We start from the raw sequence: 545,689 nt of genomic DNA on the forward strand, positions 1-545,689 counted from the left end.
AAAATTTCAAAATCACCTCAGAGATCCTGACTCCAGTGACCTCACTTGCTCCAACTGTCCCCACCCTCTTTGATTTCTATGCATTCCCAGGGATGCCACCAACTTAAGAAAACCCTTGAATATGTGCCCTTTTCAAACGGTTAAGGTTCAGAACCATCATGAAACTCATACTAATATCGATGACTACTCTAAAATATTTTTAAAGATTTAGCCAACTCACTTTTCACAAAGTAACTGCTAAGTTTTTAAACCAATGGTGTCCTCATGTCATGAATAATCTCTTGATAAATATAAAAGATTCAGTTCATCCTTGGGAAATGATTCTGTACTGTAGAGTTTTGAGTTATGACTGAAAGACAAAGGCTATTTCTAGTAGAATATTTGTAGCAAGTAATCTTGCTGGGTAGGCTTTGCAGTATAGTGTTAGATATAAATACTAGGAGTGAGAAAGCTACTCTTGCTTGTACCTTCAGAGGAAACCCTTTCAACTTTCACCAATGAGTATGACAGTGACTATATTCTTGCCACATGGTTTTTATAACGCCTTATGTTAATTAATCATTGCACAAATTCATTCCCATTTTTAAAATTATCCTTGCCTACAAAATATCAATAATTTTACTATGGTGAATAACATTCTGAATGTGCTTTTGAACTCAGTTTACTATATTATATTATTAATAATTTCACGTGTACGTCCATCAAAATCTCTTTTAGTTTTTTCTCTTTTCTTTTGCTCCTCTTCTGTCCTCCCCTTTTCTCCTCTCTTCTTTTTCTCCCTGTTTACCTTTGCTTTTCCAGGTACTCTAGTTTGGCCACAATGATGGAGAAATAGTAGGTTTGTCAAATGAATTTGAAAATTTCTCTGCCTCTTCAATAATTTTTGGAAAAATTTGACAACAATCCCATGAATCTCTGGTATAAATCTCCAGTGCATCAGTCAGTTCCTAAACAGATATCTTGAGATATCTTGAGTTAGTGGTCCACTCTCCATATCAATTAATAATTAATATGTTCAGACTTTCTATTCATGATTTGGTGTTGGTACGTAGTATGTTTCTAATAATGTATTAATTTCTTCATATTATCTGATTAATTTTACTTATTTGTTAACTGTAATCTTCTATGATCTTTCTATCTCTGGGCTATAAGTCACAGTATCTCCCTTTTATCTCTGATTTTGTCTTCTCTCCTTCTGGTAGGCTATGTAAGGGCTTGTCAACTTTGTGTTTTCAAAACAGCCACTCTTAGCATCCTTGACTGTTCCTAGAATCTTCCTAGTCTACATTTTACTTGTGCTGTGAATTTTTATAATTTTCTTTCTTAATACAAATTTAGGCTAGCCCTGTTATTTTTTTCTGTTTCTGTGTGGTACAAAGCCAGGTGTAAAGATCAGTGCTTTTGTTTTCTGTTCACATAGGTGTGCATCACTGCAAACCATCCTATTCTCTCAGCTACAACTACGCTTGTGGATATTATGTCCTTAGTTAGCCTTATTTGTAAGCTTCACTTGTTATTTCCTCTTTAGCTCATTTGTGGTAGGTTTTGTGCTATTTATTTTAATATATTTGTGAGTTTTCCTACTTTCTTTTATTAATTTCTATATGCATATCATTGTGGTGGTATGAGATACTTGAATTTCAGTCTTCTTGAATTGTTTTAGTTTTATATGTGTAATGATTTTCCTAGAAAAAAATGATCTACTTTAGAAGATTCTATGTATACAAACTAGATGTATATTCTGACTCTCTTTCTTAGCTTATGTTTCCTCTATATGTATATATCTGTTAGTCCACTTGGTCTATAGTGACATTCAATCTGGTAATTTCTGTAGGTTCTCTGTCTGGATAAACAATCCATTTTAGAAAATGGAGTATTGATATTCCCTACAATTCTTCTATTGCTATTCTTTCCTTGAGTCTATTGTCATTTGCATTGTACATCTAGGTGCTCTGATGTTGGGAACATATACATATTGGTTTGGTAGAATGCTCTTAATAAGTTGCCCCCTTATCATTACATAAGAACCTTTTGTCTCTTATCACAGTTTTCACCTAAAGTCTATTTTAACTGATACAACACCCTTACATCTATTCACTTTTGATCAGCATTTGTCTTTACCATTCTTTCACCCTAGCCCATGTATGTCCTTTAACAAAAGGAGCCTCTTTTAGACAGGACATAGTGGGATCTATTTGGTGACGCTGTCTTTTGTGTCAATATTGATCTCATTTACAAAAAAAGTAATTATTGATAAATAGGAACTGTCCTTATCATTGCCTTTGTTGTTTTGACCTCTTTTGCTGTCTTCCTTTGCAACTGATAATTTATAGAATATGATTTTTTTTATTTTTGTATACAGCCTACTCTTGTGCTTTACTGTGACCCTTATGTAAATATCTATATTAAGCTGACAGTAACTGAACTTTAGCTATGTATAAAACTCTACCTTTAAGTATTTCTCACTCTACATTTTTGGCTACTTATGTCACAGTTGACATATTTTATATTATGTTTTCATGAATATATTAAGACATAGTTATTTTTACTATTCTTCTCTTAACATTAATATTTGGGGGGAAAGACTTGACCATAACAGTATATTTAAAATGAAAGAAATTTTAATCTAAGCAAGAGGAATATCCTTAATAAAATCTCTAGAATAGCCCAGTATTATTAACAGCACTTTCTATACACACTTTTCCTCATGTCAGTTTCTATGCCTCATTCACTTTTACCTCAAGTCTTCATGAGCAACAGTGAGCAAGGTGTCTTCCTACAAAATAAACCTTCAAAGATAAATAAATGTTAGATACAGGCAATGGAAAAATACAAACCAAAAATGTATAATTCTAAGATTTTCCCCATGAATAGAGAATGGAAAAATAATTTGGAGAACCAATTTATTTTCCTTAAAATAAATACCAGTGTGTTTCGTGTCTTTAATCCTGATGGTTTACATTATTTTAGAGTGAGCCACTCAAACAAAACAAAACAAAAACCCTAATGGACACAATATTATTCATAGAGAAATTTGAAAGAAAGAAAATCTGAGGATTAATGTCCTTAATCTTCATTTCTGACAGGCACTGTTCACGTTTGGATTGTCTGGTCAACATTTGGGTCTGATTCGTAGTTTCCAAATCATGGTGTGCAGTGTTCTAAGTCAGTTCCCTGGGAGAGATTTAGGGGTAACTTTTCCACAGGTTTTCTCAATTAGATTCATCCAGCTCTTTGCCCACATCACCCACATCTGCTCATAAGAAATGAGTAATGGAACGCACATGTGCCGATTCGCGAGCCACTTCAGCCTTTGCAGGTGCAAATGCACGTTTTAAGGTGCAAAGCGGAGCCACAAACGTTGCAGGTTTGTCCAGCTGAAGCTCTGGGCTTTAATCACATCTAAATAACTCCTTAACGCCGCAATCACAGGATATTTCTCCCGTGTCAGAAATGCTGCAGACTGATCTGGTACATATTAGCAAATGAGACGTTATTTACAGAAAATAAAATGTAACCGATTTTCTCCCTATCAGCTATTTGTGAAAGCATTCTTCTTATACATTAATCCAAAATTTTTGTTAGTGGTTTTCAAGGCAAATTTTACTAAGTAGAATAGAAAACAAGATACTTTTATTTGTGTAAATAATCAATCTAGAGGAGCTACACTAATACTTGTACTATAATCAGGACATATTCTTGCCGCTGTATTTTATTTCTAGGGGAAAAATTAAGTGAACACTTGATTACAAGGAGTAATAGAGCCTCTTACAGTGCAATAATCCTAAGAAGCAGAAAATCCCCAGTTGCTTATTTCCTGTCTGGGTGTGCATTTATAAGACCCCTTTTCAGCAGACGTGCATTCCTAATTTCATTTTTTAAATTAAGATTCTCTGAATTATACACCTTAGCAGTGATTAAGTCATCGTATCATTTTTCACTAACTAGGATAACTGTGTACAAGTGTCCTTTGTTTTTTAAGTTGCTACCGGTCCTGGGGTTCCGGGAAACTGGGTTGTGAGCTGTGTTTCCGTGGAGACACATCTCTACAACCAGACTTCTTCCATGGAGTTGATTAAACATGATAGTCTCTTTGTCTTCTGGTGCCCAACTATGTTTTAATTTTGTTTATTTTTCTTGTATAGGAAAAAAACATTTGTCTGTACCCTGACAAAAGAATGTACAGCCGCCTGGTTGGTGACCTAGGGAAACTAGGTTGTACCAAACAACACGATTCCCACGTTAAGAGAATGACGCATGCTTGCTTTCATTTCACACATCAAATAGGAGAGTTTAACAATCATGGTCATGCATTATTTCCAAAGTGGTAGAAATGAATATACCTTTGACCTAGGGGTCATAATAAAAAGTAGAATTGTCCAGAGAGTTTTATTTTGGAAATTATTTTGTGATAATGGGGAGGTCCGAAGTCAAGGAACAAGAAAAAGAAGGCTATTTCTCTTTATGTTTAAGGTTTGAATATGTTTATCTCTGCTCCTCAAGCCCAAGGCAGAATGAAAGATATGATAAGCTGCCTTTACACTTAACTCCTGTTACAACACCTCACGCCCAGCCTTCCTTGTTCTGATTACCCAGATCCTGCCCATTTTTCAAAGTGCAGTTCAAATCCTGCTTTCTTGTAAAACATTCTTTGACCATTTCATCTGGAAGCAATCTTTCTTTCTTTAAACTTCCACAAGCCTTATTTTCCATACCACTCATTTAAGACATATTATTTACTGTCCAGTAAATGTAATGTTTTAAGAAATGTTGAAGCCATAGTAGAGACATTTTATAACTTTGTACACAAAAGAAATTTTTATTTTTAAAGTGAAATAAGCCTATGACTTTTTATTGTCCTTTATGGATCCCAAATCTAGTTTGTTAGATTACACACTACATCATTATAGCAAAATGAAACTCTGAGGTAATGCTTACTGTAGGCCAGAAATTGTTTTGAGGGCATTAAATTAAGTAAACGCCTAAATACTTTATAAATGTTATGTTTTTAATAATAGAGATTTCATGTATGTATGTAAATTTGTGCATCTTTCTAAGCATCCATGTATTTATGTATGTAGATATATGTATGCACTGCATATACACACATATATAGAAGTATAAACTTACTTGATGAATTGAATGAAACAATGTTTATTCAAACATTTAATGTGAAGATATGCCTTAATTGCTAAGATTTTATATATATATATATATATTACTGTATTTATGCTATATTTTTACTCTTGTAACAAGAAAAGGGGCTGGTTTATAAAAGGGAACTCAATAATATTTCAGTGTTTTCCATCTTTGAGTAAGAAAGGAAAATTTAGGACACACAACTAATTAGAACACACAACTAAACTTTATGTCTCTAAATTTGGGACATTCTTCTTTTTAACCCAATAGGTACATACCAGTTTAATTTGTTTTTTATGAAAATAATTATGTGTGCCAGAAAACAAAACCCAAGACCATATTTGAGAGTTATATCTAGATGTAAGTCCACACCAGTCACCAGTTGACTCTAAGCAGCAAGCTCTGCTAAGATTCGGCTTCTTCATCCGGAGATGAGGACTTCAAGCTTGATTGATGGCAGTATTTCATTTGTGATTTTCAAAATTGCTGTTGTGATCTTGGTTATATAGAAGCTAACCCACTTAAATGAACTTGAAGAACCACATCTGTCATCAGCTTCCAAAATAGTGTTACTTGATTTTTAATAAAATGCTGTCAGTTTATTCCACTCACTGGTAATTGTTAAAGATAAAAATAATTAGAATAAATTATAGGAGGACCAATAATTACAAATATTTCAGCCTTGTGTAGATACAGATTTTTCTTGAATTACTGTCATTGTAAACATACTAGAATTTAACCATGGAAACAAAAATCTGAATTCAATACATCCATTTTCTGTAGCTTTATGACATTCAACATATGGAATTAACCTAAGTACTCAACAATATGACCATAGTTGTAGAACACTACTCTAAGGGAAATAAGTCAAATATGGGTAAATATTTCATGTTCTCATTTACATGTAGATTCTAAGCTAATTGAGCTCATAGAGGCAGAAAATAAAATGGTGATTACTGGAATCCAGAGGAAGAAAAGGGGGCAGTAAGGAGATACAAGTACAAATTGCAAAACCTCAGTTGGGCCGGGCAGTGGTGGCACACAGAGAGGATCTTCAGTTTTTTCATTATGATAAAATATTAAATGTATAAAGTGATGAACAGGTTTGTTGGCTTTATTTGGTCATGTCACACTATATTAAAATCATAACAGCACTTTTCATGCCTTAAGTATATGTAGCAATAATTTGTCAATACATAATTCTAAATTGTAAGCAAATAAGTACAATTTAAGTAAATAAGCAGAATAAATCCATGAATCTGTATTCTTAGATAAATTCACAGTATTCTAAACACTGAGTAGTCTGCCTTCTCTTCATGCACCTTTCAAATATCTGGTAGGTGTATTTCTTACTGTGTGACTCACTAAGGTCCAATCCTGTTTATGTCATTGCTACCCCATGGTGCTGGATTGTCACTCCAATGTTTCCATTCACGGAAGAGGGCTTAGACTGACATCTACCTTTACAAATGCATATCGTCAAATGGAGGGGCAAGAACATAACTCCACTCCTGTATCACTGACAGAAAAAAAAAAGACTCATTTAAACTTCTTTTTTGTGTGTGTTGAGGTGACCCAAGTAAAAGAACATCACTTTTACTTTCATTTTAAAGTTATCTCTGCTGTCTTATGTTTCCAGCCATCTGCAAGTTATTATTTCTGAATGACCAAAAAATTCACAGCTTGAGTCTAAACAAGATGACTATACCAGAACCAATGTAATGGTGTAACCTATCTATCTGTCTGTCTGTCTGTCTGCCTATCTACATACCTACCTAACTATCCATCTATCCAACCATCTATCATACGGGAATGCTGCCACAGCTAAGGATTGAACTTAATATACCTTTTAATATTATGTACTTCTTTATGTATTTATGAATGTTTTGCCTGCAAGTGTGTATGTGAACCACATTTATACAATGTCTGAAAAGGCCAGAAGAGGGCCTTGGGTCCCCTGTAACTGGATTTATTGGTTTCTGAGTTATCACATGGGTGCTGGGAACAAAACTCAGGTCCTGCATGAGATCATAGCATGAGATCATAGGATGCTCTTAATCACTGACTTGAATTGAAAGTGCAGGACTTGAAAGTGGAAGAAAATCATGATACCCAAATTGACCTCCAGCTTCAGAGACAATCAAGGAAACTGAGTACTTAAACCAACAAGCCCAGGATTTCATAGGGGCTAAGAATAGAGTCATCCTACAAGTTTCACTGATGGGTGTTTTCTTTGCTGTGGGGACTACAGGAGCACGGAAAGCAGGAGTGATACACGGTACGATGAAGTAGCAAACAGTATCTTCCAAATTCATGCACAGACTGAATTGGTATCATAAAGGATTTTGATGGACATCATCTTGCTTAGATAGTAGTAGTTGGGGGGGAGGTGGATGGGAGGTAGAAGAGGACAACACTGACTTTAACACATCATAGGGAAGTTGTCAAGAAACCAATACACCTAGAAAGAAAAGACTGGATGGTGCATTATAAACCTTTTATGATGTTATGTATCAACCCAAAGGATTGAGAAACTGTAAAAACAATACACACAAAAATCTTTATATTTCACAGACTGGAAAACCCAAATGCAGTTTAGGAAGGCCATTTAGCTAAACATATTCTACTCATGGATTTATACTTGTGGGGGATCAGAAACCCTCATGCAGCATTTTGAGATTTTTATTCTAGTCCCAAAGCACCTTTTGACATTTTATTTATGAACATTTAAGGCTTTTAAACAGTCAGTAGCTTATTACTAATGGTTTCTAGATACTTTTCTAACTATTTCTAAATATTTGTGAAAATTTTATTTTATATTTATGTAAGTCCCTGTAAATTTGCCATAGACACGTAGGCATTTAGTGCTTGGAGATTCCTATATAACAGTGAATCATTGATCTCAAACACTATATTCCATTTACCAATGAGAAATGCAGGACTGCGGCTGAGATGACTGCCACTGGCCTTAAGCAAGATTTATTATGTTGTCAAATTAGAGTCTAAACCTTATGCTCGATAAAACACCAGAACATTTTTGGGACTTGACATCAAAGGACATTTTTCTAGTATTTCTATGACATTTCCTTTTTATAAAGTTTTCTTATTAACCATCTGCTAAACCCATGTCTTTCGAAGTTATTCAGAAGCAATTTAATTGTTCCAGTTAGATATTTTTCTTGCTGTAAAAAAGGGAGATGAATTAATAGCTGGGTATTGGGAAGGTGGCACAGTAAATGAATAAGAAGAGACAGAAAGTGTTTCCTATACAGAAAGCTTAGAGAACTGTTACCATGCTTACCAAAGGGACCTTCAAACACAGCATCCACTCTCTTGCTTTCTATAAAAGGCATACATATTCAACTGCCTTTGCTGGATGCTTTATTGTTTTTAAATATAATTCAGGGAGTAAATGAGAACTCGAATAAGAATTATTTCCTACCCTTTAGTGCCATCGTGAGGCCAAAACAACAAAGTACTAAGAAAGTCAAATCTGCAGGTTAACCTAAGGTTATGGTATTTTCTTTTCTTTCAAAATATTATTACTCAGATAATGGGAATTTATTTCAGAGGCATAATTTCCTGATCTGTTAACTTAAATTCTCCAACCAACAATTTATAATGCATATGTCAACATATAGAACGTACCTTGAAATTTTATGCAACTGGGAAATGAGAGGTTTGTGAATTTGTGATCAATACAAAACTTATATTTTGAAGTTACCAGGTCATACACCTGAAGCTTTTCAGAAATAAAATGTTTAGAGTGTTTTAAACCAACAATGTTTTACCTTTCTATATCTATCCATTGATATTTTCACTGTATTGTATCAAATTATAACAAACAACACAGTATGACATAGTGCCTCTGTGGCTTGTAAGAGTAGTAATACCACCCTGGAAAATGTGCCACTGGGGAAGGAAATAGAGTACCAGAGGAAGGCTGTCAATCAAAATGACTCATTGTCAGGTAAGAACTTTAGACTTAGGTGAGCTCAAAGCATTAGAGTCAACCAAGTGGCTACATATTTGATTGGAAATCATCACCACAACCATATCCCAAAAGTTTTCATGTTTTATTTAAAAAATCTCAACCAAATGCCCATGGCTCCATTAGCCCTGCCTTTCTCAATGTACAAGCAGGTTCTTCCCACTCCTGGTTTTCCTTTACAAGTGTATTAAGTTGAAAATGTTCATTATTTGTCTATTTTTTTCAGTTCACTTAATTTTAAATGAGTTGATAGAATTTGCTCATGTGCAGAAAAATGTAACTCTAAAATGATCTTTTTATTGTTTCCTAAATCTGACTGCTCCCCATGGGCTTTCAAATTCTGTGTACTCACTTCTCACTTTGCCTTCACAGCACTCAGAAACTAAATATTCTGGCAGTTTTCATCTGTAAAATAGGAGCTTTTCTACAAGGCATGAAAAGTTCCACTATGCATACTTCTTGCTTGCCTTGACTTCTCTTGAAAGGCCACAGAGGGTAGACAGAATAAAACTCTTGAACAAAATTTTATCTGCCTTTGTTCTTGCTCTTTTCTAGTCTTATTAGTGTCTTAACATTTCCACATATTCTTGTGTTCCAGAGTTATCCAAAATAAACACCATCAATTGCAGTTATAACCAAGGCAGTACAAACTGCGTTCTTTTCTCATCTTATCTCACAGACAGACTTGAAGTAGAGAACTCAAGAGAGCAGGTAATAACCTGCTCACAGTTAGTGACACATGATCTCCTTCTGTGACTTGGCTTCCAGCACTCTCAATAGAATCACAGTACTCATGAGGGTGCAGCTGTGAACACATATTGCTATATTTGGTCCCTGTAATACTGGTCAAGGAGATGGATCATCTCCTTCAACACCTATCCCAGGGAAGTAAGATCGGAAGTTATATATTCATTGAGAAGATGAGTATCGAAGCCCCTTTCACCAGTGGGAGTGGGAATTACAAAAAAAAAAAATGAGATTGTTTCTGCCCCGAAAAAAAAAATGCTCTCAGGTTTGAAACAAGCACTTCTGTTTTTTGTTTTGTTTTGTTTTTTTTTTGGTTTTTCGAGACAGGGTTTCTCTGTGTAGTTTTGCGCCTTTCCTGGAGCTCACTTGGTAGCCCAGGCTGGCCTTGAACTCACAGAGATCCGCCTGGCTCTGCCTCCCGAGTGCTGGGATTAAAGGCGTGCGCCACCAACGCCCGGCTGAAACAAGCACTTCTAATGGAAGCTTATAAGCCTCATAAAGAGAGCCCATTGATCACCTATAACTTCTTTCTAGCAAGGCAATACTATTCTGATATCATATAATACTGTTTATTCAAATATTTAAATATCATCTCATTATAATTCTACTCATCTCACATGACAAGATTTCTTTCTATTGTAGCATGGTGTCTTGCTTCATTGCATTAGTTATGGTTGTACAGAAAAATATAAGCAGTGGGATGGGTATATATGTGTATATATATGGGTGTGTGTGTGTGCAGCCAATATCAGTGTATGAATGTTATGATTATGCTTTTGGCTGTACTTTGTCTACACCTAAATTATAAAATAGCTATAAATCTATTATCTATAAATTTATAATTCAGCTAGTGGGATTATGGAGGCAAGAGTACCTCCTGATCTACAAGACAAAGATTGGGGAAAAGCAGTGGAGGAATTTAGCTTGATTTTGAAGACTTGAAGCCCAGAGGCAGAGGTGGTGTAAGTCGCAGGCTGAGTCTGAAGTCTAAGAACCAGTAACAGTAATGACAATGGAAAAAGACAGAAAACCCTGGATGATTGATAGCCTAGTTCAGAAATAGACAGCCAATTTGCCTTTCTTCCAAGTTTTAGTTCTACTTTAGCCCTGGGTAGCTTGGATGAGAATAATCTGTATAAGGTCTAAAAACTCCAATGTTAATCTCTTTTAAAACATCCCCAGAAGCTCCATACTGTATTCCAACACTACAATTATAGCATTTTGAAGGCTGAACCAAGGAGACTATATGTTTCGGGTAAGTCTGCACTATATAGAGAGAGTCTGTCTCCAAACAAACAATGTTTCACAAATAAATACAGAAACAGTGTTACATTAGATAATGCCACATCTCTTATCACAGATGAGTTGATACATAAAATTAGCCATGGCTTTTATGACATAGTTTTGGATATAGAATGAATCTTAGGAGACAACTAAGTGTGTAGTCATCTGATAGAGCTGCAATCTAAAAAGAAGAGTTTAATTTATAACAGAAAGTAATGCATATGGCATTATACAGATTATGGAAATAAATAATGTAGAAACCTGAAAATTGCCCGAAGGAAACCACCACTAAGCCTGGACTTTGGAGAACTGGGTGTGTCACTGTAGAAGAAGGCCAGGAACCAGAGTCACATGGTACAGGGTGGAACCATGACACTCTTGGAGCTAGGACTGCACAGGCTGAGGATATCTGCAACCTCTCCCTGCCTTCCCATTGTCTTCAGTCTCAGGCCAATAACTCATCTTATGCAGACTTACCTGAGACCCTCAGTGAGGAAACTTGAGCAGAGTACAGATCCCTGGCAGTCAAATCGGATCAGGTGTAGAGGCAGACATGGGGCTTAGTGCACAGAACTCTGGGCTTTGGAAAGAAATGATCCTGAATATCTGGTGTACAGACAAAATCAAAATAGGAAAAGCTGTAAATGCCTAATAAAATACCTTCTCTAGGTCACATATTGACCTGTTGTGTTTGAAATTATTGTTTAAAATTGGTGATGATTTAATTCCAAATCAAAAAACCTTCGCTCATCATGGTCCTGCATGAGCATGTCCACATACATGTTCCCACCCCAAATAGAGGTGTGTGTGTTTTTTTTTTTATTTACTGACAAGCTGCAGTGAAGAAATCATAGTTTAAATAATCCTAAATTTGCTTTATAAAAGCTGAAGTATTCTTTCTTTTGGTTCAAAAATGGGGAAATAACCTTCCTAGTTATTTGATTTCCTAGTAAGGAAAGCTCATCTCCCAGTGGAGACAGAAGCGTCATTACTAATGGAGCATGATGAAGAGCTCTCACTGTTAGTCAGGTATTGCCCCAAACTAACTGCAGCACTGAGGTCGCTTTATGTAAATACATCTATAAATTATGTCATAGGACCTTTTCCTCAATCATTATAATTTTTGAATTTTAATTATGAACTTAAAAAATTTCATATTAAGAAAATATATTCATGCTTGAAGGACTATTTATATAATCTATTAACTAAATCATAAAATACTATATTATTTCCCTTATCAAAGTAATCATTGACTTTTACTCTTATTATGACAGATTCAAGTAACGTATTATAAAACTCACATAAAGACATAAATATGTATATTTTCTAAATATGGCCAATTTACTATAACATGTTGTTTTGTAACTTTTTTTGCTTAACATCTGTAAATTCTGAACATTCTAAAGATTCTGTGGGTTTGATGATAAACTCTTAATTAATTTATAAATATATAAATTAAGAACAAACACCAAGCTGACCCTATAGACTATCAATTCACTAAATGAAAACTATAAGCCATACTTATACCTTGCATATCTAACTTATGTCTAACTACACCTGAGTATAACAAAGGAAGCATGCTAAGTGCTTTTGGGGTGTCAGTCACTGCAGTCAGCATTTTAGTGGTAATAGGCAATTTATATTTACATTCTCTGACCTGAGCACATGGAAGTTAGAATCCTTTTTTTTTTTTTTTTGAGTCAGTATCACTCATTTGTTCCCAGGGGTACTTTTAGAAGTTCTTTTGTAGTTTTACAATTGTTCAGCCTTCATGTTCTTTATTGTAAAAACTCAATGATAATGAAAGCTTAAGTAATCCATTGGAGCATCATGCCCTGAGACAAGTTTAATCTCATTAAAATTGCATACAAAGCTCTTTACGATCTTCCCGGCTCACACTCATCTCTCACTGTTCCTTCTTTCCCAGTTTTACTGCTTCATTATCAAATTACACACAGATTTCAGAACATGCGATGTTAATTACTTAGAACATGTTGTTCCTTCTAGCTGGAATGGCCTCATCTGAATTAGTTCTTCTGCATCAGTTCTTCTCACTCTTTGACACCTGTGGGAATTATTGATTCCTTTAGGAAGTCCTCTGTGTATAGTTGTCATCCCTCCATAGATCATCGTGCAGTAGGATTACTCATTAATGCATAACACTGTCCAGTGAGTGTCTTGAGGCACATACTGCAGCTGCACCACATGATAAGTGCTGACAATGTGGAATGGGTCTTTCTAGCTCCCAAAACAGTGCATTTGAGCTGAAAAAGAGATGATACACATAAATGCCACTTTGATGGTTGGCTACGGGTACAATATTCAAATTTGTAAAATAAGAAAAGTATTTGTTGGTGGCTTAGAAAGGAAACAAGGTTACAAATCCTCAGATTCTAGCATTAACACCTTAGGCAAGCAAAAGCTGGTGAGTTTTATCATGTTATTGTGGCCCTGTTTTTCTGATGAAACTTTAAATAGGTACTGTTTTAACAGACAAGTAACTATACATGGAGTCACTAACCAACCTGTCTCTGAAATCCAAAAGTAGGGAGGTGAGAATCTGCAACACATGCATTCCTCTGAGTCAAGAAATCTTCATTGTTCAATAGACCTTCGTCTGTCTTTACTAACACTTCCTAAAGGTAACAGTCAATTCTTTCAGTGGCCACTTTCCACTACTGAAAGCATTTCTTCTTTTCTTTTACCTACACTTTAACTGTATAAAATCTCACAGCTGTTTTGTCTCACTGTGAAAGCATATAGGTCTATAATTCTCCGATTTCCCTATCTTCGATACTCATTGAAGGTATTCTTGTTGCCAGAATAGTATCTTATTTTGTACCCTTTGTCTGCCATGATGACAAGTACTATAATACCTAGAACACAGATGGCTAAGAGAGAACCATTGATTAAGCCAAGGCAATAAAAGCAACCTGAGTAACACAGTATCATGCCCATGACAGTGAGCAACTTAAGGATACAAAAATAAAATCTAGTCACTGCTCAATAGGCAAATTTATGTCTGGAATCCAACCAAAGTTTACCAGGGAAACAAACATGTAGAAGAATGCAAAGAGATCCATACTTATCACCCTGCACAGAACTCAACTACAAGTGAGTCAAAGACTTCAACATAAAACCAGATGCACTGAACCCATAGAAGAGAAAGTGGATAATAGCCTTGAACTCACTGGCACAGGAAGACAACTTTCTGAGCAGAACACCATTAGCATAGGAACTAAGATCAACAATTAATAAATGGGACCTCATGAAACTGAAAAGCTTCAGTAAGGCAAAGGACATGTCAATAGGACAATATGTCAGCCTATAGATTGGAAAAAGATTTTCACCAACTCCACAGCCAATAGCAGGCTAATATCCAAAATATATAAAGAACTCAAGAAACTAAATGTCTACAAACCAAATAATCTAATTAAAAATGGGGTACAGATCTAAACAGAGAATTCTGAGCAGAAGAATCTCAAATGGTTGAGAAACACTTAAAGAAATGTTCAACATCCTTAGCCATCAGTAAAATGCAAATGAAAATGTCTCTATGGTTCCATCTTATAACTGTCAGAATGGCTAAGATCAAAAACACAAATGATAACATGCTGGAGAGGATGTGGAGCAATGGGAGCACTCTTCCATTGCTAGTGGAAATGCAAACTCATATAGCCATTATGGAAATGAATATGGTGGTCCCTCAGAAAATTGGAAATTTTTCTACCTCAAAACCCAGCTATATCATTCTTGGGCATATACCCAAAAGACACTCCATCCTACCACAGAGACACTTGCTCTATCATATTCATTGCAGCTTTATTCATAACAGCCAGAAACTGGAAACAACCTAGATGGCCCTCAATCTAAGAATGGATAAAGAAAATGTGGTATGTTTATACAGGAGAGTATAGTGAGCTGTCAAAAATAATGATGGAATAGTCCCCAACTGACCAGCTCACCTGCCATCCAGGCCCAGATCCAGTGCTTTGAGTTGGTCTACCACAACATCTATGATTGACTGGAGTGTGTGGAAGAAGTGGTCCTGCATAACCAATGTCATTACTGAATAGGGCCAGTCCTAATCCCACCAGGGGTCCCCAGTAAGCAGGTGCTGTGGCTGCAGCCCACAATGCTAGCCCTGCTGGGACACAGTCTGCATGGCAGTGGTGGTGCCTGCAGGTTACAAGCACAAAGGTTGAGCTCTGCGAGTCTCAGATGGCAACAGTGAGGACAAGGGAGGTATGCATCACCCTGGAGCTCACATAGAACCTGCTCCTTGATGCCCTATCTAACCAAAAGATCACCTTTATTCTGGGCAACAGAAGAATATCCAAAACAAGCACAGGGATGATCTAATATTTTTTTTTTTTTTTTTTTTTTTTTTTTTTTTTTTTTTTTTTTTTTGGTTTTTCGAGACAGGGTTTCTCTGTGTAGCTTTGCGCCTTTCCTGGAGCTCACTTGGTAGCCCAGGCTGGCCTCGAACTCACAGAGATCCGCCTGGCTCTGCCTCCCGAGTGCTGGGATTAAAGGCGTGCGCCACCACCGCCCGGCAATGATCTAATATTTATAATGTATCAGAATCCAGAAACCCTGAACCAGACTAAGTACTCATTGCAATGAAATGGCATGTAAAGCTGTATATATACATATATATACACACATTTGCTGTGTGACATACAATGCTGCTACAATGAATGAGTCTGCAGGGTTATATGCAGCAGCCTGGAGCTTGCACAGACTCAGCCATCCAAACACGATGCCCAGCCACACAATCACCCTGGCTCTGAGCAATGGCAGGATGTCCTAAATGAAGAACAGGTCATTTTTTGGATTGGAGTCCCTTGAAAGACCTCTATGGTCCCTTCCGCCCCTAGAGGCCATGTTGGTATCCATCATCACTGCCCTAGGCTGTGTTGAAGATTAAGGTTCATGTGGTTGTTTATGGTCTCAGCTGCCACTGGAGGCCAGGTGGATGTCCAAGGCCCCTGCTACCCAAGTAGACATCAGTAGCCTATGCTACCACAAGAGGCCATATTAGTGTCCATGGTCCTGGTTGCCAAAGGAAGCCATGTTGATGTCAGTGGGCTGGAATATTGCCCAAGGCCATGTTGATATCTGTGGTCTATGCTGCCACCAAGGGCCATGCCTGGGTCTGTGGTCCTACTGCAGCCAGGTGCTGTGTTGATGTTAATGACCTGTGCTACCACCAAAGGCCACTCAGATGTCTGTCATCTGCACTGCCTCCTGAGGCTGTGTTGATATCCTTGGGCAGTGCTGTCCTTAGAAAACATGTGGAAGTCCATGAAAAGTAAATGGCAAGGAAGTAAATGGCAAGGAAGCAAGGAAGATACTTTTGTAATGGTATGGATGACCACACACTCACAGATGAGAAAGAGGAATATAGAAGACTTTTGTGACAAGCTCTACCTCACACCCCCATCCCCTAAAAAGTAACAGCCTAGACAGAAAGTCATGGAAGAGAACTCTTAAAAATTGTTATAAGAATGCTGAAGTATAGCTATACACAGCCAGTGGATCCTGGAGGGATGGGGTCGGGGGGAGGACTCAATTTTCTTTAAGGGGCTGGCCACTGGGAGTTTGGCCATGCTCCAATGAGTATATGCAACACACAAATTGGACAAGTTTTCTCCTTCTCCTTCTTCTTCTCCTTCAGTGGCAAAGTCACAAGGTGGGGGAAGACTTGGGAGGACTGGGAAATGAGTGTGATCAGGATATATGATGTGAAATTCCCAAATAATCAATGAAAACATTAAATAGGAAAAAAATGACATTATGAAATTTTAGGCAAATGGATGAAACTAAAAAGGATCATTCTTAAAGAGGTAACTTGGACCCAGAAAGACAAACATAGTATGTACTCACTTATAAGTGGACATTAGCTGTTAAGTAAAGGATAATCATGCTACAATCCACAGACCCAGAAAGGCTAAGTAAAAAGGAGGTCTCAAGGGTGGATACATGGATCTCACTCAGAAGGGAAAATAGCATAGATTTTGTGGGTAGACTGGGAGAAGGTGGAGATGGGAACATGAGGGATCAGGCAAGGATGGGAGGTACAGAAGGAGAGAGTACTGAAAGAGATGACTGGAACTGGGGAGCTTTTGAGGGGTGATGTAGAAACCTAGTGCAATGGAAACTTCCTGGGATCACTGAGAGTAACCCTAGTGAATTCTCTCAGTAATGGTGATACAGAGCCCAAACTAGTCATCTTCTATAACGAGGCAAGGCTCCCCCCATAGTGGGACTTAGACATCAACCCAGCCACAAAACCTTCAATCTACAATCTGTTCCAGCCTACAAGATGTTCTGGGGTAATAGTGGCACAGAACTTGGGGGAATGGCCAAGCAATGACTGGTCCAACTTGAGGCCTACACCTGGTATTGCCTGGATAGACAGGAACCAGAGGAAGGACAGCCAGGAAACCCAGAATAGAACCAAAAATGACTTGGGGGAAAAAAATCAATGAAATGACTCCTAATGATATTCAGTGTCTAGCCCAAGTGTCATCAGAGGGGCTCATCCAGCAACTGATGGGAGCAGATGCAGAGACCCACAGCGAAACCCTAGGTGGAGCCAGGAGAACCCTGCAGAAGAGGGTGAGAAAGGATTGTAGGACCAGAGAGACAGAGAACTCCACAAAAACACAGCTCACAAAATCAACTCAGTAGGGCTCATAGGGGCTCATGGAGACTGAAGCAACAAACACAGACCCTGTATGGGTCCGAGCCAGTTTCTCTACATATACTTTATGGTTGTATAGCTTGGTGTTCTTGTAGGACTCCTAAAGTGGGAGAGGGGAGTGTCTCTGAGTCTTTAGCCTGAGCTTGGGACTTTTTTCTTCTTATTGCCCTGCCTTTGGGAAAACGGAGATAAAGCCTACTTCATTGTGCTGGATGATCTTTTTGGTATGTTCTTGGACTCAGTTTGCGAGTGTCTTATTGAGTATTCTGCGTCTACATTCCTAAGGGAAATTGGTCTATAATTCTTTCTTTGTTGGAATTTTATGTGGTTTGGATATCAGGATAACTTTGGCATCATAAAATGTTTCTTCTGTTTCCATTTGTGGAGTAATTTGAGGAGTATTTGCATTAACTATTCTTTGAAAGAGTAACACTAAATAACACTAAAACCATCTGGCTCTTTTGTTTGGTTTTGGTTGTTTTTTGCAGGGGGGGGACTTTTAATGACTGTTTCTATTTCATTACTAGTTGTAGGCCTGTTTATATTGGTTATATGATTTTGATTTAACTTTGGAAAGTGGTATGCATGAAGAAATTATCCATTTCTTTTAGGTTTTCCAATTTGTTGGAGTTGGTTTTTAAAGGATGTCCTTAGGATTCTCTGGTTTTCCTCATTATCTTCTCCACATTTAAATTAAGTTGGATAAGGGTTTGTCAGTCTTATTACTTTTCTCAAAAAAAAAAGCCCAGCTGTTTGTTTCATTTATTTTTGCATTGTTTTTGTTGTTTATTTCTTTGTTTGTTTCTATTTTATTTATTTCAGCCCTGACATTGATTCTTCGTTGCCATCTACTCCTTTCAGATGTCATTTCCTCTTTTTACTCTAGAGCTTTCAGGTGTGATGCCAAGAAGCTAATATGAAATATCTCCAGGTTTTTTTTTAATGTAGAAAAAAAAAGTGATATGAACTTACCTGCTAGAATAAGCTTCAAGCATCCCAAAAATTTGGGTGTGTTTTGTGTTCATTTTCACTAAATTCTAGAAAGTCTTTAATTTCATTTTCAATTCTTTTCACAATTTCTGTCTTGACTCATTTTTCTTTTTCATATATATGTATGTATATATATATATATATATATATATATATATATATATATATATATATATATAATTAACTTAATTTCACATATCAGTCATGGATTCCCCCATCTTCCCTCCTCCCACCCCTAGCCTTCCCTCACACCAATCCACCCCCCATTCCCACCTCCTCCAAGTCAAGGTCTCCCCTAGGGAGTCAACCCAGCCTGGTAGACTCAGCCAAGGCAGGCCCAGTCCTCTCCTCCCTACACCAAGGCTAAGCAAAGTGCAAAGTGTCCCAGCATAGGCCCCAGGCTCCAAAAAACCAGCCCATGCACCAAGGACAGGTCCTGGCTCCACTGCCTGGGGGCCTCCCAAAGAGTTCAAGCTTATCAGCTGACTCACTTATGCAAAGGGCCTGATCCATTTCCATGGGAGCTCCTCAGCTATTGGTTCATAGTTCATGTGTTTCCACTAGTTTGGCTATTTGTCCCTGTGCTTTTTCCAATGATGGTCTTAATATCTCTCACTCATACAATCCCTCCTCTCTCTCGCCGTTTGGGCTCCCCGAGCTTCACCTGAGTCTTGGCCATGGATCTCTGCATCCACTTCCATCAGACACTGGATGAGAGTTCTATCATGACAGCCAGGGTGTTCGGCCATCTGATCACCAGAGCAGGTCAACTCAGGCACTCTCTCAACCATTGCCAGTAGTCTACAGTGGAGGTATCTTTGTAGATTTCTAGAGACCTTTCTAGCACTCTGCTTCTTCCTATTCCCCTGGGGTCTTCATTCATCATGGTATCTCCTTCCCCATTCTTCCACTCTGCTCCTGATCCAGCTGGGACCTCCCGCTCCCCTAAGATCTCTTTCACCCACCCTTGCCCTACATTATCCCCCACCACACACACCATTTTTCATTTAGTAGAGAGTTGTTGAGTTTCCACGAGTTTTTAAGATTTCTCTTGCTGATAATATGCAGCTTTGATCTGTAGTGGTTAGATAGGGTGCAGGCTGTTATTTCTGTTTTCTTGTATTTTTGAGACTTGCTTTGTATCTGACTCCGTGGTGAATTTTATAGAAAATTCCATAGAGTGCTGAGAAGAAGGTGTATTATTTTGTGTTTGGGTGAACTGTTCTGTAAATATCTGTTGCTGGAGGGCTTCTCTCCAGGTTCCACCAAGGCCCGCAGTCCTACAATCCACGTATAAAATAATCACTCAGACGCTTATATTACTTATAAACTGTATGGCCGTGGCAGGCTTCTTGCTAACTGTTCTTATATCTTAAATTAACCCATTTTTATAAATCTATACCTTGCCACGTGGCTGGTGGCTTACCAGCGTCTTTACATGTTGCTTGTCCTGGAAGTGGCTGCAGTCTCCCTCCCCTTCTTCCTGTTTCCCCAATTCTCCTCTCTCCTTGTCCCGCCTATACTTCCTGTCTGGTCACTGGCCATCAGTATTTTATTTATATAGAGCTATATCCATAGCAAATATCTGTTAAGTCCATTTGGCTTATACCTCCAGCATTTCTCTTTTTAGTTTTGTCCAGATGACTTGTAATACAGGCCAAGTTAAGGTCACAACAAAGGAAAGTTCAGGGATAAAGGGTGTTATTTCAATATGAGAAACAAGGCAATCTGTCAGTCAGAAAAATACTATTGCCAAGTACTTATACTCTTAGAAAGGATACAAAATACTGTAGGAAGAACCAAGCAGAATGTGATATAAAATGGAAAATCTGCAATGACAGATTTTCTGTCCTTCTTATGACAGTGGAGCAAGAACATAATTCCAGGTGTAGAGAATCTGATCAGGCTTATATAAAAATCATATTCTTTTTAAAATTGGTAGACAACCCTGCCAACAGCAAAAACCATAAAAGTACACACAGAAAATTCATTGAGATTAATTGCATCCTATGCTACAAGATTTTCTCAACCAAACAACAATGTAAATCATGCAAAGTGCATTCTCTAGTCACAGTGGAATACAATCAGGAGTCAGTAATAGAAAGATAGAAGGAAAGACATCTGGAAGTCAGTTATCACACTTCCAAATAAATCATGGCTAAACAAAAAGTCAAAACTGGAATTTAAGACTTTTTACATGAGTGAAAATAAAATATAACACGTTAAAATTTTGTAGAGTTCTGCTAATGTTGTGATTATAAGGAAGTGCAGTCATGAAAAGCTTTCAGCCAGAAGGTCTAAACTAAAAGATCTTTTCCCATTCTGTAGGCTGTCATTTTGTCTTATTGACTGTGTGTGCCCTTTGTACTACAAAAGCTTCTCGGTTTCAGGAGGTCCCATTTATTAATTGTTGCTCTCAGTGTCTGTGCTACTGATGTTATATTTAGGAAATGGTCTCCTGTGCCAATGTGTTCAAGACTACTTTCTAATTTCTCTTTTATCAAGTTCAGTGTAACTGGATTTATGTTGAGGTCTTTGATCCACTTGGATTTGAGTTTTGTGCATAGCAACAGACATGGATCTATTTTCAATCTTCTACATGTTGACATCCAGTTATGCCAGCACCATTTATTGAAGATGCTTTCGGAGGATGCTAAAAAGGACACATGGATCACCCTGCAAAGGAGAAATAGATGAGATCTTAATGAGCAAGCTAAGGGTGCAGGGGGACAATGGAAGATAGGGGATGGGGGATGAGAACACAAGGGAATGGGATGTTCAAGCTGGAACAGGGACAGAGTGGGTGGGAGTGCAAGGAAAGAGATACCATGATAGATGGAGACATCATGGGAATAGAGAGAAACAGGGTGTTAGGGAAGATTCCAAGAATCCACAAGGACGACTCCACCTTAGACTACTATCAATAGTGGAGAGGGTGCCTGAACTGGCTTACCGAAGTAATCAGATTGGTGACTACCCTAACTGTCATCATAGAGCCTTCATCCAGTAACTGATGGAAGCAGATGCAGAGATTCACACCCAAGCATCAGGCTGAGCTCCAGGAGTCTAGCTGATGAGAGAGGATTCTATGAGCAAGGAACATCAAGATCATGATGGGGAAATATACAGAGACAACCAAACCAAACAAGTGGGAACTCATGAACTGTGGACCAATAGCTGTGGAGCAACCATGGGACTGGACTAGGCCCTCTGAATAGGTGAGACAGTTGTTTAGCTTGAATTGTTTAAGGGCCCCCCTGGCAGTGGAATTGGGATCCCTCCCTGGTACATGAGAGGGCGTTTTGGAGCCCAATGCCTATGGTAGGACACCTTACACAGCCTTGGTGCAAGAAGTAGGGGCTTGGACCTGCCTCTACTAAACGTACCAGGCTCTGCTGACTCCCCATGGGAGGCGTTGCCTTGGAGGAGGTGGGAATAGGGGGTGGGTTTTGGGGGGAAAAGCTGGAGGCAGGAGGAGGAAAGGGGGGGAATCTGTGATTGGTATGTAAAATAAATTAAAAAATTCTTAATAATAAAAAAAGAAAATTTCCTCCACACTATACAAACAGACAATACAAAGCAAGTTAAATCCAAAACATTTGGGAAAATATTAGAATGGGCTCAATGTAATCAGTAATAGAGAATGCAATGAAAAAATTAAAATATCAGTTATTTCAAAATAATAAAATTGATGGTACTGTAACTATCTAGGAAGAATTTAGAAAATCATGTTCAAAACATCGAATGGTTTAAGACAGGATGGGAATCTTGGAAAAAATAATCAGGGAGGTCACTCATAATATTAAATATCTTCTCTAAAATCTATTTCCAGATCCTTGTTTATAACTTAAGTTCCCCCATTGAAAAGACAGAAGACAGGAATATATATATTACATATAGATATAATATATATATTATATATTATATATTCCAGTTGAAATCCAATGCTGATACACAGATAAACATTTCCAAGTCTTCTTCTCTACTCTGCTTTAACTAAAATAAAATGGCTGAGTGAAAACAGATTCTAAAGTAGAATTAGCTGTTTCTGTATATCCTCAATGATCTGCAGTTTTTACCCCAGAGTTCTAATTCTAAAACGTTAATATAAACATTTACTCAGATTATTAAGATGCTACAAAACCTACAATAAACTTGCACTTGTGGCCTTATATTTGTATTTACACCAAGCAGCCCCATTAACTGGAACCATCCTTCAACAGGGACTCAGGCATTAAGAAAACTTAGTAAGGATTTGTCACCAATTATGAATCAAAAATTATCAATACACACTGCAGGAATAAGTAAGTAGTGTAGTCCAAAACACTGAGGATTCTGAGTCTTTCTAAATTAATAATTTGTATGTGTGATGGGAATATACCAAAGGCTAAAATAGAACTGAACATACAGCAAAAAGCCCATATGGTGTCCGGCTTGACACAGAATGCAGCTTTGGTAAAGCAACTAATCTATCATGTGAATGTTATCAGCCATCTGCCATATTAATAGTACTGATTACAAGCCCTTAATGAGATTTTTAACTTAATTAATTTTGTGATATAATTTTATAGAACCTTGTAGGGATTATATCTCTAATTTTAATCACATTTAAAAAACATTTACATCAACACCAAAGAAACTAGAAGAATTATCATTTTGATTTTGAGAGTGTCATAAATTTAGGCACTGTGATAATAGCCTATAATAGCAGCACCTGGGAGAAAGAGGCACAGGATCCCTGTGCCTTCATGTCTTGGCATGATGGGGGGAGGGATAAACAGTTTCTTAAATCACCTCATTCATGAAACAATATGCTAAATCTTTCATAGGAAATAGGAAAATGACAGACTGGAGACAATCCAGTACTTTCCTGCATCTTCAAAAATGTAAAACAAAATGTCAGGTGCATGGCTGCAAGGAGAGGTGGGTAGAAAGACACAGTAACCCTGGTGTAAAGCCTGAGGGTGAGCAGTTTAAGGACAGTCTGGTCAAATTCTGCATCTGATGGGGAAAGGGAAGGAAGTGATAGAGGGAGAAAGACCAGTGAAAATGCAGAAATAGTGAACCTTAGATTTGTAACAAGAAAAAATGGAGGCTAAGAAATCAATAGGGAAGGAAGATAATCTCTTCATTGGGACTCCACACCATCAAGAAAAGAAACACCCTGGAAGCTTCTCAAAGCCAAAATTTGTACTCCACAAAATTATAGTTGAGGTGGGAGATCTGCAATCACACAATAAGTAGACTGCAGAGCAGGGCAACCTATGGTGGGGGGTGAGGTCAAATGACCTTTTCACAGAGATTACCAAAGACTACCAGAAAACATAGATATTTACATTACAATTCATAACAGTAGTGTGTAGATGAATTTTCTAAATGGTCTTATTAAATAAAAAGCAAGGAGCCAAATATATGGGTGAAAACCTTAGAGAGATCAGGGAAATAGGGAAAGCCACCAGCCAACCTTACCTCACCAACTCTCCAGCTTCCAAATGCCACAACTTCCTGTTTACCCATGCCTATATGCCTTGCTGTTCTGCCATCTGATTTGCTCTCTCTGTTCACTTACATCACTTCCTCTTCCCACACAGCTCTGTTACTTCCTGTCTGTCTGTACAGACCTCCAGACCTCCATAGTTAACTAATTTTGGAATTTAAGGCATGTGCCACCACATCTGGCTCTGTTTCCAGTGTGGCCTTGAACACACAGAGATCCTGCCTGCCAACTGATAGGATTAAGGGCGTATGCTACGGTTGGCTGACTTCTTTGTTTACTTAAATGGTTTGCTATTTCCTCTGACCTTCAGGCAAGCTTTATTTATTAAAGGACAAATAAAATATCACCACATTTCAGCACAAATAAAATACCACCACAGTAGTGAAATTACAGTTATGAAGTAACAAAAAATAATAATTTTATGGTTAAGGAGCTAGGACAGCATGAGAATTGTATTAAAGGGTCATGACATTAGCAAGGGTGAAAACCACTGCTCTAGAGAATGGCCTTGCCACAATCTCCTTGCTTGGTGACTGGAGATGTGGTAGAGAATCATCTTAGGAGAGGTCTTAGAATCATCTTAGAACAGGTCTTAGAATCATGGCAAATCTTTTTTACTAGAGTAACAGAAGCTCCAGCACTTTTATATCCCAAAGCTCTGAGGCTTCCTCATATCCACTGGCCAAGCAATCAAACAAGCAGTCCTCAAATCAATGTGATCTCAGGAAATCTAGATGCAGGTTGCTAAGCACAGTCTATGTGGTGGGAGTACAGACCATGTGTCACAGGATGGTCACTTACAGCTAGAAATTATGGACCAACTTCTTGGAAGAAGAGTAAACCAAATGTGTGAACATGAGTTGGGGTGAAGTGTGAGGGAGCAGACCCTGTTCAGAGGAGGCAAGGTTACTCAGGGACAGTGCCTTGTCCCCTCCCCAGCTCATGCTTATTTGGTTTGACATTGTTTGCACACTCTCAGAGCCTTGAAGGCACTTGGTGGAAATGCAGTGCATTTTGCCAGCCCATGTGCATACTGACACCATGCCACTGGTGCAAGAGGGTATCAAAGTAGGCAATATTTGTGTTCCCCTGGCCAGATCTGATTGAAGATTACTCACACACTTCTAAGTTACTGGATGTGAATACCAAAATCACTAGGGGAATGTAGTCCAGTCCAACAGCAGTTGTAGTCTTTTGCCTGGCTGTTTTGCTTGTCTTGTCTTACTTTGTGCTTAATTTTACTGTATATTTTATCCCATGCATTTTCCTTGCTTCTTTTATTTGCCCAACTACCCCTTTCCCTTTATCACTGAAAGATGCATAATTTTACTTTTAATAATTCTTGAGTATCTAAGTTACCTTAAATGTTTTCCATCCTTATTAGGAGAATAGTTGATATTTCTAATAGTTTTTATTACATTTAAATGCTTAATTTGTTTTTTACTTATTGTTGTTACTATATTCACTCTGTTACTCCTCTTCCAACCATAATAACCACAAGATGCTAAAAAGACACCTCACAAAATTCTTACAGTTATGCAGATCACATCATAGAAACAAGAGATACAAAAAAATGCAAAGCAATGTGATTCCTTCAAAAGTAAAAAGCCCCTGAATAACTAAATCAAAAGACTTAAATGTCACATAAAGAGCCATTGGTCCAGTTTTAAGGATGATCTATTACCTCAAAGATGATTCACCTTACAGATAACTGAAGACAGGAAGTTTATTCAAGATTTCAATGAGAAGCTCAAAATGACAGAAATTCTAGGAAGATGTGTGTGTGTGTGTGTGTGTGTGTGTGTGTGTGTGTGTGTGAGAGAGAGAGAGAGAGAGAGAGAGAGAGAGAGAGAGAGATCATAAAATTTTAAAAAAGTGGTAAGCATAAACAATATACTAATCCACCAAAAGAAAGAATATCACTTAGCAAAGCTACAGCATACAAAATCAACATAAAAAATATAAAAAATCACTGAATATCTTATAAATCTATAATAAAAATACTCAAATGAACTGAAGGAAGCAATCCTTTTCTCACAATTGCTTCAATAAAATGAAAAAAAAAATATCTAGGCAGAAACTGAGAGATGTTAAAGAGTCTCAAGATATCAGATATAAAACAGTAAAAATTGTTGAAGAAAACATAACATTGAGAGATCTCTCATGTTCACAGACTTGTACAACTAAATTTGCTAAAATGGCCATTTTGGCAGAAATGATCTGTGGCTTGAATTGGGTCCTCATAAAATTTCCAATGACATTCTTTATAGAAACAACAACAAGAAAACCTGAAATTTTAAAAGTTATAGAGAAAAAAAAACTTTGATTATTCAAAATGACACTAAGCAGAAGAATGATGATGGATGTATCACAGCATCTGACTTCCAACTATACTGTAGAGCCATAGGAGCTAACAGAGCATGATATGGGCATCAAACAGAAGAGAAACCACACTTTACAGCCCTCTGATTTTTTTCTTTGAAAAAAATGTCAAAATCTTATTCTGTAAAAGAGACTGCTTCCTTACAAGTGGTGCTAAGAAAACTGGTTATTCACATGTAGAAAATTGAAAGTAGGTCCATTCCCCCCTCCCAGACCGAGCCAAGTGTCCCTGCATAAGTCCCAGGATTCAAACAGCCAACTCATGCAACGAGCCCAGGACCTGGCACCAATGCACAGCTGCCTCCCAAACAGATCAAGCCAAATGACTGTCTCACCCGTTCAGGTGGCCTGATCCAGTTGGGGGCCCCTCAGCCTTTGGTTCATAGATCCTGTGCTTCCATTCATTTGGTTATTTGTCCCGGTGCTTTATCCAACCTTGGCTTCAACAATTCTCGCTCATATAAATCCTCTTCTTACTCACTAATTAGACTCCCAGTGCTCCACCAGGGGACCAGCCGTGGATGTCTGCCTTCAGATTCCTCAGTCCTTGGATGGGGTTTATGGCACCACTATTTGGGTGTCTGGCCATCCCATCACCAGAGTAGGTCAGTTCCTGCCGTCTCGCGACCATTGCCAGCAGTCTTTTGAGGGGGTATCTTTGTGGATCTTCGTGGGCCTCCCTAGCTCTCTGCTTCCTCCCCTTCTCACCTTCTCATGTGGTCTTCATTTACCATGGTCTCCTATTCCTTGTTCTCCCTCTCTTTTCTTGATCCAGCTAGGATCTCCCACTCTTTCCCTCGACTGTCGCCCTTCATTGTTCCCACTCATGACCATGCTATTCATGTAGATCTTGTCCATTTCTCCGTGTCTTTTTTTGGGGTCCCGTTTCCAGGTAGCCTCACTGGTGATGTGAGTAGCAGTCTAGTCATCCTTGTTCCACATCTAGCATCTTCCTATGAGTGAGTACATACCATATTTGTCTTTCTGAGTCTGGGTTACCTCACTCAGGATGATTTTTTCTAGATCCATCCATTTGCCTGCAAACCGTGTGATGTCGTTGTTTTTCTCTGCTGAGTAGTATTCCATTGTGTATATGTTCCACAATTTATTTATCCATTCTTCAGTTGAAGGGCATCTAGGTTGTTTCCAGGTTTTGGCTATTACTGTAGCTCTATAGTAGAGCTTGAAGTCAGGGATTGTGATGCCTCCAAAGGTTGATTTATTATACAGGTTTCTTTTGACTATCCTGGGGTTTTTTTTCCATGAAGTTGAGTATTGTTCTTTCCAGGTCTATGAAGAATTATGTTGGGATTTTGATGGGAATTGCATTGAATCTGTAGATTGCTTTTAGTAAGATTGCCATTTTTACTATGATAATCCTGCCTATCCATGAGCATGGAGATTGTGGCAAGGCCATTCTCTAGAGCAGTGGTTTTCACCCTTGCTAATGTCATGACCCTTTAATACAATTCTCATGCTGTCCTAGCTCCTTAACCATAAAATTATTATTTTTTGTTACTTCATAACTGTAATTTCACTACTGTGGTGGTATTTTATTTGTGCTGAAATGTGGTGATATTTTATCTTCAATTTGGTGCTTTTTTAGAAAATTGGGAATCAATCTTCCCCAAGACCCAGCTGTACCACTCTTGGGCATATACCCAAGGAATGCTCAATCATACCACAAGGGCACATGCTCAGCTATATTCATAGCAGCATTGTTTGTAATAGCCAGAACCTGGAAACAACCTAGATGCCCTTCAACTGAAGAATGGATAAATAAAATATGGTACATATACACAATGGAGTACTACTCAGCAGAGAAAAACAATGACATCATGAGGCTTGCAGGCAAATGGATGGATCTAGAAAAAATCATCCTGAGTGAGGTAACCCAGACTCAGAAAGACAAACATGGTACGTACTCACTCATAGGTAGATACTAGATGTAAAGCAAAGGATGACTAGACTGCTATTCACAACTCCAGGGAGGCTACCTAGTAAAGAGGACCCTAAGAAAGACACAGTGATCGCCCAATGACAGAGAAATGGATGAGATCTACATGAGCAATCTGGATGTGAGTGGGGGGTAATGAAGGGCAAGAGTCGGGGGAAAGAGAGCTTAGGGGAGCGGGAGATCCCAACTGGATCAGGAACAGAGTGGGAGAACAAGTAAAGAGATATCATGATAAATGGAGACCACATGGGAATAGGAAGAAGCAAAGTGCTAGAGAGGTCCCCAGAAATTCATAAAGATACCTCCGCAATAGACTACTGGCAATGGTCGAGTGAGTGCCTGAACTGACCTACTCTGGTGATTGGATGGCATAACACACTAACTGTCATGATAGAACTCTCATCCAGTATCTGATGGAAGCAGATGCAGAGATCCATGGCCAGGCCTCAGGTGGAGCTCTAGGAGTCCAACTGGTGAGAGAGAGGAGGGATTATATGAGCAAGAGATATTGAGACCATGATTGGAAAAAGCACAGGGACAAATAGCCAAACCAGTGGAAACACATGAACTATGAACCAATAACTGAGGAGCCCCAATGGAACTGGATCGGGCCCTCTGGATAAGTGAGACAGTCATTTAGCTTGAACTGTTTTGGAGGCCTCCAGGCAGTGGGACCGGGACCTGTCCTTAGTGCATAAGCTGGCTGTTTGGAACCTAGGGCCTATGCTGGGACACTTTGCTCAGTCTGGGTGAAAGGAGGAGGGGACTGGATCTGGCTCAACTGAATCTACCAGGCTGAGCTGAATCCCCAGGGGAGTCCTTGCCTTGGAGGAGGTGGGAATAGGGGGTGGATTGGGGGGAGGGCAGGGGGTAGGTGGGAGGAGGGAGAACAGGGGAATCTGTGGCTAATATATAAAATTAAATTAATTATAAAATTAAAAAAAAAAGAAAGAAAACACTATAAGGAATATTAGGAGGCTGCTGGGGCAACTGATTGGCTGTAGGAACACTGCCTGCTCTTCCAGAGGACCCATGTCCTGTGAGAATCCTGTGCCCTCTTCTGCTCTCCAAGAGCCCTAACCACACTTGGTGCACACATATTTGTAGACAAAACATGCATACACACTCAAACATTTTTATAGGAAATACTAGAGGTGTTGAAGAGGAAAAAAGATGAAGAAAAAGTGGTAGAAGGTGAGTATGATTAGAGCACATTGTATGCATGTGTCTAGATGTCATAATGTTCATTAATTTGTACAATTAACATTTGCTAGTATAGCCTAAATTAAATATATATCCTATATATTATATGTATATCCTATGGATTATATGTGTATTCCTTATATATTATATGGATCGTATAGGTGTATAGCTTGTCTGCATGTGTATACCATATAAAACCACTAGAGGTCAGCAAGATACTTAGACTAAACAGTTTTTTTCCCTGTTCTGTCAAACTGCAAAAGTGAAAGAAGCATCTATACACTGTTTACATTTTCAGCCTTCTATTCACATATTGAAAAATCCCTGCCTCTTGCAGAGCCCCAGCTCTACCTAGTCTTTTCCCGCTGTGGTGCAAACGTATGCTTTGCCTTACCTTGGTAATGACAATACACGCACATTCATTCATGCTGCACTGCTAGAAGCTTGTTTGTTCTCTAATAGTACAGGAAGGAAGTGGGTATAGATGGGAAGGGAGGTGGGGAGTAACTTGGAAGAGTAGAGGGAAAGGAAACTGTAATCAGGATATATGTAAGAAAAAAATCTATTTTCAATAAAAAGGAAAAATACTTTTCACACAAAGACTGAATTGTATAGAGGTCACTAACTATGGAAGAGAAAATTTGCTTATATTTAAAAGGACATTGGTGCCAATATAACTGTTTAAAAGGAGAAATCTAACAATGCCAAAAGAGAATTTCAATATTTAACATTGACAGAACACACATTGTGTCCTACAGTTTTACAAGACTTTTCATGAATTAGAATCTTTAATATGAAACAAGTGAGACGTGAGATGCAAAGGCAAACTCAGTTTTGATGGGAAACTCGGCCACTGTGATGTGGATAATAAAGGGCAAAGCTGACTTAAATGCCAAGTCCCATTCTCTAAAGATCAATGGAGAGCCTGGAGGCCTAACACAGAGAGAAGATAAAGACACATCACACCAAGACAGTCCTAGTAGGCAGTAGAAAGGGGAATGAGGAATTCAAAGACATCTGTGATTTATCAAGAGGGCATTGTCACTCATCAAAAACAGAATCTGCCCAGAAAGGTTCAATCAAAGCTGAGAATTTCAGCTTAAACAGATAATAAATAGATATATGTGTCATTGACCAAAATAAACCTAAGTAGGAATAACAGTTCAGGAAATTGGAAAATAATGGGATTGTTTGTATTCTAGTTATTGTGTTTTATTTGAAAAATTAAATTGCAATTAAAATCAGAGGAAAGAAGTGGGGAAATAAATTCTACTTTAATTTAAATGTTTCTACAATTGCACACTGATTTTAGGAATTATTTACCTAGTGGCCACTGTTTGCTAGACACTGACTTGCATTCTGGACAGACAGATCGACAACTAAAATCCATCTTAAGGAATAAGCAAACACCTTAGTTGACAGAAGGGGATAATACTCTTTAAAACCTATTAAAAAAATGAAGCACAATAGAGAGTCGGGTGTGCTCTATTGGGATGGATAAGTTATTGGCTGCTACCATCAGTTCACAGCTATGGTGACTCATGTCAGCCACCGTCTTATGGCAGTGCCTGCGCAATTCAATGAACTGCCATGGGGGTCATTTCACATTTTCTAGACATCACATTAAACACAACAATCAATATGTAAAACAGATTGGTGTAGTATTTTTTCTCTCAATGTGTTGAATGTATTACCATTTGTACATGAACTCAACAGGGAAAAGAGAGATTTAAAATCTTGCCACGTCAAGCCTTCAAAATTCAATGAGCATTTTTAAATTATTTTGCAAGTGTTTTCTGGCATTGAGATCACAAATGCTGTCCATCATTTCCATTTCCCTGACATTTTTGTCCAGCTCTTCAATAAATTTCAAAGAAAATTCTAGCATATCAATTTTCACTTAATATAGACCAAAAACTTCAATTTTTTTAAAATGTCATCTCAGCAACAACTGATCTTAAAAGCACCATAATCTGTGTTATGAGTCTGTGGCTCCAGGCCAATGAATTCTCCCTAGGCTTACAGACTATCCTCAGTAGCCTCAAAATAGTTCCTGTTCTTCACACTCAGGTGCTCCAATGTATGGGTGCCACATATGTATTTGATTTCCCACAATGAGCCATAGCTTGATGACTTGGTCCATATTTTGTGTTGCTGTTAGGAGATGGGAGATCAGTAAGGATGTAGGGCCCAGGACAAGGAAGTGAGTTTACTGGGGAATGACCACAAACGGAAACAGGACCCACAGTCACTTCTCTTGGTTGCTCTCCAGCTGCTCTGAGGTGAGTAGCTGCCTCTGCCACACATCCAAGCTTGGTGCAAAGCCTCCTCACAGACCTTGACCCACTGAGGCCAGCAGAATGTCAACTCAAACCTCCAACACTTGGAGCCAAATAAGCATTTCCTCTTTTGGAGCTGATTATGCTTAAGTGCTTTGTTATAGTAATGGAAAACTAATATGGTTACTTTTTCTTTAAAACAGTCTCTAAGCTGTAACATTCTGAGATTTAATGCAGGCTGGTGGAGGTGGGTTTTGGATAAAACAGCATTATTTCTTCCTGAAAATAACCAAGTCCTCAAGTTCTGGAATGGGAAGTAGTTGCTTCTCCCAAACTACAATCTTGTCTCATATATTTGCAGTCATTCCCTCCAGGACCTTGAATTTGTAACGGAAGACATTTTTGAAGCTGCACGTTCAATTACCTCCCTAACTTTTCTAGGCTCATGGTAAAGCCTTGGAACGATTTTCAGCACCATGAGCACTCCTGCTAAATGAAAGGAGCAGTGATACAAGTGCTGGCACAGTGCCCTCTGCTCAAGCCCTTGAAACTGGAAATGAACTAAACTGGTCAAGCTGTGGTGTGGGGGAGGGGCTACAACCTTGCTTCCATTTGGTTCAACCTACTTCACAATTACATCCTTCTCTTTTTAACCTTGCTGGAAAAAAAATGACTTTAATGGTTATTTGCTTGTATTTATTTATTTATCTTACATTCCAACTGCAGTATCCTCTCCCTTCTCTCCTGCCAGAGGAAAGACTGCCATTTTTTCTTTCCCTATTGACAGTGTCCTTTGCCTTACAGAAGCTTTTCAGTTTCATGAGGTCCCATTTATTTTTTTGTTTTGTTTTGTTTTTTTGTTTTTTTGTTTTTTCGAGACAGGGTTTCTCTGTGTAGCTTTGCACCTTTCCTGGAGCTCACTTGGTAGCCCAGGCTGGCCTCGAACTCAAAGAGATCCGCCTGGCTCTGCCTCCCAAGGTCCCATTTATTAATTGTCGATCATAGTGTCTGTGCTATTGGTGTTCTGTTCAGGAAGCAGCCTCCTGTGCCAATACTTTCAAGGGTATTCCCCCACTTCCTCTTCTATCAGGTTCACCGTATCTGGATTTATGTTGAGGTTTTTATCCAGATGGACCTGATTTTGTGCAGGGCGATAAATATGGATCTATTTGCATTCTTCTCCATGCAGACATCCAGTTAGATGAGCACCATTAGTTGAAGATGGTTTATTTTTTACATTGTATAATTTTGGCTTTTCTGTCAAAGATCAGGTGTCCATAAGTGTGTGGATTTACATCTGGGTCTTTGACTTGATTCCATTAATCCATCTGTCTGTTTTTATGTCAATGTCATGCAGTCTTTTATTAGCATAGCTCTGTATTGGAGCTTGAAATCAGGGATGGTGATACTTCTGGAAGTTCTTTAATTATACAAGATTGTTTTAGCTATCCTAGGATTTTTTTTATTTTTCCATATGAAATTGAGTATTATTCTTTCAAGGTCTGTGAAGAATTATATTGGGATTTTAATGGGGACTGCATTGAATCTTGCTTTTGGTGGGATGGCCATTTTTACTGTTACTCCTAATGATTCATAAGCATGGGAGATCTTTTCATCTTCTGATATGTTCTTCAATTTATGTCTTCAAAGACTTGAAGTTCTTGTCATAAAGGTCTTTCACTTGTTTCATTAGAGTTACCCTAAGATATTTTATATTATTTATGGCTATAGTGAAGGGTGTGGTTTCCCTGATTTTTTTCTCAGCCATTTATCATTTGTATATAGTAGGGCTACTGATTTTTTTCAGTTAATCTTATATTCAGCCACTTCACTAATTGTTTACCAGCTGTAGGAGTTCCCTGGTAGAACTTTGGGAGTTGCTTATCATATGATATGCTATCATATCATATATGAATAATGATACTTTGACTTCTTCCTCTCCAATTTGTATCACCTTGATCTCCTCTAGTTGTCTTATGGTTCTAGCTAGAACTTCAAGTGCTATATTGAATAGATATGCAGAGTGGACAGCCTTGTCTTATTCCTGCTTTTAGTTGAATTGCTTTGAGTTTCTCTCTATTAAATTTGATGTTGGCTATTTGCTTGCTTTATATTGCTTTCATTATGTTCAGGTATGTTCCTTATATCCTTGATCTCTCCAAGACTTTTACCATGAAGAGATGTTGGATTTTGTCAAAGGCCTTTTCAACATCTAATGAAATGACAATATTTTTTTAATTTCAGTTTGTTTATATGGTGTATCACACTGACAAATTTTCATATGTTGAACCATCCCTGCATCTCTGAAATGAAGCCAATTTTATCATGGTGGATGATCTTTTTGATGTGTTCTTGGATTTGGTTTGCCAGTATTTTATTGAGTATTTGTGCATCAATGTTCATGAGGGAAATCATTCTGTAGCTGTTGTGGAATATTTCTTTATACTGTTGAAGATATGTCACTGTGATTGGTTTAATAAAAGCTAAATATCCAATAGCTAGGAAGGAGGTATAGCAGGGGTTTCTGGACAAAGAGAGCTCTGGGAGGAAGAAATGCAGAGTCACCAGCCAGTTGGAGAGGAAGGAGAATGGACAATACAGATTAAAGGTCACCAAGCCATGCAAAAGAATGTAGGTTAAAAGATGTGGGTTAATTTAAGTTATAAGAACTAGTTAGAAACAAGCCTAAGCAAAGGCTGAGCTTTTGTAGTTAATAATAAGTGTCCGTGTCATTTTTTTGTAAGCTGATGGCCCAAAGGAAAAAAACTTTGTCTACATGTAGTTTTCTTTCTTTGTTGAGTCTTTATGTGGTTTGTGTGTCGGGATAACTTGGCCTCATAAAAAGAATTTGGAAATTTTCCTTCTCTTTCTATTTTATGGAATACTTTGAAAAGTATTGGTATTAGTTCTTCTCTGAAGGTCTGGTAGAACTCTGCCTAAAACCATCTGGCCCTGGGCTTTTTTTGGTTGGGAGATTTTGATGACTGGTTCCATTTCTTTAGAGGTTATAGGTCTATTTAAGTTGTTCATCTGATCTTGATTGAATTTTGGAAAGTGCTATCTATCAAGAAATTTGTCCATTTCTTTTTTTGTTTTCCAAGTTTGTAAGTAGAAGTTTTTGAAGTATGACCTAATGATTCTCTGGATGTCTTCAGTGTCTGTTGTTATATTCCCCTTTTTATTTCTGATTTTGTTAATTTGGATATTCTCTCTCTACTTTTCAGTCAGTTTGGAGAAGGGTTTGTCTATCTTGTTGATTTTCTCAAAGAACCAACTCTTTGTTTCATTGATGTTGTTTTGTTTTGCTCTCTTGTTTCTATTTATTGAATGCAGCCTTCAGTTTGATAACTACTTGCTATTTATTGGTGAGGACTGCACCAGAGCAATGGAATTCTACCTGAACTGGGGGCAAGGCCCAACAATGGTGCTGGTGCTGAGATGGGAGGGAGAGAGCCATGGGATGCGCCCTGGGGATCAGGGTCTGGAGAGTTGGGAAGCTAGTCTGGGAGGCAAGTCCCTCAACTGTTCTTCCAACCAGTGAGGACTCTCCCTGGTCCGATGGAGTCTGCTGGAGTTATGGGGAGGGCTGGCCACTGGGAGGATGATGGGGTGGGAGCAGCTGGGCAGCAGAGTGGTTCTGGGGGAACAGAATTCAGAGGAAGGGAGCAGTCTGGCTGGCAGGTGGATCACTCACCTGCTTGTTGACTGGTCTCACAATTATAGTAATCATACTTCCCACATATATTGCAGCCAATAGTTACCACTGTAATAAATTTATCTTTACACCATCACTGTTTGAAGTAGATCACTGGATCTATTCTGAGAAAGAAAGATTAAAGAAATAATAGAATAAATGGGTAGATCACTGAATCTATCTATTCTAAAAAGAACAAGGGGAAGATATAAAAATAACAAAAGGTAGATTACTGAATCTATTATTAAAAGAAAAATACTTTTAAAAAGGAATTACTTGTTTTAAATAAGATAAGTAATGGAATTTTTTGTCTGAGTTTATCAAATGTTACTGGACTGGACATTGTTATATATTAATGAAGTTTTTATCTGACTCTGTCAAATGTTAATGGACTAGACATTGTTAATGTAATTTTTACTGTATATATTGTATATACTTATTGGATAGTTTTTCTTGTATTAGTTATTAGCTTTTTTAATTTTAGACAAAAAGAGAGGAAATGTGGTGGTATTGTGTTCCCCAAACTATTGTGTACCTTAATAAACTTATCTGGGGTCAGAGAACAGAGAAGCCACTAGATACTTAAGTTAGGCAGTGGTAGCACACACCTTTAATCCTAGCATTCCTGAGGCAGAAATCCATCTGTTCAAGGATACAGTCAAGCATGGTGACTCATGCCTTTAATTCCAGAAAGAGGGCCTTTAATCCCAGGGAGTGATGGCTGAAAGCAGAAAGGTATATAAGGTGTAAGGACCAGAAACTAGAAGCATTTGGCTGGTTAAGAATTTGGCTGGTTAAGCTTTCAGGCTTCTAGCAGCAGTTCAGCTGAGAGCCATTCAGATATGAGGACACAGAGGCATCCAGTCTGAGGAAACAAGATCAGCTGAGAAGTTGGCCAGGTGAGGTTAGTTGTGGCTTCTTCTGTCTCTCTGATCTTTCAATGTTCACCCCAATAACTGGCCTCAGGTTTGTTTTTATTAATAAGACTCTTTAAGATTCGTGCTACACCCACCCACACTGACTCAGAATGTCTAAGGGTGAGACCAGATATGGATGCTTTTCAGAGCACTGGAGTGTGTCTTAGCATACCTAAAGCTACATAATCACCGATTTATAGGAAGACGTCGCCTTAGGACAGTGAAGGGAAGGGGAACTGCAATAGAAAGGGACTGCACATAAATACAAAGCTGAATCATTCTGCAGGTTTCAGGTTCTATAGAAATCTGCCTCTGTTTTCTCATCAAAGTTAACGTATAGTCCCTGGCCTTCCTACACACTTTGTCTGATTGGGTAGCCACTGGGAAAACAGAACCGTTGGCCTACACTGTGTTAACTACATTACATGTAGAAGAGTCGAGTGTGGGTTTTGTCACTTTTCACAATGTGTTCATTTTCCTCATTCAAACATTTTATTTTACATTTGAAGGATTTAAAACATTACCAAATCAAACAATAGGGTATTTTTCAGTTACTAGTTGAGCATAAATCTCTCTGTGCTTAAAACACAGGACCAGACTCAGTCTCCTGCTGATTCCCATATGCACAGGCCTCAGAGGATTGTGAGAGGATTCCAGCTGTCAGCTCCCACTTGCGTATTTTATCCAGAATCATAAGAAAAGCCATTTTGCTTCTTAAGTCTCAACTTCTCCTGCTAAAAGCTCTTTTTAATGTGTGCATGCAAAATGCTTGCAGAGGCTGTGGAAAGAGGACCAGCAAATCCATTCTAATCTTTATATGTTTTCATTAGGGAGCATGAAATACTGAGGAACTGAGATGGCAATAGCGTCTCTATTGTCTGTGTCATGGATCATGAATTTTCCATTTCCTCCTTTTCCTTTGAACCAGCCAAGCAGAAATCCCCTGAGCTTCCATATGCTTAGAAATGACTCTCCACTGGGAGTTCCCAGGGAATCTCCCCCACACCCTGCTCGTCTCTTCCACTTTCTTCCTGGATACACACTTGAAGAAATGCTACATCCTACACTCTAAAATGGGTTTTTTGAACTTCATGTTAACTCATAACATGTGTCTCACTACAAAATCTAAACCCTATTCAATAAAATAGTTGATGCCTAGGTTTCTTTCAGCCCTGGATTGTTAATATATCCACAGCATGATTTCAAAGGACAGAAGTAAAAGAAGCATGCTCACTTTATTTTAAAAAAAAAAAAAAAAAAAAAAAACTAGACTCATAAAAGATGTAGAAAGAAAAAGAAAAATTGAAGAAATCTCAATTCCCGAGAGAGAGAAAGTTCAGAGCAGAGATAACGGGGACAGCCAGCACTTTGGCTTGAATACAATTGTGTCATTGTCTGCCCTGTCCCTCTTGTGTATAGTTAACCCTCCATCCCCAGGGGAGCACTGCACATAAGGAGCTGTGAGGTTTTAAAGGTAGGCTTCATGAGCTATCTTTGGGCTATGTAGTTGAGAACCACTGTGGAGACTGGCCTGTTCTTTTTTTATTTACTGGCTCATGTCGTTGTCACTTTCCTACCAACTCCCACTGTCCTGGGTCACTCTCCTCACATCCCAAAGCATACAGACACCTGATCTTGAATGAGAACCTCCAAATGCATAAACTGGAGAAATATTTTTCTCTTTATAAGCTAATTACCTTGGGTATTTAGTTGTAGTGTACAAAATTGACTAATATGGTCGCCAATTAAGGGACAATCGTCTCAAGACTACGTTAGCTAGCACTGGTATCCAGTAGTTGTTTGTGAACCTGAGGAATGGTATTGACCATTCTGAATCTGCTTATTTCTGAATCTGTCCTTTATAAATGAAAAGCAAAATACCAATTGGGTCCATCTGGTATCTGGACAGAATCAACTGAACTACTAGTCAAACTAAAGTCAACTTGAACTGTTAACTCAAATAGGATCACTGTCCAAGTTACTGTTCTAGGATTATAATGAATGTGGGAGTTTTCCTATATTACAAGTGGACAAAATTTACAAAAAAAATTACTAATAGTTATATAAATAAAATGTTTTTCTGGTGAACATATGGTTTTATTTACAATTATTCTTTCATTCCTGAATAATTATATTCAATATTCATTTTGAAGTTGGTATGAAGCCATGACAAAGAGGCCTAAGTACTTGGCAGCACAAAGCCACACAATTTATCAATATTTGGTAAAGCAGAAACAGTACTTATAAAGACCAGATGGTCTTTGTAACATAAAATTTTAAGTAATGGATATAATTTGTGTATGAATTATAGACTGAGAAATTGGAGTATAATCAATTCTTTCAGAATAAAACAGGAAAGAGATGTTTTTCTAAATCCCCCTTTTGGTCCTGAAGTACAAGACTTAAATAATTTTTATTTGCCTTTATGTAAGCATACAAAAAAGTACCATAACAATTACTATAAAACACAGATGATAGAGCATTAAGAGATACTAAAACATTTGAGCTCCCACTTTTATAGATTATGAAGTTGAGGTTAAGAAAGTTTACATGATTGAATTGTACACAGGTCTATTGATTACAAGTCCATGAACTTCCACCTTAAAAAGAATATTAACTCACATTATCATAGTCTCTGTGAGCTCATATATTGATCAGTCCTGTTGTGTCTGAAAGACACCATTTCCTCAGTGTTATGAATCACCTCTAACTCTTAAAATTTTTCTGCCTCCACTTATGCATAGTTCCCTGAGCCCCAAGGAGAGGGCTTTGATGAAGACATCCCATTTAGGACTGAGGGTTCCAACATTTCTCACTCTCCTCTGCACATTGTTCAGCTGTGGGTCTCTGTATTTGTTCCCATCTACTTTAGGAAAAAGATTCTCTGATAATGGCTGAGCAAGAAACTGATCTATGAGTATAGCAGAATGTCCTTAGAAGACATTTTATTGCTGTGTTCCTTTAGGAGAACAGTAGTATTCGGTTTCCCCATAGGTCCCTGGCCTGTCTAGTCTTAGAATATCAGCCACTTTAGTAGTGTCAGTTATAGCTGCAATCTCATGGAGTGGGCCTTAAATCCAATCAAAAAGTGTTTTGTTCCTCCCATAACATTTGTGCCACAGTTGCATCAGTGGGCACATTTTGTAGGTAGGTCACCGCTGTTACTTGCAGTTTGCAGCTGGGTGGTATTGATGATTGTTTTTCTCTTCTGGTAGCATGCAGATAACCTTCCAGCCTGGTAAACACTACTCATCAGGGGTGAAGCTTCTAGTTGAGCACCAGCTTGATTTCCTCATGTTCAAAGACGTAAGCACATGCTGACAAGGATTCTGGCAAAGCGGAACACTTTTTCATTGTGCGTAAAAATATGAACTGGTACAGTCACTGTGGAAATCAGTGTGGAAGCTCCTCAAAAGGCTGAAAATTGATATAGCTCAAAATTCAACTATACTGCTTTTACATGTATACCCAAAGATTCCATACCTTACTACAGAGATACTTGCTCTTGCTCAGCCATGTTCATCGGTGCTCTATTCACAATAGACAAATCTAGAAAATCCTGGATATCTGTCAACTTATGAATGGATAATGAAATATGTATGTTTATACAATGAAATATTTTTCTGCTATTTAAAAAAATAAAATTATAAGATTTTCAGGTAAATGGATCAGGAGACAATCATCTGAGTGAGGTAACCCTAAAAGATAAATATTACATATTTTTTCTTATATATAGATGTTAGTTTCTAGGCTTTTGATATGTGTGTTTCAATCTTAATAACCACAGAGGCTAGGTACCTAGTAATGGAATCTTCCAAAAAAAAAATGGAGAGAGAGAGAAATAGAATATAGTGTTATAAAGAGACAAGGGAAACTGGAATAGAAAAAAATGCATAGAAAGGGGATGGGAGTGCTGGGTAAAGAAGAAATATGGGGAGGGACAACTAACACAAAAGGCCTTTGGAAAATCCATATGGAAACCTACTGCTGTAGAAGATCCCTAAAATATATTCATAGATGAAAGTAATTTCATGGAGTCACCATAAAATGAAGGAGATAATGCCAGGGCTAGGAATCTTATGCCACCTCTTATGCCAAGAATGACTTAGAAGATCTTGCTGAGTTATTGACCAAAGGAGTTCAAAGGACACCTGCAAACATCAGCTATTGCCAAGGCAAGGGTTCATACAACCTGGTGGCTAAGCCTTATTCCTGAACACATTTAAATTTTATAGTGTCTGTAATGTTTTAAATTTTATACCATACTTGTGTATTGATCTGTATGCTGGAACTCAGGGGTGGGGGTGGGGGGTGGGGAGGTGGGGGGGAAATTGTTCAATTTTCTCTGTAAATTAGCATCAAAATAGAAATGCTGACAAGCAGTAATATGCAAACAGTCAGGCTGATTACAATGTGTGTATTGTAACAATGAATGTTCTGTCTTACAATACACACATTGTTAGAGAAAGAGACAAGACAGTGAGTTTTCAAAACCAATTGTTAACAAGATAAACACAGAGACATATTTTCACACGATTGCTGAAAATATAATTGAGTGAATCAGAAGAATACCAAATGCAACAGCTGTGTTTCCAAGCTGTGGAGTTATAAACAGTTATTAATAAAATTAACAAAGCCACTGTGTACCTAATAGATATTTATTTCTCATTTCCAAATAAGAAACAAAGGACACAGCCTGTTTAAAACTGAAACTCAAGTACTGTTTCTATGATAAGCTTCTCTGTGTCAATCAAAATTTAATTCTTGAAAATGTAAAGGGAGTGGAAATGTATATAAATAATAGCAGAATCTCAGAAGGCTTTAAATAATGCTATTGAGAGACATGAGATGAGATCAAGTACAGAAGACAAAAAAGCAGAAAGACAGAGATCTTAACACCGATTTGGGGGATTGGTAGGCTGAAGGCAAGGGCTGTTTCCAAGGCCCCTGTGTATGTAGGCTACAGTAAAGCTGACTCAGAGTAATGAACACTTCTTCTTGTTGTATCTGTTCACAGGGTGATCTCTAAGAACCACAAAAAGCATTTTCCAATCATCTGTTGGTAGAAAACTCTTAATCCTCCTTGTAGTCCTTAATCAAGGGTTTACAAGATAAACTAAATTAAAATGATTAATACAGGTGCGTGTGTGGGAAGGCCTGATCTACTAGTAAATTTAAAGTACATGGAAAAGCAACATGATCATCATTGGGTTTAGTTTAACCTAATACTTCTAACACTGGGCCAGATCCCAACAGTTCCTTTCCTTGGCAGTTTCTCCTTCCATTCATATCAAACAGTCCCTCTATGTGGCTGGTGTTGCTAGCTGAGTAGCTCCAATTGCTAGTCGCTCTTTAAGGAATATATATATAGCCCTGGAACCTGAAGGTCTCAGGTACAGGTCACCTCTGGCCAGGCCCTGCATGTTAAACACAAGCCACCTACATTCCAAAGGAGATTGGCAGTCATTTCTTCTTCCTCCATTCTCTAAGGGAGAGATTAGAAGGAATCTAATTCAGTTAACAAAATTTCTTAAAGAACTCTAACCAAACAGCATTCCTTTTTTATGAAGGTACACACCACTCTCTAGTTTGACTTTTAGCCTGTGAAACCATTTCTCTCTGTCCCATTATTACTTCAGTTTCTCTCTTCCAGGACTCAGCTCAACTATTACCTCCTACATCATCTTTTACCCTAGCATCATTAACCCTGGGGTACACTTTAATTCAATGACTTTTAGAGATCTTGTTTTCCCTGATATTACTCTATATTCACATATTCATTAGAGATAAGGATGACATTCAGATTTTCTGTATTCCCTTATGACATAGACAGGTACTGCAGAATTAATTCATTTAATCAAGATAAGTAAAGTATGATGGTGAAGGAGGCAAGAAGATGGCAAGGTAGAGACCATCTTGATCTACATAGCAAGACTTTGTCTCAGAAAGGGGGTGGGTGTGGTAAATACATGTTTATAGAGGGTGTTATAAATTTGTTGCTATTGCTTTTTCCGAAGTAGCTAGAAGTCCTTCATGTATGCTGATTATTATTACTCAATATTTCTACACATTTCTTTCATCATTATCACCCTGCCCTGCAACTCCAAATCTCATCTTATGCAGCAATGTTTTCTCTAGGGAAAAGGGGCTGGCTAAAGAAACACACCCTGACCTTGAAGTCCAGAACTTGGGAAAGAAACACACCCTGGGTCTGGGACCTGAGCCAGAGAAAGAAATACTTTATCCCCAAACCCAGAACCAAGGAAACATGCCCTGACTCTGAAACTAGTACTAAAGAAACACTCTTGGCCCCCTAGAGTCAGGGCTATTGAACGAAATATGCCCTGGCCTTAGAATTAGAGTCAAAAAGCTAAGAAAGGCCGGTGAAAGAAATTGACTCAGATCACCGGTGAAAGAAACACAGTTTGACTCAGATTAGAGCCATCTCTTCCCCTGACCCACTGACCAGTGAAACCAACCAATCACAGAGTAGGAAAGTAGCACCAAGACCCTGGAGCCCAAAACCAGGGAAAGAAACACACCCTGGGTTTGGGACCTAAGCCAGAGAAAGGAACACTTTATCCTCAAACCCAGAACCAAGGAGACATACCCTGACTCTGAAACTGGTACTAAAGAAACACTCTTGGCCCCTAGAGTCAGAGCCAGTGAAAGAAATATGCCCTGACCTTAGAATTAGAGTCAAAAAGCCAAGAAAGGCCAATGAAAGAAACACAGTTTGGCTATGAAATCAGGGCCATCTCTGCCCCTAACCCACAAAACTAACCAATCCCTGGTTGATTCCACCCTCCAAGAACCCTATATAAATGACCTGGCCTGGTCAGTTGTGGGCTGGTTCTCTCCACCCTGGTAGACCCCTCCTTCCCAAATAAATCTCTTTCTCAAAAAAATCTTTTGGGTGTGAAAGATCTTCATTCACCAGTGCAAAGAAGATTGCTAAGATGTCCCATAGTGGACTGAGAAGAAAGAAAGAAAGAAAGAAAGAAAGAAAGAAAGAAAGAAAGAAAGAAAGAAAGAAAGAAAGAAAGAAAGAAAGAAAGAAAGAAAGAAAGAAAGAAAGAAAGAAAGAAAGAAAGAAACTTGCTGAGACATTTCCTTAGGGGGCTGAGCAAGGTGAGCAGAACAGAAGAACCTTGCTGAGCTGTCCCTCGGGGCTGAGCAAGAGGGAGCTGAAAAAGTAACACTTTTCGTTGGAGCCAGAGGAGATTGCTGCATTTCTGCAAGGGTTTCTTCCTTTGCAGAGTGAAGCAAAAGAAGCAACATCTTAGGCCAGAGAAGAAGCAGAGCTCTACCAGGAAGCCTCCTTAAGTGGGGGCCAAGCAAAGCTCTGCTGTAGCAGCTCTCAGGGAGAGGAGCAGGACTGCTATATCCTGCAGGGAGACTATCCCCTACCACACCAGGTGCATCCTGACTCCCAAACAGTCAAGATACCCCTCCCTGCTGAGCTGTCCTAGTAACTCCAGGCCTGACTCTCCCAAACAGTCGGGATACCTTCCCTTCCTGGGCTGAGCTGTCTCATCTCAGCTCCAGCCATCAGAGGTGTCTTAGCAACTCCAGGTATCGCCTTACTCCCCAAATAGTCAGGATATCTTTCCCCCAGAATAGAGAAACTCACATTTTGGTACTGAAACCTGTGACCAAACCCACAGAGTTGCAAAACTTACTTACATTTTCTGTGTCCTCTAAGATTTCTTTGGTTTGTTTTCAAACAGCTTAAATTATGCATTCCTGTTGGTTGCCCCCAAGAACTAAATGACACCACACACTTTGGTTCCAGGATGTGGAAAAATTAAGTTGTAACTAATCTGGGATCTTCTTTTCTGTTGGCTACTTCCATGGTGATGGAAGGTGCTATGCAGGCTGCTGGGGAAGACATTGTCTTACCCAGCTATGAACCCCGTGAACTGTATCAACCTGTGAGATGTGATGCAATCACTTGTGCATTAAAGACACTGATGGGAGGGAAGAAACCAACCACTTTCTGATTGGATTTGAGACTTGCTCCATATTTCCAAAACTCATGGCATTAGAGGCCCTAGGCCCTGGTAGAAGGAAACTACTAAATACTTTCATTTAACTAAATTGACCTAATGTCAAGCTGTCTACTAAATGTTTGTGTTTAAACTCATAGACAACATTCTAGGACAATATCATTGTTCTGTAATAACTGTATATACCTATATTGAGTTTCACGTGTTGTTTATATAACAAGGATTTTAAAAGACTTGTTTTAATCTAGTTTGTCATACTTACATGAAGACTTGTGCACTAAAACTCTATGTTTATATTAATCTTTTCCACTATTTTAGTTCCTCATAATTTGAGTGGATAATCATCTCTTTACCAGGTTTTCCAATTTGAAAAAAAACAACTAACCAGTAAAATACCCCATCACAAATCTTCCCAGATACTCTGCAGCCTCTCTGCTCCCAGAAACAGCCCCTGAATGTAAGAGCGTCAAGAAGCATGTAGGCCTGAATCCAATAAAAATGACTTTTATTGCAACATATCAACACTTCTACTTCCTACATAGTGAATGTGAAGAGTAGCGAGTCAAACAAATTTATGGAACTGAAAATTTTAACCACTTTAAAGATCATTAAATTCAACCTTTCCATGTCACAAACAACCGAAGAGGTGCCAAAAAATTAAGTGACTTAAGAATCCCAATGCACAGCAACGATATAATTAAAATTAGACTTCAGGCTAGGAACCAGTTCTCAAGTCAGTGCACTTTAAACCTTTGGAACCCACCACAAAAAGTTTCCTTTATTATTATATTTACTTGCATCTATAGGTCCACATTTATAATAAATTTACATGAAATTCATTTTTGGATTACTTTGCAGAATTTTATTAACTTCCTTCTAAATAATTTCTCTCAAAGTTATTTTAGAATCATTTCAGTTATTCAACTGTACCTCCAACCATTCTTATCCATAATTTGATATTATTGAGGGTCTTCTCTACACAAGTGGCACTCGATGTTCAAAACTAAATATCCAGATAAAATACATGTACTGTGTGCTCTGTATAAACCCCCTCCCCAGGATGACAGAGTCAAGGAGAAAGACATCTCCAGGTAGGTCTCTGGTTTCAGAGGGAGTAGAGACTTTGTGTTTCACAATTACATGAGCCTTCTGATTGGAGGCTAAGTAAAGAACTGATATAAGGTGCTCATATTGTTTCACTAAACTGAAGCCAAAAGAAAAGAGTGGACATTGCATAAAGACATTTTAACAAATGATTATGAATAGAATACTTACAGATTGTCTAACGTGTATCACAGGAAAGTAAGAGTAGTCCAGCTAAAGTTTACCAATTAGTGAAACATACCACATTATTAGAAAGAAGAAAAATGTGGTTATCTCAGCATATGAAAAAATAAAAGGTATTGGGAAAGCTTGAAAGTCTCTCATGTTTAAAAATATAAAGATAACTCAACACTACACAGAAAAAAGTATCATGTTCAACATGATAAATGACATTTACATAAATTACTGAGTTATTTAATGGTAAAAGACTGAAAGCAGGCATCCTAAGATTAAACAGTCAACAAAGATGCCCACATTCATTGTTACTTTTCAACATTGCTCTGGACATTCCAATTGAACAACCAATACCACATACCATGAAAATCAATCCCAAATTGATCAGCAACCTAAATATAAGAGCTGAAACTCTTGAAGCATCTATAGGGGAATTTTCTGTGAACATTGCTAGAGCAGCAGATTCTTAGACCTCCAAAAACAAAAGCAAGAAAAGAAAAAGCTAAAAGTCAACCTGGAGTTTCAAATTAAAAATTTTTGTTCACCAGAGGATGATACTAAGAAGATGGAGCAATAATCTTGGAGGGAAGGAGAAAATATTTGTGTCTAATTATAGTACTAACGTGTGAAATTCTCAAGAAATTAAAATTATAAATAAAATAATTAAATTTTATTAAAATTATTATAATAATTTAGTCTTTAAAAGGAGAGAGGAATGTGTAGCTTTCAGGATCCTGATCAAATAACTGTAGAAAGGACCTCCCGCTGATGTAAATGTATCACCATGTATTATCTTTACGAAATCACAGGTATAAAACTCACAACACTGAACATGACCTTTGAATGAGTGTGTGCAAAGCAGCTCAAAGAGCTTCCAGGAACCCATGTGGTCCCTGTTTCTTCTTCCTAGTTTCGCTCACTGTTACTTCTGGACCAGTTGTTCCAAAGGAACTTTAAATTTATGAGATATGAGGCAGTCATTGTAATTGACTTCATTTAATGGCACAAAAAAGGATTTGTTCACAGATTGTTTTGCCCTCTCCTTTATTTCTAAGTGACTATCAAGCTTCCCTTTTAAACAGAAGATATACCCTAATTATTTAAATGTAGGGCATGGTTGCTTCCTACCTCTTGAGTCTCCCTATGGGACTCTCTGAATCATAGGCCCTTTGGAAGAGGAGTCAATCCCGCTTCTCTATTCTCTCACTGTTCCTCCTCTCATCAACATTGAGCTTCTTCATCCCTTTTGAGTTCAAAGGATAGTTTGTGTCGTTCTAGGGACTCTGACTTTGTACATCAGGAAGTAAACAGTTAAAAAGTAATTTTAACGATAAAAATAGAGCAACCATAATACAGTGGAAAATGCCAACACCACACTACATCAGAAAGCTCCTAGGACTTAGGTTTCAATGGTCAGGTTTTGATGGAAGGCAACCAGTAAACGCTTTTTCATCCTGCTGTCATCCTTACTGAAACTCTTTATTCATAATGGTGAGTAAGGAAGCTTACTCATAAGGAAGCTTAGGTCAGTTTTTAAAGCTTCAAATTAAACCTCACAGGAAATGTTATATTTGACCTACTTATGTTAAACAAGAAAACAATACATCTATAATATAAAATGGACTTTTATAGTAGTTCAACAGAATATCCAAAAGCTATCTCTAAAGTAAGCAACCAGTAAAGTGAATTCTTCAGCCTATTCATGCTGTAGGCTCTGATAAAGAGAAAAGCACCCTGGCTGCTTTTCCACAGAAGCAAATGCCTAAAGCTCTGATGTCTTAACCTTGTGGAGAGTACATTTCAGAGTGGTTTCTGAGCAGTGGGAATCACAGCAATGACTCTTTGCTTTGGTGTTCTGTACAACCCCCAGTCTGGCCTCCAACTCCTGACTTCCTGTCTCAGCCTCCCTAGTCTTGTGGTTACAAGCGTGGCCCACAGGGCACAGCAGCACTGTAGCACTAAGAGTCTGATGATTCTTGATTATTTAGTAAGGATCAGCAGGTGCAGCTCTATATGGTGGGCACACCTCTGGATCAACAGTTGGTGGACCCATCAATCTGATGTGCAAAGTCACGTGTCTATGCCTACTATGCCAACAGGTTGAGACTATATTTCGATAGCAACATGTTTGTCTAGTGTGAGCAAAGCTTTGTGTTAGATTCCAGCACGAGAAAAAGATAAAAGGAGCAGTAAAGGAAGGAATCGAGTCAGGGTCCATGCTTTGTCACCCTGAGGTAAATATAGATTAAATGTATTAATACATTAAAGAAAATATCTGGCAACTGATATAGGAGAATTTCTACTATGTCTTAAAAGTAACATGCAAAACAGTATGTATATTTACCTTCACTATTGCATAATAAAGAGGAGAATATAACAAAATGCATGTGTCTGCTCATTTATACAAAGGGCATACAGAAAGGATAAACCAAAGAGTTATGTGAATGATTAGCTACAGGAAGAGACGGAAGTGAGTAAAAAACAATGTTTACATAACCTACTAAACAAATAAAACAGAGCAAGATTCCAACATATACAAAAATGTATGTCAAACTTTAGCCAAGGAACTCAACTTTACTTCAAATGAATCTTAAGATTACTCTGATTGAGCTTGGAAAAAGCTGATGAGTAATCTTGAACAATCTCAGCAACCAAGTGATCAATAAATTAAATAGAACCCCCCAAAATTAAATAACTGCCCATACCTTCACACTGATAGAATTGAATAATACTGATGAAGACAGAGAGGCAGCTCTTCCTTAGAAATAAATGATAATTAATACCTGTGAGAGGTGTGACTGGAATAATAATGGAACATCTGTGATGAATCACAGCAGCTCCTTAAGATAGACATTATTGACAGAGCTAAAATTGGTGTGAGGAAAATGAAGACTAAAATGGATTACTTGAGTGATTTGAAATTACAAACTCATAAAATTCTCACTGTATGAGGAAATGATGCAGTTATTTTGAACTATCAAAGTCAACATCACTAAATGGACAGATTTCTTATATTCTCTGACAGTGCACTAAGAAGTGTAAGAGACCACAATGCTGTTTAACTAATGTAGGACCTCAGCTCACAGTGAGAATTCAAAAGCACTCTGAAGGGCATGCTGCACACCCACAAGTTCAGTGTCATAAATTATAACAAGGGATCCTACATAGGGAAACATAAGAAACACAGCAATTCACTACAGTAAGTGATCCTGGACATGTGCCAGGAGACAATTCACAATATATGAACATGATCATAAATTAGTCACTAATATACCAATGTGAATCTTTTGGTGCATGCATTAAGCACATTAAAGATTCTTCAGTTTCACACATTCCTCACATGTTTCTCACATGAGGCATTGAGATGTAGTCAGCTTGAAGGCATTAATAATAGGCTTCAAGTCCCCAATAGTGCATTGGTGTCCCATTAAAGAAATAAACCAAAGCATTTCCCCTTGGTGTCATTGAACCAAGAGCAAGTCCAGATTGGTGTTCTCCGTGATCCTCAGTCTTCTGCCCTCTCTCTGTTGTATGAACCCATGCCTGCCTGAAAGCTGTATTGTGAATCTATCCCTGTAAGTAAGTGCATATGAGAGAGTCTGTCCTTGTGTGTCTGTGTGTCTGTCTCTAACAAAGGGCTTTCTTCTGTATTTGTTGAAAGCACACAAAGTCTTAGATGCAGGGAGGATTGAGGGAAAGTTTACGGAAATCTTTAACAGAATTTTACAGGGTATTAAGTCCCTGACTCCACCTGGCCCAGACGACAAACAATATTACAAACATCATTGTTTATCAAGCAACATCCAAATGTTGTGTACATTTATGGTGAAGACTCATTTTTCAAGATTGCTTTCAACTTCTATTTTTACTGTTTTTAGAAAAGTACATGCATGCATGCATGACTTCCTGAAGAGAAGAATACATAACTTAGGGTTACGTTTATATGTCAGTTAGCTTCTGTTGTAAAGGTTGGTTTCATAGCAAATCCAAGACAAGCAAAGTTGGTTGTTATCTTGTTCTCTAAAAGTCAGATTAAACAAACAGACTGAGGACACAGTAGGACAGCAGTCCAACGTTTTAAGTGACGTCAAGTTGCATTCTTAAATGGCTGTGAGGTCCAGCCAAGGTTCCAGTCCCTTAGACTGTAAGAAACAGTTTCATACTGTTGCACTGCCACATTCTGACTTTGATAATTTGCCACAGTTACATAAAATGTTACCACACAGGGAAAGCAGGGAACCACTGCGAGTTTTGTGTGGTCATTTGTCTAAAGAGTTGGGTAACACTGATAATGAGAAAGAAAACAGGCTGGACATTTCAGAGCAGTTTCATTTACTTGTGAAGGAAAGAACTTCACTTAGGAATATTAGGAATTCAGTTCTGAGGATAAAATTTAGGAATGATCACTTCTCACACTCAACATCATGTGGATAGGGAAACAATGAAGTCTTGCCATTTATAGACAACATATAATTTTGAAAGTGAGATACAAACTTATGTGAAGCTAGGAAGCAATAGCACCATAGACAATCCTCACCATAAAGACCCTAAGAGTTTACCTTTTCAAGTCCATAGACAGCTTCTACTTAAACTCCCAGACACAGAGAATCACAACTTCAAGAGGAGGTCTATCTTATTATTGAAATTTTCTAATAGTTTAAATGTTTTATCACTTTATCACATTAAATCTGACTCATTGATCTCTATACTCACATCTGAAGCAGCTTCATCCGTTGTCATGAACTATATCCTCCAATATTTTCAGCTGACCCTGGTTTGCTCTGGTCTTTCCTTGTCTCCTCTGATCTGTTCCTAGTTCCTTTATTTATTTTCTGGCATTTTAAATTACAGACACATAAATTTGATTTATCTTTTCCTCATAGGCTATTTGTGAAACATCTATTATAAAAGCTAGAAAGCACAGTTTGCTGGGGTTTTTTTGTTGTTGTTGTTGTTTTTTTGTTGTTGTTGTTTTTTGTTTTTTTTGGTTTTTGGTTTTTGAAGACAGGGTTTCTCTGTGTAACTTTGCGCCTTTCCTGGATCTCGCTCTGTAGACCAGGCTGGCCTCGAATTCACAAAGATCTGCCTGCCTCTGCCTCCGAGTGCTGGGATTAAAGGCATGCACCACCACCGCCCAGCTGCTGTTTTGTATGTAGAAAATCTGAACTGTGTTTCCATCACCTGATACTCATCCAGCATGATTCACCACACCGCTGCAGCTTCTTTCTATGCATCCTTAATGTTACCCTGTTAACGATAATTCTGTTCTATGACAGAATTCTCCATGAGTGCTAGTCGTGATATTGATTGGTGTTATGAACTAAGGGATTAGAATTTTAAAAGATCATTTTAAGGAACTATTTAGATATATTCTTTATTAGCTGGATATTTCTATGTTTCTTCACCTATGATTACTTAGGCACATTCACCAACCTACAAACCACTTCATGGGTTACTTTTAAAGAGATTATTATACTTAATCAACATTGAACTCTTGCTAGGAAACTGCAGTAATCATGACCACAACAGTGAAATTTCCAGACAAGTAACGACCTTTCTAAGACTTTGTTTCCGTGAAGGTAAAATGAGAACAATTCCAACACTAAATTCATAAAATTGATGATGGAAAAATATAGACAACCATTGTAAAAGGTTTGGCTCACATAAGACTAAGTATTCACTATCTACATGGTAATTGCAGCATCAATAAAGACTGACAATTACCCCAAAAACAATATGCAAGTATGTCAGGGAATTAGGCCTCTGAACTTTTAGCTTTTTGGGCCAAACTACCTTTGCTGCCTCACCCCGGCTCCCACACCTCTTCTCAATAAACATATTTAAAGATGGTCCGGCTGCTCTCTTCTAGGAGAGAAATTAAAATATACGCCATGCATTCATGTCATCAGCAGACTTGCAACTCTACTGCAATGAAGGACTTTTTTCCCTACACTGATATAGAATATTTATTAATGCCAGGCCAGATACTGACATGTGCACCATCTTGACAATGGGCTTTCCTTAATCTACATGCACCCTTAGCAAGTGAAGACAAACCCGTGGAAAACTTCCTTTTGTTTTAGTGTTTCAATAATGATGAGACAAGCTCTCTTCTGAAATGCTGCCTTCCCATATGTGAAGTAAATGTCAGTGCTAAAGCATTTGCTTGATATGTATCAAGTTCCAAGTTACAAACACACAATTAGAAGAGACTATGTTAGATTAGAACAGGGCAGGACAGGACAGGATGGGCCTGGAAGTGATGCACTGGGACAAAAAACAAACAAACAAAAAAAAAAAAAACACATGGCAGATCAAGATAATATAATGAAAACTAAATAAAATGAATGGACTTGAGTGTCATCTTCCACATTCAGCCGAAGTGTAGTCCTTAACATAATCTCAAACTAAGGAGGAGGGGAGAGCGCTAGCGTGCTAAGTCACTATATGTGATGGCTGCAGCATCCCTTACCTCCGATTATCACTGGCCACCTTTGCACTTCCAGATTCTTTTCCGTAACTTCATCAAAGGGGTGGGGAGCAAAAGAAAATCATGTTGACAGTTCCACAACTAGCCACAAGAGGGAGGAATTGTATCGTGCATACAATGGAGAGTCCCCCTAACTAAGAAACCAGATTCATGTGAGAACAAAAATTGAGTCGGCTATCAACATTGAATCTGTATTAGAGAGTAATGTTTGTTTAACTTTATATCTTTATTCCCAGAGCCAGAGAAAATTCACATAAAATTTGTCATCAAGTGTAAAAAGTCATGAATGTAATGAGAGAAGAGCCGTGGGTTAGAAAGCTGTGCAAGCTCTCCAAGGCTTATTTCTGTGCTGACAACGACAATTTTAAAAACTGGTTTTAGTTGTGTATATTTATGGATATACCGAAGTAGTGGGATATTTTGATGTATGTGTATAATTATCATCAAGTTGGGGTACTGGCATATCGACCACTATGAGTTTCATAAAACCTGTCTCAGAAAGATTTTATTAAAATTTCATCCTTCACCTAATACAATAACATTGGCATAAGATTCAAGAAATCATCATGGGGATTTCCTGGGTAGCAGGGTGCTCTCGTTTCCTCTTGGTTGCTGTGATAGATAACACTAAGACAAAATTAGCAATTTACAGAGGAAAAAGGACCCTCTTCATGGGTTGCATTCCATCACCAAGGGAAATAAGGGCAAAAAATTTGCAAAAACCTGGAACAAAACCCACTCACTTGAAAGCACATGCTTAACTTTCTTATGCTTTCAGAACCACTTGCCTGGGGAACAGCACCACCCACTGAGAGCAGGAACCCTCCTGCAGTAAGTAGCAATCATACAATCTGCCACAGATAGACCCACAGTCTAATCCGACTCCCTGTTTAGATAGCTTAAGGCTGTGTCACATGGACAGTTAAAGCCGTCCAGAACACGGGGTGAACTCTGTACTTGATTTGTCATTGGGTGCCAAAATTTCAGCTTCTGTGATCCTACATAGAGTTAAAATCAAAGAAAAGACTAGTGGAAGACTTTGGAATTCCCTATTTACTAAAATGAGAGTTTGTTGGAAGGAACTTGTTATACTGACCACAAATACAATGGCCACCACTCTTAGCTGGACTGGCCAGGCAAAAACCAAAGACCCCTAAGCCAACTCAGCACCTGTGCCAAACAGAGAGTGGGCCTAGAGAAACCCTGGTACCTTTGCCAATCGGTCATGTTTAAATTCATAATCATCAATCCTGAACAAACTCAGAGATCAGTGGGGACCTGAATGCAAACCAATTTCTTCTCCCAGTCCTACAGAAACACTACAGACCTTCACTTTTCTCACAGATTCCAACATTTCTCCCTCTAAAGTTTCAGCTGCTTCTTTTTATGCCTGGGAACATAGGCAAGACCAGCACAGTTTCCAATTTACAAATATCAAGTCCACTGATGTGTCTGGGTCTAGCGGGTGCTACATGCTCTGTGGTCCTTCCTTCTGTAGGGAAGTAAGTGTTTGTCCTCTGATCCAAAGCCAAACCCTGTTGTCTTCACTGGATGGACGGACGGACACACACACACACACACACACACACACACACACACACACACACGGCTTTTTCCTTGAGTGGGTCCTCTTCCTTGCCATGTCTGCTTTCCTCCACCCTAGATGATCTCATTAACATACAAAAACGACCGTCTCCAAACAAACAGATAAAACCTCTTTTCTGTTTCCACATCTGATTTTAATTATGACTCCACTGCTCTGGTCCTTCTTACAGTGAAGTTAGGGGAGAGGTGCTAAGATTCTGGAGAAAATTTTGTGAGGTATCTGACGTCTTTGAAGCAGCCAAAGTCACTGAAGAATTACATGGATGGGTCACTCCAGGCTAGACAAACGCTGTTCTCAGCTTTAATCCGAGAAGCTGCTCTTCGCAATGAATGGTAGTAGAAGCAGACCTAGAGCTGCTCTGCATACTGAGAATAAGAGATGGTGGCGTGCTCAGCCCCAACAAGTCATTTATAACTCTCCATCTAAGGCTCAGGGAACACCATGGAGGGGAGAGTGGGAAGACTGCAAGAGCATGAAGATCCGGAGAGCTAGGCATTCGACATCCAATCGTACGGATGACCCACTGTCTCTTGTCTCTATTTTTTAATCCGCAGCCCTTTCGCTCGGACATGGTGAACGGGTATTGGTAACGCGGGCGTTACCGCTACAAATGGAGGTTCCTACCGAGATCTGAGTAAGAAGGACCAGCTGACGGACACTCTTGGAAGGCCGGCCGGCATTTTACAGGTGAGAGTGGATTGAAATGGGTGCAATTAGCTCAGTCAGTTAATTGGACTGTTGAAGCAGGAAGGCACCAAAATTAAGAAAGGGCAAGACAGCTAAAGATTTTAAATAAAAAGAAGGAAATCTTCCCAATAGAGAAGAGGGAAGGAAATGAAATTTCCCGTTAGAAAAGGGAGAAAAAGTTTTAATTAAGAAAGAAAAGAATTTTCCCGGTAAAAAGGGGAAAAAATTTTTGAAACTAGGCCTAAAGATTGGGGCCCTGTAGAGAAAAGATGAAGGAAAGAGAGAAGCCTCTTCCAGTGGTAATGGAGAATGTAAAGACTTTTTCCAGTTGTAGAGTTTTCAGGATAGCTGAAACTCTGAGCTCCTTCTGCCAGTGCAGAGCGGCAGCATCTGAATTACAAAGAATCGGCAGGTAGGCCTCATTGTTGCTGGCTAAACAGCAAGCGAGCCCAGGGGTTAGAAGTTTTGCTGTCTGTTTGCTTAATTTTGGCTCAAATGTTTTTTATTTTTTCCCTCAGATTGGGAATAATTCAATATTTAGGATCCTTTTGTGGGAAATGTTTTTCTGTTTTTCCCTTATGGTGGGAATAACTCGTTGTTAGGTAGTCCCTTCATGGGAGGAGGAAATTTAAACGTGAGTTTGTGTGTGCGGGGCGCGCCCAGCGGCTGTGGCAGACAAAGGCGTGCACTAGATAGCCCGAAGCAGCGGGGCGGACAGGTACGCACCGGTGGGAGGCAGAGCCGTGGTGGAGTGCGGCCCAGGCAGGCGCTGGCGATAGAGCCTGAGCACTGGGCAGAGCCAGCGAGCTGAGCCTGGGAAGGGACTAGCGCTAAAAGTTTAAACAGGGCCTAATTTCTGGTGAAATATGGTTTCGGTCAGGACACTGAATGCTAAGTCAATGCTGTTTGAATAAAGGATGTTCTGTTCTTTTGACTGTCTTGATAAATGTTTGGATGAATGTTTGATCCTCATGGTAGATAAACTAAAGGAACAAAATTCATAATTTTGAACTATATATTAGGTATGGTCTTGTCTGTTGATCATTACTGAAAATTTGGCTCTGCAATTTAAGTTGCTTTCTAGAAATTCTTGGTTTAATTCTATAAAAATATAACACCTGAAATGGTTTGGGTTGTTAGCTTATTAAATAATGTTGCTAAGATAAACCCATAAATAATAATCTCTTACTGATAAAGAGGTTACAAAATTATTTTTCCAGTAAATAAAATACAGGTATATTGTTTGGTCCACATTGTTAATAATTGGCTATTTGTGCTAATGTGTTATTTGGGATCTATAAAAAGGAATCCTCTTTTTAAGATTTTATAAAAATACTACTAAAGAGTATTACCTAAAGTTTACCTTTTCAAATCCTATAGAGATTGTATTTAATGCTTTTATAATTGGCATATGTAAAAAGGACCATAAAAACAAAAGCTGATGATAGAATTGCTCAATTATTATTGCTTTCATATTTTAAATTCAAAATGGTGCCGATATATAGAACTAGAGGCTTTGGAAGTACAGGAAAAAAGGTGTTTTGACAAACAGTTATCAATGATAAACAGCCTAAATTAAAAATAAAATTATATGGGATTGAGATTGAAAGATTATTAGATTCTGGTGCTGGATATATCTATAATTTCACAAGAATCCTGAGATCCCAATTGGCCCCTTAAAAATTCTACCTCTAACCTACAAGGTATCAGCACAGCTCAGACGCCATTGCAGAGCAGGCTACTTTTAAATTAAAAGGATAAGGAAGGTCATGCAGGAACTTTTCAACCCTTTATGTTACCTGACATTCCAGTGAACTTGTGGGGACGGGATGTGTTAAATGGTATGAGAACGGTGCTTACTACACAGCCTGTACAACAGATGCTAAAGAGTCAGGGCTACTGCCCGGACAAAGGCTTAGGAAAAATGTTGCAAGGAGACCCGCTCCCTGCGACAGACAAAAACTGTGTCACTAGAGGTCCTGGGGATACTAGAGGATTAGGGTCTTTTCCATAGAGGTCACTGCACAACAGCCTTCAATTATACGGCCGATAAAAATCACTTGAAAAAGTAATGACCCTGTATGGGTGGAGCAGTGGCCCCTTACTAAGGAAAAATTGGAGGCTGCGTACACGTTGGTTAAGGAGCAGTTAGATGCTGGACATATCATTCCTTCCACTTTACCTTGGAACTCACCTATATTTGTTATTAAAAAGAAATCAGGAAAATGGAGGCTGTTACAGGATCTTAGAGCTGTAAATAAAACCATGCTTCTCATGGGAGCAACACAGCCTGGCCTGCCTGCCCCTGTGGCAATTCCTAAGCATTGGCACTTAATTGTGGTTGACTTGAGGGATTGTTTCTTCACCATTCCTTTGCATCCCGAGGACAGTCCTCGCTTTGCTTTCAGTGTTCCTTCAGAAAATCTTAAGGAACTTTATCAGAGATATCAGTGGGTGGTATTGCCTCAAGGAATGGCCAATAGCCCTACTATATGTCAAATTTATGTGTCTTTGGCCCTAGCTCCAGTTCGAAAAGCTTTTCCAGGTGTATATATAATTCACTATATGGATGATATATTAATGGCTGCTAAAGATAAAAAACTTGTTTTTGATGCCTTTTCTTATTTACAAGAGGTTCTTAGCTTGGCTAATTTACAGATAGCCCCAGAAAAGGTACAGGTATCTTTTCCCTATCATTATTTAGGTTATGAATTGTTACGCACGGGCATATGCCCACAAAAGATTACTCTGCGTATGGATCAGCTACGCACACTTAATGATTTCCAAACCTTTCTGGGAGATATTCAATGGCTTTGGCCCACTTTAAAAATTCCAACAGGTCAGCTTCGCCCCTTGTATGATGTCTTAAAGGGCGACCCTGACCCTTCATCTCCCCGTAAATTAACAGCTGAAGGACGTGTAGCCCTACAACGTGTGCAAGAGGCCCTGGAACAGGCTCACGTACAATATATAGATCTTAATTCTCCCTTATTGTATTTGATATTTTGTTTTACTCATTCACCTACTGGAGTGTTTTGGCAAACAGGTCCTATTTTATGGGTACATTCCCCAGCTTCTCCAGCAAAAATCATCACTCCTTATCCACAGGCTGTCGCTCAGATTATATTTAAGGGAATCAAGATCAGTGTTCAAACTTTTGGTAAGGAGCCAGATATTGTGGTGACCCCATACACCCAGTCTCAAGTAGCATGGTTGCAAGCTAATGACAATGATTGGGCCATATTGACATGCTCCATGCAGGGTCAGTTTGATACTCACTACCCCTCCAATGATGTGTGTCAATTTTTTAAATTGCATCCTGTTATATTTCCCAAGATAGTACAAATGACTCCTATTCCTCAGGCCCGTGTGGTATTTACTGATGGCACTTCACGTGGTTTTGCTGTGGTGGTTTCTGGTAACATAGTAAAGAGAATAAAAGTCCAGGGCACTTCTGCCCAGGTGGCAGAGGTACAGGCGCTGTTGCTTGCTTTACAGATGTTTTCTGATGAGAGTGTAAATATTTATACCGATAGTCAATATGTGGCACATGCCATTATGCCTTTGGAAACAACAGCCTACATACCATCCATTTCTTCCATTCATGAATACTTATTGCAAGTGCAAGGACTTATATGGTCTCGCTCACATAACCTTTATGTGGACCATATTAGAGCTCATACTCAATTGCCTGGACCTCTAAGTGAAGGTAATCAGAGGGCTGACACCATTACTCGTATGGCTGTCACATTAATCTGTTTTGCCTTTGATAAGGCTACTCAGTTGCATCAGCGTTATCATCTTAATGCTGGATCTCTCCGTTATCATACAGGCATAACCCGGGAACAAGCCATCCAGATAGTTAAATCATGCCCTATTTGTGTGGAATTTTTACCTGTTCCTCATTTGGGAGTTAATCCTCGAGGACTTTTACCTAATCATGTGTGGCAGATGGACGTCACACACGTGCCTTCCTTTGGAAAATTACAATATGTCCATGTGTCTATTGATACATATTCTTCTCTAATTTTTGCTTCTGTCCATTCAAGGGAAAAGGTTAAGGATGTAAAGAATCATTGTCTTCATGCTTTTGCTTACATGGGAGTGCCAAAATGCATAAAGACTAATAATGGTCCTGCCTACAGTAGTACGGGATTTTCAAAATTCTGCCAAGATTTTTCTATTGTTAATAAGACTGGTATTCCTTATAATCCTCAAGGGCAGGCTATAGTAGAACGCTGCCATCGTACCTTAAAAACTTATATTGCTAAAGTAAAAAAGGGGGAGTTAGGGGCTCATCTCTCCTCTCCACATTCTATTCTTTCCCTTGTTTTATATATTTTAAATTTTTTATCGGTGGATTCTGCTGGAGTATCTGCTGCAGATAAGCACTGGAGGGCTCCTGTTGCAAATCATCCTCTGGTGCAATGGAAAGATCTTTCTACTGGCACTTGGAGGGGACCCGATCCGGTGTTGGTGTGGGCCTGGGGATCTGTTTGTGTCTTTCCGCAGGACAATGAAATTCCTCTGTGGGTTCCTGAACGCTGTGTGCGCCCTGTGGTTGCTGCTGAATCCCAACATGGCAGAGACCTATTGGGCCTTCGTAAAAAACTCTCCCCTTCTGATGCCGATGGGGATTGAGAGCCCAATACGGCCAGCCTTGGCAAACATTATTCTAAGCCTAGGAACTGTAGCCATGTGGTTGGATTCCTCAGAAGGTAATGTATGGTAACTTTTTTCAAAAAACATTGAGAATGTACCACACCTTAGAGATTAAGGATAACTCTGAAGGTCAATGAACTTCAGTTGTAAACAGTAGCATGCCAGCTAAGCCTTTTTCGCATTTTGCAACCCCCCTCAAGCTGGTGTAGTACCTACTTTTCAGGAATGGCTCGGTGCAACATTTATTTGCCTCCTGAAATTCATCTAGCCTTTTTGAAGATACCTCAAAATTTGTGAGCCTGAATGTGGCCATTATTGAGGCCATTAGTTCTGCTCCTTGTTTGCTGTTTTTGTTTTCTGTTTTCTTTATGTTTCTCAGTTGTTCTCTTGCAGACCTGCCAGCCTAAGTAGTGCTGGGATCAAGAAAAATGGGCCTTGGTGGTTCGTGTTCCTGGAGCCGTGTCCATGCCAGTGGACCGTGGCAGCTAGACACAGATGATGTTCACACGCTCCAGAAGAGACTCTGACATCGCTATTGCCGTTGTTGCTGTTATAGCAGTGGTGGCCACTGCTGCTATTGTTTCTGGGATTGCTATTTCATAATTGGTTACTACAGCTAGCACAATGGAGACCCTGGCAGCAAAAGTAGCTACCACAGTTAGTTAATCTTTCTTCTTATTGGACATGATAAATTTAATTCCACTTTTATACATTATAATTGGCTTTGTAAGTTGTAAATTATTTAAAACTCAAGTTCCATTTGCTCAGGATACCACCTTACAGGACTCCTATTTTCGGTAAGGCTCGTTTAAATAGGGAATGGTTCAATTGCCTGTAGCCTTCTGGCTATGGGTGGGTTAGGACTTCTGTTGGTCTTTTCTGTGTCGCACAGATTGCAAGCCCAGTGCCACTTTGAGATCTTTGGCAGCAGTCACTCTACAGCTCACGTGGTTGAGTCTGTATGATAATGAGTATTCAGAGACGGGTAATGCTTGGGGGGCTGCCATCAACCTAAGACAGAGCACTTGTGTGGCCTGGGCAGGTGTCTCTATGACGGGTAAGGTGGTCTGCTGGTCCCACGCAACCTAAGTCAGAAGCTCATTTAATAAAAAGGGGGGGACCTGTGGGCGCCATGGGCCCTGACCCCCGACTGTGAGTGGCTGCAGCCTTGCTTGCTGACCAGGTGTCCTCCCTATTCAGATTCCCTGCCGGTGTCCTTCTCACCTTAGGATCATCGGAGAGCTTACTGGAGGTTCTTTGTTCCTACATCCTGCTTTTGGTGTAAACAACTTAGGTGCAAGAATGCAGAACATTGGGTCTAGAATGTAGACCATTGATAGCAAACTTCTGCCCTCAGGGGATCCTCCATTTGTGTTGTAAGCCTGTATTTAAGGTTTCTTCCCTCTTTCAATAAACGGCATTCGACATCCAATCGTACGGATGACCCGCTGTCTCTTGTCTCTATTTTTTAATCCGCAGCCCTTCGCTCGGACATGGTGAACGGGTATTGGTAACGCGGGCGTTACCGCTACAGGAGAACAGACAGAGGCATCTGGAGGAGTCCAGAGTAGAGAGAAAGAACAACAGATTGGAGATGGTGAGGGCTAAGGAAGCTGAAGGGAGGGAGAGAATGGGAGAGACAGCAAAATGCTAACAGAGGATAGAGCAAGAGAGTCAGAGGACGGTCAGAAGAGCGGCCATAAGCAGGGTGAGTAGCTGCGGACAGGGAAGCCTGTGAATTTGAGAGAGTTTAGAGTAGAGGTGAGAAGGAATAGGAATCTTGTGTAGCATGAACTTGTGATGCTGAGGAAGTCTGGAGGCCAGCATGGGTTTTAATAATGCTGCTTCACACCACAGGTAGCCATATGGGTCTTCTGCCAGAGGCAAGGAAATAATTCCTTTTGGCAGATGGGAACCAGTTCACAAGGTCCCAAGGAATACTGATGTTTATTGAACTGCTACAAATAATTTTCCTTTAGTCCAGGCTGAGCTCATTCCTGGACATCTGGGTAGCTAAGCACTTCACTTAAGGAAATAGTCATCTCATAATCAAGCACAGATTCTAGTTTCAGCCTCATGCTATATTATATAGGTACTACATGGCAACTTCTTACCAGGAAAAAGAAAACAATAAGAAGACAGAAGGTGGGTGCTAAAGAAACATCATTCCTTCTGCTCATTACCCTCATTATCCTTCCAATGGTGGATTTCTATTGTATCTGTTCAAATCCATTGATGCTCTAGTACCTAGTATCAATCAATCTCCACATAAGTTATAGTTTTCCTATAACTTGTATCAGGGTCCTCACATGGGGAATTTCTGTCTCCCTTGGTGTATACCATTGAATATAACTATACGATAAATGCATAGTATTAAAATATCCTAGATTACATTATTTCTTGGGTATAACTATAATAGTGTATGTCCTTTAGTCTTACTGTACTTAAACTATCCTGCATACTTCTTATATAATATTCTTTTTAACATTGTTTTTAAAAAGGCAGAATTCTTATCATAAAATTAGAAGATGTCTGTAAAGTGAATCACAACCCAAGCCTAGCCACATTCACAAAGAGGAAGCGTGGATAAATCTAAGCACTCTTGTGAGCTCAGCCCCCTTCTGTAAGTCTTAGTCACAGACAACAATGTTGGGACTACCTTGCACAGGGCGCACGAGCTCTTTCTCGTAGATGGAGTCCTAGCTATCCAAAGACCCCTATGGAGTGCAGAGGGCAGGAGACCTGGCTGTCAGTGAGGTGACAGATGCTGGAAGCAAGTCCCTCTCAATTATAAATCTGAGACAGACGCTAATCTCTGCTAAATTGTTAATGGCGGCTAATGAAACACTCAGTTACCCTTTTGATAAAACATTTGCATGTAAATGGATCCTTCTGGACGGACTCCGTTAACCCAAAGGAGATGTTCTGAGTGCTGGCAGGCCTCTAGCTCTGCTTTTGCATTGTCCCTGGCCAATATCAATAGGCTGTTTGATCTCTAATTGGAGGATATCAGAGAGGAAGTAAAAGCCCTTGACCACTAAATCAAGAGCTGGAGTTTAGTTTCTAGTCGATGACATTCACAGACAACTCTGTGAGTAAAAACAGTGAACGCACTCTTTCACTTCACTCCTCAAAGGAAACTACCTGGCGTGCTGGAGTGAACAGAAGTTTCCCGTGTGCCTTCTGCTGAACTTCTACATGGCTGATTAACAGACCAGAACTTCAGTGATGTGAGTGCTGCAAGTCCAGAACCAAATTATCCTGGGCATCTTTAGCCTTCTTAACAGCCATGGATTGCCCCTCTCCCCATCTCACCTAATGTCTTTGTGACAATTAGGCAAATCCTTTGAAATGTATAAGCGCACATCTACCTTCTACCAACCAAAAGAGGAAAAACACTATCAGATAGCCTCTGAGGCCCACAGCAGAGGTTTCCCTACTCAGCCTAAACCAGTAGGTCCCAATTACATTGCTGTTGCTGTGATAAATGCCAGGACCAAATTCAGCTTGGTGAGAAAAGGACGATGTCTGTTTGCCCTTCCAGTTGACAGCCCATCTCTGAGAACAGAGAAGGCAGGAGCTCAAGGTAGGAGGAACCTGGGACACCATGGAGGACCCTGGTGACTGACTTGCTCGGCTTGCTTTCTTTTCTTTGATTTCTTCCTTCCTTCCTTCTTTCCTTCCTTCCTTCCTTCCTTCCTTCCTTCCTTCCTTCCTTCCTTCCTTCCTCCCTCCCTCCCTCCCTCCCTCCCTCCCTCCCTCCCTCTCTCTCTCTCTCTCTTTCTTTCTTTCTTTCTCTTTCTTTCCTTCCTTCCTTCTTTCTTTCTCTCTCTCTCTCTCTCTCTCTCTCTCTCTCTCTTTCTCTCTCTCTCTCTCTCTTTCTTTCTTTCTTTCTCTCTTTCTTTTTTTCCCCTCTTTTGGGTTTTTGGAGGGAGGGTTTCTGTAGTGGGTAGCTGTTCCAGCTTTGACATTGAAACACTGCTCCTCGAGTGACAACAGGTACCTGCTTATGATTGGCCCCTGATACTGACCTGCCCTTGGGGCGTGGCTGAGAGGGACACCTTAAGTCTAGAGGTACATACATGCTTGCCCCTTCTGGATACCTCAGGGTCCTGGAAGCTGGGTGGGACACCAAGCCAGCGTTCTCCGCTGGATGGTACCTCATCTCTCCAGGATTCTGTAACCAGCCCCCATTGGCTGTAATTTATCCCAGAAATAAACCTCTCCTGATTACCACATAAATTACATGGAATTGCCTAGCTAATTACAGTAATAGGTTTCTCTGTGTGTAGCCCTGGCCGTCCTGCAACTTGCTCTGTAGACCAGGCTGGCCTCACACTCGGAGATTGGCCTGCCTCCGCCTCCCCAGTGCTTAGCTTAAAGACGTGTGTGTGTGTGTGTGTGTGTGTGTGTGTGTGTGTGTGTGTGTGTGACCACCGCCCCGCTCAGCTTGCTTTCCTATACAGTCTGGGGCCCACCTGTTCAGAGACGGCACCACCTGCAATGGGAGGCCCTCCCACACCAAGGTGCAATCCAGAAAACGCCCACCGACCGTTCCGACAGAAGCCACCACCATACCCATCTCCTCAGTGTTTCTCCTAATGGATGTGAAAAGTGCCTTGCTTTATGACTTTCTTTGTTTTGTCACAGGAAGAACGTCATCAGATCACTATCTTGTTTAAATGGAGTTTGGGGTACCCTAATTCTGAGTTCCCAGTCACTCATATTTGAACCCAAAGTAAATTCCTCTTGCCCCTTTGAGGCGGGGCTATTTGTTGTTTGTTTGCATAGGCTCTAGTAAGTGTCTACTTCTAAGAGCACAGACGTTAACGTTGTGTGTGGAAATAAAATATTATTTATCCCCCCCCCCCTTTTTATCCATTTCCCTGTGCCTCTCACCATGCTGTTGTCCACTTAGTGCCTGCCTTTGTCTTCTCCCTGGCAGCGTCCACACACTGATTCTATTCCATGAATTAAACAAATAAATAAATAAATACACAAACAAACAAATAGCAATACCTGGGACTATGGAGACAGTTTGTACTTGCCTTTCAAAGGTAAGGACCAGCGTACAAATCCCCAGCAGCAAGTAAAGAGGGGCCTGGTAGTAGATCTGACCCTGGCTCTTCTAAGTAAGATGGGAAGCAGAGATGGGAGGAGCCCTGAAGCTCCATTGCAGGCTAACTAGCCTGGCATCCAACAAAGAAGAACAAAACCCCCGCCTCAGAAAAAAAGTGGAGGGTAAAATCCAATACCAAAAATTGCTCTCTAGACTTCCACATGTACCCAACAGAGGGCACATACACTCACATGAAGGAACACACACACACACACACACACACACACCATCTGGATAGAGGGGGTTCCTGGATAGTCAGGACTACATAGAAAGACTCTGTCTAAACACAAATCCCATATATAGTCATAGCTCTATTTAGTTATACACTTGAATATTTGATTATTAGAGAGATGGATTAATAATCCTAAGGCTGCTATGACTGTATAAGGCACTGGAGTTCAACAATTGAGTAAACAATAGTAGATAGTAGAGTCATATCTCTCACTATTGGAATTATCATTCACAGATAAGCAAGGGAGATAGGCTAGAAGGATTCTTTGTGATAACAGAGCAATCTGAGGCCCTTATAGGTCTCAACTGGTTTACAGATATTTAGGTACACACATGGTACATACAGAAATATTTATTGGTGTGGGTATACACATAGTTAATACATATATACAGAACTTTCCTCGCTTGTATCGAAAGCCCAATAAACATCCCATTACTCAGAAACAAACTTGGAGTCCATATCTTAGTTTCTCTTGTCATTCTTTAGTAAATGGAAATAGGTCTCTTTGAGGAAATGACTGATTGCAGTTATAGGTGGTCCTGAGCCTGGAACACTCTGAAAACCCAGGCAATTGTTATACACATATAGTGTGATTAATAATAAAGAATTATTAAACAGCTACCAACTGACAGAGCTTTAAATGACTAAAACTGGAATATTTTGAACAACAAAATAAAACATTGGATTGTTACCAAATGTATAAAACCCATCTCTATATTAACCAATTGAACTAAATTATACATGGGGGAGTGTAGACAAAGCTAATATGTGGAAGGATTTCACTTATTTCACATTACTATGCACACAGTGCATCCTCACACGGGTTGAACACAGCCCCCCATGGGTTTTGACTTCACATGGTGACTAGTTTCCAACAGTGTCGTAGTGATAGACTTTACAGCCTTACAGCAGAAACCCCTGACTGTCTGTCAGCTGGTCAAAGTCAACCTCAACAGTCATATCATTGTGTTGTGTGTAATCTTAGACGCTGTGCTGAAAAGGGCACTTCGCCTCGGTGGTCATCGTTTCCATAACCTATAACTCCAGTCTCATCACAAGAAAGATATCAGCCACCCTGAAGTACTGTAGAATTCTACAAGATGCTTGACTGCTACCCTTCAGCTGTCAAGGTCATTGAAAACTAATGCGAAACTGCCTGGACTTACCTTGAGGGATATAACAATTAAATATGAGGTGGTATCTTAGAGAGGAGTAGAGAAAAGAGTTGAAGACACTAGGAAATCTAGAGAAATCTGTATTAACCTTTAGCTAATGCATGAGTGTTGGCTATTGATTGTAAGGAAGCTGCTGTGTTCTGGTGTGTTCTGGTGTGATGCTCATGGTAGAGAATATAGGGAGTGGGATATATGGGAATCTACTAATTCCTCAATTCACCTAAACATTAACACTGTGCTAAAATGACATCTGTTAAACACTGGAAAGCACTAATACGGCAATCTAGCAATAAAAACTGCATTGAAGGGTCATCTATCATTTCTGCTAGTGACAACATTCCAGTATGCTCACTGTTATTGAAGTCTCTACCACATTTACATTTAAAGTACATATTCAAGGCTAATTTAAGCTAGATATAAGCGAAATTAAGATGTTATTTCTCAACCTTATTCTGCAATTATGAACTATATGCCTATACCTCTATGATGCAAGTTAAGAATTCAGCATTCTGCGATAGGAAAGAGGTCTGTTTCAATCTTAGGAAAATAAGTCACAGAGATGGTCTAAGTTGTCCCACATTTCAAGTGTGCACACTCCACACGCCAAATTCTGACTTATTAATTTTGTTTTATTTTGCTTGTTATCTCTGTTGGCTACCCTGCCTCCTCTGTTCTGGAACTGATAGAGGAGGAGCAAGTTTTCATTTAGTATCTTCTGTGACCTTGTGCAATTTCAGTGTAAGACACTGGCCAGACTCCCAGGGTAATACTCACATGATGTAACAATCATGGGGAAGGCCAATATGAGTCGAATGAGGAACCTCCACCCTGCAGAATGCTGGTGATAAGGAAAATCCCTGCTTGGAATTGACTTGGTGGGGAAAGAAACCCTGGCCAAGCAGCAAAGACTGAAAATCCTCAGCTGCCACCAAGCCCCTAAACCGCTGATTTGGTCAGTAACTTGCAAAGAAAAAAAGCAGGAGCATGGAGGGAGAAACATAACAACCTTAATAGTTGCTGCTAATTTAAAGAGACAAGGACAGGAGGATTGTGTAAACCCCGACGTTTATTTTTCCCTAAGGGAAATTCTGAGAAATCCTTTAGGAGTCACAGCCATCTGTAGATGTGAATTCTGACTCTTGATTTTCAAATATTATAGCTTTCACCCAGTTTCCCCAAAATGCAGGGACTGGTGGGTAAGAAGAGCAGAGGGAGAGAGTAGGGTGTTGGGCAGCACCTCTGTCCACTAGCGAACAGCCCTAAAATCCTGGGATGACCCTTCTCTGTGTCCTTGGGTGATTTCTGTGTTCTGCCCCTCTTCACTGAGTTGGGAGAACCCCATTCTATCACAATAGCAGGAAGATAAGAGTTCCAAAGCGTTCAGCTTTCATACCTGCTATAACTGCTGTAACTGGTGTGTGTGTGTGTGTGTGTGTGTGTGTGTGTGTGTGTGTGTGTGTGTGTGAAAAGCAAGTGAATCGTGCTGTACTGTATTTAAAAAGACCGATTGCCCACTTAGAATTTTTTTTTTTTCCGGAGTATTTGACTGTTTATCTCAATAGACAATCAGCCCTCAAATTCAGCGAAATGAACAGTACTGATAAGGAAGATGGAGAGGCTGGGAAACCCACACAGTCAGATGGAGCTGTCCAAACAGCCACAGTGACAGGGGAGGACGGGAAGCAAAGACAGAGAGAGTCTGTCTGTCCCTTCTCTTTTCTTGCACAATCCGGCAATGCCTGGTGTGCAAAATCGCTCACAGAAGATCAGCCTTCACGCGGGGGAGCAGTGTGTGTCGGGTGCAGCTGGCAGATGCGGTGGTCTGCCACCCGGAGAGGAGCGTCTCCCCCCGCGGCTCGCACCAAGTGCGCTGCTCCGGCGGGGGATGACTTCATGCGGCCCGCCTGGAGTAGCCAGCGGCGGCTGCAGCTGCAGGTGGGGCGGGGGCCGCGCGAGCCCATAGATCCCAGCACACGCGGCCAGACGGCGGGACTGCAGCCCGGGGCAGCCAGGACGCGCCTCTCCATCCTGAAGGTGAGCCACTAGCCCGCGCTGGCCGCCCTGAGCCGGGCTTTCCGCCTGGGTGATGACTGGCTTTGTAAGACCCGGAAAGAAGAGATAACCCTGCTGCATTCTGCAGTGGGAAAAGGAGTAAGGGAGTGAAAGGTTGATCAGCCTTGCTTTGGAGATGGGAGGGGAGATGTTCCCGAGCAAACAAAGGGGCTTTCAGCTTTCAGCTCTTAAAGGTGATCAACCATTTCCGTAGCATGTTGGTTTAGACACCAAGGAGGATTCGAAATGTGAAACAGTCTGAGTGCCCGTTTTACCTTTGTGTCTTCCACCTTCATTCGATCATTCACTCCCTGGCTTGGGAGCACCATGTCCTTGGAAGCAGTTGGGGAAGCCGTCAGTAATCTTGCCTCTATGTGTCTTCTTCGGTTCTCTGCCATCCCTGGTATCAGAGTGTTTCTTCGCTCACCTCAATGTCATAACACCTGCTCGCTTCAATGCTGTGCCTTTGGGAGTCTGGGTGGAGGGAAAACTTCGCTCTCCTCCGAGTTCTGCTTGCTGTGGGCTGCACTTGGCACTTTCTCCCTTCATTTTCATCTTCCCTGTCAATTTCAGTTCATTAATTTACAGAGATGCTGTATCTACTCACAGGTCAACTCACCATCTCTCATGCTCCTCCAATTCCGTGGCTGACTTCATCAAGGACCCAAAAAGGGCATTGCCTCTCACAGGGTTCCTTATTGGGTATTCCTTAACATACTATCACCGGTGTACTTTCCCCAGACGCATAGAATAAAATGCCCTGTTTTCCGCTCAGGACCAACATGGTTTTCTCTAACTGCCGTTCTTGCAGTCACTCTGGTTGGATAGTCACAACGGCTTGGGTGGGAAAACAGACTATATTGGGCTCTGCAGCCAGTGTTCTCTGTACAGCCATGGGTAGAGGAACACTGGAAATAGCAGTCTATCTAGTTCTCTTAAAAAAAAAAATGTAGCTCTCCGAGTTGTAAGAAAATTAGCTATCAGAGTTTGGGGCAACCATTCCAAAAAAATAAGTAGCGTGCTTGTGCTAGGATTCCTCAATAACCTCCAAATGGGGCTTTCCCATTGGCAGACAGAAAGCCTGGCGGTCTGCCCAATCCCAGGCGTGGATTATTTGATCATCCCAGGTTTGTCTCCTCTATATAGGGTCCTCACATTCTGAGCCTTGGCTGCCAGTCCCCCCCCTCCCCCGCACCCACTCCCCCCCAGCCCAAGTCTTTATTCCTGTTGTCACCTAGTTGCATACATCTGAATATGATGTGACACGTTAAGATGGCTGTGATGGGTGCTGTAGATGTGTGCCTCACCATCAGAGCCGTTACAGTAAGCCAGACTGTGGGGAGTCCATGAGCCAAAATTCCATTTAATTTTAATGATCTGTCATCCCCACACTTGAAATTGGAAAAGCGGTTTGACTCAACAGCCATGCCGTTTCCTTCAGGAGGAAAGGTGATAAGGCAATGAAGAGGAGGACAAAATCTAACCTAAAATGTCACGGTTGCTTGTCTCTCCTTCCCAGAGTGCGAATTCTCTGAAGTCAGGCTAATTCTAGTGTGCACTGGTATTACTTTTCTAATTACAAATTCCTTGTGAGAAATGCACTCTAGGAAGATTTGGATTTGTTCCTTTGTCTCCGCTCTCAGTATCCAAGCAGAGGGAGGGGATGCCCACCACAAAATGGTCCACTCCACAAACTGTCGCGGGGATTTTCAGGAACTGAGGGCCATTTCTGTTTGTTTATTGTTGTGTTTTGAACGTGGTTTATATTTCAGGTATTTAACACTTGAGATTCTAGAGTTTTGACTCAATAACATCTTCTAGTAAAGGAAACAAAGAATAAGATTTGGGGGTGGAGGGAAGTCCTTACTACCATAACCTTTAGTGATTCAAAAATACTTAATGCATCAATCATTTTCTTCTGAAAAATAACTAATTTTATAATAAATATAATCCCTTTTTAAAAACTTAGCTCAATGCTTTCTAAGTCTAAGTCCGATTATATAATGATCACTCGATCCTACAAGACTAAAAACAATTTCTATAATGCTAAGAGCCATATGTTTTGGTTAAGAGAGAGCTATCTGAGAACATCCCAATAGTGGTTAAAAATTCTAAGACACTGTTATTTGGTTTCTGAGGAAAGAAATCAGTTCAGGATCAAGGGGCTGGTGCTTGGTGAGCTGGTAGGATGCCTGCCAATGTTGTCACTCTAAACAAATCTACTAAGTGAAGGACTGGAGTCAGAGGCACCTTGTAGGGAAGAAGACAACTTAAAGATGTCATTTTCATTCTGGTACAAATGAGGAGGACAGGACACATATGGAACTCCAGATATGGACCTTGTTATGTTTAAACAATTTTGAGAAATATTTATAAACTTAGAGCTCTAAGTAGAAACTCACCCACTCTCACACACACTCACACACACAGTTCCACACGCACATACACTCACACTCACGCATAAACGGTGCTTTGACTAGAATTGATTTATCACTGTATTTCCTTTACTTTGCAAGTTTCTTGGGTGAAAAAGAGAATGAATTAGCTGGTTGGTGTTCAGAAATGAAGAAGGAATGGAGAATAGAATGCTTCACAGAATTAAGTGCTAAATGAGCTGTGAGCATTCCTGTATGTTTGACAAGATAGAATTGAAGTCAATCAGTTGCTTTCGCACCCCATGGACACTGTCTATGTCTAGCAGGCAGTTATAGCAGATCCTGAGCAGGGGCAAATTGCGAGGTCAGAGTTGACTTCTCATGACAAAAGAGTATGTCGTGGTTTGTATTGCTGCCATTTGCTGCACTTAAAATAGCCTTGAGTTGAAATAATGAAAAAAATGGAAAAGAAAGACACAGGAATAAATGTCATTTTGTTTATCCAGTTCCTCTACTGAGAATGAGTAGGGAACATGGTGTTATATTGGAGTTCTGAGCTAAAGTAGGGAACCCTATCTCAAACAAACACAAAAAGCTACTTTGAATATTACTAGTGGTGCCTTAATGGACAGAGGTCTGCAATACTCTACCTTTTCAGTATTTATGATAAATAATACTTACCATGCAGAGTGAGAGCTCTTCATTCAGCTCACTAACCCTCTCAAAGTAACCAATGCCCAGCCATACGTGAATTCATTCCTATACATGCCTCCTAATAGCAGGCATGTTTAGCTGTCCTGCCAGGTCTTGTTCACAGATGCCCCTGGCTCTTCCACGATGCCTTCTCTGATGAGATAAGCTTTCTTCTCCTTTGTCTAAATCCCTACTGTTTTTTTTATGTCTTACACTAACCTTTCATGTAAAGATGCACTGTCTCTTTATCAAATGCAGACATACAAAACAAAGTCCGGGACTAAAATCAGCATATTACCAGCAACAAATTTTACAGTGCTCAGCTATGTGTATCCAGGGAAAATGTTCATGGATCTTTCATGACTAAGGGACTCATACTTAGATTACTGTGTTGACAAATGTGTAGAGGAACACTGCCAGAAGTTGACTGCTGTAGTCTACTTTGAGACACACTCATTTATCATTAGAAAAAATATATCTCCTTCATTTGTAATTTATTCTTAATATTGCTCGCTGCAGAAATTTATTTGTCTTTGTCAAGTGAAGGAAACAATGATAAATTATGTTCATCTGCCAAACAAGTTCCAGTGTAAGGAGACACATATAACCTTGAATAAATTCTCAGCTGGAATGTATGAGGCTGGAACCAGCTGGCACAGCTGCTGTTAATTCAAACAGGTGTCATAAGAACAACAACAACAAAAAAAAAAAAATCAAGAAGGAGAGATTGAAAGCTCAAGAGGACACCCTCAGCTGTCACTTTCTCTACATTCCCCCTAAATCTTTTGGTTTCTAGCCAAAATATGACATTGTATAAGCACAACAACTTAGTGTAATTTTTTTAAAAAACCTTCGACTATCCCCACTCTTGAAATTTTATAGTATATTTTGTAATTTTTAAAAATGTGACACTGTACACACTTATGGGAAACTGGAACATATATATTGTATGTAAGTTTTATGTATCTTAAAATTAGTATAGTAATTTAACTATGTAAGATTTGAAATTACATAACACATGGGTTTACCATTTTAACTCATTTAATTGCATACATTTGAAATGTTCTACAAACACTATGCTATCCATTCTCAGAACTTTTTCATCATCCTAAACAGACTCTGTGTGTGTCAAATAGTAATCCATCAGTCTTTGTTGTACCCTTCAGTCCCTAGTACTCTCTGTATCTGTGCCTATAAAATTGTCTATTTTGTCATAAAAATAGAAATATTACACTAATTGTCTTATTATGTCTGGCTTTTAGACTTAACACAATGCATTCAGAGTTCATCCATACCACTGTGTCAGGATTTCATTCTAATTTAAAGCTATTTTATTCTATGCATATACTGGATTTTGTAATTTTTAGTTGCAGAACATTTTCAGTACATTATGTTTCTAACATGCATAATGCTATTTAGAAAATTAATAATATTTACCAGTTTCCTATGTGTATGCCATAATTTATTCAGTCAAAAACAGTTTGTAAGTATGTATTAAGTTCATAGTTGTCTTGTGATTTCAAGCTATGGTTATATTGTTATGGACATAACAGTTATATGTATATAACATAAAGTTATATATCTTGTTTATATATAACATAAAAGTTACTGCATTTTACATTTGTTGGAAGTATGCGTAAACATTTAGGTTTGAATATGTAAGCTAATTATGAAAATTGTGATCTTCTTCAGCAGATAGTATTTATGTTTATGACTGAACCAGTTCCAACAATCTTGCAAATGAACCCAAGTAATAAAAGGGAATCCATCTAGCATAATCTGAGTAAGGAGAGAGTCTCACATTTTTTCATTTGTAGTTTGCAAAGGAAAACACTCTGCATAAATATTGGAAGATTTCAAGTCTCACATATTCTGTCATTTCAGGATAGTGCCAGTGCATCACAGATGTCAAGTCTTCTAACAACGATGAATTAATGTAAAATGATCTGTAGCAATTTTTTCTTTGTCTCAAGTTCCAGAAATGGATCATTGTATCTAGCCTAATCTAAAGCATGATCTGTTTTTTAAGTTCAAATTTATGGACTAGCTTTATGGTAAATCTACTTTGTCTTCCTGGTATATCCTTTTAGTTTTTCTTTTTGTTTGTTTTTCTCATTTATTACATCCAGATTGCAGTTTCCCCTCCCTCCTTCCCCCAGTCTCTCCCCGCTACCTCCACTCTCCCCCAAATCCACCTCCCCTCAGAAAAGAGCGGGTCTCCCAGGGACATCAACCTAACAAGCATAACAGGCTACATACAATAAGACCAGGGCCATGCCATCACTTCAAGACTGGATGACGCAGCACAAAAGGAAAAAAGATCCCTCAAGCAGGCAGGTGAGGCAGAGGCAGCCCCCACTCCCACTGTTATGAATCTCACAGGAACACCAAACTACCCAGCCATAACACACATGCAGAGGACCTAAGTTAGACCCCTACAGGCCCCTTGGCCTCTGCAAACCCTCATAAGTCCCAGTCAATTGATTCTGTGGGTCATGTTCTCCTGGTGTCCCTGACCCCTCTGGTTCCTCAGATCCTTCCTCCCCGTCCTCCTCGGGACTCCCAAGCTCTGCCTAATGATTAGCTGTGGGACTCTGCATCTTCTCCCATTAGTTGCTGGATGAAGTCTCTCTGGTCTCTTTGATGAAGATTCTGCTAAGCTCCGGTCCCAGAACACTCTGAAGACAGGAAAAACTGTAGGTCAAAGTTTTTGTGGCTTGGTGGGCGTCCCAATCCCTCCACTTGAGGCCTTTCCAGTTACAGAAGATGGTTGGTTCAGGCTCTGTGTCCCCATTACTTTCTTTGCTAGTGTTATTCTAGTTTCCATTGCACCTCACCTCAAATTCACCCCAATTCCAGACGTTTCTCCCAGTGTTTTCTCACACTACCTCAACCTGATCCTTCCTGTTCCCAACGCCAACCATCCACCCATGTGATCTATTCTATTTCCTCTTCCCAGGGAGATCCTTGTATCCCCACTTAAGCCCTCCTTGTTACGTAGCCTCTCTGGGTCTGTGGATTGTCCCATGATTATCCTTTACTTTAGAGCTAATATCCACTTATAAGTGAGTGCATATCATGTTTATCTTTCTGGGTATGGGTTACCTCACTCAGGATGAATTTTTTCTACTTCCATCCATTTGCCTGTAGATTTGAAGATGTTGTTTTTGTTTGTTTGTTTGTTTTTGTTTTTTTGAGACAGGGTTTCTCTGTGTAGGCCTGGCTGTCCTGGAACTCACTTTTTAGAACAGTCTGGCCTCAAACTCAGAGATCCACCTGGCTCTGCCTCATGAATGCTGAGATTAAAGGGGTGTGCCACCACAAACCAGCTGTTTGTTTTTGTTTTTTTCATTTTTTGTTTTTAACAGCTGAGAAATACGCCATTGTGTAAATATACCACGTTTTCTTATCCATTCTTAGGTTGAGGGATATCTAGGTTGTTTCCAGTTTCTGGCTATTATGAATAAAGCTGTTGTGAACATAGTTGAGCAGATCCTTGTGGTAGGATGGAGCATTCTTTTGGTATATGCCCAGGAATGGTATAGCTGGGTCTTGAGGTAGATCTCTTCCCCATTTTCTCAGGAATCTCCACATTTATTTCCAAAGTGATTGTACAGTTTGCACTCCCACCAGTGGTGGAGGAGAGTTCCCCTCGCTCCACATCCTCTTCAGCATGAGCTGTCACTTGTGTTTTTGATCTTAGCCATTCTGACAGGTGTAAGATGGAATCTCAGAGTTGTTTTGATTTGCATTTTCTTGATGACTACTGATGCTGAACATTTCTTTAAGTGTTTCTCAGCCATTTGAGATTCCTCTATTGAGAATTCGGTTTATATCTGTACCATTTTTTTTTGTTTGGATTATTTAATCTGTTGATGTCTATTTTCTTGAGTTCTTAATATATTGGATATTAGCCCTCTGTCAGATATGAAGTTGGTGAAGATCTTTTCTCATTCTGTATACTGCCATTTTGTCTTATTGACAGTGTCCTTTGACTTACAGAAGCTTTTCAGTTTCATGTCCCATTTATTAATTGTTCATCTTAGTTCCTGCATTATTGCTGTTCTGGTCAGGAAGTTATCTCCTATGCCAATTTGATAAGAGCTGTTTCCCACTTTCTTTTCTTGAAACACAATTAAAAAATTCACCAGCTAGTACTTAACCTGAATTATCCAGTGTTTGGAATATCGAAAGCATCAATGAAACTAGGGGATGTAACTACTGACTGCATAAGTGTGCCTTGGTTGTCTTGTGCATTGGAGGAGCAACACTATAATATAAAGATGAAAGAATGAATGTTGTGAAATATATTTAAGGGACATTTGAAACTAATTGGTTGCAAGAATTTATATTTAATGAACAAAATCATTCCACAAAGTAGGCCCTAGACAGATAACAGTGATATTTTATGGATGTTTTTCCTTTGTTGCTAGAGGTGGAGAGACTTACTGATGGACAGTTTTCTTCTTACTTGCTGTTGTCCTTATTTCTCAGAAGAGCAATCTTAAAATACCTATTCTGACCTTTGCCTATATGAATATGAATACTTCTTAAACAATACATGGCAGCTTCTATGAGAAAAAAAGGTACAAGCTTTAAGCTTTTCGTTGAGATTATAGCTGCAGTGCATGCAATCTACTGAATCCTTATGTTGTGTAACTTTGAATTTAACTGAATAAATAGAAAAGTCAATAATATCTTTATTGCCTTTTCTTATGCTTTCATCCCTGTTCCTTCATGCTCAGCTTCTCTTGATAACTGTAATATAGGAAGGGGACAGCCAGACCTCAATATTTTCATGCAATTGCAAACTTAATCCTGATAGAATACGCCCAAGTGCCTGAAGAGCTGGTGGATATCAAAAAGAATCGCTGGTAATAATCTTTCCTAGTCCTCAAACTTGAGCTTATCTTTAAAGACTAGCAGATTTTCACTACTGACTGGTAGTATGTCAGTAATATCAGATTTTTGGGAAAAAAAATCACACGTTTTTGTTTCTAATTATAAAGTGTGCTTGCTGGTTTTTGAGAAGGATTTATTCTGAAAAGACTATGTTAGCATTTTCCTCAAGTGAAGTTTTGACAGGGCCGTGTATCCAAGTGTCATCTCGTTTGACGGTTCTCAATAGTTAAAAACTGGGGCTGGAGCTCAGCCATTAAGAGGAGCACTGACTGCTCTTCCAGGCTTCCAGGGGATCTGGGTAAATTCCCAGCACCCACACATGGCTCACAACTGTCTATAACTTCAGTCCCAGGGGATCTGACACTCTCTTCTAACCTATGCCTCCTCCCCCTCCCGCCCCCCGCCTCTCTCTCAAGCCAAAACCTACTCATTTGAATTCAATTCCACTTAAATGGCGATTTGAGCCAGTAGACCTGTAATGCCATCATGTGACATTGTGAAGTCACAATTCACCCCCAAATGCAAAATGATCTGATGGAAGACAAGCTCATTGAACAGGGGGATGGGGCTTGATGTCTCGATTATCTTAGAGAGAAAAGCCAGTAACCTGTTACACAAAATATTTGCAGTGTTTAAATTCTCCTTCCTAGTAAGCAGCATGGGAAATGAGACGAGAAGGCAGTGAAATGTCATGAAAGGAAGAAGTTGAGTTGATTTCAGGTTGCTTGAGTATATGTTTAGTGTGGGTTTCTTTGCTTTATGGTTTTTTTTTCCTTCAAATAAATTGACAGTAATTTTATACAGCATTCTAATGCAGCTCTTCAGTCATTTCTGAGATGAGTTAAAACATGTACACTGGCCACTGGGCTCTCCAGTTCCCTTTCCTTTTATTTTATTTTATTTTATTTTATTTTATTTTATTTTATTTTGAGTAGTTTGGTCAACCACTTAGGTTATCCATGTGTCAAATGAAATTGCGTTTGTAATTCATCTGCTAGAAGGTGAGTTATTTGAGCATGCCTGAGCCTCCTGGGGTGCTATTTCAAAGCAATGGGCTCTGATCCTGCAGTCCTGTGGGAATTAGACTCAGCTTCTATTTTTGACTTCCAGGCAACTGATGGGATAATCTGATTCAAGTGACTGGCACCTTCTTTCCTCTCTGAATTATGTCGGATGTCCACTCCCACTTGCCACCGACTATCAGGTGGCAGTGAGGATGTTATGTGGGGGTGTTGATTTCAGAAGCCAAGCGCCCTGAAGAGGTGGAGCTGCCCCTTCCCTGGAGAAACACAGTTGCTGTTTTCTTTTTCCAGTGACAGTGTTGAATCCCTAAGGAAAGGATAGCTTGAGTCCATAAACACTATTAATGTCTACATCTGCCTCAGACAAGACCTTAAGTGACTGCTGCTCATCATCTGGGGAAATGACAAAGATTTTTAAAACAATTTTTTATTTAATTTTTTGAGAATTTATGACAATGCATTTTGAACATACCTTTTTAATGTGTAAAAATTGGTGAAATTTTATATAGCTATCAAAATAGTTAAATTATCAAAAAGGAAAATTGATCTGTAACTATATGGTACATGAAACAGAGCTGGGTTTGGTCTGTTACATGTATTTATATTTGAAGCTCACAAAATTTAATATTCACAGAATGGTTCATTGCTAGCTACAGCTAATTAGATTTAATTAACAAGAACTTTAAACTAGTATTTTAAAAATGCAATGCCTGAAACACAAATTCTCTGATACGATGACTATTAATTCTTAAAAAGTAGTTTTCAGTTTTTTGTTGTTGTTGAACGGCTTTATCTTATTTACATGGATCATTTATTTGTGCTTAATGAAACTGGTACAAAAACCATCAAAGGCTTTATGTATTCTATAGTATGCAAATCATAGTTCAAAATTAGTATGTCACAGCTCAAGAGAAGGCTCAACTCTTAAGAGTGCATATTGCCCATTCAGAGGACACAAGTTTGTTTCCCAGCATCCACACCCAGAAACTTAACAACTACCTGTAACTCCAGCTTCTGGGTATCCAGTGCTCCCTTCTAGCCTTTACAGGCACCTGTACTCACATGCACATACCTACATACAAACCCATACACATATACTTTATTAAAAATAATTTGTAAGTGAGATGTCTGTGGTGATTGACAGCTCTGGCTGCACTTTCATAGATTCACTGGGATTAATGATCTCTTTATGTTTATCTGGGGATAGAATACCATCATTACCTTGGGTGAAAAGCATACGTCATTAGTGAATATCTCCTCAATTTGAAGCCAATACATGGGCATAGGAAATTCATCAGACATTCATCAAAGGCTGGACATGGGGCCTAGTCTCTTTCTAAAATGTTGCCTTGAGAACAAGGAAAATACCTCTGTGAAAGATGCACATTTCTGCATTTGTACATTTATCACAGATGAAGAGAAGTGTTCTATGTACATTATAAGCTAATTTTCTTTAGTTAGTTTTATGTGAATAAATATTTATAGATTATGTGTGTGTCTATATTCATGACCTTTCTATTTCAAATACTTGATCACTACAAAGTTGAATTTCATTAAAATTTGAATAATATATGTTTTCTGAATCAATTTTTACAAAGAAAACATAGTTGCATTTTAATATCTGCACATGTACTGTATAAAACCTGAATTATAGATATTTATTTAAATGTTTAATAAATGTGTATTACTGACTTACTACTACTACTCAATTAGGGGAAAACAAAGGCCTGAACACTGTGGTCTTTTAGGGTGAACAGCATACTAACTTAGATTGTTTTTTTCAGCAACTAAGTGTTTCTGCCCTTCTCATCCGATTTTCTCCTTTGAGTGACACATCGTCCAATGCAAAGGAATTTTCCTCGTCTGTCTGTTTTTCAGGCCGTGTGTCACAGTGCCTTTCTAGTCCTAATTGAACTGAGTGTTTTAGAACTCAGACATCGCCATGGCTACTGAACATCATCGGGATCCCTTACTTTTTATGTTAGAGAATGTGGAGAGAAAGGGAGGGGCCAACTGTGCCCTGTGATGCTCACACTTTTCTGTTCTTGGCAGATTGCTCTCTCGTCCTAGAATCTAAGAAGGAATTCTAGTTCCTGAGCTCAATTGCTGAGCTCAAACTAGAACATGGACCAAAGGAGCTGTGATTTTTTTTTTAAAGTCAGAAAACCAAATCTGATCTGACATTTATTCATCTGTCTTCACCATCATAACTCCAGGAGAATATTAGCCAGGTTTTTAAAAATAGCTAATTGCTGATTTCAATTATATTTATGTCAAGCTTTATCATAAATTGAGTTGCATAACACTTTCATGTAAAGAATTCATTTAACAAATACCCCGAGTTACACAGTTACACTGCCTTTCTTCTGCATTACCTCGGAGTAAAATTATAGTTTAAAAAGTGCCTAAAGGCTAGACCTATTCATTAGAATTGAAAGGAAAAAAAGACTCTTTTTAAAAACTCTTCTCCATAATAAATTTCTCTTAGGATTAGTGATATATAAACTGATAGATGTGTGTATACTTGGACAATTTATTAAGTAAATAGTCGTGTACCACATATTTTGCTCAATAGCTGACTGTATATTCACTCATAGTGCTGTAGGACTCTGTCAGCCACTGATGCAGATACCTTCATTACAATACACTTGATGGTATTCCCATAATGACAGAATTACTTGATGATGCATTTCTCAAAACGTACTATGGTGAAATGACATGGTTATAGTATATTTAATCATGAACTAAATTGTACAAACAAATTCCTTTCAGAGAAAAAAATATTTATGACATCATTCAATATTTACATTTTATTAATTTGTGAAACATTATATGTGTGTGTATGTGTGTGTATTGCCCCCAATTTAAGACTGTTCAACTTAGATTTTTCAACTTTACAGGACTTTAATAACAATTGTAATTTACATTAATAGTAAAAATACCTAGAACCATTCTATTTCTAACATTAAATACAGTGTTTATTAATCACACTGTAATTCAGCAGTTTGATATAAAGTAGATGTATTTTTAGCACAACTGTAGGCCAGTATACATATTCTGAGTATATATAGAGGTGGGATTAGGATAGATTGATTCCTGGATTAGCTATACAGAAAGTATCTTCAAGTTTGGATGTCGTCTATTCACAGCAGGTTGGTTACATCATGACTCTGTATCTGTGATTTGTATTTCTTGTACATGTAAACTCTTCATTAATAGCAATGGTAGTTTAGGAATTTTAGTTCAACTACAAAGTATTAACAGGTTAAAAGTACTACAACTTTAGGGTCAATAAAATTTGAAAGTTACTGATGTCACTGTTATGATTTCTCAAAATTGCTATTTGAAATTTCATATTATATTTTTAAAAAATCCCCTATTTAGAGTTTCTGCCCCACTTAAACAGACGGTGATGGCACACACCTTCAATCCCAGCACTTGGGAGTCACATGCTCTTAGTCCCAGTACTTGGGAGGTGGAGATAGATGAATCTCTGAGTTCAAGGCCAGGCTGGTCTATGGAAAGAGTTCCAGGGCAGCCAGAGTTACACAGAGACACCCTGTGTCAAAAAAAATTAATAATAAATACTAGAGTTTCTGCCCCAATAATTACATAGTATTATAAAGATAATAATGAAATGATGTAGGGTTTGGAAATATAGCTTATACAATTGTTTTATAAATTACAGGTACCTATTGATGACACCTATTGATGATAAAATATATTTGATATTAAGTGTTTTCAAATTATTGTACTATACAACTGTGACCTTAATAAAATTAACAAATCACTTGCAGTGCTTGTTCTGTCTTACCTTATGACTCTCACTAATTATTAGTAGAATAGATGTTATGTTAAGTAACAATTCTATAAAGTCCATTTAGAATTTTTAAATCTCTAGTTCTGTTGCTTTTAAAATCTAATACATAAATTCATTAAAAGAAAAGAATCTGGAGTTTTACATAAACTTTCCAATGCGTCAGTCACTTTAACATTATATATGAAATACATTTAAAAATCTGTATATGGTCTTTAATTAAATACAAATATTGGGGTAGTCCTTGAGACATTTGGTAACATTAAGTGTGCAAGAATGTGATATCCTTTAAGATGTATGGATTTCTAATGTAGATCTTTGAGTTATTTGCACTGAATTATTTTATTCATTAAACTAATAGCTTATAGATACTTCTTTAATTGCAAGATGCTTGGAGAAGGAAATAACATAGAAATGAACAACCAAACTTTTGTTTTGATAAAGTGCCAAGCAACAACATTACAATGCTAAGCATCTAAAGATTTTTATTCACAAAATGTTTTGAATACCATATATTATATGGTATTTTATCTATATATATATACATACATGTATGTGTATATATATATATATATCCAAAGAAAATTGAAAAATCAGTTGTTAGTGCTTCAGCCAAGAGAGAGTCAGTGTGTGCTCATCTCCTATATCAAGTACATTTAACATCTCTACACTGCTTTCAGAACTCAGGGGGGATTTACTTGTGCAGACTAGCTGACCATTGTTAAAAGCGAGGCAAAGATGCTAAAAGGTGAATGTTTCATAGATTTCTTGCACAACTAGGCTGAAAAGGCAAATATAGTAGGGGAAGATGAATTATTCCTCATCCCTGACTAAATACAATCAATTATGTTTTAGAGGCATTATATTATCCTCAAAGCATCCCAGTGTCTGTTCTTCCTGTAGACCATACCAACTCCGAAGCTGGAAGAACAAGAGACACACTCATGTTTCAGACAGAGAACTGGAAGTTCATGGTGGTAATGTGCCAATTTAAGGAGCATCCATAAGAAACAGCAGCACCAAATCAAACTCACTTCAAGGCAAGGCCAAAGCCGAGCTTGCCTTTCTGCTATAGTATGTAAGATACGATCACACAAATGAGAACTGGGCTCCAGTCTGCTCCTGAGTACCGATCCCTCAGCAGTCCCCACTGCTAACTACACCAGGAAGACCTCTGTGCAGGCTATTTGCATCAAGCCAGATGAACCCGGTTCGCATCCTCTCAAGTGTGGTTCACTCTTCTACTTCACCCCTAACCATAGCCTAGTTCGAGTACCTTTTGATTATCAACTACTGAATATACCATACACACTACTTGAAGACTGTCATGTGAGTAAACAAACACACACACTACTGATGGGGAACCTGACTTGAATAATTCCAATCTAGTTTGTGCTTGTGTAGTTCCACCATTACTGAGATCCTATTATTTGATTTAAGGATACACACATTCACTAGGTCCAATTCAAGACTCATTTCCCATACTATAACACTATTTCTGTAAATTGAATCTAATTGCAACACATAACTTTATATTCTCCCATTTTAAAAGTTATACAAAGTGCACAGAAAATTCTCTCCTATAACTATATTGTACGAATTTAATTCATTTTGATTAAGCATCTTTCAAATATGCAATAGTTAAATAACTCGTTTATGAGATTTGTATTATTTAATGCTTCTGAAACATTATCATTATTGCCCGTTTTTTGTTTGTTTGTTTTGTTTTTTTGTTTTTTGTTTTCCCAATAGGTTAACATCTGCCGGGTATTCTTTCAGCTCCTACAAAAAGCAAGAAAAGAAATATACTTATATTTTTAGCTTTAGTCAAGAGTTCTTCATTTAAGAATTAGTCACTTGCTGTTATTGAAACACCAAATGTGCTTTTAGTACTAGAAATTTTTTTCTGTATGAATTTTTGGAAGTGTTTTTGTACGTAGTGTCATTAAGTAGTGAAGTGAAACTTGATTGTCCATTATTTCTTTGTTTCTTTAATGTCTGATGGTGAGAGCCCTCTTTCAAAGACTTACATTTTCAGTGTGCACATTGGCTGCTAAAATGTCAGAGACTGGTGATTTCGTTTTTTCAGTTGTAAAAAGCAAGATGCTAGAAGAATGGGGCTGAAGAAATGGCTCAGCCATTAAGAGGATGTGCTGCTTTTACAAAGGATATGAGTTCTGTACCCAGCACACCTCCTTTGGGCTACTTTCAAATGCCTATTACACACACACACACACACACACACACACACACACACACACACACACACACATCTTTAAAAAAGAAACTAAGGGAATAATTACAATTATATTTTTCTCCATTTAGCCAATCAGCTGCTCACATCAAGCGCCATGTTTCCACATCTAAATGTGTCATACAGCCAGTGAAGTGAGAAATATCAATGCGCTAACTCTGTGCTGAAGCTGTTTTAAAGCCAAATGAATTTTTGCTCACAGCAATCCTAGAAGTGCATGTTATTATTCCGCTTTCACAAAAGGGCTACCGAGGCATAGAATAATTGAGCACATTATCCATGACTGCGCAGGAAATAGAAGATTAAAACCAGGTGATCTGTTGTGAGAGTCCACTTTCTCAAGCCCTATCATGAACACAAAAAAGTTTCCACCTCTTTCCTTTGTTCTACAAACATTTATCAAACTGGAGTGGAGAAGAAGAGATACCAAAACCCTGCTCATTTGGTTATGCTCTATACTAGGGTGAAGTTCAATTTAAAAGCTTACAGAGACTTTACTAGAATAAATACTTCTGCATATATTAGGATTATATCTCTATTAATATTATCAGATGGAGATAACACATGAATTTTGAATTATCACAAGTAAAACCCTGTGGCAGCCTCATATTGTAATATGAATAATTACAGTAATTTTTGCAGCAATAATTCTACCTTTCATAAAATTATTATCAGATATATTTCCACCTTTAGCTCTCAACTTAGCTCTGGTTGTACACATTTTTGTGTAAAAAGGCGTAGAATTTAGTAAGCTTCTTCTTTTTTGTTTCTGAGGTGGGTCTTTCTGTCATAGCCTGTCTTAAAGTTTAGGTTGCTGTGATGAAACACCGTAAAGGCGACATAGACAGGACAGGGTTTATTTAGCTTACATAACCTGAATCACTGTCCATTGGGAGAAACCAAGACAGCAACTCAAGCTGGGTGAGAGCGTGGAGGCAGGAGTTGATCAGAGGCCATGGAGGGGTGCTTCTTACTGGCTTACTCCTCGGGGCTTGCCCAGCCTGCTTTCTTATTGAACCCAGGACCAGCAGCTAAGGAGTGGTTCCACCCACAGCATGCTTTGCCCTCCCACATCGATCACTGATTAAGAAAATGTCATACTTGATAGTGGTGGCCCACGCCTTTAATCCCAGCACTGGAAAAACAGAAGCAGAGGCAGGTGGATCTCTGAGTTCTATGCCAGTCGAGTCTACAGAGCAAGTTCCAGGACAGCCAGGGCTACACAAAGAAACCCTGTCTCAAAAAATGAAAAAAGCAAGGAAGGAAAGAAGAAAGGGAGGGAGGGAGGGAGCAGCGGGGTGCTGGGGGGAGAAAATGTCCTACAGGTTGGCCTATAGTCCAATCTTATTCAGCCAATTTCTCAGTTGAGGTTACCTGCTCTCCAATGACATTAGCTTGAGTCATATTGACATAAAATTGGCCAACACATAGCCCAAGGCTGGTCTTGAACTTGATCTGTATCACAACTAGGTCTTGAACTTTCTGTAAAGTCTAAGTTGATGTCAACTTCTTTGTCTTCCTGCCTCAACCTTTCAAGTATTAGGATTGTAGACTTACATCATCATGGTCAGTTCCCCAGTAAGGTTTTAAATTAGGTTTACATCATCCGGGAGACTGAAGAAAATATATAGCTTTTATCAGGAGGGAGGCAACTTGGTCCAATGGTAAAAACTAATTCTGTCTACCTTGTCTCATAGCTACACCTCCATTTAAAGAAGGATGCAATAGACCAAATTACAGCATTCACTAATACATAGGGTTACTGTGTGTGTAAAGGTCCCCAGCAGTGATTTCCCTGTTCTTTCTTATCCACTGCCTCAGCTTCTAAAGCAAGTGCAGCAAATGTCTTGGATATCAGACATTTGTTCTGTTTCTTCTTCGTACAGCAGAGTGGGTCTCATACAGTAGACCAACGGATGTTTATCTTTCCACTGCTGATTCCGTGGAAATGAGTCAAGCTCCATTTGAAGCACAGCAAAATTTGCATGCTCTCCACTCAACATCTAACTTTAAACACATACTCAGAAAATGATAGCATGTCTATAATAAGCCTCTTACTGTCCCTCTAACTTCAGGGCTGTCAGATCCTGTCTGTGTCTTTGTCAGCAAGTCATTGCAGTTGTGTTAATGTTTACTCTCGGTTAGTCACATGTGATTTGCAGTTTGTACCCGTTTTTGTTTTCCTGTATTGCAGCCTAAAACAGTTATGGGTTTATTCACGATAACTTAAGACTTTTGTTATGTTAGGTATCAGGCACTCAGTGTACTAGGAACAAAGTGTTAGTAGGAGAGTGTACATACTGCACTTCAGTTTTCAAGGAAGACTATTAGGGAAGTATTCTTAAATCAAGAATCAAACAGGAAAAAGGTACGGAAATGTGTACAAATGAGATCTCAGTTGAATGTGTAAGTTTGGATTTTAACTTTTGCATTACTTTATATATATGAGTGGTTTTTCTACGTGTGTGTGTACCACATGCATGCTTGGTGCCTGTAGAGTTATTTAATGTTGTTTAGCTCATATGTCTATGTTTTGGGGGACCAATCACATAGAAGGCTCATCTTTGGGGATGATTGATTTTCCCCCTCATAGTAGCTATTAGTTGCCTATAGCTTTTCACCTATACTTAGAGTCCTATGAGATTTCTCCTATTCAAGTTGGCTTGTCAACTGGTGTTGCCATCATTTGGGTCTTGCTTAGGCTACCGTACTGTTGAGATTTTGAGAGTGCAGCTTTCCTGTCCAATACAGAAGTTACAAATTGACAGCCAAGTCCTGAGCCGTTGGCTTTTGCAATATCTCTACCTCCTCTTCTTGATGTGTAGAAGTTGGCATGTAGTGCCAACCAAAACTCAAAGCCAGAGCACTTCTTTATCATGATATTCCTTTACCATCAATGAGGAGATAGTTTTCTGCTGTGTAAATCAATATGAATTGTGTCTTAATTAAAAGAGTTGATGTTGTGTTTCACTATGCCTTTGTTTCTACTAAAATTACTGTTATTTTATAGTCTATTAAATTAACCTAGAACAAACACCAAGTCCTGGTAGTTCAGGCATTTTTACTGTTCCAAATTTGCCATGGTTCCATCACCTCTCTCTCTTCTAATTGTCCAATGCTAATCACGGCACAAGCCTCCTGAAGAGCTGGTAAGTGTTCTGATTTCTATGATACTTTTCAGGCCATCTATTCTGCCAGGCATTTGATTTCCCCAAGCAGAATGCACATGACACCCATTTTATTATAATATACTTTTACAGCTAATAAACAAACTAACATTATTAAATGACCCTAATCAAACCTGTGGCGTTAAAAAGAAGGGGCACAGATGCTTCTCTCAAAGAGTGAACTCAGTGTCCTCATGGTACTTAAGATTTCTTGAATGAACTTAGCTCTGAATTTTCAAGATTGTTGCATGCATGTGATTTCTGAGTTTTGAATTATCTCCTCCTACTCTTCATATTGTCTCCACCCCTCCCCCAAATAAAGCCTCACATTGGAGAAGTCAATGATTTACATCTTACATGGTTTAACTGTGGTTGATATAACAGTACCCTGAGCTGTAACTCCCTGGTCATTGTCGTGCATCCAACATGTATAAACTACTCAAACAGATGAATGTTGCTGACATTTAAATACAAAGTAAACTGACCTTGAAAAGTTCCATGGGGATAGTTATTAAAAATTTATTAGTATATTTATATTTTAACATATCAATTGTAGTTGGTAGAAATCAAACCCTCCAATGTGCTCAGGGGTTGGGCAGGCAAAGTAAACATGTATTGTGGTAGTCAGGGAAGACATCAGTTAGTATACACTATGACCTTCACTCACACACATTTTGGTTTTGCTCATTAACTCCATCTAAGCCAAACAACACATAATTACTCTTATTAACCCTTGTGACAAAACTACTAAGAAGTATAAGAAAGGAGATTTTCATGAACATGACTTGTACATTCATCTACAATAGAAAAAATAAATTAAATAGTTAATAATAGGGAACTGATTAAGTTAAATTGTATCTACTGCACATCATATATTCCTTAATGTTAAACTCTGAATCGTAGTGTGTGAAAAATGCCTTCCCAATTGGATACAACAAAGAAACAGGAGAACAATAGTATTTCCCAACTGCCACTGTGTGGAAGCATGCATCATGGGGAAAGAGAAAGAAAGACAGGAGTGAGGAAGGGAAGGACAGAAGCAGAAGAGAGAGAGAGGGGTAGGGGAGTAAGGAACGCCTTCGTGTTTCTGTGAAATGAAAACTGTCAGTCGCTCCTCTCATATGATTTTGTTTTCTAATTCAACACTGAGAAATACTATTGTTTCCCCATCTCTGTAGAAAATTTTGGTAAACTCTTTGATGCCCTTAGAAGACAACACCTAACAAGCAAAACCGGGTAACTTTGGATAATTGCTGTAGAATATTAATTGTGGGCTGTGATAGAAATACCATTGTCATAGCAACCACCAACGATGTTATAGAGAAGAAATGACTTGTTTTTTTTTTTTTTTCTTTTTTAATGGAGCTGACTAACAAGATCCCCTTTGAAATAGCTCTGGCACAGTGTAAGCTGATACACAAAGTTGAATAAATGCTAACGCACAAGTTGATAAACCTTTTTATTGAGTCAGCTCCATTATTTTTTGTTTGTTCAGCTGAATTGTCATCCTACATGACAATTGTTTTCATGTCCAAACTTCCCACAAGGGCTTCTGTGTTCAGTTCCACTCTGTTAGCACGAAGGACAAGAACACAGACTGTTTGGGGAGCCCAGACTTGCTATGGTTTGTAAAAATAGTACCAGTAACTAGCCCCAGGATGCTTCTTGTGATACAGTGAGGGTTTCTTCAATGGTGGAAACCTACTTCGTCATCTGCCTTAGTAACCAATCAACTAAAACTGCTAATTTTAAGATTATGCTAACGCCACAATTGGTTTCCTTGGAAACCACTTGCAAAAGCTGCATTGTCTTAGAAAATGTGCTCCTTTGCCAGTACATTCAAAGGGTGACACTTTGTCATCGTGTAAAAATTAGCATCATAGGCATTGTGCCCTATAATCAAAGAGGCAGAGGTTGTCACTAGTTACATTTAAGGGGAAAATTCTACCTAGGATTGTTTTTAACTTGAGGTCAACTTTTATAGATGTGGATTTTTTATAAATAGCTATATATCTAAAATAGTGAATTTCCGTGTGTGTGTGTGTGTGTGTGTGTGTGTGTGTGTGTGTGTGTGTTTATAAACTTTGAATGTAATAAGGAAAACAAGGAAATGAAACAGCAAAATCCTAGTACCCTAAAATAAGGAGCTGTATACTACTATCTGGATTGTGGAGATAATACTTCTCTTGTTTCCTTGACTCACAGGGTTATGTGTTTCATTGTTTTATGATAAGACACATCTGACATGAATGGGGATTTTTTTTTCTTGAAGAGAAAAAGCCAATAGCAACTGTGCACAATAGAAGTCAAAATCTGGCTGTGTTATAATGAAAAAAAATTTTGCAAAAAAACTTTTATTTAAGATTCAAGATTATTCTTTAGCTTAACTTCATAGGAAGGTTTCACAATGCTGTCTTTCTTTGAGATGGTTTAATTTTAAGAACTGACTTAGTAACTGCTATCATTTTACAACTTAAAGTTTTGGATGAATGCATCAATTATAAAACATCCCCTCTGTCTAGACTACCATGAAGCCTGGTGCTTGAATCGATCCTGATGTCTTCACAGAGATTTCAGCCATGAGGGACCATATTAAGTAACATATACAAGATGAACATGATGTATTACTCCCAAATTTGTTCATAATTATGAATGATTGAAGTCACAGAAATACGGGAGAAAGGGCCAAACAACTAGAGCGAGCATGCTTTGTGGCTTCTTCACAGTCATCTTGGGGACAGGCACAGTGAGGGAGAATAAAGAAATACGATTTCCAAAATAATTCTGGTTAAAAAAGAATATGATGGACTTTAAGGGTTCATTTAGTGCTAATAAAAGAGTAGTTCATCGCTGGAGATAGAGAGCAGTTGGCAGAGGGCTTGGTGCAAAAGAAATCCTACTTTGATCCCCAGCTGTACATAAAAAGGACATGGCGACACATGTCTGTGATGCAAGCCAGCCTGGGATATATGATATCCTCTTTCTAAAGAAAGAAAAACTAAATGAAGGAGTTGTTTGGGCCACTGTAAAGTATTTACTCTCAGTCCTCACTAGCAAAGGCTGATTTTTAACTAGCAGCTACAAAGGTTGGCAAGACAGTACTTACCATGAAAGTGGACAATTTGGTAGAAACCAGTTTTTTCTTAGCTAAACCTGGATGTAATCTACCTAAGGCAAAAAGTAGAAGGCAGCTGATTTAATGGAGACCGTTTCCACAGGGGAGACTGTTTGGACTAAGAATGCGGCTGACTGAAAAGTCTGACAGGTGACCTGGCAGAGAAGTGCTGGAAGAGCCAGTGGGGGAGAGAAAGGCTCTGTATAACCAGGCCATCTTTGTTCATTGACACCAAGAATTGGGATTCCTCTGTCCCATAAAGATTGGAAAATTGGACACCATGTCCATCTTTTATAAGTTAGTTGATATAGATGCTCCTGGATGATATCTCTTTGAAGTTCTCAGGATCAACTCAGGTAATATACATTTAAGGCCCTCAAAAGAAATCCTGCAATTTAAAGTTTTTTTAATGTAAGTGCTAAACAAAGGAGAAATCAGTGCCAACACTCTGGGAAGGAAGACATTTGACTAGTTAAGCTTCAGATCACTTTTGGTCAATCATATTTAGTCCACTTCCTATTTTGATTTGGATATTTCACTTATTACTTACTATGGTGGCACAAGATTAAACTACTGTGCCAGATGCTTTTATGTCAACTTGACACAAGCTAAAGTCATCTGAGTGAAGGGAGCCTCAATTAAGAAAATATCTCCATAAGATCCTTCTGTAGGCAAACTTGTAGAGCATTTTCTTAATTGGGTATTGATGAGGGATAGACCAGTCCATTGTGGCTGGTGACATCCTTCCGCTGGAGGTCTCTGGTTCTATAAGAAAGCAGGCTGAGCAAATCATAGGGATCAAACCAGTAAGCAGCACTCCTCCATGGCCTCGGCATCAGCTCCTGCTTCCAAGTTCCTGCCCTGTGTGAGTTCCTCTCATGGCTTCCTTTAATGAAGCAATGTTGAAGTGTAAGCCAAATAAGGCATTTCCTCCCCAATTTGCTTTTTGGTCATGGTTTTTCCCCTTCACTGCAGCAGTAGAAACCCTAACTAAGACAACTACCATGAGATTTGCCAGGTTGAATCACATATTTTTAAATATTTACTTACTTATCTACTTACTAATTGAGATGAGCCTTACTACAGAGCTCCAGCTTTCCTGCAGTTGAGCACCACCTGTCTCAGACTTCCCACTGCCAGCATAGCTGATGCGAACCACCACACTCAGATGGTTCATTATTCTTGATGTGAACCATGGATTTTATTAGAGGAGTGATCCAGTTCAAATTTGTAACCTCAGGATTGACAGTAATGACCCTTACCATTTAGTAAATTAGCTATTTGCTGAAATAAATAGAACTGTAGGAAAACAGAGAATATGGTACGCACTGACTATTAATATAGGAATAGCAGTAAGGAAATTAGAAAATAACTTAAAACTATTCGGAACAATGGATCCTTTAAGAAATATGATCAGAGGCTGTACATTCTTGGAAGATGAATTTTCCCAGCAAATCCTAGAAAACTGAAGGTAGTACACACTCAAAAATAGAAGGTTCGTATTTAATTTGTGCTGTGTGATACAAGCCATGTTAGAATAATCTGTGAGGAAAATACAGAAAATTCTATTTTTTAAATGAGAAAACTGACATTTGGGGTACCCACAGGGCAAAACACTCTGTCACCTTTATGAGGTCAATAAATAAATCCACTTAATGTGGCTATCTTAAACTGAAATTGCAATGAAATTTGTAGAAAGTGGGAGAGAAAATAATCAGAACTTTTAACTTTAAAAACTAAGTGATGCCCTAAAGAAAGGACCATCCTCAATATGTAAGTAGAATCAGGAGGTTACCACACATACCTTTAAAGGATGGGGAAAGGAAGAGAGTAATGAGTTATTCTGAAGTTTTGAAAATGATGCGAAGATGAGGAGAAGCTGTCCTCTTGGCGGATCATTGTCAGGGGTGTCTGGTTGGGTGGACATTGAGGGAAGTGAGGGAACTTCTGTTACCCATCCTCTGTTACTGTTCAGTACCAAAATGTACCTGAGATTCTGAATTTGTTCTCAGTGGGTAGAAGTACGTTTTTCCAGAAGTCTGTTGACTCCTGCAGTGCTAGAGATGATTTGTATATACAGGACAGGGAATTTTAAGGCTGCAGGTAATAGTCCCGTTCAGTTAAATACACATTTAAAGGACACTATTCATGAACTGAAGAGGGACAATCAGGAAACAGGCAAGCAGACAGAATTCCATGTACACTTTAGTTTTGTGATCTGAAATCTCATAAGTGTCATACAGCAATTTATGACTTCTGTGAACTTCTTCTAAAATAATATGGATTGAAATTTTCTCCTAAGATTTGGCTAGGAAAAAGAATGTTCAATAAGAAATGTCTGTTTTTCTCAAACTCACTCAGATGCTAGACTTTCCATATGACTGCTTTGGCCTTTTTCTAGAAACAATATATGGATAAGAACCACCAAGATGATAAATGATGTGCTTTCCAATATGCTGTTGGCATTCTTCCTGCTGCTCTAAACGCCATTCAGTCATTTATGGGCATGCACAACTCGAATTGAAACAAAAAACTCTGTACTGACTTCAGACAAAAGGTTCAGGACATTCTAAATGGAAGTATATCTGATCAGGCTTAGTTAAAATAATTACTAATTCATATTATGCCCTAAAGGGCCATACTGTTGCCTAGCAACAGAATCAGGCACCCATAACAGAAGCATGCTTGGGAACAATGATGAAAAATCCCTAAAATCCTAAAGAGAGAAAAGAAAGTATGCCACGAAGTGGTGTCGTGTTTTGACTTAAGAACTGTTCTCTAAGCATTGCTGCGTAGCCAAACATGAATGACCTACCACAGTGTAGCTAGAACACGGTACTTTCAGTATTTACATAATTTAGCACATTTAAGAAAGAGTGTTCAACAAAGTTTGGCAAAAGGTACATAATATCTTCACTCTGCCCCAGTGATTATCTTAAAAGATATTGAGATAAAGAAACAATGGGTTTAAAAAAAATAATTGAGAATGGGGAAATAGTCTTCCCCAGGGAAGAGCACACCGATTGGTTATCAAAAACCAAGTGGTTAGCTCATAAAACATACATACAAGTAACATTAGACAGATTGAGTAGGTTACATTTAGGAATGTGTGTGTGTGTGTGTGTATACATATACATAGGTGCATGTAACAATAATTAATGAAAGAGATCAAGGTGGGGGTATATAGGAGGGTTTGAAGGAAAGGGAGAAATGATGTAATTATATTATAATCTCAAAATTAAAAGAAAAATACGAAAAATAGTTGATACTCCAAAAGTTTTGATTAGCTGTCAGATGTCTGTTTTCACATCATCACATATATCTAGACTGTCAGAAACCTCTCATTGGATTCGTTTTCAGTTAATATATCATGTTCATATCCATATGCAAATATAGATGCATAAGCACATATCTCTTGAGCCCATTTTAAAATATGAAAAAGGAAAAGGAAACAAAAGCTAAGCATGTTTGCATGTTTTCTATTTGAGAGCTTTAGATGGACTTTTTTTTATTATTTTGGCAGAATGAGCTAACTTTGTATGGGCATTCTCTTAAAAGAATGTCTCTTTTAATAAAAATGGAGCAAGTCTTAAGCATCTGGGCTGTCTTTCATTTCTGTTTTTACATTATATAAAAGAAGAAAACTTGGAAATAAATAAAAACATCAAACACCAAAATTAACCAGATCCAAAAACTTCCAACTTAACAAACATACATACAAAATTGACATTCAAAGTTGTAGCTGTGATGTTTCACAATCATTTTTACACTTTTAGTATATTATATATTTTAGACATTTACCCACCACTATAACCAAATAATTCCACTTTGGGACAGTCTTGATTTTACATGTAAACATTTAAAAAGTTCAAGAAAGAATAAGTTTAGGATCCTGGATAGAGTACAGAGATCCTTTGCAAATCTGATATCTCTAAATCAATATCCATTAACTCTTGGTGATATCAATCTTTTCTAAAAGTACTCTCTGTTCCATTGAATTGGATATTGACTTCTGGTTTTATGAATTTATTAAACAGAGTAGTTCTGTTCACCAATGCTATTTAAGCATCTGACAGGGGGTGGAGGAAATACATTATTACTGGCTTCTTGACTCTTACTGTGTGATTATATGATGCAGAGCTGAATTTTAGCATCTGAAAGCTGGAAACATGAATGAAAACATTAATATGCTACAGCCATTCACACAAAGTCATTCGGTCTCAATAAAACTGAATCTTGCACAGTCTAAAGAGGAGGCTTAGATAGGCACATCTATTTTTCTTTTCTAAAGAAGTTCTATGAAGTCAGCAAAAGGTCATCCTTAACCATGCAGACAAGACAACAGCTGGATCTTGGACACCAGCAATGCCACAGCCAAATAAATCCAAAGACTGCTTATAAATGTTTAGATTGGCATCAGAACCCAGGGCGGGAAAGAAAGGGGAATGCCTTTTAGACATTGAGAAAGAATATCATTAGGAGACCCCAGGACATTGAACTATTTCATGAACATCCCTGACACCCAACATCCAGCAAACCTTATGTGCATAAAGATGCTGGAGTCAAAGATCATGAGTTAGAGAAGCAAACCTATAGACCACCCTCTCACATTGCAGTCTACATTTTATGTATTCAGTTATTTATTTATTTAGCCTCTAGAACTTGAGATTAAAGTTTGGACCTTGGACATGCTATACATGTGTTCTGTCGCTTAGAAATATCTCCAGTTTTTTTTTTTTTTTTAAAACCTTCATTTAACTTTGAGATAAGGACTAATCAAGTTGCCCAGACTTGCCCTGAGCTTACTCTGCAACCCAGACAGGTCTTAAATTTGTGAACTTTCTGCTTCAGCCTCTCAAGGAACTGAAATTATAGGCCTTGTACTACCAGGCCAGCTATGGCTTAGTAAGTCTGTCTCTATTTGTCTCTGTCTCTGTCTGTGTATGTGTGTGTCTCTGTCTGTCTGTTTGTCTGTTTCTCTCTGTGTCTCTGTCTCTCTCCTCTCTCTCCTCTCTCTCCTCTCTCTCTCTCTCTCTCTCTCTCTCTCTCTCTCTCTCTCTCTCTCTCTCTCTCTCTCTCTCTCTCTCTCTGAAAAAACCCTTCTATATAGACCAGGTAGACTTAGAACTCGTAGAGATCCACCTGCCTCTGCCTCATGTGTGCTGGGATTAAGGACATGGTGCTACCACACCCAGTCTTTAAATTCTATTTTTAATACATGTACAAAAAATGTAAAAATATTTTAATTGTGTAAGAGTGATAGTCATTTATTAGTTAGTGTTGGTCCAAGTTGACTATGTGACCCCAGATATAGCCCTAAAATCCTGACAACTAGATTTGAAGAATATATTCTTCCTTCCCCAAATGCCACTTCTACTAAAGATTCTAAAGTAAGTAAATGTTTTTACAATAATACATGTTACAGGTATTGAAATTCAGGGATATGGATCTTTGATGAACACTTTGTGCTTCTGGTTGAAACTTTCAAAGTAATGAACAAAAATAGAGAATTTTCTGCTATTTGTGCTTAGCCATGATTCAAGAAAATGGCCTATTAGTTTACCAGGATGAAAAGCATCCTGTCTGGCAAGGGGTATAGTGCTATCCAAGAGAGAAATGACTATATTAAAAAGACTGACTTTTGCAGTGCCTGCTTCCATATTTCCAAGAGGCTTTTATGAATGGCAGCAAAGTCAGATTGGAGTTAGACCTAATGTAAATCTTAAATTATATAATGAGCAATGCTATGTTTAGGATAAGCTGTCAATAAACTGTATATAATGATTGCAGTAGCAAATACTACATCTTGTTTATTTATTGAGAGAAGATCTCCTATGGCCCTGGCTCCACTTGAACCCCTGATCCCTCTGGCTCAACCTCCCTAACTGCTGGGATTCAAAGCATACACCACCACATACAGCCTGAATATTTTTTAACTAATAGTTTCTGTTACCTGTTTCCACTGTAGACACTGCCCTGATTTCTCTCTCTCTCTCCTCCACATCATCAAAACTTGCTTATGCATAATTCAGGCTGAGATAAAAATGACTAATATCTGAAAGTACAGACATGGTGAAAAAGAAAATTCTAGCTAAAGAAGTCATTCTCAGGTAAGGGAACGTCTACCAAACATTCACTAACTAAGTAGGATAGGAGACATGTTTAGGTACCAAAATTCTCTGCTTACGCAGTTATAACTCTAGTCCTATATAGTTGGAAGTCATATAGAAGTCATATAGTTGGAAAGGGAAATTAACTGCATAAAAGCCTCAAGATTATCAGGAAACAAAATAAAATCATCTTTAGGTCATAATTAGAAACTAGGTTTACCAAGGAGAGCAATGTAGCTGTCCATTTTCAAAACCTTGGCAGTGAAATGAAATTGGAGAAAGTAGCCTCCATGATAGTATGCAGGAAGGAAGACTAGTATGAGGTTACAAAAGTAATATGAATATCAGAACAGCATATGTAAATCCATACTTGTACAGAAATCACTTCTGTCCACCTAAGATGGCACATAAGCTTATTAATATTATTAATACATTGAGAAGAACCAGTGATTTTCATAAGATTCAATTGCCAAATGGGTCATATTTGAGTCAATAGGAATGACTCCATTAAACCATTGTCCAGGTTTACCATGTCATTTTATGGCCCTGGTGTGGAAGGAATCTGTGCCACAAACAACATATAGGTAATAATACCTGTCAAGAACATTGGCAATGCTTGAGCAAAAAATTAAATACTTTAGAGACCAATTTGTTTCAAATATAAATTTAAGATAAGAAATGAGATATCAATTTTAACTTTATTTTATAAATTAAAACAAATAGATGGATACTCATTAATCCATTTACCAAAGGAATATGGAAATGGAATCTGAATGCAGATGGCTTTTTTTTTTTTCAGTACAACCACACAGTGAATTGTTTTCTGTTAGTTACATGGACCCTAATTTAGTAGTTTTTGATCATTTTACATGGAAAATAAGTGATTTTTCAACATTTACTCTCTTATAAGAGATAGTAATAAAAGCAGTGTTTCTTTTTTCACCTCATTGAGTATTATGTAATTTGTTTGAAGGAAAAAAACGGCATTTCCTGGTACACAACAGCTTCTTGACTCTTCTGATGGTCATGAATATGAACCTTTTCTACAGAAGTATCTCTTGACCACAAACGGGATGATGCTGAAAATTCTGCAAGGAGAGAAAGACAATGAGACATAGCTTTCAACCCTTTATAACTATTCAAATTTCAAATGTACTTCACACAAACTTTATTATTCCTTCCAAATGACTTTAAGGTGAAATGTATTATTCTGTAAGTCTAATTATGGCATTAACATAATAGACTTCACATATTTCTATATCTGGTGTTGATAACATTTAAATGTGAGCACTGAATTTTTATTGTTTCATGAACTAGACGGCAGTCACTCTAACAAAAAGACCCTGGTGGGAACAAAGGATTTGGCACCAGCTGCCCTTTATCAGCTGTGATAATCATTACTCTGGCTGGCCCATTAATGACAATACACTACAAAATTTTCCCAACTAATGATTGACTCCGATTCACTGGTTCTGTTGCTGCCAATGTGACTCCTCCTCTCAGATGTGGATACCATAACCTACATATCTTTTCCCTTCCAATTTATCTCATGTGCAGCACACCCTAATCACTCACTTTACAATCAGATACTACTAGCTATAATAAGGGGAGAGCAGAGAAGAGGGAGGGACTATAATGGTGATTAGTGTTGCAGCTAATTAGAAGCCATGCTGTGGGGATAATAAGCCAGAGGAAGGACTGAAATGATGATGTTTCAGTTTTAGAATGCTGTACATTAATCAACCAAATAGGACCCCACACCTAACTTTCTAGGTACTTCCTTTAACATGTGATACACAGCCAGCTTGTGAAGATTAGTAAGTAGCTAATAACAAAGAGGATTCAAAGAGTTACACATCTGCACAAGTCAGGTTGTCCTTATAAAAACATCCATTTATTGTCTGTTCTTTTCTTCATTCACTGTGCTAGAACTTATATGATTGTCTAAGTTAAACAAAAACATTGCTCTAACTATAAGTCTGTGTGACATTAAATGAGAACTTAAGATAGAAGAAAATAAAGGGGATAAGGGAGAGGAAAGGGTTTAAAGACCCTTTTAGCCGGGCGGTGGTGGCGCACGCCTTTAATCCCAGCACTCGGGAGGCAGAGGCAGGCGGATCTCTGTGAGTTCGAGGCCAGCCTGGGCTACCAAGTGAGTTCCAGGAAAGGCGCAAAGCTACACAGAGAAACCCTGTTTCGAAAAACCAAAAAAAAAAAAAAAATAAAGACCCTTTTAGTTGTAAGGTGGGGTATAGTAATTATTGTTACACTGTCACGCCAGAAGGATATTAACATTCCCATCTTGTAGAGAATTCAGTCTTCAAATGCTAGTCCATCTGCCAGACCCTCATAGCTTGACCTTAGGAATTTCAGTTTTAGTGAGGGTAAAACTGGTAGAGTCCCCACTGTTGAAGTAAATAGGGGTTTTTATTGGTTGTATTTGTATTTACTAATTTGTATTTGCAATTGTGTTTTTGACCGTATCATGCAATTCCGCTCACCCGACTCTCTCAGTTCTCTCCCATTCTCACTGCCCTCTCCTCCTTCAGATACCTTTCCCACCTTTACGTCTTTTCAAACACATATTCTGGCCACATTAATTAGTCACTTATCCTTTCCAGGATGATGGTCCACATTTCAGGAGGAATTATCATTTTTTTACCCATAGAATTTTTATTGAGTTATTTATGCCAAGTATAGGTTTTGGCTGGTTTTATGTCAGCAGAGAAAGATGCAGCCTTACAGGCAAAGTGGGGCGCGCAGTTTGTGGTAAAATGAGGATTACAGAGCTCTGTCGGGTACTCAGAGCAAGATCAGTTTTGAAGTATTTTACATTAAATCGGGAAATAAATGCATTTTTCCACCCAAATATTATTTTAATTGTTTAAAATTCCCACAGCTGTCTTCAATCAGCATCAAGGAGACTGGGGAATAGAGCGGTCTAAGTAATAGATGAGAGAGACGCACACAAACCAAGGTCAGTGTCAGTATCGGAGTGGAGCCCTAACTCCTTTCCCTGCACTGCCTCCCAGTGTGAATAGTCAAGAGTTCATTGATTCTCTTTTCTGCATATAATCTACGTGACTGATTCTCACACACCATGATATCATTTTCTGTTTCACCATCCCTTGCTGTGTGTGCAAACCTTTCACCAAAATCACTGGCGCATGAATTATTTTCCATTTGCTGAATCTGGAATATTAGCTGTCTTTGCATTTCAGGATTATTAGCCCGTAAACTTGTAATAGAGTTCAGGTGCTGATAAATAAACAATCTTCCTATTATTACTTTTATAAAAAATAAATGTAAGTCTACAATGTTCTTTAAGAAAAACTGACTTATCATAAATGTATGCGACACTTCCTTTCAAAGCAATCATTAAATATAAATTTCCCAAATATAAACTGTCATGTTAACACAGATAGTGACAATGACATTGTCTCGAATCACTGTTTTCATTTTCCTTGAAATATACTTAGGATATATTTTCATCTCCTTGAATCTCTGACAAAGCCACCTCAGCTGTTCTTTTGAGTAACGATGGAGCTCACAATAAAAGATCTGAAATGTGTGAACCGTAATAGCTGAAGTGATGGAATATTTACTAACATGGAACTCAGTCCATCTAAGACAAGACACTGGAAAAGCAGGTCAACAGTGAAAGATTGAGAATAATTTTAAAGAACAATGAACTTGATATGTAGAACAACCTCTAAGAAAAACATGAAGTGAAAAACAAGCAGATGATGTAATGTTTATAAATTGTGTTCTAATAATCTGGAACTACATATAGGGTATTGTGTGTTTTTTAATCACATCGCTATGTCTTAGTACTGTCCCTATTGTAGGTAGCAAACTGACTTGGTGAAAGTTTGAACGTTACCTAATTAGAATCAGCAGCAAGACTTAAGCCAACTTAATTCCAGCGGAAGCATGTTTCTGCCTTATGAGTGTGTCTTTAGCTCACTGAGAACTGATGGGTTATCTGAGCCAGAAAAATAAAGCCCAGTGGAAAGCTCTCTAAATGTGTTCATTTTTGGACTTGCTTCTGCTGGAGAATCTTCTGAAAAATTGCTTTCCTCTTAGAGAGCGGGCTTTAAATACTTTCTCTGATGATGTTTCTAAATGGTGCACATCAAAACTATTTTGCTTTAAGACCAAAATAAATAAAATTATAGTTTACTGTCTCGTAGTGCCAGTGTGCCAGTGTCTGTTCTACATAGGTCAAAGCAAGTTAGGACGTGCCACAGTCTCTCCATTATAATAAGAACATTTTTTAGTAATTGAAGTAGAAAGCTTAATAATCACATGGCAAAAAAAAAAAAAAGAGGAAAGGAGACACTGAGTCCCACATCAGAACCTCATGCTGATTCCTTAGCCTATCCCACAGCCCTAGGCCACAGATCTTAAACCATGGGAAAACCGATGGAGGGGATACATAACCAAATGTGGGCACGGGGGTGGGGGGGTAGGGGGGAAGGGGGCGGTTAAAATGAACAACACATAAAATGTAATTCCAAATCAAAGGCCCAGTGAATCCCAAATATTTCTGGTGGCACTTTTCCATGTGTCACCACAGGGCACCACTGCAGGCTGGACTCTGAACACATATGTGCACAATATGTGCACCATGCATGATGTCACACTGCACAATATTAACAAACACTGGGCACCTTAGATTGAAGACCACTGTATGCTATGGGTTGTAGAGTCTTTACTGCACATAGGAACTTCTCTGATCTGTTACAAGCATAATGATTTAATTGCAAAAAAAAAAAAAATAGGCTATGCATAATTTTCTACATTTTTCTACATGAAAGTGCCACATTAGCAGTGTGTCTTGAATTATATTGTGTTAAAATGCTGAATTTTGTGAATTGTTTGAATTAATGTTTAGATGCTCAAAAAACAAATCTTCAAGTGAACTTCATCTTGGGATTAAGTTAGGATTTCCAACAATTTTTCATAAAGTCCTAAACATGCCTCTGCTGTCTTGTATCACATATTTATAGGAACTAGAATTCTCAGGACTAATGTTATATAAAACAAAAATATCATAAACTCTGAAAAACATTGCATATGCTCTAAGTCTCTCCATACATAGTATTTTGCTAAGATTTAATTCTCAATATAAGAATAAGCAAGTAACAAATTGGGTTCTTAGTCAGGATTTCCTTCGCTGTGATAAAAACACCATGACCAAAATCATCCTGGAGAGAAACGGGTTTATATCATTTGACAACTAGTAATTCATGATGTAGTCAAGTTAGGACAGGGACTGGAGGCAGGAGCTGATGAGGCGATGGAGGAATGCCGACTGCTAGATTGCTCCTACTGGTTTGCTGAACCTGCTTTCTTCTAGCACCCAGGACCACCATCCCAGGGGGAACATTACGTTCAATGAACCATGCCCTCCTATATCAACAGAACTGACATGGATCCTTCCATTGGTGTGGGTCCTTCTAGATGAGGAGTACATCATATAAGCTCAGCCCTTATCATGCAGTCAGCATGTGCTGGACAACCTTGTCCCTTGAACCCATTTACATATAATTTTCAACTCCACAAATTGGCTTTTTGAGATTCATAAAAACCTAACCATTAAAAGACCTGTCACTGTTAGCTGACCCTGTGAATCAGAACACTTCCTACAGTCCTTCTCTGCTGGCTGACCCAAGAAACATCACTTAAACCCTTTAAAGTGTCAGATTTCTTTATCTGTAAAATGGAATAACAAGTATTCCTTCCTCATAGATTACTGAATAGTTAACATAAAGTAAGATAATGCATGATTACCTTTAGCACAATTCCTGGTTCTTCTGAGAACAGTTGCTCTTATTGTTGTTTTCTTTGTGGCCTGTTCTCAGCTCTGGCAAACACATGGTGCTTTTTCAGAAAATCTTTACTGCATTGAGTTAACTGTACACCAAGTATCATAGTAGGGCAGACCCCTTGCCCATTACTTCTCCCACCAAAGGGATAAGCCATACACCAGGTCCTCTTCTTTTGCTCAGAACATCTTGTCCATCCCTTAGTTACAAAAATATATCACTGAGTTCCCCAATTTTTTATTCAGTAAGACTCAACCATGTGGTTGCCTGTGTGACTTGACGTACAAAGTATTGCTTTGCTTTTGAAGTATTCTGATGCTTTGGAAATAATTCACTCATTTAACTCACTTAAAAACATACTTTATTTTTTTTTTATCAATTCAAAACTTCCAGTATTAACTCCATCAAGAGGTAGCAACAATTACTGGTCATGTGACCTTTGATAAATTTCATATATATAGCCTTTTAGAGCCTCAATTTCCTCACCTGTGATGTGTAGAAAACAATAAGACAGAATTATGAGGAGAATAACCATTATGTTGAACATAAAACTCTCCCATTAGTGTCTGACACTTGACAAATACTACAAAATTACTGACTCTATCATTACTGTAATAGAGTTAAATATTAAGAATAATCTTTCAGAGTCACATATTCGTTGAAGGTGAATGAAGCGAGGAGAATATTTAGAGGTCAGATTAAGGGAGATCAAGCAAAACGTGCTGAGGTAGTGATCATGAAGGTCTGAAAGCATAACAGCACAGTAACATTTCGGAATTTTGCTTGCTTTCCTTTTCTTAAGAAACAACAAGCCCAGCGTGTGAGCATAGAACTTTTTATTGTCTGCGGTCACACAAGTTCCCTAGTGACCTTCACAAATGAAATTTCAGAGCGCTGTACAAATGCCTGGGGTGGGGAAGCCAGATGGAATCACGTTATAGAGTAAATGGAATGTGAGGATGGGGAGGCAATGCATGCGGATCATTTCAAGAAGCACAGCTGTGAAATGGAAAAGGCTGCTGGAGGCGGAGGAAGAGAAGGCTTCATGCTGCTCGCACCATTTTTAATCCATAGAGAGGCGTTATTCATTTAGAAAAATGAGTTTTGATTAGACTAATTTCTAAGGTATATAGGTAAGATACAGAAAGTACTGTGCAGTCATTGGTAAGCTGAAAGAAACAGAAAGCACATTGCGTCCAATGTAGATAGCTTTTTAACTCTGACAGTGGAAGGGGATTCAAAGACCAGTGCAGATGCTGATAAGATTTGACAGTGGGTCATTTGCTGGCATCTGTTTTCTTTTTCTTCCTCTTCTTTCTTTGATGAGAACTGAGGTAACTCATTATCTAAGAGCGGAAAGTATCAAGGACAAGGGGAAATGTGAGGACAGTATGAAAGGTTTTTTGTTTTTTTTTTCTAACAATCTTTAAAGGCAATGAGAGAAAGCTAAGCAGTGAGTCAGAACGGCAGTCCCAGGCTTGAAAGCCTATCTGAGGTGGAAATTGTTCATTTATTGAACTATCAATTTGCCCTGTTAGCTGGGCAGACCTCACAAAGAGATGAAGTAAAAAATGAGAAAAGACAATTTTAAAAATGGAAATACAGTTAGTATTTTGAATAAGTGTTTATTTGATGTTTAATCTCTGTAATTATAAAAAATGAAGAATATGAAGTTGTAGCTTATGAACTTATGAAAATCAAAAAATCATAGTATCTTATGTTGGCCAAGTTCTTTTTTGTTCCTTTTTTATTATTAAGAAATTTTTCTATTCACTTTACATACCAACCACAGATCCCCCCTTTCCCTCTTCCCACCCTGCAATCTCCCCCCCCAACCCACCCCACCCCCACATTTCCCAAGTTAAGGTTTCCCATCAATCCATTTGGACACCACACAGCATTAATCCTCCCAACTCTTTAGGTTCCTATCAGTTGTCACATTTTCTTAGACTTTACTTATTTAAAGAATGAATGCTGATTGGATATTTCAGGACAGAAGTTATATTCTAGCCTACTCCCAGAACTTGTCTGATACTTTCCTTATGATAAGACAGGATTCTATTTGAAGGATTGACATGTCCTCCATAAGTCTTGGGCATTGAATACTTGGTCCCTATTTGGTATCTGTTTGGATAGGATTAAAAAGCATGGCCTTGCTGGAGGAAGTATATCACTGGGCAGACTTTGGAGTTTGCAAAGACTCTAGCCATTTCCAGTTAGCTGTCAAAATACAAGTGAAAATCATTTGTCATACCCCAAACCAGAAAGTCATGAAAACCTAAACAATGTAATCATTGCCAAGTAAACTTGGGTTGGAATTATAGTCAGTATGCTACATAAATTACTGATAAATCTTTGAAATATATATTTCTTAAAATACATGAAAAAAGAAAATGTAAACAAAAATTGAAGCTATTAAGAATAAAGTCCAGTGAAAATGGTAAACATAAATTACACATTATCATTTAGTCATACTTGAGAAAAATAAAATAAAATAAATTTGACCACAACTGAAAACCAAAGAGAAAAATAGACCAGGGGTCTCATAATCTCAGAGACAATTGGGACAGTATGAAAAGTGCTATTACTTGTATCATGAGATTCTTAGATTGAAAAGGGAGCAAGGGAGACATAAAAAAAAACTTGAAGAAATAGTGAACAAAGTGTGCAAATTACCAGAAAAAATAAACCTAGAGACTCAAGAACCCAAGTAGCCCAAGTACAGTAATAGCTATTCAAGCAGATATAATTATTAAAATTCTAGGTAGAAAAGATAAAGGAAAAATTTAGAAAGAGGACAGAAATTTCACATTTTATTGATTCAAATGACAATAGATCTCAAATTTGAAACTCTGTAGGCCAGAAGTGTTTGTATAATGGATTTGAAGTGTTGAAATGAAGATAATGGCGGCAGCTTACTAGATAGAGCACTTAGCATAAATCACATAAACCCAGATGTGGTAGCTCATGCCTGTAATCCCAGCACATGAGAGGTAGGAATGCATACAGTCATCCCTGGCTACCTAAAATGTTTGAACCAGCCTGGGCTACATGAGGTCCTGCCCAAAAAGCAAACGGAGAAAGAAAGGAAAGAGGGAAGGAAGGGATGCTTAGAGGTAGTGGGGGAAGGGGAGTGGGAAGGGAGAGGGAATGAATGAAGGGAACTGTCAATTACAATTTTATTTCTAGTTTGACCTTGTTTGACTTTTAGAAATGAGCTATTGTGTATTTTTCTTATATACAAGATTGCAATCACATTTGAAAACAATTCTACTACAAAATTAATTTTCAAAGTAGCAGTAACTTTTCTAAATTGCACACAGTTCTTTAGCGCACAGTTATCATAAAACACAAACCCATTTTTATCTAGTGTAACTTCATGATTTCAGTTAAAAATCCATGGGTGGCCATAATCTTGAGAGCTAAATCTCAACATCATTGCCACATAGGCATAAATCATTCAGTATCCTGTGTTATCTTTGCATCATCCTCTCTTTTCACTCCTTTCTGAACACTCGTTATACATCTTATGTACAACATTCCTTTCTGTCCTGTACAGAGTATTTTTATTTCTCTTGCCAACATATATTTCTCTTCCCTTTGTTTTCAGAAACTCAGTCTTCCTTCCTAATTCACACACTATCCAAGACTGCCTTGTAGAATAAGATGTTGTAATTATGGATTTACATTGGGTCTTCAGTCGATGAATTTAAAACACTGACTATAATAACACTACGTAGCTAAATACCTGGCACACATAGTGGGGGCATGGTTATCCAATGCATATTGAATATGAGTGGTCAACTTAAAATTTTGTTTCAATTTCTTCACAATGATTCCGTCAAAGATACTGATGACTTTCCAAAACATCAGGGAATTGGGATTCTACACTTGATTCAATGGAGGAAATTTTCACTGATATCAATATCTGAATACCTCAAAGGAAGAACTTTTACATGGGGTGTAAGGTTATCCATTTGGCTTAAGAGCCAATCTCAAGGCAGTTTGATGCTATTGACATGGCCCCCACATCTCCTAGCATTTGCCCTCTCAGTACATACTCATTGCATCATACTGTTCCCCATAATTGCCTTTTGAGGTAAGTCTGGGAAGCTCGGCAATTAACGTTTCCTAAAGTGATTTTAAACCAATTACAGTGGTTACTTGGGATATATGCATATCAGCTTTCTCACCCATTTATTGGGATAACCATGAGTCATATTCTTCAGAGTCTCAGAACTCCTCTGAAGAACTAACAGGTTCCTACAGGAGTAACTCATTCAGAACCATGGCTCTAGTTGCTTTCTTCCAGGCCCTATCTCCAATTTCCTACTCTACTCTTTAAATTAATTGGATGACCTCCTCCATAGACAGTTTGCATTTAACGTCTCATCTCAGATTCAGCTGCTGGTTGAACTCACACTAAGAAATCCCAAACTCTTTTTGACCTAAAAGCCCAGTACCTCTTAATAAATGGTAGTGTTGCAAAGGGATGGCATAAGATGTGTCATTCTTTGTAAATCGTACTGACTTCAAATCAAAACCAACATGAATTTACTAAGAAACAATTGTTATGGGAATGGCATGTGGGTAGAACAAGGTGGAAATAATGTCACTTGTTTTCTACTCATGGAGGTTTGAAATTTATGGGCAGATGGTGTCTAACAGGTGTGGCTGCAATTTAAGAAGCCTGCTCCATTAGTCATCAGAAAATTGCTGTTAGTATTTTTGCAATGTTGACCTCAAAACATTAGCGCTCCACTTGTTTCCACTTACCCTAATATCCATTGGCTTTGATTACTAATAGTTGATTTATCCAGTCTCTGCCATCCTGCTACAAAAATCACACACATGTGCACACATACTTTTGTATGTGACAACTTGAAAAATCATTAAAGGTGTCTGTGAAATACCCTTCAAATGAGTTATGTTTATTTTATGAATAATTAAATTTAATAAAACTAATTTTTGAAAATCTAAATGAAGATTGCTGAGAGGAAATCCAGTGGAGAAGGGAAGTGAATAAAATAAAATTTAAAAATAATTAGAAAACTTGAATCTTTTGTCCTCATTTTGTTTGTTAACTCACACAGGATGCCCAGCCTTCTGGGAACACTTTGCTTAGCTTGAAGTCTCAAACTGTAACCTGTGGTCTTATTACAGTGTATTTACTTCAAACTTACAAATTATAACCTTTCTTATAAATTAGAAGATATGGAGGACATTTACTTAAACGAGTAAGACAATGAAATCTATAGGTACAGATTATTAATATTTCACTAAACATTTATTTTCAGCTTCTGGAATATCAAGGCCTGATGACCCCAAGAAGCAATTTCTGGTAGAAATCTGAAGATTCTTTTTACGGGGAAAAAAGTCAATGAATTAAGGATAAGAAGGTTTCCAATCAGGTAGGAACACTAAAGAAAGTCACAGATTCAATCATGTCAAATGTACAGGTTTCTCAGTAGCTGTTTGAAACAGATGAGTCTCTCTAACTGAGAGGAGTTTGCTTTCAATTAATTCCTTGGAGGTGGAAGTGTTTACCAGAGAGTTCCTTGGAGGGAAGCAAATACAATAACAGCATGATTTTTTTTTCCATTTTTAGCTCATGGTTACTATGTGCACTTAGTAAACTCATGGCTTTAATCTCAGGAGGCTGTACATGCAGAATACAAGATGAACCCATACCATCTTGTCTCCCAACACAAATCATTTTCATATGCTGTCTCCATGGCCCTTTAGTTGTTTATAAAAATCAAGGGCCCTGATAACACAGAGTGAGGAATACTTCCAGCTGACTGTATAAAGAAATTGACTTGGTTCTTCCTGGGGCCCATCTAGACTTAGTTTTGATGCTCAGTGGAATGGGAAGGGAGGAGAATGGTTGCACGTCGAAGAGAAACTGTTTTCATGTGGTTATGTACATCAGAATTCCATTCACAGTCTTCTTTTTCACTTACAATTTGAGATGGAAATTTACAGCAGAGAGCCTTTATATTTTATGAAACAAGAAACAGTGACATCAAAATCAAGGACTATTTTTCTCATGTGCAGTTAAGTGCTCAGCATTTAGCCTCATATATGACCTCTAGTCAGCATTCCAAACAAAGACGCATGATGAATGATAGATAGCTTAATGAGCGAATGAAACAAGTTAATAAGGCAAAAAAATTTAAAAAAAAATTAAAATTAAAAAAATAAAAATGTGTCTGCTCTGATGTTGCCTGATGTGTTGACTTCTGGAGTCCTAGGACCTATCACTGTAACTGAAACATGGGATATAAGCCGTGAAAATCTATTGAAGGAATGGATTAATGCTCATGATTCTGAGTCAAACTGGACAAGCCCAGACACCATGTTTGCCAAGGGCTATTGTAGAATTAGCCCTGACATAAAAGCTCAGATCTGACAGCTTACCTTGGTTTCAGATTAATTTTATAATAAGGTCACATAACATCCTTTCTTTACATGTAGACATGTAGCACCTGCATTAAGCTTACTACCAGATGGTTGAAATGCGAGTAGAACGTCCCTGCAATAATCTTCTATTTTAAGAAACATGTTTCTAAGAGAATTTTATAATGGTACTCTTAAAGATAATTTTAAAATAACTCTCAACTAAATTCTGCTTTGCATTCTTTTTGATGGGTGGAATAGCTATAGTGCCGAAGCAGTGATATTTCTGGGGGCTGTTGTTATCGTCTGTGGTCCCACGAAAGGAAAAAAAAGCTGCTTTATAATTAATTAAAGAAATGTAAATTTTATAGATTGCAGTTACCAAAAAAACTAAAACAAAAAATGGTCTAAAATAGCATACTGGAACTCATTTCAAAATATGTAGAAATATATCTCCCTGGAGTTTTATTCCTTTACTGTTGGGTGGTACTCAGATGTACCTACTAATAGTGTGTCTGAGTTGCTAGGGTAGGCATCAATTGCTTTGCAGTTTTGCAAACTCTGTATGCATTTGTCAACAATCTCAAGTCTGTCTCCCACACTTTTTTTTCTTTCTTATATTCTCTTAGTAACAGAAGCTGCACTTATCTGATATCTTAAAGTTTCTGGACAGCCAAAAGGATAGTGCCACTTTAAGTACGGAGAATGCATGTTCAGAAGTAGAATGCTTCATTATGAAACTAAGATCCTTCTATGAAAGAATTTCATAGCAGAAAGAAATTTACATATAAACCTGTAAACTTAAGTTTGTAAGTGGATGTGGATGGTCTTTAGAAGCAGAGATAGTTATCTTCAGAATTAAGGCCTGAAGGTAACACTTGCTATCTAAAGATTTTTAAAAACAATCTTATATAATATTTAGTTCTGGAAATGTATATAATTTTTAAAATATAAGAACAAAATAAATGTCTCCAAAGTTAAGAACTAGGATGAACACCACAAGCTTTTCCTCTCATGTACGACATTGCTTTAAGCTTTTTCCATCAAAGAAATAACACTGTTCTTGGTTTCATATAAACTTCCAAGAATTATTTTTATTGTATTGGGTAATCTTTTTTAATTTTGTACAATTACCATTATATTTTAAATAATTAGTACTTTTAAGTCAATATACTATTTCTAAGGTTCATACATTTGTTTGAACTTCTGTTTTCCCACCATTATTATAGTATTTTCTTGTGTAGAGATGAGCACGTGTTTATGATCATGTTGATGATGTTGGCATTGTCTTGGACTTATTTTAATAAGACTTAATGATTATTTATTTCAATATCCCCTTGTACACATGTGAGGTGTGTGTGTGTGTGTGTGTGTGTGTGTGTGTGTGTGTGTGTAGCCTTCTTCTCTATAGCTTCAGGCTTTGCCAAACTAGATGATGGACAGTTTCAATTTTAATAATTGGCTAGCATTGCTTCAACAAATCTGAAAACCTTTTAGCTTAAATAACAAAGTTTTTTTCCATAGTTGTAGAAACAAACAAAATCTGAGAGCTGTTTCTGTGCCTCTTGTTTGGCTGTTGCCGTGGCCACTTAGAGTAGATTAGTGCCTCACCGTTACAACCTCATTTAACCTGAAGTATCTCTGCAAAGACAGAGCTCTAAATGTTATCATATTAGAGTAGCAGCTTCACTGTGTGAATTTGTAGTAAATAATTCAGTCTATATCAATCTAATGTAACTTTACTTCCAATCAGTAGAAAAATTCCTCATTGGTTTAATTATCAGCAAGTTTTCCAGTATGTGAAAATTCAGCAATATCTTCTACTAATATTTAGATTTTTATTTTATTTACTTACTTCTTACTGTTTTCAAGTATAAATAAATTAATAACCAGTATACAAATAATTTAACTCAGGATAGTCTTTACTGGAAAAAAGGGTGTCTGGAGATAAATAGCCACTCTTAACATTAATGAAACCAAATTTATCTTTTAGGATAGTAGCTTTTTATATTAAAATGTTCTTTTCTTGTATTATGTTGTATAGATACCTGTTTTGGGGTGCAGTCTTCAAGTTCTAGTGTATTTTTCTTTCCAAGACAGTAATCTATGCAATATAATTCGTGTTTGATCCATTTTTATGAATCATCAAACTTTTCAGGACTAATCCAGTCACATTCTAGTAATTTTGTAGAGTTTATTTTAATTGTTTGTGCGTGTGCAAGTGGGTTTACATATGAGTGACGTGCCCAGTGAGGCCGGCAGAGAGTGTTGGGTATCCTGAAACTGAAACTTTAGGTAGTGGTGAGCTCCCTGACATGGGTGCTAGGACTCCAAATCTGTTCATCTGCAAGAACAGCATGTGCTTCTTATAACTTATCGCTCCAGAGCTCTACATCCTTGTAATTGTAAAGAATTCCCTGACTAATCTGATTTCCATATAAGTTATAGTCAGTTTCCGGACTCTTTACTCTGTTCCATTTGTCTGTTTCACTGCCCTCAAGTGCCACATCACATAATGCTTAATATAGCTCTATCTTTGTGTATATAGTGAGCTAAAATACCCCCACATTAGGAAGATCTAGGCTATTCTTGGCCACTTGATCTCTCGTGTAAATCTCATAATTAGCAACTCCACAGAAGATCTGTCAAGTATTTGTATTGAGATTGTACCAAATGTGATAAAAAGTTGAGAAACCCTCCACTCTTGCAGATAATATATCCATCAGAAACTGGATCTATCTTTACACACAATTTTTAATAAAGTTTTTTTCTGCATAATCTCTTGCATATCTTTGTGTAACCTTATTCCAAATCAAGTTTGTTTTCTAACAATTGGAAATGATTTCCAGGGTCTTTTCTTGTAATTTCTTTGTAGAAACACCTTATTTTATATCTTGATCTTATTTTCAGACATTTTGATCATATCAATTCTCATTTTATAATAACAATTTGACTTCTCTAATAACTGTAGACTTTCTCATAAAATGGAATAAATATGAAAATATTGTTTAAAGGTTAAGGTGAGCTCTGCTCAGAACCTTCTGTAATGGAAATGTTCTCCATGACGTCTAACAATGTAGCCCTTATGGGTGTGTGTGTGTGTGTGTGTGCATATGTATATATGGTTACATTTTTAATGTGTAGATATAGTTTATATATATATATATATATATATATATATATATATATATATAAATGCAAATTCAGCAAAATTTAAAGTTCAATCCTGAGTAAACTCATTGGTTGTGACTTGACAGCAACCATATTATGGACAATCAGCCACATTGTAGGTAAAAAGACCTTCAGAGAAAGGCCAGAGTGCATACCTATGCTTTGACCAGTATCTGAAAGAAAGAAAGAAAGAAAGAGAGAGAGAGAGAGAGAGAGAGAGAGAGAGAGAGAGAGAGAGAGAGAGAGAGAGAGAGAGAGAGGTCACACGTTTCTGAATAACAGAAAAAAAGTGGACAGGGTCCAAAGTGCTTTGTGAAAAAGCTCTGAAAGCCTCCGCCCTGAGGGAGGGGCTTTTTAAAGGATGAGTATAGATTTCATTAAGAAGCAAATTAGTTCTTAGCTTGTTTGGTGGTTGGTATTTCTTGGGGGTTAACTCCTGACTAACTGATCAACAGGCTCTGAAGAATTGACTCTTGAAAAGATAATGATAAGTACTATTTTTAGAAGTTTAGAAGATTGTGAGCTCTTCACCCAGGGCCAGAGAGAAAACTTACATCCTATTCTTTTGATCAGGAGCAATTAGCTTTGACTAATGGACCTCAACAAAGTCCAGATATCACCAACTTCTCATATACAAACTTAAACCTGAAGGAGGGGCTTCTTTTTCCATCTTATCAGGGAAACAGGAGGTAAGGGTCCATCCTCAATTGTCTAGAAGGCTTCTAATACCAACAACATTAAGAGTTGAGACCGTAAACTCATTGAGGAAAAAGATAAGGGACCAAACCCTCAAATACTTATGGTATTTCTGATATCTAGCTAGGATGAGTCCAAGGAAATTTCTGGTTTGTAGTCAAGGACACTGATCAAGACCTCTGGTCCCTAAACTGCCTGCTGGTTTTCTGTCTAATGTCATCAGCAGTCATCCCTCTGAAGATGTAACCTTGACTGCTGTTAGGGAATTTGAATGAGGACTGATCTGGCTTTTTCTTGTTCATCTGGGTCATAGGGTGTGGCCATTGCTACAATTCTCTAGCAGGCTTATCTAAAAGACTTTAAAAGTGCATAGATATGTGGTTTCATTTACATAACAAACAAGTGTAGCTAAGAAAGCAGCCATCAAGGGAACCCATATAGATGGGATTAGAGTACCATAATACTATCTGACTACAGACTGACTGTAAACAGAAAGATGGGAAATTAAAACAGCAGGTAAGTACATAAAGTGCAATGCTTAATAGATTGTAACTAGGGGTTATAATTGATATAAACCATTTCCACCATAAAATGCAAAGACCCTATTCCAAAGATAATTACCAATGGAATGATGGTGTTTGGCATGATCTCAGTCTAATTCTGAAAATACAATCACAGGAGATATTAGTAGAATTATCCAGAATATCTTTGATCCACTTGGACTTAAGTTTTGTGCACGGTGACAGATATGGATCTATTTGCAGCCTTCTACACGTTGATATCCAGTTATGCCAGCACCATTTGTTGAAGATGCTTTCTTTTTTCCATTGTACACTTTTGGCTTCTTTGTCAAAAATTATATGTCCATAGGTGTGTGGGTTAATGTCAGGGTCTTCAATTCGATTCCATTGGTCCACATGTCGGTTTTTATGCCAATACCAAGCTGTTTTTATTACTGTAGCTCTATAGTAGAGCTTGAGGTCAGGGATTGTGATGCCTCCAGAAGTTGTTTTATTGTACAGGTTTCTTTTAGCTATCCTGGGTTTTTTGTTTTTCCATATGAAGTTGAGTATTATTCTTTCCAGGTCTGTGAAGAATTGTGTTGGTATTTTGATGGGGATTGCATTGAATCTGTAGATTGCTTTTGGTAAGATTGCCATTTTTACGATGTTAACCCTGCCTATCCATGAGCATGGGAGATCTTTCCATTTTCTGACATCTTCTTCAATTTCTTTTTTCAGGGACTTAAAGTTCTTGTCATATAGGTCCTTCACTTGCTTGGTTAGTGTTACCCCAAGGTATTTTATGTCATTTTTGGCTATTGTAAAGGGTGATGTATCTATAATTGTCTTCTCAGCTTCTTTGTCCATTGTATATAGGAGGGCTACTGAGTTTTTTGAGTTGATCTTGTATCCTGCTATGTTGCTGAAGGTGTTTATAAGCTTTATCAATTCCTGGGTGGAATCTTTGGGGTCACTCAAGTATACTATCATGTCATCTGCAAATAGGGAAAGCTTGACTTCTTCCTTTCCAATTTGTATCCCCTTAATCTCCTTATGTTGTCTTATTGCTCTGGCTAGAACTTCAAGTACTATATTGAATAAGTATGGGGAGAGTGGACAGCCTTGCCTCGTTCCTGATTTTAGTGGAATTGCTTTGAGTTTCTCTCCATTTAATTTGATGTTGGCTGTTGGTTTGCTATATATTGCCTTTATTATGTTTAGGTATGTTCCCTGTATTCCTGATCGCTCCAAGACTTTTATCATGAAGGGGTGTTGGATTTTGTCAAATGCCTTTTCTGCATCTAGTGAGATGATCATGTGGTTTTTTTTCTTTGAGTTTATTTATATCCTGAGTGAGGTGACCCAGACTCAGAAAGACAAATATGGTATGTACTCACTCATAGGAAGATGCTAGATGTGGAACAAGGATGACTGGACTGCTACTCACATCACCAGTGAGGCTACCTGGAAAACGGGACCCCAAAAAAGACATGGAGAAATGGATGAGATCTACATGAACAGCCTGGTCATGAGTGAGAACAATGAAGGGCGACGGTCGAGGGAAAGAGAGTGGGAGATCCTAGCTGGATCAAGAAAAGAGAGGGAGAACAAGGAATAGGAGACCATGGTAAATGAAGACCACATGAGAAGGGGAGGAAGCAGAGAGCTAGGGAGGCCCACGGAGATCCACAAAGATACCCCCACAAAAGACTGCTGGCAATGGTCGAGAGACGGCAGGAACTGACCTACTCTGGTGATGGGATGGCCAGACACCCTGTTAGTTGTGCCATAAACCCCATCCAAGGAAGCTCTGAGGAATCTGGATGCAGACATCCACGGCTGGGCCCCTGGTGGAGCACTGGGAGTCTAATTAGTGAGAAAGAAGAGGGTTTATATGAGCGAGAATTGTTGAAGCCAAGGTTGGATAAAGCACAGGGACAAATAACCAAATGAATGGAAGCACAGGATCTATGAGCCAAAGGCTGAGGGGCCCCCAACTGGATCAGGCCCCCTGAACGGGTGAGACAGTCATTTGGCTTGATATGTTTGGGAGGCAGCTGTGTGTTGGTGCCGGGTCCTGGGCTCGTTGCATGTGGCTGTTTGAATCCTGGGACCTATGCAGGGACGCTTGGCTTGGTCTGGGAGAGGGGGACTGGACCTGGCTGGACTGAGTCTACCAGGTCGATCCCGGTCCTCGGGGGAGACCTTGATCTGGAGGAGGTGGGAATGGGGGGTGGGGTGGGAGGAGGGGGAGGGGGGCGAGAGTGGGAGAACAGGGGAATCTGTGGCTATTATGTTGAACTAAATGATGTTAATGATGTTGTAAAATAAATTTACTAAAAAAAAAATAATAAAGAAAAATTTGTATATCAAAAAAAAAAAAAAAGAATTATCCAGAATATTAACACAGTATTTTATTGACTGTTAGGAAGGGCTAGTTAAAGGTCTAGTCCTCAAGGGTCAGTTGGGCTTGGAATGAGTCTCTGGATCCTTTAAACTTTTACTTATTTATGTATTTTACCAGCTGTGCCATCTGTTGGGATAATTCTGAGTGTTGCTGGCCATACCATTTCTCGTGTAGGGGAGTTTATACTTCAGATGGAGGGACAAGGCAGCATTCAGTCCTTTTTTTTTTTTTTTTTTTTTTGTCATTTCAGGTACCCCCACCGTGGTATCTCACTCTTTCACCATTGGGGTCATTGGAACAGGACCCCAGATCTCAAACCTTTTTCTCCCATCAGGGATTGTCCCTGTAAAGAACACTATCCCTCAGTCTAGAGGTAAACTTCCCTAATGACCATTTGTGGACCACAGTTTTCTATCTACACTCACTGTTCATGAGTTTTTTTGTTTGTTTGTTTGTTTTTTACTGTGATCTCATTACATTAAAATGAAGATGGTTATGGATCTTGAATTCATCCTTCCACATTTGACTGCTCATCCACATCTCAGATCTTCATAACTACAATTTTTTATGTATCTGCTCTGTGAATCTCATACCGACGTTAACAAATATATTATGCATTTTGCATTTTCTTTCTTTTCTTCTAGTGCAACAGTTCCCAACTTGTCACTCACAACCCCTTCACAGAGGTCACCTCAGACCATCGGAAAACACAGATATTTACATTATGACTCATAACAGTAGCAAAATTACAGTTATGAAGTAACAACCCAAATAATTTTATGGTTGAGGGTCATCACAACATGACTGTATTATAGGGTTGCCGCATTAGGACAGTTGAGAATCAGTGATTTAGTGTTTTGAAATAGGCCCCCATTGGTTGTCTAAGTTGTTCTCTAACTTCCTGCCTCAGTGTTATGCCCAGAAGACCACCAAGGAGACTGAATCCCACATGTAAAAGCAAAGAGCTTTTATTTCAAGCTCAGAGCTTGGTCTCTCTGTCTGATGCAGCGATGAGAGCAGAAAGCCCTGAGCCCGGGCAAGATAGGGTTTTTATCATAGCAGAGGTTGGGGTGAGGGGACTTCCAGGGTTCAGGACCCTGATTGGCTGACTTTTGTCTAGGAGGTATCTTGGTAAAAGGGCGAAATAGACCTGTGCTAGGTTCAGGGACATCTGGCGATCTTATCTAATCTTAACGGTTGGGATGTTTGGGATGTCAGGTACTTCCCCTTAGATGCTGAACTAGCCCTGGCTGGAGTCAGCTTTATGGCTTTTCCTGGATCTGGGTGTTGCCTGCCAGTAAGCCAGTCACAGAAGCTGTGTCTAGATCCCTAAGCCTGTCATGGCAGCTGTGTGGTTAAGCTGTTTCCACCCCCACTCCCACTCAGCATCCTGAATGTCTGGGAATAAAAGCATATACCACCACATATGCCTTCTATTTTACATTTATCTATCACTTCCACTCTAGTTTTTCCTATCTTTGCCACTAACCATTTGCTGAGATCAAAAACTGTGGCTTTACCCTTAACAGGTCATTATTCCAAGTTCCTACGTCTGGTTCATCCACAATTTGTAAAGACTAAATTCAACATCTAGCATGAACCCATCTCTTTTCTCACTAGCTTCCCTGAACCTCAAGCCATTATTGTTCACTCAGGTCAACAGACAATATCTTCCATGATCTACCACCTTCCTCTCTTGCCCCCATGTTTATTATCTTGTACTCTGTAACCAGTGCAAGATCCACAATAATCTAAAGAAACATGGAAATGGGTGACATGATTGTTCAAACCTCTGCTTCTCTTTAAAGTTAAAATACAAGTTTTAAAGCTTTTTATAATGTACATGTCCTTATTCAATGTTTTTCAAGCCTCAGTCTCCAAATGCATTTGCCACTGCTTCCTTAAACCTAGTATTTTTCTTCTCTGAAATTTTTTTCAACATTCTGATATTTGCACTTGTTTTGGTTGAAGCCTAAAAGATCTGTAAGATTCCAACGATCTAGATTTCAAAAAGCATTTCCATTTTATTTTGTGGAGACATTTGGGATAAGAGTTTTTGGAAAACTAAAGATATATTTGTACATTATTCGCACTTTTAACAATTCATCACTTGGTTAAATAAGAAATGTAAACTTAGATCTCAAACAAGAGTTACAAATGGTAAAATCCACGTGTTTGAAATCATGAACTTCGTGTGCTTATAGACACGGGAGCTGTACCGTGTACATGGCTCGTACAGTTGACCTGTGAGATGCACTGAAGATCAGCAGATGGTTTATAGTCCATGTGGCAAACAAGGGGCAGAGGATAAGGTGAAGCTGGGTCCAGATACTATCCCAAGCACCTTGACTAGTAATTATGCAGATCAATTCATAGAGTAGATAGCAGCCAAATGGCATTATTATTTTTAACCTATTAGGTATTAAATATTTAGGTGATTATCTGAGGGAAATGGTAAGGGCATTTTAGAAAGATAAAAGCATCAGATGGGGAAGGCACCACAGCGAGCAGCACTTAATAGCTACTCATAGCCTTTGGCTGCATGAGGAAAAGTTTGTATAGAAGGAAGGGCGACAGCAGCAAGAATTTGATCAAATATTTATTGATTCATTAAGGAAGGATATCTGGGATTGTGGTGACAGTGTTTCTCACTGCCTGAGGGGTAAAGTAGGAAAAGAAAAAATAACCTATAATGAACCATATAGTGTTGAATGAAAATGAATCATATTGAAGTGAATTGCATTTTTCAATGTAAACTGGTAAGAAATAAACAGACATAAGGGATATAAGAATAAGCATATATGTTTTCATAGATATATGTCCCTAATCTCAAAGACCTGTCATTTGAGGAGTCCTACAGCTTCTTCCCTGCAGCAATGTCCACACATAATGTCTTCGTTTCTAAATAGAGCTTTCCATTTAGAAGAACCAGGGATCTTTAAGGAAATGGCTGATTCAGAGGTAGATAAGGGAAAATATAAAATAGTCCTAGACTATTCTGCTGTTCCAATAAATATAGAAAATATTAGAGTGACTGGGGAATATCAAAGCATACTGGCCACACTGAAGCATTTCCACAGGATGTTACAAACAATACAGTCCTCAAAATAAGTAATGGCAAATTTTAATCACCTTCCACAGAAAGTATAAGTCTACACTGAAATAAGTAGTGGCATTAGGTATAACTTTGATACTTATATAAAACAAAAATTATTAATGATAATGAAACAACTTTATAGTGAAAAAGGCAAGTGGGATTATTAGTGAATTTAATTAATATTAATATGCAAATAAGGTAAAACTCAAAGGTTTGTCAGTATCGTGTGCTAAGATGTCATGGTATAAATGCAGATTCACAGTATGACATTTTCTGAATCCACTCATTGGTAAATTCAAACTGCTTTCTACAAACATAACTGACCTGTGATCTTGAAAGGTGTCAAGATCAGACTACCCAAAAAGAAGCCCAAAAAGGTTTCCATATTAAAGAGAGTTGGCAGAAAGCTGTATTAAATGCTGCATCTACATCCTGAGGAGATCCTTGTGATGTGAATGGTGTTACTGGATTAAGTGACAACCCTTACAAGGGTGTGAGGGTCATATCATGGCACTATATTCAGGCCTGTGAGCATTCTGAATTCCATGATTTTGTTTTCTTGTATAGTCATAGGAAATACTGAAGTATTTAGAATAGACAGGACCTCTTGTTGGTAATTTATGCTTACTGTTTGGGAAACAAATTACTTTTTACTTTCAATTCATTTTTTTTATTCATTTAATGTTTTTTTAAAAATTGTCAGCAACAATAAATCCCCAATTTCAGCTAAACCTCCTCTGGACTCTAGGAATGTTAAAAACTATTGACAGTGGCTTCAGGTTCTAGTGTCGGCCTGCTCATGTCTTGTAACACTTTATAATCCTGGCATTATTTCATTTAGGCCTTTATATGTTTTTTTTTCCTAATAGTATTTTTATTTTGTTTTGTTTTTGTTTTGTCAATTATCTATGAAATGATGTGGTTATCTCTACTACAATAAAACCAACAAAATTCATAAGAATGAAAGTGAATACTTGTAGAATTTGTAAATATTTATTGACATTCAAATTAGAGTTAGTTGCAATAAAACTGAGAAAGAAAACAATCATAAGGAATCCACTCAGAAACTCAGAATGGTCGAACATGTCTGTCAAGTGACAGACTCATATGTCCCAACAGAAGTATGAGTTTTGGAATTATGTTTGGCATCAGACCATGAAACTATTGAGAAATTAGCAAGCATTTTATGTGTGTGTGCACATGCATGTATACATACACACATATATACATATACTACATACTTGCATATATATGTACAATATGGAGAAACAAGAGAGTATTTAATGTGTGTATTCATACATGCATGTATATACACATATATATGTATTATATACACACATACATGCATATATATGTATAATATTAAGAAATCAGCAAGTATTTAATGCATGTGTGCATGCATGCATATATATACAGATATATACACACACATATATACATCTAGCTTTCAATTCATTCTAAAATCAAGACTTAAATTAGGTGCCAAACAATTTTTCCATTCTCTGAAGCCTGGACAGTTATTAGTTAAAACAAATCTGCTGTCCTACTGGCCTACACCTGGTTATAAATAGCAGTAAGACATGAGAACACCCAGCATGCCAAATGGGCCTTCTAAATATAACTTACCCTTCCTCCACAGCTTTGAAAAGAATGCTATCTTTTGTGAAAACATGGCCTTTACAAAGGGCACATGGAGGCTAAGGTCAGAGACTGTGAGACCTAGAAAATATTTGAAATATTTATTTAGTCTGGGAACCCATTTTTGGAAGCATAAGCACTAAAGCCATATTAAATTAATTTTGTTACTCAGTATCAAATGATACATAAGCAGTAATGACACTTCAGCCCATGTCTTGTAATCCATGGCCCATGGCATAAAACAGATAGGAAGAACTACTCATTTCCAGTGTGTTCAGCAGCAAGGCAGGCCCACCCTCTGGGCCTTCTTCTTGCCCCTTTTAGAGGAAGGATTGACTTTGACAACCTTAGCTGTGACCAGTTTTCTAGTTGTTCTTTCTTGTACAATTCATTTCTCAAGTTCTGTTTCCATCTTTAAAATATACGAGGCCTTTTCCTTTCTGTAAACAGTTCTGTCTGGTATTTGACTGTTGAATGGCCAGGCAACGCCAAGTACAGAAACACATTATAGCAAAGGAGCCAAGAGTGTAGGGCAGTAAGCCGGGCAGCAGAGATACCCTGCCTTAGGAGAGCAGAGAGAGGGGAGAAAACAGAAAATGTGTTTAAAAAAGTAAATATCCAGTTGATGTTTATCAGTACAATACAACACATCTTAAGCTAATTGCAAAGGAATTCCTGTTGTTGGTATTGACACAGACTAGAGAGGAAACAAAATACCAAGATTTGTGTGTGTTCCAATTTCATGTGACTGTTCTAAAAGTTTCTACAGGGCCACTTTTCATAAATAAACAAAAAGGCTCTTTTTTAACTGTTCTCATTTGTCTGTACATTAATAAATGGATAAATAAGAAGATAAACTAAAAGTCATGGTTAAACCCGCCACAGCATTTGAAAGCACAGAAGACTGTGTATGTGCATGTATGTGTGTGAGCTAGTGCACACATGTGTGCATGTGTGTGTGTTTGTGTGTATGTGTTTTGTGTATCTGATGTGTCATAAAATTTTGAGGACTAGTATGCTGCCTTTGCAGTCAGTGAAATATAGCTCTCATTTTAAAATTATCCTAATTCTGCAAGCAAGGCCAGATTTGCTGGTGAGGTCAGCCATTGGTAAATTGGTAAGCATTCTGGGTGGTTTCTAGGTGTCATCCATATGAACACTTTCCTTTGCACACTTAGATGGAAACATAACAAAGCATGCTGTAGGTGTTTACTCTATGTGCTCATGGAGTCTGTGTGGTGAAAAATATTAAAGTTGATGTGAATTGAGAAAGCTGTGAGATTCCCTACGCAGCAGTGTAAGTGTAGAAGGGATGACAAGCGCCAGGCCTTCTGGTGATCATTTAAAAGCATTTTGACAAAACATTATGGAAATCAGATAAGGCATTCCCAAGTTAAGATACTGAAGTAAAAATCTTCACTTAGACTATGTGTCAAAGAAGTTTGTACTATACTACAAGTAACGGATTTGAGAATTGTTAGCTGTTAGTATTATTTTGTATCTAGCCTTGTATCTCTGTTTCGAGTCTTTTTTAACTTGAAAATTCAATGTAACTCTATCAGATGAGTTACATTTTAATTGATAAAGACAGGCTTTAGCATTTAAATTTTCATGATAATGAAAGGGAGTCACAAGGCCAAGTTCCAGTACTCAGAATCAATAAGATGCTCAATATGCACAATCAAGCCACACTTGTTTTGCTGGCCTGTAATAGCAACTATTGGAGAGGCTGAGGCTTTCCCAGATAGCCCAGTGGGTTAGAGGCTTGTTTCCAAACCTCACAAGATGAGTTCAATCCCCAGAACCCAAAATTCCTGCAAGCTGTCATCTGACTCCTCATGAGCATGGCGGTGTAGATGTGTTCTTTCCACACCTCTCAAATAAATCAGTAAGAGTAAACAAGCAAACAAATATATAAATAAAAGAAACTGAGGAGGAAAACTGCAAATTCAAGGGCTGCAGGCTTTAAAAATGTTAAGTCAAGCCTTGACAATTCATTGAGTTGCCGACTCAAAATAAACATTAAAAAGAAATCCTGCGGATATAGCTCAGTAACAGAGTTCTTGCCCAAAGCCATATGTTCAATCACTGGTATTGAAAGAAAAATATGTAGATACAGAGTCAAGTGTTTGTGATCATCTATGACACATCATTGTCTAGGCAAGTCAGTTTAACAAAATAAATATTATTATTTGTCTTCTCAATATAAATCTTTTTATGTTACTAATACAATGACTTCATTCTTACATTTTAAGTAGTTTGTTTAGTGAAATATCTCATTTGAAAGTGTCCATTGAATTGGACACACATCTGTAATCCCAGTACTTGGAAGGTTGAGGTAGAAACACTAGTTCAATGTCACCTTCTGCCATGTTGTGAGTCACAGAACAGCTGAGCTGAACTACAGGGGGTCCTGGAAGTAGAAGGAAGGGAAGGAGGAAGACAGAGTGACAGAGCATCTGTCGATTTACGTATCAGTACCTCTTCTAATGGACACATTTCTCAATGTCCATGTTAATACTTTTTAGAATGTTTATTTATTTTAATATTTTCTTAATTTTAAAGTAATTTACTTAATTCTGCTGTTCTTCAGCAAACCCTCTTCTCTCTGTTTCTTTCACACTAACTTAGTGTATTAGCATTCAGAAAGTCTAATGTATAGAAAAAGCCTTGAAATAACTTATAGCAATGGTAAGAAGTATCAACATTGTGTAAGTAAGTCATTAATAAAAGGATTTTACAAACATAGTAATATTCAAATATATCATGAATTGAATGGTTTCACCATACTCTTGAGTAATGAATGGAGTTCATAACACTATATGGAAAGTAACATCTGCGAAGCAGATAATTGGCAGGAATTATACACATATTTAAAATATGCTAAGTGCAGTCATAGCATGTGTTATTTTTGGCTGGAAAGAGGCATATTGGGATGTATAAGCACAATTTCAATTGGAATTTCCAGATATCACACAAACAGAACTTGTGCTTGCCGAAGAAGAACTCATATTGGTGTGTGTGTGTGTGAAATGTGTGTGGTTTTTAGTTAATGCATTTCCACTCATTCAGCAAAGAAAAGATGAAGCATTGTGATATCATGAAGTGCCATTCTTAGACTTTTCAAACGGCTGTTCCTTTTCCATTTACCAAATAACGCCATCTGCTTATTTATCCCAGTTAAAACTCTAGACACATTCCAGGGTTCTCATCCCAGATCCCTCGGATTTCAACCATCCTACTCTCGTAGACACCATTCATCCCTTCTGTGGAGATAGAAGCCTCTTCCTTGTGCCCCAGCTCCTTCATCCTCAGTGCCTAGCAGCTCTGCCTCAGTGTGGAGCAGGGATCTGATACCATTTTCCCCAAGAATGGACTAAAATTCATTATCATCATCATCCTTATTTTAAACACAAACAGTACATATTTAGTTGTTATGATCATTCAAGACAGGTAAATGTCACCAGCATCATATTTGCATAAATTGACTGGCATAACCAGGTCCCTTCTGCCTTTAGTTCTCTTTCAGTTATATTACCTACAAACTAATCTTTATTGCCTGACTCTAATTATCCTTAATTTTCTCTTTTTCTTTTTTAAGCCTTTCTTAGTCACAGACAATTTATGTTATTAACATTTACCAAATTAAAAGTCAACGTCATTTAGAAGTAACCGTGCGCCCTGGTTTTTGTGCACGCTGGTTTTATGTCAACTTGATACAAACTAGAATCACTGGAGAGGGGGAAGCCTTAACTGAGCAAATGCCTCCACAAGATTGAGCTGTAGGCAAGCCTGTAGGGCATTTTCTCAATTTGTGACTGATGGAAGAGGGCCCAGCCCATTGTGGGTGAGACCAGTCCTGGGCTGGAGGTCCCTAGTTCTATAAGAAAACAGGATGAACAAGTCATGTGGGGCAGGCAAGCCAGTAAGTAGCACCCCTCCATGGCTTCTGCATCAGCTCCTGCTTCCAGGTTCCTGCCCAGTTTGAGTTCCTTCTGGATTTCTTCAAAGATGGACTACCCTGTGGAAGTATAAGCCAAATAAATCCTTTCCTCTCTGACTTGATTTTCAATCATGGTGTTTCATCACAGCAATAGTAATATAAGAGAGTAACCAATTCTACGTAAAGACAAACTGGCATCCAATTTGATGAACTGCATTAATACCAGTTTTGAAGTTATTAAACATTTTCTCCCTTTTGCAGGTTTTGTTTGTATTTTGGAATCATTTTCCCAGAAGTTACTTACATTTTTTGTAGATCCTTATCAAAATCCTAGTCACTGTTAATTGTGTTTTTATTCTCTTAAAGCTAACCCACCTTCACAGTGAGGAATCTTGAATGTAAAGAGCATCTTCAAAGGATTAGACCAGATATGTGGGGTTTGGAGTAAGAGGGTTTTATAGACCAAACATAGAAATCAAGGAGGACTTACTGGCTCTAATTAACATGTATGATCAAATGATGATTGAAAAATCATGTTCTATAGCAATTTAAATAGACAACCAGTTTGTAAAGTAATGTCTGTTTCAGTATAGTGTGGAAATGGCTACATATTTATAAAGAAATATTAAGGTAAACTCTAAATAGAAAATTAAATAAGCTTAGCTTCTCATGTCCCAAAAGCATTATTGGAGAATGATTAATACTGATTGTGTGACTTAAAAATTCTAATCTGTTATTTCAGCATAAGAGAGCCATATTGATAACATTATTAAGACATTTAAATTTTCATTGTACACTTTCCAGTGTACCTGGCATTCTTTTTGAAGTTTTCAATATTCCTGAAGTACTCATGTTCATAGATTTCGCAGTTATTTTGTTATTTTTAAGCTTATTATTATACATTAGACCAAACCAATAAACTTGACCTTCATTTGACTCCTCTTGTGAGCTTAAAAATGGAAAAGTAATTAATAATTTAAAAATGTGTCAGTGTCATAACCTATTTTTCGATTTTTTAAAACCACATTGTATCTATCACTTATTTATTATATGTGTGTGTATACATGTGGATGTCAGAGGACAGCTTGTGGAATAGTTTCTCTCCCACCCCGCAAGGGTCCCAGGAGTGGAGCTCAGCTAGCACTTAGGCTTGGGGGCAAGTGCCTTGACGCCGTGAACCAACTTGCTAGCCCTTGTTTTTCAAAAGCTAAATATTTATCTGAACTACACAGGGGGAAGTACCTTACTTTAATGAGACAATATCTATGTTAAAAAGTATTTTTACTCCTAAAACTAATATAGAGCCCGTGAAGGAAATAAGACAAGGCATTTGGAGAGATTTACTTAAGGCGGACCATTACTAGCCTCAGGCTCTGAAAGCCGTTAGGATTTTGAAATTGGTAAATCCTGGTTTTCATTTTTATGTCGGTATTTCCACTTATTATGTAAGATATTAGAGAAATCAGTTAAGCTGTCTGATTTAGTTTCTTCATTAGTAATGTACAGTGAATATTACTCATAGATAAATTAGCACTATTTCTGCCACTAATTAACTGTCTCAGCAGTGATATCACAGGGATTATATGACAGTCTTCAGAATATTCAATAAATGATGTAGAAATCCTCCAAATAAGGGCAAAATAAATCATAGGAAGTCGTCAACTCTATTTTACAAAAGACATTGTAAACTAGCCGTTGGCAAGATGACTTCTTCCCATGGGTGCAACTGAGACCATAGCTGTCAGTCTTGCTGAAGGATTCTTATTTATAATATGTTCTTGCTCTTTGAACTCCCCCTTTACCTAACTGAGGTAGCTTCAGATGTGCTGAACCTGTAAACCATGCATATTCATTTGCAACATTAGTTAAAAAATTATTTGATAAAAAAATCTTTAAAACATAACTATTAATAAAAATGAACTAAGTTCAGTGTGCTAGGGATTGGCCAGTGCCTTCTGCTGCTGAGGTTATTGCTTAAATCCTCTGTTATAAATGAGAGCATACAAAGGCAGCTGGATAGCTGCTCATGTGTTGCTAGAGAAAAGGGAATTGAAGAAATTAATGTAAGAGGACCTGATCTTCCCCCTTAAAGCTATCTGGCTAAAGAAACATTAAAAACACAGAAATTGTCACTAGTAATGTTGGCTAAAGGGAAGTATTAACTGAGCAAAAGTATTTACGAGTACCCTTGAAGTCACTGGAGCCCTAAATAGAGTGAAAGTAGTTCCCAAAATAGATAGGGCCCCGGTTTTATTAACAGTTGTAAGTGACACTCTTTTGTTTTCAAGTTTTGACTGGCAAAACATTATGAGGGTAATGAAATTTAAGTTTTGTATTTTAGTAAAGAATTTATGTTTTGATTAAAAAAATTGTGAAGAAGTGATTAAATAGAGATAAAATCAACCAACTTAAGAATTTATAAAAACACTATAAAATACATTCACTAAAGCAAATACTAGGCTAACGTCTATACTAGTATTGACAAGGTAAAATGGGAAAACTACCAACGGCTTTGAACTAATCAAACTAAGGACATGAACTTGCCGAAGAACCTATGTGTTTCACCACAACATACATTCAGTTAGTATTTTCTAAATGATAGACTTACTTAAAATGTTCTTGACAAATCAATAACGAAGTATCAGTTTTATTGAGTCTCAGTCTTAGAGTGCACTTCTTTTCAGTATTTCATGTCCTAAAATGAGGAGCCCCATAAGGCCCCATTGTCCTGTATCAGAAGACTCGGCTGTCTCTAGTAAATTTGTGACTGCTCAGGAAGAATCTAAACTGGCCCATTTTCTAACTGAATACCATTCCTGTTAGCATCTATATGAAGCAAACTCTGGTTATTTGAGCTTGGGTGTTTTGCAAAGGTTTTCTTGAAAATGAATAAATGAGACTTTGTGAAAGTAATATTTAAGCTTTCACATGAAAATGATAATTTTTGGAAAATGTAGTCTCTGGTCCCATAAAGCTCTAAGTTTTAATTCTTAAAGACTTTATGATGATGCAGGTGGCATTAATAACCATTTTATATTATATAATTAAAAACATTGTCATTTGGAAAATTTGCCCGACTCAATGACCAGTGAACCAATACATGCCAAAGGAGTGATTCTTGTTTGTGTGTGTGCACTGTATGTATGCATTGTGTGTGTGTGTGCATTGTGTGTGTTCATGCACACATGTGCTTGCAAGGACAAAAGAGCCATTCACAATGCAAGGCAGATGTTAGACACATTAGTCAGACAGGGTGGAAAGCCTTTTGTTATGGTTTTATAGTCCACAGTATAAAAAAATTCTACAGTTATCTGAAAAGAATATTCAATGTCTCTTCACTTTCCAACCTAAGAGAAATCTGTGAGGGCCAGATTTTCTTCCCATAATTCAATGGGAGCAGCATATTGCAGCAAATCTAGTGCAGAAGCGCACTGGAGAAACCAGCTGTCCCTGGTTAGCCAGACCTTTAGAAAAGCCAGAGTTACAAATGGAAAACGGGACAGAGTTCCTGCCATCGGTTTCTTTTGCTTTCAAAAACATTATTTCCTTTCCAATACAAATGTCTATGTAAATAGATGATAGGGTTATTGGTATCGTTCAGTGAATTAATAAATACTTAAATTTGACCACTTGTTCATTTAGTACACGGTAAATGTTGGTAGCTTTGTTCCACGTAAATGAAAGCTCATTGGAGTTCTTGATCACCTTTCAGAATGCTTGGAAATCTTAGACAACAAATGCCGATGTCTATCAAGCCCTGAACACACTGCTAACTGCTCAGGGGCTTTTACAAGAGCACAGGATTTCATTATTTTTAACACAAGCATTTTGTCAATGCATTTAAAGAGTGGAGCAAGAAGAGTTTTTTTTCTGCTTTTTACATTTAAACGTCTTTTTAAAAGAGAAGATCATATTGTTCACATTAGAGAGACGTCTTCAGTATTTGTGGAGGCAGTCCCTCCACTCTTTCTTCCAAGTCTGTGAGTCTCATTTCATGTGTCCCATTTACAGAAGTAAAATTAGCATGTTCTCCAGTCACCGTTTGGCTCATGACTCAATGTCACTATAAAAACCATCTTCGCAGCTTCATAGGCTCCGCTTCTTCTCCTTCAGATAGGAGGCGTAAGTACCTGCCGCTGTGAGGCTCTCAAGCTTGACCTACGTCTGTAGGTTCCGCTGGAGTAAAGCCAGGCTTATGTCCATGAGTAATTGCATTATGATATTGGAATAATTAAAGGGCGTATCCTAGAGAGAATGGGGCTGGCTCGAGGTGTGGGGAGCATGCTTATTTTTTATTTGTAAATTTTGATTGAATTGCATTAAATGTCATTTTTAATTTAAATTTTCAAATTCAATTTAACATTGGATAGCTCAATATTTAAAGAATAAAATATCTTCCCCCAACTACATACTTAATATAATTTTATGTTTGTATAACTGGGTACAGAAACCCACCATATTCCTTGTATATATCTAATAAATTATCATTAGTTAATGTTTAGAAAATTCTAAACAGAGCAGCACACACAGGAACTAAAGTTCATTATTACTATATTTTTCAAGGGTTTTCTCTTTATTTTATAAAGTCAGAATATATGCAAATTGCTCCTCTGTTATACCGCTGTCAGGTTCTGGCATTTTTTTGATGATGTTGATGATGTTGTTTTTCTTTCTTTCTTCCTTCCTTCCTTCCTTCCTTCCTTCCTTCCTTCCTTCCTTCCTTCCTTCCTTCCTTCCTTCCTTCCTGTTTCTTTGTATCTGTTATAACTTTTTGGAGATAATTCTCCAGAATTTCATAGTCAAAGTTCATTTTCCATGAGGTCATATGTTTGTTATATCTCTGAATTTTTGGTTGCTGAATTAATAGACCTGTGACTGAATAGTTGCTTCAGAGGAAAAGACATTGCATATATGAAAGCAAGCACTTTTGAGAACCTAAGATTAATAATAAAAATTATTATCCTGGAAAGACATACATAGAGCTCAAAGCAATGATGTATTTTGTTCAAAAATGCTATCCCATTCCTTCTGCCTTGCATGTTTAGATGTGCTACTTTTTAGTTACTGTTTTTTATCATAAAATAAATCTATTGTTCATCAAAAAAAATTATAAAATCATGATTTCCTACTAATAGCTAGTACAATAATTAAGGCAATAGTAACTAAATCCCTAATATTTAGTTTACAATTTACTTTAGATGTGTAGAGTGTGTACATATAAATATATACCAAGAACATTTAAGAGGTGGGCTTTTATTCAACTGTTCTCATTGTCACTGACTCACTCAAATGTAAGCTGCATGTGGCCATTTGAAGATAATTGCAATATGCCTTTATAACTTCCATACCCCTGTTTGTCCCAGCATATGCCCATTAGCTAAGAGGGCACTAAATGAAAGTTCAAAGTTGTTAGTTCTGCTCACATGGGTACCTTCTCATGGGAAACGTAACCACTCTGCTTCATTTTTGATACTTCAAATCTCCGTAAAATCAGCAGCAGTAGAGCGAGTTAGACAAACCCCACATACGTCATTATGCAGAGAAAACAAGTTAAGGGGGAAAGCCAAGGACTGCTTTAATAAAATAAGGCCTGGCTTTTAAGCCATGGTCCTGTATATGATTTCAGGGTCACTTAAAACACTTAAAAATGCTGCCAGGCGGTGGTAGCACACATCTTTAATCCCAGTACTTGGGAGGCAGAGGCAGGCAGATCGTGGTGAGTTCGAGGCCAGCCTGGGCTACCAAGTGAGCTCCAGGAAAGGCGCAAAGCTACACAGAGAAACCCTATCTTGAAAAAAACACTTAAAAATGAGCTATTGATTTTTTTTACCTCTTTTTATTTTATTTTGCCAGATGATAAATAATAGCAAGTGTGTTCTTTCTTTTAAGTCCATGTTTTGAAACAACTATTTTAAAAGACAATCACTAAGAATAGAAATTACTGTGGAAAAGCTTATTTCTCTAGCTCCATTTCTCCTTTAGTACTTACAAGTATGTTCACCAGGCTGATATGTTTGTTCAGCTCTAAACCTCCAGGTTCATGTAGAAATTATACATCATGTTGCTAATGTTGTTCTAGCTAATGACAATATATTTGTAACTAGAAGATTGAATTACTGCAAAGTCAAAACATTATTACTGACCCAGAAACAGCCTCATAAAGGAAAAGGAATGTGCTGGGACTTTATGAACCTAAGTTCCAAAAAACTTAATTAACAAGGTAAAGATAGGCAAAAGATTGACTTATATGGCCTCTGTGTATAGAATCATACAGGTTGGAGTGGGTAAGTTTTTAGGATTTGTTAATTTGACATCTTCAGGAAGCAGGGGCATTCTCTGTTATTGCTGATGAAAGATAATTCATCATTTCTATTCATACTTTTATTTAGCTCTAACTATATGCAAGTGACTATGTTAGAAATTGCATATTATAAAAGTAATAACAAAATGCAGGTCCTTTTAAAAATAGTGTTATTGTTAGCTGGTAAATAAAATAATGGGATTCATATTGACATCTTTCTGTACACAGCACTTTGTTTTACTCATGTCTATCACTCTATTCCCCTCCCCCTTCTTCCCATCCTCTTCCTTTCTGCCCCCCCTTCTCTTGAAAGGATTCCACTTCTGCTATCTCTCATATTCATTCCACACTTGGGGGTATACACAATATTACTTCCATCCCATTAATAAGCTCTTAATTTGTTGTAGCTTGCCATCTGTTTAGAAAGAGAGGTCACCATAATGCTGTCATTGCCTGTACAGAGAAAGTCCAGGTTCATGAAGTGCTGTCTGAAGACAGGGAGGGTAGAAAAAGGAAGACGAGTTTGGGCTGAATTTTGAGGGCTCGGTCTGTTTCACCAAGCAAATTTATTTGGGAACTGCATTCCAGGTGGAACAACAGATTTGAGCAAATGCACCATCACAGATCTCTGAAAAACACTGTGCTATAATTTGTAAAATACCAAGCATGAACATGAGTGGTGAAGTAAAATCTGCAAAAGTAAGAGCCATTCAGATCATGGAGAGCCTTAAATGGAATTCTCACTTTCAGAATTTGTAGACTATGGGTGAGGCTTTGGAGGGTTTTGAGGATGGCCTGAGATCACCCTGGAAGCAGCATTCTAAACAGAGTGAAAATGTAAGTGATATAAAAAAAATCAATATTTATTGAGAAATGGTTAGATATTGATTTCACGAGTGAGAGCAAAACAAAAATGTGCTAAACAAGGTATATGATGTTACAGCAACTGATGATGGTATTGAAGATGAAATAAAATAAAACCAATAGCATGTCTCAAGAAAAAAAAGAAGGAAGAAAGGAAACAATTCACCAGTAAAAGACAATACAGAGAGATATTTAGGAGATGAACTTTGAGAAAACTTACAGCCAGAGTCCTATATCCTTTTAGGAAGCAATGATGGAGCCATCACTGAAAACAGACAGTGTCTGATGTTTAGATTGGAAAGGGCTGGGAATAGTTCCCATGGATCAGAACACAAGGAAATGTCACCTAGAGGTGAATAAGAGAATCAGCGCAACTCTGCCTACAGACTAATAATAGTCAGAAATGTCTAGTTGAGCCAATTGGCACAATTTTATAACTTTTCCTGGTAACAGCCACCTGGTAGTGAGATCAAAGAAAGTGTACTGGGCTGTTTTCTCAGCATGAAACATAGGTAGGAAGGCATTGATCACAGTAGACCAAAGGGACTTCCTAATGCTTAGATGAAGAGACATGAACTGGTGGGTAACTGATTCACACGGCACTCCACCTAGCAAGACTGAAGTTAAAGGTTTCGAAGGAATTGAAGAGTGGCTCCATGTGAAGAACTGATTCGCAAAATATGAGAGGAAAGGGATGAAAGAGGTGACAATGGCCAGGGTAGGGAATTTCCAAATACAGAATTTTAGAAATGAGGTAGTTTTAAGTACCATTGTTATCATCCTTTCACACATCAATTATCACATTATCTACTACCCTTCTTTACCAATTAGTAATTATGAACAAGATGGTTAAAGGTTTCTCAGTAATTCACTCTATGACTGGATGGCAGAGCAACAACCACAGCCCAAATTCTAGTTACTTTGATGAGAGAAAATATGTGGTGTAGAGAGTTGATAAAGTTGGCCAATGGTTTCATTGTTTTCTGATGATAGGTTCTGATGCCTTGAAGCTGTAGCAAAGCACCATGGTAGTTCCATGTGACATAAGAGTATACACAACTTCTATTATCCAGAAAGCTAAAAAAGAGGAAGAGGAGGACCCAGGGTCCTAAGACCTCCTTCAAGGTTATGCTGTCTATGATCTAACTCTCTTCTATTAGATGGTACCTTCTAAAGGTTCCACTACCTCCAATAGTAACATGAACTGGGACCTAAGTGTCTGTGATAGATGGTATCCTGGTAAATTGTAATGTGCTCCTTAAGCTTATTGAGACAACTCTTCAAGAATGAGAACAGCTCCCTTGTCCGAGACACAAAGTGTCTAGACTGGCCCTATCATAGAGCAGGCTAGTCCCCTTGCTCTTTGACATGGAGAAAGGAAGACAGCAAACAGCCAATTATAATTAAATATGTTGCATGTATATGTTTTTAGGGATGACCACTTGATGTTAGAAAATCAGGGGTCCATTCCTAGACTAATTCTCCATCTCTCAGATGTCATTAACTGCCTGTAAGTCTCCATCTAGGAGTGGAGCCCCTGAGATTTCTGCCTTCCATGTTGGTGTGTCAGCTGGTTTTGTCATTGTTCAGGTCGTGTTTAGGCATCCACATTGTTGAGATTTCATGGGTGAAGCTTCCCTGTCATATATAGAAGACATCTCCCAGCACAGCAGGTGCTCTGGTACTCTGACCCTTATAACCTTTGTGTCCTACCTTCTGCCGTGTTCCTGAGTGTTTGATGTGGGTGTTGTGCTGTGGATCTATCAGTGAGAGCTGGCCACCACACCGTCTGTTGTTCTCTGCATTTGACCAGTTGTGGCTTTCTACAGTAATCTCCATATTCTGTAAAAGGAAGTTTCTTTAATGAGGAGTGAGAATTACATATATTAAGGAACAGTAAACAGACTCAGAGATTGTACTTACACACTTATTCATTTACCTCCATGTATGCGTGCATAACAATAATAATTAAAAAGATCATGAAGTTGAGAAAGGACAATTGGGACATGAGAGGAGTTAGAGAGGTGGGGGGGGAATTATATAAATACGGTACATTTATATAAAATAAAAATGAATTTAATTTAATAAAAATGTACCCTTAGTGACAGCTAGAAGATAAACCATTTCCAACAGAGGCTACTATTATCTAATAGTATACAAACGTCCATGTGGGACCTGGTGGCAGAAACTCACCCAAGAAGACCTGCCCTGCTCTGCCCTGCCCTGCTCTGCCCTGCTCTGCCCTGCCCTGCCCTGCCCTGCCCTGCTCTGCTCTGCCCTGCCCTGCTCTGCCCTCCTCTGCCCTGCTCTGCCCTGCTCTGCCCTGCCCTGCTCTGCCCTCCTCTGCCCTGCTCTGCCCTGCTGTCAGTCTCCCAATCTGCAACCCCAGCATGGCTGTCTCAGTACAGTTTCCCCACTCATTCTTGTCTAAGGATCTTACTTGATGTCACTAACTGAACTACTCCAACAGTTTTCACTAGGTGTTGAAAGAGCCCAATTTTATGATATTCTGCTATCTGTATGTTTCTTCTATCTTCTACTTGCTATTTCTTCTTTTTCTTTTGCTTGCTATATACTTAATAAGCTCATTCATTTGAAACCCAAACCACACCTATCTTAGATAATTCTCCGTATGGACTAGCATCCAACACATGGGCCTTTAGGGGGCATTCAGTATCTTGATTGTTTCGATATTCAAGTTTATGTATCATGGATTTTGTCTGGGAAGTTCACTTTAATTCACTCTGCTAATTCAAAATTGTATTTCAAGGACTATGTTACTCATCTCAAGCCATTGCTTGTCTCTAGGACAGAAGAGTCGTCTTCCTGGATGTATTTGATCATTGACAATGTTTCATCATTGGCAGCAGTACTTGATCATTGGCAATGTTTAGAATTCCTGATGTAGGGTGATGATAGAATAAAAACTGTATTTGAACCTGTTTCTCAAATATTCTTAGCTCTGTAGATAGTATACTTGCTGAATGCTCACCTCTGGACTGGACCACTTCATCAACCCTACCTTATTTCCAATTCAGCTCTAGAATATTATGAGAAAAGAGAATTTTAGGATATAAACCATGTAGAAACAAGCTATGGCCTGTGGGCTAAAGCTGGTCTTATACCATTTTCACAAAGGTCTTACTACATTTATTAAATTTATTATCTATGACTGTTTTAGACTATAAGTCAACATTGAGCAGTTGGAATAGAAGTCAAAGTATTGCTATTGAATCCTGAGCACAAGAAGGGTCCTAGATTCCTATGCCTTTGTTCTTACTTTTATTTTGGATGGCCTTGGGGTTGAAAGCAGGACATTGTGCACATAACATATATGTTCTACCACAGAACTATAACGCTATCCCTTCAGAATTTTGGTTTTTTAAATAATTAAAAAAAATTTTGCTCTTATATCATTTTCCCTCTTCAACTTCCTCCCTCCAACTCCTCCCATACATCCTGTAGATCTTTCAAATTCATGGCCTATTAATTGTTACCTATATACAAAAATACATAAATATGACTTGCTCAGCCTGTGTAATGTTACCTGTATGTATATTATCTTAGGACTGACCACTTGGTATTGGATAACCAGTTGAGAGTCTCTTCCCTGGGAAAGACCATTTCTCCAATGACACTCCCCAACTACCTATATTTCCTTGTGTAGGGTTGAGGTCCCATGAGCTTTCCCCCTTCTATGTTATCACATCCATTGGTCTCATTAGTTCAGGTCTTAGTTAGGCAATGCAGTAGTTTGAATAAGAATGGTGTCCACAGTCTCATATATTTGAAAGTCTAACCACCAGGGAGTGGAACCAATTTAAAGTATTAGAAAGATTAGGAGGTATGGCCCTAATGTTGGAGGAAATGTGTTCCTAGGAGCAGGCTTTGAGTTTTCAAAAGCCCACACCAGGCCCAGTGTCCCTTCTGACTGTGAATCAGGGTGTAGAACTCTCAGCTCCTTCTCCAGCACCATGTATGCCTGCATGCTGCCATGCTCCACACCATAATAATAATGGAATAACCTCTGAAACTGTAAGCTAGCCTTCAATTAAGTGCTTTCTTTTATAAGAGTTTCTTTGGATGTGCTGTCTCTTCACAGCAATAGAACAGTAACTTTGACAGGAAGCCATGTTGATGACACTTCATCAAAATATAGCTTTTCTGACATTTCTAGTAGTCGAGTCTTACCCCAAACTTGCTGTTCCTTTGGCTCTTACAACCCAACTCCCAGTCTCTTCAATAATGGTCCTTGAGCCATACGTTCAGGAACTGGGTTGTATATGTATCCATTGGGACCGGGCACCAAAGGATCATTTGTTCTTTGCTTTTTCATTGGTTTTGGTGTTCTGTAATGGTATCCATTTCTTTCAAAAGGAAGTTTTTCTGACAAAACGTGAAAACTACATGTATCTGTGAGTGTAAGTGTAAACACTGGCAGTCAGGGAGGTGTTGGTTACAGCCAAGAAATGCACTTACAGCCACTACTGCACCCTTAGGGAGTTTCTGCCATGCCGGTCATTTTTGTGGTTTGATATAAACACTTCAGACAAGAATCCAAACCCTACTTCTAAGCACTTGTTTCTCATTCATTTTATAAGCCATTCATTTCATAAGCCATTCATTTAATACTAATGTTTCTCTGTCAAATGTTCACCATTGATTAGAATTACATTCACCAATTAACTTCCCTTTCTTTCTTTTGCAGTCCCTGCTATGTGGATATTTGTTAGCAATGACTGATGTGGAAACTACATATGCAGATTTTATTGCTTCAGGAAGAACAGGTAGAAGAAATGCAATACATGATATCCTGGTTTCCTCTGCAAGTGGCAACAGCAATGAATTAGCCTTGAAATTAGCAGGTCTTGATATCAACAAGACAGGTGAGTCACTTTATATAGACCTTTCTAGGAACATGACATGAAGTGATCTGACATTTCCCTACATGAGATTAGGACACACATACACATAAACACACACACACACACACACACACACACACACACACACACACACACACACCAGATGACACAGTTAAAAACAGTTCAGACAAGATGAACGTCTCGAATTAGTTCCTCAATCCCTCCTTTTTTTCAGTGACTTATCTTGAAAGGGTTCCCTACATACATTGAAAAAATTAAAACACATGATCAAAAAAATTCAGTATCTACAAAAACTTTGAAATTACTTATGGAGAAGCTTTAATAGAGTTAGGACTCCTGTCATGAATAATAACACTGGCTATCTCCTACATTTCATACATATTTTAAAAGATTCACAACCGAGTCAGGCAGACCTTAATTCAAAGCATCATTCTAAAAGAGGTACCTAACCCATTTTTATTGAGAATGGAAATAAAAATGTTTGTTACATAAGTACTATTTAGATAAAATGGTTTTTAAATTTTCATAATTGAATGGTTTTGTGAGAAAAAAAATGTGTCTTAGTACTTATCCAAGTCACTTGACTTTACTAGTGAAAAAGAAAAAAATTAATGCATTAAAATATTTGATAGCCTTAATTCTGAGTATTAAAATAAGTTCTTTAATAGTTCTCCTATGCATAGCTTCTTCAAATTTATTAAAAAGACTTGCACAAAATAATCATTAAATTAAGAGAATTCACAATCAAGGAACCACAGTGTTGTGTACACAAAAGCAAACTATAATTTCTGACTCTGTAGCTTTCAATATGGCTTCCCTATAAGAATAAATGTGTGAAAGCCTTCGGATTGTTGGACAATGTGTAAGGTTATATACGTGATTTTAAAAAGGCAGAATGTTATTCATTTACTAAAGGTCAGTATATCATAGGCACCCTTTCAGTTTTAGATTAATGATAAATGTTGGCATCATGGCTGTGGACTGCACGGACCTGCATGTTTTAGGGCTCATCGCTTCCTTGCCATTTTTGTATATACTTAACTCTCGAAGCAATTTGGAAAAAGACTATAGGGCATTATTTCATTTTATGGTCTTGAAATGAGTAAATATATTTTTTCTGTGGTCTAGAAATTATTCCAGTTTCTTTTCACAGATTTATATTTTAATTTTTACTTGAATATTCAATTTTAAATGACTGCATGAATTTCAGAAAGCCTTAATATCGATCGGACTTTTGACCCATGGAGTCATTTCTTCTGTTTTGCCTGTCACTCAGAATTGTTAGACTTAAGACTTTCATGCAAGAGAACATACTAAATTACTATAAGTAATTTTAATAGTAGTAAGATTTATGTTCATAAAACAAAGTAAAATATAAGTCTGCACTAAATAAATTATAATTATATAATTGAAAAATATTCAAATATATTGCTGGTCATAACATATCTTCTTTTCTAAACAGCTCTGCCTTTGAATCCTAAGTATCTAAGCCCTTGCAAATTTTTCAGTTTCTCTTCAAATCATTAAGTTTCAAAGTAGGCAAGCTGTTAACAACCCTGACTTTACCATTCTCCATGCAAAAAAGAAATACTCATAAAAGTCTAAACTATAAAACATGATATACATTGAAACAAATACAGTACTTCTGAAGATTTGGAGGGACTTCCTTCATCACTTCTGTCTCTGTGTTTTCTTATAATATATATTTAACAATACCACTATTTCTTGATCAGTTAACAAACAAACAATGTCTATTTGCAGTGTATTGCTAAATCCTAAAGAGTATCTTTAAACACCATCTTCATGGGAGTCAGGGTCCTCAGTCTGTATTTACACAGTTACTTTCATCCTTCATTATTCTACTGTCTGGCATCTGCCTGAATCTGACTCCCATCCTGTGGTTAGGACAGATCAGAGACCAGCAAACTGTTGGACAAGAGACTGACCAACTATCAAAAATCCTTTCCATCTTCCACTGTTACTTTAAGTTTTGAATTAATAAAATATTTGAGAAATCAGGTGGATAATCCTAAAGTTATATAAATGATAGGAAAGGTAAATTTTAACTATTTCTTCCAATTAGAGGGTCAGGACACAATCCCTCCTGTGGTTTCTGGAGATTGTAAAAGCACATTTAAGAGTAATGAGCTTGGTTATGAGTTTTCCTTTATCAAAAGCACAGCCAGTCACAGATTAACCGAACATTTCGTAAGTTATTTGTTTCTGACTTTTGTTCTGATGTCACAGAAAGTGCCAGGCTTTGAATGCTTACACTATTTTCTTGGTCGTGCACTACCAAAAACCACATTTGTCTCTATAACATGTTCAGACTTTGTGGATGTATGTCTGAAGTCTCCAACATCATACAGTAAGAGTCGGTAAGCAGGAGCTTTTCTTTACCCTTCGTTTTCATTGTCCTTTTCAGAAGGTGAAGATGATGGACAGAGAAGCTCCACAGAACAAAGTGGGGAAGCCCAAGGAGAAGCCGCCAAATCTGAAAGCTAATGCTCCATTCTGACCTTCACCGACACCTGACAGTGTGGCGAATCTCCTGGCGTTGCTCGGATGTATTTGCTGCCATGGGTGGAGAGGAGGGGAAGAAAATGGCTGTGCTGCATGGCAAGAAGCTGTTCGTTGCCATGTTAAAAGTGGGGGCCGAGTCTGTGCCTGCAGACAGCCTTTTCCCTACCTCTGTCGTTAGCAATGGTTGAAATCACCTGGCCTGTGCTCGGATATCGTTTTTGTATGGGTCCTTTCACTTGACCGTATAATGAAATGCTTGTAGAGAGTAGCACCGACCTCGCTGATGATTCCTGTAGCATCTGGCCCCTCATGATGTCAGAGGATTTAATTGTGTCTAATTGAAAAGGGTTGGTTGAACCCCAGAGTTTAACTATCTCTGGCTGGAGTAGTCACCCAGTAAAAGAACCATCCAGAGAGCACTGTTAGCATTCTGTCCCTGTGTGTTAGTGCTGTGTTATTTACACTGTTTCGTATCGTACAGTAGACCTGCTCAGCACTGCCCTTTGATTGCCTGTGTGAAACAAAATGATATACATTACTGTGAATTTTTATACCACTCATTTTTTAAAGGGCTGCCTTTTTAATTTTCCATAGTGTTGTGGCGTGCACAGGGAAGAACATACTTTTGTAAAACACTACTTTCCTCTTGAGAACTGTGTGCTGACAATGAAGTCCACCAGATTCACCGAGAGCCCTTTGCTTTATTACACAGGCATTTGGAGATATCCATTAATGTGAATATTGCCTCAGTTCAGTCTTCTCGGTTATCTGCACAGCCAAGAATTCTGTCTATCAATATTGACTTTATTTCTAAATAAGAAGTTATTTCAACGAATTTTAATTTTTCATACTAAGAATTTTTGAAAATTGAGAAAGTGGAAAAAAGAAAGCCAGATAATTCTAATAACTGGAAATACTGTGCTCTGTGGATCAGTTTTGTCACACTGTTGTGTGCCATTGTTTAAATCTGGAGGATGGCTCATGAAGAAAGTACTCTCCTCCCCACTCTGTGGGTGACAGTCCAAAACATGAAGCCCAGTCTTGTGTTCTACCATGTCCTTTTTCAGCCCTTTCATATCCAGATGTTATTATGCACTTTTTAATGTTTGTAAACTTTTACTAATAATTAGTGTGACTTGCATTCTGGTACAATAATTATCACCTAACCACACTTTTACTGATGCTGTTGATGGCCTATGGTGTGTTTTGACATCGTGATTCTTGTATGGAAAATTTTTGTGGCCTGTGTAACCCTTCTGGTCAGTATTATGAAACCAACTGTCTGTGGTAATAAATAAGGATTCAGTAAGATGCCCAAGGTTCATGAATTGTGGGACAAATAACAGATGACAACAAAAGATCCCCTAAGTGTCCTGGAGGACATAGCTGCAGTTTCAGGGTAAGTAGAGAGCAGTGTTTCAACATGCCGTCTGTGAGGCTGTCAGGAACTTGCCCTGTCTCTGTAGATGCTCACAAGGTGGAAGGTATGTCCGATCATGTCTTCCTTTACAGTGCATTTTTTACTAACTGGGAGGACATGAGTCTCATTTAGTCCCCAAATGGATGTTTTCCAGAAAAACAAGGAATGTTAAGTATGACTTTCTGGATATAGAACAACAAACAGATTAAGTATGGAAGCCTTGCTTTGATCCAACTCATTGGAGGCTAGTTAGGAGTGAAACAAATCTATCTATTGATAGACTCAAACATGTGAGCAGAAGCTTCTGGGCCAGGTTAGACAATCTTTGATAATCTATTTAAAACATTCAACAGTTTTCAATGTCCTTGTTTAATTATCCTTATAGCCTCCTTGTGAATATGAAGTTCATTCTTAAAGTTGTGGAATTCCAAACTGATTTCACATGTGCTTTGTAAAGTTTAAAACCAGTGCTGAGTCTATGTGGAAGGTTTATATCCCTGTGTGATATACTATTACTAATGCATGTGGTGCCATGCTTGTCTTCAAATATATAAGTAGTGCTAAATGGAGAAGTCATATGGAGCTTTTGATTTTGTTTGGCCTCTTACTCTTTGTGTACTGTATTCAAACCCAGTGGTATTCTCAAGCTGTAAAGGAAAAAAAATCAACATTCTCAGTCTCCCACATTGTATCAATTTTGTTTGGCAAAAGTGCATAGAATCTCCTAATTTTCATTTAATATCTGTTATTTGCAAGTAAATAATAATGCATAGGGAATGAATCTGGAATGACAGGCAGAAGAGGAGACAACCCAAACAAGTGCTTGTTAGCCCTCCAGCTGACTCACTTCAGAACCTTTCTTTCAGCTCTTCAAAGGCACCATTTAGAGTTCAGCCTTTCCCCCCTTCCACACATTGGGAAGTGAACATGAATAAGGACTGATTTTTGCAAGATTAGAAAGCTAATTTGAGCCCATGTTTCTCTATCAACAAAATTTTATTCCACGTGTCATAAAATTAAAGCTAATTACACAGCATGTTTCTCTGTATAGAAAATGTTAGTGATGCATTCACTCAGCTTGTGTTTTACAAAGAAGGAACGTGAATTTCAAAAGGGACTTGCCTTTCTTGTGATTTGCAAATGAATCAATAACACATGTGGCTAAGCCCACTTTTATTTTTGTTTTATGTTTTTCTTTTTAAAATATTCAATTATAGCTTATTTTGAGAGTTTACTTCTGGCATGTAAACTGAAAATTTACATAGGTTTATATTATAAATGTGTATCGATATTCTATGCTTTTTTATTTAATTACTGAGAAATGCAAATATTTCGGTTTCTGATACATTAATGATGAGTGAGAAGTTGTTGAATTTACCTTTTTTCAACCAAGAGCATTTTTATGTCAATGCATGTTCATCTCGAGTTCGCAGAAATGCTCTCGACTCTGTTCAAGAAATCACAAAATTCATTTTTCAAGGAATCCTAACATAGAAGCCCACTGTTGATGCCCTACCACTGAATCTTCCTCAGACACGGTATCAAGGTACCATTTTAGAAAATGAATGGCATTTCTATTTATTCTCAGAGAAATAAAAAAAGAAAAAAAAGATGTAACTGGTGGGCAGCAAGCTTCTGAGTTAATCCTGCAGTAGTAAGGAGCAGATGTGTAGTCACTGAATGAAAAGAAGAAAGGATCCATATTTGATGATGTCTTAGATGCCCTGCATTGTTCTTTGACTGAAGAATGGCAGCCTTGGAAGTCACTTGTGAGCTTCTATGACTTTTGTATTTAGCAATGTTGCATGCTCACACAATTGATATTAAAAGCAGCACTTGTTTTCTGAAATGCAGTCTATCAAGAGTATTTCTTTACTGTCTACTAATACATGGTGCCAGAGAAAGGGCTGTAAAAGAGAAACTCAAAGCTTGAAGCATCTTGTAGTATATATCCCCAAGTCTCCTGATGTCACACCCCTGTCCTTTACCCTAGAAAGTTCTGCTTCATTCTACTGTAGTAGCTCAGCACACTCAACTTTGTCTCTGCCATAGCTGTCCCTCTCTCCAATCTGAAATGCCATCACACTTACGCTTCTTACTCGGTTATCTGAAAGAGAGATTTTAAACATGCTGAAAGTTGTTAAAACATTCTCCAGCACACCCCCAACACAGAGAGAGAGAGAGAGAGAGAGAGAGAGAGAGAGAGAGAGAGAGAGAGAGAGAGAGAGAGAATCCATTACACTCCTTTTCCCTAAATTAACTTCTTACATGATTTTTGGTAACTTTCTTCCCTCCTACCCACACTCTGATCATGTGAGAACTAGTGCAAGGCCTGAGGCCCCACATTGCCCCCTCTACTATAAGGAATTCAGATGAATCAGCAATGGCATACATTGTTAGAGACAGACCTCTTCACTGTGTTGAGGATGGCATTTGGTGTCAGGAGCTATTTGACTAGACCTTCCTTTATCTTTGTGGCATTCTCTTTTAGTTACAATACTTTTATCACATGCAAGTAGAAAAGACCAAGAAGAAAACCATGGGAGATTCAAGTGAAATTAGCCACTCACCAGGCAGGATCCAAAGTCTCCAGGCCAAATGGGCCTTGTAAATAATCAAATCTGTCTTACTCAAACTACTGAAACAAAACACACCTGGGAAACACTCCCTCTGTGTAATTCTCATGTCTGTCTAATTTAGGATGTTAGGAGTGGGGATCCTGGCTCTTGCCAGGTATAAAATCACATCAACACAATGATCTCAGTGTGACTCACTATCTGTTTGCATCGTGTCTGGTCTCCTTCCACAAGAAGATGAACATTTCCTCAGCATCTTCCTTCTGGGCAGGACTGCATCGTCGCTTTTTCTCTTGGGTGCCTGCAAGTTCTATATTGTCTTTCTTGCATGCCTGCTCGATTTCAGATCAACCAAATGTCTTTATTCACCTTTTAGATTGTGCTAAGATATGTCTAGCAATGTTTACTCATTGTTTGCAGTGGCCACCTTGGCACGTGTACTTTGTAGGTCTCTGATTCCTGAAGGAACGGGGAAGCTTCCTGCTTCCTAACTAAGATTTATTCCTTCATCTGAGACCATTAATTTTCTCACAACCTTTATAGAAGGCAAGTTAATTGTCTTTTTTTGTGCTAATTTTGCCTTTCCATAAAGGTGCTCAAGTTTTCATGTCACCCCCTTTAGATTCACTCCTTATATTTCTCAAAACTATGATCTCTGTTTCCTGTTTTCTTGCATTTCCTCCTCATCTATCTTTCTGCCATATGTCTTACAGCATCTCTCACCATTAATTGCTCCTAGATACATAGTTGTCACTGATGTCTGAAATTTCTGAAATATAGAAATTAAAGAAGTAATATTGAATCAGGGGACTAACATCAAAAATGTGTATATAATTTTTAATTGATCTCTACATGAAAGAATATAGCAGAACATTGTGTCTTCTCCAAGGTAGAATCTACATATTCCACAAAATGCGTTCCCTCCCCAGAACACATTCTGAGATGTACACATGTCGCTACTCCATGACCACGGTCTCCCCATTACGATTGTTGGCTACATCCTCAGACCCCACAGCACCCATTTCTTCATATGGGGTGTTTTCCACATATAGGGAACATCAACCTCAAACTTAGCCATCTAGAGATGGCCCAAGTCATCCTGTAAGTGCTGCTGGCAGTTTTACTCTGGGATGAGTGATAATGGTACCATCATCTCTTTTCAAGAGCACTCATGTTTTGGTAAAATGGAGCCTCCTTGTACTTGGAGTTAGGCTTAACAACAGGCTTCATTCACATGCATAGGTTTGTTTTGGTTTTTTGTTTGTTTTTTGAAAGTGTGCTTACTTATTGAGTGCTGCTTTCTAATTACTCATTCTTTCTGATCACTTCTTCATTCTCTACTTCCCTACTAAATATTATTCTTCCATGGTAGTCAATCTATTCCAAGTGTGTGTGTGTGTGTATGGCAGGGGGAGGTGGCAGCTAAAATGAACCCGTAGGATTGAAATCAGGCGGCTAGAGTTCTACCAGCTCCTGCCTAATTTCCTATTAGCTCTATGCTAATTTCCTCCATCAACATCACATTCACCATAGTAGGTATCATATTCTCTTCTCTGGTGTGCAAGTTACTCCCATTCATCTGACCTATTGGACAGTTAGACATGGGCTTTCCAAAATATGCAAGCCAAGAAAAACCATTTATTTATTAAATATCACATTCTATATGCCACCTTGATCAGGGAAAGCATTTTCCTGTTCTTAAAATTGTTTTCTTGCTTATTGACACATTTTCATTAATTTTTTCAGATGAGGTGTCCTTAAATCTTTTCTCAAAAACTTTAAAGTTTACAATCTTCTTGACTTGTTTCCCCTTTCCAATACCCCACTTGTAAGGAATTAGATATCCCCTGTTCCTTATTCTCTAACATTTTGCCTTCTAATAGATCTATTCTTTGGATAAAGTATGAATAAAAGATGGTAGCAACTGTGATGTCTCTTTATTTCTCTTTGTATCATCATTATCTGTTAGACACAGTATTTGTAAATAAAGTCTGAGCTGACAGTATCACTAAGAGACAAATGTTATTTACAGATCAATTAGGAACAAATACAATTCAGGCATAAAGTTGGGAGTTGAAACTGCTGACATCTGTAGCATATCTCACTGCAGAAAATTCAAACCTTTTTTTATTTTACAGTGAATTAAATACTTTTAAATGTCATCTTGAATTCTATGCTGCATGTATATCTACATATTTGATACCCTTTGCAGAGATGAGATATCAAAGACCAGTATGAAACAAATGAAGAAGTTAGAATAAAGGCACCTTAATATATATAATGACTCTATTAAAGCTCCTCATGGGAGTCCTATGGCCTATACTCTCCCGTTTGCTGAATTAAATCTAGCCAAAGACAGATGTAGCTTACTTCCCTGGCCCAAACACACTTCAATCAGAGAGAGCTCCAGGAAGGATGTTGAAAACCTTAAACAAAGATTTCCTGGACTTTCTAAGGACATGATTTACTGAGAAGTTTCCTGATAGGCTAAAGAAATAGTTTTTCTGATGAGAATAAATTTTGATGGTAAGAAAAAGAAAAGAAAAGAATTAAAAGGACTAAGGTGCATATGTTTATGTGCTCAAGAAACAAAATATGATGTATACTAAAATACACATTATATACCTTTGAAGTCTATTTTCTTAAAGATTGGATCTCTCATACAATACTGACAATTGAATTATCACTTGAATTCTAATAGAACAAAAGAAGTATCTTGTATGTAAGGATTCTTACATGTTTGACGGTGGCTTTAGCTACATTATACTGACTGTTAGGCCAGCCAGAGCTATTACATGTAACAAAACAACTTAGAAAAAAAAAAAGCAGCAAACAGAAGGAGGCAAGAGGGAGGGAGGGAGAAAGGGAGGGAGGGAGAGAGGGAGGGAGGGAGGGAGGGAGGGAAGGAGGGAGGAAGGATAAAAGGAAGAGAGAAATAAAAGTATCTTGTTCTATTTTACTCAAAAGAGGGATGAGAATAAGGCTTGCAGTGAAGAGGGTAGTTCCTAATGAACACGTGTGTGCACTTTGGCTGCTTTAGTAGTACCAGAGACAGGTAATGTGACTACTATGACTGTCTTCTTGTATTTAATTTCCTCCTATCCCACTCTACAGAGAACTAAAGGCAAAAAGCAATGTAGAAATAACTATAGTTAGGAGCTGAGAAGGCAACAAATCTTGCATTCTCAGATCCTAAATGAGATCTAGTGTAACCTCAAGCTAGATAAGAAATAAGACTTCAACAGCTATTGGGATGTAAGTCTCCCCAATAGGTGAAGTTAGAAAAGAAAACCCTCAGAATTGAATAGATAACAGAATTATATAATTTGGAATTATACAATAGAAACAGATAATGATGGACATTGACATTAGACAGGTCAGAAGACATGAGGATCATCATTTTCTCCACTGGAGCGCCATTCTTCCCTCATCACCTCTCTATCCCTACTTAGAAAGGTTTTTCTCACTTCAATTCTGTCTTCTTATTTGGTTTTGTTTTATTTTTGGAACTTCTGTGTGTAAATCATCCCCATTTTTAAATACACAACTTTAGAGAATTATTATGTGCAGCAGAGTAAAGGGAGGAAATGCAAGCCTTGTGTTAGAAGGACCATGGCAGATTTGTTCTCCATTGGGTAGGAAGGTAGATCCTGATGCTGACAACAGCATGGCTTATCTATGGTACTTAAGTCGACAGGCATAACAGAGCTTATAAATAAAGGAGATCACATGAGGACTGAATGGCTTTCTAAAGGAGACTGACAAAAGGCTTCAGTAAACAGATGTTTTAAAAGACTAGAAAAGAAGGAAAAGGATCATTTTTATATGTTCTGATCTACTTTTTTTAATGCTGCTAAGTGTACATAAGTAAATATCAGCAGTAATTTTCAATGATCCCTGGGTTTTAGATGAAGTCCTTTAGTTAGGATACATACAGTCGACACCCGATGGAACCCTAAGGTTTGTTGAAATGAATTCAGTTACAACAAATGAGAACTAAAGTTCATTACATTAATTTATAAATGTCTGACTATTGTAAGCAATAATAGAAGAATATGAAACATGCCAAGTAGATTCCTGGGGAGAAATATCACTCAAAAGAAAACAAAACAAGGTCCACATGCTAGAATTATTTCCTAAGACAATGATTTCATTGAAATATGATTAGTTGTTTCTATTTCAAGATGACAGAAGATCTACACTAGTTTTACAGGGGGGAGAGTGAGAGTCCTGTATTTTCTAAATGAATGAATGAAGTTAAGTGGAGCACAGTATACAATTGTTAAGTATGGGGAAAGTAACTGGGCTAAGCGGAGGAGTAGGAACCTAAGACCCTTGCAGGAAAACCTAGAAGCTGCAAGAAGCAGTTGAGCATGGCAGACTTGGAGAATGTGTCTGATGTGGTCCAGCCCTAGATGCCAGGTCAGCTCCAAGAGAAGAGTCAGAGAACACAGAAGTCAGGGCACGTGGAAAGACAGCAACTCTGGGCCATGAGGAGCCCACGCCAAGCCTGCAGCAGCAAGGAAAGAATTCTGGGTGTGGGTGTTTAATTTCTGAAGGTATGCTCAGTGCTAGAAATGAAAGTTGTCTTAGGACTTATTTCAAGGTTAAGAATTCGGCAGCTGAAAAGGCCAAAGAAATTTCAGGAGGAAAATGAGCAGCAGGAAAATGAGCTGAGTGCCTTTACTTTCTATTGATGGCCTGAGCCACACTTCCATTTTTAAAGGGACGGTGCTCCGCTGCTGACAACATGGATTTCACAACAATTACTCTCACCATAGGAATGAAGCAGAAGAATTTTACCTTTCCTTTGGGTAATAGTAATATATTCTGATCCTGATCAGAGGCTCTATTATATTACTTATTTCTCAAATTATTCTAAAATAAGAGAATAAATGTATCTAAGACCACCAAGGGGCTCAACAAGTAAGGATACTTGGTACCAAGACTGAACACCTGGGTTTGACCATAGGAAATCACACAGTAGGGGGAAGAACCCACCTACAAGTTATCTTCTGACCACTACAAGCACATATGGTATCCCCCACACACACACACACACACAAAATAAAATAAATGAGAGAAAATTACTTGCTTCATTATAAATGAGTATGTGGGACTCATACAAGTCACACAATGACCCAAAGAAATGTAGTTCGGGGACTGAAAACCAGGACTAAAATTAAGTCGATGTTCTCAGTTGACAACATCTCTGCTTTCAACGAGACAAGAACTTTCCAACAGAGCAATAATACAAGCCAAACATATGACCTTAAATTCTCTGGAATTAAATTAATTAATTAAAAATATAAAGAAAACATTAAAATAACCCAATATATTTTAAGCTCTCATTTATTAAAAACTGTATTTCTCAATACCAATTCCTCAAATTCCAGTATGTATTTTACAGATAGTATATCTTAAGTCAGCCCACCCAAATGTGTTCTGGGTGCCATATTTTATAATACATGACCACAGGTCATACTCTACTGTGTGTGGATTCAAAATGGGAAGTGTTGACTTTGAGGGAGAAGACTTATGCAATGTACATGTTCACATAGTTCTCAGGAATTCTGGTCTGACTTTATGTCACAATCATCTGGAAGAATTTTAAACATTAAGGAACTGGACTTAGTCTAAACAGATTTTAATTTAATTGTAATGTAAATGTCAGGTATCAGTATTTTTAAATTTTGTATTGAAGCATGATGAATATTTAAAACTGAACATGTGTTCATAATCCTATGGGTTTTCCTAGAATAAACACAGTCAGATAAACAACATCCAGATCGAGGATCCAAATATACCGACACCTGGAATCCTCATCACATACCCTTTTAATCACTACCTCTTCGAAAAGCTAAATCCCCTGTGACTGGTAAAATGAGTCATATCCATTTGTCTTTTCAATGCTAAATCCAGTCTAACCCATCAACTAACACATCAGTGTTCATTTCAGATGGTCCTTCTATAGAGTTCTACTAATGCGATTTTATATCAGAATGACCTTCCCTTCTCCAGGTCCACCCATTTAATTTTCTTTTCTTTCTTTCTTTTTTCCCTGAGACAAGGTTTCTCCTGGCTGTCCTGGAACTCGCTCTCTAGACCAGGCTGGCCTCGAACCCACAGAGATCTGCCTGATCCTATCACAGGCTATCATGTGTCTCCTCCCCTGTACCAATCTTGCTGATCCCCAGGATTCCATCCCCTATTCCCCATTTAGTTAGCCATAGATCACATTGGGGAGCATGCTGTGAAACCAGTAACACATTTCAATTGGTTTATTGAAAATACACTCTGTTCTCGTACAACACATCCAGACCACAGTTCCCCACTCTACTCCTCCTGACTCTGCCCCCACACCTCTCCTCTGCTCCAGACGCATTCCTCCTCCGTCTTCCTTGAGAAAAGAGGCCTCCAAAAGCCAACAACCAAACAGGACAAAACAAAATACAATAAGACAAAGTAAAGCCCTCATCTCAAGGCACCCCAATAGAAGGAAGAATCCCAAGAGCAGGCAAGAGCCAGAATACTCCTGCTCCCACTGTTAGGGGTCGCACAAAACACCAAGCTAACGGCCATAGCATACATGCAGAGGACCTGGTGCCGACCCATGCAGGCCTAGTGCCTGCTGTTTCAGTCTGTGAGTCCATGTGAGCCCCGCTTAGGTTATTTGATAGACTGCGTTCTCTTGATGCTCTCCGTCACCTCCAACTCCGACAACTTTTCTTCCCTCTTTTCCAGGGGGTCCCCATCTCTGAGGAGAGGGATCATTGGAGACCTCCAATTTAGACTCCCCCCGCCTCTCTCTCTCTGCATCATGTCTGTCTGTGGGTCTCTGCTCCTGGTCCCATCTGCTGCCAGGGGAAACCTCTCTGAAAATGACTGGACAAGGCACTGATGTAGTAGTATAAAAGAATATCGTTAGGAATATTTATGCATTCATTCATTCATTCATTCATTCATTCATTCATTCATTCATTCATTCATCTACTTATTTACTTTTTTATATTTTGTTTTGGCCTGATCTGTTTATTTCTACTCTAGGTCTCTAGGCTCCCCAACCTCTGTCTCCTGGCCATCCAGAGGGGGGCGGGCATGGGCTCCCTCTGGTGGCCTGGGCCCCAAGTTAAACCAGACATTGGTTGGCCACTCCCAGAAGTTCTGTGTGACATTTCCCCAGAACATCTTGCAGGCTGGCAGGATTGTAGGTCGAAAGTTTTGTGGCTGGCTTGGTGTGCCTTCCTGTGCCAGAGACTATAACAATGGTTCTCAACCTGTGGGTCAGGATTCCTTTGTGCTCTGCAATAGAGTCCCACTCAAACTTCAAATTTTTACTGTATAAGCTTAAACAGAATTCCCAGGTCCACTTGCTTTTTCTTGTTATACTTCCTCAACTTTCACTCCATCTTATTACCATCCAATGTATTGGTCCTAACAGTTCTGAATGAAATGTTCTGAAGAAATATCATTTGCTTCTCTTCTTCACATTCAAGGAGTTGAAAAACATTTACTTAGCAAATTCAGGCTTAGGACATTTCCCCAGTAACAAAATTAGAACATAATCACCCATTAAGATGTATCTCAACTCCACTCATCATGAAAAAACAGCAAGAAAATGTCTTGAATCCATGAGCCCCTTGTATAGTAAGGACTGCTCTAGTAAATCCTGAGCAAACAAATTCTCGACATACTGAATTCACAGAGCTGTTTGGCCTGTCATTTGTTGGAATTGCTTTACAATGGAGTTTCATTTCTCTTCTCTCAGAACAGTGCTGTGTTGTACTTCCACTCCACAGAAGAATATTTTGAATGGATCTGACTTCACAAAGGCAGCACTCACAGCTGAGAAAGGGAAAATGTGGCCATCTGTTCCCTCTACTTGGTTCCATTTGACAGTGGCCTGTGGCAGCTGTCTTCTTTCTTGATTCGCCTCCCTCCCACCCAGCCCACCTGCCTCTTACTCAGGCTTCCTCACACACATGTGTTTCCACATTCTTTCCCTCCTACTCACACATCACCACTTTCCCTCATTTGATCTCTTCATTGTTCTTACAGTCAAGAGTAAATGGTCGCTTGCTGGACTCCATCCTCCAAGCCCAGTTGCCTCCCTGGCTTTTTGCTTATCATGTTGTGCACAGTGGCTCCTCTCTTCCCAACTTCTACCCAACTTATGTAACAGAAAAGGAACACCCGTCTTAATTTACTAAGATGTGATTCAATATCAAGTTCGTTCCAAGTATAGAAACAACCAAGACATTGAAGAGTCTGTCTAATGCAGAGTTTGGAGACGCAACAGTGCTGTTCAGGGTGTTCCTCACTTCAATTATTTAAGAATTCCTCTGAGTCATCCACCAGCTATGGCAGAGTGGTCAGGAGTAATCATCCCCAACTGCTACCACAAGTCCAAACTGCTATAAGTTCCCCAAAGTTTAGTGTCACACACTATGTTCATTGCTGCTCTATTCATGATAGCCAGAAACTGGAAACAACCTGTATGTTCCTCAACAGGAGAATGGATAAAGAAAATGCGGTTCATTTACACAATTGAGTGTTACTCAGGAACTAAAAGAAATGAAATGATGAAATTTGCAAGCAAATGGATAGAACTAGAAGAAAATCATCCTGAGTGGGGTAACATAGACCCAGAAAGATAAATACTGTATATATTCACTTATATGTAGATATTAGTCTTAAAATAAATAATAACCAAACTACATTTTGTATATCTAGAGATATTAGGTATAGAGGAAGGGGCTGGGGAGACACATGGTTCTATCTGGGAAAGACATATATAATAGATTTCATGGGTGTACTTGGGGGCAGAGGCACAGGAATGGGAGAACTTCATGGGGAGGGGGAAAAGAGGTGGGGTTGAGCAAAGGAATATGGGGAGAGACAGCTAGAATTGTGGGGCATTTAAGGGATGATACAGAAAGCTAGTGCAGTGGAAACTCCCTAAAATATATGAAGATGATCCTAATAATGTCTCCAAATAATGAGGGAGATAGTGTCCCAACTGGCCATCTCTTGTTACCAAATGAAACTTCCCAGTACCTTAACTGGGTTACATCCAATTGAGTTGTTATCCAAAGGAGTCCCATGGAAATACCCAAGACAGTAAGTTGCTCTCCACAAACTGACAGCAAGGCCTCATAGTTGAATACAATACCCATACAACTCATTGAACATGAAATTTTTTAGCTGATGCCTAAATAGAATCTTCACCCCTATGTTCTAGTGTCTTTAGAACAGGAAAGTACTCTGCATGCTACCAAAAGAGAAACATAAATACAAACCAAACCACAACACCTTTTATCTAAGTCTGTCCTGCATGCAATGTATGCTAGGGCAATGGTTACTTTGTGAGAGTAACCAACCAATATCTGATTTGACTTCACTTAAGACCATTCCATGAAATGTAGCCCATACCTGATACTGCTTGGGTAATCAAGAACCAAAGACTAGATAGCCCAGAGACCTAAAGTAAAACCAAATACTAGTGATCTAAAATAAAAGTAAAAATAAAATGACTCCTAATGAGTATTCTGCTATACTCATAGATGGATGTGATGCTCAGGCATCATCAGGGAAACTTCCTCCTTCAGCATATGGGAACAAATACAGAGACCCACAAGTAGACATGAGAGAGAGAGAGAGAGAGAGAGAGAGAGAGAGAGAGAGAGAGAGAGAGAGAGAGAGAGAGATGGGGTACCACATAGCTCTAAATGGGATATCCCCATCAAATCCCTCACCTCAGAGCTCAGAGAATCCAGGGAAAGATGAAGCAGAAAGAATGTAAGAGGCAGAGGGGATGTAGGCCACCATGAGAACAAGGCCTCTAAGTCAACTTAGTAAAGCTCATATGAACTCACAGAGGCTGAGGCAGCATGCACAGGGCTTGCACAGGTTTACACTAGGTTGAATTTCATAATTTTGTGGGACTCCTGTGTATTTGAATGAGTGAGTCTCAGATTCTTGTGACTTGCTTGGGGCTCTTTTCTTTGTTTTGATTCGTCCAACTTGGATGTGATGGTTCTTGTTTTATTATATTTTATTTTGTTATGTTTTATTATGCCTTAGAAGCCTGTTCTTTTGTAATGAGAAACAGATAGGGAGTGGATCTTGATGGGAGGAGGGGGAAGAACTAGCAGGAGTACAGGCAGGGGATAACTGTAATAAAGATGTCCTGTGTGAAAAAAAAACCATTTTTAATAGAAGGGGGAAATAAGAATAAGTAAATAAAAATAAAAATGATTAGTGTCACACCTTTATTTTATCCTGCCATTAAATTTAAGAACCACACAGCTGATTTTAAAGCGTGTTCTCAGAACCCTGACTACTAATTAACTCAATATATGACTTCGGACAATTAACTATTCTGAATCTTGCTTGCAAACAGTAATAGCATTTCTTGGGACTATTGACTACAGTCTCTTAGAATACTAAAAGTTGAGTGTTTCTTTTTTTTTCTTTTTAAGAAAGTTGACATTAAAAATTCATCTTAAACACTGCATACAGTGCTTAGTACAGAACACAAATAAACATTAGTTACTAACACTTAGTCATTGTGTCCACATGCAGCCTATAAGCTAAATGACTTGGGCATCAAAATGGCTTTCTTTTTTCCTTAAGAAGTAAGATCACCCAACTGCATTTATTGAACAAATATGAATGACTTTTTTCTAAGTACTACATTTTCATCCTGTTGGCTATCCGACAATTAAGTACAGTCATGAAACTGGTTTAGGTGGAATTCAGGAAAACAAGGACTTGAAATAGAAAATGTCCTCTGGTCTATGATCAGAAAGCCAAAGGTGGAGAAGTAAAGAACTGTTATCTATTTGAAGTAGGAGGTGGGAGGGTGCCTCATACTTCAGGACTATCTAAGAAGCAATGCAAGTTCAGCCTGATCTTTTCTTTTATCTTTTCAGCTTCACAATGTCAGTAGTTAGTGGAGGGTACTTTCACTCTCCTGTCACTATGGAGTACAAGTCTATCAACAGTGGCATTGGAAGGAAGAGAAAAATCAATGGACAGCGTGGTCATCTGATAACATTTCCTTTCCTCTCAAACCTCAGACACTTCCTTCTTAGTCTTCTGACTCAGTTGCAGACAGAAACCCATACTCTTGGTACGCTGAGTAAAACTGAGACCAGACCCAGTTTTGTAAGAACTGGAATAAAATATGAGAGACTGTAAATTGCTGGGATTACAAGCGTACACCATCACTGCCCCGCTTTCCCAAATCTTGCTAATATCTCTGACCCCCGGGCAACTTTATTTATTAACATACAAATAACATTTTAATACAAATAAAACATCACCACATTTCCCCTTTTCTATTTTAATAAAAAGAAAAAAGGAAAAAGCTTATAACTAACATAAGAAAAACTATATACAAAAGTAAAATAACTATATACAATATATACAAGTAATAAATACCTAAACAATGTCTAGTTCATTTGTATTTGACAAATTCAGAGAAAAGAATTCCATTATCTATCCTATTGTATCTAATTCACTTTCTATCCTAATTAATTTTCAATTATAACTAACTAATCTTCAACTCCATCAGAGACCCAAGAAGGAAATAATATTAGCTAACAAAAATAAAAACAGGAAGTACATGCAAGCAACTTCCAAAAAATTGTGAGTTGACAGAAACAGCCAGCTGCTTGGATGTTAATCTGAGGTTTCTCCGCAGTGTTGGGGCATCATCTTCAGCCTATAGGCTTAGCATATCTGACAGACTCATTTATGAAGTAGGATGTACACAAGGTCAACAGTTCAGCCTCACATTGGGTGAGAGCAGTCTATATACCAGAAACACCTGAATTTCACAAGTGTCATGTCATGATTCAGGATTTTAAATTCTGGAAATTGTTGATTTTTTTTAATTCAACTGTCCATTCTTCTTGGCTATGTGTGTATGTGGCTTCATCTCAGCATCCTGTTCTTCTCCACATCCCTCTATTAAATGCCATTCTACTATTGAGAGGCGTGAGCTTAATTACTCTTCAAGAATAACTGTTTCGGCTGCTGTCCCATTGCACATCAGAAGCCATCGGCACACTGCCTATTAAGCTGCCTTCAAAGAAAAGGGCACTGTACCTTTTCCGGATTGCAAAGGCCACTTCAGGGATGGTGCCATATTGTCCTGGCCTCAGGAGATGTCTTTTGATAAAGCCATAACCACACTTGTTTTGGCAAGAATCAGTAGTCCTTTGTTTCATTTCCTGTCTTTCCTGTTTGTCAGCAGTTGATTCGAGGATACTTTGTTGTCCAGTGGCTAACTTTTGCCACAATGAAAGTTAACTCTAATTGCAGTTTTTTCAATGCCCATATTTTCTCTGAAGTAGACTGGTACTGCCAGGAGCTGACATGTCTCATAGTCATGACAAAAAAAAAAATTTCTAAGTTATTAAAACATTTTAAATGCCATATTCTGTAGATCTCTGAAGGGTTTGAAGATAACCTGTCTATCTAAAATATATCTATTCAATCTTGAAAACATACCTAATATGACTACAAGTTCTATTATAATACCTAACTAATAACTTTCATTTCTTTATATCCTAATAGTTGGTAATAACAACATTCAAGGATCAGAAAACTGCATTACATTGTTAAATGAATGGTATAAGTACAATTAGAAATATACATATAGCATTTTCTAATAATATCAATTTCAATATATATAGTTTGTATACAATATAAAACAATCCAATCCAATGTAAAGTATTTACATTTTTCTTTTCTTTTCTTTAAACAAGAACCTTAAATCTAATCTCCTTTGCTTAGCCCTTTTCCTAACCCTTGACAACAACTTGTAACCAAGCCCCCTAATCCATGAAAATTATCCCAGACCCAAAACCCATTAAAAGACCAAAAAAAAAAAAAAAAAAAAACCCACCCGCCCCACAGCAGCACCTCTTTGGGAATGTGGGCGTCATATTCTTGAAATTGCTTCCTACTGGGTATGTTAGGCAGAGCTAGGTAAGTCTCTGTGTGTTCAGGTTACAGCCAGTATTGGATACACATGCCTTTAATCTCAATACCAAACATAGAAAACCTGGAGGTCTATACAGACAGGCTGTGACGAGGCAGTCATGTGGTTGGGTTTACAACCAATGAGAAGGCAGAACAGAAACACTATAAAAAGACAGACAGACACACAGGAAGTGGTTCTGGTTCAGAGAGGTAGGACCACCGCAGGAGGAAGGGTAAGGTTTTAGCTCTTAGCTCTGACCTCTTGGCTTTCTTCTTTGCATTGGTTCTGTGTTTCTTATTTAATAAGATGGTTGGTTACATCTACAGTAAATGACTTCACCTAATGAAATTTTCTGTTGTGCTAGTTCATTTCAATGAAGATCTCCAGAATCTCCCCTTACTTATCGTTTTCTCTAGAGGGAAATGAAAAATGTTTTCTTTAGGCATCTCTTCAACTTTAGACTTGCACTTTTTTGACAAATGGGACATACCATAAAATTCATACATACTTTAGAATATAGCATTATTTTTACATAACTAACATAACACACAGAAATCATGTACACTGGAGAAATGTTTTCTTGGTAATTAAAAACAAATTATAATCTGGCATATACTTGGATTATGGTGTGTGCTGACTAGGTTTATGTCAACTTGACACAAGCTAGAGTAATCAGAAAGGAGAGAGCCTCCATTGAGAAACTGCCTTCATAAGATTGGACCATGTGCAAGCTTGCAGTGCATTGTCTTAACTAGTGATTGATGGAAGAGGGCCCAGCCCATTATGAGTGACACTATCCCTGGGCTGGTAGTCCCGGATTCCATAAGAAAGCAGGCTGAGCAAGCTATGTAGAGCAAGCCAGTAAGCAGCACCCCTCCATGGCCTCCGCATCGGCTCCTTCCTCCAGGTCCCTGGCCTGTTTGAGTTCCTGCCTTGGCTTCCCTCAACAGACTATGATGCATAAACCAAATATTTCTTCATGGCAATAGAAAGCTAAGACATGATCCTTATCAAACTGTTTACTCAACTAGAAAAATCTAAATTTTTTTTTTCATTTAATTATAGCAATAGTAAAATAAGTGTTTTTCCTTTAGGTGTAAACAAATTTCCTAAAGTAGACATTCTGGTCCATCAAATGTCAGTTATAATTGCCCTGGAGTAGATATTTATGTGAAATATGAGAACAGCAAGTTATTTAACAATAATTAAGCCATCATTCATATATCTCAAGTAAAAATAAGTAATATGTCCATATTATATGTTTATTTACATGTTTCTATTTTCAAATCTCTATTTGTATAAACATTTGATAAATGATAAGTAATAGATATCTGCCTCTTGGTGGTCATATGCCATATTTTAAGAGAAATTAATACACTTATCTCTTAAAACACATTGAAGGGATTTTATTTTGGAAAACAACTCTCTTTGAATGATAGTGCAAGGTTTGCTTTGTGCCAAGAAAGGAAAAAGTCAATAGTGTCAGCCAACGGGATTGTGTTTGAGGGACAAGATAGATCTTCACATGTCCCTTTTGATTTATTTGTTGTGTAAGTCCTAAACATATGCACATACATGGTAAAGTGTTTTCAGGGAAACCAGGAATAAACTAAAACTTTGCCTTATATTAAAAATATCTCCCCTTAAAGCCCCCAACCCTAGGCCAGTGGTCCAGCTTGCCTTAATTTCCTTTAGCTAAGTAGACTGTGAGTCTTGTACTTTCTCCTTACATAAAATCATCTTTGTCAATCAGACCTGGCCAAATAAGTGCAGGCTTATTTCGCTAATTAGTCTGCTTTTCAATAGAATAAACCTTGACAGGTACCCAGCATGATTTCACAGAAGCTCAGCATTCCTTACAAATCTACAAGTTAGAAATGCTGAAGGCTCACAGGCAGCATGGGTCTGTGCTAGGTCCTCTGAATATAGGGGGGTTTATGGGACTCCTAACAATGGGAGTGGAGGTGTCTCTGACTCTGGTACCTGCTCTTGGGATCCTTTTCCTCCTACTGGGTTGCCTCATCCTGCATCGATATGATGGTTTGTGCCTCATCTTATTGCATCTTGCTATGCTCTATTTGATCGATATCCCTGGGAATTCTCTTTTCTGAGCAGAAACAGAAGAGCGGTGGATCTGTGGGGAATGGAGACGTGGCAGGGGTAGAGGACTGGGGGAGTAGAGGGAAGGGAGACTGTGGTTGGGATGCATTATATGAGAGAAGAATAAATAAAAAGAAAAAAATTTTAAAAAAGAACTAAAAAGTCCAAAAATCATACTTTACTAAGGTGATTATTTGAAACTGTGAGTAGATGCAAATTTGTAAGTGTCCACTGTATAAGAAAAATAATAAAATACTCTTATGCTTTGTGGAACTAGTAAACATTTAGCTTAAATACGTATTAGCATATGTCATAGTAAAAATATACTTTAATACACAAAAGGCTAAAATTAATTTGTAAATTTTCAACTTTCAGATTAATTAATTCAAGATTAAATGTTAAGATCTTAAATCAGTTTGACTAGAATATGAGAATTTCCATGGGAGACACAGACAGTATTTACATTGTGTTTAAACATCTGACAGTGTTTCATAAGTTTTGTCTGTTGATGGAGGAGAATTGACTGGGTGTACCTGGCATGAGTAATAAACAACAAACAACTTATCTGAATCCACATCTTCAAACAAACACATCAGAACTGTACATTCTTTCTGTAGACACAATTGGAAATGTTTTCTTTCCTATTTTACTATTGATTTCAGAAGATGTCACAGTTGTGTTTTTGTAGAATGCCTGTCTTAGCAATTGAAAAGCCAATTCACTGGGATATGAATGTGTTTGACTGCTAAGGATAAACATTCATTTACTTACGGTTTAATATAAATTTAAATTTTAAAATGTCATTAAAAATTTAAACATTTCCCAAGTAAAAGGTAAAATGAACTTCCATATAGCCATTGTACAGCTCTGGTGTTACTCATGTCCAGGATCCTTAGGCGAAATTTCTCATCTACAGCCCCACAATTCCCAGTCAATGAGCTATTTGAGGAAAGACAGATGTGTAGATGTAACAGTCTTATTAAATAAGAAACACAGAGCCAAATGCAGAGTTAAGAGCCCAAGAGGTCAGAGCAGTAGCTAAGAGCTAAGACTAAAACCACCTTCTTATCCCTCACTGCTGCTGCTATCCATCCCCTGCAAAAGAGACCTACTTTCTATTCTGCCTTTTCATTGGTTGTAAACCCAACCATATGACCTCCTCGTCACTGCCTGTCTATCCAGACCTCCAGGTCTCTATAGTTGGTATTGAGATTAAAGGCATGTGTCTCCAAGCTGGCTATGTCCTTGAACACACAGACTCTGCCTGCCATGTGACTGCATTAAGGGTGTGCGCCACCACCGCCCGGCTTCTGCTATGGCTTGCTATTAGCTCTGACCCCCAGGCAACTTTATTTATTAACATACAAATAAAATCACATTTCAGCACAAATAAAACATCACCATATAGATGACATTAAATACACATTAAATAATGACATTGGTATCTCTGAAATGTAAGAACTATTTTTTGTCCAATGGTAACAGCTTTATCACAGCTAAAAAAAAAAAAGTATTTTCTGCCTATGAAAAGTTACTGGCCAAGTTTTTAATTATCTTACATATCCACAAACTGTAGTTATCAATAAACTCTTGAAACTCCTTTTTATTAATAGTGTTATAATAATTTTTAGATTTGCAGATGGCAATAAATATCTGCTGAATATCTGCCTCCTGGTGGTCATAGGTAGGTATTTTTTTTTATTGTGGTTTGGTTTTTTTGTTTTGTTTTTTGTTTTTTAAATAGTGAAAAGCATAAAACAGGATTCATTCAATATGGCCACATGACCCCCTTCCTCTTACCCATTTCCCTAAAGTGAGATAAAAGTGTAAATAGCGGGGCAGAGATTACACATCAAAGCAATCCAGGTCAAGGTGTGATCTAGCATTGTCTGGACTTCAATCTCATCCTGGGTGGTCTGACAATTGTTAGAGCTATGTGAAGCCTCTTTAACAGGAGACAAGTTTCTCCTTTGTCTAGTGCCAGGCTTTTTTCTTTTCCTTCTCCCACTATGAAATTCCTGAGAGAAATTGCCATTTCTTAGGGTTCATTGTTTGAACAATCTGATAGACTGAGGGACACCCGAGTCTCTAAAATATCTTCATTTCTTCCAGGCCAGTTACAACTATCAGCTTTCTGTTATAACACCTCAGACTTGAGGTGAAATCTCTCTATGTCTGAAATACGTACAATAAACAGGATGCAAGTGGGAACTAAAGTTAGAACACATTTGGTGTCAGGTAGCCATGCATAAGAACCATTTTTTCACAACATTTGGTTTTTAATTGCTTTGGGAAGGGTTGGCACACCCTGCTCCACCTTGTTGGTTTGATATACATTTCCTTTCTTTCTTTCTTTCTTTCTTTCTTTCTTTCTTTCTTTCTTTCTTTCTTTCTTTCTTTCTTTCTTTCTTTCTTTCTTTCTTTCTTTCTTTCTTCCTTCCTTCCTTCCTTCCTTCCTTCCTTCCTTCCTTCCTTCCTTTCTTTTTTTTTTCTGAGACAGGGTTTCTCTGTGTAGCTTTGGAGCCTGTCCTGGATCTCACTTTGTAGACCAGGTTGGCTTTGAACTCACAGAGATCCACCTGGCTCTGCCTCCCGAGTGCTGGGATTAAAAACCACCATTGCCTGGCTATACATTTTCATCATGAAGCCAAAGCTGGCCTCAAACTTATGACCCTCCTTTATCAGCATCTCAAGGGCTGAGATTGCAGTCAAACACAACAAGCTAAGTATGAGACTATTTTAATCATGACAACTTGCCCTCTTGTTACAGAAGAATATTCTCAGAAGACATTGCTGATCAATTGCCTGGTGGTTTGTTCTCCATTGTTCCATGGTGCCAGGGTAAGATCCATTCTGGTTTGTCTGAAGTCCCTTCTGGGCAATGTCCCAGCATCTGAGAAATATTGCTAAAGTTCTCTTCATCAAGAGCTGTACATCTTTTCATAGAGGGCAGGCAGGGTGCCTGAAAGATCATCTGTATCCATTTCAAGTAGGCTCTAGTTGGATTCAGGAGTTAGTAGTAGCAAAGGGAACTTTCTCCATCTTCTCATGACTCTCTACTTCTGGAGACAGCAACGGATGGAAGAACATCTATCTCTTGGGCTCTGCCTAGGGATTTTATTTTATTTTATTTTACTTTATGATCTCCAAGGATGGGCTCAAGAGTGATGAGCTAGGATCTGTTTTCAGGCATTTTGATTGCTGTTGGAGTGGCTAGAGTCATAGGGTGAGGTCTCTCCTACATGGTTTCTTACATAACTCACTCAGACCTTTGTGACTCACCTAGATTTTCCATCTTTGTCTTCATCTTTCCTACTGTGGAAATCACCCAGCCATGTTAATTTAGAGCAAATTATTCTTATGTGATGGGAAAACTGAAGGGCAAAACTCCTGAGAGGCCCGAATAAGCCAAATGGAGTCTTTTTAACTGCCAGCAGGGCTGTCCCAAGCAGATTGGCAGGAAGCAGCCTCCGACCTCTAGCTGGTTTGAGTTTTTAAGAGCAAGCCCAAGTGTCAGTACACATAGAGTCATCTCTAAAGTGTTGTTTACAGAAGTAGAGAGAGAACATTTAAATGATCAGGCAGTTAACCTTTAGGTCAGGGTCACATTGCATGGGAATTTAAGGCTGGTCCAGAGGCCAGTTTGACCCAAGATAGTTTTAGGACTTAGAGTATCTTTAGGAATACTTCCCTGAGATGAAGTATACAGTTCAGTAGTCTGATATAGGAAATTCACTGACTGTATTATGGCTGTACAGCCTGAGTTAGAGTCTGAGCTGAGTTTTCTGTTCCCATGGTCCCATTAGGCCTCCGGGAAGTTGAAAATCTAAATGAAAAAAAAAATTGGATAAGAGGATGGAGGTATACAATTGAATGCCTACAGCACAGGAAATTCAAGGAGTACAGTGATCTCCTGTGGTCTCAGTGGTACTGGGAAGGAAGTTTTATAGGTGCCTGGCTACCACCATTTTAGTTTATTTATTCGAAGTTTTCAAGAGGAAGAAAAAAATACCTCTGGCTCTCAAAACACAAGGGAAGGGGTTTGCTTTTGGAAATTTGCTCATTTTGAAAAGCAATGGAAAGTTTACTGAGCAGATGGTACAGAGATCTTGCAGCTTCTTCCAGAGATAACATCTCCCACAAATACGGAAGTGATGGAGCAGTGATAATCTCTGAGGACTAAGTACAATCCCCACATAATTCAGATTTCCTCATGATTTCATTTGTTTGTTTTTTGATACAGGGTTTCTCTCTGTAGATCTGGATGTCCTGGAACTTACTGTGTAGACCAGCTTAGCATCCAACTCAGAGATCTGCCTGCCTCTGCCTTTGGGTGCTGGGATTAAAGGCATATGGCACCATGCCAGGCTCCTTTTTTCTTGTGGCCTCTGATTGTTTGTTTGTTTGTTTTTTTCAAATCTTTGGATATAACATTATATGTATCATGTTGAGTCTTCTTAGGATAACTTTGCCTCTGGAAATTTTTTTTTTTTTTTTTTTTTTTTTTGGTTTTTCGAGACAGGGTTTCTCTGTGTAGCTTTGTGCCTTTCCTGGAACTCACTTGGTAGCCCAGGCTGGCCTTGAACTCACAGAGATCCGCCTGCCTCTGCCTCCCGAGTGCTGGGATTAAAGGCGTGCGCCACCACCGCCTCTGGAAATTTTTAAACTTTCCTTTTTTGTAAAGACTTCATAGTTTTCATGGATAACAATGGCATACTTTGTAGGATATCCAGTTGATATTTTTTATGATTTCACTGGGATTCTGGGTTTTGAGCATGAACACACAATTACAAAGTGCCACTTTTGCTGAATTACATCTAGGACATATTGAACCAAAATGACTGTCACTGGTGATATTGACTTTGATCACCAGGAAGAAGTCATTATGTCAAGGTCTCCTCTGAAAGTGTTTTCTTTCCTCTTCATATATAATGTCATTTATAAAGAAGAGGCAGTGTCTATCACACATTAAGCTATGCCAGGGGAGAGTTTCTGCATAATTCATTTGACATTCTTTGTCAAGAGGGGTTTATTTCTTCACTCTATTTATTCACTTGTTGACTAACAGATACTTATTTTATAATTGAGATTGTAATCATGTTATTTGAATCTATTAATAAAATCGTTACAGATCAGGTAATAGAAACCCCGATCGGTTTCTGTGCCCTTTGATATGTGAGAAAACAATATGCTTTCCCTGCTTTCCTACTTCCTGACACTGCCATAAAATGTAGAGGATTCACATATGTCTTCTGGCCAGTCTCAGACTCAGTCATTAAAGAACTCAGAAGCCCTTGTTTTTTAATTGAAGAACGGCAATAAAAACCAAGATCTGGATCCTGCAGGATGTCAGTGATACTTTAGTATTATGAACATCTATCAATATTTCTATATTGCTATCAACTATACCTATACTCTATATACCTATGTTATTACTGTTCTCTAATTCTAACCATCATTGCAGACATTAGTCTAGCCTCATTCATGACATATGAATTCTCACTCCAGCAATGAGAAACTGACATACACATTGCCTTCATCATTTACTTAATTATACTATTTAGGTGTTCATGTAAAGCTGTATTAGACTCTCTCTCTCTCTCTCTCTCTCTCTCTCTCTCTCTCTCTCTCTCTCTCTCTCTCGCTCTCTCTCTCTCTCTCTCTCTCCCTCCCTCCCTCCCTCCCTCCCTCCCTCCCTCCCTCCCTCCCTCCCTCCCTCTCCTTGGTTTTTCAAGACAGGGTCTCTCGGTGTAGCTTTGGTGCCTTTCCTGGAACTCACTCTGTAGCCCAGGCTGGCCTGGAACTCACAGAGATCCATCCACTTGCCTCTGCCTCCAAAGTGCTGGGATTAAAGGTGTGTACCACCACCGCCCGGCTGTATTAGACTCTTATTCTGTATGTACACGGAACATACATCTACCCACTGGAGTCCAGCACCTCTGTGTACTGTTCCTTTCTATTTCAAACATTCATTTTCCAGGCTACTTAGATCAGCACCTTTCCCCACCACTGTCATGAGGTCATAGTCACATCTACAATTCAGTTAGATAACTTTTTGATGGTATACTTTCCTTCCCTAAGATCCTCCAAATTTCTAATATATATATATATATATATATATATATATATATATATATATATATATATATATATTCATTATCAAATAACTCCAGAATGACATATGTTCATTCTCAATTTGTAAAGTAATTCATTGATTCATTCTCTGATTCTATTTACCTTTTAATACTTTAAATTTATAGCTCTGATGCATTTAGAATTTATCACAATAGAACTCATCAAATTTTATATTTATGTGGATTTGATGTGTCTAATACCGTTTATTTAAACACCTGTATTGACTTCATACATTTGACATGTCACAGTTCTCTATTAAGCTCAATATGCAGTGGGATATTTCTGGAGTTTGTTTTTTGTTCTATATTTAGCATGTTTAGTCAAGCAAGGGCAATCTTCAATTCAACTCTTCAATTAAAGCATCCTTCTAATATGCTTTAACATTTCCCAAGGCCAGCAGTCTACCACCTGCACCACTGTCATCCTTCCTCAGTGATTTTCCTGGTTGGTTCATTTTTCTTTCACATGACCATTATAAGAAACTAGTGGAGTGCCAGAAAATTTCTGGAGGCATTTTTACTGGACTTGTGTTAAATGACTTACCTAAGAAGGAGGTGACATCATTCTGATGATTTTTTTTTTCCTTTCAGGAACACAGTTTATCTTCCATTTTTCTAAATTTGCTTTTGTAAGTTGCATAAGCAGTTTATATTATTGGTCATGTATATTGAAGGCATTTCTTTTAAATTTGTGTCAAGTTTTGATATTTATTTATCTATCATAGTTTGGTTGGTTTTGTTTTATCTCAGTAAGTGGAATATTCTTCCACCAAATTTTCTAACTGGTTTTGTTTAAATGAATCAAAGCTGCTGATAGCAGATACTATATATGCTATAGCATCTGCTGTAATTCTCTAGTAGACAGTAAATAGAAGCTACTGAGGCTAGATTGATATGTGTAATGATGGTAAAAGTTGAAGAACAATATTAATTTCCTGATTGTAGCTATATTAATTTTGGTTGTATTATTAGAATTGATATGCTTGAAGCATATATATGTACATCCAGGCAAAACACTCACACACTTACAGTAAAAATGTAAGTGCCATTGTTTATAGAAATGCTGTCTGTATCTGCCTTTGAGTCTCCATTTTACAGGCTACTATTTGCAACTTACTGTATACAGACATGGTGATAGAATTCTTTGCCATCTCAGTTTATTAGAATCTTTACTACCTTCACAGTTGGCCTATTAGACAATGAATAAGTAAACCATAATGTTAAGGAATTGTTATCAATTGGTATGTATTGAAGCATTTTTCATATGAACAAACACTTCACACTTTGCTCTAAGCGTGTGCTACTATCATTTTCCTCCTGTGGTTTTTTTAATTGATAACTTCCACTTTATACTCTTTTAGTATTTACCTTCTCTTTAGAACTCAAAGGACCACCAACCCCCTGGATTGAACAATTTTTCTTCATCAAATAGGATTCTGCAGTGCATAGATCTACTCAGTGACAAACACCAATGAACAAAATTGTCGATCACCACCACAGTGTTTGGAACTATTTTATTTTTTTAATTAATTTTTTTTAATTTCACATAACAACCACTGTTCCCCCTCTGTCCCCTTCTCCCACCCCCTCCTCCCACCCATCTGACCTCCATCGATTCCTCTTAGGGAGTAAGGCCTCCCTTGGTAGTCAACACAGGCTGGCATACCAAGTTGGGGCCAGATCAAGCTCCTCCACCCAGCATTATGGCTGAGTAAGGCATCACACCATAGGGAATGGGCTCTAAAAAGCCAGTTCATTTTTTTCAAAATGAAATTTGAACATTTCTTTATTAGGATGCTCAGGAATGAACAACATTATTATCACTGTCTTCATGTGATAGAAAAAATGGATAAGGACTCCCAAAGTGGTTACCAAAGGGCTCAAATCCTGATAACATTTGTCTCTGTTGTAAGTTCCAGCCCCAGAATCCTTCATTCTAGCACAAATTGACTATTTTTGTCCTTGCTGCTCTTCCAGATCCAGGCAATCAAATCCACCCCAGGTTGCCTCTAAGTCTGCATGCATCCCTTTGAATTGTTACTGCCTTGATACCCTCAGGAACTCAGTAATGAATGGGGTAAGAATATAAGGTTACCCATAGCAAAACCCCATACAAATGGTATTTGGACATAGGCTTCACATTATCAAACTTCCTCTTCAAATGACGGTGGGTGGGAGGGACTGCTACCCAAAGAAAGATCTTCAGTCCAGGTAAGATCTTCAGTCCAGGTAGAGATCTTGTATGCAAAAGCATGAGGGACCAGAGTTACTGTCGTCTTACCTGCACAGAGAAATGAGTTTGGGGATGAACGTAGACACTATCCCTGGTTTAGGTTTCTCTGCTGTTTTCTGCCTCTCACCTGTCTTAGGTATCGTTTCATTTTTTTTTTAAAGGAAGATCAAAAAATAGTACAAGAGAGGATGAAGAGATGGGGACAAAACAATCCTGTAAGACAAATTAAAAAATTACAAAAAACAGATGTCATACAATATTTACAATAGAAACTGGCTGAAAACACTACATGCTAACAGACAATATGATACATGAAAGGGCAGACAAGAAAGGGCAGAGGCCACAGGCCTACACCAAGAGCCTTTCAATAGACTACTGAATGGACTGATCTGCTATTTTAGCTGAGAGCCTTCTTTGATGATAACAGAACAGGTGAGGACAAGCCTAGAGACTCCACAGGCCTGTCCTAGGTCCTAGGGCCTGCTTGGAGTGCATAACACATAGAGGACATTCTTGTCTTCACAGCAGTGGGAGGTGTAGGATCATCTCCAAGGGCTCAGCATCTGCTGCCATCACAATGAACTCAGAGATGCCCCTGTTGAGAGTTTTGGTGACTTCATTGGCTCCTTTCCAAAGCCACTTGTAGTTCCACGACTGCTGAACAAGGTCCAGCAGCTTCTTGGTGAGGTGGACATCTGCGAGGGGATAGGCCTTTGGATTCACATCTGCCTCTATCATGGCTGCCGTGAGCTGGTCTTGCCGCAATGTGAGAACAGCCCACCTCAGACAGGCAGAATTTTTTTCTAAATTGTCCATCATACCTATGCATTCCTCTTGGGAAGTGTTTGTGGTCATGGCAGCCAACGTAAGTAAACCAAATAAGCCCTCAGCCTGACTGTTTCCACGGTCACAAACTTGGAAAGCTTAAAACTGTAGAAAACTAGTGTCAAATGAATGACTTGGATGCAAGACTCACAAACCACCTACATTTTAGAATTTTAACACAAAAAACAGTATCTTTTTGGTGATGCTCATCCTGGAGTTCTGACTAGTCTAAGAAAAGCAGCAACTGATCATGATTGCTATCTTCTCACCTGCCATGTCATGCTTCCGCCACGCTCAAAGGAACAGAAGCAGCAAACCTCACATTTCCCACACCACTCTACGCTGTCTGTTCACTGGATTTAAAAGTAGTGTTCTCCTAGTGGCACAGTTTCTTCCTCTCAAGTGCCAGCGAGGACTGGCTGATTCCAATAAAAGAATCTGCATTTTCAAGCCCTGCACACACCAGCATTCCATTCCAGAACAAGCCCAGACAGGGTTGTTTTTCATTCACAAAAGAAATCCACCGGCCTGAGCCAACTTGCCTTGTGTGCTTAAGGAAACCTGCAAGTGGCGCCACATTACTGAGAACCAAAATCCTTCCTGTGTGTCTCCTGGCTGTCCCACAGTTGTGTTTTAAGTAGGAAAACAGAAAGGCTTTGTTGTTGTTGTTTCTGATTGTTTGTTTGTTTTTTAATAGAAGATAGCTAAACTGAAAGAAGAGCATTAAACTATGAAGGTAACATAGGGTTAGTGAGAGAACTTTTGTTACAAATCACACACACACATACACACACACACACACACACACACACACACACACACACACACACACACACACACACCCTTCATGGGGAGCAGGGACTAATCTCTATATTCTCTTAAAAGATGATTATCCAGAGTATTTTATCTTGGGATCAAATAATATTAAATCTCTAGAAATTATTTAGTTTGAATTCTGATTGAGCATTTCCTAATATGCTTCTCTGCAGTTGCCATAGTCTAAATATTTTGTGAGCCTTTTAAACTACAAATTTTGGCCATAAAAAGCATCATTAACTAAGTTTATTTGATAAACTATAGAAAATGCTTTCCTTTCTAATTCACCAAATGATACAGTTAAACTGATTACCAGAAGCAATCTTAACATGGTAAGTATATTGCAAACGGAGAATGTAGAAAATATGGAGGCATGAGTATTTTGTGTGTTCAAGTTCTCTGCACTTGACTCTGATAACAGCTTTGAATATTGGATGCTCTTACACTCTTTTGTAAGAACAGGAGTTAGAGATAAAAATGGAATAGTATATTGCACATACAATTTACTACATTAGAAATGTCCCTTTATGTGACCCACAGAAAGAAAGTCAACAGCTCTACTGCCACTGCTGTGCCTGTCATATGCACATGAGGCATGAATAAAGGCAACTGTGGCCCTCATTTCCTCTACTCATTTCATTAATTCTATCAGTGTGCTTCAAGAACAGATTTAGAATCCAAGGAGGAATCTTAAGCATGCAATAATAGAATAAGAATTTTGCCAAAAATGTTCATATGATATCCAATTTATAATGTACTTTTTATTTGTGAAGAATCCAGACATTTGAGGTAGAAGTGTCATGTTTTCACAATCCAAAGCAATAGGTCCTCTATCTTCCTACTGCTGGTCTGTGCTTACCCTCTTATCTATCTATTGTTCCTTTAGGAGCAGCAACTGTTATAATTTTAATTCATTCTGCAAGAGAAGCAATCTCCTAACACACTCCTTTGCATATGATGATGAATAATTTGCAAATGCTTTATTTTTCTTATTTTAATTTATAAAATTAGTTTTTCTCTCTAAGCCTGGCTAATTTTGTTCAACATAATGATCTCCATTTCCATTCACGTTGTCACAGATAGTAGGATTTCATCTCCTTTATTCCATCACATGGAATATATTACTGAAATATTTCTTTATTCATGCATCAGTTTGCAGGCACCTAGATTGAATTAGTATCTTGACAATTTTGAGCTGTATTAAAATAAATACTGAGATGCAGATGTTTATTCATTAATAAGTTATTTCATTTCCTTTGTGTATACCTCATGCTGCTAAATTTCTGAGTCTGTAATATTTTGCTATATTGATTTACACTCCCACTTAAAGAATCCATGTGGTTCCTTTCCTTTACATTATTTGTAGGATTTGGTTTTTCATTTTTGATTTTGGGTTTTGGGTTTTTAAAAAAGACTTTGAAATGATTTTTATTTGTGTATATGTGTCCCTGTGAGTGTACATCATGTATGTGCAGGTGATGGAATTATGGGAGGTTATGGGGCTGCCTTACATGTATGTTGGGAACTCAACTTGGGTCCTCTAGAAGAACAGCAACCACTCTTAACTATTGAACTATCTGTCCATCACCAGGATTTGTTATCTTCTGTCTTTGATGGTAGCGAACTCTAACTGGAGTCAAATGATCTATCACTGTAGTTTGGATTGGCACCTCCCTGGTGATTATCAGAGACATGTTTTGTTCCATATACCTGTTGGCATCTTTTGAGAAATACCTATATAAATCTGTTGACCATTCTTATTAGATTATTGAGAGTTTTCACTATTAGGTTATATGAGTTTCTTACACATTCTAGATGATTGCTTTACAAGCTGTATAGTTTGAAAATCTTTATCTGCTGTAGAATAATCCTCTTCTATACTGTAAAGATTTTTCACTTGAATTGGTTTAATAAAATGCTGATTGGCCAGTAGCCAGGCAGGAAGTATAGGTGGGGTGACCAAACTAAGAAGGGCAAGTTCAGAGTGGCCGGCAAACACAGAGAAGCAAGATGAGAATGTAGTACTCAGAAAAGGTACCAAGCCATGTGGCTAAACATAGGTAAGAATTGTGGGTTAATTTAAGTGTAAGAGTTAGATAGTAACAAGCCTGAGCTATCAGCCAAGCATTTAAGTCATATTAAGCCTTTGTGTCAGTTATTTGGGAGCAAGCAGTTGGGACAGTAAATGTACATTTATTTACATTTATCCTATCTTTTCTTTACACTAATTTCTTTCAATCTACAAAACATTTAATTTGATGTAATCCTACTTATCAAAATTTGCTTTAGTTGCCCATGGTTTTGTGAACATGCAATTTTCTCATCCCTGTTTATTGAAAAGACTGTTCTTAAAGAAGTGCATATTTTTAGCAGTTTTGTAAAACATATGTGCAGATTTAGTTCCAGACTCTGTCATGTTCTCTTGGCTTCTGTGCCGTTGTGTAAAGACAGTTCCATGCTTTTAACTGCTATAACTTTTTAGTATGTTTTGAATTCATGGAAAGATAAAATGTCCTGATTTCTTATTTTTGATCAAGATTTCCTTTTTTTGTCTAGTTCATGGGTTACTTGTTTACTTTGTTTCATGGGAGTTTTCCGACTCCTCACCCCATCCCTTTTTTGATAGGTATTTCATTAAACCTATAGACTGCTTTGAGTACTATAGACACTTCAATAAAACTGATTATTTCAATTCAGGAATCCTTTCATTTTTTGTAGGTGTCCTCTTCTCTGTTTTTACCAATGTTTTATAGTTGTCATTATGCAGGCCCTTTTGCCTAGATATTTTTGTAGCTATGATAAATAACATGGCTTCCTATTTCTGATCATTCACTATTGATACATTGGTAGTTTCTTTTACATTGATTTTTGTATCCTTTAGCTTTGCTGAAGTTTTTCCCACTCCAATAATTTTCTGGCTGTGGTGGTTTGAATAAGAATTGCTCCCATAGGCTCATATTTTTGAATGCTTAGTCATCAGGGAGTGGTGTAGCCTTGTTGGAAGAAGTGTGTCACTGGGGAGTAGGCTTTGGGGTTTTAAATGCCCCTGCTAGGCCCAGTCCTTCTTCCTTTCTTTCCTTTCCTTTCTTTTTCTTTCTCTTTCTTTCTTTCTTTCTTTCTTTCTTTCTTTCTTTCTCTTTCTTTCTTTCCTTTCTTTCTCTCTCTCTCTCTCTCTCCCTCTCCCTCTTCCCCACCCCCTCTTTGCTTGCAGATTAGGATGTAGCTCTCAGCTAGTGTTCCAGCACCATGCTGCTGCCATGCTTTCCACCATGACAGTGACTGACCCTCTGAAAAATGTAAGGAAGCCCCCAAATAAATACTTTATTTTATAGGGTCACTATGGTCGTGGTGTCTCTTCACAGCAATAGAATAGTGATTAAAACACTGGTGAAGTCTTTAGAGTTTGCTATATGTAAAGTTTGCTTCACTTAATATGACAAGTGGCACTTGCTGTGGAGCAGTCCTGCTGCATGCTGTGAATGTGGGTTGCTACCACTGGTTAATAAAGAAGCTGCTCTGGCCTATGGTATAGTTATAGTCAGACAGGAAACACAGGAAAGATATACGGAGAAGGCAGGCAGGGTCAAAGGAGATGGTGCAAGCCACCGCCTGAGAAGCAAGCTTAATGGAACTCAGGTAAAGCTGCGAGACACATGGTGATACATAGATTAATAGAAATCAGTTAATTTAAGACAAGTGAGCTAGTTAGCAAAAAGCCTGGCCCATAGACCAAACAGTTTGTAACTAATATTAAACCTCTGGGTGGTTATTTTAAAAGCTGCTGTGGGACTCTGGGACCGGGTGGGACAGAGAAAAGTGTCTGGCTATAGACACTTGACCAATCTGTATGCCATTTATATCTGTCCCATAATTTTTCAGTTGTAGAATTTAATTTTGACTGTACATTTAGCCAGACATTTTTTTTCTCCTGGTATGGTGTTTACTTCTCACTGCAATGTGCCTTAGTCATTCAAATTGAATAAATTTTTTAAAAAACTTAAATTACTAAAATCTTTCTCACCCATATGACTATTTGTATCTGTTTTTTGACCAATTGCCCTTTGTATTACAAATTTATGTCAAGTGGAACTATTTAAAATATATAAGCAAAACTTTTACCTGACTCAAAAATTGACTTTAAAAGTAATTTAGTCACAAAGAGGAAAAGGAGGCCCTCAAGAGTTACAGTGATCACAGACATCAATGAAGGAAGCTGAAAAGGGAGGTTGTAGGGAAACTACGATTCACTGAATTGTGAGCATATTTGGTTTAGGATAAAGTATTCAAGAGAAAACCATTGCAGTAGCTATCAGAAATGGGGTTTCCCAGAGCTCTGTTAACTCAGCAACTGCACAGACGTTATGCTCACTCTAACCCTAATAACTGAGCACATGCCACTGTGGAAACTTCAAAGACTCTGTAAACATCTCCTGTGCTATAGGACTCCAGGAGAAGATTTCTATATAAAGAATAAGATCAGTCTACATCCTTGTTAGCCCCAGGTTCCGGGCTTTGTTATCTAAATGAATGGCAAAACAATAGTGAAGACAATGATGCTGTGTGTGTATCTTTATAGCTAGTCCATCTTCTTTCCTTCATTACAAAGGTTAGCAAAGGTTACAAATGATTTCTAACTCTTCCTTAGTGTTTCTAATCCTCCATTCTTCCTTTCCTCATTCTTATCCAGTTGCATTTTCATACAACACTATGGTATTTCAGAATGGAATATTGTTACTTGGCTTTGTAAATTAGAAGAAATATAGCCAGAGCCGTTTGTCTATATGCACCTAACGTGGCTGTTTTGGAACATAAAGTAAGCAAGAATGATTTGACAATCAAGGTTAAAACAATAAGAAATCCCAAGATAGAACTTCCTGCCAAAAAAACACGTAGTTGGTGCTAATATGGATAGAAAGTCCTTTTGGAAAAGTCAGTCCTAATAGTATCTTTTTAAAAACATATTTAAAGCTTATGTACAAGCATTTATTGTATGTTGAGTATATTCTCTTAGTAGTATATAATGCTATTGAGTATCCAGACAGAATTCAAAATCAGAATTATAATTGTTTACTTAATTTCCAAATTCTAAACATTTATTTTAGATTTATTTTATAGCTTGTTGAGAATGAAGTATATTTTAAGTATGGTTGTCTATATTTTGAGTATATGAGAAATATCAACAGAATCAAGATGGCTCTGGTGACCTTGGCGGCCTGGGCTCATTGTAGCGGCTGAGGCCAGAGCCTAGATCTCTCTGAAGAGGGAACATTCCAGTGAAAACACCCAGGCCAGGCCCCGCCCTAGCTGAGCCCAGGCATGCACTCCAGGAAGCACAAAGACAACACTGTGGCCCTGCACCTGGCTGGGTGTGGTGGGAAGTAAGTAGCTGGTGGAGTGATGGGAAAGAAGGAAGAGAGAAAGTGGGTGGTGGAGAAATGGAAAAGGTTTGTGTGCCATGAAGTGAGGTGGAACAGAGGAGTCAAGGAGGTTGCTGTTCTTGCTCCTTGGGAGAAGGTGAATTACACTGCCCATCCTTGAGCCGGTAACAAACACATGTGGTAGTGGGCCTGTTTCATCTTCCTTTGAGAAAGCTGATCACGGTAGGTATCAATGTGACTCCCATGCATCCTAGCCCAGGAAGAAAAGCAGTGCTGACAGAATGGAGACCCACAACTGACCAGATATGTCCTGCTGTGTTTACTTCTCATCATTGGCCTAGCTGCTAATCTCTCTAGTTGGTTGTGGTGGTGGTTCAACCATGAACCGGAAGACTCTGTGTTGAATTACAGTTCTACTGTGTTGTGTCTAACTTTGGCCAGAGATTTGTTTCCTTTGTTAGCTTTGTGTTAGAAAAACACTTGAAGACACCGGAGGTGTAGTGGGTAGCTGTTCCAACTTTGCCCCGGAAGTACTACCCCCACTGAGGCTTCCGGTAACTGTCACACCTACAAGGCAGGGCCGAGAGAGGAGCCCTTAAGACTCGAGATCCAGATGTGCCAGCTCTCTTGGTTCCTGGATCCTGGATGCTGGAGATAGATTGAGCAGAGTTCTCCAGAGAACACAGCTGGACTGTGCTACACCTTACCTGGACCTGTAACCTATCCCTTTACTTGTAAGTTACCCCATAAAATAAACCTCCCTTTTTACTATGTGGAGTTGCCTTAATACCTCCACCAATACAGAAGCCCTGCCCACCACCATGAAGGAAGATGACACCCAGAGATCCTTCTCAACGATTGGCCTCCCCACAGCATGAGCCACTATGGTGTGCAATGTAAGCATTGGCCAGAGAGATGGGAGAGAAAGAGAAGCTGAAAAGTTTGAGCACAATGAACAGAGACAGATTTGAAGATGTGAAGGTGGCAAGGAACCGTCTGATGTGAGTAGCCTGCTACCATGAGCTACCCGAGGCCATGGTGAAGTTGACCCATGCTGCTGCTGAGGACTGTGTCTGGGACTGTGGCCAAGCAGCAGCAAGGGTCAGTGATGATGTTCATGGCCCATGTTATCACCAAAGTCCATGTGGATATTCTGGTCTGGACTGCCGCCTGGGACCATATTGACATCCAAGGGCTGCACAGAGTTGGCCCCACCCCTCACTGGCGGCCCACCAGAGTGAGCTCATCATAACTGCCTCAGCTAGCTCAACCAATGTTGCCGGCAGCAAGAGACGGGGCCAGTCTTCTTGTTCTCATGCCGTCTGGGCTGGCTCACCTGCACCCATACCACCAGGGCTAGCTCTACTGAGGGTTCCCTCTCCTGAGTGCCTGGGCAGGAGAGTGCCTGGACATGCTTGGGCAGCACAGTAGAGCTGGCTCTGATGGCAGGGTCCAGGATAAGATGGCTCTGAGGCTGTGGGAAAGGGAGACTGGTCCTGTTACTTCTCTGTTGTGGGGTGGTGTGTTCAAGAGAGAGATGCCCCTCCTCTTGCCCCTTGCCATCTGTAGCAGATGGGAGAGCTGGCCTCAGGGATATGAGAGAAGGAGAGCTCGATCTGCCCCTCACCAACTGCAGCACTCAGGAGATGGAGCCCTTGGGTGCCGGTGAGCCGGCCCATGACAGCAGAACTGGTTGGATCTCGTTTCCTGTCTGCATTGGTTGAGCTAGTTGGGGCAGTGCTGAAGAGCTCACTCTGGTGGTGAGGACTCAGCAGAGGTGGCAGGCTGACAACTCAGCTACCATCCAGGTCCAGAACAGGTCTATGATTTAGCCCACTGCAACATCTACCTCATCTGTCAACTGCTGGAGCATGTGAAAGAGCTAGTTCTGCAGATCCCAAGCTGCAGGATCTCCAGGACACAGGGCAGCAACAGAATATCTAAGAGGAGTCCCATTGAGGATCCAGTATTGATAGTGCAGCAGAAGCCACAGGTATCAAAACAGATCAATGACTCATTGAAATGAACATTTGCAAGAAAAGATGTATGGACTAAAGTATACTCTGTGACTCACTATGACACACTACACCTCCTATGACAAGATTAAAAAAATTATTTTCATTTTTATTTCATTTGGGGGGGATTGCAAGGGCAGAAGGCAGTTAAGAAGGGACAGAGAGATGAGTGGGATTGGGATGCATGATGGAAAATCCACAAAGGGTCAATAAAAAATTAAAAGAAAAAATGAGAAAAGGAAGAGAAATGTAAGTATACATGCATAAAATGATAGAGTAATTTGTTCATTAAAAAATCATAAGACACAAATTCAGAAAATCCACTATCAATATTGATTACAGTATTAGAATGAAAAGAGACTATTACTAAATGTATTATTTTTTAAATAGGAAAAAAATCTAATGATCATCTTTCAATGGTCATAAAGCCAGAGTCAAACTGTTACACGCTTTACTGTGGCACTGCATTTGCTTTATAGAAAGGAAAAGTAAATTAACTTTTAACAAATTTTCTTTTAAAGTTTATTACCTTTTAAAGTAAATTAACTTTAAAGAAAATTCTTTCTATTTTCTGCTTATACAATGGTTTCCTTACACCATGGAATATGATGAAGACTGAAATGCAATTATATATCACCAATAACTTCAACTATTTTAATAAAGGAAAGTTTCCATGTAAATTTTCTTTCTTGTAACTGAAATTTCTCCTAGTTAATTTTTAATGAGAAACCACTAGGGGGCAACCAAGCATCATTTCCATTTCCCCTCTTGCAGCATATACATAATGTATGATAACCATCTGATTTCTTAAAGATTTCCATTTTTATAAAATTGAATTAAACACAAACTAATTGCAGAAATATTCCCAAATCTTTCATTTTGCTTCATATTTCATGAAGCATTTTTAGTACTTATAAAATCTGAGTAAAGTTCAAATGTAAATTATGAATTGTTTTCTCCAAAAAACAGAACCAATAATATATATATATATATATATATATATATATATATATATATATATATTTGGATAAAATTTATTATACAGACTTAGCTCTTCAGTATGGAAGCTGAACTTTTTCTAATCTGCTCTCTGTAGGGTGGAGTTCTTCCAGAAGCACTGCTGATATAAAATTGATAAAGTACAAAAGCCTGGATGTAACACGAATTTTAAAAGGTCTTATTAATAAATAACCCGGTGCCAGATATTGGGGTGAAGTCTGAATGATCTGAGAGACAGAACAAGCCACAGCCAACCTCACCTCGCCATATCCTCAGCTGATCTTGTTTTCTCAGACTGAAAATCTCTGAGTCTTCACTGGAATGGATCTCAGCTGAACTGCTGCCAAAAAGCCTCTGGTTCCTGGCCCTCAGCCTCAAGAGAGCAAATTCCTGTTTCCTCAAGCCTTATATACCTTTCTATGTCCAGCTATATTACTTCCTGGGATTAAAGGCATGTGTCTTTCTCAAGCAAAGGCAAGAGATCCCAAGTCTTGGGATCAAAGGTATGTGACACCATGCCTGGCTGTTTCCACTGTGACCTTGAACTCACAGAGAGTGTATGTCAATGACAAGAAAAAGAGTAGTTTAAACAAACAAATAAACAAAAACACTTACTAACTTATCAGTTCTCCCAGTCTTTGGCCTACCACAAAGACTTTTGCATCTAAACAAGTCAATGCTTTATATTTCAGACATAATGTACTTACTAGTCAATATACTGAATTTGGAATCTTGGCTTTATCAAATGAAAATTGTGCAACCGTGTGAACACTTGCCTCTGGGAACACAATTATCTCCACCCTCAAAAGGGGAGAATGCATTATCTCAATCTCTCAAGTAGATTAGCTGTGATACTGTGTGCCATCCGTCATGCAGCACACCTAGCACAGAGCTTGTACTTAACAAATGTCCAGTTGTTATTACCAAAAGAGCACAACTGTGTGTGTGTGTGTGTGTGTGCGTGTGCGTGTGCGTGTGCGTGTGTGTGTGTGTGTGTGTGTGTGTGTGTGTCTGTGGAGGCCAGAAGAGGGAGGGTATTGGATTCTCTGGAACTGAACGCACAGGCGATTGTGAGCCATCAATTGTGGATGCTGGGAACCAAACCTCAGTCTTTTGCAGAAGTAATTTGTAAACAATTGTTTCTAACCACTGAGGCCTCTTTCCAGCCCAGAGGCATGGCATTTTGATGGCACAAGTTGAAAAGTATAGATCACCTTCAAAGTACTAATGTTTTGTCACAGGTAGGTCAGTTGCTTCTGTGTATTAAGAGTTCCTGGCATTTGAACTATCCCCCATCCATTACTCAAATTATCTCCTTTCAAGACATTTCAATAAATATTTATGCAATCATAAATAATATTGGAATGATTGTAAACCAACGTTGAGGATCTGCCACTGTGCTGGATCCAGTGAGCAAACATAAAGGCATGGCTTCTGTCCTCAAGAGTGACAACTGACAGAGTTTGGACAAAGGAGGAAAGGTAAAGAAGGAAGAGGAGAAAGAAGAGAGCAGGCAGGAGGAGCTGAGAAGTAGGAAGAAGAGGAGGAAGAAAGAAGAGAGAGCAGACTGGGGAAGGGAGGAAAAGAGTTATGTTTCATTACTAGAGCAAGTCAGGGAGACCTTATGATTATAAACACATACAAGGAACAATAGCGTGATAGAACATGGTACTCTATTTTATTATGATGTCTTAAGAATAAGTGTTCACAAATTTCTGATACATGCAAAAAGGTTTGGGGTGCCACATAGAGAACGCTGTGGAACATGGGAAGAAGACAAAGTACCATATGTAAAGATGATGCTTTGCAAAAACTGTGTTTGGGAGTTCAGATAGAGATGACAAAATCTACAAAGTGTAAAGGTTTCCCCAAGATCTCAGTGGTCAGTTTCAATAAGCACCCTAAGGGCAGACCGACTTCAGAAAGCTTACATCTGTATTGTGTAAGCTGTGGCAGTCCTGCAATTTCCTAGCAGCCTTCAGACAATTACTCGGCATAGAGGTCATTACTCAGCTGGAAAGTGAAAGTAATTTTGTTATTTCTTTGTTGTTGTTTCTCAAGAAGCATAAAGTGGTTCTGAACAGTTTCGTGCTGTGTAAAGAGAACAAGCACATGCTCTAACAGAATTATAACATGCTGCTTTCCAATTTGGCTTCTCGTGTCCACTTGTATATGATCAATCTTTTTAATTTGAAAGCAAAATTTAATTCACTTTAAATTTCTTGCTATGGTAGGAGGAGTAGGATATTTTAGAAATATAAATAAATAGAAATATACATAAAAAGTACTTGAAGTTCCTAATATTAAGACTCCATGTGTGTTTTCTACATACTCAAGCCTAAATCCAAGTATGCTTACTGTTTTGCAATCTGGAAATAGAAAATGTTAACGCTATACTATTTGAACTCTACTTAAAAACACTTCTGCAGCCAGAATCAACAAGCCTCAGTTAGGAATTTAATGACCAATCTGGAAAGAATGAGAGACTATTTATGTCCCTGTTTTGGGGGGAGAAGTAGAGCCTTGAACTAACAATTATATCTTGCCAAACTGATAAGGAAAAGTTTATTGATTGAATAAGTACTCAGAGGAAAGATTTAGATTATTACACTTTTAATCTGTATCTTTGAAACATGACTTCTCAAGTATTTATTTTTGATAATTCATATCTATGTAGATAGATCTAGATATACACACATCGATCATATCTACCATCGCCACACCCCCTTTCTACTTCCCAGGACACCCTCCACATTACCCTCCCACCTGCATGCCTTCATTCTTTCTTGATGAGTTTTGTTTTACTGTTAACACAGAGTCCTATCGGCACTGCCTGCTGGGATACTGACTGATTTTACTGACTTGATCTATAAGGACTTTTTTTTAAAAATACATCCTTAGTTTTGCATAACCAATCTGCTAACCACCACTTTTCCTTGGTTCACTTGCCCGCATCCCTGTTTACAACTTTAACACCCAGTTTATCTGTTTACTTTTTGTTAAGAAAATGAAATGCTTTTATGAAAAAAACAAAGGAATAAAAAAACAAAGCTACAGGCTTAGAGTTCTAACCAGTTTTATTTTAGAAAACTAGGAGTTATTTTAGGAAATTATTTTAGTTTTGAACACTCCTCCTTTCAGTCCTATATTGTAAAATGTAATTAAGTTTACCTACCAATCTCATAATATGTGGTGCAGCACTATTATCTTTATTATGAAATTTCTGATATGTATTTATTTGGGAGCTGGCTGGTCTTGTTCAACTCCAATGTGATAGTTTTTACTTTGTCTTATTATATTTTATTATTATCCCATAGAAGCCTATTTTTTTTATTAAATCTAGGCAGAGAATGGATCTGAATGGGGGGTGGGGGATGAAGTGGGAGGAGCAGAGGGAGGGCAAACTGTAAACAGGATATATCAAGTGAAAAAAAATCTATTTTCAATAAAAGGCAAAAAATTTTTAGGATTTCAAATGAGAAAACATTTTTGTAGTAAAAACTTAACATTTTCTTTGTCTTCAAAATAAAATTTCTTAATCTTAACAAACCTTAGCCTCTTTAACATAGAATGGGACATAGTACCTGATAATAGGTTATAAGAATTGTGGGGAATTACATGGTAATGGTATTCATGATGTTATATATACCTTAGCCATTATGTGTTAAATAAAATCTACTTACTTAAAAAAAAACTGTTTAGAAAACTATGGCATTTATTCATATTTACTGAACATTTTAGCAAATATTTACTGTCATTAGCTGAAATCTTAAACTAATCATCCCAAGTCCATAGTGGACCTAAGAGAATGTAGAGAATTACTGTTAATAATGATTGAGTGGATAGTTGATAGGCTATGTAGTCACAATCAATCCAATGAAAGATCTAGGAGCAAAGAGTTTTAATGCAAGACATCATCCCACATTAGGGCAAATTTTAGAGTCTAATACCAAGATTACAGCTGCTCATAGATCAGAGTAGCATGTGATAACATCACTAAGCAACACATCTCCAATCCTAGCACTCAGAAAACTGAGGCAGGAGAACATTGAGTAAAGGACAGCCTCGAAGATTTTTAAGACAGCAAGATGTCAAACAAACAAGGAAGAAACCAATGGCGGTCATTGCACCATCCTAAATACAGTGTGTGTGTGTGTGTGTGTGTGTGTGTGTGTGTGTGTGTGTGTGTGTGTGTGTGTGTGTGTATTTGGTCATAGTCACTAGAACTAGGGAGGAGTCTTGTGAAAGTTATTTTTAATAAAAGGTTCCTTCTAAGTGATAAGGGTAAGTTCAGTCTGTAGGGCAGAAGAAGATATTTGCAGATGTAGTCTTTCTTGAAGATTGTGTTTAATACACCTGAGTCTAGCTAGCTAGTCAATCAGCCATTGTTCAATGACTTCCACTTTGATGCGGGGGTGGGGGGGAGGGAGGCACAATACTCTTTCAGTTTGGCTATACCACTTATGAGGAAGATGGTTCCTTAGAGAAGAAAGCAGCTATTGATCATTAGTTATGGCTAACTGGAGGGCCAGCCTCCAGCAGCCCAGGGTATGCAAAAAATTCAATGAAGGTGGTGAGGGCTAGATTTTTCTATCTGAGGGGAAAATAAGGAAACACACACTTTCTGATGATGATTTTCTCTTTTACTTCAACTTAAGAAATCTCTTTCTGAAAAATCTGTCTCCACACAGTTACATTCTTTACGTACAGCTATATATCTCCCTTTACATACATACATCTCTCTCCTGCATAGCCATATATTTCTATATACAGTTACTTGTTTTTTGGTTTTTCAAGACAGGGTTTCTCTGTGTAGCTTTGCACCTTTCCTGGATCTCGCTCTGTAGACCAGGCTGTCCTCAAACTCACAAAGATCCACCTGCCTCTGCCTCCTGAGTGCTGGGATTAAAGGCGTGTGCCACCACCGCCCAGCACAGTTACATTTTTTATATAGCTCCACATTTCTCTTCTATACATATTTCTTCTCTCTACTCTGCTACATTCCTTCACACACTACTAGATCATTCACTCACTCTTTACTCACTTACTCACTCTCCTCTGTGTACACATCTCTCCCCTATACCTCTTTTCTATATAGCTATACAAGCTCTCTCTTCTACATAGCTACTCATCTTCTCCCCAGCCCTCTCTGCACACATCTCCTGCTCTCTCAGCGCACACAGACACCTCACACACATGCTCACTCACACTCACTCACACACTCACTCCTCAACAGCCAAACTCTGGACAATTAGATGTTACATTTTCAGGGCCTGACTCATTCTCATTTCTCAGGCTAGGGAGGTCACATTGACCAGCCAGTTAGTAATACTTGGCAGAACATGTAGCAGTTGGCTGAACCTTGAACCTCGTACCATTGGGCATATGTGCAGAAAGCCAACTGCTGCAGGAAAGTTATGTCTTAATGTCTTCAGCCTGATTTTGGTTTAACAGACACTTGAGAACTTGTCCTTGAGTATTCTCTGCAGGGGCAGCTAGTTTGTTCTGAGGTCGAGCTAAACGTGTGAAAAGCTGTCTTCGTGACTGAGAATACTGTCACTTTCTTGTGTCAGTTATGAAAAAGACTCTAGTATTATTTCTATTCATCAGAATTATACAGCTTAAGCAGAAATCATCTTCATGACCATCCACAATTATATGTGTGCCCAAAAGATGTAAAACATACTACCAATGGGCTGTGGAAGAAATCTCACAGTGTTCTCTTTAGGGAAGAAATGTAGTGGCACAGTAGAAAAATTACAGACAGAAGCCACCAATTATTGATAGTCAGTGACCCCACAGCCTTGCCAAGTGAGGCTTCCCATCAGGGAGTTATTTGTCTGGTGGGTCAACCTGTTAAATACTAGTTGTCACCTGCTGTATGCTCCCACAGCCCTTAGCAATTAGTCAACATTGAGGGAACAACTTTGAGTAAGGGGCATTAGAGGCAATAATAACCTTGGCTACTAAAGGTAATTGATGCTCATAATAAGAGAGGAAATAAGGGTTAATAACTTTCTAACTGTCAAAGAAATTTCAAGTAATTTTGGAATATTGAATAATAGCCACTATAGTTTTCAAAATATTCTAATTTTTTGAAAATTGATTTCAATAAGTTATAGGTAAATTAAATTGCTATAAGTGACAATATTTACTATCTAGAGTTCTTATGTCACTATATAAATTATGTGTTGAAAGCACATAAGTAGATAAGATTCTTATTTCTGCTTTGTTTGTCCATTAGCTGCTAAGAAACACAAATGTACATAGGCTCAAGAAATCTCAGGTCTCTTAGAAACAGCAAACAACTGATTCATATGATTACAGGCAGGCAATGTGCCAAATTCTTACTTTCAGTATACTTCTAAGTCAGAAATAAATAAGCAGAACAGAGTATTGTCAAGGTAAAATGTGGTAAACAAGTTTTCACAACAGTATGCTTCAGTTGTTTACATCTGTATACGTACTTAATGACATATAATTTTATTTGCATATAGAGCATTTGGTTTCCACTTTAATGTATTCTAATTCTAAACAAATCCAACTAATCAATTATATTAGTAATTATCATATGCTTTGAGGGTGAATTTTCACATATCTATTTCTATTAAAAGGCAGATACTGAAACTGTATTGTTTAAAGATTGTCCTTTTTACAAAAATCATATGATTTTTAAAAATGAAAAAATGTCTGTTCATTTAAATAGTTTAAATTAAGAGAGTTTCCCTTTTTAGAAACAGTAAAAATACCCAGACTTACAGTTTCTGAGGTTCAGTCTTTTACCATCATGATGGGGTGCATGGCGGCAGGCAGGCAGACATGGTGCTGGCTGCATCTTGATCAGAAGGCAACAGGAAGTTGACTGAAAGTCATACATAAGGAAGTTTGAGCTCAAAGCCCACCTCCACAGGGACATATTTCCTCCAACAAGGCCATACCTACCCTAATAAAGCCACACCTCCTAACAGTACCACTCTCTCTGAGCTTATGGGGGTCAATTACATTCAAACTATCACAGAAGAAGAGAAGAAAAGAAAAGAAATAAAACAAGAGAAGGTTTGCTAAAACTTCCATGAATCCTTTCCCATATGAGTATTAAATTGAAAAAATATTTACCACTTAAATTTCATTAACTGCTTCCATCCTATTCACTTCATATATCCTATTTTTTTTTTTATTTCACCAAGAAAGATATCCATTCTCTCTGAGTACTTCTTTATACTGAGAACAAAGCTCCTTGTTAAATAATCTTGGTCTGAGTTTATTTCCTTTTTTAGGGAAAATTTTAGAAACACTGATTTCTAATAATGAGGAAGCTACAATTAGATTTCTAGTACACATCATACACAAAGGCCTCCTGATAGAGCAAAGGCCAAATGGATTAGTAAAGGTGATAATTCTAACACTAATAGAAAAATGTATAGGAAAACTTTCTCTTAGCCTATAGGTCAATATAAAATTAAATATAAATTAAAATGCAAAAATCACGAAGAAAATATACAATAGTCTCTTTTATTCATCATTTCCACCCATTTTATTATCTGTGGTCAACTGGAATATTAAGTGGAATACTATAGAAATGAAATATACATTTTTATGAATTCTGAAATTTTATGCTTTCCTGGTTGAATAATGAAATCTAATACTGCCTATCTCTGTCCTGACCAGGGTGTCAACCACCCCTCTGTTGAGCGCACACCACCATGGAGTGGGATGCATCAATTAGTCATCCAGTGGCCATCATCATTATGAGATATAGTGTCATGGCATTAAAGTGTTTATGTTCACGCAATTCTCATTCTTACTTAATAACAGAATAGAAGTAAAGACTATGGTAATTTCATTAGAGTATATTGCAATAACTGACCTATTGTTACCTTTATTGTTCTCTCATATAGTTACTAATTATAAAATAAATTGATCATAGATACAGATGTGTAAGGAAAAAGCAAAGAATCCTTGGGTTTTGTATTTCTTGTGCTTTCAGGCATCCAGTGAGATCTTGAAATTTACCTCCTGTGCATACAGGAGACTACTCAGGTGGATGGATTTGACAGACGTCTCGTTAAAAGAAGTCTTTTCATTGAATCATCAAAGGCAGAATGAACAAATTGGAAAAATATTTTAAATAATATAAATTGGCTAAACTTAAATATCTAAACTACACAAGTCAAAGCAGATAGTACTAAAAGTCAAATCTGAATTAACATGTATATAAAGAATCAATCAGCCCAACAATTAAAAAATGGATACAAATTAGAGATAAGGCAGCTATTATTGAGATGTAGGGAGGTGGATCCTCCACATGCAGCTGAGAATAGTGTACACTGACCAGCACAGCACTGCCGAGAACAATCTGGCCATAATTAGTGGAAATAAATATGACCTGGTAATCTATCCCAGGGATGCATCCAAGAGCAACTCGAGCCCAGGTTCATAAGGGGACATGCACAAAGATGTCCATTGTAGCAGCAAGTTAGAGGCAACTGACTGTTCTGCATTTCTGCAATGGGAAGGCAAAGGGTGATGCATGCATCAGAACTTCCTAACCATCATTCAGAAACAGCAACCCAGTATTGCATGCTTGTGAATCTCTGGACATACATTAAAAATTTGAATTAAAAACTAAAATCAAACCTGGGAGTAGTGATGAATACTTAAAATCCTAGCACTTAGAAGACTGTACGTTCAAGGCCAGCCTCAGCCACACAGTAATTACAGGCCAGACAGGGCTTCACAAGACATTGTCTCAAAGAAAAATAAAAAAATAAAAATTATAAGTAAACAGAATTCTATAGTAAAATGTTGTTTACATACATTAAAATCATAAACTCATAAAACAGCACCATTTATGTTAGAAGAGATCACTCACACACACAGGTTTCTATGACTTCAAAGCAGTGGTTCTCAACCTTCCTGATACTGCGACCCTTTAATACAGTTCCTCATGCTGTGGTGATCCTCCAACATAAAATTATTTTCATTGCAACTTCATAAGTGTAATTTTGCTACTGTTATGAATCAGAATATAAATATCTGTGCTTTATGATGGTTTGGGGGGGTCATGACCCACTGATTGAGAACCACTGCTTTTGAGCATTTGATGTAGTATAATGGTGTCTAATAGTGAGGGTACTTTAACAGAGTTAAAAAGAGAATGAAGAACAAGAATGCAAAATTTTTAGAAAGATATAATAGAATATAGAATTAATTCAATTCCTTGTAACTGGCATTAAAATATATAAATCCTATTGCCTGAACTACTAGAAAAATATTAAACAATAATAAACACTATACACGCACTACCCTTGTTTCTTTATTCTTTCCCAGAATGTGCCAGGCTCACATGGTATTCCTAATAAGGCTTATACCATTATGTTTTTGGTGGTCCCTACCTCTCCAATGATACTCTTCAAGATACAATTTAACTTCTGCATCTTATACATCTTTTAAATATTTCCATTCATAAAAGTATCTGAAACAAATTGTTTTCAGACACTGTTCCATGACATCTAAGACTTAGCTCTGCATCATGTCTTATGCAGGACTCCCTCTACTTGGTATGAACTTCCCAGAGATCAGAGAGCTAACTTTGAAACTCCCTGGCATGCCTAGAGTACTGGTGTGCACACAGGGAGATCCCAATGAACATCTAATAGATTTGCAGTAACAATTTTAAATCTATTTGAAGTTCTGATTGCAAGAGATGGATAGGTGGGATCCTAGTAGGATCTTGAAAGATGCAGTGTTTTCTGTGTAGAAATAAGTTAGGAAGTGGAAGGGAATGAAAGATACTTCCCTAACTGCAAACAGAAAGGCATGGATCTCTTGTCCACTGAGGAGGATGCAGCTGTACATCAGAAAGAGATGAAGCCGGCTTTAGCTTGCTTGTTATCAAAACTTCCTTTCTTACTTGGTGTCTTCTTGCCTAGGATACCCTTTTCCTCGACAAATTCCCATCTCTTACAGTAAGCTTTTCATTCCTGGTTGTTCAGTGCAATAATCAGCCATTCCTCCTTTTCCCTGAACATTTAATGGATTTTGCCTTGTACTTCAAAATCAAAGAAACCTTACCCAGTTCAAAATTTGCATCTTTAGTCTACAACAGCCCCCTCCCCGCACTTATAAGTACCATGTTTCTTTTGATTAAATACTGAAATATATCATTTGCTTATGATTGCCTAATGCATACATTATTTCTTGAACACCAAACTGCAGGTCATTCACCATGTTGCCACAGATGAGAGAAATGCCCTCCAGAGTGAAGCTGATTAAACGAAGCTGTGTTTTCTCACTGAGATTCAGAATCTCATTCAGCTGCACTGTGCAAACGATCTGAATGAGAACCAAAGGCTGGCTTTTGAAAAGGAACTTGAACTTTGTGTGAGATCCAACAGAAAGCTGGAGCTTCCAAACACAAAGCTATGTGTAGCTGACTGAGTTCCACGGAAACTGAAGAAGGGCAGTGTAACAGCTCCAGTGAATGTGACGGACGGGGACACAATATGAAGTGACTAAGTCATAGATTTGAAGTGATAAGACACAGTAGAATATCTATTTCATCTACTTCCTACTTTGGGGGTCTGGATCAGGGCAGACAAATATTTTTCTAACTTATTTTCCCCTTTTGTGTGGTAAGAAAATGAGAAAAGTCCCATTATCAGCTACTTACTAACATCACTTGGTAGCTAAAATAGAATACAGATTACAGCTTAGAATCATAAGAGAAAAAAGCTGAAGCATTCACTTTTGTATCTGGTTAGTAGAAAAGTGAGCCTGAGGCCTAAAAGGTAATCAATAAATGTTTGCTAAATGAATGCACGAGGAAACAGCAATGGACTTCAAAGACGTTACATCAGAGGTATGTGCCAAGAAGGAAGATATTCACAATGCAGGCTTTCAGGGGGCAGGGAGAGGAACACAGGCAATCAGGGAGGACTGTGTCTTCTTTATGTTGGAGCTGGTACCAGGGGATAGCCTCAGGAGGTAAGATGGCTGTAACATAAAAGTTCTGGTCGTCCAGCACTGCAGAGGAGACTGGCAAACATGATTTTAGAATTAAGCTCCACTATAGGAGCGTCTATCCAAATGTGTATTCAGCCACACGTCTGAAAGTTTGAGTTCTTATTTGCTGCAGGAAGGAGACAAGGCAGGGGAGAGAGACACATAGGATATCATGGTAGGCTTCAGTGTTACACCCAGCAGAGACTAAATCCAGGCTCTACTAGTCATTCTGGCACAAATATTGACAAAACATTAATCGCTGAGGCATCTGGAAGATGAAGATTTTAATTTTGAAAACTGAAGATTGTAGGATGTACTCTGTAGACCTGTTTTGCAGATTTTGAATTTATGGATGCATGAGGGGCAAAACATACTTCACATGCTATATGTTTTTTTTTTCCTTTTTATTATTAATGTGCTGTATGGTGATGTGTGTAAATACACATGCACATGTGCCATGGCTCTCATATGTGCAGGTCAGAGGACAACCTAGGAGTTGGTTCTCTCCACTGCCGGCTCTGGAGAGCAGGCTCACAAGGCCAGGTTTGTACACTAAGTGCTTTTCCCTAAGTCGACTGGCCTGCCTCACAATGTCCTTTGTTGTTGTTGCTATTTTTATTATTGTAATTAATGTTACTGTAGATTTTATGGTCATAAGGTTTGTATCCAATCACCTAAATATTTGTCTTAACTTCAGGTGAAACACTTGCAATTTGCAAATAAGTGGCTTCTTTAATTTTATATTTTCTTTATGTGTATTTTTCTGCCATTGGTATTCTTGTAAAGCTGCCCCAACCCCATCTGATTTTGTTTTAGAAGCACAAAAGGAGGAAGGAGGAAGAAAAAGACGCATAGCCTTGCTAAGTTGCCTGTGTGGTGGTCACCAGGCTGTCCTGGTTTAGAAACTCAGAAGTGAGGAAGGGCCAGAGTAGAACCAGGGAAGGACTCATGAGACAATTCCCGAAGGGGAGGTTTGCTGCATAATTCTACACAAGAGAGGACTCTACCGCATTCAAATGCACTTCTCAAAGACAGTCCTCCTTGGGGTTTACTTGTATAAAAACAAAACCCGAGAGTTCTCGGTTTATTAAATGTATACAGAATTAAGATAGGATAACCTTTGAATTGGACAGATCAACAAGAAAGTAATATAAGATTTGTAAAGGACAAAATAATAGTGGTAACTTACCAGTACATACCTTGGAATCAGCAAACAGGGCTTATTATTGCTAAGCATATTTTCAAAAAGCTGTAGTCTGGAGGAAAATGTGTTAACTTGTGAAGCAAAACCATTACAATGGTTGTAGTTCCTTTTGAGTCTTCTTCACCCCCACGTTTTGGTTCTGACAGAAGCAGGCCTCCTTGTGCCTCTGGTAGGCTGGCTTCCCAGTTTCAACTCCTCAGTACAGCCTTGTTTTGATGAGATGTAGAACTTGCTTAGTTCTAAGGAGAGCAGACTGAATGTAAGTGCCCTGCTGGGCAGGGGAAGGTTGTGTGAGCGCAAAAGTTTCACTTCTAATTTTGGGCCCAGATTTTTACGCTGAGGAAATGGTTTTCAAAGTTTTGCACAGCCTCAGTTTCACAACCCCAGACAGAAAATAAATCTCTCTAGGAGACATTGTCTGTGTCTGTTAAAAAAAAAAAAAAGGGTGGGGGGTGGGGGGAGTTGTGTCTGCAGAGCAAGTCCGGGGGATGTTTGACTAAATAGAGAACCCTGGAGGATGTGGGACCTAGGCTCCTTTAGATTGCTACAAGAGCCACTCCGTTCCTAGGGACCGCAAAAAGACATCCTTGTATTGACTGGAGATGAGGAGCTCCAGAGGTGCAGAGGTATTCTAGGCAGGAAAACAAGGTGGTGGTGGTGGGGGGTAAAGGGTGCTGGAGTGGAACAAAGGCGTGGCAGGATCTCAGGAACGCCGAGTGAAGCCGCGGCTGCTCCCAGGGAGGGCGGCTGGAAAAACCTGGTGTAGGGAGCGTTCTCCCTGGAGACCGCCGGAGGCGCGGCCCCGCCCTCCGTAGCCCCGCCCTCCGTAGCCCCGCCCCAGCTAGCGTGGGCCAATGGGAGAGCTGGATGTTAGCGTGTGGGAGGCGCGGCTGGGTTGCTACAGCCAGAGCTGGGCGGCGGCGGCGGCGGGCGCTGCCGGAGGAGCCCGAGGCGGTGCGCCATGGAGGGGCTGGAAGGTGAGATGCCGGGGGATGCGGCCGCGGGGCTCGAGCGGGTCGGGGCGACAGGGGCCGCGGCTCCCGGGGCGAGTGCGGCCGGACGGCACTGCGCCGAGGTCCCCGCGCCCGCTGATGCCGGGGCCGGAGCGGTGACCACGGGCTGCCAGCGGCGCACGGTCCGCGGCTTCCCCGCGGGGTCGGGAGCCCCTCGTCCTCTCTCCTGCAAGGCCTTCCCACCATTACCGGGTCCTTCGTGACCCCCGAGTCTCCTTTGGGGAGTCAGCGTCTCTGGTCAGGTTTTATTATCTTTGCAAAGTGTATTCTCGGTTAATGTTCGCGAGGTCCGGGTCGCCAGCCCCTGCTGGCCCCTCAGGACTCGCCCCGCCTCCTGCGAGCTCCCGACACACACCTTGGGCATTCCTGGGTAGCCTTCCTTCCATTTCTGCCGCGTCTTGGTCGGAGGGATGCCAGAGCATCTCCAAGGAAGTGTCCCTGGCCAGCTCTACACCGCGAACAATAGCTCCAGCCTGATGGTTTATTCACGAGGACTGACTAGGGAAGAGCCAGCTTTGGTTCCTTATCTTCTCTTTTTCCTGGTGGTGTAACCATGGCTTCAGATTTTGCTTTGTTCCCACTTCTTTCACTTTTTCTCCCTTTTCATCCATTTTAATCCTGTCTGAGGACAACATTCGTTTAAAAACAAAGGGAGGGAAGAAAACAAAAAACCAACCTAGCAGTGGTAGCAACAGCTTCAAGATTAAAAAAGACAGTGTACATTTATGATAAACAAGCTTTCATAATTTTTGGATCCTGGTTTTATTTGTTTGTTTTTCTTTAAAAAAAAATTCCACCACTTAACGTACTTGGAATGAGCAGGGGCACCGAGCCTTTCATTTTCTTGTATTATAGATAGTTATTTCAGGACGTGTTATGAAGTGAAAAGTGGTAACTGATAACTTTCTTTCAGTAATTTAGGTGCACCAGAAAGAAAATGCAATAGTATGATTATGGATTTTATTTCATAGTTTTATTTTGCAATGAAGCCTTCACCAAACACCTTGAAGGCGATAAAGAATTCCAGTTGACCACATATGGGCCCAGCTACAGTTTACTGTGACCTGTGAAGGTCTTGATGTACCATTCAACTTTACATGAAATGAGAAATTGTAAAGACTTCCTTTCAAAAATCTTTTTTGGGAGCCTCTGCAGGCAGCTTACTTTAATTATTTAAAACTATACTGGTGTAGAGACTATATATAGAAAACAGGGCTGAAACGTGGGTTCCAGAATTTTTATAATGTTATAGTGCATGAAGAATGTTTTAGAACACTTCCCAGATTTTTACTGATCAACATTTACTGTGGAAGAAATATTCACCTAATGTTTCATTTATTCATCCTATGCATGCAAAGAATAAAAGTATAGCCAAAGCTCTACCCATTCTAAGAATCTTTACGTTTTAAGCTGTGCTAATATTGCTGTTGCAATCTAAGTCAGAAATTTTGAAAATATAATTGAAAACTATCATAATATTCAGTCACCTGAGTGTGTGTGTGTGTGTGTGTGTGTGTGTGTGTGTGTGTGTGTGTGTGTGTAGAATATACGGATCCCGGTTTAATATGGAATGAGCATGATTTCTGAGTCTGGTTTGTGTCAGACAGAACCAACCCTTTGACTCTTTGATTTTTTTTTTCTAACAAAATAGGATGCCATCATTAAATGTGTTTAATTGTAATGATTTAGGTTGAAATGTAAGAAAATAGTTCTTTTTGTCTGGCAGAACAGCTGAATATTGGCAATTTCAGGTAGTTCAACATAATAAAAGCTCGGGGTGTTCTGTTGATTGGAAAACATTGTGCTTTTTCTGGCTTCAACCCCACCCCACCCCCACCTTCCTTAAAAAAAAAAAATCAGTTCCTATTACATCACATTTTGCAGACTTCATTCATTAATTTATTCACTCACGCTTTTACTTTGTAAGTTATTTGATAGTTTTCTTCATTATTGGAATTTATAGGACAATGTATTGTATAAAATGTTAAAGTTTGCTTACTGATCTTTGTCATTTAGCAAAAATATTCTTTGACATTTGACTTACATTTTTAGTTGAAAGTAGTTACTGGTCTCTTGAAAAAGTTTTTTCCAAGCTATTTTTACTCTTTTAAAGTAAATGTTATTGCTTACTTATAAATCATATACCATTTATGTTATTTTTGATCTGTGACTTTTATGTCTCTGGAATTGTCACAAAGTGAATTATTAAATTGCATACTGTATTTTAAACCAGTGTTGTTACAATTTTGTATAACCCATAGCAGAACTTTTGCACAGCTTGAGTGATTAGAGAAAAGCCTTTGATCCCTTTTTGTGTGAAAGTGTACCCTGGATGCACCTAAGGAGCGTAGAAGTCATTTTAGAGCTGGGGACTTCTAATATCTTACAAGTTTTATCATCTGTAAGATTGAGGTGATAAAGCCTAAGGTTTTATCCTTACAGACAGTGTTGTCATTGCCTAGTAGAAGTCTGCCATCATGCTTTGTTAATGCTTATCTTTTGTTTTAGCTTAGTATAAATGTGTACTGGTTTACTGAATAACTATACATCTTTGTTAGTAGCATTCATCTGTTTGTCATTGCCGTGGCTTTTGATTGATGCTGAGTTGGAATTCAGGTATTTTAATGGCCAGAAAGGTTCAAAGAAGCTTTTATCTAAACTATTATTTTCTTGTTGTCTTTTTTATTTTTTCTCTATGATTTGGGAATGTACATTTTTTTGAAAATTTATTTTTTTGTTTATGAGTGTTTGGCTTACATGTATGTACATGTACTATGTCTATACCTAGTGCTGGCAGAGATCAAAAGGAAGCATCAAATCCCCTGGAACTATAGTTACTGACTGTTGTGAACCCCCATGTTGATATTGGGATTGGAACCCTAGGTCCTTTGCAAGAGCAAAAGTACTTGCTAGTACTCTTTACCATTTGGCCAGTTCTCTAATCCACAATTTGGGCATATTACTCAAATCAGAATCTCAGCTATCTCAGCTACAAAAAGCAAAGCTATTAAACATTAAACCTGACTGACTCTATTAAGTATTAAACATGCACAGAAAAAAACATTAGTTAAATATCAAGTGCATTGAAGTACATATTTATACAATGGATAAAGACTAAGGAAGCAGGTTAGATGCTTAAGAGTATTCAGTTATAGCTAAAACATTGCATGCCATCTCTCCTGGCCTACCAGGTGAATCCCACATAACTGTGCCCAAGATAGACTGGAACAAAAGCAGAGACCTCAAATGCATATATATATACATACATGGTGAAGATTAAAACTATGAGTTCAAGGCCAGCCTGGTCTACAGAGTGAGATCCAGGACAGGCACCAAAACAACACAGAGAAACCCTGTCTTGGGGGGAAAAAACAAAAACAAAAAAACCTATGGCAAATGTAGAGTAAAATCAAAGGGAGGGTAAATTTGGGAGATAGTTCTGAGATTGGAAAATGAGCTATGACTTTTTGGTACAAGAGAGAAAAAAGATTCCTGACTTAATGACTTTGGCTTGAAATATGTTTGTGTAGTACTTGGGAGTATCAGATTTAAAATAAACAAACCTCAGAGTTAACTTGGAAATTATTTACCTGAAAGTTTTAATGGTTATCACTAGCAAGAGGGAGCCATTGCCTAGGCAAATCATACTTAACAAAGTGAGAAAAGAAGCTGCTTATAAAATCCCATATTTTGGGGTTAGGTAGAATGGGAAATTCAATGGGCAGAGTTTTTAGAGAAGTTTTAAAACTTGCCAAAAAAAAAGGAATGTGGGGAAGAAACAATATTTATGAAGAAACTAATGAACTAGAAGAAACATATTATTTGAGTGTAGGTAGGAAATCTAGTTCTAACCTGCCAAATCCTGCTTAGATGGTGAAACCTGGGAAATTCAGGATTGGGGAGAAATACAGTAGCCTAAAGAGGAAGAACATTAAAAGTCAAAAGATTTGTGAACAGGATCTTATGTTATGGAAAAGCCTAGTCAATGAGGGTTCAAAAGAGGTGGTTAAACATGACAGTTAATAGATTGATGGTGAGTGGTTACCTCCCATTTCTTAGTCTCTGTTACTATTAGTTTTCCCTGATCTTGTCTACTTCCCTATCTTTCCCATATTCTTTTTTTTTTCTTCATTTTGTGGTTAATCCCCTGACATTTTATTAGTTTCAATTCACTTTTCTCCCTAGTATTTGAAGAGTAGGGTCTCTGTAAGATTAGGGTTTTTGTTTTTATTTTATTTCATTTTATTCTTTTGTCTTTAGCTGAATATGTCTTAGAACATTTTATCTAATGCAAGAAAAATCAACTAGTATTTGTTGAATCAAGTAAGAGGCCCGCTTTAATTTAGTGGATAGGCTTAGAAAGTATGCCTGTAATCGTGTAGGGAGTGACTGAGAGGCAGAGACTAACCAAACAATGTCAGTACTTGAAAATATACTACTCAGGACATTGGTCTTAAGTATTTCCAGGGTGTAAAATGATTACTGATGAAATGAGTGTAAGAAAATACCAGCACTCTACATCTATTTTTTTTCTTAATGAGGAAGTAAAAAAACTCATTTAACTTTGTTTAATATAACATTTCATAAATATTTGCCTGTATAATAAGGAGTTTGAGAACGATTTATGAAAAGGAGAAACAGGTTTCTCTTCAGACTGGGTAGAGAGGGAAGTAAGACTAGGAAGGAACATAGAGCAGTGTCTCTGTGTCTGCCACATCCCTTTTCAGCTCCTCAGTGGATGCCTGGAACCAGCCCTTAGGTGCTGTGATTTTTCCATGTATGTACTTAACAAAGAAAAAATTGAGCTTGTATATTAGACATACTAAGAGATTGACAATAAATTGAATAATTATACTCTGACATTAACTATGAAAATGTGGCTTTGAGAAAGCATGTCAAGATAAAATTAGTTTCTTGGATTGTAATTGACTAGGTCAATGAAACTGCAGTAAAAGAAACCCTAGATTAAGAAAAGTCAGAATTATTCTGAGATAAGATATTGATTGAGAGAGAGCTGGAAATTAGAGAAAGCTTGAGTGTTTTAAGAAAATTTTAATCTTTTAAATTATATTTTTTAATCCAAAGTCAGATAATTCAAGTGGTATGGAGGGTAAAGGTTATTCACAGAATAACATGTGTATATGTGGAAGTCTAACGTGATTTGAAAAGGGAAATTTTAAGACATTTTGGAGATAGTAGGTCTGAAAGGAGACTGTCTGTAAAGGATCTTGGGAAGAAAGTGATATAATAAATTCAAGAGTTCTGTTACATGCTAAAAGTTGGATTCAGATGAGCTGTGGTCCTTTATAATTTATAAGACTGCCTGTAAGCAAATTGGTGTACAATAATGGATACCAGAATTGCTTCTGTTTTCCAAAATTTCTTTTCAAATTGTTTCTCCTATGAATTGTATACAATTTAGAGTATTACAACTATTTTGGATAGTGTATTATTTCATCTCACCAATATTATATACTAGTATTACATAAAAGTATAATTTCAAGCCTTATACAAGTTTTGAAGCTAATACATACTAGAACTCTTAACAGAATCAAGTTTGTGCTAGATAAGTTTTACCAAGGTTGGTTTTCTGAGTTTTAGAATACTAAAGTATTTTTAAATAAAATATTTTTCTTATATTTTGGCAATTTTATATGTGTGTACAGTGTATTATTATCATATCCACCAGACTCTTCGTTCCTACTTCCCAGAGACACTTGCCAACACATCCCTATGTCTTCATATTTTTTCCTTATTTATTATTTTAATAACCGTTGAGTCCAGGCTCATTATATACATGCATATAATGTACCTTCAGTGACTTCTAAGTGCAGTGTCTGTTTCTTTTCCAGTGAAAAGCATTTCATCGCAGTCCTTCCCATCTTTCACTTGTTACATTCTTTTAACACCCTTCTCTGAGACACTCTCTGAATCCTGGTTAAGTCCTCAGCAGTCACTTATTCTCAGCACTTTGACTGCTTTTGAATCTCTACATAAACAACTGCCCACTTGAGAAGAAGCTTCTCTAGCCAAGCTGAAGACAGTACTGATCTATGGATATAAATGTAAATATTTAGAACACTATTTGACAATATATCTGTTTGGTGAGACAACAGTTATAGGCTCCTTCTGGAGTCCACGGCCCTTGAGCCAGGGACTTTTGACCAGATTTATGATACCAGTCATGAATTCATCCCATTGATCAGGCCTGAAATCCAATTAAAAAGTAGTTGGTTTCCTCATATCCTTCATGCAACTCTTGGCAGGCAGGTTGGTATTATAACATCTGAGTCCGTCACTGGATAAGACTGCATATATTTTTTCTCCCCCAGTGGCCTCCTGTGGTGGTTTGAATGAGAGTGACTGCCATAGGCTGACAGGGATTGGCACTGTTAGGTGGTGTGGCCTTGTTGGAGGAAGTGTGTTACTGAGGGTGGGCTTTGACGTTTCTTTGAGGTTTCAAGCCAGACCCATTGTCACTGTCTCTTCCTGCTGCCTCCTGCCCCAGATGTAGAAATCTCAGCTTTTTCCAGCTGGTATGGTATGGTGGCCTCTGTGCCACCATACTTCTTCCTACAATGATTGATAATGGACTAAACTTTGGAATCTGCAACCTAGCCCCAACTAAATGTTTCCCTTTGTAAGAGTTGCCATAGTCATAGTGTCTCACAGCAGTTAAACCCTAAGACACCTCTGTAGCACCCTTTTGCACTGTTGAAAGCTTGCCACCAGGGAAGAAATTTTCAGGTCAGTTCTAGCTTGATGTCTACATGTCTTGTAGCCAAAGGGTGTCCTGTCTTTGGCAGTAGGGTCTCACCATCTAGTAATAGTGGGCAACCAATCAAGAGCAATGGCAATATCTTTGTTGGTTTATGGGCCTGTAGGACTTCTATGACCAGTAACTATATGTGGCACTGAAATTTTCATTTAATATCCCATGTCTTTTGGAGGAATCATTGTCCATCCATGCAGGGTACCTGTGGCACAATAAAGTCTTTATTGATGTGTTTCCACCAATTGATTTAAGTGCTTTTTTCCAACGTGTTTGGTCTCTGCTACAATTTTCACCCCTTCAATGTCAACTCTGCCGTATTTTTATGTGCTTGAAGATTTGTTAGATTTTGGCACTGAGGAGAGCTTAGTGGAGTTTGCATAACTCAGAAAGTATGAGTATTATGTAAGGTAAAGCATTTTATTATGTGACATCCTAATTGTAAATTTTAGGTAGATTTAATGCATATTATCCATATGTGACAGATGCTAAGCTGAGCCTATCCGTATGATTAGGTACATAGTTATTTCTAGTTCAACTGATGATGCCCTCTAACAAGGAGAAAGAGTACATTTTCTTGGTATAGATCTGTTAACATTCTCAGTTCTCTGTCTGGACACTTGGAAGTGATTTCATCAGCATAGAACATACTACATGAGGTGTTTGTTTTCCATACGCATTGGCTTATTCATTCTTATATCTGAGGAATTTAAAAAATACAAGAGATGGAAGTGTTTTGTTAATCCATTCATATTTCCTACTAAGGCAGTTGTGATGTTTTGTTATTTTTTGATATGTTGTAGATAAAAAAAGAGCCACATGCATCATGTAACTTAATATCCTTATTTTATACCAGAGAGCTGCAACTTAAAGTTAGATAATATAAGACAGATTCCAGTTATTTTTCTACTGCACTGTACTGCTATTACTGTTATACCTTTTAAATGATTTCATAGAACAAAATGTAGCTTTTGGTTTTTGAGACCTAATTTATTTATCATAACCACTTTGTGTAAGTTTTTAGTAGGTCTTGGTATCAATTGATATGCACATGTTGGTAAATCAAAAGGAAATTAGAAATTTGTGTTTTTCTTATTTTGAAAAACTTTCCCCCCTTTTATTGAGGTTATTACCTGTGGTGCTTTAAATGAGGATGGCACCCCCATAGGCTCATAATTTAACATTTGGTCCCTAGTTGGTTGAACTATTCAAGAAGGATTAGAAGGTGTGGCTTCTTTGTTGGAGGAGATATGTCACTAGGAGTAGGCTGTGAAGTTTTAAGGCCCATGTCATTGCCAGCTAGAGCTTTTTCTGCTTTGTGGTTGCTGTCTCAGCATGTAAGCTATCAGCTGCTGCTCCAATGTCCTGACTACCTGCCTGCCGCTATACTCTCCGCCATAATTGTCATAGACTCGCCCTCTGAAACTGTAAGCCCCCAATAAACTTTCTTCTGTAAGTTGCCATGGTCATAAGGTCTTCACAGCGATAGAGAAATAACAGAGAGGAGTTGGTACCAGGAAGTGGGCTATTACTCTGACAGGCCTGGCCATATTGTTTGAAGGCCTGTGGAAGACTTTGGGACCTTGAACCAGGGAAATGATGGAATGTTGTAAGGTGAGGGCTTATGGGCCATCCTAGTAGGAGTTTTGAAGACAGTGGTGCTGAGAGCACTGTGGACTATGGAGGAGGCTCAGGCGGTTTCAAAGGAAACAGTATTAACAACTGAGGTAGAGAACATTCTTATGATAGTTTAGCCAAGAATGTGGCTGCTTTTTCATTGGTCCTAAGAATGCCCCTAAATTGAAGGCTTTTGGACTAGTTTTATTGCTAGAAGAGATCCTAAGACAGCCTAATATTGACTCTGTCACTTGGAAGTTGTAGTTTGGAAGTATGTATGTTGGAAGTATGTAGTTTGCTTTTTCCTTTTATAGGGGTTACCGTTAAAAGAATATCTTAGTCTCAGAAGAGACTGGACTTTTAAACTGTGCTGAGACTGAAGGACTGGGGAATTTTGAAGTTGAACAAAATACATTTTGATATGGCCATAAGCCTCTGGAGGTTAGGGGTTGGAATGTGGTAGTTTGAATGAGACGGGCCTCTATGGCTTATGTGTTTGAATACTTGGTCCCCAGTTGGTGGAACTGTTTGGGAAGGATGTGGTCTGCTTGTAGGAGGAGTCACATTTCACTGGGGGCTGACTTTGACTTTTCAAAGTCCATGCCATTCCCAGTTAGCTTGTGTGCTTCCTCCCTCCTCCCCTCCCTCCCCCTCTGCCTTTTGGTTGTGTTAAGATGAACATTCTCACCTACTGCCCCAGCACCATCCCTGCTTACCTGCCTGCTCCCATGCTCCCTGCCATGATAGTAATGCACTTAACCACTGAAACCATAACCCCCCAATAAACTCTTTGTTTACAAATTGCCTTGGTCATGGTATATTTGCAGCAATAGAAAATTAACTAAGACATTACCTTTCTCCTGCCCCTCTGAAACAGGGTCTTGCTAAGAAAGCCAGACTGGCCTTAAAAGCCCTGATCTTCACATCTTAGCCTCTCTAGAGTGCCAGGATTGTAGGAGTGTATCACATAGCCTAAGATTATTTCTGCTGTATATATTCCTTTTTATGTTTTTTTAGTGCCAGTGATTTTTTCCTTAAAAACATTTTTAACGTGTTTGATGACTTGAGAGAATTCCCCAAATCAGATTTTATCATATGGTAAAACAATGGCAGCCATTAAATTTTAAGTTTTTTATTGAAAACATGAGAGATGATTTTATCCTCCTGGAGTGAATAGAGAAATAAGTGGATAGTGCTGGATTTATGCGAGCAATGATTCTGTTTTTCACCATTGTGCTCCAGTATGTGTCTGGTAACCAGTAGATACTCAAATAGCCATTCAGATCATATCAGTGAATTCATTTTTTTCTGAATGGTTATCTGTTAAAGGAATGTGCATATGCTTGTGTGTGTGTGTGTGTGTGTGTGTGTGTGTGTGTGTGTGTGTGTGTGTGTATAGTGTGATTAAACCTGTGCCTTTAGGCATGCTAAGCACCTACCACTAAGCCATACCTGCTGCCTCAGAAATTATCATGAGGTTTTGATTTGTAATGGACCTAATAAGTGGATAACTAAAGAAAGATGCTTTTAAGCAAGTGAACTATGAATTTTTTTTAACATTTATACTGTTTAATTTTTAAATCATTGCTTTATATTTAAAAGAATATATGAAAACTCAGGAAGCTTAAAATATTATTAAGCATGTTCTGTTACTTTGACTCACTAATTTAAAGACATTCTTGTCTTAATGAACTTACTGAGGTTCTATATGGAAACTACTTCAGCTTTCATAGTCCAGTCGGTGAGGTTCCTCTTAAGTAACCTGTTTTAATGCCAGTACCAGGGGAGGAAAACATCAGGTGAACCTTAGATTTGCTTTTCTAATGTCAGTTTACTACTGTCCAGACATCTCACCTCCACCTGAGATTCCAAATAGTCACTGTTCACCTGAACTAGGGCAGTAGGGTACTAGGCAACTGAGAACAAGAGCCCTTCTGTGACTGCGTTTGAGTTCCTTCTGACTGCTCTATTTTGGATCACTATATTGTTTTTCTGTGGACTCACCTAATGACTGAAGGACATATTTTATGGAGTCAAATTGTGCATTTTTTTCAGGAGTTTGTTACTTTAAACAGAACATTTTTTTCTAATTTTTCTTTATATAGATAAAGAGCTTTCATAATCAGTATAATTTCAACAGGAAGATATGTGGGTAATTTTACAGGTTTGCAGTTCACTTTTAGAAAAGTATAGGTGTAAAATTAAGTTTAAGTTTTAATACTTAGTAGAAAATAAAATATTTATTAAATCAGCTGTGTAGTGTCCCAGAGAACATAGTTTTATTTTCTTTTGAATCATTTCAGCAATAAAATTTGTATGATGGTACATGGTAGGCTACTTTAATGGTATAAAGATTGTAGCTAGCTAGCTATTATTTAGTTAACTGGGACCAATTTTACCTCAATGTAAAAGTCTAATGGGTGATTATAATATAAGTATTATATGTGTGCGTAAAAATGAATAATTTACAGAATACTTGGAGGTTACATAACTAGATGATCTCTTTTTTTATTGATTAACTTTTTCCCAGTCCGATCACAGTATAACTAGATGATCTTAACTTTGGGAATTTATATTTTGTGTTATCTGTTGGTAATAAAACAGGATTCCTTTGATTCTAGGCTCCCAGATAAGCTTAGGATGATTAACTACTCTTAAGTGATAGTTCTTCATGTCTTAGAGCAGTTATTAAGTTAGATCTGATTCTGAATTCTTTGTCTTTACAGTAGACATAAGTAGAAGAAAACTATGTTTCCAACAATATCAATTTGGTTATGCTTGGATTATCATTGTTTTGTGTGTACTGTTATATTTCAGGTCACTGATCACTCTAAGCCTTAGGCCATTTTATTGATGATTTTGCTCATTTTGAAGTGTAACTTCTAAATAAGAGCTCCCAACTCACCTCTAAGACCTAAGAGAAAACATTAAAAGTTAAAATTTTGCAATTTGAGTTGTGAAAGATTTTAATTGGATTATTGTGTGTTTTAGAAAATGGAGGTGTTGTCCAGGTTGGAGAACTGTTGCCTTGCAAGATTTGTGGAAGAACATTCTTTCCATTGGCACTGGTGAGTAGGCGGAGTCTAGCCTGTGTGCATTGGAACCTAGTAGATCTGTGATCATTTCGTGCTTGAGGACAGTTGTGCAAAAGTTATGGAGGACTCACAGGATAATCTTTGAAAATTAGTTTCCTCTGAAAATGACTGAACTTCTGAGCTCTGCTTTTATACACTAAATCTTCCAGCTTTGTAGGAATAGTAGGAATATTATGAGTTAGAAACACAAAACACAAATTTGAGGCAAAACTCTTCATGAATATAAATGAGACTGTATTAACAACAATGTTATAATCTCTAGAATTTGCTTTAAAAGTGCTGCATGAGCAGGATTATTTGCTAAAATGTGAGGAATTGATGAGCAGTGTAAGGAGTAAATACTGTCACTCTTTCTGTTTTCTTCCTGTGTCTGAAATCATCCAAAGCAAAGATTTGGTTGTTTTAACAGTATAAAAATGCAGCTAAAAATGTGTTAATTTCATCTGCTTATCATGTAAAGATTGAATAGAAACATGTTTAATTAATATTGATAAAATTACTCAGGTATATGTAGAATAATAATCATGCCTTTGTATCTTTAATCTCAAATAAAATGTGCAGTTACTAGTAATTTAATATTAATGTTTTTAAAGTATCAGTCTGCTAATTGGAGTTCTGGCACAGTCTACTGTGGATCTTGCAGGCTACTTCTCTTAAGGATAGGTAGGAATTAATGCTTGAAAATGTTCTGATTACAGATACCTTCTAAATAATGGCTTTTTTGTAATCATGTAGAAATACTGTCAGTACATTCAGCAATTTCTTCACAAAGTATTTTTAAAATATGCCACTTAGTTTCTACAGAAGAAAACAAAAATCATATACCTCCCAATTTAAATATTTTATTAAATGATATCAAAGTTTAAAACAACTGCAGTTTGTATAATAAAATTTCTAAGTAGGCACCAAATCCCCTTGACATATACTGCTAACTTTCCAAGAACAGACATATATATGTGAGACTGCTAGAAAGTTGCCTGCTAGCATTATTTTATGATTTATGAGAGGTAGAGCCAAAAGCAGTGGGTAGTACTTCTAATCCTAACACATGGAAATTCAGGGAAGGAAGATAGCTGCAAGTTTTAAGGCCAGCCTGAGCTATAGTGTAAAACCCTGTGTCAAGAGAGAAAAAAGAAAAAAGAAGATATTTAAAAAATACATTCTAGGTGATGAAGAGATGGTTCAACAATTAAGAGCACTTGTTGCCCTTGCAAAGGACCCAGGTCCTGCTTCCTGGACCCATATTGATGGTGTCTTACAACCCTCTATAACTCCATTTCCAGGGGATCCTACAACCTCTTCTGACCTCTGTAGATACCAGGCGTGCATGTGGTACACGTACATATTTAAACATACATGCTCATACACACACAAATACATCTTCAAACTTTTTATTTGTAGTCCAGTGTTGATTGAAATAAAGCTAAAACCAAACACAGATAGACAGTGGGTTCATGATTGGCTTCAGTACTAAATGGGCCAATTCTTTTCTTTTTTCCTCAGACAGACATCCCAGTGCCCATTTCATGAGCACTTACTGAAATGCGAAAGGAACAAAGGTGCATTCAGTACACTGACATCAGTCAGCAAACTTTCTGTAGTGGAGGGAGAATTTTGTTTTTCTAGAGAACTGGTTTTCGGAGATTAGCTGAGATAAGTTTAACTGTGTGTGCTTAAAATGAACAAATGAGTTAGCATTTATTAACAAAGCAATTTAGATGCAGATGTTTACATACTACAAGAAAAGTCTTAGATGAAGAAAGCAAGCTTGAGTTCTAGATGGAGGAAAAAGTTTTGAATTCTAGGAGAAAAGGGATAATTATATGGGAAGGACACAAATCTGACCACTCCGCTTGTTATTTTGGGTTAGTGTTGTATTAATCTATTTTTATGTTACCGTATGTAATCCAACTACCAGTGGGGTAACTTTTGTAACCCGAGACTGAATCAGTCTCCCCTTACATGGTTTTTCTCATGTTTATGTTTTGTGTTTACTAAGGACTATTCACTGAAGTATCTTTGAATTGTTTCATTATTGCTTATTCTTAGCAACAGTGAAAACTGGAATATTAAGTGACTTCTGATGAAATTTTAGGATAGCATTTCTTTAGTTTCCTGAAAGGTAGGTAGGGTGTGTGTGTGTGTGTGTGTGTGTGTGTGTGTGTGTGTGTGTGTGTGTGTGTGTGTTTTAAAGCTTAATTAAGGAAAAATAGAACTGTTTCCCTCTGGGTTTTTTAATGTGATGTATAAGCTGGACTGAATTTTTAGTTTTGCGGTCTCTTCTGTAGAAAAGAAAATATTATGCTGCATTTCTTCATTTTAACAGAAAAAGCATGGACCCATTTGCCAGAAAACTGCCACTAAAAAAAGGAAGACTTTTGATTCCAGCAGGCAGAGAGCTGAAGGCACTGATATTCCCACAGTCAAACCTCTTAAACCCAGGGTAAGTATAAGCTTCGGAACACTATAAACCTTGTTATTATACTTACTGAAAAAATCAAATGTAATGAATGTTACTCTGGGTAGAGTAAACAAAATTCCATGTTATGTGTTTAGAATAAATACCAGAAACCTAAATCTTATTTTAATGGAAAACAGATGAATGAATAAAAATGTCATTGATATGAAGTGTAAAACTATATGGAAAACTCCACAGGTGGTCAGTCTAGCTGTATAGAACTTCACTGTGAGCTAGTTTAAAATGGAACAAGTATTTGAGTGGCTTCCTTAAACTATCTGTGTGATGCTTTTATTGTGAGTTAATTTAAATAACAGATAAAATAAATTTAATAAAGTGGTTTTTTTTTTTTTTTTTTTTAAGTTAAATTGGGACTGGAGAGATAACTTAGCAGTTAAAAGTACTTGTTAGTCTTCCAGAGGAACCACGGGTTCAGTTCCCAGGCCCTGTGTCCAGTAGCTCATCTTCTTAGAAAAAGTTATTTGAACCTAAGTTAATCAAATGTTTATTTTTGTTTTGCTGTCTGTGAATATTTGCAGGGAAGATGTGAGACTTGACTAGGAAGCATAAAGCAGTATGTACAGTTGTACAGTGTTAATAGAGGTGGTGTCTTATGGGGTTGTTGTGGACATTACATAAGATTGTAATATTCAGATGTTACTCTGCTTTTAGCAAAGTAAAAGCAAAGTAAAAACTATACGAAGCAGTTTATTGCTTATTCCTCCCTAAAGTGTGGTCCATAGTGTATTAATAGCAGCATTATTTGAGAACTTGTTAGAAATGCAGAATCTTGGGCCTCACATATACACTGAATTAAAATCTGCTGTTTACAAGATTTTTAGATGAGTCACATCATATTGAAGTTTGAAAAGCAATTAGAAGACTTTAACATTGTATTATACTTTGTTTTTGAGAGAATGTAATTTTAATAATCTGATATTAACATATCAAACCATACAAAAGGAAGTAAAAATAGCTTTTTTTGCCTGCTCATTAGAAATGACAGCTACTTCCCCATTTATGTTTAAGTCTTTGCAGGATGTCTAAAAGCCTCCATGGAACACAAAGGAATGGTATAAATGTATAAAGCCATGCTTCCTGCATTCTTTTGGTATATTGTACTATACTTCTTACTGTATTTATCTGTTTCAAGGAAATCCTACAAAATCACAAGCACCTAAACAATAGAACACGCTTTAGTTTTGGTAAAATTAAAGACAGGACATTATGCACAGATTATATGTATAAGAACTGCCTACCCGGGCAGCGGTGGCACACGCCTTTAATCCCAGCACTCAGGAGGCAGAGCCAGGCGGATCTCTGTGAGTTCGAGACCAGCCTGGTCTACAGAGTGAGATCCAGGACAGGCACCAAAACTAACAGAGAAACTTTGTCTCGGAAAAAAAAAACAAAATAAAGAACTGCCTAAAGCAATTGAAATCCAGCCTGAATTACCTCAAAAAGAATATGTAGGAAGTTTATGGGATTCTGTGGCTAAGAATCTGACACGATATACATGAGGGGGGTCTTTTCATCTTAAAGGTAATTTCTCTAAGGTGAGTTCTTTAAGGATGTATAACTTTCTTAATAACTACACCATGTTAGACACAAGGTAAATTATGCAAACTTGTATTGGTGGGATTTGGAATGGGCAGGGCTAAAAATGAACAGAAGCCAGAAAGGAGAAAGGGGGGAGATGGGGAATAGAGTGGAGCAGGCCCTGTGCTAGAGGTTTTCAGAAGCCTTCCGAAGGTAAGAGGCCCAATTAGAAAGTGGGTGTTTTTCTAAAAGTGGTTACTTGAACAGGGAGGGGCAATCACAGCAATGGCTCTCTATTCTCCATAGACACGTAAGAGGTAAGTACCTGCAGTCACACAGAGCCTTATTTACAGTAGCATCTTCCTCCCCAAGAAGAGAGTTGTTTCCTGTAGCCTAGCAGTTTCCTTGTGCTTTTCTTCCCTCAAATCTCTTCCAAGTAGCTGCACCAGTACTGCAGCTCTAGTTGGTGGTGTAAATCTGGAGAATGGAGCCTAAAAATGAGGTGGATTAAAGTCTCATGCAATAGACAACTTTATTTAGGCCATCAAACAGTTTATATTCTGAGGGCATTCTGAGGGTAGAGCAAGGTTATGTGAGCAAAGTTCACTTGAGTTCAAGTTGTATACAGTCACAGGAGTAAATCATATGAGTTTAGGCTGAATGTAGTCAGGAGGGCAACCTGTGCTTGGAAACATCATCTGTATAATAATGGATAAGATGATGGGTGATCTAAAGTGAAATCCACTCTTATTGTTACATCTGGGAGGGGCGCGAAAACATTCCAAGAACAACCCATGTTATGGAGGACCAAAGGTTACAAGACTCTTGTCTTTTTTACTTGGAGTTTTCTCACAAGCGCTCAGAATTCTCTTCACACAGTTTCATTCATGGACCTATTTGCCACACCAGAAAAACCAAATACATTCATTGATGAATAAAGAATAAGAAGGCTGTTAGCTTTCATTGATACAAAGATCTGTCTGTACAGAAAACAAGTGGAAAAGACCAGTACACCTTGCCATTAGATGACTGATACTGTGGAGAAGATAAATGTCTCCATTTAACTGTAATTAAGAAAGTCTTAATGTAAGATTTTTGCGTATATATCCATGAGTGAAGTAGGTTTATAATTTTTCTTTTAACAAAGTTTTTGTTGCTCTCATAAAATCTTTTGGGAATATTGCTTTGTTGTTACACTTTAAAAGAATTCAGTAGTATAGGAATATGGGCCTGGGAAATTTTTGGTGGGAAACATTTTAAATAATAAATTTCCTTTTTAAAAACTGATACAAGTTTTGTGACTTTTTGCTGGTTGCTATTTTGTTTTGTCAAGATTGTTAGTTATTTAGCGGCTTTGTGTTCTTACCCTACAAGGAAGTGTCACGAAACACGACAGAATCCGCTTATAAGAGTTTATTAGAGATAAAGGGATAGAGAGTGTACAGGCCTGTGAGACAGACACGTGCGTGGAGAAGAGGAAGAGAGAGAGAGAACCGGGAACATGGCGCTCCGCTTTAAAACCGGCTGGGGGCGTGGCCAGGTCACGTCACTACTCCACGTGTGTGCGTAGATCACATGGTCACGTTGCACGCTTACGTGGCCATGTAACGTCACGTATCCTGGTTACGCAAGACGCCTTGACCCAGAACTTGCTAGGCGGAGGTGTCCAGGTCCGCTGGGTATCCTGGTTACGAGAGACGCCCTGACCTGGAAATGCCTATCCTGACTGGAATTGGCTAGGCGGAAGTGTCCGCCTGGTATATGCGACCGTGGGGGCGTGTTGTGAACCCTTCAAAGATACTTCGCATTTTTTGTTAATTATCAAATTTCTTGTCAAAGGTTTTCTTTTTATATTTCTTCATGTAAGAACAATGCATCATTTGCTATTTTTCATTTCTAGGTGAGTTTGAGAACTTCATACATCAGCACTGTATACACAGTACTCCTGGCTCCCATCCTTCCCAGCAGTTCTTCCCAAATTCATGATGTCTTCTTTAATTGTTATATACACACTACATGCACACACATGTTTATGTACTACTTACTGAGTCAATTTAACATTTTTCATGTGTCCAGGGTTGACTTCTTGGGATTAGATAACCTATACAGGAGCTCATCCCAGGAGAAGATGGATTCTTCCTCTCCCAGTAGCCACACACTATTTGTAGCTCTTAACTTAGGGGCTTTTCCCATCTACTTTGATATGTCAGCTGGTATCGTCAGTGTCTTCTTCAGGGAAGCATATTGTTTAGTTTTATGGATGCAGCTCTCCTGTCGTGTCTAGTGGGCACAGTCTTGCAGCAGTTGTCTTGTTCCTCTGACTCTTACGGTCTTTCTGTCTCCTCTGTGATTATCCCTGAGGCTTGGAGATAGCGGGTTGCCTAATGGCTGTATCAGTTGGGATTGGCTACCACAGTCACCTCTTGTCTGCAGTTGTGGCTCTCTGTATGAGTCTCCATCTGCTATAAAGAGATGCTTCATGGATGAGGTGTGAGAACTACACATTTCAGTCTAGGCCTGTACATATGCTGCATGACCAGAGCTAGGCCTGGGAGTTGGGGTTTTAATTCTTATTCTTTAGTTTTGCATTTGTATTTTTAAATAACTGTCTTTTGACTTTGATTGAATGCATTTTCCTGATTTTAAAAATAAAGACATTAAGAATAGTTGGACTAATATAAGCTAGTATCATGGTTAGTGGATAGATTGCAGAAGTGGTAGACTCAGCCAGTTAGGAGCTGGTTCAGTTACAACCAATACTTGAGATGCCAGCTGATACACTCATAGAAACAAAATGAAACTGTGTGCATATTGGCAATTATAGCATACTGGAAAATAGGAATCAACTGAGAAATTACTATGGACAGTTAGACAATAAAGTAAAAATGGGAAATGTACAAAAATACTAGGTTTGGTATACTTAATAGTCTCTTAAGTCATGATGAATCTTGTATAGAATAGCAACACAAGGTGTAAGATTATTTAGAAATACATTTTACAATAAAGAGGAATCATTCTATGAAAAATACTTGAAATACTAAAAGATGCAAATGAATACTTGTTAAATTGAGATAACATATAAAATGTACTTACATAGGTCAATTCAACATAATAAAGATTAGGTTCCCTAGATCATTTATGAATGAAATGTTATATTTTTCTATTTAAACTAATAGTTTTTATTTTTAGTGACATGCTAATTATATAGCTGATACAGAAAGTGCACGTATAAGAGTAAGGCAAAGCTTGGGAAATGGCCATGATTTAAGATTACCCTGTTAAATATCAAATAATGCCATAAGGTTTTAGTGTTTAAAATCTTAGTTCTCAAACAAGGACCATCAAAGCAATGGGATGAACAGGAATATTCAGGTATAGATCTACACTCATGTGTCTAGTTGATGGTGAATGTTTTATTTCAGTATTGGGGTAGGGTGGAGTAGGGAGTCGAAGGGTACAGAAACTACAGCATGACTTTTTTTAAAATAGTTAGTTGAACTCTTTATGTCACAGTATATACCAGAATGAATAAAACACACAATGAATAATAATTAAAGAAACAAAGCAACACACACACACACACACACACACACACACACCCCAGAAAATAGTAAATTGACTAACACTTTTCAAATAATTCTGCATATCAGAGGACCTATAGGTCCACAGGAATTGGGGAGGGAAAGAATAATTTCTTCTCTACCTAGGGAAAATTATCCCAGAAAGCCTAAAATCCAGGGAAAGAAGTTGACTAGGAATATGATCCACTTGCAGAATAAATACAGACTCGGTGAGATGATGACAGCATCTCACTCATGAAAGACAATCCAGTGGCATCCACAGTGTGGAATGTTTCCTTCCTCTGGAGCCAGTTTAGAACCTTTAGTTCTGGTCAGTTTCCTGTAGAAAGGCCGAGAAAGGAGAAAGTCAGAGTAGGATCACAAATACAGCTGCATCCCTGCAGAGGACTTTACAGTATCTGCCTCGAGGAGAATGGAATTTAAAAGCTTCACAGTGTGACTGCAGATTTTTAATTTGGGAAAGATCACTGATGGATTCCTGCTAAGAGAACATTTAACGTAATATGGCTTTAACTGAACTTTTATTTCACTATATTAAAAAGTATATTTTGATGTTGTTTTTTCCTTATTTTTAGCCAGAACCACCAAAGAAACCATCTAATTGGAGAAGAAAGCATGAAGAATTCATTGCTACCATAAGAGCAGCAAAAGGCCTTGATCAGGCACTTAAAGAGGGGGGCAAACTTCCTCCTCCTCCTCCACCTTCTTATGACCCTGGTATGTGGAGTAGTTAATGGTGACAGAAAAGTTCATGTGGACAAAGAATTACAGAATTTATTTTTTCAGTTGGTGTAAAATAATTTTTATGTTGAAACTCAAAGGCACATAATCTTTAAATACTTTGATGTCAAATAATGGTGATAATTCAAGCATCTAGATATAAAGATATATCCTTACAGAGCAATAAAAACACTACTTTTTTATCACAATGCTTTTATTTAAACATAAGCTTTATGTCTTTTTTTTTTTTTTTTTTGGTTTTTGAGACAGGGTTTCTCTGTATTTTTGCACCTTTCCTGGAACTCACTTGGTAGCCCAGGCTGGCCTCGAACTCACAGAGATCCGCCTGTCTCTGCCTCCTGAGTGCTGGGATTAAAGGTGTGTGCTACCACTGCCCCGGCTAAGCTTTTATGTCTTAAAAATTATAAATATAAAATATTAATAATATAGAAAAATCAATCATGCTCATTACACATTCATCAGGATTCAAATAGTTATGTTGCTTGGTTCTTTGGTACCTTGCATGAAAAGAAAGTTATATTTCTAAAATATATAATTAATCCAGAACCTGTGGTATAGACTAATTACCTAAATTATGTTTCAGAAAAATACATTGTTACAGTTTCCACTGGGAAACTCGAAGCTAATTATCAAGGTAAAACAATTGTAATAAATACATAGAAGATATTGAGCTATACTTAAAGTAGTAGAATTTACATTTTGCTGTTGGATATGAGAGCATCGTCAACAGGCTGTTATTTTAATGTAAACAGCTACATTAAAATTGAATTGGTGATCTAGATTGGAGTTTACTCCTAGTAAAGAGAATGTTCTTTAGCGGACCTGGATGTGAGTAAACATTTTTTCTAGAGGAGACATTTCCCAGCCATTTCAGTCAAAGACCGAGTTGTAATTAGGTATTTAATATCGCCAAGGCTACTGATAGAACTGCTTAGCTTTCTCATGTTATAATCCTTGAATAATACGTAAATGAATGGGTAGAGTTATAGTTAAAAAAAAAAACACTTTATTTTCTAAAACGGGTAATAGGCAGACTGGATTACACTTATAGGCTATAATTTGCCAACTCCTGAAGTATTAATGATTCTGTGCATTTCTGGGATAATCACACTGGGCTGCCCAGGACCCTTCTTCGTCTACATTTATGTTCTATGAAGTTGAGCACCCTGCTTTAGAGACATTTCCGTACTATACCTTATCTTCTAAGGCTTTTCATATCCATGTAAGTAATGAAGGAGTGCCAGTTAATCAGGATAATCTGAGCTGTAGTAATTCTTTCAGTGTTTGAAATTGCCATACAGATTGTTGCTAAATATTTTAGACTATTCCACTAATACGAAAAATTTTCTGAAATTTGAATTATGTCAATGAAGGTTTGATTTTTAAATTATTTCTTCCATTTCTTGGGACCACTTTTAGAAAATAAGTTTCTTGGCAGTCTGTTTACTATTTCTTGATTTTTTTTTAAAAAGATTTTTTAGTTTAATCTGTACATGAATTTCTATTTTAATGTGTTTTTTACTGTGTAAGTGCCATATAAAGTTTATGTCCATGATGAAAGCAAATATTTTTCTTTTACTGTTTCTTTTTTACTGACATTTTTATTTATTTATTTTTTTCTTCAAATTGATTGAAATGCAGGAGATAGAATTGGTTTTTGGACTTTTTAAAAAAAATCTTTACTAAGTTTAGGTCAGCCAAGTTGGATACTGTATGAGAATGGGAGCCATGCTATAAGGTGCCCTTGTTTATATTACTTATTCATCTTGAACTACTGATCCTAGAAGTCTTACTGTCCATTACAGGTGTTCCTTTACTAACTGCTTTCTTCTTTGATGTGCTTTAGATTACATTCAGTGTCCATATTGCCAGAGGAGGTTCAACGAAAATGCAGCGGATAGACATATCAATTTCTGTAAAGAACAGGCAGCACGCATTAGTAATAAAGGCAAATTTTCTGCTGATCCCAAAGGAAAGCCAGCTTCTCGGCCACAGGTGAAATGCACGATTTAAATTATTTCTCCAAATTAGTGAGAATGTGCCTCTTTAAGATTCATACTTTTATGTTTATGATTTATAAAATTAAACTAGAGTTTTCCCATCGGCTAAAATGGATGTGTTATTGCTAAGGGCTTTGATACAAAATTTGAATGACTACTTGAGAAAAAAATAGCACATATTAATTTATTTGAAAGGTATTTTGTTTAGTAGGGACTTCATTCCTTTCTCTAGTATTGCTAAATTGCATTTTATAAATCTTTTTTACTCAGTTTAAAGTATATTCTAATTTTTATCTTTTTACTTATAGTTCATTTCAAGTGAATCATTTATTGGACGATAATTATAATGTTTATAGATACAGTTTGTTTGTTTTTAATTCTGTTTTAGTTTGAGACAGTATTTGCCAAAGGTTTTATACTATTAAAATGTGTTCCGTTATCTTGTATGTGTTCTTATGGTATATGCCACATGGCATCTGGAATAAAGTGTTTGTTCTACATTTGTGTGTTGAGACATTGTTGTGCCAGACTGAACTAAGTACTGTTGACATTTCTTTTGATTTTTCACACCAATTATAGGAGATTTGTTAAAATCTTTAGCTTTGATTATAGTATTTTCTATTTCTTAAGTTAATTTTACCTCTTATATGTCACATACTTGGAAATTTTCTTAGATTGTAGTGTTGTCTAAAATTGTAATTCATAATATACAATTGCTTATTTATTGGTTCTTTAAAGTGTCTTTTTCCTGATGATTTTATTTTGAAGTGTATTTTACCTCATAAGAAAATTAGTTATTTCAACTTATGATTCTTAGTTTTGCTCACATTTTCTTTCTTTTCTTTAACTTAAATATGTGCTTTTGCCAGTCTATAGACTAGACTATAATTAGTTTTTTTTTTGTTGTTGTTGTTGTTGTTGTTTTGTTTTTTTAAATTTGTCTGCTAAGCACCCTGGGCTGTTTTGTATGGACAGGCACATGTAATGCAATTCTTCTTAGTAAATTGCTTTAGGTCTGTCATGCTTCTGCCTTCAGTTATTTTCATGTACACAAACACATGCACATTATTCTATGCTTTTATCTTTTTTCTTTGTTTTCATTGCTTTTCTACCTCTTTGACATGGTCTGTCTGGAGACATTTCAAATTAAATCAATTGCTGTCCAGTTTGGCTGACTAACTTTGATTTATACATCTGATCTGTGTGCTGGCAGGTGTTTGCTACAATCCTAGATGGGGTTGAAATGGCAGTTTCTTCTTAGCTAATCTAAAATTCAGTGCTTTAAAATGGTTTTCATATCATTGTAAATATTATTTGTAGTTTCCTGACACACTTAGTTTTTGTAGAAGAGTTGGTCTACTCAAACATTTTTGTCAAAAATAAACTTGTTTTGATTTCTCTATTAGAGTACTTTATTTTATAAATGTGGACACTTACTTTAACCATATTTAAGTGTATACTCGATATTACTAAATATATTCAGATTGCTGCATAATTGCCATCACTGTCTGTCTCTACAGCTTTTCTTGTAAAACAAAATTTCTGTCATTAGGTCTGCTGAGATGTTGAATTACTAGTTTGCACTCCTTGATGACAAAATGACACTGATTTTTTTTTTTAATTTTCATTATTTTAGTATAAGCCATCTCCACTTAAAAAATCAAATTCTCCTGGGACTACATCATCAGGATCTTCCCGACTACCACAACCAAGTACTACTAACAAAACTGTTGTAGGTAATGAGATCTGTATGGCAAACTAAATAAACAAACCAAGGAAAACCATGTTAGTTGATAAGGATGATGAAAGTAACCTTATCTAGATTGTTAAAAAAATTGTGAGTAAGAAATTTAGAGTAGTAATTCTTTCTGGGTGAAACTGAAATAGGGTTGAGTCGCTTCTACAACCAAGTTCTTTTCTTGGATTACTTGAGAGGCCACAGTGATTGTAGGGCCTTCCTGTACCTGAACTTGACAGCTGTTCCTATAAGACAAGCGCTAACGGCTTAAAGAAGATAACCTAAAGTGAGGTGTTATGTGGGTCAGTGATGAGATAAAAATGAGAAGGAACATATTCCTCATTAGTAGTTGTAAATTATTTATAACTATAGGCACAAAGAGTGTTGATAGGGAACCCTTTTCCTTGTTAGAGTCTCTGTTTTATATGACTTTTCTTTCAGACTATTCTTAAAACTGACCTTTTTTATTATAAGGTGTGCCTTCGGGTAAAGCATCTTCAGTTAACAGTTCTCTGGGAAACAAACTTCAGACCTTATCTCCTTCTCATAAAGCAATAGCAGCCCCCCAGGCAGGGTAAGTGTATACTGAATGTGGTATTGGTGCTGTATGTTTAAATTATATCAGTGTTTTGTGTTTGTCCTTAATCCTTTTTCTAAGTTCATTTGTTTCTTTTAGCATATTGCTAGTAAGGAGATATTCAGTACTGCTATTGAAAAATCTCAGGATAGCTGTTTCAGAAAAATATAGTTGGTATTTATTAAGATCCTTAAAGTTGTGTGCGTGTGTGTGTGTGTGTGTGTGTGTGTGTGTGTGTGTGTGTGTATGCATGTGTGTGTTTATGTGTTTGAGTGAACAGTTGTATTTTGGGGGCATCTAAGAAATAATGGAAAATATTAAAGGTTTAGTAATAGCTGTCATATTTTGAACACCGTATTTCAGACATTGTGCTGCACATTTTGATAGGATTTAATTTAAGTCTTCACTATCATCATGGAGTAACTCAGAATCAGATTTGTTTAAAGCTATGTAACTTTTAGGAAGAGCAAGGTGCTGATTGAGATCTCTTTGAGTAGAAAACAGTTAAATGTTTTTATTATAATGTACAAAAATTGCCTATTTTATAATAATGTATAAAAATCACCTAAGTGTATAGTTTTAATGGAATAATATGTATAGAAATATAAAGATATTTGGCAACCATGAAGATATTTATAAATGCATTTTCTTAATGATTTTGCTATAAGAAAAATGTAGCATACAAAATTTAAAATGGAATTTCTTATTGTATACCTACAGTGTATGAAGTGTAGTATGATGGAACTGAAACTAAAAATATGTTTAGGCAAAAATATACTGAATTATCAGTTTAGGTAAGACTGTTCACTAATAGCTTTATTCTTCCTATATGACTATCATTTTATACAGATGTCTTTTAGTGAAAAAGCTTCTACTTTTAATGATCCATTGTAATGTTGGAAACATTTTTGATAATATTAGATAGTTTATTATCTAAATATTTATTTTCATATTTCAATGTAAGTCTAAAGATTTACACTCCTCTGTTAATGAATCACAAGGTTAAGGAATTGGTATAAACCATCAGTACAGACATTGTCTTTTTTTTTTTAACATATGTGATGGTTAAAAAAACATAGCTCACACTATTTTGAGTGTGCTTTATCTCTGACTCATAGTCACTAATTTTCATGAAGACAATTTACAGAGGAATAATTGCCAGTTGTCAATAACCCTCTTTTCCTCACTCAATTCAGACAGCATAGGAAATCCAAGATATACAAAGACCTTGAATCTGGGAGATGAGTCAGTGGGTAAACATTTGCCATTTAAGTAAGAGTACCTGAATTCAAATCCTGGAACCCACGTAAGTCCCAGGCGTGATGATACACATAACTGTATTCCCATCATTCTTCCGGGGAATCCCTGGAAGCTCATGGACCAGCTAGCCTGATATACATAGCAGTAAATAAGGAACTTGTGGCAAAAAGGCAGAGGTGAGGACCAGTTCCTGTTGTTGTCTTCTTAGCCTCACGTGTGCACCATGGCACATGTGTGCTTACATTTAGACACACCAATATGTGTACACATACACACAGATATCACATATCCATACACACACACACATGCACACACACACACACACACAGTTTAGTGTGATGACGATACAGCTTAGTGGTGGGACAGTTGCCTAGCATGTGCAGAGCCTTGAGTTCAATTCCCAGCATCATCAAAAAGAAAACAAATAATCAAGACTACAGAATAGAAAAGGAACAAAAACCAACTAACAATATGCTAACGAAGTACAATAAATTAAGTGTCTTTTTCTTTTTCATCTTCTGGTGGTTAAAAAAGCAAAACAATACTAATTTATTATTGTCTTGTCTACTGGTAAACTCATTTCATAATAATGCATAGACATAGCAGTTAATTTTACAAAGCCTTTTTACTCTAGTAAAGAGAATTGCTTTTACTTGGGCTCTGATATTTTTAGTATTTTGGTTATCGCTGATTATAAGTTAGAAGGCAATATTTTTCAGTACTTTTGTTATACTGATGATTTTCTCTTTGGTCATATTAAGTTGTATTTCACACTTTTTAAGTAGGCTGTGCATATGAAGCTGGCTAGTAGAATTTTTCAAAAACAGTTTGGGGGCTGGGGAGATGGTTCAGTGGTTAAAGTACATGCTGTTCAAGCATGAGAAATAGGGTTCTTATCCTGAGAAGCCATGCAGCACTGAGTGGGCATAGCAGTTTGCCTGTAATTCCAGCCCTGGAGATGGCTTCGCGGTTCCCAGATTAAGCTGGCTAAAAGACGAGCCTTACCAATAGCTTTGGGTTCGATGGAGAGACCCTGCTTCAATGAATAAGATGGAAGAACACAGTCAAGGATGATTCCTGATACCTACCTCAATGCTCCACAAGCCTGTATACACACATGCATGCACACCCACACATCCAAAAATAATCAGAAATGTGCACACATACATGCAAACTCCACAGACACAAAGAGACAAGAGAGAGAAAGACAGAGGAACAGGCAGCACACAGTACTGAGTGAGTGAGCACACTGATCATGGAGTCAGAAACCCAGGCTCTTGTATTCTGCTATGTCACTAGGTAGGTATGTAACAGTATATCTCTCTGACACCTCTTTGTGACTGTGTTTAGACTTTGAATACTGCTGTAAAAAACCTAACCAACATTTATATGATCCCTAAGAGAAAAATGTCTTTACTAAGAGGCAGAGATTTTGAGCACTGCTTATCATGCCATGAAAATTGATCACTTTGGTTACCCCATATCATATTAAACTGGCAGTCATATGTGTTCAGATTCCAATTGTCCATATGAAGAGCCTTCTGCTTGAACAGGAGTTATTGTTTACTTCTGGCCAACTATATTAGTTGGAGTATCACTGTGTTCCTGTAATGTATTAGAACCACTCAACAACTGTCTGTTTAGTGCCAGCTACCCTTTCTGTTTTAGAAGTTTTGGAGCAGTGATTCATTTGATTGTTTCCTCGATAAACTGTAAAACACCGTGGTGACAGGATCAACAATAAAAAATCAACAACAACAACAAAACCACAGAAAAGGACCTTAACTAAATTCCTGGAATTTTTAGGGGTTGAGTGATAAAACTAATGAATTGATCAATTTAATTTATCAACTATAAGCTTGTTGGCCCATCCTAAAGTAGTGGTCCTGGTGACGAATTATGTAACATTTGCATGGGAACGATCTTTTTCAGTTATGCGTTAATTCCGAATTGAGTGAAGGTAGGATTAAGACATTTAGTCAGCTGTAACATTGAAGGTGTCGAGCATTATCTGAGATTGATAAATGTCAGCACTTGATCCTACAGTTGTTTCAAACATGCTGTTTATAGCCTTTAGTATGGTTTACTCATGTATGCTAGTCTTATCATATATTGAGATTATGATATTTTAATATTTGGACTTGGAAAAATTCCTCTGTTTGGTAATTATAGATAACCTGTAGTGAATTTCTACATTATTTTAAATAAAACATGCAAATAGAAATTTTCACCTGAATTCTCAAAGGTTCAGAAATATGATGGAACACTAAGTTATTAAATATTGTCACCTTTGGATAAGATCACAAAACTGACACTGCTTAATGTTTGTCATTTTAAATATATACTGAGCATAACATTTTCTATAGCTGAGTTACTGTTTTTCAATAATTTATTTCAGTTACTATGGGAAAAAAAACCTAGTAGTCGTAGTAGATGGGTTAAAAAGTACAGCTACAGAGTACATGTAAGGAACATTTGTGAGTGTGTGTGGATGTGTGTATACAAATGTGTGTGTGTAGGCCTGAGGTCAATGTTGATTGCCTTTATCTTCTCATTTTCTGAAGCAGGTCTGTCATTGAACCTGTAGTTCATAAATTCTGCTAGCATGGCTGGCTGGAGCTACAGGGCTTGGCCTGCCATCACCCAGGACAGGTGCACACAATGGTGTTCAGCTTTTTACAGGGTTTCTGGGGATTCGAACTCCTGTCCTCCTGCTTGTGCAGCAAGCAGTTTACTGACTGAGCCATCTCCCCAGCCCTGGAGAACATCTTTTAATCAAAAACTGAATTTTTAATGCTTTATTATATCCAATTAGTAGGAAATAAATGTCTCTAGTTTTTATATGGTAGAAACGTGTTCCTTTAAAATTCTTTCTTTTGTGTTTATTCATTTTGTGTGTGCATGTGCATACCAAGGCATACATGTGGAAGTCATAGACAACTTGTGGGAAGCAGGTGTTCTTTTTTCCACCATGTATGCCCTAGGGATCGAACTCAGGTCGTCCGCATTAGCCGAAAGCACCTTCATCTGCTGAGCCATCTTGCCAACCCAGAAATCTCTTTGTTTTACAGAAGCAAAGCTAGCTTGTTGTGTGCGTTGAAAATGATTGAAGCTATCGTATTAGGGCAATTTCTTTATTGTGGACTTGTTATATGAAACTCTCTGTGATGAATTAAAATTTATATATAATATGTAAAATATACGTATTATATATGGATCATTCTAGAGCTCTGAATGTCACAGAGTCTCCTAACTACAGAGATCCACAGTATAACAAATGCCACCTGGTAAGGTTTCCCAGTACGATTCCTGAAATTGTCTCTTGATGGTGCAACAATCTGTGCTGTTTTCTGCAGCTCACGGCTCCTCATAAGCAGGGAGATTTATTTCTCAGTAGACTTATTTTTATATCAGCAGTAAACAAGGAACTTTTCTTAAGTTGAAATTTACTTCATCAGGAATTGTTTAAGATCATTTCCAAATATTTCCTCAAATAGCTGTTCAGCTATGAATCCTTTGAAAATTCAATGAAGTGCTGAATAAGATCTTGATAATTAATTGATATTTATAAAGTTTAGTTTATGTACACAACCTAACAATAGGAGATTGTAGCAGAACATATACTTGCCTTTAGCCCCAGTCACATTTACTAGTAGTTAGTTTAAGAAGCATTTGAATTTTGTGTCTGCCTAAAACCATCATTTATATGGACACTATATAAATTTTTATATAGTATGTTTATATTTTATATATTATAGTTGGTTAAATTTGTAACTCATATCTGGCAGAAATCATCTCTGGGGCCCACCCACCTTTCAGTTAGGTTTTCACAATGTAAGCATATTCTCAACCCTCTTGTATATAGAGAACAGGAAACAGCCACCTTAGATAACTACCTTAGATTTTTGTCCCATTCTATGTATCTCATTTTTATGTGTTGATTCACATGCAGGATTTACACCTGTTACCATAATTAAAGAATCTGTTTGTATTTAAAGTATACTTAGAGTTGGTGTGTGGTGTGTGTGGTGCTCAGTTAAATCTAGGGCCTTAAGTGTGGTCAGCTGAAGTTTTCTTACATCTAAATTTAGTAACTCTTTCTCTGAGACAGATTTCATTCCTTATTCGTAAGTCACAGATGCTTTTTTACAGACAGTGTCTATGACAGTATTGCTTTGACAATTTAACATTTAACAACTCAAAGCATAAAAATGACCAATTAGAATTTGAAGTCATTGGATTGTCTTATAGTCTTTTAAATCAAAGGTAAATTTTAATCTCAAAGACTTGTAGAAGTTGTGTTTAAGACATTTACTGAAGGTTGTTTGTAATGTGCATACTACATTGTGCATACTGTTGCCACCAACTTTGATGAATAGACAGGAACATCAAAATGACTTAACATTGCTCCTGAGAGGCCCTTACATTCTGGAAAGAGGAACAGATCCTTTTTTGATACTAACCTCTTTAAGAACAAGCATCAGCTCTTGGTTTACTGCTCTGTTCGCTCAAGTTAGCAGCGTCTGACAATATCATATATGTCTTTAGGGCTTACTGAGTTAAATGAGTAAAAAATAAAAAGTGAGTGAGCAGATGTCTCTTTAAAGGAATATGTATGTTCATATATATATGAGACAGAATCTTACTGTGTAGTTTTGACTGGCTTAGAACTCATGAAGACTAGGCTGAGCTTGAACTCATGGTAGTCATCCCCTGCCTCTGGAGTGTTGGAATTAAAGGCATGCTCTTCCACACTAGCTCAAGAATATATTTAATGTTAAAGATGGCATGTTTTTTACCAATCATTTGAGATAATTTTTCTAATTTGCTAATTTTCCTGTTCTCTGCCATGAGTGGATATTTGTTGGTGATAATATATGATTTGACTGGATAGCTAATGTAAAACAATTAAGTGTCCTATAAACCTGCAGTTAGCACTAGTAGCCACTAGATGGAGATATTGTATGCTTTAGATTTAAAAGGTTTCACAATGGTGTGGTTGTTTAAGCTTTTGCCTGTGATATTTAGAATGACCATGTCTTTTAAAGTATACATCATGTTTTGCCTTTTTACTACATATATTTCAGAAACAAACTCATTCCTTATTGGAAAGTGAGATAAGGTAAATATGTAAGCATTCCATATTCAATTATATCTTTCAAATTCAAGGACAATCATAAAGTAAAATAATAGAGAAGAAAGGTTCTTCCATTTCAGGGAAAATGAAAATTGTGTTATCTGTGACTAACAGCTTGGAGTTCACATCTGGCTTCACACAGACTGTTGTTTCCTGATTTGTTCTCCACTCTGGTAGATGTAGCACTGATGCTGCGTGGAAACAGGCAGGGTGGCCTAAGTGGTCAGAGCTTATAGTCTAATGATGGACACTTGGTGAACTCAGAAATCTGTGACATGTGCCTTTATCCTGGCAGGCAGTCATTTAAGGGAAGAGGGTGCATGTCTAGTGAACCAGAATGTCTTTTTCTGAAGAACAATAATCCTTATGTCTACATAATTCTTTAGAGGCAAGCAACCAGTAGCAATCTCCTTATGGGTACACCTTTATATATTTTGATAGTAAGATGGACAAGTTAGGCCCTCCACTCCGAACTGGAAGACATGTGCAAAGGTTGTATGACAATGATACAAAGTCAGACAGTGCCTTCAAAAGACATGAGTTATTTCCAGTTTACAAGTAAGTATTTATAATGCAGATACTTCTTATGGGCTTCCTATTATAGAATACTATACTTTTTATACTTTCTATGTAAAAGTGATCTTACCTTATCATTTTAAGCCATTTTAGTGCTAAGTGGCTTACAAGTGTAAAATATTTTTATTTTCATTAAGGATTTCTATTCAAATTAACACTGATCATGCTTTTTATTATATTTAATGTTAATTTTATAAGGTATTGTAGCAGTCACCTTCAACAGTTTTTTTTGTTAATGCTAAATATTTTTAGGAGTAGTAGCCTTACAAAGAAGCGTTTAGGGCAAATTACATAGTCAAGCAGATGATGAACTATAGCTAGAGGAAAATAGGTCCTAGAAAAGCAGTCAGGTGATTCGTAGTCCTTTTGAATTGTTTATAAATTCCGCATGATACATAGAAGAGGTATGAAACTGCTGGATAACACACCTGTCTCCTTTGGCCTGCTGGCCAAGAACAGCGGCAATCACAGTCACTCTTTTTTTTTTTTTTTTTGGTTTTTCGAGACAGGGTTTCTCTGTGTAGCTTTGCGCCTTTCCTGGAACTCACTTGGTAGCCCAGGCTGGCCTCGAACTCACAGAGATCCGCCTGCCTCTGCCTCCCGAGTGCTGGGATTAAAGGCGTGCGCCACCACCGCCCGGCCCACAGTCTTAAAGCACTCAGAAGCATGAGACTTGAGGATTGACATATTTGGACTTTAGTATCTATCAAATTTAGTCCTCATTCATACATTATGAAATTAGGATGTAACAAATGAATATCTGTTTAAAATTTAAAAATGTTAATGAAGTTCACGGTACATCCTACTTATTATTCATCCTGAAATATACTGATAAATTCAACTATGTATGCAATGAAATAGTTACAGGAGAAGATTCTAACATAGCATGTTTGATTCTGAGTAGTTAGTGATCATTTGTAGGAGAACATTGTGTTCTGAGCCTTGAGTTGATGCAGATATCAGGGGAAATTGTATAGGAAAAAGATGAAAAAAAAATAGCACGTTAAGTTTATGTATAGACTTACGATAAATACTTACCAGATTGTGGCCAGGAAGAAAAATATTTTGAGTATGTGAGCTATAGGTAGAGAATTAATCAGCATAGATAGTTCTTTCCAGTCGCTTCAGAATGGCTCTTGACAGATTTCATCTCTTAGATGATATTAGAAGAACAATAGATGTATAGTATCATAGCTATTTGGGTTGATAATCTTATTATTTTCCTTGAAGTTTAATCATTTAATATTTAATATATTTATAGATGATATTCAAAGTATTTTTAGCTATGTATCTTGACACATTATATGAAGGTAATAGTGTGCCTGGCAATACTTGCAGAGCTTTTAAAAAAGAAAAGGAAAGAACTATCCTTCCTATTTGAATGACACTCTGACAGTTTTCTTTACATGGAGATCAACTTAAGAAAGGCATGATTCCACTTCCCCTTTACAAAACTAGAATAGAATAAGCCTCACAGATAGACTCGGGAGACAATTTAAAGAATGTTGGCTGTCTCATCAGTGTGCCAGTGTGTTTCTTTGCTTGCTGGAGAAGTTAACTACTCAGAGCAACCATTCTGGATTGTAGCAGTGTGTGTTGAATATAGGATCTGTACTGTTACCCACTAAATTCAAGTACTAATCTGGCCGCATAATAGCATTACAGCTTACACAGTCTCTAAACAAGGTTCTCCAAGCCAGTCATGTGGTACAATATATTTAGACAAATCTCAAAAACAAAATGTCAACATAGAAAGAAATGATATCTTCATATTTAGTATAGTGAGTATTTGGAGAATAGTTATTACATGCATTTATTTTGGAAGTAGTTATTCAACCTGTTAGGGATGCTTCCAACCTTACTATATATATATAAATAGAGTAGGAAGAATTTCAGCCATAGTTTGGGAACTGCTAGAGAATTTTTCACGTTTTTTTTCTATTTATATTACAAAACTGCTTGTTTGCAAAATGAACTTAGTCCTTAAAGAAGAAGAGGGACTGTTGCCTTCTTGGCTTTCTGAATATTGACTTTGCAGCATACTTCTAGAGTCATTTTGGTTAAGTTACTCAAGGGCTTTTTGTAAAGCCTTTTTTTTTAATCTGTAACATGAAATTATTTATTAGAATTAAACATGCAAATCAGAAATGTATTTGGTATGTAGTAGTAACTATTAAAAGTGAACATGTGGAGCTGGAGAGAGATGGCTCAGCAGTTAAGAGCACTGCCTTCCCTTCCAGAGGACCCGGGTTCAATACCCACATGGCAGCTCACAGCCATCTGTAGCTCCAGTTCTGGGGTTCTGACATCGTTACACAGACGTGCAAGCGGGGAGAACACCAGTGTGCATGTAATAAAAATGCATCATTCAAAACTTTTTAAAAGTTGCCGGGCGGTGGTGGCTCACGCCTTTAATCCCAGCACTCGGGAGGCAGAGGCAGGCGGATCTCTGTGAGTTCGAGGCCAGCCTGGTCTCCAAAGCGAGTTCCAGGAAAGGCGCAAAGCTACACAGAGAAACCCTGTCTTGAAAAACCAAAAAAAAAAAAAAAAAAAAAAAAGTTAACATGTAGTGGTATATCAATAGTAGTATAATAAACATGCTGCATTTTTATATGAATTTATACCTTAAAACCTTTCTGTAATGTAAATGATGAATTTACCAATGAGGAAACTCAAGTTATCCTCATTATCATTGTCATTACCAAGTTGTTCGTTACCAGTGGAATTTTAATCTAAATTTATGTAAATCCCATAGCCTCTCCTGCTAATATTATATTATAATTCAGAAATCTGAAGATTAAAAATGGAAATTCAAACTAACAAGTCTCACTCATACAGATTTTCAGTCTGTGCAGTTGGTGAATTTAAATCTTTATTTATTTTTAGTCATTCTAAGAACTTTCATAAAAGTGAATATTATCATTTAAAATAGCTAACAAATTTTCTTATTTTAACAATATTCTGTATTTCTAGGCTAGCAATAATACTTGTTTAATGTTTGCTTAGGAGTTGTCCATAAACAGTTAACAGCGTCCATGTTGTGAGCAATTATAAATGAGGCTTTTTAACTAGGCTTTTAAAATGAAATTTTCTATAAGGCATAAGTAATATTTTGATCTATGTTGTATTTTATGAAAGTAATGTTATACAATGTATCATTAACACATTATACTGCTTGTTTTCAGATTAAAAATACTTACTTGGAATTGATTCTCTTGGACTTCTCTACGGCCTCTGTTTTTCTACTGGTATAAAAAGATCAATCAAGAAACATTCATGTTTATACTTTTTCATCATGTTGTCACTTTCTCTCTTCCAGAGCTAACATCAAACCTCGAAATACTACACCTCCTAGCTTGGCAAGAAATTCTGGGGCTGGTGTGCTTACAAACAAAAGAAAAACGTTTACTGAGAGCTATGTAGCCAGGTATGTTTAGCTCACTAACCTAATAATTAGAATGAAAATTAATGTATGCAGTCAAGTTCTATATACAATGGTAGGTAATATGCTATGTATGATTTAGTTTCCTTTATTGTAGAACTCAATGTAGCCTTCAAATGGACCAGAAATTGTTGAGGTATAAATACTGTTTTCTTACACTTTTTCATTGTAAATACTCAAATATTCCCATGTTCAGTTTTACTGCATTTATTTAGCTTTTTCTTTTCCTTTTTTCTTGCATGTTTAAATATCAAGTGCAGTATTAACTGTGCAAATAGACCATATGAATATCACTATTATAATTTTCCATATTTTGATATTTAAGCCTTTCCTGAAAAGACTATGTGTGTGTGTGTGTGTGTGTGTGTGTGTGTGTGTGTACACACACAGATTAACATTATTTTTGAATGAAAAATAGAGAGAAAAATGGAAAAATCATAATTAAGAGATAACTAGAAAGTTAATATCAAGTTTGTCCATAAGATGTGTCATGAGACCCTGTCCACAGGTGAGTCATGAGCTACAAACTGGATTTTGAAATTTTTAGTAGTGAGGGGACAATGGCTGTAGAGGTATGGTTCATAATGTCTATAAAGTAAAAACTACATTTTCTCTAAAAAGTATACTTAGTCAAAGGTCTTAAAAACTCTCCTAGGTGCTTTATGAGGAAGGTCCTGGGTGACATAGTGAATAACTTCAGTAATATCCTTACTATAAACATGGCACAAGTTTCATAGTTTGTTTCACTGAAGGCCAAGGACATGATACCCTGTGATATACTCACAGTTGTGATGTGTGTGTCGTAAGTGTATATTACATGCTTTGTCTCAAGTGTGTAACATATCCAATTCTCCAGAATTTTGATTTAACTCAGGGATAGGTTCAAATCCTCAATCTTGTCCTCAACCTTAGCTTCCTGTCAGAATCATCTTGGGACTTCCTAAAGCTAAAGTGATAGATTTTGAGATCAGGTTTAGAGAGTGGGCATTTGTGCATCTGCCATAGACAGAACTTTAAGAGTGATGCTTCGTGTAACAAGATGTGAATAACAGTGAAACACATGAATTATTATGCTCCCAGCTAGATTCTTGAATAAATGCTGTCTGTCTCTGCTGGGGTCTTGATGTATATCAAATGTCATAGACATGAACCTCGTTCTTGGAGGTCTGAAATATGGCTGTACTGTGATATATATATACAGATTTACATATGTGTATCTCCATGTACTTTGAATCAAGGTTGGAAGTAGGATTAACATTCTCTTATACTTAATAAATTAAAAAATATATACATTTCTGTATCATATACTTAAGTATTCTAAAATGTTGTATCTAGCCGGGCGGTGGTGGCGCACGCCTTTAATCCCAGCACTCGGGAGGCAGAGGCAGGCGGATCTTTGTGAGTTCGAGGCCAGCCTGGGCTACCAAGTGAGTTCCAGGAAAGGCGCAAAGCTACACGGAGAAACCCTGTCTCGAAAAACAAAAAAAAACAAAAACAAAAAAAAACAAAAAAAAAAAAATGTTGTATCTAGAGAGGCAATCAAAAGAAAAGAAATACTAACAAGCAGAAGCAGAAACTTCCCAGTAAGAAATGCAGTTTTTTTTTAAATGATTGATACCTCAAAAGAAGCCAGAACCTCTCTCGTTGATTTTTTTTTTAACACTTTTACATCTCAGGGGGTAACAATCATGATTGTAACAGACCAGGATTTCCGAGATATTTCTTTTCTTAGAAAAATAACAGAGTGTACAGTCTCAAATTTGTTCTTGGTGAAACACCTAGAAATGTGAGATTATAGTGAAAATTTGTTAATATATATATTGAAAAGACCAATTATTGAGTAAATCACAATTAATACCTAGTGTATTTCCTGATTAGAGATTGGTATCTTAGATGTTATTACAGTCTTTTTCTCAGCAACAAGCAGGAAATAGTTTTTATAATAATGTCACTTGAATACACAAATTTAAATTACAAGGGAATCAGTTTAAAGACCGTGAAAATTTTTTGACATAGAAAATTTAAAACTTTCAATGATATTGAAGAATATAAAGTAGATGTAATCTACCCTTAGAATATTTAATACCAAAAATCCATTTTGAAAAGCTTTCTGTACCAATCACTAAATTAACATATATATTAATATTATTTTCAGATAATTCATGCATCTTGATTAATCATTTTGAAAATATGTGTAAAGAACAAAGGTCTGAAATTAACCCGGACAAAGCAAAAAACAATATTGTGAATGATATGTGAAGTACAGTAGTTGATACGCTATGATATTGATTCCTGGATAAACAAATAAAATGAAATTATTAGAGGGAAAGGCCTTAGTCACATGGATGGCTAGAAATCTGCCCCACTGCAGAGGAAGCAATGCAGATGTCTAGGGTGGAGTATTCTGGAACTAACAAATTTGCCCGTATAGGAGAAAATCAGTGATCGGAGCCCTTGCTGTGCATAGGCTTGAGTATGTACACTGATACTCTCTCTCTCTCTCTGTCTCTCTCTCTGTCTCTCTCTCCCTCTCTCTCTCTGTCTCTCTCTCTCTGTCTCTCTCTCTCTCTCTCTCTCTCTCTCTCTCTCCTCCCCTCCCCCCCCCATACACACATACACACATACAAAACAGTAAATTAATTGTTAGTAAGCTAAATGCCTGTATTTGGAAAGTAAAGCCATTAAGATTGTAGAAAAACAGGAAGTCATTATCTGATATAGGAAGGGATTTTTTGAATAATTTAATAAATACTGATTTACAGCAAAGGATACATTTGACCATACTAAAGCAAAAAAAAAAAAAAATAGTGCTGCAAAAGCCTGAGATTTATTGAAATCACACCACATATTGGGAGAGGAGCTTACTGTTCACAGCCACATGTGTCCAAGCCTTTGACATTGTGTCACTGTGTTGTCATCTATAAAGTTTAATTTTGATATCAGTGCAGTTGACTTATCAAAAAATGCAAAAAAAAAATGCAATCTGACAATATTTTAATAAGCTTTTGATTTTTGTGTTGGGTCCCATTTGTAGCTTGTTTTTGGCCACATGAGGCCCATGGTCACTGAGTTGGACTTGCCTGATTGACAGTGATATGTAGGGATTTGCTACAAATACAATAGTAAGGGTGAACCCATATAATTGATAACTCTCTGGCTTGGTGGGAATAGAGGACAGGAACAGCAAATTGCCAGGAGAAGAACTGTCAATGCCAGAGAAATGTGAAAGGATATTTAGCCTTACAAACAGGAATATGCATATATTAAAACTATGTAGGTAACCATTTTATACTTAACGAGGTGAACAAAAGAAAATGTCTTAGCACAAAACACATTGATAGGAAATGGGATAATGAAGAACTTTGTGTGCTCCTAGTTGGAGCATGCATTGGCCAGCAATTATGAACAGAATTTAGTAATGCCTAGCAAAGTTGAAGTTTTAGTATTATATGAAATATTTACTAATGGGTGATTGATCATGTTGGGTATTGTTTTTTTAACATTTTGAATTAATTATATATTTCACTGGCATAAACCTAGTTTATTTTTCCCTTGTTACTCTCCCTTGACTAATATTATATATACATCCTAATTCATTTAATATTGTGTTTGTGATTTGTAAGGGTTATACCAAGCTGTAATTTACTCTCAATATCTAACTGTGTGTCTCCATGGATAACTTAGTGATTGTACAAACTATTCCTCTTGGGACTACAATCAGGAGAGTATGTGTGGAGTATTACAACACAGGAGAAGCCAGGCGGTGGTGGAGCACACTTTTAATTCCAGCACTTGGGAGGCAGAGACAGGTGGATCTCTGTGAGTTCGAGGGTAGCCTGCTCTACAGAGTGAGTTCTAGGACAGGCTCCAAAGCTACAGAGAAACCCTGTCTCTAAAAACCAAACCAAACCAAACCAAAAACAAAAAACACGAGATGCTGATGTTTACTTCCTTTTTATCTCAAGTTTTAAGTGCATAGCAGCCTGTAGCCTTCTTCCATTACCTTCCCACATCTGAATTACAGGGGTGTCTCACCATGCATGCCCAGAGATCATTTATAACTTGAACTAGAGGACTATTAAAGTTCACATTAAGATTTTAGTTTCTGTATATTAATTACTTCCTGTTATTTATTGGGTCATGTTAAAACTACTAGTGTGAGTGAAATTGATTCCTGCACTTCTTTCTCTACTTCTGTAGGCCAGATGGAGACTATACATCTTCAGTTAATGGTGGAAACATTAAAGGCATTGAGGGAAATTCATCTGGACACTTACCAAAGTTCTGCCATGAGTGTGGGACAAAATACCCTGTTGAGTGGGCAAAGTTCTGCTGTGAATGTGGCATTCGAAGAATGATTCTGTGAACAGAATCTCACCAGTTGAGGGGCGAGGCTCAGAATTTGATGATTATTGCTGCTTTGACACCCAGGGCACTTCTTCTAGTTAGTTGTGCTAAAGCTATTTACAGTACCCTTTCCCTTAGTCTGTGGAGCATAGTCCTTTGGCTGTATGATGTGTTTGTATATATTTGTATGTATGTATATATATTCTGTATATAATAAATCTGATTTCTTCAGCCTGTGCATTCAAGGAAATACTTAAGTACATGTCAAAACCTAAGTTGATATGAGATCGTTGTCTTGGGTATTGCTCTTCAGTGGTTTAAACACATTAGTATACTTGCACAAGCACTCCTATTCTAGTGATGAGCCTTATAAGCTTTAGCATAACCACATCTCTGAACAAGAAATCAGAAGAGATGCTGTTGTTGATGCCTGTGACCAGTAGCATTATAGAGAATGGGATACTGGAGTTTCTGCTATTAAGAGAATGTTGTTTAGTCATTATCAGTTGATGTGAAGTCATTTTCCCAGCTCAACTCTTCAGCAACTAGTGTTAAATTCAAAAAAAAAAAAAAAAGATGAAAAGGAAAATCTGAGGTCCATATTGCTGGTAACTTCATGAATTATTAATTACATAACCTAATTAAATTATTAAACATATACTCATCTGTGAACATGCAATTATGTAATCTCCTTTTCAGAAATGACTGGGCATATAAATGTATTTTACTCTGCTTATAACTGAATGATTTACTCCATCTTATTTGAACACATTTTCTCTCCACTTCCAATTGTATTCTGAGATTTTATTTTTCCTTCTTTTGGCATAACTCCTTTGAAGAGTAGTTTTAGTTTACTGCTACAGTCTTAGCAGTATTAAATATAAAATTATTTAAGGTACACAGGTGAGTTTTTTTGTAAAATCTTACATGTTTAAACATTTTATTTGTGTATGGTGTTTATAGGAAATTAATGCATTTTAAAACAAGTCACCCTGCCCAATAAATAATAATTGTGGTACTCATTAATTCTGCGCATGCAGGCGAAGCTGTTTTTAGTTCCTCATGGTTCATATAGTTAGTAGTACATTGAAAGATCTACATCTAGTTTTCCTGTTCATATTTTCTTTAGTGCTTACCATTGAAATAACATATATATTACACTTGACTACAGTACGTTTTGATCATTCTTACTTTGACTATAACAGCACTCACTGGCCGGCCGCTTTGGCAGAGTATGTTCCACAGTCCTGTAGTAATAGCTGTTCAGTCTGAACTTTACCTTACAAGGGTACCAATAGCATTTTTTTGTGTGGATGTGGATGGTTCCTGCCTTGCTTGTTTCTGATTAAGGATGGATGTAGAAATTCATTGCTTAGAATTTCATTTCTGAAATTTATCCGCTACTTTCTGTTTTATTTTAATTTGTGGAGGGATTTTAAACTTGTAACAAGTCATCATCTTGTTCACCTAATACTTCCCTTCTTGTTATTAGATTTTCTCCCTTGTTTATTCTATTTGGTCATATTGATAAAGTCAAAGCTAGTCAGCTTGAATAAGTAGTAATGAATTTAGAAGACTAATAAAGCAATTTAGATTTTCATTTTAGTAATTTCTTTTTGTTTAATTAGTTATAAATATATGAAGAACTTTTAATTCAACTTTATCTAGGAATGAGCACTATTTCTTTCAATTGTATTTTTAACTTACATAATCTTTTATCCTACTTAAAGAGTGGGTGGATAGATCGTTTTTAAATAAACAGACATGTTTGTCATTGACTTCTACAGTAGCCAGTGTTAAAAACATACTACAGAGATAAGCTGATCAAACACAATCAGTTCCAGAAACTAGTGATCACTGTAGACAGTAAGTTGGTGAAATACAAATTTGAAATATGTTGCAATTTTTAACAGATTTCTGTGGTCCATATTTTACCCTCATGTTGATGTGTTGTGCAATAGTTTTTTTTTTAAGCAGTCTTCCTATGCACCATTCATTTTTATTTATTTGCACAATTATTTGCAAGTGTGATAGAATGAAAAGTGATTGTTAAGGTTAAATTAAGATGGAATATTGCTTATAGATTATTCTGAAAGTTATTCACTTGAAACAAATAAGACCATTGTGACCGCTGTTGTCTCTTATTCACTGTTTTTTAAATTATAAATGATATATTCATTTTGAATCAATAAAGACACAAAACATAAATTGTTGTTTGTTACATTTATTGATACCTTTTAGAATGATAGGAATAAACTAGATTAAATAAAATGTTTATAAAATACACTTTTAATAATACCATAGTTTTTTAATTGCTGTTTTATGGCTTTTATTAAACATTTGTTACAAGCTTTTTTTTTTTAACTTTTTAATTGATTCTCTGTGGATATCCCATCATGCATCCTGATTCCATTCATTGCCCCTTCCCCTTCCCCTTGCTTCCACCCTCTGTCCTTGCAACTTCCCCCCAAAAACAAAATTTAAAAGTAAAAACAAAGTCTCAGCATGGAAGCCCAGTGAGTCACACAGTGACTTTAGTGCGTCAATCTTTACTTGTATGTGTTCATAACAATGAGTCATTGGTCTGGGTTGAGGCCTCTGGCTCCTGCTACACTATTGACACTGGGCCCTCACTGGGACTCCTCTTGGATATCCTATTGTTGTCCTGTGTCATGGAGATCCTGTAGCTTTGGATCTGCAGGTCCAGCCCCTTCACATGCTCCAGCAGTTCACAGATGTAGTGGGTGTTGGGATAGGCTACCTTCTTTCTGGTCCTGGTTCTGAGCCTGGGTGGTGGCTGGTTTGGTCAGCCTGCAAGCTTTCCCTCAGCGTCACCTCCCAGGTGATCTTTCCAGCACTTCCTCTGCTAGTTCACCTAATGTAGCAGACAGCAAGGAGAGGGCCATTTCTCCTGGTGTTCACACCCTTGGGTCCAGCCCACCTCTACTCACACTGTCAGGGCCAGCTCTGCTGTTTTGCCCAGGTGAGTTACAGGGCCCACTGTCTGGATTGCTGCAGTTGGGGAGGGGCAGGGCCAACTCTTTCACTCTCATGCCCCCAGGTTGGCTCCCCTGATGCAAGTGGCAAAGATTTGGTGGGGAAGGGGGCTCTACTGCTCCTAAGCCTGCAGGCCTGGCTCACCCATGCCTGACAACAAGGTCAGCTCTAGTGTGCAAGGTGTCCTGTTGTAGCACTACTTTTCTTTGGGCCGCCAGCTCACAAAGAGTGACATGGAGATTTGGCTTTAATTATGAAAGCTCGGCCTGTAGCTCAGGCTTGTTCTAACTACCTCTTATATCTTAAATCAACCTATTTATATTAATCTACGTTCTATCACATGGTGGCACCTCTCCCATCTTGTACCTCCTGTTTCATCTCGGTATCTCCTGGCTTCTCCTGCATGCGTGGATTCCTCCTCATCTTCTTTTCTCTCTCTGGAAATCCCACGTGTATCTCCTGCCTGACTCTTGGCCATTCAACTTTTTAATACACCAATTACAGCAATACATCTTCACATAGTGTACAAGTATCCCACAACATCAGGCTGCTATCCTGTGTGCTGCAGCTGGTGATGGGCAGGGACAGCTCTCCCACTGTTGTGGCAGGCTCTCTCACCTGCGGCAGGTGGCAAGGATCAAGGGGAGGGGCAGCATTTTTCTTCTTATAAGTTTTGTAAGGTATAGAAATACTGTTTTTATACCCAACAAAGTTTTAAAATTGAAAGCAGTAATATTTCTAGATAAAGACTATACAATTTAATGGAAAATATTTATAATGAGTCAAGATTAGACCATAATTTAAATTTTAAGACAAACGCTACATCTAATGAAAATATGGCTATTAGATGTTTCATTTGTATTCGATTTTTTCCCAAGCTAAAAATGAATGTTTTTTCACTAGGAATAGAAGCTCAAACAATAAAAATCTAGTAGGAAAAAAAAACCAACAGACTTCATCACAACATTTGCCTATTTATGTTGAATATGAATGTATTTTATGTGGTAAATATATCTTCAGTACTGAGGTATTCGATTTTTGAAATGGATTATGTTATTGAGTATATCTGGGAAAAGCTTAAATTAGAACACTCGTTTTATTTTTACTTGGTAACATTTTGATGAAATATTTAAATACTGTTTATTAAAATACTTTCTCTTATATGTGTATTGCTTTGGTTGCCACTAGAGGGTGCTTTTGTATAAATTACAATTCCCAGATTCCAGTTAGTTGTAAAGGTCTCTCGGTTTTGATTTTGAGACATGAAATTTTAGGGATTTATGAGTAATTCTTTGGTGCTTGTGTCACTGTTAGAAATCTCTATATTGATACCTTGAAGAGCTAGTGTAAGCCATTGGGAGCGCCACCATGGGAGTAATTTAAAGCAATAGTCAATATTGCCTTTCAACAATTTTTAGCAAAACGCCATTCTAGAATATTGCCGGCTGGCTGTTGCTTCAACGTTTCACCTTAGTTGTACATGAACATGACAGGTAAAGATAGCAAATTTATATTTAATTGCGAAGAAAAATGCTTTTAAATTGTGCATAAAGTACTCCAATTGTGTTAAAACTGTACAAATAAAATACATGAAACATTTTTTCCTATATTTTGCTTGCTTCTACTAGGATATTTGGTGAATTTTATGTAAATTTCATACATTGTGGACTGTCTAAATGAATATGTAGTATATTTATACACTTTATGAAGGAAATAGTTTTATATTTTCAGAATCAAGTGTGACTATGTCTTACCTAAAACTGCCACTTTTCTATTGAATTCAAGCATACACAGGTGTAAATGCTGCCTTTGTGCGCTGGGTCAGCTAAGTAAGCTTTGCAGTAATTTACTGTGAAAAATGCAGTTAAACCTAAGTACTATTTTAATGAAAAATTTCTGAATTTTACTTAAGAAACTTCTAAACAGTCTTTTTTTTTTTTGTCATACTCTTTCCTTTTAAGTGAATTTTACTGTACTTGAAATAAGAATTAAACTTAGTTGGAATAGCTGGTAGGTGTTTGTCTTGCTTCTATTGACCGAGTTGTGCAGCTGTGAAATAATTCAAAATTTTTTCTGCTATTGTTTTTGTCTCCCAATTATTTTGGTCAAGAATATACTTTAAAAAGTAGAAAGTTATTTTGTTTAACAGTCTCTCCAAACTCGCACTACTTTTACGGAACTATCATATAAACCTCACAAGAAAGGAGTTTTAAATTTTATTTTAAACACTACTTTCTCAACTCTTTGTAAAGATGCCACTTAATTAGTATTTCAAAGTAATTAAACAATTTTAGGATACAATGGACTATAAGATAAAATCAAAACACCAATTACATGAGCATGGCATTTCTGCCCTTCTTGGTCCAGTTAGTAAGTATTGTCATAGTTCTCTTGTGTCTGTAGAATAACTGATTCTCCCTGATGATGTTACCAGGGAGCTCCTTATTATGGGTAAGAGACCTAGACTCACTACCAGTATTTAAGTAGAAGACAAGAAGCAATATAAGAAATTAAACATTCTCTAAGTAATAGTTAAAAGTAAAAAAGATTGGCTATGTGGTAGATTTTAAACTTAAATTTTGTTATCATTTATAATGAACATTTTGTGTTCGTATGGCTAGTCTCTTGAAAATCCTGCATTTGGTGAGTTTTCTGAGTTGGATTTTCTCACTGCCGCTAAATCATAGTCAACTTAGCTTTACATCCTTTCTTGCTTTCTTGTAATAAGATTATGACTTTGTGATTGGAAACAACTGAGCAGGTATGTATTGAGATTCTCCAAAAGAGAAGAACTAATAGGAGTGTGTATGTGTATGTTTGTACACATAGATGTATGTGTGTGTGTGTGTGTACTAGAACATATACGTATGTTGTAGTATAGATATGTATGTGTACTTGTATAAATCCACAGGGACTTACTAAATTCATTTTCCACATCAGAGGCTGAATCTGCAGTCCCATCAGAGTTCACCTCTGAGTCACACAGTGGCCATCTGTAGGCTGAAGAGCACACATGTTGAATGAACTGTTGGAGCAAGAATTTTACCAACAGTTCAAGTCTTTCATGAATAAATAATTAAAACCAAGGAAGAAATGTTATAGCCTTTAATAAGCATTTAAATATTGTACTTTATTTTGCCATAGTCAGAATTTTTTTCAGTGTTGATAGGGAGCATTACAGACATCTTGCATGTTTAGAGTTGACCGTTAGATGCAAATGCCCTCAGGTCCCTAGCTAATGGCTTATTCATTCTACCAGTTCTTCAAGGTAGAGGACTACCATGTAGTAGATCCTATTTTATCATGAAACATAACCCACTTAGCAGAGTCTGATAAAGAAACTGAATTCTTAAAGTATAATTTGTTCCTGACAGTTTGAGAGAACTGTTTTTTGTTTTTGTTTTTGTTTTTTTCAAACAGTGATTATGAAACAAACTTTAAACAATCAATTCTTCTCTCAAAACTGTGTTCATGCCAGCTGTCTGTACCATTGAGGATGAAGTCCATATGGGTTGGGGAAGAGGAAGAGCAAGAGGACATTGCCACCCCACATGGAACGTCACTGGAGCATGTGTGGATTGCATACAAACATCCAGCCCACAGCTACATGCTGAAGTGGCTGGGAAGAGCAAGAAGAATGTGAGTTCAGCAAAGCAAACTGTCATCTCTTAGAAATTTGGCCTCTGCGGGGTAGTGTTCTCCCTTAAAATTGAATGAAGACCACAGGCCTTTCAAATGATTTAAACAGGTGTATACATAGAATATACAGAGGCGTCTTTTCAATGAGAGTCATTTAATGTAACAAAAATAAGTGTTCCTAGCTGAACATATTGGCTTATGCCTGCAATCTGAAATGGGAGCATCATAATTTCAAGGCCAGCCTGAGGTACAAATGAGACACCATTGCAAAACTAGAAATTGGAGTTTCTTCTTTTAACGTAGTTGTGGGGGCTGTGCCATGCTGATTCCTGGACCAGTGTGTTGATGGTATGTATTGAATGAAAGTAGGATCAATGGCAGTGCACAGTGAACGCTTGAGATTAAGTGAGCCTGACAGTGTTAACACATACATCATTTATTTTAAAAAGAGAAGCTATTCAAAGTAGGCGATTGGTAGTATTGTATGAAAATATTTTATATAAAGGTAATGTCAAAATTAAATATATACATTAATTAAAAGTCTAACATATATTATTATCTTAAAATATACTTCCCAAATTGAAAATTCAGTTAAACAAGCTTTAGTATACATAAATGACAAAAGTGACTGAATACTAAAGTTCAATATCTTTGGACTAAGTGCATTTCTGTCTTTAAAAATTCTTTTATTTAAAAATATGTGCTATGCTCTTTACTGAAGGTATGTGTTATACATTCATGTTTAACTACATTTCTTGATATCTGTCTTAAGTGCCTTAAGCTTTTTTTTGTAATTTTTTCTTTTTTCTTTTTGCTGCTGCTGCTGCTTTAGGATGTGACTCTTGTTGTCGTGAGCATTATCCATCACTGTGAGCCCTCCAGCATCTCCAGCATACAAGACGACAGTTCCACTCTTCAGATTGTTCACTGATGCCCAGTGGACCATAACATGATTTTGCTGATGAATTCTTAGGTTTTATTTTTGTAGGTTTGATATCTTCTGAAATATTTGGAAAAGGTTTAGAAAGTATTGCAGATAACATGATTGCCTTACAACATCAGTGCAGTCGATATATGTCCATATGTATATTCTGACTGCAGCTATCAGTTACAGATTGTTTGTGTCCATTTTCTAGTACCTCATTGTGGATTTCCTAGTGGCTCTGGTCATTTGACCAGGAGGCATCCAGCAACTTCTGAGGAGATTTCATTTCCTCAAAATGTATAAACCGGTAGATTTTTGGAGACTGCAATTGCACGTCCTATGTTTATATACTGCCCTTCAAAATTTTATTCCAACAAGTTTTTATCTCTCTCAGTAGTCTCTTTAGGAAACATGGGTCATTCTTTTTCTGTTCCTTTAAATTCTTTTCTTCCTAGAAAAATAAATTCATAAGATTTAATTTAATTTAACTCTTTGATATAACATGTCTCAAGACATTTGCATTTTATTTTTCATCATATTAGATTATACCTAATATTTAGTATACCAGAATGAAGACTCTTGCATGACATCTTAAAAGTATGACCTATGGTGATAATTATGATTTCTGACTGACAGGAAAGTCCAGGCTACTTAAGCTTAATGTATCATCTGCCATTTTCACCCTGCATCAGTGGACTCCTATAAATGATACATATTTTACATCATTTAATTGAACTTCTTTTATGATAAAAATTAATTTTAGTGAAAAGATTTAACACTGAAAATATTTAGATTAATAATAATTTGTCTGATTCAACTGATATCTTAGAGTCTGCTACAAAAACTTAGTGTTTACTGAAGTATTGCTTCCATGTGCCTTCTAAGTTGATCTTGTCACCTCATTAAGAACTTTGAAAGGCTACTGGTACAGTGTTGAGAAAATGGAGAGAGATGCCTGCATACAGCAGATACTGGAGAGCAACAGTCATATTTCCTCTGAGCCGTGTGACATGGTAGGATGATTCCTCATTTAATGAAGAACCAGTTATTGAATATTTTCTGGGCCAGATATTACTCTAAGTATACCACATACTTTATTCTGTTTACTTGGTAACCCCATGACCTTGATGGTTGCACCTCTGTCCAAAAATGAGGATAATAAGTCACAAAGAGGTAAGAACCAGTGTGACATGGATACATCTTGAGCTCATTTTTTAAATTTAGTCACAAATTCATATCTCTGTTAGTTATATACTTAAGTAACAGCAGCATGTGGCTTTTAAGTAACTTCAGAGAGTGTATGAGAGATTTTGAAGATAGATATGGGGAAACTTTTCATTAATCTTTTCAGCGGGGACACTGGAGCATTTTTAAAGAACCAATGGAAGTTCCCTTGACTAAGTACTGTATTTGAATAAGAGAAAGGCAATTGGTACTTCCATGGCCTTAGTGTAAGTACATTTCCATAGGTTCTACATCCTTGGATTTAACCAACTGAAATTGGAATATACTTGAAGAATATGGGTAGACTGTACTGAACATGTGTGGACTCTTGTTCTTGTCATTGTTCTTCAAACTACACATCATAAAATCTAAATACTTATCATTCCCATTGCTCTGGGCATTTTAAGAGGCCTATATGCAATTTAGAGTATATAGGAGGACATGTGTAGGTTATATATAGAAACCCCATCCTTTTCTGTAAGGAATGTGAGCATTGACAGAACTTTGTATGTGAGGAGATGACCTGACTATTCACCTTGAATAGTGATGTACAACAATACATGACATGGAAAAAGTAGGCAGAAAAAACATTGCTTTTATCTCTCAGATTCTGGAGATTAAAGTATTCTAAACTTTTCAAATTCTTAGTCACAGGTTCTTAGCATTTTTATTTTGTGTCCAGCTAACATATTTGTATACTTTGAGTTGGGATGTCTAGAGTATGCAAACCTACCTACTGCCTAACAAAGAATGTTTATGCTTCCATGTATGTGTTGATTAAACATCAGTAATGGAAAGAATCCATCATCAAGTCAGCATACTCATTGTTGAATGTCCCAGACTGCTTGGTTTTTAAAGCAGAATCAAATGGGCTTTCTGACTTTGGAACCCGGGCAAGACCGGCTTTCTTAAAACTGAGGCTTCCTTGTAGAGTGAGGTACTGCATCTCTACTTGACGTGGTCAGCAGCACTTACAGTGATACCACAATAGAGGTGACCACCAGGGAATGATTGCCGCCTACACAGGAATGAGCATGTTTGGTTCACAGTCAGCATGCTTTGGGTTCACAACCCATGCTTACCTTGCTTGTGCAGTTCACCAGTGTTTGTGTGCCTTGGGAAACTGTTAGTAAGTGGATATTGAACTCTTCACTGATATTCATTTTCAGAAATTGCTTCAATTTACGAGCAGCACGATTTAGAAAAGCAGCTTCCTAAGAAAAGAATCCAAAAGGGCTGTGGTGAGAAATTTTAGTTTCTCAATTAATATAAAGCTAGAGCCCTGTCTCTTAGTAAAACTCCACCTCCACCCCAGCTTTCACTTCTGGTTAATCACGTGACTGACGAGTAACAGAATGAAACTGCTTGGCTCTGAGAAGACAGAGAACATGAAGTGCCTAGACTCTGGTTTAATGATTATCTGGCTTTGAAATAGCCGTTTCTCCAGTATGTACATGTGGCTTTATCATTTATGGGTGAATGCGTTACAAGACAATATACTTTTCACAGGGTAACCAAAGAAGAAGGCTGCTGGATACATTAGTGAGGAAAGGTATGTGTGGTTTCTCTTGCTACCATTTTTTAAAATTAGAGTTCTGGAAGAATTGGTGATAGTAAAATAAAAAAATGAAGAGCCATGTAACCTAAGACATAGGCTTTTTAGATAAATTAGTTAATAAGTTAATGCATAAAAAGAATTTATGGTTTTGTGATACTGTGGTGTTAATAGCTACATGAGTTGTAGGAAGACTATTAAGGAATATCTCTGTTTCTTTGGGGGGGATTACAAACTTTTGAAGATATTTTTTCATTGTAACTGACTATCTAGAGCTGATTTGGGCATAAACTTCAGCAAATACTAAAAAAAATTTCAAACTGTCTAAAACTAAATGGTGTGTGTGTGTGTACATGTTCAATCATTTAGCAAGATCTTTCCTTCATAAGATTTTTTTTGGGGGGAGAGACATTTGTGCCTTTATATTTTTAGTATTTTCAAGATTAAAAACAGGAAAGTATAAGAACAAATTATTATCTACTTTTTAATCTATTGAGGACAGGATGTTTGTAAAATTAACAATAGACTACAGTATAATATAATAGATGAATGATAATCCTGTCATTAAGATAAAAAGATTATGGCATTAATTTAATTATCTAACAAGTTTGTATAAAATCAATCTCATATAGCAAATTCCAAATTATTATTACCTTTGTATCATCACACGGATGTTTTTTAAAAAAGTTTGGTTCATTATTTGGGCAATTGTTTCCAGTTCCTGTCATTTTGTCCTGTAATAAATAATATAAAACAATATGGTTAATGCTGAGGATGTCTCTAACATGTAGTCATAAAAGAACATTTTAATATCTGGCATACATATGACACTTTAAGGAAAGTAAATTTGCCTAGCTCCACTTACTGGGCATCAAGAATAGTTTTCTTTATATGAAAAATAAGGAAGTATGTACAGTATCACCTCAAATCAAATTCAGAATCTTTTAAGAACTAGTTGGACTAGCTCTGTCCAACAAACTGGCAATTCCAGGCGATCATACTTCTTCTTCTTCTTCTTCTTCTTCTTCTTCTTCTTCTTCTTCTTCTTCTTCTTCTTCTTCTTTTTTTTTTTGCGATCATACTTCTTGAAGACTTCAGACAATCTTAGTCTGCTTGATATTGTGAGAGCAATAAGGAGAACAAGGGCCAGATTAGTAAAGGGCTTGTAATGTCCACCTACCAGTCAAGAGTGTGCGTTGGTCTTATTATTCATAGAAAGAACATGTGGTTTCCTGACTTTAAAATATATGTTTGACTGTTTTACCTGTAAGAAGTTGTGTCTGAATACATAATTGTTTAAAGATTCAATACTTAGTGATGGCCATTCAAAGTTTTCTGCAAAACCCTGCATTGAAGCTAATTTAAGGGAATAGTGACGTTGTTTCCCGTGGCATTTGGCACATGGTCACTGCATCCTTTGAACATGGTAACTTCTTACCTTAGGAAAAGCATGCTTTTGGAGATGTATCTGTGCCAACCACATAGCATGTAGTTCATACTCTAAACATCACAGTTGTAAGACATATATTTCCTATTTCCTAAAACTATCTTTTTTTTTTTTTTTTTTTTTTGGTTTTTCGAGACAGGGTTTCTCTGTGTAGCTTTGTGCCTTTCCTGGAGCTCACTTGGTAGCCCAGGCTGACCTTGAACTCACAGAGATCCGCCTGCCTCTGCCTCCTGAGTGCTGGGATTAAAGGCGTGCGCCACCACCGCCTGGCTATAAACTATCATCTTATTATAGCTAAAGGTAGTAAAAAATTATTTGTCTACTAAGTCAGTTTTCTATCAACTTTTATTTAATCCCAAGAATGACATCAAATTGCATATACACTTTTCTTTGGTAAAACATACAAAATCTCATATGTAATATGTCAAATAATTAAATCCCTGGAACATTCTAGCAAATTTCATAACAATATTTGAAAATCCTTTTTGGTTAGAACAATGCTCTGGAAAACTAATAAAATTCAGTTGCATATGCCTGCAGAAGAGAATGTTGTACAGATCAACTTGTCACATGTTTGAATTAACGAGGATGCTACTATACCTTTGACATGGGCAAATAAGATGTCAGAGTTACCTTCTGAAGTTACTATTTATGCCTATCAAGAGCAGCTCTGAGTATGAATTCATAGTAAAAGAAAACAGTTCCTATCTCACAGTTTAGCAAGTATCAGCATAATAGATTCTTATAAGCATTTTGGTTCATTTAAATATTATTTTTGGTTTATTATAAATATGGAAAACCACGATAGAAGAGCAAAGACACTGTGAGCTATAGTTGGAATTGTTCCTAGAAAAGGTCTTTGATTTCATTAGGTTGTGCCTTTCAGATTTTTTTTTCCTATTACTTATTTAACCCTCTTGTCTTAATTATTGTTCTGCTGCTGTGAAGAGACATTAGGATCAAGGCAACTCATATAAAAAAAAAGTATCAACTGGGGGCTTGCTTAAAGTTTTAGAGGTTTTGTCCTTGACCATCATGGCAGGAAGCAGACAGACATGGCACTGAAGTAGCAGCTGACAGTTTTACATCCTGATCCATAAGCAGAGACCAGGCCTGGCATGGTGCTTGAAACTTCAAAGCCCTCCCTCACCTCTCCAACAACGCCACAGCTGCTAATCCTTCACAAATAGTTCCACTAACTAGTAACTAAACATTCAAGTCTATGAGCCAACTGGGGCCATTCTCATTCAAACCACCACATTCCACTCCCTGGTCCCCGTAGGCTGGTAGCCATATCAGAATGTAAAGTGCATTCAGTCCAACTTCAAAAGTCTCCATAATCTTTCAGTCTCAAGACTAAAAATTCAAAGTCTCTTTGAGACTTAAGGCAATCCCTTAATTTTAAAACCCTGTAAAAGCAAAAATCAAAATGCCAATCACAAACTTCCAACATACAGTGGTACAAAATATACATTACCATTCCAAAAGGGAGGTACAGGAACATATTAATGAAACACTGGACCAAAGCAAAACTGACACCTAGCAGGGCAGACTCCAAATTCTGCATCCCCTGCCCAATGTCAAAGGGCTGAATAGATAGTTCTTCATATCTCCCACACCTTCCAACTTTGCTGACTGAAACACACTTATCTTTCTTGGGCTGGTTCCACACACAGTGTCACTTCTCTTCTTGGCAAATATCCTAGGCTGTAGATTCTCCAACATCTTAAGATCCTCATCACAATCCAGGCTTCACCTTCACAGCTTTACAGAATGGTCTCCCTGGGCCTCTGTGCAAGGACTCCCTTGCCACATGCCTCACCTCAACAGCTTTTCTCAGATTAGGGAGATTCCATAATTCCTTTCCTGTATTGTTCTTGATCTAAAGCCAGAAGAACTACTGCTTGCTGGAGTTGGAAACAGACTTTAAAGTCATAAGTTCTCCTGCTTGCTAGAGTTGGAACCTGGTCCCTCCTTGAATTGTATTTGCATAAGCCTTCCATTGTTCAGGCCAAGGAAATCCTTCAGACCTTTTCCTTTCACAGGTTGCAGGATTAGCCTGGACATATCTTGCCCAGAGGTTACTGCTCCCTTTATTCCATTCAGCATCAGGCCTTTAAGCTTCTCATCTGCTTGAGTGCCAGTACAAAATTTCTTGGTTCTCTTTTTCTCTTTAAGCTGTACATTTTGTATTTCTCTTTGCGCTGCTTGCTCCTCTTCATTGTGGGTATGCATGAGTGATCACTAATAACCACTCGACACAGTCCATACTACGCTGTCTTGAAATCTCCTCTACCAATAATATTATTACAAAATTCTTCAATTTAGCCTCTGGTGGATTTTTTTGACAAGAGCAGAAAGCATTCATATTCTTTGCCAAAATATCACAAGAATGGTGTCTAGTGCAGTAGATGCCGTTTTCCTCCGAAGCTCCTTGAGCAGTGCCTGCCTGCATAGTCCAAACTGCCCTCAGCACTACTGTCTTCCATGCTTGTACTAAGATGGCCCATCAAACCCCGCTTAAATAGTCAACTGACTTTTCTTGTCCAAAGTGCCAACGTCATCCATATTCTTCCAAACAACAGCATGGTCAGGCCTATTACACCTTTATTTGCAAACACTAATAATAGGACATACCTTCTATATCAGTTTTATTATTTTGCTTTATGTGTGTTTTTCTACAAAATATTATATATGATTACTTAATGAGGCACTAATTTCCAGTTTATATTTTAGTCTTCATTTTTTCTTGAAAGTCCAAAGAGCTCACCATTTTTCCAATTTTCATTTCTCTGGTATTATACTAATTTTGTCATCTTTTATGTTAGTTTCTTAAAGAATGTTAAGAAGAAAAATGTTAGCATTTTCTTGTTGTTTGAATCTTAGAGGGTCCTTCAATAAAAATCCCAGAGCCAGATATCAGGGTGAAAGCTGAAAGATCAGAGAAGCAGAACAGCCAGCCATTAGTTCTTACCTTTATGAAATGCTCAGTCTAAAGAGAGTGAGTTCCTGTTTCCTCACACTTACATACCTTTCTCTGTCCTGCCATATTGCTTCCTAGAATTAAAGCCATGTGTGCTTCCCAAGCAAAGGCATGAGATCTCAAGTGCTGGGATTAAAGGTGTGTGCCACCACTGCCTGACCTCTATGTCTAATCTAGTGGCTGGCTCTGTCCTCTGATCCTCAGGCCAGTACACAGCGTATCACCACATTTTCTAATGCTTTTATAATTAATCTATTATTTATTTTGCATGTGCAGATGACAGAATACAGGTGTGTGCTTACAATAGCACATGTATGGAAGATAGAGGACAACTCTGGAGAGTTCTTTCCTATCACCTTGTGAGACCCAGGGATTGAACTCATGTCTGTAGGCCAACACACAAATACTTTCACTACTAAGTCATCTCATTGGCCCTAATATTTTTATTTAAATTCTTTTTACTTTGCTTATATATTTTGTTCATTTCTTCATTTTTGCTGGAGTCAATAAATAGTACTTCTGACTTTCTAAGTGGAGGCTAAAGTTATTTTATTTTTCAGCTAATACTTAGCAGTGCCTCCCACCTCATGGGAAAATGGGTCCACTTCCCATGGTTGCTTTAGCAAATTATCAGAAATATGTTAGTTCAAAAAAATAAAAATGTATTCTGTTATATTCCTAGAGATGAGAAATTTAAATCAAAGTATTGGCTGAAGGTTCTAAGTGAAGATTCATAATCTGGCTCTTCTATCTACTGCTGGTTTCGAGCATCCCTTGTGTTCCTGGCTTATGGCCACATCACCATAGACATCATGTATGTCTCTGGTCTCTCAGGTTTCTGTCTTTTAAGGACATTTACAATAGCAGAGCTCCTCTGATTTGTGCAGTATAATTTTCCCATGTCAAATCTTTGATTTAGTCACATTTCCAAGACTCTTTTACTATAAATTTCCAGGGACTAAAATTTGGTGTGTTTGGATGACATAATTTAACTTACTACTGAGAAGTATGTTGTCTGCCCATAAATATTGGATTTGACCTAAAGACTGACTTTTCAGTAGTGGACATGAGCAGATTAGACCATAGTACAATTCACTCTAGAAATTGGTCTCTTCTTATTTTTTCTATATGGGGACAAGCATCAGGAAGCAGCTGGTTCATTATCTATCACCACATAATAAATTTTAGTAAAGGTAGTATAGATAATAAAAATTTATCCTATGTAATTTCTGAAGTTAGAATTTGGGAGAGGCTTCCGGATCCACATCTGCCATGAAACACAGTTAAGATGATAGCCTTGTCCATAGTCATCATGTTTCAACTAAAATTTGAGTATTTACTCTTAGGGTGTCTTATTTATGATAGGAGCTCTCAAGGTTTTACCACAGAAGCCTTTATTCAGGCTTTCTTGAGTCCTTAAACCTAGTGTCTTGCTTTTCTTCATTGTTCCACACCCCAAAGAAAGAGGCTTTCTACCTTTTCTGATTCAGTTTTAGATGTCACACACTGTCTTTTCCACCTTATTTCATTAGCTCATATGGGATCATTCAGTCCATTCTACCTTCAAGGGGAAAGAATTTGAACTCTATTTCAAAAGAAGTTTCAAAGATTTTGTACCCATATATAAAAACAACCATATTCTTCCATCTCATGACTCAGAATGAATTGTTTGGAAAATGATGGATCATGGTGTGTATTTGTGAGTCTCAGGAATGCATGTTACATGTTTTTCTTACAAAGTAAAAGTTACTGTTAGATATCAGTTAACTGGCCAAAAATAAGGGAGGTTAAATGCTGTGGGATGTTCTGTATGTCCTGTGGGAGCCCTTCTTGGGTTCTTTGTGGCGTTACCCAGCAGGTCCGCATAGAGGATGATTAGGACCATGGGCCTGAGTGCAGGTGTCTGAGATGATCTGCACTTGGCTGTGCTGGGGGATGGTCTGTATGTCAAGTTGTTCTGATTGATCAATAAATAAAACCTGATCGGCTGTGGCTAGGCAGGAAGGATAGGCGGGACTAACAGAGAGGAGAAATAAAAGAACAGGAAGGCAGGGAGAGACGCTGCAGCCGCCGCCATGACCAGCAGCATGTGAAGACGCCAGTAAGCCACCAGCCACGTGGCAAGGTATAGATTTATGGAAATGGATTAATTTAAGATAAAAGAACAGTTAGCAAGAAGCCTGCCACGGCCATACAGTTTGTAAGCAATATAAGTCTCTGTTTACTTGGTTGGGTCTGAGCGGCTGTGGGACTGGCGGGTGACAGAGATTTGTCCTGACTGTGGGCAAGGCAGGAAAACTCTAGCTACAGTTAAAGATAAAGGTAATCAACAGGCCAGCTATTCTGTTACCCAATTGTTGTATTTTCCCACCATAGAATAGTTCTCTTGCATTTCCTTTCTAGAATAGAATTTCAGCAGTGACTTTCAGTGATCACATTGCCTCTGAGCAAACCTGTGTGCATTTGTTGCATTCACTGCTTCTAGTAAGAATTTAAGTACCTATTTGCTGCTTCCTTGCATATGTTTTCTAAGATTGGTCCTCAAGACACAAAATACAGACAAAGAAATGGAAAACTCAATCTTAAGTTTGGTTCTAGTTTTTGATAATTTGTTTTCTACAAAAACTTTCTTAATTTCTGATTACCATCATTGCACTACAAATCTTAGCCCATCAAAAAGTCTCATGGGAAGGAGCTTATAAAATGTTGACCTGATATTCCCTGTATGAAATTTATAAAGTTGTATGTTGTTTACAGAATCCTGTTTCAATTGGTACACAACTTACAGCCTAGCAGGCTGTATTTTGAATTGGTATTTATTTGATAATTTAAATGAAAAGTCACTTATCCTTTATCAAATACTTGTACACCTACCATATGCCGTTTAGTAGTAGAGATACAACTGTAATAAAAATTACAAAAAATTATATATGGTTCCTTTTCTCAATGTGTTATTGTTTGGTGGTAAAAACAGAATTTAATCTGATAGCCACCATTAGTTAACAACTTGGTAATTGTGAAATTATGAAAGATAAATGGTATTACCCTAGTTGATTTTGTTGTTGTTAACATGTCAAAAGATATAGTTATCTGAGAAGAGGAAACCCCAGTTGAGAAAATGTCTCCATTATATATTGCCTATAGGGCTTGTCTGTAGGGCATTTTATTGATTAATGATTGATACAAAAGGTCCTAGTCCAATCTGGGTGGTTCCAACCCTGGGCAGGTGGTCTTTGGGTTTATACAAAAGCAAACTGAGCAAGCCACAGGGAGAAAGCCAGAAATATGCATTTCTCTAACATCTCTGCTTTGGTTCCTGTCTTCAGATTCCTGTTTTGAGTTTCTACCCTGATTTCCCTTTCTTGATAAACTATAACTGTGAACTGATGTAAACTTTTCTGCCTCAAGTTGCTTTTGGTCATGAAGTTTATCACAGCAATAGACAAGTGCTACACACATTGTACTTAGGAACTTCCATCAAGGCCTTGACTAGGACTGGGCATTTCAACTAAGTGCTGTACCAAAAGTTGCCTAAAGATAAAGAGACAGAAGGACTCAAAACCTAGAAAACAGGGTTTATTATTAGCTCCCTCTGGAGTGAAAGTGGCATGGCAGTAGGTGGCTGAATAAAATTAGTCAAAAGAAGGGAACATATCTGATAGGAGATACAGCATCCTAAAAAAAAGAAGGATGCTGGAAAAAGTCAAATTGTTCAATATTAAGAGCATGTAAAGAAACCTTTCTAAGTTCTACAAGTAAAACTCAACTATTGACTATATACCAGGTTGGGTTGGTAGGGGTCAAGTATGTATCTGGGCAAATATCAGATTTTTTTTGTCATCTGTCATTGAATAATGGCTTACTGGTGTCTTAGCTAGTGTTTTAATTGCTGTAATTAAACACCATGACCAAAAGCACCTTGAGAAGAAAGGGTTTATGTCAATATACAGGTCCACATCATAGTCCATAACCCATTGAATTGAGGGCAGGAACTCAAACAGGGCAAAAACTTGGAGAAAGGAAGGAACTGATGAAGAGACCATGGAGGACTGCTGCTTACTGGCTTGTTCAGTGTTCTTTCTTAGAACACCCTGCATATAATCCACAGTGGTCTGGGCCCTCCCACATAAAAAACTATTAAGAAAATTGGCCACAAGCTTTCCCACAGGCCAATGTAATGGACAAAATTAACCAATTCAAATACTTTTTTCAAAAATGACTCTATTCTGTCAAGTTGTCATAAAATCAGCCAGTGCAACTGGATTTCCTGGTAGGAAAGAAATCATAGATATGGGAGGAGGGGGAGACTTGAATAATATTTAGGAAGTAAACTTAAGATGATTTTAAAATAAAAATTAAGGAAGACTGTAGCTTGAATTTTTTCACCTTGCCCACAGTCAGGACAAATCTCTGTCTCCCGCCAGTCCCACAGCCGCTCAGACCCAACCAAATAAACACAGACACTTATATTGCTTGCAAACTGTATGGCCGTGGCAGGCCTCTTGCCAACTGTCCTTATCTTGCTAACTGTACTTTTATCTTAAATTGATCCATTTCCATACATCTATACCTTGCCATGTGGCTGGTGGCTTACTGGCGTCTTCACATGCTGCTGGTCATGGCAGCGGCTGCAGCCTCTCTGGTCATGGCGACGGCTGCAGCCTCTCTGGTCATTGCGGCGGCTGCAGCGTCTCCTTCTGCCTTTCTGTCCTTTTATCCTGCCTAGCCACGGCCGATCAGGTTTTATTTATTAACCAATCAGAGCAACTTGACATACAGACCATCCCCCAGCACAGCCAAGTGCAGACCATCTCAAACACCTGCACTCAGGCCCATGGTCCTAATCATCCTCTATACGGACCTGCTGGGTAACGCCACAAAGAACCTGAGAATGGGCTCCCACAGGACCTACAGAACATCCCACAGCAGAAGACTGATAAATTAGGGATGATTCTTAGGTTTTCTGGCCTGTGTAATAAAATATTCTGTCTGGAAATTTACTCGAATATGGAACAATAGAAAAGGTAGAATGAATCCAGTTATGTGTCTGAGATGATAAGTGATGCTCAAGCTGACTTTCAGAAACCCAAGAACAGATGTCAAACAGATAGGTACACAGTGAAGCTATAGACGTAAAGCTAAGAGAAGAGGTTGTTCTGACGTTGCAGTCTATATTGTAAATGCTAAATGAAAGGTCACATTGAGGCTTGTACACATATGTCCATAGAAGGAAAACTAAGCTAATATGGAGAAGATAGTGCTGAAAGTAATCATGGAATAAATAAAAATAACATGCATTATAGTCAACCACGGATTTAGAAGTAGAAAACTGACAGAAAGTAAATTAAACCCAAAGTATCAAAGAAAATAAATGAACCTAGATGCACACTTCTCAAACTATACTGGCATACTAAATCCTAGAAAGTACAAAAATATATGTGTACTCAAGAAATATTTATCTTAACCAAGCAAAGCTGATTTAGCATTCAAATGCCAATTAATATAATCAATAACATCATCGGACTAGTGAAAATTCTCATGATTGTATTAACATATGCAAAATAAATTTTTATTTATATAAAGTCTATTAGAAACTAAAAGGCTAGAGCTAAGAGAAATTTCCTCATTTTATGAGAGATACATGAATATCTGTGATTTTTGGTATCTGTAGCTATTCTAAAACCAACACCCTATGTGAAGGATGACTGTACTACCAAAAACAAGTGAAATTTGACATAAATATATGTATTATCATTTTATTGTAACATCCCTAAAATGATATATTGAGGCCTATATCTAGAAAGGCATGAAGGAATGTTTTAAAAACTCAGACGATATCAAAGGAATAGAGGAGAGAGACATCCTATGTCCATATATAGAAAAACTGCTGAAAGTCCAAATGACTTTGACAAATTCAATGTAATCCAAGTTAAAATCCCACTGAATTATTTTAAGAATTAGCAAACTAATTCTACTGTTTATATTGAGAAGAAGGACTCTTTGTCGCAAACAATATTGAAGAACATAGTTCAAGAGCAGATGTTGTATAACCTGGATACTCACTATAAAGGTGATCATCACAGTTCTGGGATATAGATGAAAGAGTAACAAGTAGGTGAATGGGACACTCTTGACACCTTTTAAGTAGACCTATTTGAAAATAGAGAGCTGATCTGTGGCAGAAGAGCAAAGGGAATAACTACAATATCACACTCTGACAAGTGGATTTGGGGACAAATAGATATAAACCCTTCTTACCCCAAAAGAAGTTGAAACAAATATTACACCTTTCAGAAATTTGACTCAAGTGAATCATGATGTAGTAGAAAATGCTAAACTAAAATCCTCCGAGATTATGACATAGGGGAAAACCTAGATCATTTGCATGCTGATATTTTTAAAGACAATAATTTTAAAAGTATGATCCTTTAAAAGTATGAAAGAAATAAGTGAAAGTGAAAACTCACCCAACTTTATAATTTTGCTTTGCAAAAAGAAAGTGTCAAGAGAATGTGACAATCTAATGCAGACTGGGGAAAAAATTTCACAAGAAACATCAAATGAAGACCATCTTTAAATTTTTAAATAGAAGTCTTCAAACAACAGTAAGATAAAGAACAACCCATTCAAAAGGGAAAGAAAGCCCTGTGTCCTGAAAATACACCTCACTAAAGATGATATGTGGATGATGAAGCATATAAAGAGATATTCAACATCACATGTCACCAGGGAAAGGAAAAGAAAACAGTGAAATGCCACATCTCTCTCATGACTTTTGCAATATCTCCAACAGACCACACCAAACACTGGACAGGGTATGAAGCAATAAGAATTCTCAGTTATTGCCTGTGGGAATCCAAAATGGCACTTCCATTTTGGAAGACAGTTGGGCTGTTTATTTTATAAAATTAAGCAAACTTTTCTTTAACTCAGCAATCTTGATCCCCAGTATTTACCCAAAGGATTTGAAAGCATGCTCATACAAATGCTGCAAATAGACATTTAAGGTGGCTTTGTTATTTTCTCAATTGTGAAGCAATGAAAATATTTCTCAGCAGGTAAGTGAATAACCAATGGCACTTCTAGACAATGGGATACTTTTTTACTGAAAAAAAAAAAGGGGGTGTCAAACTACAGTAAGACCCGAGGGAAATTTACATCCATTTTGCTAATGAAAGAAGCATTTAAGAAAACCATTGATACAGTAAAACTCCATAACTTCCAGAGATCGGGACAATGAAACTTTTCTGTATGGCTCTATGATTTGAATATTTGATATTTGAAAAATCAATTCATCGTTTGATTCTTTTCACCAAAAAAGAACTCTGAAGTAATGGTGATAATGATGTGCAGAATCCTAGATGGTAACAAATATATCATTATAATAGAATGTGTTGCTTTTAGAGCAGTTTTTCTGGAGGCCGGGGAGATATTGGAGCTCAAATCTTTTGGGTCAAATTTGGTTTTGTTGAAATTAACATTGGTCTTAAAAATAAATCTTATTATTTGAAAATGTTTCTACAAAAATTAAGTGAGGGGTGCAACTCCAAACCATTGACAAATGGCTGGTCATGATGTCAAATGTCTATAATCTCGGCACCTGGTTAATGGATGTATGAAGAGTTAAGATCATCTTTAACTATATCTTTAGCACATTAGAGGCCAGCCTGGACTATATGAGACCATGTCTCAAAAAAATGTGTGAACAATAACCAAGGATGACATAATTAGCACTTTAAGGAAGTAAACAGACACACACATGCACGCACACACACACTACACACACACACACACACACACACACACACACACACACAAGGTTAGTATTATTCAATTTGTCTAAAGCCCTGCAAAGATAGAATCTAGGCATTATAAATGATATTTTCTGAATATTTATTTTTGTAAGAAAACTTACAAGCAACCAAACCAGTAAATTTATATTTTTAAAAAAGTGTTAACCCTTTGTTTAGAAAATATCAGATGGTTATAGGAAAATGTCATTAGGCATCATTTTATTGCTATGTTCTTTTGCAGAATAATAGTCTTTGTTTTTCCCCTATGCCCATGGCATATTTAGTCTTAAGTTCTTGGGTGTCAAGTATGGGCTCCATCTCATGGAGTGGGCCTTAATTCTAACCAGAAAGTAGTTGGTTGATCCCATAACATTTGTGCCACTATTGTACCATATTATACATTGCAGGTAGGACACTGTTGTAAATAGCAGGGTTTATAGCTGGGTTGGTGGTGACCTTTCTCCTCTAGTAGTGTGCAGAGTACCTTCCAGTGCCGTGAATGCTCACTAGAGACCAGCTCAACTTTGTAGAGTTTGATAGATATGTAAGTGTTGTCTTCAGCAATAGGGCCTTACCGCCAGTTTGTAGAGAGCAACTAATAAATAGCCTCGCTAATAGCCTGTGATGTTTGGGGGTTTCCATGGGCCCCTTTGTCCAATGATTCAACAAGATATTACCCATTCCTGACACTGGAAATTTTACTTGGTGGTGTAAGATATCTAGTTGGGACACTGTCTCCTGTTATTTGGTGACTCCATTTAGATTTTTTTTTTATATGCACACATTTTAGAGAACTTCTCACAGCAGTAGGTTTCCATATGTTTTTTCAAATGGCCTTTAGTGGTAGTTGTCCTTCCCATTTTTCCTCCTTTACCCTTTTCTTCCACCCCTCCCCATTTAACCCTATTCTAACTTCACCCTTTCTTCTATAACAATATATTCTATTTCTATGGGAGATCTTCTCCTGCCCCCTACTCCCTTACTAAGTACCTGACCTCAGTGGTTATTGCGACTGTAGCTTGCATAACTATGTCTTAAAAGCTAATATCCACACATAAGGTAGCTTACAATACTTATGCAGTATTCACTATGCTGTCTTTATATAAATGAACTTGATGCAAAAGTTTTAATCAATAATCTTAATAGAAGAGTTGTGAAGATAAATTCTATCAAAATATATCTAAATCTTAACATCACATATTGGTGATGTTTTTTGTTTATTTACCAATGCATACATTTACCTTAAAATATTTTATGTAATATAAAGTAATATTTTACAGCAATATCTGTCTTCATAATAAGATAAAATGCTAAAAAACAGGTTAAATTTTGACTAGTCTTTTGAAAGAACCTAATCCTAGATGGTTCTTAAATTTCAATATATGACTAATAGGAAAAGAGAACAGTGGAAGCAGGAATTCCAGAATGAGAAAACAGAGTGAAGGCACTGTGGTCCAAAAACATGTAGCTTGTTTGGGAAATAGTAAGCAATCCTGTTATTTTGTTACATTGTTAGAAAGACAGCAGTCAAGACAGGGTGAAAATTAGGGTGAGCAAACTGCAAAGAAAAGTGTCCAGATAGGGAATTAGCTCTGTGTTCTGGAACAACTAGTGGGAAGTTACTGCACCAGGCTGCGGCATGGTCTCAGCCCTGCATTGTAATGACAAGCACTTGTTTAGGAAATACTCAGAAAGATCCAGAAATGCATTTCTGAAGATTGTATTTTCTCACTTTGCCTGAGAAGCAAATTCAGTGATGGGTAGACATGAATCATGGAAGGAATGGAGTAAGAAGAAGAGCAAATGCAGAAACAGGAGAAAGCTTGCTTGCAATAATTCTGCATTGTTGGATGTTTGCAACTGGGACAGGTGATTGAAGGCCCTGACTCCCACCTGGCAATGTCTTATCAAATATACAAGCATGCTTCAGTGTGGAACAGCCATTGTAAAGTAAATTATATGGCAATAAACTCCCAAATTGTTCTGTTTTGTGCAAAAAGAATATGGGATAAAACAAACATTTATGGGCTGAACCATGTTTAATATATTTAATATTTTGGATGACTCTTTACAAGTTCTCATCAATGAACAACTTTTGCAAAGGTATATTTACAAATAACAGGAATTTGTAAAAACTAAGGCAATCTCTATGAAATCCTGTACCCTAAGTCTCTCCTTTAACTTCCCCATGCTTCTAAGTTAATGAAGACAGCTATCTGAGAACAGAAACTGCAATCTTCCTGTTTGGACAGTATTTCCTTATAATGAACATGAATAATACTTTTGACACGCAAGAAACAAACTATACTTAATATACTAATTAAATACCCCCAAAATGTATCCTACTAAAATGTATGTATAAATTTTAATGTGTACTACATTGTAGTAAATAACAACAAAATTATTTAGATAAACAAAATTGTAATTTTGTTAATCTCCCACTCCTTATGGCCAAGAGTAGGTCAAGGAAACCACAAGAAACCAATAGTTTCCATTCTGTTCATTTAGTTTATACTCCTAAGGCAACCTGTTTTATAGTATGTATGTTGATTGCAGTTAAAACAATAATAGAAATAGAAAAATAAATGTTTTAACAATTAGTATCTATGGAAATTTACTGTAGAGAACTCCAGGAGGAAAATGCAAAGACCATCCCCCACAAAAAGAACCTTCACAATACTGTTTCCCAAATATAGTGTTTCAGAATATCATCATGAAGGTGTCCCACCAAATACTTAGATAACAAACATTGAAATGGTTAGTTTTTGCTTATAAAAACACTAGTATATGCCGGGCAGTGGTGGCGCATGCCTTTAATCCCAGCACTCGGGAGGCAGAGACAGGTGGATCTCTGTGAGTTCGAGGCCAGCCTGGGCTACCAAGTGAGATCCAGGAAAGGCGCAAAGCCACACAGAGAAACCCTGTCTCGAAAAAAAAAAAAAAACCACTGGTATACAATTTATTTGATCAGATGGAGCATAAAAAGTCACTTGGTAAAACTGTCTAGAAATATTAATATTATTAAATGCGAAAGAAAAGGTCTCTCAAAAAGGCATCTCATAAATACTGGTTATTAAACTCTTGTACAAAATTATATCTATACCAGATAGATCCCTTTTGCATGGGGTGAATGAGTATTCTCTACTTGTGGGGTGTCTTCCTAGCTCGACTTCTAATGCAACTTCAATATACAATGTGCCGTTTTATTACTTAGTGCTAGTTAAGTTGTAGTTATGTAAGACTGATGATAAGAAAGGATGTTGCAGGAATTATATGAGTCAACAATTGGCAGATTTCCTTGGATAACAACGTTCATGTCAAATGCAGACACACTGCATAGTTATTGGAAACCTGGTAACATAACCACCCACTCTTGATGTAGTGCCACAGACCATAAAGTTTGCATATATACTGCTCTAAGGATGTAGATTGGAATTTTAAGATTTATCTGTTTGGGTATCCCTCTCAAAGTCTTCAAAGTAGACTATAATTCTACATGAGTGCAGCAGAAAGAATATAGTAACATAACGTTAATCATGCTATTGGAATTAAATAATTATTGAATAAGAATAGACCCCAGATACTATGCAAACCAAATGTCTAATTAAGAATGAGGAAAGTGAGACTCTGAAAGAATGAGATGATTTATTCAAAGTCAGATAGACAATGACAGAGCAGAATCTCTGATTTAAATGCTTCCTCCTCCAGTGCAGTGTTCCTCTTCTAAGGCTGGGGTGACTTGGGGGAGCCTTTGATTGAACATCTTGTGCAAAATGAAAAGGCTTGATAAGAACAGTGGCTTACACACACACACACACACACACACACACACACACACACACACACACATGTCCATGAAGTTTGGAGTTCCACATGGTAACTCAAGGCCTACTTAGAAGTGGACATTCCATGATGGAGGCCAGCTGCAGCTTAGGGCCTCATTGGAGTTCTGGGTAGTATTTTATCAAAAGAAATAATGGCTAACTAAAAATTTGAAGACAGAAGTTAATATAGACCAGTTTGTGAGTTCTATAAAATGCAAAATCATTTTGTATGTTTGTTAACAGAAATTTACTTGCTTGAGCCAAGCAACTGGGAGCCATTTTGAATATGACAGGGTTTTTTTATTTTCATCTGTTCTTAGGGGTGGGCCTATGACAGCAAATTTGGAAAGCATTGTTGCATATATTTTCTTTCTAAACTGAGTTGTATACTACCACTGCGAAACTCTTACCAAGTTCTAGGCACTGTTCCATCAGTCTTAATATATTAAATCACTTAATCCTTATATCAATTCAATGAAATATAGATGTTGATATTATCTTCATTTTATAAATTAAGAAATTTAGCCCAGAGAGATTAACTCATTTGTCCACTATCACATAACTTGAAAGTGTTCTGCATGTTGATGCAGGATCCATTATACCATGACATATGATACACCAGACATTGCTCTCTATAGTCATCATGGTGTACAGAAAATTTCTTCTCTTTAAATTACATTTCTCTGTCACAGTCCTTAATACCAGTGATGACCACTGAGTTAGTAACTTGTGCAAATGACCTGCATTAATAGAAAAACAGTTAAAGCACAGAAATTATCACTATGTGATCAAAAATGTTATACAATAACCAATTTTCTGACTGAGACTCAACATTTTTAAGCATTTAAGAAAAATGATTGAAATAAGCAAACAATGTTCAGATGTGGGTTTAAAACTAATAAAATTAATATAATAATTTTGATAAAATAGCTCTTACAGCGCAAGTATATTAACTATACCAGACTCATCAAAGGACTGGCAATAGGATACCTACAAGCCAAGGGTAGAGCAAACACGTCTTGGCAATAAAGGAGACGTGTGCAAAAGGAGTTGGAGGAAGCCTCCCTCACTAAGGTAGACTTCGGAATCCTGTTGTGGCTGTAGCATTCACTTTATGCTCCAACCTAGAAAAAGCCTTCTTTTCCAAAACCTCAGGGTGCTTAGGTCGTGCACTCCCACAACTCTTTTGGAGACATTTCCGTTAAGAATGTCATCTATTTAATAGTGTTTTCTGTATTGTACTTACTCCTTCCTACTGTAAGAACTCCATTTCTTTTTCATTTTTCAATTTTTGCATATTTTCTATAAAAATGTCAATATTGCCAATCACATATCCCCAAACTTTCAAAGGATACCTACTGCCATTTGTCAGTTTTACTACAACTTTATGCTGATATACTGTAACCCGGTCTAGGTTCAAATGTCAATGTTGATATATCCTTTCTGTAGGCTCTCCCTGGGAGTTTCCTCCCAAGTGTACAACATCTAATTATCCCACTCTGCAATTAAAATTATTCAATCTGTATTATTTGGTCTTACAAAATCCATTTTCCTCGCACTGGCATGTTTTAGCTTCCACATTTTGTATACATACTCAGATTTCCATCTGAGATTTTGCCATAGGGGCGATTCATTTTTAGGTATAAGTATTAGGCAGCCAAGTCAGATTAGTTGGTACCTTCAACACTTTAAACTATAATCATTCCATTGTTTGGTAATTATTTCTTCAAGAGTCTTATCTCTCCTTCAAACTCTTTACTTCACAGGCTTCAGATTCAGGATGACAGACCATTCTTTTGTATAGTTGTATACATTATTTAACAGTTTATGTACAATCCATGAGAAGTATTTCATTAAAAACATAAAAGACTTCATTGCAGGTACAGGATTCCAGGCTTCACTGGAGCAGTCCTTGCTGATGTGGGACTCCCTTTTAGTTTTGCCTCCTTTTTCTCTAGTCATTCTCCAGTGTCCTATTAAAATTGAAATTCCTTCCATTTCTGCAGTCCATTAAAAGTAGAACACATTATTCATCTCTCCTTTGGCAGATTACAATTAGTAAATGCTGTTTTACATTTAATTAAATGAACCATGAAAGAACTTAAGGTTTCCAAGAGGTCTGGAAAAACTGATTGAGACCCTATTTTTTGCATTTGAGGAGATGATAATCAATAATCAGTCTTAAGGTTAATATGCTGTAATAGCTGAATACTATGTCAAAGTGGCAACCAAATCAACAATTAAAAATATGCCAAATATGAATTTGTAATAATTACTACTATGCTTTACTTTATAACTGTTTATAACTACATGATCTTTATATATTGATTTCAACTCTGGATCATTCTGTGTGTGCTGTGGTGTGTGGGGTGTGTGTGTGTATGTGCACGATTACAAAGTGATTAGCCTAAGACTTTTCATATCTTAGCACAATGCTCTACCAGTGAGGTATATTCCTTTTGCCCTCCTAGGTTTATTTTAAGGATACAAAGTACAGTCAAGTACCAGGTTGAATATATTTAAAGATTCTGGAAAGCAGAAGTGAGGTGATCACCAGTAGAAGAAATATTTCTAAAAAAAGTTGCCAAGTGAAGCAACACAGTCCAATTTGGTAGACTAAGCTATCACTCAGAATGAGAAGGGAGTGCTTTATTCTACAGCTTGGTCCAGCAACAATAAGCAACCTACTAGTCAGATTACAAGGACGTAAGCCGACAGTTATGACAATTATTATACTCAATTAATATAAAGAATATGTAAAGAATATAAGTCATATAACTATTTTACACTGTGGCTGTTATGGTCTAAAGGTTTATGTGAACCCAGGCTCTATTGTTGAAATCTTTAATTCTCAGTGTGATGAGGTAGGGGCTCTGGAAGGCGATTATGTCACAAGAATAGAGCTGTCAAGAATGGAGTTAGCGCTCTAACAAAGAGACCTCAGAAAGCTCTCTTGTGCTCTTTCTACAGTGTGAAGCCATGCAAAGGCCAATGTGGGCAACCAGGAAAGGCTCTTACCATGCTGTTACCATTGTCTCCTTCCTATTGGATGTAAACCACCCAATCTTGTTACTTTGATATGGCCACGAGAAAGGACAGCCACTCCTGCATGTCAGTATCTTTATAATTTAAAAATGTTTGCATACTTTAGTGTAATATAGTAAAGTATACTCAGTGATTAACTTAGTCAATAAATACTAGTTAAGAAGCATATTTGGTGGTGAAGATGCAGTGACTTACAAGACAGAATCTGCACTCACAAATAAATCAGTTCTGGACAGTTAGTAAGAGTCATGAGGAAAGAAAATTAATTGACAACATAACAGAGAGGAAAATATCTGATAGTAGAAATAAGTGAATAAAGCTGGGCATGGTGGCCTTTAATCTCAGCACTTGAGAGGCAGAGGCAGGCAGATCTCTGTGAGTTGGAGGCCAGCCTGGTCTACAAATCGAGTTCCAGGACAGCCAGGGCTGTTACACAGAGAAACCCTGTCTCAAAAAAAAAGGGGGTGGGGAGAAGGAAAGAAGGAAGAAGGTAGAGAGGGAGGGAGGGACGGAGGGAGGGAGGGAAGGAGAAAAGGAAGGAAGGAAGGAAGGAAAGAAAGAAGGAAAGAAAGTTAATCAAGTGACTCCTACGGCAACCAACTGACGTGGCACTGTACTTCGGCACTCATTCTCTTGCTTCATTGGATTTTGAACACCGTCTTGTGCTGTTTCTCACTTTCTCACCTTTTCTTACTCCCCTCCTCTCTCAGGTTCTATCTTACAGCAAAATGGAAAGAAAGTGCACCAGAATAGCTTCCCACACCATCACTCCTGTGCTCCCATCTAATGGTTTGTTTTCTGTTATAATGTGTCATGAGGTGTGGTGAACCGACTCCCGTGATGAGATACATGGTCTGTGGCCTGTAAGTTCACTCCCAAATGAGAATGTTCTTAAAGTCCTTCTGCCCATCATGCTATTTATGGAGTGGAAATTGCTTCCTCCTTGGAAACTAGTTGTGTTCCAAAAGAGCTGAGGTTTAGAGAATTCAAATAAATACTGCCAGTCTTTATTTAATTGTATGAAATTATCTTTATTTTATGTTTTTTAAACATTATGAAAACATTTTAGCTTTCTAGAAAAACTAGAGATTCACATATTCTCCTTCTCTGTGCCTAATTTTCCCAATTTGTAATGTCTTACATTAGTGAAATATCTCCACTATAGTTCACAAGCCAATGCTGAGTCATTACTGCCCACTTAATTTCAGAGACACATTCCTTCACCCTTTGTGCTGCAAAGTTCTAGGAGCTTTCAAGTGTATATAAAGCATAAAATCTAATGAATACCCATTATCATCCTTTTCTTGAATAGCATGTACTGGTTGATATCAAATCCAGTAAAGCCCATGTTTTCTCCTTGATTATTTTCTGTGGCTTTTATGGTGTGTTTGTGGCACTTGTCCTATAGTCCATCTTATCTTAAGTTGGAGGGGAAATGTGTGATCTGCTTAGTTTTGTTGCATTGTTTCAAATACGGATGTTCAATTGTTCAGTATATACTGTTGATTCCTCTAGCCTTATAGTGAATCTTTAATTTATATAGTGTCAATTCACTGAGTTTTTATTCAGTGATGCACTGGTTATTTAAAAAACTTTTGGTATTTTATAATCTTTAAATCCAGTTATAAAGAATGGAGGTGAGGCTCAGCAATTGCATGCTTACTCCTTCTGCAGAAGGTCAAAGGTCAGTTCTCAGCGCCTACGTCAGATGGCACACAACCAACTGTAACTCAGCTACAGGGGCTCCAGCATCCTCTTCTCACCACAGGCACCAGCATATATGTACTACACATTGTCACACACATACTCACACACACACACACACACACACACACACACACACATAAATAAAAATAAATTTTTTTAAAAACTCAGCTTCAGGTATCACAAATAAACCTGACTGGTTTAGCTTGAATCTGCATTGATTCTACAGAAGTCAGGAAGAGATAGATTAGTAATATGGAGTCTTTTTACTCATCATGGGCATTATTTCCTTTTTATCACTTTCCACTCTGATTATTAGTATTTATTTTTTCCAAATAGTTTTGATGTTTTCCTTTCTAATTTTCAAAGTTGGAAGCTTGGATTGGTCATTTCCTATGACTAATCTTTTTTAATGCATACAACCAATGCTCTAAATGCACTTACTGTGACCCACCATTATTTCAATGAAAATATTCATTTCATTCAATTAAAAAACTTTTAATTAATATGGAAACGTCATGATAAATCCACACTATCTGAAGTTGTTTAATCTCCTTTTGTTTTCTACCTGTCTTTCTGATTTTGTTCATTTCCAGCTTAATTATGTTTTGATTTCATAGTATATTTCACACGGTTTTCACTTTAAAAAAATTAAAATGTACTTTCTCTCCCCAAATATGTTCAGTTTTGATTAATGTTCCAACATGTAAGCTTGGGAAAAAATGTTGTATGCTCTTATGTGCTGAAGTACATTATAAATGCAGTTAGTTTGGGGTGATTTATAGTGCCTTTTAGCTCAATGATATGTTTCTGATTTTGATTTTTCCCTTGGCTGAATCTGTCAATTAGCACTAAGAAAGTTAAAGTATTTAAATAGTAAATTTATTAATTTTTTCATGCAATTTATTATTTTTAATTTTATTATTACCATTTACTAAAACCATAATGGTTTACAAAAAAATCCCATTTTTTTTTCCTGAGGAAAGTCTAGGAATATTCTGTTGGGTTATACTTCAAAGTGTCATGTGAATGAAATCCAGGTGCTGGCCAGCCCTAAGCTCTTAAATAGAGGCTCAGGGAAGGATCTGCTTCCAGACTAATTCCATTTGTTAGCTCATTCACCTCATTCTAACTGTAGGTCAAGATTGAAGGCTTGGGGAAGGAGATACCTTCATGATGTTATACTTGTGATTCTGTCTGCTTGATTCAATCTTAGGCTGAGGTCTCCACTCTTCAGTGACAATAATCAGGGAACTCTCTCTGGTCCTGTGAATGCCAACATCCTTTCTAATGTAGCCTTCTTTAATCCAGCAGCATTTCTTCAAGTTCTCTCCTTGTTTGAAAATCACTGTCTCCCTCTTCTTTCACCGGCTGGACAAAGTGTCCTACTGTTAAGACCTTAAGTGATTATATGGCATATATGTGAATAAAATCTCTATCATAAGACTCAAATGTATGGTTCAAATTACAGCGGATTTGTTTCCGTGCCTGAATCCCTGGGTTCATTACTTAACACAACAGCTGATTAAGTTAACAAAACAATGGACTCTTTTATTATTGTATCATGGCAATTTTTATCCTTAACAATCATCATTGGCCTTGACTTAGCTCTATCTGAAATAAATACAGCCATTTCAACTTTATCATTCTCCTTCCCTCTACTTTTAATCTATGGATTCATTTACTTTAAAAACTATTTTCTTGTAGACAACATATTGTTGAATCTTTCAAAAAGATACACTCAGATTTTTAAAAAGATCTGTTATATTTTTTTAGTGTGTGTGTGTGTGTGTGTGTGTGTGTGTGTGTGTGTGTGTGTGTGTGTATCTGTGTCTGGGCATGTTTTTGTGAGTACAGGCACCTACAGATGTTAGAAGAGAGCATCACTTCTATGGAGCGAGCTGGAATTAAAAGTACTTGTGAGCCATGGATGTTGGTGTTGGAATCCAAGCTTGGGTCCTCTGCAAGAATAGTATGTGCTCTTAACCACTGGTCATTTCTTCAACCTGACTTTTTCTTTTAATTGGCATTTTTTTAAAGACAATTAATTGTGAAACAAAAAAGACTTAGCTCTTGAAGGACAACTCACTGTCTTAAATTATGATGCATTCATTCATACTCTTTTTAATTTTTTTATTTATGTGCATTGGTGTTTTGCCTGCACGAGGATGTTGAGTACCCTGGAACTGGAGTTACAGACACCTGTGAGTTGCCATGTAGATACTGAGAATTGAAGCTGGGTCCTGTGAAAGAACCTGGATTCAGTGCTCTTAACTGCTGAGCCATCTCTCCAGCACCTCATACGTGTTCCTATATTTTCATATAAGAAATGTTTTATAATCTAGCCTAACTGAATATAATTTAATTTCTATTATGGCCAATTTAATTTTTTGTTAATTGCAAACATTTAAACAATATATTCAGAATTGTAATTTTTTCAAATTTATAATTTTTATGTATGTAGATATATAATGCATGGAGACCAGAAGACAACTTTGTAGAATTGGCTCTCTTCTACCTTCATGAACTTAGGTTTCCAGGCTATTTTTTTCAGTGTTGAATAATTTTACCCAACAAGCTATCTTGGCATCCCTACTTAGACATACTTAAAGTAATAATTTATGATAATTTGACCTTTTGTTAGTTAGTCACTTCTGCTAATAAATCAATCAAATGCAAGGTTGAGCCCACAGCTAGAAAGAGTTGTTAAATACAATAGAGTACTATGCTTAAGGAAGAATATTAGGAACAATAACTCAAATGTCAGAAAGTAGAAAGATGCACAGCAGAGTCTGGGATATGAGGCAGGGCCCTGCTGTGGAAGCAGTCTGAGGGATCAGGAGATGACCTGTCCAGATCATTCACATGGAAAGTCAGTATCATGAATAGGACTATGCAAATGTTAAGGAAATGTATTGAATGGTAAGGAATTTAATGATAAATGAGATGAATGAGAGGGGGTGTTAAGGGTGGTCTGGGAGGTCAGGATTCAATGATAGGTCAAATGCTAATGAATTAACTAAGAGTAAACAGAAGCAGAACAGAATAAAAGCAATTAGTTCTGTAGAATATACAAGACAGATGGCTAGATATTTCTATTGATATTTGAATTAAATGGTTTTTAAAGTTCACATAATAAGTGTGGATCAAAAGCTCTTTGAAAGCTATAAGCACAAGGTTAGAGATTCAGTCTGTGAAGGCCCCAGAAAAGAAATAGAAAAAAAGACATAGGAAGTTACAAACTTATTGGTCATTAGAACGTAATTTATAACATTAAGACAACTTTTCATTGACAATAATTAGACTGAGCCATTCTCACAGACTGCCATTTCTATCAATGGTGCTATTTTGAAATAGAGTCAGAAACTTGTTCTGATGACTAAGAATTAAACAGTGCAAGCATACAAGATAGGATTAAACAAAATAGTTGTAATGGATATAATGCTTACAGAACCATCCAAACTCACTCATATCAGAAAGTTCCTGATACTTGATGAGAAGACTATATACAACAAACTTAAAGTTATCATTATATTAAGTGGAGACAGACAGGGCATCTCCTCTAAAATCAAGAATGAGACAAGGATCCCTACTCTCCCTTTCTTAATTAATATAGTGCTTGAAGCCCTAGTTGATGTTATGAGAGCCTATGACCCCATCAAGAACTGTGGTCCTGTTGTGCTTCACAAGACAAATACTATATCCCTCAGCATTTATAGTTCCAGAATCCTACAAGACCCATATACTACTTGTACTTGATCTGAAGGACATTGGGGCAAACTTGTCTATATCTTGCAGTGAGAAAAACTGTGACAATCCAGTCTACAAGCCCTGTTACTACTTTCACACATTCTGTAAATGTATTGAAGTTCTTCTCTTCAATCTATGGCCTAGGTTTGAAGTTAATATCACCCATGTTTATTCAATAGGAACTGAGGAAGTGTGTGTGTGTGTGTGTGTGTGTGTGTGTGTGTGTGTGTGTGTGTGTGCATGTGCACGCTATATTTCAAAGACCTCTCAGAAGTTCGAGTATCACTTACATTTGCTATGCTATATCTAAAAAATATCAAATAAATGTCTGGAAGCTCCAGGATACCAGAAACCAGGATCACAATTTGCAGTAACATTTACATTTGTCTCCACAAAATCTAAAGACGGTCTCTTCCACAGTCCATGAGCTTTGACCAGGGCCAATGGTGCAAAATTCACTGGTGTCATTGTGCTTGTCCCACATGCACTATAAAAGCATCCCTTCTTGGTTTGTAACCAAAACACAGCATTTTCCAGCACCATCCACAAGAGCATTACCATGCTCCGTCCACAGGACCTGGAGAAGATAATTCTCTATTTTCTGTAGCTTTAGAATGAGAATGATGGGTGTTTCCCTAACACATGTCATCACCTATTCCTGTCTTGTGGGACCTGGAGACAATTCTACAGACCGTGCATCAGCATAACCATGACTACTGCCATCACATATCAAAGTTCCTCAAGTGCTTGGTTCTGTAGGGCCTGATGACATATACATTTAGAAGTTCACATTATCTTAAACTATGGACGACTACATTCACGAGTCACTTCAATATAGATCATCAAGGCACTCATAGACTCTTTGACATTGGTTATACCTAAATAAATCACATGGACACTAAACTTTTAAGTCATCTGGAATCAGAGGAAGGATCAACGGACACCTTATATATATTTTTTTTAATGAAAAAATTGTTCTCATACAAAGGATACTCAATAAAATAAGAGAAGTGTTTCATTACATGTGCAGAAATCAATGCAGGGACCTAAGGTTCATGGAAAGCCAAGGAACTTTGATACCTCCAGGGAGAACAGACCGATTCTCCAGGAAAAGATCGCAATTGTAAGGAAATCTGCAAAATGCTTGAAAAAAGAATCCAAATAAGGACGTTAGAGAATCTTAGTGACACCCAAGAGGATGTGGATAGGTGACACAATGAAATGAGAAAAAAATGAGCAAAAACAAACAAACAAACAACAACAACCACAAAAACCATGAGTAGGAGAGTAGGAGAAATATAAATCATATCAAGTCATCAGAAACCCTAAAGATGCAAACTTCAGCCTTAAATTTCAAGAAATAGAAAGAGCAAACATAAGAACAAGTTTCTAAACTTGGAAGACACAATAAATAAAGCAACAAAAAATAAGGAAATAAAAAAGAACAATTGAAGTATATAGATACATTAAAATATTTAAGACACCATTAAGAGAAGAATTACTTATATTACAGAAACTCTAGGAGAACACACATCCAGAAAGCACTAAGACAGTTAACAAAATGAAAGCTAAAGAGTCCCCCCATCTTCAAATTTGGACGCAGACAACCAGATCCAAGGAGCTCAAAGGATCCTGACAAGAATCATTCAAAGAAGACTGTCTCCAGCATAATTTCATATTCCAAATGTGAAAGTACAAGACACATGGAACTCTAAAACCAGTGCAGAAAAAGTGTCACTAATAACTGAAACCCCATCAGACTGGCAGCAGATGTTTCCACAGCATTCCTACATGCCAGAAGGGAATGGAATGATATGTTAAAACTGAATTTTTTTTTTTTAAAAACGGCATATCAAGATTAGTATATCCATCAAATCTATCATCTGTAAATGAAGGAGAAATAAGTTTTTCTAGAAAAGCAAGAAACTGACAGAATTTACCACCACCAGACCAGAGTCCTTCACTGGAAACAAGGACAGTAACTACTGTTCCGAAAATATACCACTGTACAAATTCATAGACAGAACAAATACATAAAAGAGAAAGAGAATAAAGCCTTGAAGAACAGGAGAGGCACCAAACTACAAAATAATTAATTGATGTGGGGAGAAATAAAGGATACACAAAACAGTAAGGCAACAATAAAATGGCTTGGGATGATAGCTCACACCTATAATCTCAGCACTTGGAAAGCAGAGTCCAGAGGATTCTGAATTGGCTGCCAACCTGCGCTATATGGCTAGATATATCTTATCAAACAAAAAGAAAACAACAAAATGATTAAAGGAAGCTTCAATTTATAGATAATAACTTTGACTATAAGAACATGTAAGTCACCAATCAAAAGACATAGATTTACTGAATGAACAACAACAACAAAAGGCAAGGCCCAGTTATACAACTATCTATTGGAAACCCACTTCACTGGCAAAGACAAGCATGGGTTGAAAGTGTTGGAAAAACTTGAGCAATGCAAGGAAACATAAAGTGATGAGGGTTATAATATTATGATAAAGCAATTAGCAGTGTATGCATTAATTATAAATACATACCCAACACTAGACTACACAATGCATAAAGCAGACACTCATCGACCTAACAGTAGAGATTCAGTGCAATGCGAGTTAGTTGGAGACTTTAGGATCTGATTTTCATAGTAGGAAAATATTTCAAACAGAAAATCAGCAAGTAAGAATTAGAATTGAACCATACTATGGAATAAAGGGACCTAAACAGGTATTTAGAAAACATTTCAACAAAAAGCAGCAAAGTATACATTTTCTTCATTGGGACACAGAATCTTCTCCCAAATAGATACAAATAGGTTACAAATCACATACCAATAACCAAATAATAATAATAATAATAATAATAATAATAATCATCATCATCATCATATCGTGTGTCTTCACAGAGCATGGGGAAATCAATGAAAAGTATGAAACAGAACAGGAGCCACATTGTTATTAAGGAGCCATATTATCTTATCTTATTAAGTCTCCATATCTTACAAGAATAAGTTTGTTTCCTAAGCCTAATGTATCCTGCAAACCATGCTTTCAACCTATGCTGAACCTGAGACTCCATGATGTATACCTGCCCCTTTACCTTGCTAAACTCCTGAGCCGGAAATATATGATTGCCCTTCTCTCTTATGAAAACATGTCTTCCCAGGTTCCTTGATGATCCTCCTTCCACATAATGTATTCTTGCACTTATTTTTATTGCCTCCTTTCTAACACTCAGTTATCTCCACAGCTGTTTTCTATCAACCCTTCCCCGTCCCCATAAAAGGGACCTCAAAAGCCTGTGGGGGCTGCTCTCTGAAATTCCAGCGTAGGGTGAAGCAGCTGTCTGGCCAGTCCCCTGTGCACCTCTGCATAAAGCTTGCTTAATGAGAAAGCCATGGAAATGGTTTTTTCTCATGTCTAACATAGATCATATGTTAGGTTTCAAATCAAATATCAATAATATTTTAAAAAGGGAATCATATTACGTCTCTTCGCCAAGCACAATGAAATTAAACTAGAAGTTGAAGAAAGGAAGAGCAATAGGTATCACAATCTATGAGATACATCTTTATTAGTTATTTGTTTATAATAATCAAATACATGAAAAGTAAATAGAAAAATTTAAAATAGACAAGCTAACAATACAATTCAAAGACTCCAAATTACAAAATAAGATAAAGTTAGTAGGAAACAAACTTCAGAGCAAAAATAGATGAAATCATAAACCAAAAAAAGTCAAGTAAATGAGTTCATATTCTGAAAATATAAACAAATTAAGAATTATTTATTTACAGAAAAAGGGAAAAGAGCTAAACCAGTATAATCAGAACTATAAAAGGAGACAAACTAATACCACAAAACTATACAGAAAATACTGTGAACAACTATATACAAATAACTGGGACAACTAAAAAAATGTTCCGAAAGGGATGACTCTATCTATCTATCTATCTATCTATCTATCTATCTATCTATCTATCTATCTATCTATCTGTCTGTCTGTCTGTCTGTCTGTCTGTCTGTCTGTCTGTCTATCTATCTATCTATCTATCTATCTATCTATCTATCTAACTATCTATCTATCAGTTGGTTTTTTGAGGCAGGGTTTCTCTGTGTAGCCCTGGGTTTCCTGGAACTCACTCTGTAGACCAGGCTAGTCTTGAACTCACAGTTTCACCTGCCCCTGCCTCCTGAGTGCTACAATCCCAGGGAACTGGAATTACAGATGGTTGTTGGCCATGTGGGTTCTGGGAATCAAACCAGGGCCCTTCTGGAAGAGCAGCCAGTGTGCTTGACCCTTGAACCATCTCTCTACATTCTCCTGCAGATAAGACTTTAAACACACAAAAAATAATTTGTACCAACAATTGAAGAAATGTGAATTAAAATAGGTAATGCAGGCTGGAAAGATAGCTCAGCAGTTAAGACCACTGTCTGATCTTTCAGAGGACTGGGGTTTGGTTCCCATCACCAATTTGTGTGGCTTACAGCCTCCTGTAACTTCAGCTCCAGATGACATAATACCCTAACTGATTTCTGTAGGCACTCAGAGGCATTTGCACTGCTCTCACACAGACACCTACAAATAAACATTAATAAAATGAAATGTGATAAGGGCATCTTTCTGTTTTGAGAATTCTAAACATTAAGTGATTTTGCTGACGAAGAGCACCAGATCACAGCAAGCAGTCTATATACACTAGCACTGTTGAGGGCTCCTTCGGAGGCAAATCCACTAAGGTCTGTCAATCCTTCAGTGTGCTCTTAGGTACTAAATCTGCTCTGCAGGTCTGTTGGTGGTAGCAATGCCCTGTGACTTTCTCTTCCCTTTTCCTCAGATTAGCAGAAAGCATCTTTATGATCACATTGCCATGGCATTGCTCAGTTGGACCTACAGAGATGTCTCCCTTGCCTTCTCGGTCGTCTTTGGAAAAGCAGCCATGCCTTTTCACCAGGAGCAGCATCAGTGATGCTGTGCTGGTTGCTGGCTGAATGTGTTGAGATTATCTACTCTATTTTCAGAAAAAGGTGTGCCATGAATTGGTTAAATAAGCCTCTTCTGTTAAACTTCCAACAATCTCCTCTTCCCTTAGCCCCTCTCTTTACATTTTTTTGCATATGCATCTTTGCTTGTTGATTGCTGTTGAAATAATACTATTTATTTCTGTGTACAGGTGATACAGTTGAGTCAGACATATCATCTTGATGAAAAAGATCAGTTAGCAACATTTAATGTTACTCAATATCCAAATATCATGAAATAGAAAATGTGGAAATTACTGTGTAGTGGACACCCTTTTCTTTTTCTGTTAGTTGGCAAACGACATGGAACTTTATGTCCCAGTTTTCATTAACCACTTTGCATTTTCCATACCTCTTCAAGAGGCAAAATAATTTTCCAAGATATCAGTCTACTTCAATGTATGTAGCAGAGACAGTAGAGTAAAAGAAACAGACCTTTAACAATGTCTCCTGTATTATGAACATTTGGGAGGGATTTTGTTTGACACACAATGCTCCAGTCTGACTACAAAGGTAAGATTACTGATTAAATCAACCTTACATGATAACTTTTACATACTACTTTATTGTCTAAGTGGAAACCCCAAAGAAATGTCATCAGCAACAAACTCCTGGAACAAAGTAGTGATTTTAAAAAGATACATGGTTAACATAAAAAATGTATGTATGTATACAAATATTGCAATAAATAAATGCAATTTGAAATGAAAACCAACATTATTTAGAATCCTGCTAAAGTATGGAATATTTCAGTTAAGTCTACCAATTATGAATGTGATCCGTATGGAGAAGAGTGCAAAACTCTGATGGAAAAAAAATCAAAGAAAGGCATGGGCAGGTGGTAAGACAACTCACAGTAGTATTTAAGAGACTCTGTCATAGGCCTTACCAAATAAGATAAGTAGATGATAATAAGGTATCTTATACATTATAAGGAAGAATTTGACTCACATTTCTAAGAGAAATAATCAAGTTTGAAAGACTGAAACATGAGCATGATTGCAACTACTTAACTTTCCAGGAAAAACTAGAAAGACAGCTGCCAAGGATTCTGGGAAGGGAGAGAAGGATGGGTTGATTGAACATGGGATGGGGGAGGTGAGAGCAGTGAACCATGGTGTGTGATACTGTGCTGGTATGGCATTATCTGTCTACCTAAACCCAAAGACCTGCATAAAACACAGAACAAAACCTGAAAACAGTATATTAATAGTGGTTCATCTATTGTGACAAATCCACTATACAATAATAGTGGAAACTGCAACAGTGTGGGGAGTACATGGAAGTTTTCTACTTTTTGCTCAAATGTTCCATAATAAAAATCTTGAAGATATAAAATCCATTACTTAAGAAAATAATTTATTCACAGCAAGTGAACATTAGCTTAGAGAAAATTAAACTCTACATACAGTAAGATATATGCAACTGGACACCTTGAGATAAAATAGCTGTATATTACTTTTCATCACTATTTGCAGATGTTATATTATGTTACTTTCTGTCTCCTAAAGTGAAACAACTTCCACAATGAACAGGGTAAACAGGAGGCAAACAAAATCAGGCCATAATGAGTTCTGCTTATCTGGTAGAAGATGAGAATAGGACCTAAATGGATAGCGTGAGACTTGGAAAGTTTAATTTCTAAAGGACAGATTAATGCCAACCATGATGGTGCATAGTTCCTAGTTCATTATATTTTATTCCATACTTACCTCCTTTCTTGTCAAGAATTACAGTGGGTATCTAATTATAGAACTGAGTACCAAAAGTATAATCACATTTCCAAGTAAGTGAAAAATATAAAGAAAACAAAACAAAACAAAAAAACACGTACCAATTCATCGATGCTGATCATCAGCACACTCTCATATGCTTTACCTTCTTTATCTTTAATGTGGCAGTCAGATGATGTGACAGGCAACAGAACAAGGATCAGGGGAGGAATTCCAAAGATATATCTAAAAGAAACTGAATCCAACATTCAATAAGCCCAAGGTAGATATCACAGCATGCTACACTAGGTTGTGTCTGTCTTAGAGTAGGAATTAACACCTACATCTAATAATTTTAAAAATACATCTTAATTCTGGCGTAGTATAGAAAGAACTATAAAAATTAAACTGTATGACAAGGTAGGGCTGCAGTGTGATTTAGGATTAGGTTTGTGGGAGGTATATAGGTTGTATCTACATTTTATGCAAAACAGCTACAACAGAATCGAAGACTTCTGAAAGATATCCGGTAGGGGGTGGGGGTGAGAGTTTTGCCAGGTGAATTTTTACTGAACATTCCCAAAAGAAAATATATTTACAAGAAAAGAGGTATGCTACAGTTTCTAAAAGTCACACATTATTTAAAACATGTGAAAGATGTGATGTGAATGTTTATTTAGACAGACACCATAGTCCTCATGAAGGCAAATCCAGTCCTTTTCTGGAGGCAGTGTCCGGGGGAGCAACTCTTTGGTGTTGTACTATAGTGATTTTTGGTTTGTCATGATGTTTAGAGAGCTTTGCCTTCCCCAAACTCTGATAATGTTAAATTCTGTTGGAAGACTCATCTCTGTATTTTATTATTTTGTGTATCTATTTTACCAAAGACCTAGATTCTGTTCAAGCAGAGCTCTTTTTTTAATTCCTTTCATGTTAGGAAAAGCTCAACTCAAGTGATTACTTTTGGTAAGTCTTGCCAATCAGAGTCAACTGTCCAATCAAAAGGAATGAAATTTTAAATGAAATCACCCGGGGTAAGTCATTAAGATGAAAACCAAAATAATACCTAGAAACATTAAAACCAACCCATTTGTTCATGAGTCTACACGTGTCTTGCTTTTATCTTTCCATGAACTTGATTATATTAATAATACAATTTGCATTTCACAAATTAACATTATAATATTCCAGTGCTCACCATTTTATGTGTGTGTTCTCTTAGAGTCTAAACAATGTTTCTTTAAACCAAAGAAATTGACACTAGCAACAATCTAAAGACTGTAAAGGATATCATATGGATGTCATCTATTATATTTTTATCCAATGATATTAATAAGGCAGAAATATTCACCATAAATTATAATATAAGTAATCCATGTTTTTATAAATAAAGTGGACTTGGTAGAAGTTATAGGATCTCAGAGCCTCATCCATAGACAAAGAACAACAAGCAACTAAGGCATGCTAAGCACAGTGAAAAGCCCTCCCTACCAAATTGGTTATCCATTACCAAGTCATTAGTCCTGAAAAAAAAAAAAAAATATATATATATATATATATATATATATCATTATGCAGAACAAGCAGGTTATATTTATATATTTATGAATATCTCTCTTCTCCATCTCTCTCCCCTCCTCTTCCCCCAATTTGCATGTATGTGTATGAAATAACAAAGAAAAGAAGACCATCAATTTGAAGGACAGTAATGGGGAAAATAGAAGTTGGAGGGTAGAAAGGGAAGAAGGGAAATGATACAATAATATTTTAATGTCAAAACCTCATATAATGTGAAGATTTGTCACTGTGATTGTTTTAATAAAGAAGATGACTGGTCAATAGATGAACAGGATAAAGTTAGGCAGGAGAGCCAAACTGAGAATGATGGGAGGAGGAAAGAGCGTCAGAGGATCATCAGCCAGATGCAGAATAAGTAAGACACACAAAATGGGATAGAGGTAAAAGTCACAAGCCTCAGGACAGCACATAGATTAACAGAAGTGGGTTAAGTTGTAAGAGCTAGTTAGTAACAAGCCTGAGCTATTGGCCAAGCATTTACAATTAATATTAAGCCTCAGTGTATTTATTTGAGAGCTGTTGGCAGGACAGAAACTTCCACCAATACCATAATTCATAGCTTCCCATCTTTATATAAAACTAATATTTGATACACTCAGAAAATAATCCAGGAGTGGGCATAAAATTTATTCAAAACTCTCCACTAAACAATAAATAATTCATTTCAGATCAAAGATTATGATCCTAGCTGCTTTTAATTGCACTACTGAGTCAGGGACTGTTAGGTAAATCTATCTATCTATCTATCTATCTATCTATCTATCTATCTATCTATCATCTATCTATCTATCTATCATCTACCATCTTATATATCTGTCTCTGAAGGTTATTTATATATGTATAGATATAAGTATGTGCTCCATATTTTATTATATATATATATAAAGAAAGAGAGAACTTCAAGTTAGCCTACAGTTTGTAGCACCCAAACAATTACTAAGATTAGATGTTAACCTAAGTCTTCTATCTCACTGGGATTTGATTTTAATATGCCCACAGTCATTTGATAACATATTCCACACTGGTATTTGGATTGAAAGCCACTTCCTTACAATCATTTATCTGGCCCTCTCCTACTACCATTCTTTCACCCAGGGTACATACTCATCAATTATTAATACGTTTCATCATAGCTACATAAATTTTTATAGCAACATGCTTTTGATTTCATCTTTGGCCTTACAGGTCTCCCAAACTGAAGCTTTGGGAGGAGTAGACAGAGGAAAGAAATGGGGGATGTGACATGAATTCAAAGAAGAATGTGATGAAGTCATTAGTGAAGAAATTAATTTGCATCTCTATATAAATGTTATTACAAATGTCCATTTTTGTGTTTTAATAAGTTATTTTATTTGATAAGATTAAAGTTTTCCTCTTCATTTCAATAATATGTGCCTCCCAGATTCATATAACTTACAATTCACTGGACAGCATTTTGTCAATGGTTTACAATATTAGTTTGGTGGAATATTCTTTGCATATGTGTACTATGTGAAAATTTCAATTCTGAAACTATTCTTAAAATATAATTATTTTTCTGTAGACCCTTGAAATTAAGCAAGGGTAATACAACACAGGGAGAGTTTAGAATATAGAGAATTTGGGATCTTGTCTTGATCTGACAGTGGGCTATGTGACTCACAACAGCTGAAATTCATTTAAACTCCTTGTACCTTATCTCTAAAATTAAAACTTTCAATGACTTCTTAATGTAGCTCTTTTCTCTCTCATCTCTCAAACACTTTGACTTTTAAGATTCTATTTCATTATCCAAATAGAGAAAGCCTTCGTATTTAAATTGCCTCAAGCATAATTCCATAAACACACCAGGGTCCAAGATATCTCATAGGTTCTTGGCTCTACCATCAATAGTGTGTTCTTTTTTCTGTAATTACAGTGTGTATTCCACATACATGCACAGTAACAAATGAAGATTTTTCTGACTTGAGGGTGTTTCTAACGCCGTTGTTTCAATGGGAAAGGAATTTAATATTTGCCATATTTTGCTTCTTTTTGTTTCATAGCACACTCCTGAGCCTCCCCTGAACTTTTCATTAGGTCACAGATAAGAAAACTGTAGGAACAATACAAGACATGTGTTGGCTTGTAGGATTGTCTTTAAATCTCCCAAAGGGTTTGAAACTGGAGAATTTGTTTTCAGTAGGGAATTTGGTTAAACCAGAATGATAGCTGTCGAAAAATTCTTGTTGGTTTTTAATGTCAGCCAAATAATACATTCAATCTTCAGCTGCTTAAGTTATGAGGTCAAAGTGAAAATAAATAAGTTGACTTCTTCAGTCCATCATATCCAGTCATTTATTAGTTTCTTTAAGTTTTTGAGATTACAAAATAGTTTTATTTCTCCCATCCATTTCATCTCCCAAACCCTCCTATATACCTTTCCTTAGTCTATTGCAAATTTACAGCCTCTTTTCTCATTGTTGGTATATATGTTTGTGTGTGTATACATTACACACACACACACACACACACACACACTATATATATATATATATATATATATATATATATATATATATATATATATATATATATATATATATTCCTAAATTCATAAACACAACCTGCTCAGTCTGTATAATCTTAGTTATATGCATGTTGCCCAAGTTGACCATTTGGATAACCAACTGGAGTGCTCTTCCCTGGGAAAAACTATTTCTCCCACACTCAGCATTTCTTAGTTGCCTGTAATCCTTTGTCTAAGGTTGAGGCCTTAGGGGCTTTTCCCATCCACATTAGGAAGTGTTCATTGAATGTCCTTTCATAAATCTCTTTCAACAGAGAATTCAATTCTATAGCCACTTCATGATGTTAATGCATACAAGTAAATCATTCACATTTTACAGTGGAGAATCTGGAGCCCAAGGAACAATTCTCCAAAACAGTGTTTCTAGGAGAAGCCAGGACTCACATCTGACATGCTCAAGTTGACTTGTCCAGGAGTTCAGCTTTTAGCTACTCAACTACACTTCCTATAATGGTAACTGCATGTATAGATAGTCAAAAGAAGTAAAAAAAAAAAAAAATCATTGTCTTCTGCATGAACTTCCCTAAGGCACTTTCTGGCCAACCTCTGAAACTACAACATCTGCTCCTATTTCAAGGGAAAGAGTAAATTTTTGAATATATTATAAAGTTATTTGTCAAGAGTCAGGATAAAAACACTTCATAACCATGGGCCATGCAATTTGATTTTATGAAAGCACTTTCCATTTTTTGATTAAGATGTACATACACTGATAGGATTTCTAATTCTCCTTTAGAGCTCTTCCGGTTTCCTACTCATTCTTAATTCTCCGTGTTTCTCATTAGTTCACTTTATTGGCATGCATGTATAAAAACATTCTTAAATGGGGCAGCACAACGGAAGGTCAGCTAGGGAATCTTCACTTACTGCCCCAAATAATGGGGTGGAAACAAGAATAGCACAGTACACAGTCTTGATGGAGCTTAAGCTTCTAGTGAATGTATTTTGGAACAAAAATGAAGAAAGCCACTCATTTTAACTCCAGAGTTTAACATTATCATGCTGTGTTTACTAACACCTTATGATGCATAACTAACATGGACAAGAAATTAAGCCTCTTTAAATTACACACCTTTGCATTCTTTTGTCCTTTGGTGTCCCCAGACCAGAGGTAAATCAAGGATTAAAGTCAGGAATGAAGCAGAAAGAAGCAAGTTCAGAAGCAAAGGCATTACAAAGGAGACAGGGATGTACTCTTTCTCCTTATAATTAAACTCCCTTACAGAGAGGACTTCCATGTTTCTTTGGATAGTCTCTCATATCTCCACGTCTTTTATTTGGTTTCTGACAAGTACTCCATTATGCCAGTTCTTGGTTCTCTGGTGCCTAAGAGATAGAGAATGATTGGACCTAAAGGAGTGGCCAGGAAAGCAGTAACAGAGAGGTTCCCAAGGAAGAGCATCCGGAAGGCTCCCTGCTCCTGCGCCCCGCAGGTTCTCTTGCTGGAGGAAGTGTTTACTGTGTATTTCCTCAAGTAGATCCTCTCTCCTCACACTCCATTCTGTTCTCCTCTAAGCTCTTACAGCATTTGTTTATTTATTTATTTTAGTTCTAGCTGCAAGTGAATTCCAGCCACTGTCAATTCTGTTCTTGCCCATTTTTAAGACCGTATTTCAAGCAAAAACAAACCTATTGGATTTGATTGGGGGGGGGGGACTAAGAATTTGTATTCATGGGTACTTGTAGTTCTATCTCCCTTTTGTAGCAAATATGTAGAAGGGGGGGGGAGAAAGTCTGGCATTTTGCAATTCCAGCCCCAGGACTTGGGTTCCCAGCAAACAATGCAACATACAGCCTGGGTCGGAAACTCCCAGAATTACTGAGGGGATAAGAGGGGGTTTTCCAGTGATCTGTCCTTTAGGGTTTAAAAGCGCATTCCCGGGAGCGACTCTCATTCTCTATGAAGTTGTGAGCTCCGAGAGCCCAGCGACTCCCTGAACCCAGGCAGCCTGTGAGTAACTTTGCGCGGCCAGGAAGCGGGGAAGGGCTGCTTGGGCATGTTGCTGGCTAGGGACAGAGTGTGGCTGATAGCCCCTGACAACTGAGACCTGGCTGCAGGCGGCCACCGCGGCGGGACTCCTGCACTGAGGCTCTGGGTCTGGGGATCGAAAGCCAGCGTCGCGAACGGCTCCTCCCCGCCTGCCCGGGGTTGCAAGCCCAGGTGCCAATGGCTCTGGGCCACCGAGCTCAGCGCGGGTAGTGGCTGACCATGGGAGAGGCCATGCTCCCGGCCGGTCCAAAGTGCAAGGCCGGGCTATTCCCGGACGTGCGGGGGCGGGTGGCGCGTCCCGGAGTGTCCCAGAGTCCCCGACGCGATAGGCGCTGTTACTTGCGCGCACGGAGAGCAGCGCTTACCATGGAACATGGTCTGCGGGAGGTGGATGTAGTCATGATGATTGGGACTGCAGCAGGAGCGAGCTCTCACCACCCATAATGACGCCCGGGACCCCGGTCATCCGCCGAGTGGCCGCACGCCGGTGCTGGGCAGGGCAGTCCCGGCAGCTGGCTCCTCTCATCCACGCGGCGCCTAGTCCATCCATCCCAGGAGGGGCCGCATGCATCACTGGCTGGCCAGGCGCTCCGGCTTTGCCATAACTTCCGTAGACTCTGCCGGCAGAGTAGGCAGGGTACTTTCAGTTTCTGCTTTGCGCTGGGTCTTCAGGTTCAATGTTTGGGTTTATACTCTTAGCGTCTTCCCCATGCACCTGGACCGGGATCTGTGGTCGCTGCAAATTTCGAAAGTACCTCAGCAGAAGCCAGCTGGCCTTCTGGATCAGAGAGATTCGGCTAAAAAGCTTTCCAAATGACTTGTAACCGCTTTGGCAACTCTGGGAGACTGGGAGCTAAAAGCCACCAGTTAATAATATGTCCACAGAAGCCACAGTTGTGCAGCAGTGTGAAGGCTCTCTATTGCAAGTCAGTTCTACTGAGGAGGCGTCGCTGCTTCTGCCGCCCGATGTGGCGGACGTTGCCAAGTCATCTTTAAAAAAAAAAAAAAGGAAGTGAAGAATGATTAAGAGGGTCACGCCCTCTGCCCCTCCAAGCTCTCTAACTACTTTCTTTCCTTTCTATCTTCTGTGCAATGCACCTGCTCAGGTGGGACTTTAAGAAAAAATTATTCTTGTGAGCCCACCTAGTCTAGTAGCTTCAGAAAACTAAAACTCATTAGTCAGGGGACAAGAAATTGCTCATAGTAATTGCTAACTAAATCCCACGGGTGCGTTTACCTGACATGATTAATAAACTATCTTGATTGCTTCATTGAAAAAAAAATTTTTTAGTAGGCCTGAATTACCAAGGTGATTGCTGATTTAGTGCTGGTTCTCATAATCAGGTGAAAGTGAGCAGTGCCAATAACGAGAGAGATCATGTTAGTGGTTACCAGTTATGTAGCATCTGCTTTATACCAGCACTGTGGTGAGCATTTTACATGTATTGTGGCATCCGAAGCTCTCTGTGAGGCATACCATTTTCTTATCTGCAGTTCAGAGACAGATGTGGGAACAGAGGCTTCCTTGACTAACAGAGCTAAATTCACATAGTTGGCCTAATTAGGACAAAACCCTCCAGCAGTCTGGCCTTAAAGTCTCTGCTTAGCATCCCCGTGTAAGAAAAGCCTCTGAATCCTGCAGTGTAGACCTGGAGACTAGAAGGAAGGTGACTGGGATGGTGGGTGTGCCTCTAACCATCTGGGGAGTTTCAGAAGGGTTTCTGGAGTTTGCGGTTCCTAAGCTGACATCTGAACAGAATCAGACTTGGGGACGGTATGGATCTTCAGGGTCTGTTGTGGTGCAACAGTGAAAAGAAGCAGAAGGGAAGGAGCGAGAAAAGGAGTGTTAACAACGAAAAGAAGCGGGGAGGGGGAGAGGCAGGGGCAGGGGCGGCTGTGTGTTAGAGCGTGAAACAAAGAGGTTCAAACTGGGCACTTGGCTACGGATTCTGCTGTTCCTCTGACTTTTCACATTCAGTCTACAAACCCGCCGGTGCTCTTCCGAATTGAGCGTTGCCAGGTGACTACAGAGGCTGATTAAAGAGATTTCCATCATTTCTCTGGCCTACAACAACTCTTTCATCCTTATCAAAACATCTGGATATTTGACTGCACTTTTTTTTAATAACCTAATATTTTATTGATTATTTGGAAATTTCACATAATGCACTCCTTGTCACTGCTCCCTGCTTCCGTGTTCCTGCACGAGCTGGGTCCTTGTTGTTCTCCTGGGACCTGACTCATCTTCACCACAGCGCTGGCCTTTCCTCCCTGTTCCCAGACAGCTGCCCTCCACTGAGAACTTTTACCTAGTATGTGATTAGGATCCAATATTGCTGTGTGACAGGTTGGGAGAAAACTATGATGGTGAGAAAGTGCTTCAGGGAAGGAATGTGAAAGAATGTCCACAAAAGCAGGAAGAAAAATCAAGGAAAGAGAAAGAAAAACGGGAGAGGGGGCAAATGAAATCAGGAAACCAAACAGTGGGGAAAATTGTGTACTTCCAAAAATGTCCCTGAAACTTAGATGTGTAGATAGGAAGTAGAAAGAGATGGGCTGCTGTGACTGTTAAAGATTAATTCTATAAACATGCCTGGGTCTGTGATAAAAATATGGAACTCCCTGGCCTTGAAGATGAAGTAGTAATTAGCTGCTCGTGTTCTGTGCTTTCTTTTCCCCCTTCTGTTTTTGGGCTTTTCAGGGGGGTTTTGGGTCAAAGAATGTCTATCAGCAATGCGCAAAAGGGGAAATCCGTTTTCCTTCCTGGCGCAAACACCATAAAGGCTGACAGAATGAGGCTTGTGCATAGGCAAAATCTGAGGAAAATGAGGGGAAAGTATCTAGAGTTACAGGAAAGAAGAAGTGCATTTCTTATAGGACCGTATCTATCCCCAAGTCTTAAGACTGTCTTCTGTAGAAGACATTTAGGAAGCATTTGGAATTTTAAAGGTTATTTGAAGATGAACACCTTTGAACTACATCATGTTATGAGAGGATTCTGAGAAAAGTAGTGTCATTTTGAAAGAATCAAAACAGCTTTTTAAATTAGTTATTTGCTTTCTAATATAGATTGAACATACAGATTGACAAGGATAAATGTTTTATAAAGTTTTATAGTGTTGATGATTAAATAAATGAAGTAGTAACCCAGGCCTGGTGGTGTAGACCTGTAAACCTAGCTACTCAAGAGTCAGAGGCAGGAGAATTAAAATGTCAGTTCTTGCTTTGTCAGATTAGTGAGACCATGTCTTTAAACATAACAGAGTAAGAAGAGAACTGGGGATATAGCTCAAATGTTGAGAGTTTGCTTAATTTGCATGACCCCCTAGTTCCATCCCAAATATCACAAAGAAGAAGGAGAAGAAGGAGGAGGATGAGGAGAAGAGGAAGAAGACGAAGAAGAAGAAGGAGAAGAAGAAGAAGAAGAAGAAGAAGAAGAAGAAGAAGAAGAAGAAGAAGAAGAAGAAGAAGAAGAAGAAGTTGTTTATGGCAAAGTTACAAAAATGGTTAATATTGTGTAATAGGAAATACTAAAATAAGTGATAGGATGATGCTGACTTAAGAAAGAAAATTATTAGGATTAACCAATGTCTTTCTAACTCTCTACACTTTACAATTATTAAACAAAGCAGTCAATTATTAATCTCTCTGTTGTCCATGCCTGCCTTGAAATGGCACTCTTTGTTTAAGCCTCCTGACTATTGAGAGGTTCTATGCGTATACCAACATCCATGATGAAAAATTACTTTCTTGACTAATTATCTATACTTATTTTACCTGACTAAATAGGACATCTATCTATCTGTCTATCATCTATCTATCTATCTATCTATCTATCTATCTATCTATCTATCTATCTATCTATCTATGCACTCTGAGATCTAAAGTCTGTTGTATTGTGAATTGACGTTTGCTGAAGTCTCTATGATTTAATATTCAAGGCAAAAGTATTGAAATAATATTTCAAACACACACACACATTATAGATGTGTGAGCAGCACAACAGTACGGGACCTATGGTTTGAGAGATCCATTCTTGGTCTACTGTTATGGCCATGAATATTTTAAATTATAGACAAGGAGACTCTTCACTTTTCCTTGGGCTTCATGAATTCAGTAGCTGAGCTGACTATGCTATTATGAATAGCAATGCATGCTTTTAAAGTGATTTTATATGAGAGGATAAAATGATGTTAAATGTCTCATTTAAAAATTCAATGTGTTATGAGAAGAAAAAATGAGACACTATTTTAACTAGAGATTAAAGGAACTCTAAGCCCATTTTATTGTAAAATAAGTGTAAAAGAAGATTAATCCACCCTTTCAGGAAAGAAATCTAGAATAATTTCCTGACCTTTAATTCTAAATCAGATATAAGTTTCAAGTATTTTCACAGAATGAATTTTGGACATTAGCAAATGGTAATGAGCATCTATTTATGTGTCATGGTTTCTTCTTGTTACATTCCTGAATAAACCATAAATTGACTGTGATACTACTTTTAAATTTGCTAATCTTCAGCTTGGAATTCTTAATTATACCCATAACCAGGACACATTTGTTCTTCATATCACTTGTGAGATTCAGCTAATTTTATCAGATTTTACTAATAACACAAAAGGAACTGAGAACTGTGTTTTCTAAAACTTTGCAAAAAATGTCCCATGAAACTATTCATTTTTGGAGAAGACATACTTGAGTTCAAGAAGAAAGCGTATTTAGTTGCATGGAATGAAGTGCAAGGTTGGGGTGAGACTGAATTTCTGTTTTGGCCACCACGAGACTGAAAAAGAAAAGGTTTGTTCTGAAGGTTCAGTTAGAAATTAGAAACTCTGCTGTGGAGACATAAATGTAACACATCAGGGACAGTTAGAGCCATGGAAAACAATAAAGTTAATGAGCGTAAGTGCCAAAAGAATGAAGTTATAATGCATATGGGAAAAGCCCTTGTGCCACAAGCCCTGCACAGTAAATGGGGCAACAAAATGCGTGCTCACCAACAAAGCCAACACGATGACAGCAAAGTAGGAAAGTCAGCACTTTATATAGCAAAGGAGGATTCATTTTCAAAGTAGTAATTAGTGTTTTCAAAACCCACAAAGGGTGTGAGAAAGAGGACGACTGAAGCATGTGCCCCTTTGGCTTGCTTAGTCCTGAAGACAACCGTACAAATGGAGTAGTGCAGGTATGCCAATAGGGCATGGAAGTGAAGGAATACAGTGGAGGAGAATTTCCAGAGATGTTTGGTCGTGATGAAAGGCGTGGCCCCAGGTTTCACAAACATCACAGGCATAATGGAAGTTTTTGAGAAGTGTTGAGGCACATTTACATATTAAATAGCAAAATTAGGTTCTAAAATAGTGGGGAGAATGGAATCAAGAAGCTAAAATTGCCTGATACGTTTTCTTATCCTCTCTGAGATTATTTTCAGCCTTTTATAATAACCAGAACCTGCTACGTATCAATAATTTTATGGCACTTTAAAATGTCCCCTGCAAATCACTTATACACTGCAGGCATAAGTATTGTTTGGTCCAGTATTGCTCATGTTACCTTTTGGAAAGTGCAGCTGTAGTGTAGGAAGTTTGCTTTGCTTGGTTCTTTTGTGCTCTAATGAATATGTGGTTGGCAGTTGGAACTTTTAAAATGTATGTTAGATCTGGGAAGGGACTATACCTTAAATCTCTGCCTTTATAGAAGACCAGTCAATGAAAGTGTGCCTAAAACAATTTTTTCATGAAAAGAACTTGAAGAAAATGGAAAATGTTTTGCTTAAATCCCTCAGTGGCTTCTTTCTGTGCTCTCCAGTTGCTATTTGAAGATACTGGGTTGTTGTGCACTCTTGGACAGCAGTAAATGTCCCAGCCAGTCTAGAATTCTATGTAGTCAATAGATTGCCTTCTGAGTCACATGCTATACCCAGTTATGTCCTGTGGGGAAATAGAGACATCAGTCTGACCAAGTCTTGACTTGCTTTGATCACAGAGATCAGAACTCTGAGTGAAGCGATGATAATATCCAGGAATGTTACAATCCCAACTACTGACTGGCAATTATATGCCTAAGGTTCTGGTACAACTGTCAGTTCTTACATTTAACAGAAATTTAAATATTCTCTAATATGGAAGGCTCTCTCTTTTATTGTCACATTAGAGGTTTCTTTGATTTTCTTCTCCAGTAAATCAAGTTTATTCCAGCATATTTGTTATTGCTTTAGACTCTTGGGATAATTATGATCTATTATATATGATGTGGAATGATTAGATATTTTGCAATAATGACATTAATGAAGCTGTCTAGAGAGATATTGTACCTCTGTGAGTTTCTAGGTACAGCCATTGCACCACAATATGTGTCAGTTATCTGGCATCCTAACTACCATGAAAGTAAGAACACAATAAATGAAATTTTTAAGAGACAGAAGTACTAAGTGATTGAGGTTTTTGTGACAGGAAATGATTTCTGTAGACAAATAGTGGGGTATGACATAATGCCGGACTATTATGTCCTATGAAAAGGTAGTTGTTTCTTTGATTTCCCGTGTCTTCAATTAAGTTAGCAATTTTCTTGATATTTAACTTGAAGTTTTCTAGTTATGCTTTTCTCTTTATATTATTTTGTGATCAGTGTGTGTATGTTTCTCTCTCTCTCTCTCTCTCTGTATGTATGTATGTATGTTTGTATATGATTTCCCTCTTTTAAAGTGTTATCTTGTATATCTTTCATTCTCTAAACCCTTTAAACTTCAATCTAGGGCTGCAGAGATAGCCCAGCTGGTGAATTCTTCATGTGAAGGTATGAGAACGGGAGCTAGGCTTCACAGAAAGTGGTGGCCCTTGTTCAGTGCTGCTATGATGAGAAGGGAGACAGAGACAAGAGAATACCTGGAAGCTCATGGGCCAGCTAGCCTGGCTTATTGTACATCAGGACACAAGAGAGTCTATCTCAGAAAAAGTGGGAGCAAGGCACAGACAGCTAAGAGCCTCTGGTCTACACACACACACACACACACACACACACACACACACACACACACACACCAAGATAAATTTTCATCTGCATAAAGTCAAATCTAGAAGGTACACCATACATGGGTATATGTATACGTAGGAAGACACCTTTTCCTTTAAAACAAAACTACCCCAAAGCTCTGTTGATCTCTCTATTTATATAAGTAGAGAACTACCGAAATTGGTGTTCATCTTTCCTCCTTGTAACAAAAGAGCTGAGGTGACTTAAAGGGGTAGAGGAGTATTCTGTACATCCCAATACTGACTCTGGAGCCTTTATTAGTAAAGACTTAAGAAACTTAGCTAAAAACTGTATTTGGCTGCAGAGGCAGAGGTGGTTCTGGAGGGACACAGAAGTCCCATTAGGCCTCGGCCTGAGCAGAGGGGCAGTGATTGAGGAGCTGCGGTCTGTACAGAAACAGCAGATTCAGGCGCGTAGATCAGGCACGGTCCTTACAGAAACAGAGTAGATTCAGTCACAGTCCTTATGGAAATAGCCTAGATTCCAGCACGGTCCTTATGGAAACAGCGTAGGTGTGGTCCTTACGGAAACAAAATAGGTGCGGTCTTTACGGAAACAGCGTAGACACGGTCCTTACGGAAACAGTGTAGGCTCAGTCCTTACGGAAACAGCGTAGATTCAGGCGCGATCCTTACAGAAAAAGCTTAGGCGCTGTCCTTCCTTATGGAAACAGTGTAGGCGTAGTCCTTAAGGAAACAGCGTAGACGTGGCCCTTCCTTATGAAAACAGCGTAGACACTGTCCTTAAGGAAACAGCGTAGATTTAGGTGCGGTCCTTATGGAAACAGCGTAGCCGCAATCCTTTTCCAACACAGTTTGTGTAAGTACATCAAACAAACAACTATTCTTTTCCTTCTTTATTTTTTAACATGTACACTGGTGTTCTATACACATTTTTTTGCAACTTCTTTTTCACTTATTACTATAGTTGGTACTAGGTTAAATGTTACACATGTGTTGGTAAGACGCCTCAGCTGGTAAACGGCACTCGCCAGCAAGCCAGACAACCGTCAGTTATAGAGATTTCAGAGGGATTCTGGGGTGAGGAGTGACAGGATAGAGGAGCCTGGTTCCGCAGGATAGAGACGTGTTACAGAGGGGACAGCTAATATAATACACTTGGAGGAGTCATAGAAAGCCTCCTCAGGGGCGCCCCCACCCCCAGAGGAAGCCCCAAGAGGAAAGATAAGAACAAGTATGGTGGGAGGCATGTTATGGTGAGTAGGAGAGAGAAAGAAAGGGAAAGAGAGAGATGTGGTTTGGGGTTCGGGGTTCAGGGGGTTTTCGGTAAGCTGCCATGGCACTAGCAAGTGATTCCGCAGCTCTGGGTACAGGGTTCGAGCAGGAAGGAACAAGGCTGGAGAGATAGCGAGGCCTGGCCACCTGTGGTCTCAATGCCAGGCAGGGCAGCAGGAACCAGTCTGTTTACCAACCCCGCCCACTCCAGGCCCTGGATGTCTCAGATTCCTGGAGTCACTCACAGGTCCCTGTCAGGCCAGATCACCGGTTGTATTTTATGCCAGGACTAAGCCGTGTGCTTTAAAAGGCAAGTCACAGAGACCGGAGAGATGGCTCTGTGGTTAGAGCACCGGTGCTGTTCTAGAGAACTTGGGTTTGAGTCCCAGCACCACATGGTGGCGCACAACTGACCTCTGTGGGCACTGAGCAGGCATGCAGGCAAAAACACTCATACAGTTATATATATATTTTAAATTTCTTTCCTTTATTTTACTTTTTAAAACTTTGTATTGATTCTTTGTGATTTTCACGTCATGTACCCCAAACCCTCTCATCACCGTCCCTGTCCCTCCATATCTGCTATTCTGCCCTTGCGACCTCCTCCCCCAAAGACAACAAAACAAACAAACAGAAATGTGGCCGTGGAGATGCAGCGCCGCGCAGTCTACCCTTTTGACCAACAGCGTTACTTGCAAATGTTCACTGCAACCAGTCACTGGACGGGTTCGAGGCCTCTGGCTTCGCTACACTCCCAATACTGCACCCTCATCGGGTATCCTCGTGGATATCCTGCTGTTGACCTGTGTCGTGAAGATCCTGCGGCTTTGGATCTGCAGGACTGGCCTCTTCATGCTCCAGGGTTCATGGATGGGGTCCCCCAACTCAAAGCTCTGATCTGGGCCTGGGTGGCAGCTGAGCTGCCTGCTCTCCTGCACTCTGCCTAGGTGGGGGCAGGGTCAGCTCTCCAGGCTGCTGTAATAATTTTTTTTAAAGCAAGTCATAAATTGCCTCTGAAAATTCAACCAATTTTCCTATTGAGGAAAATGGTCCTTTTGGGGTACTTTGCCTCAAACTTGCCTGAAGTCTGCATTTTCTTTCCTCGAGGGTGATGTGGAGAATGTAGCCAGAGTCTGTAGGGGAGTGAGGGATTTACACCAACACATTCTGACATAGGGTTCCCAGCCTGTTGAGACCTTGGAGAATGGCTATATGAGAAGCTACATACGGCTTTTGGTCCCTTGCCCGCTCAGTAACCTGGACCTGCAAGCGGCCACTCAGCAGGAAAGGCAAAACATGCTTCTGGGGAATCTGTGGTTTTATTGTCGGCATGGCAACCAGGCCTGAATCTACGCTGTTTCCTAAGGACCGCGCCCGAATCTAGGCTGTTTCCTAAGGACTGCACCTGAATCTAGGCTGTTTCTGTAAAGACTGCACCTGAATCTACGCTGTTTCCGTAAGGACCGCACCTATGCTGTTTCCATAAGGACCGCACCTGAATCTAGGCTATTTCCGTAAGGACCGTGCTGGAATCTAGGCTATTTCCGTAAGGACCGTACTGGAATCTATGCTGTTTCTGTAAGGACCGTGCCTGATCTGCGCGCCTGAATCTGCTGTTTCTGTACAGACCGCAGCTCCTCAATCACTGCCACTCTGCTCAGGCCGAGGCCTAACGGGACTTCTGTGTCCCTCCAGAACCACCTCTGCCTCTGCAGCCAAATACAGTTTTTAGCTAAGTTTCTTAAGTCTTTACCAATAAAGGCTCCAGAGTCAATACTGGGGTGTACAGAATACTCCTCTACCCCTTTAAGTCACCTCAGTTCTTTTGTTATAAGGAGGAAAGATGAACACAAACATCGATAGTTCTCTACTTATATAGAGAGGTCAACAGAGCTTTGGGTTAGTTTTGTTTTAAAGGAAAAGGTGTCTTCCTAAGTATACGCATGCATGGTGTACCTTCTAGATCTGACTTTATGCAGATGAGCAGTAGTTATAGACTGTTTAATCACCAACATTTCCTACAGCCAAACATGTAGCTCTTTCTTCCTGGCTTTTAGGTGGTCTACTAGATGACTTTTTACTCAGTCAAACTCGACATAACCCAGAACAGCAAAGTTTGGACAGTAAAAGGAAAACGTCATGGCTACCAACACCATGCAATTCAGGAGTGAGCACCTATCCCAATAAACGATGCAGTGTCCTCTGTCATCTGAAGACCCACATGTTCAGACAGGGGAAGCTGATGATAAATGACTACCTGGTTGTCAGCGTCACTAGTTTACACATCCAAGTGCCACTGAATCACTTACTCCCTTGGTTTTGTGCTCACAAGGACTCCCAGAGGCTTTATGCTGTTTAAGCAGGATTTCAGGAAGCAATCGACTTCAGGGAAAGGTCTTAGAAAAACCATTAGTAGCAAAAACTTCTTCCCAACTTCCATGCCAGCCATCTAAGGAAGAAATGGCAAGAAGAATTAGGATGATAATTTAATAGATACTTTAGGTTTTCAAAAACTGAACCATGGGGAAGGCTCAGCATGTACTGATTTGGACATGAGAACACATACACAATAGCTTTATACAAATGTATATAATAGAACTATGAATGAAGTTACAGTAATCTGTGCCATCATCATGAATGGGATTGAACAGCTTTGCTGAAACCAACCTTCCTCCGCCCCCATGCATACTGTACCCATTTTGGCTCTTTCTTGGTGTTGTAGTAACAGACCCTTTAATTAAAAAAAACCCACAAAAACACACCTTGTCCTTTAATGTATAGGTTAACTACTTTTACATATGTTTTATATATTATATAAATACATGTACTTACATATACATATTGCATGTTTATTTATTTAACTTAGAAAATGTCACCCCCTGAACATATGAATTTATTGACCACAGACAATATGAATCTCCAGCCTACATCAGTATGCTGTGCCTAGTACCAAGGGATGGAAGGAGTGGCCTGGAATCCAAGCAAGTGCCAAGGGCAGAGTTGACCCCAATGCACCATGCTGAGAAAGGACAAGGACGACAATACCCCTACAGTTAGCCCAGATGTTCTTAACCAGGAGGACTGCACATAAATTCCCCACTGTTTTGATGAGACAGTATATTTTGTCTACGGTGGAGTAAGATGAAGCTGTGCCCTAAGATCAGCCTCTAAAAATGCCCAGGGGAAGGACCTTCTCCTGGAGAACTATTAACCACGGTCATTTTGTGATCAGGTACACTAGCAGAGTACAACTGAACCAGCGGTAATATATTTGCACTTGGAGTGCTGGATAGAAAGCTTTATCTTGTATATTTGGTGGTAAAATAAAAGACCTTTAGTACTAACATATACAAAGTACCACTAACTTCAGTAAACAGATTTAAAATTATGTATGTTCTACTTCTGCAGTTCTTATATTTTCATTAAAGACCTGGATCCTGAGGTGTTTGCTTAGGGGCTGTGTATCTTGTAAGCTAGACAGCAGGGTAACGAGCCTTACATCCAGCATCACTGTGGTGAAGCACTGAAAAGGAAGCCACATGAAGACAGAGAAGAAAGGAAGGAGGGAAGGGGGAGAGGAGGGAAGAGAGGGAAGGGGGAGAGGAGGGAAGAGAGGGAAGGGGGAGAGGAGGAAAAGAGGGGGGAGGAGGGAAGTGAAGGAGGGAGGAAGGGGGAAAGTTCATATGTTTGTACATGTATGTACACACATGTGGCAGCCAGAGGGCAACCCTGGTTGTTGTTCCTCAAGTGATATCAACCTTGTCACCTGTTTCTTGAGACAGGCCTCTCATCGGCCTGGTATTCACCAAGCAGCCTAGGACAGCTAGCCTGTGACCTCAGGAGCTCACCTGCCTCTACTTCCCAAACATAGGATTACAACTGCACATACCACACTTTTTTTCAATGTGGGTTTTGGTTCTTGAACTCAAGTCCTTGTAAAGAAAGACTGTTAGGCTAAATTATCAGTCCATCTCAGAACATGGTATTTTGTCTGCTTTCTACATTTCCATGCTCTCACAATCTAAAATGCTACCTAATAGATAATCACTATCAAGTGACTATTTCTCAGTGAAGAAGTCAATGATCATAAGATTCCACTGTTTAAAAACCTAGTGATGCGAGAGCATGCCAATTGGCATTAATCCAATGAGAAAGCCAAAGTGCTTGCTTTTCTGATGGAAATCATATTTACAGAGAAGACATTGGAGGAGGAAGATAGAAGAGGATGTCACATCCTATATAGCTCCCACAGAGCTCCAGGATAGATTTCATGACTGGGAAGATCCTGAAGTCACAGAACATGCCACTTGGGAACTTGGTAATTGGGAGCCGTAGATCTCTGGAGTACCACCACCTCCCCAGTCCATCATCACTGAGACACAGTCTCAGCTGCTACAAATCCAACACTACTTTACAGAACTTCAGAGACACAACCTTCAACAAACACATAAAGGTCGATTTCAGTTTGGCACTGTATTGTATGATGACAGACTTTTAACAAAATTGCATCCGGGCGTTGGTGGCGCACGCCTTTAATCCCAGCACTCAGGAGGCAGAGCCAGGCGGATCTCTGTGAGTTCGAGGCCAGCCTGGGCTACCAAGTGAGCCCCAGGAAAGGCACAAAGCTACACAGAGAAACCCTGTCTCGGAAAAAAAAATTACTAATTTATATTCCCTCAGCATTAGACCCCTTTTCCACTAACTTTATTATTGGAACTTTATTTTTGTCTTCCAGCCCAAAGCCATAGCTGCCTTCATTGGATTTAATCTGAAATGTAAAATAGTAACATTATTGATAAAGAACAAGGAGAGCATCCCAATGAAATTGATTGAAAGCATCAGCGTGCTTGCCTGCTAATCGCTATACCCGACGGAAACTTAAGGCACAGCAGCTTACCAACAGTGACTTAGTTATGACATTCTCCACAACTTTCAAGTCATGTTTTCTTCAAGTCTTTTTTTAAATGAGATCTTTGTTGAACTTTAAACCACCAAAAGAGATAAACTCTATGACAAACCTGTTCTTGAAAGCAAACCTTTTGGTGCCTTTCTTCTAGCCATTTCCCCTCTTAAAGGGCAGCTAATTCAATACAGCCTATCAGCAGATGGAATTAACTGGGACGTTGCTTCCCTGCGGAATTAAACAGCAGCTCAAACAGTATGCATTTCTGAGGGACACTCTCGCTAAGGCTCTGTGTCTCTCCCACTTCCACTGAGATGCCAACCATCTCTCTCTTCTCCCCTGTTGGTAGCACATAGCAATAAAGGCCCCCACAGCAATGATACATGCGGGCAATGTTATACCTTTCATTGGCCTGTAATTCCTTGACAACTATAATATTTTTACAACTCTAAATGTACTATGACTTCAGTCACACAAGGAACTTCTGTCATCTTGAGTTTTACTTATCAGGTGCATTGCTCTGCTTGAGAATAAAGATTGACCCATTGTTTGCTTTTGCTTCCTGGCCCTTCTTTGAATTCACCACAGTTAACCAGATAGCACCCTGTGCCATGCAATATTCTAGGTGTGCAACTACAACACTGTACACTAAACAAAAATAAATCCTACTTGATCATATTCATTTGTGCATTATACATTGCAACAAAATTTAACCACACAGTCAATGTAGACCCCATTCATCCTTTAATTTATAGATTAATAATGTTAAAGGACAAAAGTGTCAAATGCTCAGCAAGATTTCTCTGAATGCCCTATAATTTAGATTTTCAGGTTTTACTTTTTAAAATTTCACTATTTAAAATATGAAACTTAAACTATCTTGATTGTAACAATCATACTGACAACATATTGCACATCACCTCCATCCAAGTATATATTACTCTCAACAAGATCACATTTTACAAAATTGCTTCACAGTCTGCTGTGCTTGGCTATCAGTCTCCTCATTGCTGCTTGATGTTATTTCCTTGTCTCATTTGAAAGAATCCAGACAGTGAAAGTGAATCCCAAGATGTTCATTATATTGGACTTTGATTTCTTTTAGGGTTTATTACTAGAATCTTCTGTCATATATTGGTCTTTTTACTTAATGTCCATGAAGTCATAACTTTATTATTCTTTTTTTCTCTGAAAATATTGACTTTCAGTATATCAATTACTTATATTCTGTAATACATAATCACTTACTTTAACACTTGATGCTTACACAGCTCTTATAGATTGTAAATACAAATAGTATTCCAAAAATAACTTCTAAGGGAAGCCTAAATTATGTTTAACATTTTTATTTATTTATTGTAGTATTCTCCAAAAGACACATATAATGAAAATGCTCTATTTTAAACAACAATATTTTCTTTAATGGTTATTGAATCAATTGCATGATTGGGCTCCTTTGTTTCAATGATAACTTATTCAAAATTTAAGTTACACAGAAAGGCGGGTGACAGAACTTTTGAGTGAAAAGTTTCTTCCCCTTTACATTTTCCAGCTCAGTTTGCAAATATTTTCTCCATACTTGAATATAAGTATCTTTTTGTGTACTGGTTATATGATTTGTAGATGACCAATAATTTTTAAATTAAGACTTTAAACTAAAACTTTATTACAGGCCAATTAGTTTAGATGTAGTCTTGCCAATCCTCTTTTATGCTTTTTTACATGACTTTACTCAACATGAATGAAGCATGTTATACTCCCTCTGTTTAGAGTCCCTACCCCTCATTTCTATTAATGTTGCATTCTTAATCTATTCTTATTTTTATAATTTTAACTCTTCCTTTTCTTAATTTTTTCTCTCTGCTTGTCAGCTGTGATATTTCCATTCTCCATGGCTGCTTCTGGCACCATACATGAATGACTGCCTTTCTGTGTCACACGATCCTCACTAATGTCTTTGACCACAGCCCAACATGCAAGCTACCTCAGCGTTTCTATTAGTCATCCATGACTGTTCCCAACAAGCTAGTGTGTGCTGGGCTTAGACTTCTCAGAGAATTCTCAACATATACAATCTTGCACTGCTGCTGATCTCATTCTCCACACTCCGTGTCCTCCCCGAGTGTGTACTCCAGTAATCACCAAGGTTCTAAGCATGGAAATGATAAAAGTAACTACTCTCCATAGGAGCTTTTCATTGGTAACTGTCCTTTCTCATTAACTGCTGCCGCTTTGGTTAGGTTCTTTGCTAACTCTCTGAATATGAAACTTCTGACTAAGTTTATTTTTGAAAACACTGTTGTCACATTTTCAGGGGCTTCCAGTTTCCCATCAGTGCTGCTCATGGCCACTACATGGCATACAAGATACTTCATGACTTACATCCTCTCCTGTCACCTGGATGCCAAATCTTCTTACACTGTCCTTTTAGTCAACAGGTCTACTCTACTATCCTTAAAATTAAGCTTAAGTTTGACTTCCTTGGGTGCGATCTTTTTATGGTCACCCACATGTAACAAGTCATTTTTTCCTGTCAAATGCTTATGAGCTATATTCTGTTTTGACAGTTTTCCACATTGTAATGTACTTGGAGAACTAGACCACCCTTTTCTTGTGATAGATGTTGAATATTTGTCTTGCATTATACATTCGATGTATATCTGTTGACTACATAGATGGTTTTGGCTGCTGCACAAGCCATATTATTAGACTTTCACAGTTCTCAAAATAAGACAGTCATCTTGTTTGTGGTTGTACACTCAGTGTTTAGCACATTATCTGGACACCCTGGAGCTCAGTAAGAGTATCATATATCACATCAGAGGTGTATGTAATCCTTCCTTCTGGTATCGTCAGCAGGAAACTAGAGAATAGGTTAGGTGGACCATCTCATCCCTTAGTAATCTAAAATGTGAATTGACTTCACCTTTAAAACACATTGAATTTGTCATATATTTGAAAGACAAGTTCACTGTTACATCATGCTTATCTGATACCAAAGTGTTAATTAACATATAAAACTATGTCCAAAACATTGTACAGTGTAAGGGATAGTAATTACCATGTGTTTAATAACTATAAATTTTTATAAACTAGAATGGATAATGATGCTACAAGATTTTCTTTTAAAAATTGTATGCAAGTAGATCTAAAATCAACTCTCTCTCTCTCTCTCTCTCTCTCTCTCTCTCTCTCTCTCTCTCTCTCTCTCTCTCTCTGTGTGTGTGTGTGTGTGTGATGTATGTGTGTGTATAAGTTGTGGTGTTGTAATAATAAAAAGTTGAGCTACCATAAGCCTAGTAGTAGAAAGGCAATTAGTTAAACATGAAAGAATCTCTTACATGGAACATTCAAATATTGCCTTTAAATAGTACTATTTACCAGAATGTTTTCATTTGCACTGTAAGGTTAACTTTGCTCATTTCATATCCCTACTCTCTCTGAAAAATAAAGAAGACATGTCTTGTTGAGGCAAGCACATCTAACAAGCATTCCAGAGTGGCCTGGTTTTATTTGGAACGCTGATTTATTGGAGCTATTTGGTTTCAGCAATATTTATGATGACTTCCAGTGGTTTCTAGGTGGCCCTGTAAATACAATTTTGTAAGTGTCTTGGCAGATGGAAGGTTGTGTTGCAAAAATTGTGTCTATAAAACATGTTTACAAACTATTTTAATAGTTGTTTTGATAGTGGTTTTGAGGTTTGTGTTGGAAATTATAAATAAAAATATTCTCTCAACTTAAATCATGTGGATGGTAAGTTGACCATTTTCAAGCTATTGATTAATAGGTATTTGTATTTAGATCTAATTCATCTGTTTACATTTCTCCCATATTTCCCAATATACTTTTACATACTTTGAAAATATCTCAGGCCACTCATATTTCAGTCATGCTATCAGGATAGAATGACCACAGGAAAAAACTTTCCTAAAACTGGCAATTGATATTGTGACAGACACAATGAATGAACAAGAATTAGTCTCTGTGCATTCCAACCTTTAATGTAAATACTAGAACATGCTGCCACGCTGGAGGCTCATTTCTAAGTGACTTTTCTTCAAAATTACCTCCTAAATGTGTGCACCTTTTTAATACTAACATGGTTTCTTGAGGTTTCGTAAGATGTCTGTGAATGAAGGCGCTTGCTGTCAAATTTGACAACCTGATTTCAATACCTGTGGCCCCCTAGTGAAAGGAGAGAATCAACTCTCACAAGTTGTCCTCTGATCTATGCATGTGTGCCAGTCAGGGCACACACACAAATAAACAATAAATAAATAAATAAATTATAAATAAATGAATAAAGTAAAGTGAATAAATAAAATATAGGTAAATGCTGCAAAATTAAAATTAAGTATTTGAAAACAGCTCATAAAAGCAGGTTTCAGAATCTCAGTATGTTATTCTTTAGATGATTATGATTTAATAATGGGCTTTATTCTTGAAAATAGTGAAAAATAATAAATAAAAAGTTCAGGAATCCTCCGGAAAGATGATGAGTTCTGTTTGGAAGAGTCACGGTTCGCATGACAACAGCGGCCAGGCAGGTGAGATGAAGCGAGGCTCCAGCCTGCTGTGGACTATCGTGGCCACAGAGCTCAGGTCTGGGTGACAGGGGCTGGCATGCACTGCCACCACTGGGCTTTCTAGTCTAGCAGGTTAGGCTGATGCTTTGCACCGTTTACCGGGACTTCCCAGTGTTTCAATGCTGTCTCCGTTTTTCTGAGTACTTGATTTTATAATCTCTGCTTTATAACAATAGCCTTCCTTAGTCCTTTCACTCTGTGGAAGCTCTTGAAATTCCTTTGTCTGAAGGATTTTTCTCTCTGTTTTATATAAACTATACCACAAAGAATGAGTCCAGTAGACAATATCATGTGGTCTTCCTTCCCATGCAGTTTTCCCTGTATCACTCTCACACATTTTCCCTCTCTAACATTTGTCTACATTTGACAGAGCACACACTTACTTGGTTATTTTCTTACCACTATAACATAAACAGCATGAGCTTTTTTTTTTTTATTTTCCACTGATGTATCCTCACGTTTTAGAATAAGAAATAAGAGTAAGCTCCTGAAATAAGAATAAGAATAAGCAAAGAATAAGCTCCTGATATCTAGTCACACAAATGGATGCTCCAGAGATTACCAACAATTGGGTGGAAAATGGCTGAAGAATTATACATATTTAAGCTTGAGAAAAAAGGCATAATAATGAAGATGAATGTATTGGTTTGTTCTTGCCTACAAGAAGTGATTGTGTGCATATCTTCTTATAACTTTGTTCTCAGAAAGAAATGTCACATTGTTTTCTTAAAACCAGTCACTGTGTGATTAATTCCACACCCCCAAATCAGAAAATGATACAAATATCCTATCACTTATAAGCACATCCCTGTGCGAGAGGTGTGAGAAATTGGCCAAAGGAAGAAGCCTGTAGTTTTTGAATTAGCCAATCACACAGAAAGTATTTAGTTCACATTAGAGTTCCCATTCTGAGACTATGTATTGTTAAATGTTACAGACAGAAGTATTATTTAGTTGCAGAACATACTGACTTTTGAATTTAATCTGTCCTTTTCCTATGGCTGTTTTTTGAGAGTCTTCTTATTCTCATTGGTTTCCAAAGTGTTATCTTAGTGTGCTTTGGCACAAGTTTATTTTTTAATTATTGTTTCGTAGTTATAAATCTTCTTGAACTTAGAGTTCAGCATGTTTTAACAGTTTAGCAATTTAGCTATTATTTCTTCAGTTGCATTCTCCAATCAGACACCTATTCCTGAGATGTTATACTTTCTCATCATACCCACAAAGTCTCTGGTGTTTTCCATTTGTCTTACCTTTCCATGTTTCACACTAGTGTCTTCTAATATTCTATTACTTTATTAATTTGTTTGTTTTTAGTGTGTTTGTTCATGTGTGTCCATTTTTTATTGACTAAGCATTCACTATATAAATGTAAACTCTATTTGTGGTATGACATCAAGTATTTGTGGGTGTATTTCTCTTTGTTTAATTTTTCATGTTTTTTGATTTCTTTATGGTCTGGTAGTAAATATAACCCCAGTATGTGCTAGATATGGATTTTAAACCTAGTTTGTCGGGATAATTGGAGTTATACTGTGATAAATACTTTTCTTTAGAGCAGTGGTTCTCAAGCTTCCCAATGGTGCAACACTTTAATACAGTTCCTCATGTTATAGTGACCCCCAACCACAAGATTATTTTGTTGCTACTTCAAAACTATAATTTTGACACTGTTATGAATCATAATTTAAATATCTGTTTTCTGATGGTCTTTGGCGACCCCTGTGAAAGGGTCATTGATCCCCTCAAAGGGGTTGAGAACCACTGATTTAGAGAGAGGGTAATTCATTGGCTTTTTCTAAGTAATTAATGGTACTTCAGTTTGAGACCATCTTAACCTGAGTTTTTGGCTTTATATTTCACAGATCATCCAATTACAAACACTAAACTAAAATTCTACAGAAAGATTGGTTTACTTAGTTACAACTTATGATAAGGAGACAAGTTTTAGTCTTTCAAATGTAAAACAGTGAATATTTGGAGTATTATTTTTTTTTTTGTACGCAGGTTTGACTCCAGCTTTATTGCCACATGACATCACAAAGTATTCAGCTCAATCTCAGAGCCTGTGTTAATGTTGGACTTATTTGCCCGAATTCTTGCTTTCACTGATAATTCTGTTTTTATTAGCTCAGTGGTACTTGCAAGAATTTTCTTTCATTTCATTATTCTTATTCACTTGGAAGTTTTTTCTTAATTCTTAGTGTTATGTGAAGGCATACTTATTAATATTTTGAGAAGTTTTTCTTAAAATCTTTTTACCTTCCCACACCATTTGCAATGTATAGTAATTATAGACTTTTATGTTGATAATACTTTCCTTTAGGTTTTCTTAAGGTATTCTCCATGGTTTTTGAGCATACATTCAATGTTATAGAGAAGTCTATCCTATAGCGGGATTTGAAGGAGGATGGGTAGGGGCACACACGGCCTCATGAAATACAGGTTCAGGCTGTATATTTAGCTGGGCAAAGTTCAAGTTCAAATGAGTGGAGAATAAACTCAGAATAGTAATAAAGAACTAATACTACTTCCACAACTTTTCACACTGGTAGATGTCGTTGTTATTTTTATTTCAGAAGAAATGGAGATATGGAGACACTAAGTAATTTATTAAACATAGGTTGTCTCAGTATGTAACTCAGGTAATCTGCTTTCAGGTTGAGCTCTGAATTCCACCTACACTTTCTCAATGAGGATGCCAAATCAGCTGAATGAATAGAATGAATGAAAGAAAGGCAAAAAATAACAAAGGGGTTTTGAAGCAACTATATAAAGACAGAGAGAGAGAGAGGAGGGAAAGGAGGAGGGAGGAAGAAAGGGAGGGAAGGAGGAGGGGAGTGAGGGGAGGGAGGGGGAAGGAGAGAGGGGGAAGGAGGAGGGGAGGGAGGGAGAGAGAATTTATTCTGTGATAATGCTGATAGTCTCTTTGTAAAGACAAGGGTGACATGTAGCCTGTAGATATTTGAAAGAGAGAGGTATGCTGTTGAAGGTGCTTGGCTTACAGAAGACTGCAGCTGTTAGAATCCACTTCTCACAGTAACTGGAAGAGATCCACAATATCAAATAAAATAACATTGGAAAGTTCCTCAGAATTTATCTGCTTGTTTAATATGAGACACAACTAAGAATAATTGGTATTAACATTATTGGATCTTGTTTTGTGAATTCTCTTGTGCTTTAACATCTAGAAAAGGATAAGAAGAACTCTACAGGTGTAAATAATGTTTTGTGTTCTAAAAATAAGTGTTCCAAGTATCATTAGGGTCACAGTTCTAAATCTGAAGACAAAGGCCAAGTATGGCTATATATCTCTAATCCTATATCTCCAAAGACTATTTATTACCCAACTACTATATGCTATGTATACTTCTAGACAGTGGGAACATGGCATTGGGGAAAGAAAGCAAATACCTATATACTTATGAAGCTTTTATTCTGGTATGGGGCCACTGAGAATAAAAAAGCCTCATAATTAAGTTGTATGATGACAACAAACACCTTAAGTATAATTAACAAAATGAAGAAAAACATGTAGTTGGGAAATGCCCCAACAGTTGGAGGCTTCAGTGGTGGTGTGTTCCTTGATCCAGTGACTTATGAACTAAGTGTGAGCCTTAGAAATATTTGGACAAAAAATGAGGTCTGAGTCTGGAACAAATGAGAATTACCATCACTTGTTTGCAGAATTGATGGAGGATATAGAATAGATCCTACAGACCCAAGGTAGAGAGTGTGCTTACTTCCTGGAACTGTGAGGCCAGATGCAGAGGGCTTTGCAGATAATCCTAATAATTTGATGTTAATAAAATGTGAGGATTTCAAGCTTCTATATCTTAAAAAGCCACTTTTCCTGCCTTGTTGAGAGCAGACTGGGTTGGGTTAGTTTCAAAGTAGAGAAACCAGTTTGGAGGATGTTGTAATCATCCAAGTTAAAGAAGGTAGTCTTGGGCTAGGGAGGTAACAATGCAGCTCTTAGGGAGAGGTGAGAACCTGTATAAAGTTGGGAGACAGAGTCATCAAAATATGTTAGCAGATAGGATGGAGAGAAATGTGAGGGAAAATTGGCAGGTTCTTTGATTGAGCATCTGAATGGAACATTAAATCCTTAAGCAGAGTGGAAAAGAGACCAACATTTGGAAGGATGGAAAGCCCCAGCCATGACATGCAAACCTGAAGTGCTTCCTGTCTAGCCTTTACATACATGGATATGGAGCTCAAGGGAGAATGGTGAACAGCAGACATAGGCTTGAAAGAAGACCAAGACTGTGTGGCATTGAAAGTCATATCCAATATAAAAATCGTCTTTGCACTGAAGGTAGAAGGGGTTTTAGAGAACAGGGCAATGAAGCACTAGAGCATTAAAAGATCTTGGAAGTCAGGGTATGGGGTACCTGTGATCCTAGGAACTGGAAGGTAGAGATAGGAGGATAGCAAATTTGAGAGTGGCATTGACTACACAGCTAGACCTTCTGTCAAGAGACTAAATAAAAACAAAACAAAACAAAACAAAACAAAAGTCTGGTAAAATAAGGAAGGACTGTCGAAAGAAACTAAAACTGAGAGGAACTGAGTAGAATAATCAATAGGTGTGGGATGAAATCAAGAGTACCTCTTGAAGGCCAAGTGAGTACTCAGTCAAGTGTCTCACTGATGAAAGGAGGTTTAAAAGGCAGTATGGAAGGGCTTGGCAATATGGAGGTCACTGGAGACATCTAATTAAGACCTAAGCATGGCTCAGTAGAAGTAAAAACAAGAGAAGGAAAGGAACCAGGATGGCAATGACAGATTTAGAGAGAGAGTTGGGTCAAAAGGATTAGATGTGTGTGGTCTTTAAAAAAGAGAGAAAGAAATAAAGAACAATGTAAGTGAGATAATACCATATTTATGTACTAAGGAAACTTTGCAGGAAAGAAGGGAAAGTGCAGCTGCAGGGGAGAAGGCAGGGAGTCAAGGACCTGTTTCCTTGTGTAGGTAGGCAGAATGAAAGCAGCTTAGCACACGATTCAATGGTTAGCTCCAGAAAGGCATGTAGGTATATTTGCTGTGGGCATATAAGACAGTGGGTCCCTGGAAGAGGGCCTTCAGATCACTTCAAATTTCTTCACAAGGTAGGAATCACAGAAGAGACTGACAACAGGAAGATGGGGAGTGCTTAGAGGCAAGAGAAGGGTGAGAGGTATTTCTGAAAAGTGTCATCTAGAAGAATGGGTAAATTATTCATCATGCACAAGGAATGTTGAGTGGGTGTAAAGACAGGTATCTTTCTAGCAATGTCAACTCCAAGCTACTCAGCACTCTAGAACTAGTGAAAAGCTCACTAGATCTCTGAGGTCTTTGCTTTCCTCCTTTCTGCCTCTGCTTCTTGAAGAGTACAAGTGGAGTCACTGCCCCACTCACTAGCTGAACTGCACTGCTTGCACTTTTGTGATTTCTGCATTACCTTTTCTAATTGCTTGCACTTCATAAATTAGTTCATCATTGCATTAATAATTAATGTTTATGGTGGGAGCCATGTTGAGCTAAGCTTGGCTTTATAAGCGAGCTAAGCTTTTTTTTTTTTTTTAAACAAACAGATGTACTTGTTTCTGAATCAAGTTTGTAGATTGGCGTTATAGAAACACGGTTATGAGTTAGTGTAATTTTGAATTAGTAAAATAGTATCTAGGCCATAAAACCTTTTATTCAGAACAGTTTTATGAATGAAAAGAACATGTGTTTAATGATATAGAGGGAATATCCGTTTCAGTCGTTTCTGTTCTTGCATGGTCAGAAAGGAAAACCAAAGACTAGAGAGGGGAAATTCTTCCATTTTTATGTCTATCAACTTAGCAAAAACTTTACATTTGTGTTTGGACTTTCTGTATCACATGAGAATGATACATACAAGAATTTCCCAGGCAAGGTAGATGGAGTCTGAATGTCTCCACTGACGATGTGCCTCCAAGCTTAAAGTATTAGTGAGATATGAGAATGCTTTATTAATGCTCTAAGTCAAACTAAGAAAAGCCTAGAAATAACTAAGGTTATTATTAGCATTATGAAGAATAAAATGGGTAAGAAAATTTAGAGAGAAGTGAAAGAAATATACGTTCAAAATTAGATCCAAAACAAAACAGAAAATAAAGAAGAAACAAGTTTTCCTGAGCGTTGGTCCTGACTTAATCATTGACTAGAAATCTTAAACAAATCCTTTTGCTAGTGAAACTAACCTTTGCATTAAAAAATTCTGGCTAGAATGGCAAGTCCTCTAAAGAATTCTTTAGTACTAAAGAATGGTTCTACAAAGTATTTAAACTATATAATCTATTAAAATTTTATGTGAAAATGTGTTGATGCTCATTTTATTTCTCAACAGCTAAAGAAAATGGGCCTTTAGTTTCATAGCTTCTTTAATAATACTGTAAGTAACAAAAAAGTAGAAAAGAGCACATTTATTCTAATTTCTCACTAATAATACTTGCTGTTAATAAGGCTGTTGGACAAAATTGCTTTAATATATTAGTTTTATTTTAATTACATTTTATTGATATAGGAAAACTATTTTTACTTTGTGCATTTGTCGAATTTTCTGTTTTTAAAATATTTTGAATCAATGTCTTGTTTTACTAATGTAGAAAATGTTCATTTACAAATAAATATTTGACAAATTCTCAATCTTTGTTAATATAGCACCTCTTTCCACCAAACTATTCCTCATATTCTTAGGAAACATTTTTCAATGACTTCTTCAATGTTCCTAGAACAATTTGGTGTTATTAATGAGGTAATTTTTTTCTGACTTCATAATCATGGATTTAAAAACCCATGCAAAAATTTTGATTTAGAAGTTGAGAAAAATGTAAAATATATTTTTGATGGTATTTTGGTACTTATGTTGATTGTGGAGTTCTTTCCCCTGGGTCTTCTTTGGATGGCATATTAACCAACTTCCCAGCATCAATACATTTTTCCATCCTGAGAGTTGGTGATGTTACAGAATTTCAGTATAGTAATGGATGGCAAATCTACATTTTATTCTTCGTTTTTTGCTATTAAAGGTATGACGAGGTGGGCCTATGGCTCTGTTATTTTTTACATTGTTTTGGTCAAGTTTTTTTTTTAGCTTACACTACCTTTATCAAATATGCTCTCCTTTCCTCTGTGCTCATTTGAAGTCTAAAAGAATTCTCCTCTATCACCGTGTTGTTAAAAAACAGCTTTGCCCATATTTTCTTTTATTATTAATTTGTTTTGCAACAATTAGATCCTTGAAACACATTAAAAGATTTTTCAAACATATAAGCCTGGAAAAGGAAGATACCTTATAGGAAGAAAATAACGTTACTGAGAATTGAAGATGAAGGGAATTCCAATCAGTAGTAGTTTATATACTGTAGATTTGTGCTTTTCTTAGCACTATGGACTGTCTTTAAAAATTTCTTCCCTTCCCTAAAGAAAATTTTTATAGAATATGCTATGTTTTGAATATTGTGGTTTCTGACATATTTTTTAAGTGAACTTTTTTTCTTCTTAGAAAAAAGACTGTGAAATAACATATTTTTCCCCTAGTAGCATAAGTAGGTTGTAATGGGTCTCTATTTGATTTTCTTGGTCTATCCTTTGAATGCATTCCGCTAAATTATATATAAGTTTAGTTATGTTGTACCCAAGGAAAGCAGAGAAGGAGCTGTGGCCATGACAAGCTTTACTTTTGCCTCTTTCTGCCCTCGTGTGTGTATGTGAGATAGAAAATGTAGCATATTTCAGTTCTAATGAGTTGTGTGAGTTCTCAAATGGGTAAGTTAGCACTGTGGGAAGGTTGTTTGTCCTGGACTGATCCTGGATTATTCGCCTATGTTAGCTGAAGAGCTGAAATGCAAGGCTGAATACATGACCCAGGATGAGGTCGCTAGGTCTGGTGACCAGGGTTTTTTTCTGGAACTTGTACAATCGACGTGTGTATGTTTGTGAAATTTTCTCACCCTAGAATATGATAATACTTTGGCCACTGTCATGTGAGAAAAAAATCTGTAACTTCAAAGAAATATTGATCTATATATGTTGATACAGACTAGTTAGTAACCACAGAGCTGGGGCAGGAGGATCCACAGTTCTAGGCCAAACTGGGCTGTATAGAGCACCTCAGTTTTATTGACAAGGTGAGACTTTGTCTCAGAATAGAGAGGGATAGAGGAAAAAGGAGAGAAAGGGAGAGAGACAGAAAGACAGAGGGAGAAAGAGTCACAGAGAGGGAGAGGGAAGAGGAGAGAGTGAGGACCAAAGGAGAAAAGAAGGGACAAGACCTGCAGTGAAACCTATCAATTTAATCTATAAAATTAATATGCATTAATAATTTTATTAAAAAGAGAAGATCAAGATTGACTGAGCAAACACTGACAACAGACTAAGGAGTGCTGAGGAAAGTCTGTCCACATTTTCATGTTTACTTACCCTGGGGCAGAGACAGTCCATGGCAGAGATCCATCTTACTCAAGGCTGCCTTTCTACCCTGTCCCCCAGTGACCCACCTGTTTTGAATATTGGACAACCTTGTTTCACTTCTGAATATTTTCAGGAAAGGAAGTTGTACATCTTTTTTAAAAACCTTTCCACAATAATCTCTATTTTTACTATATTTGATAATAACTCATGCCAAAATCTGCAATATTTTGTTGGCAGTGTTTACTACCTTCAGAACTGACAAACATTTCTTTCTCAACTGCATTTCTTCTGGGTTTTATCTATGATACCATGTCTCAGTTTCTGAGAAGATGTGATAGGTGGTTTTCACAAGAAGTCACTGATTTTTTTTTCTTTCATGTGAACTCCAATGAGCAAAACATCTGTGAACACTTGATGTCGGAATGATAAGTTGGCTTCCCTCTTATGAGTTTCTCAAACCAAGTCACCCAGAGCAGGTTCACATCAGGATTATTTACTGGAGGACATTCAACACCATCAATACACAAAAGAGCGTTGCATTTTAAAAAGACAGCTGTAATGTGCAGCATTTCACAGTTCATTTTAAATCCAAACCCCTCAGTGTTTTCTATGAAGCATTACAGGTGAAGAATGAGTTATCAGAACAGACTCTGGAAGGTATTGATTTATCAGCATCGTTTTTCCTAATGTAGGTAAAGCAGTTATAAGGAACGAATAGATCTTTTGTAGATTAATTAGCCTTGCAAAGGTAATCATGAAAACAATCCTTCCCCTGTTCATGCTCCTTTTCTCTTTCTCTCCCAGCAAACGCTTATACCTTGTATCATATACGGAAGGATTTGCTTAATTCATCATCCTCCATAGGTACAAAAGGAACAGTGGGTGGAAATAATACACTTACCTGTAGTTTATAAAGTAGGGTGACTGCATGAATACGTTAAAGGGCTGGGAGTGCTGGTGCACGCCTTTAATCCCAGCACCTGGGAAGCAGAAGCAGACAGATCTCTGTGAGTTTGAGGCCAGCCTGGGCTACATATTGAGACCCTGTCTCAAAACAAAACAAAACAATACAAAACAAAACAAAACAAAACAAGAACAAAATTACATTAAAGGCACTGTGAAAAAATATCCCATTGTCCTATAATGAAATTGATAGACGGGCTGTTTTAAAGGATACTCTTATAACACATGGATGCATTGAGAATCATGGTATTATTTTGTAATTTACTAATATATCCAAATTTGCAGTTATTTATTTATTTATTTTTAAAGACTTATTTTTGTTTTATTTTATATATTTTAAAATAAATACACTATTTATTTTTGCATTCTAGCTACAGTTTTCCCTCCCTTCTCTCCTCCCATCCCTTCCCTACCCCATCCTCCTCTGTTCCCACCCCCCAATCTACTCATCCTCAGTTTCTGTTTAGGAAAGGGCAGGTCTCCCATGAGTATCAACAGAACATGGCATAGCAAGTTGCAGTAACTCTAAGCACCTCCCCATGTATTAAGGCTGGACAAGGCCACCCAGTATGGGGACTAGTGTCTCAAAAGCCCGCAAATAGTCAGAGACAGCCTGTTTCCACCATTAGGAGTCCCACAAGAGGACCAAGCTACACAACTGTAACATATATGCAGAGGGTCAGTCCCATGCAGGCTCCCTCGTTTTTAGTTCAGTCTCTGTAAGGCAACTAAGAGGCCAGCTTAGTTGATTCTGTGGATTTTCTTGTGGTGCCCCTCTGGCTCCTACAATCCTTCTTCCCCCTCTTCCTCAGGATTCCCTGAACTCTGCTTAATGTTTGGCTGTGGGGCTGCATCTGTTTCCACCAGTTGATGGATGAAGCCTCTCTGATGACAGTTCGGCTAGGCACCAATCTGGTCACAGGAAATGGCCACTTGAGGCTATATATCTGTTATTGCTAGCAGTCTAAGCTGGGGTCTTCCTTGTAAATTCCTGGGAGGTTCCCTTGAGACAGATTTTTACCTGACCCCAAAATGTTCCCCTTTCCAGTAGTCTCAGCACTCCCTCCCTACATCCCCTCCCCAACCTGATCGCTCATGTTCCCATCCTCATCTGCCCTCAATCCACTCATGAAATCTCTTCTACTTCCCCATCCCAGGGAGACTCAGGTGTCCCTTCATGAAACTTTCTTGTTATCTAGTCTCTCTAAGTCCGTGGATTGTAACATAGTTATCCTTTATTTTCCAGCTAATATCCACTTATGAGTGAGTACACACCATGTTTGTCTTTCTTGGTCTTGGTTACCTTACTCAGGATGATTTTTTTTTCTAGCTCCATCCATTTGCCTTTAAATTTCCTGGTGTCCTTGTTTTTAACAGCTGAGTAATAATGCATAGTGTAAATGTACTACATTTTCCTTATCCATTCCTCAGTTGAGGAACCTCGGGTTGTTTCCAGTTTCTGGCTATTACAAATAAAGCTTTTGTGAACATAGTTGAGCAAGTGTCCTTGTGGTATGATTGAGCATCCTTTGTGTATATGCCCAAGAGTGGTTATGCTGGATCTTGCAATAGATTGAGTCCTAGTTTTCTAAGAAACCGCCACACTGACTTCCAAAGTGGCTGTACAAGTTTGTACTTGCACCAGCAGTGGAGAAGTGTTCTGCTTGCTCCACATCCTCTCCAGCATGAGCTGTCACATGTGTTTTTGACTTTAGCCATTTTCACATGTATAAGGTGAAATATCAGAATTGTTTTGACTTGCATTTCCTTGTGGCTACAGATGTTGAACATCTCGGTAAGTGGTTCTGGGCAATTTGAAATTCTCTTTTTAAAGGAATTTTATGATTATTATTATTATTATTGTATGTGTGCAAGTCATTCCATGGAAGTGAAGTTATAAACCACCAGGCATGTATGATGGGGACTGAATCAGAGTCCTCTGTAAGAGCTGAAGGATTAAATGTCCTCTTACAGCTTTCAGCATTTAAACCCTATTGTAGAATATCACTTTAATTATGCAAACATGTGTTGCTGTTTCACTTTGCCTGCCTGAGCCACCTGATTGGTCTAATAAAGAGCTGAGTGGTCAATAGGTAGTCAGAGAAAGGATAGATAGTGCTGGCAGGCAGAGAGAATAAATAGAAGAGAAAAAGAACAAGAGAAGAAGAAAGAAGATAATGAGCCAGAAAGAGAGGGACATGCCCAGGGCCAAAAACCAGGCAGCTGCCAAGCCAGTCAGACACTGGAGGAAGCAGGAAATTAAGGCATACAGAAAGAAAGGTAAAAAGCCCCAAGGTAAAATGTAGATAATAAAGAAACAGATTAGTTTAAGTTAAAGAAAAAAAGCTAGCCAGAAACAAGCTTAAGCTAGGCGGAACATTCAAAACTAGTAAGAAGTCTCCATGTCATGATTTTGGAGCTGCTTGGTGACCTAAAAGAATAAGTCTTTAACTCCTTTAACTCTTACTTCAATAATGTTGAGAGGTGATTAGGCCATGAGGGCTCTGTTCTCAAGAAAAGATTCATTTAATCATCTCTAGAGTAGGTTTGTCATCAGTAAATACATTTGCTAGAGCAGTATATGCTCAGCTCCTTTTCTTGGCTAAAAGTATACTCTTTTGCCCTGATCATAGGATATTCTGGAAGGGGGCATAGAATGATTGCAATAGCCAGATGACTGGAATGTCTGATGCTAGATAGTGTCTTATAGGCATGACAGGGAAGCTGCATACGTGAAATCTCTATACAACATGGCTGGCTAAGCAAGACTTGCATAATGGCAGTATCAATCCACAATGTCATCATGGTTAGTGGGAATTTCACAAAGCTTCATACCTTGATGAGGATGTACAAGCAATCAATAGTTGCTTTTGAGAGAATCGGTCTTTCCTGTAGATGAGCTTCCTGATAAGTTATCCAATTTCAAGTGGTCAGCCATTAACACAAGTACATAAGAGTACATAAGTACATAAGTACTCTAAATGAGCTCAGTAGGGTGTGTGTGTGTGTGTGTGTGTGTGTGTGTGTGTGTGTGTGTGTGTGTGTAAAACAGTAATAATTATAGAGGAAGATGTCATAAATTTGAGGAGTTAAAGGAGACATGAGAGGAAGTAGAAGTGGAGGGGGTGGAATGATTTAAACACAGTACTCATGTATGAAATGATTAAAGTTATTTTTCTTTTAAAAGAAAAGGTCTATATTGCCAGAAAGTCTCATTAAAGGGAATGCTGCTGGCAAATTCTTTGAAAAGGAGAAGAGCCACAGGGAAAGGCTCAATTTCCTTAGATGTTATGTAACATTTGGAGAAATATAAACAGTGCCACCCATTCTGATGCTACCCATCAGAAATGGGGAACAAGTATTGGAAACTTCCATAAAAGCCATCCTTATCATAAAGTAGCATAGAACTTGACTGAATTATGCCCATGCCTGAAGGCTTTGTGGAAGGAGAAGCTTAACATTAGGGAGCTGGAATATTTACTGTAAGAAACTTCTAAGCAGAATATTCAAGGACCCACAGCCTTCTTGTAGGTGATTACAGTAAAATGAGAGAGAACAAAATAATACAGATATGAAATTCATCATTAAAAGCAAACAAAGAAGAGGAGATGATGTGGCCAAGCTGCCCTTTGATAAGTGAATAAGCATGAGTAAAAGTAAGCTAGGTGTTCTTCATCAAGATAATACAAAAATATCCTGCAGTAATTCAGAGGTTTTGAAGGCTGCCTTCAACTCTCAGAGGTCCAGTGATCAAGAAGGGCAGAATGGCTCTGGAATATGGACCTGGGTGCTATCTGTGGACTTGTTGTCTAGTTTCATGGCCTCAGGGATATCCTACCTACAGTTGTATGCAGTTCCTTGCTACCCTAGCTGTGCCTCAAGAAGCCTTAGGGTCAGCTTGGGTAATAGGTCTAGAGGGTACAAATAGTAAAGTCTGGAAGGGCTCCATTGGCACTGATTTAGCAATCATGTAGGACACTAGCACTGTGGGGCATGGCTTCTGGCACCTACATCTCAAAGGAATTCATCAACAGTCTAGAGGCCCAGGCACAGACTTGTTGCAAGGGAAGGTATGGAGCTCATAGTCTATAGGATATTTTTCTCACATTTGATTTCAATGGTTTTGTTTTATGTTTTGGTTTGTTTTGTTTTTGTAGAAAGAATCCAGAGTTATACCCATGAATGTCCATAGTTTCAACTACAACTTTGGAGCTGGGCCTTCTGAGTTTGTGATTAAAGACAGAATATGAGTCAGAATCAAGTACAGGGACACTGACCTTTCTGTCAAGACTGGCTTAGTAGAAGGCCACCATAGGGTGTCTTCTTCCTTGTCTGGAAGTATGAATACAAAGCAATACTGCCCCCAACCCTCCAGATGGGTCCTTAATGGTCTGGTTCAAATTGTCATTAGAAAGTTGAGGCCTAGATCTCCAGTGAACCCTGGATAGACAAGTCTTGGGGTAGGACTTCTTTATAAGGGCTAGGTATACAAAGGAAGAGACTAGCAAGAGCTACATGTGTTCTCTGGAGCCAGACATGAAACTGGAGTCCAGAAAGCCTTCAAGTTCTGGTGGACAACTAGTAACTCAGTAGAAAAACTAGGTAGGATAGAGAGTAGGAATCAGCTTTCTAACAAAAATCATGTCCTCTGTAGAGAGAAGTCAATCTAGAGCTTGGGCTCTTAGTACATCCTTCCTGGCATCATTATGTGAATACATAATGCTGGTATATGGTAGCCCTGGCAGGGTCCTGAAGGAGACAAAACCTTATCTAGTTAAATACAGATGTTTCACTTGACTTCATGAATTTCTCCACAGCAAACTTTGTGCATTCTGCTCACACTCTCAAGACCCACCAGTGAAGGAAATCAGAGTCCTAGGGACTGGGGATGCTATTGGATACGCCTGTCTTCTTACACTTCTTTTTGCCACCATTATGCTTACTCCATTAATCTAGGTGTTAGTGAATGAGAGGAATGGTGAAGTGTCCTCCACTGCAATTCTGGGCAATAAATGGAAGGACATAAGAAGGAAACAAGGAGATGAGATAAAGGGAGGGACCCTATGACTACTTGCTTAGAGTTTTCAACTTCTGACTGCTTAGGTCCTTCTAAATATCAGGAGTTGGAGTTGACCTTACTCTAAAGTATTGACAACAGAATCTCTGTGTGAGGCTTAGGTATCTTCTTAAAGATATATTTATTATTTTTGTTTCATGTGTCTAGGTGAGTGTCTGCATGTATGTGTCTGTCTCTGTGTCTTTGTGTCTCTATCTCTGTCTGTCTCTCTTGATAGCTCATTTACTCTTCTCTCTCTCTCTCTCTCTCTCTCTCTCTCTCTCTCTCTCTCTCTCTCTCTCTCTCTCTCTGTATGTGTATGATCCTCTGGAACTGAAGTAATGGGTAGTTGTGAACCTCCTGAGTTGGTACTGGGAACCAAACCCAATTCCTCTGCATGAAGAGCAAGTGCTCTTAACCACTTAGCCATCTCTCCAGCTTGTTTTTTTCTTTTTTTTTCTTTTTTGCTTCTTGGATGACTAATATATGCAGGCAGAAATGAGATCTAGTGGATATCTATCAAGCCATTACACAAACATGAAAGAATGGTCAATTGTGTAAAACCAATGATTTATAAGTATATACACATCATAACACATATTAATACATACACATTTATAATATATACATTAAAAAGCACACAGAGCTACTCCTTTTAATTATTCTTTTAACTGCTCTATTTATATAAATTCTATTAAGATGTCTTACTCCAAGTATGCTCTGTCAAATGTCAATTCCTGAGTATTTATAGGCAGAGGAAATAAGGAGGATGAATTTCCTTGTGAAACGTGCTTGAGAGCTATATAAAACAGAGTTCCTATAGTTGTTTCCTTTTCATTCTCCTTTTTTTTCCGTCTTCTCATCTTCCACCCTGCCACTCCCATTCCTCCATCTTTCCCTTACTTCCTTTTCCTCCTCTTTCTTCCTTCCTACGTGGGATGGTCGAATCTGAAGCACATTCTAATGCTAGTTGAACAGAGATTATATTTTCTTCTCTTGCGGACATTGCTCTAAAGGCGTCCTTTGGAAGCATTTGTAAAGCAACACTGTAAGTATAGGAGGGCAGAAATATGAAGATAGCTTCTTCAGGGTAGGTTCGTGTTATCTGATGGCTGCCTCCTTAAAGCTTGGCAACATTCAGGATGTGGGGTATTTCTCAATACCATCCTCGATTATGTAATAAATAGTTCAATGAATACTTGTGAAGACGTTATCACACCACTCAGCTCACAAGTAGGGGAACATTCCAAAGAAGGAGCCCAGTTTACATGATTTGACTTTTGAGGATAATCTTTTTTTTTCTTCTGTTTTTCTCTTTAAAATAGCCCTGGCTATGTAAGAATGAATACGTCAGCAGATATCCTTATGTAAACATACATGACAGTAGAAGTCTGGGCCAATTTTCTTTTCTTTTCACAACTGTTTGATAATTTCTGAGAATAATCAAATTCTGAAAACTATCCTCAAAATCTGAGCTAATAATTTAGTTTTTCTAAAAAGGAGAAAATTCCCCTTTGGAAAAAAATGTAGTTGCTAATGTATAGCAAAAAATTGATTTCAATATGGAAGATAGGAAATGAGTGTGACTCATTTTCTTCATGGTGTCCCTGAGTTCATTGGTGAATGAAAAGGAACCATGAGCCGGGCATTGGTGGCGCACGCCTTTAATCACAGCACTCGGGAGGCAGAGCCAGGCGGATCTCTGTGAGTTCGAGGCCAGCCTGGGCTACCAAGTGAGCTCCAGGAAAGGCGCAAAGCTACACAGAGAAACCCTGTCTCAAAAAAAAAGAAAAAGAAAAGAAAAGAAAAGAAAAGGAACCATGAAGCATTTGGTGAATATTTGGCATAAGTACTAGACGCCCCAAGTCTGAAGAGTTTCTGAAAATAAGATCCATTGTCTTACCAACGCTGCTTTGAGGACACCTTCATTGTGGTATGCTTTCAGTTACTGTGATAAAACACTGACAGAAACAAATTGGGGAAGGAAGGCTTTATTTTGCTTTCAGGTTACAATCGAGGGAAGCTGAGACATGAACCTGAAGAAGGAGTCTGAAGCAGGTATGCTGCTTACTGGCTTGTCCCCCTGGATTGCTCAGCTACATTCCTTATACAGCCCATATCCTCTGACCCAGGGATGGCACTATTTACAGTTGACTTGGTCATTCTACATCGTTTAGCAACCGCGAAAATGTCCCACAGACAAATCCACAGACTCACCTGATGAATGCAATTCTTCAAATTGATACTCCTTCTTCCCAGAGATGTGTAGGTTTGTATCAAGGGATTAGAAAACCAGCTAGCATATTGTCTACACTACACTTAATACTGTTCAATACATTTAAACACCAACAGAGAAAACGGACTTGATAAAGAGTCCTGGCAGGGTTAGGAATTTCTGATGTTCCTTCATTTTATCATTAGAGATCTGTCAGATCCTCTCAGTGTTCTGGGGGAAAGGACTCTCACCCCAATTGCATAACGAATCTGAATATACAAGAGCCCATCAAAATTTAGTGGAAAGGAGAGAAGGTCTGAGATTGAGCCAAAGCAAGAGCCATTCTTTTATAGGAAAGAATTCTTTTTAACTTAGAAAGAATGATGGATATATAAATATTCTCATTAAAGAAACTCTCATGGGATGATTTCTCTTTTAAAGAAATTCTATCTTTGCTTGGTGGTAACAGAAAGAAGTGATCTAAACAATAAACACACCCACACAACATGTTGATTACAGTAGTGAAAATTTCACTAGTCTCTATTATTCTTGAGGCCATAGGTTTTGTCTTGTTTGTGAGCCTCAGAAAGTTATTATTAGTTTTGTTTTCTTTGTAGAATATTTTCCACTTTAAAAATGTTTATTCTAACTATTTTTATCTTCTTTGTTTATTTTGCCAGGTTCTTTTCAGTCACCACCAAATCGGTATGAGTCAGAGTAGAAGAAGCTCCAACACATCGGTGTCACCACTATTGCCGTTGCTGTCCTCATGTTTCAGTGGGCATCACCTCCTGAAAAAGAAAAGACTATACAAGGGGAATTTATTTCAATAGCCTTTTATTTTACTGAAAACTGTATATGTCTAACGTAAAATTATATTTTATTCAACCACCAGAGGGAGCCTCCAAATCTATGGATTCTGAAAAAGAAATATGACTGAAGTAAGTGGCAACTTTATGAATCTTATGCTTGACAATTAAAAGCCCAATCCATTCCATGCCATTGGGTTCCATGATTCTTTTCACCCAGAAGGTGTCTAAGGTCTTCTCCTGATACATGTGCCACATCATTTTGATTAACAGTTCTTATAGAATAGACTATTTTTTGCATGATTTTGATTTTTGTCATAGTTTGAGTGTTTCTGGTATTTTAATTTTACAATTTGATTGTTGAGGCTCATCAATTTCTTGCTTCAAAAGTATTTTCTTCCATACTTCTTTTTGATCCTAGATCTTACAGGTGTATTTTTAGTCTTCAAATTGATGATCTTTATCCACATATATTTTTTTTTCTGTAACCCCCAAATTGAGGGTTTGTCGCATCTCTTCCTTTCCATATTTATTTATTTTGATACATTGCTTGTCTGGCCAGGTTTTATTATTAAATATTTAAGAAGAGTCCTGGGGTTTTAGAGTTATAAATCTTTTTCATATTTGGAAATGTCAGCCTAATACATGTTTGACAAATAGGGTGAACATGATATTCTCAGGTGGTTTCCTTCCATCATCTGCAATTTCATTTTCTCCCATGGAGAATCAAGTGTTTCAAAATTTTTCCACAAATATTATTTACACAGTGCATGAGGAAGGATGTTATCCAACTGCTTCCTGCAGGCAGAGCTGGCTATCTTTCATAATCGAGAGCTCTGGACCTCCCAGAAATACCCTTCTTTGATTGCTAAGCACCTTGTAAGTAAACTTCAGTCACCGTGTCCCTGTGGCTTTCTGGTGTGCTCTCTCTCTCTCTCTCTCTCTCTCTCTCTCTCTCTCTCTCTCTCTCCCCATCCCTCATTATATAGACTTATGTGTTCATCATGATACTGTTACCACAGTAGTTAAGGTAGTAAGTATAAGTAAATATATCCATTATCTCAGAGAATTTCCTCTTATCTCCTATCTATTGTGATAAGGACACCTATGGCAGTAGCACAACCCTAGGGAAGGACAGCTCTTGAAAGAATTCTGTTTGTCAACTGCTTCTGCATCCCGCTGTCAAGTGTCCCAATTTTTTTTTTCACACAGTAATGTCATCAATCATGTTTTGTGGCTGTGAAAAACTGTTGTGCACAGAGGTTAAGCAAATTATCCAAGGTCACAGAGCAGATGAGTGAAGCCTGGGAGCTGATCCAGGACTCTGAACTGCTGGGTTGACATATTGTCAACCATTGCTTCACACAGCTGCAGGCTGGCCTGCTCCTTACCATTGCGCTTAATAAAAGTCAGCTATTTTAACTCTCAACCTGAGTTGAAGTCAATGGAATTTCACTACAATTACTAGAATGTTGTCTCAGTAGAAAAATGAATTTTGAATAATGAATAGAGGTGAAACTGATTCATTCCAAGTCAGTATTGACAGAATCATCCTTCTTTTCTTTCTTTTAACTTCTTATTCTCCTGAAACTGCTTATAGATGTGCAGTATTTCCACAAAAGTTTTCCATGAAGACACCACCTGAATATCAACATTTTAGACAGAGTATTCCTTTGATATTTGTATAATTACATAATAATCATGTGTTGATCACTATGTGGATAAATAAAGGCTATTTTCAAATAAAGTAAAATATGAAATATGTCAACTTACCATTTTGAATTTTTCTGCACCAAGCACAGGTATTCTCCAACAAATATGTATTTAATGGCTCAGTCAATGCTGGCCTTCTAGTAGCCGAATGAGCTCACTGACTTTGCAACTTCGGAGTCTAAGGAATGATAACGTCTATCAGCTACAAACGAAGTCAGTAGGCCTACTTCACTGAGATTGCTCCCTGGACCAGCTGCTTTGCCGTTTGCAGTAACAGATACCCATGAGCATGCAAGTCAGGCCTTGCAGTCCGTGGCTTGTTTGGAGTTTCTTCAGCACCTGTTTGTCCGCCATTACCTCTGCTGTACCTTCAGAAACAGCCGGAGGCCTAGTTTTGTGCACTTTGGGAAACAGATTCATACTCTGCTCTAGTAAAGACACATGAGTGCTGCCTCCTCTGCCTACCACAGGGGGCAGCCCATGACTAATAAAGTGTTTAAAGAAACACTAAGGAAAGGTAAGGAAATACAATTAAAAAATGTTAAAACAGATTTCCAGTGTCATTTTTAATAGTGCATTGAATCACTAGGGTTTATTTCACATTTAAAAATAAACAACTCTTCATTAATGCTGAGGATGTATGCAATCAGACCTTAATAAAACTAGGGTTTAAGAGTGTCTTACAGAAAGCAATTTCTTCATGTTTATGTTTTTATGCTTTTTATTTCAGATTTAATAATTCCATGAAAATGTTTTGCTCAGTGTCCCAGCTTTGTCACACTCTCACAAATAAATAATGCACTCCTTAGAAAACATCCTTCCCAAAGGAGAAAATGCTATAAGCATTCATTTTGACTTGTCTTGGAGGCAGTGGTTTTCATCTTTTGTGATACATTTTTAAAAGCCTGAGCAAAAGTGCATAAAGCATAGTTACTCTTAATGAGATGAGCTGCATGCAAAATTCAGAACTCTCAAGGCTGCTGAGGCACATGAAGAAATATCACTCGTGGTGGCTGCCGAGCAGAGGCTTGCCTGTGCTCTCCTACTTCCATTTTTAGCATGATGACAGTAACGTGTACCCTGGAACTTATCTGCTGGGAGTTAAAATTTAACTCCTCTGCTTGCCCAATTATATCAGACATGTTACTCAGTTTCCATGCTTCAGTTTACTTATTAAAACTGGAAATATAGTTTGTAACGGGGGTTAATGGGGCTAACATTTTTTGGTTTTTCCATATTATTTAAAATAGAGTGTATAATAGTATTTATTTTAACAAAACACTTTTTGTAGCACAATTTTCCACTAAAACTCAACATTTCCATAGCAACGATTAAGTTTTCCCATCACCAACCTAGAATGCTTACATAAGAAATCCACTTGTTCCATGCATTAATAAACAGAATCTGAGGTTTTTCCCATCCCCTGAAAGGGAGCCATGGCACTTGAAGGCCTGATATGAAATGGAGTGAGGTAGTAAACGCAGAATGCTTAGAAAAGGCTCTGGATGTAAATAAGCATTAAATAACTGTTTACTGATAAAGGACTATGGACACAATCATCATATAAGGCAAACAAACTGGGCTAACATTGAAGAGGCTAAAGAAAGTATCACAGGAAGAAAACAAATGGCTTATAAAGAGGACAGAACTGTCGTGACCAGATTTCAATCAGAATTTTTTTGTTTGTTTGTTTTGGTTTTTTGGTTTTTTTTCAAGACAGGGTTTCTCTGTGTAGCTTTGAACCTTTCCTGGAGCTCACTCTGTAGACCACGCTGGCCTTGGACTCACAGAGATCTGCCTGCCTCTGCCTCCTAAGTGCTGGTGGTGCACTTAAATCAGAAAACTTAAATCAGAAAATTTTTAGCCCATACTTTTGAAAGTAAAGAAAATAGAGTGAGTTTCCAAAAAATTTTATTCTTCCTGGATTTTATAGGCATTTTATGAATTAGAATAAAGAACAATATTTTAAAAATAAGTTCACATTGACTAGAAAAATATTGTAGAAACACTAATACTTACTAAAATGCATGAAAGACAAACCACATTCTTTGGTTTCTCTTGCTTCTCTCTGTAGCTCATTGGTGGAGTATATCACCTTTTTAATGAATATGAGTAGCAGAAAAATCGAAAGTGCATGCCTAATGATGAGTAGGGTACTTAGGGTCTGAACATGGTGGTATACATCAGTCATTACAACACTAGAAATGAGAACCCTGTTTTGAGACCAGCCAGGTTACATAGGTAGTTGGTCTCTCAAAAGAGACAAGTCAGCTATTACCATGTAAAAAGGAGCTGACATTGTATGGTGTGGAATAGGAGCCATCTTAATTTTAAGCAACGGAGATTTTGTATCAGATAACTTAACTGAGCTCAAAAGTCCCCTCTTTGGGCCACCAAGATGGTTCACTGGGGAAAGGTGCTAGTTGAAGTGTTTGTTCTAGTTAATAAATAGCTGAATTCTTTCTTATAAATATAAAACAAAATTCTTTAAAGAGAACATGCAGAATGTATGGACGACTTAGAGAATATGTTTCATTATGGGACACTTTCAGTCTTTCTCAGGACAGACAATTTGATCCCTTGTCTCCTTTTTGAACATACCATTTGGGGCTCTATTGGAAAATTAGAGAATTGTAGGACCAGTTGTGGCTTGGTTTGTCAAAACATGCAAAGAAAGGGCAAGATGGAGCTGGCTCCTGATGTGGAGGACCCTGTGGAGCCTGCCTTCTCTCTGCTGCCGGCTGGCTAGCTTCTTTGCTGGAGGTTAACCTGGGAGAAATGCAAGGAAGGCAAACTCCTGCTTGAAGTAGGTAAGTTTCTCTCTGCTGCTCTCATTTACCTAGGGACAACTAAATGCCTTACCTAAGACTTTTCCCTAATAACTGTAGTTATTTAAATGTTGACAATGTACGTGCTCCTCCCTCCATGACTAAGCATCCGAGGAGAAACAGAGTTTTGTTTTGTTTTTGAGAAAATATGTTAACTATTAAAAAGTCCTCTATGCACCAAATTTTTGGTAATGTGCTTTGTCTGCGGGAGAGCTATTTCTTACATGCAAAAACTCAGAAAACACACTACCTACAATCACTCCCAAGGGATGCAATTTGCCAGTTGAGTAATCAATTAATTAGAACACACATCACAAAAGCAAGGAAGTTATGGAGAAAGTGAGACAGTAAGATTGAAACTAGTTGAAGTATTTATTTTAGTTAATAAATAGCTGAATTTTTTCTTATAAATATAAAACAAAATCCTTTAAAGGGAACATGCAGAATGTATTAAAGCTAGACTGGACCTGAGAATCCAGATTATTTCAGTCAGTCAGCTATGTAGTTTTTTTTTGTTTGTTTGTTTTGTTTTTTGTTTTTAATGAAACAGTGTTTGAGTGTACAGCCTAGGCTGGCTTGGAATATATCATGTAGCCCAGAGTGGCCACAAACTAATGGTCAGCCGTCCAAACACTGTAGCTAGAGTTTTCCTGCCTGGCCCACAGTCAGGACAAATCTTTGTCTCCCGCCAGTCCCACAGCCGCTCAGACCCAACCAAGTAAACACAGAGACTTATTTTGCTTACAAACTGTATGGCCATGGCAGGCTTCTTGCTAACTTTTCTTACATCTTAAATTAATCCATTTCCACAAATCTATACCTTGCCACGTGGCTCGTGGCTTACCGGTACTTTACATCTTCCTTGTCCTGGTGGCGGCTCCAGGCAGTCTCTTTCTGCCTTCCTGTTCTTTTATTTCTCTTCTCTGTTAGTCCTGCCTATACTTTCTGCCTAGCCACAGCCAATCAGGTTTTATTTATTGACCAATCAGAGCAACTTGACATACAGACCATCCCCCAGCACAGCCAAGTGCAGACCATTTCAGACTCCTGCACTCAGGCCCGTGGTCCTAATTATTCTCTATGCGGACCTGCTGGGTAAAGCCACGAGGAACCCAAGAATGGGCTCCCACAGGACATACAGAACATCCCACAGCAAAACACATTATCTTTTTAAATACGGTATTTTTAGCTAGTCTTTGAGAATTCCATAGATGTATACATTTCACACATATATACGTATAAACAAAATGTATGCATTTCAATTATATTCACACCTGACTGCCTTCCTCCAATTCCTCGTGGATCCTTTTCCTCCTTCATGTTTTCTTTTGTTTTCTATATAACTGAATCCCCACATTCTCCTCCCAATTTCATATTCTCTTTTGTTTTATATATCACTCATAGAGTCCAGTTAATTTTGACTGTATACACAATCTGTATACACAGGGATGATATACTAAAAGAAAACTGACCCACCCCCTCCTTAGCAGCCATCAACTGTTGGTAGTTCCTCAGTAGAGATGGAAGCTCATGAGCCCCTCCTCCATCCGTCCTGGAATGTTTACTGGCTCGGTCTTGCACAGGAAACAGCAGATGCTGTGAGTTCATGAGTTCAACAGGCTCTTCAAGTCCAGAAGACACTATTTATTCCCAGCCCTCCCAACCCACAAGTACTGATGGGAGGTGGGTTTGGTGGCCAGAAGAAGAGAAGGAAAACTTCCTTATTCCTCATTTTTTTAATAAGGGAAGCCATTGGATGTTATTTCTGAACTGATGGTGAGTACTTCAGATGAAGTTTACATTACAATAAATTTATCACGAACCCATAGCTTCTGTGTTCCTGACACTGGGCCCACATGCGTTGGACCCATGTGACGGACAGATATGGATGGGAAGGGCTTATGGGGGTCTTCCCACTTACTGCTGATCTACTGGCAACTAACAGGTTCTGGGAGAGGGAGAGGTGTAATTACCCACTTATGTCTTGACTGGTGAGCCCACAAGACTCCAGTGGATAGTTCCAAGTCCAGGGTCATACATACATACATTAAGACCCAGTTAGACTCTGTAGGACACAGAACAAAACAAAAAGTAATGACTGTCAAAAAGTAATTTACAAGGAAGAAACAGAGATTATACGAGTGGAAAGGAAGAGAGGTGGGGGCTGGAAGAGAAACCAGAACTCATTGTACACTTATCTGAAGTTGTCAATGAATAACATTTATTAATAAAAAATGCTAGTGTGTATGTAATCAGTGTAGACATGAAAAGTTGTGTGGCTTATAAATTACTACAGAAACCAAACAAAGAAAATGCCCATATACGGAACTAGTGATAGTAAGAAATGGCACAGAACAAAGAGAGTATGAAACACGGTGCTATGTAGATGATTGAACATTTCACTTACATCCAGAAACAAAAAGAAACTTAATTAAGCCCACTGTAACCCAGAAATATTAAAATTGCACTGCTCTAAAGATCTAACTGTTCATGATACAGAAACAAAAATGACAGAGATGTAAAATATAAAAGATAAACTTAGCAAAACTCAGCTAGATAAAAAGCAGGACTGTCAGTATACATTGAAATACAATTCCAAAGCTTAGTAGTGATAGGAAGAAAGATGAAGCATTCACTCACAGCCACGATGTACAGAACCAAGCTCTATCACCCAAACTCAGGGGAGTTAATACAGACAAAGCAGAAACAGAGAAAGGTTGAGAAGAAACAAGGTTCAGTGATCATTTAGAGATATTGCCACTACTTGCAGTTTTTGAAGAGTGATTATTTATATGGAATAAATAATCTGTAGACCATGATAGGTTACTTAGTTAGACTATAATTCCTTGATTCCCTTACTAGATGATCACACAGCAGGCCACATAAGAACTCTCAATAAGGGCTAGAGAGATAGCTCAGTTGTTAAAGGTTAGGCTCACAATTCAAAATATAAGAAATTCTGATAAATTTTCCAATTGGAGAAATGTGCAGGTCATATCTTATTTTAAAACATTATTTTAATGTTTTATTGAAACATTACAGAAGCATTTACAACTTCTTTGCAAATTAAAATTATTCCCTAAGGAATTCTTGTCAACAATGAAGTTGGAGTTAAATTTTTACTTTGTCTTTCTGACAATAATGCAGAATTTCCCCCTGAGTACCCACTGCACACAGTCCATTTCTATTGATAAAATGTATTGAACCACTTAAAATGTGCTAACTTTAATGGAAGGGCTTCCTTGAGTGTTAAAAATAGAACTGAAATCCAGTCTTCCCTACAGAACAAATCAAAATAGAAAACTTTCTGAAGAGACTAGTCTTGGGCTAGGCAAGGAGAAGGGCAATGTGAATGAATCTCCTGAGCACAGTGGGAAATCAAAAATGCTGTTAAAATAAGGTAGGTCCCATCAACAACATCAGAATATTGTCCTGTGGATGAAGGTAGAAGGCCAGGAAGTTTGTGTGTGTTGGCTGGTGCACACAGTGAGTAAACAGACAGTAAAAACATCTCCACCAAGAAAGCGTAACCACATTGGTTTGGCATTCAGATTTACACTACTTGTGTTGATTTAGGAAACAAAATATGACATGTATAAGATTTTTCAGTAAAATGAAACAGAAAGGACAAATTGAAAACAGCAGCATAAAATAGCATGATAAACTACGTAGGCAGAAAACCAGAGATGCCCTGAAAAAGTTTAGGTGAAAAATCCACAGAAAAGTTTTATGTATATAAGTTCACAGTCAAAACTAAAATACATGAAGAGGTAAACCATGGTGAAAGAGAAAGGTTGTGGCATAGAATATATCAGAAATTAGCATGTACAATATTTTACGAGGAAATTAAGGGAACATGTAATGAAAATATATCAAGTATGTGATAATGCTTCCCAAAGACAAGAACTAAGAAAAAGAAATTACTTAAAGAGACAAAGATTAAGATTTTCTACAATTGATTAAAGACATGGATCCTTGTCTGGGAGATTCATAATAGAACCTTAATCAGCCGGGCGATGGTGGCACACGCCTTTGATCCCAGCATTCAGGAGGCAGAGCCAGGTGGATCTCTGTGAGTTTGAGGCCAGCCTGGTCTATAGAGTGAGCTCCAGGGTAGGCACCAAAATTACACAGAGAAATGTAGGGAGCCGCTATTCTAAGATGGCGCCAACTTCCTGGTAGCCTAGCTGTAAACAACTCCATAATTAGCTATGCTCCTAGGACTACATGTCCTAAGGTCCGCGCATGCGCAAGTATGGTAATTGACTCCATGTCCTCAGCCTATCCCGTGGTTCCCCATGCTAGCATTCTGGCGGGACCCAATCACAGTACGGCACGTTTGCCTGATTCCTATATAAGCAGCTGCATTTTAGTCCTCGGGGCCCCTCACCTCCCGCTCTCCCTTAACCAAGAGGCGCTCCAATAAAGTGTGATCTGAGAAGAATCCTCGCGTGGTGGTCATTCTTCCTCGCTGGCCGAGGAGCGCGCCGCAGAGAAACCCTGTCTTGAAAAAAATAAAACAAAACAAAAAAAAAAAAAAGAAAGAAACAAAATAAAGCCTTAATCAGATAAAAATGAAAGTGAAATAAATACTTTAAGGCTTCTTTGTTTCCCAACAGAATTCCAAAAGGAAAGAGATATTTAAAGACCATAGGGAAATGTATCTACACACGAATAAAATCAATAGAATATTTTTATAGCGAGGAGTAAAAATCTTATGTTTCTACTGCTCTTCAAAAATGAAGATGAAGAATATGATCACAAATATCCCAAATTCACTTAAGGAACATGGAAAAGAAGATATAATTGATATAACTGGAAATATTTTTTCCTAGACCGTGTATGAAGTACAAGATTAAAATAAGAAAAAAAAAACTTTGTGTGTAAACACTGCAGTAAAACAAGCAAGAATACAGAACTTTGCTTGTAATGAGAATATACAAAACTGATGTCTATATTTTGGAATAGACAAACTGTTGAGCTAGAAGTTCCACACAGTAGAGGTGTGAAATGTGGAACAGGGCTCATAGAGATAAAAGTTGTAAAGTCTCTTGTTGAAAAACAAGGTAAAGAAAGAAACTTCTAACTTGTAATTTCAATATTACACATTTTAGCATAACCATGTATGGAGAAGTAGAAATCACATCAGTTAGTTCTAAAAAGATAGGATAAAGAAATATAATGAGAAAATTTTATGTACCTCATGTGTTCCTTTTAGACCTTTGTTAAATGAAAAAGAACCATAAATGAAGACACACAGCAAACAGAAAATAAGATGGCAGAAAGTTCCAACTACATCAATAATCATAGTAAATAGAATGTGTATTATAACAGTAAATATAAATGTATCATTTTTTCCCAAGTAAAAGTAAGTAACATTATATTGAAAAAAAAATCTCAGCTATATGCAGTATAAGGTCAACAAGTTAAGGATACAAGGGATGACAAAGGAAAATTTACTGAATAGACATTGGCCAGAATAAAAATCATTAACATGACTAAATAAAATCTTAAGGCACATAAATTAGAATAAAAGGGACTACTACTTAAAGATTAAATACCCAATTAATCAAATTACCATATATTCATTGTCTATTTTCTAATGTACAATTGGCAGTTTATGTCCCCTTGTTCATTTTTTCTTGTATGGTTGGTCCTCTTATTGATTAAGAAATTATGCTCTATTTCTAATATTAATCATTTAAATTAAAAACCTTATAAATATTTTATCCTGGATTTTTGGTTTGCCCACTTAAACATTTATATTATCTTTAGGAATTGGTGTAAATTTTTTTCTAAATGCAAATTGAGTCTACATTCATCATAATAAGGTATTCTTGAGTGTATGTATATAAATATACATACCACATTTCCTATCTACAGTTGAATGTAATGAAGTATTCAGTCAAAGTGAAACACTCTTTAAACTGTTTTCAAGACTCAGTGAGTTTGACTCTTATGGCTACAAAGATTAGAAAGTCACTGAGGTAACTGCTCCTTAATATAATGAAAAGGATCAGACAGAAAATGATATCTCTAATCTTTTTTTTTTTTTTTTTTTGGTTTTTCGAGACAGGGTTTCTCTGTGTAGCTTTGTGCCTTTCCTGGGACTCACTTGGTAGCCCAGGCTGGCCTCGAACTCACAGAGATCTGCCTGGCTCTGCCTCCCGAGTGCTGGGATTAAAGGCGTGTGCCACCACCTCCCAGCTAATATCTCTAATCTTTAAACGTTCAAGAAATATTAGAAAAACCAGAAAATTTCTATGGCAAATATAAAACTACCCTTTATATTTTGAAGGTCTATGGTGATGCCTCTGAAAAAGCAGGAACAAAATTTAATTATATTGATTGCAGAATGTAAATTTGCAGTCTATCTTTTTTATTCAATTTTTTTCTTTCCTTTTATATATCAACCTCTGTTCTGCCTCTCTCCCCTTCTCCCGCTCCCCGCTCCACCTACCCCATCACACTCCCATCTCCTCACAGCCTATCTTGTGTGACTGTGGAATGGATTTTTTTCCAAAGTAAACTATTAAATGTGTATGAATTGTTAAGGTAGAACACACTGGTGCACCTACCAGAGAGCTTGAATCTGATGTGCTACTTTGTAGCGGAAGTGAACTGAACATGTACATGGAGATGAACCTAACATGTACTTGGAGCACTTGTAATCTAGTTGGTGACTTTGCTTGTGGAAGTTATGGAGCATTAGGGAGGTAGCCCCTGATGGAAGAAATATGCTTCCAGGTGTAGGCGTTTAATTATTTTTATTATTTTACTTTATGTGTATGGATGTTTGATCTGCCTGCATATCTGCATATTATGTGTATGTCTGGTGTCTGCAGAGGTCAGAAGAGGATCTTAGGTCCCCCAGAATTGGTATTTAAAATGGTTGTGTGCCACCATGTGGGTACTAGGAATTGAACCTCCATCCTAGGGAAGAGCAGTCAGTACTACTAACTGCTGAGCTATTTATCCAGCACCCCACTAGAGGGTGAATGCTGTGAGTTTTGAGAGTGCTGAGCTTGGAACTGTTTCCACTTCCTCATCTCTGTGTTCCTGTCTGTAGAGGAAGGTGTGATCTCTCAGCTCCTTGCTCCTGTAGACATGCCTGCCACTTGCTTCCACACCTTTACTGCCATTCTGGACACTGCCTCTGAAACCATAGCCCGAGTAAACTCTTCCTTAGTTCATAACAGCCACAGAAAAGCAGTCAGTGTAGAGAGGTATCCATACCTTTGAAATATGTTGATGTCGTCCACAGGCTGTCAGTGGAAGAGGCCAACACTGAATTGGTCTTTCCAGGAAGATAATGCAATATTTATTTGCCAAAAACTAACTGGGCACATTCTGTATTATGCTTATTGGGGTGGAAGCTTTAATTCATTAGGATCTTTATTAGGGCAAATTAATCTCATGTCCATCAAATTAAATTCCTCTTACATCTTAGAAAAGCACTTCTTGATCTATATACCATAAAGATTTTCAAGCTGACAGATCCACGATTTGCATCATCATCATAGATAAGAATCACTGGAGCTGGAGCGAGGGCTCAGTGGTTAAGAGCACTTGCTTGCTCTCCCAGAGGACCAGACTTTGTTCCCAGTGCACATACCAGGGAGCTAACAGCTGCCTATAAATCCAGCTTTTCTAGTCATTGTGGGTACCCATATTCACACACACATACTTACATCTCCTCCCCTAATTCTAACCCTCCCTGAAGATCTAGGGCCTCTTAATGAAAGGGGAATTTAGGGACCCATTGAAATGGTGACATACCATTTTTCATTTTTCTTAGCCAAAAGACATGTAAGACCAGTTGATAGAGCAATATGCTGTGTAGCAAAAAAAAAAATTGTAAATTTTTGACAATTAACAGAAATTACTAGTATCAAAATACCAATGTGGGTTTATAATAGATAACTTATAGATTTATGCACTAAGGTTAAGTTGCCCAGTGTGTCTATGGATTCAGTCCGTGGTTATCTCTCTAATTCCTAAGTATGTAATTGGTATGGACATGCATGGCATCTGACAGAATCCCTGCATTGCCTCACTCTCCCAGGATTAGGGGATATAATGTAAGGGCAGGTGAGTGTAAGCGGACATGGCAATGTCCCCTTCCAGGAGTTCTTTAAGTTTTTTTTTTCATAGAAACTAAACCAGACATTCATTTTTAGTAATGTTACAGGATAGAGTGAACTTAAGGCATCATAGAAGTGGCTTTGTGACAATAAGGTTGGTAATACAGTGAACAATGTTGCTGTCGGCTGAGAGCAACTCAGAGCCTCTGTAACTTTTGTTTTCGTGTTTTAGCTGTTCACATGTGCCAGTACATTAGTGTGCTTTTGTACATAATCTCAAACACTGCAGGCACCTTAAAATTACATTTTATATTATTTTAATTTTTTCATACAATATATTTCAAACATGTATCTCCCCCAGCACTTGTTTTTATGTAACTGCTTTTAGACTCTTTGCACCTAGGTTCTTTACAGTGGTCAGCAGAGGATTATGCCCAAAGTTTTAAAGAAAAACTTATGAAGAGATGGGCTACAAAAATAAATACACTGAATCTTCTAAGCGGGAATTGATAGAGTGGGGATTTAAGTCGAGATATTTTAAACTAGGATTTTATCTTCTTAGAAAATTTTTCGCTCTTTGGAGATACATGCTAATAGCTTACATAGAACAGTAAAAGTTTTGTGACTCACCACAAGCAACTAACATTGTCATATGGTAGATGCATGTTTTATCAAAGAGATATTTTACAATTGTTTGAGCAATGGTTGTCCTGGGAAATATTCTGTATCTAAGATATTGCCTTGAAAAAAAGAATCTCACAAGGACCATGAATCTTGTGCTTATTAAAATCTTCTGTCTTGGGATCACATGTCATGATCTTTGTTATCCCCTATACCTTCAACTTTTAGTACTGTGTGCTTGATACTCTCCACATACATCTGCACTATGGCTCCTATACCTTAGTCTCTGGGGAGTGGTGGAAGAGGGGACAGAAAGATTATGAGCACTAGAAGACAGGGGCATCTGCTGTGAGATACTGTCTTTATGTGTGACAAAGAAGCTGCAGATATGAGCTCTCACCAACATAGTTGCCTGAGCAGGATCTACAGAGCAATCCCATCAGTTGACATGCCTATATGGATGGAGGAAATATAATATTTCACACTTAGATGAAAGAGCTACATACAGGTGGTCAATGCTTACAGAGAGGAGAGGAGAAATCAATTTCCTATAGGAACAAGTTCCCACATAGGCTTGCTATTACAAGTGTTCAGCCCTGGACACAGGTATGTATAAATAATGCAAAATGGACTCAGGGGGTGTATTATTCAGGGTTCTCTAAGAGATAATAGCCAATAGAACTAATATTAAAGGAATTTATTAGACTGACCCACAGGATATAGTATGGGAAGTCTAGCAATGGCTGTTTCAGAAGGAAAGGGTTAAGGCCGAGCATCCAGTTCAGTCCATGAAGCTCCAGATGTCTCTGGAGTCCCAGTCAGGCGCTGGAACCTGGGAAGATTTTTAGAGAGCTGTTCATTTTCAGTCTCTATTGGAACCCTGCAGAAGTTAGATATAATCCTATAAGTGAACTTGCTAATGAGAGTGAGGACAGGCAAGAAGCAAAGCATGTTTCTTCTGTGGTCTTATTTGGGCTGCTACCAAAAGGCTTCTTCTTCCCACCTCAAGTAATCCTATTAAAAAAAATCCCACTAATTTTCTCAATAGGTACATCTTACCAAACATAAATTAAGATCAGGTAAGCAATTAAACATATCTATTATCCCTAGTGGAATAGAAGCTGTCATTAAAAGTTTCCCCATCCCCCCCCCCAAAAAAAAGGCTAGGTCCAGATGGTTTTAGCACAGAATTCTAAAAGTTCTGGAGAGATTAGGGATACAAGGGACATACCTCAACATAATAAAGGCAATTTACAGCAAACCTATCACAAACATCAATTGAAATAGAGTAATTCAACTAAAATCAGGAACAAGACAAGGTTTTCCATAATGTAGTTCTTGAAGTATTAGCTAAAGCAATAAGACAACTTCAGAAGATCAAGGAGATACAAATTGGAATGTAAGAAGTCAAAGTATTGTTATTTGCAGATGATATGATAGTATGTATAAGTGTTGTGGGATGGTCTGTATGTCAAATGCTCTGATTGGTCAAGAAATAAAACACTGATTGGCCAGTGGCCAGGCAGGAAGTACAGGCAGGACTAACAGAGAGGAGAATGAGAGAACAGGAAGGTGGGAGGAGACACTGCCAGCCGCCGCCATGACAAGCAGCATGTGAAGATGCCGTAAGCCAGGAGCCATGTAGCAAGGTATAGATTTATAGAAATGGATTAATTTAAGATGTAAGAGCTAGATAGCTAGAAGCCTGAGCCATTAGCCAAACAGTTTAAATAATATAAGTGTCTGTGTGTTTATTTTATAAGTGGGCTGTCAGACTGCCGGGGTGTGGCGAGAGCTGGAGAGAAAACTCTCCAGCCACATATAAGTGACCCTAAAATTCCATCAGGGAACTCATACATCTGATAAACACTTGCAGCAAAGTAGCTGGATACAAGATTAACAGCAGCAACTACAACAAAAACAAAAACCCAGACCAAACTAAACCCAAAACTAGTAGCCCTCCTCTATGCAAATGGCAAACAGATTGAGAAAAGAATAAGGGAAACACCATCATTCACAATAGCCTCAAGTAATATAAAATATCTTTTTTTTTTTTTTTGGTTTTTCGAGACAGTGTTTCTTTGTGTAGTTTTGCGCCTTTCCTGGATCTCGCTCTGTAGACCAGGTTGGCCTCGAACTCACAAAGATCCACCTGCCTCTGCCTCCCGAGTGCTGGGATTAAAGGTGTGCACCACTCTAACCAAGCAAGTGAAAGACTTGGATGCTAAAGCCTTCAAGTCTTTGAAGAAAAAAATCACAGAAGATATCAGAAGCTGGAAAGTTCTCCCATGCTCGTGATGGGTAGGATTAACATGGTAAAAATGGCCATCTTACAGAAGCAATCCAGAAATTCAACCCCCATTTAAATTCCAATACAGTTCTTCATAGATCTTGAAAGGAAAATTCTCAGATTCATATGGAAAAACAAAAATCTAGGATAGCTAAAACAATCCAGAACCATAAAAGAACGGCTGGAAATCTCACTATTCCAGATTTCCAGTTGTACTACAAAGCTATGGTCATAAAAATAACATGGCATTGGCATGAAAACAGGCATGCTGATGAATGAAATCGAATTGAAGATGCAGACATAAATCCATATACCTATGGACATCTGATTCTTGATGAAGAAACCAGAAATACTCAATGGAAAAATGACAGTATCTTCAACAAATGGTGCTAGTCAAACTGGGTATCTTCATGTAGAAGAATGCAAATAGATCTATGCTTATCATCCTGCACAAAAGTCAAGTCCAAATGGATTAAAGACCTGAACATAAAATTAGGTACACTGAACCTTTATATAAGAGAAAAGTGGGGAATAACTCTGAACTCATTGATACAGAAGAGGATTTTCTGAACAGAGCAGTGATATCACAGGCACTAAGATTAATAAATGGGACCTCATGAAACTGAAAAGCTTTTTGTAAGGCAAAAGACATTGTCATTCACACAAAGTAGCATACAGAATGAGAAAGGATTTTTTTAATCAACTCTACTTCTGATAGAGGGCTAATATCCAAAATATATAAAGAATTCAAGAAACATGTTATCAAAAAAACCCAGATAATCCAATTAAAAATGTGATACAGCCTAATCAGAATTCTCAATAGAGACAACTCAAATGGCTGAGAAACAAAGAAATGTGCAACATCCTTAGCCATCAGTGAAATGTAAATCAAAACTGCTTTGAGATTCCATTTTACACCTGTCAGAATGGCTAACATCAATAACAAAAGTTATAGCTCATGCTATCAAGGATGTGGAATAAGGGAAACACTCCTCCATTGCTGATAGGAGTGCAAACTTTCACAGGTACTATAGAAATTAGTATGGTGGTTCCTCAGAAAGTCAGGAATTGATGTACTTCAAGACCAAGTTACATCACTCTTGGCTATATACCTAAAGGATGCTTTATCCTATTATAAGAACACTTGCCTAATAATGTTCTTTGGTGCTGTATTCATAATAGCAAGGAACTGGAAATAACCTAGATATCTCTCAACAGAAAAATGGATAAATAAAATATGGTATATTTACACAATGGAGTATTACTGAGCTGTTAAAAAAGTGACATCATGAAGTTTGCAGGCAAATGGATGGGACCAGAAAAAAATCATCCTGAGTGAGGTAACCCAAACCCAGAAAGATAAATATGGTATTGTTTGTTTATATGTGGTTATTAGCCATTAAATAAATGATAACCAAGCTACATCTGTAGAACCAGAGAGGTCAATGGATCTCCCTAGGAAGGAACACAGAATAGATTTTATGAGTGGACTAGGGTGGGGTGGGGATAAGAATGGGAGGACCAAGTCGGGAGGGGGAGGAGAGAGGGAGTTGAGGGAGGGAATAAGGGAAGAGACAGCTAGAACTGAGGGGTTGTCTGGAAATCTAGTGTAGAGAAAACTTCCTAAAATATAAGAAGGCAAGCCCAATGATGTCTCCAAATAATGAAGAAGACCAAGTCCCACCTGGCTATCTCTTGTCCCCATATGAAGCTTCCAGTATTGGTACTGTATTACATTCAATTGCACTGTGGACCAAAGATGTCCATGGGAATCCTCAAACAACCCAGGCTGTTGCCAAGACAATAGGTTGCTGTCTGAAACTGGTAACATGGCCACATTTCTGAAGACAACACTCACACAACTCATTGAACTTGTAGAGTTCAAGCTGGTACCTACACAGAACCTTCACTTTAAGTCCAAGTGTACATGGTATAGGAAGGTACTCTGCATGCTACCAAAAAGATATGTAGATGCCAGCCCATCCACAAAATCTTTGATCTATAGTCTGCCCTGTCTGCAAAAGTGGCTAGGGCAACAGTGGCTCAAAGCTTGTGGGAGTAACTAACCAATGCCTCATTTGACTTAAGGCCCACTCCTCAAGACCCATACCTGATACCGCTTGAGTGACCAAGATCCAGAGAGCAGATAGACAGGATAAAGGACATCAGGAAGACGAGGCCCTCTAAATCAACTGAGCTCATCTGAACCTAAGAGACTGAAGCAGCAAGAACAGAGCCAACACAAGTCTGTAGCAGGTCCTCTGCATATGTACTACAGCTTTCAGTTTAGTGTTTTTATGGGACTCCTGACTGTGTAAATGAGTGGGTCTCTGCTGTTTGTGACTTCTCTTGTGACTTCCTTCTGCTGGGTTGCCTTGTCCAATTTTGATGTGATGATTTTTGTTTCATTTTATCATATTTTATTTTGTTGTGTTTGGTTGTTGTCTCTTAGAAACCTGTTCTTAGCCGGGCGGTGGTGGCGCACGCCTTTAATCCCAGCACTTGGGAGGCAGAGTCAGGTGGATCTCTGTGAGTTCGAGGCCAGCCTGGACTACCAAGTGAGTCCCAGGAAAAGGCACAAAGCTACACAGAGAAACCCTGTCTTGAAAAACCAAAAAAAAAAAAAAAAAAAAAGAAAGAAAAAAAAAGAAAAAAGAAACCTGTTCTTTTCCAATGTGAGACATTAAAGGAGGGAATCCAGACAGGAGGGGAGGTTGGGAGGAACTGGAAGAAGTAGAGGGAGGAGAAACTGTAATCAGGGTTTAATGTACAAGAAAAGAATTTATTTTTAATAAAAGAGATTAAAAAAGAAAGAAGAGAGAGACAGAGACACACACACAGAGACAGAGAGAAAGAGAGAAAGGAAGGAAGGAAGGATGGAAGGAAGGAAGGAAAGAAGGAAGGAAGGAAGGAAGGAAGGAAGGAAGGAAGGAAGGAAGGAAGGAAGGAAGGAAGCAAGCTGGGCATGGTGGTGCACACCTTTAGTCCCAATACTCAGGAGACAGAGGCAGGTGGATCTCTATGAGTTTGAGGCCAGCCTAGTTTACAAAGTTCTAGGACAGCCAAAGAAAGTGAGCCTTTAACCTCAGGGAGTGATGATAGAAGGCAGAAAGATATATAAGGCGTGAAGACTAGAAACCAGCAGCATTTGGCTGGTTAAGCTTTCAGGCTTTTGAGCAGCAGTTCAGCTGAGATTCATTCTGGATGAGGACTCAGCGGCTTCCAGTCTGAGGAAACAGGACCAGCTGAGGAAATGGCAAGGTGAGGTAGCTGTGGCTTGTTCTGCTTTTCTGATCTTCCAGCGTTGACCCCAATAACTGGCCTCAGGTTTGATTTTATTAATAAGTACCTTTAAGATTCCTGCTACACAAGTGATTCTAGAACAAATTGTGTTGATTGTCGTTTCCATGTAAAGAAACAGAATGAAGAACATAATGGTGAGAGATAGAATCTAGGCTAGGAGGTAGACAATATGATCAAAGGACACAAGCGCGGATGTCTGAGTCTGTGAGGGAGGCTTTGGAGCCTCAGCTTGCCAGCCCCGAGATGAGCAGCTCATGCTGTGCAGTGCTGTTTTAAAATGGCAAGCCTTACGTATGGACAGCTTAAAAGAAAACCACCTTGGATTGAAGAATCAGAGCTTAAATATTTACCTGAGCTTTAGAGGTTAAACTTTTCTCAATTTCGTTTTGCTTGTCCCTGTTAATATATTACCCTAAATTATACAGGGCGTATTCAGGCCCATGCCATAATTCCCAAGGAGTCCTGAAATTGCTGAAGAGTTGTTCTGGGACTTTCAAAGTACAGGGCAATGTTTGTCTTTCCCAGCAAGTGGGATTCCAGAGACTTCTAGCCTAGACAAATAGTACAAACATCTCCAAAGAAAATGCTTCAACACACAGTCACACCAGATCTAGAATCTTCTCTTTGCAACACAATGTCTGTACTTCTTTGAAGAACCAAACAATGTAGTTGGGTGTTGGATGCTTAAAAATAGCTAATCTGTCTTATCACATGACAAAGCTATTATCATAGGTTTTCTAAACTATCAGCTATTGGAAAAGAAAGACTATTTTAGAGTAGAAAGAAGAGTGTTGTAAAAACTTGGACTCTCAAAACATTGATGGAGACGAGTTTCCTGGGCACAGATTCTGAGACATAACTGGCACTTACATCATATATCTATGGGGCATATTTTATCATAGCCACAATCACTAAATTGTGTCAAACAGGAAGGGCACTCTAGAATTCCTTTCCCCTATGATTGAATGAAATACCCATAATAGAATTATAAAGTTTATCAATATATTGTGAATTCAGGAATTTCTTTGTCCTTTCAATCATAGTTTGCACATCAAATGTATGCTCAATATCTGTACTGTTTCCAGAAGTATATTGTGTATAATGTTTCCAGAAGTATATTGTATGCTGATGACAGAGAGCCAGCAAAGATTAAACATTCTATCCACTGCATTGATTAACCATACAAACATGTAAATGGTATTTATTCCATTACATGATAAATGCATCAGTGTGTCTGCTAAGAAGTCCTCAGTCTAGAGGAGGAATATGTTTCAATTGAACAAATTCTTATAGACACAAAATGGAAAGATAAATAATTAAGAAAGTCCATATTTAAATCCAAACCTATGTGGGGAAGTTCATTTGTAATAGTAGAATTATAACGTATCAGGGAAATAAATGTCAGTTTATCTAGTAAATGTTGTAGATGTGAGTATGTTAAAATTTTACAAAGTATTAGAAAACTACTGATGTTGATGATGATGATGATGTGTGTGCACATGTGTGTGTGTGTGTGTGTGTGTGTGTGTGTGTGTGTGTGTGTGTGTGTATCAGTATTTATATCAATCCCTGATATAAAAATGGCATGAACATAGGTTTGGAGGCCTCAAAGTTCACTTCCAGACAACAGTGACCCATCTGAAGCAGCAGGACTAGGGGAAGTTTGAATAAGACTCATAGGCCACACAAATAAAGGAAAGCAGCCAGAATGGAGACGGCCTAGGATACAACACCAAGAATTCTGTAATTTGTCCAGCAGACATTGACAACCCATGCATTATTTTTGGATAGAGAATGTGAAGATTAGATGTCAGTCAGTTTTAAAGCCTGCTCTTGTGAGTCTCCAGAGGTGAGATAAATGCCGACTGGAAATGTGTGAGTGGACAACATTGGAGATGTGTGCACCAGGTTAGTGGCTACAGTGAGAAGTCAGAAAGGTGACTGGATTACAGAGAGAAAGTGAGACCAGAAAGGTCCTACACTTCTAAAGCTACAAATTACAAATAGTATAGGGAAATGGTGAAGGAAAGGGACTCACACAAATTGGCTCAAGTCTAAGGGAAAGTTTCTCAGAAGTCTGGAAGTTGAACATGGAGCTGTGATGTGAACAAACCATTGGTCCTACAGGTATCAGAAAGGAGGCAGAGGTGTGTCTATGTCTATACTTTGTATGAAACCTGAAGTATAAATAAACTACATTTGGAAACTGCATATAAAGTATTAGCATATTTAAGATTTATGTGTGGAGTCAGACAAATGCCTACATGGGTAGATAGGTAAAGGTTGCACTGTTATCCCAGTGTCTAGCAAAGGTGCAGTAGGTCAGCACAGGAGCTGGGTGGAACACTGGCAATAGAAATAGTGATTTGCCAAGACTTCTTGTCAGTTTCACCATTAGATAGTCCTCAGTTCAATTGCCGAAAAGAGGAATTTGGACAAGATGTAGTGGAAATTTTATAATGTTAAATATATAATATTTGATAAATGACACTAAGTTAGTTAATAGTAAATAGACTTGCTATTTGCAAAACAATGGAAATGGTTTTGTTATTCTAAGGATATATGCACAATTATTGCTTTCTTTAAATACCAATTAAAAATGAATTTTTCTCTTTAACCTAGTAAGTACAGTTGGGGTAATTTTCATAAAAAACCTCCTTGGAAAAGACATTATTTGGTTATTATTCAGAACCTGAGTAAATTCAACCTAGTTATACAAAACTACATTTTTATTTACCCAAGATTCTGTAAAGTCATGGTAGTAAGCTATTTTCTGAGATCAGGCTGTATTGTGGTATGCAAGGGAGTTTCCACAAGGCAATCTCCCACATAAATCTCCAGCAGGTCCCATAATGTCAAGTATAGCATACTCAATAATTGACTCTTTATCCAGCATGGAGATGAGACTGTTTCTCACCTAGTATTACATGTCATGGACCAGCAAGGGTAGTTAAATCCGATCAAGTACATGCACATCAGTGTGTCTGTGTGTGTTTATGTTCACACATGGTAGCTTTATGACGCTGAAATCCAATCTATATACTCAGCAGGTTTGTATAAATAGCCCCCAGCTGGGGTTGATGGGCAGCAATATTTCTACTTCAAATGAGTTCTAGTATAATGTTACAGTGTGATGCTTCAGTATAATGAAATATAATGGTGTATTTCCAAGTTTTTTGGGTGTCAAGAAGGTTCTTATAATCATTGAGTTATTGAAATGACTGGATTTAAAAAAAAGAAAGGTTTTAAGAACTAGTAGGAAAATACTAGCAGAACTGGTGAGGACAATTAAACTTTAAAGCAGCAGCAACTCCGAATTGAGGTTGTCATGACATGGTGAATGAGGACATCCTATTTCTGTCCACCACTTTCACAATCATTTGATTTCAATGGTTAGATTATAAATTTCCTCATGATGAAATTAATGTAGTCTAATTAAATGCAAAAAATAAAAGGGATGGGATTTTTACTAGTTTTTCATAGCAGGACTTAGATGTGTTCTGGATGTCTACTCATTATTTAGAATTAACTATCAAAAATATCACAACTAAAAGGGGGCATGGTGATGCATCATTGTAATCCTGGCACTAGGAAGGCTGAAGTCTTAAAATGAGCTGTCATTAGACATTTGGAAGTATAGTTTCCTCAAAGCAGTTCTGAGACTGAGACTATGCATACTTCTCACTGCTTCCTGTTTGCATTTTTAGGAGCCACAATTTCACTAATGTGGAGTTTCACAAAAGAAATAAAGTCATTATGAATACTTTATTATCATTAGAAGAGAATAGTTATGAACTATGTCAACGGAAGTGCTATGAAGTAAACAAGATACACTACTATTAATATACCAAATCACAGTGTACAGGGTAGAAGGGCCAGGGAGCCCTGCAGAGACTTTGGATAACCAGGAAAAGTGAGAAAGTCGGAAATGATTCACTTGTGGGCTCTAGATTTAATCCTCAAATGTCAAGCATTAGGATCAAATAAGAGGCTGGCCTTCTTCCTGGGTGAAGGCACAGAAGAGAACTGGTGTGGAGGTGAGATCTAGGTGTGAATTTGACCTGGGATGCTCCTCTGCGGGCATGCCTTCAGTATTTCAGAAGAACGCAGCATCGTGCTGGTGGTCCTGACTTGACTGGATTTCTATTTCCAAAGTAATGTGCTACTATTGCTCTTTGGCTCGTGATTCTCAGTTTTCAAAAGTTATGAAGAGGAACTCAGAGGCCTGTGATGCCTTTGGCAACTTAGGCAACCCTACTAAGACTTAGATTCCGTGTGTGAAATGAGTCAAAACTCTTGCATTTTGTCTTGTCCTAATTTAAGGAAGTCTACGCTACAAGCGAGCTTCCGATCCGGAACTCCAGGCTGTGGGACTCCAGGTGGCAGCCCAGCTCTGAGGAGCAGTAGTGTACGCAATTCTGTTTTACTCTCCTTGCAGTTAATTAGCACCACAGACAGGTTTTACTAAGCATACTGTGTTTAATTTACAGACACATAAATCACTGACATGTTCGTTTGGCGTTTCAACATGAGAGGGGCCAAGCTTTCTCAGTGGCTTTTTGGGATATCATTTCTGTTTTGAGAATGAACTAACCAGGAACCAAAATGAAATTTAAAAACGAAGCTGGGGTGGGGAACAAGAGAATTATATAATAATACATCTCAAAGACTAGGGGGTGTCGGATGCTGCATCTCATTGTTTGCTAGGTCTCTTTCCTTTTGAAGGTGTACAGTGCTGAGCTATAACACAATGGGGGAACAGCCCTCCCTTCAGAGCTCTCCTGGGTGGGACCCTGTCCTCAGATCTTGCTTTGTCTTCCCTTGACTGGTCCCCAACAGCCACCTAACTTTTAGTCCCATTACTCTGTTGTCTTATGTAGCACTTCTGTATAAAAAACAATGGGCTATTTCGAAAAGTCTAAAGATGCCCATTGTAAAAAGTTGACAACCAATGATGAGAGACATTCTTGCTGGGCGTACTTGTATGAAATGTCAAGGTTACTTCAATGATACAAGCACAGGCTTGGATTGTATTCACAAAATTTGGTATTATTCTGATTTCTACTGCTAATAAACAGAGAAAATTTATCAACCTATTTTATACCCACAACCCCCCTTTTTAATCCAAATTGCTAATGCTTGGCTAAAATGTTGGAAACGGTTATATTCCTTGTGCAGAGATAAATACAGACATCTATTTGGTTCAAGATGATACAGTAAATGCCAATCTGGAGCTGTATGTAAAGTGTCAGGGAATGGGAAAGGAAATACACAGGAACAAATTAAGGCAACTGAGGATGTTAATGGTGGACAGGTCCATTATAGGGAAGGCACAGTAAACAGAAGTGGTGCAGAGGCTTGTCTACTCAGTCTGCTGTTTGAAATGACACACCTTCTTGAGCAGAAGGCTCAAGGTCCCGAGGTAAGCGAAGGCTGTTTCCTGTCATTGATTGGTTAGCTCAAGTTGCTCTACTGAGTTAAAATTTTCAGGCTGGTGGGTGGTTCTGAGGAGGTACCTGTGAATGTAGCAGCAAGGAGGAACATGGGCAGTCTTCTCTTCTTGTTGGATTGGCACTCTGGCCAAGTGAATTTTTCATGGAGGGGCGTCTGAAACACTTCCAATCCCACACCTCATGTAGATGTCGGTGAAACTGTAGGCTCAACTACTTCAGACACTGATTTTTGGTCATATTTGAGGACTATACATTTTAATAGTCAGGTAAGGAAATAACAGAAAATGAAGCGAGGACTTGGAGATAGATTAAAAATAATGAATTATTTTCCTCTTTCTTACTTGATGTTCTCTGAACCAGGAAATTTGTCACACATTTCTCTTTATTAGCATTGGGAAGCAATGCTTCTGAGGTAGATTGTATCTCAGTGTATAATTAATATAGTCTTAGCCTAGTTAAAGCATTGAAATGAGGTAAAACTCCTTTAGCCTGGTAAGCAACGCTAAATTATGAAACCCACTGAGGTATACTGTAGCCTGTAGCATTCCATCATCTCTTAACACATGCTCATTCTCCACACTGTGCCTCATTCACAAAGCAGAGAGAAGAGTCAAATGTCGTCTTATATTTCTAACTGAAGCACCACAAGGGTTGCTTGCTTCTTGATGGGTTTTCATCATGTGAATCCAGGCTCATCTGGACTAGAAGATAAAGCGTTCTTTGGATCACATAAGGACGTGCATGGGTTCCAGCCCAGAATCGTTACTAAAAGGCTTCTAACACTGGTGATGCTCAGTGTCATCCAAAGGGTGTCACTAACCTGTGCCTCCTTAGAGAATTCACTTACAATCTGAGAACTGCAATGAGCTGGTGTCGAATTAGCACCTTTGTTTGCTTTTCCTTGGACTTGTCAAAAGGAAGATTAATGTGCAGGTTTTCTGCACTCAATGCAGCTTTTCTTAGCAGAATGTGGTGTCTACATCAAAATCCCATTTAGATGCAGAAAAACTCGCTACTGTGCAATGATGATCTTGTTACCTTTTCTCTAGTTTCCCAGTATCATTTTTTCCCCAGCAAGCAAACATTTTCTCCTGTTCAAGTCTCCTTCCACAACCTTCCCAACCCTTTGATGCCAAATATTATCACCCGAATCTCACCCATAAGTTGGGAAAAAACGAGAGTTCAGCAAAGGTGGAAACAATGAGAAACACACCTGTGGGGTCATTTTACAAATGGAATCGCTAAAAGCAGTGTTTCTTGCTGGGTAATAGCATAGAACCTTTAAATCACAGAGATTAGAGACAGGAGACCTGCCAGGTCACCTTGTCCACCTCCTGCAGCAGCTTTTTGCATTTCATGTGAAATGACATGAGAGCTGGAGCATTTACAGCAGCCCTGGGGAGACTTGCTCCCAGGTAATACATCTCCCTGTTGAGAAAATGTCCCAGGGAGCTGGCAAGCTTTTCTTTTGTTTAATTTCACATTGTTCTGCATCTCTGCAGCCTTTGAAAATGCAGCCATACCTTTTCTGGTACCTCCGTTTTTAAAACTAACAATCTTGCAATACCACGACATTATTATTGTCTCCTTGTCTAATTATTTGAGCCCATCTGCACAAATGCGTGCCTTAAAATACTACCCTTATAGATTAGAGCCTATTGCTGAACCCGAAGACACCCCAAAGAGTTATTCACTGCATTCCCATTCATTCTGTATAGGAGCCTGTGGCCTGTTCATCATTTGTGTGTGTATGTGTACTCAAATCTATAGACAATGAAGGTGGTATTAAACCCAGTGACTAGGCAGCACAATTTCACTACAATGTAGATAGTTCCTACAGACACGATTTATTTTGCTAATGCCACAACTTACTGAGACATCCTCAGGTTCATTATCCTGTGGATCTAAATGCTCTCTTGTGTTCCTGGTTGTGTGAGGAAATGCTGACTCTGGGTGTTTCAGAGCCTGAGCACAGTCTTATGAGTAAATTATTCTATCTATAGGCATTTCAAAATGCTATGCGTTACAGCATCTCCAGATTATAAGCCCTATATTTTGGAGTTTATTCTAATCTCTGAATTAGAAATGAAGGTAGAATTCACTTAGGACTATCCCTGGGCAAACATCAGATGGATTTCAAAGACTGGACTTCATTTCAATGTGCTCTGCCTTGTTGTATGGAAAAGCTTTTGCAATCAGCATCATAACATGGCCTCTGGTGATTCACTGTTCACCACTTAATGTCCCCACTAAGCATTGGCATGGAGTCTTTCCCATAACACACCAGGGCTAAGTTACAACATTTAGAAAATACTGCAAAGAAGTCTTTTGGGCAACCAAGTGGTGATGTATACATAACTTATCATGTAAATTATAGTTTGAATTCTTGGAATTCTATGTCTTAACCAATCTTAGTTTTTGTTTTAGTGTGTGTGTGTGTGTGTGTGTGTGTGTGTGTGTGTGTGTGTGTGTGTGTGTCTGTGTGTGTGTATGTACATGCATGCCTGCCTGTCTGTCTGTATGTCTGTGAGCATGTTATTATGTGTGCTGGTGCATGTGTGAGTTGTGGTTGCTCATGTTGAGGCCATAGGACAACCTTGGGTGTTATTCTAAAGTACCATCTACCTCCTTTGAGACAGGGTCTTCCATTCATTGGGTACATATAAATTACATTAAATTGATTGGCTAATAAGACCCCGGGGATCCACTTGTTCCTAGATATGGGATTCCAAATGTAAGCCAGTACAGTAGGCTTATGTTTATGCTGGGGTTGAACTGTCTCAGTTTTGCAAGACAATCAGTTTATAACTAAACTACCTCTATATATCCACTCCTATTAGATTTTTCCCTATCTCCATTCAATGGATTTTTTTCTTCTTCACCCAATATCTCACAACACAGGCATTGTGGTGTCCCCAAATTGAAACTTCTCTAACTCCAGAAAGATCCTGAGAAAGAAGAGTTACTTGTCTCTACCTCTGATATTTTGCTCAATATGAGAGGGAGATATTTATATTCCTGTAAACCAACTAAACAGTGGGAGAAAACTTTTATGTTTCCGCCCCCCCCAAAAAAAATCAGAATACCTTGGGGTAAAAACAGAAATACCCCCTCCAAATGAAGTGATCTTCTCTCAGGCTTTACTACTACAGAAAGAATGCTTGGGGGAGCAGTAAAGGGAATGAACGTCAGACAGAAAGACTGTGGATAGGTGGAAACAATGAACAGAGGGCACTCACTACTTCGCCCACACTATCTCATTTACTTATCACCTAATGATTTTCAGGTAGGTCTGTCTGCCTCCCCTAGCTCATACTCTTCCTTTTACACACACTGCTCTATATTTCAAAGACATGTGGATTAATGAGACAATAATGTTGGTAAAGTGTTCTAATTTCCTCTGAGAAAAAAAGCTATAAAATTTTATTGTTATGGTTGCTCTTATTATCGAAGCTCAATGGATGCTTTAGTGGTGCCACTGATGTAACTAATATTACTCCCATTTATTTCATTTAGGGAAATAAAGTCTAAAAATACAAAGGAGCAGATTTATTGAGTTTTGGATTCAGCAACTCTGCACTTGGGGATATTAACAAGGAAATCCGAAGCTAAGATTTGGAGGGCCATCATGGGAACTGTAATCCAGTGGTGCTCTTTGTGATGCTTGGTGACCTGAGAGTGAAGAAGAGAGCACTAGATACACCGTTCTTCTCTGGTTCCTTATGATGAAGCATAGAATGTAGCAATAATTCTCCCATTTGCTTGAGGAAATAACAGTGGACTCAACACAGATCATATGCTTACCCAAGAGGATGGGCCCTCCTGCTGTACATGTGTAAAAGCAGGAACAACTATAGAAAGAACTGGAGAACCACAGCATGGATGGTCCCAGTGCTACCATTTTGGAAAGCTGCACTTATGCTCAAATAATCACATTTGAAAAATGATAGAGTAGAAAAATAGAATCTGGAATTTTATGTGGCAATTACATACCTAATTGTCATTTGACTGAGTTGGGGTTTTGGTGTGATTATTTTTTCAATATTTTCTAGATTGTTTTCAGTTGGGAGAGTTGTGTACTTTGCTCAGTCTGGGCTTGAGGTTGAAGTAGAAAGGAACATCTCTATGACACTGTTAGTGAAACTCTTGATGCCTAGTGACAGTACACATCTTAGGACACTGTGTCAATACTTTGTGGTATTGGGAACTTGGTATAGGGCCAATTGCACTAAACTGTTGTTCCATGTTACTTACTACAAATTTGCATCGATTAATCTTTCTGATAATTTAATCTACCTTGGCTTTCTCCAACCTTTTTGTTAAATAATTGTTCCAGCATGGCGAAAGTGAAAGAAAGCATCAGGAGATTTGGGGGCTCTTATTTTGTTGAGATGGGTATGCTGCTAGTGTGTAATATCAAAACTAAGTGCTACCATGCACTAAGATGTACATATATTTAGGAGAAACTTTTGTTGACTGATATAAAATATGCCAGTACAAATCATTTGTTCATTGGAGTCTGGAAAGTATTCACCTGACCATAATAAAAAATCTCTTTCCCATCTCTAGCTCTGTTTTCTTGCTGACTGTCCAACATAGAGAGTTAATGAGAAAGAAGAGGGAAACAGGAAGTGGCCAGGAAGCAGAGAATACAAAGTCCTTATAGAAACTAAATGTCTCAGCCTAGGAATAGCTTTGTCATCTCAGCCTCACAGCACTTGTTTTATTTTTTATTTTTTTCTACTTCTTCAGTGAAAAGCAAAGTCCTCATTATCACCTCTTCTTCATACTCCTACTCAACTCTCCAGGAATCGTGTTTGCTTTAACTAAACTATTTCCATAATTGAAAGGAGAAGAGGAAAATATACTTTTGTAGTTTGGCATCTTATATTTAATTTAAACAGGAGAACATTTATTTTGGTGAAAGTCTAGTACAATACTTAACAGACAGTACGTGCTAAGTGGATTCACTGGATTAAAGATGGGCTTAGTAATAATTTCTTGGTAGTCAGTCTTTGGGGGTATAGGAGACAGTCCCTGTGACAAAATAATTTACTGTTGTGTAGTGGAAGGGACATACAGGTTAGTACCCCAGTAGTGTATGTGAACAATGTCAGTAAGAGGCAGAACAGAACACTGTGGAATCCTTGGAAAATAGCAGTTCACCAGGGAAGTGGTGAAGAAAAGCTCACAACAATGTTGTAAGAGTGGGCTCTTCAAGGAGAATGAAACCATTGCAGGTTCATAAAAGATACCTTTTTTTTAGTTCCTACAAAGACAGAAGTTATGGGAACGTGACAGACAGGCTGTTGATAACATTTCAAGTTTAGTGTGTCAAAAGTGGGAAGAAATGACATAATCTAGATCTTGGGTCTGAAAACTCTTGTATGTGATCCTTAGAGGATGCATGGGGTGTTACTCTGTGGGTATTGAGACCAACAAAAGGTTTTGGCCTGGGAAACAACTTGTTCTTTGTTTTTCTTTTAATGAAAAGAAGCTATATTTTTATCAGAGAAACTAGTATCTGTTATCCCAAAGTAAGTATCATGTTGGGCCTGCTAAGTGATATACTGTCGATTGTCGATTGAATGGCTTATAAAAAACAGAAAAGTGTTTCTCACACGTCTAGAGGTTGAGAACCCGGCACTGGGGAGCCAGAAAGGTAGGGTCTTGTGGAGGCCTCTACCATGTTGCATGCCTTATGCTCATGGGATGGACAGAAGAAAGATAACTTTCTGATCTCTCCTCATAGCAACCTTAAAACATGTGTCCATGAAGGCCTCACCCTCATGACCCAGTTATCTCTAAATATCCACACATTTACCTTGAGAGTGTGATTTCACGGGGATTTTGAGACTATAATTTCCAGGCTACTGTAGACATAAGGAGGGTTCTTAATGGCAGTGAGATAAGGAGACAGATATTCTTAACATAGACTCATTTGTAATGATTGATGGGGTGGGGGTTGACATAGAGTTGAGGTTCTTATAATGTTATATCATTAAAATGAGAACACAGGATTCAGGTAAGATTTTAATTTGTCCAATACTTCTTTCCTTAAGGGCTATTCATATATCAAGAATTATAGGGTATGTGAGGGAATGGAAACATGGCTCAGAGGTTAAGAGCACCTACTGCCCTTGCAGAGGAGTAGAATTTAGTTCCCAGCACTCACATGATGCCACTCACAACTATCTGAAGCTCCAATTTCAGAGGATCTGGCTTCTGGGGTTCTCAAGCACACAAGTGATATACATCCATATGTGAAAAAATACATACATAAACATCAAATATAAATAAGTAAATCTCAAAAGCGCTATGTAGGAGTGTGGGATACAACAAAGGCTAAATATCTCTACCTTTAAGTTGGAGCTATGCAGTGGTAAAGTGTATTTTCCTAACGGACAATAAAATCTTTTTTTGACTTAGTAGTGGCTTAGAAATAAAGGAAAGATTAAACATGGTTGAAATCTGCATGTAATTAAAGCAGTGTGTATGCATCTTAGAACAGGATTGTTTGATCCAAAATTATTAGACAGTTCTAATTTGGAGCCCTGTCATATTAGGAATGTGCAAAGGATATAAAAGAGTAGACATGTCCACACGATGTGCAGACAATTTAGAGCATGGAATACAAATAATGAGGTGAGGGCAGAGTTTCTAGAAAAAGGGAAATACGGTGAACCATGACATGTGCTACATAGAATTCATGTAGGACTGAAATAAATGATTGTATTTAGCATTGGAAGGCTACTGCTGATTTCAATGAGAAAAAAACATTTATTGCTGGTGTTGAGGCTAGTTACATTCAAAAGACTAAGAATGAAAGAGCATACAAATGTTGATTGAAAAATTACATTTGAATATGATAAATTATAAACAGAGATAGTTAAAGGGTGTTGATGTCAGATCATCAAGAAAAGTTTGGAAAAATCCTACTGGGAAAAATGGATCCACACCAGATCACTGTAGCTACTGTTCTCACTAATCAACCACAATACCTTGGTGGATCCCCATGGGTCAGGGATGTCAGTTCAAGAGCCTGTTACTGATACTGCACCTGCACTGCATAACAATTCAGCAAGAATAGCATAGCTAATTTTGATTCATTCACTCATGTTTTCATCTATTTTTTTCATTGAATATTTGAAATGATATTGTGAATGTGGTGCATACAAACAGTGCACATTGAAGGGTAAGGCTCTTAGCTCTGACCTCTTGGTCTTTCATCTTTGCATTGGTTCTGTGTTTCTTATTGAATAAGATGGTTACTTCTACATTTGGCACCAAACATGACAAGAATCCATTAAAAACCACTTGGTTTGGCTTGGCGGCAGGTCAGGTTCCCTCCTTGGTGACCCCACTCCCTAGCTTGAGCCCAGGTCAGCTTGGTCTCAGGCTGGACTGACCTTAGCCCCAATCGGTTAGCTGCAGCTGGAGCTACTTGCTTAAAGCTGGTGCTACAAACAACTCAGGCCTGCCATGCTGAACAGGGCCCCTGCCTGTAAAGCCTATACACATGGTCGGAGCCTGGGCTCTGGCTTCCTTAAGCAAGTAGTTCCACATTAAAAAAATGGGTTTGATGTGTACATTGGAAGAAAATTGGGCTTTGTTTGAAATTTTAGGCAGTCTGACAATGGAACAACTATATGAGAAGATTAATATTGATCGAATTATGCACTTTATTACTTTTCTTATCCTCATTTTACTATTTAAAAAGATAGTCAATTTAAGTGCCAGGATAAAAGTTTTAGAAAAACCTGTTAAACCTGTTAAAATGAATTACAGAGAAATTCATATTCAGACAGAAGAAATTAACAGTGAAGTTGTTTCAAGATTGGATCATAAGGTTACAGAAAGAAAGGCTGTTTTCACACAGTCACCCTTAATTTATTCGGTAACCATACAGCAGTTACCTGATCAAGTGAATACACAAAATATTTGGGCTCCAAATGAAATATTAGATTTACGAAGGTTTAAGGAGGCAATAGTATCTTATGGCATGCATTCCCCATATGTAAAGCAAATGTTAAACACCTGGTCAACTTATAATAGGATTATACCAGAACTGGCGCTGTGGGATGAACTGAACACCGGGTTAAGGCACCCGATGCCATCACTCATCGCAGTTTTATCTGGTAAAGTGAATGATTAGAGGTCTTGGGGCTGAAACGATCTCAACCTATTCTCAAACTTTTAAATGGGTAAGAAGCCCGGCTCACTGGCGTGGAGTCGGGCATCGAATGCGAGTGCCTAGTGGGCCACTTTTGGTAAGCAGAACTAATGTGGTGGTATTGTGTTCCCCCAAATATTGTGCACCCTAATAAACTTATCTGGGGTCAGAGACAGAACAGTCACTACATACAAAGGCTAGAAAATGGTGGCACTCACACCTTTAATCTTAGCATTACAGAGGCAGAAATCCATGTGTTCAAGGATGCAGCCAAGCATGGTGACTCATGCCTTTAATCCCAGAAATCTAGCCTTTAATTCCAGGGAGTGATGGTAGAAAGGAAAGATATATAAGGCGTGAAGACCGGAAACTAGAAGCATTTGGCTAGTTAAGCATTTGGCTGGTTAAGCTTTTTGGTTTTGAGCAGCACAGTTCAGCTAAGAGCCATTTGGATATGAGGACACAGAGGCTTCCAGTCTGAGGAAGCAAGATCAGCTGAGAAGTTGGCCAGGTGAGGTTATCTGTGGCTTATTCTGGTTCTCTGATCTTCCATTTCACTCCAATACCTGGCTCAGGTTTGTTTTATTAATAAGAACTTTTAAGATTCATGCTACAGTACATGTGTTCTGGGTAGCTCACAAGAGATGACTACTCAGACATAGTTTACAGACAATGGGAAGTCTTTATTCCAGCCAGCTGGGACCACATCCAGGTATTCAGGGACACAAGTGTGGTCCTCAGTGTCCAGAATACAGGGTTTTTGAAAGCAGAAACCACATTGTGGCATTCACTCAGCAGCTTCAGGATTGGCTGCTTTGTAGAAGCAAGCCATCTAACAGAAGCTAAGATAAGCAGTTCCTTGTAGGGGATTCACAGAAACACGCTAAGATAAGTTACCTAGGGCATCCTGGCCTTGGGGTTCTGAGAATAGATCTGGGTAATTTTCTCTGGATTCTCCATCAAGGCATTCAAATTCTAGTTAAGCAAGAAATGACCTCAGCAAGAATACAAGATGGAGGAAATTTTGAACTGTACTGTCTTGTCAAACATGTGTAAAAGATGATATGGATATGGAACAAAGGTGGAGGGTGGGGGGGTGCCATACACACGTTGATATCTACATTACGAGGCCACAGGGGACAAAATGAAATCATTCACTAAACTATGAATAATAATGGGGTGTGGTACATGAAGGGGTGGTAAGTGACCGGGTTTTCATTGCAAAAACCAGACAAGTCATATCAAGGGCTAAGGAGACAGAAATAGTTTTAATGCATTTCATTTTTAAAATGTACAAACTCTATGTTAAAATGTACATTAGTAATAGCAGTAGTAAAATTTTATGTACTATGTCATACTATCCTCTATAGTTAATCCCCCCTCTAAAATATGCCTGACCATCATATTTGTCTACATGTGCTATATGGTACATGATCCAAAAAGAAGTCATTTTTAAAAAGATCTATTTAATTTTTATCTGTGTGTCTGCCTAAGTGTGTGCGTGTGTGTGTGTGTGTGTGTGTGTGTGTGTGTGTGTACACGTGTGTACTCATGGAGGCCAAAGGGCACTGGATCCCTGGAGGCTAGATTTACAGGCTTCTGTGAGCTGCTTGATATGGGTCCTGAGAACTGAACTCTGGAATTCTGAAAGAACAGCAAGTGCTCTGAACCTCTGAGATACCTCTCCAGATTAGAGAATTAGCATTGCTAGCAAACGAACACTCGGAAGCTAATATTTCAGTGTTTATGTCTTCTAAAATTATTTTGTTTTGATATTAGTTCTCCAATATGGATGAAGATGGCATTGACTAAGTGTTGCTTCTTGTAGATTGTTGTTCTAGATAGTTTAAGAAGTAACAAGTTTTCATCGAGTCTCTGCTTGGCTCATGTGATGTAACCACCTTTGAAACAAATTTACTGCTCTGTAATGGAAAAATGACGCAGGCTGTCATGAAACAGCTCTACCTACATTCCACAGTAATCATTTTTCAGGGAGGCAAGTGGAAAAAAAAGAACTGAGGAAATGTTATGAATGGTAAATAGAATGAATGGAAATCAGGAAGAGTTAGGGAAGAAGGAAGAGAAAAAGGAAGAAAACAGGAAACAGTGGGAAGTGCAGAGTAAGCCTTTGTTATAGTTGGCTTCAGGACCACAGGTTTGGATAAACACTACTTTGATTTTCCTATTGTAAATTACAGTATATGAAGTGTGAATCTGTTACAAAGAAAAATTCAAGACACAAAACATCACGTACTTTTCTTTCCCAGGGACATTTTTGCTTCATACAGAGTACTTAGACATTCACTGGTTTCTTTAGGACAATCAATGCAAATCTTCAGAAAATTCATGATAAACTCTATGTATATATGTGGCTGTGAATGAGAAGTTTCCCTGAGAAAAATGGTGAAGAAGGGAAAATATCCTGTTTTGTTTTTTTTTAAATGGGGATCAACTTGCACCTTGTCAGCCACATTCCCAAGCTCTATTTGCAGATGAACAGGATGGTGTCTCGAAGTACAAGAAAACCGCACAAGAACTTCTTGTGGAGTCTGGCATGTATCCACATGATGGGAAGCAGGCAGGAATAGGTACCCATATGCTAGACTGATTGGTTTATTGGTGATTAAGAAGGGCCTACTATGAGTCAGTATAGACTGCACTGATGGTGTGAAGGAGAGAAAAGATGCCTAGAAATGGTCCTTGCAATGAGTGCTTCCTGTCAGGGGAGAGAAAATCCTTGAATGAACTGAGAAACAGATTTCTTAATGTGGAAGAATCAAGGTGGCTGAGCTGTTGTAAATCAGGAGGATTAGACACTCCCAGCTCCAGAAAGGTGCAGTCTTCAGAGCTCACTACCCAAACAGTTACAGCTGAGAAATTCATGAAAGAGCTAGAGGGCAGATTAAAAGCCTGCTGAGCTCTTAGAACATTTTCTGTCCATAACCTCCCAGCGGCACCCTAACTCTCTCATTCTGATAGGGTAAGAAAGAAGGGCAAGTAGGAGGAAAAAATAAGCCAACACCTTCCTCCTGGCTGAGGAGGGAAAATGATTTGAAGTTAAAGAAAATGGAGTTTTGTGGCTGGAGAGATGGCTCAGAGGTTAAGAGCACCGACTGCTCTTCCAGAGGTCCTGAGTTCAATTCCCAGCAACCACATGTTGGCTCACAAATATCTGTAATGAGATCTGGCGCCCTCTTCTGTAAAGATAATAAATAAATAAATCTTTAAAAAAAAAAGAAAGAAAGAAAATGGAGTTTTTCTGTTGGACTTTGATGGTTATGTTAATAATTATGTCTTATTCCATGGCCAGTGTTAATAAGAGAAGAGAAATTTAATCATTTAATAAGACATCAAGTCAGAACTCACTTATTCAGCATTTTATCTTAAAAAGTGGTGCGATGGGAACATCTATCAAACACTAAAACAAATGTATGAATTGAGATATGAACATTAGATCTCGTTGTAGGCTATGCTTCTCTGAGAATTTTCTCAACTGTGAACATATTTATGTTTTCTAGTGAAGCATGTTTCTTCATTATATCCCGTTTCTTCATGCATGTATCATCTGTTTTTTTTAGTGCTCTTTCCCCTCTTTGGAAATGTGTATGGGTATGTACATGTTTGTATGTGTGTGTGTGTGTGTGTGTGTGTACATGTGTGCATGCGTGTGGAGGTTAACATTATATATCTTTTTCAATTACTACCGATCTTATTTTCGAGTCAGGGTCTCTCACTGAATCTGAAGCTCATGACTTACAGGTCAGCAAGCCCCAGAGGGCATTCCTGTCTGCCTCCCCTCTGCTGTAGTTACAATGTAATATTACACCCAGGATTTCACCTGGGTGCTGTGGACATGAACTCAGGTCAGGTGCTTGTATTGTAAGTACTTTATGGACTGAACTATTTTCCCAGCCCAAGTTCTTAATTTTTATCTATGGAAAGTCCCACATTTCAAGAGAGTTTTCACAATGATGACGATGGCATCTACCATATATCTATTAATCTATTATCAATATGTTGATGTATATATTAAAACTTATTTACATTTAAACTACTCTTATCCCTACCCCCCCAGTTCCTGACATCTCCACTATCTCTACCATTTTTCTCTCTCTGTCCTTGAAGACTCTTAATATTATAATATTTTCAATATTCATCAATACTTCCAAAAAAACAAGAACAAGAAGTCATTTTCAAAGATGTGCTTTCATCCATTTATTCTTTCTCTACTCCTTTCCACCAAATTTTCCTTTGTCTCTTTCAGTAGCATGTCTACCCTCTCTTCCTACCATGTCAGTTCCTTATTACCCATATCATATCCCAAATCCTGTGTCCATTCTCCAGACTTTCACTGAAATTTCTAAAACGCACACACAATCTTCATGTTATTCTACAGCATAGAGAAAATCTTTTCCAACTTTAAACACATTGTAGCTGTGATTTGCCTTATCTGTGTCACACATTATTCTCTGTATGCTGGTCATAATATTCTGTTTTTCTTTTTTTTCAATAGCAAGCTGTATAGCATCATATCTCTATCATGTACTGCACTGCTTCTTTTTCTCCAATGACCATTTCCTTTCTTATGTTGTCACATCCCTTTCCTTATCTTCTTCTCACCTATAAAATATCAATATCCTCTAGATAGCTTTCCATTGAATATTGACCAAAATCAAGCACCCACACTGCACATTCATCTTTTATTCTTTTTTTCCCCTTTGGTTTACAATCTCTTAACTTCCCCAGCAATAACTGACATCCTCATCCTGCTATACTCTTGTGGGTAAAGTAAATTCTCTGGGTAAGTTACTAAAATAGCTAATGGACTTTTAAGACTAACGCTAATTCAGTGTTTGCCTGTACTGGACATTTATATACACTCACCCAACTTAATTACAGCATTACACTGAGACTTTTGTTTCTGAAGGGAGGGACTCAATTTGCTCATCATAGTTTCCTGGAGCCTATGAGCAAGCCTGGCCCTGGCAAAGTACAAGAACTCTGTGTTGCAGCATGGAATGGATTAATAAATGGTAAATATCTCTATGAAAAATAGGCTATCATAATTTCCATAGGAGAAAGAGAAGGCGTGGAACGAGTGAAGTGATTTGATATGTAGTAGTTGAAATAAAATCAACTCACACCTTGCACAGTTCCTTTTAAACATTAATGAGATATTGTTCTATCCATTCAGGCTGGAATATGACTGCCGTTTTAAAACTGGTAGCATAGAAAACAGTCTCCACAAAACCCACAACAAACAAACATTCATGAGAATAATAAATAACAGCACCACCAAGAACTCTGTAGTTTGAAATGAAATGTAAGTGCTACAAGGAATTTCAAATTCATTTAATGAATGCCCCTAGAAACTGAAATTTAGGTGCTGAAGAGATAGCCCAGCAGTTAAGAGCACTGGCCATTTTTTCCAGAGGACCTGGGTTCAATTCCCACATGGCAGCCCAAAACCATCAGTAACTTCAGTTCTAGGAGATATGATGGCCTTTTTTGCCACCACAAAAATGCAAAGGGTGCACAGACATACGTGAAGACAAAACATCCATGCACATAAAATGAAATATATATGTATATATACATACATAATAAAAAGAAAATGAAAGTTAGAACAGTGAGTGAGACTTCACACAAGATCATACTCATAACTCTGAGCAAGTGGACAGTAAATGGAGTCTTTGTCAGGTGAGAGCTGGACTTCATCAAGGAAGCAGTTTTCACTCTCTCACTATGGCTGTGAATGTTTTACTTTGTTATCTCTGTCACATAACAGGACGGCGATAAGGAGAAAAACTGGCTAAAAGTTTATATATTTTATATAAACGTGAAAAGTAGAACCTGTATTGATTATTAGGGATCTTTAAAGTTGCACAGCTGACTGATAGCATAAAAATATTTACAAGCCGGGCGGTGGTGGCACACGCCTTTAATTCCAGCACTTGGGAGGCAGAGGCAGGTGGATCTTTGTGAGTTCGAGGCCAGCCTGGTCTACACAACAAGATCCAGGAAAGGCACAAAGCTACACAGAGAAACCCTGTCTCAAAAAAAAATTACTTTAAGTTTGTATAAAATTACTGTTAAGATCCAGGTTGATTGTCCATGAACTGCTCTCTGTGTAAAGCTCTAGAAAATTTTGCTTAGTTATTGAAACTGCTGGATGTTTTGAGAGGGACCTTTTTTTTTTTTTTTTTAAAGTCTCTAACTGTACTCTTGGTGCAACAGAAGCATGCTTAAGAACACAGCTCCTTGAATAGCACCCAAGGAGTTGCTGGTCAGGGAGGCACCAGAGACTCCCAAAGCATCCCAGCCTACTTCCATTTCTTTGGTTGTCCACTAGCACACAATGGTAAGACATACTGCTGTAGATACCGCATGTTGGATGCATGATACAGAAAAGTCAAGCTGAAGTTTCCTCTTTGCTGGCTATCATTCACAGTATCCAAGGTGCTGTGCAGGCTGCTAGAAGCACAGAGTCATCACTGGATCTTACCCAGCTGTAGACCCTGTGTGCTGTAATTCGTACCTTTCAGCCACGATACCTACTGGTGCAGTACCATCAGGACTGTCTGGAGGATAGCCAACTACTTTCTAATTGGATTTTGGGCCTCTTCCATGGGAGAGAATGTATATTTGGCACTGTGAACCTGCTTAAAAGCCTAAGGCTGGAGAGGTCAAAGACTCTAGGAGGAACATAGCATTAATATTTTGCTAAGCAGACATGTACGCAAGCTGCAATTTGAAAATTTATGTTTCTTCCCACAGACTAGTTCTGCTCTCAGCCTGGATCGGGGAATCTTCTTCACGCCGTGGGCAGCAGTGAATGCAGAGACTTCACAGTGCTGAGAATGAGTGAGAGACTGCTGAGGGCTGAGTCCTCAACATAGCATTGGTGTCACCCACCCAAGGCCCAGAGAATGCTGTGAAAGAAGCAGAAAGAATGTGAGAGCCAAGGATAAAGAAGAGCCTGGGAAATGCTGTTTTCTGCTTATGACATGGCCACTGCACTAGAAATCATATAGGGTTGTGGGTATATGTGTAAGAGCTGCATACTTACACACACACACACACACACACACACACACACACACATGCACACACACAAAACACAAAAAATACAACAACAAACAAAAAAGGAAGGAGATTAGTTGGGAAGAAAGGTGATGGTGATTTTCTTTATTGAAGGTGTTTAAGATAGGAAATTGAGGGTTTACTACAATCTCAGCACACTGGACACACCTATACAATTGTCAAAAATAAAAATAATAAAACAGCTTCAGGCCAACATTGTTTTGGTTCAAATCTTGGCTCAGCTGCTTGTAGCTGCATGTATCTTGGGTGACTCAGGGAATGCCCCATGCCTCAGTTTACTCAGTGGTGTACCAATGTGAATAGAACCTCATGGTGTTGTGAGGAAGCAATGTGTTTGCATGCAAAGGCCTTAGAACCATGCCTGCCACAAGAAATCAGTTAATAAAGTTAGCTTTTTATTGTTTGTAAAGTGTGTGAGTCAAGCTAGCTCAGAAAGTAAATGGCATTCTTAAGACCATCCAAATTTCAATGTCTGATTTCACCAACTGAGAATTGTTTAAATATTAATAGGTGAGATAACTGTACAAGCAAAGTGTCATGGGAATCAGGGGGCAAGCAAAACGAATAAAGAATGGTCCTGTTCTTCAAGTGACAAGCCATACGGACAAGTCACACCTGTGATGTAGGAGCACTCAAAGCAACTGGGTTTGCAATTGTTCATAAAAGCCCCGTGAAATTCTATCTGCTGACATGAAAATAGCAGTCCATTAATTCTGATAGATTTGAAATCCCTCTCCCATGCACAGCAGGCAGCTTGACGGGGTGAGCATGCACTTACACCTGCTACATGCATCACTCCTTACTTAATGTTCATGGCTAGCAAGAAGAGCACTTACCCAACACTGAATAACAACCGTGATCATGCTTAAATAGTCTAGGACTGAAATCAGAAATATTCAGATCTTACCAAACTTCCAGAGAAACAGATCAGTGATCAAAGTGTCTGCTCTATTCAGTGCTCTCGGTCTTGATATTTAATCTCAGAAAGCTCAATGTGTGCCATGCACTGCCACCTAGGAGTTCTGCAGTTTGCTGCTGCACAATGTGACAAGATTCCAGCCTGGCAAAAGCACCTCTTATATGACTGCCACCCTGTAGAATGAGACCAAGCTTCCGAGGTGGCGCTAAGTCTGTCAGGATGAGCTCTGTCTTACTTGACAACATAGGAGAACATGGAGTATCAGCTGCAGGCCGTGGGGAGTATTCTATGACTGGTCAACTCCAGAACCTTTTGTTTAAATGTGGATTGAACTTGTTTGAACCCTAATGTTGCTATATGATATGTTTTTTAAATTACACTGTCTACATTTTCCACATATTTAGGATATTGAATGGTTACTTATATATTTGCCTGGATGTTACTTTCTACTCACTACCTCATCAATGTGACAACTGTTCCAGAACTTAGTATATTATGTGCATCGCATTAAAAATGTGCATTTCCTTGAATGGATAACTTGGTTCTTTGCTTAATAAGGGCACAAGGGACATTGATGTTAAACATACTAAGAACACCCTTCTTCAGATTCAAAATTAATATAATCATCATCAGGTCTCCATGAACCTTCATTCAGCAGAGAGGAAGAAGTCTCATATTTCACATTTAGCCACCACTGAGAAAATGCTAAAAGCTTTTTCTCAGACCGTCATTTTTACAAATGTCAGGCTTGCCAACATGACATGCTCCAGAAACTCACTTTAATTTGGATAACAACTAAGTGCTTGTCACATGCTAAGTCACTGGAACTATTTACAGCTCAATTCTGCAGTATGGAAACCAGCAAGCTGTCCCCAAGCCTCTTTAATTTCCCTCCTTACCTCCCACCAGCAGCATGCACCATTTCCTATCACAAAAAGAGGTCTGAGCTTATTTTTGGTCGCCTATGATGCAGTGTTGAGCATCACTTTATTCCTGAGATGAGAGGCTTCTGCTGTTGCCTTGTGCAGCTTCTTATTGGAAGCATAATTCTGTGCTTCTCTGCTGAGAATGTGTGAAAAGACTGTAGTAAAAATTGTTCTGCAAAGAAAATAAGACACCAAGACACTGTGCCAAGCATCACATGGGATCATATGGAGAAACTCATGTGCATGCCCCATGCCTTTGTGAAGGTCTTGGATTTCTTTTGATCAATTTGGGGAGCTGCTCTGAAGAGAAAGTGTTTCTTCTTTGTTCTTGGCAATGAGAGCTAAATAAGAAACATACACACCTGGAATTTGTGTGATTGAACAATGTGATTTATCATTGAGTATAGTCAGTGTAACAACACATCTGTCCCTGAGACACAGTTTATATGTGTTAGGAATATATCTTAGCCACTGAGTCTGCACTGTGGCTAAAGTTCCTTGAGTATAGTCCATGAATGAGTAGCTTCTGTTACTCCATTCAATACTGGAAGTTAGGGAAATGCAAGTGACATAGATGGGCACATACTGATGACAGAAGCATATTCAGAAAGGAGGTTGAGGTTGAGAATCTGGGCTTGGGAAACTGGATATTTTAAACCAGCATCTTGGCCCAATGGCAGCAGTGCCCACAGATTCTTCATGGTGCAGTGCCTAGTTGATGCTGACAGAGATGGCATTGGTCATGCCAGTGGGACTCAAATTAAGGTAGTGTTTAGCATCTTTAAGTGTGCCTTATGACTAACTCTTAAATTTGGAAATTTAACCATCTCATGAATTCTGATAGCCAGTGAAATGCTTATGGCACATTCATCTTTCACCTTCTGTTAAGGAAATATTATAGCAGGTTCAAGCAGATCTCCTTAAGTCAAGATAGTTCTTAAAATTTGTCTCATTATGTAATAATCTAATAATTTGGTAAAATAAAGAACAAAATTAGAATATTTTAAAATTATACAAAATGTAAACTCTATTTTATTACTAATTAAATAATTAATTTGTGTTGAAAATAGATTCTTCTCTCATACAATACATCCGGATCACATTTTCTCTGCCCTCCACTACTCCAAGATCCCATATCTCCCCTCTCTCCTAGATCCACTCCCTCTGTTTCCTCTTCAGAAAAGAAAAGGCCACCAAGAGACTACTGTCTAACAGGATAAAGCAAGATATGCTAAGACAGTGCAGAAGCCCTTATATCAAGGTCAGGCAAGGCAACCCAATAGGAGAAAATGAATCACAAGGGCAGGCAAATGAGTCAGAGATACATCTGCTCTCACTTTTAGGATGCCCCCTCCAAATACCAAGCTAACAGCCATAATATATGTGCAGAGAATCTGGTACAGGCTCCGTACTTGCCACTTCAATCTCTGTGAGCCCATGTGAGCCCCGCCTAGTTGATTCAGTGGGCCATGTTCCCCTGTGTCCTCCATCCCCTCTGACTCCTGCAGTCTTTCCTCCCCTCTTCCAATGGGGTTCCCTGGTTTCTGAGGAGATGGATCCAAGGAGACCTCCAATTTAGAGTTGCATAATGTCTGGCTGTGGCTCTCTGCACCTGCTCCTATCTGCTGCCAGAGGAAATTTCTGTAATGACAACTGGACCAAGCACTGATCTATGAGTGTAGCAGAATATCCTTAGGGATCATTTCATTGATTTTTTTTTTTTTTTTGCCAGCCGTGTTAGCTTTTATCCTAGGCTCCTGGACTGCCCAGTCTCTGCTTCCTGGCCATTCAAGCACTGTAGGGCAGGGACTCCCTTTTGTAGAATGGGTCTCAAGTTAAACTAAACATTGATTGGTCACTCCCATGAGTTATGTACCACAATTTCCTCAACACACCTAACAAGCAGAACAGATTGTAGGTCAAGAGTTCTGTTCCTGGGTTGGTGTCCACGTTTTCTCTTTCAGTATGCCTGCAGAGTTTCTTCCCATGACAAAGGAATTACAATGTAGGAAGGCATGAAGGCTCCATGCAGGCACAAGCTCAGCCTCCCTAATTTCAGTGAGTGGTGTGGATGTTGTGCTGGGCAATGGAGCTCAACTGTTCTAGCATCAGCCTAAATTGTTTAGGGATCTCCACGAAATCCCTTAGGCAACAAACTCAACTGAATGGAACCCAGTATCACCACTGGAAGCCTTGCCTAGCTGCAAAAGATGGCCAGCTCAGACTCCATATCCTCCAATACTAGGAGTCAGCACTAGGGCCACCCTCATAGATTCCAGGTAGTTTCCACTGCACTGGGTTTCCACACCACCCTCCAAACACTCCCCAACTCTAGCTGTCTCTCTCCCCATTTTCTACCTATACCTCTCTCCTGATCCCCCCTGTTCCTGTCCCCACCCCACTCCCAGTCTACCTGCAAAATTTGTTTTACTTCCTCATTCCAGGGAGATCCATGCATCTCCTCTAGAGCTCTACTCTTTACCTAACCTCTCTGGGTCTGTGGACTGTAGCTTGTTTATCATTTACTTAACAGCTTTCAAGGTATGGATTACTTCACTCACGATAATTTTTTTCTACTTGCATCCCTTTGTCTGTAAATTTCATGATATCATTTTAATAGCTGAATAATATTTAATTGTGTAAATGTATCACATTTTATTTATTCATTCTTCAATTGTGAGACATTTAGTTTGTGTCTACTTTCTGGCTATTATTAATAAAGCCACGATGAACATAGTGGAGAAAGTTTCCTTGTGATAGACTACAGAGAGTTTTTTTGAGTATATGACCAAAAGTGATATAGCTGGGTCTTGATGTATATCAATTCCCACTTTTCTGAGGAACTGACATATTGATTTCAATAGTGGCTGTACAAGTTTGCACTCCCACCATCAATGGAGGAGTGTTCCCCTTGCTCCACATCCTCACCAGCATGTGCTGACACTTGTTTTATTGGTCTTAGCCATTTTTACAGGTGTAAGATGGAATCTCAAAGTAGTTATAATTTGCATTTTCCTGATGGCTAAGAATATTGAGTATTTATTTAGGTGTTTTCGGCCATTTGTGATTCCTCTTTTAGAATTCTTTGTTTAGATTTGTGTCAAATTTTTAATTGGATTATTTGTCATTTGATAAATAATTTATTAAGTTCATTATATATTTTGGATATTAGTCTTTTGACTGATGTGGAAGTGGTTAAAAAATATCTTTTACCATTCTGTAGGCTGCTGCTTTATCCAATTGGTGGTGTTCTTTGCCTCCTAGAAGCTTTGCAACTTCATGAGGTTCCATTTATTAATTGTTGATTTTAGTATCTGTGTTATTGGTGTTCTGTTCAGAAAGTTGTCTCCTGTACCAATGTGTTCAAGGCTATTCATAACTTTTTCTTCTATCAGGTTCAGTGTATCTGGTTTCATGTTGAGATATTTTATCCACCTGGACTTGAATTTTGTGCAGGTTGATAAATATGGATCTATTTGCATTCTTTCAGACATCCAGTTTGACCCAGCCATTTGTTAAAGATGCTTTCTTTTTTCCACTGTATATTTCTGGCTTCTTTATAGGAAATCAGGTGTCCATAGATGTGTGGGTTTATGTCTGGGTCTTCAATTAGATTCCACTGATCAAAATGTATGTTTTTATGCCAATACCATGCAGATTTCTATTGCTATGGCTTTGTAGTACAACTTGAAATCAGGGAAGATGATACCTCCAAGAGTTCTTTTATTGTTCAAGATTACTTTAACTATATGGTGTTTTATATGAAGTTAAGAGATCAGTTAATTTTTAAATTTATATATTGCTGTGGAATAATGTTTTCTTACACTGGTTTAATGAAATGTTGATTGGTCAGTAGCCAGGCAGGAAGTATAGGTGGGATAAGCAGACAAGGAGAATTCTGGGAAGAGGAAGGCTGAGTCAGGAGATGCCAGCCTGTCGTCCAGGGAGCAGCATGTAATGATATACAGGTAAAGCCACAGACCACGTGGTGACATATAGATTAATAGAAATGAGCTGAGTTTAAGTGTAAGAGCTAGTCAGTAGTTAGCTTGAGCTAATGGCTGAGCAGTTTTAATTAATATAAGCCTCTGTGTGTTTACTTGGGTCTGAGTGGCTGCAGACCAGGTGGGACACAGGAAAACTTATAGCTACACCATCTTGTGGTAGCATCAGGATCTACAAACAGTTCTATATGGTTACATTTAATTTATGTGTTTTTATTGCTGACAAAAAACAAGCACATGGACTGGTGGGCCACCCTTTAGTGAATGGTGTGACATGGACTATACTCTGTGTGACGTAGACTATGCTCTGTGTCCTCTCTGCTGCTCTGGGATTTGGACAAGCAGTCAAGCACTAAAGTCACACAAGGCCCCCTGCAATTGACTGGCCAGGTTCTGGTCCCATGTCTTTTTGATATTAAGTGGTGGCACTGAAACTTCCTTCTTAATGCTTTTTTCATCTGAGAATTAGGTCGAGGGTCGAAAAACAAACCAACAAGGAAGCAGATGTAGAGGTCATATGCAGAGGTCATCTGTGGAGATCATATGTGGAGGTCATATGTTGAGGTCATATCCTGGCAGCACACAACACGAAAAACTGAGACTTGTTGAAAATTATAGAATTATCTCTAGTCTACATACCTTATCACCATAGAAGCCCTGTGCCATTTATAACTAGATTTAAACTAAATGAGCTGCAAGATGTTATCTGCAGGAAAAAGACTTGGAATTACACAGTAAAGAGGTATGGTTTCCTAGCTATGAGGCCAGTATAAAGTTTACTTTATACCCAAAGCCAGATAGAGATATTATATGAGAAGAATAGTACAAATCAGCATGCTTCATGAACATACATGAACATACAAAAGTCTAAAATAAAATGTTTTCTAATTAAAGTTGTCAGTAAATAAAAACTTACTGGCTATCTTAAAGCAAGGTTTATTCCAGGTATTCAAAGGTGTTCAGAAACTAAAGAGTATATATAGTCCATAATTAAAAACAACTGAAAAACATTAGGCTCTGAGGATGTTAGCTTAGTGGTACAGAACTAGTTGAGCATACATCTACATCATGTCATACTTAACAGCAAATGACTAGATTCTCTTAAAAACCAGGAACAATATAATAATGTTTTCTCTCACTAGTCTTCACTGATACACCTAAAATGTTAGGCAAAATGTTCAGAAAGACATTAGTAAGTAGCATGCAACCATCTTAGAAAGGTAGTGATAAAGTTGGTTTATTTCATGGATGAATTTAGAAGAGAGAAAAATCCAAAACTAAAATATGACAAGGTTGTAATATGCAAGGCAAATATCCAAAGGCCAATTATTTCCTATATGCCAACAATGAACAACTAGACTTTGAAATTAAATTTACAGTAGTACCAAAAATTGAAGCCAATCCCCATCAGAGGTGTTTCTTTTTTCATTAGATAGAGATTAATATAGAGACCCATAACTGTTGATGGTATGGAGAATAAGAGACTGCAAGAGGCTCAGCCCTAAACAGAACATCTGTATCACAGACTCCTCACCAAGGGGATCATGCAGAAGTGGTCAGAAAGATTGTACAAGTCACAGGTGGTGAATGGCTACAGTGAACCACTGTTTTCAGGTCAAAGCATGTCAGCTGCACTAGGAATTCATAGCAGCTGGGACGGCATGCACAAGACCACAACAGGCCCTTGCTGGGCAAAAAGATGCAGTCCGGAGTGGTGAAGTGTACTCAAAGTCCTGCCCCTAGCTAAGGAGCTGTTGGTGGTTGATTAGTACTAGGAAAGGGAAAGTCAGTTTTGTTTCATTTGTCTTTTAAGGAGCCCTGGTGGTTAAATCACCTTCTAGTGAAGGCCACTCATCCAAGTGTATACGGACAGCAAAACTGTACTTGATGAATTTAAAACAAAAAGGTGGGTAAAAACATGGGTGGGTAGGGAAGGGGGAAAAGAACCTTGGAAATAGAGGTTAATATGACCAAAATGCATTATATGAAATTTTCAAAGAGCTAATAGAAATGAAAAAAAGAGGAAACAAAAAGCAAACTTCATTCACATTTACACATCACAAAAATTAATTCAAAATGGGCTATTGAAATGAAAGTATAAAATTGCAAAACATTTAGAAGTGCGTTTCTAAACCTACGAGATACAACTCCTTAAGGGTCAATAACCCTTTCACAGGGGTTGCCTAAGATCATCAGAAAACATAGATATTTACTCTACAATTCACAATAGTAGCAAAATTACAGTTATGAATTAGCAATGAAAACAATTCTGTATCTGGGGGTCACCACAGCATGCAGAACTGTATTAAATAGTCACAGCATTAGGAAGGTTGAGAACCACTGACTTAGAATAAAATACATAACCTGGTGATTGGTAATCAGTTTTTAGATACAACAAAATCACAACAGATGAAAGAGAGTAAGACAAGATAGACTTACTAAATTGAAATCAAAGCTCACTGTTAAAATATGAAAAAGATATGCTAGAGACAGAGAAAATATTTGCAAGGCAATGCTTTAGAAATGTATTCTGTACAGAAAAACAGTCAGAATCCATCAAGAAAACAAACAGCCTAATTTAAAAAATGGGTTCAAAGAGCTTAACAGACATCTTATGCATTGTTAGAAAAGCCCCTGCAAAGATACCTGAATCCATAGATAGTTAGAAAACCACAATGTGCATTCACAATGAGATGCCAGTGTATTCCTACCAGGAAAGCTAAAACTCAAAGCAGCTGACTCCACAAATTGCTGGTGACGGTATGAAGAAATAGGAACTTGTCTTGTGAAGGACATATTGGTACAATGGTTCTTCAGGGATGGGTATTTATTGTGACCACATTCTCAGTTATTTATCAAGTGATTTGAAAATCTGTAGACACACAGAACTATTCATACCAGTGTTTATAGAATCTTTGTTCAAAATGATCCCAAACTGGATTTAATGGCATATCCTATATATTATGAAAGTGGTCAAACTATAGCACAAGCTCAGAACTCAATGCTACCCACTCACAAAAGGGATGAGCTGCAAACCATGTACAAATACAGATCAGTATTAAATGAATAACATTTTAAAGAAGTCAATCTGATAAGGCTACACAATGTGTGGTATTATTTATATGAAACTATAGATTAGCCAAAACAATAGACACAAAAAATCAATTGTTTGGCACATGAGACTGTATTTTATGATTCTGTAATGTAAGTTACATTACCCTCTACATTTTCTGAAATCCACAGAGCATTATAGCAAATGGTAACATCAGTGGATGGAGATGAGGAATCCTGCCAGAGATCAGAGGCTCCTAGGACATAAAGAAAAACATCACCGAAGACTTGCACTGGACTATGAATTCAGGACACAGTCACCGAATTGAGGGAAAGGTTTCACCTGAAGTCACTTAGGTTATTAATAGAAACTGAACAAAGGAAAAAGGAAAAGAAGCTACTGGAAAAGACCATGTTTTAAGACAGCAGAAGGAAACAGTCCTAAAAATGCTTTCTTTATAGTGAAAGTTTGCACGTTTAATTGGATGGTAGAGAGTTGGGTATATCGCTGCAGGAAAAAAAATTACAGACAGCAGGGGGAAGTTTAAGATGTCCCATGAGGCAGTAGATTATAACCACAGACAACAATAGGGACTCATTTATATGAAATTAGGCAAGGATTGTTAATGTCTTAGTTTATCCATAAACTGGGTAATAGAGAAATACGTTGCTTACAATTCTGCACTAGGAAGTAAAAGTACAAGGTAGTGGCAGTTTTACTTTCTGGTGACGCCCTTTTTCTGATTTAGAGACAGCGCCTTGTTGCTGAATTCTCAGACGGCAGAAGAAATGATGGGGTCCCTGGGGCTTTTTGAAGAAGGCCGCTAGTCCTGTCTATCTGGTCTCTGACCATGTCATGTAATCACCTTCCAAGTTTCTCCCTCCTAACATTAACACACTGGTGCTATCTTACAACACATGACCAGATATACATATTCACATTCAAGAATCACACATAGAAATATCTATAGACATATGTGTAGAGATGAATTAGTACATGCACACACATAACCACTATTCTGTGACCTCTGGATGTCTGGAAAAATAATTCTGATACAATGTGCACCCCTAGGGCCTGCCTCTGGTTTTATATTATCCTTCAACAGAAAGGGCCAGAGCACATTAGAGACATGACTAATTTTGAGATAGGGTGGGATCTGTGAGAGGTGAGCCAAGTGGCAGAATGCCAATGGCCACAGTTGGAACTATTTAAATACAAAATTAGTAACATTGGATTACTATCCAAATCAAAAAGTAAATTTCCATCACTCCGTAAGTGAGGGAACTGGTAAATGGGACAGAACAGATGTGTGTGGAGTACTCCAAATACTCCAAATACTTTAGGTAGGGATTCCACCTCCCTTGAGGTGGAGTGTCATCCCCTACCCCACATATGAGAGTGGATGAGACTGATAACTGCCAGTCTGCAATGAGCAGTGGCAAGGAGAGCTGCACAGTCCAGGAAACACAGTGAATGCAGTTTCAGGTATGCGGCCAAGGCCGAGGCAATAGAGATAGACAGTGAAGGGAATGTGCTCCCTACCTAGAAACCAATAGAGATAGACAATGTAGGGAATGTGCTCCCTACCTAGAAACCAATAGAGATAGACAGTGTAGGGAATGTGCTCCCTACCTAGAAACCAATAGAGATAGACAGTGTAGGGAATGTGCTCCCTACCTAGAAACCAATAGAGATAGACAGTGTACGGACTGTGCTCCCTACCTAGAAACCAATAGAGATAGACAGTGTAGGGAATGTGCTCCCTACCTAGAAACGTGTTGTGAGCAGATTACACAGCCCATGTTCCAATCAAATCTTCAGAAATACATCAGAAGAGAAAAGTGTGAGGAACTATGCTGTGTCTAAGAGGAAGTGAGGGAGACATGATGGACAAAGGCAATGTGGTATCCTGGGAACGAAAAGAGAGTCAGCACATTGAAGGAAATGTAAATAAATTACAAGCTTCAGTTAATAACAATGTAACTTGCTACAAGAATTGTGAAAATAGCCCGCAATCAGGCTTGATATTAGCATTTGGGAAACTAGATAGAAAATCTTGATGCATAATCTTAAAACCAAAAATCTTTATAACATATTTGTAGGATTTGAAGTAATTTTACTTAATGGTAGCATAATCTGCCATCGTAATTTATTTTATTTTATTTTTATTTATTTATTTTTTTGTGTGTATGTGTGTGTGTGTGATTAAAGGTATGTGTGTACCTGTCATGGCACATATGTGGAAGCCAGATGATGATAAGTTTGGAAATTTGGATTCTGGGGATTCACACTAGGTTCTCACACTTTCCTGGCAAACATTTTACCCACTCAGCCATGTCCTAGCCCCCTAGTTTTTGATACCGTTCTACTGTTTAGCTCAGGCTGACTCCTGAACTCATAATAATAATACATAAGTGCTATCCTAATTTCATGTGGCCAGTTATGTATTTTAATTTGGGCACTATCATCTGATAGCCAGGTTTTACTCCAAATACATCTGGTAGTGTGTGTTTGTGTGTGTGTGTGTATATATAGTTATATATATATATATATATATATATATAGTTATATATTTATATATCGTTTTATATAGAGAGAGTATGTAATATTAATTACTTTTATAAATTGTAAACTATTTGGAATTCTAGAACTCAATTTTCTCTAAATATTTCAGTCAGTTATTGTGGATTACTAGTTTATGGAGTTTTGTGAAAATTTCTTGGGATAAAATTCATGTGTCAGATAAATCAAGCTTATAATCGATATACTATGCTATAAGGATTATCAGTTATATAGTTTAGAATTCTGTGATTCAAACAAAATTTCTTCTACATATTTTGGAAGCCCAGGAGATTACAGCTATTTGGGAAAAATTTAAAGGGTTATAGTACTACAAGTAAGAGTAGTGTTTTGTTTTTTTTTTAAGTGATGTCTCATGTCCCCAAGTATATAAGCCTTCACTGTGTGGTCATGAGAGACATTGGCTTGTCATTAAAGCATTTATCTTCTCAGGCGATTGATTGGGTGTGCAAGGATGTGATTGATTATTTGCACTTGGATGAAGGGAGGGATGTCCTTGCTCTATGGCTTAAGTTGTGCTACTTCACAAGCAGGCACAACACACTTTGATGTACTTTTCCCAACCTGTGAGGTATTACGTACATCCCTAGGATCTCTCTGCTTATTTTCAAAATAATGTAATTTTTCATTTACAACTTTTCTTTCCTCAAAGAGTCACAGTGGAGTAGAAGAACAATGTATTCTTCTCTCTACCATCACCCAGGTCTAGAGTTGGTCCAAGTGGCATTGGGTTTATTTTCATTTAGAGATAATAATTGAACAGCCAGGACACCTGCACTGCGATCCTTCTTTGGAACAACCTAACTCAGATGCTTCCTTCTTCCTGTTTTTAAGCTCTAGTGTTCAGGATACCTTCAGCTGTGGTTCCCTTTCCAGGACTGACCTGATGAGGGCACATATTTTCCACATGATTTTTACTGAGATTGGCTCTCCTGGTCCATGTCATTCTTCCTGCCCTACAAACAAAATTCCACTGTGAATTTTTTCTTCATTTGTGTCCACTGCCTTCTCACTACTGTCATTGGGTTGGTACCTTCCTCTTGTCGTTGCTTGTTGGACAGCCAGACTCTTTTCACTTGGGAAGAAGGCAGTGCTTCTTCTGAAATCAGTCCTTGTATTTTCTTTTGAAAAATTATCTTCAAAGGCAGGAGTTGGCACTGACCTTTATAGGAGCACTTAATTAGAGAGAATTGTATTTGCCTTTTGTGAGCCTGTGTGCTTCATGCCATTGAACATTGTAAAACCAAAGGCTGGATTGTCTAAAGATTCATATGACAATGAAGGTGAGTTGGTGAAAGTAAATAGTAGAATCATGTCAAAAATGGCCTCGGTGGCTTGTAGCTAAAGCCGCCTTGGCTAACTGGATATGGAAATAGGGGAAAGGGCAACTGCATGAATTATCTTCAACCCAGTGTCTTTAGCTCCCAGCCTCTTCTCTGTGTCCTTATGCCCATGCTCTCTTGATAACTGAGAGCGGGCTTCTGCCCAGAACTACAGTCTGTAGCCGTGGCCCTTTGTAAGTGATTTACACTTGATGAAAACATAGGCTCTTAATGCAAGTTTTAAAGAATAGTTGAAAAAAGGAGCAAGAAGGCACAAGGACTCAGGCAATACAGGGGCATCACTAGGAGGGAGGGTTGAGGCGAGGCAAGGAAATCTGAGGACGGTTCTGCCTCATTTCCCAACATTGCACTCAGCCATTTCTGTTGAATTGTCCTCTCCCAAGGTCACCATTCCTACCCTTATCACAGTTGCAGTTAAGAAAAGCAAAGAAAAAAAATCGTATCTGTACGCTGTTCCAACAAGATCCATTGCCTCAAGTGTAGATGATGTCTTTCAAAGGGAAAAATTAATTCACTCATTTATAAATAGAATAGTTCCTACATTTACTTTTCTTTTCTTTCTTTCTTTTTTTCTTTCTTTCTTTCTTTCTTTTTTTTTTTTTTTTGGTTTTTTGAGACAGGGTTCTCTGTGTAGCTTTGCGACTTTCCTGGATCTCGCTCTGTAGAGCAGGCTCCTGGATCTCGCTCTGTAGAGCAGGCTGGCCTTGAACTCACAAAGACCCACCTGCCTCTGCCTCCCAAGTGCTGGGATTAAAGGCGTGCACCACTTTTCCTTCTCTCTCTCTCTCTCTCTCTCTCTCTCTCTCTCTCTCTCTCTCTCTCTCTCTCTCTCTCGACAGCATCTTGCTGCATAGCCCAGCTGGCCTGGAACTCAATATGTAGGCCAAACTAGCTTCAAACTCATGAGCAGCTCTCTTGCTTCAGCCTCCTGGGTGCTAGGATTATAGGCCTGTGAAAGCACGCTTCTCTGGCACGACAGTTTAAATATTGGTAATGTACCAATAAGTAAACATGGGTCTAGCCTTCACCCTTATTATGTCTTCACATTGGGGACATTTCAGGCTACTTCAGTGATTGGATGAAGCTCCCTGCAAGATAAAGAGAAGAATCAAGCTCCTTCCATTTTTCTGAGTTTGTTTCTCCTACTCAGACAAGACCACACGTGAGCAAGGAGGAGCTGGACAAGTGGTGATGGCCAGGCCTGTAATCCCCTCACTTGAAAAGCTGAGACAGGAGGATTACCATTAATTCATAGTCAGCTTGGGTGGCATAATGAGTTTAGGCAACTTAAACCACAGTGTGAGTCTCAAAAAAAATCAAACAAATAAACACTGTGAAAGAAATGTTATCCCTGATGCATGATTAAGAAAAAAGAAAATGTAATTGTTTGTCTAGATTCATGTTAAAATGTACTTTAAACTTGGAATTTATTAGAATAATAGCCCCCACTCTTTAATTTTCTGTATAAATTTCTATACTACATTAACTCTTTTTATTCAAAAACAATTTCTGTCAAAAATTTCAGTCCTAGATTTAAAATGCCACCATTTAAACCATATGGCTAACTAAATCTGATGATTAAAAAATTTGAAATGTTACTTTGAAAAAAAATTGCCAGATTGGAAGAGAGCTTGGGGCCAGAGCAGTAGGGAGGCCCTGCTAGTAAGTGCTTGCAAGCCACACATCTGTTCAGCTGGGATATTCTTCTTCTTATCAGCTCTATGAAGACAACTTTTCCTTTTCAGTGAAAGTTCCAGGGGACTCTTAAAAGATCCCTGTTTCCCCAATTTGTCCATGGGCACTGTTATGTGCAAACAATAATCGCTTTGTAATGTAATTACTATGCAAAACTGCAGGAGGATTTTCTTGGGGACTCTGAACATTAAGGCAGGATTCAAAATGGCGTGCATGCGAGCAAACAGCAGCTCACCCTTCCAGGGGCTGAGAGGACAGCGCCAGTGTCCCCCACTCTGCCGCTGCCTGTTGCCCCCCCCCCAAAGCAATGACTCCTGTGTCAAATCCACTTTCATCATGAATTACTGATAAAAAAAAAAAACTACCATTTCTGATATTATAATCAGATTGCTTTCAAGATATTTTCATGCACAGGAGTCTTTCCTGTTGGGAACAGTTGGAGAAACAGGTTTCCAATCATTCACACATGGCCATACAAACTTAGATTTCTTCCCTGGCACATAAGGCAGACATCAGAGACATTGAAAAGACAAAAGGAGAGCTATCTCAGGATTTCTAAGCAAGATCACCAAAGCCACAGAACTCCAATCTGCAAGCAGCAGTTCTCAACTTGTGGGTCACAACCCCTTTGGAGGTCACCTAAGGGCATCAGGAAACACTGATATTTACATTATGATTTATGGCAGTAGCAAAATTACAGTTATAAAGTAGTAACAAAAATAATTTTATGGTTGGGGTCATCACAACGTGAGGAACTGTATTAAAGAGTCGAAGCATCAGGAAGGTTGAGAGCCCATTATAATAATGTGTGAGGCAAAAGCCCAGCATTCACTTCCCCCAGTTCTAGAAGTGACATTACATTTCATGTGCCCTCTGTCCTGTCCCCTAATCGCAGTGACTGTGTACGTGAGTTGGTCGCAGTACTAAAAACTCTCAAGACAGAGATGAGCACAGTCAGCTCCTGCCTTTGAGCCATTCAGGGTTTCAAAGAGCAGAGAAATTATGTTGTGGGTAGGAAGGCTCCTTTGCCAGGGCTGCATGGAGGACAGATGAGGAGACTGTGGAGGTAAAAGGGAAGACCCCGAGGACCTTGATGGGGAGAGACTCGGTGGGATCATAAAAAGATGATCCCACTTGATGACCACAAGTGCTAAGAGAAAAGAGATCATTTCAAGCTCAGGGTGAGGGAGGCTGACAGGGAATTTGGTTCTTTAGCAGTAATTCATGCACCCAGAAATCTGCACTGCTACTGCAACTATCTGAATAAAAGCAGCCACCAGGCAAATTACAAACAATAAACAAATATACAGCAAATGGTTGACTCATCCTAAAATATGTACTACAAAGCACTCTTAAATAAGGCCCCTGTATACCATCTGTCTTAGGTTATTTTTGTCTAATATTTTATTAACTTTTCTTATAGAAACACTTTTAAATCAGTTGAGTTTGTTATTGCTCAGAATGTTAGGATAAGGAACAAATTTCTAATTTTCTTATTTATGTTTATCAACTGTAGAGTTTAGTTCTCTTTAAAAATGACTTTCAGCCTTTAACAGACACAATTAAATGTATGTGTTTTAAAAATATATTAGCAATGCTAATAACTTCATTCTGTTCTCAAGACGTCCTCTCTCCTTTCCTACACGTCACACACAGAAGTGATTGTGTTAGAAAATATTTGTTTTCTATTTCATTCCTCCAAACCAGAAGTAAAATAATGCAGAATGATTAGTTTCATGCTAGAATGAGATTACTGCTGAAGCCATGTTTTAATTATTTCAATCATTACCTTTATGTATTTTACAAAATCCAAATCATCCTGAAGTCATCAATTAAGAGGTAATATTTAGAAACATGATATATAAAGTTTATAAATTTATCTTTTGTAATTTTCTTTCTGAGTGTTGCATGACTGTTGCCTCTCTCCTTGCATTTTGGGGATGTTATGATGATATGTCTAGGGGTGCATGTATGTGTGTTGGTGTTCATCAATAATACCTGTGGCCCAGCTTAAGTTGTAGTTTCTGGGTTTTTTTAATTTACCTATTCATTTTGCATGTAGGTGTTTTCCTTCCATGTATGTCTTTGTACCATATGTGTTCAATGCCTGTAGGGGACAGAAGATGGCATTGGATCCCCTTGTAAGAAATTTAGAGATGGTTGTGAGCCACCTCTAAGGTGCTGTGTGGGTGCTGGGAATTGAAGTCAGGTCCTCTGGAAGAGCATCCAGTACTCTTAAAAGCTGAGCCATCTCTCCAGCCCCAAGTTGTGGGTTTCAAGTCCATATGGGGTTGCATAACAGAATGAAGGAATTATGAAAAAAAGTGGTAAGTACAAGGTTTCTAATCACAATAATCAAAATTAATTTCAATTAAGTGTGTGATAAATCTGAGGTGGTGGGGAGGCGTGCTGGCTTGTGCTGCATCCCACAACTTCATTGCAGCCTCTGAGCACATAGCACACATATATTATACTGGACACGCTATGATGCCATGTACAGTCAACAAATGCTGCCTAAGACATTTAGACAATATCAAGACCATTATGCCACCAATCACAGTATTTTTACCTTGTGTACAAAGTTTTCATTTTATAGAAATACAATGACTTAATTATAAAAGCAATTCAAAGATTTTCCTACAACCATTCTTCAGTAAGTAACAAATTAGTATGCCTTTGTATTGTATTCACTAGGGTATTTGATTTTAAGATTGAGTTACTAGAGGTAGAGAGATGTATCATCAGTTATGAGCATTTGTTGCTCTTGCAGAGGACCCAAGTTCAGTTTCCAGCAACCAAATGGTGGCTCACAGCTATCAGTAACTCCAGTTCCAGTGGATCTGTTGGCTTCTTTTGGCCCCCCACGCATCAGGCTTGCATATGGTCCACATACATATATTCAGGCAAAACATTTGTACACAGATAAATAATAACAACAACAACAATTGCAGTTGCTAACTTGAGTTTTCTCCCTCTCTTCACTGTTACTTCTTGGGATTAAACTCAGGCCATGTGCGTGCTTGGCAAGTGTGTGCTGCCATTGAACATCTCTAGCCCTCTGTCACTGTGTTCCATTTTTAGAAAATGTTATTACATTTAATTACAGTGTGTATGTGCATGTGCATGTGCGTGTGTGTGTGTGTGTACATGCACATGCTATTGAGCATGTGTGACAGTCAGAGAACAACTTGTGGGAATTGGTCCTTGCTTCCACCACGTGGGTTTTAGGTGTCTAGTTCAAGTTGTCAGACATAGTGGAAAGTGTCTGTATGTGCTGAGCAATCTTGTCAGGAATAACTTTAGTTACCTAAAAAAAAAGTAAATAAATAAAAAAAACCTCAAAAAACAAAAACCCAATGATATTGGCTTGATATTAGGACAATAAAATGGCCTAGATGTACCCCTGCCATTTTTTTAAAAAAAAAATCTATATATGCCAGTCTCCTCAACATTGATGAATACAAATTAAAAATACCAACAGAAGACCCACTCTATCTTTCAATATCAAACATGCAGCCAAAATTTAATTTTTATGTCAAAATAGACAGGGACAGGTACATTCATTTCATTGATGTACAATTTTGTGTTTATCTTTAATAAATGCTACAACTAGGTATATACCAAAGAATTATTTTAAAACTAATTTCATTGAACATTTATTGCCAGTAAGTGCTCTATTTGTTTACTTTCTTTATAAGCCTATAAACCAAAGTCATGTAAAAGTCACAGGTGTGAAAGCCCTGCCCTATGGGATGGTATGCTCTTTTGATCTGAAGGCTGCATTCATTAAAAACAACAAGGACCTTCCACCTAACAATTCATTTCCCACCTGTGCTGCACCTATTTCTTTGGACTCCACTATTACATGCTCATCCGATCTATTGCACTGCCTCCTGTCTTTCCACTTCCAAATTCCAGCTGCTGGGATGTGATTATCTGTGTGGCATGACTCTTTGTCTCAATCGTTGGAAAATATAAACAGCTTAATTACTTATATCATCCCCCACTATTTTCTTAAGCTTAACATTGTGAAAACAAGAACTGTATGTGTTAGCTCCAGAAAGTACTGTTGGAAAATTCCACCTCTGTGGGGACCTTCATTATCTCCTGCCTGCAGGTTCTCTGTCACCTCTGCAGTTCAAGTTTAATGGAGGATGCCTGTTTTCCCTACTCCAACTGGATCTCTCTCTCCCTCTCTGTCTGTCTGTTTCCACTGCCCCGCCCCTCTCTCATACACACACCCCATAACTTTATTGGAGATTTACTTAGCTACCATTAACAAAGCAAAACTGAAAGGTAACTGAAAGTAAACATGAGGTCCAGTCTGCAACATCTGCACTGTGATTAGTGTAGGAATGAATGATACTCTTGTTTCAAAGACAGCTGTGATAAGACCAGTTGCGTCAGTAGATACAACCCTTGCCAAGTGAACATGAAGACCAGAGTTCAGATGCCCACATAAAAGATAGGCAAATGTCGTGACCATCTGTAATCCTAGCACCTAAGAGGCAAGAGACAGGGGGTACCTGGGGCAGCTAGAGACAGACTAGCTGAATGAGCAAGGCTCCCATCAAATGAGAGAATCTACTTCAGCAAGTAAAATGGACAGTCTTTGAGACAGAAATATGGTACCAACCTCCAGCCTCCATATGAGAACATGTGCACAGGCATGGGTTCATATACTTATGAACATATACACGCAGGTACATAACGAATACACACATAAATCTAGCAATAGTATTTGATAGAAAGTCCTTTAAAATTAATTGCATTTGTTCTTTGATGATTTTATACATGCATATAATGCATTGTGATTATTGTCAACTCATCTTCTTTCCATCATTGCTAATGCCCTGTCCCCTATAATTCCTTTCCCTGTGTTCATGACTCTTTGTTTTTTACTAGGACACACAAAGTTTAATGAAGGACATCTGTATTAAGTTTTCTTTTAGTATTACTCCATTTTAGTTATATTTCTTTACTTACAGCAGCAAAGACAGCTTCTCTTCCTGCTTACCTTTCAAATTTTGCTATGTAACTCACTACTACAACAAAGCCTGACTACATTGATAAAACTGTAACTGTCTTTGGTTGTGTCTAAATAAAACTGAACTAGAAAAAAATACAGATAATGTGATGATCTTTTATTTGTGCTGAAATGTGATGACATTTTATTTGTATGTTAATAAATAAAGTTTGCCTAGAGATCAGAGGAAATAGCAAGCCATTTTAAGTAAACACAAAAGTCATGCAGTGGTAGCACACACCCTTAATTTGATCACCTGGCAGGCAGGGTCTCTGTGTGTTTAAGGGCCATATTAGGGAACAGATTTATACCTGTGTTTCCAGTTAAGACTATAGATCTGGCATAGATATTGGTATAAATTAAAGCAAAGGGCAATCAGGTTCCTAAAATGAAGACGTGTGTGTGTGTGTGTGTGTGTGTGTGTGTGTGTGTGTGTGTGTGTGTAGAAAAAAATGGAGTGAAAAGTTAAATTTATTCAAAATCCTTGTAGAGATTTAGAAAATAGTATATATTTATTGTTTGGCTAAATATATTGATTCTCTAAAAATAATCTAGTCTATGGTGAATGAATTCTCACACAGAGATCTGCTCATTGTATTTCTAGCCACATTATATGTTTTTCTGCTCAGCATTAGTATTAAGAAATACATCTCTCCCTCTCTCAGATCTTTCTGATAAATGCTGTGACACGCAGAGAGAAAATACAACCTGGCTCCTGACCTCTGCAGTCATCATGGATTGGTTTTTTCATCTTTACATAACAACCTCTGAAAGAAAGGTCACTTGTTTGGTCAAAGTGAATATTTAAAAAAATCAATTGTATTAACACATTTGCATTATTGCATTCTTCACTGAAAGTCATTCTCTTGCCTCCAATCCTTTAGGGTACAAATGCTTTTGATATTTTTCTTTCCTCTGCACACATCCTCCTATGTACATTATTATTCCTGAGAAATTACATCTTTGTCTATTGCCTGACAACCCAATATTATTCTGAAAGGAGATCAAACAGTTGGATCAAAATATTGCTCAATGGGATTTCGTTTATACATCCGAATATTGTATGCTCACTGCAAGAGCTTCTAAGCTGTGGGTCCATCTATGCAGGAAATAAGGTGACAATGGTGTCTTATAAAATAGTCGTTTGTTATTTTCTTGGACATGTCACTCAATTCCTTACCTTAAGTCTATACCTGTCACCAATTAATCAGCAGCCATTTGCTTGGGGTATTTCCAAATCCCTCTTAATACCGTAAGACCCATGGTGAATATATACTGGTGAGTGAACGGCCTAGCGCCGCATTGTGATCCTAGTCTGTAGCGATTTTTGGGGAAGTCAGTGTTGACAGTGACTTGCTTCATAAACTATTCTTTCCTTCGGATGTCAGCACATCTTCATGACAACCAGCTGAAAATGAACATTTGTTTTGTTTGTTAATTACTTTGTTTCCATGGGGCTAAAATACTAGCTCATCTACTTGCTTTGTCATAGTTAAATAGTGTCTGTTTTATTCTGAATTGAAATTTGGAGTGGTGACAATGAACACTGAGCTGACTCTCAGCATGAACATAGAATACTTAAACAGAAGTGTATAGACCTATTTGGCTTGTTAACAGTGGTTGCTGGAAAAGGCAATGGCATCTTTGTGAAGCTTACAAGAAAGTGTAACTGTCTTCTTTACAGAAGAAAGGGCACGGAATGTGTAACGCTGCAAACATCCTTGCAATGCAAACTCAATTCCAATGGAGTGGAGGTCAAAGATCTAATTATGAAATCCACATTACAGTGAATGAGGTTGGGTGATCCAGTGCATCTGGGGGTGAAGTCCACAACTCTCTATGATGCCTGGAGATTAGGCTAGCCTAGAAAACATTGAAGTGTGGGTAAGTCACCCTTGTTTGTACCTGAACTTAATTCCCCACAGGATCAGATAAAAGACTATTCTTCGCCTAGTCTCCAAGGTCTTCCATGGTTAGTCATCCTGTTTGACAAGCCAATTCTTGTGGACTCTAATCTCAGGCAAACAAGAGTTTAATTCCCTGTTTATCCAGAAAGATTAATAACCAGCAGTTGGGAGAAATATCAGAGGATGTGAATCATTCAATCAAGGACTCGACATATGTCCACTAGTGTCTGGGCTCAAATAATTCTCTGAGGGCTGGGAGAGGTAATAGGGAAACTGAAGTTTTTATTTGCTCACCGGGGTTTAAATTTCCCTAATAAAGTTTGTTACCTAACTCACCCACATGGCACAGTTCGATTGTCTGTATGTCAGCAATGGATTTTCCCAGCCCATTACTTTTATTCTCCCTGCCCAAGTCTATTCTGTTCTGTTTATCCATTGGATAAAGGACAACGTTTGTGAACTGAAAAGAAAAAATTGCATTGGCTTTGGAAACAATGAGGAAAACAGGAAGTTTTCCAGATTTCCAAGCTGGTCCATTTCTGTGTTGCTGCAGATGTCAGAGTCAAAGCTGTTCATTTTTCTCAGTCTTCCATTTCCAAATCTGACTTTTTGTTGGTTTTCATATGGGCAAGGGAGATGCTAGAATGATGCTAGAAAGATGAGCAAAATGATAAAAATAAAATACTATAAAGAAGTGTGGAGTAATGATCATCTCACTAGATGCAGAAAAGGCGTTTGACAAAATCCAACACCCCTTCATGATAAAAGTCTTGGAGTGATCAGGAACACAGGGGACATACCTAAACATAATAAAGGCAATTTACAGCAAGCCAACAGCCAACATCAAATTAAATGGAGAGAAACTCAAAGCAATTCCACTAAAATCAGAAATGAGGCAAGCCTGTCCACTCTCCCCATACTTATTCAATATAGTACTTGAAGTTCTAGCCAGAGCAATAAGACAACCTAAGGAGATTAAGGGGATACAAATTGGAAAGGAAGAAGTCAAGCTTTCCCTATTTACAGAAGACATGATAGTATATTTGAGTGACCCCAAAGATTCCACCAAGGAACTGATAAAGCTTATAAACACCTTCAGCAACATAGCAGGATACAAGATCAACTCAAAAAAAAAAACCAGTAGCCCTCCTATATACAATGGACAAAGAAGCTGAGAAGAAAATCAGAGATACATCACCCTTTACAATAGCCACAAATGACATAAAATTCCTTGGGATAACATTAACCAAGCAAGTGAAGGACCTATATGACAAGAACTTTAAGTCCCTGAAAAAAGAAATTGAAGAAGATGTCAGAAAATGGAACGATCTCCCATGCTCCTGGATAGGTAGGACCAACATAGTAAAAATGGCAATTTTACCAAAAGCAGTCTACAGATTCAATGCAATTCCCATCAAGATACCAACACAATTCTTCACAGACCTGGAAAGAATAATACTCAACTTCATATGGAAAAACAAAAAACCCAGGATAGCCAAAAGAATCCTGTACAATAAAACGACCTCTGGAGGCCCTCACCATCCCTGACCTCAAGCTCTACTATAGAGCTACAGTAATAAAAACAGCTTGGTATTGGCATAAAAACCAACATGTGGAACAATGGAATCGAATTGATGACCCTGACATTAACCTGCACACCTATGAACACCTGATTTTTGACAAAGAAGCCAAAAGCGTACAATGGAAAAAAGAAAGCATCTTCAACAAATGGTGCTGGCATAACTGGATATCAACATGTAGAAGATTGCAAATAGATCCATATCTGTCACCATGCACAAAACTTAAGTTCAAGTGGATCAAGGATCTCAACATAAATCCAGCTACCCTGAACCTGCTAGAAGAGAAAGTAGGAAGTAGTCTTGAATGCATTGGCATAGGAGATCACTTTCTAAATATAACACCAGTAGAGAAACAATCAATGGGACCTCTTGAAACTGAGAAGCTTTTGTAGAGCAAAGGATATGGTCAACAAGGCAAAGCAACAGCCTACAGAATGGGAAAAGGTCTTCACCAACCCCACATCTGACAGAGGACTGATATCCAGAATATATAAGGAACTCAAGAAATTAGACATCAAAATAGCCAACAGTCTAATTGAGAAATGAGCTATAGAACTAAACAGAGAATTCTCAGCAGAGGATACTCAAATGGCTGAAAGACACTTAAGGAATTGCTCAACATCCCTAATCATCAGGGAAATGCAAATCAAAACAACTCTGAGATACCACCTTATGCCAGTTAGAATGGCTAAGATCAAAAACACTAAAGACACCTTATGCTGGAGAGGATGTGGAGCTAGGGGAACTCTCCTCCACTGCTGGTGGGAATGCAAGCTTGTACAACCACTTTGGAAATCAACATGGCACTTTCTTAGAAAATTGGGAATCAATCTCCCCCAAGATCCAGCTATACCACTCTTGGGCATATACTCAAGAAATGCTCAATCATACCACAAGAGCCCTTGCTCAGCTATGTTCATATCAGCATTGTTTGTAATAGCCAAAACCTGGAAACAACCTATATGCCCTGAAGAATGGATAAATAAATTGTGGCACATATACACAATGGAATACTACTCAGCAGAGAAAAACAATGACATCATGAGGTTTGCAGGCAAATGGATGGATCTAGAAAAAAATCATCCTGAGTGAGGTAACCCAGACTCAGAAAGACAAACATGGTATGTACTCACTCATGGGAGGATACTAGATGTGGAACAAGGATGAATGGACTGCTACTCACATCACCAGGGAGGCTACCTGGAAAACAGGATCCCAAGAAAGACACAGGGATTGCCCAATGACGGAGAAATGGCTGAGATCTACATGAACAACCTGGACATGAGTGGGAGTAATGAAGGGCAAGGGTCTAGGGAAAGAGAGCTGTGGGAGCAGGAGATCCCAGCTGGATCAAGAACAGAGAGGGAGAACAAGGAATAGGAGACCATGATAAATGAAGACCACATGAGAATAGGAAGAAGCAAAGTGCTAGAGAGGTCCACAGAAATCCACAAAGATACCCCCACAAAAGACTGCTGGCAATGATCCAGAGACAGCTGGAACTGACCTACTCTGGTGATGGGATGGCCAAACACCCTAATAGTCGTACCAAACCCCATCCAACAACTGAGGGATCTGGATGCAGAGATCCACAGCTAGGCCCCGGATGGAGGTCCAGGAGTCTAATTAATGAGAAAGAGGAGGGTTTATATGAGTGAGAATTGTTGAAACCAAGGTTGGATAAAGCACAGGGACCGATAGCCAAATGAATGGAAACACATGAACTATTAACCAAAGGCTGAGGGGTCCCCAACTGGACCAGGCCCTCTGAATGGGTGAGACAGCTGATTGGCTTGATCTGTTTGGGAGGCATCTAGGCAGTGGTACCAGGTCCTGTGCTCATTGCATGAGTTGGGTGTTTGAAACCTAGGACTTATGCAGGGACGCTTGGCTCAGTCTGGGAGGAGGGGACTGGGCCTGCCTGGACTGAGTCTACCAGGTTGATCTCAGTCCTGGGGGAGGCTTTGCCCTGGAGGAGGTGGGAATGGGGGGTTGGCTGGGGGAAGGGTACAGGGGCAGGAGGGGAGAGAACAAGGGAATCTGTGACTGATATGTAGAACTGAATGGTATTGTAAAATAAAATAAAAGGGGGAAAAAAGAAGTGTAGAGTAGACATATTTTTCCACAACTACAGTGAATGCCAGTTTAACATCTGCAATATACATAAAGAGCATTCAGAATAGAACTGTTCTATGTCTACATAGATAACACATAATGAAAGATGGTGAGAGAAAAGTAATCCAAGTGGTGAACCCCCATATAGGAGGTGTGGCCCTGTGGTAAATTCCCTTGATATGGTTTTTGCTATGTATCTCTCTGAGTGAATACTGAATTGAGTGCCAACAGAAACAGATAAGAATAAAAGAGGAAGAAAATCTTGTTCTCTCTTACCAATGGATCAGGAGACACAAAACAAGAACAATTTGTAACCTCTGGACCCACTAGCACTGGTGAGGGAGCCAGATTCCCATAGTCCTCTTCAAAGTGAAGCATGTCTTTTGCTCGATTGTGTCAGAAGTGACTTGTCCACTCCCATCCTTCAGCTGCTAATGCACTCTCTTTTACCGCCCTGCTGCTAGAGAAGACACAGACAGCCTGACCTTCTGTCTGTACTCAGGCAGCAAAGAGGGACCACTCATTTCCCCACTGGAGAAGAATGTAAGGTGGCCTCATCCAGAGTTAAGATGTTCACTGAATCCCAGTATCAATGACAGCATAGCTTACTGTCAGTGATGGCCACATCGGGAGCAGCTACAAGTACAAGGGAGCCTGCCCCTGCCCAGCATAACAGCGTCAGTGTCTATAGACTTTCCTTTTCTCATAGCCTAGTCTTAATTCTGTTTGCTACTGAAGAAAAACAATTTGAGCCACCAAGCCCTGTTTGATGGAGCTTTCTATGCACAAGGGGGGGGGGGTATTTCAAATATTATTAAATATTATAAGTCATAAAAGGGAATAAAGAGATAAAGTAGAAAAATATTCAAAGGGATTCATGCTATACTGGTACATGTCAATGTGAATATACTGTGACCAAATGTTGGCAGTTATGGGAAAAAAATCTGATTTATTCCTTGTTGGAATGTAAAAGTAGTGCAGATTCTATGAAAGATAGCTTGACAGTTTGTTATCATCCACCATAACAATATCATTTCTCAGTATTTAACCCAAATAAGTTAAAACTTATCTCCCCGAGAACCCGCAGAACTGGAATTTAAGGCCACCTTCATCTGGAATACCTCCAGCATGGGAACGGTCCCACGATCATGTAATGGGAAAATATTTAGGCAGCTGTGGAATTGTAAAGCAATTTAATATCACTAGTTATTAAATAAAGATTATTATTTATATTTGTGACAAGCTTGCATTTCTTTCAAGGCCACTATCAAAATATGAAACATCTGGGTCACATCTGACATCATTCAATTTATATGACATCATAAAATGATCAAATTGTAGAAATAGTAGAAATAGTAGTTGTTAGGGAACAAGATAAAGATGGGCATGACTACAGATAGGCAAAGCCAGAAAAAAGTTTATGGTGGTTATTATGGTAAGAATACAGTAACACAGGCTCAATATTGAATGTTTGGCACTATTTTGAGAACTATTGGAAAGTAGGAGGCAGGACCTTAATGAAGGAAGTAGATCTTTGGGAAAATGCCTCTGAAGAACATGTTACAATAGGTCCTCTCTCTGCTTTTCCTTGTTTGCCATGACATGAAGCAACTCCTCCCCATGCTGCCTCTGCTAAGATGTTCTAGTCAAGCATGTGGGTGCAGGCAACCAAGGAATGAACCCTCAGAAATGAGAAAGATAAAATTTTCCTCGTTTTAAATAAATCTTTTCAACATTTAAAGAAATGCTCAACATCCTTAATCATCAGAGAAATGCAAATCAAAACAACTCTGAGATACCACCTTACACCTGTCAGAATGGCTATGATCAAAAACACCAATGACAGTCAATGTTGGAGAGGATGTGGAGCAAAGGGAACACTCCTCCACTGTTGGTGGGAAGGTAAGCTTGTATAATCACTGAGGAAATCAGTATGGCGGTTTCTCAGAAAATTAGGAATCAAACTACCTCAAGTCCCAGCCATCCCACTCTTGGGCATATACCCAAGGAATGCTGATTCATGCCATAAAGATACATGCTCAGCTATGTTCATAGCAGCACTATTTGTAATAGCCAGAACCTGGAAACAACCTAGATGCCCGACAACTGAAGAATAGATGAAGAAAATGTGGTACATATACACAATGGAGTACTACTCAGCAGAGAAAAACAATGAAAGCATGAAATTTGCTGGCAAATGGATGGAACTAGAAAAAAATCATCCTGAGTGATGTAACCCAAACCCAGAAAGACAGTCATGGTATGTACTCACTCATAAGTGGATTCTATATATAAAATAAAGAACAATCAGACTACAACCCACAGAACCATGGAGGCTATATATATAGCATGGAGGTCCCCTAGGATGACTGTGGCTTATAATAAATTTCAGTTTTACTCAATTACTGAGCAAGCCTCAATGAAACATCTCACTATTAAGATAAGAATCTATACTCTATCAAGATGATAATAGAAAAATAAATAAATTAATTAATTTTAAACAATAAAAAATAAATAAAAATAAAAAAATTTGACATGTTAAACAACCAAACATTTTACTAAAGTTAAAAAAGGGAGAATTAGGGACTCATCATTCCTCTCCACATTCTATTCTTTCCCTTGTTTTATATATTTTAAATTTTTTTATTGGTGGATTCTGCTGGAGTTTATCGGTGGATTCTGCTGGAGGATCCGATGCAGATAAGCACTGGAGGGCTCCTGTTGCAAATCACCTTTTGGAGTGATGGAAGGATCTTTCTACTAGCACATGGAGGAGACCCAATCTAGTGTTGGTGTGGCCCCAGAGTTTGGTTTATGTCTTTCCTCAGGACAATGAAGTTCCTCTTTGGATTCCTGAGCACTGAACATGCCCTGTGGCTGCTGCTGAAGCCCAACATGACAGAGACCTAATGGGTCATCATGAAAAAAATCTACTCTTCTGATGGCAATGGAGATTGAGAGCCCAATATGGCTAGCTTTGGCAAGCATTAATGTAAGTCTAGGAACTGTAGCCATGAGATTGGATTCTCCAAAAGACCTGCCAGCCAAAGTCATGCTGGGATCAAGAAAAATGGGCCTTGGTGCATTGTGTTCCTGGAGTTGTATCCATGCCAGTGGATGTCCACACAAGCCACAAGAGAATTTGACATTGCTGCTGCCGCTGTTGCTGTTATAACAATGGCGCACACCGCTGCTACTGTTTCTGGGATTACCATTTCATAATTGCTTAGTACAGTTAGCACAGTGGAGACCCTGGCAACAAAAGTAGCTACCACAGTTAGTTAATCTTTCATTCTATTTGGCATGATAAATTTAATTCAGTAGTTATATACATCTCAATTGGCTTTGAAAATTATAAATTTATAAACTCAAGTTCCAGTTGCTTTTGGGATACTATTTTACAAGGACTCCAACGTACAGTATGGCTCAATAAAGAAGGGAATGGCTCAGCTGCCTTTAGCCTACTGGCTATGGGTAAGATAGGACCTCTGTTGGTCTTTTCTGTATCGAACACACAGATTGCAAGCCCAGTGCCACTTTGAGATCTTTGGCAGCAATTAACCATGGAGCTCACACACGATTGAGCCGGTATGATAATGAGTATTCAGAGACGGGTAATTCCTGGGGGGCACTCACCAACCTAAGACAGAGCTCCTGTGTGGCCTGGGCAGGCATCTCCATGACAGATAAGGTGACCTGATGACATCCCACACAACCCAAGTCAGAAGCTCATTTTTTAATAAAAGGGGGACCTGCAGGGCCCAGGGCCCCGTTTTGGATAACTGTTGCCTTGCTTGCGGACCTTGACCTTGATATCCTCCCAATGCTAATTCCCTGCCAGGTTCCACCCTCCTGAATGCTTAAGGGAAGTTCGTTGTCTGTGTATCCTGAATAATGAGCATTAAGAGCTGAGATGCAAGATTGTAAAACATCAGTAGCGAACTTCTGCCCTCCGGGGTCCTCCCATTAAACCTGTATTTAAGACCTCCTACCCCCTTCACGAAATGACATTCGACATTTAAAATTAAATATATATATAAAATTGAATGAATACTGCGAATGTAATCTACGAATACCACAAATGTGATTAAAATCATGAGTGTAATTTAAAAAATAAATAAATTAATTAATTAAAAAAATCTTTTCAGGTATTTGGTAACAGTGACATGAAAGTAACAAACAGTGATCAAATAGTTGTGTACCTTGAATAAAACCATATGAAGGAAAATAACTTGTTATGTTTTTTGAACAGAACAATTTATCTATTTTATAATCAACCATTAGGATGTCAACCACTATGAAATATCAAATGACACTTAAGAAAGGGAGCTCTAGAGTTATACAGAACTGAGCTCAATAGCTGTGTGATCTACACACAATGAATTCTCTCTTCTTTGTCTATAGTTCTCTATAATCTGGAATAACAATAGTGTAACAGCTACTTTAAAAGCTATGTGGTGATTAAATACAATAATCTCTTACTGGCTTAGCAGAATGTATTGCACATTCAAAATCTTCAATATGTGTTTGCTCCATCACTTTATTTTGCTTATAACAGCATTATTGAGTTTAACTGAAAAATGAACAACTTTTAAAATATGTATAATTTAAAGAATTTAGACCTAAAAATAACCATGAAATTGTCACTGTAATCATAATAGTCATACTTGCCACCTCTCAAAGGGTCTTCATGTTCCATTTTTTAAAAAAATTTTGTCAACTCAATTGGTTTTGTGCTGAAAACAATTAGTGCATGATGCACCCTGTTTAGGATAATACAGAATTTCTACACCGGTTCTTCAACTTTCCAGTGCCAAAGGACTTGGCAACGGGAGCTTGGAGAGATTCTATACTCCCACATTTACTGCTAGATTATTCACAAGATAGGGAAATGGGCCTACCAATTACTGACAAATGAGTAGAAAAATAAATAACATATATAAATATAGTAGAATATTACTTGGCCATAGAAATTAGAAAACCCTGACAGTTGAGACTATCTGAGTGAATCTCGAGGCATTCTACTAAATGGAACAGCCAGTACAGAAGGACAAATACTGAATCTAATTACATGAGGTCTATATGAACTCAAAGTAACAAATGAGAGAATGTAATGGTGTATATCAGGAGCAGGTGAGAAGATTGTTCATAGATAAAAGTTTCAATTAATCAAAATGAATAAATTTTAGAGATTTTTTTCTCTACAGTACACTGCCCACAGTTGACGATACTATAGCCTGCTCATTATTATTATTTTTTTAGAGAAACACAGAAAAGTGCCATATGGTCATTTTTAAAAATCACAACCACAATCAAACTACCAACATAAAATATCTTTTTAAAAGGGTTCAAGAATAATGGAAGCTATTTCTACAAGATTTTGTAAGATCATTTCTAAATGTGAAAGTCTCAAGAAGTTTAATGAAATCCTAATAAAACCAAGCAGTGGACTTTGATTGTTTTTTATATTGAATCAAATAAAATCCTTTCTGAACTTTACCAGGTATGAAATGAATCTAAGTTCTATGTCATCCTCAATGGTCTAAATTCATAGAATACCTGTTTAGCAATGAATACTTTCAATAATTTATAAGGACTTATCTGTGGTAAGAATTTGTTAAATCACAGGTTAAGTTTTGAGAGAAATGTTTTATATTGGGAAAGAAAACATTAGGTCAAACTGCTTAAAAATAAGAAATTGCACTTATTTTTAAAGCTTTTTTTAAATTGAGATGAGATTGGCAGGCAGAATGTGGATGCCTTTAAGGCACAGATGTCAATGATCTAGGGGCTATGCTACAATGAAACCATTGCCAACACTGGAGTCACGAGCACAGCCTTCACCTCTCAGAGTCCCTTCTACCTGTGTTTTGCTTTTGTTTGTGCTTTCTGATGTGAACACAGCATGTCTAGCCTCTTGGCAAGTTTAAAATTTCTAGCACAGTTTTGTTAGCTGCTCATTTTATTATATAATGGATCTCCAGAAATCACTTATATTGCACAACTGAAACTGAAATTTCAAGAATCACATCTTTTCCCTCACTACTACTCAGGCACCCTGCCCCTGGCCACATTCCACTCTCAGCTTCTATGAGTATAATTGTTTAAGATTCCACATAAATATGAAATCATCACATTTGTATTTCTGTGTCTAGTTACTTTCACTTAACATAGTATTCTCAAAGTATTCATCTTTTATTAAATGGTAGCATTTTTTCTTTTTAAAAGCTGAATAATATTCACCACACATATATCATATGACATTTCTTTTATCTATTAGTACACGTGTTTACTGCTCTAGAGGTAGTGGGACCTGGGGGAGGGTGTGGAGCCAATTAATGAGGCAGACTAAAGTCTCATGCAATAACCAACTTTATTTAGAGCCTCAAACAATTTATACTCTCAGGGCTAGGAGAGGTCACCTGTGTAAAGTTCTCATTCAAACTATACACAATCATAAGGACAAGCTATACATGGCAAAACATGCTTTTCCATAAAGGCATGTGAAAGACAGTTGAAACATTTAATTGAATAATAGTAGCAAGCAATAATAGGTAATCTGAAGTTAACTCATTTCTATCTACTATACTTGGGAGAAGGATAAAAACATATTCCAAGAACAATCTGTATTTTTGAAGAAACTGAGGTTCCAAGACCATGTTCTGACATACATGTACTGTGTGATCTTTTTCCTTATCTTTTCTGTTGGGGAAATGTTAATATGAACATAGGAGTGCTGATGTTTCAAGATCCTGATTTTGACTCATTTGTATATATAAAGAAGTTGAATTGATGGATATAATGTTTATTATATTTTAATTTTTGAAGAGATTTTATATTGTTTTCCAAAATGACTATCTCGAGTTACATTTCACCAATCATATACTAATCTTCCCTCTTTTTACAACCTGTCCAGTATGTGTATGTATGCTTTCTTTTTCATTTTAATTTTAGCCAGCCTTCCTTAACAGATAGGAGGCTTTGATTTGAATTCTAGATAAAAAAGCTAAGAGTTCATTCTCAAATGAGAGATTAACACAATAAACAAATGATTTGCTAGATTTAAAAATTACACAGAGGCATTATAACTGACTTTAGAGAAAGATAAAGGATCATAACAGACTACTAAGTACAATCACAACCCAAAATTTGAGGAAACTAAGTGAAGTGGATTGATTCCTAGAAATAGGTTATTAAAACTATGTAAAAAAATGGAATATATAGCCCATGACTACTGGGAATGTCTCAGTGATTAAAAATCTCCTAACAAAGAAAGTCCATGAACCTGATGGATTCACTTGTAATTTACCTAGCATTTAAAGGTGAATATGTTGTTAATAAATATTTTCAAATACTTAGTTTTCTTCATTGTAGAGATTCAGTCTAAAATGACATCTTTTTATGCCCACTGAACACATGTAGGTTAATATTTGAATAACTGGAGGCTGAAGTTTAGCCAATTTGACACATCAAAGTGACCATCAGATTCCACCCAACAATTTCACACCAATACATATATTCTTAAGTCACTTGTAAACTCTAAACAATAGGAACCAAATCAAAATTCCACTTAATATGATACTATTATTCTACTAACACAGTAAAAGATACACTTACCATTTATCAGAAGAGGATTCAAAGTCCTCATGTGATATTCACTTTTATTTGATAGTTTATGTGCAGTTAATTACCTTAAGATGGATGGTAAGATAGTAAGACTAAGGCAGAACAACCAGAAGTATTCAGTGTTAAAGTCTGATCTGAAATGACTCCTTTGCTTAGGTTCATATGTTTAAACACTTGCTTCCAGTGGGTACTACTTACTATCTGGTGAGAGGAGAGGGACCTTTTGGAAGCAGAGTTTAGCTGGGAGAAGTGGGTCATCAGGGAGCCAGCTTTAGAGGTCATAGCCCAGTCCCACATCTGGGCTGAGTTCTGTTTATAGGTCCACAGCAACGTGAAAATTTCCAGACACATGCCTCTGTCTGGTTCTTTGTTACAGCATTAGCAGAAGTCACTAATACATGAAATTGTTACTGAAAAGTGGAGTTGTTTTCTATGATAAACATGAACAAACAGTACACAGAAATTGGAGTTGCTTTGCTTTGTGGAAAGATGTAATAATTTAAGGATACAGAAGCACTGGAATGGATATGCTTGCATATACATACATATATATCGTCACAGGCAATGTAAATATACAGAGCTTCACAGGCAATTCTGCCTATGGAAACTAGAATGCCAGTAAATATGCAGATAGTAAGAATGTGTTCAGGAGGCTTTCGAGAGGATCAAGAATTTAATTTGGAAGTAGACATCAATTATATTATATTCAAGCACAGTAGTGACTATATTCTACCTGTCCTGAAAATCAGAGAGAGGCTGAATTAAAACAACAATGGACTACTTTGTCTGGCAGAAGAAAGTTCTAGGTTGCATCACGTTCGGGTTCTAATAATGAGAGGCAGGACTATGGTGGAAAATGAGATTTTGTATCTGGCTCTCCCAGCAGCAAAAATGAGTAAAATGTTGAACAACCTTACAGTTTGGAAGTAGCATATTGCTTTTTTGAACACTCTCTTCTGATGCACATTTGAAACTGTTTCTCTCTCTCTCTCTCTCTCTCTCTCTCTCTCTCTCTCTCTCTCTCTCTGTGTGTGTGTGTGTGTGTGTGTGTTCTGGCTTGAATATACAAATGTGAAAAACACAAGAAAATGGCTGCTGTCATTATAAATGGAAGCTGTAGCCATATGGCCACTTGCAAAAATCAGGACTATAATAATTACAAGTATTACTTCTTTGCTTTATTTAAATACTCTTATGTATATTAAACGAATATATTAGTTTCTTTTCTCACCATTGCAACACAATACCCAAAATAATTTATTTAAGGGAGAAAGGATTTGTTTTGTCTCACAGTTTGAGAATGTACACGGTGAAAGTTTCTAGTGTCACTAGCTTACAGCTGAGGCTTCTCATTTCTCTACACATCATAAATCAGAAGTCAAACTGGATGTAGCCTGATGGTACATCTTTTAGCTGGAGACCCACTGTCTCCTGGTAGGCCCTCCTCTACAACTTCTATAAACCATAGCACCAGATGGGAAGCATGTATTTAAACACCTGAGCTTATAGTGGGTATTTCACACTAGAACCAGAGCATTTTGTCCATGGCCTCCACAAGCTCATGGCAACTCATAACAAAAAGTAAATTCAATCCCAATTCAAAAGTCTCCGTAATCTTAGCAGTCCCAATAGTTTCAAAATTCTAACATCCAATGTGTCTTCTAAGACTCAATTCACTCTTACCTATGAAAACCTATAGAAAAATTAAATATGTATTCTCAGTATGAAGTGAACCAGATTAAAGAATCCAGCTTCAAAAGGTTGGGATGTGGATATTGTAAGGAAACGTGGGACCAAAGCAAGATTGAGACTCAACAGGACAAACACCAAATCTTACAGCTGAAATGGAAGGTTTCTGAGTTCCTGTAGAAGCAGTGGAGGGAGGGAGGGAGGGAGGGAGGGAGGGAGGGAGGGAGGGAGGGAGGGAGAGAGAGAGAGAGAGAGAGAGAGAGAGAGAGAGAGAGAGAGAGAGAGAGAGAAAGAGAGAGATTTATTATCTGCTCATGATATCTATCAACTTAATTTCATCAATGTAACAGAGCAGGGTGATATCCACAGTCATTGTGCCTATCATGTGAGACTAAAGAACCTATGTCTTAATGTACAGTACAGTAAAAGTGCATTATTGAGCTTTTCAGTTGAAAAGAAACCTGTTTCCATATGTTTTTTTATTAACATTCATAGGAAAAGAAGAATAATTTGCAAGTTAATAGACACACGAAATGCAAGAGGAAATCCCACCTGGAACAATGGCTGAGGTTGGAGTCAGAACTCGAGAGTTTACAGCAATCCATTGTCAGTCCCATTGTTTCTGCTTTTGTGCAGAGACCAAAGTTAAGCTGGCTCTAGTAGTAGAAGGAAAGTCGTGGTCCTCAGGTGTCATTTCCTCCAGGTCACAGGATTTCTTGGTTTCTTCAATAGAAGGGGTTCCCTTGGCTTTTGATGGGTCTCTCCTTGCATAACATCCTTTGCGCCACAGTTCAGAGAATCAATGTGAATGTTTTGTTAATTTCTGAATGTTTTACCTAATTGAAAATTCTAGAGATAATAGCAGGATAGATTTGGACTCTAATTAACCCATTGTGAGACTCATCTAACCATTACCTTATGACCCAACTTTTACTTGTAGACCTTTGTGACATGGTGGGTGTCCAGAAACTAGTGTTGTATTAGAGATAGTGTGCATTAATCCCCCATAGTGTGACTGTTTTCCCTTCCCATAACTACAATCACACTGTGCTATAGTTGTGGGTCTCTTTGAGGAAGCCTAAAAGAAAGATCCACTCTATGAATTTTTGGTGATATAGTGTGGTTCTTTCTCAAAGGAACTCAGGCAACCTTTCCCTTCATCAGTTAGGCTCAAAAACTTTAATTTCCCCATCTGGACACTGGCTGAGGTGTTTTGCTTCTATGTTTTGAGATCAAAATCAGATTTCTGTTTACTAGACCTAGACTATTTCCACTTAGGCACACCAATAAGAGTTTAATAAACGGCTTCTTCTCTGGAACAACACAGTTAATTGCTGAGGCTATAGGTCTTTCAAATTTAGATTATTTCAATATTCATTTAGCTCTGTTGTTCACTACAGTAACTATATACATCTGGTTCTTAATGAGCAAATGTCAACACTCCTGATAGCACTTGATCCACTCTCCCTGTTAACATTAGTAGTTGCCACCGTAATTTCAGATCGACAGAGAATATAAACACATATCACCTCCTCGTGTTAGGATGTTCTTTATATTTTAAAAGTAAACATTACAAATTCAGTCTTTGATGTTGGTATAGAAGCTATGTTGTCTAGATTGTCCTGATTGGATGAACAGGCCTCATGTGGTGATAAATTCATTCTAATTTTACCACCTCCGATATTCTTCAGACCCTTTGTAGGGTCAAGATAATCCTAACCTTCCAAACAAATTGGGTATAAGCCTCATTTGAGTACTGATTCAGTCAACAAATCAAATATATTACCAGAAAAATTTGAAGGACATGAATATTAATGAGGTCATGTAAAAATGTAGCTTTAAGCTTTATATTCTTTCTACCATTCGCTACATTCTTAAAATTCATCCCTCAACGCACTCTCCAAGTTTCAACATAAATATTGGAAAGATCATGATGATCTTCTCTTTGTAGTTTTTATTTTCTACTGTATACACTGAGGTCTGCTGGGACTTCAGTCTACTTAAAGACCTTGAAGTACCATGGGGAACAAAGTCTAATTATAGGTCAGAAGAAGAAGGGATCGTGAAACTGGATTCTCTTGAAGAAAATCTGCAATGCTCAGCAAGGCAACTACTTTCAGGAAAATCAGGGATACTTATATGAAAAGATGACAATGCCATTTGCTATAGGAGCTGTCCGTGTGTGTGTGTGTGTGTGTGTGTGTGTGTGTGTGTGTGTGTGTGTGTGTGTGTGTGTGTATTTGGAGTAAGAAATCATAACTCTAGTTCTTCTTCGCTGTGCTGAACTGGAGTGATCTGGTCCAGGTTCCGTGGTAGGGAAGGGCTTCCAGGGAATGGGACATCAGTGTTGGTGACTGGAGCATGATGCAAGGACTGATGTGATCCCTGGCAGTGTCTGGTTCTTCCAGAGCTCCCAGCAGCTGAGAACTCTTACTTTGCAGTTATAATCTTGGAGTCTCAGGTTTTCATGCCAGTGTATCCTTTGCAAATGAGGATGACCACTTACTTATGATAAAGCACTCCTTTGTAGGTCCAATAGCCATAGAGAGCAGCATGAAGATTGCTACAAGGGTTAAAATGTATAGGCATTTTAATCATGATACTGCTCATAAATGCAAAACAGCAGGACCAGCCATTACTACACACACACAAAGAGCTGTGCAGATTTTGTATAAAATAAGCCCTCTAGGAAGGGCTTTTGAAATTAACTTTCAACGTCTCTCCTTAATTAGAGCAGTCACCTTACATTAGATGCCTGGTAATAAATTTAGAAGGAAATACAAAGCTGGGGAGATAGTAGATAAAGGCAGTGGATAAAGCACGTGCCGTGCAAGTGTGAGGACCAGTGTTAAGGTCCACAGCAAGCATACACATGCCTAGCAGGCATGGTGGTCCACCTGCAATCCCAGGACTTGTGCGAGAGAGACAGGAGATTCTGGGAACCTGGTGGCTAGCTGGACTAGCTAAACTGGTCAGCACAAGGCTCTGTGAGAGATAATGCCTCCATGTACAAGGTTGTAATTAATGTTCAAGGAAAATGTCTAACATCAATCCTTGACCTCCACACACACACACCCATGTATATCTGCATACACATGTACACACAAACACACAGAAGTCTGCACATGTGAACATTATACACACATAGACCACAAACATACACATATGAATGAAAAAGCAAATAGCATGTTTCCACTGACCATAGGAAAAGGCTGGAGGGTATATACAAATATTTAATTGTACTTGTGATAGTGGATATGTTTGTGTCCAGCTTCATTTTTTTTTTAAACAATGAAGTATTCTTTATCATTTTGGTGTTAAATTCAATATTATTTGTATAATAATTTAGTGTTGGAAATCTGAAATATATTTTCTGCCCCTAATTCATTAAGGGGATATGTATTATTTTAAACATATTTGAAATTATTCTCTCTTGCCATGTACTTAGTTTCTTAGAATTTCCTCTAGACTTTAGCTGTAGCAAATACTAAAATAAACTGCCAATTTCCTGCAACATCTTTGTTAACATGACCGATAATGTCTTCCTCATTAGAAGATATACTAACCTGAAATATTTCTGATGTAGTGTATCTCTATACTTTCAGAAATAAGTTTTATGGGTGATGACTTGGCTATCCTGTTCTACGTGCAATTATAAGTTTTCCTATTCTGCTTTTGACCCCTAGAAGGTGGCTTCAGGTAGATCACGATAATGATCTCACTCTTCATATGTCTTTTATATCATTTTTAGCCAATAGAAATTGCCATGGCTTTGATAATTGTTTTTTCAAGACCCATGTTGTTAAATATCTATGCCCTAGCCGTTGCTCCTGATGGAAGGCTGTAGATCTCTTATGAGGTTGGGCTAGGTAAAAACAAAAAGAGTAATTGGGTTATTTGAGATTTCCCTTAAAGAGAATGTGGGCTGTGATATTTTTTTCTTTTTTCTTTTTTTATGCATTCTGGATGCCTCATGGTGGCCAGTTTCTACCTTATGCTCCTGCCATGCTGTCTTTCCACACCACAGACCCCAAAGCAATGGAGTCACTTGGCCATAGCTGATAAACCAATACTGAGACCAAAGAAACACTGGCTCTTTTAAGCTTATCATCTCAAGCATTTTGTTACAGAAACACAAAGTAGACTCTCCCTCTGCAAGAGTGACCTAGCAGGAATCTACACTATACCCAAAGCCTCAGCCCTACAACTATGAGTCACTGAATCCTATCAACAGCTTAAATGAGCTTGAAAGAAAAGCCTCAGGAGTCAAAGGAGCCTCGGGTTCAGCTGGCACATTAATTTAGTTCTTGTGACACTCTGACCGAAAAGGCCACAGATCATTGTGGACGTTGGGACTGTGGAACTTTGAGGTGATAAAGTGGACGGGTAGCACTAAGTTCACAGTGGTCTATTGTATAGCCATTGAAAACTGCAGCAATGTCTCTGACAGCCTTCTCTGGCTTAATGGAAAATGACAGAGGGATTGTTGAGCAATGTGCTTGTGAATTGTGTGACTTCTCTTAAACAGAAGGCTTAATAACACAACACACGCACATACACACACACTTTAGGTGTTGTCAAATACAGTCTACATCACTTTATGTATTTATAAAGTGGGTCTCAGCGTAGTTAACACATTTTAAACAAACTACAAATTCAGCCCATAACCAAGATATGATTTGAGTCAGAATCTGAGTTAAAATTTGCTTCTTTATTAATTAAAAATGATAAGTCTTTTAAAGATACTTATTTACCCTTTACCAAAGTTAATGATGTAGGTGATGACTGTCATCAATACTGTGATATGCGGCCCCAACCAGGCCACTGTAGGGATAAGGGCCTTGTTTCTCCAGCCACTGGAAGGGCTGTCAACAGACAGCCTTCAGTTGTCATCTCTGCCACCAGTATTTGTCTAGTCTGGGGAGCACTGTCCTGGCCAGAGTCCATGCCTCCATCCAATGACTGATGAAGGAGAAGAAGGCTTGTTTCCACAACTTGAGGCAACTCTGAAGGGCCTGTCAGTCTTGGAATTCCCCCTAGGCTCGGCTGTATCTTTCACAGACTTTTCATTAAACTCAGCTCTGTCTGCCCAGTTTTACTTCCTCCTTTCTCATGTGTTGATGCTGCAGGAGAACAAAATATGTCATCCTAAGTACTTTTCCTGGTATATTTCAAGTTGATTATTCGGAGAAAATGTGGACTTTAGCAGACATGAGAGTGTCCAAAAAAATCTGCCTTTTTAGTCACCTACCTAAATCAGTGGACTGCAGATGCAGATGAAGTCTGTTCTGTGGATACCCCACTTTCTCTTAGGAAAAGTACCAGTGGGGGTTGGGGTGGTGGCCATGACCTCAAGTGTCTGTTATTGGAAGACAGCATAGCAAACACCATTGACTTCCAGTGTATATCCTCCCCTCACCCTTCTGTGGCCTGCACCATCTACCTCCCCCGAAGAAGCCCAAGCCCTAGCCCTTTGTTTAAAAACAGAAAAAGGTCTGGCTCTCTGGTCACTCGGTCACTCTTTGAGTCATCTATTGTACCTGTGTGGCTTCTGTGCTTAGCTTCTAACCAAGCTCATCTTTTCTGCTCTCATCTGTCTTGGGCAGTTTACTCTATAACCTAAAATTCTGAAACTTCAGGGTGGAGATGGAGAGAGTAAACATAAAACTCTGCAATATCTGGGGCTGGAGTTTTTTCTTCGTTAGTAAAGTGCATGCCATGTAATTATGGGGACATGAGCTTGATCCCTAGCACCCACATAAAAAGTCAGGCGGCACTTATGGTGTCAACGCTGGGGAGAGAGAGACAGGAGGATTCCTGAGGTCCACCATTCAGCCAGTCTAGTCTAGTCAGTGAGACAGTGAGCACCAGACCACTCTATCATCCCATCTTATAAATAAAAGGTGGACAGTTTAGAGGGTGTCATGTGATTGACTTCTGGTCTTTATATACGTGTGCACATGTGAAAATATACACACATGAATATACAGAGAGACAGAGGAGAGGAGAGACAGAAGGGGTAGAGGGAGGGAGGGGGAGGGGAAAAGAGAGAGTGAGGGGGAGGGAGAGCTTTCCAATCTCTGCAGCAGCACTCCTGGATATGCTGATACTGACCTACATTTCACAGTCAGCTTTCCAGGGGGCCCTATCTGCCGCAGATGAATCTAATCACATCTCTGTAAAATTGGTAAAATAAAATAATGCATTGTAAACCACTTCTCCAGAAATAAAAAGCAAACAAAAATTGGACACCATTACATTAATTTACATGTCTAATTATTAATTGTTAAAACTATAATTCAAGAAAATAAATTTTAAGCTAATGCTTGCTTCAGGCATAGATTATGATGATTGAGAAGAGGATCTTTATTAGGTAACTGGTCTTAAGATAATACTGTATCACTGTCTTTATTTAAAAAAATTTAAGATGGGCCACAGAATATTTATTTATTATTTATATTTTGTTGAAATAGATTTTTCTCTCCTACAGTATATCCCAACCACAGTTTCCCCTCCTTCCACTCCTTTCAGCTTCCCCCCACCTCCCCTCTCCTCTAGATCTACTCCCACTCCATTTCCCCTCAGAAAGAAGCAGGCCTCCAAGAGACAACAACCAAACACGATGAAAAAAAGATATAAGACAGTGCAAAAGCCCATATATAGAGACTGGACAAGGCAAGCCAACAGGAGGAAAAGAGTCCCAAGAGCAGACAAAAGAGTCAGAGACACACCCACTCCTATTGTTTGGAGTCCTGCAAAAACACCAAGCTAACAGTTATAGCATATACCCAGAGGTGCAGACCCATGCATACCCCATGCTTGCCTCTTCAGTCTCTATGAGCCCATATGAGCCCTGCTTAGTTGATTCTGTGGGTTATGTCCTCCTGGTGTCCTCCATCCCCTCTGACTCCTACAATCTTTCCTCTCCCTAATTTACTTACATCATAGTAATTAAAAATGGCTCCAAGAAGTCATTTACAAGTTTGTACCAAGGCCATCCTACTAGTCTTCTGTCCTTATAAAAGTGTAATTACTATGGGAGAGTGGGTAACTATTTTCTTGCTATTTATCTGCTTTACTTCTGTTGTCTAAGAATCCTATATGGTTGGATGTTTCTTCGTGATATTTCATATTTTAAGGAAAACATTTTTATAAATAGTTCCCTTAAAATAAATTTGGATGGCTTTTAGAAAAACTTCAGGTAGTACTGTGCGAGACACATTCAGTGAACAGTTTTCAAATTTATGCAAGGCTAAATCCCAAACCATAACATAAACTACTTTCCTTTCATCCACCCTTCTCTGGTGCATTGCAAATAACCTCCCACTTTCAAGGATATCATTCACCCATGTTTTCTGATAAAAATGCTTATTGTGGTATATGTGAATAACAAAGTACTAGTCAACATACAAGCATACTATTAAATGCTTCAATGTGGGTAAAACTTAAGAATCTTATGCAAACAAAGAGTTATTCTTTCCATTAACTAAAAGGTAAAATTAATAATAATAAAATGTCATATTCTACCAAGACCAATCAGTTGAAAGTTTCAATATTTTGCATTTAACACAAATCACAGCTTTGAATATTATAAGCAATTGTTTTAAAAAATTAATTAAAAATGATCGCACTTCAAAAACATATTCTCAACAAGTCAACAGAAATGATACACTAATACATGTACCACAAGGAATCTATATAAATTGTATCAGTTTACTGCAAAGGCCATCATCTTATGTTTTTCAAAGGTTTATGTAACACTAAACTTTTTTAGTCATAATGAGCACAGCCATGTTGCTTTGTAAGAAAAAGTATTATCTTAAAAATATTTATGGGACTTCCATAGATCCTAAATCATATGTCAGCAAATACTTGTTTTCAAAATGTCTAAAATTATAGTTATTATCTGTCCTTCTTTTTAATCTCAAAAGTATCCCAGTTTCAACATTATAGGACCCCCTGCTTAGAGACAAATAGGCAATGATATTGCAGTGTCGTGCTAGGCTTACACAGGAAGAAACCCACCCAGTGGTGGCTGAGGAAGGATGGTTAATGGGATGTTTTAGAACAAAAACCAGTGATTACATCACAACTGTATCTCCAATGAAGGAGACAGAGAAAGATACTTCAGGAGGACGAAGAGCATAGAGCAGCATAGAACTGGCTCAGAGGCAGAAAAACTTCATCCATGAGAGAAGCAATGTCTTTAAAAATGCATAAAATAATTGAAAGATTAGATCACAGTAAATGGTGAAGTCATCACAGTTTTTTTTTTTTTTTCTGGGGTAGTGACTGAGGATGGTTTCCTGAGAGGTGTGTGGAAGATTGCTTTCAGAACACTTCTGTCTCCTCTCTTAAGACTGATGAATTTCCTGCTCCAGATTGATACCCAGCCTTGTGTTCTGTTTCTCCCCATGACTTTCCTAGGCACCATGAACTTGAAGTACAACCCCAAATGATGAAGAAAAGCACTATTAATTCCCATGCCTCTTCTCTGTGGCAGGCTGCAGATGTAAATAAGCTGCTATGTCCATGGAATTGTGGCTTGATTACCAAGTGTTGTGAGAATTCCTCCCCTGGAGAGACTTAAACCATATCTATTCCCTTTTCATAATGTCTCAATGACAAGCCAAGTTCAGTTCCACCAGAGGCTATCCTGGAAAACCAATGAATGTATTGGGCTTCCTTACAGAGCGTGGACGTAGGATTGCAGGTGGAAGGACTGAGAATTCTCCACCTAACATGAGTAGAGGTCCTTTTAGTTAGCATTCCGTAGCCCATGCTCTCTAATAGCTTCCCAAGACCCAGACCTGCAATTAGGGCTGAGTCGCATACACATGGCTGGGAGGCATGGCTGGACACTCAGTGAGAGCCCAGTGGTCCTTTCTATTCCATTCTTTCCTCCTATGAGGGCATGTCCACAGGACACAGATCCAATGTTGTGTCTTGCAAGCAGGCACAGCTGATCTGGAGAAGATGGTGCAAAGTTTGTTCAGAGAACCCGGTTTAGTAACACCAATGCTGGGGTGAGCCATACAGTCTGAAGTGAGGAGCCCAAGACTGACAGGCTGGAGGGGTAGTTATGAGCAACATCAAGATGAATGTTTTATAGGCGCTAAGTTGTCAGCTCTGGGAAAAGAACATTGTTCCCTAACAAAGCCTAACAGAGCTCTTCGTGCACATCAAGCTTGCAGAAAATAATAAAACCAGGAATTAACACTATTTATAATTATCCTTAGCAAAGATTTTTTTAAAGAGAATTATTGTTTAATTTGGGTTTTGCTCTTATAGTAATGGCTTTGTCTTATTTTGATATGTGATGGAAATAATGCTTATTTTTATCAGTGCTCTTACATGAAAGACTCCATGAACATGTAGGATGCTACGACCGAGTTAGCACCAACAGTGTCACAGAGTAGTGACTTACAAAACAGGGCTTTCAGTGACAATGACCTTATTATTGTTTTGTCTTTTGGGGACATCCTCATTTACCATTTTTAAAAATTATTTTTATTATTTGGGAATCTCACAACTGAGGAGAACCATGACTGGCTAGACCAACTTTCCAGTGTCCTGGGCCACCACTTGCCCCATAGTGCTATGAGCTGGCAAGGGGCAGGGCCAGCTCCTCCTGTGCACAGGGACCTTCACATGGCTTCAGGTTGTAGTCTGGACCACACTCATCTGCATAGGCTTTGATGATAACACAGGCCATAGGCAACTTGACTCCATTGGCTGTATCAGGACCACTGACCCACTCATGGCCTTCAGAGACTGCATGGGCCACAAGCCTCAACACGGCCTCAGGTGGTTAGTGTAAGTGTTACAGCTTGGACAGAAAGGTATCCTGGCAGCTGGGAACCAACAAATATCTGTAAGTCACGTTGCACAACAAACCTCACACAGAGATTTATTGGGAGGGAAAAAAACAGGAGGGTGACTGTCTCTGCTCCAGTGAGAAACAGCAGCAAATTGCACAGGATACAGAGCTTATATAGAGTTTCTCGGGAAGGGGGTCAAACTTTTCGGTGTGGAGCTCTCCTGAGTGGAGATTGGTGGGATTTCATGTAGAGACTGGGCTTTTTACTCTGTAGGGTGAGGGCAGAGTCCAGCAGTTAGGGCAGATATGGTATTCTTTGGGTGGAACCTGGCTGCTGGAGGTCTTTAGGGGAGGATCCTGGCCACTCGTGTCACTCAAGGGGCTTAGAGTTACACATGTCACTCACATCAGCATGCCCCCCCCCCCTGGCCCAGGCAGCAAAGCCCGAGGACATCCCCAAGGCATCAGACAGCTGCACAAACTACATACATCCACATGGGTCACCGGTTTCATTGAGGCCTGGGTCAGCAGCATGGACCCCGATACTAACACTAACATGACGTTCAATGGCATCACAGGCCAAGGTGGTCCTTTGAGGAGGTCCAATCCAGAAGATGAAACTTTTCTCATTGTGGTCCTCCATTGTTGCCCAGAGCCAGGAGGATCCCATGGCCTGGCAGTTCGGGGTTGAGTCATCTTCTGCTGCTCCAGGTTATTGTTCACCATCCGGCTGACCGTACTGGGCAGTGACAGCACGTAGACCTCAGTCCTCCCGTTTACCTGTCACCGCCATCACATCTCCAGTTCTGCCTCTCTCCACAGAGCGCTTGCGGCTGTGTTTGTCTCTTTCAACCTCTCTATCACATATTTGTTCTTTATGGTGGTGCCTGCTGTGGCCCACAGGCTGCGAGGCCAGGGGCAGACACTTAACGGTCTTCTTTCCGAGGCTGCCACCCAATTCACCATTGCTGAAGGTTCTTAGCCACTATATTGTGGTTCACCTGCCCTCCAGTAGCTATCAAAACACTCTTCACCCTGCAATCTGAACATGCCGAGTTAACTAAGTCCATGTGTAAACTGAGGATCTTGAGTAAATTCTTAAAGTTCAGATTATTCTTACCTAAAGACAGTAAATTGTTGCAATAAACAAGAGACCACTGCCGGGCGGTGGTGGCGCACGCCTTTAATCCCAGCACTCGGGAGGCAGAGCCAGGCGGATCTCTGTGAGTTCGAGGCCAGCCTGGGCTACCAAGTGAGTTCCAGGAAAGGCGCAAAGCTACACAGAGAAACCCTGTCTCGAAAAACCAAAAAAAAAAAAAAAAAAAAAAAAGAGACCACTGTCTAGTCAGGTGGTCATGTCAAAGAGCAGAATTATTAAATTTCTGAGTTTTTAAAATTGAAAACAGAATTTTTTCCATACAAAATATTCTAAGTACAGTTTCTCCTCCACCAGCTACTCCCGATTTCTCCACCCACTTCACCCATCCATACTTTTCCCTCCTCTTTCATTAGAATACAAACAAACAACCAAAAAATAATATAATAAAATAAATCAAAATAGGATAAAACAAATGGGGGCAGGGGGAAGCCAAAGAAAAAGCACAAGATACACACACAGAACCGAGACATACACATTTACACACAGAGAAAACGCATAAAAGCAAAATTGGAAACCTAATACACAAGCAAAGAATCTGTGAGGATGAAAAAAGACCAGATACAGCCCTGTGAGACGAAAAAAAAAAATCCTCTGAAACTACCATTGGGGATCATTTTGTGTTGGCCATCTACTCCTGGGCATAGGGCCTTCCCTTAACTGTGTTTCTTTTATACCCAATGAAAGTCGGTTGGAGAAAATTTAATTTTCTTCTGTGTGCAATTATCAATTGGAGATAGCTTTTGGGTTGGGCATGGGCACTGTGTCCACTTCCCAAAGCACTGGGACTCTATTTGGCTTAGATATGAGTAGGCCCTGTGTGTAATGCCCTAGTCTCTGTGAGTTCACACCTGTCATTTCTGAAGACCTAGTTTCTGTGGTGGTATTCTAATTATACTGAAATGTGATTTTGATTGTATGTTAATAAATAAAGTTCCCCGGGGGTCAGAGCTATTAGAGCCATAGACAGAGTGTGGCAGTGGTGGCGCACGCCTTTAACCCCATAGATCTCTGTGTGTTCAGGGATACAGCCAGCATTGGAGACATATGCCTTTAAGACCTGGAGGGCTGTACATACAGACAGTGACGAGGCAGTCATGTGTTTGGGTTTACAGCCAATGAGAAGGCAGAATGACTATGAAATGACTGACACACAGGGAAATAGCTCTCTTTCGGGAAGCTGGGACACTGCAGGAGGAAGGGTGAGATTTTAGCTCTGAGCTCTGACCTCTTGGCTTTCTCTTTTACATTGTTTCTGTGTTTCTTATTTAATAAGATGGTTGGTTACATCTACAAGTTTCCTTGGTGTTTTCCATCACCACTGGCTCTTAGAATCTTTCTGCCTCTTCTCCATAGATCTCTGGGTTTTGCGGTGAGGGCTTTGATAACCCTAGTACCCAAACCAAGTAAGACACAAGAGAAGAAGAACACTGTAGGTCAATATCACTCTGATGATGTCTTCCATTGCTACTAGCTTTTACAATTTTTCTGCCTCCTCTTCCCTAAGCACTGAGGGGAGGGAATTTACAGAGACATCCCATTTAGGACCGAATGGCCCAAAGTCTCTCAGTCTTTGCACTTTACCAGTTGTAGGTGTCTGTATTTGTTCCCATTTAATGCAGGAAGAAGCCATCTGATAATGGCTGAGCACTACACCAGTCTATGGTTGTAGCCAAATTTCATTAGGAGTCATTTTATCACTACACTTCATCAGTAGAACAGCAGTATCTGACTTTTCCCCTAGGTCCATTGCCCATCTGGTCTTGGGTTCTTATCCATCCAAGCAGCGTCAGGCACGGGTTCCATTTCATGGAGTGGGCCTTAACTCAATCAGACAGTGGTTGAGAGTTTGCACAACCTTTGGGCCACCATTGCACCAGTCTGCCTTGCAGATGGGCCATCATTGTCGATCAAAGGGCTTGCAGCTGAGAGGGTGTTTGCCTTTTTCCTATGGTAGAGTGAAGAGTACCTTTCAGTACCGTGAGCACTGGTCAGGAGGGGTGAAGGCTCAAAGTAGGCTCCATTGTGACTTCTCCACATTCAGTGAGTTATGTAGACATTGTCTTCAGCAGTGGGGCCTTGCTCTCCATTTTTGGAGAGCAACCTATTATCTTGGCAACAGCCTGGTTTGTTTGGGGGGGCAGGCATCCTGTGGATGCCTTTGTTCAACAACTCGCTTAGATGTAACCTATTCCAGGAACTTGAGGTTTCATTTGGCAGCATGAGATGATAATTTGGTGCTTTTCCTCTCCCATTTGGTGATTCCTATTAAATTTCCTTCATATATGTGTGTATTTTTAATCACTTCTATCATATTAGGTTTCCACATAAATCCTTAAATGGCTCTTAGTTTTAGCTGGCCTTTCCCAGACTCCCTTCTTTGCCCCCCTTTTCCTCTCCCTGTTTTCTCCTTACAACTCTGTCTCCCTCTCCTAATCCAACCATAACTATTAATTCTATTTCCCCTTCCTAGGGAGAGCTTCCCCAACCCGAGCTCCAGTCCCTTACTCTATTCCTAATCTCTGTAGTTATAACAATTTTACCTCATAGCATTGTCTATGTGATATTAAAGTATTATATTAGTACAGTATATAATTCTTTAAATCAAAATTGCTTGATGCACCCAATTGCAAAAATTTGCACCTTAATTTTTATTAATTTAATTAAAATATAATTATCTCCCCCATCACTTCTCCTCTCTCTGAAATCTTCCATGCCCACATCCTCCAAGTGGTCTCAAATTCATGCCTTCCATGTATATATATGTACATATATGTGTGTATATATGCAAATAAACATTGTTGAGTTTTCATAGGTGTAACCTCCAGTCATAGACTTCCTAGTCCTATGGCTCTTACAATCTTTTCTGCCTTCTTCCTTTTGAGATGGTCCACGAACCTTAGTGGTATGGGTTGTTTTGTAGATATATCAGTTTAGTCTGAGCACACCTCAGTTGTTCTCCACATTTTGACCAGTTATAGAATTCTGTAAGTGTCTCCATCTGTTGCAGAAAAAGAAGCTTGTTCAATGGGGGATGAAAGCTGTGTTTATCTGTGCAGATAGGGGTAAGTATTAAGAATGTACTTAGAGATTATACTAGTTTGGGAAAGTGGTAGTAGACTTTCCTCTAAGATTCATGATCTCATAGACCATAGACAATTGGCTAAATTTAAAGTACCAGGCATGAGTTCCATCCTGTTGAATGGGCGTTCAGTCAAATTAGACAGCTCTGGTTGCCTTCAAGTTATACATTTCATTATTGCACCTCAGGGGCCATCTTGCAGTACTGTCATTGTTGTGGTTCATAGGCATCATAGTTGTCTAGGATTTTGGATTTCTTTTTTCTCCTTTAGCAGCTTGTATAGGATCTTCTGATGTTATGGAATCTATTCCTCAGGGAGAAGACAGATCCAGCTCAATTCCTTCAAGTCCTGTGCTGAGAGTGCATGATGTCTTCAGCAATAGGAACTTACCTTTAACTTCCAGGAGGCAAGCAAAGGCCACAGCAATAGCCTATATTGTTTGGGCATCTCTTGGACTCCCTTGATCATAACTCTAAATAAGGTTTCTCATGCCTATGCTGGAGCTTTTGTTCAATATAGGTCTTGGGGGAGCTGTTTTTTTTAAAGATTTATTTATTTATTTATTATGTATATGGAAGAGGGTGCCAGATCTCATTACAGATGGTTGTGAGCCATCATATGGGTGCTGGGAATTGAACTCGGAACCTCTGGAAGAGCAGTCGGTGCTCTTAACCTCTGAGCCATCTCTCCAGCTCTTTTGGGGGAGCTATTATTATCCCAAGTGTCATAACTTCATTTGAACTATACATTCAAACACAGACACATACACAAACACATTATATAAATATGAAATCATGACTCCTTATAGCTTTTTCAGACAGCCTTAATGTTATTTATAACTCCTTCCTCTCCTATATTGTCCTCCTGCTTCCTCCCCAGTTAATGCCCCAGGTTTTCCAAATTTCCCCCTCCATATCACCTGCATTCTCCCACTCCCTCCATTCGAGTTCCTTTCCAACTCATACGATCCCTTTTTACTTTTCTAGTTTCTGCACTTACTTCAGGTTATATACTAACATCTGAAGAATTGGAACTAGGAAGCCAAACTGAGAGAAAGCATGTGGATTTTGTCTCTCTGGGTCTGAGTTACCACAGTCAATATGTTTTCCACCTCCATTTATTCACTTGTGAATTTCATGATTTACTTTTTCTTTGCAGCTGTCGCATTCCATTGTGTGTATGTAGCATATTTGCATTTTCTACTCATCAGTTGAAGGCCATATAAGTTGTTTGCATTTCCTATCTATTGTGAAAAGATCAGCAATGAACATGTCTGAGCAAATATTTGTAGAGTAGGGTGGCGAGTCCTTTGGGCACATGCCATGAAGTCATAAAGCTGGGTCATGTGATAGATTCATTTTTAACTTTTTGAGGATTCTCCGACCTGATTTCTAGAGTGACTGTACCAGTTTGTCGTCTCACAAACAGTAGGAATGAAAGTTTTCTCTCTTAGAAGAACCTCATTAGCATTTGTTGTTGGCTGTTTTCTTTTGTTCTCTTCATTTTTTATGTTTAAATTTTATTTTATTATTCAAAAGAATAAAAATGATGATACTTTAAGTCAAATATGCATGCTGAGAGTTTCAACAAACCACTAGTCATGTTAGAAATAGAATGTATCTTCCAAGCACTCTAAAGAAAAATTCTTCTTTTCTAAGAAACAATTTAAATGCACATAAATTGTTTAAAAAAAAAAGAAGGAAAAAACAATGAAGCTGTATAGAAATACACCAATAATTATCAAAACACTTGCTTTTTTATCTCAGCTATTCTGCCTGGGATATGATAATATCTCAAAATTGTTTTTACTTATGAATTTCTAAGGATGATGGCTACTTTTAGAGGTCTCAACTGCAAGCATTTATATAAAAATGTGTACAGGATCATCTAGAATTTGCTAGTAGTTTATATATGAGGCAGGTGGCATTCATAGAAATGTGGTGTTTCCCTTGGGAGACTCCCCAACCCTCATGTGTAATGTCATCTCTAGTATCTGATTTGGGACACATGATAAATAGCTCCTGTGGTGGTTTCCTCCACCTCCCACACTAATTGAAATGCAATGTTCTCTCCCAGGACACTGTCTCTGAGTGACTTTTCAATAGGTATTTATGAAGATTAGCTTTATATTTGTTAATCTTGCCCAAAGACCTACTCAAATTCTAGAATTTTTATCAAAGCAAAATTTTTGCTTAGGTTATGAAGCACTTTACTAATATTATATATTTATAGTTTTCTTTGTGAACACCTGTTTTGGTCAGTACGCAATAAGCCATTATTTTAAAGTTGTATTTTATAAAACAGAGTGTGACTTCTGTGACTCTAACCTCTGCTCCTCCTAAGATGATGGAACATTAACTCTCAGTTAAACTCCACATTCAAGCTGTTAATTGGTCTTCTTTTCTCTCCTTTAAAGAAAACCCCACCATAAATAACTGCTATTTAGCTAATAGTAGATAAATGACAATTTGGGTAACAAGAAGGAAGGTCTGGAGTGGTAAGACTGACTTAAGAATTATTTAGACACGAGATGGAATGGTTGAATTCTATTGACATCCCCTTTAACCTATCCTTGGAACTTTTACTTCCCACCCAGAGTTTATTCAAGACATAAAATCCCCAAGCAAAGCTTGAATCCTGGAAGTAAATTATAAGGCAATGAGTAGGATATTAGAGAAAGAACAAGTGTTTACTTCTTTTTTTTCTTTTTTGTTTTTGTTTTTTACTGTCTACCCTATCTCATGTAGTCCTAGAGTTAGTAAGACTCAATTTTTGGTTACTTATAAATAGGTCAGAAAAAAAATGGCTTCAAAAATCACCCAGAACAGTGGTTTTCAGCCTGTGGGTCGATACTCGTTTAGCAAACTTCTATCTCCAAAAATATTTACATTATGATTCATAACAGTAGCAAAATTACAATTATGAAGTAGCAATGAAAACAGTTCTATGGTTGGGGTCACCACAACATGAGGAAGTGTGTTAAAGGGTCTCAGCATTAGGAAGGTTGAGAACCACTGCTCTAGAACAGTGCTCTCCAGTAAAATTACCTCCTCTTTTGCAGAACTCCACTGACCTCTCCCACATGTCACAACATGTTTGCCTTTATTATCAGTGACACCCAAAGTCCATTTGGTTATCAAATTAAAAAACAAAAGCAAAAATCTGTGAGTTTGCCCTTAATCATCACTTCTTTTCTCCTATATAATACATTTCTTTATTAAATATTTTTAAATTTATATATTACATCCCAAATGAAGTTTCCCCTTCCTCCTCCTTTCCACCCCCACCCCTATCCACTCCTCCTCCATTTCTCTTTAGAAAAGGGCAGGCCAGTATCAACCAAACTTGGCATATCAAGTTGCGATAAGATTAGGCACCACTCCTCCTATTAAGGCTGGACAAGTCAACCCAGTAGGAGGAAAATGGTTCCAAAAGCAATCAAAAGAGTCAGACAGCCTGTACTCCTGCTGTTAACCACCATTTCCTATGTGCTCTCTCCCTTCCCTGCACTTAAATAATTATATTTTATTCTGTAGATCAGCCCTGCCATTTCCTCAGCTTCATCCAGGCTCCCGTCTTTTGTCTGGAAAATTGTAATATTTTTCTCTTCTGTCTCTCAGCCTTAATTATTAGCTGGTTCTCACTAATAATTTCAGTAGCTGTTAAGTAACCTTTTAAAGTCAGATATGTCAAGCATTATGGCATTTTTTTTTAATTCCCTCAGAGAAGTTCATGTTTCATAAACATCCATATCTCTTGGAATAATATAAAATCTGAGCATATGTGAATATTTAGTTTTCCAGGATCACATGACAGAAATGAGACAATCAAGCAAAATACCTCAATTATAAATAATCATCTCTTTCATTTAAAGCATTATCATTTATCTCCTTCCCAGTTTCATATACTATTGTCTCCACTTTTAAAAATTACTTTCTCAACCTGCCAGCATGCAGTAATATCTTAATGCATAGAAGTCTTTATGTTTCCATGCATTAGATGAAATACACTTTCCTTCAATGTCACTGAGGTTAAGTAGAAATTAAGTTTCAGCTGAATTGCCAGCTCTATAATAAGAAATTCTCCAATCTCTAAAATCAGAGTTTGACACTACTTTGAGCTAAAAAAAAAATAGCGTTCATTTGATTGTATGATTTAATATTTTGTCATGATTATGATTATATTTATTTCATGGCCATTGAATAAAGTTGATGTCTACTTTTTTAGCCTTCAGAACTATTATAGATCTTGGCAAGTAGATGCACCATAAATGCTGTTAATGAGTAGCAGACTGAATAGATATATGAATTAATAAAGAAAAAATGACAATAAATATTATGGGAGTCAAGTCACTTGGAATATACATTTCTTTTTAAAGAATCTAGCATAAAAATTCAGAGAACTGGCAAACAAGGCACATATTATGGTGAGTAATTCTTAATGGAGTGACTCACATATGGTAAGTGACTCATATATCAACACAAATTACAGAGAAAAAATATAGTTCTAATTACTTGGAACAAAAGATTAGTTGAGGAAGACTATGACCAGGATGACCGATTAAAGGAGGATGTAGATCCCTTTGTGGCTGTATCCAAGTCAGGCTGAAAACACCCAAGAGAATAGAGTTGAGATTTCTTAGTCATTTGTTTACAACTAGTGCCCAGGCCAATGAAACCAATATGTGATATTGCTCTGTATTTTGAAACCAGTCTACAATTTTTGCTCTTCTTTCATTGGGTAAACAAACAAACCCATTGCATACTAATTGTTAACAATTAGTTAACAACAACAAGAGGAAGTATGTATATAAACTTAAATAATTTCTAGTTAAAAATTTTAACTAATAAGATATCTAGATGACTTTGTCCCTTATTTTTCTTTTGGTTTATTTATACAAATGTATGGTGTACAAATATTTGAGTATATGATAATTTTGTTATATATATATGCAAACAAATAAACTTCTGTAATTTCAAGTGTTTTGGTTATGTTTTACTAATATTCAGTTACTCATAGATCAGAATTCAAAAAATCTAAAATTTTAACTATAAGCAATATATCCCATGCTCCTTAGATCATGGGGTTTATGGTTGATAAAGGAGAAGCATATTGTAGTTGTAGTTTTCTCCAGTCCCACTCGGGCCCACAACCGCTCAGACCCAAGTAAATACACAGAGACTTATATTAATTATAAACTGTATAGCTGTGGCAGGCTTCTTGCTATCTAGGATTTATATCTTAAATTAACCCATTTCTATTAATCTATAAGTTGTCACATGGCTTGTGGCTTACCAGTACTTTACATCTTGTTTCTCATGATGGTGGCAGCTGGCAGCATCTCTTGACTCAGCCTTCCACTTCCCAGAATTCTCCTCTCTGTTTAAGTGTTTTATTTATCAATCAATCAATCAGAACAACACATACACAGCATACAGAAAGACATCCCCAGCAGCATATCATTGTCATCTTTGATTCAATTTATTTTTTTATGTGCAACAAGTAAAAATCCCATTCATTTCAAATATTTAAGTACTAAATTGTCTAATGTTAAAACTTTAAGCTAGTTTTCAAGTTATATTTTAAAACATACCTCAGAAAGTTTTAGAGTACAAAATAACATACCCACATCTTGACTCAGTTATGCAATTAATTTTCCACTTCATTTGTTACCTTTTCAGATGTAATACTAATACAGCTGATACATATCTATAGGCTACAAGCGTCCAATTAATACTTATGATACAATAGCAGAACACAACAACATCAGAGATTCTTTCATATTTGTATTTCCCAAGTTTGAGGAACATAATGCTTATCTTAGATATACACACATAGTAATCATTTTCCCTGGCAATTTAGAACCACAGGTGGCCAGGGAAATGTAAATAGTCCTGATCAAGGGCCAGGATATGATCCCTCTGGCTTCCTTCTTCCTATAATCTTTGTTGAGATGGAGCAGCTATCAGTCCATGACCACAAATGTCTGCCACTAGCAGATATATCAGGGAAAATGATTTTTATTTGTTTGCTTGATTTCCCTTGCTTTGTTCTTGATGAAGGGTCTTGCTATGTATATGACTGGCTTAATGTTTTCTATGTAGGCCAAGCTGCCTTCAAAGTTGTGGGTGTCCACTGCCTCTGCTTTTTTTTTTATTTTTTTTATTTTAGAACTAGAGGAATGTATTGCCATGCCTGGATACAGATAATCTTTGTTGATTTATTTAATACATATAGTGAAAGTAAGAGGTAAATTCTTGTTTAAATGATCATACTTCTGTGGTTTTGTAATAGCTCACTGTTAGTTTATCTGGAATAATTTGTTTCAGATGCCCATCACTGACAGTTTTTGAAATCTATGTTGTATTAGAACTACCATATCCCAAGTAGCCTGTTAAATGATCAGTAAAACTTTGTGGACATGTATGAATGTCTTTTAATTACTTCTTTGAAAATTTAATTCAATGTATTTTGATAATATTCATCCCCTATTTCTCCCCTAACTCCTCCCAATCGATATTCCAAATTCCGCCCTTTCCAAAATTTGTGTCCTTATTTTCTTTTTTCCTAAATAACCCACTGAGTCCAGTTTATGCCCAGTAAATACTCATGGGTGTAGGGCTATCCACTGGATTTTGGTCACTTATCATGGGCCAAAGCCTTAAAGAAAACTAACTTTTCCTTCCTAGAAATTTGGTATAGATCTAAAAAAGAATTCTCAACAGAGGAAACTCAAATGGCTGAGAAATACTTAAAGAAGTGCTCAACGCCCTTAGTCATCAGAGAAATGCAAATCAAAAGGATTCTTAGACTCTATCTTACATCTGTCAGAATGGCTAAGATCCAAAACACAAGTGATGGCTTATACTGGTTAGAATGTGGAGCAAGGAGAACACTCCTCTGCTGCTGGTAGAGTGCAAACTTGTACAGCCACTTTAGAAATCAACATGACAGTTTCTTAGAAAATTGATCTACCTCAAGACCCAGCTATACCATTTCTGGAAATACACCCAAAGTGTGCTCCATCATACCACAAGGACATTTGTCAACTATGTTCATAGCAGGTTTATTCATAATAGTCAGAACCTGGAAATGACATAGATGCCACTCAACTAAAGAATAGATAAAGGAAATGTGGTACATTTACATAATGGAGTACTGCTCAGCTGTTAAAATAAATCAGGAAATTTGCAAGCAAATGGATGGAAGTTGAAAAAAAAACATCCTGAGTGAGGTAATCCAGACCTAAAAAGACAAACATGGAATGTACTCACTTATAAGTGGATATTAGCTTTAAAGTAAAGGATATTCATAGGGCAATCCACAGACCCAGAGAGGATAAGTAACAAGGAGCACTTAATGGGAAATGCAAGGAGCTCCCTCAGAAGGGGAAATAGAACAGATTTAGCAAGTGAACTTGGGGCAGGTGGCGTTGGGAATGAGAGGGATCGGATCACGGGGGTGGGCGTGGAGGGAGAAAATAGTGGGAGAAACAACTGGAATCAGGAGGCATTTGGGGAGTAAAGTGTAAACCTAGTGGAATGGAAACTCCATGGAATCTATGAAAGTAACCCTAAGAAAGACTTAGTAATGTGGAATATGGAGGCCAAACCAGCCATCATCTGTAGCCAGGCAAGGCCTTGAGTGGAGAGATTGGAACACCAACTCAGCCACAAAACCTTTGACCTACCGTTAGTCCTGCCTGCAGTGTTCACTGAAACATAGCCCAATTCTCATCAAAGAGACTGGAGAGACTTTGTCTAGCAACTCATGGACAAAATGCAGCGTCCCACAGTCAAACATTAGGCAGAGCTCAGGAAGTCCTGTGAGGAAAGAGAGGAAAGATAGGAGGCATCAAGTCTGAGACACCAGGAAAACAGTCCTTGCAATCAACTAACCAGGACTCTTTGGGGCTCAAAGACATCAGGGAGCCTGTAGGGGTCTTACCTAGTTTCTCTCCATAGTGGTTATAGCTGAGTAGCTTGGTGTTCTTGTGGGATTTCTAACAGTGAAACCAGGGGCTGTCACTGACTCTTTTGCCTGCCTGCTGGACCCTTTTCCTCCCACTGAGTTGTCTTGTCCAGTAGTGATGGTATGTGTCTATTCTTATTGTAGCTCATTATGCTGTGTTTGGATCATGTCCTTGGAGGGGGCTGCTCTTTTCTGAGGAGAGGAAGAGGGGGATGGGTTTGGGGGAGAGGGGAGATTGGGGGCAGAGACTGGGGGGAAGGGAAGGCAGGAGAAACTGCAGTTGTGATGTAACATGTGAGAGAAGAATAAAAAAAGCAGACAGAAAAAAAGAATGTTGCTGAATACCATTATTTCCATATGTTAAAAGCATGATGTATGTGGTCAGACATAAAAGACACCAGAGAGTTTACTACTGTTGTGGCACTGTCTTATTACTTGGGCAGTAATTGTATGTTTTGTGTTTTTCTAGTTTTGGAATCAGTTTACATTGATATTTAAGCAAAATGTATCCTAGGTTATAAAGAGCTTTCAATGGAGAGTGTAGGTCATCATTCTTGCCTGGCTGTTACTGTGCAGTAAGAAGTGATGTGGTTAGACACCTTCCACCAAACACTCTACCTGTTACTCTCCATTTCTCAATAAAGCTGCCATGAATCTAGACCATATTCACATGGACTGTTGCCTTGACTCATGTTGGAGTTAAAGCATGGAAGAGCTCTTCTCAAATCTTTAAGCTACCATTGAAGTTGATGTCATAAAATCATGGATGGAATTGATGAAAGCAGGTCTAGAGGAAGATGGAATTGGAGGCAGTGCAGACATTTGCACAAACTCTGAAGATCTTTTCACTATGAAGGATGGTGGTGAAATTGGCAGTTTAGGAACAGTGAGATCAAGAATTTTATTCCTTAAGGAAAATAGAAATAGATGTTTTAACTGATACAAAAGATCCAAAAAGGGAAGTATAATTAAGAATACACTGGGTGGAAGAAGCTCTGCTCTTGAGCAGACAGCAAAAGACAGTCTTGGCATGTTAGCAGAGGGCTTTCTTTCAGAACACTGATCTACTGCCAATAAAGGGAGGCCCCTTTACTTCATGAACACTCACTCCATTGTACTGACTTAGTGATGAGCTGGACGTTTGTTTTTAAAATACAATTTTAACCACATAAGATGCTCAAGTGATGAATGATAAATTTCAGTAATAAAGTTCCCTACCAATGCTACCAATGGCAGCTAAAGGATCCGAAATGAAGGTGTGGAGTTTTCAGTGCAAAACTGGACAGTGTTGTCACCTCTTGAGAAACAAATCATCGATAGCTATGTTAAGACCAGGCCCTTTCTTGAGTGCTCATGCCCATTGGCATAGGGCTTCTGGGTCAGATTAGTTTTGGAGACAGGAGTTTGAATCAATCTGGCCACTCACCTGCATGCGTACCTGCAAGTTTGTTGGATGAGCCCTTTGTGTGCCATTGCCAATGAAACAAAAGCAAAGTTGATAGTAAGAGAGAGAGCGTTTTCACCAAAGCTGGAAATGTTAAGTTTCTGACCTGTCACAGAAAAGTCTACAAACCCTTTGTTAAAATTTTTCAACTCATTTGAGGAGGGCTCCTGAAACTTTAGATGAGAATAGAATGGTTCCATTAAATACATATTTTTATGAATTAAATAAAGAAGATTTATTCTATTTTTATATGAATATGAGTTTACTTGCATAAGTTTTGTGCCCCTCATGTGTGGAGGAGCTGGAGGGGCCAGAAGAGAACATCAGACAACCTGGATTTAGAGTTATAGCCACCATGTGTATGCTGGGAACTGAACCCAGCTCCTTTGTAAGAGCAGCCAGTGCTCTTAACTTCTGAGCCAACTTTCTTACCCTTAAGTCAATATTTTGATTAAATAAAGCATTACAATAATTTTTAAAGACAGGATGCATAGCTTCCAGTTTAGCTCCTTTAAGTTTGTTTTTAGTGGTTTATTATCTTAAGAATTGGTAAACACAAAACATTATGTTAGTGGTAATTACATATATGCATCTCAGGGTGTATTTCCATGTTTTTATGTGTTTTCTTTTGACATTCTTTGATTTGGCTTTTATTTGTTTTGGTGACCTGACACTGACAGGAATTGGCTGGAATAAGGCTTTGGGCACTAAGAGAAAAACACTTTCCAGATGATGCAAGGGGTGTTGACGCATCTTGTTAATGTAGTTTCCTTCTGTAGTTTTACTTCAGTAGACTTTTTCAGAGCAATTCTATGATCAAAGAGAAGAGCAGTGAAAAGAACAGAGTTCCCACAGAACCCTGGTGCCCCAGACACAGAAGCTCCTGCACAACCAACAGTCCTCATGAGTTGTGGTGGTGCAATTGTCACCATCAATGGACCTGAACCTGCAACAACACACCATTACACCAAAAGCCAGAGTTGACTCTGGGCTTTGTTCTTCCTGTTGCACATTCTACTGGTGAAAGAATAGCCATGTGTATTTGACATTATACTAACTATCCTGCAGAACAGATTGCTGCACTACAGCCCTTGTTCTCGGTTGATTCCCCTCACTCACTATATTCCCTGCCAAGTGCAGGTAGGTTTTTTTTTTCATGCTTTTTCTTTTTCCAGATTATCATACAGTTATAGTCAAACAGTGCATAACCTTTTCAGATCAATTTATTTGGCTTATCAGCATGCATTATGTTCCGCTATGAACTCTTTTATTGAGTTCATTTTATTTTGTGTGCTTGTGTCTGTGTGTTCATATATGTGGGTTTATACAAGTGTATATGGGTGCATGCACTAGTATGCCTGTTCAGGCAGAAGCCAGAACAACCTTCATATAGCTCCTATGATGCTGTCATCATTTTTGATTTGTGGGGGGAACTAACACTTGCACTGGTGGGACTCAACACTAGGCTAGGCTGGCTGGTCACCCATGCATTTTTAAAACATGTTCTCTGAAAATCAAACTCAGAGCCAAGGTATGTGTCCAGAATCAAACTGGAGTTGGGTTCATTTTAGAGATGAATAACATTACATTTTCTGAATGTACCACAATTTATAAATGCACCCAATAAAAGACATATTGGTTGCTCTAAGTTTCAACAGCTACAAACAAAACTACTGGTTTAATTTCCTTAATTTCATCTACTCTGATTTTCTTTCTGTGTCAGCTTGAGAGTTTTCTAGGTTATCAAAGTTATAGTCACAGAGTTGGGGTATCTGTTTGCTCCACTTTGTATATACAAATGTGTACAATGAATTTGCATATTATGTGCATATATGTGTGTGGTGTATGGGTGTGCATGCCTATGCATGTGAGTGTAGGTTTGCCCATGCCAAGATGTGTGTTTGGAGATCAGAAAACAACCTTGAGTGTCAGCCTTTCTTGCCAAAAATACTGTCCCTTCCTTGTTCACTCCTGTGTACATGAGGTAATGGCCGATGAGAGTGGAGGGATCCCTCTGTCTCCTCTGCCCACATCTCTGTATGGACACTGAGAGTGCTGATGTGTTATATGTCTGGCTTTTTGTGGGTTCTGGGTATGCAAGCAAAAGTCCTCCTCATGTGGTAAAGGGTTTTCCCACTTGGTCATTGCCATAGTCCTTATTATCATTTTAATGTCCTGAAAGTATCCTCCTCTTTATTTGTAACACTAGTAATTTGTCCGCCCTTTTTTTCAGATAGTAAATCTGGGTATTTAATTATTTGTTATCTTTCCTAATAATCAGACTTTTGCTTTGCTGATTTTCCATTTTGAATTTCTATGCTTAATTTCATTGATTTCTGTCTAATTTTTATTATTTATTTTACTATTCTATTTTGGGTAAAATTTCTTATTACTGTTTTAGTGTTTAAGGTAGAATATTACATTGTTTTATATCTTTATTATTTTCTAATGTTATTAAGTATACTCCCTTCTAAGCACCGCTGTTACTGAACTCAAACATTTTGATAAGTAGCATATCATTTTTATTTAGTTCAGATATTTTAAAATTTTCTTGCATTTTTTGTGAATGTGATATTTAGAAATATGTTTTTTCATCTCAAAATGTTTGGAAATTTCCAGATTCCATTTTGCTGTTGATTTCTCCTTTAAATCCACAGCACAGGACACATTCTACCAGGTATCAATTTCCTCTCTTTTCTCTAAAATTATAGATAGCGTTCTGACAAACAGAACTTCCTCTTCCATATCTGCTCATTTTATGAAATGAGAAAGTTAATTTACTTGATGGCTGTGGTGGTTTGAATAGGAATGGCCCCTATGGAATTATGTGTTTGAGTACTTTGTCCATAGGGAGCGGCACTGTTAGGAGGTATGACCTTGTTGGAAGAAGTGTGTCATGGGGCAGGGTTTGAGAGTTCTAAAGGTCGAACTAGGTCCCAGTGTCTCCCTGTTTTTGCTGCCTGCAGATCCAGATGCAGAACTTTCAGCGTCCTCTTCAGTACCAAGTCTGCCTGCATGCTTCCATGCCTCCTGCATGATAATAGACCAGTCCTCTGAAAATTTAAGCCAGCCCAACCCTTTATAAAAGTTGTCATGGTCCTGGTATCTCTACAAAGCAACAAAACCCTAACTAAAACTGGCTGAACGCTGACTTTAAAATGCAAAATAGAAAACATGAGTGTAAACTCTATGTGCCACTTAAGAAGAGTCTTCACATACTTACCAGCAAACTGTTTCTTTTTCCATCTCCTTCTTTTGTGTAGCCAAATCAAGATGAGATAGGATTTACGCCTGTCAACACTCAGCCTTCAGGCCTGAGGAAAGCTATTCTAGGGATGACTTTGAAGATCTAATCACCTCATCTTAGAGAACAGGAGGTATTCAAGGGTCTTGATCAGAATAGATGTTGTTTATTATAACTGATTATGCTAATTGCCTTGCCCTCAAAATGAAGAAACACCCACAGTAAAGTAATAATTATTTTTCTGTGCCTAAGGGAAAGAATGTAGAAGATGAGTCATCAGCTAACAAAAGTGGAGTTCCTCAGCCCCAGACCATTGTGTTCTTTTGGGTGAGTGGCAGGAGTGAGGATTGGTCAATAACACAATAAGCAAAGGATTAGCATTAGAGAGATTTTCCATTAGCTGCTGGTATCAACAATGGAAATGCACATTCTGTTTATTTTGGAAGAGTAAATTTGTCAGTTATGTTGGTAGATGGCAGGATTAACCACTCAGCATAAAATGATCCCCTGAATGAGTCAGACACACAGCACAATGCTCTGTTCCTTATCTAGACATGAAAAGTTCTCATGTGCACCAAGGAAAATCATGATTGTCATTCCAGAGTCTACCTTCAAACTTTGAGTGAATCCTAATTTCTTCCAGCAATGATTTGAGAACATCATTTATATTTTTCTCAAATTTAATTTGCTCTCTAACCCTTAGTAAGACTATCTTTTGAAAATAAAACAAGGTCTCTAAATTTTGTTGAACATATGGAATTTAAAATATGTTGTTTTTTTTTGTGATACAGTTGTTATGATATCTATCCAAGCTTCATCTCATTTAATTATGGAAAAATTTTGGAAAGGATTAAAACTCATTGTACCAATGCTGCATAGAGATGGCTTCTTCTTCTTGGTATCTGGGTTTCAAGGCTCTCAAGAACCTAATGAACAGGAGCACCTTCACCAATAGTGAAAAAACATCAACTGGTTTACCTTGTTTGGAAGAGGTAACTTTAACATTATCTACTGCAGTAGTTTGAATGAGAATGGTCCCCATAGGCTTCTATATTTGAATGCTTGGTCCCCAGTTGGTGGAACTGTTTGGGAAGGATTAAAAGGTATGGCTTTGTTGGAGCTGATATGTCACCGGAGATTGGCTTTAAGATTTCAAAAGATTCATGCCATTCCCAGTTATGTCTCCCTGCCTCCTGTTTGTGGATCAAGATATAAGCACCCAGCCAAAGCTCCAGCACTGTGCCTATCTGTGTGCCGGCCTGCTGCCATGCTCCTCACCGTAATGGTCATGGGCTCTAACGCTCTGGAGCTATAAGTGCCAAATAAATCCTTTCATTTATAAGTTGCCTTGTTCATGGTTTCTTATTAGAGCAATAGATAACTAAGGTATCTATGAAACTTTAATGGCTGTCCAGAACCATGGGGTCAGTGATAGTGTTTCCAAGATCTGTCTTGCATAAGTTCTCATGCCAGTGTACCAGTAGAGACACACATGCCAACAAAGGTTTCATCTAAGATTTGTGTGTTGTGGAAGAGGTTGAGAAGCCTCAAAATTATGTTTTTGGTTAATAATAAGGCAAGTTATTTACAAATAATATAAACATATCTTATGAATGCATATTCTTATATGTGTGAAAATATTAATATTTTCCTATACACAATAATATATATGTATATGACTATATAAAACAAAGAAAATTATGTTTATAATTTGTGTAAATACTTGAGAAATGGGTCTACAAGTCAGGAAGACATCTTTTATTTAAAATGTCATTAGGTTTTATTTTCCAGTGTTTATGTATCAGTCTTTAAATAAACCTTTATACTTCAGCAGATCTAAGCTTATGTTTGGTCTTGTTCCTCCTAGACAACATCTGCAGAAGACTTTCAATGAACCATCCCTTCTACTGTCTACCGCACTGTGTTCATTAGGCTCTCGTGATTCACAGGTATATCCCAAGGGACTTTAATTAAAATAAATTACTAAACATTTACACACATTGACAATAAATTATAAATTTAAATGATTCCAAGTAATTCTCAGGTTACATATAAATCTAAATAACTGTGAATAATACCTAATCTCATCATTTAGAATTAAAGCCAATGGAATATTTTATTTTTAACACATAAAAATTAGCTATTGCTACTTATGTGTATATATACATATATGTATATATATACATATCCAGTATTATAAAACCCTGGTGGATATCCAAATTGTCACAACATTCTGGAGACCACCTGGTGAGATTTTAAAAGTCTTCAATCTAACCATTCCCAGTTCAAGTTGAAATTGCACACAAAGATTTATATAAATTCTTATTATATTTTATTGGAAACAAATGAGTGATTAAAAATTATATCTCTAATATAGAATCAAAAATAGGATGAAAGAAAAATTTTAAGAATTATTTAATGTGTTAGATAAAGGGATCAGGTTGATAAAATGCTTACAGAAAATAAGGGAATAGATTTCTCTATATATTTACATTAGGATTACCATTCCAAATTTGAAAAAGTATGCATTTAGTGTGATGTATATCATATATTATGTCTATAGATATGTATATAATGCATGCATAATCTTGTGCAATACACATCTTAGTAAGAAAATATAAAATTTATACTATGTATGTGCAAACTACAAGAATGATAGAATGAAATCAAGTTTCAGGGTGATTGGATTGGACTACTTTGTTTCTTTCTTATGATTATTTGTCTAACACAGACATTGAGCCTTTACATAATTCATAACCACACTACCTTTATAATGGACTATTGTAACTTTGACCTTAACTTCAGTGTTTCCTGGTATTGCATCCTCTCCTCTTGGCTTCTACACATTTCTCTGCTGTTTTGCCCAATTTCAAGATTTTAATTTCCCCCTTGTTCTGAACTATACCCTCATAGCTGTATTCTTTCTTTCTCTAGAGGCCTCATATTCAGGCAACGCAGAGATCAAGGTCAATCAGCTAATGATCTCTGACAAGCTGGGCTGGGTTTTTGGCTCTTTCTGCCTTTGTGAATCCTGCTGACATGTCTGTAGTATTCAGGCCAGCTCTGCTCCCCTCATCTCTCTGGCACTTGTACCCCAACCTTGACTGATGGACCTAAGGTCTGTTCTTATTCCACCTCAGCGTTGACCTGCCCTTTGCATTTCAAGTATACATTTGTAGCACACTAAAAAAATTTTTTTACTTCAATGTCATGATTTGAAGCAGAAAAAAAAATCACTTTGAGAAAAATTGACTTTAATAATCTATAGTTTTTGAAAATAACAGCTTTCTTTCTCTCCACATTTTATTCCTGAGTGTCTTTTTAACCCCCTATATATCTATAAAGATATAAATCCAGGAAAATTTGTGTTATGGTTAGTTTTAAATTCTATCTTGCCACAATCTAGCTTTATCTGGGAAGAGCCTCAACTGAGAAATTACTTGTCAGTTTGGCCTGTCTGTAGGAGGTTGCCTTGATTTTTAATTTATTTAGAAAGACCCAGTAGACTGTGGGCAGCACCATTCCCTGATCAGGATATCATGATCTGTATTGTACAAGAGAAATCAGGATGATACCAGAAGCAAAAGAAATGTGCAATGTGGGTACATTCATTTGTCTCTGCTTTGGATTGTGGGTGTGATGTGACTAGCTACTTAAGTTCCAACCTTGGCATCCTAGGAAGGATGGACTGCCACCTAGAATTGTGAGCCAAATAAATTCTTCCAGTCTATGTTATTATTGTTTTTTAAGCTATTTAAAAGAAGATTTATTTATTTATTTATTTATTTATTTATTTATTTATGATTTGCGTGGGTGTTTTACCTACATGTGTGGCTGTGTGCAGTGCCCTCTGTGACCAGAAGAGGACACTGGTTCTCTGGAGCTGTAGGTAACAGACAGTTGTTCATTACCATGTGAGTTCTTTTATCCTCTTTAGTGCTGTTAACTGTTGAGTCATTTCTCAAGACCCCCGTGTTGGTACTTTATTAAGATGTTTTATCACAACAGAAATAAAACTAGAAAATGTTTGGAAACTATGAGTAAGATAATTTAATGCCTTCTTATATTATTACAATGATCAGTATATGGAATTCATTAAGTAGGTTAATTATAAAAGGAAAAACAATACCAACATCCTGTGGTCTACAGTTAATTGAAATTGATATTTTCATTGTGTCCTTCCAGTTATTCCAAATATTTATGAATGTACACATGTGCTTGTCTATTATTATGTTTGTTTCACTTGTTATGAAGATTATTCTCTTGGGTCTTTTTTTTATGTGAGAACAAAAATATTGATGCATTTGCAACCTTTTAGGTTGCTTCCTTTTTTTAATGTTTGGTTTCATTCTTGCAGAGATACTTTTGGAAAAATAAGTCTAAAATTTTCTTATTTAATATAGTTCCGGTAAGTAGCATTTCTTTTTTAAAAAAATTATTTCTTTATTATGTATACAGTGTTCTGCCTGCATATAAGCCTGTATGACAGAAGTGGGCACTGGTTCAATTACAAATGATTGTGAGTTACTATGTAGTTGCTGGGAATTGAACTCAGGACCTCCGGAAGAGCTGCTGGTGCTCTTAGCCTCTGAGCCATCTCTTCAGCTCCAAGTAGCATTTATTTATATTGAATTTTCATAGTATGCTTTTAACTCAATGTAGAAAACCACTGATGTGGAGCCTACTACCTATGGTAGGACACCTTCCATAACCTTGATGCAGGGGTAGGGACTTGGACCTGTCTCAAGTGAATGTACCAGGCTCTGCTGACTCCCCATGGGAGTCCTTACCTTGTTGGAGGAGGGAATGGAAGGCAGTTGTGGTGGGAGAAGACTTAGGGGCTGGGAAGAAGGAAGAGAGGGAGATCTGTGGTTGGTATGTAAAATGAATAAAAATTTTCTTAATTAAAAAAAGAAAAAAATGGTGATACTAAGCAATATTATACCTATCCCTATGTCCCTTAGTTACTTACTTTAGAAAAGAAAGCAGAGCAAATAGTATTTACTGATTATCTGATTCAGGTTTGCTGCTAATCAGAGAATTTGCATGTAAGTTCTTTTTAGTTCTCATGGCGTCTATATCACTGAGGATAATTCTCTGTCTTATGAGACTATAGCTCTAAAGGGTCCAAACTTTGTTACAAAGCAGTCTAAGACGATGCACACCTAATGTTAGCTTGACTCTGAGCCTTGTGTCACAGTATCTCCACGCGTTCTGCTTTCCTCACAGCATATGAGCTGGGGTATCATAAAAATTCCATTCTCAATAAAGAATGAAATTCTACTACAGCATGAACTACATTGAATATTGTATTGCTTATTCTCGTTAACCTCCTCTAGCAAGGGATATATGGATATTCCCCAAAGAGAGAACTGGATTTATAATATTTCCTCTATTTACACTTCATGTTGCTTTTTGCCCTGTACCAGCAACAGAGAACCTGACAAACGAATCTTAAGGAAGGAAGGCTTATTGTGGCTTAGACGTCAACAGGATGCAGTCCATGATGGAAAGTGTGCTGGTGACTCAAGCAGAAAGTGACTGATCTCAGTGCATGCATAGTCAGGAAATAAGCAAGCAATGCCTATGCTCAGCTTTCTCTTCTTATACAGTCTAGCACCTAAGCCCATGGAATGAATGGCCACACTCACATTTAGGATGAGTCTCCCACCTCAGTTAATTTATATACTGTCTCACAAACATGCCCAGTGATTTGTCCCCATTGTGATTCTAAATTCCATCAAACTGACAATTAATTATCCTATGTATTATCAGCTTTAAATGTTTATTTAAATATTATCTTAGGTTTATGAGTATATAAAAGCTGTTCCACAAAATATTCATACCCAGTGTTTCTTCCTCTGGCTCCCCTCCTCAACACAATAGTCTGTTTCTAAAGAGACAGATGTCTCAATCACATGTCAGCTCAGGCATCACTGATGTTGGAGGCCAACAAGACCAATAAAATTCTCTAGAGACATGTGAACTGTCATAAAAATAAACAAAACCAAATGTCATCCTTTAAGGATGTCTTACAGCTGGATCTCATGAGGGCATTTTCTCAATTGAGTTTCCCTCCTTTTAGATAACTCTAGTTTGTGTGTCAAGTTAACATAAGGCCAGGCAGGACAGCCACCCAGCTTGGTGACTTGAGTTTTGTTCCCAGGACCCACAGGGTGGAAGGAGGGAACTGACTGCCCTAAGTTGCCCTTTGACCTCCATGTGTGCACTGTGGCATGTGGGCACACTTACATGCCTACACACAAAAAAAAAACATGCACACACACAGAGAATAAATGTAAAAATAAAGATATACATAAAATCTCCCATAACTCATCATGTCTCTCCAGCCTTACTCTTCCTTTTTAATGAAGGTTTTCCATCATTTCCTGTGAAAAAATAGCAAGATTAAAAATAATAACAAAAACTAAATAAAAATTATGTAAACTAGAAACTATAATCAATTGGAAATATTTTCAATAAGTGTCTAGTTAGGGTTTCTATTGCCGTGAAGAGATACCATGACCACAGTAACTCTTTTTTTTTTTTTTTTTTTTTTGGTGTTTTCGAGACAGGGTTTCTCTGTGTAGCTTTGCGCCTTTCCTGGAACTCACTTGGTAGCCCAGGCTGGCCTCGAACTCACAGAGATCCGCCTGGCTCTGCCTCCCGAGTGCTGGGATTAAAGGCGTGCGCCACCACCGCCCGGCAGTAACTCTTATAAAGGAAAAACATTTAATTGGGGCTGGCTTACAGGTTCAGAGGTTCAGTCCATTATTGTCCAGGGTGAAGCATGGCAGCATGTGGGCAGACATAGTGCTGGAAAAGGAGCTGAATGTGCTACATCTGGATTGGCAGGCAGCAGGAGGAGAGAGCGACAATAGGCCTGGCTTGAGCTTCTGAAATTTCACAGCTGACCCCCTGTGACATACTTCTTCCAACAGGTCACTTCTATTCCAACAATGCCACATTTCCAAAAATTCCTATGAGTTTATGGGGGACATTTTTATTCACATAACAACCTTCTACTCCCTGGCCCCCATAGGCTTGTATCCATATCATAATGCAAAATGCATTTAGTCCAACTTTAAAAGTCTACATAGTCTATAACATTGTCAGTCTTATTTACAAGTCCAAACTCTATAGTCTCTTCTGAGACTCATAACAGTCTCTTAACTGTAATCACCTGTAAATCAAATTAAAAAGCAGATCACATACTTCCAACATATAATGGCACAGGATATACATTGCAATTCCAAAATGTAGGAAAAGGAACAAAACAAGATCAAAACTGGTAAACTCTAAACTCTGCATTTCTAAACTTGAAAGCTAGGCAAGCTCCAAACTCTGCATCTCCATTTCTGATGTCAAAGCACTCTTCAGATCTCCAAATCCTTTCGGTTTTGTTGACTGCAACACACTTTTTTTAGACTGTTTTCACTCCCTGTTTGCAACTCTCCTAAGCAGATATTCCCCAGCTCTGGCACCTCCTACATCTTGGGGTTTCCAACACAATCCAGGCTTCACTCTAGCAGCTTCACACAATGGCCAATCTGGGTCTCCATGCAGGGACACCCCTGACATATGCCTGGCCTCAGCAACTTTCCTTAGTCATGGAGGGAGATTTCACAACTCCTTTCATTTATCCTTGACTATAAAGCCAGAACCACATTGCCAAAGCTGCCAGATTCTGCAATTTGCTGGCACTGGAACATGGCCCCATCATTTAAATACACTTTTATCGGCTTTCTGTTTTTGTTGGTTTCCCTCACTGCCTAAGCTTAGCTGTCCTGGACCTCAATCTGTAGACTAGGCTGGTGTAGAAGTAATCGTCTTATTAAATAAGAAACACAGAGCCAATGTAAAGATGAAAGCCCAAGAGGTCAGAGCTAAGAGCCTTACCCTTCCTGCTTCAGCTATCTTCTTCAGCCAAGAGAACTACTTCCTGTGTGTTTGTCTTTATAAAGACTTTCTGTTCTGTCTTCTCATTGGTTGTAAACCCAACTACATGACTGCCTTGTCACTGCCTGTCTGTACAGACCTCCAGGTCTTCTATGGTTGGTATTGAGATTAAAGGCATGTGTCTCCATGTTGGCTGTATCCTTGAACACACAGAGATCCGCCTATCTCTGCCTCCCAAGAGCTTGGATTAAAGGTGTGCACCACCACCACCCAACTTCTGCGATGGCTTGCTATTAGCTCTGACCCCCAGGCAACTTTATTTGTTAACATACAAATAAAATCATATTTCATTGCAAATAAAATATCTCCATAGGCTGGTGTCAAACTCTGAGTTCTGCCTGCCTCTGCCTCCCAAGTGTGGGGATTAAAGGTGTGTGCCAACTCACCTGACCCCAAGCTTTTCTTTAATTCCTTTTCATAAATTGGAAGCTTAACTGAGTAGAATATTGCCCTGAGGTCACCACTCCCTTTATTCTATTCAACATCAGCTTTTATTTAATCTGTTTATCTCCCTGAACACAGGATTTAGCTCCATTCCACTTCCTAATGCCCTTTTCTCCTCAAAATGTATATTTTGTACTTTCCCTTGCTCCTTTTCATTATAGATATGCATAAGAGTGAACACTAGTAACCACATGACAGAGTCAATTCTAAACAGTTTTGAGATTTCCTCTGCCAATGCAATTAATCCTAAACTCTTTAATTTAACCTCAGGCAGATATTTCCAACAAGAGCAAAAAGCAGCTACATTCTTAGCCAAAATATCACAAGAATAGTCTCAAGTTCACATACAAATAGTCTTCTCCTCTGAAACCTCTTGAGATGCCCGCCCCCCACAGTTCAAATCACCCTTAGCACTACTGTCTTCCATGCTCCTATTAGTATGGCCCATTAAGCCCCAGTTAAAGTATCAATTTCTTTTCTAATCCATAGTCCCAAAGTCCACATTCCTCAAAACAGAAGCATGGTCAGGCCTATCACAGCAATACCCCAGTCCCTGGTAACAACTTCTGCCTTAGATAGGGTTTTATTGCTGTAAATAGGTACCAAAACCATGACAATTCTCATAAAGGATACATTTAATTGGGGATGGCTTATGGGTTCAGAGGTGTAGTCCATTATTGTCCTGGTGAGAAGCATGGCAGCATATAGGCAGACAGGATGCTGGAAAAGTAGCTGATTGGCAAACAGCAGAAATAGAGAGTGACAATGGGCCTGGTTTGAGCTTCTGAAACTTCAGAGCAGGCCCCTGTGATATACTTTCTCTAACAGTGACTAACCTACTCTCACAAGGCTACACTTCCAATGAGTCTATGGGGGCCATTTTTATTCAAACCACCACAATAAGAAATTAAAACTTGCAATTTTTTTACAATCCTTGATGATGAAATTTATTGCATGCATTAAATTAACTATGAAGAATAAAGCAAAAATCTGGATAAGTGAATTTGTTATAAATGAAATTTAGCATGAGAACTTTAAATTAAGATCCCTATTATCTTCCTTTTAGCCTTGAGGGAAACATTTTCAGAGTGTCAATGGATAACCTGAGTAATATACCTTATAATTGCATTATATTTTCCTTGTGTACATAAACATGAGAAAGTTAAACTTAGAAATTAGGTATAGTAGGTAACGAACAGCAATAACTAAACTGAAATAACTGAATAACTTTACAACCCCAACATGTGGTTTTCTTATTCTTCATCAGCCACCTTAGCCCATTCATTTAAAGCAGTTTATTACCTCTCTTTGGTATGCTTTGCTCTGTGCTTTGGGGGACACAATTAAGTAAATAGGGCTACCTAAATGTAAGGGTTATTGGAGCATGCAACATGATCAGTTGGTCACTGATGACTCCTAAGTTTCATAGGAGGGTAGCCAGGCTGGACAGAAGATGACCCACATCCAAAGCAGGATAAATTGGACTGAAATGAGATTTCAGCACACTACTTATTCCAAGCACTGTAATGTAGGACTTATCAAATTACTTATGGAATTTCTTTTTTAATATTCTCCAACAAAGTTTGACTTTATGTGAATGAAACCATGGAGAAAGCGGGGGGGGGGGGGAGGGAGGTACTGCAGTCCAATCACTCATTTAGTTAAATTTATGAAATTATTTATTTAAATATACCCCTTTTTTATATAAAATTTTAAGATTACAAAATATTGTTACCATTATATTTGACCATGCAATTGTGAGTCCTACCTTTAACAGCTGAGCATGTCTCTAGCCCTAGTGCTATTACTTTTGTCTCACATAAACCTTGATTAATTATAAAAGACATACAGATAATACGTAAATCATATTTGTGCTACTAAGTTCATTTTCAAAAAGTAGACACACAAAATAGGGACCCCTCAAAATTTCTTTTGCACCTTTGCTGGGGGACCAAGGATAGCTAGCAACATACTTTCCTTTTTTAACATGGAGAAAACAGAGAACAATTTAACAATATTGTATTTAATCACCCAAATTATCCATATATTAACATTTTGACTTATTGGAATTTCAATTTTTATTAATTATGCAAAGTAAATGAGTTTCACAATAACATGTATTTTAAAGTTTATCTTTTTACATTTATATAGCTAGTTGATTACCATGTTATAGTTCTGTAAAGTCTGGTAACTGTATAGAATCTCATTCAGACTTAAGGTTCAAAATATTTTATCAGCAGTCCCCTACAATTCTTTGCCCTCTTTCTTTGTGGACAGGGGTTCCTGAGCCACAATCCCCAACATGTGATGATATGTTGCTTGTGCTCTAACAAAGAAAGCTTTCCTGAAGATCAGAGAGTGAAGCTAGCCATTAGTTAACATAGAGGTCTGGAGGTCTGTACAGACAGGAGACAGGAAGTGATATGGCTAGGAGGAAAGAAGAATATAAGTCAGGTGGAGATAGGAGCTCAGCCGCTTTTTGGTCTGAGGAGTTGTGGAGGTAAGAGGTGACTGTGGTTGCTCCTTTACTTCTCTGGTCTTTCAGCATTTACCCCTATATCTGAATCCAGGTTTTTATTATTAATACCAATTAGAATTCGTGCTACATTTGCCATCCAACTTTGGGGTACAAATTCAGGAAAAAGCCACTTGCCTATGGCTTTCCAGCTACTGGCACAAGTGGGAGCTGCATGTGGTTGGATTTGCTACCCCACTGGCTAGGTTTTCCTCTTTTTTTCCCTAAGCTTCTTAGTGAGTTTGGGAATTTTTTTTCTATTGCAGCCTCTCTGCAACAAACTCCACAGGCATGTGGGCTCAATATTCTCCTGGATTTAGCCTCTTACCAGCAACTAGCTCTGCCTTTGGGCAGCTCCTGATGCACATGTTTTTTTCCCCACAATCCCCTAGGTGTGTTTTTTCAGACAGCAGGGTCCCTCTCCTAGTGGGTTGTGGGTTTTCCTGGGACCCCTTCCTTGGGCTGCTGCCACACTAGGTAGCTGCCTTGACACCCGCTTGGGCTTCTACTGGTCTATGTAGCAGCAGTCAGCCTTACAATTCACCATCATCTGAATTGTCATTGTTGGCAGATTTGGTGAGACAATTGGGAATTCTTAAAAAGAGGAATTAATTAAAAGAGAAAGTTTTTTTTCTCACATTAAAAAATGGGAAACACTATTACAATGGAGGGAGTTATGTCTCTGTATGGTAATATGTTGGATGTTTTGAAAATGGAACACTTAAATAAGGGAATAATGAATTTAGGTGGGATTTATGTACTTTCAATTATAAACATCAGTTTCATCACTTTTGTTTTATCACTAAAAATGTTGGTTAATATGAGTGCTAAGATACAAGTTTTAGAAAAACTTTTTAAAATAGATCATAGAGATATTCTGACCCAGACAGAAGAATTATAATTAGCATTGCATTATAAAGTTAGAGAGGAACAGCCTAAGGTTTTCAAACAACTAACTTTTACTTTGTCCAGTAACCTTACAGGAATTGCCAAATGATAGATATGCTCAAGGCTATGTAAGAGCTGAATGGACTCCTGTGCAAATGTTAAATTAAAGAGATTCAAGGAAGTGACAGTCTCATATGGCATGTGAAACAGATGTTAAACCCATGATCAACTTTTAATCAAATTATTCTTCAAGACTGTAGAGACTTGGTTACACCAGTCTTGGAGTCTGGTCCTCAATTACAGTGGAGGACCTGATGCAAAGATGCGGCTAAGACCATTGAACAATGAAGTAGGGCTAGAGTTATGGAAATCTCCCAGGACAAACTTCTTGGAAAAAGAGATTATGCTAATGTACAAAGGTAATCTCTATATGATGACCACACCCTGACTTTATCCTATGCAGTACTTTGAGTGCTTGGGATAGAATTTAAGAAGTAGGAAAGAAAAGTGAGTCATTTACTGAAGTTATAAAGGCCCAAAAGAATTCTTCACTGATTTCTTACAAAGACTGATTTCAGGAGTAAAGAGAATGATACCAAATTCAGAAGCTAGACAGATAATAATTTAATCTCTGGCTTTTGAAAATGCTAATTCACAATGCAAAAGGCTATATTAAAGGCAAGATCAGCACTCATAGAGGAATGGATCCAAGATACAGTCAATATTGATAGTTATAATCATGTTGATGCTTGAATAGGAGAGGTGACTTTCTTTTTTTTTTTTTTTATTTATTTATTTTTTTTTTTTGGTTTTTCGAGACAGGGTTTCTCTGCGTAGCTTTGAGCCTTTCCTGGAACTCACTTGGTAGCCCAGGCTGGCCTCGAACTCACAAAGATCCGCCTGCCTCTGCCTCCCGAGTGCTGGGATTAAAGGGAGAGGTGACTTTCAAAGGTTTGAAGGAAAACAAAAATGTCAGGTGTTTCATTGTGGCAAACAAGGAAAAGAACGTAAACAGGGCATTCCTAGAAACAATGTTTTTTTCTAAGAATAATCCAAACAGAATGTCCATCCCTTCTGGATTATGCAAAAAGGTATGGCAATGATAGACACTGGACCAATAAATGTAGATCAACAAGGTAACCCTTTGCCATGAGGAAACACTTTGGAGGGAAGAGCCTCTTACAGGCCTTATATCAAACTTGGTTTAGTCATTTTCTATCACAGCATGGGAAACTCCTTTCTAGAACAATTAAAGAACTTAATGCCTATTATAAAACAAAACAAAACAAAACAAAACAAACAAAAACCCTACTGCTCTGGATGAGAGAACAGTTTTAGAAGATAAAACAAAAACTTCAAGAGAAGCTATAAATCAAAATTGATAAGGGTTAGATTTGAACAAGAGAGGCCTCTTAATTAGAAGAGATAATAGTTCTCAAACAGCATGACCATTCAATCTAAACTAACTTATAAAACTAACAAATGCATTTTATTTGATCAGATATAACTTGCCTAAAGGGAACCTCCCCAAACTTACGGTTGGGACAGAGTTCTATTTTTGTGTATTCAGGAGACTGAAGGCATCCAGCTAAGGAATCTGAAGACTACTGGACAAATAAGACAGCTGAAGAAAAAGGACAAACCATACAGAAAAAAAAGTCCCAAGAAAAAGAATGAATTGGCCTATCACTATATCACATCTTCAACAAGATAAAATTTCATAAGTCTTCCAAAATGTTTGGTTCTGCTGTTCTCTACAGAAATATAATGCAAATTGTCTTTTTGTAGTCTCAGTTCAATTGAACATTAAATCTGGCTTTGGAGTTAGAGTGTGACTCTCTTCTTCTCTAAACTCAAGCATGTGTGTTGAAGGAAAATGCAAAATCTCTGTATCATGTCAGAAGAACCACTTGATATGGGACAGAAGAAAAACCAGACTTAGAGACATAGGTTTACTACTAACCCTCATGATCCTTTGGTTTTATTTTGACTCTTTAAAGTTTTTCTTAAGGTATAAATATTGTCTAAAAAATTATAAGATTTATATATGTCTATATTTTAAACTTTTTGTCATAATATTAATGATCATATGGAATACTAGCTAATTCTAGAAAAAGGCTTCATCTAGCTTCCTGTACCTGATTTAGGTATGAGTCTCTATCAGGTAACTAGGAATTAAGTTTTGGATTCTGGATGTACATAACAAATATTGATCCTATAACCTCTTTGAGATCTGCAACATATGACCTTTAAAATTTTTTAGTTTTCTGCAGGGAACCATGACCATGCCTCACAGTCACCTTTGAAGTCTCCAAAATGAGGATGGGGCCCCACAGTGAGTATTGACAAGGACTATGATAAAGCCACTATGCTCACAGAAGCCACCCAAACACCGGCTTTGGACTACAAACTGCTTAGGACAAATTTGAGGTAGCTAGCTGAGATGATCCAGCTTCACAGACTACTCTAGCCAGGACTTGAGACAAACCCTGAACTTTCACATTATGCAGAGACTGGACAGCAAATGATATAGCTACTTCTCCTAGGCCTTGACAAATTTTTCTTTTCAGGAACCCCTAAAGATGCCATCATTCTAAGACAGTGGAAAGTAATTTTAAGAACATGATGCTCACATTCCCAAGAGGTAGGATGGGTGGTTTTGGGTCTTTCTATGGGTTATGGATATTTGTCATTGTTTAGGGTGGTTGGTTTCAAGTTGTTATTGGTAATGGTTAAAAAAAGCAGAACAAAGGAGATTAAATTCATGGTTATTGTTTTGAAAAAAAGAAAAAAGAAGAAAGGGGCATATAGAAATGATAGGATAAATGGGTAGATTATTGAATCGACTTTTAAAATGCAACTGCTTGTTTTATGTATTTTACATTGATATGGATCTTTGTATATTGTTACAAATTTGAGATTATTTTTAGAAGAACATACTTTACATACATTTCTACTCTTGTTCAAGGTATTGTACCTAAACAACTCATTTAATAATATAACAAAATTTCTAGTCCTTGAAAGTTATTATTACAAACTATTTATGATAATAAAGAAATGCAAGTTAGTAGCTAGTCATCCCTTATAATCAAACTTGTAGTCATGTTAGGTATATTTTCAAGGTCAAACAGATATATTTTGGGTAGACAGGTGGCCTTCAAACACTTCAGAGATCTACACAATATAGGATCTAAGATGTTTTAAAAACATAGGGGTTTTTTGGTTCTTTGTTTGACAAGGAGATAAGTCTTCTCCTGGCAGCATCAATCTACTTCAAAGAGGATGATGGGCATTAAAGAAACTCCATATGCGTTTACTTTCTTTGTGACAAAAGTTAGCCACTAGACAAGAAAGTGCCCTTGTCTTGACTGCTGACAGTATGCTATCCAAATTGGTCAAATCAAGCAGGACACAAAAGAAAGTGACTGCCAAACTTTGCCAAGACAAGGTAGGACAGCCCTTCAGAATATCCTGCTTCACATGAAAGTCTATGAGATATTCTAGGTCTGTAGGCCAAAGATGGATGCCCCAACATTGCAGAGGACCCTTGGGTGACTGTCCAGAAAGCCTACTCTTTCTCTCACTTCTTACATTTTTTGGAAGTTGCTAGCTTACACATCCTGCTTACTCAGGTAATATTATTTTCTTCTCATGTCTCTGATGGAGTTGAAGACTTTGTAGTTATAGTTATATTTTTTTTATTACCAGATTCAGTAAAGAAATTCACTAAAGAGGTGTAAAGTGTATATGGTTGAGAGATGTTAAAAAACGGTTTTGGCAATGCAAGGTAGAATAGACAGTGAATTAGGTACAATCTTTTGGACTCACCAAGAGAGTATAGATAATGGAGTATTTTCTCTGAGTTTGTCAAATGTTTATGGACTAGATGTTGTTGATATATTTATTTCCTGTTTATATTATATATAGTTATTGTAGTTATTGTATAGAGTTTTTCTTACATTAGTTATACCCTTTTTTATTTTAGACAATAAATGTGTTGATATTTTGCTTGTGCTCTAACAAATAAAGCTTGCCTAAAGATCAGAGGGTGGAACTAGGCATTAGTTCACCATAGAGGCCTGAGGTCTGTACAGACAGGAGACAGGAAGTGATATGGCTGGGCAGAGAAAGGAATATAAGGCAGGTGGAGATGGGAGCTTGGCTCATTTTTGGTCTGAGGATTCATGGAGGTAAGAGGTGACTGTGGTATCTACTTCTCTGATCTTTCAACATTGACCCTAATATCTGAGTCTGGCTTTTTATTATTAAGACCAATTAGAATTCATGCTACAGCACCTGATTCCTTCTCTATCCTTTGATGATTTAGTGTTTCAGAAAGTCAAATTAATAAAACACCATGTACCTCATAAAGTCTGGCTCTTTTCTCATAGTAGAACACATTCCGGGTATTCATCCCTTAGTGTGTTTCGCCAGTCCACTCATGTTTGTTGAATATCATTCATTGCATACCAGTAGAAGAGTTCTTCATCCATTCATTACCTGGCAAATATTCCAGCTGTTTCCAGGTACTGGAGATTATAAATAAATTGTGCTATAAATATTTACTTAAGTCTTTTGTGCAAGCTTAAGTTTTCATTACTCTTGGTCCTGTGATTTCTAGGTCATAAAAGAGAGACCTAATTTACAAGAAACTACCTGTGTACCATTTTGTACCTGCTTACTGAAGGGCTTTATCTACTCTGTACTCTGGGGAACACACGGCAGTAGGAAAAGTAGACAAGATATTGCTAGACTCTGAAAGAAATTGGAGTAGGGTTGGGGTAGTTCTTAGAGTCCTAGAAAGAGGAGGGGAGACCTAGATTATACAGTTTCTTTTATCATTCAGGGCTGCCATATACATGTTGTCCTATGAAAATTGACAAGTAAATGAGGGAGTCTGACTATTTAGGTGCTCCCAGAAGGCTGTGTACTTTCACAGGGGTACAAGGGCCCAACATGCCCAGAAAGTATCTTATCTTCTAATAATACGTTCCTGTAAAAAGTCTCTTTCAAGTTATTCTAATCCTGTTTCACAGTTTTGTTTGTTCGTGTTTTATGAGAGGGTCTCGAATAGCCTAGGCTGGCTTCAAACTCACTATGTAGTGAAAGATGACCTTAAACTCCTGAGCATCCTGCTTCTACCTTCAGGTGGTGTGAAGCCAAGGGCTGCCACCATATTTGGTTTACATTTCACAAATTTTGATATGTTATATTTAACTTTTATTTAGCCTTTTTACAAATATATTTTTATTTAAAAAATTTTATTCATTTTACATACCAACCACAGATCCCCTTCTCATTTCTCCTCCAGCTCCCCCATGCCTTCCCCTCCAGACCACCCCCCTTCTCTAAAAAGGTAAGGCTCCTCATGGAGGGATAGCAAAGCAAAGTTGAGGTAGGGCCAAGCACCTTGCCCCTGCATCAAGGGTGAGCAAGTTGTCCGACCATAGGTAATGGGATCAAGAAAGCCAGCTCATGCACCAGGGATAGATCCTGATCACACTGCCAGGGGCCCCTCAAACAGACCCAGATATACAACCATCTCCCGTATGCAGAGGGTCTAGTCTGGTCCCATGACTTTCTACTAATGTTGGTCTAAAGTTCCTGAGTTCCTATAAGCTGGGTTCAGTTGTCTCTGAAGATTTCCCCATCATGATCTTGACTCCTCTTGCTCATATAGTCCTTCTTCCCTCTCTTTGACTGGTCTCTCAGGGATCAACCTGGTGTTTAGTGGTGGATCTCTGTATCTGCTTACATCCATTACTAGATGAAAGCTCTATGATGACAGTTAGGGTATTCACCAGATTACCAGGGTATTATTTTCTAATTTCTTGCCATATTGTCTCCAACTCTTGGATTATTTAGAAATGTGTTATTCTGTTTTTAACTCTGAGTTTTCCAGGTATCTGGCTCATTTCTACTTCAATTCCTTTGTTGGTTGCGATGCATATTGCATGCTTTTTGACTTTTAAGCTTGTTACAGTTGTGTTGTGGCCCAGCATGTGTCTTATCTTGGATCTTACATATTATGTACTAGAAACAATGAGGGATTTCTCTATACATTTTGTTGACCATGTCTGCTGCACACATGTCCTTCTTTGGTATTAACTACGTATGTCTGATGTTGACATTTGAAGTATTGCCCCTCTTAAGAAGACTGTTTTCACATGGTAGCTGATTCCTAGACAGTTGATAATGTTACAAGACATAGGATTCCTACTATTTTTCAGCTTAGAGGTGTTTATAGGGTTTCTTGTTTCTGGTTCTGTTGCTCAGCTTTCCACTTTGTTCTGTGCAAGTTCTGCCCATTGCTCTCAGTGTTCTATGCCCTGATATAATGAGATTTTATCCTCAAGTAGCTTTTCTTCTGGCCAACCTGACAAAGCTTATTTGTGGGCTAAGTATGTGTTCCACATAATTTTCAAAGACTGCAAAACTGTGATATATGTCCACTTCACACAATTTCTAGAGGTTTTTGTTTTCTCAACTCAAATTGGCAATTTTGCTTAATGAGAATTAAAAACCTTTTAAATGTCTGAATGTGAACCTGAATTGGATTTTAACAGCTTATTTGTCTGATAATATATTAGCCTGTATTTCTTATTTTAGGCAAGGAAACCCTATAGCAACAGATAAAACATACCTACGTGTGTGTGTGTGTGTGTGTGTGTGTGTGTGTGTGTGTGTGTGTGTGTTGTGTGTGTGTGTGTGTGTGTGTGTGTGTGTATTCCTGAACAGCATGTCCATCACTTGCAAAGAAACAAAGAAAATGTTACTTGGAGTCATTAAAACTTCAGAGATATTACTTTATGTCTGGTAAGCCAGCAATATGAATGTATTTGGTTGTCTTAACAGGGCAGGAGAAGAGTAGAGTTAGAGAGTCAGCATATCAAATAGGGATTAAGAATCTGGCTGGAACTACCACATTGTGTTGTGGAATGATAGACCATTATAAGATGCAGGCTTTGTGTAATTATGAGGACATCTAAGGAACTGGGTGTTTGAAAGGTGGGGCTGGAAAAATCGGAGATGGCACAAATCATCTCATGCCAAGCAATGCCAAGTGTGGATGAGTCAGGACTTGTAGGGGGTTTGTAAGCCAGGCCACTTAATTGAAAGGAGCTGCTGGTGGAGAACAATGTAGGAGTCTGCTGACTCTGCTCACTCGTGATTTACTTGGGAATTCCAGCTCTGTCAGAAGTCAAGGGGAAAAAACATGAGCAGGGAGAGCCAAGCTGAACAGAAGTTAGAACCTGCAGGTCTCCTTCCATCTGTCTTTTTCTGCAGCCAATCACAAAATCCTTCAGAAAATAGTGACCACAGCGTTACTTCTTCCTTCAAACCACGTGTGAATTTAAGCCAACTCTAACTCAGAAGCATACAAGGAAAGGATTTCTACAATTACAGTTTTGAAATATGTAGTATTGTCTATACAAACTATCACCTCACTTTCAAGTTCTTAGATAACATGATCTGAAATTGGCACACATCATTTTCCACTTACAACCTACTATACTGAACTAATTACAGGAGCTTATTTAACTTTAAGGATTTTACAAATGTGGTAAAGTACATGAATGTTCATTCAATGACCATTAAACATCTCTAAAACATGTGTTTTCTTTGGATGAAATGTTTATAGACCTGACTGCATAATAATTAGTACAAAGAATCAACTTGAATTCGAACAAAATATTTTAACTGCAGTTGTTTTAATGAAATTTTAAAATCAATATTAGCACTCTTTTCACTTTAGCCACGATTTTCTTCTAAAAAAGTGAAAATCCTGGTTTTTGCTCTAAGTCTTTTTTCACAGAAATCTACATGGTAGAACAATCTTCAGCTCCTTTTCCCATCTCATGGTTTCCTTGGTAACTGCTCAGTCTGAGCATCATTAGTTTCCAGCACTGAGCTCTCCTAATTGCAACATTCACTAGTCCTCAGAGTTTCAACTATTTCTTTGGTGGAAAGACAGGAGAAAAGAGAAAGAATAAATTAGAAAACTGGAAAAACTTTTCAGATTAGGAAAGTAATAATATATTTCTTTATGTATGCTTGTAGTAAATTTGGCAAAATGTTACCAACAATATAATTGTAACATTTAAGAATGTAAATTTTTACTGGAAAAGTCGGTCACTATACATTGCGGATCATTCTGGGCATTATAGAGAGTGTGGCTACCAATCTTCACCTCTATTTTTCAAGGGTGTTTTGGAAGAGAGATAACAGGAAGCCAACGCAAGCAGTAGCAGTGACTGAAAAGTAGAATCAAAGCTCTCTATTAAAAAGAGAACAAGAGAAAAATGGACAGAGAGAAAGTGGGGGAGAGAGAGAGGTGGGCGGATAATGCTTGGTTTATAATGCTTCAGAAAACTATTAGCAGAAGCAGGGAACTAAAATATTTTTCTACCAAGGGGTTTCTATGAAAAAAGCTAAGAGAAAAACATAATTTTTCGTTAAACAAAAATCAAGCTACAGTGATAATAGAAGATAATGGTAAATACATCTTAATTAAGATTAACACATATATCCAGACAAATTCTTTTGTTGGATGTTGTATTTTTTTTCTGCTATGACAAGATGCCTGAAACAAGCATCATAGAAGGAGGAAATTTTAATTGTCATCAGAAAGGCTTCCTCTAGCAGTGTAGGGGAACAGATGCAGAGACCCACAGCCAGACTTTACACACAGACAGAGTCAAAACAGGAGGTTTTCATCAAATCCCTCTCCTCAGAGCTCAGGGAAATCTGCAGAAGAGGAAGCAGAAAGAATGTAAGAGCCAGAGGCGATGGAGGACACCAGGAGAACACAGCCCTCTGAATCAACTAAGCAAGATGTGTATGAGCTCACAAAGACTGAAGAGGAAAGCTCACGGCCTCCACAGGTCTTCACCAGGTCCTCTGCAAATATTACAGCTATTAGCTCTGTATTTTGATGGGACTTCTGACTACGAGAGCAAACAGGTTTCTGAATCTTGTGCCTGCTCTTCTTCTCCTGTTGGGTTGCCGTACCTGACTCGGATATGATAGTGTTGGCTTCATCCTATGATACTTTATTTTGTCATGTTTGGTTGTTGTCTCATAGAAACCTGTTCTTTTCTACTGAAAGACAGAAAAGGAGTGGATCTGGAGGGAAGGGGAGGTCAGGGGAAAACTGGAGGAGGGGAAACTATAATCAGGATATGGGAAAATAATTTTTAATAAATGAAAAGAACAGAAAAAGAAGGAGGAATGTTTCTTTTGGCTCATAGTTTCAGAAGATTCGGCCCGTTATCGCTTAGCTCAGCTGCGGTTGAGCACAGCGGCACATCACAGTGATCCCTCAAGATGCAGGAGATGCTCAAATTATGGCAGCTGAGAAGCAAAGAAAGAGAAAGCGAGAATCCCAGTCACTTTTCCAGGGCATGCCTCCAACAATGCAACTCCCTTCCACAGGGCCCTGTTTCAATGAAATAATTTAACAATTTAATTAAGAATTAAAGAAATAGAGGCAATAAATTTGAGAGATGGAGAAGGGGGGAGAAAAGTGCATGGGAAAGAAAAGTGGAAAATAATACAATTGTATTTCAATTTCAAAAATTAAAAAGAATATTTTAAAGAAAGATTATGTTACATGCGATCTTGGAGAGCAACTATATGAACTAGAGTAAAGGTTAAGTTGTTAACTAACACAGATAGTGATATGTTAAGATTCACAAAGACTTCTTCCTGATATAGTTGTAGCTGGAGATATCTTCAGTCTATTAACCCATTTCTATTAATCTAAACCTTGCCACGTGGCTTGTGGCTCACCGGTACTTTACATACTGCTCCTCATGGCAGCGGCTGGCAGTGTCTCCCTCCCTCAGCCTTCCACCTTCCAGAATTCTCCTCCCTTTTGTCTAGCCTACACTATCCTTCCTGCCTGGCTACTGGACAATCAGCATTTTATTTATCAATCAATCATAGCAACATATATTTACAGCATACAGGACATCCCATAGCATACAGTAGTTATAGCATGATAGTATGTCCATGTGCGTTTGCACTTTTCCCAAATCCTTGCAATTAGTTTGGTGACATCACTGATAGGGTCCAATGGGTTACAAACAAAATGGTGAGTGTTGTTTATTTTTATAAGGTGTGTATGTAGTTTTTTCTTGTGTGTGTGTGTGTGTGTGTGTGTTTGTATGTGAGAGAGAGACAGAGAGACAGAGAGAGACAGAGACAGAGAGAGGGAGACAGAGAGAAACAGAGAAAGAGAGGGAAACAGAGAGACATGTTATGAAATAGAATATTTGTTTAACTATGTAAAGATGTATTGCTGTTTAACTTTGCCTGCCTAAGGTAACCGATTGGATTAATAATATCCTGAATGGCCAATAACTAGGCAGAGGAGGGATAGACAGGGCTGGCGGGCAGAGAGAAAAGGGGAGCCAGCCACCCACCAGGGGATGAGCCAGCCATTCGTGGAGGGAACAGAAAAACAGAATGGATAGTATGTAGAGGAGGTAAACAAGCCTCAGAGCAACACATAGATTAATAGAAATAAGTTAAATTAAAAAAAATCTAGCTAGAAACAAGCCTAAGCTAAGGGCAACCTTTCATAATTAACAATAAGCTTTCACATTATGATTTGGGGGTTGACTACAGAGACAGAGACAGAGAATCTAGGCAATTCTCTTTTTCAAATCTGCTAATCCAAATCAATGTGAAAGAAACAAAGTACTATAGGGCTCAGGGTTCTTTCTATCTGAAATCAAAGTTCATCACAATTGTAACATTAAACAAGTGTTTCTTATATGTATTACTTCTTTGGTTTATTAAAAAGTAAGAGAAACATGAAAAACTCCTTTCAACTATGATAAAATACACAAGGTAAGGTAATTAAAAAAGAATGAAGCTCGGTTAACTGGACAGAAGCTTAGCATTGTGGTTTCACCCAGTAAATAATTGAAGTTAGTTGAGGAGGCGGCGGCCGGCGGCGATCAGCTTCTTAGTCCGAGCAGCGGCTTCTTAGCCTGGGTCTAGTTCTGCTTGACCTCAGGCTGGACTATTGGTGAGCTGCTTGCTTAAATCCTGCTTGCTTAAAGCCGGTGCTACAAACAACTCAGACCTGCCCTGCCGAACAGGGCCCTGCCTGTAAAGCCAACGCACGTGGTCGGAGCTTAAGGAAGTCAGACCCAAGCCTTGACTCGGCACAAGAGGGAACACGTGGCTGCATTTAAACTTTAGCCAGCTACACTTTCTTGTTCTCTCTCTCTCTCTCTCTCTCTCTCTCTCTCTCTCTCTCTCTCTCTTTCTCTTTGGATTTACACCTGGGACACTAGGTGGCTGCTTTGAAAATCCCCTCGAATTTCTACTGTTCTACGCAGATTTGGTAAGTCATAATATATCAGATATTTTAAAGGAAACTATCTAAAAGAGAATTTTTTTCCACATTAAAAAACAAATGGGTTTTATGTGTACATTGGAAGAAAATTGGTTTTTGTTCGAAATTTTAGGCAGTCTGGCAATGGAACAACTATATAATATTAGTATTGGTGGAATTATGCACCTTATCACTATAATAATCCACATTTTAATATTTAAAAAGATAGTCAATTTAAGTGCCAGGATAACAGCTTTAGAAGAACTTGTTAAACCTGTAAAATTTCAGACAGAAGAAATTAACAGTGAAGTTGTTTCAAGTCGGGATCATAAGGTTGCAGAAAGAAAGCCTGTTTTCACACAGTCACCCTTAATTTATCCTGTAACCATACAGCAGATGCCTGATCAAATGGCTACACAAAATACTTGGGCTCCAATTGAAATGTTGGATTTAAAAAGGTTTAAGGAGGCAATAGTATCTTATGGCATGCATTCCCCATATGTAAAGCAAATGTTAAACACTTGGTCAACATATAATAGGATAGTACCACAGGACTGGCGGGACCTTGCACAAGGTGTTCTGGAACCCAGCCAGAGACTTCAATTTCTGACTTGGTTTAAGGAGGAGGCTAAAAACATAGAAAAACAATGGAGGGATAAAGGAATACAAGTTTGCCAGGATCAGCTTATGGGCGAAGGCCAATATGCTTCAGCACAAACACAATGTTTATATGATGTCCAAACCCTAATTTTATGTCGAACGGCAGCCTTGAATGCATGGGACAGAGTTGAGGAACCAGGAAAAAAATCTGAGTCATTTACAAAGGTGATGCAAGGCCCAAAAGAGTCTTTTACAGATTTTTTACAAAGACTGGCTTCAGCAGTAAAGAGAATGGTCTCGGATTCAGAAGCTAGTAAGGCAATAATTGAATCTTTGGCCTTTGAGAATGCGAATGCAGCATGCAAAAGAATAATCAGGCCATTAAGGGCAAGATCTGCACCTATGGAAGATTGGATTAGAGAAACAATTAATGTTGAAGCTGATGAGCATGATGATACATGGGTAGGAGAAGTAATTTCAAAAGGTTTGAGGAGTGTTAGATGTTTTGGATGTGGAAAGCAAGGACATTTGAAAAGGGACTGTAGACAGGTCATTCCCAGAAACAATGTTTCTTCAAGGAACAATGGCAACAGAATGCCCCTTCCTTCTGGAGTATGCAGAAGGTGTGGTAAGGGAAAACACTGGACCAACGAATGTAGATCAACAAAGGACAGACAGGGTAATCCTTTGCCTCAGTCTTCGGGAAACTCCCAGAGGGGCCTCAGGCAGGCCCCCAGTGCAAATCCAGTTCAAACCTTTCCTGCAGCCATAGAGGAAATGCCTGCTCTGGAGAGCAATTAAATAACCAAATGCCTATTGGAATAAATCATGCTGGTCAGGATGATGAAACAGAGAGAATAGAAAATTCAGGAGAAAACATAAAGAAAATTTTTTGGCAAACTTCTATTAATGAACAAAGACCAAAATTAACAATAAAAATAAATGGTATTTTGTTGTCTGGTCTGGTAGACACAGGTGCGGATGTTACCATAATTGCACCAGAATTTTGGCATCCAACTTGGCCTCTTCAGGAGGTAAACGTTCAACTGTTAGGAATTGGGACATTATCTCAGGTGAAACAGAGTGCAAGATGGCTCGAATGTATAGGTCCAGAAGGACAGAGAGGAAAAATAAAACCATATGTGGCTAACATAACTATGAACCTGTGGGGTCGAGACTTGTTGCAACAATGGAATACTCAGATTAACATCCCTCCAATCTCAGAAACAAATCATAAACTAGCACATGTTACTGAGAGAAATATTAGAAGATATTGTTCTAATGAGTGGTCACCAGCCATCCATATTATACAAGAACAGGGCACAATAACTGATGATCTTCCAAAGACACCAACAGCTCTACCTTTAAAATGGTTAACAGACAAGCCTGTATGGGTCCAGCAATGGCCTTTAACAACAGAGAAACTCCAGGCTTTAGAAGAGCTGGTAGAAGAACAGTTAAATGCTCAGCATATTGAAGAATCAACCAGCCCTTGGAATTCTCCTGTATTTGTTATTAAAAAGAAATCTGGTAAATGGAGAATGGTAACAGACCTTAGAGCAATTAACAAAGTAATTCAGCCAATGGGCTCTCTACAATCTGGGATGCCTTTGCCTACTCTGTTACCAAAAGGATGGCCTCTCATAGTTATTGATTTAAAAGACTGTTTCTTTTCAATACCATTACAAGAAAAAGACAGAGAAAGATTTGCTTTTACAGTGCCTACTTATAATAATTCTCAACCGGTTAAAAGATTTCAATGGAGGGTCCTCCCACAGGGAATGTTGAATAGCCCAACTCTGTGCCAATATTTTGTGCAACAGCCATTGGAAGTGATACATAAAAAATTTCCTAAATCTATAATTTATCATTATATGGACAATATTTTACTAGCTGACTCAAATGCAGATACTTTAGAAATAATGTTTGAAGAAGTAAAGAAAATTTTGCCTTGCTGGGGATTACAAATTGCTCCTGAAAAGATACAAAGAGGAGATTCTATTAATTATTTAGGATATAAAATAGAGCTACAAAAAATTAGACCCCAAAAGGTGCAAATTTGGAGAGATAGACTACAGACTCTTAATGACTTTCAAAGATTATTTGGAGATATTTCTCATCTACGAACTATTGTTGGGGTAAAAAATGATAAACTGACTAATTTGTTCAAAACCTTAGAAGGTGACAAGGACTTAAATAGTCCAAGAGAATTATCACCTGAAGCTGAGAAAGAATTAGCCTTGGTAGAAAAGAAAGTGCATGAAGGACACGTGAATCGTATTGATCCAAAGCTGGATTGCATTTTGGTTATCTTACCTTCTAGGCGTTCTCCTACTGGAATATTAATGCAGAGGGAAGATATTATATTGGAATGGATATTTTTACCAAATAAACCAAATAAAAAATTAAAAACTTATGTGGAAAAAATCTCTGACTTGATTTACAAAGGAAAACTGAGACTTCGTCAATTAGCAGGCATAGACCTAGCAGAAATTGTCGTACCATTAACTAAGGAGGACATTGAAAAATTATGGACAGAAAGTGAACCTTGGCAAAGAGCTTGCAGTAATTTTTTGGGAGAAATTAACAGCAAATATCCCAAAAGCAATAGAATTGATCTTATAAAGAGAGCTGATTGGATCTTGCCTCGAATTGTACGGCAAAAACCCATATCTGGAGTTCGTACATTTTATACAGATGCCAACAAAGAAGGAAAGGCAGGTTACAAATCAGAAAATTTAAGTAAAGTGGTTCAAAGTCCGTATAATTCAGTTCAAAAATCAGAATTGTATGCTATTCTGTTGGTATTAATGGATTTTTCAGAACCTCTCAACATAGTAACTGACTCTCAGTATGCTGAAAGAGTGGTGTTACATATTGAGACTGCAGAATTTATCCCTGATGCTTCAGAATTAACTTCACTATTTATTCAATTACAAGATACAATCAGGAAAAGGAATCATCCTTTATATATAACTCACATTCGATCCCATACTGGTCTGCCAGGCCCTCTAGCACAAGGCAATGATGAGATTGATAAATTATTGATAGGAAATGTGCTGGAGGCCTCAGAATTTCATAAAAAACATCACGTCAATAGTAAAGGTTTAAAAAAGGATTTTTCCATAACCTGGCAACAAGCCAAAGAAATAGTAAAGAAATGTCCTACTTGTTCCTTCTACAATCAAATGCCATTACCAGCAGGATGTAACCCAAAGGGTACTCAGAGAAATGAAATCTGGCAGATGGACGTGTTTCACTTTGCAGAATTTGGAAAATTGAAATATGTACACCACACTATCGATACTTATTCAGGATTTCAATGGGCAACTGCTTTGAGTTCTGAAAAAGCTGATTCTGTAATCACTCATTTGCTAGAAGTTATGGCCATCATGGGTATACCTGCACAAATCAAAACTGACAATGCTCCATCATATGTCTCTGTTAAAATGAAACAGTTTTTTGCTTATTACAATATAAAGCATATTACAGGCATACCACATAATCCTACAGGTCAAGCAGTTATAGAAAGATCAAACAGAACTCTAAAGGATATGCTAAATAAACAGAAATGGGTAACAAAAACCCCCAGAAATAGACTGCATAATGCTCTTCTAACTTTGAATTTTCTGAATGCCAATGAGAAAGGAACAACAGCAGCAGAGAGCCATTGGGATGAGGACTCAGAGGCTTCCAGTCTGAGGAAACAGGACCAGCTGAGGAACTGGTGAGGTGAGATAGCTGTGGCTTGTTATGTTTCTCTGATCTACCAGCATGGACCCCAATAACTCGCCTCAGGTTTGATTTTATTAATAAGAACTTTTAAGATTCCTGCTACATCTGGCGCCCAACGTTCGTGTTACGAATTCATGAAAAAGCTGTTTGCCTGTGGCCTTGTGAGCCCTAGCTCAGGGCCCAAGTTACACTCAGCCGGTTGTGGTGGCGCACGCCGGTAGGATTTGCTGAAGGAGACAGAGGCAGTAGGATCCCGAGTTTGAGGCCGGCCTAGGAGGCTTGAGAGAAACTTTGACCTGGACTGAGCCACAAACAGTGTTGGGACCATGGAAGCAGTGGCTACTGCTCCACGTTGCCAGCTCCTTCTCATCATGTTGGTGACTGCGGTGATGCTGCTACCTGGGACGAAGGGTTTACTGCTGCTGGTTCAGAGAAGAATTGCCAGGACCATCGTGTTACAAGAAAGCATCGGCAAAGGTCATTTTGGAAAAGTTTGGCAAGACAAGTGGTGGGGAAAAATTGCTGTGAAGATTTTCTGTTCTAGGGAAGAATGTTCATGGTTCCGAGAGACAGACATTTATCAGACTGTGATTGCTCCAAAACACAAAGGAGGCAAAAAAAAAAAAAAAAAAAAGTCTGCATGGAACCATGACCACACCTGACAGCAACTTTGAAATCTTCAAAAGGACTATGGTAAAGCTATTAAGCTGATTAACACCACGGAAAGATCTGCTTTGGACTACAAACTGCTTACGACAATTTCAAGAGGACTAGTTCAGATGATCCAGCCTGAAAGACTACTTGAACAAGGACTTGAAACAAGCCCTGAACTTTCCTATTATCCAGAGACTGGACAAACGATACAGAACTTGATGATTAACCCCAAAATTTTCTTTTCAAGATTCCCTAAAGATATCTTCACCCCTAGAAAGCAAAAAGAAAAAGAGAATATAGATATGAGATAGATCATTGAATCTACTCTGAGAAAAAAGATAAAGAAATAATAGGATAAATAGGTGGATCATTGAATCTACACTGAAGAAAAAGGGGAAGATATAAAAATGACAAAAGGTAGACTACTGAATCTGTTATGAAAAGAAAGAAGAGAAAATATGGATATGATAAGGTAAAAAGGGAGATTATGGAATCTACTTTTAAAAAGGAACTACTTGTTTTAAATAAGATAAGTAATGAAAATTTTTTGGTCTGAGTTTATCAGATGTTACTGGACTGGACATTGTTAATATATATAATGGAGTTTTTTTATCTGAAAAATGTTAATGGACTAGACATCATTAATCTAATTTTGGCTGTATATATTGTATATGCTTATTGGATAGTTTTTCTTGTATTAGTTATGAGCTTTTTTAATTTTAGACAAAAAGAGAGGAGATGTGGTGGTATTGTGTTCACCAAAATATTGTGTACCTTAATAAACTTACCTGGGGTCAGAGAACAGACAAGCCACTAGTTAGTCAGTGATAGCACATGCCTTTAATCCTAGCATTCCAGAGATAGAAATCCCTCTGGATCTCTGTGAGTTCAAGGCCACATTGGAAATAGCCAAGCATGGTGACACACACCTTTAATTCCAGAAAGCCAGCCTTTAATCCCAGGGAGTGGTGGTAGAAAGTAGAAAGATATATAAGGCGTGAGGATCAGAAACTAGAGGATTTTGGCTGGTTAAGCATTCAGGCTATGGAGCAACACAGTTCAGCTGAGAGCTGTTGGGATGAGGACGCAGAAGCTTCCAGTCTGAGGAAACAGGACCAGCTGAGGAATTGGCAAGGTGAGATAGCTGTGGCTTGTTCTTTCTCTCTGATCTACCAGCATTGACCCCAATAACTGGCCTCGGGTTTGATTTTATTAATAAGAACTTTTAAGATTCCTGCTACAGTTTCTTATATGTATTACTTCTTTGGTTTATTAAAAAGTAAGAGAAACATGAAAAACTCCTTTCAACTATGATAAAATACACAAGGTAAGGTAATTAAAAAAGAATGAAGCTCGGTTAACTGGACAGAAGCTTAGCATTGTGGTTTCACCCAGTAAATAATTGAAGTTAGTTGAGGAGCAGATGGAATCTAGTTGTATAGAACAATGGGGCCAGCTGAGAAGCGCAGGTAGGGCAATGGGTTTCTCTCCCCACACAGTCATTTCTGTAACTGTGTAGCTCAAACTTTTATTCTTTCCTCCATTACAATGTTCTATGTACTCTTTCTTTACTTTAGGGTAGCATCTTGATTGATTTCTGTTCTCTTTCTTGTAAGGGATCCATTTTTCACTTTTGAGAAGTCAATGCCCTCTGTGTGTCTTGTTAATGGGTAAGATTGAATTAGTTTTTGGTCGCTCTTTTCTATTTGTTTTGACAGTAGAAAAAAAGTTTCAGATGTCCTTGATGTTCTCTAATATTTTCTGGCTCTTTCTATGGAGGTCATCTTTGGTTATTTGAGGCAATTCAGGAGCATGCGTGCATGTGTGCGTGCGTGCGTGCGTGCATGCGTTCATGTATGTGTGTGTGTGTGTGTGTGTGTGTGTGTGTGTGTGTGTGTGTGTGTGTGTGCATGAATGACAAGAGATGGTAGTAGCTCAGGGTTAAGTTCAGTGGAAAGAAAATAAAATCGCATTCCTGTTGTAATTGTTCCTTTCATGGATTTTTAGAGTGAAGGACAATGCTAATAAAGACTATATGTGGAAAGCTTGAGCAAATGTCATAATAGTGAAAGACTTCAAGCTTTTCCTGTAGGTTCAGAAAAAAGACAAAGATGGCTACACTCACCACCTCTATTCAACACCCTCCCAGAAGACCTAGGTAGACAAAAGAAAGAAACTAAATCAAATTAATAAGGAAGATGTGTTAATTGATTTTAAATCATATAAGTTTATATAAAGAAATTTGTAACAAAAACACACATACACACAATCTTCTGCAATTTACAAATACATTCAGAAGATCTTTAGGATACAAAGTCAATATACAAATGATAGTGGCATTTCTATACACCAGCATACTATCCTGGAAAGATATTGCCAGTTAGTGCAATAAAGTAGTACTTGTATCCTAGGAGTAACCAGCAACTATCTAGTTGGAATTAGCATGTACTCAATAGGTGAGAATTCAGGTCTAGTACTGTAAACCTAGCCAGCTATCTGTAGCTGTAGAGGTTATCGGCCCTAGAGGAAAATATACCACTTCCATTTTCTATCTATACTGTTTCTAATTGTATTCTAAATACTTATGGCCTAAATACTTAAGTGTTGCCCTCACCCATCATCAAAGTAAGCATCTTTCTTGCAACAAATGGAGGCTACTACAGAGACCCACAACTGATCAAAGTGCAAAGAGTAAATGACCACAGGGAGCCTAGCCCCAACTGGTATATCTATAAAATTCCTATCTTCAACATTCAAGGAAGATTTCAGTAAAGGAGTGTATATATGTAAGAACCACAGAACCAGGATTCCAGTCACAAGATATATCTTCTAGACACGAGAGGGATTCCACACCCAACTCAATAATACAGTTGTGATCATGATGTAAAAAGAAAAGAGATACCAGCAGTCATGAATTTGAGAGTCAGTAAGGGGAGAAGGTACATGGGAGAAAATAGAAGGAGAAAAGAGAAAAAGAAAAATGAAGAAATTATATTTTCAGTTTTAAAACAATAAAAAACATTTAAACCAGTTGCTGTAGCATGAATCATAAAAGGTCTTTTTAATAAAATCAAACCTGATGCCAGTTATTGGGGTGAATGCTAGAAGATCAGAGAGGCAAAACAAGCCATAGCTTCTTCACCTTGCCAATTCCTCAGCTGGTCCTGTTTCCTCAGACTGGAAGCCTCTGAGTCCTCATCCTAATAGATCTCAGCTGAATTGCTGCTCAAAAGCCTAAGAGCTTAACCTGCCTCTAGTTCCTGGTTTTCACGCCCTATATACCTTTCTGCTTCCTGCCATTACTTCCTGGGATTAAAGGCGTGAGTCACTATGCCTTGCTGTTTCCAGTGTGGCTTTGAACTCACAGGGATCAGGGTGGATCTCTGCCTCTAAAAGGCTAGGATTAAAGGTGTAAGTGCCACCATTTTCTGTCCTCTATGTCTATCTAGTTGCTGTTCTGTTCTCTGATCCCAGATAAATTTATTAGAGTGCACAATATATTGTGGAACACAATATCACCACAAGTTGCATTTGTAGACATCATGAATGAATGGTTTGAAAGGAAATAAGATAACAGTCCTTTTTACAATAGCATGAAAATAAAAAGATATTTATAAATAATTATCTTGGGCAACAAAATGAAATGATTCCACATTTTCTATTGTTTTCTATCATTTGATGTAAAATCTGTAATAATATTAAAATATGCAATAATAATAATAATAATAATAATAATAATAATAATAATAAAATCTGTAAAAATAATCATATGTAATAAATGTTGACTTTAGATAAGGTATTCCTCCTTCTGGAGCCACTAATAGAAAATGAGATGAAGGTCTGTTGAAGTTTTATGCTTTAGAAAACAAATGCCTACCTGTGTTAGTCAGTGTTCTACTGCAGTGAAGAGGTACCATGACCACGGCAACTCTTACAAAGAAAGCATTTAACTGGGGCTGGCTTACATTTAGAGTTTTAGTCCATTATCATCATAGTGGTAGGCATGGGGGCAAGTAGGCAGTCATGGTGCTAGAGAGGAAATTGAGAGTTCGATATCTGATCAAGAGGCAGCAGGAAGAGGAAGAGACACTGGACCTGGCCTGGGCTTTTAATGCTTCAAAGCCCACATCCAGTGCCACATTTCATCCAACAGAGCCACACCTACTCCAACAAGGCCACATGTCCTACTTTCAAATAGTGTTGCTCTCTATGAGCCCATGGGGGCCATTTTCATTCAAACCACCACACTACCCATTCTTCCTCATTAAATCCACAATTCAGTTTGCTTTAGATCAGTGGCCAGCTTGTCCTCTGCAGGCAGAAGCATCTTGCAAGCATGGAATAGTTGGATATAGGAAAGTATTCAAGGTTGAGCAAAGGCTGAACAAAACTGGGGGAATTGTTCATCCCTGTATGCCTTATCTCTAATCTCTGGGACAAAAATGTTGAATATCTGTGAAGAGAGAGTTTTGCATTTCAATTTTGAAAAGTCCATAATGGATACTGATTTGCCAAATATATTTGTAACTCCAAAGAGATTCACAATATCATTGCAGATACAACTAGGCTGACCTGCATTTTGTTATAGGACTACAACTGATTCTATTATAAATAATTTTAAATCATTGAAAAGAAGGGTCACTGAATATTGAAATACCTTGATCAGGGAATGCTGGTAATGATTGCCAATTTGATAGCTTCAATACATGTATAGAAGCAGATTTTATGCACACCCTGAGATGTACATGATTTTCTTTTTTTTTAATAACAACTCCCACCTTTAATACTCATAAAGAATTTACATGCTTTGCTGATTTCAGCTACAGCCAAATCTGCTTTTGACATTGATAAAAAAAAAAAAATAACTTGTAATACTGACAGATACACATTCACAATGCAGGCACAGAGGCCATTTTGTACATTCTCTTTTTCTTTTTTTTTTTAGATTTTTTTTATTAAGACTTTTTTTATTCATTTTACACACCAACCACAGATCCCCCTCTTCCCTCCTCCAACCCCTCCAACTTCCCCCACAACTCACCTCCTATTCTCTCATACAAGAAGGTAAGGCCTTCCATTAGGAGTCAGCAGAGCCTGTTACATTCAGTTGAGGCAAGCCCAAGCCCTTCCCCCTGCCTCAAGGCTATGCAAGGTGTCCCATCATAGGCAGTGGGATCCAAAAAGCCAGTTCATGCACCAGGGATAGATTCTGATTCTACTGCCAGAGGACCCCTTAAGCAGATCAAGCTACACAACTGCCTTGCTTATGCAGAAGGCCTAGTTCAAACTGAATAATGCTCACTGAATCAAGGAAGAAATAAAGAAATTCAAGACATTGTAGAAATTAATGAAAAAGAATGTACTACATACCCAAACTTTATGGGACACTATGAAAGCAGTGCTAAAAGGAAAATTCATAGCACTAAATGCCCACATAAAAAAGCTGGAGAAATCTCACACTAGTGAGTTAACAGCATACCTAATAGCTCTAGAACAAAATTAAGCAAACTCACCCAGGAGGAACAGACACCAGGAAATATCAAATTGAGGCCTGAAATCTATAAATTAGAAACAAAGAGAACAATACAAAGAATCAGTGAAACAAAGAGTTGATTCTTTGAGAAAATAAACAAGACAGACAAGCCCTCATCCAAAGTAACAAAAAGGCAAAGAGAGAACATCCAAATTAACAGAAATAAAAAGGGAGACCTAACAACAAACAACAAGGAAATACAGAGAATCATCAGGTCATACTTCAAAAACCTGTACTCCACAAAATTGGAAAATCCAAAAGAAATGACAATTTTCTGGATAGGTACCACGTTAAACCAAGATAAACGAAGACCAGATAAACAATTTAAATAGACCTTAAATCCCCAACAGAATAGAAACAGTCATTAAAAGTCTTCCAACAACAACAACAACAAAAAACCCCAGGACCAGATTATTTCAGTGCAGAATTCTACCAGACCTTCAAAGAGGAGCTAATACCAATACTCTTCAAATTGTTCCACACAATAGAAACAGAAAGAACATTACCAAACTCTTTTTATGAGACTACAGTTACCATGATACCCAAACCACACAAAGATGAGACAAAGAAAGAGAATTACAGACCAATCTCCTTCATGAACACTGATGCAAAATTACTCAATAAAATGCTGACAAACCTAATCCAAGAACATATCAGAGAAATTATCCACCATGATCAAGTAGGCTTCATTCCAGAGATGATAAGGGTTCACCATATGAAAATCTGTCAGAGTAATACACCATATAAACAAACTGAAAGAAAAAATCCATGATCATCTCATTAGATGCTGAAAAAGCCTTTGAAAAATCCAATACCCCTTCATGATAAAAATCTTGGAGAAATCAGGAATACAACGAACATGCCTAAACATAAAAAGGGAATTTTAGCAAGCTGACAGCCAACATCAAATTAAATAGAGTGAAACTCAAAGCAATTCCACTAAAATCTGGAACAAGACAAGGCTGTCCATTCTCCCTAAATCTATTCAATATAGTACTCAAAGTCCTAGCTAGAGTAATCAGACAACAAAAGGAGATCAAGGGGATACAAATTGGAAATGAAGAAGTTAAACTTTTGCTATTTTCAGATGGCATGATAGTATAAATAAGTGACCCCAAAAATTCTACCAGGAGACTCCTACAGCTGACACACCTTTAGTGATGTGGAAGGATACAAAATTAAGTCAAAAATCAGTAGCTCTCCTATATACAAATGATAAACAGGCTGAGAAACAAATCAGAGAAACATCACCCTTTATAATAGCCACAAATAATATGAAATACCTTGGGGTAACTCTAACTAAGCAAGTAAAAGACCTATATAACAAGAACTTTAAGTCTCTGAAGAAAGAAACTCAAGAAGATATTAGAAAATGGAAAGATCTCCCATGCTCATGGATAGGTAGGATTAACATAGTAAAAACAGCAATCTTAGAAAAAACATTCTGCAGATTCAATGCAATCCCCATCAAAATCCCAACACAATTCCTCATAGACCTCAAAGGAACAATACTCAGCTTCATATGGAAAAACAAAAAACCCAGGGTAGCTAAAACAATCCTGTACTATAAAGCCACCTCTGGAGGCTCTCACCACCCCTGACTTCAAGATCTACTATAGAGCTATAGTAATAAAAACAGCTTGGTATTGGCATAAAAACTGACATGTGGAACAATGGAATCAAATTGAAGACCCTGACATTAACCGGCCCACCTATGAACACCTGATTTTTGACAAAGAAGCCAAAACTGTACAATGGAAAAAAGAAAGCATCTTCAACAAATGGTGCTGGCATTACTGGATATCAACATGTAGAAGATTGCAAATATATCCATATCTGTCACCATGCACAAAACTCAAGTCCAAGTGGATCAAAGACCTCAATATAAATCCAGTTACACTGAACCTAATAGAAGAGAAAATAGGAAGTAGTCTTGAATGCATTGATGCAGGAGACTACTTCCTCAATATACCACCAGTAGCACAGACACTGAAAGCAATAATTAATAAATGAGACCTCCTGAAATTGAGACGCTTCTGTAAGGCAAAGGACACAGTAAATAATACAAAACTATAGCCTATAGAATGGGAAAATATCATCACCAACCCCACATCTGACAGAGGGTTGATATCCAAAATCTATAAAGAACTCAAGAAACTAAACATCAAAATACCTAACAATCCAGTTAGAAAATAGGCTACAGCTAAACAGAGAATTCCCAATGGAAGACTCTCAGATGGGCAAGAGACATTTGAGGAATTGCTCAACATCCTTAATTATCAGGGAAATGCAAATCAAAACAACTCTGAGATACCATCGTACACCTGTCAGAATGGTTAAGATCAAAAGCACCGCAGAAACCTTATGTTGAAGAGGATGTGGAGCAGGGGGAATACTCCTCGACTGATGGTGGAAGTGCAAAGTTGTACGTACAGCCACTTTGGAAATCAATATGGCTGTTTCTCAGAAAATTGGGAATCATTCCTCCTAAAGACCTAGCTATACCCCTCTTTGAGATATACCCAAGGAATGCTCAATCATACCACAAGGACACAGACTCAACTAGGTTTATAGCAACATTATCCATAATAGGCAGAACCTGGAAACAACCTTGATGCCCCTCAACAGAAGAATAGATTAAGAAAATGTGGTACATATACATAATGGAGTACTACTTGGCAGTAAAAAACAATGGCATCATGAAATTTGCAGGCAAATAGATGGAACTAGAAAATATCCTGAGTGAGGTAACCCAGACTCAGAAGGACAAACATGGTATGTACTCACTTATAAGTGGATACTAGATGTAAAGCAAAGGATAACCAGACTACAACCCATAGCTCCAGAGAAGCTGGCTAACAAGGAGGACCCAAAGAAGGATGCATGGATCACCCTGGGAAGGGCAAATAGATGAAATCTTCATGAGTAAATTGGGGATGAGGGGTGGGCAATGGAGAATAGGGGATGAGGGATGAGAACAGGATGAGGATAAGGGAATGGAATGGTCAAGCTGGAACAGGGATGGAGTGTGAGAGCAATGGAAGAGATGCCATGATAGAGGGAGACATCATGAGGATAGGGAGAAAGCAGGTGCTAGGGCAGAACCCAGGAATCTCCAAGGATGACCACAGCTTAGACTACTAGCAATAGTGGAGAGGGTGCCTGAACTGGCTTACCCCAGTAATTAGATCAGTGAATACCCTGTCATCATAGAACCTTTCTTCTGTAACTGATGAAAGCAGATGCAGAGATCCACAGCCAAACACCTGGTTGAAATCCAGGAATCCAGTTGAAGAGAGAGAAGAAGGATTCTATGAGCAAGGGGCATCAAGATCATAATGGGGAAACCTACAGAGACAACCAAGCCAAACTAGTAGGAATTCATTAAATTAGACCAACACCTGTGGAGCCTCCAGGAGTACATCATTTTCTTACCACAAACAATGTTGCTTTCTGATCCAATGATAGAACTGACCTTTTGGAGAATACAAAGATTCTGTTCTCTTCTGTTCAAAAGAACATTGGGGTTGTATCATATTTTACCATTAACTAGTGATTCTCAAGTGAAACATAAACAAAACACTCCCTATTGTCTGTTCTGCCAGATCTCTGGTCCTTCCCACTCTGCCTTTTACCCAGGGCTTTTAAGCAAGTCTTGACTGTTACCACATGTTTAATAAAGCTGTGCTGACTTAGCCTCCAACACAAGGACATAGAGAAACTTGTGAGAAACATTAATATATTTATTATGTGTTTGTATGTGTTTATGTTGTGGAATAATATTTTTGTAGATTGTGAAGATGTGTCACTCTGATTGGTTAATAAAAAGATGAACAGCCAATAGTTAGGCAGAATTTCCCGGTGCAGAGGATGCTGGGAAGAAGGACTGAGAGGCCAGGAGACAGAGAGGAAGCAGGAGGGGAGTACAGAGTAAAGGTCACCAAACCATATAAAAGAATGTAGATTAAAAAATGTGGCTTAGTTTAAGTTACAAGAACTAGTTAGAAACAAGCCTAAGCTAAGGCTGAGCTTTTGTTATTAATATGTCTCCCTGTTGTTTTTTTGTGAGCTGGTGGCCCAAAGAAAAATCTGTTTACATTTTATGTACACCGTATGCATGCAGGAGTCCATGGAGTCCAGAAGAGGGTGTTGAATCCTCACAATTAAGGTTATGTGGTTGTGACCCACTATATGGGTTTTGGGAACTGAACCTAGGTCCTCTACAGAGCATCAAGCATTTTTAACCTTGAGCCTCAGTGCAATCTGGAAGTTCTGTCTTTACTGGAACATTTCTTTTTCCTGCCTGGTGTAGCCAGAGTAGCATTCTCTCATACACCAACCAACCAACCACATCTATAACAAAGACAATATATGTAGTATGAGGACTTTTATTCACCTTACCCTTAAACACCAAAACAGAGTGACACAGGACATATCACAGCCACTGAAATTAGTCATCATCAGACCTAGTTGTAAGCTTCTGACCCTGTTAATTTAATTTTAAGATTTTGCAAAATCTTTGTTAGATTTAATTTCTTCATTATGTGTGAGAAGCAGGTGAAGTCCTGAGTAAACGTGTGCTGTTAACGTAAGCATGTCCACATCAAGGACCCCAATGCCTTATACCCAAGGAAGTTGAGCCTTTCCACTGTCTGACTTGGGGATGTGACAAAACTGTCCCCTGTTCCATTTGTGGATGTTGACTGTGTGTGCAGAAAATGTGCATCACATCTTCTTTCTCTTGGATGTCTGTAGCCCAAGATTGCTGCCCTACAGAGACTCCCTATCTAGGTTAGCTAAACTCACCTCCTCCTTAAGCTCTATAAAATAATCCCTCCTCCTCAATTCAGACGTAAAAAATAAACATGCTGAGTTTCCAGGCTGCTGCTAGTGAGTGTCCATTAGAGCACATGGCCACCCCATTCCAGATTTTCTGTTTATGTTCGTGTGTGCCTGTCATTTTTCATTGCCTTATGACTTTAGTTAGATCAATCCCTAAAGCCATACAAAGTCACAGCAACTCAGAATCAACTTGTGATTATAGCAAACATATGATTTCTTTTCTTTTCTCTCTCTCTCTCTCTCTCTCTCTCTCTCTCTCTCTCTCTCTCTCTCTCTCTCTCTCTCTCTCTCTCTGAGACAGGTTTTCTCTGTGTAGTTTTGGTGCCTGTCCTGGATCTCACTCTGTAGATCAGGCTGGCCTTACACTCACAGAGATCCGCCTGGCTCTGCCTCCTGAGTGCTGGGCACCACCACTGCCCGGTGATAGTTTTCTTGTAAGATATTTGGACACAGATAAATACTTGAGGCTCTAGTCATTATTTTTTTCAGGCAATAGAATGCACCCTATTTCAAGTTTGAATTTTACCAAGCATTTCTCTTTTACCTGGAAAACTTATTGTAGTCAATGAGTTTCTTTAAGACCTGGTAGCTAACACTTGTATATGTTAAGACAATTGTTCTTTGTGCTACCATAGGGTCCCATTTCATAAAGCACTTGCTGTTATTATTCCTAATTATTAATTAAAAATTCCAACAAATAAAAATAAGTTTGGGCTATTTAGGGTGCAATTGCCTATTTATTATAAAACTATAATTTCTTCCTAATCACGACCTTTTGTTTTATCCAAAGCAGGACATTGCAACTAAATTTCATAAAATAACTATTTTTATCTAGGCCTCATTCCAAACCATGCTTGTGCTTGGCCATTTTGAGGGAAATTCTGATTCACTATCCTAGGGCAGGGCTTTGAAGTACACAATTGGAGAATATTCTAGAAGCATTATGGTGTTCCTCTTTACTTAGCAACAGCTAAATCCTGTGTGGTTACCAAGCTCAGCAGGCTTCTCTGTGTCTTTCTGATTCTTGGACATTTACTCAGTTTCCTGAGATAAGAGTAGGATTTTAATGAAAGTTTTATTTTCTTGGGAAAGAGGAAGCTGGTACTCCTTCATGGTCACAAAAATCTATAAAGAGGTGTCCTGTTGTTCATGCCAGACTGCTGCAATGCAGTGAACACTGGTCAAATTAATTTTCTCTTTCATGTTGCCAATAATAGACTATAGTTTACACATTCACAGTGTCAGACAAAGGTGTGTCCATGTAAGATTTTCCACCTTCATGGATTTTCCTCAAGGACAAAGATTTTTAGGGCTGATATCTGTACCTCAGATTTTACAGGGAATTGAAACAACAGTGAGTGAGGACTTTGCTCAAAATTTGAGATGAAATTACTTCTTGGGTGATTTGGGTGAAATTACTTTTCCTTTTTATGCTATATGTAACTGACTTCTATTTTTTTAAGAGCAATAAATAAATAAATAAATACATTCTGCCAGAAGTAACAAAAAGAAAAAACTATCAAAGTCACAGCATAACTGTACTTAAATTCAGAGAATCTTTGCCATCTATTATGCTAGAAAATTCATGACACCTCTCTGATTCTTTTGCGTTTTGGGTCAATCCATTGTCCTCTCACTCAGGTATTTGGTATCTGGTATTGGGTGGATCGTAGTGGTTCTGCTCAGTTTCCCTTTAGCACAACAAAACCTGCTACATCACCGTTCAATCTCAACAGAAAAGGAAAAGAAACTTGTTTTGTATTATTATTTTGTTTCTAATGTACATATGGAGCCTGTACAACACACATAAGGTGAGAAATGGAATGCTGTTAGAACCCAAATCTATCTGGTTTTCACTGGCATTTATACAAGACGAATGGGCATAAATGATATTATCTTCCTTTCTGCTTGCTCTTTTTACTTACTTTGAAAACATTCAAAAGAGTTTATATGCTGTGTGTAGGTATAAAACTATAACCACCATCTGTGAAACCACCTTTTCTTAATAAACAGAAGATTGCTGCTAACTTGAAAAATGCACTAATTTGGCCTGTGCTTACTCTCCATTAGTGTAATAATTGCCCACGGAAGTAAAATATGCTACAGCATGAGTATGTGAAATCAAGATTCTTTGAGTGCAGCAAGCATGTAACCATGTAGGATCAGCCATCTTGGTTTAGAATAGAAAAGCAGAGATTTGTGAGATCTAGAAGACTTTCATCATATGGGAAAGTATATTGAGGATCAGATAAGTCAAACAAATTATCAGAGTCATCAAATAGGTAATAATCAATGCTGGAACTCAACATTCAAGCCCACACCCAAACACTTCTCAATTTGTTATTTGAGATAATTTCTCTATAGTCTTGCACCATGAGATACACAACTTAGGCTGGTGTGTACACTGACCAAGACAGTTCTGATGGCTTCCTTTCTGTGATTGTGGTCTATGCATTAGTTCCAGAGACCATGTAAAGGAGAAACAGAAATTTTTATTTTTAAGCTTTTGTTTTAAATTCTCACCAGACAGCACATGGTTGTAAGCTCTTCAACCGAATATAACCTCAATTCCATTTTCAGATATGACTGTGGCCTCCTAAAATTTGTTATTTTGGGAGAGGAAGTTGTGACTAAGAGGCTGAAAAGAGCCAACAGGGTGTGTGTTTAGGGAGTGAACACGAGGGTATGTTGGAAGCAGATTGCTTATTCACCACATGTGTGTGCACTAAATGGCAGATCTGGGCACCATGTGATGATTCAGTCCCCAGTGATTTGTGAGCAGGAACTTCCTTTTGTTCTACAATTGTAGATCAGATGACAGGGATGGACTCTGGAGACTGGAGAGTCATCAGGGCAATTCAAAGCCTCTGGAAGAAGTTAGGCTACTTTAGTGTAGTTCTTCATGTGAGGCAGATTGTTGAAGCCCTTCCATTTCATCTGCAAGTTCATAGTGACTTGACCGCTTTCCAAACGGGCCTGGTCCCGGCCAAGAGATCGCGTATAGGGAACACATGCTACTTACAGCACTGCTCTGATTCCCTCTTCTGGTACCAGGAAGGAACCCCTAGCCTGAATCCTGCCTGGGATGCAGCAGAGTGGCTAGGGGAGGCTGCTTCCTCCGCACGGACTTCATGGACAGGCTCTTTGAAACGTTTCTGTTTCAAGAGCCTGAGCAGGTTGCGTCACAGAGTCAATTTTTACTGATTACCAACAATAAGTCAAGCAAGCTACTGGGCATTTTATGAATTTCACTTTATTTAATTCTGAAACAGTACTAGCACTGGTTCCAGTCAATAGAAACACGGGAATGTTACATGCTTTGTTCACAGTCACAGAGTCAAAGAAAGCATTTGTCAGAAATGGGCTTTAAATTATGAAGTACTGTCCTCCAAGTCATGTGTATTCTTGTATGTCAATTCAACTCTGTTAGCGGAAATCCAATAAGAATGAGTAGTACGTTTTGTGACACTTTCTTCTCGTGTTTCTGAAATTTTGCAAACAATTTCCTATTGAATACTTATTTGACAATGCTATACAATTAATTTCAAATGATGTGGAACTAACTTTACCCAGTAGTCATTTTACTCAACAGTTTGTGAGTGAAAGTCATATTTAAGGCATAAACATGGGACACAGATGTAAGTTTGAATGTTGATGGACACCAGCATGCCTTTCACATCTGCCTTTCTATCTAGTCTCTTGCAAAGACTCTGCAAAATCAAACATAGTTGGAAATTAAACAAATTAAATACATTTGCATTTATTTCCCAGTTCTTTGTATGTGTAGTTCATGGCATTTGTAAGGGAGTAAATAGATCATACCTTGTTACCAACAACTGAGAGTGGGTGATACACACTATACAGAGGTTAAATTCTTGAGGTGGAGTTTTTGGGAAAAAAAATTAAAACTATTCCCCATTTTCTCTTCTATCAGATTCATGGTGTCTGGCCCTGTGTTGTGCTTAGTTTGTCCGTTTATTTTATAAAAAGAGATAAAGAATGCACATATTTGGTTAGGTGGGTGGGGAGGATCTGTATGGAGTTTCAGGAGGCGTGACTCTGATCAGAATATATTATATAAAAAACACACTCAATATAAAAGGAAAAAAACAAGTTAAAATGTATTAGTTTATAGGGGAATAAACACTGAAACTGCAACAAAATAATCTAGTGAAAGCCATCCATTCCTTCTAACTAAATTGACATTCACTAAATTAGTGACATTGTACATGGTACTAGGCTAAAATAAAATTCTGGTGTGGTAAAAGACGAAGGTCAAAACGGAATTATATTTACAAATATGTAAACTTCATTAAAATAGTCCCACCAACTGTGTTCAGAATACATTAAACAAAGACATAACAATGTCACTTTCCCAAAGTTATCAAGCACAGTGATTATAAAATCAAAGTTCTGCCTCCAACAGTCCAAACAGAGCAGTCCTCAGATCTTCTCCTTTTCCCAAATGAAGCTTTGACAAACAGGAAATGAAGTGGAGAAAAGAGGAGAGTGGCTAATGTGAAACCCTTTCTTTCCCTTTTGTTTATGCTGTGAGGACCCACAAGCTTTCCTAGGACAGAACTGTAAACTCACACGTTTTCTGCTTTTTATCACAATAGGTGGTTATTTCTGGAATACGCCTGGTGTTTTCCAATCTGCACTGCAGCTGCAGCGTCTTCTTTGGCTTTATCCCTGGAAGTAAAGCGATGTCAACTAAATAGGACTTTAAAAGGCATATTTCATTTTCTACATTTGAAATTATTTCCGCCAGAGAGAGCCTGGCATGGGCATAAAAGCAGACAGGCAGACCAATAGAGCAGAACAGAGGACCCAGAAATAAGTAGACGAAGTTTATGTCTACTTCATTGTTGACAAAGAGGACGAACATATACACTGGATAAAAGATAGCTTATTCTGCCAATAAAACTGGATATTCACTAGTGAAGAATGAATTAGGTTTATATATGTTATCCTGAACAAAATTCAACTTGAAATGGACCAAAATCTTAATTTTAAACTGGAACCATTGAAACCTCTAGACCAGTGGCTCTCAACCTATGGGTCTTGACCCCTTTAGGGGTGTCTAACAACCTTCTCACAGGGGTCAAACATCAGATATCCTGTATATCAGATATTTACAGTATGATTCATAACAAAAGCAAAATTACAGTTATGAAGTAGCAATGAAAATAATTTTATGGTTGGGGGTTACCACAACATGAGGAACTGTATTAAAGGGCAACAGCATTAGGAAGGCTGAGAATCATTCACTGCTCTAGATTTCTGCACAACAATAGAAATTCAACATATCATACATACTGCTTACATTTGAAGAGAAAATCTTTACTATATATACTGTAGGCAAGGGCCTAATATCTTGAAGAATTGAAGAAATTAAATACTAATAAAATTATAATGTGAATAAATAAATGTGTGTGTGTGTGTGTGTGTGTGTGTGTGTGTGTGTAAGGAATTTAAATGAAAACAGGTGATGGGGGAGATAATGCCCCAACTAGACATCTTATGCCACCAAGTAAAACAAACAGTTCCAGGAATGGGTTACATCTTGTTGAGTCCTTGGCCAAAGGTGGTCCCTTGGACAACCCTCTAAAATTACAATTTATTGTCAAGGCAATTAGCTACTCTTTATAACCTAATTGCAAGGTTATGTTATTGAAGATACAAATTACTTATGTTACTAGATATGGAAAAAATGAACTGGTGCTCAAATAAAAGCTTCTTTCTTACTGACTGACATTCATAGTGCTGGAAGGTACTTTGCATGCCACCAGAGGAGAAAAGTAATCATCAATCTTACCTAGGTACAAACTCTGTGACCTACAACAGCAAATTGCCTGAAAAATTTCCTGGTACAATAATAGCACAAATATAAGGCAGTACCTAATCACTTTTTGGTTGGATTTAAGGCCCAGTCCATGAAATGGGATCAATTCTTGACACTGCTAAAATGACCAAGAAGCTGAGAATGTATCATCATCCACCTAGAGAAAAACCTACTATCATGATTCTGCTAACAGAAAGATAATGACTTCTAATGACATATGTTGCTTTACCTATAGATCAGATTATCACTCAACCCTCATCAGAAAATCTTATTAATACAGAGATCCACAATTGAATATGTGGAGAATGAGAGACTTCAGAGCACCAGGTCCTAAATATGATGCCCAATCAAACCTTTGTCCTCAAGATTCAGGGACCTATGTGGAAGAGGAGACATAAAGATTATATGAGTAGTGGTGGTGGATGATCCCAAGGAAATAGTATGTTCCAGACACCTTAGGACTGGTTCACATATGAATTCATAGAGACTGTCATAGCATGCACAAGATCTAAAGAGGTTCACAAAAAGACAAACTCTCAGCACTGAGATGGGAAAGTGGACACAAAGTGCTACCACTAATCAAGGGGATATTTGTAACCAATAACTTCTGGGAAAGAGAAAAATGAGTTTTCTCCAATGAATTATCACTGGGCTTATCAACCACACTACCAGTTAGGAACCATGCACAGGGATAGTTGGTCAACACAAAATGTACTCCGTGTGTGTGTGTGTGTGTGTGTGTGTGTGTGTGCACGCACATTGATTATTTTGATTTGATTTGATTTGTTTTGGTGTTTTGTTAATTTTGTTAAATTTATTTTTTTGTTTTCTATGGTGATATTTTATTTGTGATGAAATGTGATTTTATTTGTATGTTAATAAATAAAAGTGCCTGGAGGCGAGAGCTAATAGCAAGCCATAGCAGAAGTCTGGCAGTGGTAGCACATGCCCTTAATCACAATCACATGACACTCAGATCTCTGCGTGTTCAAGGACATAGCCAGCATGGAGACACACGCCTTTAATCTCAATATCAACCATAGACGACCTGGAGGTCTGTATAGACAGGCAGTGACAAGGAGGTCATGTGGTTGGGTTTACAACCAATGAGAAGGCAGAACAGACAGATACACAAAAAGTGAAATACACAGAAAGTAGGTCTCTTTTCTCAGGGGAAGGACGGCAGCAGCAGCAAAGGGTAAGAAGGTGGTTTTAAGTCTCAGTCGTTAGATACTGTTCTGACCTCTTGAGCTTTTAACTCTGCATTTAGCTCTGTGTTTCTTATTTAATAAGACCGTTACATCTATAGTTTTCAATACATCCTGACTGCAGTTTCCCTTCCCTGTACTCCTCCCAGTCCCCCCAACACTGCCTCCCAGTCCATGGCCCCCCATCTCCTCTCTCTCCAAGATTCAATCCTCTATTTCCCTTCAGTAAAGAGCAGGCCTTCCAGGGATATCAACTGAACACTGCATAACAAGATACAGGAAGACTAGGCACAAACCCTCATAGGAAGGCTGGGAAAGCAACCCAGTAGGAAGAAAAGGTTTCTAAGAGCAAAGGAAAGAGTCAGAGACATTCCCACTCCCACTGTTAGGAGTGCAACCAAAGCACCAGACTAACAACCATAACATACAGGCAGAGGACCTACACAGTCCCTGTGATTGCCACTTCAATTTTATTCTCCTGGTGTCCTCAAACTCTCTGGATCCCACAAATCTTCCTCTCCCTATTCTGCAGGGTTAAGGAGGGGATCAGACAGAGATCTCCAGTTTAAGCTCTCTCTCTTCCTGATATTGAACTGTGGGTCTCTGCATCTGCTCCCATCAATTGCAGAAGACTCTATGATGACAATTGGGCTAGGAACCAATCTATGCCTATATAAGAATGTTATTAGGAATAATTTTATTTATTTATTTTTCTATTGTAGGTCTCTGGGCTGTCCAGTTTCCAGTTCCTGGTCATTTTTTTTAAGTTTGCTTGTTCTTTATTTTCATTTTTTTGAGTTTATTGTTTATTTTTTGATGGTCAGCATGAAGTTGGGTGGGTAGGGAGATGGGGGTGATCTGGGAGGACTTGAGAGGAAAAGAATATTATTAAAATATGAATATGAAACAACAAATATCACTTTTTAAATTAAAAAATAGAAAAGAAACACTGATGTATTTGAAAGTTACAAAGTTATACAAAGCAAATTATTTGATAGTTTAAAGTCACCAATTCCAGGGGATTTTCATATTTCCTCCTTCTTCCCCCCTTTTTAAAATTTGTTTTTCAGTATTATAATTTTTATTTTATGAAACTAAAATATAGTTAGCTCATTTTCCTCCTCTTTCTGCCCCTCCAACTTACCTCCCCCCTCAAATTCATGGCCTCCTTTTCTTTCATTGTTACTATATAAAAATATTTTATATTACATGTATATAGATAGATAGATATTTATAAATATATAAATATAACCCATTTGATTTTTATAATGTCAGAGATGACCATTTGGTATTAGATAAACAGTTGACAATTTTTATTGTTCTCATCATTCCTCATGTGGCTATAGTTTTTTGCATATGGTTGAGGCACCTAAGGTTGCAGTAGTGGCACATGTAGCTTGGCAGTAGTCAACACACCTCTACTTGGAGTTAAAGTCCACTTGACAATAGTATTATCATGGCTGGTATTGGAAAGTTAGTCAGATACTAGAAACTTCACTAGATACCCAGTGAAGGCATATATCTTGGAAGAGAACTAACAATTGCCATTCAACTAAGCCAGCACAGTCCCTAACTATATTCTATTTACTGATATATTCACAAATAAATGGTATTTCTCACCCCTCACTGAAGAAATTTCTCTTTGAGACAGAAGGAGATCATTACAGAAATCATAGTTGATCAAAATGCAGAGAACAGATGACTGTTACCCAATCCTAACTAAGACATCTATAGTGCAACTCCTGCACCTTAGGCTTCGGATCATCATTAAGCAAGGTGGAAAGACTGTATGAGTCAGAGGGCAGAAAGTTTGCCATGAGATTGCAGTTTCCTAGACATGTCAGAGAAGCTACACCTATGAAGCCTTATCAACACAAACAAGACTGGAACAAGAATGACACCAACAGAAATGCTAACATGCAAGGGAGAAATATCTCTTCTTTATATTGTTTGGATTTAATGCAGCCTAGCCTCTAACTTGCTATGTAGGGGAGGAGACAACTGGTCCTCTTGCTTTCATTATAGTGTAGTATCATTATGTTTGGGTGCTCACTCACTCTCCCTTCTCCTTTCTTTCCTTCTTTTGCTCCCTTCATCCCTCCCTCCTATTGTAGAATATTATTTTAAGGGGTGTTACTTTTGTTTATATTACATTTGTTTAACTCCATGAAGCTGTGTTACTGTGCCTGTCTAAAACACCTGATAATCTAATAAAGAACTGAATGGCCAATAGTGAGGCAGGAAAAATGATAGGTGGGGCTGGTAGGCAGAGAGAATATAGAAGTATAAATCTGGGAGGAAAAAGAAATAGCCAGAGCAGGAAGAGGACATTAGGGGCCAGTCACCCAGTTACACAGAAAACCATGGCGTAAGAGTAAGATTTACAGAAGCAAGAGAGCAGAAAAAGCCCAGAGGCAAAAGGTAGATGGGATAATTTAAGTTAAGGAAAGATGGTAAGAAACGAGCCAAGCTAAAGCCAGGCACTTATAATCAAGAATAAGCCTTCCTGTGTGATTTATTTGGGAGCTGGGTGATGGGTCTCCCAAAAGAGTAAAAAGAAAAATCCAACGATATTTTGGCACCCAATGTGGGGCCAAATTTCCATGTAGGGCTTAAGAAAGCTGAGGAATAAAAAAGAGAGAGGATATGGCTTCTTTAAGCATTTCTGCCTCTGGTGAGTCCTTGAACAGCCAATATGTTAAGTAGGAATAAAATACAGAGTAAAAATGCCTGCCACAGTGCAACCATCACCATTCTAGAGCTGTAGGAAGGTTGAATGCAGTTTTCAGTTACACACCTCCAAGCTGTGAGCTTTAGGCTCAGCTTTCATGACCCAAGAAGTGGTCTGAGCCAGCTGCCACCAAAGCCACAGTCAGAGTCCTATCCTGTGTGGCTTAACAGTTTAAAGTCTTCTCACAAGGTCAAAAAAGACTAGAGATATACAATAAAATAGGTCTAGAGAGAAAAACTTCTAAACAGGTTTCAGTGTGCTTTACAAGGTCCAGAGGCTTAAGAAAGAAAAGAAAATGGGTGTAGGCAGTTATAGAAAGAGTTTTTTTTTTAAAAAAAATAAAGTATTTAAAGAGATAGTAAAAGTAATATAAAAGGAAAAAGCCATGTAAGATGGGAAAGTCACAGGGAATCTGAATCCTATACAGTATTGTGTTGATTTTGAATTTTTTGAATGCTGGCAAGGAAACAATAGCTGCTGAGAGATATGGGATTGTGAACTGGACTGCTAACTGAACCAATTTAGACACTTTAGGAATGCCTTAACTTTTAAAAAGCGGTGAAAAATGTATTTGGCAAATGGAAATCAAAAATGCTTTTGAGTTTTGGTCCCACAGGAGACAAGAGGTTGTGGATTACTTCAGGATTAATATGGATCAGGTGTAATTGAGGGAGACCTCCTGAACCTTGACAGGTAGTATCTATCAGCAAAGGTTACTGCTGGTCTTCCCAGAACTTGACTATTGTCTCCAAATTTTCTCAGGGACCTCTAAAAAAGATGCCTTTGCCCATAGAAAGCAGGAAGCAGTCTAGAGAAACTACACCACATTCTCAAGAGTTGGTGTGTGTGTGTGGTTTTTGGTTAACTGGTAGGTTATGGATGTTTGTTATCATTTAGGGGAATATAGTATATTGACACAAATTTAAATTATTTTTGTTACACTGTATGTATATTTCTACTCTTGTTTAAGGTATTGTGCCTATACAGTTCATTTGGAAATGCAGAGTGAAGTTCTAAGTTTTGAAAGCTATTATTATAAATTTTTTATAATATAGGAATAATCAGGAAACATAGGTTAGTAGTTAGTCATTTATAACAATCAAAATTGTAGATATGTTTGGTATGTGTTCCAGACCATATAGTGATATATTTTAGATAGATAGATGGTCTTCAAACCTTTGAAAGAGCTACAGAATATGGCTTTAAAATGTTTTGTTAACTTAGGGCTTTTCATGACAACGAGACACATCTGCTCCTAGCCGCACCAATTTACTTCAGAGATGATGGGCATCAAAGAAACTCTTTATGGAGTTTCCTTTCAATATGGCAAGGCTAGCCATTTGGGCAAGAAGTTGCTCTTGCCTGGACTTCTTGACAGTATGTTGTATAATCTGGACATGCAGGATCCACAGGAAAGTGACCTTTGAACTTTGCCAAAACAAGCCAGGAAAGTCCTTCAGGGTTCCTGCTTCACAGAAGAAGCTGCCAGACATTCTACAGGACACAGAGGAAAGTGACTGAAGAAATTTGCCAATATAAGAGGGACAGTTTTTCAAATTTTCTGCTTCATTTTAAAAGTCTTCCAAATACTATGGACTGGAGGATGTATGCCCTAACATGGCAGAGGAACTTGGGGTGATTGTCAAGGCTGTCAGATGTCTCTGTCATTTCTAGAGATTTTGGAAGTTGTTTGTAATCCACTTTTTGTTTACTTAAATAATAGTATATCCTTCTGGGGACTTTGATGGAGTTGAAAACTAGAAAGTTATAGTTCCAGTTTTCCTGAGATGTGATAGAAAGTAAATTAGGTATAAGATTTTGGATTTACTAAGATAGGATAGATTATGGAGTATTTTCTTTAAATTTACCAGACACAAATAAATGAATTGGAATTCAGTACATTGTGAAAGTAATCCTTACTTAATAATTGTTCTTAATGCATGTAGTTTTACTATATTAAAGTTAAAACCTTTATTTTTATTTAGACAAAAGGGGGAATGTAGCATGGATCTTAAAAGTTCTTATTAATAAAATCAAACCCGAGGCCAGTTATTGGGGTCAATGCTGGTAGATCAGAGAGACAGAACAAGCCACAGCTATCTCACCTCGCCGGATCCTCAGCTGGTCTTGTCTCCTCAGACTGGAGGCCTCTGAGTCCTCATCTGGAATGGGTCTCAGCTGAACTGCTGCTCGAAAGCCTGAAACTTAACCAGCCACATGCTTAACCAGCCAAATGCTTCTAGTTTCTGGTCCTCAGGCCTTATATACCTTTCTGCTTTCTACCATCACTCCCTAGGATTAAAGGCTGACTTTCTGGGATTAAAGGCATGTGTCACCATGCTTGGCTGTTTCCAATGTGGCCTTGAACTCACAGAGATCCAGAGGGATTTCTGTCTCTGGAATGCTAGGATTAAAGGCGTGTGCTATCACTGCCTAACTAGTGGCTTTTCTGTTCTCTGACCCCAGATAAGTTTATTAAGGTACATGATATTTTGGGGAACACAATACCACCACAGGGGAAATGTAGAATATTATTTTAAGGTGTGTTACTTTTGTTCATGTTGCATTTGTTTAACTCTGTGAGGCTGTGTTACTGTGTCTGTCTAAAATACCCGACGGTCTAATAAAAACTGAACAGCTAATAGCAAGGCAGGTGAAAGGATATGCAGGACTGCCAAGCAGAGAGAATATATAGTGGGAGAAAGCTGGGAGGAAGAGACCTAGGAGCCAGAGAAGGAGGTGGACTCCAGGGGCCAGCCACCCAGCTATACATCAAGCCATGGAGTAAGAGTAAGATTCACAGAAGTAAGAGAACCAGAAAAGCCCAGAGGCAAAAGGTAGACGAAATAATTTAAGTTAAAGAAAGCTGGCAAGAAACAAGTCAAGCTAAGGCCAGGCATTCATAAGTAATAATAGGCCTCCATGTGTGATTTATTTGGGAGCTAGACAGGGGACCCCCCAAAAGAGCAAAAATAAACAACACCATCCCTTTTGTCTTTCTAGTATAGCACATTACTTGTCATGTAGGAATTGCCTAATCTGTTTTCTTTCTTTCTTTTTTTTTTTTTTAAAGATTTATTTATTATGTATGCAGTGTTCTGCCTGCATGTGTGTCTGCAGGCCAGAAGAGGGCACCAGCTCTCATTACAGATGGCTGTGAGCCACCATGTGGTTGCTGGGAATTGAACTCAGGACCTCTGGAAGAACAGCCAGTGCTCTTAACCTCTGAGCCACCTCTCCAGCCCCTAATCTGTTTTCTTAATAGCAGAATCTTTCTAAAGCTATTTAGTTAATTATTATGGATGCTGCACAAGAAGGAAATAACTTTCAGAATATTATATTTTAAGGGAGTTAATTGGCTCTAACAAGAATAAAAACAAACAAACAAAAACAGGTAAGATAACACTAAAGAAAGCTGCCCTCCCAACTATTATGATTAGCCCAGTTATTATATGTAAATAAAGCTAACATCTACCCAAAAAAACCTGGTAGGATAATTAATATAAGAAAGTTAAATAAAACATTAGTTTGCTCTCTGATTTAGGTTAAAAAATAAGCTAGTATAAAAGGTGAGAATGGAATGAAGATGAACAGACCTTGGAATATCTTTTGAAGAAATATACTTGATTATTTTTAGTGCTTTTAAAATTGCGATTTAAGTTTAATAGAAATTAGTATTCTTCTTCATTGGCTTAAAAATACAAAAGAGTGTGTATGCATTTATAGTTGACTTGATGAGGATTTTTGAAGATTTTTGTGTTCTTACTAAAATTTAGGAAAATTTAGAAAATGTTTGCAGTTACTATTTATGAAGGTAGCAGTTACTCATCTGTGTCTATTTTTAGATGTGTTTTTCTCTCTAAATGAGTTGTCTGTGTTACTTGTTTCAAGTGGCTCTAAAGTATCTTAGGATGGTTCTCAAATGTGAGCCTGAATCCCAGGCACTGCAGGAAAACACTGAAATGTATTGCTGGGGCACACACAGGGTCTCTGATTGGGTAGTTATGGGAAGAACATCTAAGGAGGTTCTGAGTGTTGCTCATAAGCAATGCTATGGTTTTATATGAAATGTGAGCCAGGATCTTTTCATCATCTCAATTATTTTGTCAAAGTACAGAAAACTAACATTCTAGCAGCTACAAATTAGTTTAATGTGTGTTTTATTCTTGTAATCCTTTAATGTGTAACATCTTACTATTTAAAGTGTATCTTCAAGCAATGGACAGGGATGATGCCCCCACCCCCGAATACTTTTGTGTCTATGGGGGCCACAATCAACAAGGAGCCACTGTCCCCACCCGGGCCTGAATCATCAGTGGACACAGATGACATCTCCCCAGGCGTTTGGGTCTGCGGAGGCTACAATCAACCAGGAACCCACGGATCCACCAAGGTCGTCATGCCAAGCCCTGCCCAAGGTCTGGAGGCCAAGGCATGGGAGAGAGGAAAGACAACAGCTCTGTGCCATCCCTGTGACTGGGGCAGGTGGTACTCAACCAAGCACCTACTGTGACCCAACCAAGAGCTCTGGTGCTGTGTGGTTGGGTGAAAAAGAACAGGATGGGGAGGTGGAAAAGAGGGAGAGGGGGAATGGTTTGTGGGTGGGGGAGAGAGGTGGATCTGGTGAGAGCAGTGGGGCACTGGCTGACGTAAATGGCCAGCTGGCCATCAGAGTACAGGGAGATTTCCCGGCCTGGGCTATGACCAAGGGCCAGGTCTTGATCTGGGCTTCGGGAACAGCTGAGGGGGCCTTTGTTGATGTCTGTGGATCCTGTCGCCATTGGGGGCCATTCAGGCCCCTGTGGTCTGGACTGCAACCTGGGGCCTGGTTCTTGTCTGGGGGCTGCACTGCTGTGGGAGTCATGTCAATCTGAGTAGCCTGCACAGCCACCTGGGGACCATGGTGACAACCTGGCCTGGCCTCCTGCCAAGGACCATGTCTGAGTCCGTGGTCCTGCTGTGACCGGGATCTGTGTTGAAATCCCTGGCCCATGTTGCCACCAGGACCCACAGAGATGCCCAGGGGCTGGGCCACAACCTGTGACCATTTTTGTGTCTGAGAGCTGTGTGGCTGTGAGAGGCAGGCCAATTTGGATGGGCAGGGCTATCAACTGTGGCTAAAGACCATGTCTGTGGTCTGGGTTGATGTCTGTGGCTCCTGAGATCATCAAAGACCGTGCTAGGAGTCTAGATTGCCACCTGGGGTCATGTTGGTGTCCGAGGGACATGCTGTTATGGGGAATATGTTGGGCCTGGTGGCCTGTGCTGGCACCTGAGACCATGATGCCTAGGTTGCTGCCTAGGACCATGTCTGGGTCCTGTGGTCCTACCACAGCCAGCGTCTATATTGCTGTCCATGGTTCATGTTGTCAACAAAGGTCACATAGATGCCCAGGGTCTGGGCTGGCCACAAGGACATCAGAGGGCCATGCTGCCACCAGGGACATCCTGATCTGAGTGGTCTCTACTGTCATCCGGGTCAGGGCTATTGCAAAGGGCCATGTCTGGGTCCATGGTCATACAGTGGCCAGGGTCTGAGTTGATGTCCGGAGCTCCTGTTGTCACCAGGGCCATGTGGAAGACCAGGGTCTGGTTGGACACCTCAGACCATGCCCATGTCCATGGACCATGCCACACCCAAGGCCATGCTGATCTGGGTGACTGGTGCTGCCACCTGGAGCCATGGAGACATCCTGGCACCACAGGCCACTGCCGAGAGCCATGTCTGAGTCCATGATCCTGCAGAGGCCTGGGTCTGGCGTGGTTTCCATGACTCTAGTGTCCACTGTGGGCTCTGTGGTGTCAGTAGTCTTGCTAGCCACCTGAGACCATGTTGGCACCTGAAGGGTCATGCTGCCACTGGGGCCGTGATGATCTCAATGGCTTGTGCTGCTACCGGGGCTGTGGTGGCATCTGGGCCTGAGCTGTTGCCAAGGGCCATGTCTATGTCCATGGTGCTGCTGCAACTGCAGTTGGTGGTGATGTCCATGGCCTATGTTAGCATGGGGTCATTGGAACCATGCTGTGCTGAGCTAGCTCTGCGCTTCACTGGCCCTGGGATGGCTGGTCATCTGGATATTGCCATAGCACCAGACAAGCTGGCCCTATCCCTCAGGGGAGAGATTGTCCTTGCACTCAGGAAAGATGGTCCCACCATTCATATCATAGGTGTGTACATTACCCGGGAAGCACAGTAGGGCTGACCCTGTGGCTGGGGATGCAGGTGAGCTGAACCTGAGGGCATGAGAGCAGGAGAGCTGACACCTCCCCTCCTTGTCCACCATATGGTGTCATGGATGAGGGAAGGATGTCCTCCACCCCTAAATTGTTACCACTTGCATCAGGTGAGAGAGCTGGCCCTGGGGTCACAAGAGTTAGAGAACTAGCCCTGACCCTCACCAGCTGCAGTGCATGAGAAAGCAGCCCCTATTTCCTATCTGGGCAGCGCACTAGAGCTGACCCTGTTTTCAGAGACGCGGGTGAGCCAGTTCTGAGGGTGTGAGAGTAACAGAGTTGACCCCTCTCCTCGTCTGCCATAAAGTGGCATGGGTAAGGGAAAGAGGCTCTCCCCCGTCTGCTGCTCTCTAAGTACAGCAGGTGTGAGAGACAGCCCTGGGATCATGTGAGTGAGAGAACTAGCCCTGCCCCATACCAGCTGTAGCACACAGATGAGCGAGCCCATCACAGTGCCTGGGCAGCACACTAGAGCTGCCCCTGATGTTGGGGTTGCAGGTGAGTCAGCCCTGAGGGTGTGAGAGCAGGAGAGGTGACCCTGCTTCCCCTTTTATGCTCCCTACAGCAGTCAGTAGAAAGGGCCTTGCACCTTGCATAGGAAAAACAGTAGAGCTGGCCCTGGCAATATGAGTAAAGGGGACCCAGATCTTAGGGCCTAAGAGCAGGACAGCTGGCCCCACTCCTTGCTGCAGGCTGCATTGGGTGAGCTAGACAAGGCAGTGCTGGACAGCTCATCCAGGTAGTGATGATGAGGGAAAGCTAGCAAGCTGTTGAACCCACCTACCACCCAGGCCCAGAACCAGGTCTATGAGTTGGCCCACCTCAACATCCACTAAATCTATGAACTGTTGGAACATGCGAAGGGGGTGAACCTATAGATCCAAAACAGCAGGATCTCCATGATGCAGGACAACAGGATATCCATGAGGATACCCAGTGAGAGCCCATAATTGGCAGTATAGCAGAAACTCAAGGCCTCAAACCAGACCAAAAATTCATGGCAATGAATACTTAAACACTTGGAATTAAACATGAATGAAATAAAGGGTAAACTGTGTGTCTCAACAGGCCACATGACAGCTTCCATGACAAGATTCTTCTTTTTCTTCTTCTTCTTCCTCTTCCTTCTTCTCCTCTTAGTAGCTGGAGTTTTCTCTGGTCCTGCCCAGGTATGCAGCCACTTGGACTCAAGTAAACACACAGAGGTTTATATTAATTAAAACTGCTTGGCCATTAGCTCAAGCTAACTACTGACTAGCTCTTACACTTAAACTCAGCCCATTTCTGTTAATCTACATGTTGCCATGTGTTCCCTGGCTTTACCTGGGTGCCATTACATGCTGCTCCCTGGATGATGGGCTGGCATCTCCTGACTCAGCCTTCCTCTTCCCAGAATTCTCCTTGTCTGCTTATCCTACCTATACTTCCTGCCTGGCCAATCAGCATTTTATTAAACCAGTGTACAAAAGGATTATCCCACAGCACCTCTTCTTCTTCTTTTGTTTGTTTGTTTGGTTTTTGGTTTTCTTTTAAATTTGGTTTTGATTTTGGTGGAGGTTGCATGGACAGGGGGCAGATGTGAGGAGATGGGGGAATAAGTGGGATTGGATGGAATGATGCAAAATCCACGAAGAGTCAATAAAAGTTAAAAAATATAGTGTATCTTCAAATCTCACGGCCAGGACCCAGGTGGAGCTCCAGGAGTCCAATTTGTGAGAAAGAAGAGGGTTTGTATGAGCAAGAATTGTTGAGACCAAGATTGGAAAAAGCACAGAGACAAATAGCCAAACAAATGGAAACACATGAACTATGAACCAATAGCTGAGGAGCCCCCAACTGGATCAGGCCCTCTGGATAAGTGAGACAGTTGATTAGCTTGAACTATTTTGGAGGCATCCAGGCAGTGGGACCAGGACCTGTCCTCAGTGCATGAGCTGGCTGTTTGGAACCTGGGGCTTATGTAGGGACACTTGGCTCAGCCTGGGAGGAGGGGACTGGACCTGCCTGAACTGAATCTACCAGGCTGAACTCAATCCCCAGGGGAGTTTTTGCCCTGGAGGAGATGGGAATTGGGGAGTGGGCTGGGGAGAGGTGGGGGGGGCAGGAGCGGGGAGGACAAGGGAATCCGTGGCTGATATGTAAAATTAAATTAAACTATAAAATTTAAAAAAGAAAGGAATTAGATTCTCTTAGAGGGTAGATTCCCAAAATCAAACACTAATTCATAAAAATGTCCAGAAATAACCTTTCTGTCTATGAAATGGCAAATTAGGAAGTTGCAGCTGAGTGGGTTGCTTGGTAGTTGTTTGCATATTTTCATGTACTTCAAAGGTAATATAGTTATAATAATAAGAAATTTGTACTAATACATGTTTTCTATGTATAACTAAAATACTTAGAGACTTCTGCATTAATCAAAGACATATAAACATATATGAACTGAATTGGAGAAAGATGCAAATGTTGGCTCTGGTAAAAAGAAAGTTGATTCAATGATTTAAAAAATGATTTAAAATCATTTTTCATCACATATAGAATTGTTGGCTTTAATGGTATGGAAATACCACTAAATACGGAAATATCATTGATGAGTGCTTAAGTAATTTTTTTCTCTTGACAAGGATACTTAATCTTTCTGAGATCAACAAGGACTGACTATATAGATATGGGTCACCATCACTTGCTCCTTTACAGAATATAGAGGGAATAATTGATGAACAGATCTCACAGTGATGCATTAATATTAAATTTTTCAATTGTCTACAGTGTGCACACTCAAGATCTCTGAAGCCAAAAGAGAATAACCACCCCATTTCTTTTCAGGAGAAACAGTTCACTAAAGAAAAGTCAAGAGGGGGCTCGCAGAAGACATTCATAAATCACACTTCTTGAAGAACTTGTATGCAGGCATTTAAACTCTGAAAGCTCAGTCAGACTATAAAAAATTAAAAATTTGACAAAGCATTAGCTGATTCTTCCTAGAGAAGATACTCAAATTAAATGAAGAAATTAAGAATAGTCAGTACCATAAGTTACTAGGGAAATGAAAACTGAAAGGACAGTGAGATACTCCCATACACCCACCAAAAGAAGCACCTCAAGCTGCATGGAATAGTGCAGCTATTTTGGAAACTACTCATATAGACCCGTAATTTTAAGTATATTTGCCATAGACCCAGACATCTCAGTCTTTCCTACATATTTACCCAAAGAAAAGAAAAGCTGTGCTCACACACAAGACATCTCTGCATAAATATTTGCAAGGGCTTTAATCTTAATTGCTTCAGGCTGAAAACCATCCAAATGTCCTCCAGACAGGAAATGCACAAACAGATCATATACGTTCACATAAAAGAATACCACTAAGCAATGTGGAAATACTGCTACATTTGACAATACAGATGTTTCTTAAATGTATTAAACTATATAAATGAGAGATATAGAATCAAAAAGCTATGTGATGTCTCTACAATTATACAATATTCTTAGGAAAAACCCCACAACACTGGAGGAATTACAGGGAAGGAAGGGAGAGAGAGCTGATGCCTGTTTACAAAAAACAAAATTAACATTCATTAAGATTGAACAAAACAAAATTATAAGAAACACATCAGTAATTGAAAGATTTTTGGTCAATGGTATCTTTGATTATAGAGAATGATTTGAGACATATTTTGGGCATGAAAGGTTTAGTCTACATAGTCGTCCCTTTATAACTATAGTAAAAGGTTTCCAGGCTCCCCCCAAAGCACTAAATTCATAGATTCTTAAGCCTTTATGTAAAATGATCTAGTATTCATATATTACTTGTGCTCAGATTCATATATATTATTACCTTCAAATTGCCTACAGCTCTAATAGAGTGTACATATTAATAACATAGTCACCACATTTTATTGATTAGGCTGTCATATAAAAATATTCAGTACATATTCAGTGCAGATAAAGGTTAAAAACCCTCCATTTGAACACTGTGTATGTGGAGGCTGACTGTTTTGATTGTGACTGTAACTAGGTGGTGGTATATTTATCAAAACTTGTGTTACTAAAATGATGAAATTTTACTGGGTGGAAATAAAAGATTTTAGGTGGCAAAACAAACAAAAAAGGAGTATGATCTACTGGCCCCTTGCTTCCTTCATGAATGTTACTCAATAAACATGGGAGCTGTTTCAGCTTCTCGGGTTGCAGTTCAGGATGAACTTGGTAATGCCCAGGATGAGTGCTCTGCACAGTACTGAGCCATTTGTGTATGAACATCCAGTCTCTCTGACCCTGAGCTTGACTGGAGACACTGAAAATAAACAAAGGGTGTGTGATATTTGGCTTTGAGAAGTCTAACAGCCAATCAACGACAAGCAATAATGTTCCATCATTAAGAGTGATGTACGTGTTACATGAGGCAGAACTTTCTCATGGGTCAGTGTTGTGAAATACTGCCATGGATGCATGTTGGCAGACTCCAAGGAAAGAATTCATTATCTGACAGTTATGAACCCTTCCAGTTATTACACACTACTGAATACATGATGAACACAAGGAGAGACTAAGTTGTGGGCTCACTAGTTTAAGAGGCTATGTTAATTATTGTCCTCTCTAAAATGAGAAAAACTGCAGTATTTAGTTGTAAAAATAAATACGCACATAAGTAGCTCAAATCATTATTTTGGAAGCTGTAGGTGGACACAAACACCATTTGCAGAGATCCCAAAAGAGGAAAATATTGTAAGGGCAGCCTAACCTGAAACATCTGCAGTATAGAACTGTGTGATGTCAAGTGCTCTGAAACTGAGATATAAAAAGAGATGTTTAGTCTAATCCTAAGGCCACTTATTTAGCTGCCTCTGTAAAAAAGAAATATATTGATATTAACACAACTTATCTGACATTATAATCCTTGCTCTTCTATAAATTATGTATAAAAATTTATAATTTCACAAATATGACTACAAAATTAAAATGTCCTGTGATGTGTGATACTTCATGAAAATTACTTAATGCATTATCTTGGATCCTTCTTAATGTCCTTTGGAAATTAAACTTTACATAAACACAAATCATTTGCTTAAGTCAATTATTGGAGAGTATAAAGCAAACAAAAAGTCTTAAACCACTGTTTGTAGGCATATTTTTCTGTGTTTATGACTGTAATTCTCAAAGTACAAGCTTGTTGAGCCATTACTTTAAAAATCTGAAAATGTTCTGTCATCTGCTGTTAAGAATGCACTATCACTGTTTATAACAAGTGTGTGAGCTGAATTCTAACTGATGCACACACAGTGCAGTCTTGTTCAGCATGCACCTCATGGCAGCCAGTATGAATACTATTACAGTTCTCACCTTCCTCCTGCAGTAGGCAGCATCTGTTGTTCCTTGAGGCATAATGTAACAGGTACACTGAGAGGTATTAGTATCCTGTGTATAGGGTTGGGTACCAAAGATAACAGATACACTGAGAGGTGTTAGTACCCTGGTATGGGGTTGGGTACCAAAGATCTCAATTCATATTAGGATGCTTTAGATGAGGTGAAGGAATGAAAAAGGAAGTTTGTCACATGCCAGGCAAGTTTTGAGGAAGTACTGGGTTGTATCATAATAGTCCATAGAAAGGTTTGTGATATCCCAATGCTGTATATGAGCCATCTAATGGATCTACAGTCTATGGAGGTATGTGAAGGATGTCTGCAGGAATCAGGTAAACTTGTTTGGCTGTCTAATCTCACTCTTGCCAGCCACTTGCCAAAATGCCTGATTCCTGATAGACTGATTTCATTGGTTTCAATGTTACCCATTCAGAACACAGGAATCAGCATGACGTGGAGTTTTGCCAAGTACACAGATTCTGTAACATTTGTGTTTCCCTATTGCTAAGTTTTTGAGTAAAAAGCTAACTCTTCATAATTCATTATTCTTCATTTTTATGTCATTTTACTAGCATGTTTTAAACATAACCAAAGTAGTAAGAAATAAGCAATTTTTGTAATGTGAATATACTAAAATTTCTTGTCTCAAGATTATATATCTTGATAGCTTGAAAAATTTTTCCTTTAAATGAGATAGTCTTTTGAGACTGGACATTGAACTTTAATATCTTAGCAACAATAAACATAAAACAAAATCAAAAGAATTAAAGGCACTATCATATATTATGTGTTCAAAGACTACCATTCTTAAAATATAATTATGATTCCTATGATATTCTGCTAGGCTTATAAAGTAAAATATAATTTTAAAACATACAAAATATTGAGTACACTGATTGTCCTGATTCTTGTTCCTTGACAAATATTCTAATATAGAAAGTTTTTTATTTATTTAGAATGAATTGTCCATACAGCATCTAAAAGTATTTCCAGTGGGGCATTAGGACACATCATTCTTCATATAAGCCCTTTTCCTTTGACCAATTTTTGGCTCTCCATTTACCTTATTCTTCATAAGTTTTAGTTAAAATCTATATTACTTGACTAGTTCACATTCACTTATAGCAAATATTCAAATATATATAAATAACATGGAGCATTATTAGACATTATAGATCAATGTCTTGATCTCATAGAAAGATTAATATCTCAACTATACAACACATACTGGGAAGTGCTGTGGAATATCTTTCTGTATGCTGTGCATATGTGCTGTTCCTCTTGGTCAGTAAGTAAAGTTGTTTTGGCCTATGGCAAAAAAGCTTACAGCCAGGTGGCAAATCCAAGTGGAGAGACAGAGAGAAGAAGAGCAGAGTCTGGGTAGATGCCTAGCTGCTGCCCAAGGAGAAGCAATGTGCCAGCAGAGCGGTAATGCCACAGCTACATGGCAAAACATAGCTTAATAGAAAGGGGTTCATTTAAGATAAAGGAGCTGGCTAGCAGGAAGCCTGCCATAGGCCATACAGTTTGTAAGTAATATTAAGCCCCTGAGTGATTATTTTGTAAGTGGAGGACAGCAGGGCCAGGTGGGGCTGGGGGGACCAGATAAACCTTCCAGCTACAGGGAAGTATAAATTTTATTTTCAATAGTTGTTGATTTTCTCAGACATCAATAATTTACATGTAATAAATTATGCATAAACACTTGATAATATTTATTTTCATTTCAAGAATAGCTCACACCATGGGACAACCCTGTCTGTCTTCCTAATATTTTTATATTATACAGAGTGTCTTGCTCATCTGGAACCTACCAATTCAGCTAAACTAGATGGCCCGTAAGCCCTAGCAATCCCCCTATCTCTTCCCTCTACCCTCCTTAACACTGGGATTAGAGACACTCATAGCCATGCCAAACTTTTAAGTGGTTGCTAGGGATCTTGTCCTTAAACTTATACAAGAAGCAATTTGCTGGCTGAGTCATCTCTCCAGCCCTGAGTATTCATGTTTATAAAGTGACCCAGATGATCCTTGTCATCACCAAAGCTGAAGAATTGCTAGACTGCCTTTTTATGTGTGCTTTAGATAAAAACATAAGTACCTCTAGGTATGGTAACACAGTAAATTGCCATTAATCACTTCTATCTTATTGCGACTATATTGTACAACAACCCTAGTTTGTCCTAGATGCTGATGGCAGAGCTGAAGGAGAAGTTTTTATGACCAGAGGTGAACACCCTGGGTATCAATGCTGAGAGTTAAGCATCATCAATAAGAGAAAAGAGAAGATAGGAAACTTAGGTTAGGAAGAAGAAATATTTAGTCATTAGATGTTCAATTTATGTGGCATCATTATTTGCCTAGGCTTTTACTAAAAGTGAGAAGTGGGGAGGAGATATGAGGGCAGATGAAGGTCTGGGATTAAAACTGACTGCTGGAAGGTTGGGGAACAGGAAACTGTTCATATGTACAGAGCACCAGGTATAAAGGAACCAGGTGTCTGTCCCGTGGACTAGGCTGCCACTATGTGGTCAATAGTTCAGAAACTGGGGTCTAGAGGTGGAGGAAATACTGAAGAGGAATATACTCAGAAATAAGCTTTTCTTAAAATATGAAAAAAGACTACTCTAAACAAATTAAAATAATTAGATCTCTATTTAGAAGGGATTAGACTTTTATCCACGATATTTAAAAGATAGGCCACAGGACAGCAGCAACAGTTTCCCCTGAAAGCCTAGTATATGACAGAATTGAGGCCCCACTCAGACCTACCAGATTCACATCTTCAGTGGAACAAGCAGGAGACTGTGGTGCTCATTAGATTGAGAAGCAATGGACTAGGTATTAGGTATTCAACTGATAGTATGCATGAAAATCAGCTAAAGGTATATTAAAGGCCAGGCTGCTTAGACTCATTCCCTAATACTAGGTTTTAGGTATTCAACTGATAGTATGCATGAAAATCAGCTAAAGGTATGTTAAAAGCCAGGCTGCTTAGACTCATTCCAAATCTAGGGTAAGGTCCATGAGTTTACTTTTAACTGGCTTCAGAAATGATATTAATGTTGCTGAGGTAGAGGCTAGATTTTTAGGAACTACTGGTCTAGGCAATGCAACTGCTCTTATGACCCTTTTAGTTTCCACATTCTTTAAACAATGAAAAGAATCTGTAGTTCAGTCATCTAGTTCTAATGCCATAATAGACTCTCAGCAATGGTTCTCTCTATCAGCCTATAATTGAGATTGTATTATCACATAAAGCTAATTTCTGTGATGGAATCCCCACCTACAAACACTTTATTAACAGATTTTCATTCTTCCTGGTGATATTTTGAAAATAAAGATCCATTCTGTTTCATACCACCCTCTAAGGCATAGTATTAGATCAGTGCAGGCCATGGTGCTCAAAGGTAATAGGCTATCATTTTATTTATAAATAAAGAATTCTATAATTCAAGTACCACAGACTTGTTCTTATTGACACACCTCCTCCAACAAAATCACATCTCCAAAGCCTTTCCAAACATTTCCACTAACTAGGTACCAAGTATTAAAGAATGTGAGCTTTAGGTCCAAGCACCTAAGTTGACATGAATCTAGGAGAAAGGATTGAAGATACAACTTTAAATAATTAATCCACACAAAGTCCAGATGCTTATCAATAATGCTTTTCTGAAAATATCTATGTAAGTATGAACTCAATTCAGAAACCATACTTGAGGACTATCCCACCTACATTGACCATTTTCATATACATGGTTTGACACATCTTGTTGTGGTAAGAACACAATGCTGGAATTGTCTGAACACATTTGCTGGTCATTAGTATAGTCAGTCACATATTTATGGTTTTCTATTGTCTTGCAATACTAGGCTTGCACTTCCTTAATCCTTCTTGATTGGATGGTATATTAGCCTAAATTCTTGGGGAAAGCCATATGCATGCAGAACAGTTGAGTATTATTAAATAAAAATGATTTCTGGATTGTAGAAGAGCTCACAGAACCCAATAATACCAATGCCAATGGCAGCCAGCTCCCTAGACATAAAGGTACTATGGAGGGGATAGTTATATGAGTTATAGAATCTAGGGAGAGTAACTGGCTAAAAGCAAAGTAGAAACACGTGTGGGATATTACTGGTGTTTGACAGCGAGAAAGAGAGAGACAAACAAAGACAGAGTCTTAAAAAATAAACAACTAAGTTACATGTTGTGATTAATACTTTTTACTTTTAGTCATAATGCCTAGCAAGAGACAGATGTTTCTCTTACATAATAACATTGATGAGTAATACTGTGACGTGTTTTCATAGAAGTCAATTAGAATACAGTCTTATGGCAAGGTTCAAATGTGGGTATTACCACCAAGGCCATTGGGAAATCTCATGAGATGAAATTTCTCAGAGGACAGGCCAGAATAAGGCTGTGGTATCAAGGAAACTATTTATCTAAACAGAATGGATGAGGAAATGGAGACTAAACAGAGACTCCCCAATCAATATTTACATTTGGAAGCTCAATCATGTGCAATTAAAGCAAGGGAGCAAAGGTATCAATGAGCTATGAGACAAAAAAAATGAAAAATAATAAATCTAAATAAGTATTTCTAGAAAATAGCTATGGCATGTTTATTTGCATACAGATAGCCAACATAAATAAGGAAGAATGCACCAAAGTTTTAGGTATTTTCTAGAGAAACAACCATAAGTTTGAACTAACATTCCTGTAGTTATTGAAAATGTGATTGTGCTTGTCCTGTTCTTTCAACACTCACTACTGGGTAGGTAACCTTTTAGTTTGTCTTCAAACTTAGTGTGAACTATTCTGTGTACAACACACTGACAAAGAAAGGAATGAATAGCATCAGAGATACCAGAATGAGTTTACCAAAGATTGATATTGTCTTGATTTTGCTTCCCAGAGGCAAAGAGTGAGTCTATCATTTCCCCAGAAAGGTAAAGAGGGATTTGGTAGATAGCAAGATGAATTAGAGAATTCTTAGCAATATTTAGGAAAGACCTTTCTGGCTCCCTTTCTTCTGATCACTCAATATCAGGAATTGAAATTCCTGTCTCCAGTTAAATGGAGTTGTGTGACTAGTTCTGGCCAATGAACAGCAAGGAAACATGATGCATGAAAGCTTGTGGTTGATGAAAGAGTCTCTAGAGTTCTTTAATTTTGCTGATAGAGCCAACCTGTTCTAGATGTTTTCATTCAACAATCAAAACTAGGACAATCCAGAATAAAAAACCTCTTTGATTCACCCAAGCTATGGCTGGAAACACATTTCATAATGATTTAGCTTCCTAAAGCTTGGGAACTGATCTGTCTATAGTATAATATATTATATCCTGACTAGTAAAAATAGAAACTGAATTTTGTGGTCAGGTAAGCTTGAAGTAGAGTATCATTTGCAGACAAAGGTTGCTTTCTGTTACTGTTGTGGTTTGGATGAAAATAACCCCCATAGGCCCATATGTTTTAATACTTGGTACCTAGTTAGTGGAACTGTTTGGGAAGAATTTAGAAGTGTGACCTTGTGGTGATATATTGTGTACCCTAATAAAGTTTGCCTGAGGGTCAGAGTACAGAGCCAGCAACTAGATTAGACACAGGGGCCAGACAGTGGTGGCACATACCCTTAATCCTATCACTTGGGAGGCAGATATCCTTCTGGATCTCCATGAGTTCAAGGCCACACTGGAAACAGAGCCAGGCAGGGGTGGCACACACCTTTAATCCCAGTACTGGGAAGCACATGCATCTTTAATGCCAGGAAGTAACATGGCTGGGCAGAGAAAGATATATAACGTATCAGGAAACATGAACTCACTCTCTTCAGACTGAAGATTTGTAGAGGTAGGAACTAGTGGCTGGCTGCTCTGCTTCTCTTATCTTTCAGGTTTCACCTTGATATCTGGCTCTGGGTTTTTATTATAAGACCAATTAAGATTTGAACACATGACCTTGTTGGAGGAGGTGTATAGATAGGAACAAGTTTGTGGTTTCAAAAGGCTGCATCGTTCCTCCCCACCCCCTGCCGCCACCACCTTCTTTCCCTGTCTCTCTTCCCCATTTTCTCTATCTCTCTCAAACTTTTACTTGCAGATCAATATGGCAGCTCTCAGCTGTTCCTGCTGCCATGCCTTTCCTCTGTCATCATGGACTCTAATCCTCTGAAATAATGCACTCAAATTCAACACTTTCTTTTTAAGTTGCCTTGATTATGGTGTCTTATCATACCAATAGAAACATAATAAAGACGGTTACTAAATATTTAAGGTTGAGCAACTTATAGATCATCATTGATAATAAATTCTAAAATTTTCATTTTTTAAAGACAGGATTTCTCTATGCAACAGCTCTGGCTACCTGGAACTTGCTTTGTAGACCAGGCTAGCCTTGAACTCATAGAGATACACCTGCCTCTGTCTCCAAATTAAGATTATGAGATTTAAGATGGAAAGATCTCCTATGCTTATGGATCAGTAGGATTAACATAGTAAAAATGACCAATTTATTTGAATCATTAGACAGATTCAAAGCAATTCTCATGAAAATTTCAACAGAATTCTTTTTTTATTTAATTTTTAAAAAAATTTACATACCAACCACTCTTCCCCATTTCTCCTCTTCTCCTGTTCTCCTCCAACTCCCCTCATCTCACCCCCATCCACTCCTCATAGGGGATAAGGCCTCCTTTGGGTATCCATTATAGGCTGGCATACCAAGTTGGGGCAGGACCAAGCCCCTCCCAATTACATCAAGACTGAATAAGATATCACACCATAGGGAATGAGCTCTAAAAAGCCAGTTCATACCAGGATAAGTCCTGGTCCCATTGCCAAGGGACCCCCAAATGGATCAAGCCACATAACTGTCACCCTCATTCAGAGGGCCCATGCAGGCTCCCCAGCTGTCAGGCCAGAGTCCCTGAGCTCCCATTTAAAAAACCCAACAAAATTCTTTATAGATCTTGAAAGACCAATACTCAGCCTCATATGGAAAAACAAAAAGCCCAAGATAGCTAAAACAATACTGTACAATAAAAGAACTGAAGGAGTGTTGCTGGATCCTAATGGCTCCCTTGGGAAAGAGAGTGAGAAGGCACAGTGTCAATGACACAGACATCAGGAGTCAGTTTAAGGCAAATAGCTAACTCTTTTATTCAATAGTGGTGAAGGCCTTTTGTATCCTCCTCTCAGCACCCAAGCTATGTACCAATCTGGTGGCATTGTGTGGTCATCCCTCATTTGCTAGGCATGATCAGGATAGTGATCAGGACCTCTGATAGTGATCAGGAACTCTGACAGCACCTGTTGCTTGGCCCTCAGGCAGACACCAGATTGGCTCATAAGGAAGTATGTTATGTGCATGACTTGGCAATTGGTTTGACCCAATTTCCTCAACCTTATGGGCCTATCCTACTACATATCGACACTTTTATTATATGGGTGCTCAGCAGGAATTGGATTTCTTTGCTTTGATCTTGTTGACCCGGCCTCAGGAAGACTCATCAAAGGGACTGCGCCGGTCTTAGGTAGGCTTGCCAAACAAGTTTTTACCCATCATTGACTATCAACCCTCAAAGAGTGTCCATCCCTGGAGAGTCACCATGGGTGGGGTGTGTCATAAATTAGCCTTATTGAGTGAGGTAACCCAGACTCAGAAAGACAAATATGGTATGTACTCACTCATAGGAGGATACTAGATGTAAAACAAAGATGATTAGACTGCTAACCACAACTCCAGGGAGGCTACCTAGAAAATAGGACCCCAAGAAAGACACAGGGATCGCCCAATGACAGAGAAAATGGATGAGATCTACATGAACAACATGGACGTGAGTGGGGGTAATGAAGGGCAAGGGTTGAGGGAAAGAGAGCTTGGGGGAGTGGGAGGTCCCAGCTGGATCAAGAACAGAGGGGGAGAACAAGGAATAAGAGACCATGGTAAATGGAGACCTCATGAGAATAGGAAGAAGCAGGGTGCTAGAGGTCCACAGAAATTCACAAAGATACCTCCACAATAGACTACTGACAATGGTCGAGAGACAGCCCGAACTGACCTACTCTGGTGATAGGATGGCCAAACACCCTAATTGTCATGCTAGAAACCTCATCCAATGACTGAGGGAACTGAATACAGAGATCCATGGCCAGGCCCCAGGTGGAGCTCCAGGAGTCCAATTGGCAAGAAAGAGGAGGGTTTGTATGAGCGAGAATTGTTGAGACCAAAGTTGGATAAAGCACAGAGACAAATAGCCAAATGAATGGAAACACATGAACTATGAACCAATAGCTGAGGAGCCCCCAACTGGCTCAGGCCCTCTGAATAGGTAAGACAGTTGATTAGCTTGATCTGTTTGGGAGGCATGCAGGCAGTGGGACCGGGTCCTGTCCTCAGTGCATGAGTTGGCTGTTTGAAACCTGGGACTTATACAGGGACACTTGGCTCAGCCTGGGAGGAGGAAACTGGACCTGCCTGGACTGAGTCTACCAATTGAACTCAATCTTCAGGGGAGTCTTTGCCCTGGAGGAGATGAGAATGGGGGGGTAGTCTGGGGGAAAGGCAGGGGAAGGGCGGGAGGGGGGATAACAAGGGAATCTGTGGCTGATATGTAAAATTAAATTAAATTATAAAATAAAATTTAAAAAAAAGAGAGATGATTATAATGGGTGCACATTTTGGGGTCAGGTAGAAACCTGATGCAAGGGTAACTCTCACAAGTCTATAAGGATGACCCCAGCTAAGACTTCTAGCAACAGTGGATATAGCTTGAACTGACCATCCCTGTGATCAGATTGGTGACTACTCCCATGGTCAACAGAGAGCCTTCATCCAGTAACTAATTGAAACAGATGCATAGACCCACAGCAAAACATTAAGCTAAGCTCAGGGAACCCTGCTGAAGAGAGGAATGAAGGATTGTAGGAGCCAGAGGGATCAAGGACATCACAGGAAAACCCACAGAAAATGACCATTCTGGTTCATAGGAACTCACAGAGTCTGAACCAACAACCATGGAACCTGCATCAGACTAACCTAAGCCTCTAGATATATATAAAACCATTGTGTAGTTTGCTCTACTTGTGGGACTCCCAACAGTGGAAGCAAGGACTGTCCCTAATGCTTTGGCTGGCTCTTGGGAACTTATTCCTCATACTGGATTGCCTTTCCCAAATTGAATATAAGGGGAGATGCTTGCTGGGCGGTGGTGGCGCATGCCTTTAATCCCAGCACTCGGGAGGCAGAGGCAGGCGGATCTCTGTGAGTTCGAGGCCAGCCTGGGCTACCAAGTAAGTTCCAGGAAAGGCACAAAGCTACACAGAGAAACCCTGTCTCGAAAAAACAAAATAAAAAAAAGGGGGGGGGAGGTGCTTAGTCTTATTGCAACTTGACATGTTATGCTTTGTTGATACTCATGTGTGGCCTGCCCTTTTCTGAACTAAAACAAAAAAGTAGTGGACTGAAAGGGAGAGGAGGTGAGGAGAGGGAATGGGAAGAGAGAAGGGAGGGGAAGCACTGGTCAGGCTGTAAAATAAATAAATAAATAAATAAATAATAAATAAATAAATAAATAAATAAATAAATAAATAAATAAATAAATAAAAATTTTAAAATGACATGAGACAAAATACCTGCCAAGGGCAACTTAGGGAAGGAGGGGTCTACTATGGCTCACAGTTCCAGAGTACATAGTCCACCATGGAGAGGAAGTCACAGTGGCCGGAAAGTGAGGCAAGTGGCCATATGGTAATCCATAGTCAGGAATCAGAGAAAGATGAATATTTGTATTCTACTTTCTCTGTGATTCTAGTCCATGGAATGATGCCACCTATACTGAGGACAGTTCTTCTGACCTTAATGAATCCACTTTAGAAGCTTCATCACAGCCAGTATCAGAAATTTGTCTCCTAGGTGACTGCAGATCCTGACAGGTTGATAATTAGTATTAACTGTCACACCTGTGGTCTCAGCTCAGCTCTACCCCTCAAAGGACACCTATAAAGTTGGCAAGGCATTTCACCTCCATGTGACTTATATTTCCTTAAGTCTTAAAATGGATAGAGTTAGCTTTATTTCCTCAAGGTACTTGTGAATATTAAATCAAAACTAATTTTGTGGGCACAAATATGAACTTCACTTTACTTTTAAAAAATTGTGTGTATGTGTGTATGTGCATGCACAGAGAATATTTGCAGGAGTTGAATGTGGGGTTTAGCTTTTGGATTTGATTACAGTAGGAGTCAATATTATATAAAGATGTTTGTGGAAGAAAAGAAAGTCCTATTAGAAGTGACTCCTCAGTCTTGGACTTTCTAGTTTCTAAGACCATAATCCAAATAAGCTTCCACTGTTTGTAAATTATCTGGTCTTTGGTGTTCTGTTATAATAGTGGAAAATGAAATAAAGCAATCAACATAGTCTTTAACTTATCCATTTATTTCTCTTGTACACATTGCTGCTTTGCAACAGCAGACACAGTGCAGATGGAGATAAAGCACAGTTGTGGTCTCTGAGAGGCCTTCAGCTTAATCAAAAGGCATTGTTAAAGGATAAATACAGTGCACCACAGCGGGTGAGGGAAGGAAGGAGCAATACCACAATTACAAGCTGACAACAAACTCGAGTTGCTTGGTAGGCATGTCAGCTGTTCAGTCCATCTTGGATGAGTGGATTGTTGTTATTTCTCTTGGGAAGCATTCACTCTATGTACTTACTTGTTTGATACGGTTGTGGTTTTGTAGCAAAGTTTATGTTATTGCATAGCTCAATACACATTAGGAAACAGACACACAGAAATCACTCAAGGCTTACAGGCTATCTAGTAAGTTCCTGCTAACTGTAAACCACAAGCAGGGTACTTCTGGGCTTCTAGTATGGACATGACTAATATGAGTCATGCTGTTTATGTGACAGCTTTCAGTAACACGGTGAGTACACACACTGCTTGCCTCCTTTGCTCAGGCTCATATTAGCAGTCATAGCAGTGGGGAGAAAAAGAGTGAGGCATCATGGTCATATATGTTGGTCAGTAGAGATAGAATGGGCACCATCATAACACCTATAGATTCAAGCCATGGATACTAAATCTGGTCTTCTCTCTGATGACCTAGTATTAATTTAAAAAAATCTCCACCCATTCATCCAATGTTTATTAATTATTCTCTGTGAGATAGCCTTGGGTTGACTTTGAGTGTTAGGTGATTTTCAAAAAAATACTTGCCTCCGGAATAAATGTAAATAAGCAGATGAGTTTTCTGTGGTGTTCTAAGTATATGATGGGGATGAACATAATGGGATCTGTAAAATAAAAAAATAAAAAACAGAAGATGGCCTGAATTAAGATTACCAGGTCAAACTGGTGAGATGGCTCAGCCAATAAAGTTGCTTGTCACCAAAACATAAAATAAAATAAGATTATGACTCAAGTTTTAAATTGAAGCTGTTGTTTCTGTTCATTGAATGAGTGTAGAGTAGAGGAGGTACATGTGAGTTTGGAAACAATTTGCATATGGAACCCACAGTTGTCAGTGTCTCTTACCTTTCATATTGATATTTTGAATGTGTCATTTGGTGAAACAGTTGATTAGACTTTGGAACTCTTCTGTTAAAGACACTTGTTATTTAAAGGATTAAAGCAATTTGGGCACTCTTTCTAGGCACTCATCCTGAAAAGGTATAACTTGAATTCTTTATTTATTCACAGTGGTTCACTTCAAGAGATGTTTTCCTACAGAGTCACAATGAAAGTAGGTAGTTCTCAGAGCTAAAGTATTCATCATCCCCAGCTAAAGAACAGATGAGGTAGATCTCTGTCCTACATCAGAGCTCTCTGAAAGCTGTGCAGCTGCTTCATCTCTATTCATGAGAACTTAAGAGACAAGTTCTGGAAAGGATGTGGTTTTTTAATGCTGTCTTCCTTAAGCTTCAAAGACTCATTGGAATTCAGGGCACAATAAATAGTATTTCAAACGCTGCATCTGAGAGTGGGGCAAGGAAACGAGCTTTATTTCAGCCTGAATTGTCAAAGGAGGAAATAAAGCTTGCTGGAAACAGAGCTGCTGCAAAACCATGATAAAGGCAAATATGAAACTGTTTTTCCAGGCTTTATCATTGTAATTCTTCAACAAACGCCATTACCAAGATCCCCATATACATAGCATAATTGGCACATATATTTGAAGAGTGGGTGGAATAATTTCATAGAGATTATTATAGGTAGCACTGTGAAATGATTAACTGTTATCTTTTTTTTATTTTCTTTTTTCAGTGTGTCTCAGTTCATGGCAAACACGTTATACTTTGTAAAACCAGAAGGAGTTAATATAATGTGACTGGGATTTTAGAAATGAAAATTTGCAAGAAACAGATATTGATTAATCCAAGTAATTATTCTCCTGTTGTTTTGGGGGGTTAGGGGGCAAGAAAAGGCAACACAGATTTTAACATCACTACATTTGAACAATGTTGACATACTAGGATGTTGAATGTTGTAAGTAGTGACGGAAAGACATTAAATACTCATAAAGGACTGTTATACCTGATTTCTAGTTGAAAACACACAAAGCATTATTTAACAATTATGCCTTTCAGCATTAGGGACTTATACTTTTATAGTCTTAGCACAAAAAAATTACATTGAATTAAAACATATTCAAAAAAACTGAAAGACATTCAAATTTACTAAAGTGCAAAAGATCTAGCATATGTTCTTAAAGTGCAAATTTAAGGTTATTACATGTAGTGTAATGAAATTTTCATAAAATGCTCTATATAAGTATGCATAATTATGTAGAAGTGTATATGATGCATACTGTTTTCATCTTCAGGGACAAGGGATAATATCAAGGCAGAAGCTATCAGGTCAATGTGTATAGATTGCCTCTTGATAAACTTATTTTATTATTTGCACGTGTTTTGTTTGTATGGATGTCTGTGTGTCTAGTATTATCAGAACTCAGAAGACTGTTGTTGGAGAGCTTCTCTCCAGATTCCACCAAGCCCCAAAGTCCCACAATCCACGTATAAAATAATCATTCAGACGCTTATATTACTTACAAACTGTATGGCCGTGGCAGACTTCTTGCTAACTGTTCTTTTATCTTAAATTAACCCATTTTTATAAATCTATATCTTGCCACGTGGCTGGTGGCTTACCGGCATCTTTACATGATGCTTGTCCTGGCCGTGGCTGCAGTGTCTCTCCCTCCTTCTTCCTGTTTCCCCAATTCTCCTCTCTCTTTGTCCCGCCTATACTTCCTGCCTGGTCACTGGCCATCAGTGTTTAATTTATATAGAGTGATATCCACAGCAGAAGAGGGCACTGGATTCATTGGAACTGGTTACAGATGGTTGTGAGTTACTATGAGGGTTCTGAGAATTGAACCTGGTTCTTTTGGAAAAGCAGCCAGTGCTCTGAAACATTGATTCATTGCTCTAGATCCCAGATTGACTCTTAAAATGCTTTGTGGAGTTTTACATATTGCCACAGCATATCATATCTTTATAATTTAAAAATGTAATAACTATAAACAAATGCAAAAGAGATCACTAGGACAAAGAAAGAATCAATGGAAAGACCAGGTATGTCTTACCATATTTGTGTTTGGTTAAAGAATGTCGATTTCTTTCTCTTTTTTCTTAATAGGCTTAATTAAAGTCATTACCAATATTATCACCCTAAGTGTAGTTCTATGAAAGATAGTTTCTAAATTCATTTTTGCTATTCAAAATGAACATACTAGCTTTCTAAATGGAATAATATTGCACATTTGAAATCACTTAAAGTTTATCGCTGTTTAAGTATACAGAGAATTGTATTTTCTTTCATCACTTAAATTTTGCTAAAATTTTATTCAGCTTAGTCTCTCTAAACCATGAATGATCTTCACTTTTGCCCTTTAGAACAGTTTGTATTATGAAGTTTTAGAAAATGACTCAGCTATTTAAACACAAATAATGGATTCTCTTCAACCATGTTGCTTTCTTTGAGCCTGGAGGCACACTTAATTTGTGGATTAGAACTTCAGATAGCATAATTGCCAGCACAATTATAGACTGCTATGAAAATTATGTGCAAGGCAAAGAACAAGGTCATCACAAATGGTCTAGACAGCATCAGAGAAGGTGCAGAGAATACATATTCCTATTTGAGACAGCTTATAGTTGTCTGTAATTTCTGTATACATTTATTTGCATCATTTTTTAAAATTCAAGCCTACTGTGTTCTGTGTGCTGGCTGTTCTAACCCTTCATCTTACACTGATGAAATAGTGCGGACATGTTGCTAGCTCATGGAGATTTTAAGGATGAAATATGTTAAGGCTTTTTCAATTGACCACTGTTTAACTGATAGTCCTAATTCCCCAATACTATTAATCTGTAATATTTGCTGTCTTAGGTGCCAGTCTGCACAGATTGCAGGACAGGGGTGTGCATCAGTTGCACACTCACTTGCCTTCTCCCCCTGTCTTGGACTATACACTTATATATTGGGTTTGCTGTTAATCCCATCCATGCAAATTTTACTTGTTACTATAATTATGTCATGCAGGTAATTATAATTATAATTATCTAATACAACTAATAACTTGAAGAACAAAAGTTGCATAAATATAAATAACAAATTAATTCTTCATAATAATTGGTCTATAAGAAAGAATACTTTAGAAAATTTTACTCATTTGAAACTTTCTTTGCCTGGGTATAAAATAACAAATTGGAAAGACAACTAAGGCAGTGGATACCTAGTCCAGCATCTGGAATGCCCGGGGTCCCAAAAGGCTATTAGTTTGAAACTAGCTGGGAAGACAATAACATTGTTTCTAAATATGAAAAACAAACAATTAAAATTATAAATTCAACTAGTTTACATAGCATTTTTTTTATTAAAAACAAACTTTATGTTTTAAATTTTGAAAGGATTTTTCCTTGATCTTTCAGCACTCACTATTTAGGTGAGAAATTTGACTTCTAATACTTCCATATTCCTTTATCTAAAAAAACATTATTATTGAGTGTGGACAACTTTTGGGGACTGGTTTTATCCTACCTTTTTATGTCATTTCCAGGGACAGAACCCAAGTCACCAGGCTTGTACTATAAGCACCTTTATATACACTGAGCCATCTTGCTGACCCCTGAAATATTTTATGAAAAAAGTTCACATTATGAGTCACATTGACTGAGTTAAGGATGCTGAGCAGGCTGGTAGAACATGTTTTTCTAGATATACTTTTGAGAATGCTTCTGGGAGGGTTAAGCATTTGATTTTCCAGAGCAATGAAGAAGTGTCAACACGATTCACATGAGTGGACCTCATATAACTACTGAAGGCTGAGAGAATAAGAAGTTGAATGATTGGTAACTTCTGCAATTCATTTTTTGTTTTTGTACTTGACCACCAGAGTTCTTTGTCCTCGAGGCTTCAGACCCTCATCCTACCACCAGGGCTATCTATTCTGAGGGAATCAGACAATGAATATATCGCAGCTGTGGTCCTTCTTGTCCTCCAGGTCATCTTCTAAGTCTTTCTACACTATTGCTTGTATTCCTCTGAGGATTCTAACTAATCTACTTGTGTTCTCTTGGTAAACATTTTAAAACAATGAGACTTGCTGCAGACATTTTTATTACTTATTCTAAATGTGTCAGTGGCTTCAATCCTGACATTTTTGCCTTAGCATAAAAAAATACACCTTTTATACATTTCTTTCCCTGATCTTTTTGGATTTATATTTATCAAAAAAGTTGAATCGACTCATTTGATCCAATTCTCTTTCTCTCTCTCTCCATCTATCTCTTCCTCTTTCCAGGGATAATTATTTTTTCATTATCACATTATCTTTTTGTATTGTGTTTAAAACGTTCCCATTTATTCTTAAATTCCCCAAACCTTGCCTCGTTGCCTGTTTCAAATATGGACTACACGTGTTTTTTGTGTGCTAAGAAGGATCATATGATGATCTTGTCTGTAGGAGGTTAATTGGGTCCTGCTTCCTTCCTGACTCTGTCTTTCCTTTCTCACTTCTGTTCTGAAGTCATTTTCTACTCCTTGCACGAGCATTGTTCCTGCACATTCTTTAATTAAATTCTCCGTAACTGTACAATAATAACTCTTATTGGTGTCATTTATAATTAATAGGAGCATTTATGAGTCAAATGGCCTCTCTTTTGTGAGGCTTGGCCCTATGGGTTGATATGCTGTACTACAGACCCCAAATTCTCCGTTGAGTGAATACAAGTCTTTTTTCTGTGGTCTATTTTCATGGATGTTGTTAACTTCCTTATGTTTGAATTTTCTTTCCAGCACCTTTGGTAGGGCTGGATTTGTATATAGACATTGTTTAAATTTAGCTTTATCATGAAATATCTTTTTTCTTCATTTATGATAATAGGAAGTTTTGTTGGTTATAGCAGTCCGGGTTGGCATCTGTGATCTCTTAGACTCTGTAGCACATATTTCCAGGCCCTCTGATTTTTAGAGTCTTCATTGAGAAGTTGTGTGTAATTCTAGTAGGTTTGCCTTTAGATGTTACTTGATATTTTTTCCTTGCAGCTTTTAAGATTTGTCATGGTTTGAATAGGAATAGTCCCCACTGGCTCATAGATTTGAATGCTTGGTTCCTAGGAAGTGGCACTGCTCAGAGGTGTGGCCTTGTTGGAGTAGGTGTGGCCTTGTTAGAGGAAGTGTGTCATTGGGGATGGACTTTGAGGATTCAAATGCTCAACCCAGGCCCAGCATTTCTTTTTCTTCCTACTTTCTGTGGATCTAGATATAGAACTCTCAGCTACATCTCCAGTATCATGTCTTCTTACATGTCACCATGTTTCCCACCATGATGATAATGGACTAAACCTTTGAGATATAAGCTAGCCCCAACTAAATGTTTTCCTTTATAAGTGTTGCTGTAGTCATGGTGTGTCTTCACAGCAACAGAAATCCTTGCTAAGATAGTATTCTTTCTTTGTTCTATATGTTTAGTGTTTTGATTATTATGTACCAAGGGAACTTTCTTTCCTGGTTTAATCTATTTGGTGTTCTGTATGCTTCTTGTACCTTTATAAGCAACACCTTCTTTAGGTTAGGAACTTTTTTTTGTTGTTTTTTATTTTTTGAGACAGGGTTTCTCTGTGTAGTTTTGGAGCCTGTCCTGGATCTCTCTCTGCAAACCAGGCTGGTAACGAACTCACAGTGATCCACCTGGCTCTGGCTCCCGAGTGCTGAGATTAAAGGCGTGTGTCACCACCGCCTGGCAGGAACATTTTCTAAGATTTTGTTGAAAGCATTTTCTGGGCCTTTGAGCTGGGACTCTTCTTCCTTCCTCTATTCCTATTATTCTTATGTTATTCTTATTCAAATTCCTTTATTTTTCATTTCCAGAATTCCCCCAGTTTTTTTTTTATTGATTTTATTTCCATTTTTAGGTTTTGAACAATTTTACTCATTTCCTTCCATTGTTCATGTTTTCCTGTATTTCTTTAAGAAATTTATTCATTTCTTCTTTTAGGATCTCTACTATCTGGTTTTGAGGTCTTTTTCTTGTGCTTCAGCTATGTGGGAATATTCGGGATAGCTGGACTCTAGTGCAAACATATAACCCTGGCTTTTATTGATTGTGTTTTTACACTGGCATCTAGGAATCGGGGATTGGGATGACTGGGATTGGGTGAATTTTATCAGAGTGTGATGGCTGTGTGTTGCCTTGTATGAAATTTTCTTTGAATCTGATAGTTGTGGCCACTGGAGGTTCCAGGTAAAATGTGTTTCTAGGTGTTGGGATCTGACGCTTAGAAATGGGGCTAGCCCAGGGATCTGAGGGGATCCACAGGAGGGAGAGCAGCAGAGTGTTCAACAAAGATCTGCTGATTTCCTCTCCTTAAAGGGAGGTCAATCTGAGGATCTGCTGGAGATGATACTGGAGGGTGAATCCAAAGGAACAAAAGGAGAGGGGAGATCAACAGGCAGCTTACCTGCTTCCCTGGTCTGTGTGGCCTGTGGGTTAGCACGGGGTGCCTGTTGGAGTTGGGGCTGTGATAAAGCAACAAGTGGAGAAAGGTAGGTTAGGTCTGTGGGCTCCACAGGAGATGTGGGCAGAGATGGAAGGAAGGCTACAAAAGGTGATTGTTGCAGAGATGGGGATGGAATTGGGGTGTTGTGTTTAGAAGAGAGGGAGGCATGGTGAAGGTCTTCAGTTAATTTATCTGTTTTTCTGTATTGCTCCACTGGTGTGCTCACAAAGAATGCCTGCTGGTGTTGGAGGCTGGGCTACTGGGTGAGTTGAGGAAAGGAAGGTTGGGGGAGAGGTGTTTGTGATTCCTTGGAGGCGGAGTCAGAAGGGAAAGGGAGAGAGACCACAGCAGGTTTTCTGTTGGAGTTTGCAATGAGACTAGGAGATTGCATCTGCCTTCTCTTTGTAGTGTGTCATCTCTCAAAATTCTTTTCCACAGGGCAGGGATTGGAGGTTCTGTTGTAAACCTGTCTTTGAGAAGTAGAGAGCAGAATACAAGCCAGGGTACTTTGCTGTGGATATCACTCTATATAAATAAAACACTGATGGCCAGTGACCAGGCAGGAAGTATAGGCGGGACAAAGAGAGAGGAGAATTGGGGAAACAGGAAGAAGGAGGGAGAGACACTGTAGCCACCGCCAGGACAAGCAGCATGTAGAGACTCTGGTAAGCCACCAGCCACGTGGCAAGGTATAGATTTATAAAAATGGGTTAATTTAAGATAAAAGAACAGTTAGCAAGAAGCCTGCCACGGCCATACAGTTTATAAGTGATATAAGCGTCTGAGTGATTATTTTATAAGTGGATTGTGGGACTGCGGGGCTTGGGGAACCTGGAGAGAAGCCCTCCAGCAACAAATGGCGCCCAATGGCTCGAGTTTCCACCTTAAACCTGACAATATTTAATAACCAATTCTAAACAGAGCCAAAACCAGGTTCCTGCTTCTTGTCTCACATGGGCAGCTAGACGCCGCAAAACGTGGGTTTGAACACTGGCGGGTTCCTGGTGTGTGCGTTTGACCCGCAGTATGGCGGGAATGAGGCGTCTGCCAGTGGCACATTAAGCTGTGTGGTAGATTTAGTCTTTACTAGTATTTTTAAAAAAAAAAGGTTTCTGGGCTACACGCTGCTTTGATAAAAGCATAGACCTACGATTTCTGAGAATTGATGGCTCCTCAAGCTGGCAGAAAACGTACCGCTGCCATGTTGGGAAGCTGAAGTGGGCGGAGCCAGCAGCCACAGCGCTGTTTCAGTCTTAGAATGGTGCAGTTTAAAGCAATAGGCTTGAGGTAATATAAAACATAAGCCACGTAAAGATGGCTACCACACAGAGAATCTGGATTATGTTCTCTTTGATATTCGTAACTGAAGAAAAACATTTGATTACAAAAGCTGTTGAGTTATGCCAAAATGTATATTTTAAAGGTACCTTCACTTCAAAATTTGGATTTAAGGATATGTTGCTTTGGAAAAGAGATTCTGCTTTTGTTTCCACAGAAAGCCAGAGGCTGTGGATTTGTTCCAGATTAAGATACATCAGGTTTCACCAGCCAAGACCCCCTGAAAGTTCTCCGATGACACCATGGCCCAGATGATCCAACATCCAGAGTGGTTTCAAGGCAACTGGTTCACACAATACAGCCTCACGGACTACCCCATAGGCCTAAAATTTTCTTTGCGTCCCCATAAGATACAGCGCCCCCCTCCAGCAGGAAGTAGTAAGAGATGCTACGCCCAAATTCCCAAATATACCAAGCTGGCTTTAGAGGTGGAATTGGCTCACTCCCCCTCTAAACCCAGACATATTGCTTAAAAAAAAATGGTTAAGAGATTCTTGTGTCCCAAATCAGAAGAGCCCTCTGGTATGGGACAGAGAAAAACCAATATTTTTATTTAAAATAGGTTGATTATAAATGTGATCTCTTTCTATAAAAACAAAAGGGGATTTGATATAGATATATAGGAGGATATAGAGATGATAAGATAAAAGGATAGATTAATCAACCTACTTTTAAAGAACAACTTGTTTAAAATGTTTTACATTGGTATAGATTTTAGTTTATGTTTAAAATGTTTTACATTGGTATAAATTTTAGTTTATCAATACAAACTTGAAGTTAATTTTGCTATACTGTATATATATATTTCTATTCTTGTTTGAGGTATTGTTTATGTAACTCATTTAAAATTGTAATGGATAATTAAAATAGATTAATAATTAGTCATCTATGAAAATCATATTTGTAGCCATGTTAGTTAAGTCTTCTAGGTATACATAGATATATTTCAGATAGGTAATCTTCAAACACTTCATAGACCTAGAGAATATGGCATTTAAATAACTTAAAATTCTGTTGACGTGAGGCACAATTGCTCCTGGCTGCACCAATTGATCCCGACAGAATGTTGGGCTTCTAAGACATTTCCATTTGGAAGTTTGTCTTTTTGGCACAAAATGGCCTACTGGGCAAAGAACTGCCCTTGCCTTGATGGCTGACAGTACAAATGCAATGCTGTCCTTTCTGGACAAGCGGGACACAAGGAAAGCGACCACTGTACTCTGCCAAGACAGGGTAAGATGGTCTTTCAGAAATCCTGCTTCTGAAAATGGTCTGTCAGATACTCTAGGCCTGTAGCCAATTTGAATGCACCAACAATGCTAAGAAATATTAGGTGACTGTTCAGGCTGCCAGCTGTCTTGGTCTACTTTTGCAAGATTCCCGAAAATTGCTTGCATCCATCTACCATTTCTCAGGTACCATTATGTTCCTTCTCAGGTCTTTGATGTGGTTGAAAACTAGATAGTTGTAATTTCCTCAGTTATGATAAAAGATAAGTTAGATATAAAACCTTAAATTCACAAATATTAGGACATCTTCTTTAATATTGTAACTGCAATTCGATAATTGTTTTGTTATATGTAATTTTACCATGTTAAAGTTAAAACCTTCCTTTTTAAAAAAAGAAGAAAAGGGGAAGTGCTGTGGATATCACTCTATATAACTAAAACACTGATGGCCAGTGACCAGGCAGGAAGTATAGGCGGGACAAAGAGAGAGGAGAATTGGGGAAACAGGAAAAAGGAGGGAGAGACACTGCAGCCACCGCCAGGACAAGCAGCATGTAGAGACTCTGGTAAGCCACCAGCCACGTGGCAAGGTATAGATTTATAAAAATGGGTTAATTTAAGATAAAAGAACAGTTAACAAGAAGCCTGCCACGGCCATACAGTTTATAAGTGATATAAGCATCTGAGTGATTATTTTATAAGTGGATTGTGGGACTGCGGGGCTTGGGGACCTGGAGAGAAGCCCTCCAGCAACAGTACTTAGCAAGCAGAGTTTTCATGAACTCTTTCCTTTTATGAGCCCAGTGAGTCTCTGTCTGAGACTGAGAAACTGAATAGTGAGCTCCCTATCCCAGCCTCTCCAGCAATCAAATCATTTCTCCTGTCCTCCTAGAGTGATGACTGTTTAAAATTCCCAGAGGGCCTTTTGGACCATTGTGAATACTAAACAAGTTTGAATTTGTGCACTCCTTTTTTTTTTCATTAAAAATAACATATTTTGTGATTGTGCTTTTAGAAAGTCCAATGCAACCTAAGATTATTTTTTTTAGATCTGACTGTGAAATAAATTAAAACACTTGAATACCCTTAAAGTATTAGAGGTCTTCATCACTGTGCCCACTCTGCCTAATGCATTGTTGGCCCAAGTCACTCGAATTACTGAGATGAGGAAGAAAATCCGGGCATCTGGTTGTTAGGTTTTTGCCAAAGTCTTCAACAAATTCTTTTATTTTTCATCCTGCCTCCCTTTCCCCTGCCCTTCTAGTACCCTGATGCTTCCATATTATTCCAAACTTCCAGGCAGGAATGCACTGTGTCCTTCCTGTTGGCTTCACCATGTGGTTGAGTATTATTAATTTTCAGCTCTTGTAAATCTTTATCTTTCCATCACTTTTCATGTTTTATTATTTGTTAATATCTGTCAACAGCTGTCACCATCTCTTGCTCTGTGCTCTTATTTTCTCCATGCACTTTGATTGTAGACATGGAGAGTAGAGATGAAGACTTCTGCATGATATCACCCCTTTCCCTGAAGATCAGCTGCAGGCAAACAATGATGTGCTCTGACATTTTCCCCAAAGCTGTTCACTTGGCATCTTCAGGGAGGGGCATTCTTTCTACATAGAAGAGGGAAAAGAGAGCAATTAACCACTATATATTCACCTGCTAAGTTCCTCTTGCTTTTCTATGCCACATATTATTCCCACTTTCTATCAATAACAGAGCTTTGGGTCTGTTTGGACATATAAATCACCCCATCTGTGTAATGGACACCATCAGTTGTAACTCTTCTGGAAATCTGAAAAAAATAATCTTGTAAAAAGGCTAGCTTCTTGTGCTTTTCAAAAATGTAAATATATGCCTTTATGAAAATCTTATGGTATAATTTTAATGGTTTATTGGAAGAAAGATAAGATATAAATCATGTGTTTGTTGAGAATTTGAACCATAAGCCTCTATATAAAATTTCAAAGTAAAATAAATAAAAATAAATGAAAATGAATGTGATTCATCAATATTCCATAATTTGGATTATTGTGTGCATGTGATCAATATATAAAGATGAGTTAATTTACCTCAAGATTTAGAAATGAATTTAGTTTTTGAGAGTTATAGGATGGAAATAGTCCTGATGATTTGTTCTCTGTGGAAGTGTAGCATTGTTCCTTTTTTCTGACAAGACATGAATAGATATAAAAGATGCATAGCTACATGACAAATGCAACATACGCTAAGAGAAACCTAAATCATAAACGTCTCTGTGTTCTATCAGAGACTAGGAGAATTTTTTTTAAAGCTTCCACAGAGAGAAATTAAAAATAATCAGGCCTTTGTGCATTCTTTTATCTCAGGAAGAAAAAAAAACACCAAAACATTGTGCATTTAAAATATGCTATTTGAGCCGGGCGGTGGTGGCGCACGCCTTTAATCCCAGCACTCGGGAGGCAGAGCCAGGTGGATCTCTGTGAGTTCAAGGCCAGCCTGGGCTACCAAGTGAGTTCCAGGAGAGGCACAAAGCTACACAGAGAAACCCTGTCTCGGAAAACCAAAAAAAAAAAAAAAAAAATGCTATTTGGCATTAACTATAATGAAAAAATTCCTAGAATAGAAATTTTATCTCCTGTATTGCTGTGAGCTGCAGAAATATGAAGTAGGAGTTTATCTGGCACTGACAGATAAGCTAAATACCTGGGAAAGAGTTGTCTGGCGCTGGACACCAATAGTTCTTGTTATATAATTATATTTATTTAACCACAAAAAGGACTTTCTGATATTAAATCCTCAGTTCATATCCAAGAACTCTTACCACACAATGTTTTACTTGTATCAATGGGCTTTTGTATACTACATGCCTTCTCTTATAGCAATTATTTATAGCATCAAAAGATAGACCTCCCAAGGAAAAATATTGAGAAAATTAACATACAGAATATCTGAGAACATACAGCATAACAAGACAAAGTAACAAAGAACAAATAAAATAGAAACAATTGCTAAAATAGTAGTATGAATAAAATATCTCAATAATCACTTCAAGCATTGTTTAAATATATCAATTTAAATACATTTTCAGAGTGGAAGCCAAAATATGATCCAGCCATACATTATTAGTTATAAACTTATGCTAAATAAAATAAAGCCTTGGATAAAAGAAAAGAGATGGTAAAATATGTATTATGCTGCCATTATTCCAAAAAGAACTAAAGTGAATATAGTTCTATACAAAGCACAATTTAGAACAAGAAAGTCATTAATAATAAAGAGAGATATTAGGTAAAATGAAAACAGTGGATTTAAAATACAAAATATCTCCCTAACATTAGCATCAAAATTATAATAAAATTAATAGTCATGAAAGAGAGACACAGGTTCATTATTACAAGAGGCTTCATCAGCTTCTCTTGATAATTGATAAGAAATGTGACACTTCTATATCTATAGATATATGCTTATAAAGACTGAATGGTGTTATTGACCACTTTCCTCTCAGTGGCATTTATAGATAATTCCATCTATATAAACCATTCACAGAATACTATAATTAAAGATCATTTCATCTCAAGATTAAAGCACTCAACAGACTATACCACTCTTAAACAAGAATTTTATGAATTCAAAAGAATATAAATCACATGAATAAATATAAGGAATAAATTCTGAATGACTTTATTTAGCTTTGGATACTATAAAAATTGGCACAGATTAGGAAGTTTAACAGTCAATAATTGTTACTTCTCATTCTGGCGTTTGGTAAATTAAAAAAAAAAATATGGCACTTTCAGATCTGGTATCTGGTAAGGATGCACTTCCTGGTGTGCATATGTTCATATGCCCAATGAGTCCTAGCCTAGCTAGTTCTACTGTCTTTTTTCAAAAGCACAAATCTAATACTGAGAGCTCCACTTTTATGATCCAGTTACCTACCAAAGACCCCACTGCATTGTATGGGGCTCGGCTTTTAGCAAGTTGTATCAATTATTCCCCAAATGCAGAAAATTGGATCTTTATGTCCATGTGGTTAACAGATAAAGATGAATTAAATTATCCTAAAATTTAGCAATAGAAAATTTTTGAGGATGAATTTATTAGAAGTATTCAGAACAAAGACCATGAAAAAAGAAACTAGAAATAACACTAAAAATAAAATTGGAAATGTCTCAAATATTTAGAGTTTAAAAAATCCTAAATAATTTTTTTGGTAAAGGAGATTTCTAAAAATAAGTAAAAGGTATTTTAATAAGAATAAGACTTGCAAAATCTATGAGATGGGCAAAATCAATTTTCCAAATGATTTAATAGCAGTAGAAGCATGTATTAGAAAGTCACGATACTCTTAAGATTATAATTTAAACACTCACTCAAGAGTACTAGAGAAAAACAATTCTAAGACAAGAAGAATGGAATGAGATAAATTTCAATTCAAATGAAACCATGAAAACCAAGGTATCAATGCAAGCCAAAGGCTATTGTTCAAGAAAAGCAGCCAAACTGGTTCACTTCTGCAGTGAACTGTGGACAAAGATGAAAAAGGAGGAAGAGGAAGAGGAGAAGAAAATGTTAGCCAGTATCAAGAATAAGGGTGGGTTTACTGCTCTTCATTTCATATTAAAGGGACAAAAAAGGAATACCAAGAACAAACCTAATCTCAAAAGTTACGATTCGGACACAAAAATGGGCCGCTCTATTAAGAGAAAAAAAGGACATTTTTTCACAAAGGAAGCAATAACCTTACTGGCCTGACAGGAAATGAGATTCCGAGTTTCACTGATATATCTTAGTAACAGTCAAGAATGAAGAGGTGTTCACTATTCATATTATTTTCCAGAAAGTGAAGCAGAGAGACACTTCACAATTCTTTAAGGTCAGCATATCCCAGTAACACACCAGGAAAAGATAGTACAAGAAAACTTAAATAGGTATTTATCACAGACATAAAAACAAGAATCCTGAACAGTAGCTTGGTGTATTCTGTTAAAACAAACAAACAAACAAAAAACATGCAATAGGACTTGAGGAGATGACTCATGCTTTAAGAGTGAACTCTTCCAGAAGACCAGAGCTGGTTCCCAACCTCCTCCCTGGGCCACTAATAACCACCTACAACTCCAGCTCCCAGGGAATCCAATGCCCTCTTCTGGTCTCTAGTACCTGCATACATATAGCACACATATAGCACTCACAGAGACATATACACTAAAATAGAAATAAATATAACACACTAGTATTTATTTCAGATACTTAATTTTCAACAAACTTGAGAAATTAAGGATGAAGAGGAATATCTTTAACTTAATATAAATTATCTATGTGAAACTTATGGCTAACTTAATACATAGTAATAGTAGACTGAATGTGTTACCCCTGAAGTCAGGATCAGGGTAAATCCATATGTCCTCACCACTCTCTCGATGTCAGACTGATAGGTTCTAGCTAATAAAATGAGACAAAAATAGAAGTTTGAAAGGAAGCATTAAAACTTTTTAAAAAATGACGTGAGAACAATTTATCAAAATAAAAGCATAAACAAAAACCTCCTCTATCTTACAAGTAAATACATATAGCAAGTCAAGAGGATATAAGGTCAATTTTTAATCCAGTTCTTTTACTTTAGATTAACAATAAATTTTTTTGAAAATTAAACAATCACAGTGTTTTAAGTGTTTCGATTAAAATTTTAAACAAGATAAGCAATCCTTGGTAGATACATATCAAGAAAGCTACTTCAAGGTACTGATGTTCAATTGTGGTAGCTTGTGGGAAGCTGTGTAAGAAAGATGTGAATTTACAGTGAAGTATGAATGGAGCAGAGGGCAGAATGTTCTTCCACAAGGTGGCCTTCCAGAAAGAATCACATAAACTATGAAAAGTGAATACACTTGAAAAGAAGAGCATGAAGAGAGCGTCTTGGCATGTCTGCTTTATCTGGGTGGAAAGGCAAAGTCTTGGGAGGAAAACTCTTGCCTCTTTCCACATGACCAAAGACAATAAGACGCAACACCAGGTGTAGTTCCTCCTGTACCTGTATTTGCTTAAGATAGCTCTAAACATCACCTCAGGTTTTACTTGCTTTAATAATAAAAATGAGAAGTACTTTGTTGTGCCCTACTCTTGAGCTCAAAAGCCTGATGGCCCCAGGGACCCTATGCAGGCCTTTGGAATCTTTTGATCCTCAGAGACTTAGCCTCACTGACCACAGGCAGGTGAACACTAGCTAGTGAAACAAGTCAAAAGCCATAGAGCTGAGCATCAGGGAGAACCATCTGCATACTAAGACAGGACCTTAAGCTTCTAGCCTTAGACAGAATTACTGCTTCATGGGAATTCTGAACTGGTTTCCTAAGCCTTTCAGCTCACAGATTCAGGCACACTCAGGATCTCTAGTAAAATCATCCTTTTTAAAACAAATGTTGATGGCTATTTATATCTTTACAATACCTTCAAAACACCCTTATTAGGTTTATATGAAGCTAGAAAACATTAAATAACCAAGTGCAGATATTAAAAACATTATTAAATTCACAATTTTGTGTGGTGATATTGTGTCCCCCAATATATTGTGCATCCTAATAAACTTACCTGGGGTTAGAGAACAGAGTAGCCACTAGATAGACATAGAGGCCAGAAAATGGTGGCACACACAAACACCTTTAATCCTAGCATTCTGGAGGCAGAGATCCGAATGGATCTCTGTAAGTTCAAAGCCACACTGGAAACAGGCATGAAGTGACATACACCTTTAATCCCAGGAAGTGATGGCAAACAGCAGAAAAGTATATAGGGAATGAGGACCAGGAACTAGAGCCTGTTAAGCTTTTAGGTTTTTAGCAGCAGTTCAGCTGAGATCCATTTGGGTGAGAACTCAGAGGCTTCCAGTTTGAAGAAACAAGATCACCTGAGGAATTGGCAAGGTGAGGTGGCTGTGGCTTGTTTTACTTCTCTGATCTTTCAGCATTCACCCCAATACCTGGCTCCAGGTTTGTTTTTTATTACTAAGACCTTTTAAAATTCATGTTACAATTTTTTATGATTTAAATGCATCTTCTTAACTTATATTTATTTATCTTCAAATAAAGACAACAACAAAGACATATTTCTGCCTAATAGAATATGTACCCATTCTACATCTAGCAAGAATGTATGAACTCTACTTCCCATGAAGTTGTTAGTCAATGTTTCTCCTCACCATTTATCCTATTATTTACTGTGATGAAAAGTTAACTTTTTTTTGTTTTTTTCGAAACAGGGTTTCTCTGTGTAGCTTTGGCACCTGTCCTGGATTTCGCTCTGTAGACCAGGCTCGCCTTGAACTCACAGAGATCAGCCTGCCTCTGCCTCCTGAGTGCTGGGATTAAAGGTGTGTGCCACCACCACCGGGCTGAAAAGTTAACTTTTATAAGACATATTATGTTAAATGATAAGGGGATAGAGATGGAAATGAGCAAAATTAGTTGGTTGGTACATATGCTAACATAGTTATTACATGACACTGTACTCCTTCCAACTCCTCCCCTATCCCACCTCTCCCCCTCAAAATCATGTACTCTTTTTATTTTATTATTGTTCAATAATTGTGTGTGTGTGTGTGTGTGTGTGTGTGTGTGTGTGTGTGTGTGTGTGTGTAAAACCTGCTGAGCCATTTGGAGTTACTCATATATATGAATATATAATATGTATGTTTTGAATAATGACCACTTGATATTGGCATAATCAATTAGATTAATTAGGTTGCTTATCTCTAGAGAAGAATTATTCTCCCTCTCTCAGCAGTCATTATTTACCTATAGTTTTTTATCTAGGTTTGGATCCCTGTGAGATTTCCCCCACCCACATAGGTTGACACATGCTTTCTTAACTGTATTATTTAAAGCAAATGAATTTACCATTGTCTATCCAGATCAACCACTCTAGCCAATGGAGGAAGGGTTTTGTTTATGTGTTTGTTACTGTTGTTGTATTTCTTGCTGATGTAGAGTCATGAGGAACATAAAGTGGGTGGGCAGATGGCAATTTCATTTCTGCAAATGGAACCATCATTTCCACTAGAGGAAATGCATCTCTATTGTGAACAAAGACCTCTGGACAAGCAGAGATGAAAGCTATGGTATGGAAAACAAATATTTTACTTGTAGATCATTGTGGGGATGGTGAAGAGTCACTTAATCTTATATCGTTTGATTTCTAAACTTGTGAATTCTAGCTCAGGGAGAATCAGCACTGCTCATTTAGAGCACAAGTATCATTCTTGGAAGCTATTTCTTTAGCCCCTACAGATAATGTCATCTCAATAGGGTATAACCAAGGATTTAAATGACCATCTATGTACAGACAAAAGGCAGGACAATGAGAGCCCTGTATAGTTTAGCAATTTGTTAAATAGCAAAACATCATTTAACTATTGAGTTCCATGACTGAGCTTGTGGGAATATTTCCAACTGATTAAAAAAAAAACTCATGCTCATGCAAAAATGGGGACTTAAATATGAATACCTAATTTATTCACAGTGTTACCAAACTAGAAGCAATCAGTGTACCTTAATAAGTGAATAGATAAACTGTGATGCATTTACATAATGTAATATCACTCACTGGCTAAATGATTAGGCCACACAGACATGGACCAATCTTAATTCCATGTTTGCAAGTGAAACAGTCTGTATTAAAGACTTCATGAGTAGAATTTCATTTCCATGAACAATGTGTAAGTGACACAATATAGATAAACAGATCAGACATTTGTAGAGGGAGGAGTGATAACTGAATATGTTATTTGGGGAATTTTTAAGGAAGAGAGACCTACCTTGTATACTATTGTAGAGTAGATACCAGGCACAAAGCATTTATCAAAACTAATTTTTTAATGGCAGAAAGGATGAGGCTTAATACATGCAAATTAGAAAATCATTTAGGAGGTCAGGGTGATAGCATGGGATGTAGAATGTGGCAAGATGGTATAACTGGATTATTACACACAGGAAGGAATCTCATAGAAGAGAGTGGAAGAAAGATGCTGAACAAAGTAGCTTCGGGAATGAATGAAATCTAAAACTCAAGCAAAAATAATCTGTGCACAAGCTCTCTTGATGATAGCATTTCATCCTCAGGTCCAGGTCATCAACTCTGAAATCACTGTTCACAGAGTTCAGCACCCAAGTGAGCAGATGGTGGGTGGCAGGCATCTGATCTTCATTGTTGGGATGGACGTTAAACAAAGGTAGACCCCCCCTCTCTCCCTCTCTCCCTCTCTCCCTCTCTCCCTCTCTCCCTCTCTCCCTCTCTCCCTCTCTCCCTCTCTCCCTCTCTCCCTCTCTCCCTCTCTCCCTCTCTCCCTCTCTCCCTCTCTCCCTCTCTCCCTCTCTCCCTCTCTCCCTCTCTCCCTCTCTCCCTCTCTCCCTCTCTCCCTCTCTCTCTCTCTCTCTCTCTCTCTCTCTCTCTCTCTCTCTCTCTCTCCTCTCTGAGTATTCATGAGTAAAAACAGTTACAAATCACATATTTACAGGGTTGTCTGAGCTATCTTAAAAGAAATGTCATCCCAAAAAGAAACAAGTGTTAGGAAACATGACTTTTTTGTTTGTTTTTGCAATTAAAATTTTTTTATTGGAAAATATATTCTTCTCTCATACAATACATCCCAACCACAGTTTCACTGTGTCCCCTCTCTACTCCTCCCAGTTCCCCCACCCTCGGATCCACTCCTTCTTTTCCCTTCAGAAAGCAGCAGGCCTCTAAGAGACAACAGCCAAACAAGATACAACAAGATACAAGAAGAGAAGGCAAAGGCCCTCATATGGGGGCTGGGCAAAGCAACCCAATAAGAGGGAAAGAGTCCCAGGAACAGGCAAAAGAGTCATAGACACACCTGCTCCCCCTGTTAAAGTGTCCCACAAAAATCACCAAGTCTAACAGCCATAACATAAACACTGAAAACCTGGTGCAGATCCATACTGGCCCAGTGACTGCTGCTTCGGTTTCTGGGAGCCCACACGAGCCCTACTTAGTTTATTCAGTGGGCCATGTTCTCCTGGTCTCCTCAACCCCTCTGACTCCTACAATCCCTGACTTCCTCAGGTTTCCTGGGGCTCAGAGTGGAGGGACCTGATGGCAACCTCCAATTTGGGCTCTCACTCTCTCTTTCTCTGCCTAATGTCTGACTGTGGGTCTCTGTATTTGCTGCCAGAGGAAGCCTCTTAGATGACAAATGGACAAGGCACTGAACTAAGGGTTTAGCAGAGTACCATTAGGAATCATTTCATTGATTTTTGTTGTTGTTGTATTGTTTTGCCAGTTGTGTTTGGTTCTACCCTCGGTCTCTGGGCTATCCAGTCCACAGTTGTTCCAGGCTTAGGCAATGTTGGGCATGAGCTCCCTCTTGATGATTTAACAGATTTAAGAACAACCAATCATTTTCATTTAGAATTTCAAAGAGAGCAAGGAAGGATATATAGGAGGATGGAAAGGCAAGGGAAAATGATGTAAGTACATTATAATCCCAAAACATAAAACAAATAATAAAAATGTGCTATTATTATTGATAGACACTGCCTAGGCTCCATGCTCACATTTAATGCAAATGATTGGTTGTTCTTGACTTTTAGTTGGTGCTGCATTATTATTTTCTTAGAATCTAAATAATCAGAAATGAGTCTTAGTAAGTAAATTGGGACAGGTGTTACTCAGGATTACACAAACTGTAATTTCTGTTGGCTGAAACGACCTTCTTACTTGCAGTTTTGCATAATGAGCCAAACATTTAAATGCAGCTATATGATCTCTCATGGATACGTTACTCTGTCTGATTTTTACTTTCTCTTTGCAAAATGATGATTGCAATTGTTATTACTGCTTTAAATGAAATAGTATAATGTACACTATTCCTATCATTTTTAAATAATCTTTACTCCAATTGGAGACAGTTGATTTGATATTTGGGTACATTTTAACCAATCCTGAACAAATACTTCTTGAGATTTTCATATTCCTTTATGATAGTCCTCCACCCATGGAAATGACTGGTGGGAGAAGAGAGTAAGCTACTCTGAAAGGTTATAATGTATTATGAAAGCCAGAACTAGACAAAGAGTGGATGGGCTTATCCTATTGGAACTGGGGAAAGGAGATCCTTAAGGACAGTTTAAGACGTCATATTTAAGAGCTGTTACTACCAACAAGTGAACACACGTGCACTCATGCACTCGAGTGTGTGTGCGCATACACACACGATGAGTGTGTCTTGAATTTCTAGATGGCCTCATACGTTTCCAGACATAAAAAAAAACATTAATTATAGACATCTAACAAGCACAGGGTTTTGTTATTGTACATAAGTAACAGCTTTAATTTTTAGTGATGCCATCAGGCAGCTCCACTTCAATTCTAGTGCAAGTATGCCGTTACCGATGGGAAAGCCAAGCAGCCAAACTACATTTATTTTTATCTTCCTTCATCCATTGCTTGCATGGCACTAGCAATATTTGAAGTACAGCTTTAGGTGATACAGGGACAGAGTGACACTGGAAATATCAGGATTTTGGTTTCTCTGAATCTGATAATGGTTGCCCTGTGGCCAAAAGATGATAGATAGGTGGATGTAATTTAACATTACCAAAAGCAGTTGCAGCTAAAAACAGTTTCCCCCTTTGAAGCTATTTTTGCTTAATATATACAAAATAGAAAAAAATACAATCATGTCATAATTCCAAACAGTCATTGTTAATAATTCAGTGTTTTCTATACATAGTTCTAGCCATGCAATCCAAATGCTCTTAGCTTTTAATTTAATGCATGGGAAAACAGTTTTATTTTCTTTAAACTTTCCATTGAAATATAATATACAGAAAGAAAAGTGAATACAAGTATGATTAATGAATTTTTACAGATTGAACACAGCCATCATCTGCAACCATATTAAATATAAGAAAATATTAATAGAATCCCCCACCCTGCTTCATTTCCACTGCACACTCCTCTTTACTTCCCCACAGGAAACATGCTGTGACTTCTAATGGCCTAGTCTGGCTTTGCTGAGTTCTACAATTTACATTTATGAATAACACACTGTGTCTTGTGTTTGTTTCTAATCAACATTAGGCTTGTGATGTTCATATTTTTATAAACAACAGTAGATTATTCTCATTTTCACATTCACCTGAATATAAAATAATTATTTTTATATGATTTATTGTTAATAGGGCTGTGGGAGATTGGTGGATTTACTTCAAATGATGCTTCAGAAAGATTACATTTTCTTTATTGAATGCAGTCACTCATTTCTAATTAGCTGCACATGTAGAGGTGTCTTAGATGATGCCCATGTTAGCGTTGGTAGACTAAGATAGACGTCTAACGTGCTACACTTCTGTAGAACTCCCCCAGCAGGGTATGACTGTCAGATTTTACAGCCTGTCAACACTTGGAATTTTCAGTTTTGTTTCATTTTCTTGTTTCCTTGTAGGCAGCCTGGTTGGCGTGTATTGGTAGACAGTGTGGTTTGGATTTGTCTTTCTTTGGTGACTAGCAGGGTAAAGCTTTCTTCTTTTTCATAATTAATCTTGGCTATTTGGATATTCTCTTCTGGGAAGGGACTACTGAGACTGTTTACACTTTTTGGTTCTTTAGCTATGTTTCCTTTTGTTATTCATTTCTACATTTTTATTAATATAAATTACATTCTTGTGTGCCTAAAAATTTTGGAAATCAGGTTTTTATTCAGTGGACATCTTACTCTATTTCATGAACTTCCTTTGTACTCTTGCCATGTTGTTAGAAGAACATACATGTTAGCTTCAGTATAACCCATTTTTTATCAATGTTTGAAAGAGTGAACTTTGTGCCCCCCCTTTTTTTCTACTTCAAGATCACAGCTATTCTACTCAGAATTGATATAAGTACTTTGTATGTTTTCTTTTTATGTCAAGAATTATAATACCTCTATAACTGATAATTTTTTGCATAATCTGTTGAATTTTTCAGTATGGCCAAGGGCTCAGAAAACTTCATATAAAAATCTGGCTGCATACCTGCCAGTTCTCCAATCTGCAACTTTTCATTCTGATCCTACATATCACTAAAATTTCACTCATTTCCTTCATTACATATGCTATGCACAAGTTTTAGCATATATCCAGATATACCAACAATCCTTGGTCCATTTAAGAACAGTCCTTTTCCACTTATAGAATTTTGATGTGTCCAGGCTGTGCTTCTCTCACATCCTTGAAGGCTAGATCTTGTGCTCAGGTTGGTGCCTATACCTATGGTTATAACAACCTCCACATTTGTATTTATTCACTTATGTGTTGTTGTTGTTGTTGTTTTTTTATTGTACTGCCAGGGATCAGACTCAGAGCTGCACACATTATAAACAAATGTCCTACCACTGAACTACATCTCTAGCCACTAGGTTTGGAATTTGTAAAATTTTTGGTCTTTTATGACATGATAGCTCTACTTGAAAGTGAAAATCCGTATTTGTTTTTAGTCAACAGCATTGTACTTATTATTTCTGCAATCCTTCATCAACCAAATATGGAACTATATTGAGCTATGCTAGCCCTTATAAACATACATTTGTTACCATGATCTAATGATCTGCGGCTTTTCTCACCTGACATTGCACCTCAGAGGATGTGACAATGCCTAGCTGTTAATAGGATGTTCTGGTTACATGATCAGTGGATATCTTCTGTTCACTTATTTATTGCTTGAATCTAGCAATATGTGAGACTACGGTTATATGTAATGTGCAGATTGCTTCCAACTTCCCCCCCACCCCTTCAAACTTTTCCCTTACTTGCCTTGACATGCCATGGAGTCCTTAAGACTTCGTTGCTTCCAAGAGATAGTCTAGTTACAGGGGAATACAAAGAAATGGAAAATTATGTTTGTGTACAAAATAGGCCTTCTCTATGCTTTTTCAGAGAGGACTAAATACAGCTCAAGTGAAATCCTTGGATCTGTCCACTTGCTAATGAAGAAAATGTTTTCTCTTTTCTAAGGGGCCATGTGTTTTTGGCCCTTCTCATTTGGAAATGTTACAGAACATTTCAGTTCCATTTGATCTGTCGAGTGGCCTGGAGAGCAACCATCTGTGTTGGCTTGGCTAACAACTACTTTTATGAAGTACACTGCATGCTTTGACTACTTCCCTCAAAGACACATTTGTGATCTGAGACATGCTCTTCATATTAAGCTCAAAATGTGCATTTCATGAGTGATAGAGTAGCATCTTCAGAGATCAGTAAATTTCTACTTAAATAAAGAAAGATGGGACACATTGCTAGAATTCAAGACCTATTTGGCCAGTGCATCCTATGTGCTAATTCATTCAAGGGAAAGTGTAGGCATATAAAGTCTAGATTCTGCCGAGCACCATGGAAGGCTGGGCTAGCGGAAAGTATTCTAGAGTTAAATGCATTCTCGTTTCCTCTGTGGTACTCTGGTGACTTTTGTGGAAAACAGCCACAAAAACAAAAGTCAACAAACGTTTCTCAATCTGAACTCTTTCTTTTCAACTTGAGCTTTTGTTCATTGGGAAGAAAATGTTTTGCTTTTCAGTTTTGCAGAAATTACATATTTATCTCTCTAAGAAAGCAAATGCCAAGAGGCATAAGATGCAACAGTCTTTGTTCCAAGCATTCGAGAGAGCCAGAGGTTATAATAGCACCAATAACTCAATTCTCAATTCCTGGCAACTGGATTCTGATACCTCCTAGCAATTACAAACATTCCTCACTGAGAGATAAGAAACATAGCAATAGAAAAATAAGTGTGGCATCAGAATGAGGTTTCATTCTGACCTTACCACTTGCCAGACACGCCTTCTTTCTATAATGACTTGTACTATAAAGAGGTAACATGGTGTCTGCATTTCAGTAAGTCATGTATACTAAGCTCCATTACATTCAAGGTAAATGGATCTCAGGGCTTGAGAAATACTACAGAATAATAGAATATCAGAATATCAAACCACAGCTGCACTGCGCTCATAATCTAACACAGTCTTTTTCTTTTTTAAATTGTGCCTCTCAGTTACAAGTAAAAGAAATCTACCTTTACCCAACATGTAAAAATTGGGAAAACAGCTCCATCATTACAAACAAGTAAGCAAGATTGGGCCATATGTGGCCATCATAGCCCAGCTTACCAGCTTACCTAGGAATAAGTGAGATTAACTAGCGCAGACTCAGCCTTTTAATGTGTGGTTGATGGGTAGCATTCTTTCTTCCAAAGTTTCTACAAAGATGAACGATGGCCTTTTCAGACACTACAAAGTTGGCACTAGGTCTCTGAAAGCAAAGTATCCGAGTCTTCCATGTTTATTCCTCACATAGAACTAGTTTCATGTGTCCGTGAGACCAGTAATCTCCCGGAGTTGAGATTTTTAGTATTCTATACCAAAATAACTTTATATGCACTTTCATGGGCTACTTTCTTCTTCTTTTTTTTTTTTTTTTAACAAAGTCTTGCAAAAAAAAAAAAAAGTTCCAGTTAAGTATATTCACCATCTCAGATAGAGTTGTATTATCATTTTCCCAGCATTCCACACTCATCAAGTCAACACAGCTGGCAATGTGTATCTCCATGGGTTAGTGGATGCAGGTATAATATATTTTCATACTTTATAATATCCTATTGTTATTCCTTCTTTCTTTCACTTTTAATTCCTAAGGCCCCGATGTACCCTTGATCTCAAAACCGCAACTGCAGGTAGCACAAAGCCTCTATCCCTAACGCTTTATAACAAAAAGTGAATAGGGAGTGTTTTCTCATTATTTCTGGCTGTAATGAAAAAAAAAAACATGAAGAGAACCTCTGAGCAATGCTGGATTCTGGGCCAACACCTCGATCAGTTACAGTGCTGGGGGGAAACTAGGTTTGGTGTCATCACCTGTATTTCCTTAGGCAGTCATTTTGAGAAATACTAGACTCCTGTGATGGGAAAGTCTGTGCTTGGACTTGAAGATGCACATATAAATAAGGGTTGCTGACCCTAAGTAACCCACTGTCTCACTGAAAAATAAATAAAGCTATTTACTGAAAATTAACAATGTATTCATTATGCATTCTCACTAACCTTCAAAACATTATGTGAGAGATTTATTATCACCTTTCAAGAGAGGAATAAATTAAAGATTTCAGTGGTCCTCCATTAGCAGCTGCTTCCTGAGCATCTATTACATGCTGGGAGAGCTCCTAGTTAGAGAGAGCAAAGGTCAACAAAAATGAAATAACTGCTCTAGTTATTGTATGGAGTTATTTCCTAGGACACTTTATGACAACAGGGTTTGGCATCTTTTAGAATTTAGATGATGAGGAATGTCCATCTTAAAAAAAAAAAAAGAACCTCTATCTAGAGCTAATAAATACAGCTTATATAGAAATATTAGAGCAAATGTCAGAGCCTTGGTCTGAGCCTTGATTTGTTTTGTTCCACTGAGCCTTGCTACACCAGGGGTCCCTCTGTCAGAGCTGACCCTATGGAAGAGCCCCATAAAAGCCATTCATACTACATACATGACTGGGCATTTTCCGCTTGATGCATCTATTTGGACCATACATTTCAGTCAATGAAAGGAACCACAAAAAGTACCTATTTTAACTACTGAACTGTGTTTTTTTTTTTTAAAAAAAAATACATGTCAGTTAATAGTAGTAGCCATTATTACAATATATTGTCATTCCCATCACCATAATATGTCTTTTAGATTCTTGAGTGTACATTCTCATATACGCAGGTGCATTTATGCACATTAGGAAAATGTTGTTATGCACATGTGTGCAGTTCCATGTAGAAGCCAGAGAATAACTCTGGGTGTCATTCTTTAGGCACCATCCACCTTTGCTGTTTAGGATGGAGTCTCTTACCAGCCTGGAAGCCACCAAGCTGGCTAGGCTGGCTGACCATCAAGTTCTGGGCATCTACTTGTTTCTAGTTCCCAGTGCTTGGATAATAAGTCTTAACAACTGTGCATGGATTTTTTTTCACATGGTTTCTAGGGAGCAGATTTCGGTTTTTGTGATTAACTCTCTCACCAACCCCTCCAGGTCATTTTGAGGATCAGACAAGAATTCAGTTCTTTAAGGTTGCACTTCCAAAAATATGACAGCTCCCCGGTGCTCATTCAAACCTTGTGATCTGAGTGTTCAAAGGCTCAACAACAGTCATGGGTCTAAAAGATGCAGTATTGAAACTTACTTTTATTTTTATAATGGAAAAAAATAGATAAAAAGCTTAATTAAAAGATCTCAAAGAAGACTTTGGTTTCTGGCTTTACCATCATACATAAACCCATAACAAAGATAAAGAAGTAATATAGCTACAGACTTCAAGGAAAAATCCCTTAAGACTTGGTCTTAACAAAAAGGCACTTTTACAGACAATGTGAATATAAAAAGTCCACATGTATTGCATATATCTGTCCAATCGTCTGGTAACAACATCAAGAGCTTAGGCTGTCTGAATCACTTTCTGTAACAAAGGTGAGTACAAATAAAAGAATCATGTATGGCATAAGGTTAAGTAGAACCCCTGTTGAGTTTAATGGAAGCACTATTGCACCCTTTTCTTCTCCTTCCATTTAAAAATAGAGCCAAACCACACGTACATGTTAATATGCTTCCCTATGTGATTATATTGGCATGGAGTTTTTCCATACCTTCTGAAAACAAACTCCTGGAACTGCTGTTTCCATGACAACTGCATCTTGAGAAGGCGAAGCTCGCAGTTTGATAAAGCTAAAAGGCTCTATTAACGTCAGGTTTCAATGATATTGAAAACCTTGGTGTCAGAAAGTGTCAGTGCAACACTCAAGACTCAGGTTAGTCCCACAGTGCTTATTTCTTATTTTAATAGGATTTCAAACCCAGTTAAATAAATTATTGAAATATTAATTATTTTTCTGTAAGCCAATATTATGTATTGGCACTAAAATTATATAAACTAAGATTCTCAACTACTATCAACCTATAAGGAATATTCAAATTGGTATCAAGATTCTTTGTGAAATGCTATAGTCATTATTCATTGTTATCAAAATGATATGTGAACTAATGCCCACTTCTCCTCTTTGCTTGACTTGGAAAGAAAATTAATGTTCTCTAAAGGAGAGATTCTCTTTGGTCAAGAAATGCAACTGTAATAGAATATGATATATTGGGGGTTTTGTATTGTTTGCTTGTTTTTAGGATTGTTGGGTCAGTGTACTGCCCATGGAGTGGTTTAAGAAACAGAAATGTAAGCCGGGAGGCAGTGTTGCACGCCTTTAATCCCAGCACTTGGAAGGCAGAGCCAGGTGGATCTCTGTGAGTTTGAGGCCAGCCTGGGCTACCAGGTGAGTTCCAGAAAAAGGTCCAAAGCTTCAGAGAAACCCTGTCTCGAAACACCCCTCCCCCCAAAAAAAAGAAACAGAAATGTAATACTCTACCATTTTGGGGGCTAAAAGTCCATGTTGTCCAGGGATTGGCAGGGCTGTCCTGGAGGTTATAAGAAATAATCCAGTCTTTGATTCTTTCATAACCTCTACTGGCTTGTTGACCAATTTTGGCTTTCCATGACTTATAGACACATCATTCCAGTGTCTTATGGCTATATGTGTATATGAGTATGTCTTCTGAAAGATATAAGGATCTGAGTTATATATTAAATCAGGGGCTTCCACTATTCTAGTAAGACCTACTCCTAAGTTATGCCTGTAATAGACCTATAGACCTTAGAGGTAGTCTAAGCCAGATGTCAATATCTAAATTCAACATATAGCATAAAGAATATGTTTCATCCCTAAATATACCACATTTGTTATTAATTTTAATACTTATAATTTTAGTGTTATTACCAGAAATATAAAGGGTATAAACCAATCCTATTTAAACCTGTTAAAAATTGACCACTTAAAGTATGAACTGTTCTTAATCCATGTTTTGTTTTTTTTTAAAAACAAAAACAAAAAGAGCAAAGTTGCAGACTTAATGACTTCAGAGTGATCATGTAATTTGCACACACAACCACTAATGTAACTATGAATCACTTTGGTCTGCCACATGAATGGTAATTTTTCATCATAAACTGTGAAACAACTTTAAGATCAAGGCACCAGAAGATGACTTGATGGGAAAATTTACTTGATATACAGGCTAAACAACTCAAATCCGATCCTCAGAAACCACTTAAAAAATATGTTAGCACGTATTTGTAATCCCAAGATGGAAGGCAGGGACAAGAGAATTTGCAGGAAGCTTGGAAGCTCCTGACCCAGGAAGCCTGAAGTACCTAGCAGGGCAGAACAAGCAGCACGATGAGAGACCTTGCCTGAATGTGAAGGTGAGGACTGACTCCTAAACACTGTCCTCCGATCTACACACATGCACATACACACATACACACTGAGTCAACAAGTCGATGTTTTTAGATGTATCTAATATTGAACTGTAAATTGGAGCTTAAACCAAGACCTCCAAGTAGGAGGCCATACTCAACACCTAATCTTGGTTGTTACCTTGACACCCCTGGGAAAAGTGACCTTAGTTGATGAATGGACTCCAACAGATTAGCCTGCAGGTGTATTACAGAGCATTTTCTTGATTGCTAATTGATGCAGGAAGGCTCAGCCCTCTCTGGGTGGTGCCATTGCTGGGCAGGTAGGCTGGGCTGTATAAGAAAGGTGCCGAATCTGGAAGAATCTGGAAGCAAGCCAGTAAGCAGTGTTCCACTGTGGTTTCTACTTCAAGCCACTGGCTTGAGGTTCTCTGTTGACTTCCCTCACTGATGGATTGTAACCTGTAAGATGAAGTAAACTCCTTTTCTCTCCGAGTTGCTTCTGGTTGTGGTGTTTATCACAGAAACAGAAAAGCTAAGTAGAGCAGATATTGGCACCAGGTGTGAAGTATTGCTGTGATGAACCTGACCATGTGATTTTGCTGGAAGATTGTGTAAGTGTTTGGAACTTTGGGATAGAAAAGTATTTAATACCCAGAGTTTGTTGCAGGAGCTTGGAAGATAAGAATGCTGAGAGCAATTATGATGATAGAGGCCTGGCTTATAAAATTTCTGAGAGAAATTTGAGTTGCTCATAGACTATATAGGTGTCATTCATGTAACATATTTGAATTGAGAATCTATAGGAATAAAACCTTTGCTTTCTGTGTCATTTGATGCTGGTCAACTGGGGCTAAAAATCAGCTGTAATTGTTAAACAATTAGCATGGTTGAGGTGAATCTTCTGGAAAGTATTTTCTCAGACTTAGTACATAGAAGCTGTCATTTAAGGGGGCCAATCAAGCTGGCAGCATAAGCTGGCAGACAATGTGTAAGGGTCTCCAACACACTACTGATTTTAAAGATGTGAAGGGGTCATAGAGAGCATCTGACACGTGGCACCTTGCATCAGGGTTAGAAGAGAGGGTGAGAATGGTGAAGGGGCAGCATCAGTTGCAGGGTCCAGCAAACTGATGGTCCAAGAATTGTGGGAAAATCAACACCCACAGATTTAAAGTGGAGCTGGCCTGATGTTGTGAGGCCAACTATGCATACTGTGGGTGGCAGACCCAGAAAAGTGGAGCCACCCAAGTCCTACAAAGACTTTGTAGTTTTAAAAGAGCTGGACTTTTAAATCATAGGAAAATTTAAAGATTGTGGGACTTTTAAAGTTCCACTTGCTTTATGTTGTAATATGCTTGTGAGGTCATGGGAACAAGGAAAGTTTGTGGTTTGCTAAGGGATGAACTCATGATGGCTAATCAACTTGTCATACCTGGAAAGAGAGAAGATCAGTAGAAGCATTGACTCCATCATGTTGTCATGTTTGTGAGGTGGTGTCCAACTGCGGGACAGCTATGGGTTGAAGATGGATGCCCCAATATTACAGACTGTCCATGCAGGCAGCTGTCTCTGTCATTCTAGATTTTTGGAAGTTGCTTACAATGCTATTACTTTTTACTTAGGTAATATTATATCCTTACTGGATCTTTGATATAGCTGAAGACTATATAGTTATAATTATAATTTTCCTTGGTTATGATAAAAGATAAATTAGACATGTAAACCTTAGACTTAGAAATATAGGATAGGTAAAAAATGTTTCTTTAATTTTACAAAATATAAATAGACTAGATATTGTAACTGTAATTCTTACCTGATAACTGTTTTGCTATATGTAATTTTAATAGGTTAAAGTTAAATCCTTCCTTTTATTTAGGCAGAAAAGGGGAAGTGATGAGGGAATGTCTTTCTGTATGCTGCAAATATGTGTTGCATTGGTTGGTTGATAGACAAAGCCATTTGGCCTATGGCAAGGCAGCTTAGAGGCAGGCAGGAAATTCAAAGAGAGAGACAGGAAGAAGGTGGGGAGAGACGCTGACAAGCCGCCCAAGGAGCAACATGTAATGGGATGCAGGTAAAGCCACAGAACATGTGGCAATACATAGATTAATAGTTATGGGCTAATTTAAGATATAAGAGCTAGATAGAAAAAGGCTTGAGCAATGGCCATCAGTTATAATTAATATAAGCCTCTGTGTGTTTATGTGGGAGACACAAGTGGGAGAGATTTGTCTCAACAACAGGTAGGCGGGACACAGGAAATCTTCCAACTACAGTGAGGTATTTTTCTGATTGCTAATTGTTGTAGGAGGACCCAGCTCACTGTGGGTGGTACCATCCATAGGCAGGTGGGCTTGGGCTGTATAAAAAAGGTAGCTGAATTTGAGTCTGAGAGCAAGCTAGAAAGCAACATTTCTGTATGGTCTCTGCTTCAGTTCCTGCCTGTAGTTTGCTCTCTTAAATGCCTGCCCTAACTTCCTTCAATGATGGACTGTGACCTGGAAGTTTAATATTACCCTTCCTCCTCAAGTTGCTTTCAGTCAGTGTTTTATCACATAGAAAGCATTTCCTGAAAGCACAAGGAGTGTCTAAGATCAATAAAATTGGTTTCTGGGAAAATCTGTGGCATCAGACCATGCAAACAGCTTCGCCAAAGAAGCAAAAAGGAATTGTAAGATAGTGTAAGTTCTAATGCTTGGAAAAACTTAACACAGTCCTTAAACAAAGTAATTTGAGCATAAATGTTAGTTGATAATTTTTATTACTATTATTTTATATCAAGAAAATAGTGTGGCCAGGTGGTGGTGGTGGCGGCGGCGGCAGCGGCGGCGGCGGCGGCGACACGCCTTTAATTCTAGCACTTGGGAGGCAGAGCCAGGCAGATCTCTGTGAGTTTGAGGCTAACCTGGTCTACAGAGTGAGATCCAGGACAGGCACCAAAACTACATGGAGAAACTCTGCCTCAAAAAATCAAAAAAGAAAGAAAGAAAGAAAATAGCATAAACTTTAGAAACAAACAGATCAATTTAAAGATGTTATGAGAATAACTCCAGAAAAAGTAAAAAAATAAAATAAAAAAATAAAAAAGACCAAACCTAGCCAGCATGAAGAGCTGTTTTCAAAGCTAACTCTAGAAAAACTGGAGTACAGTAATTGTCTAGCCCCATTTCTGTTAGCACATTTCACTGTCTGCCATCAAATAGCTGCAAATCCCAGTCATGCTCCAATAGACTCAGAGTGTTACATTCAAAATGTATGCAAGTGGAAACCATTTTTTCTGAAAGCAATCAGCCACCAACTGAACAAGAATAATAGCAGGTCATATTTCAAAGGCATTCCAATGCTTCAGAAACAGCACATTTTTATTAAATCCAATATAAAAACCTGCAATAATGAAGAATTCAGTAATTATTTTTCCTTAGACTTGTGGTGCACACAGATATATATACACTAAGTTTTGCAAATGCAATTGTATAACTGCATCCAGTAGCAGAAATCTATTCTTCTATGCTGCCTGTGGTTGACATTTGCACAATATACTCCTCAACCACCCTGACACACTGCAGCCAGAAAATTTCTGATAACTACGTGTGGGGGCTTCTCTTGGAAAAGGCAAAGAAACAGCACTGATTATAGCACTTTGCCTCCAAGCATATAATGAAACAAGTTATGAAATCAAGAAAAGATAATCAATAAGCTCAATGCACATTGCTATAGGAAAGAAGCAGATGATGATGGCTTTCCAGAATCAGCAAGACTACGGGTGCCTGCTACTGCCTGGAAATCAAATCAAAAGGGAACTGACTGAAATACATGTTGCCAAGACTGCACCCAGTGTCTCAATGAGGTCTCTCTCTTTGGAGACTCCTTGCAGTGTTTTCTTCAGTATTACCATTATGTTTTAAAGAACTTGAGAAGGGTAGATTGATCGGAGGAGCTGAAAATTAAGCCTGCCCCATGAGCCGTATTACTCACATTCACCAGAGTAAGAGCGGAAGATGATTCTGGAATTACATTCAGACCAGCATGGACACGCAGAGTACACCAACATCTATGTGACCTTGAGCAAACTGAGTAGGTGGAGAAGATATGACAATGAGGCAGAAGACAAATTGGCAACAACTGCTCAGAACCACCTATTGCATTGAAAACAATGAGTTTATTTGCTATAGAAGAGACACATTGTTTAAATTGTCTGCTCTTGGTCTTTTGCATTCCACAAACCAGGTAATTTGTGAACCAATAGACAAAAGAATATAATTTTATAGTACATGCCAAATGATCTTAGCTGGAATGATATTTATTTCTTCTCCCATGTGCAAATGTTTTTATTAGTAAAGCTCCAGTCATTCGTTGCGTAATTAATGTTTTCATACACTGACTTTGCAAAGTCTTCTGTTAGGAAAATTGGTCTAATTCATTTATGCACTTATCACTAAGTATGTGTTCTATACTAAATTTGTTTGCGGTGGGAAAAAAGGTGTACTGCCCTTAGTTTTTCCTAATATCCTACTATGAATCAGGTACCCAGTAGGATATTAGGTATTCCAAAAGTCAGTGGTTTTGTAAAGCCACTCTGAGTTGTTGCAGTGCCTTTCAAGGCTATGAGGTCATGGGCTACCTGTGGGTGACATTAGAGAATAAGAGAACCTCAGGGGTGTTAGGCCAAGAATGTGCAAACCACCCACTTCCATCGACATTGCCTTCCTGTGTTCAATCCATTTCTGTTCGTTTTATTTAATTGGCTGAGTTTAAAGATAGAATCACATTTTTGCTCTTCCTGTCATCACTCCTCACAGTTTTATAAATAGTGAGCAGTTAAGTGAGGCCACGTCTGTGGAAAGAACTAGACTTAGAAAGAATATCTAAGTTTAAAAATATGCACTCAAAGTGATCTTCAGAACCATATTTCACACTTGCAACTTTTTGTGTTTGTCATATATTTTACAGAGAGATAAGTTTATGCACATCCCAATGAAATAATTACTTTAATGTCAAAGACTTTCTAGGAAAAAAAAGATGCATAATTGGTTTTGTGTGTTATGGATAAGTATTATCACAATAACATTTTTTTTTTTTACCAAGAATAGTGAATCATTTCAGAGATTCTCAATCCAGTATTTCTAAGATAGCCAAGTTCCAGGTGCTGCAGCCTGCAGATGGTTGACTGTAGTTTAGTTTCTTGTCTGCGACTCAGGTAGGTTGCCTGACTGACTCTACAACCTGACATTAATAGAGCCTCCTTCCTCAAACTGATGGTGTTTCCCAAGTCACTAGCCTGGGTGAGCTGTAGACGCCAGCCCTTGCTGGTGGCCAGTTGTGGACCACTTCCTTTTGGCCAGCTACCTCCGGAGACAAAAGAAATGCTACTGCTCATGTGAGAAGCTGTGGGAGGAGCCAGAGGCTGGAAACAGCTATGGCAGGGAATGGCAGGAAGTCACAAGTGAGGGCACTCCTGCAGCCACCAGGGCCTGTCTCTGAGGTCTTTGAGGATTCTATGACTTTTAGAGTTGTCTAGGCCAACTGCTGAGACTACGCTAAAACCTCTACACACAAGGCAATTCATGGTTTCTTTTTTGTTTTGAAACCATGTATAAAGTTCATCTTGATTGGAAATTTATTTATAGGCTCACTAGAAATTGGATTACATTTATTAATCTTTAAAAAGGAATATTACATAATTTAAACATAAGTTTAGACATATAAAAATTTTAAGAATTGTAAAAAAAAATTGTTCATCTGCTCATGCAATATTTGGTTTGACAGTGAAAATTAAGCACCTTAAAAATCATTACTAAAAATATCCATGAAAATTTATTTGGAAATGAAACTTGCTTTTATTAAAACAAATTTGAAACCACAAACATTTCATACTGAAATTTTCCGTAATTTTATCTTAAAATTAAAGACATAAAAAGCTTATGGTAACTATTTTGCTTATCTTCATTCTTTTCTATGTTACATTGTTGCCTCTGCAGATGTTGTGTGTAATCATGCCGAGATCTGAGAAGGGGTTGCAAATGCTTCTGTTAAAGGTAAGTGTACAGGCACCCTACAGTGAGCCAGAGGTGACAGGCTCCATTCAGAACCTACAAAAGACAGCCGTTCACGCTGCATCTTTTCTGAAACTCGCTAATGGCTTGGGAGGAACCTGTGACCCACAATCTGTGCAACTGTGGTTCTCACCTCATGCCCTCCTTTCTGTGTTCCTCAGAGTTTGATGTGGTCTGGTCCTGGGGCTTCCCAAGTACCTCTTTCTGAACTATGATTTTGTTTCTCTATTTTGACCATCTAAGATTTTTAATAATATTTTATATTAGTATCTATATATCTTCCATAGACAAGCAATAAAAATACAGCTTTGAATTCTTTCTTTTCTAAATTACTAGAAAAATTCAAAGCTCATTGTCTTCATGAAATTCTCAAACAAAAAGACTGAGGTAACAACTTGTGTGTACAAAATAACTTAATTTAAATAATAGCAATTGAAATCAGCTTAAGTTGGCAACTGTTTGGACGCTGAATGTCACCAGAAAAGATGATCTGACTGGAGCCCTCTGTGAGAACAATATTCAAATATACTTAGTTCCTAATTTATATACTAAACACATCTAGGTCTTAGGTTTTGTTGCTTTGATCTTGTCCATCCTCTGGATTTACAAAATTTAGAGTATGATTATATGTTCTCTGATTTCTCTACTTTTAGGTTCAATATTCTAAATTTATTTTGATAAACTATTTCCCATACACTGTTATGGAAGAAACAAGCCTAAAACACGAATAGCACAAAAGAAAACACTTCTGAGTTTGCTGGAGGTCCTGCCGTCAGGGACTGCCTATGCACCTGTGATCACTGCAAAATTCTCTCATTAAATTTTAATGATAATTTACCAAGTATAAAATTGATACAATAACTAATGAAAAATAGACTGAAAACTTGAATATGAGTTGAGAAGTTACACAAATTCTATAAGATAATCTAGTAGAAAAGCTTCTAGGCATGAGCGAGGGCAATGACTCCTCTGGATGGACTCCAGAAGCCCAGGAAACAGAGAAGAAAGGGACCAATAGAATCTCACAAAACCATAAACACAGTAAAGGAAGCAGCAGAATAAAGGACACACAGAATAGTAAAACACAGTTGAAAACTGAACACTGGAGACAGGATTACATAGAAGTACCATATTGAACTGTAGAACAAAATCAAAATACCACATGTGAAAGGACAAACAGTCCTATTAAAGTGGACCAGGGCCTCAATTGATGTTTCTTACCTCCAAAAAGAAGATGCACACATGGCCTACAGCTGTCTGAAAAGCTTTTTACCACCACTAAGTGTTCTCAAGTACAAGTTAGAAATCAAAATGAGCTTTCATCTCACACCCGTTGAAGAGAAAGAAGGTAAGTATTATTTGCAAGAGTGTTGGGAAAATGGAAGATTTCCCCATCATTGGTAGGATTATTTGTTAAATTAGGTATTTTGGAAAATAGTGTGGAGATTCCTATCTAAGCACTAAAAATATAATTAAGACAGTATCTGACTTGACCACTTGGGGAAAACCAGAAGTGTTGAAATTAGTATGTTCAAGAGCCATCTGCTGCCCCTCCCCATGTGATGCTCCTTGCAGCACTATCCACAATAATAAAAAATGGAAGCAACTGATTTCCATCAAAAATTAATGAACTGGGAAATTGTAAAATGTATGTGTTGTACATTGCAATTGTTGGTTTTTATTGTCAGCTTGACACACTCTAGAATCGCTTTCGAAGGGACTCTCAATGAGGAATTACGTTGCTCAGGTTGGCCTGTAAACATGTCTCTGGAGGCTTGTGTTAATTGTTATTGAGGTGGGAAGACCCACCCTGAATCTGGCCAGCACCATTTCATGGGCTTGGCCATGAAATGTGTAGTAGTAAAGAAAGCTGGCTGAGCAGAACAAAAGCAAGCAGGCAGTGTGGGCGAACTTGTTTCTCTTAACCCTTCACTGTGAATGTGATGTGACTAGCTGCTTGAGAATCTGCCTAACAAAATGATGGACCTATAACCCTTGCCTTCTTCATCTATGTTGCTTTTTGTCCGGGTATATCATTATAGCAACAGAAACAAAACTATATATAGTGTATACGAAGGTTTATGTACTTTTTATGTATTGTGATAAATATATACACTAAAACAACAGAATACTATCCAGCCTTAAAAAGGAAACTGCCATTCGTAACAACATGAAGAAACTGGAAGGCATTATGCTAATTGAAATGAGCTAGTCACATAAAAATTTTAACACATTTTTTTCCATGGGTATAAAAATCTACAAAATCAAACTCAGAAACATGTAAAGGAAATCTGGTTACTAGAGACTGGAGGGAGAGGACCAAAACTTCTATTAGATAAGAGGACTGGGCTCTGGCACTCTATTATATTTCAAGGTGACTCTAATTAATAATATGGGGTATACTGAAAAATTCCTTGTGGAATATTGATAGATTTTAATTGTACTCACCACAAAGGAATAGTAATCATGTGAGATAATGGATATGCTATTTAAATGAATTTCCTCATTCCACAAGGTAGACAGACATGTATTAAAGATTCACATTATATCCCATACATACAGATAATCATCACTTATCAACTAAATGTAAAAATATTTAAAAGACTGGTTATTAACAGAGAAATGGACTGGTGTGAATGAACATCCTGTGGGTGTCCCTGGGCATTGTCTTCTCTCAATATATTTATGACAAATATGAGGATCTGAGTAAAAGAAGTGTGACTAGGTTTAATCTTTGGAAGGGAATTTATCTCCTGCATTTTAAGCAGATCATAACATTAATGCATTTAGAGTTATAGCAATAATTCTTTTGACACAGATGACAAGTACTATGAAGCTGTTAAGCAGGGAAATAAAAATAGAATAGTTGCTTTCTATGATGAAAAGCTTCACCGTTTTTATAACACAGCAAATATGTAAGTAGTACAGTTACTTTTATTAAATAATCAATCATCAATCTTAACATAGCTGTTGAGATAAGCTCTTGTCTAATCCCACTCTGGAAAAATAAGTAACAAATTGAAACAGCCATAATTTTTGTTTATCTCATTGTAAACTTTTTATATTATGTTTTCAAATGAAAATCCCATAGAATTATCATTTATAGCACAGAAGGTTTTCATTCAACGTACAAGCAAGCTGTGAAAATGGAAATGTGACACAACAAAGACTAAAGAAGACAGTTGTTAATTTTTACTGCATATAAAGGCAAAACCTTAACCCATATCTATGCAAAAGCAAGCAATAGTCGGAGTACATATTCTAAGTGAGTTTGTGAAGTAAGCAGATCCTCTAGGAACCCTTGAAGTTCTTAGCCCCAACATGCTCTCTTATGATTAATGCTAAAGTAGCAATAACTATTTATGTTTCCCAATGCTTGTAGGCATCACTTAATGCACCACTGTAGCTGGAGTTTTCTCTCTGGGTCCCACCAACCCCCTGCAGTCCAACAGCCCACTTATAAAATAAACACACAGACGCTTATATTGCTTACAAACTGTATGGCCGTAGCGGGCTTCTTGTTAACTGTTCTTATATCTTAAATTAACCCATTTTTATTAATCTGTAAGTTGCCACGTGGCTTGTGGCTTACCAGTATCTTAACATGTTGCTTCTCTCCACGGGCTGGCAGTGTCTCCCTGCCTCAGCCTCCACTTCCCAGAATTGTCTTCTCTGCTTGTTCTGCCTATACTTCCTGCCTGGCTACTATCCAATCAGGATTTTATTTATACAGAACGATATCCACAGCACACCACACAGCTAATAGAAAGCAAACAAATTTCTATGAAGCAGATAGAGGAAACCTGTACCTGAACATAGAGGTGATGATCACCTTGATGGAAAGCATTTCTCCTTCATCATTGCTCCAGGGCAATGACCCAGGTGTGGAAAAGTAGAGTGTGATTTGTGAGAAACCCTTCAAAATAAAATTAAATGAAAATATATGACAAAAAGTGACACGCTGGAGCATAAGATAAAGCGGCTCACTCTCCTAGACCTGCCCTATATACTTTCTCACATTTGGACCTGGACGTTAATGCACCATCTTTACTTTGTCTTGTTGGATGGTGACAGCACCTAATTTCCTTAAGCTTGGAAGGGAGAATTGAAAAGCAGATCCACAAACCCGCTTCCTCCCCCAGACAGTCATCGACAAAGCAACAGTGTGAGGTATTGGACTGAATCTGAAGGAAACACTGCAGAATCTATAATTTAGTTATAATGTAGTTGTAATGAAAATGAAGCCTCATTTACAAAGCTAATTCACTGAACATTATTCTCTAGAAAAGGTGCCACCATCGTCACACACTTACCATTACATATATGTAAATACCTCAGGCATAAGTGTGCGGTAATGAAAACTCTAGTGCAGTTGGAGAAACTTTTAAGTAAAGTGGAAAAGGAGACAGCATAGATTAAACTGCATTGTTTTGGAGATTATTTGTAACAGGCTAAGAGGGGAAAGCTGTTCTTTCAGACAGGCTATAGTTCCCTAAATATATTACATCCTGACTCATCAGATATGCTGAGAATTATTAGATAGAACAGAGAGCTTACAGCAGAGAGAGAAAAGGCCTGTCTCAGCTGCTCCCTTTGGCTTGTACAAATAGGTGTCACAGCACATGTAGCACAAGAGAATGATGTATGGCCAGGATAAAATCTCAAGTTCTTACGATTTTTGTTGTTGTTGTACTGTGGTTTCCTTATTCCTAATCTGAAAAAGATTTTATAAACAACTTGCTGTGCTGAAGAAACTGTAGAATTACAGTATTGCTTACATTCAGGAATCAGACAGCATCAGTTAGTCTAGATCGTAAAATTGGAGGGAATGGGGAGGTCAATGTGCAAAGGTGCCCATTAAGGCCATTGTTTCAGCTGTCCTGGGAAGTTATTTTTCTGCAGCAAACCACAACAATCTTTGAATCCCACTTTATGTGGGTGGCCCTGAGACTTGGTTTGTTAGAGAGTATGATCAGAAGTCAAGACTTCGGGCAGGCTGCTGACTCCATATGGGCATGTACACCAGGGATAGTGAGAAGCATGGCCCTTTGACAACCAGTGAACAGTGGAGGCTGTTAGAGTGGGCAGCTTGTGCCCACACACTTTTTCTCTAAAGCATTAAGTGTTTGCTGAGCTTTTTAGATCAGGCTGTTTCATGTTATAATAGCTGTATCCATGGTAATCGTGTTGACTTGTTTGAAAAGGAAGAGGTCAATGGAAGAATGGGCTCATTTTTCTCCCTGGCCAGGCTGCTTCACTTAACTTTCTCTGTTGACTGAGAATGCTGAAACTTTTTCATATGTACAGTCACAATTTATACTTCTTCTTTTGAGAGCTCTGTTCTGTAATTCCCCATCCCCTACAAAACAGAATAATTAGATGGGACTTAATTTTTTGAGTTCTTTATATATTCTGGATATGAATCACCTGCCTGATGAATAGTTGGAAAGAAAAAAGTTTCCGATTCTGTAGATCGTCTCTTCACTCTGTGTTTTGAACTGACCTAAACCTTTTAATTTCATACAATTCATTTGTCAAATGTTATCCTTTACTTTGCTATTGCAGTTCCACTCAGAAAGGCCTTGCTTGTGTCTATATCTGGAAGTATTTTCAAAATTCCTTCTTCTAGCAGTTTCAGTGGCTTATACAGTGGCATATATATATATATATCTTTGATCAATTTTAATTGAAATTTGTACGTGGTGACAATTAGAATCCTCTCCATGCATCTGAATATGGATGGACAGTCTTCTCCACACCCTTACTGCTGTCATTTTCCTAATCCAGCATAGCTCTTAAATATATTCTAAATGCTTATCTTTGTACCCCCATATCAGTGTAAATTTTGCCCCTCATCAAAGAAGCTTCTTTTTGCCACAGAAGACCATTACAGAATGCTTCAACTGCTCAAATACAGAGAAACAGTGACTATGGTATATCCATGCCCAGTTGATATATCTACAACACAGCTCCTGCATCAAGTCTCTGGGAACATAGTGAAAGAGGGGGCAGAAAGATCCTAAGAGTCAGAGGACCAGCTAGTCTGCTGGGAATTTTTGCCTTTCAGTTGTAACTGGGAAGCCACACCCATGAATTCTAAACAACATAGCTTCCTAAACAAGACCTGAATAATTCCAACAATAGTTGACATCCCAGTGTAGATGAGAAAAATCTTACCCACCCTAGATGAAGAGCAATAGGTAATTAAAGGCGACTAAGAGAGGGAGGATAAGTCTTCTCTAGATATCAGCCCCCTAAGAGGTTATTCAATATTGAGTGGGTCAGTCCTAGAAATGCTTCCATGCAGGAAACACTGAACAGACTCAGCATGTTCTATTTATATGTTGGGTTTTTTGTATGTATGTAACAGTAATGAATAAAGAAGAGAAAGCCACTGGTGGTGGGTGTCAGACATGAGAGAAGTAGGGGGGACAAAAGGAGAAGAGAAATTATTTAATACTGTAACTATAGTTTAATTTAATTAAAAATAAAAATTTTAAAAAGATAAAAGTACACTGATAAGATAAAAAAATTTCTATTGCTGAATGGTATGGAATAAGCCAATTCTGGTAATTTAAGTCCCACCTGCCTAGTGGGTGTGACAAGCTTTGAATATACAGACTTATAATGTTTAGCAGCAAATTAAAGCAATGAAAGCCTCAAGACATTATGAGTTTTTAATCAAAAATCAAATTCTTTCAAAAATTATAAAGGACAAATTATACACCTCAAAATGCAAAACTCTTAAACTCCAATTTCTATTATGAATAGAAATATGGTTCCTGTATAAACACCTCAGATCAGGATATGGAATATTGCTATGAACCCAGAAAGGGTCCTTCTGTTCCCTCCCTCTGGCTAATACCAACATTCCCCCTTGGAACACTCAGCCCTAAATGGAATGTTTTCCTAAAATTCTTCCCGTCAGGGGTCAGGGAAACCTGAGGAAATAGAGGAGGAAAGACTGTTCTTTAAATATGTATTATGGCTTCTAGTTTAGTGTTTTTAATGGGATTCCTGAGGATACACAGGAATGGGTCTCTGTTTCTTGTGCCTTCCCTTGGCCCTTTTCCTTCTGTTTGTTTTGTTCAGTTCCTTTTCCAATGTGTTAGTTTTTGTTTTATTTTATTTTACTTTTTAGAGTTATCTCTTAGAAGCCTGTTTTTTTTTTTTTATTGAGAGATAGAAATGGGGTAATTCAAGATGGGAAGAGGGTAGGGAAAATCTGGGAGGAATAGAGGGAGGGGAAGCCATAATCAGGTTATATGTCAGAAAAAAATCTATTTTCAATAAAAGGAAAATTAAAAAAAAATACTGATAACCCCAAAGAGAGAGAGGAAATCCTAATTTCTTCAGCAGAAATTAGTTACATGTGCTTATTCTTTGTTTGTCTGGGATCTAAGTCAAATCATGCAATATTTTGACTATCCTTAGCTCAGTTTATAAATCTGCTCTGCAGTTCATAGGTATATAAGTTGCTTCCTAACATACAGTGATTATAAATAAAACTGCTATCAATCTTCAAGAGTAAGTCCTGTTGTCTTCACATGATACTATATCTCTCGGGAATATGCTCAGCAACGGAATTTCTGGAGCATAAGCATATGAATATGTCAGAATTTGAGCAGATGATTGACACAAAATAATATGTTAGAAAGATTCCTCAAGCTGTTGAACTGGAAATAGAATGGTGCTTTTGGGGTTACTACAAAGCTGCTACAGGAAAGGATGATGTTGCAATTCATTGAAAGTGGAAAAATGAAAGTTCTGAATTAATTGAAGGTAAATATTGAAGTAAAACTGTTCTGATGGCCTTGGGGACTAAGCCTAAGAAACTGGAACTAACAACTGGGCCAGAAGACAATAGAAAGAACAGGGCTATTTTGTGTGAGAGAGCAGGGAGTAACATGGTTAGAAGGAAGGGGTTGGGAAGGAATTAGGACAAACTGGACTTCTTATATTCATTACACACCCAAATAGTTAACAGTGGATAAGCAGACAGAAAGAGAAATCAAGATTTCAGTAAAGCATTCTGAATCCGAAGTATAAACCTGACAATTAACAAGAAGATGACAGATCAAAGCCAAAGGACTGAGTGACATTTCCAAGTCAGCAAGAGAAGAGACAGCTGCTAAAGGCTGAGTGCAGATCAGTGCAAAATTAAGAGAGTAAACATAAATGGAGGAAACAGCACAGAAACACTTGAAGAAATGACCAGTGGGCAAACAGAAACCATGACAAATGAAAGTGAGTCGTGTAGACAAAGCTCAGAACAGTGTCAGGGGCTCTTGACAGTTGAAGTAGGATACACACTGAAGATTGTCTACCCTTTGAAGTCACATTACCGAGTCATCTGCGATCTTCACTCTACAGTAGAAACAGGGCATTGGGGAGGGGGTGTCAGAAACTGGTTTATTTACTCAGCACTATTGCTATAGAAGAGTTTTAAAAGTTATGTAAAGGCTTGGAAACTGGAACTTGGTAAAGGTACCATTCTAATCAACTTCTAAGATGCTGAAGAAGTTAACCGTCTAGCTACAGCTGGTGAGAATTTGTCAAGAGATCTAGAGATATTACCTTCTGTGGCTGTGATATAAAGACAAAAAGTTATCTATTAATTTAATTGGCTTTATTTTTCTAAGAGAAGGAATGATATCATTTCTGAAGAGTGATTGTTGTTTTTTAGAAAATTCTGTATGAAAAAGAAGCTGTGACAGTGTACTGAACATCAACAAGACTTAATTGCAAATCAAGGAAATCTAATTATGTTTGAATCAAAAAGCTGATGATTCATATATAATATTATTAGGTACTACAACATAATTTATAATCTATAAATGATGAAATTGAGCTGGGTTGGTAGCATTTGGAAATATGTTATCTCTGTATTTGGGAAGCTGTGGCTGGAGGATTATAAATTGAAGGCATGCTTGAGACATATAATGAGACCATATCTTACCAAAAAAGATGAAATTGAGGCATAAATATGGATAAATATGGTGGGTTATTTACTTGTAGAAAATTATAGTCAAGAATTAGGTAGTTGGTGTTGAGGGTTTCTGCAAATCCTAGGGGAATAGTAAGGAATCGTGTGAGGCAAGAAAGAAATCTGGTTCAACATGATTCAGTAGTCAGTGTTGGTTCAAACTTCTAAAGTCTGAACCCATGCAGTTTAGTTTAGACATATTTAAGTACAGTGTATCTTTGGAAAAAAGTTTCCTGGTGACAACTATCACAATAAAGCTTATGGCATACTCTTTTACAAGCATATGTGACCTCTTCCATGAGAATGGGTTCTATCGACTGAAAAACAATTGCTGTGGGATAGTCTTTCTGTATGCTGTAAATATGTGTTGCTACCATTGATTAAAAGAAGCTGTTTTGGCCTATAGCAAGAGAGGTTAGAGCCACACAGGAAATCCAAGCAGAGATACAGGGAAAAGAAGGGCAGTGTCAGAGAGACAGGACCCAGCTGCCCAAAAAGTAACAAGATGCCGGCAGATCAGTAATGCCATGGCCACGTGGCAATACATAGATTAATAGAAATGGGTTAATTTCAGATGTAGTAACTAGCTAGCAATAAGCCTGAGCAATAGACTAAAAAGTTTGTAATATTAAGCCTCTGAATGATTATTTACAAGTGGCCATGGGATTGGGAACTGGCAGTCAGGACAGAGAAAAGGTTCCAGCTACAAGCAATGCTCTGGATAAAGTCTAGGGAGGAAAAGTCTGGGGTAAACATAAAAGTCTGAGGGATCCAGGTGTGGCCTGCCTCTATATATAGCACAGGTCATTGGGCTATTGACTATATCCATTCCCAGCTTTCCAGGCAGAAACAGGTAAACATTCTTTCTGTTGAAGAGACAACCCTGTGTGTTTAAAATTCCTGGTTTCCCTAGTGCTTATCTGTGAACACAAGAACCTTGTGCCCTCTATAAACTGGTTCCAGGGTTTATGGTGTCAGGTACTGTCCTCTTTGGCAAAACTTTAGAGGTAGTGTTAGCTAACAGGTATTCATTTTCTAAAATAAACTGATAGGAACTATTTGAAGAGTCAAAGGAGTCCAAAGGGAGTTTTATAAGGCGGATTTCTTTACAGGCTGCTGTGTTTAATCGTGAACCTTAAATTTGTGTGGTAGGAAGTATTGCCATTTAACTTGTGAATAGAGCTGTGTAGTACAGCCACTTGAAAGGTTGCTATGTGTTCCCTGTTTTCCTGGACCACCACAGTGCCTGGTACACACAGAGAAATCATAGCCACCTGCAGGACAGGTGGATGATCTGCCTGGGGAGGTGTCTCATGCTGCCACAGGGGAAGAACCTCAGTAGGACTGTGAGCCTCCAATTGACTTAGAAATCATGCTTCTTACAAGACCTCCCAGGCAGAGACAGAGGAAAGAGGTTAGAAGTTCTGGAATGGATCCAAGTGCAGAGCTGAGAAAGGTCCCAAGGCTGCCCGGAGAGTCAAATAACACAAGTCATGAGTGTAAGGCAAACATCCCTCCACAGAGCCAAGAGAGAAGCAAAGACGAAGAAATTTCACTGTGAATGACCTTCTCTTGCTTCCAGCTCCCCACTGGGAAGGCCAGTGGCAACAATCAGGAAGGTACAAAATGCCAGTGCTACTGTTTCCTGCAAAGCTTGGCTCAAGTGAGAGAGCTTTGACTATTGGTTCCTTCCCCAAGTCCCTTCCCTTTAGTCCTCATTGTTGCTATCTTGAAGATTCCCCTGCTCAGCCATTTATATAAGCAAAGGGAGGCCATGCCAACCTCTCTTTGACCCTTTCAAAGACGTTCAGTTCTAGCTGGACAACAGAATGAAATATTCAAAAGCTGTCTGTAACTCTGTGAGTGGGTGTTCCTTCTACATTGGTTTACCAGTATGAATCCGACTTTGTTTTGTTTTTAGAGACTGATCTCACTATTTAGTCCAGACTGGCCTCAAATTGCATAGTGCTTCTTAGGTAGGCTCTGAGTCCTAGGATTACGTACATTTGCCACCATGCCCAGCTTAAAATCAACAATTTGATCTCTATTTGTTCATCGAATGTGGTTTTTGTCTCAACTCCCATAAACTCAGTGTCAAAAAGCATATGCAGTAGTTAATACAATTCAAACCTAAACAACCTACGAAACTTCTCTCCTTGCTCTCACGTAAAATGTCATGTGAAATGCCTATATAAATCTCATTCTATGCTACCCATGCTTCAGGATGTGTTTTTTATATATGTACATGCATGTGTAAGGTTATATGTACATATGATATATAACTTATTACCATATCATCTGTAAGCCTTTTAAATTCAGTGGTCTTAATTCAGATTTATACAAGTTCCCCACAATGTTACACATGATATATTGAATTTAGTGTGTAACTATTAAACTAAATGAGGCTGTTTTCATCTCCAGAAAATCAAATTACTTTATTTTTGGGCAGTAATCTGGAACATTAGCACCATATCCAAGTATTTATCAAGACACAGACACAAAAATGAGAGAAGAAAGCAACAGGTGATAGTCGTTTCAACTCATTTAAAAATAACCCTGGAACTGAAAGATTTAAACACTATACCCAGATATTATTTGTAACTGAATCATCTGAGGCACTGAGTTAATTCAATTGCAAAGCTTACTAAAATAACTACATTTCAACATGGTTCCAATCACTAAGTTTTATCTTTACAAGCAATTGAAGTTAGTTTCCATAAGATGGCATGGGGGGGGGGTCCAGATTAAAAGAACATAAAAATTCAACAGCACTTATAACCCATGGCCATATTCCCTCGGTAGAAGCCATTTCTCCACACCACAAATGTTTGATACTTACCATCCTATCAGGCCTGTCTGGGGCACCATCTGCAAGGGAGCATTGCTCCAAATGCGTCCCATGACCCAGGACAGATGTGTGAAGTCAGGCGCAGTGAAGGAGCCATGACCACCTTTTTCATATAAGTGAAACCGGATAGCCTGGGCCATTTTTATTTGTACAGCTTCAATAGTGTGCATAAACAGTTTTATAATCAAATTTGTTTCCTTATATTTCTAGTAATTCTTACAGTAATTGCCAGTTTGTTCCTTTTCCTCATTACCCTTCTGTCCCGCAGCTTTCCCGCAGGTGACCATTACCTACTTGATCTCTAGCTCTAACGTTGGAAGCGTAAGCAGTGTTGCAAGCACCTAGGGGAGTTTTCTAACTAGGCACACCTACAGCTTGGGCAGTGTGCCCAGTTGGCAGTGTCTGCAGGTGCAGCGTCATGCAAAGTGAAAGACGGTTTTGTCTCTCGTGATCAACATTGACATTGGCAAGGTCGAAGTTCTTACAATCAACTCACCAGCCAAAGTTGGATCAATTCATTCCTTATTGTACTACTCTATCTCCTATGCGGGGATATTCCAGGCTTTCCCCTACCATCCTATAAATTGCATAACTTAAAAGCTTACTCTTAATAGTTGGCACTGCTTACCCCCTGTTCTCATATCCCCTTCCTCTCTACTTCCTTCAGTATCGGCATGGCTATTAGAAATGAGGGTGTTATGGGTATCTATGATCCTGCTTCATGCCCTGTTCCTAGGCTGTCCCCATTAACTCTTGATATCATCTGTTTATTAGCATTTCTCCTAGACTCTTGTGGTTAGAATCATTTTCTCCAGACAAGTTATGCAAATTTGTAATGTCATGAGCTACTGTGACTCTTTCAGGCTAGTAACAAGATGTGTTGAAAAGGCAACATCCTGTCCTTGAGAAGCCTGAGTTCATGGTCACACTTGAAACATCAAAGGCTTTAGGGGCTGAATCAGGTCCACTGTATATTTTTAACAACATCCCCTCTTGTAATAGTCATTTTATCTGTAGCTCTGAGAAAGTGAAATGAGAGGCAACCAGCAATGAGGTTTCTATAAAGAAAGCAGGGGGAGCAGGTAGCACATAGGCCCCTGGGGGCACGCCCAGAATTTCACAGCAAACTCTCCATTGGCCTTGCCAAAAATGGGTCAGATTCTCCAGGGTTTTCCCACAAGGAGAATTTGTTTGTGCTGTTCTCAGGCCTTGTCCCCCAAAGAAGTCACAAGGCTCGTGGCAAACTAATACAAAAATGTTATAATAGTAGGGTGTATTGTTTGCCCAACATTAAGTCAAATGATAATTTTAACTACCTTTCCTCGGTTTTCAAACCATAAGTTACTATGAAGGACAGGCATAAACATATGAACAAATGCACAAGCACAAAGGACACACACACACACTCACACACACTCACAGGCACACAAAACTTCCAAAAAATATTGTCTTTGTCTTACAGATGACTGACATGAGGCACACGTTAGGGAAGAGTCTAACCCACTTGTCGATGTTTATATAGCCAGTGATCACCAACACCAGGACTCGTGGTAGGTACTCTGGCTCCAGGGTTTTGGCTGCTATTCTTTTCCTTAAGTTCATTTTAAAGATTGTTCTGACATGTTTAGAACATGTAGAAGTATGTTTCTAAACAACTAAATATCATCAAGGCAAATTGTCACTGGGTTTACCATGAAGTGTGGTGGTAATCTAATTGTACTGAAATGTGATTTTGATTGTATGTTAATAAATAAAGTTGCCCGGGGGTCAGAGCTATTAGAGCCATAGCAAGAGGGTGGTGGTGGTGGTGGTGGTGGTGGTGGTGGTGGTGGTGGCACACGCCTTTAATCCCATAGATCTCTGTGTGTTCAGGGATACAGCCAGCATTGGAGACATATGCCTTTAAGACCTAGGGGGCTGTACATTCAGACAGTGACGAGGCAGTCACGTGTTTGGGTTTACAACCAATGAGAAGGCAGAACACAATACTATAAATAGATGAACAGACAGGAAATAGGTCTCTTTCGGGAAGCTGGGACACCGCAGGCGGAAGGGTGAGATTTTAGCTCTGAGTTCTGACCTCTCGGCTTTCTCTTTTACATTGTTTCTGTGTTTCTTATTTAATAAGACGGTTGGTTACATCAATATCTGGCGCCCAACATGGCAAGAATCCATTAAAAACCGCTTGGCTTGGCAGCAGGTCCGCTTTCCCGCAAGGCCGGCAGGCAGTGGCAGGCGGCGGTCGGCTTCCTAGTCCGAGCTGCGGGTTCTTAGCCCAGGCCTAGGTCTTCTTGACCTCAGGCTGGACTATTGGTGAGCTGCTTGCTTAAATCCTGCTTGCTTAAAGCCGGTGCTACAAACAACTCAGACCTGCCCTGCCGAACAGGGCCCTGCCTGTAAAGCCAACGCACGTGGTCGGAGCTTAAGGAAGCCAGACCCAAGCCTTGACTCGGCACAAGAGGGAACACGTGGCTGGATTTAAGCTTTAGCCGGCGACACTTTCTTGTCTCAGTCTTCGGGAAACTCCCAGAGGGGCCTCACGCAGGCCCCAGTTGCAAATCCAGTTCAAACGTTTCCTGCAGCCATAGAGGAAAACCCTGCTCTGAGCAATTAAATAACCAAATGCCTATTGGAATAAATCATGCTGGTCAGGATGATGAAACAGAGAGAATAGCAAATTCAGGAGAAAACATAAAGAAAAATTTTTGGCAAACTTCTATTAATGAACAAAGACCAAAATTAACAATAAAAATAAATGGTGTTTTGTTGTCTGGTCTGGTAGACACAGGTGCGGACGTTACCATAATTGCACCAGAATTTTGGCATCCAACTTGGCCTCTTCAGGAGGTAAACGTTCAACTGTTAGGAATTGGGACATTATCTCAGGTGAAACAGAGTGCAAGATGACTCGAATGTATAGGTCCAGAAGGACAGAGAGGAAAAATAAAACCATATGTGGCTAACATAACTATGAACCTGTGGGGTCGAGACTTGTTGCAACAATGGAATACTCAGATTAACATCCCTCCAATCTCAGAAACAAATCATAAACTAACACATGTTACTGAGAGAAATATTAGAAGGTATTGTACTAATGAGTGGTCACCAGCCATCCATATTATACAAGAACAGGGCACAATAACTGATGATCTTCCAAAGACACCAACAGCTCTACCTTTAAAATGGTTAACAGATAAGCCTGTATGGGTCCAACAATGGCCTTTAACAACAGAGAAACTCCAGGCTTTAGAAGAGCTGGTAGAAGAACAGTTAAATGCTCAGCATATTGAAGAATCAACCAGCCCTTGGAATTCTCCTGTATTTGTTATTAAAAAGAAATCTGGTAAATGGAGAATGGTAACAGACCTTAGAGCAATTAACAAAGTAATTCAGCCAATGGGCTCACTACAATCTGGGATGCCTTTGCCTACTCTGTTACCAAAAGGATGGCCTCTCATAGTTATTGATTTAAAAGACTGTTTCTTTTCAATACCCTTACAAGAAAAAGACAGAGAAAGATTTGCTTTTACAGTACCTACTTATAATAATTCTCAACCGGTTAAAAGATTTCAATGGAGGGTCCTCCCTCAGGGAATGTTGAATAGCCCAACTCTGTGCCAATACTTTGTACAACAGCCATTGAAAGTGATAATTAAAAAATTTCCTAAATCTATAATTTATCATTATATGGACGATATTTTACTAGCTGACTCGAATGAAGATACTTTAGAAAGAATGTTTGAAGAAGTAAAGAAAATTTTGCCTTGCTGGGGATTACAAATTGCTCCTGAAAAGATACAAAGAGGAGATTCTATTAATTATTTAGGATATAAAATAGAGCTACAAAAAATTAGACCCCAAAAGGTGCAAATTAGGAGAGATAGACTACAGACTCTTAATGACTTTCAAAGATTATTTGGAGACATTTCTCATCTATGAACTATTGTTGGGGTAAAAAATGATGAACTGACTAATTTGTTCAAAACCTTAGAAGGTGACAAGGACTTAAATAGTCCAAGAGAATTATCACCTGAAGCTGAGAAAGAATTGGCCTTGGTAGAAAAGAAAGTGCATGAAGGACACGTGGATCGTATTGATCCAAAGCTGGATTGCATTTTGGTTATTTTACCTTCTAGGCGTTCTCCTACTGGAATATTAATGCAGAGGGAAGATATTATACCTGCACAAATCAAAACTGACAATTCTCCATCATATGTCTCTGTTAAAATGAAACAGTTTTTTGCTTATTACAATATAAAGCATATTACAGGCAGACCACATAATCCTACAGGTCAAGCAGTTATAGAAAGATCAAACAGAACTCTAAAGGATATGCTAAATAAACAGAAATGGGTAACAAAAACCCCCAGAAATAGACTGCATAATGCTCTTCTAACTGAATTTTCTGAATGCCAATGAGGAAGGAACAACAGCTGCAGAGAGACATTGGATAATAGAAAAAACTACAGAATTAAATCAGCCTATATACTTTAAGGATGTGCTGACCTCAGAATGGAAACCAGGGTATGTATTACTTTGGGGACGAGGTTTTGCTTTTGTTTCTACAGGAGAAGATAAGCTGTTGGTACCATCAAAATTGATAAAGGTTCGATTTGAACAAGAGAGACCTCTTCATTAGAGGAGGTGATAGTTCATCATCCAGCATGAACATCCAATTTAAACTAACTTGTATCAATAACACATGCCTTTTCATTTAATCAGATAATAACTTGCCAAAAGGAAACATCCCCAAAATTAGTCTTGGGGAAAGGTTTTTGTTTTTGTCTTTTAGGAGAATGAAGGTTAAGGAATCTGAACAACACTGGACAAATGAGACAACTGAAGAAAAGGAACAAATCATCTATCCCAAGAAACAGAATGAAACAGTGTATGGGTATATATTATCTAAAAAATTTTATGTCTTCCTAAATGTTTGTTTCTGCTTTTCTCTAAAGATTTAACACTATTGGTCTTCTAATAGTCCCAGTTCAATTAAAATTTAAAGCTGACTTTGGAGTTGGAGAATGGCTCTCTCCTTCTTTAAACTCAAGCATGTTGTTAAAAGGAAAATGCAAACTCCCTGTATCATGCCAGAATAAAAGAGCCATCTTCTGCTATGGTACAGGACAAAGGCAAAATTAATTAAGGGACTATTCTATTACCACATTCCCAAAGACGTGGTGTGGGGCCGGTGGTTTTTTGGTCTTTTTAATGGGTTTTAGGTCTGGGATAATTTTCAGTATTTAGGGGCGTTGGTTACAAGTTGTTGTCAAGGGTTGGGAAAAAGGCTAAGCAAAGGAGATTAGATTTAAGGTTCTTATTTAAAAAAAAAAAGGAAGGAAAAGAAAGAAAGAAAAGAAAAAGACAATTACTAGTTTTAAATACTTTACATTGGATTGGATTGTTTTATATTGTATACAAATTTGAAACTGATATTGTTAGAAAATGCTATATGTATATTTCTAATTGTATTTATACCATTCATTTAACAATGCTGCAAATTTCTGATCCTTGAATGTTATTATTACCAACTACTAGGATATAAAGAAATGAAAGATAGTAGTTAGACATTACAATAGAACTTGTAGTCATATTAGATATGTTTTAAAAATTGAGCAAAGATGTTTTAGACAGGTCATCTTCAAACCCTTCAGAGATCTACAGAATATGGCATTTAAAAGGTTTTAATAACTTAGAAAATTTTTCTTTTTTGAGACATGTTGGCTCCTGGCAGTACCAATCTACTTCAGAGAAAATATGGGCATTGAAGAAACTGCATATGGAGTCAACTTTCATTGTGGCAAAAGTTAGCCACTGGACAACAAAGTATCCTCGAATCAACAGGACAAAATGGACAGACAGAACACGAAACAAGGGACTACTGATTCTTGCCCAAACAAGTGTGGTTATGGCTTTATCAAAAGGCATCTTCTGAGGCCAGGACAATATGGCCCCATCCCTGAATTGGCCTTCACATCCGGAAAAGGTCTGGTGCCCTTTTCTTCGAAGGCAGCTTAACAGGCAGAGGGCCGATGGCTTCTGTTGTGCAATGGAACAGCAGCTAAAAGCTCATGCCTCTTGAAAGTAGACTGGCATTTAATAGAGGGATGTGGAGAAGAAGGGGATGCTGAGATGAAGCCATATATACACAGCCAAGAAGAATGAACAGCTGAATTAAAAAACTGTCAACAATTTCCAGAATTTAAAATCCTGAATCATGACAGGACACTAGTGGAATTCAGGTGTTTCTAGTACATGGACTGCTCTCACCCAATGTGAGGTTGAACTGTTGACCTTGTGTACATCCTACATCACAAATGAGTCTGTCAGATACACTAAGCCTATAGGCTGAAGATGATGCCCCAACACTGCGGAGAAACCTCAGGTGACTGCCCAGGCAGCTGGCTGTTTCTGTCAACTCACAAAATTTTTTGGAAGTTGCTTGCATGCACTTCCTGTTTTTATTTTTGTTAGCTAATATTATTCCCTTCTTGGGTCTCTGAGGGAGTTGAAGATTAGTTAGTTATGGTTGAAGATTAGTTAGGTATAGTTGAAAATTAATTAGGATAGAAAGTGCATTAGATACATCTTGGATTTACCAAAATAGGATAGATAATGGAATTATTTTCTCTGATTTGTCAAATATCTGTTTAGGTATTTATTACTTGTATATATTGTATATAGTTATTGTACTTTTGTATATAGTTTTTCTTTTGTTAGTTATAACCTTTTGCTTTTTTTTTCTTTTTATTAAAATAGAAAAGGGGAAATGTGCTGGTATTCTAATTGTACTGAAATGTGATTTTGATTGTATGTTAATAAATAAAGTTGCCCGGGGGTCAGAGCTATTAGAGCCATAGCAAGAGTGTGGCGGTGGTGGCACACGCCTTTAATCCCATAGATCTCTGTGTGTTCAGGGATACAGCCAGCATTGGAGACATATGCCTTTAAGACCTAGGGGGCTGTACATTCAGACAGTGACGAGGCAGTCACATGTTTGGGTTTACAACCAATGAGAAGGCAGAACAAAATACTATAAATAGACGAACAGACAGGAAATAGGTCTCTTTCGGGAAGCTGGGACACCGCAGGCAGAAGGTGAGATTTTAGCTCTGAGTTCTGGCCTCTCGGCTTTCTCTTTTACATTGTTTCTGTGTTTCTTATTTAATAGGACGGTTGGTTACATCAATAATGAAGTATAAAATAAGTTAAATATCTGGATACTTAGGGACACTCTAGCCCTGTTAAATAGCTTCAGGTTCTAGTTTACGATCTGAGCCTCTCCAAAGGCCAGCATGAATTTACTCTTTGACTAAATGAATCTACTTATTGGAATTGTTCCTAAGAGATCATAATCAAAATGTTCCATAATGCTGCCCAAAGTAGTGCTCATGACAATGAGTTATAAAACTTTAATATACAACACTATGAAACTGGCTAAACAATTTAATTAAAATAATAGGAAACCATTGTGTATCTTGTGAAGAAGGTTTAATTAAGTGTGGAAGTTTAACAATAGCAAAATGAGTGAGCCGGGCGGTGGTGGCGCACGCCTTTAATCCCAGCACTCGGGAGGCAGAGCCAGGCGGATCTCTATGAGTTCGAGGCCAGCCTGGGCTACCAAGTGAGCTCCAGGAAAGGCGCAAAGCTAAACAGAGAAACCCTGTCTCGAAAAACCAAAAAAAAAAAAAAAAAAAAAAAACAATAGCAAAGTGAAGAGATTTTCACACACACACACACACACACACACACACACACACACACACACCCCACATGCATCAAAAGCCTGGCCTGTCCACACAATATGAAGAGGAAAGGTCTGCCTTTAGGAAATGATTAGGTCATAAGGGTGGAAACTCCTAGGGAGGCTAATAGTTCCCTTAAAACAGGGATTAAGATAGATCCCTGATGTTTCCTTCAAATGGCAACCAAATGCGAAAATGCTCTCTGCAGCATGGAAAGGGAGCCTCATATGAACCACACACATCACCACAGTATCCCAAGGACAGTACTCTTACTTTCAGAAATGTGGTAATTAAGTCGGTTTTGTTTTTAAGTCATTCAGTGTATGGTATTTTGTTATAGCCATTTGCACTGAATAGGAAAATAATATTAATTATTTTCAATCTCTTTTATAAGAAAGAATAATGATGTTTTACTTAGAAAACCCATCCACCCACAGAATACCAGAACATAGTCTCTAAGGTGCTTCCGATTGTTTATCCCCTTGTGACTGCAGATAGATATTTAAAAAAAAAATTCAATAGTTTCTACATTTTCTAATACAGACACAATTTCTTTAAAATTAGAAAAGTGTGGATTAATAAAGTAATAAAACCATTTATACTACATACATATAATTATGTTTTTAGTTCCTAGTAAAGTATGCGTTTGCAATGATATAAGCAAGTCTTCATGTCACAAAAGTAAGTTACCTCAGTAAATTATTCTAAACACCCGTGTCAGAAATCTTATTAGCACCTCCTCTCTGCTCTTCAGATCTGTCTCTTCCTTAACTTAATTGAGGGCTCTCAGCCAGAAGCTGCTCATATTCTCCCATTTGTGACTGTGTTACCTGTGAGGAAGCAAGTTGGTGTTAAACCAAATTTGAGGATGTCTGAAAGACAACAGGAGCTTGTTGCCATGCTGTGGTGCTGCTGATGTCCTTGGCACAGGGTTGATTTAATTTGTATTCCTTTCCTGAAGGTAGATTACTGTCTCTGCTTTGAGTTTTTCCTACAATGCAAACTTGTATTTCTCCTCTGTTCTAGTTCTGGCTCATCTCAAAATTTTCTTTTCTTGTTTTACTTTTAATCTCCAAATTTGGTCAGGTAATAAAGGATTTGCTTAACCAAAAATAGAAATCACACAGTTTTTTTTTTGTTTGTTTTGTTTTGCATAAATCACATTTTTCACTTGTGTCCCTTTCTATATGATAACCATTTAAAAATATGGGCTGCATTTTTGTATTATTGTATTTTTAATTAATAGACACAGTAGTCTATGAGGTAAGATTTGAATTTGTTTTAGTATTTCTAAGACACATCCAGACTCTGTAATTTCTGCATGATACTCCAGAATACCCAGCTGTGCCACATCTGAGTCATCCTCCTCACCAGTGGATTCTTCCATTGCCTTCCACTTTTCTTTCCCAGGAAATGTACAAGGAAGCATCTGAACATAGGATAACACAGTGAGTTCCAAGCCTGCTCTCCTCCTGATGTTGACCCATGACTGGGACGGCTGGGTTTCAGGAAATATACTTTTTTTTTTATGAAATTCCACCAAAATTCTTTCTGGAATGATTGTGCCATTGAACAAGAGTTGACAGCTTTTAAAATTGTGCCTGCTTCCTCATTCACGTGTTAAAAAAAGAGCCCATCGTTTTAAAATCTGTTTAGGAGATTTTCATATGTCCTTTGAGATAGTTGAATGGGCATATAATGAGTATGGAAAAGAAAGTTGGAGAAATGAAACAAAATTGCTTCTTCTGCTAAAGGCAAAGGCTTTTAATCTTAGCAAGGGAGAGTTGTGCACAAATAAGTTTTAGGGAAAAATCAATATGGACAAATACTGTGCTATGTCAGAGTATTATTTTCTCCTCCTCCTCTTTCTCCTCTTCTTCCTTCTTCTCCTATTCTTCCTCCTTCTCCCTCTTTCTTTCTCCTCAATGCCCGTGTACATGTACAAAACAGAGAGAGAGAGGAAGGGAGAGAGGGGGAGATGGGGTGGAGAATTACACATGACAGGGAAGAAATAGAGACAGGAAGGCTACAGTTGACATGAGAAAGAATTTGTTTTTCTTATTGTACAAGTGTGGTGATTGGATTCCATGTTAACTTGCTTAGTGTCACCTGAGTAGTGAGGTTCTATTGAAGAATTATCCCATTTGCCTTAATTGATCTGGGAAGAAGCCCTCCCATGCCCCATTCAGGAAATGTGGCCAGGACTTTGTGGTAGCAACATGCTGTGGTAGCAGCACTCTGTGATAACAGCCACATTTGTGGTAGCAGCACTCTGTGGCAGCAGCCACAGTTGAGGTAGCAGCACTCTGTGGTAGCAGCCACATCTGTGGCAGCATCACTTTGTAGTAGCAGCCACATCTGTGGTAGCAGCACTCTGTGGTAGCAGCACTCATGGTAGCAACCACATCTGTGGTAGTAGCCACATCTGTAGTAACAGCCACATTTGTGGTAGCAGCACTCTGTGGTAGCAGCCACATCTGTGGTAGCAGCACTCTGTGGTAGCAGCCACATCTGTGGTAGCAGTCACATCTATAGTAACAGCCACCCCACAGACTGAGCAACTATTTGGTTCTCAGCCTTTGAGGTGTGATTCGGCTGTTATTACCTTGAAGTAATAACAGCTTATTTATTGATTTAATAAACTCTTTATTAATACTTAATAATTATATCTAGTCATTCTATTGTTCTGTTCCTCTAGAGAACACTGTCTTATGCAACAAGTCTGCCCTTATCTTTACTTGAATACCAAAATGCATTAGAGAGACATTCTGCGGAGCCTCTCAGTCAATCTTTGTAAATTGAGTTGGGTTTGTAGCTCAGTGGTAGAGAACTAGCCTACCATGTATAGTGGCCTAGGTTTGATCTTCAGAGAAGAAGGGAGGAAGAGAGAGAACCTATTGCTCTCTATTAATGCACAATTGTATTGCGTGTATAAATGAACACATCATTCTTGTACAACTTCCTGCCCAAAGCTGGTTGTGTTGGTAGCAGGAGCATGTGCTAGAAAGCCTCCATGTTAGCTAGAACAATTAAAGGAGGCATGGTCTTTTGAATGTCCATTTTTGAAGTTACAAGGTTGTACGTAACAGAATTTTCTATTAAAATAGGCTTAAGTAATAAATATTAGCACATGCATCAGGAAAAACAAGTTCAAAACTCAAGGTTTCTGGGTTCTCTGTAAATAATTAATTAATATTGGTCTATGCCTGGTAGCAAACAGCAGTTTATAGTGTTTATATTCTCTTAAGTTTCATGTCCAATGAAAGGAATGCAAGTACCTTTCTCAAAAATCACACCAAATGCTTCATTTTATTTTATTATATATAGTTAGGCCAGAAATTCTTTTGTGTATCAACTATGTAACTGTGGTCCTGTGCCTTTCTTGTTTACAAAGCTAATAAGAAGCCAATCAATGCATCCCAACCAAATGAAATACTTTGGCTACCAGTGGGAAACCACACGCTATCCTGTATCTTATGTGCACAAATGCTAATGAACACCATAAAGACCACCACAATTTTGTTCTCCAAGAAAGATGTGCCCATAATCCTCACTGGAACAGATCGCACAGATGCTCCACAGAGCACCACACAGGTGTCTGAGGATGCAGATACATATCTTATGCCCTGGTCACACACTTAAATCTAATTTTGGACAACTTGTCCATGGAAGATTTTCTGTAGGAGACTTTTGATGCCTCAATACTTGCCTCTCTTTTTCCTCTTTGGTTTAGATACTATCACGAAATTGAAAGTGCTTCAGTATCCAAAAATTGATTAATTACTATAGGAAATTACAACTGTCTACCATATGCCTTCCTAATGGAAGGGCCACATTCCAGATCAAGGACATGGGGAGGATAATAAATGTCCTGATTGTCTTAACATGTCCCATTTAAGTTGGGAATCACAGAAAGGAAAATCAGTTATTGTTCATATAAGTCCACAGCCAAGAAATTTTAGATGCCATCAAGACCCTTTCACCAGATTATGTTTTCCACACAGAAAAGTGTTTTGCCTAAAGCTAAATCAAAATACACAATCTCTTTCTGTTTTTCCCAACAGCTGGCACATAGGAAACATTACCTTTGTTGTCTTTACTTCTATTCAAATGTAAACTATAAAGGAAATAGAATAGGCTGTATTTTCACTCACTAACTAGAAAGCATCTTTAGATCATTTAACCTAGAATATTAAAATTAAGTTCTCTGCTTAGCAAGCAGTTGTTTTGTGATTTATTTTTCTAAAAATCCTATAAAATATTAAATTAGATTATGCTATACCCTTTAAAAACCCGTTCACTATTATATAATAATAGCTATACAGCTCATAACCAGGCTGTCTGTAAACTGTTGTGATTAGTCCCATTCATTGTCTTTATAAACTGCTTTCTTGTGGGAAAGCTAGAGAGTCAGCATATAAAGTCTTTTCTAATATTAAGTTTGAGAATATGTTTCAAAACCAAAATGAGAATGATTCACTGGTTGAAAGCTTGAAAAGTGCCAGACTCAGTGGAAAATAATTTTTATGCCTCTTCTGGGGTAGGTAGAAATCATTCCTGTAAGAACCCGAGATTCATACAGTGGCAGCAAATCAGGGCAGAATGATCTTCAATTTGTATAAATTGATTAAATTTGTAGATTGATCAAGACATAAAAAAGCTAGCTTAGTATGTGATGAGTGATAGCAGAAGGAGGGTGGAAGCCAAAGGTATTTAGTACATAATATTGTGGCAGGTATGGGGGAATAATTTGCATGTACAAGCTCTTTGTCAGAAGGTGGGGGTAGGCCTTAAATGAGACAGTGGGGACCACACATCAGCCACCTGAGCGGTACATAATAAACTCTCCAGGAGTGTTTCCCATGTTTTCTTATTTCTGTTTCCAGCTTGCAAATGAGGAAACAGGTCCACAAAATTTATTTAACTTGCCCAAAGTTGCCAAATATTACTCAGTAGTAAAATTTGTTCATTTAATTTGAAATCCTACATTACTTCAACTATACTGAGTAAAATGGAAGTAATAACTTTTAAACACTTGGTTTTAAGAATTGAAAAGAGAATATTTTTCTAGTCTAATAGTCTCCAGCCAGCATATAGAATTTACTCTATGATACAAATTACCATATACTTTATAAATGCTTTGCTATTTAAATTTCACTAGGGTCATGTTTATATATAACCACACAAAGAAAGAGGAAGAGGTGTGATAGGATAGAGGTTCTCATGACAGAGATTCTGCCTCACACTTCAGAACCTGATGCTGAAATGTGTCATCCCCAGCTCAGGATTTATCCCAAGTGTCATTGTCTTGCCTTTGCCCTGTGCATTATGCTCGGATGTCTATAGAAAATTAGCTTAATATATAAGTCATCTGACAAAAATAGAGTAAAAGAGACACTTTAGCCACAAGGATTTGAAGATCTTAGTTATAAGCCTAGTGGAAACTCATTAAAATGCATTTGTCACATTCAACAAAACCCATAGCAATTAAAATTCATTCCTTTTAATTAGATTCTATTTTTTGGACAGCACCATGTTATCTGCTATGATGTTGTTCAATAGCCATTTAACACACATTAATACTATTAATTTCAGAGAAACAGCTGAGATGGGCATAGACCTTACAGAAGCTGGAAACAGAAATAAGAAAACATGGGAAACACTCCTGGAGAGTTTATTATGTACCGCTCAGGAGAGAATTTTATCCAATTGCAAAGAGAAAAATCACAAGAGAGGTATGATTACAAAGCTACAAGTATGCAGATAGTAGAGGCTGTTGTGGTGATATTTTGTTTGTGATCTAACAAATAAAGATTGCCTGAAGATCAGAGCACAGAGCTAAGCCACTAGTTAGCCATAGAGCCAGGCAGTGGTGGCACACACCTTTAATCTCAGCACCCAGGAGGCAGAGGCAGATCGATCTCTGTGAGTTCCAGGCCACCCTGGGCTACACAAGACTGATCCAGTCTAAAAGAGAAATAGAGCCAGGCAGTGGTGGCACACACCTTTGATCCCAGCACTTGGGATCTCACGCACTAACAGCTCAGTCTCATTCAGGCTCAGATGTTGTCAAGGTAACAGGTGGTATCTGTGGCTTGCTCTTTTCTGTCTCTGATCTTTCAGCATTTATTCCTGTATCTGACCCAGGTTTTTTATTATAAAACCAATTAGAATTTGTGTTACATATGGAGCCCAAACATTTGGCAAGAATTTACACATAAACCTGAGATAGCTTTAAAAAGAATTCTTTTTTCCCTTTTTTTATTATTAAGAAATTTTTTTATTCACTTTACATACCAACCACAGAATTTCCCCCCTTCCCTCTTTGTCCCCTCTAGTCTTCCCCCAAACCCACCCCCTGATCCCCACATTTCCCAAGTCAAGGTACCCCATGGGGAGTCAGCAGAGCCTGGCACACTCAGCTAAGGCAGGTCCAAACATAAAGAAAAAAGACTTCTAAGCACACAAACACAGAGTCAAACTCAGCTTCACAGTGACAGAGTCAGACTCGGCTTTTTCACTGGTGGGCTCTGTTTGCTGGTGGCAGGCAGAGGCACAGCTCCTTTAAAGGACGGTTTCCTGACTCAGCATTAGTGGCAAAACCACCGGGTTCTTTTAAGAAAAAAGAAATTGAAGATGTCAGAAAATGGAAAGATCTCCCATTCTCATGGATAGGTTGGACCAACATAGTAAAAATGGCAATTTTACCAAAAGCAATCTACAGATTCAATGCAATCCCCATCAAAATACCAACACAATTCTTCACAGACCTGTGAAGAATTTCAACTTCATATGGAAAAACAAAAACAAAAAAAAAACCAAGGATAGCCAAAATAATCCTGTACAATAAAACAACCTCTGGAGGCATCACAATCCCTGACTTCAAGCTCTACTATAGAGCTACAGTAATAAAAACAGCTTGGTATTGGTATAAAAACCGACATGTGGACCAATGCAATCGAATTGAAGACCCTGACACTAATCCGCACACCTATGAACATATAATTTTTGACAAAGAAGCCAAAACTGTACAATGGAAAAAAGAAAGCATCCTCAACAAATGGTGCTGGCATAACTGGATATCAACATGTAGAAGGCTGCAAATAGATCCATATCTGTCACCGTGCACAAAACTTAAGTCCAAGTGGATCAAGGACCTCAACATAAATCCAGCTACTCTGAACCTGCTATAAGAGAAAGTAGGAAGTAGTCTTGAACGCATTGGCATAGGAGATCACTTCCTAAATATAACACCAGTAGCACAGACACTGAGAGAAACAATCAATCAATGGGATTGATTGAAACTCTTGAAACTGAGAAGCTTTTATAGAGAAAAGGATATGGTCAACAAGGCAAAGTGACAGCCTACAGAATGGGAAAAGATCTTCACCAACCCCACATCTGACAGAGGACTGATATCCAGAATATATAAGGAACTCAAGAAATTAGACATCAAAATGACCAACAGTCCAATTAAGAAATGGGCTATATAACTAAACAGAGAATTCTCAACAGAGGAAACTCAAATGGCTGAAAGACATTTAAGGAATTGCTCAACATCCCTAATTATCAGGGAAATGCAAATCAAAACAACTCTGAGATACCACCTTACACCTGTCAGAATGGCTAAGATCAAAAACACTGAAGACAGCTTATGCTGGAGAGGATGTGGAGCTAGGGGAACTCTCCTCCACTGCTGGTGGGAATGCAAGCTTGTGCAACTACTTTGGAAATCAATATGGCGCTTTCTTAGAAAATTGGGAATCAATCTCCCCCAAGATCCAGCTATACCACTCCTGGGCATATACCCAAGGAATGCTCAATCATACCACAAGAGCACTTGCTCTTATGTTCATATCAGCATTGTTTGTAATAGCCAAAACCTGGAAACAACCTAGATGCCCTTCAACTGAAGAATGGATAAATAAAATGTGGTACATATACACAATGGAATACTACTCAGCTGAGAAAAACAATGACATCATGAGGTTTGCAGGCAAATGGATGCATCTAAAAAAAAAATCATCCTGAGTGAGGTAACCCAGACTCAGAAAGACAAACATGGTATGTACTCACTCATAGGAGGATACTAGATGTGGAACAAGGATGACTGGACTGCTACTCACATCACCAGGGAGGCTACCTGGAAAACAGGACCTCAAGAAAGACACGAGGATCCCCCAATGACGGAGAAATGGATGAGATCTACATGAACAGCCTGGACATGAATGGAGGTAATGAAGGGCGATGGTCGAGGGAATGAAAGTTTGTGGGGAGAGGGAGATCCCAGCTGGATTAAGAACAGAGAGGGAGAACAAGGAATAGGAGACCATGGTAAATGAAGACCACACGAGAATAGGAAGAAACAAAGTGCTCAAGAGGCCCACAAAAATCCACAAAGATACCCCCACAATAGACTGCTGGCAATGGTCGAGAGACAGCCCGAACTGACCTACTCTGTGATGGGATGGCCAAACACGCTAATTGTCGTGCCAGAAACCCCATCCAATGACCGAGAGATCTCGATGAAGAGATCCATGGCTAGGCCCTGGATGGAGCTCCGAGAGTCTAATTAGTGAGAAAGAGGAGGGATTATATGAGCGAGAATTGTTGAAACCAAGTTTGGATAAAGCACAGGGACAAATAGCCAAACGAATGGAAACACATGAACTATTAACCAATGGCTGAGGGGCCCCCAACTGGATCAGGCCCTCTAAAGGGGTGAAGCAGTTGATTGGCTTGATCTGTTTGGGAGGCATCTAGGCAGTGGTACCAGGTCCTGGGCTCGCTGCATGAGTTAGCTGTTTGAAACCTGGGGCTTATGCAGGGTCGCTTGGCTCGGCCTGTGGGGAGGGGTCTGGACCTGCCTGGACTGAGTCTATCAGGTTGATCTCAGTCCTTGGGGGAGGCTTTGCGCTGGAGGAGGTGGGAATCAGGGGTGGGCTAGCGGGAAGGGGAGGGAGGCCGGAGGGGGGAGAACAAGGGAATCTGTGGCTGATATGTAGAACTGAATTGTATTGTAAAATAAAATAAAGTAAAAAAAGAAATTTTTTATTCACTTTACATACCAACCACAGAATTTCCCCCCTTCCCTCTTGGTGCCCTCTAGTCTTCCCCCAAACCCACCCCCTGATC

General features: G+C 38.2%; 3 protein-coding genes, 4 long non-coding RNA genes and 1 pseudogene across 21 annotated transcripts; 4 read left to right on the forward strand and 4 right to left on the reverse strand.

Annotated features, from left to right (window-relative positions):
* Positions 1–67,569: 67,569 nt before the first annotated feature.
* Pkia (cAMP-dependent protein kinase inhibitor alpha) lies at positions 67,570–141,082 on the forward strand. Of its 7 annotated transcripts, none has more exons than XR_013048945.1 (5): positions 67,570–68,081; positions 98,454–98,531; positions 106,683–106,796; positions 114,812–114,934; positions 135,113–135,129. XR_013048945.1 is itself a non-coding variant. In XM_076563786.1 (5 exons), the coding sequence occupies exons 4-5, from the start codon at positions 135,140–135,142 to the stop codon at positions 137,793–137,795; spliced, it is 231 nt and encodes a 76-aa protein (XP_076419901.1). In that variant the 5' UTR covers positions 67,947–68,081; positions 106,683–106,796; positions 114,812–114,934; positions 135,113–135,139; the 3' UTR covers positions 137,796–141,082. The 7 variants fall into 7 exon arrangements, 4 of the variants coding, with proteins under 4 accessions (XP_042126707.1, XP_076419901.1, XP_076419900.1 ...); XR_013048944.1 differs by lacking the exon at positions 98,454–98,531 and adding an exon at positions 137,716–141,082 and having other exon boundaries at positions 67,620–68,081; positions 135,113–135,290; XM_076563786.1 differs by lacking the exon at positions 98,454–98,531 and adding an exon at positions 137,716–141,082 and having other exon boundaries at positions 67,947–68,081; positions 135,113–135,290.
* On the reverse strand, positions 96,203–188,304 carry LOC121827139 (uncharacterized). 3 transcript variants are annotated; one of them, XR_013048952.1, is made up of 3 exons: positions 187,497–188,304; positions 182,063–182,165; positions 96,203–96,642 (listed from the first exon to the last, which is right to left on the reverse strand). It is a non-coding gene; the product is annotated as an uncharacterized LOC121827139 (long non-coding RNA). The 3 variants fall into 3 exon arrangements; XR_013048951.1 differs by lacking the exon at positions 96,203–96,642 and adding an exon at positions 164,808–165,318; XR_013048953.1 differs by lacking the exon at positions 96,203–96,642 and adding an exon at positions 165,338–165,483.
* LOC143271797 (NHP2-like protein 1 pseudogene) lies at positions 165,493–170,047 on the reverse strand (annotated as a pseudogene).
* A 59-nt stretch (positions 188,305–188,363) lies between the features above and the next one.
* Zc2hc1a (zinc finger C2HC-type containing 1A) lies at positions 188,364–229,612 on the forward strand. Of its 2 annotated transcripts, XM_076563783.1 has the most exons (10): positions 188,364–188,488; positions 199,905–199,981; positions 202,335–202,451; positions 208,162–208,303; positions 210,174–210,322; positions 211,964–212,063; positions 212,540–212,639; positions 219,481–219,597; positions 222,935–223,042; positions 227,258–229,612. In XM_076563783.1, the coding sequence occupies exons 1-10, from the start codon at positions 188,473–188,475 to the stop codon at positions 227,421–227,423; spliced, it is 1,092 nt and encodes a 363-aa protein (XP_076419898.1). In that variant the 5' UTR covers positions 188,364–188,472; the 3' UTR covers positions 227,424–229,612. The 2 variants fall into 2 exon arrangements, with proteins under 2 accessions (XP_076419898.1, XP_006977955.1); XM_006977893.4 differs by lacking the exon at positions 219,481–219,597.
* A 4,289-nt stretch (positions 229,613–233,901) lies between these two features.
* On the forward strand, positions 233,902–313,806 carry LOC143271798 (uncharacterized). 5 transcript variants are annotated; one of them, XR_013048950.1, is made up of 5 exons: positions 237,399–237,741; positions 309,360–309,411; positions 310,249–310,509; positions 311,145–311,256; positions 311,978–313,806. It is a non-coding gene; the product is annotated as an uncharacterized LOC143271798 (long non-coding RNA). The 5 variants fall into 5 exon arrangements; XR_013048946.1 differs by lacking the exon at positions 311,978–313,806 and adding an exon at positions 233,902–234,040 and having other exon boundaries at positions 234,873–237,741; positions 310,249–311,806; XR_013048948.1 differs by having other exon boundaries at positions 310,249–311,256.
* Positions 235,279–276,112, reverse strand: Il7 (interleukin 7). 2 transcript variants are annotated; one of them, XM_015996580.3, is made up of 5 exons: positions 275,517–276,112; positions 269,158–269,291; positions 238,398–238,478; positions 237,272–237,403; positions 235,279–235,416 (listed from the first exon to the last, which is right to left on the reverse strand). In XM_015996580.3, exons 1-5 carry the CDS (start codon positions 275,524–275,526, stop codon positions 235,309–235,311), a joined length of 465 nt encoding a protein of 154 aa, XP_015852066.1. In that variant the 5' UTR covers positions 275,527–276,112; the 3' UTR covers positions 235,279–235,308. The 2 variants fall into 2 exon arrangements, with proteins under 2 accessions (XP_015852066.1, XP_015852067.1); XM_015996581.3 differs by having other exon boundaries at positions 269,202–269,291; positions 275,517–276,111.
* LOC143271799 (uncharacterized) lies at positions 246,628–257,861 on the forward strand. Its single transcript, XR_013048954.1, has 2 exons — positions 246,628–256,902; positions 257,547–257,861. It is a non-coding gene; the product is annotated as an uncharacterized LOC143271799 (long non-coding RNA).
* Positions 313,807–470,309: 156,503 nt separating the features above from the next.
* LOC143271634 (uncharacterized) lies at positions 470,310–471,185 on the reverse strand. Its single transcript, XR_013048836.1, has 2 exons — positions 471,005–471,185; positions 470,310–470,452 (listed from the first exon to the last, which is right to left on the reverse strand). It is a non-coding gene; the product is annotated as an uncharacterized LOC143271634 (long non-coding RNA).
* Between the last annotated feature and the right edge of the window lie 74,504 nt (positions 471,186–545,689).

The sequence above is a fragment of the Peromyscus maniculatus genome, chromosome 2 (assembly GCF_049852395.1).
Source record: "Peromyscus maniculatus bairdii isolate BWxNUB_F1_BW_parent chromosome 2, HU_Pman_BW_mat_3.1, whole genome shotgun sequence".
Taxonomy (NCBI): domain Eukaryota; kingdom Metazoa; phylum Chordata; class Mammalia; order Rodentia; family Cricetidae; genus Peromyscus; species Peromyscus maniculatus.

Excerpts from the sequence above, each read along its gene's own strand:
- Pkia (XM_042270773.2), top strand. The coding sequence starts at position 135,140 with ATGACTGATGTGGAAACTACATATGCAGATTTTATTGCTTCAGGAAGA. Across the intron at positions 135,291-137,715 it reads TCTTGATATCAACAAGACAG|AAGGTGAAGATGATGGACAG; the intron begins GTGAGTCACTTT and ends TGTCCTTTTCAG.
- Il7 (XM_015996580.3), bottom strand. Across the intron at positions 238,479-269,157 it reads TGATCAGCATCGATGAATTG|GACAAAATGACAGGAACTGG; the intron begins GTACGTGTTTTT and ends TATTTATTACAG. Across the intron at positions 237,404-238,397 it reads ATCCGTGTGATGATACAAAG|GAAGCTGCTTTTCTAAATCG; the intron begins GTAATAATAATT and ends TTCTTTTCTTAG.
- Zc2hc1a (XM_076563783.1), top strand. Across the intron at positions 202,452-208,161 it reads TCAAACCTCTTAAACCCAGG|CCAGAACCACCAAAGAAACC; the intron begins GTAAGTATAAGC and ends CCTTATTTTTAG. Across the intron at positions 219,598-222,934 it reads GAGTTATTTCCAGTTTACAA|AGCTAACATCAAACCTCGAA; the intron begins GTAAGTATTTAT and ends TCTCTCTTCCAG.